This window comes from Phalacrocorax carbo, chromosome 16 (assembly GCF_963921805.1).
Source record: "Phalacrocorax carbo chromosome 16, bPhaCar2.1, whole genome shotgun sequence".
NCBI classification, from domain to species: Eukaryota; Metazoa; Chordata; class Aves; order Suliformes; family Phalacrocoracidae; genus Phalacrocorax; species Phalacrocorax carbo.
In genome coordinates this window covers 6,023,784-6,600,499 of record NC_087528.1, presented here as the reverse complement: position 1 = coordinate 6,600,499, position 576,716 = coordinate 6,023,784, and the positions used below count along the sequence as shown (strand labels likewise).

The window sequence follows — 576,716 nt, the reverse complement described above, 5'->3', positions numbered from 1 at the left end:
TTATCGGTTGTTATCATAGCGCTATCATTAACACGGAGCTATTATCTTTAATGCTGCTGTTTGGGAAATTAACCCTTTACTAACTGCCCTCATTTACCTCGAGACTTACTTCCACCTCTTGCTACTACTGCACATTTCCTTGCAAGTGCGACCCAGCACTAAGAGTATCAAGGACATTTTTGGTGGCTGGAGCCATGTTTTCTGAACCTACCCTGCAAGATAGGCAAGGAATTCAAGTTTCTTCTGCAATTTTTGTGAAAATACCACATCTCAATGGGACACTTAACTGAGCTCATCTTGGATGTGTCTGATGTATCCCCTTCCTTGTGCTTCCATGCCAGGCTGGCACAGTCACCAGCAAGAACTGGTGGTACCACCAGACTCCAAAAATGGGGCAACTGCATCCTTCTGTGCGGACTGTTGCCTGCCCTGGGTGTGTGGGGGATGTCTTCCATTACTCCCAGTTATCACCTTAGGTCTAGATTTCTATTTTTCTTGCCCCTTCCTTACGTCCTTGCAGCTGTACAGACTGCCTTCATGCCCCACCAGGGCCAACAGACTTCCCTCTGTCAAGGACAGTAGCTGCTGGGGTGGAAAAGCTGCATTAGGAAGGAATAACGTGTATTTTTAAGCTGTCTCTTTATATGGTTTAGGAGCTGAAAGCAAGGAATAGAGCCAAGATCTCTGTGGAGCTCCAGCAAATATGCCATGGACCTTCAATGGTGCAAGACCACATTTAGGGAACTGCTGGAATGGGCCATAACAGCTGTAAAGCAGATACAGTTTTCATATTCTCCCTGGAGAGATGTTTCCTCCTTTTTTATAACAATCCTTTTAATACTTTTAAAAATGAAAACTTAATTTTCTTGGTATGAAACTACCTTTTTAAACAAAAAAAATTAAAAGAACTTACCACGAGAAAACAACTGGCACTTGGACACCCATGTGATAGGCAGCTTATAAATACCTATGATAAATAAGAAAAATTGACATGAAAGTACTCTTAAGAGTTTGTCTTTCATTTTCAAAGACAAGAAAACGATTCTCAGTTAAAGATTAAATAATATTATTAACCCATCACCTTGTGCCTACACAAAAGGTAGTTAAGATACAGTGGAGTTGTCCAAAGAGTACAGGAGTGTATTTACCATTCTGTAGGTGCCAAAACACTGAGACACAGTGCAGGAATTTTTGATGGTGGAATTTCCACCTAAATTTAATTTCCTTTCTTTGGTTCAAATAAAATCTTTCATTTAATTTTAATGTAGTGCTTTTTAGTAAATCCAAACGTACCAGACTTCAGGGCATTTAAACCTATATCCAGAACTGAATTTTGCAGTGTGCATCCACTGCTAGTATTTGTGTGAGTATGCCACAGTGCATGCTCTCGGGGCTAGAAGGACAGGATGGAAGAGCCCACCTTCATATTACGGATGAGCTGGAAATCCCAACAGGACACGGGATCTGAATGTAGGAGGTTCTTAATCTTGTCAGGAGTCAGCAGGTTCCTTCTGTACTCACTACAAGATGATTTGCATGAGGATTGTCGTGAACTCCAATCCTCAGGATCTTATTCTTTTGCAGAACTGCAGTGAATTCCTCCTTCCCCCAAAAAGGAGCCAACAGTGTGAACTGGTTTTATTTTCTCTGTTGGACACATCAGCATAATTTATGCATACCTGCTCTGCATTTTCCAGTTATTTCTCTATATCTTTCTGGGATCTGGGAGTCTCTATTTGTGAATCCTGTATGCTCACTTGCTCTTGTAATTTGGGAGGCTCCTGCATATTTGAAAATGATGGCTTCATTTGTTTTTCCAAGTTCTTACTGAATCACTTGTTGGTGTACAAGTGACATTCCAAGAATCAGATTAATGAAAGCGCCTTTCTTCTTTGTACAAGTTGTATTACGTCAGAAATTTCTCCACACGCACACCAGTTCCAGTTATCTGATTGATATACTTAGACATCACGCATGAAATATGCCTTTATTCATGTATTTGTGTCTATCAACTGAAAAGGACCCTTTATTCTGGAGGAAGAGTCCTGCAGCTCGGAGCTGAACTGTACAGCTCCATCAACAGTTGAGCTGGCCGCTCGCCAAAAACCAGTCTTATCTCTTCAAGCAAAATCGGTGGAAGGAACCACAAGAGTGGATTTTGAAAAAAAAAAAAAAAAAAAAAAGGCACAAAAAACCACAAACGCATGATGTCACTTCAGACCCACAGCCGGCAGATGCTGGCGGGCGTGCCCTGCCCACCGGCCCTGCTCTCGGCAGTGGGGCTCATCCTGATGCCCGCTGGGAAGGAAAGGGCAGAGTTGATCTGACCCTAAAAATCATTACCTGAGGACTTTGCTCTTAGGGCTACATGCTCCATGTGCTGCACGGCGTGGAGTGGAGAGCCGGGAAAGCAGCCAGCGGCATGGGTGGAAAAAGGCTTCTGCGGGGCCGGCCCACCTTGGACATGATGCATAACCACCTCCCAGACCAGCTGGGGTTTGTGTCCGTTGTTCCTGGTAGTGCCTGGTGTGGAGATGAAGATGAGGATGAATACTTGCAGTGGATATTTATCGCACGAGAGCCTCAGCCAGACGAGGGCACCATTGGGCTTGGGCGCTCGCTCTCCCTAAGCCTTCTGGCCCACAAGGCGAGACTTAACAGGCAGAGGAGAATCTGGTGGAGGAAAGGTAGAGTGCAGCGCTCTGGTTTTATATCTGAGCCTGAGAGGGGAATCATGGCCATCACCTGCAGATCTGTTGTGTGAGGTTACATGAGCAGGACTGTGGGAAGAGTCGGGGTCCAGCTCATTAACTGCCTGCAAATGAGTTATCTAACGGCAGCTTGGGAGAGGCTTGAAGGTTACCGTTGCTGAGGCAGGCGGAGAGGACAGCACAGGGCTCAGGATGCCATTTTATGGTCAGGTTTATGGCCCAATGTTCTTGGACTGCAGGTGTCCTCCCTGCTGAGACCAGCTGGAATTGGGAGCACCAGACCTTCGCCCTGGACGATACTGGTCTGAGGGCACTATGTGACCTCTGGGTGTTGTTTTTCCCTTCATTCTTTTTATCCCAAGCACGCATATCTGGGAGAGTTTGGATAAGAAGTTGAGGTGGGCTTTCTTCCTATGCACCAGGAAGCAGGTGGAGCTGCCTGTAGTAAAGCAAGGTAAAACAAGTTTTAGTTCTGCAAAAGCCAGTGATGTTCAAATCATTACATGTCCCACCAAAGTTTAGAAGAGTTTGTGTTTCACTGGCCCTGGCATCCATCATTTCAAACCCCATCCTAGGAGTTTGACTTCCTCTTTGAAAAATGCCCAAGACGCGGGGCTGCTCAGAGACCCCACTTGCTAAAGGATTTCCATAATCCACGAGCCATTAACAACCTCACACAAAGTGGCTCCTTAGCAGCCAGACCTAGCAGAGAAGCCAAAGCCAATAGGGGCTTAATTTCTCTCCTGTCCCTCCTCAAACTGGGCCACAGCTGTTACTGGAAAAGCTGTAGGATAGAATATTTCAGTTGCGAGCTTCTTATTTACTTCATTGCTTTTAAGACTCTTGCTCATTTAAGCATGTGCTGCTCTGGAAAGAAGCAGCAGCATTTACAAAAAAAAAAAGCTTTTTGAGAAATATTTGTGCATCCTATGCAAAAGCAAAGCCTATCAATGGCCAAGAGGAGAGGCAAAGCCCCAAAGTGATCTTTAACTAGGCAGTCCAAAATATGGGGGGGGGGGAGCAAAGTAATAGCAGGTCTGTGCAAATACCTAAGTATGGTTGTGTAATATATATTACAGGGTGTGCAGAGGATACACAGACTTATGGCCATTGTGAGGAGCACAGAACAGTTTTCATGCTTGTGCAACAGCAGAAGACTTTTTTTTTTTTCCTTCTTTTTGCAGCTGAGAGAGGAATGAGGTAAAATGACAGAGACAGAATGGAAAAAATAAGCAGACTTGGATCTGGACTAAATATACTAGCAGGATAGAATGTTAATTTTACCCAGATTTGGTTTTGCTTGGGAAGAAAACAACACTTTGTCTCTCAGAGCTGTCTGCATGCTGTATAAATGTGGCACTTCCCAATGCCACTGCAGAACTGACAGCCATGGTGTCCTGGTTTCAGCCAGGTCGGCTTCGTCTGCTCTAATTACCCCTCCGTTGGAGGTATTTCATATCAGCACATGGCCTTTCTAGAGACACATGCTGCAGCAGAGCTAGGGGTGAAGCTGCTAGTCTTAACTCCAAGTTTCCTTGCTCTGGTCGGCTTGCATCAAAACTTAATTAAAATGGGAGTATTTGGGAATTTAATTAAGAATATTGAATCAATTAATAAGATGCTTAAACGATTACACAAAGTTAGCTGTGAACAGTTTGGTACTCTGACCTCTGCTTTAGCCTATTCCTGATTTGATGAAGATTCCCAGCCATCAAAAAATCTCAGATAAATAGTGTTTGTCTGTGACATAAACTATTTTTCACCACCTACTTCTTACCAAGTGCACTCTCTCCTCCTTTAGAAATTGAACTTTTCAGATATAATTTAGTGAAAACCAAGGAAATTCTAACCACCACCCCCCCCCCCCCCCCCAAAAAAAAAAAACCCAAACAAGTGAAGAAAAAGTTATGGTAGGAATATAAATGGCAATACAATTTTTTTTGTTGTTGATATCGATTTTATTTCATTGAAATAAGATTATGCTTGTGTCAGTGCAATGGTGAGTCCAAAGAAAGCCCTGTCTCTGGTGCAGGTGCATTGTGGAGAGGGTAAAGCACGTGAGAAGGTGCTTGGCTGTGGAAAAAGCAGCTGCGAACGACGGTGGTGCCCGGCTGATAGGACTGTCGCTGCACTTTTGGGGTACGATTTTGTACAGCTTCTCGCTGGGGAAGCTTGTGGTGACCTGGTGGCTGCTCCGCACTGTGCAGGTGTCCGGGGGTGTCCAGGGGCAGCACGCAAGGTGTTCTGCCTCACGTCTGAGTCCTGCCCCGGGCAGAGCGGAGGTGAGCCTGAGGGTAAGCACGAGGGACCGAAACCAAAGGACTCCAGGGCTGCCTGGGAATCTGGAAGGGAAGATTGTATCTTACATTATAGAGCACCTCTAGTTTGCAGCAGCAAGGGGATAGGGAGGAGAAAAATGACCTTGTCTGTAAAATCCTGCCGTCCTTTGCCTCTGTGGCATCCTCTGGCCCAGCAGAGCAAGGAGCATTTGCAGTGAAGGGAGGGTAGTTTCTGCTTTGATTGCACACAGAAAGGCCTCACCACGTGTGATGCAAGGGGGATGTCCAAAGGGGGCCTGACCTCCTCTAATAGCAGTAACATTAAAATATTCTGCTGCGGGATCACAGCAACATCTGAAACTTTCTTTCAGTCATTTTCTTCCCCCTCCTTTTTTCTCATCTCTTTGGGTCCTTTTGCCCATATGTTGCTAATTTTCTGTCTTTTCAAAGCACTCTGTTTCATTTAAAGTCAGAATACATTCTATTCATCACCATGAATACTAGGGAGAAAAGAGATCTCAAAGGTCAGTGTTCCCCTTAATATATAAAATAAATGAGCAAAGCTCTGTGTTTTTTTCCTTTAGCTTATTACTTTTCTTAATCTACTTTTTAGGTCTACTGTGTGAGATCACAGGAGGGACTTAAGCAATCGCTCCTAAAAAGGCTTCTTACATATTCTGCAAGAAAGAAGTCCCTCAAAAATGTGTGCCTTTGTAGTTTGATCTGCTGAGCCAGACTTCAACCAAGCTAATTTCTGGTCAGCAAGCTGGCGTGCTACTACAGTGACATGCACAAGTACCCGAAGGACTTCCCTTTGCAGGAGCTCACTTTCACTTGCTGTCCATCATGTTTATCCAGGCAAAAATTTCCCTTTTCTTTGCTAAGGTATCGCACATACACGTTGAAATCTCTGCAACAGAAGATAATGAGAGAAAGCACCGGCAGTAAGATTTTTAAAGTAATAATTCCGTCAATCATAGTCTTACCAAGATGCAAGTTAAACTGTTAAAATCACTTGAAACCGAGAAAAACATGCAGGTGAACTGCTTGCTTAAATTCTGTTGTTGTAGAGGTGTGGTCTGTAGAAGGTGATCACAGGATTAAATTTGTGGAAGGACTAGCAGATCGCCGTGCAGCCTGTAAAGAGTTAATTATATCAGTAGCCCACTGTTTTCTTCCTTCTCTACAATTCGCAGTGACAAAAGCTGATCTCTCCCCAGCTGTGACAGCAAGGGCAGGGCTTGGGCCAGCCCACATCAGCCCTCGCAGGCTGGAGTGACCCAGGAGACACAGCCAAACCCAAAGTCGACTTGACAGCCAAATGAACCTTTCTTTACAAAACCTCAGACCACATGAAAGTGCCTGGATTTGTGTTCTGTTATGAACTTGGAATTTGGGCCAACTTAGTTAAAATGTTCATCAAGACTCATCAAGGCTCAGATCTTTGTAGTGAATCTGGGCCTGAGAACTGAACCACCCCTAGTTTGGACTTCAGATTAGCTGTAAGGCAAGTGTTGTCTGCAGTGGGACAAAGAGCTGAGTAGATGGTGGCTGGATTTCTTCCTTTCCCGGGCTGTGTTGCCGCTTCATGCAGTAGGTGGAGTTGCTTGAGAACCTGAATCACCCCAAACATAAGCCATGGTGACTGCAGTGGTTGGGTTCACCTGAAATTTTGCTGCTGCTCATTTGCTCAGATGCTCGGCTACAGCAGGTCCAGCCCTGGGTTTTGACAGATGCCACACATCAGACCTTCAGGCACCTTCCCACCATAGGCCTATTTGGGCAGAGACCTGCTGTGTGTTGGGAACACTTGCATGGTGACTCAACTAGCAACTAATCTCAGGAAAGTTCCCTTCCAGAGGTCCTTCCAACCCCTACCATTCTGTGATTCTGTGATACAGTGCTATAAGATGCCTACTTTCATCTGGCAGTACTTCAGGGCTGGCACTTCATCAGTAGATGAACAAAGCCAAGTAATACAGTACAAGTAAAACTGTTACAATCTGGGGTGTTTCCAGAACAAGATCCTGACCAGAAAAGAGAAAAAAAATTAAAAAAAAGAAGAAAAAAGAAATAAAGATGGAAGGAGCAGGCAGGGCGGGGCTTTAACAGCTGTTAACGTTGAGCTGTAAATTTGGTATAAATAACATTTCTGGCTGTTTTGAACAAGTACAGAAGTTGTGTATCTGTAAGTGAAAGTTTCTTGCTTTGCAGAATGGCTCCATCAATCTAAATTAAGAGTGTTCAGTGGGAACCAGGAGCGATGCTACTGAAGAGATCACAGCCCAAAAACCAGTTAGCAGGCAGGCAGCTGTTCTGGGATGCCTTTTCACCACGGGGCTATTAGATCTCTCTCGAGGTTGATACAAGTCCTGCAGACAGTAATGGGTTCTTTTTGAACAACAGGCCTGCAACATTTCTGCATCTGCAATTGAAAACACTGTGGCAATGAAAGGAACCAGGGTCTTTTAGGTCTTGTTTCTGGCTCTACCACTAATTTAATGCATGACCTTGGGCAAGTCAAAAAGCATCTCTGACCTCGGTTTACCTAGTGAGAAAATGGGAGTGGTAACACTTATCAGGCTCTGCGGTATCCAAGATTTCACTAATATGTGTTTCCTCAGTCTGCTGAGACAAGTGAATCATCATCCTACCCATCTGTAGGCAGCCTCCTTCCTGCTCTGAAAAGCAACCTCTCCTTACAGACCGACGGTAACACATGCTCATAACTCAGTGTTGGAGAGAGTTATAACCTGCTCCTGACCTCTAGCAACTGAGCATTTCCAGGCAAGTATGTGCTGGGCTAATCCGTCATGATATCATTCTGCTGATCACCTGATGCTTTCCATGAGATACGCTCCTTGCTTTCAACCAAGAAACAACACCGCTCTTAGGAAAGCATAGACACTTTAAAGCCTGACATTTCCATCTCGTGCCACGTTCAGCTTGCACACAATTAATTTAACACTCAGCTGGTAGTAAAATTAGGTGCTTCCTGAGCATTATGTTTTTAAAATTGCTTTCTTAATGCTTTCTGCTCTATCAGGGCTGTCCTGCTGAGGAAAGGGGTAATATCTTCTCCCAAATTCAACTTTTCTCTCAGCCTTGCCGTACAACAGAGAACAATATCCCTGTTGTAAATGTGACTTTGTAGCAAGGATGCCCAACAGGCTCTCTAGAATTCCTGCAAATCTCCTGCGTCTGGAGGTGGTTTCAGATCCGTGGCTTCTGGGTTCATTAGACCTTGCATGCTGCTCACTTAATGGGGACAGTACCCATTGTGCATCCCAGAGTGGCGAGGGTGACCCCTCAGCCCCTTTGCCCGGCGTGATTTTGATGACCAGCTTAGCACATTGTTGCTGCTCTCTGAAATGGAGACTGGATTCTGGCTCTGCGAGCCATGAAACCAAACCGAATGGCAGGCAGCAAAACCTATAGCAAGTCACAACAGTTTCCTTAACCTGCAAGGGAGGGGAGGGAGGGAGGGAAGGAGGGAGGGAAAGAAGGATCCTACACAAGACATCCCGTGTCTGATTATACTCCATGCATCCACGGCTATTGAAACTCTCTGATTCCCCTGTTTGAGATTTAGCTGCAACATCCCATTTGTTACAAGCAGATATGTAAAGTCTCCTTGGTATTCAGGTTCATTTAAAGATTTACATTTTGTATTTCCTTGCTCTTTTTCTGACGATGTACATAAAACAGAATTGTAAATGTTTAGGAAAATCAAAGCTATTCTTAGATGCTTGCATTTCCACTAAGTTCATATTCTCTAATTCACACCATGAAAGGAAAAGGAAATCTGGGAGAGGAGCTTGTAGTTTGCTTTTTGAGGTTTTCTTTACTGCATTTCCATTGAAACTTGGGGCTCAGAGTTATGTTTCCCAAGTCAATTTGAAAGTCTTCTCAGTAACCGTTCCCTCCAAACAACATGTCTGCAGCCGCCTCTCCTACGTTTTCATGGAGCTGTAGGGGAGAGTTTTAAAACTAATTGCAACACAACCAGCTCCAGCAGATGTCCAGAAGCTCAGCTAGACTCCTTTACCCTGGTAAAATTGGTGATATATGAGTAGATTCTGCCTGTTTTTTACATGAATGCTGTGATTTTCAGGGTAGAGTGCAATGCCCAGCACAGTGCTGAGGTATAGCCATGGCTGTAATAAACTTGATTCTTAGTAACATGAGCCAAAATGCCAGTCCACCTCTTCCTCAGGTACTTGGCCAGCCCCATTGATGCTAACAGATTCACAGTCCATCCCTGCGTACGTCAGAGGTTGTAAACTACTACCAGGGGGAGCGGGAAGAAGCGGTTTCAGATTAGGATCTCTGGAAGAAAATCACTCCCCAGGTAAATCCAAGCTAGATGAAATCTGCCCTTCTCTTTTCTTCTTTCTGCACAGTCAACACCTTGAGAAAGTTCAGCCTCACAATACCAACCGGGAAGGGAAATGCTGAACAAAACTCCCGACTGGCAGAACGAGAATTTTCAAAGGAACAAGAATTGCATTCCCTGAAGCCAGCCCCAACCCTGGTCTTGGGCCTCTGCTTCTGAAGCTAAAATGAAAAAGAAAAAAAAAAAAAGAAAAAAGGCTGTTACTTCACCCTTTGCCCAGGTTTGCAGCTCTGTGGGAAAGATAGGTTTATCCAAACAAAAGTCTTGCAATGGCTCAATGAACAGAGCTCTGGAGTGGAATTCGGGAAAAACCAAGCCCTCTTTCCTGCTGTGCCACCGGTCTGCTGGAAAAACTGAACACTTTCTTCTCGACATGTGCAGTAACGGGAACTTCCAGTACAGAGAAAATATCTCATATCTAAGATATTCCTCTGAATTAGAAAAAAAAATTCAGAGATGTGGAATTTTCCACAAATGGAAAATTTCGTTTTTGGAAAACGCAAAGGAGAACGTTCCTCCACACCCACGTTCAGCTGCTGGCGTGGCGGCCTCGTGTCCTGCCCAGCTCCAAGGACCAGTGAGGTCCCACAGTGCTGGCTGGGGACAGGCGGTGAGGCTGGAGCCCTGAGGAACCTGCTCTGAAGCTACTGATGAAAAACATTAGATAAAATTTTGACGTTCCAGATTGTTTCTGGTGAAGATTTTTTTGATTCTTTTCTTAAACCACAAATGTGCTACCAACAGGCATGGAGAGCACATGTGCTAAGGACAAGCACGTGCCTGCCGTGGGGGACTTACCAGCTATATTCAGTGAAGGACATGCCAAGCTCGTGACTACCCCATAGACAAAAATGTGTTGAATGTCCCCTGCAGTCCAGCTGGCTAAGCCTGGCCAAAGGGCAGACGTTCAGCACATCTTGGTGAAGTTAGAGGAATTTGGCGTGGTGTTTTACCTTTGCAAGTCAGCGTTGGAGGAATGCTTTGCACATATGAACTATCTCATGCTCACCAAACCACTTATTAGTTTCAGGCACTGGCCCCTGTATTATTATGGCCTTGATAACTTTATTAAATTCAGCCCCAGCTTATTCATCTCACAGAATGGCCCTAACTATTTGTAGATATTTTAAAGTAGCCATCCTTGCATCGTGATCGCTTCCAGACCTCGCTGAGAGACATGCATGTGTTTGAAATGCCTGCTTTCCTTCTCCATTTCACCATAAAGTAGCCAATTTAATTTTGCACAATACCATTTGATAACAACCATGTGTGTGTGTCTTCAACGTTTATATACTTCAGAGAAGGTACTGCTTGGTCAGTGTGAGATAATTTCACAAAGAAAAACGGAACCAGATGTTATTCCTTTTTACTTGGCTTCTCCATCCACCTATCTTGTTTCTAACGTCAATCTTCACTCAGGTTTTCCATTACCGTGGGAAGGGGATATCTTTACACTTTATGTTTTCATTACCAATGTGCCTGACAAAGTGTGCGGAGTAGCTGAGGTAGATGATTATCAGCTTAGCACCTCTGAGATCATTATTGAATGGTAACAACGCTCAGGAGACAAACAAAGGGCGAGGGTGTATGCTGGGTGTGAGTTTGGAGGAACTCCAAGGGGTAAGGTCACATTTTGGACCAAATCTCATGTAGTGTCCTGATGCCTGGGATACAGCCTTGAGCACGTCGGGGAGGAGCGAAGGGCATCCTCAGCTGCAGTAAATGGGCAGCAAAATCTACAGGTGAGCAGATGTCCTCCCCCAGGCACTTTAACAGGCAGTTTTAGAGACGGAGTTATTTGGTGAGGTCTTATTGCTGTTTATGGGCCTCCTGCCTGGCTGGCAGGGAAGAGGTAAAAGTGGCAGTGCTTGGGTGAGTTACTTGTATGTCAGGAAAGAGAAGAGAAATTCCCCTGAAGCTGTAGGATGGGGAGGACAGAAGGATTTGCTGACGGAAGGAAGGAGGAGTTTTGCCATGTAGAAGCGCAGCTGGCCAGGGGACACCCTGCACGGGGTCTGGAGTGAAACCAGCAGCCTGGGAGAGTAGATGCAGAAGTGCTGGAGACCCAGGAAGGCCCACAGTCTCCAAGGCCACAGATGGAAAGGGGGTTCTGACATTTTGGAGTCAACATGCAATGGCTGGCAGGCCAAGAAGGGTCCATCAGTGACAGCAACACAAGAACACGAGCTGCATCCCCTTTCTCACCCCAAAAAGCACGGTGTGCTGTGGGCAGCAAGGTCTCCTCCATGCCTGGCCATCAGGGCTGAGCAGTCTCCATTCAGAGCTGCCAGCTGTGGTCCATCACGTAGCCGATCTCAATTTGGACTATGAATTTCAGACAGGTCACTGCTGTGCTGGATGGATCCTGTGGATACATCACTCCGCAGCAGTCTGGGTTACAGTGGTTTTGCTGCTGATGGTCCGGGCAGAAAATCTGTGCTTCCTCGCTGGCAACTTTGCTGTAATGCACGGGGCTCACAGCTTGGCCTTCAAGGAGAGGAGGGAGCATGTTATCTGCCTGGATATCGGAGTCCAGGCATCACTGTCCTACAAATAACACCCTTGTGGCAATGGCACATGAGCCCCAAAGCCACCGCAGGGAACAAGACCTAACACGGATGCACCGAGAGCAGAGCCCTGTGAGCCTGAGTTGCCCAGCAGTGTTATTGCAAGGCTGTAAAGTTATGTACAGTCTCATTTACAGGTGCTTTTACCTTGACACCGGCTGTTATTATGCTCCATTATGAGAACAACACTTTGTGATCCTCCCATGACTCACCAGTCTTGTGACATCCTGGCAGGCGAGAGCACTTGGCCACCTCTCGCTTCCTGGCAGGGCCGAGAGGCGCTTGGAAGGAGCCGTTATTGCAGGGAGTGTCCGGCCTCACTCACAGCTGCCTTTTGGGCCGGCTGAGCCAGGCAGAGATAGATTCCAGAGCAGCGCCTGGTTCCTCTGACTTGGACCCATGGAGGCCTGTGGATGGTTCACAGGACAATGGCAGGAGTCTGTCAAGGACCTCCAAGAGAGACCAAGTCCTTTGGCTTTGAGGACATCCTCTGCTTTCTGCTCATTGCCTTTCTTCACCCCTTTTTATTTTGGTTAGAATATGAGCTCAGTATGAGCCTTGCTTGTATTACTTTTAGTTGAATCACCCCAAATTTGCAGAAAACCTTATATAGGCGTGAGCTGATCTTATGAGTCATGCTCATTGCTATGAATACTATATGGCATATGGTAAAGCACTAGAATGGGACTTATTCTCCAAGCAGCTGGCTGGAGTCTTGCAAATCCATTTACTGGGTGGCATGTAGGCCAATGAGCAAAGGTCCTGCAGAAAGAAGTCTTGATAATCACCATTTCTTAGGGACTAATCCTAAATGGTTTTGCTCCCTGGCACTGCTTGCAGTAATAACAGCAGGTGCCCGTGCAGAAATCCTTTTCCCAGCACCTTCCTCATGTCTGCTTTCCAAGAGGGAAGTTGAAAGACTTTCTGATAAGGATACAGAAAAAAAACACTATTAATTTTTTAGAAGTCTTTTTCTCTTGAATTGTCAACTGTTTGTGATTTTTTTGCAGCCATTAAAAAAGTAATTTTGTCACTCTTGGCACTTTCAATCCAGTAAATTGTAGGAGAAGGCAATTCCACTGGAGGCCTAGCTGGAAGGAAGGAGAGATATTTGCTTAATGCATGCTTAACTGGCAATCATCTTGGCAATGTCTTAGCCTCACTGCAGTCAAGGTGGCTTTCATCACTGGAGGTATAATTTGTCTTTGCCTTTCCAATTGCTCCTTCTTCTCTTCCTCTCATCTCCCACTGCAGTCTACCTGAACTAATAAAAATCCAGCTCCTGCCCCAAGCTAGCAGGATGCACAGAGATGAATAATAGTGCCCTGTGCAGGTGAGCGTGGTTGCGACTGTAAATGGTCGATGCTGGTACCTACTGGAAAGGAAACAGTGGGAAAGGTACTGGTGACAGCAGGGCTGTACCTCTGCTTTGCAAGGCTGGCTGTGACCTTTATTCCCTTCAGGGAATAAGGCTAATAAAGGCTGCTCCTTGGAGCAGCCACCCACAGCCAATTGTTCCATTGATTTCCGTGGATATCAGATGAGATCTTTGGTTCCTGAGGGCAGGATTATCAACCTGGGATATCTAAGGTGAGGGCTCAGCTCCACGTTAAGATGTACAGATAAAGGACTGGATTTTTAGAAGGGTGAGTTCAGGTATTCAGAGTCACTGCAAATTCTGTTTACTAATTTAGGTAGCAAAATCCTCATCCTCAGGTGCATTACACACAGCCTCAGGTATGTAACTCAGGTCACCCAGTTTGAAAAATATAAAATTCAGCTCTCTGCATCTGTCTACAGAAAGCACTTTATGTAAAGCAAAGTGTAAATCTTTATCACACTCCACCGAAGTCACCGACTGCACGGAGCCAGCAACGCCACCGTGCCTGACCCACGTCTCCTCTGTCAGAGTCCAGATCTTCCTGTGCTTCCACGCGTCCAGCTAGTGAGAGCGATGGGAGAGTGTTTGTGCAAATGAAACTCAGTAAATATTACGCCGATTTTCATACAGTTACAGGAATTTTATAGTTTAACTGAGACCATGTCATCCAAAGCACTTTGAAAAGCCCTGAAAAAGTGCCTTTGAAAGGAGACTAGTTAAGATCTCCAAGGCCTCGTTGCTCTTCCTCATCCCACTATCATCCCAACACCCTGGGCCTTATTTTCTAGGTCATCCAGGCATGGCTTTCTCTTCAGTGCAAATGCTCAGGTCAGTTGTTAGTGACAACAGGAGACAGATCTTTTGGTGATGTAAATCAATGTCACTTCAAAGCTTCCATGGAGCAATACTTATTTACACCTTCAGATATCAGATCCTTACGTTCTGCTTTTATGTGTGTCAAAGTTCTGTTTTCTGAAAGGTAACATTTTGTTGCAAATTTCTATAATTAAGCTACCTTGTTTCTATGGCAATAGACACTACACACATCAATAAAATAAATTTTCCAGCACAGTTTAATTCTGGCAAAGCCATGCTAAAAACCCTTCCATCATTCCTCATTATGAAGGCAGCAAAACGTGCTTAACAGACTATCTTATCAAAATTAGTGAAAACATTAAACTTCCCAAAAAGACCCATCTTTTGAAAAGTTGTTCTAAGCAAGTTTCTAAAATCTCAGAAGTATTAAATCCTCATTAATATAAGCTCAATGTATTTATGGTGTCAAAAATGTGTTTTATAAAAGCCAAAAGCAGAGTTGCACAAGTTGCCTCATTATCAATAATCTAGCATCGTCCCTTTTATGTGTCATTTCTTTACACAATATACTATCATTTATGACTTTTAGCAAATACATCATGGCAAAGGATTACTCTCATCAGAGGCAGTCTTTGAAAAGGATATGCTAATTTCTAGAGAGCAAGAAAACATCAAAACAGTGCCAGCAAATAGCCAAGGGACTTTCATGTCTTAATATCCTTCAGAAGTGCTTTATCTCCTAGTGCAACGTGTATCATAGTATAAACAGGAAATGAAACAGCCACGGCATCAAAGAACCACCAGTGCATGGCTGTAATTTTAGATCAGGTTTAATAAAGGTTATCTGCAGCAGGCTAATCAAACAAAAGGGTGTATGTTTTAAAGCGCCATTTGATAATTTTCATTTAAGGCTCCCGATCAAAGAGATCCTAACAATGTCTTACTGACTCCAGATAGATCCCTTTGCCTCACTTTTCAAAGTAGCTTCGTTTATTGCTGGTAAAACTGGTTTTGATGTTCTAATTTTTTAGGTGGAGGAGAGATCAGAAACTGCTCTGGTTTCCTGTGCACCTTAATTTGAAAAGCAATAGGAAGAGAGCTGAGAAGGAAATGAGCAAATGCAGCAAAGGTCAGGAAGATCTCGGGGTCACTTCTGCAAGCTTTTGGAGGACCATGATGCCTAGGCAGGGGTTCCCATCCCAAATATGATGCAAGGAGTGGAGACACACCTGGCCAAGATCGGGCCAGGACATTGACTAGTTAACGTAAGGCAAAATACCCTGGCAGTGAGAGGCAGAGGGGAAAAAATAGCTTGAGCTTGGCTTGCTGCCGACGCAAGGCAGAAGAAGCCAGACGGGCTGTTTTCATGGCACCTCTCAGCAGTGGCCACCAGGACTCCTGCCGGTGCGCGACTGAGAGAGAAAATTGCTATTCAACTGTCCTACCCTAGGACAAAACCGGCAGATCATTTTCCCCGTGTTTTCTGACGGATTCCTTGGTTGCCCTTTCAGGCCAGATCTGATCCAAGTTCCTGAAAAATGTGACTGATGATTTCTGGAAGTGGAATAATCCAAACAGGAGAGACTGAGAGAAGCTATCGTCGCAGCAAGGGAGAGCGCTTGTTTGGGATGCCAGTGTAGTGTTCCATGTTCCTGTTTTATTAATTATTCTGTGTGGGGAGTAAAGAGGGAGCTGAGAAATTTCTCCGAAATAGAGCTTTATCAAAATGGTTATGTTTCTGACAAGACTGATATAGCCAAGGCACTAAACATAGTTCAAATATTTTGTCAAACCTTTCTGCACTACTCAAGCCCAGGGATGTTTCAAACCGATTTTCACACAAAGAGGGTACCTCCCATTAAATAGGAACTCTTGCCTTGAAAGTTCAGACATAAATACCTCTTGCTGGGGGCAGACCATGGGGGTGGTACAGTGGGACAGCTTGTGGAAGCAGCACGAAAAGCCCCCAGCTGTCCCAGCGCCAGGTCCAGCCAGGCCTGACTGTTTTGAGGAGAGATCTCAGCTCTTTGAGACCAGCCTTCCCCAGTCTGTGTCTGGAGGAATGGGCTGGCGGGGCAGCGGCAGCCGCGCAAGCAGGGGCTGGGCAGGCTCAGTGTCTTCTTCACATCGACGGCGGTTTTGTGACTTGTATGTTTGTAAAGCTTGTTGTTATTGTTCATGTCCAGAAATCCAAAGCACTGCAGGGGGTAGTTCTAAAGAAAAATCCACATTAAAAAAAAATAATTCACCCTTGGGTGCACTTAATGCAGTTGGTAAGAAATGTGCTGACTCCCAAATGTTCTCCTTCCTACACACTTCACGAAATGCTAGTTTTATACATATACATGTGTATATATGTCCTGCTGATGCTCTCTTAAATATTTCAAAGTATTCTCATGAACCAATATACTTTTATCGTGGCATTTGTAAGAGTGCAAGACCTTGGTTGTACCCGTACAGCCTCGGTTTGCTTCTTTTTCTTTTCAAGTAAATTTTAAATTACCAAAGAAGTGCTGATAGTCACAAAAATCTAGCTTTTGGCCATGAAAACTCAACCATAAGTAATCTCCCCACAACCAGTCCCATGAAATATTCATGCTTCAGGAGCACTGTTCCATGCGGGGCAGTTGCTTCTGACAGTAAATGCTTCAGGAGAAGCAAAATGGCGAATCCTCTGTTTTGAGAAATGAGAATGCTGCCAAACTGCTTGGTGGAATAATCTGCTGAAAAACAAAAACCAGGACTAGCTTCTCATTAAAACACCCCACAGCAAGCATTAATCTCCCATCATGAGCACCAGTGAGAGTAGCGCCAAGCAGCATCCCTTCGGCCAGCCTCCGTATCGATCTTCGACGTATCTGCAGCTGCCATGGATGCCTCCCTGCGCTGGATTACCGGCTCCGGTGCAGACACCAATCAATAGCAAATGAAGGCTAGTAATGACCAAATGCCAGAGACTTTTTAGCAGCTTTTTTGAACTAATATTGGTACTTCCTAATCCCGTTATCAAAGGATACCATGAAAAACACCATGACACTGGGTACGAGTTGCCAACCTTTTGCAGATTCATATACTTGAAACCAGAAGAAACCATTCAATAACCTTTTTTCTGCTGACCTTTATTTCATGGGCCATTAGATTTCATCCGCATCAAGTCCAGTAACTGGTGCCTGACTGAGGTACAACTTGTGCTTGGTGAAAGCATATCTTCAAAGAAGGGAACCAGTCTTGATTGAAGACGTCGGAGCTGGACACTTCACCATCCCTTGGCAGTTTAACTCAGTGGTTATGACAGTTTATTTCTGGGCACTCTTCTGCCCAAGGAAGTTAACTCAGGGCGAGGGAATGTGTGCAAGTAAAGACAACAATCTTTCTACTTAACCGTCTGCAGACAAACACGGACACAACAGTCATTCAGAAATACTGTACAATGACTGCTATGTCTACAGGCTTTATTTTGAATTTGTCTGCCTTGGGCTTCATCTAGTAGTCCTTCTCAGTGTGTTCCCCTCCTAACCAAAGAGCTGTATACTTTACACTGACATGCTTTCCTCACGCCTCATCCCCATCTTCTCCTTAGTAACAGTCCCCAGGGCTGGGCATGGTGATTTCTCATGTCACCTCCAAATGTTTCTTGTCCATTCTGCATTGGCCAAACCAGAGAGTGGGCGAAGTCCTGGCCAGCTGTTTTCAGAGTAACTGAGACATTTCTTTAGATTCATACCTCGCTCGCCTACCGACCTGAAGCACTGAGCTTGGAGGGGTTCTCCATCGGACATGCGTGTATCTGGCCCATGGCCCTCTGCAGAGTTATCTGCAGGTGTCACAGTGTGCAAGGCTGGGACTTGTTAAATGTTATTTAACATTTAATTAATATTTAACTTGTTAAATGTTATTTAACAAGTGGTGCTGAGCTGTGTCTGCTTGCGTGCCGGGAGCTCAGGCCGTGCACATCCAACGCAGGGTCCGGGCCATAGCAAATGGCTTTGCTCAGGATTTGTCCATGACCTCTAGACTTTGGGAAAATGTGGACACTAGCTGGCAGGTGGCAACTAAAATATACATGGTGCACAACATGCATGAGCTCAGCAAATAGTGTGCCTAAGTCCTAAAATTATCCAAGACAGTCTCCATAATCTTTATGGGAGAAAATTAAGTCTTCAAAGCAAGAAGGAATTTAAACTATCCCTGGTTCAAAGAAAATTGCCACATGCCGACAAACATTAAGAATGATAATATTTTGCTAAAGCCCCAGTAAATCGTTGTGTGGTTTCTCTGCATTTCCTTTCCCATTGCTGTTCATTGCTCATACATCCACATTCACACTGGGAGGTGAAGGAGGAAAAACTCCCTATTGAAAAGAGAAGAAAAAAATTGTTTTAATTTGATACAATGCCCTGGGATACAGTTTTGACTAGGTAACACTGCTTCCCATGCAGGTTGCTTCTTCCAAGCACGTCTTGAGCATTTGATGAACATCCCAACCCAAACAGAAGCTGTCAAACGTCTTATCAGCCTGCCATATTAACAGCTGTAATTAAAAGCATTAAGCAAATGCACTAAGACCCTTTCTGGGAGGGTGCTAGAACCTGCGATTGCCTCCATGTTAAAGTAATTGCTTCAATTAGAGTTCTAGGTCATTAAATGTCTCTATGTACTGAAGGAACATGAAGGAAAATGAGAAGGACCTAAGAAATTAATTTCTGTGACATGTTTTTGAAGTATGACAGCATATCGTCAATGATCCCTTAGCAGCAAATGAGATGGAGGGGAATGCAGAGGTGATGGGAAAGGAACTCATGGTGCCGGCAGGGGCAAATACAGCTCTTTTGCACAGGTCGGGGAGCAAAATTAAACCTTCTTCCCTCCCACTCCAGAACTTTTTTACCCCAGGCAGCCTCAGGATGAAGCAAGTTTCTGGATGGCTTCACGAAGCAGGACAACAAGTAGAGGCCTATCCATCTCAAGACACCAGCATCCCATAACTCCAGCCTCTTGTTATCCATCACTTGCGACTTTGGGACGTAGGCACTTCTGGAGGAAGATTTTTACATTTTTTTATTAATTGACAAGTGAAAAAGTCTAAAGCAGAACATATGATGCAAACTCCCCCTCCACACCCCCCTCCACGCATCTTTTCCAGGAGGCTGGACCTAACTCCACATTCGCAGCTTGATCACATATATGTGAAAGGGATCCAGACCTGGAAACTACAGGTTGGAGCAGCAGCCGTATGTGAGTAGTATCTGCCTCCATGTCCCAAGAAATGGTCTGAATCCAACAGCGAGGAAGGACCTGCCTCACCCCAACTACTTACCAGATTAAACCTTCTTGCTTGTGGCCTCACAGCTCTTCCAAAGTGCTGGGTAAATCCAAGTCTGGATTTTAATTCAGAACCAAATTCCAATTTAGTTCCATCTAAACAGCTACAGAGACTGTTGTATACATGCAACAACTGACAACAGCTAATGGTTATCATAAGGTTAACATTCAGTTGTAAAAGTAACGGTAATTGAGTAATAAGGATAGAAGAGCTCAGACCGATCCAGCAATGCCTCACTTACATAGCTGCATACACAGACAGTAAATCAGGAAAGTCAGTTCCCATTACGCACTTTTGCCCTGAAGGAGCTTAGCTACTTTGGCAGCGCAGATGACATTAAACAGATGAAGCACAAAAATGGCTCAAATATGATTATAATACATATGTGTAGCTGTCTCAGCCCCCTTTCAACTTGCACCATATGAAAATAACCTCATCAAAACAGAAAGACCTTTAGGGACGAGGTTAATTGCAAAAAAACTCTGAATAAAATAATCACATGGCTCCAAATACTGTTATTATTTTGAGCCAGCGTCTTGCTCCGAACTTTACAGAACAAAACGTTTGCTCTACACTTGCAAACCTAGCCCTAAAATAGACAAATCATTACTATCTGCTGGAACAAACCTATAGCTGTTTTTTAATATGCATCAGGTTGCTTATTTTCTGTGCACCAAAACTTCTGTCACTGGTGAGTCTAAAGTCAAACCCTAGATCATCCATCGACTGCTCAGCATCAAGGAAAGGGGGGCACATCTGGACCGTACATTAGATCCCCCACACAATTCTAGAGCGTGCTGAAAGAAATCCCTGATCTGACCATCTCCTTTAAACTTAGCAAAGAATTGAAGGTCGAGATGAGCTTTATTGCTCCATTACAGCCCCGTCCCAAAAGCTTGGCATTAGATTGTACAGGGCTGTGTTGAATCTTCATCACAAAGCTTAAAATCCACATGAAGACTGCTGTGAATTTTTTCGTGTGTGTATGAAAAGAACAGAGACCTTCAGAGAAGATTTGTGGCCCTTGTGACCACCTCACATGCAATTTACCATTCCCCTGGGGCGAACGTGAAGCTGGGTGAGACTCAGAAGTTCTGACAGAGTTTTGCTTTCAAAGTTGGGCTTAAGTGACTCAAAGGGGTGCTGAGCTGCCTGGATCGAAGCCAAAGAAAATGTTGATGCAAATCCTGCAAAGTAAACCTACCCCCTCCCGGAGTCACGTGCTGTTTAATTGTTTTCTATTTTATTTCATGCAACATCCCCAATCTATCAGTGTGACAAGCAACATGGCTCATGTAGCAGCATGGAAGTATTTCTGATTTTCTTTCCACAAGGCTGGAAAAATCTACCATCTTCTGGCTCTCCCCTGCCAAATGCCTCATGCTTCAATTTCTAAGAGGCTTTATAACAAAGTTTAGAAACTGAATCAGCTTCAAGACCAGATGTTCCCAAATAGCAGGGCAGCTCATGTTCGCTACTCCATATATGACTCTGAAACTAGTCCCTGAAGTTTCACTTGGACATCTTCTTAACTTCCCATCCCTCAGTCCAAGACAGTTTTAGCTCATTACAACACCTCTCCATCCAGGCTATCCCCCTAAATCCACTCTTCCCACACTTCTTTAGAAAGGCATGGGAGCAATAGGGCTTGTCAGTGAGGGTTGTCCCTGCTTTTTTTTTTTTTAAATACCAAAATCTGGTTTCCCATCACTAGCTAATTGATTCCTTAGCACTAAAATGTCAAGCTGTGATGGTTGTCCGTAGGATCTAAAGCTACAGACTTTCCAGTGCTAACAAGAAAGACAATGATCTAATACCAGGCAATGCAGAGGCCAACATAACATAACTGAAGAGCTGCCTGAAAGCCACCGCTGCAGCGTTTCCCCTTGTACTAAAGAACATCATCTGGAAGCAGCTCAGTTTCTGGCTGTGACAGCATTCATGGCATTCCAGGATGAAATTCCTCTCCCCTGACAAGGGTCGAGCGTTGCGTTTGCTGGCTGCTGCCTTCCAGCACTTTTAGCCAGGAACGGTCTATAGGAGTCAGCTGGCATTAGGTTTCCTGGTCACACTTTTAGGATGTGGTCAAAGGGAAGTGGGGAATATAGGAAGGCCATTTAAAATGGGAGAAAAATGCTCTGGGAAGGGATAAAATTGACTTCAGTCTTCATGAAAGCTGCTTGTCAGAAAATAGAAGAGCCACCCAGCAGCATAGCACAAGGACAACTGTTCTTCCCACCCCACTCCAGCACAGACGTGACAGAGCAAAACCACTTTTCCTATAAACCTCTTAATACTGATCAACCCCTTCTGACTAGGGGCAGCCAGGTTTTTATGCTAACATTCTGGGAGGAGGAGGGGGCAGAAATGCTTCTCTCAGCTCCATGTGGGTTCATTAATTAAGGTAAATGCTCCCAGCTGGGTAGGTAAGGAGTGCTGCTGGGCCTGCCTTGGGACTCCTGGCAGGGAAACTCCTCTGGTACCTGAAACAGCCGGTCTTGCAGCTCTGCAGGGATTTTTGAGAGGTAAGATTCTAAATTTGTTTTTTCCTTGGATGAACTTTGGTGCTCCAAGGTGGAGAGTGAGTTCTGCTCCTGATGTAATCCTCATCTTTTTGGTGTTGGAGGTACAAGGAGCTGTTGCTTTTCTGGATGTTGCAGAAGCTGGAGCTTATGGCTGCTGCTTTTTGTTTCCAGTGGGAGTTGATGCAAATAAATCCTGCTGTTTTGATCCATGTGGGTGACAGCAGCCCTGGAGGTTTGAAATATTGCTAAGAACAAACTTCATTAAACTTGCTCCATGTCATGTGGCTTTCATGCAAGAATAAAAACCGCTGCCAGTGTCCACAGTTTGATCTGTATGCTTACAAAACCCTGAAGGCCCTATGGCGAGCCCATGTTGGACGTGGAGCTTGCTTGGGTTTTGGGGATGTATTGCCAGTCTCCTTTCTTGACCGAGGATTGCATGCATAAGCATGCATAGTTTTTACTACCCATCAAAAGTAAAGTGTCAGCCCTTTTGAAGTCTTATTGTAGCAGATTAATTCAAAATTTTTAGGATTTATTTACAATGGGCTCGATAGGGCGCAGGAGGAGCAGCCTGCAAACCACCTCGAGAGCTATGTCTTCTCCTAGTTTGTTCAGAGGCCCTGGATGCGTAACAGTCAGCGAAACGGACTGTGTTATCTGGGTGTGAGAGATCAAGATATGTTTCAAGAGCTGTAAAGAAGCTAGCAGGGAGATGGAGTCCAGGGCCTTGGACGGAAGAGATTAAAATGTGTAGGTTTGGTAGATCAAGGACCTGTTTTGTTTCAACTGAATTTGCTCCTAAATTTGTCTATCAATGGTATATGAACCGTGAAACACACCTGTGGCCTGTATGAGTCAGCTGAGAAGGGAAGAATTGCATTTTGCCAACTGTGGCCCTCTTTTAGAGTACTTGCTTCTTTTGGCTGCTGAGGAGAGCTCTGGGTTATGACAACAGAGAGGGGGCATTTCGGAGCCATTAATGACATCTGCAGCCTCGCAGGAATGTGTCAGATAGTTAATTATTGTGTTGAACCGTAATTCTATCATGCCAGAACGTAAGTAGTTTGTTTGGGTACTCTTTCCTCCCCCCTTTGCTGAAGATAAAGGAGTTAAGTTTAATCATTAAATCTCTATCTTGATCCATGTAGGTCACGCACTGAACCAAAGTCAGATAGCATAGCATTTAGCAACCTTATCTCCTTTACAATAAAGAGCAAGCAGGAAGCTGACTCTGTTGTCTGTTCTATTTTTTAATGTACGTTTATTTAAAGAAAAGCCGTCTCGAAAATGGTAGTGGGGGGGAAATCTTCCAAACAGCAGCTTCTGTAAACAGGATGAAATCAGATAAAGAAATTACTGTAAAAATATTGCCTCATCTCTAAAGCTCAGAACTTTTTTTTCTGTTGCTCTTTTTTATCTTTGAGAAAGATAATGAAAGAGGAAGCTTGAAACCACATTTCCATTGATGTTTGAATACACAACTGCTGGATTTAAGAACTGGAGGAGATCAAAGAGAATGGTTTTCATTCCGATAAAATTATAGCAGTTCTGGTATAGGGTGATGGGCTCATTTATGAACTCTACGACGCAAATAGTTGTTATGACACCTTTTTTTTTTTCCTTTCCTTTGCTAAGAACTAAAAGAATAATGCCTGGAATTCCTAAGGATTAATTAGGAGCGTGGCTAATAATGTTACAATAGATACATACTAAGAGTGTACGTCTCTCTTTAGAATATTCTCTGGGAGCACAAAACATCTGTACAATCCGAAGGGAATAGGAATGCCTGTTCAGTGCTACTGTATATTCCAGTTCACATGACGTGAAAACTTAACAGCATTAGGTTACAGAAGTATGTGTCCTGACACCACACCGTGGTGATTTAATTTTTTATTAACACATACTCTGACATTCATTAGCAAGTATAAGCTGCAAGTTAAAGCCATTCACGTGTGCCAAGAAAACACAATTATTTATCACATGCTATATTATGTTTTTAAATTGTGCAATAAAAGTTATCAGGAAGGTCTATATAAAATGCAGAAGTGATACATCTGTGACTGAACGGGAGATCTAAGGCTGCGGTCCTGTAGTATATCCATGAAGACTTCCTGTGCCTGTGGAAAGATCTCTTGACCCGGGAAGGCTGGGCTTTAGTTGTTGTAGTTGTTGGGTCTTTTTTTTTTTTTTTTTTTTTTTTTGAGAGCTGAGGATTATATCAGGGCTTGTGTCAGCTGCAGCGTGGTAACCTTGCATTTGCATGCCCTGAGGATGTGAATGTGCTTTAACGCAGTTCATGCAGAAATGAATTTGTCCGTGCCAGTCATACAGGCTAGCTTGGTATGGAATCCAGTTTGGTGGGTATTTATCCACTTTTTCTTACACTTCAAAATTTGAAGTTTCACAAAAATCATATTCCACATTGGTCACAGTGTAGTAGAAGAAATAAGAACTTTCAGAACTCTTTTTTTTGTGTATTGTTTGTTTAAATTTTGGGTTTGGGAGTGGTTTTTCTTTTTGTTTTTGTAATTTTGATATCTGAAACAACTTGTACTATCTCCAGTGCAGACAGAGAATGAGGGCAGAGTGCTGGGGGTGCCTTTCACTACAGGTCACCTGTTTGCGTGGAAATCAGATCTGTAAGGGTTGGTGTTTGAAAAGCTGAAGGGGAGGGAAACCTCTTACCCTGAGAGCCTGAGTGATAAGAACAGTTGTGCTCTGTTAATGATGGTAACACACAGGGAGATGGTACTTTGCACTTGAGGCACAGGCCAGCTCCAAAGCCGATGGCCGAGTGCATGACTAGCATAGCTCTCACTTCAATTTTGGTTTTAAACCACATTCTCTTTGAAAGAGAAGATCACCTCTCTCCTGTCAGACCCAGCCAAGAGGGTGATTTGCCCATCTTGGACACAACGCCTTAGGGGTCGCAATGGTGTAAGGAGTGGGGGATTTGCAGCAGGACAGTTTGTGCTTTAGCAATGTCGAGGTGGTGTTTGCTCCTGGTGCAACTTGCTCGAGCTACCTCTGTAGGCTAGGCACAGCCGCTTGCTACATGATTCCTTGTAAAAGGCTTTTTTTCCCTGTATTTTTGTGAAGCAGACAGGTTTGTTCTCTGTTGTTGACCAGCTGTTGGACTTGGTGGCCATAGCCTGATCTAGTCTGTCGGCTGAGCCCTATCTCCCCTCCTTTCTCTGTCTTTTGATTAAAACCTTGAGCAGAATGTGGTTCTTGTGGTCTCACTTCTGTCTTATCAGTTGTGATTTATTCCTCAAAGCAGCACAAAAATGGGTAAGCTCTTACCCTGAATTATTTTATTTCGCCGCTTCTGCTAGTGAAGTGCCCTATGTGACGGCACACTGAGCTGCCCAATAGAAAGGATAATGTTGCTTCAACATAAAAATAGCTTGTGTTCAGGGTGGGCATAGCTTGCCAAATTAAAACGGTGATTATCAAAGTCATGCCTAATAAAGTAATCTGTGACTTGCTGAACTCAAGTTAATGACCATGAAATCCATGGTTAATAACAGGACAGCCTTTAGCGTGATGGGTGACGTGCTGAAGGTAGCCAATGGAAGGCAATAAATAGTGTCATATGTTAATGTTTGACAGGTTAAACTGTCACTTGAAAATTCTATCCCCATGGTGACTGTTTGAAGTTTGTATTTTACTTAAAAATGCCTTTTAAGAGCTTCTTGCTAGCTTTAACTTTCCAGTGAGACTCATCTTGTATTTGGAGCTAAGTGCTGAGATTGCTCAATGGTGCTTGAACCTGTACGTGTATCTTATGTCTGGTTTTGGAGCTGGCTGAAAATTAGCAAAGCATCACCAGGTCTCCATCCTGCTCATAGGAACTGAAAGGAAGAGTGGAACTGGGGGCAGAGAAATAAATTGAGGAAAAAGCACACTGAATGAGCAGGCAGCATGAAAATAGATAGGATAGGGAGAGGTTAGGATGTGCTCAGAGAGCACAGCTCATCCCAGGCACTTGTGCATTGGCTGTCTTTGCCGTGAAATGCTCCAGGAATCAGTAGGGAAAGTACACAAATTCACTTTGCAAATGTAGGCTGAAATGTAGAAGGTGTTTGTAGCCTTCAGGGAAGTAAGGTCCTGAAACGCCTTCCCAAATAGAGCTACTCAGGAGAAATACAGCCTACTTTAAAACCAGAGCTTGTGAAAAGGATTGATGGATGTGGGTGCCAATGGTGAGATGGGATCTAGACCTGTTCTCCCGCTGAGTAACACTGCTGTTAATGGTAGTAACAGAGTAGTAAATGCACTTGCAGGACTTGGACTTTGAATGTTTCTGCCTCAAAAAAAAAAGATGGGTCTGTTAGAGAACACAATGCTGCAAAACAGCTTTAAATTCCACTTGAAAAGATTATTTGTTTATGACTTCTCAAAACGTGTCAGTCTAGCACAGGAATGCAAGCCACTTCATAAATATTGTAGCAATGCTTGGCAATAAACCTGCAGTACCCAACAATAACTCGTGCACCTCAGATATTTCTAATTACCCGTGACTGCCAATCACCAGGGATGTGCTGGCCTGGCACAGATGCAGGGATTTCCTGAACTCTTCTATGTGGCTGGCCCAGATCTTGCTTAAACCACATGAGATGGACTGAGAAATTAAGAAACAAAACACCAATATCCAAGGGACATGGGAAAACTCTCGTAGATGTTTCTAAAAAGCCAGCGAGGGAGGCCACTGGCTCTAAGGGTTTTGCTGTCACTCCAGGACAAGGGGAAGTGTTGAACGGTAGATGCCATTTCCCAGAATGGGAAATCTAGCTTTTCTGAACCCAGGAAACATTGACCTCCTTTTTACAAAGCAATCCTTTTGGTATGGCAATTGATTCCTGAGTGGTCCTGCTGCTCCTCCTGCAACAGCTTGTGCTGTTTGGCTGTGCTGCATAGCATCCTTACTGGTTCATGGTGGGCACTTGGTTTGGAAAGGGAGGAAAGCACGAGCGGAGCCTGGATGCCTGGCTGCTCCTATTCCTGTGCTCATTTTGGTCAGCCTGTGAAGTGTTCTGGTTTTTACCTCTAATCCTAGTTCTAGGCAACACTGAATCAGTGAGGAACGGGCATTTCTAGGTGCCGATGATGCTCGTGCTGGCTCTGGCCCTGTGGGCACACAGCACTACACTTGCTGGGGAGCGCCGAGCAAGTCCCTCCAAACCGTAGCTGAGCTCAACAGTGTCGAAGCTGCGTGAGTTCGCAAGCGGATGGCTCAGGGCTTGCAACTAGCTGGAATGTGCTCAGCGGTGTCCTGGGCTTGCACAGGGCAGACAGCTAAGCTTTGGCTGAAGGTGGGACGCACCACTGCTGGCTTAAGGATGCCAAAAAGATGCGCTCACACCCACGGGCCTTAGCAGCCACGGCAAAGCCTCTCTCTGCAATGTGGGACTTCGAGAGAGGAGTGCAGCACTACGTGCAGCACATGCAGAATTCCCATCTAACTGCAAATACGGTGTTTTGCATTGACAGCAACGTTTTTCATCCCAACTGCTGTGTGTCCCAACCTCTCTTGCTGTGGATCCGGCTGTTCAGGAGTGGGGTTACTGCAGATGCTGATAGCTGCTGGATGGCAATGGCCACAGACAGCTCTTGTCACCTGGGGTAGTTCTAGCTTCCTTTTCCACTGGCATCTTGTAAAACTGTTTTGAACCAAAAATATTGTTTTCTTCTGCCCAAAGAATATAAAGTAGTCTTTCTGGAAACACTGAGGGAAAATACAGCACTTGTTAAGGGTATTTCGGTCATTCAGGAATTACTGACTTAGATAAATACATAACAGTGAATAAAACAATATCTATTTGTTCCAGCTCAAAATGATCTATAGCTTTTCCTTTTCACTGGGAATAAAGTTTAATCTATTCATATGCTTCAAAAAAAAAAAGAAGACCTCACTGGGGCCATTAAGCAGTCATTAATTATTTTTGTCGTAGGTGGCTGGAATGTCGTTGTAATGAAATATGCATTTCCTTGTACTTGCAAAGAGTCATGGGCTTGTGTTTATCACGTAGGCAGCACAGGTTTGCTTAGAGCGGCAGGTATGTTGTTGTCTTTCAGAAAATGTACCTTTTTTTTTTTCTTTTGGGTTGTGTTCATACATATTAACATAGTTAACTTCCCCTGGGAAGAGTTACCTGGTGCATTAGAAGGTGGAGGAGGGCAGCAGTATGAGACAGATCAGAGTGCCACGGAGCAAGGCACAGCAGGCTTCTCCAGAAACCCATTGCGAGGGAAGGAGCAAACCCATAAAAACCCAACAGCGAATGTGTGTACAGCCCCGCGTTGCACACCAGCTCGTTCTGCGTCAGGCTGTCCCCCGCCGTGATGCTCGGTGCAAACTGAGTCACTAGTGACCGCACAGCTGCTCTCCCCCGGGGCCCGGAGGTGGTGCGGTGGCTCGCCGTGGGTGCTCGGGTGCACGGGGGGTATGGGTGCAGCACAGCCCCCAGGCAAGGCTTGTACCATGCGGCACAGCCCTGCCCGCCGGCAGCAGCAGGTTGGGTCACCTCTTCCTCCCCCGGAAGCTCACGGGATTCAGCCTCCTGCATGGTCCCCGGTCCCTCTCCAGGACTTGTGCCATCTCGCAGCTTCCCTCACCACCTCGGGGCAGGAACTATGTTAAACCCAGCTGAGCACCTTGCTGCTTTCCCCGGCTCTTGCTCCTACTCGATCGTAAGCGCTTCTCCTCTTGCTGTCAAAAAAGCGCTGCATTTCATTCATTTCCAAGGTACTTGAGGGGCCTTTGGAGGAAGGGGAGACCCGGTGCCTCCTGCACAAGCTGTTTGTGCCCTCCAGTACCAGCTCGGGAGCTCTGCCTAAGCCAAGCACCATCCTCCTTGCATGCAGGCACTGCCACCGCTGCTCGGTCCCGCGTCCCAGGGGTGAGAGTGGGTGCCTGGCTCCCCTCAGTGCTCTCCCTCCTCAGGCTCCAAAGAAGCCCCTCGGGGGAAACAGATGCACAGACTGTGCTGTTGCTGGAGGAGGAGGAGAGCAGCCAAGTCCCTGTGATCTCCTGTTATTATATCTTCATCTTGAAGCGCTTATAGCACTCTCTTAGAAGCACATTTTCCATATAGATTGTCCACCTGAGGATACGGGATCCCTTTGTAGGCATTAGTTAGTTTAATTAAGTTTCACCGTACTTCTTTGAGGTAGGGAAATGATGTTCCCTGGGTTTTTACACCTATGTAAACTGAGGCACAGAGAGGTTACGCATCTGCGGGAAAGTCCAGAGGCAGTTTGCAGGAGATCTGGTCTGGGGGGTAGTTATTTCCTCAGGAAAGAAGAAAGAGAAGTCCTAAAAATCATGAGCAAAAAATCCAAAGCCAGAAAAGCCTCAGAAAAGGGAAGATAAGTTTTTGGAAAGCTACACACTGAAGCAATTTTAAATAAAGCATTTGGAAACAAAGCGTGGCAGTTAGCTTAAAATTAAAATCTTCTGGTGGGGAATAGGTTCTGCTTCAAACACTGCAGTCTTAAACGTGGGTCAGCCCTAGGTTTAAGAAGGACCAGGAGGATTTTCAGTGCAAAATTAGAATTGCCAGAGGGGTGAACAGCATAAACAAGAAGAGAGGGCGGGAAAGGATGCTGGGGGAAAGGACAGCGGGGAGCAGGTCTGAGCTGGGGCTGTAGAGGCATACGGCTTGTGAGGATCCTTTGGCCTGCCTTAGAAAATGAGTTTTGTTTAGCTAAGCCCCAACTCAAACACACTTGAAAATTCAGAGTTTTACCAGCCTGGTATCGAGCTGTGAACAAGTCGCTATTGTTCGAGCGAAGAATTACTCCCCTGTCACCCGCATTTTGGGGATGTCGGGGAGTAAGTCCGCCTCCTCCGGGCAAGGCAGGCACAGTGTAGAAGCTGCATACATTAAAAAACACCAACATTTGTACATACAATAAGCAGTGTCAACCCTTTGGCTTGTTCTGCCCGCTCCTCTTCTCCCCGGGGACTAATCCTGCACCGCTGAGTGACCCCCCAGACGGAGGGGAGCAGCCGCTTGCTGGCGGCTAACATGTCTCAGCGCTCAGCGGGGGCACGGGCGCGATCCGGGATGGGAACTGGTCGTGCTGTGGATGCGCAAGCAGCTCTTCCCTGCTGAGGAGCTGGGAAATCACGCCTGCACCCGAGGTCCGTGCTCGCTCCCCACAGTGCCGAGGTCTCACCCAGCACCCACCGGCGGAGCAAGGCTGGGTTTTGGCAGCGCGAAAAAAGCCTCTTCCTGCATGAGACACGAAAAGGGAAAATAGAGAGATGAAAGCATGGTGAGCTCAGACAGTGTGAAATAGCCCTGGGTGATAGGGAAGGATGGTGGGAGACGTCGGCAGCCAAGCCCGGCTTGCTCTGCCCTTCACCGTTGCTCCCCGCCGAGCAGGACCCTGCATGTCGAGGCACAGTGAGCGCTCACCAACGTGCCAGCGGGCTGCTGACTGATTCTCAGCCATGTGTCTTCTTGGGCATCACTACAAAAAACCCCAAACAGGCAGGAATGGGCCTGTTTCCAAGGGGAAGTGCAGTAGGCTCAGCTGGCAGTTGGGCTTCTGGAGACACTTGAGGGTTATCTCATACGTGTATCGCCCCCCGCAGCTTCCACTTGGGTCACCACTAAGACCTGAGGGAGGAAAGCGGTGGGTACCCGCCTCATGGTGGTATGGATCAGCAGTATTGCTTCAATATATGGGATGAATCCTGGCTGGTTCTCCAGTTGCTGATGCTTTCCAGACTGCATTTATGATTCAAAGGATTTAAAGGTGCAAATCCACCATAGCAGAATGTCCTTATCTAGAGCAAATCTGTTGCCATGATGGTGGGGATGTGCTTCCACCGTGGCAGTCGTTTAAGGTGATATCTAAAGGTGGTATCAGTAGTGCTGTCATTAGATGCTCATCTGATAGCAACAGTTAGACACTGTCACTGTATCTAGCTGCCTGTGCCTGGTTCTTAAGTATCTAGGCTCATCCCATCTTTCTCTCCATGATATCCCTCTCCACAACTGCTTTTGCAGCCTCCTCCTTGCAGCAACAAGGAGCACAAGGGCTGGAAGTGGAGCACTTCTGCTGCTCCACAGCCCCCTCTCACCCTCCAGCAATGTGCTGGAAGAGCAAAGAGCTGATTGTGGGGTCTGTGGGGTGCAAGTGGGACACAAAAGAGGCAAGAGAGAGGAATGGGTCCTTCCCAACCTGGCCTACTCTAAGTCACCCAGGAGCAGGCTCCATCCACCAGCACAATTGGACCAGCTGGGGACTGGCAAAGTGGCATCTCCAGCCCCATATGTGGTGCCACAAGCCCCCTGATCCTTATCTGAAGGCTGTGATACTCGGTGTCGCTGTGGAATCAGGAGCATTAGAGCTGCAAATTATGTTGGTCACCACTTTGCAGAGCAGGGGGTTTATCTGTGGGCAATTCATGTCCCACAGAAGCTGGGGAAAAGAAAGCAATAATTGAAGCTCATGCCCATTTAAAATATCTTACATCAGAACTGAAGAACTGAAGCTGTTTTTTCCATTGCAGAAATTATTTGGCCTTGAACCATACAGACCTCACTTGCTATTCTGCAATTGAAAAGAGTCTTTTGTGAGGATTTTTAAAAATAATTACTACAAAGCACTTCAAGAGGAATTCTGATTGTCGTCTATTTTTCATTTCATGCTTTCATGACATTTTTGTTCAAGGATGAATCTTTTATGAAATGTCTATTTTAGGTTACACCCTCCAGAACCTTATTATTTGCCTTTAAAAAAATCCATCATGGGCAGGAGCGTATTCTTTAAGCTCTCCCATTAGTATAACTAAATTCATCAGAGTAATATTACTATTCATGCAAAATAGGTGTCGTCTTTCTTTAAACCTCTTGGCAAGTGGTTAAACTGATTTTAACAAGTATGCAGTGCCAACTTCTTAAAGCCTTGAAAACTCTGAAGATTCCCAGGCTGCAAAGGACTATTTACATGGTTAAAATTATACACATACTCCCTCTACTTAAAACTGTCCCCTCATCACATAAGACCCTTGCAAATCCATTCTGACTTCAAAAGAAGGAAAAGTTCCTCTTCCAAGAATTTTTTTCCCCAGTTAGCACAGCCTAGGCTTTCCAGGTTGTGAGAGCCACCAAATTTAGCTCAAGGGCCAAATTTAACTTGTAGTTTCATGGGTGCTTCTCTCATTGAGAGAGAAAATTAATGCAAGGTCTTGTATTTTTAAAGCCTATTGAAAATGTAATTCTAGGGATAAAAGACCTAAACGATTTTAGAGATCCCATTGTCCGCTCTTGTAATACCTACCCACTGTGAAAACATCAAGTGATGCCACAAAATCCTGTGGGATGCTTTCTTCTAAGCTGATTATCAGGTTTACAGATTACACCTTGACTCCTTGGCTGTCCCTACCCCTCCAAATCCTGACTCCTTTCCTGCAGTCGCTGCAACAAATGGCTCTTAATGACCCCGATGCTCACAAAAGGAAAACTTCAAAGTTGCATCCACGATGAATTCACAGGAACTAATTGTTTTAATTCATAGAATTGTCCAGGGTGGGACATCTGCAAGCTTATTCAGCCAAGGGGCAGGAGGCCATGACGTGGCTAGTGCAGGCAGGTGTAGCTACACAGGCAGAACCTACCCAAAGTATCTGCAATTGCTCCGCAGAGTAATAAATTTGAAATGCCGTTAAAAGATTAAAAGAATTGTTCTCATCTGAGATCCGCAAGTTCTTGGACTGCATTCGGAGAGCTGCTTTGGCCTGAACTCTGTATCTTTATTACCCTCCCTCCTGGCCTGAAAACCTCTTGATAATTTCATTGGAATTCTGCTTTTCCCAGGAAGTTATCAAGCTAATGTCAGGGAATCCTGTATTTGTTCAGGATCCTTGTCTCATCTCCAGTCTCAAGCACTAGGAAGTTACTGTGCTGATTCTAGCACAAAAAGAAAAAAAAAAGGAAAAGATTTGATAAAGTGCTCTGGCCCAGGAATCACACAAGCTATTGCATCTACTACGTGTGTTCCTGCTGTATGCCTGTATTTTATTTTCTAACTGTTCTGAGCTGGACTAATCTGCAAAATGGAGTGATGCTTTTGGGAATATGCTGCAAATCACATGCTAGGCACATTTGTGCAAGTCCTCTCGTTTTTACCAACGTAAGTCAGAAAACTGAGATGTCAACAATTGCCTTGAAGTTGAAAGTTGTTAATATCTCATGTTTTGATCTGCGTCATTGTTGAAAAAAACAATATATATATATACACACACACATAATGTGGTGGGGGAGTGGGATAAATGGTCAACCACAAAGCACAGATCCAGATTTGAATCTAAATACCTTTAAAGTTCAGGAGTGTTTGTATCCTGGGAGCTGGTTCAAAGCCATCTCTAGATCACATATACCTGTCTGGTGTACTTGTTGTTATACCTGTCTGACTTGAAGAGCGACCAGAGGAGTATCTCCCTTGCAAGCCTCTCATTAGACAAAATACGAATTACAGAAAGTAACTCAATACCTATCTAGGCTTGTTGCCATACTGCTTTCCCACTTTCTTCAAAGGAGATTTATCCTGTATTTTGTGTGGATTCAAACCAACACACAAAGGAAAATATGAATGTTTGTAAGCCCAACAATCAGACGGGAATCTGCACCATGGGAGACGGAGAGATGCTGACTGCAACGTAGTCTGGTCAGAAAGGCTCCATCTTTATTTGCTACTAATACTTCCAAGGTAAAATATTGTTTAAACCAAAAAAAAAAAAAAAACAGAAAAAGTAAGAATTTTTTGAAGCCTTAGGCACGTGCACTTATCTGGTTGTGAAAGGTGTGCTGGCTGGCCGAATTGCTTTTATTGTACTTTATGGGTGAAACAGGATGGTGATGGAGCGTGGGGCTGGAGGTGACACTGCTGCCATTTATGGTCCCATCATTTGCTCTGGTTTGCGTAGCGCATACCGCAGTGCGCTGCCCGGCCCGGCACTCTTTTCAGGTGCTCTTGTAATAAACACAAATACTAGTGATAGGAATAACTTTACATGTTCCTCTGCAAACGGGTGATATATATTCTTCAGAGTTTAATGATTCTTTTTTGTGTGTGGTTGAACAGTATTTGGGCGAGCAGCTTCACAAGCAGAATTACAACAGCAAAATCCGAGCTGGCAGGCCCCTAACATTATTTTGTAAAGCACCTCAGGATACCTGGGGTCTGAAAGGAAACTCTCTTTCATAACATATCAATCTCTGCGCTTTTTATAAAGTGCACTGCGTTTATTTGCAAGGCTTCTGAGACGTGTTTCATGGTATAAATAGGGCCATTAGGAGAATCCCCAGGAGCTGCCGGCAGTAGCAGCTGAGGCTGTGCTGGATTCGCATCCCCAGGACACGCCAGCCGCAAGCAGGAGTGAATAGCCGAGCTCCTTCGCGAGACTCCCAACCCTTAGTGACCAGCTCATGACAGCACTAATTAAGAAGCAGTAAACTCTCGCTTTCAAAGTGAAAATGCTGTCAGCAGGCAAAGGGAGAAATCCCTTTCCGCTGGCAGGAGGCTGGTTAGTGGGATACCACTGGACAAAACTAAGGAAAACACAAAGCGCTCAGCCTGGCTCCCTACATACAATGAGAGGTGGGTCTTTGAAATGTGAAAGTTACATAGCTGCCACCTTCCGCAAAGGGGAGAGAAGAAAAGTGAAGAACAGAACCAATTGCACTTCCTTGATTTTTTTTTTTTTTTTTTTTATTAAGGCTGTTTAAGGACCTTTTGATCTCACCGAGGTATTTATTATCATGAACTATTTGTTATGAATGGCGGCATCGTTGAGAACCAAAGAGAATTAGCTTTGTACTGAAGGGAACTAGCTTTAGAGCAGAAAGCGTTGGGGTTCTATAACATGAAGGGCCTTGGATGTGGGCTCTTGCCAGAGGGGTGAAGGCAATGGGACCACAAACCAGGCAGGATCGCACCTCCTGATGGTCTGTTAGGGGGAATGGGGGTCTCCAATTATGCGCCTCTGCCTGAGCCTCTTGCAAAGGTTTAATGAGCAAATTAGGCTTTGGTGCCAAACCCAGCATGGACTCTTATAAAAACAGTCTCCCTGAGCCACCGGCTGTGAACTGGTTTTCCCCAGTTCCCTGATTTCAGATGGAGACACTGCGTTCTTTCAGCACATCTCCAACCCTCAGCAAAAGGAGCGTTGGCTGGGTTCATCTTCAGGGGCCGAACACAGAGCAGAGGTCTCCCTGGGGACTGCTGGTGTGGAGCGTGCTTTGTCCCCTCTCTGCACAAGCCCTTCCTACCCCATGGTAGGAAATGCAATGGTTTTTGTGGGGAAGAGGCATGAAAGGCCCCAAGGGTGATGAGTGTAGGAGACTGGGATTGGAGCAATCGCAGCTGGGGCACAGGCACCCGCGGCTCTGTGCTGGCGACGTCTGCAGGGTGGAGGGGGGACAAAGTCATCCCCGACCAGACTCATTGCCAGGGAGCAGCAGGAGAGGAGAGCGGGGGCGCTGGCTGGGCTGGGTGGCCAGGGGAGAGAAAAAAAGCAGAGGTTCTCGGGCTGCCTCCCCTTACCCGAGGGAAGCCTCTGCCCCACAAGTGATGCCCTGTGCCAAACCCCGAAGATGCTGTTTAATGGAATACAAGTAACCCATAAATAACATTAAACACCATATGGATCTCAGAAGGGTTTGAGCTGCGCTAGTAATTCCTTCCAGAGTACACTTGTACTTTGAACAGACTGATTACTAAATGCCAGTTAAACCTGTGTGAATCTGGAGCGACCCATGTGTCAGCCTAACACCTCCCCTCGTTCACACCAAAGGCGTGCAGGGCTTGTCACTCCTTTTATTTGGCCCCCAAATGCTGCAGTCACTCCTTGATTTAGGCAGACGGGCCCCTTGGCTCTCCGTATGCAGCACAGGTGTGAGTGCATGCTTTGCTTTGGTGCATTGAGTTTACAGCACGTTTTCATGGGAATGCTGGTTATTTCTCAGTGCCCTGCTCGCAGCTGTGAGCTGTAATGCAATTGCGGTTTGCACTTGCCGGCTCCGTGGCAGCACCGTTGTATGAGATGCGCAGGACTCGCTGGTGGATGGGATGGAATGGGGCTGACGCTGCACATGCTTGCACTGCCCTGACCTGCCCCAAGTAGGGTTTAGAAGGGTTTTCAAAAGGGGAGCCCAAATTCTTGCCAGGCCTCTCTGGAGCATCAAATATTGCTGAGCAAAATCCATCCCGTAATGTAGCCCCGTCTGCAGGATCACCCTCCAACAGTTGTCACATGTGTGACCTCCGTGGGATGAAACAAGTACCAAACCTCCTCAAACAGGGTATAATTGAGGTTTATGGGGGCTTGATTCTAGGGTCACTTGTTCCTTAGTCCGAGTTATATCAGTAGGACCTTTTTCCTACGAGTAGAGGCTGCAGCATCAATCCTCAGTCCTGTGAACTGCGTGCAGATAATCGGAGAGGAAGGTTGTGTTAACGAACCTTGTAACATGCAACCAGTGAAATTTCACCTGGAATATCCATCCTCTGAGCACCTAAAGAGCGGAACAATGTCAACAAATTGGACGGGATTCAGAGAAGAGCAATAAAAACGATTAAAGGGCTGGACTGATTTATGAGGAAGGATTAAAAGAGTTACATATGTTTAGCTTGGCAAAATGATGACTAAGGGTGGGATATGGTATCTGTCTGCAAGTATGAGAGGGGTGTAAATACTCAGGGAGGATGGGAATTATTTAGCCTGGTTCAAGTGGGAGTAATAAGATTAAATAAAGGAAATAATCTTTGTGACTGGGCTGAAGGAAAAAAATTCTTCATGGTTAGAGCCCATTTCCATAAGGAATAATCTCCCAAAGGAAATAGCTGAAGCCTCAGGACTTGAATCGTTAGAGGGGAGTCCAGGGAGCAGAGCATGGGGAAAATGACACAGGAGTTTGGAAAATGCCAATTCCTGTGATTCCAGCCATGCCATGAGAGCAGTTAGGATGTTTATATCCAGCCATTAACCGATGCTTTGATGTGGGGAGAGAAATAGAGGGGGAAGAGGGAAAAAAAAAAACCCCAATAATTGTACAAATCGTCTATGTACTTAAAACTGCAAATTCAAAAGGGAAGAAATTCAAACCATTAGTGCAAGTTTCCCAAAGAGTGCCATTGCCAAGCTGTCAAGGAGGGTTGTGAAACCCCATCCCGTGGTGTGATGGGGACAGAGCTGACCTTGCGCATCTGACGGCACTCATGAACGCAGCCCCAAGTCCCTGCATGACAAACCAGCTGAGGATTCGGTAGGAATCAAAATAAAGCAATTAGCAGACTTCTAGTTACCCTAATGGCTGCTTATTTGTACAGTGCTTTTTTCTAACAATAATTATAAGAAAAGTTTTTCCCCTGTAATTGTGAAAAGGGGAAAAAAATGGTAATAATATGAAGAGAGCAACTCCATGTTACAAACAAGAACCATATGTTGACTTATCATGGGAAATATGTAAATACAGGCTCGAGCTGATCCGGAGCACATGTTGTTAGTCATGAAGCAGCTATTTAAAATTCCATGGCTGGATCATTAACTTCACAGTATCCTTTATGGAAGATAACAGAGGGCAAATAATCAGAGTGGCACTGAAAATAGAATTTTCCTTTAGAAATCTAATTTAACTGAGTTTCATAGGAAGCCCTTTGGGATCTGTCAGCTGAATCTGAGCAGGGTCTCCTCTGTGCCGGTTAACCGGGATGGCTTTCTCCTGCAAGAGTAATGTGTCCTGGCTCAGAAATTCCCTTTGGATGCTCAGATTGCACCAGAAATGGTCCATTCTCATCCCACCTGTTCTGGGGGAGCAAAATACCTGCAGAAAGTGCTACCTGATTGCTCACCTCTAGTTCCCACTTGAAATGTGGTTTCCCTGGAAGGATGTGGTGGTTGGTCAGAAGCTGGGAGGAAGGCTTGTACTGAGGTTTCCCTGAAGCTGTGGCTCTGCAAACCTTGTGTTCAAGACTTTGCTTTGCTGCATATTTTCTTAGTCATCCACTTCTGCCTATCATCTCTTTCTTTTCTCAGTCGATCCAGACAAGATGACTTCTCTCTGGGGCCAGCCACGATCAAAAGAGGTCTAGATTGAAAGAGATTCCATAATTAGGAAAAAAAACTCATAAAATGCAAAAAGAGATCCTGGACCCCAGAGAAGGCTCTGCCTTAAGCAAACATTTTAGAGCAGTGGAAGGATGGATTTAGATTAATGCAGTAACCTGGATGGGCATTGCCTCATCCCTCTTTGGCTGTGCAAGGAGAGAGCAGTGTCTGGAAACCTGCCCAGAGCCTGTTCCTGTGGCCCCTGTTTTGGCATTTTTGTGCAGCAGCATCTGCAGAGAGCCCTCAGTGGGAGGCAGGGTGAAAGGCTGAGCAGGCTGCAGCTCGCGCAGGGGTGGAGGGTTAAAAGCATTGCTAAGCCTAGTAAATTGGGACCAAACATGTCAGCATCCTTGGTTTCCATCCCAGAAAGCTGGCGTGAGGCAGAGTTTTGCAAAAGTCCTGATTTGCACATGCTTGTGTATTGCTCAATGCTTTCAATAAATAAATAAATAATAAATCTTTCTGTGTCATCCTGGACAAAATCCAGAGCCAAGCTTGGTCACCCAAGAGCTCAGCAGTGCCTATGGAGCAGCGAGGAAGCTTGCAGCATTCCCCAAACCGGCTGCCCAGTGGGATTCGGGTACCAGCTGCTCTCCATGAGGCTGTGTCCATGGGATGAGCGCATTTTGGGGGAGACTGGCAGGGCTGAATCCAGGTGCAGGTCAGGCCCCACCACAGCATCCGTCTCCATGTACCTCTGGGGCTGCTCAGAAATGCAGGCAAGGTCAGTGCAACACAGAGACCCCCTGGAAATTGGAAAGGCCTCTACAGACTTTATTGTGAGGCAGAACCACCTGCTTAAGATGATTTCCATATCTGATGTCAATATTTTTGCAGTATTTTGGAGGGACATGGGGAAAGGGAGCAACTTCCATCACTTGGTGTCCCCTTCTGTGGCAGTGGCTCCTAACCTCTCTGCTGTGCAAAAGTAGCAGCTTTGGTGTTTCATTGCAACCACCTCCAAGAAACATATGCTTGGGTTTATCTTCACTTACTAAAAGTTGAGAAAAGCTGCCGTGAAAAGGTGTTCGTCACTTCTCTCATCCCCATGCATGAGTGGCCTTCTCACCCTCTGACCCAGAGATCACGGAAGAAATACGATGAGATGTGGCAGTAGGGAAGGGTCTTGGGGGAAAGCTGGGCTTATTGTCAGCAGTTTCTCCTGCCCTTTCTCTTGCGTGGTGTTCAGTTTCAAACTCTGATGTCCTGATGGCTGGCATCATGTGGGATGAGCTGCATTTGGCTTTTCATACTTGTCTTGCCAATTAAGAAATGCAGATAAAAGACTTTCTCCTCCTCAAATTTAAAATGAAGCACCACATCTTCCACGTTAAAAACAAGCCTAGATGCAGTCTGGTTATCAGTCAAGCAATTTAATCTCCCTCTATTTAGCTGCGTAAGGCCAAATCCTGGGCATATGTGACTTGGCCAAGCTGGCTTCGGATCTGCTCCTTGCATCTTCAGGGGGTGCCCCGATATGGCCCCAGTGCCGTCCCCGCATCCCTCCCAACCCTTCATCCCACCTGCAGTCCTGAAGGCACCACCCAAACCTGCCATGCTCCGTGCCCCCTGCACGCTGCCCGTACGAGCCCCCTGCGCAGTAAGTGCCACCGATGCTATCTCAGGGAAATGCCGTGGATTAGAGGCAGACAAGCAGCACGAGGATGGGGGAAGAAAGGAGTCTGGGAGAATCAAAATCATCAAAAAGTTGTTGGAAAGAGTGAGAGCTAAAGGAGAAGCTTACAGGAAGCCATTAATATTAATTCAGCGAGATAACAGGAGTTCAATGACTATACGGAAGAGGGGAAAAATCAGAACCATAAGTAGAGGAGCCACTGAGGAAGATGGGAGCTGCTCTGAAACGTTCCAAATGGAACAAACCCTCAAGTGGTGTAAATCAGGAGAGCTGCCTCTGGGGACTGGAAACAGTAGGTGACAGAGGCTGATGTGATGGGAGTTAAAGGCGAAATAAGGTTGCAAACTGGCAGTGTGGACCAAAGGCCATTATGGGGTGTCTCACTGCCCTTGGGGATGTTATGGGGTGTCTCAGTGCCCTTATCTCAGCATGGGTTGTGCCTGTGCCACTGCTCAGAGGTCAGGTTTCCAGCTCCCTTCACACTGTATGAGGCAGAGCAACTGCTGGTCCTGGGGTTTAGTGTAAGGTTGTGACCCTGCTGACACCTGCCTGTGTCTCAGCATTTAGGATTAATTATGTGTAGAATTGGGACCTGCTCTGATGAGCTGCACCAGAGAAGCTCCGAGCCCCAGGGATGAAACTAATGCAAGATAGAGTCTAGTAGTGATGATTACCTAATCTCCAATACCCACGCAAAATATGCCATAGCATCTACTGAGAGTGTTCAAACACAGACTGGGCTAACCTTTTACCTCCCAGCAGCATATCCCCTTCAAGCACTCTCAATTCGGGGTTTTTCTTTACTTCGCTGCTGGATCAGCTACCTTAAATGCAAAGCACAGGTACGTTATCCAAACTGTGCTTTGGTTTCTTGGAGCAGTGCTCAGCTCTAAGACTCAAAGCCACCAGGAGAGCACAGCAAAGGAGCTGCTGCCACTCAGCTTTAATATCTGATTTCCTTCTTGAAATCTGGGCTGTTCCTATTGTGTATTTTTCTTCTCTCTTATTGGCCTTGTTTGCTGTTCAGCCCTGTAACTTATCACAGGAGAAACATCCCCCCCTTTTTTTTTTATTATTAGGGTTTTATAGTGTTTTAAACCACAGAGTGAAACCTGTTCACGTAAAACTCCAGGTGGAGTTTGGAGGAAAGATGTGTGGATCTGCAGGACAGGATTTGCCAGGGAGGGGATGAGGGCTGGGCAGTGATGCTGGCAGGAGCATGTCCCCACCATGTGCCAGGCTCTGCCCCACCCACCCCATGGCCACATCCAGCCTGGGCCGTATTGCAGCCAGCATCCTGACTTCATTCTCCTCTGTGCACACGTTCAGTTTAAACACGAACCACAGATCTGGCATCTTCTGACTTCCCAGCACTTGAATTGACAGTCTAAGCCTGGCTTTTTTATGCCTCTTATTAAATAACTTGACAGTAGCTCAGTTAAAACAATATATCTTACATGAATGCAGCAATTCCCTAATCATCCAGTGCCAGAAAGGTTTCAATTGCATTTTTCATGTGATTTTGCCGCAAAAGGGACAAAAAGTTCCCAAATCTCAATCTTGGGGGCCATTTATAATTGCACACTAGCAAAAGCCATTGGTCCAAGCAGGCTCTTTACTGGGGGCAGGATGGTGTCTCTGTGCTTCTCTCCAGCACAAGGCAGTGCCACCTGGGTGTGAAGGTGGGGACAGCAGCGGGGACAGCGGCGTGCAGCTGGGGTGGCCCTGGGGCTGAGGTGGTCCAGGGCAGTGTGGGGCTGCGGACCTGGCAGCCCATCTTGTGCAGGGCCGTGGGGCACATAGCGCTGTGAGCCCCAGCCGCCTTCTTGAGGAGCTGTAGACAAGCAGGTGGGAAGCTGTAACTAAACCGCTGGCTTTGCGATCTCCTGATAACGATGAGTTTGTTTAAACTTCCATGATTTTTTCAGAGGAAGCGATGTTTGCACTTTTGTTGGGTTTTTTTCCCTCTTGTGTTTTGACAGTTTTGTTTCACTGGGGCACTTTTATGAGGAACATTTTATTATTTTACTATGTTATTCATCTGCATTTTAATTGCACACAATAAAACTTGAAAGCTTCCAGCAGAGAAAATCCTATAGTACTTCCCATCCTGTCCCACTGGGGATGAATTGCTGGGGTCACGTCTTTTGTCAACAAACAGGGCTGAACCCTTTGTAAGAAACACACTGGTTTTCCTGAAGTATAACAGTAACGACTTTTAATGAGTGTTGTCAAACGGTTAAATTGAACGTGCCTTCATTTTGGGGCAACAGGGTGTGTTTTGAACCGAGTAGGTATTGTTTGGAGGCAGGACAAGAAAGACCTGAGAGCACCAAGCCTTCTTGGGTGAATGTGTCATCTCAAAATCCCTGAGAAATGCTGGTACCCAAAATATCAGGAGGAGGATCTGTGCCCCTGCAACAGCTCTGTCTTGCATCCTGCCCCCTACACCACTGGCACTGCTTGCCTTTGGGTTAACTCTGCAGAGTATTATCTAAAACCCCTTCCCGAGCACAGTTGGGTTTGTTTTGTTCTCTAATCTCTAAAACCAAAAATTCCCGGCTAAATGCCTCTGGGGGAATCCCTGAAAAACTCCCCTGCGAAGCTCTGTGGGGTTTGGAGAGCATTCCCCGTCCAACATGGGAGCGCGGCCAAGGGCTGAGCTCACCCTGATGCTGGGTCCTCACCTGCCCAGACCCACACAGCGGGATTCAACCCCACGGTGCCACCAGAGCCAGCTAATTCTGCATGCATGCACGAAAACAATGAAAAATTAATCTCTGTGTCATGGTTAGACCTTCAGGGCTCTGTGCTTGGGCTCTGTGCATGAGACGTGGAGCTTGCGCTTGGTTCCTTGCAAGCATGAGCGCAAGCCAACATCTTGCACTTGAAAGATTATGGCCTGTAAATCACCTTACCCTCCGTTTTTCTGTGGCTCTCCATTGTCTGACAGTCTCTTTCTCCTTGTAATTATTAAAGAAAAAAAAAAAAAGGCAAGTTAAAGTTTTCATGCACAAAGTGAAGCAGCTCAAATTGCATCCAGAAAAAAAAAAGTAGTCTTCTATTAAAACATCATCCATCCATTCCTTCCCCCTGCCCCCAGCTGATATTTAAGGGGATCAGAAGCAGAACTGCAAGGCAGCATTTAAATCAGCCCGGCTGCTAGCTTCATATATTAGTGCACCTGTGTTTCTCATCAAACGTGCTACCAAAAGGACTAGTTAAAAGTGCTTTGATCTGACTTTAAATATCCCCAAACATCAGGAACTGGAGGTATTTTAATCTGATTTTACTGGAACTGCGCCGATTTAAGGAAAACAGAACCCAAAATTAAGTTCATATTTTCCATCAATCCCTGGAGTTTGAAAATAGGAGATTTTTACTGTTAGTGGGGATGGCAGGAGAATAACCTCAGCTCTGCTGCTATCACTGCACTTGGCCGTCGGTCACAGCAAGGCGGGAGCATCTTTGGAGCAGCACTCTGCCATCAGCTGCCTAGAACAAGAAATTTGGTGCTCTGTTCTTCCTTCTTTTTTAGACTCTCTTACTTCTGTTTCTCCCCCCTGAAAAAAATCTGACTTTATGTCCATGACTATAAAGCACATGAGACATTTTCACACATAGTCCTTCTTAGCAAGCATCTTCTCATTCAAGAGGACAGAGTTTCTTGTCCTCAGGTTTGAACATGACTCCTCTGGTGCAAAATCCTGAGTGTAATTTAAATGCCCAGGTTCTGATCTCACTTCAAACTGCCTTACTCCATTGCGCACAGCCATTTCTCGTGAGGGAACACCAGAAATCCTTTCTCCATGCTCCCCCATCCTGCTCCAGCTTGCAGCCCGCCAAGCACGGAGAGTTCTCCAGAGCACCAATGGTCTCTCGTTAGCTCCCAGCCACGTTTGCAGAGGAGTCTGGCAGGACTGAGCCCAGACGCTCAAACAAACCCCTGTTTGTTTCCTGCACATTCTATTTTCTCTTCCCTCTCCTGTGTTTGTGCAAGGCAAAGCTGGGCTTTGACACGACACTATTATTAGCTCCTTCTCTCCTGCGTCAGAACCTCAGCTGGTGTCACCTGGCAGCACCCCGGTGGCTTGAAGCTGAGGATTCAGCTAGGAGAACAGCTTTAATAAGGAGTTTATTCTCAGGCTACCTGCTCAGCAGATGTTTCTGTTTGTTTTGTTTTATGTTTACTTTAATTCTGCTCCTAATGTGCCTTTTATAACGTCTTCTGGCAATACTTCTAGACCTGCACTGGATGGATGACGGCCTCTGTTGTTAAAGGCAAAACTGGGGCAGCTCTGAGCTGTGTAACCTTCAGATCTCTCCAGTTAGACTTAAGAACTTGCTAAAACACTCAGCAGTAAGCTTTTTTTTTCCCAGGAGAGCGCAGGATTTTGCCAGTGTTCCTGTGTGTCTCTTTGCTCCTCTCCCTGCCCTTGCAGGAATCATCGCGTCTCACCGCAAACCATACGGCAGGTCCAGCTGATGCCCCCTTCAAAGCCCACCTCTTACCCAGCCGTGGCCGACAGGACCAAGATGCAACATGCTACAGCTTCCCTTTCACTTCATTGCTGGATAAAAACCCTTGACTTTAAAAAGTAGGATTTTTCAAGTAAATGAGGCTGGCTGAAGGCACAGGAAAGAGAGATGTACAAGAATGAGCCCACTCTTGGTGTGGCGGTGGGCTCACCAAAAATAAAATGCATGACCAGACAAGACAGGCTGAAAGATTATCTCCCACCCTGAGGGGAAAAAAAAAAAAAAGATTTTTCTTTTCCCAGTGGCTGATTTTGGCTCTCAATCAACGTCCCGTTTGGCTGGACGTTGATTGAGAGCTCGGGCTCAGATAAAGGCTGGAGGGTTGGCGATAATATCAAAAAGGCAGTCGGAGTTTGGGGCCAGCCAAGTTGTCGTTTCCTAATACTGCTGCTGCTGTCATCCAGCCTTCTGGGGCACTGAAGAGTCTGGAGTGAACTGTTAAAAAGTATTTTAAAAAATAATAAAGTCAAACCCTTATTCCAGAGCAGTTCTTTCCTCCTCAGACCCAGCTCAGCCTTCTCTTGGATATTGTGCTAAACTTCAGCATTTGATCAAAAAAAAAAAAGGAAAAGATAAAACATATAGGTAGAAATCAATGGAGCCTTTAAACACTGCACTGTGAAAAAGGCTGCACTTTACTGTTGTCTTTCTGAACCCTGTGAAATGCTGGGAAACTGTTTTTAATAAACAAGAGTTCAAACAGTGGGGCTCCGTAGCCAACAGTCACGCCTTAAACTCTAAACTTTACATGAAAACTCTCAGATCCCTTTGAACTCTTTTTTTCCTCCCTGGCAGAGGATTCCAGTGTTTATGCATTTTTTTGAGATTGCTGGCGGGATCATGAGGAGGGTTTTAATATTTTTTTTTAAACAATCTCCTGCCTTCAGAAACCATTAATGCCCACTAAGAAACATCAAGGCATTGCTTTGAAGTGCCTTCTGGCTACAGCCCTCTTACACTCTTTGGTTACTGTGCAATCAAATAATTAAATGGAGTCTAAAAAAATTCTTTTACCTGGTAATTAAACACCCCATGTTGGACAGTTGCAAGGGTTTTTAAAGGCATTGCAAATCTACAAAGACTTGAAACACAAAAGCACTACATGCTACTAGAATAAGTGAGTAGACACTTTCTCCCTGCTTTGGCAACCTGTCTCACAGGCAAGGTAAGAGCTTGCCCTCCTCTTCCCAGCTTAACCAAGGTCAGGGCAGTGAATCCCGAAGGAAAAAGGACAGAGTAGAGAGTCATAAATTAGCAAAGCTAAACTCTCAAACTCTTTTTTTTTTTTTTTTTCATTTGTTTGTTTGCTTTGGAATAAACAGTAAGGAAGAAAAAGTTGGAAATAGTATTTTGGCTACTTCATCAAATGTTGAATTATGGGCCGGCAGCCATCCCAAAGGCCATGAAGCCCAATTTGGACACGAGCTGTCTCTGAAGGCTTTGGGCATTTGGCTCGGTGCAGCGCAGCGGCTCTCGGTAGCGCCGGGACGCGAATGCCACCCGCGCCAGGTGGCATGGGGACGCCAGTGCTGGGCTGTGTTTGGCAGGGCTCGCTCAAGCTCATCCTTTTCTGGAAGGCTGTGGAAGAACAAGGGCATTTTGGTGACAGCTTCAAAAGAGCGGGGCGGGTATTGTAACGGGGTGTGTTGTGATCCGGTGTCCAATAATAATTCCCTGGCTGGGAGGAGAGGGAAAGGGCCACCTCCTCCGCTCCTGCGGAAATTCATCTCCCTTCAAGGCACCCTTTTGATGGAAGCTTTCTGAAACCTGGTTGTTTCACTTCCCAGAAGTTAGCTGAGAAAGTTTTCTCTGGTTCCAACCTAAATTGGCCCTTCCTTCCTGGAGCTCTGCTTTGATCTGGGCATTTGAATCTCAATGCAAAACTCTGGTGCTTTGCCTGGTTTTTGCATGGCAACAACACGGGGCAGGGTTTAACCCCTCCCCGGCCATTCTGGCCGGAGCAGCCTCCCACCTACATGCTCCGTCAGTGCCCCCTGTTACTCCCGAATCATCTGTGGATACCAGCTGGTTTTACAGCATCTGTCCCAGGAGCAGTGTCCGGACCCCAAACCCTGCCCTTCGCCTCTGTCCCGCTGGGGCTGGTGGCAGGTGGGCTGCTTGGTCTCTGAAGGCAAAGACCCCTCACCTGCCGTGTAATCCTTGAACATTTGTACCTGTAGAGGAGAGACACCTTGGTTAGCAACTTGCTGTGAAATGTTTGGAAAGGATGTTTTATTTGTAGGGCTACTAGAAACCTTTAGAGATGTAAGGATTTTAGGAAACAAGAGCTTTGGAAAAGGCACAAACTTTTTGCTCCAAGCTCTGCCAGGCTGCTGCAGCCACCTGCAAATACTTCGAAGGGGTGGAGAGTTTTTGCTGGGCTGCTTGTTGTTCATAGTGAAGGGCTGGATGAGACCTTGAGGGGTCAGCTGGGCTCCCTCGCAGGGGTGACGCTGAGGCATCCGGGAAGCAGCTCTGCAAGGAGGGGGGAAAGGGAAGAGCTGGCGTAGGAGCGTCCTGGCCGTGCATCCCGTTTATCCTTTGACTTTTGAAGGATTTTGGGGGAATGAGAGCTCACTTTGCGCCAGCACAGCAGAAGACAAGAAGAAGGGGAAGGCAAGGAGAGCTGCCACACCGGTGGGAGCGGGAGCAGGGAGCCGGGAGTGCTGCGACTGCAGATGAGGAGGCAGCGCTGGCGATGTGCATTAGGAATGACGAGGCGGTTGTTTCAAAGCAGGATGAACTGTAGGGTTCAGAGATGTTCCAGACTCCTGCAGGGCCCAAGACAAATGTTGAAAGCCAGAATTCCCAGAGGGTCTTTCTGTTTTCTTTTTAAAAAATAATAATAAAAAAAAAATCTACCTGTCAAATCTTATCAAGTGAAGTGCTGAATTAAGAAAGGCAAGACTTAATGGGCTTTCTTCCCTAAAAATAGATCTTCTCATGAAAGAGATGAAGGGCATTGCCCAGGGAGGTCAGCCAAAATTGTCTGAAATTATGCTATCACCTAGATCTGATGTCCAAAATTAGCCTCCTCTCTTGCTATGTGGGTTCAGTGCTCCCTGAAGATTAAACGCATCGCAACACTCATTTAATATAAAAGAGAGGCTAAAATATATGGCATGCCATGGTTTAAATGTTAGAAAAATTCAGCTTGGGACTCTTCATTATGATTAGTAATATGCTAATGAAGGCAAGGGGGAAGGTGGTGTGTGTGCAGGGCTGTGTGAGAAGGCTGGGCAAGGCTGCAGGCAGGAATCAGGGATGTTGCTGGGAAGAATGGAAAGGACCTGAACTGGGCTGCTTTCACCATCCACAACCAGTCTGGCCTTTTTTCAGAAGGGGAAGGAAGATGATTTGCCTTAAATAATTCTCCATCCTCCTCTGTGTGGGTGTTTTTTGGGCTCTGTGATTAAAAGAGAGCATTTGAAAGCAATGGGATAGGAACCTCATTTAAAGACAGAGTGTTTCTTTCTTTTTTCTTTTTTAATTAATCTGAGGTTGCTACTGGAGCGGAGTAGTTGGATGAGGGTGTTTGAGGAACATGAGGTTAATGGAAGGTGAAAGAGGAAGGGAATAAAATTGCCAATACAAGCCAAGCAGAGTGTGAACCAGCAGATGCTCCAGCCCAGCGGCGCACAACTGACTCATGGGTTTAGAGGGAAGAAACTCCCCAGGTGGAGGGGAGGAAGCGGCCTCAGGGAGGCTTGGGAAAGGCTGGGGGGAACTGGCAGCGCTGCTGGTCCCGGCACCTGGGAGAAGAAGGGAGTTTTCATGGGACTTCACCAAGGCAAAGCACCCTCCCCAGCACTGGCGCCGTTAAAAATAACATAGTCTATAGCCTATATCTTTATGTTCATGAAGGGAGAGGGGATTTTGTCACTGTTTTGGGGTCTTTGTTTTACTGTCTGAGAAACGGGTTTGCAGAAGAGCGCTAGAAGGCTATGGACAGAGTTGGTGTGCCCTGGGATGCTATAAACAGTGTGTTGTGAAGGATGGGAACCTCCCATCCCTTCTGATGGCACAGAGGGACTGCGGGATGGTGGCAGGTCACTTAGTCTGTGCGTTGGCTTCTTGGAGAAATGATCCCCAAATTATTGCTGCCTGGCCCGTGTATCCACTGCCAGTCCTCAGTGCTGGAAGAGGCAGACAGCATCCCTCCTCTACCCCTTGTTTCCAGGGGAGCTGCTGGGAATTTTGGAGGTGTGAGTCAGTTTTACCAGCTGAGACCACCATTGGATATAGGCTCACGTATGAGGGACGTGTGTCCACCCTGTCGCAGGGCTGGGGCACCTCCTCCCAAGGCACAAACCTCTTCCACCTGCCCCACGAGGATGTGCCGACACGTGTGAGTCAGTGCCCTCAGTCACCAGCAGTGACACCATAACTGCCTCCTGTTCTCGCACCAAACACCAGGAATTGAAAACTCAGAGATGGAAATCATGACTTGAGGGGGGTGGTAGTATTATTTTATTTTATTCTAAGCTCACGGCTTTGGGGGCAGCCTCGTGCATTTTTTGGATGCTGACTTGGGCATTTTGCACCCTTTGAGCCAGGCAATGCCAAACATTCAGGGTAGAGAGAAGAGCAGAATATGTCTCCTCATACCTGCTGTGACCTACCCGCCAGCACGGGGCCAGCGGGGAGGCCTGCAGGCAAGGGCTGGGATGCTTCTCTCAGTCTGGTTTTTGCTGAGGGAAGCAAGATGCACCTTTCCAGGGTCCTTATCCCCACTCATCTCAGAGATAACTGACCCCATGGCTGCCCCCTCCCCAGCACAGCATAGCGCCGCTGCCCACCCCTTCAAGCCTTTATCTGGCACCGAGCAAGACGATTGCTCATCACCACATGCCCCCAACAAATCCCAGCTGTGAAACACTTGAGAAAGTGGGGGGTTTTTCCCCCCCAAAAAAGCCTCTAGGCAATGCATGCCCATGATTCCCAGCCTGCTGCTCCCTCCGGGCTCTGTGGCCCAAACACTCCTGAGGACCGTTAAAGGTCCGTCACCGCATTTTAATTGTGCAGTAACCAGGGCCGGTGTTTTCGGTGGACCGTGACCCAGCCTGCAGAGCAGTCACACGGCTTTGAAGCTCGCCCGGCCGCCGCTTGCCCCGTCCACGCCGCCAATTATCCATGGCATGACAGTCTAACACGAGCAGGTTTACCTACCTCCATGGGTGTTGTGGGGCTTAATGAATGTTTCCAGCATGCTTTGAAGATTAAAAAATGCTCTGTTTAGTATTAGCGTGCTTTAAGCATGTGGAGTGGTTAGGGCTCGCTCACGCTGTCCTTCCTGCAGCACTTGAGCCCTGCTTGGGTTTGCTTTTGCTATTGATGTCCCCCCTCTGGAAGGACCCAAACCAGGACATTTTGGCAGGTACCGTAACTCTGCAAGCGGCCCTGTGGGTGCTTCTCTTTCAGCATGAGTTTACATAGCTTTTGTTAAACCTTATGAACTAAAGCTAAACTAAAAGAAAAACTCTTGGGTCAAAATAAGGGTCTTGCTCCCTCCCCATCTTCTATATCATTTAAAAAAAAAAAATTGGTTGGATTTTACACTTTTTAAGCTGTAACAGTAGAACTTTCCCACGCTGCCTCTCCATTTAGCACTGACAAGCCAGACCTGTAATCACAATCTTTATCCCAAGACAAGCTGAAAAACAAAATGTTTCTGAAATGCTGAAGGTAGGTGAACATTTTCAGAGTGTCACATATTAAGGTGGTATCTAATGAGCTCCATGTCCCACTTATAATTGAAACAGAAGAGAGTATTCACTTTTCATTCATTTTTAAAAGACTATTCAAATACCCTTTCATCTCCGCTAAACAGCCTGCCATGTATTTGAAGCCATTTTATATTTTGTTTCTACAGACATCCAAAAAAACAGAGGTGAGTATTTTGGAACATTGATAGAAAGATGCAAAGGCTTGTGAGGCACTGAATGGCTTCAAGCTGCCTCAAACACATTCATCTTCCCAAGAAGAATTAGGCACAGTGTGATTCATTTTAATAGCAGAAGAAAAATAATACTACGATGAAGTGCTAAGTTCCCAACCTTTGATGGTAGACTAAAAAAAGAGAGGGGGAAAAAAAAAAACTACCTTTCTTCCCTTATGTTGTTGAAGTCTCCCTACACCCATCCGTTATGTCCAGCTTATCAATTAAGATGAACCCCATGAACTTCAGATGGTTTTTTTAAAACAAGGCACCATCCATTTAAATGTGTAAAACTGCCTGCAGCTCCCTTGAACTGCAGGATTCAGTCCTGAGCTCTGTGTACTCGGTGTGAAGTTGAGCCCTTTGATAGAAGTTTTACTGATGTTTTAAATGAAGTCTTCTCATACACAGAAAATAACCCAGATAATTTAAAACCTCATAGAAAAAATAGGGTGGAGAGAGGGGAAAAAAAATAGTCGGTGCCATTGGTCTCGTGAAAGAAAAGAGGCTGGCTTTGGTTACCAACAGGACAGACCAAAAGCAATGCCACAATTGCTTTCCCAGGGTTACTTGCTTGAGCCGGGGAAGGTCTGGGCGACAGCTGGGAGACAAATCCATCCGTGGTATGGGCAGCTTCCCTCAGGAACAAATTAAGCTCGTTCAGCTATAGAATAGGTTTTGTACCATAAATACTGGCGAGAGGGAAGGCGCACGGGTAAGAGCTCCCCGGCGTTTCTCCTGCTCAGCACCTTCCCTCGAATCGCTCCCCAGTTCATCTTGGCTAAAGCCACCACAGTAGCCTGGACTTTACAAAGCTGGGTCTTGCTTTGGCAGGTGATGCAGGTGAGCAGTCCCAGCTCCACTGCCCCTGGGTGAGGGTGTGACCACCCTCCAGTGCCTAACGATGAAGCCCTGATGTGCCGCGGCCCTGCAGGAGAGCTCCAGCACTGGGCCCACCACACCCCTCCGAGCATCGCGCCCGGGCTGCATTAGCCCACTTGCAGAGCAAGAGGACGTCCCCGCTCCTCTGGCAGCCTGGTCTCGCCCCATCAGGTAGGCTTGCCCGTGCAGTAAGAGTACGCGAAATTTGGAGTTGAGTTACCTGAACAAGCTGTAAATGATTTAATCATTGCACTGAAGTGCAGCCCCAGCTACCACCATACATGAGAAGAAACCTTTTAAGGCATTAAGGGTGGAAAAAAAGGTCAGACAATATTAATTTGAAAAATATAAAATTTTAATAAAGGCTACATCTCTTAATTACAATAATTATTGTACCAAGTAATTTTTTTTAAATGAAACTCTTTATAATGCATAATTTACAGTATAAGTAGAACAAAATGCCATGGCAAAAGTCATGAGTACAGGACTTGTAATAAAAGGCATAAAATATATTTATACATAAACCCCTTAAACAAACAAGGGAAAGCTTGAACCCTGAATATAGGGCGACGCATGGTCTCGTAACACCATGCAGGCACAGGTACTGTACTGATTAAATTTTAAAAACACTAGAGATAGTGTATTAATATTTTCACCATACATTTTCTACAATATATACAGACTTACAGAAAGTAGCAATGGCAAACAGAATGCACAGATTAACTTAATCAACACAAAACCCAACTGTAGAAATGCAAGGTCTTTCTCGGGAAAGGGTCGCTCTGTCCCAGCGCACACGCACACACACGACGCTCTGCCAAGGGCTGCAGAGAGCCTTTGCCCACACCTCCCACGGGCTAACACGGGGCTGTGACGGTAAGGCCAAAAAAAAAACCCCAAACAGACAAAAAACAAAAAACCAAACCACCCAACAACCAAAAAAACCCACCCAAACCCCATCACATGACGAGTCACGTGCTCCACACCGATCTGAAAATTCGCCCCTCGTAGTTACATGTCGTTGGAGTACAAGTGGTGCTAACATTGAAGTAGAATGGCTAAAAAACAAAAAAATCAGCTATCTATGTGGAATACATTTAATCTGGCTTTTGCAACGTGGCCTGTTGCTGTGCTAAGCATGGCAATGGGAACTGGATGGCTTCTTCTACAGCTCTCCCAGGCTCAGGGTTTTGCTCTACCTTACCCGAGAGAGGCACTGGGCACCACACGGCACCCTCACCCCTGACAGGAGCACAGCAAAATCCTCACACCACAGAAATCCATGGACGAAATAACAAGTTGCTGTTGCTATATTGCATCTAACATATTTAACGCTTAAGACCTTTATTTCAAATTAGAGCAGCATAGATTAAAATGCACCGGTCTCTAGATGAATGGGCAGGACAGTATAATTATTTTGGCTTTTATTATTATTATTATTTCTTTAGAAAAGTTTTATCTTGACTTGGAGAAATACTGGGCACAGCGTCACTTCTTCCCTCCTCCCCCTCAAAAAAAAAAAGTAATCATGAATGCGCTCATAGCCAAACTCCTAGATTTTAGATAGTGGGAACAATATAAAAAAATAAAATAATCCTTCTTCCCATCACCCCACCTCCCAGCCCCTCTCTTCTCCATTGTTAAAGCAGCATATCCAAAAAACTGGACTTAAGGGAAAACAGACTGTTCAATAAATATCAATAAGGATTACTGTTAAGGTAAGCTATACACAGTTTCTCTTAGTCCATAGATTTCAGATCCCCAGGAAATCATATATTATGTATGGAAGTCTCTCAAACACGGTCTGCATCTCCAATAGCCAACAGTGGTCATGTTTTTAATAAATAGTTCAGGGTTTTTATCATCTCAGTACCCAACTCATGAATAATAAATGCCATTTTTTTTCCTCTAAGGCTAATTCAGCAAAGTCTTCATAGACTTAACTTTTTTTCTTCATTGGTTCAAAACTTTCCTTCAGGTTTTTTTTTTCTCCTTGTCATCACTACTGTGTGTGTCCAAAGACTTTTCTAGCTTAACTTTTCTTAAGAAACACAGATGCCATCAATCGATCCTTTCTACTTTCCCAAGAATCCTTCCTTCGTACATCGGCAGGATGGTTTCGTCTTCCCAAATCTCTTCAAACACCGCACCGCAGTCAAACTCATCGCTTGCTTTTTTGAAGTAGTATCTGTGGTAAGGAGAATTAAAACACAGTTAAAAATCAAAAGGTAAAGCAAAGGATGCTTTGGCAGTTCTTTTAACCACAACATTTCCAATTTCTCTCCCTCCTAGGGTGCTCCTCCAGAGCCCAGCGTGGCCAGGAAAACCTCAGGGCTGCGCTGCTCAGGTCCAGTGACCTGAAAGCATCCCCAGGGCTGCAGGGATGGCGCTGGAACGGAGGGAGCAGGGCTGGTGCATGCTCCTCAGCAGTGACAACAGCTTCTACAGTGAGTAAATGACACGTGTTGGCAGTGGATATCCTTAGCCGTAAAGAAAATTAGAAAGCACAGTGATTTCTGGTCAAATATCTTATTTAAAAAGTAAATAAATAGAATTTCAAAGCAAAGCAGTCTTAAGGTTCCACTCTCTCCCCACCTTCTTTCTTTCATGTCTTTTCTTGTTTCAAAGCTGAAGCCCAACATTAAAATTAGCAACTGTTATTAAAAGGAGAGGCTTTTTAGGCATACAGATGGATTAAAAGAAAACCATGACAGCTTCCTGCAACGCAAAAGCTGAAACTCTGCGGTACTCCTACTGAAAAAAACCCCAAACCCGGGAGCCTCACATACGGAACAACCAAATGCCTAATTCACATATCCATTTTAAGTGACAGAAACTCCTGTATTTGTTTCCTGATGCTTCCTAGCGTCAGAGGCGCAGAGCAGCCCTGGCGCAGCCGGCGGGACGTGACACGGGGAGGTCAAGTAGCAGTGTCCTGCATTCCTGCTCTTTTGCTCCGGGTCGTTAGATCATGAAGCCAACGCTCCCAGAGACAAAAAGCACCCCCACCCCTCCTGTGTCAAACAGTAAGGACCCCTCTATTATCCTGAATTAGACCGTTCAGCTTCTTGATTAAAGGTTCCTTTTATCCCGTTTGGAGCTTTCTTCCTTCTAAGGCTGCTTAATTGCATATGCACAAATGAAGGGCTTCCATTCAGAGGGGTAGCATTTAGGGAGCCTGTCGGTCTGCCGCCGCACACCTCCTCGGACATGCCTGCTCCCTTGGAAAAGTGCTTTGCCATCTGATCGCCAGGGATGGAAAAACCTTCATCAGATGGATTACAAAGAAAAAAAAATATATAAAAAAAAATTAACCCCTCCCACACCCCTCCCCTGTAGTTTCCAGACAACTGGGGTTGGCAGATGTTTGTTAGGGGAAAGGGTTTTGCAATTATTATTTTTTTTAGGATGGGAAAGGAGACTAAATTAAGCTCACTTTTGCTATTAAAACTGAAAGAGCCACGGCAGGGTCTTAGAAGTTGATTTTTTTTTTTTTTAGTGACTCTTCTATTACACATTTTTAAAATACTCAGTAACAACGGCCCACAAATCTATTTATTTTAGGGTACATTAAAATTATTTTGGTTGGTGAATAAAAGCTGGCTTTTTAGTGAAAGAGATGAAACCAGCTCCATTTAGTCAAGGTATGGTTAGGATTTATTTTTGTAAAGTCATTCCAAGCTGACACATGTTGCGTCTTTAATGGCTCAGCAAGGAAAAACATCTTATTTAAGTCCTTCAGAGCCCGCACTCATTGAAGTCAATGGCCTAACTCCCACCAACTTTCATGCTGCAGGTCAAGGCCACAATTCCCCGGGCCAGCAGCCTTGAAACAAAACCAAAAAATCCCAAGGAAAGTTTGAATGAATTACAAAGAACTTTCTCTTCCCTTTCCCCTTCTCCGCTCCTCTCCAGATATCAGCCGCTCTTCCCAATAACTTCCTCCACAAGCCCAAGCACTGGCTGTGTTTACAAAATTTTTATTTGAGAAAACACGTTATGACCTTTTCCATAATTACAACCGTATTTCAGAGCAAAAAGGTTGGGGGGGAAAAAAAGAAAAAGAGGAGGCAAAGCAGAAAAACCTCTTTCCCTAGAACATCTTCAAACGAGTCACTCTGCTCTTATTTGCTCAGAAATGGGCTTTCCATTGAAACATATTTTCTGTGGCAAGCTTTCCTTTTTTTTTTTTTTTTTTTTTTTTTAATTTTTGGGACATCTGGCACCAATCGAGGCGAGCAGGCCTGGCGTTACAGCTCTGTTTTGAACCGCTGCCATCTTCAGATTACCCGACACACCCTTTTTTTTTTGGTGCGTGTATGTTTGTTTTTTGTTAACGCCATCAGTATTAAATCACTGCTTAATTCCTTCTTTTTCTTGGGGGGGTGGGAGGGGGAGGAAAGCAAAGCGGCGATTTCCCGACGGCTGCCCCACGGCGGGGCCAGCCGCACGGCTCTGGCATCGCGGGAGCCCGAGGTACCCGCCTCGCAAACTGATCCAATCAATAAAGAATTTGGAGAGCGGAGCATTTCTGCATGTCTTTGTGCATTAAATGAAAGGCAACGGCTTCAAAGACATGCTTATTAAATGTGCCTTAAAAAGAAATCAATGCCAGATGTGACCAAAGCAGCCTAGTTAGTGCCTCCCCGTAACACACACGCTACTCTGGGCACTGTGGACCTCTTCCCTGAAGGTCACCCGCAGTTCCACTCAAAGTCCAGCCAAAAGTCAAAGCTTAGATCAAAATGATTCCCTGGAGGTACACACATTTGTGTAATTAGTTTCACCTTGTGTCTGTGCAAGATAAAATACTGGGCATGTACCCAAGTTCCTTTTATAAATTTCTGTATTGTCTTTACCCAGGTGTAAAGGGGTGAGATCTAAGCAAAATGTTGTTTCATCCTTGTCAGTCACTTAAAAACATTTTCTAAAGTAATTACAGTTTGACAAGGCACAAATAATTGCACCTGGAGGGGTTTTTGGGCCACAGAGGTTTTAGTAGCCTATTCCTGCACTCAGGCATCACACAAAAAAAGGTCATAGAAAACAAACAAAGAAAAAACAGTGGGTTTTTTTGGGACACACACACACACAAAAAAAAAAAACCAGGACTACACAGCCATTGGAGCAGTGGCAGAGCAGTGGGGAGGCCAGGGGAACTGGTCTGCCACCAGGGCACGAGGCTGCAACAGCCAGAGGCGGAGGGTAGCGGGCCTGGAGAGGCTTTAGGGGCTGGAAAATGGCCCAACAGCACAAGAAACCCAGGGACCTCTCCTGGGGGGTTGCCCAGGTTGGGTGTACTTGCAGGTTGCTGCCATCTGATGGCAGCCGGGCGGGCTGTGAAGATGGTTTTGAGGATGGCTTGGCAGTATTTCAGCCCCAACCCCACTGCGCATCAGCCGTCAACAGACCCCAGCGCAGCATCCCCCAGCCTGAGCGTGCCCTTAGGTGACCTACTGCTGAGCTGCATAGGTGGGCTTTCCAAAGCTAGAGACAGGCCAGTGCTGGAGCACCAGCTGGAAAAGTCCTCATACCAAACCCAAATGACCATTTGGAGGTTACAGCAGAGGCTGGCAGTTACAGGACAAGCCTTCTGGCTCTTTGAAGCACCACCAAATTCAGTGCAAATTCAAAACTTAAAGCTGGACCTTCCCTTTCCTGCTCACCCTGCAAGAGACTTGGCCAACAGATCATCCCACCAGCGCCCAGATCCACTGGGCAAGAGGCAAAAATAGCCAATGCAAAGCTATTGCCACGGCAGCTAGAAGAGCAGGGGAAGCAGCAAACTGGTTAAACTGGGAGCTGAGCCCTGGAAACCAGCGAGGCAGGGTTTGTTGGTGTTCCTGAGGAGGAACTTGGTATCACTGGGCGAGCTCTCCCTGCAGGGCAGAGGATTTTCTTCCCTAACGAAAAGTGCACTGGATGCACCTCAGCTACACATCCACGCAGCTACAACATCCCAGTCTTTCACTGACCACATTTACGGCCACACCATTGCAAAAAAAAACAATTAAAAATGAAAAAAAAAATTAACTGAGTAGGCAAAGCAGGAGGCCAGCACCAAGATGAATGCTGACCCTAGTTTGGAATGCAAACCCTACCGCTCCATGCCTTTGCCACAAGGCCAACCCAGCTCTTCCTGGTATTCAAGCTTTTTGGACAAGGGTGGGAGCACGAAGCCGGCCAGCCGGCATCCTTATGCAACTGGGGGAGGAGGCTGGGGAGGGAGATGGAGAGGAGGTGGCCCCACAGCCAAGCTGCAGCTCAGGGTCTCTTTCTCCACCTCCAAGTTGCTCTTGGATTGAGTGGGAAAATAATAAGATCTACAGCCTCTGAAAAGCAACATAAATGTGTCATTGTGAGTAGACCTGAAAAATATCTGCCGATTTTTTTGCCTTACTAGAATATACTAAAGAACAGACAAATCACACATTCTTACCTGTAATTACCCTTTTTGCTCAGCTGTTCTTTAAAGTGCCCAAGTGTCAGGCTCTGGGCCTTTAACATCCTCCTGTAGGGAATTTCTTCTCCGCAAAAAAAATAGGTGACAACCAACTCACTCGACTGAGAGGTGTGAACAACTGGCAGTTTCTTTGGCTCTTTGTGACTGAAAAACAGAAAACACACACAAACCCCTCTATTTTTCCATTTGAGAACAAGCCATTTCACCGCACTCAATCCAGCAGTGTTTCTGCCACACGTAACACCGGTCAGAAATAACCTGGGTGTGACCCGAAAAGTCAGATATTCCTGTACCCGCCGTGAATTTGTCATGCTGCATTTGCGCAGCCCTTCGCTGGGCGCCCACACCAGCTCCTGTTTGCTGTGACGGTGGGAATCGCGCCGCCGCAAGGCACCCAGCCACGGGCGGCAGAGACCTCGTACCATTTCATGGATGGAGGTTGGGTGCTTGCTGGAAGCGTGAGAGCAGGACCGCAGGCCAGGTGAGCGTGCGTAGGGCTCACCATGGGCTAACCTCTACAGCGAGCCCCAGTATTGTACACCTCTGACTCTAAAAGGCTCTTTTCATCTGCCTTCATGCAAAGCACCTGCCAAGTTTTCTTCTCATGCACAAAACCACCTGCAACCACCAACAGCTAACAAAGCAAAACCACCACCAGATTCTTCACCTGAAGTACACAGGTAACCTTATTTTTCCCAGTGAGGATAAAATGAACTGGATCTTGCCATTTGCACTCAGAAACCCTTCTTAAAGAATAATTAAAACAATATTACCCAGCAAAATGGCAATGCTCTAGTGAATACCACGCAGACAAATCTACAACTGCTTGTGAGTCAATGTACACTTGGCATGTCAAAAGGTCACAAAGTGTTAGTCCGCAGTAATTTAGTCTTCCTAATTTGTTCTAAGTCTTTGTAGAGTGGCTTCAGAAAAAAAGCTGCTAGCAAAGACAGCTGGTGGACTTAAGGTCAACCAATTAAAAATGAAAGGCTCTAGTCAGGTGGCTCAGTCTGGACTTCAAACATTACTCATTGCTTAAGATGAAGAGGGTAAGAAAGAAAACTTTAATTATTTAGGCCATTTTAGACCTCTCTGTAGCAGATTTCTTGTTAAAAGAACCATCCTGTAATTAGACTAATCCAATCTTTGTCCACTTTACAGGAATGCAAGTTAAAAAGAGCCGGAGACAAGATTTGAAAATGTTTTGTTCTTTAAGAAGAATGTTTGAAAGACAAAATTTCAGACGTAAGAATTTCCTCTCTTTTCAAAATGCCATCCATTTAATGAAAATATAATTATTATATATCTATAATTCCCAATCCTTTTACGCGCGTGCAATACTCACTCTTCTGTCGTTAGACTTGCATTGCAGAAAGGGGTGTTACCCCCCTGAACGGCAGCGGAGTGGTTTCGATCCCTCTGCTGATTTGAGGTTGAACATCTGAAGTGGAGAGGGGGAGGGCAAGTGGGGAAGAAGGAGAAAAGAAAAAAAAGAGAAAAAAACCCACTTTTAAAAAAAAATTGTTGAAATACAATCTTCTTAATTGAAGTCTCCTGTGGGTTGTTAAGTTCGCTCTTTGTATCAACCCTCACATGTTGTAAACAATCAAAGGAAAAATTAAAAATGCTGTGGGCTAATTTATCCTCCCATACTCAAATGAACGATAACCAGTCCAATTCTCCACTTGGTATGTAGCTGGAGTCCGTCCCAGAGGAAAAATGGGCAAATTACAGCCATCAAAAGAGTGGAAGTAATAGTCTAGGACTCAAACTATTTGCGCCGGGGTAGGGTGGGGTTGGAATAAGGAGGCTCATCCTTGGGGCTCGGCCAAGCCGTGCCGTCACGTGTCCCCACGGTCCCGGCCCCATGGCTGACCCTCTACCTACATGGGGCGGACACCGTCCGCGTTCACCCACAGCCTTGCCCGCCACCAGCCCAAGCTTTGGCTGAAGATGAGCACAACCAGCACCAAGCAAACCTCTCCTACCCGTGCTGCTCCCAAACCCCCACCGCGGGACCAGGACCATCCCTCCCACGGCCGTTACCGTTGCTTCTGCGGCTTGGAGACCTCGGCGAGGCGGCGGCACGCTTCCTCCAGCTGCGCCAGGGTGTTGGGTGGGGTGAGCGGCGGCATGGCAGGGTCCTGGACGAAGGGGTGGGCGGGCTGCACCCCGCGCGGGTGGCTGCCGGTCCCCCACGGGTGGTGGCGGCCGGGGGCCCCCTTGGCGAAGTCGGAGCTGTAGGCCTTCTTTGTGCTTTGTGTGCTTGGGGAGGGGAAGAAGTCGGGTTAGAAAAGCTGGAAAATATGACTTTAATAGCAGCTCCTATTCTGCTCGCTCCCTCTCAAAAGTCTGTCATAACATGAAAGGAGGTTTATTGCCAAAAACATGACATTTTTGTGGTTTTTCTGGTTCTGCGGAACAGCTTTTATATTAAACCGGAGGAGCAAAGAGTCTCATTTGTTTTTAGCGATTGTAAAAATAGACAGCCCATGTAATATATAAATATTTACCGGGAGTGATATTGCTGTAGACAGCTGCATATTTACCTATGGGGTTTGTGCTTATTTTGTCTCTCGCTCTCCAGCATCCACTGCCAGACGTTCTGCGCCCGGTCCGCCTCGCCCCCTGGTAGCTGCACCCCGCCGGGGCCGGGCAGCCCCCCGTCACCAGCCGGCAGGGCGACGCTCTCCGCTCCTCTGCCCGGCCTCTTCGGCAGCGTCCCCGTCCTGCTGATGGCGAGAAGGGGACACGAGCCGCCTGTTAGCCCCCTGCGCTGCTGCGGGGCTGTCCCCGTCAGCCCCATCACAGAGGGATGATGGGGTGATGGTTTGGGGTGGGGGCGATGGAGAGAGATGCTCATGACTTACCCGAAGGGCTCCAGCGGAGGGAGAGGAGGGTCCGTGCTTTTCGGGTGGCCCTTGCACTTGGGGTAGCAGTAGTAGTCGCTGCCCGCCGGGCAGCAGCACTGCACCCGCTGAGCCGCCTCCGCTTCGATCTGCTCCTTCGTCTTGGGCACGGTGTGGTGGTGGATGTAGTGGTGGTGGACGTGCTTGGTGGTCTGCTTGGTGATGAATCCCTTACCCACCAAGGCGCACGCTGCCGGCGAGGCCATGCCAGGCTGCAGCTTGCCTGTCAGCAGGCGGTCAGGGGAGCGGGCGCGGGGGCTGTGCCGGCCCATGCCGGGCGACTGGCAGCCGGGGGTCTTCAGCACGCGAGAGAGATGCTCGTCCAGGATGGCCTGGGGGTCCTCCTCGTAGCTGCCGGTGGGCAGGAGTGAGAGCGGGTGCTGCGGATGCTGGGGGTTCACCATCTCCCGACTGCTCTGCAGGCTGGTGGGGAGCTCCGAGCCCTCCTTCTCCTCGTCCTGCCGGCCAAACGATAGCAAGGAATGAATGCAAGAGGACAGGGAGCCAATGAAGCATGTGCTGGGATGTCACCCACGCAGCCTCGCGAACTGCAGTGTGATCGAAACACCTTCCTCCCCCAGGCAGGATACGGCCCTCTCCCACCCCCCCAAGCCGTGCGTCACGCAGCAAGCTCTGCCCGGCCCCAGGAGGGTTAATCCTCCTACCTCCTTGATTTGCTGCAGCCTCTCCTCCAGACTGTCCATGGTTTCCTGCTCCTGCTTCAGCTTCTCCAGTCGGGAAATGAGCTCCGCGGCGAAGGCAGCTGGCTCCACCGGGGTCATCTCCTTGGGAAGACGGTGGGTCCTCTACAAGGAGCGGGGACAGAAGGCACAAGGCATGTTTAGCGGGCGGCGCGGGCGCTTAGCCGGAGCGGCATCGCCAGCCCCGCTACGCTTGTTGTGTCTCCATGTTTGGATGAAAAGACGACCGCAACTAGGCATGGTCTGCTCTGGATTTTTATGAGCTAGTGCTGTGGCCTCATGGAGTGACATCCTCCCCACCAGCGTTTGCCTTCGGCAGGAGCAGTTGGTCGCACTCTGAGGAACCCCGCTTGTTCTCTCTGTAGTACAACCAGCCCATCAGTAGCTACTCTGAAGTAGAAAATCTTCAAAGACTGTTGTCAAACATCAAAAAAAAAACAAAAAACAAAAAACCTCTGAGGTGGGAGGGAGAGACTTTAACTCAAGGAATAAAGTGAGTATAAACAGAAAGGAGTTGGAAATTAAAAAAAATAAGATGGGGGAGAAAAAGGGAAAGGAGAAAAAAAAAAGAAAAAGAAAAAAAAAAGAAGTCAAACGGTTGCAGATCAGAGAAGTGCTGGTAATTTATTTCCTGGCTACACACTGGGCACCTTTGAGGTAGTGTTGTCTCAACAGTGTCCTAGATCTCTTCCCCCCCCCCTCCATCTCTTTGTACAGAAAATGAAGAAAGCTGCTGCAGGCTAGCGGTGCTACACTGCTGAGCTTGGCTGCCTCAAGCAGATCTATCAAGGGAAAAAGGGAACATCTCCAAATCAAGTGCAGAATATAAAAAGGCAAAACGCGAATTTCTGCCAAAAGAAGCAAACATGGCAGGAAAAGGGGAGGAAAAAAAAAAGAGGAAAAAGAAACCACCCACCCGACTCTGCCCTCTCTCCTGCCACCCCCACGCACCCCACTCCTCAGCCCCACTCTTCCTCTTTCTCCCTCTTCCCCCCCCCCAAAAGCAGAAAGCTGAACTGCCAACTCTTTCACATACTACCCACCAGATGAGGTGGGGCCTCTCTCCGGCAACCACTTAGCTCCAGAAATGATGTGAGGGTAGAAAAAGGCCACTCTGCTGGAAATTGTCACTCTTACACAAGCTGGCTCTATTCAGTCCCTGATCAAAGCACTGCCTTACAGAGAAAGTCGATTTGCACGCCCTGGGACAAAATAATCTAATTTACAAGCTCAGGCTATAGAACTTTCTTTAGGGAGGAAGGGGGGAAAAAAAATACCAAAAAGAAAAACCACATAAACCACCACCCCCCCTCCAAGAAATATCATCTATTATTTCTTGCTGCTTAAGACAGCAGAAAGAGGAACTTCAGCATATTAATCTCAAGACAAGATAGGTTTTTACTTGTCTGTGTAAACAGTTTATTCACTGTAGGAATCAGGAGTCTGCAAGTCAACTGAATTAGCAACTCAGCAAGTTAATTTTCAAGAGCACGGCGACACCGTGAATCGGATCCCCTCAAAGCAAGGCACTTATGTGCTGCAAATGTCTCTTTTGGGAGATCCTGCTTCCTGCCAGCTTACAGATGGTGTGCTTTCGAAGGCCACCGGTGATGCGCGTGAGGCCATGCCCCAGTCTGCTCAGCACTGGTGGAGGTGTCGCGGTGGTGGCCAGAGCCAAGGCTCTCACTAGACCCAACTGGGGCATCTCTGCTTGGCTTTAGACCCAGAGGACAAATTCAGTGCCACTGAGAAGCCTTAGTTAGCATCTGGTTTTCAGGGAAGGACCAAAATGTGACTGTACACATGCAGGTTTTCACAAGGATGCTGAGAACACATGGCTCCTGCCATCTCTTCTCTGGCATCACGTAGGGATGGAAACACTCTCCTCCCCTGCCCGCTTCCCTCCACGTGTGCCTGTTCCCAGACCCAGCTCTTCCCACGGCCAACCCAGACCCTGCAGCTCCCACCTGAACTTACCGGAAAATGAGGTAGAGAAACTTGACCGTTGGCCTTGACACTCCGATGCATTTCCCGCTGGAGCTGCTTCTTGCTCCCGATCCTGTACGGGGGGATCCCATCTCTGTACGCGGAAGAGAGGTCACCATCAGTCGGGGCTCTCCCCATGCTCTAACCTTCTCTAATTTCTCCTTCACCTCTGAAACCTCCCAGGCACGCCACAGGCCCGTGTTCCCAGAGGTGCTGAGCCCTCTGGACGTCACCTGAAGCTTCAAACATCTGGCGGCTTGGGAGGTGTCGGTGTCACCATCTACATGGATGTGCAGTAATTAAGCCAAAGCTGAAAAGCAAGCTGAAGGCAACTCTGCACGGGAAGACGCCCAAAGATCCCACCACCTTCACTTCTGAGGCATCTTACAGAAAGGCTGTTCCAATGCTAGGTTTCTGCTTCTGCCTTTTGTTGTTGTTGTTGCTTTTTCACCACCAAATTGTGCTCTCTAAGACCACAACTTTCCTCAAACTCTGAAACACCCTATGGAGCGTTGGCACAGTGATGGATGATGTGAAGCCGGATGGCCACGAAAAGGCTTCTCCCTGTCTCCTGCCCTACTGAAGACCTGGGATGTTTCTCCTGCCCTGAGGCTGGCAGGCCCAGGCAGGCCACCGCGAGGCATGAGCAAAGCCAGAGAGCAAATACCCTCTGGGCACAACATTGCTCCCCTCGGCCACGCCAGCTCACGGCCAGGGAGCCATGCGAAGAGATCGGGTGAGGAGCACTGGTGGGAATAGCCCCCCGCACAGCCCGCTTGAGGCAACTTGGGGTGTTTTCATCCAGCCACACAAAAAATTACCTCAGTTAGGATTAAAGGGCCTTCTACAGACATTGGGGACAGCCGGAAGAGCATGCCTGGAGATCCTGAATGTCTAATTCCACCCCTTCCCTCAGACTGGCTGAATAACCTTGATCTCCAGTCCCATCCCTTTCATCCACCTGCCCCCACACCTGACTCATCTCCTGAGCAGAGAAAATAGCTCCTGCCCAAGGAGGAGCGGCGGCGGCCGAGCAGGCAGCGGCAGCCCCGTGCTGCTGCCAGAGGAGCCAACATGGTACGGCATCCCTGCGTGCCACCTCCCGCGGCAGAGGTGGGCACACATCGACGTGGTTTGGGCACGCAGCTGGAGACAAGGAGCAAGGGAATGCCTTCCCGGAGACACCAGGTCCCTTCTCTTGAGGAGGGCATTAGATGCCATCGCTCCACGCTCAAGGTTCGAAGCACGCTATTGCAGGCCTTTGTGAAGATCTTGGCCAAAGCACTTGGTTGCCATTAAATTGTTTTAATGAGCAAGATTAAGCTGCAAAGCCCCAAGTGAAAGATCAGAACAATTTCATCTTAAAAAACTTGGAAAAATCTTTATAACAAAAGAGAGCACACTGGAACCGCAGAGAAAGTCCCTGATGCCACAAGATGCACATCAGCCTCCTCTAGAAACGGTCCATGAACACACATTACATTACAGGTGAAAAGAGCTAATTGTCCTAATGTCCCCACTGCACACCATGGGGCTCAGGAGCGCTCTCTGGGGAAGCAGCCCAGCACACACCGGCCATCACAGCCAGCCATGGCCACCAACTGCAGCCGCTGCTGGCCACCAAGCGTTTCTGCTCCACAAACCCATGGGGCAACAGGGCTTGGGGCATGTAATATGCCTGTAGCTTTGGGGCATGAAGGGGGACAAACAAATCTAAGGTGAAAACCAAATCACCCATACCTTCAGAGAAGCATTTGTTAACTGAGGCTTACTGAGATATGGGTCTCTTAGGGAAGGCCTTCAATATAGGGAATAACCAGTAAAATAGGTATTTTAAAGGTAAGCAAAAATGCCAGCATGAGCACGTTACAGGCATGCATACATACAGGACTAATCCCGTTAACATATTCAATGAGAGAGGAGGTGTCATCTATAAATGGCAACCCAAGAGGCCAGACGGGGAAGAGCAGGGAAGCAGCTGAAGGTCTCTGCCTTCAACAAAAGGCATCCGAGGGCACGACCAAGGGACAATGAGGAGCCCTGCAGCCCTCCTGCACTCCCCACCTCCCTCCAGGTCTGCAAGCGCGAGGTGCCATCCCCAACCCCTCTGCTCCGGCCACCGAGCTGGAGGCACATCTCCTCGTGGGGTGTCCCCATGCTCCCAGCTCCAGGGGACCTTCTCTGCCCAAAGAGACAGTCCTGGAACAGGCTATGGAGCAGAAGCAGGGACTCACGCTGTTCCCAGGCAGGGTGGCTCAGAACTGAGGAGGAAAAGCAACACTGACCCGACAACATGGCTTCTCACTTTATTTAAGATTTGCCCTCGTTCAGGTCAGTATGAAGGCTGCTCCTTCCCTCTAAAACTCCATTTGCACCGGACAGCCCCACACCAAACGTCCTGCTCCCTGCCTCTACAGCCATGCCTTGCCAGAAGAGTTTTACAACTTGTAACAACGTGCGGAATTTTAAAAAGATTAAAACAAAACAAAACAAAACAAAACAAGAAAAAAAAAAACACAAAAAACCCCCACCAAAACCAAAAAGATAATTCACTGGGATGGGAAGGCTGAGGAACAGCTCGGGAAAGTAAGCCTGGGGAATGAGGAGGGACTTTTACAGCGACTTTGATGAGGGCTGTCTAAACTAGGCCTTACATATAAAATGGGGAAAGAGGACGCCAGGGTTGAAGGGGTGACCAGCGGGTGATCCCTGACTGCAGGAGGGACAGACGGATGGAGCTGGAGCTCGGCTCAGTACAGCAAGAGATACAGGGGGCGGGGGATACTGAAGCAGACCCCCCAGACCAGGAGAAAGTGCCTTTGAAATGAAAAGGCTGAGCTTGGCCAGAGGTTCTGGGGCAGGACAAGGGTTAAGCCCAGCTCTCCAGGTGCCACCTCTCCCCTTGCTCCAGCAGCAAACATTTGCACTCACTTTCTTGGCTACTAAAAGCTGCGAGCTGAAGAGCTACAGAGTTTAGGCACTAAATAGTAGAGTTTAATTATAAACATTTCGGCTAACCAGGCTGGGGCTAAGCCAATCTGTTTCTGGGGGAAACACTAGTTTGAAGTCTTCTACCCAGTCAGCTGCCATTTAAGCTGAGCCAATTATCTTAGCCTTTTGACTCAGATGTGCCTGACCTAACCTGAATGTAGTTTTACTGCTGCTTTGAAATATCAGACACATGCGCATATGCATTCACTCCCATCTTCATTTGGCAACGGCTCTGAAACAAGCCTCTGATCTTGCCAACATCAAAAGCCTGGTTTGTAAGATAAGGTAATATTTGAAGTTTGCTCAGCAGCATTCCCCTGTGTCCAAAGTAAATCCATAAATAAGATATAAGCAAATAAAAAAAAAAATCCCCTTTCCTCTCCCCCCCAATCAAGAAATGGAAATATAAATTTGCATGATCCTTTGTGGCTATTACAAAATATATATGGACAGACTGATCCCTGGCATCCACAATAAAAAATAAGGCAGATTGTGCATTATTCGGAGACCTTTCCTAATTCCAGTACAGTTCAGATTTAGATTTATTTTTTTAAAAAAGTCACTTTACTGCTATGTCTGACAGACTTTTCCAGAACAAGTTTTTCCTCTTCAGTTGATACCAATATAAGCCAAAAGAACTAATTTGCATTCGCACTGATGAAATAGAATAAACCCAGGTCCTCTGTCAAAGGCGGCTAAAACCTTGCAGACAGAAGAGCACCTGGGCTCAGCCTGTGAAAGCACAGCGGGTTTGTGCCCCGAACACCCTTACAGCATCTTCGGCAACCAGCAGAGCCAGGTGCCAGGAGAGGCTGCGAATCCCACACGTCTTACTGCAATCTTGGCAGCAACCCATTGCCTCTGCAAAGGAAGTTTTACATCAGCCTTAACTTTAAGCCCAGCCTCCAAAACTGCCAATTTACCTCTCCCACGTCCAAAAACACCCAACATCCCGGCGTGCCTGCCTGCTCTGGGCCCGACGGGAGCATGGCTCTGGGGATGCCCGGGGGACCGGTTCTGCAGCAGGAAATATTCCTCCAACCTCCGCTGTCCCGCTCCCGCCCCGGCCCTCCCCGCCGCCCCCCAACCTGGAGCTGCGGGCAGTTTAATCAGCCAAGCTTCCCCAAACTCTCACAGCCTGCGCAGGCTATTGTTACGGCAGGAAAAAACAGGCAGGCTCCTTTCACGCGCTGCTTTATGGGGAGCTCCTATTCACTTGTTCAAGCAAATTTCAAAGCGGGCTGCTGCCCTCTCATCCCCGTTAAGCTCCCCTGGACTAACAATGGGCTGAAAGCGATTCAGTTAAGCCTTTCATCCACCATGCACTTTATTTCTCACTCAGTGCTCTCATCTGTATAAGGCCTACAATTGGCATTGCTGTGAAGAGAGGGTATAATCCTAGCCCTGTGAATCCCAAGTGACCCTACACTGGTCCAGAAATGACTAACCCAATGAATGCTCTGTTGACACATGATCACATACAACCAGAGCCAGTAAGAAGAAATAAAGAAGTCACCCTATGATTCAGCTCTTTTATTTAATGCCAATATTGTTCAATAAGGGAATCTGGTGGGACAACAAACTATTTTTTTCCATAATATCAGTTCAAAATACACATGTGCATTAAAAAAAAAAAGCTTCTGTTTACACATCGAGGATTTTTGGTAAATCCTGTTTTCTGTTGTGCATCACCTCACAGCATTGTTGACTTTAAAAACCCAGCCTGCAAACCCCTCCGAGGAGTACGCAGTAATCACTGGACACATCTGACAGAGAGACCAGACAAGTTTCACCTATGAGATGAAGACCAAGAATGCAGCACTCTGTTTACAAGTGGGCAGGTGTACTTAAGCGAAGATCATGAAGCGCAACTGGCAACATCTGCCTTCTCCCCAGTTGAAGAAAACGGTCCTTAGGAGCACTGAGCCTGTCCTACTGTCTCCTCTACCCCCAAACACAAAAGCACCACTTCTCTCCTGCTGGGGAAAGCAAACTTGAGGAAGAACGGTCAAACAACTTGCTCCCAGTTGCACACTTCTCAGCAGAGTCAGGAGGAAAAGACAGATCCTGCAATTCCTGGGCTCAGCCACAGCATTATCTCTCATCCCTATGCTCCTGAAACACCCAGACCTGATCCATGCAGCTCCATTCAAATGGCTCTTTGAAGACTGCCCCAGCCACACTAGACGAGCAGCTATTTGCCCCTTCAGGTCACTTGCCCTATTAATGTACGTTCTGACATTAATGATGAACCTTAATTACAGAAAGTACTTCCTACAGGAAGTAATCTCCTCCTCTTTGATGACTGATAACTAGTTAAGGAAGCCTGGCCTTAAGACAAAGGCTCAGTGAGATATGCTGCTTGGGTTAGTCAGGCAGCACCATTAGCATAGGGGAAAACATGTTTGCTCAGCTGCAGTTGCAAAATGGCAATAGAGGGATTCATTATTTCACACCATCCAATGCCTCCGGCGACTGCATGAAGAGCGAGGCTACCATGCCCTGCTACCTCTCGGTTTGGGGCCACACCTCAGTTTTGGCAGTCCCTAGTCAACGGCGAGCAAAAGCAGGGTGATGACCCTGGACCATTCCCGTAAGCCCCCATGGTGCATCGGCGCAGCTGATTCACAGATGACACATGCCAAAAGGACCCAGCCAACACAAGATACTCACACGCTGCTGTCCGTCATTGACATGGAGTCGTCCGTCAGGGCATCACTAGAGATTTCACTATCGTTCGCGCTGGTTGCTGGGGCAAAAACATAGCCAGAATTCACATGGTATGGGTTAATGGGATCGTTCCTCTTGAAGGACCTAGGGACAAGAAAAACATGAATCTAGTAACCAGTCAGTCTTGGGCTAGAGAAAAACACCATTTCCATGGTAGCACGCTCCACCTCTTTAGAAGCAACTAACCATCCATTGCTCAGACCAGCAGCAACACACTCTGTCTAAACTCACTCAAAGTCCAACCTTAAAGATGTTACTTTTAGCACTGGAAGTGCGCTTTAGAAAATCACAGGAAGCACCTCTACGTACCGATACCTTCAAAAACTTAGACATTAAAGGTTGATGCTGCACTGCTGAGGTCAGCAGTTTTGCTGTTGGCATCAGCACGCAAAAAGATCAAAAAGTTCATAGCTCAAGTCCCACTGAAAGCCATTGAGGCACCAGCTGATGCTTAAGTCTACTCTGAAGACAGGATTTAGGGCCCCTTTGGGAATTAAAGTTACAGTATTTGCGTCACCTGAAACAAGAGAACTTCCTAAAATGACTGGAGCGGGACCACCATGTGTCAGAGGGAGGCACGGACGGGGCTGAAATCTGCTGTCTCATGGTTGGCCTCCCAAAGATGGGTGCCATCTTCCTGGCACTACAAAAACGTCAAATAAAAAGTTTTTAGGAGAACCTACCACTTGTTCAACTTGTGGTTTTGTGCACAGAACTGGGTGGGGAAGAGGAGGGTAGGGGATGTGTGGACAGGAGCTGCAGGTTGCATTAATGAGCATGTGGGTTACCGATACCAACACCTCTGGCTTTGCTTGGAGAAGCAATCCCAAAGCCCAGCCTGGATGGCTGAGCAGAGCACCCAGGAGCAGTCACGTGAAAAATTCGTGGGCTGTGACAGAGCGTGGGGGGGTCACCGTGGCAGGGTAACCGTGCAGGGCGGGGGGACCTGGGCGTCCCTCTCTCCACTACCTCCCACTACTCCAACTTCCCAGCCAGGATCAATATACATATCTTCAGCAGGCGATAAGGGGATTATGCAGGGAGGTTTGAAAGCTCCATGTTAAGGTGCACATTTTGTTCCTCTTCCAGGGAAAGATGGGGTTGTTAAGCTTCTGCCTTTGTATATCAAAGCAAAAGGCCTTGTCATCTGATAAGGACTGCTGATTTTAATAATTAGGGCCACTTACTCAGGACTTGGGGGCCTAAGGAATGTGGCAGCAGGCTCGGCAGGTTTTTTTTTTTAATGGGCTTTCCACCTCCCTGCCCCCACAGGGGTTGGAGGGGACCAGCTGGGTTTAAGTGAGCAGCAATGTCCTCCCACCACCCCCTCTCCATCCCTCAAACAACCAGGCACCCCACAGCCCCGCCGCCCCGCATTCCTGCTCCGCCAGCACCAAAAACAGGAGCCTCCACAAAGGCTTAAGTTTAAAAAGAAAAAAAAAAAAAAGGGGGGGGGTGGTGGAAGGAGGGGGAAGCATGGTGGGGAAGATAGGCCTCTCTGGTATGAGAGGCGCGGGGCTGGCTGCAGGCAGGTATTCAGCCCAGCCGGGGCTGCATTCCTTTCCGAAGGAGGCCAAGGCATTTCTGATAGGGAGATCAAGATGTTAAAAAACATATAGCTGGGAAGAAGAAGAAAAAAAAATAAGATAGCAAGGAATGCCACAGGAAAGAAGTTAAATCTTCAAAGATAAATTAATTCCACATGTGGGTGAAAGCAAAGTTATCCTACTACTACTACAAAGAAAGTTCCTCTAAAAAGCATGTAGTCTTCCACTGATTCAGGGGGATGTACAGCCCAAGCGACCCTTCCTAGGCCCTTGGTGGGCTTTTGGGTTGCCCACATAAGGGTCGACTATTATAACTATTTGAAGCCATCTCAGGTCTTGAGATCAGGAGGATCCAAGGATCACGAGGCTCAGGACCACCACCTTGCTGGGAGGTGTCTGTGTCATCCCTGGCTGCATCCCGGGGGCCTGACTTGCCCTAGTCCAGCAGACAGGATTGCTGGAGAGGCTGGGGTGGGGGCGGAGGCAGCGGGTACGTATGAATAAGGCACAGGGAGAGGAGGTGTGTCCACACACAGTGTTTGGAAAGATATAATTAGAGAAAGTGGCCAGAACTAACTCATCTTCCCATCAGTACTGGACCGCAGCACCAATTCACCTACCAACACCTCATGGACAAAAAAATTCCCCAAAGTTTACATATTTTTAAAGTTCGCCCCACTGAAATCCCCACATCCTTTAAGAAAACCAATGGGGGCTGTTTTGCTACATTTAAATTTTTTTGTTTTAATTTGACCACCTTACTACAGTAATTGCACCCAGATGCATCATGTTGCCTGCGAGGGTTTTAAATTCCAGTGGAAAGCGGTGGTCTCCTGCTGCAGATGCTGCACACACTAACACACACCCCAGCTCCAAACTCAATATGCAAAGTGTTTTCAGCTGTCAGGTAGCAGTTGCTCTGGAGCTTCAAGGAGAATGTCTGATGTTTCTCAGCCTATTCTTATCTTGATGCGATGACACACAGCATGTAACTCTCTATATGCTATGTTAGGCAATGGGCACATCAGAGGTATTATAACACCACGAGAATTTCAGGGGCTCTTGGTTGTATCCCCGTTATGAAGGTGCAGTTTCAGAGTGTGGGGTTTTTAGTGGCAAACACTGCTTCTTAGAAATAAAAGCGCTCCAGCAGTTCAAACCACAGATTTATACAGAGAGAGAAGAAAATCTACAAGGAGCATTCTGATGCAAAACTGACTCTCATTAAGTATTTTCTTGGGACAAACATCACTGGGCAATCATGGGTTTAAAAACAAAAAAGGAAAAAACCACGCATGCACAAACCTGAAAAAAAAGTATATTTTAACAAAACTATGTTAATCACAGCTTCCATGCTCTAATTGTAGAACACTGCTTCAAGCATAGCTTTACAATGGCATCATTTACTTTGATAATTGAAGCCAAACTTGGTTCCAATAACTTCACACACACGGAGCTCCACCGGCGGGTCCTTTCAAAGGCCAGGAAGCGCTGGGAGCCGGCAGAAGGCCATCTGCAAGCCCCAGCCTTCTCAAAGCAAGGCCAGTCCCACTGATGTTAGAGCTTAATGGGAGGCAGATGAGTCCACCTTGGACTGAACAAAACCACGCTACACGGCGGCACTGCAAAGGAAGAAGCACTCTCTGTGTACACAAACTCATGCATGATAAATTTAGAAGCGCGTATAAATAATAGCTGGAATTCCTGGAGCATGGGGCCAGGTCCAGCACAGCATGGGGAGGCCAGTTTTAACCACACCACAACCTAGAGGGGAGGGGAGTCGCTTTGAAGGACAAGAGGGAGGTTCTACATTTAAAATATTCCCTGTATTAAGGCTCCAAATATACAACCAGCAGTTTGCATGCGTGCGCCTGCTTTGCAGTCAGGTGCAAACACCGTGTTTTCACTTGACTTCTCCTGTTCCTGTCCATCACTGATCCTGGGGCCAAAGTCTTTCAACTTGTATGGTTTCTGTGGTATCCCGTTTGCCATGTTTTTGGCCTCGACTCCATGCCCTGGGATTTCCAGGTGATCTCCCATCCAAATACCAGGCTGGCCCGAGATTGCTCTGCTCCCGCCATCAGGTGTGCTGAGCCCAGCTCCCAGATTTTGGTGGTATAATCACATTGAAACCCACCCAAGCAAATGGCAAGAGCCTGCACAGCACTTCCAAACCATAACGCACTGAGCAGAGATTCTTTAATTCCATCACACACACAAGGAGGGAGGTGTGGTTTGGCCACTCACCAGGAAAGACTTTCTGCAAGCTTCAGCTCCAATACTAAATGCAATCCTAAACGCTGAGTGATGAGAGATAACCCATCCATATGCTCATCAGCTTCTAGCACATGCACGCACAAGTGGCTTCACAAACGGATAGCTCAGGGAGGAACTGAGAAGCACCTCAGCTTGCCTTCCCTCTCTTTGCATTGAGATGTCTTGGCCCCGTGGAGAGCAAAAGCTCCTGGAAATTCAGCACAAGGTGATCAAAGCAAAATGCACTACCTAATGTCCTAGGAGGGTAGATCTGACACGCAAGGAGCCAGTTGCATTAATCAGGGGGAGAAAAAAAAAAAGGAAGGAAAAAAACCCAGCACTAATCAGGCAAGCAGCCACCGTTCTGCGAGAGCTCTCCTGGACAAGGCACATGTGGGTTTTTAGCAGGGCCTGCAGCTCTGGTAGAACATTACAGCCAAGCCCTTCCAGCACTGAATACCAACAAAGGCTGAGAGATAAAAGCATCAAACATCCCCCCTCCTGGAAAGCAAGCGAAGGGCAGCAGTTCAAACCAAGTTCTAGAGAACAGCAGATGCTCAGACAGTAACATTCAGGCAGGAGATGAGGATCCCAAAACCCAAGTCCTCCACAGACCAGCTGCCAGCGACTGCCCCCCCATGCAGCCCCCCAGCAGGAGAGGTCCAGAGGCCACAGCAGGATGAAGCACATCCCTCCTGTCTGTACCCACACCCAGCAGCCCTCAGCACCCCTCTGCTGGCAGGGAGGGCCTCCACAAGAGGGAGAGCACCAAAGAGGCCCCTGGCTCCCCAGCACCCTCAGGCAAGAGGACCCTCCCAGCTCCCGACGGCTCAGCACCGGGAAGCCCGGCACAGCTGGAAGCTCTCCACAGGGCAGGAGAGGAGGACACGCTCCAGCAAAGCCTCCCCAGGAGAAGCCTGATGCCCTTTGATGTCCATGAATCACAGACGCACTCTCAAAATTCCTGTAAACGAGATGTCAAACACTCACCGTACCAAACCCCAACCTCCTGGGCCAGCAGAGGAGAACGCACATCTGCCAGCAAAGCCCTCTCCTCTCAGCCCTGATTCAACAATCCACATTTATGGCAAGGGTGGGGAGAGGAAAGAATACATTTTCAGAGGATTATACAACTCATCATTTGCTCATCAGAGTCTCTTTCCCATCCCCCCCGTCACTTCGAGATGGCTCTTACTTTCTTCACCCTCACACAGCTGTGCCATCAACATTTCCAACAAAAGAGAAGGACTCGGCAACGCACCCCAAGACAAGGGCACGAGACGACCCTGCCACCACGCAACACTCCCTGCATCCTCCTGAGCTGCCATTAGACACACCACGTTTTAATGAGTTTAACTTTGAGCACACGGCCAACAGGAGAGCACCAAAGATCTACTATTGCTCTGTACCTGGAGTGTCTCTATTACCTTAAGTACTCAATTTTAAGTATCCTCCTTCCTGTACACATTGGCTCAACGCCACCCTAAACGGCTTTGACACAGCACCAACACCCAACAGGGTGGGAGAGGCTGTAGATCACACATACACATGGTCAAAATAAAAGCAGATTTTGTGCAAGTTGCAGGGTTTGATGTAATAAGTGTATACATTTCCTCCTCCACGACCGCACAATTGCTTCCCACATAACCAACATAGTTAAACACTGGTTGATGGTGGACTTGGGGAACTAGTAGGTTACATTATTCATGCGTCTATATGATCCACTCTACTACTGCTCTTAATAGGTTTGAAAGTTGAACCAGTAATTAACGTATGTCCGGAGGACATAGTTGCTATGAAGTTTTTGATCTATAAGAGAACTGAAAGAGCCAATAGGGCTTTAGAGCACAGTATCTTGTTTTCCTCTGTACAGAGGGGGAAAAAAAAAACCCAAAGCCAGCCAACACCCCCCAAATTCCAGCGTTTGGAGGTGCGGGGGGAAGCAGCCGTGCTCCCAGCCCCACGGGAAGCCCAGCCTCCCCTCGACTCCCTGCTGCCTCCCCAGCACGCCACCCAGCAGCCCTCCGAAAGGCGCTCTCAAAGTCCTTAAAGTAAAACAAAGCACAGTTTCCAGGGGTTCCCTTACCTGTATCCGTTCTCAATCGTTTCCGTAGCTCTGACATTCGCTGTAACCCTCAACGTCTTGCTGGATAGTCCAACGACCGAAGGCAAGATTTTGTTTTTAAAGTCTGCACAGCTCCATTCCTCTTCTTCATTCAAGGTTGGGAGATAGCCACAGACAACTTTTAAGCTCCCCAGTCCATTGCTGTTCATGTAAGCAGGATTCTCTCCTCCACTCCTTACATATTCGAGGTATATATCAGAAGTTAAAAACATCTGGTAAGCATTTTCCTCCATCACAGTCTGAATCTCAGTCTGTGCCTGATCAAACATGATAGAATCTATCTGCTGCTTCTTGATGCTATCCCTTATGTAGGTCTTGGTAGCAGGCTTGAGCTGCTTGGAGACGATGCTGTTGTTCTCGATGTACCTTTTGTATATAGCTTTGGCTACTCTTAAAGTTTTGGTATCCTTAAGGTCCATCTGCCTGAAGCCATTGCAGGCAAACCAGAAGTCTAAGGTATCCACACATTTTTCCCTTTCCAGGAAGGTCCGAAAAAGATAGGCACCATCTTGATCTCCCAACAAGGAATGCAAGGATTTGGTCCATCTGGCCAGAGGGGAGTCTGGAGATGCGCTGCCTTCAGGCTCCCCGAGCCCGTTCTCATTCCTCCGTGGGGCAGGAGGCACCGGCATGGCCTTGAAGCTTTGGCTTTTGGGGAGAAACGAGCTGGCGAGTTGCGGGCATGGTGCTTCTCCTTCCTCCCCCGGGACAGGGGGCCGGGGGGCGTCTTCCCTGAAGCTGCTGCTGGGGTCTGGGAGGTGGGTGAGGACCACAGCGCTGCTCATGGCTCCTGGAGATGGGGAGAGGGGCTCCCAGTTCCTCCAGGAGCTGCCTGTGCCTCTGCCTTCCTCTGCCTGGAGTCAGCAGGGGATCCTCTGAGCCTCCTCTCTGCAAAGGGAAAAAAAAAAGCGGGGGGGGAGAAAAAAGGAGTATTGATCTAATCAAAACCAGATCCTTCCAACATCAAAGACAGAAAGTAAACAGGCTTTTCAACTCTTCACATTCAAAAAGAAAAAAAAAAAAAAGGAAAGAAAGAAAGGGGGAGCGAGAGAAAGGCAGGGCAGAGGGAGCGCGGCTCTATCGCCAGCCCGATCGCGACTATCAGACCCGCTCCGCTGAACTCCCGGCGCACTTTTAGCGGGGCCGGAGCGGGGGGGCCGGACGGGGGGGCACACAGCCTGGCCCCCCCCGGCAGCCCTCGGCAGCACAGGGCGTCCCTGCCCCGGCATCTGGTTTCCATTTGCCTCCCCCCCACCGCTCCCTCCCCTCGCCCTCCTCCTGCGCGCACGTTGCGCGCCCCAGCAGCCCCGCGCAGGCGGGGGCGACGGGTCCCCCGGTGCGTCCCCCCCACGGGGGGCACCCCCGCGGGAGCGGGGCTTTTTGGGGCGCTCCACTGCGGAAAGCAGATGCTGGAGCAAGGACACCCCCCACCCCCCAAAAAAAAAATATATATTCGCGGGGGGTGTTTAGGCGCGGCGGCCGTACCTGGGCGCAGCGGGGCGTCCCGGGCCCCCCGCCGCCCCCCCGGGGCCGGGAGCCATCACACCCGGCCCCGGGAAGAGGGAAATATATAGAAAGGAGCAGCGGGGGGGGGTCGGGGAGCGGGGCCGGCAGCCCCCCGGCGGCGGCGGCCCTAGCCGCCCGGGCTCCCCGCCGCTGGACCGGCGTGCGGAATCAGCATCATAATAATAAAAACCTGTTCCAGAAATGGCGACGGGCTGGGAGGAGAGAGGTCGGAGCCGGAGCTGTGGGGGGGGGGGGTGGGTGGGTGGAAGGAAAGGGGGGGGGGGGGGAGAAAGTCCGGACCGACTTGGATCCTCCGAGCCCGGTGCAACAGCCGACCCCGGCCGCGCCGCGCCGCCCGCGGAGGCACCGCGCCCGCGCAGCGCGGCACCGCGAGGCGCGCGCACCGGCGAGGAGGAAATGAATTAAAAAATGTTGTTTAAAAAATTAAAAAAAAAAAAAAAAAAGAAAAAGTATTGAAAAAGCAACCGGCCGCCGGGAGCGCGGCCCGCTGCCCCCGAAGTTGCCACTCACCGCGGAGCCGGAGCTCGCTGCGCGCCCGCGGCTCCGCCGCTCTCCGCCGCCGGCAGCGCGCAGGCTGGCCCCGCTCCCCCCGCGCCCCTCGCTGTCCTTCCTCCTCTTCCTCCTCCTCCTCCTCCTCTCCTCCCCGGCGGTGCAACCGCATCGGAGAGCATCGGGAAGGGGGGGGGGGTGAGGGGGGGGGGGGCTGCGAGGGAAGGAGCCCACTGCGATCCGCGCCTCCCTCTTCTCCCTCCCCTGGTTATTTATTTTATTTATTTTAAATACAAAAGCGCTGGCCCCTCCCCCGCCTCCTCCCCCTCCCGCCCCCGCCCCTCCCCGCCCCCCCGGGCTCTCCCCGCCAGCGCTGCGCGCATCAAAGCGGAGGCCGGCGGAGCGGTCCTGCAAGGGCGGTAGCGCGGCTCCGCGCCGCCCGCCGCGCTGCGGACGGGGGGGAGGAAAAAAGAAAAAAAGGAGGAAAAAAAAAGGCTTCCAAAATATAAAATAATTTAAAAATAAAGAAGAAGAAACGGGGGGAGCAAGCCTTTGCCCCGCCCGGGGCTCCCGCCCCCGGGCATCCCCGGGGTGAGGCGTGCGCGGGGGGAGCTTCTGCCCCGCGGGCGGGGGCCACCATCCGTGAGAAAAATAAAATAATTACATTTTGGGTGAGGTATTTATTTTTTTGCCCCCTCCTCTCGGCATCCCGGGGCCGTACGGAGTTGCCAGGACCTTATCAAAGGGAAGCGATCGGCAGCCGCCGCTCCGCCGCCCCCCGCGCCGCCGCCGCCTTAAAGGCGCAGGCGCCCCCTTTCGCCCCGCTCCGCGCCCTTCCGCGCCGCCTTCCGCGGGCGGCGGCGGCACCGCGCTGCCTCTTCCCCCGGCCAGCCGCAGTACTGCAGGGCGGGAGGTTACTCCCGGGCATAAAAACTTTGCAAAAAGTTTTCATCTCAGGGAGAAAATGGGGTGGGTCCCCATATATTTTTTGTAATAAATAATCTGAAGGCATGTTTTCGCTCTGCATACTAATTAAGCAATATCTGATTGCAATATAACTGGCACATCAGCAAAACTCCGTCTGCAGTTGTGTTCACATCTCCCCCCCCCCCCCCCCCCCGCATCTGTTAAATATTAAACAGACACGGAATGGAGTTTTTTTAACTTCATACAAAAGGTTTTAATTAGGGGTTGGCCCCCAAACCTGTCCTCCAGATCCAAGGCGCCTCCTGCCCTCCTCCCCGTCCTGCTCCGAGGAGCTGGCCTAGCCGGTGGGAGCCCACCTTGGCCGCTGCCAGCAGAGCCGTGGCCGGGCTCTGCCCCCCCCACCATGTCATCCCCACCCAGCCCTGCAGCTCCATTTCCCTCTCCCTGGAGTGCAGCAAACACCCTCCCCAAGCTCAGTGTGCAGGCACAGAGCTCAAAACTGGGTGGCAGAGCAGGATGGAGAGTAACGCCACAGCAGGACAAGCTTCTGAAGTCAAGCTCTGCTTTATTTTTGTCATTATTAATTCCCAGATTGCAAGTCCTTCTAGAGGCCCCAGATGGATTCTCTCTACCATATCCCTGAGCAAAGACTTCGGGATCAAGCCCCACTCTTGAAAGCACTTCTACACCTAAGCATGAGAACCCATGTGCCAGTCCCCCCACTCCTCATGCCCCTTGGCGGGGACAGCTGCAGGCATCACCACCTAAGGAGACCTGTGTCTCCCTGAACACAGGCTTGCAGCTGGGCTCAGCACCCCATGATCCCCCTTTTCCTAGGAAAAAGCCTTGGAAAATGAGCCCACTCCCCTCTGTAACTGGGGCTGCCGGACGAGTGAGTACAGGGCCAGGAAGGTGGTGGCGGGGCAGGGCAGTGCAGGCAGCACGTGTGGCAACGCCTCTGGCAAAAAAAATGGCACCTTCCATCTTTGGTGTGCCTGAACGCTGCTTATGGCATCTCCTGGGAAATGCAACAGCACAGTGCAGTGCAGCCCATCATCGGACCAGCCCTTCTCCCCATGCCCACACCCCACGGGAGCGCATGCACCGCCCTGTCCCCCCTGCCCGCCTCTGGCACAGAGGTGCCCAAGCAAAAACACCCACAGCTCCAAGAAATGGACCAAGCTGCAAGACAGACCCTGCTCCTACCACCGAGGTTCGTCCCCATCAGCCTCACCCAGCTCCCTCCCGCCCTGCCAACCCCACGTGCCTCCACAGCGAGGGGGGACCCCACAGTGAAACGTTCCCAAGGGAATGACGAGGCGCATGGGACCCCAGCAGCAGGCTCACTCGGGAAACCCCAGCTCTGGTCCCAGGGGCTTAATCTGATCCTAAATGGGAGGACAGAAACCAGAGTCATGGCCATAAACCCGTGCATCTCCCTTCCCGCCCTCTTGGTGCACCGTTGGAAAAGCAACTGGTTTGCAACATCGCTAAACGCGGTGCTTGGCTTCGCGCCGTGCTGAAGAGTTCCCCATTTCTTCCTCTCCTCTAGGCCCTGCTCAAACCACTGTCTCCACCAAGATGACAGACAAAACACTGAAGAGGCCGTGTGTCATGGTGGCCCTGGACGTGGCAGCCTTTGAAGCTGCAATTTCATCAGCTCCAGGATGGCTGAATCCGTCCGAGAGCCACGCGCAGCAGCAAGGAGCTAACTTACTAGGTGCCTGGACGGGACAACCTGGGCTAATAATTTGAAATAACATGTGGGTGAATTTGTTGTTGCTGCCCAATTACACATTTTTCAGGCCTGGGAATGGCTACCATTGGGCACGGAAAGCAAACTTTCTGCCAAACCCATGAGCCGAGCACTAAAAGCCTTTTCTAGGCACAATAAGCGGTTACAAATTATTAGAATGTCTTATATTTTTGCTGATGGTGATGCCAAGTATCAACATGCCGCTGTGCCAGATGCTACTGAGCCATACAAAGTGATCCTTTCCTGGGAGAAGGAACAGCCTGTGTCTCCTGGGCCCCTTGCAATGGAGACAGTGAGAACACCTCCAGCCCAGGACCTCCAGCCGCCTGAGGTCTGATTGATCACCTCCTGCTATTTACATCTTGGAATTGCTTTGAAAGAATGTTGGCATGAAAAGCCCTCTCAGTCCCATTTACTACTATAGCACAGAAAATTCAGCCACTATAATGGAGGCTGAAAACCTTGGACTTTTCCACTTTGGAAGAAAACCTCATTAAGTATCATTCATTATGTTTCATAAAAATGTCGTTTAACCAACTAGTTTTCTCCATGTCCCGTTGTGCAATAATACTGCCTTGCACCGGTGCCCTGGGAGTGCACCAAGCGGTCGAGTAACTCAGCCAGGGACTTAATTTACTGCAATATTTGGGATCGCACGTGTGTAAGAGCAGCCCTCCCAAAGACCAGTCTAGCCCACCATCCTCTTTATGACAGTCACCAAGAAGGGATGCTTTGGGAACAAAATGAGGGGAGGGCAAGCCCCTGGGGACGTGGCTTCGTGCGGAAGCGCCCGGGGAGCCGTTTGCCCTCCCCAAAGCTGCGGTGGCCCCGTTCATTTTCTGCATGTCCACTCAGGGAGTCTATTTTCCCCTCCTGCCAATGAGGAAGAGTCACATAGTGCCTGAGATTTGAAAGTAATCTGATGAACTAGGCAGGCGGTGGCAGGTACAGGAAGGTCTTCCAGAGTTTTCTTCATCTTTATCAGTTTCTGGAAGTCCTTGTTCATAGATCTACAGGGAATCTCTGTGTTCAGGTAGCAGCTGCAGTCATCAAGAAAGCAGAGTATCTTTGAATTGTCTTCTGATTTTCCAGTCTAAACTTGAATTCCCAGGCTGAACAGAAGGAAAATTAACTACTTATACTTTATTTTTTAGCCTTTCTGCATTTTAGATAAAAAATCAGTAAATGTGTGAGAAAACGACTGCAAAAATCTGTATAAAGTAGCATGACCCAGCCGTGTTAATGCCCTCATGGTGCCGCTGCAAAGGCCAGACGCGTCCTCTCCTCGCTGGCTGCTGCTGTGCATCACGTTCACAGGCAGTGCAAAAAAGCTTGAAGTCAGATTGTGCCATCACAAAGGAATTATTTTAGATGAAGGTAGGTTCACAGTGAAGCTACATAATAAAGAGAAATGGATTTTTTTGGGGTGGGTGGAGAGTCTTTTTAGAGTAGGTAGCAAAAAAGAAAAAAGCAGTGGGAGCCATCAAGGACTCGAGGTCCGGGCTAGGAGCACCGCTCTCAGTGCAGCGCTGAGATGTGCCAGTCCACACTCACTGGGCTCATAACGCAACACCCCGTCTTGTCCTAACTGCACCCAGCTAACGTGGCTCCACCACTGCCTTCTCTGCCCGCAAGGCAGATGTTCCGCTGGTGTCTTGCTCCAAAAGAGACGTCTCCAGGTTGTTGGCTTCCTGCGGAAAGCTAGGTCAAATGCCAGGAATGTTAAGGCTCTGAGGACTACACCAGGGCTGTTCTGTTCTCCCCTATATGCAGCTGTGTGGAGGTGACAGCAGTACGAGGAGCAGAATCAAATCTAACAGCCACAGCAAATAATAATAAGAAGAATAATGCCTAAATTTTAGATTGCGTTTCTCATGAACTGCGAGTCCTGTAGTGGAGGACAAAGTCAGTGTCCTTCACTGTGCGAGGAGGCACCGAGGGCCGGGGAATCACCTTCCTTATGGACAACACCAAAGCAGTGGCGACGCCAAGAGATGCCACCCAAACCCCGGCCAGCCCCCGCCGCTCAGGCCAGAGCACGCTGCTGCTGCCTGATGCTGGCTTTACTAATGCAACTCAAAAGGGCTTCCTCTGCTAAAACTGTGGTAAGATCACAAAGATGGATGATATGGAGGAAGGGTGAAACAAGCATGCTGCGCTCCCTCCTCTCCATGCACACCTCTCACCGGCCCCTCACATGGGGCCAAATCCCCCCCAGGACCCCTCAAACCTCTCCCCTCCCTGTTCCGTCCCTTTGCCTCCCCTTCCTTCCCTGGCCAAGCAAGAGGAGGGCAAGCAGCACTATTTACTCTTCCCACCTTGGCGAAATGCGTGGCCATGGTGGGCTGAGGTCTCGGGGTAGGAATCACTTTCCTGGCAGGAAGATTCCCGTGCGGTAAGCGCAGCCCAAGGAGGACCCGCGCGACAGCACGATCTAAACCCAAAAGCGGTGTTAGTCAGAGACGGTGACTGACGTCATCTGCTCTGTCATACGCTCAGCAAGCGGCGGTGCTCTCACTGGTGGTCATGTTGATAACAAGATCAAAGGCTTGCAAGTATTTCAACAGAAGTGCTGGGAACAGTCTTGATCAAAATAAGAGGAAGGCCCTGTATACAGAAGACATGAGAGGTTTGCAACCTACATGTGAACCTTTGAAGTTATTCTTCCTTCTTTTTTTTTTATAAACTAGTTTAACATCATTAGTTTAAGAGGTATAAAACCGATCGGCTGTATAATCTCTCTACATACTGCAAGCACAGAGTATTATCCACATGCAGACACGCTTTTGCAAGTAGGAAAAAAAAGCACTGCCAGAGTTACTCAAAAATAAGACAAGAAAACACACAATTAGTTTTATGGGATTTGAAGTTCATTTCATAAACCGACATACTTTTGTTCCCGAGTATTGCCAGATAAGTCCGATACATTCTTTCTTCCTATAATCCTTTTAACATTTCCATTCCCCCCTACAGACTTTTTTCCTTGATGTTTTGTTCAGCGCACTCCCTGCTATCTGCACACGCTTGGCCAGATTTTTTAAACTTAAAAGGGGCACCATATCAGCATTAACTGTTCTATGAGAGCTGATAAAACACACATAAGCACTTTGCTATCTATTAACATTTCTGAACTGCTGCCTTCACCTGCATGGAATAGTGATTGAAAAGAGGGTGGGGGCAAAAGAGGCAACTGAGGATATTTATGACCAACTTCCCATGACTTATTTTTTCCACAGCCCCTTCTTCACTATGCATGAACGAGACGTGGCTTTCTCTGCAAGCTGCTTGTGTAAGTAACCGGTAGGAGACCAGGTCTGCAAGACCTCTGATGGGCAACCGCTTGCCTGGATGCATGCCTCTGGGATGGGAGTAGGGGGTGCAAACACCACGGCTAGGGTCTGCCGCCGCGCCATGTACTCTCTAGTCCTCGCAGCTGAGCTCTTCACAGGCAACACGGCGGCCAAGTTTCACCCTTGACAGTAACGCTTAAGTCCTACTGAAATCTTTGCTGTCAAATGTGGACTTTTTGATAGAAAATTGAGCACTGCTGTGGCTGCTGGGGACATATCTGTGATGCCATGGCAGAGGCACTGAGTGTGGTTCTCTTGCCAGGACCAGGTGATAACTCCTTAGGGAGTCCCGTTCAGGGCCACATTCCTCCTTGCTCCATCTCTGCTCACTGCTTCTGCTAGGCATAATATTGATTCTGGGTTTGCTTCATATACAGTATACATGTGCCAAGGAGAATCTGAATCTAAAGCGGTTTGGTGCCCCGTTTTCACTGGGGTTCTCCATGCACTAATCCCCTGAGCGCTTATGAAGTGATTTTCAGGCACTCCACCACACGAGCAGCCAAGCTTTACACAACATCTGCTTGTAGGTGTCCTGAGAGGGCTGAAGCCCCCCTGCTCCTTGCAGTTTGTGGCAGTTTGCTAAAAGCATCAGCAGATAACGTGCCTCTGGCAGCGTGGGTCTTTATCTGCCAAATGGGTTCAGATTTAAGGCCTTCACATCCGAGAAGGTTCACATCCACCTACACGTGCACCCATCCTGCCTGCTCTGTGCTCCCGCTTTGCCCTTGCCCAGCGAGCGCTTGGCAGCGAGAGCCCGGCGCGTGAGGTTCAGCGGGGTGACGTAGGGGAAACATGGGGATGTGATGGGAGCATCAGTGCTAGCAAGGCCTGAAGTAGATTCCATCCCATTTTTTCATGGAAACAAGAACATTTTTTCCATGCATGCTCAGGGAAGTCCTCCTTCTGTGTGCACAGAGCAAGCAGGGTGTGCTGGCTCTCGTTCTGCAAAGGCTGGACGCTCCTGGAAGAGAACATGGCCAGTTTGGTAACGAGTCAGGTCTGATGGTATCTTGGCACGACTGCGGAGGAAGTGAAATATATGATGTGTTACCAGCCTGAACTGATGTGATTTGATTCTGCAATATAATCCTTTTTGTTTTCTGGCTGGCTTCTAGAGCTGTGTAAAAACGGTTACTTAAAAACTCAACTAAGTATGAAGTGTACTCACTGCAAATCTCAGCAAGGAAAGGAAATCCAAATGTTTTGAGTTTAACTATTAAACATAGTTTCCAGCTAGTGTGCTCAGAATTTGAAATTAAACAAATGAAAGAAACATGTTTCAATGGTTTTATGTAGGCAATAATGTCATTAACAGGAAATAAAGAAATTGGGCTTTGCAGCTGTAGCATGAAATTTAACCCTTCCTATGCAGCAGGGTGCTTGCTCGGCTGGCACAGTGTGTTTTGACCCCTGCCTGCTACCGGGCATCCCACACATACAGCAGGACCCTGAATATCCTGATTCACACAGGCCTTAAAGGATGACGATAATGGAAAAAGCAGGAGGAGAGACAACGGTTATGAGTGAATAGGCTTTCCTGACTAGTGGAAAACTTTTTGATCACAAAGTCAAATAAAAGTCTTCACTTCCAGGGGGAAAAAACTCCCAAACCCTTTATGCACAGTTATTTTTAGGTGTGCTGTCAAAGTTGAGTACCCTAAAATTACACCTGTTTTGGTTTGTTTCTGCCTGTCGATTCAATTCTCAGCATCAAGGAGGATGGTGTAGGGTATGAGACTCCAGCCCTCGCGGTGCTGTCAGGTGCCTCCACCCCACCTCTCACAGGCTGGACCAGTACCGTGGCCACAAAAGAAATATTTTCTTTTTTAAGGATGCTTGTATTTCCAGGTTTGAAATACAGACTGGAGAAAGGAGACTTTGCATGGAGAACATCTCATCCCCGCGTCACCCACTGGGTCCTCAGATGCAGACCTGGCCCTCAAAGTCACCGGAGTTTCCTGTACATGAAGAGCTGCACAACCAAGTCCCATACCTGAGCCCCTTCGATGCTGGAAACAGCACCGAGAAGAACATGCCCGGTATCTATCGGACAGGGGACAAAGGAACCAGAAGGCAGATGGTTTTTTTTGTTAAAAGAGGAAACAGTGGATAGCTAATTCTGAAAAAAACCAAAAGAACCTACACCTGACATGGGACTTCCCATCACATAGGGAAAATCACACAGTCCCCCAAAAGACAACAAATGCCCTTTGGTTGGATTTCTCCTTCACAAAGCCACCGCTGGCAGGTTCATGGAGTCAGGCTGAGCACTAAGCTCTACCTCATTGCCTTGAACTGAAGGAGAAGCCCTAAAGGTGCCCTCTCATGTACACCTTTGCTCAAACCAGCAACCAAGCGGCCATCAGGATTTGTGCTGAAGCACCTGGCCCTCCACATCAGCAGCATTTACACAGTTCTTGACATAATTTTCCAGAACTTGAACCAGAACAAATTATTTGTGCTTTTGGGGCTCAACATACACCCAGCCGCCAGCCCTTGCCCTCTAGAGAGGTAGCAACATCCAGAAACATATTTTACCATGGGGCCATCCTGCTCTCAAGCAAATACCTGGATGGTGCTTGGGAGTGTTTTGCCCAGGCATCGTGGCACTGGGTCTGTCGACCCCTTTCTGCCCAAGGAGCACAAAGTGCAAATTTTCGGTACCATTTCATCTAGTATCAGGTAACACTGCTCCCCCTTCTCCCAGTTTATTGAATTTTTTTTTTCAGCAGATCATCTCTTCCTCTGCCAAAGCCCTATTGATTGTATGAAAAGGTGTTTTCTTCCACTGTGGGAACCTCCACCGTAATCCTTTCAAGAAAATTTAAACAATTAATATTGGCATCTTTGTTTCCCCTTTTCATTAAATGTAAGGGAAGCTCAGTAAGTGTGAGGTCAATCTCTCTCCAGGCTAGACAAAAAAACACGGCTGTTTGAACATATGTTTCATTAAGAGTCATTAATGATTTTTTTCTCCTCAGTAGCAATCATCATGCTGTGGGAGAGACCATCAAAATATTATTTTAATCTTTTCCCCTTTTGCTAGTTATGTTTTCTAATAATTTTGTAGAAGCCTGGAAATCACTTACCCCTCTCCGTAAGGAGAAGGAGGATCCTTTCTCCCCACAAGAAACTGGAGGGACTGGGAACCTGTTTGTATCACTGAAAATTGGGAGCAACTGATCCCCTCACCCCCACTTCTGCTGTCCCCAGCTACAGTCACTGAAACCAGGTTCTGGGCTTCTCCCTCTCTTCCCAATGCGGCTGAAATTAAGACACCTTTTATTTTTTTCTTTGAAAACAAATCTAACGTGAGTCTCCTGTTACCTCGAGAGCACATTCCTTTCACATCACCACTGAGAACTCCCCCCATCCTTTTTCATATCATTTGCACGTGTCAGGGTGACCATTCCCCTTGGTCCTCCTGGTCCTCCAAGAGCCCTTCCAGCTCACGGGGTTGTACAAGACGTAACCGATCCCCATGAGGGTCCTCTGGGGACCGAGGCAGTTCCTAGCTTGCTATTATTGCACGGGAAAAGGCCAGCACGTTCCCTCCCACACGTCCCATGTCCCCCTCTAAGGTCTTCTAATAAAACGCGCAGATCAGCTCATTAGGGACGGCGCAGCAGGAGCCCTGATGTGGGATGGTGCCCATGGCAGGAAGCACCGAGGGGAGCAGGGGGTTGCTGTCACCGCCTAAGTCTCAGCTCCTTCTTCATGAGATGAGTTTGTTTTGTAATGGGAACATTTCCACCTGGGGGAAGCTCTAAAAACTCCTAGAAAGCAGTAAAAGCTGAAATCCTCCCGTGGTGAATGCAGGGTCAGGTTGTGAGGGCTACAGGACAACCACGCTGCTGCAATATTTCAAATCTATAAAAAGTGCTGGTTCTGAAGATTTTGTTGAGGATTTTGATATCTTTATGGGTCTATTTACCTCTGCGCACGTAACTCCCATTAATGTAAATGAGAGCTTCCACACAAGCCCCTTGAAAGCCTAAAGGCTTTCACTCCTATCATCTTGATTGTGCATAAGGGTTTTACTTGGAAACAGCTTTGCAGCAGTGGAGCTGACTATGATCCCCATTCGCATGGCTGGTTGGTTAAATTAAAAGAGAGCACTGCCATGCTACATCTCTCCCACTGAAGGGAGTTGGGGGTGATGGTCAGCGCTCAGGAAAATGGGGCACCTCCTGCCCCGCGCTCCTGCCAGGCGGGGAGGACGTACTGGTGGGATGCCCGTCCCGGGACGGCGTGGCATGGCGGGCAGCTCCAGTGGGCAGAGGCAGCAACAAACTGGGAGCAGAGGCAGCGATTTCTGAGCATGTTTTGTACAGATCCAGATCTGCAAGTCAGGGCTTGCCTTGGGCATTTGTAACATATGTTTTAGCGCTGGGTCCCATTTATCCATCCCGTCTGTGCAATTGATAATAGACTCATTAAAAGCACAACAGAAATGCTGAAATAACTGGTTATTATTCTACCCGTAACTTTAGACAATAACATACATTCCATAGATTTAACCAATATGCCATTGTCCTTTCATTACGCAGGCACGTACCTAACACAAGAACAGAGAGAACAGCTTATATTAAATTGATTTCAGTCATAAAGAATGTAATATCAGTGCAGGCTAAAAAAAAAAAAACAAGTTATTTAATACATTTAAAAGTATGCAGTTTCCACAAGCTTATACATGTTCACATCTGCTATTGAAGTGAGCACAGATAATGAGACTCTGATGTGATACACCTGACACCAGACAACACTGGAAATGTTGATCTGCCATGCGTGGCTGCAAGTAAAACGACTAAAACCTGTGGGCCAGATACCTGGGGTTAATCAGCATCAAGCCCTTAACTTCAACAGTTTTAATAAAGCCACCGCGCTTCAGAGCTGCTGTCGGTTTGGCTCTGCATTTCCATGCTGGAGCAGTCGGAGAGTTTTGAGCAAGGGTGGGCTGTGGTGGGAGGACCGCTGCAACAGCCCCATTCAGCAGCTGAGACGCTGTTAAATATCCTCGACTCAAACCCAGCCCTTTGTGCTGCAGTGCACTAAAAAATAATCTCCCTGATACTCCTCTCTGCTATTGCACTGGTGCAAATCAGGAGGAAAAGATTACACCGGTACAAAACCTGCTGTACGCCACTATAAACCAGGAAGAAAAAAAAAAAAACCTGAGCAGTTTTTCATCTCTTGATGACTTTACAGAGGCTGAAGCAGCTGGGAGGTTCTCCCTGACTACTTGAAGTTGCATGGAGCCTTGACACCAGCCTGAAGTGGCAGCAGCCCTTCTGCAGCGGGGAGCCGGGAGGTATTTTTTGGCAGCAGGGACAGCCCGTTTCCTTGGGCCACCCCCTTCATTGTGAATGCTTCGTGCATTAGCTCAGGGAACTTACCGAGTTAAAAATAACCCTCCCCCGCACAAAAAATAGACAAAGAAAAAGGCTATTTATACCCTGGATCAATTCCTCGGGCTGATTCACCGTGCGGCCCCAGGAATGGTTGCAATGGGGCAAGGCTCAAGGGGCTGCACGCCTGCGCCTGCCCCAGCAAACCCCGCTCGGGGTGACCACGGACACATCCCGCTGACACGGGGCGACAGCACCCATTTAGCTGTAAAGCAGCTTGACATCTACAGATGACTTTTTTCCCTACAACTGTCGGGGTTGGGAGGACTCTCACGTGCTTTTATAGTTTTGATTTTAGTTCATGTGTTTTCAGTTTATAAATGTATTTTTTTTGCATTTACCTCGCGTGGCTCCCCTCCCAGCTGAGTCAGGGCTGTTCCTTTATGTGCTGCCTCCACATTCTTGGGCTTAAATGCCTCATACACCCACAGCAAAAGGGCCAGCTTGAAATGCCCAAAGAGAAACAGATGATTAGCCAAATAGTTTGATAAAACTCAGGGAGAATAATCCATCCACCTCAGCAGACAAGATTAAATATGGATAAAGATAGTTGGAATAATATAGATACTTTTTTTTTTTTCATGTTGTTTTCTGTTTTGACTTCTTTGGGATCATTCAAAGGGAGGTTCAGGCTTTGATCTTCTCTATTGGCAATATTTTTTTCATCTAGGTTTTTATAGTTTGAGAAGAGATGTTACATGCTTGCAACAGAGACTATCAATATGATGTGGGTCTGAACAAAAAACCTGGTGTCAGGTTCTCCATTTGGAGTGTTACCTCAAGCTTTGAAGTTTGTAATGATTCAAAAGCATCTAGAGCTGCTACAAATGTTAATAAAATTAAAGCCATCTGAAAGTGAGGCTTGCATGTGCCTTTGAAAGTAGGTCTGTGATCAGTTATTACCCTCAATTACCTTGTTGTCCACTCTTTTAGCTCGAGGTTAAACTCTTAACACTTTGCTTTGAAGTGGTTATCCTTTTATCTATGACCGGACTGAGGAATTTAAGGGCAATAATCAATGAGAGCTTCATAAGAATAAAGGGGAGACAAGGCAAGGAAAATAGGTGTGAATGTTCCCTTAACGGCTGGCTGGGGGTTTGGAAGGTCTGGGAGGGACACTGAGCTCTGACAGGATCCTTAAAAAAAAAAAAAAGAAAGAAAAGGAAAAAAAGAAGAAAAGAAAGGGGAGAAAAAGGGGGGAAGGTACGAAAGAAAAAAGGAGCCCCAGCAATTTCCAAATCGCTGCTAAAAATAAAGCAAAAGCACTAATTCAGGGTGGGGCTGGGAGTGGGGAGAGCACGGAGAGGTGAAGCCCTCATCAAAGGCGCAGGACGAGTAATGAGGCACGGAGATACGATTAAAGTATTGGCTTAATCACAGCTTTGATGTCCGCCATGGCACCTCACCCTGCCGAGCCGCAGCAGCGACGGGGATGGGATGGGATGGGTCCCCCGCACCGGGGTCCCGCTGCCCTCCCCGGCCCCCAGCGATGGCCCCCGCCCCAACGCAAGTGGTCCCTGGGCCAAGCGTTGGCACCAGGAGATGCAGGATATGGGTGATCCCTTCCCAGCCCATGTGGGATGCCCCAGCAGGGGCGTCTCTGCCCTTGCCCCGCAGCAGCAGCATCTCTGCCGCCTGCGCCCCGCCGGCCCCCCGAAGGTCCTCGGCCACCCCCCGCCCCGCTCCCAAAACCCACCACAAAGCCTCTGCAGGACACCAGAGCCCCTTCTTGGAGGAAGGCAGGGACAGGGAAGGGGGCTCAGAGAATTAACCTGGCTGCTGTGCCGGTCCTGCCTGCTCGCTGTCAGCGAGGGTGCCGGTGGCATCCCGTCACACCCCGTGAGACGCTCCAGCGTGCGACCCAGCGCCTTCCCCACGGAAAGGCGGCCAACCTCCGCTTTCACTCCGTCAGGGGAAAATTGCTGTAATACTCCCAGCCAATTTTTTTTTTTTCCCCCAATTTTTTTTTTTAATCCGAGGTGCCTAAAGCAAGGTGTTGAAATGCATGTTGAGCACGCTGAGTTTGGCAGGGGATCAAGTCCAAATGGCCTGGTTTTCTGAAGTCCTGAGCACAACCTACAACTCCGTCGAGCGAGAGCTGCGTGTGCTCAGCATCTCCGAAAAATCGCACCGCTTTGCTTTGATCCGGTGCCAACATTTGGATCTGCGTGTCTAATTTAAGGTGCTTGGGTTGGAAAATGTTGACAATTATTGTTACTCTAAAATTAAATCAGTGCTTAATTATCAAAATTGATGGTAACTTAGAGTGGCATTTTCAAAAGAGCCTAAGGGAGTCAGAAGGAGATTTTCAAAGGCAGTTTAATGTCTCAGGGCCACGTCTACCTCCTTGTACCTGCAGTTTCTTACTGACGCCTCCTGCTTCGGCACCTTTTTAAGGCCGGCTGAGAGGTGCTGAGGTCTCTTTACCGAGAAGGTACAAGGTGGACCTGAAACCATGAGCGCAGACCAAAGTCTTCAGGCCTCCACATGCACTTGGCTAATTCACAGTGAAAAATCAATTGGCTTTGGGTGCCTAATTCTCCTATAATCCTTTAGATAATCCCAGCTTTAGGCTTTCAGAAACTGATAAAAAAAAATACAAGAAATTTGTGCAAATAGAATAGCAAACAAACATATATTTCATATAACTTTCAGATACTCTGAACTTAATATGGAATAGGTTGAGGACAATAGCAATAAAACATTGCTCAAGAGAGAGTAAAGGCACCGAGACCATGAAGCCTGAGGCTGAGAACACTGTTTCGTAATTAAGGTAGCCTCCAGACAACGATTGTCATACGTAGGCATTGCTCAAGGACCCAACCATTATTGCTTTCATTATAATTTTTCAGGAGAGGATCTTTTTCTGGCTTGTCTCCACCTTCATTCAAAGCTCCCACTGGCCCCAGTCACTAACGAGAACGCGCTGATTGAGAAACGCTAATGACAGCCTCCACGGGATGCAAAGGAGCGCGTCCGCGGGAGCCTTGCCCTGCGAGGGGTGGCCGTGGAGCGGGCTCGTGGCACTGCGGGTCCAGACCTGGCGGTCTGGTGACAGAGGTGACACCGGCTGGGGACATCAAATGTCCCGTCTGGGACGAGGAAGCCTCCGAGAGCAGCGCAGCAAGACGTGGATCGCTGAGCCTTGCGGAGCGAGGGAGGGCACGGCTGGCTGCCAGCGCAGCCCAAGAGTACGCTGTGCTGCCGCAGCCTGGACCGGCTGGTAGTTCGGCTTGTTAAACGGGGTCCTGCTGTTCTTTGTGCATCAAACCAGTTAAAAAAGAACTGGCAGGAAGGGTTTTCTAAAGAAAACTGAGTTGACTTTTAAAAATAATTCTTATAAATCCTATACTGCAGCCAAATAGCTTTTTTTAAATTGCAATGCAACGTGGGAGCTGTAGCTTCTAGGCCTCATGCTCTACGCTTTTCCATAGACTTAGACTGCATCTCCTGTGAAAGGCTGGGCTTCGTGCTCGGACAAGGGGCGTGCGGGAGCACACGTGTGGCTGGCAAACGGCACTGTCAGGCATCCGACACGACCTCTGCTACAGATCGCTGCTGCATTTCAGAACTTACACATTCTGGTTTTTGGCTGAAATTGGCCCTGGAGTTTCAGCTTTGCCATGGAGGGGGAAAAAAGCAACAGTTAGAAACTCCTCTCTGTAGAAAATTCAATTTCCCATCAATATCCAAATTTGAATTAAAAAATCCAGTTGGTCATAATTACGCCATCTGGTCCTGAGTGAATCTTATTGGAATCGCAGGATTAACTCCCTTCACCTGACGTTATGTTGAGCATGACCATGCCTGTCTACACTTAACTGCTGACCTATCTTAATCATCCTAGTAATTAATATGCTGAAGCAAAGTCATGTTCCAACATGGTCCAATTTTCTCGCGCAGACAAGTGCCAAGAAGGATTAGAAACAAATGGGAACACCCCGAGATGGCTTCCTCGTACACCGAGCCACTGTGGGTCATTGCTCCTCTACCTCCAGAGCCCTTCATGCACGAGCCCAGGAGGACCAGGAGGACTCCCATCCCAGCTAATTCCTGGCTAAGCAGAAATCCCAAATTGCGGCAGCAAGGCCAGGGCTGAGCCACTGGCTCCTGCTCCAGCTGCTCTGATGTTTGGCCAATTATCAGCACCTGGATACTCAGGCAACAGGGAGGTAATATAAGAAGGTAATGAAGGAAGAAAGAAACACTTTCAAGTTCTCGTTGCTTCTGTAATAACGCTTCTGCTAGACAGCCTGCCCGGAGACAGTCGGGGCGCAGCCCAGCTCTTGGGGAGCCTCCTTGGCCGCTGGAAATCCCAGCTGGCTGTGTCGTGGGGAGCGTGTGCTCATCCCATGGAGGGCTGAGCCCCATCCCGGAGGATGGGGCTGGCTGCAGTGACATACCCTCTTGCACTATCGTTATTACTCAATTTTTTTCCCAGCTCATTATATTGAAGAACTGAGTCAAATACCGCAGAGAAGATCGCTTTGCTCTAAAACATCCCGCTCCCTCTGCAAAGCAGTGGAGGTGGCCGAGCACACACTGCTGTCCCGCTCTGCTCCCTGCACCGAGCCCCCGATAAATGCATGAGGCTTTTTTCTTCCTGGGGGCCGGGACTGACCTGGGCAAAGGCTGCACCGGTGCCTTTGCCGAGCCCCTGAGAGCTGCTGCTGCGCTCGCAGGTGGACAAGTCCTATCTCGGGTCCTCCCTCAGACCCAGGCAAACCTTTCAGGGAGGGGACCAGCTTCCTTAATCCTTGAGAGAGGGAAAAAAACAGTGCCACCAAAAGACCACATATTCAGAGGAGCAGTGCCTGGAGCTGCAGGACCTCTCACCATCCCAGCCCCATCTCACCTCCGTGAAGGGGGGGGGGGGTCAGTGTAGCAGCAGTTTCCCACAGACAGACAGGAGTCACGGGCTAAGGAAGATCAATCAGGTTCTTTCAAAGCTTTAATTAATTCCCCCCCGCCCCAAGGAAAATGGTCCTCTCCTGGGTCTCTTCTTGGTGGTTCCCCCCCCTCACTCCTCCTCCACCATCTTCCACTACATAAGATCTCTTTTTCTCCCTCCATCAGGTTTAAGAGAGACAGCAGGTACAAGAGAGAGTAACTCCCTCCCCGTGTTTTACCCATTCCTCTAATGGATTGCCCCAAAAGCCCCCCAGGACGCTATGCCGTGTGCGTACTGGGGCAGACTGGTCCTACTGCAACTTCTTACTCTGATACGTGACCCACTGCCACCACTTAAACTGAATCTCCCATCTCAGGTGTCCCTGGCCTTTAGAAGAGCAGGGGGCGATCCCATGTTCCTGCAAAACATCCTCCTCTCCCGGAGGGGAGCCAGGGCTCCGTGAAACCTCACTGGGTCCCCCCTGAAATGGCAGGGGAGGAGAAGAGGCGCAGCCACCGTTAGCGAGGCCACAACCAGGTTTTGTGACTCCAAAGAGTTGACAAATCCCCGGATAAAAGGGAAAATATGTTCATAATAAATAACACTGAAGTAACACATTGCGAAATATTTACTCCCTCTGAAAGGCGGCTGTTTGCTTTCAGTGGAGCTGCTATCTGATCCTCTGCCAAACGGTGCTGAATGGCTGTAAAAGATACTTTTCTGTGGTTGGCGAGAGAAAACCAGGTGCCCAAAAGTGCAACGACTGCGTGTGCACGGACATGCGCCATGAGGGGAGATGTGCACAGGGTCTCAGGGGTCTCCAGCTCCTGCCAGCCTCGCTAATGCTTCTGCAGAGCAGAGACAGCACAGAGTTGAAACTTTAATTTCAATACAACTAATCATATGTCAGCGTAGAGACTGGGGGAAGGAGAATGGGGGGTGGAGGGGTGGAAGAAAGAGGTGTTGATAAAATACTTGTTAGAAAGAAAATTGGATTAGTGGTGCCATTCTGGCCATGAAGTTCTTTGAGCTAGAGAAAAGAAAATAATAATCTTGTTCTTTTTTCCCCCCTCTCTCTGCAGCCCACAGAAGGCCTCTCAGCCAAAACATCAGTCCCTCTAATCTTATTTTCTTTTTTCTAGCATGTATTTTATTAACCCCTTTTCTCATTTAACTACTATGAATAGCTCAGTGGGTAACATCCTTCTTAGAAAGTGAAAACCTCCTTGGAGATGCGGTGCAAGAAGAGAAATGCAGACAAACTTCCAGCTCCCGCACTCAGAAGAAAAGCCCCCTCTGTAATCCTGTCTGGTGAATCCCGACGTTGTACCCCAAGGTAGCTGCGAGTTCCAGGTCCCCTCTTTGGAGAGGGACAACCGAGGAATTTATCTGCCTACACGCTAGGAGATTGTTCCCATCTCCATGAGCTCCACAGACACGGAGCAGGGACTAGAAAATAAACGTCCTTACTTCTTGCTGGGAAAGTATATAGTTGTATATAGCACTGTAAGATGAAGTCAGGCACTCTGAATTACCTTTCTTTTACAGCTGCCCTCGCCAGCCATCAGTCACATCCAATGAAATCCCCCGGCGCGGGCTGGGGTGCTCGCGGCAGTGAGCCCAGCACCTCTGCGCCGGGGCGGGGGGGCTCTGGGCCAGGCACCGCGCTGCTGGCGGCACAGGGGCTTTCTGTGGCTTTATCCCCACCAGCCCAAAGCAATACCCGATTTGTCCTCTTACACCCATGGCAGGATTTTATGCCCCAAGTAAGACAAGGTCGACCCAGGAGCTCAGGAAGCTCAGGGACCAGCCTTCCCTCTGCACAACAGTGATAGAGATGTGGACAAAAGAAAAAAAAAAAACACCACAATTAAAACATCTAATCCAATGGAGATAGTCCTGCCCTGCACTGCTCTAAGTGAGAACAGAGATTTGGCCTTGCCATAAAGAAAATACCAGCCCCAGCGAGCTTGGTTGCTGCCTCCTTCCCTGCAAGCAGCAAACCTTCCTGGGAGAGGAATGGGAGCAGGATCCAGCCCCGTGCGATATTTGTGTGTTATTTTCCTTGACAGCTGTGGTGCATAGTGGTAAGTGCATGTTTAATTCATTCAAAATTTATGGTGTAATGAGAACAATGAATGTGTCTGAGGGAATAATTGCTTCACGGCGGGGATGCTGGAGAGTTCAAGTTGGTTGGCACCTGGACTTTGAATCAGGGCTGGCAGGGATTGGCTCCGCCGGCCCCACAATAGCACCGATAACAAAGCTGCTGGGGACGGGGAGGGGTTCAAAGTCACCCTGCACCCCGGCGCCACCCGGGAGAGCTGCAGGAGCCTTTCGCCGGGACGGCAACAGCCGGATCCGAGCCCCATTCGACCCGTCTGGCCCCATTTACTGGGCACCCGGCGAGGGCTGCAAAAGTGGTAGCTGGCTTTTTTCAACCTGCATTTACAAGCAAATTTTGCTGTGCTGCAAATCCATGCCCCTTGGAAACCAGTGCTTTCCCTGCCCCGTCTCCCTCTAAGACCCCTTCACCGCTTGGTTCTGGCCACGTCTACCAAAAACCTCCTTTTGTTGGCAGAGTGGAGAGGGGGTTGACCCTTTCCAGTGTCCTCAGCAGCCACATGGAGTTTCGGAGGCCTCAGAGGTCAAGAGCATCCATATGGAGGGCCCAGGAGCTCCGTGCGTCTCCCAGCTGTCCCCCCGGCAGCTGTGCTTGCAGCCCCCAAACAAAGCTCGTTAGGATGCTCGGGGGCTGCTCTGCGCTGTCCTGGAGGAGCCCTGAAATCAAACCACTTCAAGAAGGCTGCAGCCAGAAGAAGGCATCACGCTTGGCTCCCATACATGAACGGCTAATTATTCATCAGGCTGCGAGCAAATAGATGGCGTTACGTATCGCAGGCTCTCTCCTGCAGGGGCTGAGTAGGGCCAGATTTAGAGTTGACAATAAAGAGATGCCGACAAAGCACTGCTCAAGCCTTGGCCCATGCGGTGCGAGATCTGCGGCAGCCCTCTCAACAGCTCCTGTCTCTTGGCACCTAGCAGAAACGCAGATCTAATTTCTCAAACAGACGTGTCAAAGCACGAGCAACAAATCTTCCATGCCACAAATCCAGCCCGAGGAGATCATCTATCAAAATGGGGCTCTTGGACCCAGCATCACATGTCTGAGGGAAAGAGGCTTGTAAAGTGCTATGAGACTTTCAGATGGAAGGTGCCTTATAACCACAGAGGCTGTTGTTAATTATTACACCGTTATACTGGGGAGCTGCGCTATAGACCGTCAGCGCTCGAGCGTTTCCATACATGGGCCACATGGGATGGAGCTGGGATCTTGTTCTCCTTCTCCATATGGGAAAGCCGTGGGCTGGGGACGTGCTTGCCTTGGACATCTTTCAGAAACGCTGAGCCAAGAGCCCAGTTACACGTTAACCCCCGCACAGGGCTCTCCGAAACGTTTTGAAGGTGTATGTAACGCTCGGTAGCAAACGGAGTCTGCCTGTAGCTGGGGCAACATCTGGGTACGAGCAGATGTGGGCCAAGCTGATGAGCAAGGGCTTTCCTTTAGGGGCTGGAAGACACTTCAAAAAAGTGTTTAAATTGTTTAGGTGCGTAAATTCAAAGCTGTCACTTGAGTTAGGAACCGAATTCAGATTAAAAGGATCAAGATTTTAGGCCCCTATGTTCCCTTGAAAATATTCCACCTGTCTACAGAAATAACCACAGTTAGGAATGGAAGACAGAGTTTAGGTACAGACAGAAATACGAAATTGCAGTCCTGACAGAGAACCGTGTTTTCTCCCATCTAGTCTGAGGTTAAACACAATGTTCTGTCAAGCCACATACGGAGGAAAACATGGTTTGGCAGCAGCATCTTGCGTAACCACGGTTAAACATGGCATACCTCCGCGGGGCCGCCGCTGCAGCAGCGCACGATTTGCATCGTGTAGAGCAGCTGCCAGTTTTACTTTCATCTGCGTCTTAGGAACATCGAGGAAGCAGCGTTGCTGTAAATACATCAGCCGTTACGTCCTCCCTGTAATGCTCTGTCTCGTCACCGCTTTCCCTCTGGAGCTACAGCTGCTCACCGTAAACCCCGATACCTCTGCCTGCGGAGGGAAAATAACAGGCGCCTACTGCTTAAGGACAGACCCTGCCAGGACGCAGTCTTCGTCTCTCCATGGGCAAGAAAACACTGAACCAAATGTGGCTGCAGATGAAAAATGTGAATTTGGCTGGGGTCAGACACCTTCTCCCCCTGCTCCATCCCCTCCCGAAGCTCAGCTGTGGCCTGAGCCCCCTGAAAGTCCCATCCCCAAAGGAGGATGCAGACCCACCCCCGAGCCCAATCTCCTCTCCAGTCTCCCAACATGATAAACGCAGCCCAGATGACAGGTCAGGATACAAATAAAACCATCCATAATTGCACATCGTTAATTACTGAGGGTGTTTGGGTTTCTTGGAGAACATTAGGTTGTGAAGAGTCTCAGTTGAAGAGCCCTTGGGGCATTCAAATCAAGGCAAGCATCAAAACCCATAGCTGTTTTGAAAACACAGCTTCAAATGCATGCTGTGGAGGGGAAAGGCTTGAACCCGCCTGCCCAGTAAATAACACGCCCTGGAAGGGCTCCCTGCTACAAAGCCGGCTGCGCGCAAGGGCAAAGGCTGCGACCTCGGGGGTACAAACATCTGCAGGAGCCTCCAGGGAGTCCCAGGGCTCAGTGGAGGGTGATTTCAGCAAAGCTTTAACCACAGCCTTCACCCAAGCGCTGGAAGTAGCCGTCATGCCCCGGGCAAGTGAGGGAGGTGTTTCCTCTACTGTATTTTCTCTCCTGTTCTCCCAAGCCCGATCTTTTGTGCCCCTGCAATGTAGTTCTGAGGCTGCGCTCGCAAGAGACGCGTTTTACAGCATTGTTCTTCACCAGCTTGGAAACAATTAGAAGAGAAGTCAACTTAGGAAGAAACTTTTGTCAGAAAATTGTGACTGATAATTGCAACCCCTGAAAATACTTTTAGCTCAACCAAACTGATATATAATATACATTTACGTTTTTATAATGATGGAACAGTATTGCAGGCAAGTAAAGTGTGGAAAGAGGGAGTGAAAGCAGCAAAAAGTAACTTTTTTTTTTAAAATCATGAATTAAAATGCAAAGGTAATTAATATATACCGAATTCAGGGGAGAAATTACAAATTAGGAAAAAGGACATGGTAAAATTTCTAACTAGCAGAACTGAAGACAGTTCAAAGGACAGTTATTTTAAAGAAAAATGTTACAATGAAAGATGATTTGCCTGTTCTGTGACCACTATTAGATCAAAATGAAAGACTAATGGTGAAAAGTCAGAAGTGTTCAGTATTTGGAGAAAAGCCAGATAAGCTATTAGAATGGAGACGAAACCTTTCTATTGCAAAAGATAACATGAGAATATATTATACGTCTTACAGTAAAACAGGACTATCAGCAAAGCTGCCTAAGGCTTTTTCAAAAGCTGGTCTCTCAGCTTGGCCGGCCGCTGCCATGCGCTGTGAAACGCCCTGCTCGAGGGGAAGGTCTGGGGGACCCCAGAAGCCAGCTGTGTTGTGTCAATATTTAAAGACATGTGGAATATTCCATATTATTATTGACCTAAGCCCTGAGTTTAATTCCAAATGGGATAAAAGGCTGATGCTCAATAAATAAAGATTTAAAAGAATGCATTATAATTAATGCCAGTCTATTTAATAATGTCCAATTGAATTAACTTGGTATTATTTTTCGTGGGATTTTAGAGAAGAAACATGATGGTAACTAAAAGATAGGAAATTACAACCTGTTGTGAGATCGAGGGAACCTGCTCTGTCCTGCCTAAAAAGGTTTAATCAGAGAAGATCTGAGCACAGTCAGGGAGAGAGCAGAAGACGACTTTGGTAATATTTGTGTAGTAGTTCTTTTTCTAATAGGGTTGTTCTATCTCAGCCAAACCCACTGGATTTGAAGCAGAACATTAATTCAGGGAAGTTTTAGGACTGGCATCCCTAAGCCATTCCTGAGTCCCTTTTGGTCTTTAGATCTTTAAACACAATTTTCGAAGCACCCATGCAGCTATGGCACAGCGAAACCCTCATATGAGTGCGTCTACATTTACTTGGAATCAGCTGTTGTATGAAAAAAAGAGAAGTAAAGGTCTGTAGATCTACTGATGCCCAAATCCACGCCACATGGGAGGCTGCTTCTACTGGTATGAAACCCCACCAACTCACTGCGGGGTAGGACCTTCAGTTGCCCTTCGCAGACAAGATGTCTGTCTACATCTTCACCCGATGAGTCTTTCTACAGTCGCCCAACAGCAAAGCTGGAACCGCTGTCGCAGAAGGCCATGCACGCAGCTTGTGGGGCGCCGAAGGATCTTTTGGGCAGGAAGAAGGTAGAGATACGTACAATCCTGCTGTTTAGAGAAGGACTTTCTCAGCTTTGAGAAAAACACCTGGGAGCATAACCAGCTCAGGTATAACCTGCACTGAAGGCAGAGGCTAACCATCCAACCTGGCTGGAGAGCTAAAGCCCCCATGGAGATGGGCCTGGAATTAAGTGCAGGCTTAAGGTTAAGTGTTTGCACATGTGCCTTATTGAATTAGGGCCAAAGGTTCAGGTGGGAAGTGCCCCGCTGGGAGCTGGCTGGTTTGTCCTGCTTTATTTTGTCCATGATCTGCAAGTGCTCTGGCCCTGCTGTTGTTGGGGCAGGGTGTGGGGTGGCAGCTGGACCCCGCTGCCACGACTGGAGCTTGTCTGCAGGTGCCTGGTGACTTTTTTACTACACCTACTATTTATATTTCAAATTGTAGCATAGCAGCCTGTGGTTTATGGTGCCCATAGAGCTGGCGGGAGGAACCATGGCAAGGGTCTGAAAAAAGGCACTGAAACATCCCTGGGGCCACTGTCTGGGGACAGGGGTGGCAGGAGATGTCCCTCCAGTCAGCTGCTCTCTGTGTGTGCTGCTGCAGAAAAGGGGATCCATGTGTTTGCTGTCCTCTTGTTTAACAACTTCTGCCTTTACAGCAAGGAAGCTGGGCCTCGCCCAACCCCCCTAAGCTCTAAGAGAAGCCTTCAGGAGCTTGAAGTTGGCTCTAGGTGAGAAGCTGAAGGTCTCGCTGTTCCTTGCTCAGAAGCGAGCTGTGGGAAATGCAATGCATGAAGCCCCATGTGCCCCATCTCTGTGCCCATGGGAGGCTGAAATCCCCTTCCTCTATGCTAAATGCTCCAGCAACAGGAAGGTGAGCTTGGATCGGCTGTGTGACATGAGCCCCAGGAGCTAGACCAGCCGGCCAGATGTGCAGATGACAACCCAGAGGGCCTGTTGTTCACCATTTCATGGTAGGTCTTATTGCTCCGCACTTGTTCAAGTGCAGCCACAAATGGGTGTCCTTCCAGCTGTGCCCAGAGCAGCAAAACGGGTACGTGCATTTCTGTGCCTGCCTTCAGCAGCAGGACGTGTCCACCTCGTGTATGTGGCAGCCACATCTTACAAACCTGCTCGATGCTCATGTGCTAAGAGCTGAGAAGCCAAGAGAGCAACTCCAAGTCTCCAAAACCCCACCAGCTCCATCCTGCAGCTCCCAGGGTTTCCCGAGCGGAGCAGCAGTGAACCGCCCTGCTTGCTGTACCCTCCGCAGGAGATATCAGTAACATAGGTGGTCCTCCGGAGTGAACCTGCAGGGCTTAGTCTAGAGCTGGCTACAGTCTCCTGAAAGTTTTTCTGTAAACTGAAAGGGTCTGGATTAGGCTCAGCTTCATGGCTGTAAAGCAGGAGAGGTTTAAACATGAGGATAGCAAAGCAGGTGGTTGGATGATGGCTGCGATCATCCACCTAACCCTGCCTGCTCTGCAGCTTCTCTGCCACTTCAGCTATGAGACGCCTGCATTAAAAACACTCCTTTTCTCTGCAAATTGATCAATCCCTTGGGTTACTTTGAAAAAATGGTTGATTCAGTTGCTTCCTCCAGGTGTTTTCCTACAATCAGTGAGGAAAGGTTGAAATTGCAGAACAATTTTAGCGGGGTTCAGAAGACTTCTGGCAGCAAAGCCAGGCTCCCTTCCCTCTTGCAGGAGCTCTGTGGTGGTGACCCGCCTGGCACCATCGCTTTGATAAACAGCCTTTAAAGAAAGGGAGAGAATTACCTGAGGAGGAGCCAGGGTCTCTCTTTGGGAGCTGAAGCCCTGTTACTGATGGTTTTAGCACCTCTTTACCCTGAAACTGGGGTGGAGCTGTTCTTTTTATATTTTGGCAACTTCAGCTTCCCATTAACCCATTAGGAGACAAAGTCCTAATGGGTGGCAGGTTTTCTTCCCTCCTGATTTACAAAGAATTATAGGACCTCATGAGGGATATTGCTCGGTCGGAGCACATTGTCTTTACTGATCTGACTTCTAATAAAATGGAAGATCTTTCTCCAATTATTTCAAGTGCAAAGCACTTCATTTTATGTTATTTCCACTTGCATCTGAAATATGTATGGAGTGTGGATAAATTCACACAACCTCATTTTAGGACTTTTAGAGATTTTTTCCGTAACCACCTTCAACTGGAGCACCCATGCTGCTCTGTAAACAGGGAAAAACAAAACATGATCTCCTCAGCACAGGTCACTGACAATTTCAGCCGTAATATTCAGCTCTATTAGAAGCAGTAATTAACGGTAAATGGAGTTGTTGAATGTCTGCTCTGCTCTAGATGTGTGCCTGGATGAGGCCTGGATGCCCAGTGGCTAAATCATCTGCTAAGCAAGTTCTTAGTGCCGTAAATGCACCCTGGGCTCCGTAACCAAGCGTGGGAGGCTCACCCTTTCTGGTGCTCGGAGTACCCTCACGCAGGCGTTTTACTGAAATACTCAGCTACAGACTTTAGAGAGGTACTTATATTTCACGCAGTGCTAGCCTGGAATTTATGAAAACAATATGTTTCAGGTATCTGAATGCCTGGGGCGCTTTATGTTACGCCCAGCGTTACCAGATTTGTGGTAGGACAGCAAACTGCGCACCGGTTCCCCTAAGTCCAAGGCTGGCACCCTGACCAATACGTAAATCTTACACGAGCAGGCTACAAACCTGGGTTAAGCAGAGGACCGAAGAAATACAACGCGAGTTTCCTCAGTCCATTTTGCCAAAGCCCCTTCACCCAGATCCAGCTGCCGCTCTGCCCTGCTATTTGAGCTCTGGATTTCTCTCGAAGGAAGCAGATGGGGAAAAGGAATAGGGGAAACATCTTTTCCTCCCCTGCAAACTTCTGCACAGCAGTTTTGATGCAAATACATCTATTGCTGATATGAAGAGGCCGCTGAGCTCATTCAGGCAGCACGAGCCACGGGCCAGGTGGTTTTGGTGGCACTCAAGTGCCATCAGTGCTCGCTGCCAGTGCCACCGTGCATCTGCACTTCCCTGGAGGTGCGGCTCCCTGGGGAAAGGGAAACAGGCTTCGTGGGCTGGAGGTGTTCTCAGGCTGCTGGTGAGGTCAAAGGGAAATACTGAATAAAGCATTCAAGATATCCTGCATGGTCTGTGAGCACCACTTACATACGCAGCTGAGTTGGCACTTCGAGGTTTCATCCAGCTGAGCTTTAAACAAACATGAGCTTCGGCACCTCTTCGAAGAAGAGGCTGTGAGCACCCTCTGTCAGTGGGCTACACAAGGTACCCTGCCCAGCGGCAGCGTGCAGCACGGCCAGCAGCAGCTCCTGTCTCCCAGTGCCAAGTCCCCATCCATTCACTGCCCTCCAGCAGGAACCTGGGACAAGCGACATTTCATATACTACAGCCCAGGGAAGATGAGGGAGAAGGGAGGAAGAGCTGATGAAAATTGGGGTTTTCATTCAGAGTTTTTACTCTAGATTCAAACCTATACTGAAATAAGTCAGCCAATGACCTCACCCAACAGCGATGAACAAACAAGAAGACGACAAGCAAGTGTCGATAAGTCTCAGGAGACGTAACATCATTCCTGAGCACAATTAAACACAGCCTTACAAACACCCAGCCTCTGACTGTTCATGAAATCCATATGGAGTCATTCGCCTTCTTAGGTCTGTTTTTCTGCCACCCTTAGACGCAGAACGAGAGCCTGACTGTGTAAAAACTTACTGAGATTTAGGTAGGCTCTGGATTTAAAGAGAAAGAGCCATTTCTGAGGAATCCCTTTCTAAAAATGCTTGCTCTGCAAGAAGACTGGTCAGCTGTGAATCCACAGGCCATTGCAGACGAACTCCCTAGATTGACCAGCCGCATCTTCAGTGCCGTGTTAAACGTGAGTCTGTGCAACAGCTAATTGTGGAGTTCAGCAGGAGGTAAACCAGCTGGCCAACAACTGCATCCATATTGTGTGTTACGGGGTAGGTGTTACCCCTTGGTCACAGAGGCTGTCAGCTACATCTCATCAAAGATGTTCTGCCCCCTCCAGGAGTTCTCAGCACTATTGCATTGGTTCTCAGTGAAGAGATAAGGGCAGTATTATAGACTCCTTGATTTCAACTCAGGATTTCTTAGGGATTCTAGGTCCAGAATTTTAATAAATTCCTTGAAGCCTTTCTTTGGACAAAACTGGACAAAGCTAACTTCAGCGTTAGTTTGGCTGGGATAAGACAACTGCACAATTAGGGCCCACAACCTTCTTTTGAAATGATGGCCAAATCTGCCCGTTATTAAACTTTGATATCAGGCTTCAAATGGGAGAAGAACGAGATTCCTGAAGTACAAATCTGGTGAATAGATGTTATGAAGTTGGACGTATTGTGTTAGAACTTAACTGTCCAGCCGAGATAAACGTACTCTTTACTTTGCTCATTTTACAAACACACATTTCCTTGTTTTCAGTCCTAAGTACTGAGACTAAGTCTGATACTTGTGCTGGCATACATAATGCACATCTCCCATTCCACTAAGCTATATATTTATGCAGCATGCGAGACAAAACAGGCTGTTGGGACCCAGCTGTGCAGATACAATTGCTTTCGAGAGATGCTCAAAGGAGGTCACAGCTCTAAATCCTCCTTGTGTGAAGGTAAGCTGTGTGCCCAGCTTCCCAAGGCTCTTCCAAAAATACTACCTTGAATTTAGATATATCTGGGTTAAAACAAAAATGAAGTTCACCATTGCTAGCAACAGCATGAGGGGAACCATCAGGAAAGAAAATGTCTCTTCTCCCAAGGGGCCCTGGAGCAAGCACAGCACTTAAGGGCCAGCAACCAACAGCCGGGTTCATGGGAAAAAGGCTGGATCAGCAGAGATCAGGATCAGGGACTGCAAAGCAAGAGGACGACATAAGGTCTTCACCTATTCTTTTACCACGTTTGTCAGTGAAGGAGAGATCATCTTGTGGTAGAAAATGGTAAATAAATGATATTTTGTCCAGGGGCTTGAGTTAGTTATATTATTACAAATATCAGGTAACATGAAAGGGAGCTGCATAATTGCTGTGGAAAAGTGTTACGAACTGCTCCCAAACACGGCACACACAGAGACACACTCTGCCTCTCTCAGTTTTGCAGGATCAGATCCTTATTCAGTTCTTTCAATGCTTTTTCACAAAAAAAAATTTCTAATTTAGGGAGGGAAAGTTTTATTTAATTATCTTCATTTTTTTTTTTGTTTGAATTGACCAACTCCCTATCTTCCATTGGCTTTATCAAAGAAGCCACCAGTACCAGAGCACGTCTAATTTTAAGTGGGCTTTAGTTGGCAGACTTAAAATTGATCATGCATTTTAGTTTCAGTAACTTGCAATTTCTGCACTCTTTGATAGCTCACTTTAAAGAACAAGTCGTCTTTAATGACAAAGGCTTAAAAGAAATGACCTTTCTGAACAAAATATCAAAGCTTAGAAAAGATAGTTGGAAAAAAAAGTCCGAATTAAAATGACCTTGCATTCTGAAACTTTTTCATTCAATATCTGACATCTTACTTTTCCTTTGTACCCTCAGAACGAGACCAAATATAATCTAGCGGTGTGGTGCCTCCAGTACATTTTGTGATTTGGGAAGGACTTGCAGTCCAGTAAGATAATTAAAAAAAAGTAAATCAGATCCCATATACACTCTCTATCAAGACAGCTCGTCATTAGAATTAAAGCTGTGCATTTTTTCACAAAATTCAATAAAATAGTCTAAGATATTCTAGTGATGGCAAACATTTTCTTCTTGTCACAAAAAAGTCTTTTTCTGTGCAGCAAAATAATTTCCCAGTTTGAAACCACAGTCGGTAGCGATTTGGGCAAGTAACAGGAGTATCTGCTGTCACCAGTACAATTAAAGCACTGTTGCAGGAGAAAAGAGAGGGCTGGGAGAAGGAGGGAGGTTGTATCTCTTTTCTTCCAACCACACCAGAAATGAGCATATTTGTTACGTGTAACACAAGAACTGTGAGTGGCACTGAAATAAAGTGTCACCTTGATAAGGGTCACCTCCCTTGATACTGGTGAAAAATGTTATGATGCCTTTTTCTTGTGGTGTTTTATATAGAGTGAAACAATCTTCTCTCCCACAGCAAAAATCAGTAAAATTAAATAAATAAAAAGCACAAAGAAAGCTAGAACCGTAGTCAGCCTGGTTTCACCAGAGTTTGGTTTATGGGCAATAAAGGCAACTACTGGCACCTGGCAACTCCTTACCTAGCGGGTGAAAGAGAGGCAGACAGCAAGTAGTACATATGAAAGTATTTCTAATCCTGCAATTTGGACTCTAACTCTTACTTGTTACAAAAACGGTCAAAGAAATGTTAACAACAACCACAACAGAACTCCAACCAACCTTGAACTTTATTTCTTATCAGGTTTATAAGCACCTTCAAAATGGTCCTCACATTGTATTTGATGTTGGAGAGAGCTTCCCAGAGTTTTAAAACTCCCAAATTGCCCACGAGCTACTTTTCTCAAGCTGCTTTTTGATCATCAACGACATCAGCAACCCAATTCCATCAAAAAGACGACAATTGAGGCCTGAATTCAACTAGCTAGAACAGGGTCCATGTGTTTCTTTATGGATGTACCCCCCTTACTGCTTTCAAAAGCACTACAACCACACAGATATCATGCAAAAATGAAAGCAGAACAGCAGAATCAAAACCGCCTCATTTCCTTCATGCAGGAGAAAAGAGATTTCACTGTCCCAACGCCTGCCGTTTGGACACAGGGCAATACCCAACGGGTAAACGCCAGCGCGCGCCGTCTGCGGCGGTGCGAGCTCTCGGCGCTTCTCCTGGAGAGCCCAACCATCGCTGCCGTGCACCTCTCTGAGTAAATATATTTCATTTTACTGCCCACAATTAACTAAATGCATCCTAACAAATTCCTCCTACTAAATCTCACCGTTGCCCCAGGCGAGGCTTTGTGGCACCTGCCGCAGCACCTCCTGGCTTATCAGAGCCATGACAACCCCTTATCTATAATTAGAAGAATCACTTGTTTCAAGGAAGGTGGAAAACCTGCCCAGGCCCAGACCAGACTGACAACGAGCAAAGCACCCAGCAAAGTTGGAGTCAGTATTTGGCAAGGAGCTCCCTGCCGGCGCTGCCAGGAGGCGGGGGTGGATGGAGCCCGGCCTGCCAAAGCCTCTCCTCATTGATCTCCATGCCAGGCGGAGATAAGAGCACAGCTGGCGAGCTGGGACTCGGCGGGACAGCCGCGTCCAGCCGCGGGCACTCGAGCGGCCAGGGCCCTCTGAATTCTGCCCAGACTGCGGCACGTCGAGCGCAGGTGCCACGGGGGCGAGGGAGGCGAAGCGGCCATCCCCGTCAGCAGCGAAACGGAGGGTCTCGCTGCTGCCGCCGGTGCCACAGTTGGACTTAGAAGACAGGAATTTCTGGCCCCCTCTCAAGCACTCAGACCATTAACTGTGCCTTGATATGAACGCTGCCGGCAGGATGGTGCCTAGGGAAAAAAAAAAAGCTATTCCTGTATTCGGCATATCTAAATTTACAGATTACAAATGTACTAATGTACACTCTGGCCCAGGGATGGCCAAGAGATAAGGAAGCCTTCCTATGCCTGCGCGGCAGAGCCAGCTATGAGGACGAGTCCCTGTCTGGGTCCTTCAGCTTTCCACCGCTGCTCAAACCTCATCCCTGCAAACCCTCAGGAATCTGCTTAGATTTACCAGGACCATCCAAGAGAACGGTGTACACTCATGCAGAATCAAGACCATATTGGCTGCGACTCTTTTTCAATAATGTCCCATAACTGCATGATCAGTAAATGACAATGGACTTTCCTGTGACCAGCCTATGCAACTCCCAATGACGGATTTACATGCTATTATCTGGCGACGGTGGCTGCATCTGTCATCATGGTGCTTTCATTCTTGCTACAAGATTTATCCTTGAAAAACAGCATCAAATATTTTCCCAGTTACCAAAGCCATAGAAAAGTCTCATATGCCCTGTGACTACTTAGGTGAGTGAGATGCCCAAGCAGGACAATAATGTCAAAACAAAATAGTACAAAATAATAATATTTTAATATTATGTAAACACATGGACACAAAACAATGTCAAAATATGTTAAAATATCTTGGACAATAACAATAGAAAATGGGATTTTCTTCATGTATAAAAGTGAAAAGAATGGTCCTGGGAAGTAATAACAAAAATATTAGTAGAGGAAACTCTACTCGCTCGGTAAGCGAGCTCAGCACGGAGTCAAACACATAGTATATCGAAAGCATATGTCTGTAATAAGACAATGATAAAAAATAATGGAAGGAAGATACAAGTAAAAACATGCTGGCATGAACAATGGATGTGTTTTCCTGAACTTCATTACATTTTATGTGCTAACAAAACAGCCACTGATCTTTGCGTTTTAATTTACAAGAGCCAAATCTTCAAACCTATTCAAAGCAGTCCATTTGGCAATCGAAGAAATCCAACAGCTCCAGCAGCTACCTGAAAATGAAGAGATTCTCATTAGTTATATCTTATTCTTCTTACTATAAAAACATACCAGGCTGAAGCCAGGGCCGGGGCCGGTCAGCCGCGGGCCTGGGTACGGCCGTGACCGGTGCTTTCGGGTGCTCAGGAGCGTGCCACGGGGAGCTACACCACATCTGCAGCCACGGGCACGTGTGTTAAAGCAGCAAAAAGCAGGATTTCAGTGACTGAGGGTCAGGTAAATGCTAACACAAAACTTGGTGTGAATGTAGTCTTGGAAAAAGATCTGGTCAGGAAGAAAGCTTCCCGGAGCAGAAGCAGCACAAAAGCTTCTCCCAGTCTGTGAGCAACGCGGCAGCAGCCCCGCCGGGGAGACCTGCTGTGTGCCGTGCTGGCTCTGCCCTGCCCTTCCTCTCCACCAGGACGTGGCTGGGGCTGCTTCCACCCCCAGCGTTTCAGTCGTCTGTGGCCTGGCCTGACCTAATGGTACATGACTATTCATCCTTTTCTATAGCTATTTTCCTAACTGTGACGACACTAATTCAGAATAAATTCGAGACAAAATGCATCCCTTGGCAACGCTACTGCTGCTACTGGAGAGCATCTAGAGACTATGTTACAGCTTTATATTTATCTAACAAAGTTACCTATGCTGGACATAATTACCAAGAATCTATGACATTTTCAGTTTCCAATTAGCTTAAGGTAATTCTCATTAACAAATAGTTTTGGATTAATATTTCCAGACAATTTTCACACTAACATTTTTACAAATGTTTAAATATCTGACAAATTTTTACCCTATTTTACAAGCACATGTTCTTATTTGCAGAAATCCTCATGTGAGATATGCAAGTATCATCAAAGTCTATAAATATAAAAAAGATGGAGTGGCTTTCCTAGGAAGTTTCCTTTTACTCACCTCTCCATGTGAATCACTTACTCTAAAGGCACAGCAAGGCTTTTTATTGCAGCCGCACTTGCCATAATTTATATTGGAGGGTGTAAACGTCTGAAAAAAGCTCAGGCTCATGAAGATCCGGTACTTTGAAGATGTGATCTGTAATATTACGCATTGCATCATTGTTTTCTATCTTAAAAGGAGGTGGCATCACCGCAGAGCTGCAGCTGTGCACTGAGCCACTGTCTCATCATGAATGTCAAGGCAAGGCCCAGACTTGTAATGCACCTGCAAGTTCTCTAATCTTGTTCTAATAGTACTGACTAAGCACTGGGAAAATTCTCAGACGCTTGTTTACCGAAAATAAGGAACTTTTAAAACTGCAACCATATTTGAGTGTTTTAATTAAGCCATAAAACTTCAATAACTGGGACCCACAGGTGTGAAATGGTACAAATTGATCAAAGATAATCACGTACCTTCTGGCGTGGTAGGCGTCCAGCTCTTCCTGGAGGACAGAGACTCTTTTCTGCAGAATATTTACCTGTAAAATACATCCCACATGAAAATGGTGCACAAAATTCTAATCAACAAATTTGCGCTCAGTTCATAAAGAGTGTTTTTCTCGTCTATCCTGCCTACATAAAATGCAGTAACACTTTAGTTGCATACTGGAATTAATACTTGATAGAAGATAGTTAGCATGGCTTCCCTAGCCCTGCTCCAGCTACACACTATCAACTCCTTTAGGAACAGAGTCAAAACAGTAAAAACTCAGCTGGTGGTACCACATGGGTTGTGCAAGGGTTTGGGAGCTCTGGTTCTACTGTCAAGTCCCCTCCGATGCCTGTGCTCTGATCCCTGCACCTTTGCTCTTGTGATGAAGGTACTCACCTGTTCTTGAAGTGCATGAGAATTAATGTTTGTTAATACACGGTGGCCCCTTCGGGACGACTCACCAAGAGCAGACAATTGGGCAGCACACTTTATAGTTAGCAACATTTTTAGAAAACTTTGCCCAAGCCTCAAGTATTTTCTTTTTTTTTTTTTTTTTGCTTGTTTGTTTTTATCACTGCTTGGTGCTTTTTACCCAGCCTATCCTCTTCATCCTCCTCCAACAATAAATAATCCTGACAGGTGCAGAGATTCCACTGCCCTTCTTGTCTGATGTTTTCAAACAGGAATTTCAACAATTTTCAAAGACCAGGACACCTGTGCTTCAGAAAGAGCCCTGCTTACTGAGTGGTCTGCGAGGAGAGCGTACCGCTGGAAATAGAGCCGGCAGCTATGTATTTCTGGGAGAGCACCCAGGTTTTAGTGTGTGTAGTTACTTTTGCTCTTTGAAATGGTGCTGCTGCTTACAGAAGCCCTGCAGGTGGATATCAGATTCTACTTTTTTTTAAACTCATTAAAAGGTGTGGTATTCTTATATTAGCTCCAGAGTAACGCTTCCTACCAGACAGTGGTAATAGTTAACGACACTTTAAAAACAACTTTTTACTACCAACTGGAAATAGATTTACCCAGTAAATCCTTAACTCTCTATTTCCCACAACTATTTATATGAGAAAGAGCATCACTTCCATTAGGAATCCTTTGACATGTACGCAGAGTGATTACAACCACAGTGTTGAAGTTGTGTCACTACTAGCACACGGGAATATAAAAGTTTCCCCCTATGAAAATTTCCTACTTCTAATAAAGGCACACTTTGCCAGGGAAAGTGTCTCATGCATAGCAAAAAATACTACAGAGTAATCTCATGCATTGTAACGAGAAAAAAAAAAAGGGGGGGAAATCCCAAATACGTTAAATAACCAACCATCTCCATAGAGAGAGATTGCATAAGAAAGAGGAATGGAGCATTGGTAGATCTATAATTGCTTGAAAAACTGTCCTGAAAATTGGTATAAGGTGTGTGCTGGTATCAAGCCTGAACTTGTACGCCGTGCCCTCAGGGCTCTTGCTCTTCCCGTTGCTCCTGGGCAGCTCTGAGTCACCAGCATTGCCCTTTCTTTCTCTCATTTCTTCCCTTAAGCCCAGGGCAGATCCCAGTCCTTCCCAACACGCTTAAATGCGCAGTCCTGCACCGGGCCATATGCGAACGCTGACAGTGTTTTCTTTGGATTACTGTTATTCCGCACCGATGATCGCTCCTCTTTATTGCTATTTATCCTTCCTCATGTGAGTTCAGGCAATGATGACATTTTGTTTTCTTCCAGCTCTTAATACACTGAATAGGAAAGCATCAAATAACTTCTGTGGAAACCACGTACAAGAAACGCCCAATTCATTAGCGATTCCCTAAGTATGATGGCATTTTGATATTTCTGTTGGCCAGTTTTATAGTCTATTTCATATAAATAATATTGATTCTGTATTATTCTAGATGAGCTGGTGTTTTGCAATATTAAAACCAAAGCAGTTACAGAAGTCTGTTAGAGCATCTTTATGTTGGGAAATGTAGAAATAACACAATTACCATTTGGACCACTATCTCAAAAGAAATATCCCATTTGCTTTATTATATAGGCTGAAAGAAAACAAAATGATTTCTCATTCTGTTCTGCACTGTTTAAATGCATCCTTTAAATGATTCCTTCTGGAGAAACAGGTAAGGAAGAGGAGAGATAACTGTGTGCTGTATTTGAAAGGTTGACAAAGAAACCACCAATAATGAATACAGCATAATTTCTGCTTTCAATTCCCAACTGAAGCAAAATCTGGGATCAAAAGATACGATATGTTAGCTCTCAAGGTGAAGAAACTGGAGGAGAAACGCCTTGGTAAAGATGACTGAGTGCGAAGCATGCAAGTGCTGCCACACATTGTTTTTCAGACTTGTTCAGTATTTCTGGCTGAATTTTAGATGGCTATAATTTATTATCTACAAGAGAGAGTTTTTATCCAGCCCAAAAAGTTGAAGATGAACAGTAAAAACGTACCTGAGATTTTAAAGATACAATGGTGTCTTCAAGTTCCTGTCTCAAAGATGCTGGCATCAGACCTTTGAGTGTGGTTTCATATTCTTGTCTTATATGGGTCATCTGTAACAGAACAAAAAGACATTTATATTTAGATGGCTACGCTTGGAAGCCGGAGAGTAACTTTTTTGCTTCTTTTGTCCAATTTGGAGTCCAAGTAAACTCAGAATTGGGATATCAAGGGAAAGGGAAGGAGAGAGAAGATCAGCAAAGACCTGTGGAGAGCAAAAGAGGTAAAAAAGAGGAAGAAAGGAAAAGAAAACGTTAAGTATAAAAATATATGGAGAAGAGAGAAAAATCATGAAAAGGAAACAGTAAGGCACCTTTTGGGACATGGTCTGAAGAAGCAATAATAATAATAATTCCTAAACCTATCTCAATGGAGCATTTATCCAGACATACACCTTGCAAACTGATAGTCAGCTCTCTTTTTGTCTTTGCTGGGGCGTGAGCTGGGTCAGCAGAGTGATATTTGCCCCTTACTCCTTTAGACAAGGTGAACTACTGTTTCCCAAGATTTTTTTTACAAAATATCCCAACTTCTAGGTGCTTTTAAGGCCTTTTTTTAATGTAATGTGCAACTATTTTTCATTGTACTTTGTGTCTTCCTCAGCTTCATTGATGCTATGTGACTTTCAACAAATAGGTTGAAGAATCTTATATGTTATGCGATCGGATGTTGACACCAAAATGATTACTTCTAAAGGAGGACATTTTAGTCCATAACCTTATTCAGCAGATGCTGAGTAAACAGTACAGTTACTAAGCAATGTTAAATGAAGAGAGGTCAGCTGGAAGGATTGTGCTTCATGTCTCTCTGGTGGGGTTGTATTTGCTGAATTTTGACCCAGGAAAAGTACTGAGAGTCTGGTTCAGCTCTGTCCCTCGAGTCGCACAGGACTGCTCGCACACTTTATTACTTGGCAGAATCAGGGCCTCACATCTGTACTTACCTTCCAATAGGATTAACTGCTTAATTCAAATTAAGCAAGTACTTAGGTGTTTTTCTGGATTAGCAGCTGAATATGAAGATAAAAGATAAAAAGGATTCGATATCATACTAACTTACAAAATATCTTTAAACTTTCAAATTGAATCTTTTTCCAATGATTTACACACCAACACCATTTCGTGCTAATTTTGTTTTAGTTACCAAATTGCTTAAACCTACCATTGCAACCACAAATCCAAACCTCAGTCTTACATCTGAAGAAGTCATGAGTTATAACTTCCAGCTCCCAGCTTGCAAGGAGCGCACACGCTTAAACACGTGAGAACCGAACACAAAGTTCACTGCAAGACGTGCCAATTACCATCTTTCGGAAAAAGCAGGTCATGCCAAAATATGCATTATGCATAATACAATTATCAATACAAAAGGAATAAAACAATCTGATGAAACTTTAGGGAAATTCTGTCTATGAGTCATTCCAACATGCTGAAGAAATCTCCAAATCTCTATGTAAATAGGCAATTAGAGGCTTTCCTTGTGAGCTGCAACTAAGTGATGCCACTATGCAAATCGAAAGGAAAAAAAACGGTAAGACAGGAAACCTTGTTTGAACTCTGCTTGTATATGAGCCAGTGATCAGAATTTATGTGTTTGAAAGTTACTCCAATAAATTTATGCTACTACTTCTATAAAGGCTTACAAAGCTATGCATAGGTGCTTTGCCAGGATAAATATTTTCTAAGCCAACAGCTCATTTGGGTGGGGACCTTGATAGAGCAGAAACATATATTTCAGTTAATTCAACACGTTACATTTGTTCTTGCTGAAACGGGAGCAGAAACATGCAGCTAAAGCAGCAAAATGCTTTTATTTCCTAAGTTTTGAATAATAAAAATCTATTTTCCACAATTAAGAGGATCTGGATGATTGATCACCTTGCCAATATGTTGGGGTGACCCAACCCGCACAGAAACTCCATCACAGGGGCCTGACTCACGTTCAAGCTCTCCATTTACAGGTGATGGAGAGGCCAGGAGCTGCGCCTGGACTCTGGTATAACTCACTACAGCACAATCTACCCGTGCCTACAGAGCACCTAAGACACACAAGCTTCCTCAGGTGCCAGGCACACAGCAAGAGCCCCTTATTATAATTTTTCCTAGAGGAAAGTCAAGAAAGTTTCATTGTAAGTAGATGCAACAAAAAATTTATACAAGTCTGTGAGTGAAATAATAATGTTCTAATTGTGCAACAGTCTTCTTTCAACCAGGTCACTGGTTTTAACAGTTTAATCTGCAAGTGTCTTCTAAACACATGCTTTCACAACACCGTTAACGTTTGCTATTAGCTCTGCAAAGGAGCAAGGGGACCGTTCCCTTCTGACAAAGGCGTTTCTTGGAAAGTTAGGAAGCGATACGTACTGTGCTTTAAAGTAAGGAGAGGTATTACTGCGTCAGCTGAAAATGGAGAAAGACAATGAGAAACAAGCCCTGGTAGCTGAAGTATTGCTTGGGGCTGATTTCTTACTCTATTCCAGAGAGAAGACACACACTTTTTTTTTTTCAGTGAAAACTGTTCTTTGGGATACAACTGCAATTTGTTTGTTTGCTAAGACAAAATATGTTACTTTCAACTGTGCTCACTGATAATTGCATCACAATACGATGAAAATAAGATCCCAGCTGTTTCCTGTCATATTATGATAAACAACATGCTGATATTTTTGGCCGAAGTTACTATCAAGGTTTATTGACCCAAGAGATTAAAATAGTGCACAGCAAAAATCTGAATCACTTCTTATAACTGAAAAATAACATATAGGGGGCTAATGTATACTAATTTTAATGGGGGAATGTTTTTATTTTTTAACACTTATTTTTGACCAATGAAAGGTTTGTCTGTAGGGACCTTTTAAGATTTTTTTTTGTGCCTTAAAGGCTTTTTTGTTCTTTTACAGCTTCAAGCTGCCTCCCTAGGATCCAGAAATACTGTGTCTCCTCTTGCACTCTTGAGAGACGTTTAAAATTGCAATTCTTCAGCCCTCAGGAGGGCTTTAGTCTGCTGGATGAGGATAGCTCTATTTCATTTACTGTTGTGTTCGTTTTTCTTCTGTCCTGAGAAAGTTTTTTTTTTTGAAAATTCATTTTGGTGAGTTGATTTAATCCGTGAACCCCCAGGAAGGTTTTATAGCTTTTAATATTAAGCTGCCACACTGGTCTTTGTTTATTCAGGTTGGTGGCTAACATATGAGGTTTGGAGGTTTACCATCAATCATCTTTGGTGTCTGTAGAAACACCCAAAAGCTGAAGTTGCCACACGTAGCTCATGTATGCTTAATCATGGGATAAATTAGGAAAAAAAGAAGAGACAAATATTCACACAAAGTGATGCAAAAAGCAGGGAAGTTATCATTTCACAGACTGCCATGAGATCTTGTCACAGCTGGGCGCTGACTATTCTCAAACGACACAAAAGTTGGTTTTGATGTCCAGAAGAGAAATATCCAAAACGGAGCTTTCCAAACCAAGCGCTCGGGCCTGGCCCAGCACTTTTCAGTAGCATAAGTTTCAATTTTACTGCTTCAAGGAGTCAAGTGGCACAATTCAGTTTTGCAGCTACTTATTATTTCTAATGTTTGTGGAGCTGGGTTAGAGGCAGAAGGGAGAACAGGACTGATCGGGAACAAGTCCCATTGGCACCCAGCTGCACTGCTGTTGCTCTCCTTCCTTTTTGAAAGAATCAACTTAAGCACATCCAGGGGAAGTACAGATGCATTTTAGTCAAGTGCTAGGAACAACCTGCAAAGCTGAGGATATTCTGCTTCTCTTCTGTGCTTTGCTATACAGCCACAACCACGCTGTATATACAGGTTCCTGAGAGCCAACTCTCCCCTTCTTACCTCCGAGAGGTCTGTGATGCTGAGTTTATCACCGAGAACACACTGGCCCTGGTGCCTCTCTCATTAAAAAAAAAAAAATTAACGCCCACCCCCTAAACAACTGCAATCTTCTCCAGATCTCCCAACTGTAAGTTACTTGATTTGATCCAGAGAGGCATAAGGAAAATGCAACTGAAACACTGACGTGTACGTTGCCAAAGCAAATGAAGGGACCACAGAAGTGTTGTTCAAGTTCCTTTAAAAAAAAATAAAAAAAAAAAAAAATCTTGTCTTGAAGAGCATGAAGTCAACATTATGTTTACGTCAGATAAGAATCAAAAGGCAGTTCACTTAACTAAGGTGTTGCTGGTTTTTTAGTAGCTTAATTTCTGCCTGTTTATAATATGTGCACGGTAATAGTTCCACATGTGCCAGGAAATACTAGGATAGTGACCAAAAGGCATAATTAAGATAATTTTATTATTATGAAATTTTCTCCACGTTTCAGGGGGAGTAAGATGAGAAAAGTAATTTCCCACCTCTCAAATCCTTTCCGGCATTATTTAAACATGGTGTGTTACAACGCTGTTTAAAAGGGAAATCTCTTTAAAAAGGTTATGCATCTGTTCTGCAGCACACATCTCTGAAAGAAGACATGAAAAATCTGCTGTAATGAATCTGAAGACAGGTTAGGGTACCAAAAAAGTGAAAATAACTCCTTCAGCCTTAGGCAAACCATTTAATCTCAAAGTCTCATCCTTCTAAATGAGGATAATAATAATAATAATAATAATAATAATAATAATAATATTGAATAGGTCAACTTCATTCAGGTGATATGAAGATTACTGAAGTAATTTTCCAAAAGCACTTTGAAAAGGGCAAGTGAAGGACAAATTGCTATGAAGCCATTCCAATTAAAAAAAAAACCCATCAACAGAAAGACAAAAACCCCAAACAATAACCCAAAGAATGGCAAAGTAATGATTAATCACCACTTGCTTGTGTTCGCCCTAATTGCAGTGACTCCTCCTCTGCTTCTCAGCACTGCTAAACCCTACGTGAGCACAGCTCTATCCCCACAAAACTGCCAGGAGTCTATCCGGGCCCCTTCCTCCATCAGCTGGCCTGGGGAGCACTGAGCAATGTCTATAACCGAGGAACCAGATCTACCAAAATCTGACATTTCCTTAAACTTCAGATCTCTCAGTGTTCTGTCATAAGAGAATATTTAATTGGAGGTTGAAATCTTCTCTAACATTTTTTCCTAATGAAGATTCAAGTGATGTATCCATTTTTTTCAGTGAAAAACAAGGCCTGAACATTCGTCTTTTCACAACATAATCAAACACAAATATCTGCTGATTTTTAATCTACATCCTCTCATTTCAGGCAGAGGGAATTTCTATTCTTACTGTGAAACGTATGTTGAAATATGGTTCTTCCAGATTTAGAGAAATAGAATGCAATTCGATACAAATGTTCTCAAGTTCTTAAGAAAAGTAATGAATGCTATAAATCGCATGAATTTGGCTCAGCTGAAAACAGTAACCAAGAAAGATCAGCTGAGCAAGTTATTTTGTCAAGTGTACACCATGTTGCTCTCCACAGAGAAAATACTGCTGTAGCACCTCCTCTGTTCTGACAGTTTCAATAAAACATAAATTGGTGGCATAGTTGTCCTCTTTGTTTTTATGTCTTTAGCTAGTAAACCATCTGAGGGTCCAGAACATTTTTGCCTTGTTGTTTTACTAACCCGCGGGGACCTCCAGTTACGCCGAGCTGCTCGCTGCACACTGCGCTTTCTGCTCTAAGTTGGTTTTATTTTTTTTTTGCCCAACCTGCATCCAAGAAGCCTTATTACTTCAGTGCCTTGTATTTCGATATCTTTCTTTTCTTAACCAAGATCTCCCACCTGGAAGATCCTCTGTTTGTAGTTAAGCAAGGCAAGTCTCTATAATTCACCGCTGCAAAGGAGGGGAAGGCAGGAAAAACTTTTTGAAAAAAAACACCAGTGGGCTGCATATAGCAAGAACAGCATTCTTGGGATTACGCGAGTTGGAGAGGAATAAAAGCTTTCACTGTCAACACCATAGAACAACCAGGAATGTTGTGGCTAGAAAATCTGCGCTGCTCTCTCAACCTCCCCCTCTCCAGGGCTCTGCTGTTGTTCCAGCTGGGATTTGGAGGATCCCCGATTTCTTTTCCCCTCCTTCCAAATGACTTGAGGCAGAAGATGCCATCTTTGTCCCTGAGCACTACTTCCTTCAGCTCTTGTCAATGCCGGCCGGAGAGGTCATTACTGCGCCAGGAGCGGTGCCCCCCTCCGCGGGCGAAGGGGACTCGGACACGGCTCACACCCCCTGACCTGGAGGAACAAAAGCTAAACCAGCCCAACCACTACCCAGTGCTGCCGGGCCAAAGCTGAAAACACATGGTGTTCATTTCTGGCTCTGTCAATTCCTAATATGCTATCAAGATAATTAAGTTTGAAATAAAGCTCTAAGCATCTTTGACACCACCACTGGAATGTATTTATATGTTTCAGTTTTACATTCCAGCATGTGTTACCTTCTATATAATCCTTTCCATCCTGGGGTGGCTCAGCAAGTCAAGGTTTCCACGTCTGATACACGGAGGTGCTGAGTGCTCGCTAACGACAGGGAGACCTGACAAAGCTCAGCAGCCTGTAGGATTAGGCTCAGTATTTTCACACTGACTGTGTGAACAAGCAAAACTTTGTAGATAATAATCAGAAACTACTTTTACTATCACCATTGCCCCTCTCAAGACTAAAATCTAATCAGCATCTCAGCTGGAAAACAAGCAGCTGGCTTTAGAAAGCATCCCGGTTGGTAAGAGTCTGCTCAGCTTCGGGCACGGGTGAGGATGGGTAGTGCAGGAGGCAGCCACTGCTGCGCTTCCTGGACCACGTCTGATCGATGGCACTTTGTGCTGATTAAACTGCAAACAAAATGATACTTCAGAATTTAAATTATGTTAAAGATCAGCATAAAGCTGACCTTTTCCAGTCCCTTTTAGCTCCATCCAGGAACCTCATCGCCTAGAAAAAATGAATGGGACAGTTCACTAACTGAGCACGCATCGCTGAGAGCCCGCACTGGAGATGAGGTGTCTCTGCTCCTCTCTTCTGTCACCTGACCGGCTCCTCCATGCATTGACATTTCTTCTTCTTTTTTTAATTCCCTGCATTAATTACCAGCATCATTGTCCCTTGTAGTCCTACTTTAAACACTGCTGAAAGAACAAAATTCCCTTAATTGATAATATGCGAGCAAACCACAGACGCTCCAAAATGATGTAGTGCTCTCTTAAAAGGAAGATCTTTCTCATTCACTACTATTTAAGACAAAGAGCTAGAAAACTGACATTTTAAAATACCCTCTAATTCCTGTATGCCAGCATATGCTTCTATTCTTTTTTGGTAAAAATTCTCTTTTTCCTTTTAACTAATTTTTCTGTAGTTTCTGCTTTACTGTCTTGCTCCAGCTGGCCACTTCGTTCCAATAATTCCTTCTGTTCTATGAAGTAGGTATATATTTGTGTATTTTCCAGTTGTGTCTTATTACCAAAGCTAACATTTGATCATTGACTTCCACACATACATCATCATCATCTACCTCTTTTCCCTTTGACAGTTGCACAGTTGGTGAGAGCCTTCTCTCCTGCAGTTCCTGCCATATGGAGCTCCTGGGAACTTTCAACTCCATTGATTTCCAGCTCCTTTCAAATCCCACCTGCAAATCTGTTTTTCTGTGCTTGAGCCTCAGCTTCTATCTCCTTCTGCTAATCTGAAACTTTATGCTACACAGTATAAGATACTATATTCCGATTAATTCTGCATTCCTTTCATAGTAAGCTGTTAAAGAAAATGCTATACAAAATATAAAATACGCCAAATGCAAAGCTATGATTTATTCTAACCGGCTCAGTCTTAATTAAATATCGGGGGGTGCTTTTGTAGCAAAGTGATTAATGAATGTATCAAAGGAACTCCATGTATGGTAGGCACTAACTGAAGTAAAAGTGGTAGAATTTGGCTCCAAATAATGTCAGTAGTCATTGTAAGGTACCTTCATCAACACTGCCGTACACCTATAGGGGCACCTATATCCATGAGAGGTCCCTTATAGAGATATAACCAGAATCAGTCTGATTCGTCCCCAACAGCCTCTATTGGGAACTGTTAAAAGAGAACAACACCCTAAGAAACTGATGTCTTGGTCTGTGAATGCCAGAAAGCCTGACCAGCATGCTCTTGCTTACATCAGATTCTTCGCTGCCTGTATGTGGCTCTCCAACATCTTCTTTTCAGTAAAAATGTTTTAAACTTGAAATTTGTTCACCATAATTAGTTAGAAAAGAAATCTTTTGTTGTGCTGTCTGCAGTCATTGAACCAGCAGGTTTTCAGGCGCCAGCCTGTGGGGAGCTACACCCCTCTGGCTGTTTGTCTCCTACGTTTTTTACAATATATATACATATAAGAAACGCTTTATGGAAGGAAAATGGCTCAAGTACACAGTACCCTCTTGAGCCCAGCGCCTGGGGTGTTGCCAGAGCAATGGATGGACAGAAGCGACTGGGCAAGAAGAGGAAGGGCCCTCCTCAGCCTCGCAGAACTGCAGGAAAACAAGTGCTTTTCAGGTAGAGCCTGCCCGGTCCGTGCTGGTCGCATACAGAAACTGCAGGAGACATTTTAATGTGACAATATTTGGCGTCACTGTTCTTGAAAGTCACAGTGGAAACTTCTTTCAGATTCTCGCTTTATTCCCCACCGCGCCCGGGGCTGCTGAGCCCTGGTGCCAGCGCTGCCTGCCCAAGGGGTTAATCGCCCCGTCCGCAGGCAGTGACAGGGCGAGGGCTGCTCTCTGTGAATCACTTCTGTGGTTAAGATCATCGAAATCTAGACTAAGCTTCCCATTTCTGTGGGAGCAGACATGGGTCTCTGGGGGAAAATTCTGGAAGCGTTTCAGTGACGTGGGTTGAAGCAACCAGAGCAAATGGCAGAATTTCATCACTACCTCCAGCGCGTGCTGTTTGTTTCTCAGTTTCCAAAGGGCTCGTCGGCTCTGCAAAACAAAGGCTGCCGAAATTCTCTTCACCTGCAGCTGGCCACAAAGCAAACTTTTATTTTTGAATACCTAACCTAGAGCTTATTAACCTGATTTTAGGTGACTCTAACATGTCCTGAGAAAGACAACCCTTTGAGAAAGACTGGAAATTCAAGGCAGGGGCCCCAGAAGCACTACCTGGCTTTCGCAATTAGCTGGGGCACCTGAGCTAAAAGTCCTGTCCCAGGAGAGAGGCTGGGCTTGTACCAAACTTCCTGCAGTGGTTCACCCACCTCCAGATGCAGGAAACTCCACTGCTTCCCCTTGATTTTTCCAGAGCATGGAGAGCAGGGCAGGATGATGGAAATGAAGGAAAAGGTTTTCTGTGATTTTATCCAATTGCATTTAAAACTCTGCGATATATTTAAAAATGAAACCGAAAAGAAATGACCAAAAGCCCTGAACTAAAGGGCCATTAATATTAAGTCTTCCAGCCATCGTTGTATTAAGAACTATTTGGGACCCATACCTTGGACATAGGCATACATTGCTCATCTCTGTCTTACTGTTTCTTTACTCACAGCTCCACAAATCTGCAAGCAGTAGCACTGTTCCCATCAAGGAGAAGGTGTGGCAAATGTTAGAAGTTCTCTGTGCTACGCAGCAACTAAAATTTCAGAACGATGCATCATAGCATTCATCTGAGAACAAATATATTTAGTTGGCATGGAAACAGTAAGTTAGGCTGAATGTGGTAAATATCCAGCAGTCATAAAAAATTGAGCAAGTCAGAATAATAAACATTAAAAATTAAAACTCGCTGAATGCTTTTGAATCATAGCGCTCTTACAATTATCACTGTTTTCATTTGAACATGAGCGAAATCCACTTAACAAACTAAGCTGTTCCATTTTATTCCAACTATTTCTACAACATCCTTATTCAGATAACTCCTTTCTCCCTTTTTCATAATCCATTTGAGAAAAAGGAAATTAAAGGGCTGGAAATCTACATTGGTATACTCCTTCATTTCCTCAATAATATTCATGAATTGAACATAATTGATTTTCTGTCTTCAGAGAATCTCTCCCCTTTAAGACTGTATTTGTGACGTGACTGCTTGGAGGAGTGTTCCTATGGTTTGAGTATCTATAGTGATGCTACTTCAGTTGTTTGCGAACATGAGGAACTTTTTTTCCTCTATTATCCCCAATCAGAAATTTTACATCATACTCAATCCAGCCCTATAGTTAAAAACATTAAGCTTTTTTCTGAAAATTTTTTTGCATGTAATTCTCAAAAGAGAGATTCTCAGAGCTTTCTAGTATAGTGAGTTGGGGTGAGTGCCCTTACAAAAAGGAATTTGAAATGAAATGATGTATTCTAAAGAAATCTAGGTAATAAAGCAAGAAGATCACTACCATCAATTTTTATACAGGCCCCAATTCAGCAAAATTTGTTGCACATGCCTAAATCCCCAGATTCATTAAGGCACATGCTTAAGCTCTCAGTGATATGTGTCATTTTTAATTACACATTCACAGGATGTACAGTCTGCTGTATGGACAATTTAGATTTCTTAACTATGACTGACAACTGCACAAAGCCATGTGACTCAAAGAAAAGAAACGTTTTTAGTAGAATGAAAGATCTTTCTATCAGAAATCTTGTCTTACATTAGATCTAGGCACATATCAGAGACAACCAAGTGATACACCACAGGAGTACATGATACAGGAACATAAACCCACACAGGATTAGTTGACAAGAAGCTGGTTCCCACAGTTACATGTTACCGAGGTATAAGAAACTTCAGCATTGCTTTGCAAGGAAAAGGTTTGGACACACCCACATTTCCTAGGAACCTTCCCAGACTGCTTTAACTGTCTTGGGACTATATATCAAGAAACCTACATACAAGAAACAATATATATGAAGTGTGAGTTACACTTTATTTACTGCTAGTTTGCCACCTTCCATAAGTACAATTCCATATGTCTCAAGAAGTTGAACGTATGACTTTTGAAGGAAATATCCAGCATTTTGAGATGAAGTTCTGAGACTCCAATCTAGAAGCAATATTACTGAACACATGGACCACTGTCCTAGAAAACCATGCTTAGCAGAGACAGGACAACCATTATGGAAAAGACAAAATTATTCAGGTTTCTCAAAGTGGGCGAAGTTCCCAGGCACTTCTGAGGAATGCACGTTCATCTGCATTGGAAGGCATCACTCAGATAACGTTTCCATACCGCACTGCTGAAACCACACAGACGTAACGCGGTTGCGTCTACTCACACTGTGAAGAGGATTGAGAAAGTAAACAGGAGCAAACAAAAGTTTGGACAAGAACATGAAGTACTGGAATGAAAAAGCTCCAAAAAACCAGCAGCTCATCTCCAACTGCAGCACCACGCTCGCCTCTAGACAGCTCAGGGCTTGCCATCAGAGTCCTCCTCACATATTTCCCCCCCGCTTATTTATAGGATAGTTTGTCTCTGTTTCTCTGGATAATTGTAATAAAGAAAGGTTAACTCTGTGCAATCACCAGAGGGTTGTTGGAACAAAGAGTTAAGCTTCATGGATCTGTCAGTCACTTTCAGAGACTGAAGAGTTATAAGGACATTGCCCTGAAAAAAAGACAAACATGGAGCACTAAGATACCACCCAACAAGCCGTAACGAGAAACAGCTTTTTATTTTTAATTAAAAGCACAACAAAATGTTTTTTCATGTCTCATTCATTTGTTTGTTGTTGTTATAGAATCAAAACACAAGATTTTTCCTTTTAATGAAAAACAGAAGCTGTTTAACCCTCTCTCCTCTTTATTTATAGACATGTAAAAGCTCGGAAAAGTGGCCTTTGTAATAGCGCCAGCGCAAATTTTGATGTTTTATGCAGTTCCGATTCAGACAATATTTGGTAAAAGCAGAAAGCAAGTTCTAAGTTGCTGCCTCAAATATTTCAGCTCGCTGATGGGCTGATGAGTTGTTAGATGCTGTTAATACTTGATGAAGATGTTTACAGGTAGCCTGGCCAAGACATAATAACTGGAAACATGTCAGAGGTGTCATTTTTCTTCTGAAGAGATAAACATAACTAATGGATAAACCAGTCACAGGGAAGACACACTAAAAACTATCAGAATATTTGCCTGCAAAATAGACCAAAGCCACCTAAACAAAAACCTCCTCAATGACTCCAGCTTCTTCAGAAAGTCCCAATGGATGGATGGCAGAGACAAGACCGGTGATGACTTGGGTGTGAGCGTTACCATAAGCCTCCTATTACCACCTTCAGGAAAAGCTCGAAGCTGGATGGTGCAGTGCCATTTAAGTAACATTTCTGTTCCATTTATACTGGGGAACGGGACATTACCAGCTGAGCTAGTCCTGCATTAATGTAGTCGGGTCAGGATGGTCCTGTAGGTTGGTTTGGAACAGGGGCTTATGTAAGAGAAAACCTCGAAGGCAGAAAGCGGGGACCATCCGGTGAATCTGCCTGTCTAGCCTTCTACCTCTGTATTTCAGAAGTCATTTTTTGTTTCTTCTTCTGGATCCTCACCCAAAATGGGTCAGAAAAAAGGCAAAATGGCAGTGGCAAAGATTAAAGAAAAAAATTTTAAAATACGAGATTTGGAAGAGGACTCTCATAGCGTGCAGGCCAGTGCTGTTCCCTGGGAGGGACAGCCATGCACCCAACAGCTGATTTTCCTTCTTCTTTTCCAGGAGACTCTTTGAAGCCAACATGCAACGCCTGTAGGCCAACTCACTCATTACACAAATCCTTCTGATGCTGCAAGCATTGCAGCTAAGGGTGAGCCTGGCCCAACATCTAGATTTGGGAGGCAAGGGAAGAGAGCAGAACGGCTAATCACCAACTCTCCTGAGAGGGAATACACAAACGTAAACACCAAAGGTGAATGAAGGTTCCCATGTGCAAGTAGGATGACAACAACTGGGGAAAAAATATTTGAAATTAATGATTGTTACTTTTCTGCAACCACCTCAACTTACTATTCCTGCAGGTACAGATTTAGAGATGCTTTATATAGGATATATGTAATGGATACTGTTTACTCAGCACCAAATAAAGTTCTCAAGTGCTGCAAAACCAGTTTTGTACTACGTACTGTTTTGTACAGATGTGCTACACATCTGTAAATGTGTATGTGCCTCAGATATCTAACACCTGTATATTTTCCTCAACGCTCCAATTTAATCTGGTTTGAATGCAGATCACTGACTTCCTGTTTCAATACTAGTCTGTAAACTACCTACATTATTTTGCTTGAAGCACACTAAATCTCTGATTTCACCGAAAGCATCCAGAATAATTTTAGCACTATTAATCATATGGGACTGTTACAGACAACGTGCTAGGACAACGAATGCATAAGATCAGGAATAAAGATTATTTTTAGCTCAGTTATTGTCCAGTTATAATTCTCTTCATACAAGCCATTAAACAACAGGTTAGAATAGTCTCAGAAACCTCTATTAAAACAGTACAGTCAGTTTAAAATAAATGCATCGTTTAACAGCTAGAATAGTTGAAATACCAACTTGAAATAGAGAGCATGAGATAAGTATTTGCCTGTAGGGTTCAGACAATTTAATTCTCTTTTATTACCAAAAAAAAACCAAAAAAGAAAGCCAGCGGAAAATTTTGCAGGAAAATATGTGCTTTTGCTTTGAAGCAAGATATTATTTTTCAACATCGAACCTTCTTGCCCAGGGGAAGAGGACTGGGGGGGACAACAACTGGTACCTGCTCGTGGGTCTCCAGCTCCCTGCGTTGCAGCTTCTTCTCTGCAGTCCGTGCCTGAATGCGGTAACTTTCCACTTCATCTTGCAAGACCTGAAACAACACCAACAGGGGCAAAACACATGTGAGAAACACAGGATGGCAGAAAAACTTATAGGTAATATTGTTCAATGAGCTGATTAAGAAAACAGTGCAGTATCAGTACAGCTCATCAGCCACAGCTGCTTCCAGCTGCACGTGATAGCTGCCAGGACGTGACAGACCCAGTTCGGCCACCTTTATCAAGTTATTCTGCACAGGTAGGACCACTGATTGAAGAGGAGTAGTTCGATCTTAGCAGTTCTATCTCATTATAGGCTACAAGTATTCATACTAAAAGTGTAATAAATATCCTCAAAGATTGAGAGGGAAATGGGAACGTAGCACTGCATTTGCATTCGTGATTGCAAACATCTCAGATTTTTGTTATCATCTTATTTGTACACCCTGTGCTTCCTAGGAACACCTTTGCAGTGTACCAACAGCTTTTCCTTTAAGCCAGAAGAATAATCTTCTCTCTGGAAAATCACGTCTGGAATTTGCAGTGAAAATGCATTCCATATTATCGAAACGGGATGCTCGCTGAGATGAGGGGCTCCCCTCCCACCCCGTAGTAAAGTCTAGCATGTGATCTACAAATGAAGTGTAAATGGCAATAAATAAAAGGAATATTATCATCATGTCACTTTACCACAGTTATCCAGTCTTTATTTAGTTCAGAAATAATCACTTCTAAACCAAGCTCATAAAACGCATCGACAAATTTATTTTGTCATTATTGTTCTTCTTATATATTTATTTTTATTACGGCAGTGCCTCAGAGCCTTGATCTTTTTGTTATACGCTTAACAAAAGAACAGTCATGCCCCAAGGAACTGATAGTCTATGTTATTTCTAACAGATACGCACCAAACAAACAATAGAAAGTTTCAAAGATTTTTTTTTAAAGTTTCCTAGTCATTGTTGAATGTTTGAATACACACTTAACATTTACTTACACATTTACTGAAAGCTTAGTTATGCTGTCAGCTTGAATAAAGGCATTGTTAACTGCAAGTGCTGACTTGAAGCAAAGTGCACAATGTGGATGTTAGATTGACATCACGCAGAGGCGGCTGTGGCAGCAGAAAGGCAATATTTTGAGTTATCTTTTGTATGCCAGGAAACCAGGGCATTGCTACCCATCAGCTGAAAAGCCTGGCGCTGAGTCAAGACTGGACCTGGGAAGGGACTCGCACCGGGGCTACACTACAAATGACACCAAAGGTGCCTCCAGTGTTGCTTTTTGAAAAGTTGAGCTGCACAGAGACCTTCTGCAGAACACCCGGGGAAGGAGAGACCAGCGAGTCCAAGGACTCTCAGCGCGCTTTGCAGCACATGCGATATGGTTAACATTTGCTTCCTCCAAGTAGAATACCCGTACACAAACCAGGATCAGTAAAAGTACTCACAGTGCAAAGATTTAACAGAAAAAAAACCCTTGCTCTCTTCCACAGCACTGAAATACTGTACTCTCAAATCATTTACAGGATAAAATTGCTATTCAGATAAGATAAGAGGACTACTTATGATAGATCTTGCACGTTGTTTTGAAGTGATGCCAGGCATTAACTTTAAAGTCTTATAGCTATAAGACTATTACATGTTCTGATGCCAAATAATTTAACCAGACCCAAGCATGAACTTCAAATCTGCCCAGGGACTTTTATGCTATCACCGTTTCTGAGAGAATCTGAAATCCAGGCTTTGAATATATAACCGGTCTTTGGTACGCAACAAGTCTTGCAGTACCGGGAATTTGCATTAATATAATGAAATATATGTGTGAATTGTAGGGTTTTTTTTTCTTTTTGTACACCTAATTTTGTAAGGTAAAATACAAACAAGCAAACTTTGATTTAAAAACTAAGATGTTCAAGTCATGCAATGTAGAAACGTAACATGGAGCAAGGCCATTCCATGTACCAGAAAGATCACCAAAGACCCATTTGACAACAGTCCTGCCATAACTCCAAAGTGTCCAGGCATAACCAGTACGGGACGACTGTCAGGAACGTTCGCAGAGCAGGTTTTGGATAAACTACAAAGTATGACCCGTGTGATCAGCTGACAAACTCCAAATAGCCCGGCATGGTGAAAAATAAGGAGGGAGGAAACCTCGCTGCCCATCAGCTGTCCTGCCCAGACTCCCTCCTTGTGCTCAAGAGCTAGTTTCATTCTTTCACAGGACTTCGAAGATGGTCAAGAGATAGCATGAATACGTACGAATGTGTGTGTATATATGTGCACATATTTGTCTCAGAGAATGGATTTATATCACACTCCATCAAACACATCTGCAAGCACTGAACACAAAACAGGATCCCCAGTTGTTCCTGGTAAAGACAGCAACCACATGGTGGCAAAGAGGAGAACTGGCGTGCTGCTGCTTCCTTCCTTAATTTCTCCATTTTACTTTTCTTATTTACAACAAACATACATATTTTGCTGAGCATGAAATGAGAGGTTCCTTTAAATCTGAGGGTTTGCAATGCATCGTAAAGTAATTTAATTTGGGAAATTCAGATAACACAGTCTTTGTTAGGTCTACCTACTCTAGGTAGCGTTTGCTGGCGTGGAGCACGCGTATTTTGTTTCATTCTGAGTGCAGAGAAGGCCTTAAACAAGGACAATTTAGAAATAAGGTATTTTCACTCTAGCATATCAGTGTAGCAAAGTATCAAGTCTTATAATTATCCATTCGCCAATTGTCCAAACCAGAATACACTGTATGAGTTTACAGACATTTCCAATCGCATCATCACTGGCTGTCGGTACGTTTTTTATTGGGATGGCAGGAAAAAAGACTAACTCCTTTGATCAGTCGTGAATACCTCTAACTTGACCATTTTTGGACTATTGCTGCGTTGCATACCAGCTCTCCTACCGGTCACTTTGTAGAATCTAGTTTGGTGCATAAAGGACGTTCCATGAGTAATTAATGTTCATTTGGGTATTTCAGCTTTTCCATCAGCACAAGGACAAAAAAAGTAGAACCAAAAGATCAGTATTTGATCAAAGCCATGCCAACAAAAAAAGTAACATCAGAATCTCACGGTTGCTGTAGATTCCTGCATACGATTAGCTCTGAAAATAGTAATTAGAAGTAAGCAAGTTTGTTGCCCGTGATTTTAATTTTCTAGGAGGAATCATGATGGGTGTCATGAATAATGCGCCTTTTTGAAGATCACACTGAAAATTCTCTCTATTGTCAAAAAGCTTCATATGCAGTGGCCAGAGCCTGAATGCTGATAGCTGTTTCTGAAGCTACCCAGTACCCTCAAATCTTCTTTTGTATCTCACAGAGAAGCTTTTGTCACGTAGAACACTCTTAAAACCAGCAGATGACTTACCCCAGGTACAGCACAGAACACCTCTTTTGTAAAATTAAACAATGGGCCTTGTTTTGTTTTGTTTTGTTTAGAAACGCAGTTTTTATTCTACGGCTTCAAAGTGTCAGATTTTGCCCAAAGACTAACAGAGCTTATGTTTAATAACTGCTGAGATGAAGAAAAAGGGATAAAAAATTTAAAAAAATAGGCCATTTTTTAAGTGTCAGAGGGTTTTTTTTCTCTGAATGGAAAACGAAGCCTAACTTAGTTAAATTTTTCCAGGTACAGAATTAATCCCCGTCCCTCAGCTTTGCTAATTTGACTTACATCACTGTTATAAAGTCAGTATTTTTTTTTTTTTCAGTTAAACCGGCTTTCAAATGCCATGTAAACATGTTTGCTGTTGAAAGTCTACACCATACCTGACCTTGGAAGGGCTTTGTGTTGGCCTGAGAACAAAGAAATGAAATGTTTTGCTTTCCAGCCCAGATATCCTACACTTTGAAAAGCACTTAAAAATGTAAATGAGATAATAAGCTCTACTGCAACAATGTGGGTGAATTACAGCTGTATAAAAGGAACATTCATTTGATTTATTTATAAAAATGGAAAGGATCCTAAAATAAAATCATATTGTAAATGTTTTGGTCGCGTACAACACTGAGACACACGAGAAGGATGGAAGGCAGAAGTAATGGCTTTGAGACTACGCCACTGAAATGTTACGGTCAGATTTTGGGACCTCAGGCGGAGCTGGTGGGCGAGTCCGTCACTGTCGCCGTGATACATGAAACGCTTGGGTCCTGGCTGATATGAAAGGAGAAAGGGACGTCTGAGCTGCATTGCTGGGTAGGCACTTCGGTTTTTTCCTATTATTCTATTGTGGCTTGATTATCACCAGCAAAATGTTTAATGAAGTTCATTTCAAACCCATCTCTGCTGATGATAAGTTGGAGCACTTAGGAGGCAGCAGAGCAGCACATGCGGAGGTAGTGCGGAGCCTGGCCCGCGCGGCTCGCAGAGAGGTTGGGTTGATGCACGAGGCTGGAGGAATCCAGCCTCACTTCTGGGTGCCAGGCTGGGGCTGCGAGAGAGGGTTGTGTTTTTTAAAAAAAACCCAACTTGTAAAGCGCATTGTTTTGACAAGGAGCCACAGAGAGACAAAAAGGTACGATGCCAGCATTACAAAATCCCTTTTCAAGGCAGGAATAAATTTTTGGCATTAGTTACAGGGCTTAATCTAAATCAGCTAAAAGCTGGTAAGAGAAAGAGCTCTAAGAATCACAGGAGCAAGTATGAAATAGGAATATGTGAAGGATTTAGTGTTTAATATATAAAAACTGATTTGATTATGCTTTACCCACAAGATATTTAAAAAAAAAAAAGGGTTTGATTCCCTGAAAGATAATTCAGTTCATGAAGAATTACATAAACAGAAATCATTTTTAGTTACTTGGTATTGATTATCACTGTGAGGACACTGTATTTATGAAGGTTTGATGCTTTGCTTCCTCAACCAGAAGTAATTTCCTACTTTTGGTGTGTTTCTGAGAATAGACAGGGCTTGATTCCTGCTCCCATCACCTCAGTGGCAAGTCTGGGATCACAATGATTTATCTCTCTGGTACTGAGCGTTGAATAAATATGCAACACTTACAAGGAAAGGAAAATCTTCTAAAAACTGTTAAGTACCCAAGTATTTTCACTTTGGAACAAAAAGTGTCAGCAGGAAAGTCACTGCTCGTCCTGATCAGATTATGCCAGAGAACGGCAGAGCCATTTTTTGATATACACATGTAATTCTTATCGCTGTACTAGCAACTCTGCACACAGGGATGTGCATCTGTATCAAGGAAAGACCTCAATATTTATGACCAGTGCAGAGTAATGCTACAGCTAAAGGTAGTAATAGTTAGCACTTTTCTTCTTCAAACAATTTTTCAAACATTACCAAATTAATATAATTAGTTAATGAAAGATGCAGTAATAAAAGCTACTATAATTACCTACTCTAGTTTTAATTATCTCCTTACTAATGCCCACAGAAAAAGGCTTCCACTTCACATCCTCAAAACATGTGCCAACAATAATTCTGAATACAGGCCCCTCTTTAAGTGCCTTCTAAATTCAAATGACATCCATTGATGTGTTTTCTCTCCCCGCTCATGAGAAGAAAACCTAGCTATGGAACTTTAAAGCAAATCTATGTGAATGTTAACAAAAATTAAAGCAAATGTTGTTCCAGAAATATATATGGAGACGTTTTAAAATTCTGTCATTAAAATGCTCAGTTTTGAGTACCTTTATCTCTCGACGAAGCTGGAAGCATGGGCTGTCTGGGCAAAAACTTCTTTACACTAGGTGGTCTCAAAATCTAGAGTCAAATGCAACTATTCAAAGGAAGCAGGCCAAGTATCCCATCAAAATCAACCTCAGTATTTTTAAAATAATCATTATTTTTGCTAAAATATTTTATGGCGATAAGTAAATTTGGGTTTATTACTACTATAAATAAATTGGGAAAATATATCTATGAAGATAACTGATGTAATGCAATGAGTCAGCAAAACAAGTATATTTTTAAAAAGTGAAATACTGATGTTTGAGCCAAATTGATGGTGCATCCTCAATGCTTTCTGGGTTTTCATAGAGCTTTTGTCCACTGACGCTGCTCCGAACCTCGGGCACTGCTTGTTCTCTGTGCCGCGCTCCAGCACACGACTGTTTGAAAACCTCTGTACTTAAGTTCTCTCGTTTTTGGTGTAAAGCAAAGGAAATCTTATGGTTTTAACCTAATACATATGTTTGCTGTTCACATATGGCAAAATTCCTTTCTGGTGGGAACTTTTTCGCTGTTGTTGCAACACACTATATATCCAAGAAGTCTCCTTTGATGTTGAACTATTGCTCCACTACTCATTATGCTACTGATTCAATATGAAAGGCAAAATTTCTGTGGTTTTTGTTAAAACAATAGCTTTGTTTTTGCAAACAAAGTTCTCCACAACCTATACACAGGGTCCAACATTACTTCAACAGAAAAGAAAATCTCTCTATTATTTTATACTGAAAATAGTCATGTCTTTTAATAACACAAATTGTTCTTCCATCCTTTAGGTAACGTTACAATTACTATTATGACTGTACAGAAAATTTATGCTTTATTGGTCATCAGGAACAAAAACTAAAACACCTTAAGCAATATTTTACATCTCTCAAACGCCTCCCTTCCGCTGTCCTCCTAGCTTTTTACCATCAGTTCTACTTATTTGCCTGGGTGAAGTTGCTAACTGCTATTTATGGCTGGGGGAAGAGAGAAGTCCTCAAAGACCAATCTTCACGGTGTCCTACTACGCAATGACAGAACGGCAAATTTGGGAATCTTTTAGCCTAATATAGGATTTTAACCACTGAACACTATCTCATGAATAGTGGACGTGAACAACATGGACATTACAACATGCAATGAAAATGCAACTGGTAACACCTTTTAAAATGTGTCCCTAAAAGAGCTGGTTGCCCATTTTCTGCTATCGCCATGAAAAGAAGGTTTCTGCAGTCAGGAATCAGAGAAAAGGGGTAATTTTCAAAGGCACAGAATTAATCAACTCCCACTTGAAATAACTTGAACTCCCGTTTACTGGGCACATTTGGAAGTCTGACCCACTTTGCTGACATTTCAAAATGGGAGTGGAGATCTTGCAAAACCACCCGAGCTGTGGGCTTTGCCCACTCAAGCAAGTCAAGCAGGTCTTTTTTGGGCTGGTCTATATTGCTTCTGAGATTTGCCAGTAGGAGATGCCGTTGTGAAGTACAAGAATTTCTTCCCCTGAGGGAGTGTGGCAAGAACGAAAGGGGTTCAGGAAGGGAATAATTTGACTAGGAACAAAATTAAGTCCCTCTAGTAGTAGTGAAAAAATTTGAAAGCAGGTCACTTACATAAAAGAAACATATAAGCAAACGGTGTGGTAGGCTCTAATGCTCCACTATTTTCATTTTTCACAATTCACAGGCAAGAGTCTGACTGGCAGCATATTATACGCTTTGGCTCCTGAGTGGATCATCAGCATTAGTTCCTGAGCAGTCCTTTAACGCTATTTCACATCAGCCTTCATCTGGATTGGTGTCTTTTGGAGATTCCCTGAGCACTGTTAGGATTGTCAACATGCATGTTTTTTCCTGCTTTGCTCCTATAAAATATTGGTGTGTTTTTGGCATTTTCTGTAAATATCTGGTGGAGCTGACCAAAGTTTTAGGACCATATTTCCGCCAAGCCTTTAACCACGTATCTCTAAAACACCTTGACAGCACCAGCACAGCTATTTGTAGGTTTAAAATTAGGCAAGGGCCTAAGCATTCTGCTGACTCAGGGCTCCACTGCATGGCACTATAAACTCCATTCTTTTGAAACACAAAGGATGCCGTAAGTCAGAGCAAGTCCTGCTAAGATAAAAATTCAAAGAAAACAGCAGTATAAACTGTAAAGTTAGGCATTTTTTTCAGGGGGAGCCAAGGAAGGAATTGGTTTTGCTTTGGTTTTAGTGGCTCAGGTGATAGAGGAGGGGGAGGGAGACAAGGTTCAAAGAGCAGTAATAAACTTGCTTTCATCTGCTTTTCTCAATGAACCACAAAAGCCAACAAGCAGCTGCCATGTGCAAACATTGCTTTGTCTATTACCAGGACATTTTAGGGTTGTCGCGATGAAGTCATTCGGAAAGCTTGTCAGCTCGGAAGATTTACTATATTTACCTGGAGTATTTTGTTAGTATGCTTTAAAACTGGCTTTTCCTTTTCTCCAGCCCCCACGAGCTTCATGGTCAAGAGCAGGGGCAGAGGTTGCCAAAAGGAGAAAACTGCTGAACTTTTCCCCCCTTTCACTCTCAGAGGTGCAGACAGAAACACCAATGGCTCACATATACCAGATAAAATGAATCTTTTAAACCCAAAGATACCATGACATCTTAAGCATACACTTATGAAGGAAAAGTTCAAAACTCCATTTTAAACCACTTATGAGAGGATTTACCGAGATTCTGCCTAATGTTCAGCTGACGCATTGTCAAAAACATTTATCACAAACCTTTTGAAGTTTCTTAGCTCCCCCCTGGTTATTAAAACTTGAACTGCAGAGTTTGTTATCAGCTTCAGAGCACACACAAAATACATCAGGTATTTTTTAAGTCAACCTTTCAGTCTGATTTTGAGACTATTATACGAAATAAAACATTCCCAATCAGGTTAATGTCTGACAGATAATGCTGAACAGGCGTAACTGCTGTGCCTGATTGATCCACGAGACAATTTTCATTTCCTAATTTGTTTTTTATTAAACACTCTGCAATCAAAGGGAACAGCAAGGACTCTGCTGTTCTCAGAGCAGGTTTCCTGTGAAGACCTGATCTTGGCTTCAGCGTTTTCAGACAACTTCTTGAATTTTTGATGCTAGGTCGTAAGAACGTCTAAAACGTTGCATCAATGGATATGCCGTGCTAGTGAAAAACTGCTATTGTGAATATAAATTAACTAGTAAAACATCTGGTTTTGCTGCTTGCTGTATTCTTACCAACAGCTCTACAAAAACAAACATCAGGGGTTCGAGCAGAACTTCCTGCGATGATTTAGAGAACATCTGATTCATGATAAAGCATATTTATCAATCGCTTGCTGAACAAGGCAATCTTCTCACCGCTGGGGGCTTCGTTCCCAACTAAGTTTATCACCAAACTGCCACTTTAAGTGGGTGTTCAGAAACTTTACACCTGGAGACAGACCAGCGGTTCCAGTAGACCCCTGGTGCTCTACAAATGTCTCCTTAAAATGCATTCCTTGTCACAGATGCATGAAGACCTGGAAATATAAACATTTCTAACAGGCTTTACAAAACATCTCATGTTGCTATGCTCTTTTAAAAAGTAAATATGAAAGGGTCAGATAGATATTTCTAGTCAATGGGCTAATCTGATTCCCAGTAAGAACAAAAGAAAAGCTATTAATTTTGTGCAACGAACTAGCAGACTGCCCAATATTGCTGGAATTCTCCCCATTAGATAAAATAACACACATTCTCTTATACACACACACAAAAAAAGAAATCTAATAATGCCTTTATACCTTTCAAAGTAACCTTAATCAACAACACTAACTCGCAAGGCAAACCGCTGCTTTTTGAACTGAACAAGCGTGAGCTTGACTCAACAGTGCCTGCACACTCAGTACATGCAGGATGTGAGACAGTAAAGTAGTATCTTCTGAAATTATGTCTGTAAGCCAAAAAAGGGATGATTCTTGATGGGGTGGACGCACACTTGGAAACTTGGAAATTCTTTTATTCAAAGTCTTTCATGACCTCCAACCCAATTACATTTGCAACAAGACATGATAATGCATTTGCTCCCATTTAAGAGTATGTGTGAACACGGAGCATTTTTGAAGCTTGATTCCTTCTTTTTTTTTAATCATGTTGAGATGAAGCTCATTTACTTAAAAAGAAAAAATGAAAAAGAACGTCCTCTGCAGCTGGTCAAACAGATTACGAAACTCTAATCTCACTAGCCTGAGGAAAATGAAAACTGTTTTTCAAGTATCTATTTTATAGAGCATTGCCTTTATACTTTTTAAAAGACACATTAACATAACTGATCAGAACGTCCCAGAATGTTTCTGATCTAGTTAATCATATGACGTTATGACAGAGATAGTTGCTGTCATAATGCCAATGTTTCTAAACATTTCTAAAATCCTTTAAGTTCATATTTTTTTCAAAATTAGACATGGGTAGGATATATTTCAGCCTCTTCAGAAGTTTTTCTTTCCATTTTAGAGCTCTAGAATACTAGTATAGAATATTTTAAATAGACATGTACACACGTAGCAAAGAACAGTATCAGGCTCCTATTGAAATATTTCTGCTAGCTTACTGTTCAAAACATTTTACTCTAATTCCTGCATAACTTATTTCTAGTACCCACCACCCTATTTCTTTAGCTCTAAAGTAATCTTTTTTGCTAAACTGGAATCATCAATAAAAAAATTAAGCATTTGTTTAGCTTAAATTTATTGGCCGTGCTTCCCTTAAAAGCCACACTGGTTGCATAGCTGAGTACCGATGCATGTTGGATGATCTTGGTCTGCAAACTTCCAGCAGGTCTGTGCCCCTCCAAGCCAGCCCTGGTAAGATCAGGCTGAGAACTGCCCAGTAGAGACCCCTGACAGGAGCATCACTGCAACAGGAAACTGCTTGGCTGCACTTAAAACAGATGTCCTACATTTGATCTTTTGACGCTGATAATTTCACCAATACAGGTAATAAATTAGGTGTAATTTACATACAGGTAAACTAGGAAGAGGATGAGAAGGAGAAAAACGATTGCCAACGCTATTGCTGTCTCTCAGATACAGTTCTGTGGAATGTCGAGAGCTCTTATCACAGTTGTGACAAAGCAGATCTGATTTCAATGGAGTTTTGATATTTTTTTGGTCTTTTTTGACTGAATGGTGGCTGAAAGACGGTGCTAATTCAGTTAGTGCATCTTTCTGCTATGGCAGAAAAGCCTTACGTGAAAATGCAGACAGGAGAGGACCTCAGTGCCACACCGCAGAAGTTTTTGTTGAGTTACTTGTGAACCTCACCAGCATCCCCAAGATATCCCTCTGCTTTTTCTTCTAAGAAGCTCCCACAGGGTGATGTCAAGCCAGTTAAAATACTCCCAACAGGTACACCAATCCCAGAAACCATACAGTGGGTGATGTTTTGCCTCAGACCATCGTGAGTGATGACAGTATATGGAAGAAGTGTCCCTAAACCTTCAGCCTGTTCTTATACTCTTTCCTGGGCATCTGTTACCAGACACCACGTCCCAGAAAATGGAGCCAGCAGGACTCCAGTCTGACCCAGCACAGCCACTTCTGTTTTCCTTGAGCCAAAACAATCTTTGCGGTTTATTTTCTACAGGATTTTCAAGCTTTTGAATGACAAGTGTCAAATCATCCAAAATGGTCTGAACAAGAAAAATAACCCAGCCGGCATCTTCTGACTTCAGAAAGGCTTGGTGCGAATGTTTCTGCACAGGTAGAAAATGCTACGAGGGTTTGACCGGCTGAGCAGCGCTTGATCAATGCTAAGCAAATGACTGCCAAACCTGTTTGGCACATCTAAAAGCAAGGCAGGCTCTTTTCATTTTCTCTTACTTTTTTTATATGTAAGTAGTTCCAAATATTCTTATATGGATGACATTTTTAAAATGCAAAAGCATTAAAAATAACAGAAAACAGATCAAGTTCTAAAGCACCACCGGTTTCTCATTTGTGCAGCTACACACTAACGTCTCTCATTAGACCTGTGCAGCACAAAGAGCAGAGCTTTCCAGCTACTTTATGCACACTCAAAAACTTTTCCTTATCACAAATGAGACATAAACTGCAGGAAAAACAATATATAGTGCAGTGTCAAAGAACTAAGAATTCCAGTATTGTTAAAGTTGCATAAATCTTGATTTTGTTTCAGGATCTGATAAGGAAGCACAAATAAGCTTGTCCTCTGCAGAGGCAGGTTTCGCAAACAGCAAGTTAAAGAGAGAGAAGGGACATCAGCCTTCTCACATACGCCACGAAGGCTGGATCATTAGAGACAGGTGCTAGCAAATGAGTCCACAGCAATGCCAAACTTGACTTGCAAATGCACATTTCCATATGATTCAGGATGGAGCGGAGACCTGGTAGAGGACAGTAGAAAGGAAAAAGCAGCATGTAAATGCTTATGGCAAGTATAAATGTTAACAGTGATGGCAAAGACCTCACTGTATTCTTTGCCCATCAACCACTTCACATTTCCCGGTGTCCTCCTTGCTTTTTGGATTCACACAAGTGTAAGTAGAAGGTATGTGTTATTCTGGTAGGAGGAAGAAAACAACACATCAGGTATGAGTTGCTCCTTGGAGCTCAGAGCACAGCTGTGGTCAAAGGTGTTTCCAGGTACGCAGACAATTAAAATCCACTGATATGATTCAAATTGTTGTATAGTCTTCAGTAATCGCTGTTTTACCTTGCTGAATTACAAATGCAACACTGTAAAGGATATGGATGATATTAACATTAGGGAAAAAATATAAGGAATTTGAATACAGTCATAGCCAATACATGCCTTAGATTTTTCCTGCAAGCTGCCTGCGGAGTCCTGGTTTGGTCCAATTGTGCAGGTGCTCCTGCAGGTATCTAACATTTGGTAGACTGAATTTTTATTTATACAGTTTCGTTCTGCCACTCCCAAGCTTCTCAGTAAGCAAACAAACTCACTTTTCATGTTTAGTTTGTACTTTCACCCTCTCTTACATAACTAACTTGGAGAGCACAGCAGCACGGAGAGCGCAACGGATCGGACACTCGCCTGCAGGCATCATCCCTCCCTGAACACGCACATCCTCTTCCCGTGTCTCTTCCAAGTCGGATCCTGGTGGTGGAAGGGCGGATGCTGGCTGAGAAGGGAGTCACACTGGCAACAGGAATGAAAGGGCCAAGCTGGACTGGCGTTCCACATATGGGTACCCATGGCAGTCCCTGAGCAGTCATGTAAAAAATACAAGGGAAAACCATTACAGCACTTTGGGCTTTAACATCTTTTCCACAGTTCTAGCTCTAGAGAGCTAGTATGACCTTCTATTGAAATTAAAATGTTGCACTCCAGAGACAGTGAGTCTCAGGAGCCCGGATAAATTCTGGACTAGCACTGCTGCCCATTTGGCAAGAGGGCAAATGCTGTGCTTTCCTAAATCACAGTGTATCTGCACGAAGCTTTGGTGCTGACACGACCTAACTAATTATTTCCAAGGAAAAGGGACTGTTTTGTTTTCTCCTGGTCCGGTTCTAGAAGAACTTCCATTCATTCATTTTTGTTTCACAAATGATCCGAGTTGTTTTCAGGACATGATTGAGTGATGCTCTCCTTCCTCCCCACACAGCAAGAGTTACTCCTTTGCAATGGTCCCACCTGTAGGAGAACAAACCCCAGCGCAAACCTAAGCTGTGACTTTACGGCAGATCTCAAAAAGGAAGTGAATGGGGCATTGCATGTTTGTCTTCTAAGGCCAACGTGGACAGGTTTGAAACCCATGATCTCATGCCATGCTAGGCCAGGAAAATGGCATATTCAGGGCAGAGGTTTCCAGCATTAAAATACTCGTGAGGTGATCCAATGTGACTCTATTCACCTGCCAACAGTCCTGGCAGAAAAATAAACAGGTTCTGGAGATGAGCTGCTGCTGGAGGCAAAGCAGGAACCATTAAAAGAGCTGCCCTGACCTGCGAGGTACTGGCCTTTTTGCTTTGAACTTCAGCAGATGTTAATGAGTTCTTCATAATTGGCAATCTGGGGTTTTCACTGAAGTGCCAAATGCAGGAGACATATTCAACATTAGAAATACAAATTTTGGGTCTCCTGGTTGCTTGGCCAAGCCAGCGAAGGCAGTTCCAACAGGTATCTTCACCACTACTGCAGATAACTGTGTTGAATCAGGGGTTAGATTCATACATGAATGTGCATCACCGCTGAAGGATTTGCTTTCATAATTGTTAACATATTGACTCAATTGAAGTTATTGACTTCAGTGCTGTGAAAGCTTGAACTAAAAATAAGCAGAGAAGGTTTTAATAACAGAAGAAGTTAAAAAGTGGTTGTGTCAGAGGAGCAAGGCTTTTGTTGTGCTTGACTAATCTCTGCTTTACTGCTCTTCCAGTCCTCGATTATCTGGCAGTTTCAAAGGGGACGTTGCCAAGAAGCTCATTTACAGTCCTAAATTTTATGCTGTAGGCAACACTTATTTCAGTTTCCTAAGAATAAATTTAATAGACGGACCCCTGAAGAAGAAAACAGGTGAACCCTTTTTGCTCTGTACAACAGCCTCCTCACTGGAGGACCTTGGGCTTTCTGAGGAGGCCAAAGATACAAAACTATCGATGCCTGCACAGAAGAGCTTAAGAGAAAGCTTCAGCCTTGAGGTTCCCTGTGAGCTTCAGCCTCAAGTCCCCAGCCGTCTTCATGCATGTTTTCAAGGATCAACAAATAAAACACTGAGTATAACATATCCTGTTCATCAGTGAAGAGAATCAACACAGTGTAGGTGGCACATGAAGCACCAATAAACCATTCCTAGGGAAGGCATCCCAAATTCCAGTGCAAGATTGAGTAGGCATATTAAGTGCAGAATCCATGTGCAAAATGCTCAGAGAATAATGTATATTTTCAATAAAACTTAGTTTTTCACCTTCTTGTATACACGTGTACTATATGAACACACAGAGGGAGTTTCCTTGAACTGCAAGGCAACAAGGCGAATTGGGCCTAACTGAAGATGTTTACAATACAAATTTCAATGGGAAAAGGAGCAAAGTACAACATACAGGAATAGAATTTTATTCTGTTTCTGGAGTCTAGTGCTATTTTGGCTGCCAATAGTACACAAAATTTCCACTGAAGGGCAAGTCAAACCAATTTCCCTCAGGATGGAGGCATCCGAAAACTTACTGAGGTTATTATATTAGTGCCTACGCATTCTTTAAGCAGATGAACTGCTTCATTTTGAATCCATGTCAAACCACAAGAACTGGCTGATAATAACATTCAATTAAAATGATCTTGTTCTTATAGAAAAAATTTGGCTAACAGCTACATCTCACATTTTCTTGCTGAGCACAATAAGACGATTGATGCTAGAAGGAAACAGGATAGGTTTATATCAAGGATCTGAAGGGTCAGGTTTGGTGACAGTGTTTGTAGGTTTAACCTCCTACAGAAATTTGTTAGATGAAAAAGCCACTTCTGCTGAGCATGAAACTGTGAGAAGTCAGAGCTAAAACTCACAAATATATAAGTTGTGCTAATTAGACAGATGTTTTGAAAAACCCAAACTTCACACTCGATGCATATTTGTATCTTTTGATGTTGTACTTGGTGCTGCTTCACACCACTCAGGGCTGACTGAGAAAAGCAGAAGCTGCTCCCCTGCTAGGCTGTCTGGGTGAGTTTGCCATCTGATCTACTGAATACACAGATAAAAGTTGCTGCATACTTTTTTCCTTTTCAAGTACAGTACTGAAACTTGGAAAGTTCCTTTATTCTCAACTCCACTGATGCAAGAAAGTGGCAGAAATATGGCAGCTTTAGCTTCTTTCCTTTAGTAGTTCTTTATAACTAATCCTTTAATGCTAAGGAGACAATAGGTATTTTCATTTTGTATGGAAAAAAACACTCTATTTAGAGAAAATGAAGGCAATGCCTTCTAAAAACTCTAAGAGTTCTACTGACCACCTGATTTTAATACCCTGACTTCAAATATTGGTAAATAGTTACCCTGTACAGGTATCAGATTCACCAGGTTCTCTTGTTACACTTAAGAAAAGCCCAACTATTATCAAAATGGTAAGTTTAGCAAAGATATTTCTACTTCAGTGTGATCTGCCATTCAAAAGTGTTTGCCAGTCATTTTTTAAAAAACACTCTGATATTTGATCTGCTTGAGATTCAGTTACATGTAAAGGTGGAGAGCCAGCAGAAAATTCTAAATGGAATCTGAAGATTTCTAAAGTCAACACAAATTTTGGCAAGAGCATTTTAATGCATAAAGCTGAAATCCTCGGTGACTCTCTCCTGCTGATATCCCTGGAGCAGCCAGCACCATAATTAGTAAAAAACCAAAAGCAACCTATATTAGAACATACAGTTTTGCAAAAAAATATTTACACAAATACTGGAAATTGTGTAGGCATGCTGGAATCAGCCAATGCAATCTGGTGCTACTTCGGCTCGTCCTGGGATCAGCCACACCATAAGAAAGATATCTGAGGGAAATACATGTTGATAAGTAGACCAGGTCTATATCCCCAAACCTCTATTTGCCAAACCCTGCAGTTGTGTTACTGTGCCAGGATTTAAAAATCTTTACTACAGAGTAATAAATGTTTGTGGACTACGGAAGGTTTGCTTTGAAGATGTCGTTTTCTCCAGCAATCTTTTGTTGGTTGAATATATAGTTCACACATATTGTGTTTCCACCTACACGGCTGGAGAAGCCCTGCAGTCAAGGCTGTTCCAGGAGCAGGGAAGGAGGCTGCGTTCCAGGAACTCACTGGAACTGGAACAAAGAACAGCCCTTGGAAAGTCTACACAGTCCTGTGCACAGACTGTTTTACAGATGCCCTGTGTTTGGAGTACATTAGACACTTGTTTTTATCTTTATCTTTTTTTTTTCCCCTCTCCAGTGAAGTCCCAGGCTTTTAAGCACAGGCTCTTCCTCCCAGGTAATCTGCCTCCTAACTACTGGGTATCCCCCCAGCTCTGTCTTTCTAAGCACCACTTTCTCCTCCACATAAAAGTCCCTGTGCTCTTTGGAGGATAAAACATCTTTGAAACGCAACAGAACACTGTAACCATCACAGCAGCCTTAAAAAAGCTGATTTTCATTTTCTTGTATCATAAACATTGCCTGCCTTTATTAGCTGTGTAGGCTTAAGTCAGTACTACTTAAGACTTACCAATGAAAGTGTTTTCTCTGTACCTTTCTAATCACCTAGGACCCCATTCAGTGTTATTACTCCTGTCTTGTCAGTTAAAAGCAGTGAATTTTATGGTTTGTTTTGAACTCCTTTCACTATTTTTCCAGTGCAAAATTAGTGTAGACCACCTCATTAAAAGAAACCGATAGCTTAGCTATATAAGACTTTATATTTTGTTATGCATTTATGGAATCTTTAATCCATAATTCGGAGACTGGTAGATGTAAGGTGGCATCCCTTCTAGGGCTAAAACAGAAGAAAAAGGGCTTCATGCAGCAAAGTGCCTTATGGAGGGAAAGCAAAATACTGAGGACAACAATGATAATGTAAGAAAAAGTAAAAATACAAACTTGTAAACCTGCTGGATAAAACTGGACTGCAGTTCGGAGGGCTAGGAAAGCACTAGTTCTAGTCTTTTATAAAACTTGTAAGTATGATTTTGCTGTTGGCCATGTTAAGTTCTTCAATGTGTTGAGACATGAAAAGTCAAGAAAAAATGCCAGAGTGCAAAGCTTGCTGCAGGAGAAAAAAGATGACTCAATTCTTTGTCTCACAAAGCATGTCAAAGATATTATAAAGTACTTACAGATGCTCAGCCACTCGCATTGCCTGACTGGCCAAACATCTGAAACCCTGTAATTTTGAAGAGAAGGTACTATGCTTCAGACAATGAAATAATTTCTGTGGCAACAGAAAAAGAGATATGATTATGAAAAGAAGACTTTTTAAAATCAGAGTTTCAGCTGTGATTAACAACTGTTTAACCTTAACACAAAAATAAGTCTATTTTTATTACCATTTATAATGACTGTGTCAATACAGCCTTCCAAAGAAAACCATGGAATGGGATCAAGAGACAGAGCATGAGCAACAGTCGATAAGCTCGGGGCTAACCCTCATTTCTCTAACAGACTGGATTTGGGTGAAACTAGCATTCATATAAACAAAGACTGTGAAAAACAGGTGCCTCAGAGTTTGGACCCCATGTAAAAGGGAAAGCAAAACCATAAAAGCCCTGCAGATTTCATTTACCTATCCTTTTGGAAGACATGATTTCCTCTGCTGATCAAACAGAATATAGGAAATTATGAGCAAGATAATGTTATTTGCCTGGTAAATTTTAATGACTGCTCTACAATGCTAAGGTACAAATGTTTGTGCCTTGTAATTCCCCGCTAATAAAAGACACTGCAGAGTTATTAGACTAAAGTCAGCGACAGAGAGATCCATGAAAAATGACTCCCTGTATTTAACATAAAGAGGGTCCCTTAAAAACCTTTATTTCACCATGCCAAATAGTTTACCATGATAATGCCTAGCCACAAAACCAATTAGATGGATTTGAGATCCCTCTGGCGAATTTTGTGACATACACATCTCTGAAGATCTTCAATGACTGACAGAATTTGGCATGTCTGTGGCCATCAAACCATCACAATCAGTAATCCACGTTCTGACCAGATGTCTTATAAGACATGAGTCAGTGTCAGCTTCACCAGTGAAATGCTGACCTCCTTTTTACAGGCACTGTTAGCTAAAATAAAACCAAACACCTTCAGCCAAGTTTAAATAAAAAAATACAATAAAGTATAAAAAAAGCTTATAAATAATGTGGATCTTATTAGCAAAAGTTCCTAACGCAGCTATTCAACAGTAGTCTAGATTGTAACGGCTAACCCGATTGCATCAATGCATGCTGGAGCGGAGAGCAAGTCAAGACTCACTTAACAAAATAATTGTCTTAAAATAATATGTCTTCACTTTACCCTAAGTTTTAGGGTTTCGTTTTTAGTTTACACTAAGCTTACAGGTTCTTTTTCCTAATTAATGTCCTCAGTGCTATCAGTTACACATGCCCGTAGTCTTCTGAACAACCAGTCATTAGAGTCTTTCTGCTGTAAACACAAAGAAAATGCTGAACATGTAAATTGCTCCCCTTTTATTTGCCACGGCTTGGAAACTTGTCAGCAGCCTTAACAAAAAGGTAAAGAACTAAACTGGCCCAGCTTTCTCAAAAGGGTCTGACGAGACTGCAATGTACTTGTTAGATGTGGTTTTAACACTGGGTGATCTCATTTCCAGAATCACTCTAAGGTTTTGTTACTGTTTGGATCCTGACACTGTTCTTGCAGAAGGGCCAATGCACCGACTGATGCACGGATCCGGAGCTCAGGAGTCCGGAGTTCATTTCCATCTTTGCCACAAACCTTGGACAAAGTCAAGGCTCTACCCTCCAGTGTCTCATTTGTAAGACAGGACCAAAAAGGCTTCTCCTCTGTACTCCAGAGCAGGTCAGTTTAGGTTGTAAGCTCTCTGATGCCTCTCCTCCCTTAATAAGCACTAATATGGACACCTAAAACACTGAGAGTTAGCTTTGCTTGGGACTTTTAAACCAACAAATTAGAATTACTTATTTCTTACTAAACCCAGCACCGGCTATTGCAGAGTACAGTGGTGGTATTCCAAAAGGTATTCTGAGGACAATAGACTAAATACTTCTGCAGGACTACAGTCACTCAGTTAATGTTCCCATAGCTCTGACGTGCGTTTTCTTTTAATACAAAATATTATTTGCAATTACAAGTGGAATTTGCTAATAAACACAGTTGATAATGACATATAACTACACGCAAAGTTAGCTTGTTCACAAAATTTTTAAAACCGCAGTTGTTCTGATACGCTGCGTTTTAGAGACATTTTTAAGTACCATCAGTATATTTTGACAACTACTTTTCCGGAAACAAAGGTATGAGGTGCTCTTAAAGAAATGTTCTGAATGCTTTAAAACATCCTGGGGTTTAAAATAATTTGTTTTACTTTTAGCAGGAGCCAAACACAGAAGGGAGGGGGATTATGCCAATCAGACAAGGAGGACACGCGGCCAGGCACGTGGCCCTGGCGCAGCAGGACACAGGCACACCGGAGGGCTGGGCGGCACATGGCTGCTCCAGCCACCAAGCCCAAGTGACCACGCGCTCTCTTTATGGGGCAATTTGCTGGCACGACATGCCTAAATAGAGCGATACCATTGTAAACCCAGCCGTGTGGAAACAGTATTCCAGAATAAAAAGAAACAGAGTACCCCACACAAGGACTGACTCAAGCATAACTACAGCAGAGTAAGTATCCCGTTATAGTTGCACTGAGAAACTTCACTGTGTTGGTAAAACCCTCAGTCCAACCTTTGCATAGAGGAAATTATCTTTTTGCTCCAAGATATGACAGCATCTAACAAATATATGATGCCGTTGAGAATAGTCAATGCCCACATAGGTCCAGCCAATTTAAAAGCAGAAGTTTTCTCCTTTGTTCCACTATGGCTATAAAATATACTTTTGATTTTTTTCCCTCTCAACATTTTTAAACATAACAAAGACAAACAACTGTTTCAAAATTTTCACATGAAGGGGAACATCATTATATGACATTCTTTCCTAGAAATCTTTTAAGTCTTTTTTATTAACAGAATTAATCTGATCATAAGCTGGCTGACACACAAAGTGTTGAAATATGTCATCTTCAAACCATGTTTTGCTAATGAAATTTTGGTGTTAATTCAGGGGATATAACAGAATCCTAGAATCTGTAATATGAGCCAAACAACAAATGTGGTTCCTCTGGCAAAAAAGCATCATTTTCTCCCTTTTTTGTTGTGGGTTTGTCACTGCATGCTATCCATCATCCATTTCTTTCCAGAATCTAGGTTTTTTTGATGTGGAGTCCCCACTTGGCCATCAACTTCTACATTAAAATGCTCTGAACATGTTTTGGAGTTCCAATGTTCCAATCCCAGGAACTGTTTTGCGCTTTCAATCCCATAATCCAAAAGGATTTCATAAAAAAAAAACCTAAGGCAGGGATTTAATAAATAAACTCAAGGTATCTCTACAATGCAATCAGCTTTATGTTAGCGCTGAGTCCAGCCAGTAACCACTGCCAAACGCAGCAGCGTTAGGTAAATGCTCTGACCATTTGACTGTATTGAGCCCTGCGTTGTTGTGGCTAGATTGCTATCGGGGTGCAAGAAAGCTAGCTTAAATTTAGCCTTAATAAGTTTACACTACACTTCAACGACCAACGCAGCTCCTGCACAGGAATTCTCAAGAGTTCAGCATCCAAACCCTTACTGGAAGGTGCCTTCCAAATCCCGGTCTAAAGCATCACATGGGTTAACAGACATGGCAATTTAAGCAGCTTTTCACAGCTTCTGCAGGGCATTAATATAATTGTGCTCTCAACTAATCCTATGGCCTAAACCAATGGTTCCTGATCTTTGAAGTGTAAGCCTGTTACAGGAGAGACATGGCACAGAGACCAGGTAAGCTTTGCTGGATTTGCCCCATGCCAGGCCAATTGCAGTGTCCTTGTACTCTGCTCCAAAGAATTCAAGTCCTGGTAAGTTCAAAGCAAAGATATCTACGCAGCTCTGAATGGCAAGCTGTGCTTTTGGGCTCACCCTCTGTGTCAACACCGTCGTAATCCCAGCAGGCTCAAACCCAACAGCAGCGAAAAGGCAGCGACAGGAGTCAGTTGTTCAACGCCTTGTCAGACCATGGCTTCTTAGGTCTTTGCTATTAGACATTGCAACTCGATGGCATCCAAACTGGTTATGTTATAACCCACAAGAAAGGAATGTGATGAGCCAAAATTTTATCCTGATTTTATGACTCCGACGGCTCAAACTTCGACTTGCCCTTAGGCCAGACAAGTCACTGTATGATACAGAATGCCAAGTACTTTAAGCATTTGTCCCAAATGGACCCAAACTGAGGCCATCTGAAGCCAACAAGGGTTGCTCAGATTGGGTTTTTAGCTTTTCAAAAGAAGCAAAATGTTCTTAGAAGTTTCATACATTCTTTTTCACTAAGGTTTAAGAGAATATAAAAAAATTATTAGGGAGATAGATACAATTGTGGAATAACAACAACTTAGAAATCTTTAGCTAGCAAAGACAGTCAGGAATTTTAATTAATATCAAAATCATGCATTATGGCATCCACATCTGGATATCACTTTACTGACTAAATCCAAAACTTCTCTGAGAGCCAGTCGGTTTCTGTAAAAATGTATTTCTCCCTTTGAAAGGAAATAATAATTGGAAGGTCTTACAGGAAGTCAACCCAATACCATATAAAGGAAATTGCAATCTGTTCCTCAATGTTAGTTTAAATCAATGTTATATTTAGCAAATGCCTGGTTTTTTACAATAGTCTTTTCAATAGTTTATATTATATTAAGTCTTCTCCGACGCTTATGCTATATTAAGAATAGCTTTGTCTTTAGAATGTTTCTTTAATCAGCCCTCAAGGTCTTCAGCTTGCCCTAGGTTAGATGTTCTGCCCCATCTCTAGGACATTTAGGATTCCACTTTCACCAAAACCGTTTTTTTTTTCCCAGGCTAATAAAAACCAAAGTATTTCTGCATATGCTCGTCTAGAAGTATGTGTGCTTCTTAAATATACTAAGTGATCAAATACTAAAAACACCTCTTTCTGTTTCCAGAAGCATACACAGCAGTTTACCTTCCTAAGAATTTTCTGTTTGAGTATCTGGCTTTCAGTATATTTCCATTAAATGAGTGGTTTCAAAGGAAGGTTTTTTTTAAAAAAGTACAGTATTAATGATACTAAACGAAGTCCAAGAACTCCAAGCATACCAGCTCTTGCAATTTCTTCCCCAAGTTGACCAAATCTTACAAAACATACTCACGGCACCAGTGCAAAAATCTCTTTGGGACACTGCTCAGAAACCCCGTGCAGAATCCCCCTTTGGTTTTTATGTATTTCATTACATTTTGAGGTAATAATGTCAAAATTAAGTTTATAAGAGCTGAACACAGATTTACACAGAGAAGAATTTCATACAACCTATCAACATTAGTGTTCAAGACTGTTGTTACCAACAGCTGAATTATTTCCACCGAATGTAATTTAGTTTAGGTGACTCCATAAATTCAACAGTAGCACTTGCACCACGTGCCAAGAAAAAAGCTGGTAAATGGTCTAAAATACGTATTTCAAATATATAACTGAAGAAGGTATAATGCACAATCAGTGCTGAATTACAGCATATTTCTGACTACATGGAAGACTATTCCACCGTCACAGGGATTCTCTATATCTAGATGGCCACTGGAAAAGTGGAGAACTACAAATAGCACATTTTCCTGACTGGCAAAAATCCACCTGTACCACAAAATAATGTGATTTAACTCTTTGCATTTCCCAGTGATGATAAAAGCTACCTCTAGTGATTCAGTTTGGACAACAGATTATAGGCAACACCTATGTGGTTATACCTTTGATGGAAGAGACTAAAGATCGATCAGAAAGAAAATTCTGTTCCTCAACACACACACACAGACAGACATTTTCCTTGAGGGGAAAAAAAAATCATTAAAGAAAAGGAACACTGCAGATGATGAGATAGCAATGTCAACCTAATTTCCTTATGCAAATCATTCAGATGTAGAGGACACTAGCTGTACCGTAACCAAACCTCAGATAGTTCCAACATGTAAAAACTCCCATGGTTTCTTTTTAGCACAAGAAGTTAGAAAAACTGTAGGAGTTCATTTTTTCATTAGTTTCTAGATTTAACAACCAAATTCTTTGTTTGGTAGTAGTAAATGTCTTTACAAAGGGAAAAAAAAAAGGTATTTCCTTCTTCTATACAACTTTTAATGAAGTGTTTTGGTTGTCAACCCTAGCAGACTACAGAGTTTCAAATATCCTCCCTTGCCCTTTACTACTCTGAAAGGAAAACAGTCTAAAAAATAATTCTATTTGCTTCTGCAGGTGGGATTCTTCGCAGCTGCTTTGAATCAGAGTGTCAAAGCAGCAAGGAACAGTCTAAACATTCAGAATATGCAGAAACCTAATGAAAAAAAGTTACAAGTAACAAATATTTTATTCCACTCATATTTAGCTGCGACTTTGTTTTCAGTGGAATCCAAGAACCTTCCTTCACTGTAGCCTTAAACATGAGAGGTGAGATTGCCTTGTGAAAACCAAGCTAAAGCTCGTGCCATCCTGCGGGCTCTGGGGTGGTGCAACTTGGCTCTCCTATTTTTCACCTTTTTTTCCCAAGCCCTGAAAGCACTCTATAAAGGTCTTGAAAATACGCTAAAATATCTGAGTCGATATTAAAAGAAAGAGAACAGGAAAGTTTCAAGAATTTGACTGAAGTGGATGGATTAGACTCGCCAAAACCAAATGTTTTATGCAGGCATATGATCAACTAGAGGAAACGGAGCCTGAGTCATCAGCTACATCAAAGTCAAGGTCCAGTGAATGGAATTAGTGAGCGCTGTGTGAACAGGAACGGTACCTGCATTCATCTGCCCACTGCAGAACTTTTAATTGCCCGCAAACAGCCAGTAGCATCAGTGACTAAAATCCCCAGATTACCTTGATTGCTCTGTCATTATCTGTAATCAGCTGCTGCTTCTTATCTTCAAACTTTTGTACAACTTCCTGGAGCTGCTGCTCTGCGGCAAGCTGCTGCCGGCTGTTCTCCTCTGTCAGAGAGGAAATGGTTGTCTTAAGTTCAGCTATGATCTAAAAAGAAAACAGCATGCTAAATCTCTCTTCAGTAAGAGGCATGTATTTTGCATGTTTTTATGCTCAGTTCAAGCACGGCATTGGCATACTCTGCTGTGCAAGCTAAATATTTTAAATTAACATATTACACACTAGCAAGCATGAAATTCCACACAGACAAAAAAGGAATATAGTAAGGCTGAGAATGACAAAAATTGCTGAACACAAAATATTTGGAAGGGTTTTCCACTATGACATTCCAAAATATTTACTCATGAGAACAAAGCACATCTGTGATCTTCAAAATAGAGCATGTTTCCAGTCTTCCACTGCACTGAAACCGGTACTTCCAATTTACATGGTGAAGGTGATGTTCATTTTTTAGAAGGATACTTTATAGCTTGATACTGCAGAAAAAAAACCCCACCCAAATTTACATACTGGACTGAAATTTAAACTTGACAGTGAGATTTCTGAGCTGCTGAAAGGAGCATATTCTGCCTAGCAATACAGGGGGGACCTGATCCAATGTCCAGGACCCTTCAACTAGACCTTTACGTGATTCAGTCATGATTTGTTGAAATGTATTTGTTTCACCTTTTTTATCACTGTGGAAAGTCATAACTAAAGCTGATCCTTCAGGCATATTTACAGAATTTTATGCTGACATGTAAGTCATCACCCAGCAAAGCACTTAAACATATGGGAGAGTCACTGACTTTAATGTATATATTCAAGCTTAAGGTTAAGCCGCTGAAGCAGCATAACATAGGCTAATTCTAAAAACACTTCAGCACACAGGCAGTTCAGGGAGAGACTACCAGAGTGCTCAGAGCTGTGTGTTTGCAAGGCCTCCTCATTGATAGAGAAACATTTAATTATACTAAGGCCATATTTATTATTTAGGGGAAAATGGTTTTTTTTAAGAACTACTAACACTTTTAGGACTAACATAATAAGAAATACTCTACAAATGAAAGTACTGGAATCGCTGGGGAAGGGGAAAAGGACTGATTAAAACTCAACTCTAAGTTTATTTATCTGGTTTACTACCAGAAAACCCCAGAAAGTAACAAAGATTATGAGTAAAACCCTACATGGATATTTCTGCATTTCTTTTCTAAAAACAAATACGTATTAAAAAAAAGATAATACACCAATCACTAGGAAGGCTATTTGCTCTTAATGAGATCAATCGGCCAAAGTTCAGAGATTATCTAGATAGGTGTACCACTTTAGGCAGAATTAAGCAGTATCACCGGGTTTGCAAATTAGATCGTCATTTAGATGACACACAAGTTGCACGAATTTGGCTTTGCTAGGTGTTTAACGCATGCAGTGAGAAAGCAGGAGAAAGCCACGGATCCTCTAAATTACTAAGATAACAACTTGAAGCCGTGCAAACCTATACCACTGTGTGTATGTTCCATTTTGTCACTTTTGAAAAAGAAAACGAAATAACAAACCCTTTAATATAACACAAAAGTGAAATTTAAAGCTTTTACTGGGCTGGGACCCTGGACTAGCATAGGAGTTCTGAAATGCATGCACAGAAATTTCAGCATGAACTGATGGAGAAAGATCTGCTTTGTGCAGTACTTTTCAGCGAAAAAAAAAATCTGTTTACTTTGTATAAACTTCAGAGGAAATTTCTTGAAATATCTTCTCTGTGTGGGTGTTAAAAGCGAATGTTCCAAGAGGCCACAGAGAGTAAGATTAGACAGATGTTGTCAGCAACATGACCACAAAAAAAGTTGCAATTGACCTATTATTAATAGCGAGCTACAAAAAAAACCTATGTTCATGTAACTTTAGGGATTTGATTCAAACCCACAAAAGTAAAGAAATTCAGACATCAGGGTGAAACTCCGTCATTGTGCCAAATAGCCCTGACATATGATGTATGTGTTGTGTCTGCCACAGAGAGCACAGAGGAATGCCAGTTCTGGCCATTGGGCCCATCTCTCCCCAATAAAGAGAACAGTGTATGAGCTACAGCAACGTAGCTCGCTTAAACAAAACCATGTCTCAAAATTTTTCCATTTTGAGACTATTCTGCAGGCCAATAAATTTCAGTCTGACAAAATTTATTATGACATTTAGGTTAAATAGTTATTACTTCACACTACACTACCTAGATGTTCCCACTGTAACAACTAAAGCAATTTCCCTCACCTCTTGTTTAAAAATTGAGATGCTTAAATTATGTCACCTGTCTTTAATGAACGGACCAAGACCCTTCTTGTTCTGACAGTAAACTATGTCTGGCATAGAGAGGCTGACTTTTGCTTACCCTCAACAGGCATGACAACAGCATAAAAATGACAATGCCAAAAGGTGTCAGAGTTAGCAAGGAAAAGGATCTCTTCCTCAAGGTCTGGCATGCATTAAATGTTACTTTTTCAGCTTTATCAATTTTCTGCTATTCAGGTTCAAATGGCAAGATAAAAAACTAGGGTTTTTTTGTTGTTGTTTCCTTCTTTCTTTCTAAATAAGGCTCTCAACAAATGACTAAAAAGGCATTCAGGAGAGCATTCTCTCTGATTTATGACAGAACCATGGAACTGCTGAGGGTGGGAGGGACCAGCTCGAAGCAGTGTCACCCAGACCTGGTTGCTCAGGATCATGCCCAGTCAGGTTTTGAGTATCTCCAAGGATGGAGACCCCACAACGTCTCTGTATGCAAGTAAATGTGCAGAAAAATACACATTAGGTTTTGAAATATAATGTAAAAATGTATTTACTAATGATTCTCATACATGCAGTCTCAAAAATGTAGTGTGAAAAAGTGATAGTCCAATAAAGTTCACTGAAAGAAGTAAAGCCAAACTTCTGGACAAGAGAATAAGACTCAAGGGTAGCTGAAAAGCTGAAATCAGGACTTGAAAAATATTTTAAAGTGTTTGTAAAACAGTAAAGTTTGCAGATTTTTGTCATTCTCATGGATCATCTCTGCCTGGTTTGAGGCTTCTAAACCATTATTTGTAGTGTTTTTATTGATTTTAAAAGAGTATTATTAGACTTATTACTATTGCTGAAAACACACTTTGCAAGTAAAAGGCAGCATATTGCGGTGGTTGGGAGGAATAAGAAGGATGACACCTCCACATAAATCCGTGTGACAATTTTCTTATTATTAAAAGCTTAACTTCTGGTTGCATCTCAATCATTTTTTACACTTTGGTACCACCTGTCAATCAGACTGAAAGCTGAAATATTTAAAAATCATCCTGTCTTGTCACCTTTAAGCATATATGTAAATTCAACACACATTTTCATCTTCCATGTTCAAAAGACTACTCTGAGGAACAAAAACTCAAGTCAAAACCAGTTTGCTTTCAGGACACTGACGTTCTTCAGAGTGTTATTTTGGGCAAAAAATGCTGAACTGGTTAGGAGGAGTGACAAACATCAAGGTGGCACAATTGGGACTGCTGCCCTGCCACCGGCTGCGCGGGCAAACACCGCCTTGTGACACACAATGCAAGCCCCAGTTGTGCAACTGTTCCTGACTTTATGAGATGTGGTCACTGGTGGGACACCTTGCCTTCCTTTCCTTTCCATTTCCTCTCCTGAGGACCCAAGAGGAGCAAGTAAACATAGAAACATAGAATGGTTTGGGTTGGAACAGACCTTTAAAGATCATCTATTTCCAACCTCCATGCTGTGGGCAGGGACATAAGTAGATGCATAAGATGAAATGTAGAACTCAAAAAAACCCACCCATGTTTTCTAGTCAGCTTAATGGTCTGTTTTTTAAAGGTTAAAATCTGCAAGAAAGACATTTGATGTTTGATTTGGGAAACGGTTATGGCTTCTCTTGATCATCAAGACCTACACTTACAAGCAGAAGCAATTACACTTTTCATCAAGTTTCCAAATCAAATGGATTCACGTGAGGTTCCCATCTTCTCGCTACCTACCTGCGAGGATTTAGCCAGCTTCTGACTGTACTCTTTCTCAGTCTGCCTCAGCCGGCTGTTTGCCTGAAATACACACAAAAGACAACCAGATTAGCTCAGATGAAGAACGTGTACAGACACTTTGCCACCGACCCCTCCGCTTGGCACCTCATCCACATGCCTATCGCTGAGCGGCTGGGACCCGCGCCAACTCCAACGCCCTTTTGTGGCAGCCAAAAAACCGCAAGGGCTTGCCTTTGATCTTGGGCCAACTATTCATCACTTAAAAGAGGGGAGAAATTGTACCTCTGCTGCCAATTATTAGAAAAACATAAAGACTTCTGCGGATTAAAGAAAAAAAAGAGCGAGAGTGTGTGTGTGTGGCAGGGGGAGAGAGGCAACACACACATGAGTTTATCGGGGTGACTTTGTTTCTAAATGGAGGGAAAGGGAAAGGAGAAAGTCCCAGGCACAGGCTGCAAGGATACAGCGCGACATGGAGGACACGACTTCGTGTCTCAGCTTGGTGTCTGCAACTGCCTCTGTCCCATTGCACGTCCCTTCTTTTTTAAAGGTGGTGATTACACTGAAAATCAACCCAACGTGCAGCTGAACCAGCTGGGAGCTCTTGGACATGCAGCTCTTTCCTTCTCCTAGCATTTTTTTTTGCACAACTCAAAGATAAAGAATAAAACAAACCGAAAACAAGGCTGCTTTGTCATATTGGAATCCAATAAGCAAATATTTCTGTAATTCTGGGGAAAAATAGCTCTTACGGTTTTTTCCTCAAATAATTTAATTTCAGACAATTCAATAACAGCTAAAAAATAAATTAGATTAAATTTCAGGACACAATTCTGATTTGTATTTTTCTTGCCAAGTGCCACAGTATTACATCGATAGACCGCCCTCAAAACGCTGTCCTCACATGAACTGCTAAGCGCTGTTGTGTTCTTGGCTCCAAAATTTGAGGACAGGTGTCTAAGAAAAATATTTTCTTAGGGGGACAGAATATCATGAAGCTGAGTTCTGAAGCAAATTTAAGCTGATTAAGTTTTCAAAATCTATCTGACCTCGCATTCAAATCTTTGATCTGTCATCCTTAGTTTTATGGCACAGCATCCAGCTCCTTCCACCCAGCTGCCTGTGTGCCAGCGCCTGTTTTGGGGGCCACAGAAGCTGTGGGGGCCCCCTGAATCCTCTGAACCCTGCTTGGATCCAGTTGCAAGACTGAAACTCCAGTTCTGCAAACACCAGGGATTTCACTCAAGCAAATAGTCTTATTGATTTTACTGGACTATAAATTTAGGGGCTTAAAGTTGCAGACAGTGTTTGCGAATCACCGCCAAGCATGACAGGGCTCGAATCCTCCTGTACAATCCAGGCAGTTATGTATGGTGCAGCTTAATATATTACAGCCAGTTAAAAATAATCTTAACGTTTACATGATACTGCAATTTAAGATCTTAAATCCCTTCAAATTCCAAAATTATGAAACATATGGAGGTCTCTGTATTTCATCTGTTTGTTGGTACTAAGAAACCTACCCAAAAAGTTAAACAAAACCGATTATCAAATCTGAGCGTAATGTTTGAGAACACGTTCTGGTTCTTTTTTGTTATAAATAAAGATAATGGCACTACATATTGGTTTCAAATATCATATACAAGAATTCTGGAGCACCGGATAAATTAAGTTCCACTTCTTCTACATTTATCATTTAAAGTGTGCCACAAACACCGTAAGGGCATATTGTGGGGCTGCATTAATGAAGAGGGAGCAGTAACACAGAAGCAGTCGTGCCAGACAGCTCTGTGCATGCTACATTTCTCTTTGTACTCAGGCTGACCCATGTTAACACTCTTTCCACTGCACTATCATCTAGTTCAGATTACGTTTTACCACCATTGCATATCATAAAGTGACTGAAACTGCGAGTTTATCTTTAGGGAAAAAAGTAAAAAATAAGTTACAGGAATAGTATAAATTACTGTTGCTCCCAGAAAGGGAGAGACACTAGTCAGCAAGGCACTGCAAAGAAGATCACATTACAGCTGCTCTCACTCAACTTGCCTGGGGTAAAAGTCTTCATCTTTCATAGAAGCAGCTTTATAACCTCCTGAACCCATTGAATAAATCCCAATAAATAATTTTTTAAAACACCCATAACTTTCATAAACAAATTAGAGCACTGAGTGGAACCAGGATGACCTCTGATAGATGTGACAGTGGCAAGCCAGAAGATAGATATGCGAAATTCCAGTGTTTTATTCCTGAGGGCAAAGAAAGTATATCCTACCAGTTTATTTAAAGGAAATTACAACATTGTGTTTTATAATGGCTTTAACAAATTCCAATTAGCAAAATATTTATAAGTTGTCTCCCAGTCATCAACAAACCACAGATTCTTGCATTTACTTGCAATCCCAAACATCCTTATTTGAAGGGGTCTGATTTTCAGAAGCACTGAGCTACCAAAACTTCCACTGGAGATGGCAAAACCACATTTAGACTGGCTCTAGCTGTCTAGAACTGGCTGTCTAGACCCTGTGGCACTAAAAACCATGGACACCTGCTGAATTCAGCTTTTCTCTCTGCATCTGTAACACCGTACAGGTCTCACATCACCACAAACTGCACAGGGAGCACCAGCGAAGCTCTACAGAAGGCAGTTTCTACAAGTTATATCACACTGGTCAGCTGAAAATATCTAACTCATGGTGATGCACAGGAACACTTTTTTCCCTTATCTTCTTTTACTGCTGAAATATGAAAATGTTCCCTTTTTAAAACCTGCGACTAAACCAATTCAATAGTGACTTGACTTAACAGTCGTGCCTATAGGCTGTTGCTTTGCAGCCTAGGGAGGCATAAACCTACCCCCCTGGGGCACGGGTAGCACTGCCACACCAAAAAAAGCGCATCTTTTTTTGTTTTTTAAGAAATAGCTTAGTGCAAAGTGACTACACATAGCTGTGTACACTGAACATCGCGAAAGATTTATGTTACATTTATCTTGACTAAACGAGAAGGTTAAAAATGGCACCGTGTACACCAGCAGCATTTTCCTGGGCTGCTCCTTCTCTAACAGGCTCATGCACTATATGAAGCATAAGCTGCTTCTGTATTATTTTAAGGGCATTCCCTCACTTTCAGGTTACATGCTATTTCAGAAACATAATGAATAAGAATCCAACTGGAAGGTGAACATTTGGAGGGTCAGCCAGTATTCATTAAAGTCTAACTCTTTTTATAGCAATGGGCAGCACTGCAAATATAGTTAATGGTCTTCCGTGTGCGAGAGGTAGCTGTTGAAATTCACACTTGGCAAAAACTTGTCAGAAATATCAATTGTAATATCCATTTTTATAACAAAAAGGCTTAAATTGGATAAGCCATAGAGGAATCCCACTGATTCAAAAATTAACTTCTGTTTAGTTTCACACAGTTAATACATATTTTAGCTAAAATTATCTGATTATGACAATTTCACATGCAGTTATTTTATATTACAGAGTGAAGACTTTTGCATTAAAAAGATTATATCCTTGTTACAGTTAATTGGTTTTAAAAACCAACTATAATTCTATAACAAGCCTTAAAGCATCATATTGTGATTGCTGAGCAAAACTGCACCGACTTCAACAAAACATCTCACGTAAAAATTAAAAATGGTATTAGCACTACAGATGTGGTATCTGAGTTAATGGATGCTATTCTAACACAGCATGATTTTCATTTTTTCCTTTCATGAAACAGAACAGCATTACTAAGAATAAAAGAGCAAAGGCTCTACGATGGGACCACACCACAAAGCATACCGTGCCCTACCCTCATTACAGTCTTTACATGCTCTTTTTAAGGTACAAGACGTATTAGAGGAGACTTTTAGTTCTAGTTCCACTCGACGGAACACATGCACTGAACAGCCCCAGGGGCTGCTCGCTGCATGGCCGCCTCTCCAGCTGCACTACGGGGTTGGCAGGTACATGGACAACTTCATCTTGCATCAACATCCATGAAGGCGTTTAGGATGTCTTGAACGTTTATCAAAAATGCAGCTGCTAAGAATTTTTTGAACAGTATAAATATGTGCACAGGGACATGGTTTAGTGGTGGACTCGGCAGCATTAAGTTTACAGTTGGACTCAATGACCTTAAAAGTCTCTTCCAACCTAAACGATTCTATGGTTCTATATCTTCCAGCTTTGGAATGGTGACTTTTGTATGGAAAGTTAGATTTCAGTTATGCTACAAAATTAATATAAAAACTAACTCCTGCAACCCAAGTATGGCTAGATCTGCAGGAGTTAAGGATGCATAGTGAAATCCTGTTCATCTATACACGAATTACAGTTTTGCGAGTGATTCAGTAGTGTTTGATTTCAATCTCCCCAAAACATAAACAAACAACAAAACCCCCACAAATATAACCCTGATAAACTAGAGGGTTATATATACACACCCATATTCACTAACAGAAAAGCAGATTTAAGAAAACTGTACTAGCTATGAAATATCTATTTTTCAAAATGCCTGCAACTAGCTAAATGATGGCCATACATAAGCTGATGCTCCATAATTAGTTAGATAAAAGTGTAAGCAAACTAAAAAAAAAAAAAAAAAGGAAGGAAAAAAAAAATCAAAGGGTGGGGGAAGGAGAAGAAAGAAAACTTGCTCCAGGGAAGAAGCAACTGTTCTCTGATGTGCAGCAAAGAATTTAACATCAAAGAACTAATGTAAATGGGGCCCATTTACCTTAAAAAACAACACACCACTCCACATTCTGGAATATTTCTATTTAAGTTTGACAGCATTATGCTTTGTACCAAAATTCAAGATTGTGTAATTTGACAGATGTCAAAAGAAAGTGACCTTCAGAATGGCTAAACGTAGCAATTTTTGTTAGTAAGTGTGTTAAAACACTCTGTCCAGTATCTGTTTAAACTTTGGAGATTAGCAGATCACCTTTTAAGTTCATCGGACTGTGCACGAAACTTTCATTTGCACCTCAAAGCCTGAAACATATTTTCCTTATGTGCCTCTAACACTGACAGCGAGTGACTTCCTACACCAATAGTCTTGTTCTTTCTACTGCTCTCCCCACCAATCAGATAACAAATGGAAAGCTGAACCTCTGCATAACAGTGAAAATAGCATACCAGTTCAAATATGTAATTTGAGCCACCCAAAAGACCATTAAAAATAGTTCAATATCCAAAATGATGTTAACAGAATAATTAGTCAAGTACCAAATGACTTCAAGGGGTTTGAAAATGAATGATAGAAATCCCAATCTGTCATACCCACAAATCCTATTAATATTCTATTTTACATTCCACTTTTGTAGGTCTATAAATCTTTTTTTTTATTTAAACATACATCTTTAGGAGAAAAAGCCCCTCTCATTCATGTGCTAAGTACTTTTCATTGGGAAAAACACCAGAAATGAATAGAAATGAATTTGACACAACCTGCATGGAGAATTGCCTTTCTGCCGTATATTGCAATTCTGTCCTTAATGGGGGCCTACTGAAAAACTACTTGTGCAATTTGTGCCTCAGGAAAACTCTGGTTTCCAGTCTTTTCATTTAACCTAACAGTGTATTTCTAATCATTCTGAAATTATGTAGAGAAATTAAATACAGACATTTAACTTTCAAAAATTCTCCTATGAGACCCCAACTGCATGGTGTCTGATGCCAAAGCTACACTACGTACACTAGTACATAATTACTAGCTTCATCTAAATGGATTTACTGAGCATCTAAATATTTCCTAGCTTCACCAATACCGATTTCTATTCAGTGTTGCAGTGAGCCAGGCACCTTATTTAAAACCAACTGCATGATTTGGCCTAACGTACAAGCCTTGTATACAACACACAGTTTTAAAACCAGATTAAGAGCCTAGGTTTGCCACATGAAACTGTTCAATACCTTAAAGATACTTTATACAAGAGAGTGCTGATACATGTATCAGGCACGTAAAAGGACAGGCAGCGAATTATAGTTTAATCTGACGATGTACTGCAACATTTTGCCAAAACAGCTCGGAGGCGGGTGGCGCTCACACCATGGCACGATTCCTTCTTTTGCTCAACATCCAAATAAGATGAACTGAGTAAACCTGGTGAAGCTGTTGAGACTGCAGCACTCTGCACACTCGGGTGCTGAAGCCCAGCTTTCCCACAGCTACATGCCTAAACCTGGGGCAGCACAAATACATGCCTGGATTACAATTTTTAATATTTCCTGGGTTTCTTCTGTCCAACCAAATTAAGACGGTTATTTAAAGTGGGTTTAAGACATTCTATCAAAAGTGGTGGCATTTTCTTTTTCAGAGCCTTAACAAATAAAACATGCATTCAATGGGAATTATTTGAGCTTTTACAAGCTGCCTTTATTCATCAGCCATACTGGGCACCTCTGCTACACAAGCACCTCACTTGCTCACGTGCCCTCTGTCTCTCTCCCCGCTCTAGTATAAAGAGTTTACAGAATAGCTTGTATCACTCAGGCCCAGATGGTTTTGGTACCCGAACAGCTGACACCCAGTCAAGTCACGGAGCAACAGGCTGCTAAACATCTTTGAAGATGCAAGTCAAAGCTAATGTTTCCCCTACAAATAGCAGGCAACGGTACCAAGACGTGACACTGATCCATGATTTGACTCAGTTAAAGGCTACTTAATGTAAGCGTTACAATACACGATTCCTCCAGAAATTGGAGATTTCTGAGACCCATCCACTTTATCATTGTATCTCAGCTAAGTTTACACACCTTGAGTTTTGCCAAGTAGAGACTATAAGGCTCCTGAAAGGATTATAAAGGGATAAGAATGTGATTTTCATTTTTTAGATTTTCCATTGCTGTTATAAGTTGAATTTTGTGGCAATAACAAACAAGTGTTAAGAAGACAATGACTAGAAAAAAATCCTGTGTATGTATCATTCTGAGAGAAAATTTTTTTTATTGAATAGAAGGAAAACTGGAAACAAAAGGACAGACTCGGTATTACTAAGTTAATTCGATATTACTAAGTTACATCATTAGATGAGAGCCCAACAAAAGTTAAGCTCCTACAGCTGGGAAGACAAACATTCAAAATACGACAAAATCCCCTAACAAATCTATGATCTGAAGCAATCGGTGTTCCTTAGCAAGATTACGCTGGATTACTTTTTGTAGTTTTAAATACAACAAAGCTTCCCAAAAAGAACGACAACTTCACGGAGCCAGAAAGCATTACTGTACCCATGACTAACTATGCGCAAGTCCAGCAAAGTACCAATTAAAAAGAGAATGGAATATATTGCTCAATCACAAAAGCAATTAAAAACATAAATAAGACATTGCGAGACTCTTAACGTTCCCAATGTTTAATTATTTATCCGTTCTCCGTCCTGCAGCTATAGGTCAGAATTAGCTCCTCTGAACTAAATAGAGAAGAACTCTTTTGGGGATTTGTACCTTATTCATTTTCAAGCAAACACCCGAATTCATTTCAAATTCACACAAGAACTGCAACAGTTTCACCTAAATCAGATTTTCTACAAGTTAAACACCCCTCCTACACTCAGATGTGATTGTGAAACTACTTTGATCTCTGTTCCCAAATTTATTGCTCTGTGTAATCCATGACAAAATATAATGTGATTTACTGTATCTCTATATGACAGCCCAGCAGCTGACAGAACTTAATAATTCAGCATAAGAAAAAAAAAACCTCCTGGCACCAAAATATACAAATCATAATTGAGGTACTTTAGTATCACATTACAATGAAGCATATACAGACTGATCATAAGAACTTCAAAACAATTAGAATTCTTTCTCACCCATTTAATGAAGGTGGGTTTTACTCCATGACATGTTCTGCAGCTGTAAGCAAGTCGTTTTGGAACACTTTTGTTTCTTCACATTAAAGACTCTGAAGGACTAACAACATCGTTTTACCCCTTCCCTATTTCCCAAACACTCCTTCCCCTCCAAAAAGGAAAAAAAAAAAAAAAAGCCACCTGCAGCTTTTCTTTATTATAGAAATATGAAGAAAGAGCAAATCAGTGTAAACAATGTCTTCAAATTGTGCCAGAATTTCAATATGCAATAAAGATGTTTTATATTAGTTTGGTCTTGATAACTGCGCATTTTCTCTAAAATAAAGCTACAGTGAAAAAATTAAACATCCAAATACTGACCTAAGCAGGGATGTGATGGACACATTCCGTGGGGCACTCCAGAAACGTTCAAGAAAAATAAAAACGCAGAGTGCATGGCATGGGATGCAGGAGGAATTTCCACTTAGTATTTACTAATCCCAGGTAACAAACAGCTGTTACTGTTGTAACCATGAACCGGTCCCAGTGAAATCAGCAGTGATCGCTGCAGGTACCGGGATCCAGGAACAGGGCACCGGTTGTAGGAGCCGCCCTCTCACCCTGCCTAGGCACCCAGGCGAGAGGGCGTTCATTCAATAATTCTGAAAGAATCTAAGAATGAACTGGCCGAGCTGTTTAAAAAAAAAAAAAAGTAATCTCCCATTACAATCGGCTCCCATACCGGAAAATAGCCAGTGTTTTTCCTAATGTTATAATGTCCCCCGGGATGTAAAGATAAGTCAAATTGGTAAATTAGAGAAAACTGTACGTATGTGAATCAGCCTTCTCCAGGACACATAGGATTGTGGAAAAAGGAGAGAATGAAGTAATGATTCAATTAGGCTTTAAAAAATATTTAATACAGTTAAAATAATAAGCAACCGTGTATTACAAGATAAAGTTGGTGCGTTACAGTTTGTTTGGATAGTGAAGAAAGGCTCAGGAGACTACTGAAAAAATAATGAGAACAGTCATTCTGCCACTGGAAAAGCCTCCTGCACTTCATAACCAGGGAAGTTAAGACCAAAACATCAGTTGTACTAAAAACATCAGGTATGTCCTCCAGAGTCCGGCTGACGGGCCGTCGAGCCCAATGTCCCCTCCAGAGGCCCACGAGATGCTGCTTGCAGGGACTGCAGGAGCCTGGCCCCTTCGGCAGTTCCTACCCCTCGCATTCCCCCAGCACCCACAACCGCCGTGTCAAGGAAGTTACAGGTGAAATCCCTGCTTATTCCCACTAGTGACCGGTTACAAACATGCTGCTCATAAAACTGTTCAATCTTTTTTTGAACCTGCTTATAATATCTGCTTTCACAACCTCCACGGAAATGAATTCAAGCAGCTCCCTATGTTGTCTAGAGCAGTAATGTGTTTCACCAGTTTTAGATCAATCTCTTATTAGTTTCCAGCAACTAGGCCCAAGTTCTTGGGCAGTAAATAACAACTCAGCATTCACCTTATCTACCATCTTCATGATTTTGTAAGTCTCAATCTTACGAATATAGACCAAAGGCTACAATCTGAAAGTTACAGAATTGAGAAAAAGCAGAGAGTGCCCTGGTGAGGCAGAAGTGGAAGTGGTGTTGGGACACAGACTTGAAAAGGAGACAGAGAAGACAAAAAAACCCACCTGTGAATGCTCCTTAGATAGAAAACTTAGATTAATACCAGATACCTCAAACTTCTCAAACAACTAACCAACTGTCATCCATATGACAGTGACTAAAGCGCACTGAAGGACAGGCCGTATGACAGAGCCCTAATTTCAACTGTATCAGTCCTTGCCCTGTTGAAAGCTATCTTTTAAATTCCACATTGTGTCAAAAATTATCATTTCGCTCAATTACGCTTCTTCTTGTCATGTTCTCATTTCTTAACAGTATTGCATCCGTCATTTTAATTTTTAACCCTATGGTGTTACTCATGAATGCAAATAATGTGCTGCTTGATCTCCTCTCCAAACATTAACGAAGGTGTTAAAAAGTAAGCCTAATGCTCACGGGTGCGTATTTTTTCCCCACAGTGACAGTAATACCAACTGCTCTTGGTTACCTCTAGAACCAGGTTTATGAATGAAATTGATGGCCGAAATCTTACCTGCTTTCTGTTTTGGTTTTCTGAGGGGTTTTTGTGGTTTGGTTGGGGTTTTTGTTTGTTTGTTTGTTTGTTTTGTTTTTTAAAACAAAAGAGGCAGTAGAAGCAGAGTAACTCCCTGTGAATAACTAAGACTATTGCTTTGAAACACCTCCTGTAGGGAGAGAGCCATAAATTCTGTTTAGTCTCATTTGAGTGAAATATCCCTGAGATTATTCTACCATATTTTTCTTCAAGTTTGGCTCTGTTGATTGGAGACTCTTCCAAATGGCTCCCCTAAGGGATGATGCAATTCCTGTGACCATGTTCCTGGTGCACTATCATCTTTCTTTTTCTTCGGAGGAATAAGAAGGAGTGGTGCAAAAGGGGACATACTAGAGAGAAAACTAGTTTTCTCCCCTCATCTGTGAGCAAAATTTTATTGCAAGAGTTGCTATAAAGGTACTATAAAGATAGATGAAATAATCTGCACTTCTTGTGCTAACATACACTAACTTTGCTATACAAAGCTTTCCTTTTTTTGAAATACATTTCTTTTTTCTTTATTTTCTCCAACAAAGCCAAAGTACTATGCTCATTTTAAATAATATTAGTTGGTGAATCACTAACACAGTGTCAGAAATGTCCAAGAACTAAACATAAGTGAATGTACATAGACTTGACACCACAAAACCAACACTACTCAGGAACAGAGAGAATATAATAGACAATAGTTCTCAGATTATGATGAAAAAAATTAAGAGACTCAGGGAATATCCAACTCTTCTTGGTAAGAGTTAGAAGCTCTCTAGATCAGTCATAGCTAAGGTCTAAAGAAAAGAATCCATGCAGTCAATCCAAACAAACATCTAAAAATTTTAGTCTAAAAAAATGGCACATATACAACAACTGGTGGAGATCCTGAATGCATTCAGCAAGGAGAAAAACATACGTCTACATTATAATTAGATACCAATTTAATGATATCATTATACTCGGGAAGAATACATGTCCACATTTTATGGTTGACCTATTTGCCCCCATGTAAATAACCAGCGCATCGCTGCAACGAGTGTGAAAATAGTTCATCTGGATGCTCACATAAATGAAGCTATCCATACTGTGGCTATTAGTGTTCAAGCTAATGAAGTGAAAGGTGTCACTCAGATCAAAGACTCCATTACGCTACAAATTCTAAGCGGGAACCTACAGGATTGCTGCAGAGATGGTCCAGTTCCCAGAAGGTCTTAGATACAAAGATGGAACCGTTTTTGGTAGTTAATGAAACGCAGAGTTGGCAGAGAAGAACAACAGCTAGAGGGACAGTATTCAACAACGTAAGCTAATGGAAAGCATGCGATGCTTATTCTTTATGAGCAGAAGTAACTTAACTGCTTAGGGGAAACAATACTTTTAATAGAGTGTCTCTTGGAGTATCTCTTTAATCTCTGAAGATGTCATATTCTTTCTCTTCATCTTCTATTTCTTTGCCAGTGCTGAACAGCATGACATCATCTCTATGAGTACTGACACCAGTGCCAGAGCAGATATTGTGAATTAAAGATATCCCTACACATGCAGTATGAAAGTATGCCCAACGAGCATGTCCAACGGGACTGCATCCTAGGGCTGCACTTGTTACTTACTTAATCCAGCATCACAAAGCTTGATGATAAAGGAAGGACTGAAATGCTCTCCGGGGCACACTATCAGCACCTTATCTGCGAACTATGTGCAAGCAGAGGTTGCTCAAAAATGAAGTGTCCAATTATAGGACACCGTCTGCAGATTTTTGAAAAATGCCCTGTTACAAAAACATTCTATTACAACATAACTATTATATAAAACAGTTATTTTTAATTGGGGAAGTCGTCACTTATACTGAGTACAATATTGTTAACCGATTTCTATTTTTTAAAATTTTAACCTTTACTTTGAATTTCCTGGGCATTTTAGTTTTATGTGGACTTCCCACCAGACATAGGTGGAGAGATTGTAACATGTATAGACTAGAAAACATTGTAAATGTCCATTTTTATTTAAAATAACAGAAATCTCAAGAGTACAACTCACATTATTAAAACCTATGAGCACGATTTGCATGGCTCTGGCCAGGTTGCATGCCACCTTGCAGTCCCAGCTCTCCAGAGTGAACCATTTCACGACTGTACTGAAATCAGAAGAATTGCAGTCCAGAACCTGAAGTGTTAGGCTCTTTTTTTTTTTTTTTTGACTACAGCTTCATCCTGTAATCAACTATCATGTGTGTTCAAGTACAGTCAATACACAAAAATGTAAATTACTTCTCCACAAGAAAAGCAGCACTGAAATAAAATTAGTGTTCCTGGAACCTGCATAAAGATTTAACAGGATGAGTCAAAATACCTATTTAAATATAGAAGTAAATAAAAAGATAAATTTTGAAAATAATTTAGAGAGGATAAAAAAACCCCCACCTTTTTCTCCCACTCCAATTTACTCATGTGCACTGCTCAAAGAGAGCTTTTTTTATGAGATATTTTCAGTTCCAAGGTTGCTTCCTTTGAGCATTGTTAGCATGTCTACTGATCTGCTCGGGTCACGCTTTTCGAATGCTCATTTTCTTTGCCAAGAAAATACCACAGATGAACGTTACGAACAGTTGAGTTAGCCAAGCTTCACATCTGCACGCACTTAGAAATGCACTTTGTCTCTCGCTTTTAGTAATTTCTGGCAAACCTGAAAATGCTCCTAAGCTCTGTACAGTCCGTTACACCTGGCTGATGAGCGTTCATGCCGTAAGTGCTGCTGCTGCAACCTACAGCACACCTGTCTCCCTGCTGAAATTAGTCATAAGTGGAGCCTAACTACAGTACCATGTATCTCTAATATTTCTTATTTACATTTTATTTCATCATAATGAGGTATGACTTCAAATAAAATATTAAAACTACCATCACATCAGAAAATGCTATAATCGTTGCTATAATGACATGCAAGCAAATTAAATCTATACTTTAAAAGTAAATCAAAACCATTGTGATTGAATACAAGTGTTCTTCTGAAACAATATTTAAGATTCCTTAACTAAGAGACAAGAAATTGGAGATACTCTGAAGTCATTTTTATGTTGGAGACAGATAACAGATATTATGAAAGTGCTTAAGTGCTAAGAACATGATAAGTACTGTTTCAAATTCCCCATGCTGTCGTCTTGAATTTTTGTCTGATTTATGTCCAGTGTGGCTTATCTGACCTTAGGGACATTAAAATTTGTTATTCTTATCTGATAAGGTGATTCTGTGCTCTAATATAACTACCATCTTACGTCTTAAAAAGTGAGCAATAAGGTGATCACGTGTGATCGGGCTGTGGCACCTGATCTAGCAAAAAGCAAGGCTAAAGATGAATCACTGCACTGCGCCAGCAAGAACAGCCACCTTTGCATGCCAAGCTGCTCCTGTATCACCTCAGCTCTGCTTCTACGTGCCAGGCTGGTGACAAGGACCTTGCTTCTGCCTGCAGTGCAGGTAGAGCCCTCGTCACCTTCTCCAGAAGCCCTGCAGCTCAGGGGGCAGCACTCAGCACCGAGAAGCCTCAGAGGTGCCCAGCTTGTCCACAACAGGTCCAACACTACTCATAATGTGCGTATTTAGGTCAGCTATAGCTCGCTTTGTAAGAAAGTGGTGTTTAATTGAAAATAATACCTGCAACAGGGAAGGTCACTGGAAAATTATGGACTTTTTCCTTTATTATTATTTCCACGACAACAGATACCATGTTTATTTTTCCCGTAGTGCAGGTTACATAGTGCCATTTGGCAACCTGTTAAATATTTTCCTACTTATCATTCCCTAGTGACTGGGAGATGTAATAACTGTCAAAAGATACTGGCTTTTAGAATCACAGGTTCAAAAACATTACCGTACTACATTTATTGAGCAACTTTCTGGTACTGTATGCTGTAATCGCTAACAAAATTAATCAAGTAAAATATAACAATAAACAACGTACTATCTTTAAAGTTGAGATTTTTAAGCAGAGAAGATTAAAGACCTCAGCAAATTATGCGTCCCTAAATACTGAAAAGGTGTCTACAAACACCAACAAATATTTACGCGTCCAGTGCACTTGCAATGAAAACTCTTCTTCTGCCTCTGTCCCCAACTCCCCTCCTTCCTATCCCCACAGCAGCAGGACTATGGGGAGGGCAATACCATACAAATCTTCTACCTCCTTCTATTAATTTTGACTTCGATTTTTCTTTGTGCTTAAATGTTAGCCATTTCTTTTGCATTTCATCATGTTCACGTGAACAAAGGTCCTCAATTATACAAAGCAATTCACACAGAAATCACTATTACTCACAAAAAAGACCACAGAGGAATGAGATCCTTCGCTTGGGAATGGACTGACCTTCAGAAAATCTGGACAGTCAGATGTTCCAAGCCTAAACAGTGAAATTCAGCTTCCCCTTGGATCTTTAAGCAATATTTACGTAATTAGCAGAAAAAAAGTGTCCTATTGTCCTAAACGTCAAGGTAACAAGATTTGCTAGAAAAAGAAAAAGACTTTTAAAAACAAGTTTCAAGACTCATGTTGCAATTAAGATGCTTCCCTCCACACCCCTTGGGTAAAGTCTCATTCATCGAAGGTCTGTGGACTTTAATAGGATCAAGATTTGAACTAAGTTAGTTGAAACAGTAACTTTTGAGCTTTAAATGGAGTTTGCCCTCTAAGCTACTTTATTTGACTTTTGGACTTTGTGGCCAAGTTCTAACGCTCTGCATTTGGACGACAGAAACAAAGCAGAATCGTAAAGGGAGATTTGAGCGTAATGCAAGGTATTTTCACATGTCTGTGAAAGACTTTCCAACAGTGATACTTTTTCCCCCCCTCCTATCTTTTACTCAACATGTGCTCTTCTGATTAGAGGTAAAAATAGGGAAGTAGGTTAAATAAAAAAAAAAGCAACCACAAAGTCAATAGCAGTTAATATAGCTTAAAATTAGCCATTTTTTTTGAAAAGTAGAAAAAATCCAACAAATTTAAAAAATAATATTTCTGACAGAAATGACAATTCAAGACTATTAAAGATATTGCCCTATGAAGGATTATTTGTAACTTTAATTTGAGAATGTAAAGAAGTTAACTTTTCTTTAGCTATACTACACATGTAAAAAAAGATCAAAGAAAGAAAAGAATTGAGATTCAAATTCCATTTTTAAGCAAAAATGACAATGTCTTCCTGAGTTAAAATTAATCCTTTAACGATGAATTTCAAAGGTTTAAATACTTTCTGTGACCTTGGCTTTAAATAATTATGCCAAGCGGAGCTTTCCTTACATTCAGAAAAGATTCTGAATTGTTGATCACAGCCATTTTAATGGCTTCAGGCTGGCTGATTTCCAACATAATCCTACAAATGCTGTTTAAAATTACAGACCAAGAACCTGACACAGGTAAATGAAATGTCACTTTCACAAAGGCTGTTCAAACAGTATATGCAGAGTGTTAATTTGTGCCACGGTACATAATTTCGCAATAAAATGTATGATTTATTACATTAATGCATATAAAAGATACTTCAACAACTATCTGCTTACATATACACAGCATCTACCATAAATATTCAGTAGGGTTTTTTTTAGTTTAGCTTTGGAAATAAAGAACTCACATGTTTTAGCTCACATCATCCTTAATGTGGTGAAATACTGGAATCCAAGGCGCTGGTACAAGGGGACGCTCAGCAAGCGCTGACGCGCAGTCAGTGACCCCACTGAACAGAATGGGGAGGGAAGCCTTGATGTATCTGAAACATTGAGTTCTATTTTCAAGCCTTTCACAGAGGACTGGCTCACCTGATGCTCACAGGCAAAAGTAGACCAGCCATTGTTAGCAACTAGACCCAATTTCCTTGCAGTTTTAGCCTGAACTTTTTCCTCCTTAAGAACTTTCCCTCTTAAAAAGAATAAAAGCTTGGTTAGATAGAACCACCCTTTCTACTCTACCTATTCCAGCAAAGGAAAAGTGATTAGCCTAGTCCTTGGCTGGCTTTGCCTTTGAATTCATCTGGATTTTTAAAGCGCCACACGGCTGGAAGGTGCTGCCCCAGCACTGCTCTCAGGGAGAACAGCTACAGCAGCGACCCCTGCCACTGCATGCTCGAAGAGGAGAAGTCTTTCATTACAGAACCACAAAACTTTCCACACTCCCGCCGCAATTGCGGCATCCAATGTCAGATCTACAGCATACGTCTGTTTTTTCAACTCAAGTGACCCCTAAACATTTTTCCTCAGTGAAACTTTGCTTATCTGACTTTTGGGGCTATTGCTCCCTTTTTGCCGTGCCACAAGCAGCAGCCCTATGCAAACCTCTTACCTTGTCCAAGGCCTTCTCTGTTTCTGCCACATGTATCTTTTTCAGGTCTAATGTCATTTTTTCTGCCTCCACTTTCAGCTTATTGACCGCTGTCTCGTGGTCGCGAGCTGCCCTCTCCTTCTCCTCTTCCCACTGATGGCTCAGCTCCAGCAGCTGTTGCTTCCGTTGAGCGTTTACCTGAATAAGTTCTTCCCTTAGCTTGTGGATTTGGTTCTCCATATCACAGATAACCTGAAATAAAGAGCAAAGGTAAAAAAACAACCACCAAACACACAAAAGCAAAAAGAACCAAAACACCAAACGCTTGATTTTCTCAGAGAGGCTGTTAGCTGGGGCAGGAAGGAGACTCAAAGGATTGTCTATCCCTTTTTCTAGCCTCTCTTATTGCTCTTCCCCCTCTCTTCATATATGCAGATGAATACAGCTTTCCCCCACCCAAAGCATGGACGGAGCAAAATTTACCTTTCTGGAGGGGGTTCCCCCATAGGTGAAGAAATGTAGTTTGTGGCACATAATCACTACGTATAATGTCCATCCCTGATTTTTTTTCTTCCTTAAGAAATGACCTGCTGCCTTCTAATGAGATATTGGTGTATCATCAATCATTTATCAATCACTGCTATGAATTATACATTGTATTTAATCTTAATGTGCTAACGTGCACCAGGAATGTATCAAAGAACGTCCTCCTCTGGGTGAGAGAACTAGAGCGCGCCAAGGGAGGATGACACGGGCCAATGCAGAGAACCCTTAAGACTCTGCAAACACTATAGATAAGATACATGACCTTCAAAACTCAAGTCACAGACTTCAGAATCCACAACTCTCTTTTATGTGATCACAGATTATCCTTCAGTCCTCAGGAGCAAAATGTGTTGTGCAACGCAGCAGTGGCATCAGAAGCAGGGGAGTACGGTGCGGCAGAACAGCAGGGGGTCGGCTCGCTGCCTGCCTTCGACGGGGGAACTTGAAAGGGCAAGGAATGAAAGTTATATGCAGTAAATCTGTGTTACTCCTACAGTATACAGAGTACACAGTGCTGCTTTACAGCAGTAGAAAGTATACATTCATTCCTTTAGATTTACACTTGCAATTAACTCTCATTAGTCACTTTTCTAACTGCATTTCTTCTGTACCTTCTTAAATGACGTATAGCAGCATCAGATCTGCGACATAAAACCGCTGTCCTTACAGCTAATTGCAACATATGACATTGCAAGCGCATACGTTTTCATTTGTAAATACAATTCCATAAATTAGCGTTTTCACTGAAAACCTTGCACGCCATTTCCCCCTTTTCCTCCCTGCTTCACAAGTAACTGTGCAGTTCCCTGGAATTCTCTCACAGAGGATGTGAATCTATTGAGACGAGAAACTGATGTTCTACAAACACATGCAGGTGACTCAGCTCAAGCTTATTAAAGGTTTCGTAAGAAAATCTGATGAAAATTATTGTATATTGCCCTGGAATGCCAGTTACTGCTTCTAGAACTCTGAACTGATCTCTCTCTCCAACTACTATTTTTCTTCTTTAGACATTTTTAATATACTGCCTGTATTCAGCTAAACCATCTATTTGCAGTCTCCGAGAACCACATTACTACAAATCTTTGAAAAAGAAACATTCCTTTCTGACCAAAGTTGGGAAGTGAATGACTATTCGGAACATCGCTTGGTACACTAACATCCCAAGACAGATTGTTATAAATACTGTGATTTGAGAGACAAAAAGTCGAGATTTGCCTATTTTTTCAACCTATTTGAACTGTATCGTGTAGTAAAAGACACGTCATCTCCTCTCAGGCCTTCAGTTGTGCCCTTCCACTATCACAGCTGTAACATGTATTGAAGAATATTAACCATCTCAGAAATTTATCACAAGGCTGACTTTTGCTTCCATGCTTTCTTAATTACTCATTGGCATTATTCCCTACTATGTCAAAGGTAAAATTTTCTGTATGCATGTGTAGAGACGGAATGAGCACACCATTTGTATACAGAAGTATAGCACAGGCCACATACTTCAGCTAGATCAGCATTATCTCAAACATATGTTTCATATGGCGTAATCTGCACTAGATCCTTTCCTTCCTTTCCTGATCTTTTCCTCTACGCACGTTTAATTTTTCTTATGTCTGTATACAGATTAAAAACGTACATTTTAGTATATAATTATCATCTACAATATACTTCCATAATTTTTCAGAAAATAATTTCACCTTAAGATCATAACAAAACATTAGCCTAACTGGCTTTTACGTAACCAAAGAAATGCTACAGAGCTACAATTTCTGTAGAATGGCATGGTCTGAGTTCTAAGCTGACATACATAGTATTTGGGTTTTTTAATAGCCGTTCCAATGCAAATCCTGCCTGGAATAGTAACAATTATCTTTTAATTTGTGAGAGCTCTCTTTGAGAGCCCATTCCCCCTCCACTACCACTTTGCTTTTTCTTTTTTTCCCCTTCTTTTTTTTAAAACAAAGAACTTCCTTAAATTTCCCCTGCCCCATATAAGTGGAACTAAGTTATTACACTACTCAGAAGTTTCCTAAAAAGTTTGATAAAATATTTAGGATAAGGAGCCAAGGCTAACTTCTTACCATACAGGGAAAATTCATTCATAAATCATGTTACAAGCCAAAACAGAGACTGGGTGAATTCCTGACTTAACTGTTTCATCTTTCTGCTTTACTTCGTACTGTATTCAATAATTCTTATACAAAGCCATTAGAAAAATCAAACAGCACGATACAGCATTTTCTACTGCCACATGGAAAAAGTAACGGCTCCGAGCCTTCAGACTGCAAACGGGGGAGCCGAAAGATAGTGGGCTGAATGTTACAGGCAAAGTAACATTAATTAATATGCAAAGGAGCATTAATGCTGGACCTAATAGATGGCAAAACCAGATTTGGTTCTATCAGGAAAGAAGAAAGAATCTGAAGACGGGGCAATGGCAGCGAAACTAATATGATTAAAGAAGTCCTTTTGGAGCAACTTCACTGCTAGTAAGACGATGTTAAGAGACATCTAATCTCTCTAAAGTGACTGGAAAAAGCTTATATTGGGGATCACAGACACAGTTCTTGTTAATTACTTTAAAATAAGTCTAGTTCTCTCAGCCAGATTATTTTTTCCCATAAACAAAGTCACTGGCAGAAGCAGCTTACAACCGAACAACCTGCTGCATAAGAGAACTTTGCGTGACGTGGATATCTTCAAACTGCTAAATGAAACGAATCCCAAACTTTCCATCGCTAAGATTCCGCTATTCCACATGCCAGGGTTAATAAACTATTATTAGACTCAAATGTAGGCAAATCAGTACTATTAAGAAAAAAACCCTCAAGATAACATAATTCTCAGTTGTGAAAAATCCATGAAATACAGAACTTAAGACCAACAGTCCTCCCTTAAAAATTCTGTGGAAAAACAGAAGATGCAGTTACAAAATCTCACTTATCACGCCCGAGATCTCAAGGCATGATGCTTGCTTGGTTTGTTTCTAAAACGGAATCCTCTTTCTCAGTACTGCTTTCTTAAATTCTTTTTCTAGCTGCTCAAATCTCTGTTTGTGAACTATGCCTGCCAAATTGTTTGCATGGTCCAAACAATAACTTGGGTGCAAGGGCTGCTGTGAGAAATGCACGTCTTAAACACTCCATCAGAAGCAATTATTCTTGTGCTAAACATAGAGCTTAAATGTAAGAAATATAGACTTCACAGTATATAATAGGTCCCAAATTTTATTGCTACTTGCTGCTTTTTTTTTTTTTTTTTTAAATCAAAATGTTACGGACTTTATTGCGGTTGTATGGGTACGAGTAAATGAAATAGGAGATCTGTGTCTTCTCTACAAAGAATACAGAAGTTCATAGCAATTCTACAGGATGGCCATGCCATAGCAGCATGCCCCAAACAAGAAAGCATTTCATCAAATGATTATTAATCCATACAAAGAAGAACAAATCGAAAGAAACCACTAGTTTACAGAGTATCCCAAATGAAACAAAAATGCAAATATGTAAACTGTGTGACAGGGCAGAGATCTCGTATGAATTTATATGGCATACTTGTATGCATGTGGATGCACGTATGACAATCCCATAGCTGCAGAAACTGCTAGCCAAGATGGTGATTTCTATTTCTGTTTCAAAGGAATAACTTAGAATTCTAACTAAGAATATCTGTGCTGAAATAGTGTCATAAAAAGGGTGGGTCATAAGCCCACAGCAATTTGCCTGTAGGGAAAAAATAGACTTGAAAGAAAAAAAGAAGGTTGCTCACTCACTTTGGCTTATTTAAAATGCCAATAAATGTTCTGCATGTTATTTGAAAGGAAAACATGTGCTCTTAATTTTAAAAAGAAAATTGCATAAGAAAATATAAATCTGGCAAAACGTTTAAATTAAAATCTGTTGCTGATGACTGAAACTCTGTTACATGCAACAGAGATGAGAGAAATGGACCTACTGACCACAGTCTAATTAAAAAAAAATAAAATATATATATTCCCTTTATTTTTCAGTAGCTCCTACTTCAACCCCATGAAGCATTTACTTGGATTAGTTTCTAAGGAAGAGGCTGGAGCATGACCACATCTTTTATACTCACAGTGATGGAACACATGGACTTCACTGTCTCCCGCTCAATGTATTACACACCAAACCACATCCACCCCATCACCATATTTAGCTTCAAATAGTGTTGAGGGCATTTTAAAATCACAAAAACAAGGCAATGCAGAATTAAGATCAAATCCACTCTTAACTTATTCCCTGAGGCTCAGATCTAGAGTCATTTAGGTGTTGCTTCAGCAGTTTTTACAGTAAGTGACTAACATCTCCCAGCAGATGAAGCTGCAATAACCCTTTGTTGCTCTTCCTTGCTGAGTGTACTCAGGCTGATGGAAAAAAGTATCAGTTTTAAAGGCCATGGCTTTTCTCAAGTGGATCATCACAACTCTTCAAATTGAGTTTCAGAAGTTTTCCACATCGGGCTAACTTGGCTTCAGCTGCAGATGACTGCATAGCTGTCGATTTGCTGTGTTTAACTTCGCTTGCACGTAACATTTAAAATAAAACCAAAAGCCCCCAAAACTTCTGAGCAGTTCCATGGACTTGGGTCAAACATGAACTGTCAGGTTACATGACGACAGCGGTCCTTTCTAGGATAATTACCTAAAATATTAGCCTATAAGTAACAGCTCTGCTTGAACCACCGATACGTAGCTTTTGCCTCTGTGTGTGCCAATAACTTCTCAGCATTTTCTCACCTGGAAGAACATTAAAATTAGTGGATGAATCTGAACAGTGCGTTCTGTGAAACCATCAGCCAAACCCTTCTGAAAGGGAGATTTGTTTCTTTGTGTCTTGTCACGCTGGCATGATGCGACAGAGATGGATGAGGTATACATAACATTTGTTATTGGGTAGTGGATTACTTCTGAAAGGAGATCAGTCCAGTCAAGGGAAAGGAAGTCTGTAGTAAAAACAAATCTCACTTTGATGATAAAGAAGAATTAAAAGGATAATAAGGAACAAAGTAGAAACACCCAGTGATTCAGTGGTGACAATGACTCCTTTTTTACCCATGATCAGTGCAACGTCCCAGAAGAGGTGGACAAAGTGTCCCATCCCAGTCTGGCAGCAACTGGTGACACATTTAGTGTAAAATACCTTAGAACGGATTATCTGTTGAAAGTGGGAATCTGAACTACTTTAGCTTTCTTATTAATAAACAAAGCTTTAGAAAGGGCTGAGAAACAGATAAGGCAAGCTTCTCTATGATTACAAAAATAAGCAGTGTGTCTTACAAAAAACTCTAAAAAAGTAAACAAATATTATTTGTTGGCAGCTCTAAGCTTAGAAAAAATATAGCTGTAAGAACTTCAAAGATGTGTAACATTGGTTTGTCTTTAAAACAAAACTGGTTTATATTAATGAGCCTTACTATTGCAGTTTCAGCAAGTCACAACAATTGGTCTTACACTTGATCTCATTCAGGTTTTAGGGAACTACCCCCAGGATTTTTACCCCGACGAGATAACAGAGCTAGGCAACCAAGTGCAGTACCAAAGGCCAGGCACAGTCCTAACAGCTCTCTGATCTTTTTGTCCACAAAGCATCCTACTGAGGCGGACTCACGGCTCCCAGTATACCTCTGCTTTTCTCCATGCCAGATGAATTTCAGCTGGCCAGTTCAGCCAGCTGGCAGCTGTATTTGTGGCTCTTTTGTAACATGACAATGATACAAAGGGTACACAGCAGTGCTGAAAAAAGCCATCTTTTTGTTTAAGCTACAATCTAAATCAGAAGAGATATCAAATCTAAACTGACACTTTAAAAGAATTTTGAACTTGCAAGAGTCATTAAAATCTAGTAACTCAAGTTTGTAATGTCATCTTCTTAATTAGGCTTTGTCATTAACTCAATTGTCTCCATTTTTACCCAACTTTATTGAAAATATTTCTATAACACAACAATTTAATTTAAAATACTTTAACAATTTATTATCCAATTTTTCTAGTGACTGGTAAAACCAGCAATTTGTCAATATTATGAATCCTTAAAAAGATAGGTTCGATCTGCAAAGAAAACTACTTCCGCAAATGTCATGCACATTAGCACATGGGTAATGATGTGGCAGAGCACAAATTAACACAGATAAGTAATAAACAGCTATTTAGCTTTCACAGCACAATCTATTACACTGTCAAGTTTAAATGCCTTTTGGGTAAGAACACATAGGCCCATAAACATGGTAATTAAGGGAGGAGATAAATGAAATGGTGTGAAATGAAGTGAAAATGAACAACAGTTCGATGACCAACACGTTGGCCTCACCTCGTACGAGCGCTGATCAAATTTTCCAAAAAGCACGGAGCTGTGCAAGCTCTTCCGGAGGAAATCACGGAAGCGCAGGAGCTCTGCTAGCACTACCATAACTGTAAGTGGGCCTGACCAGCAGTATAGTACTTCCTGGAAACACTAAAATATCAAAGCTAGAACTTGGATACTCAGAGAGATGCATTTTATTACATGTGCATACTGAAGAGTCCTTATTCTTGAGGGAAAAAACGCTGTCCGTAATGTTGGTGCTGTTGCGCAACGTGTTAGCTGCAAGACATCTTTATATATGAGTACATAGCAGGTATATGGGTACATTGCAGGGGTGAGGTGAAGTTATTAATATGTTCATTAATCAAATGTTCACAGTTTATGAATCAGGCTGCACGGTATCAAGTTTAGGTATTCTCTTGTAAGAAAACTGTCACACAAACCAAAGCTGTGCTCACTACCCTGCACCGCATACGAAGAGTGGCCATTCTCTAGAGTCAAAAGGTGAATGTTGCGCAGAAGGCAACCACAGTACTAACAGGAGAATGTCTGCTGCTCAGCAGTGTAAAATCTGAAGCCTCGTATTACAGGGCTCCATCTCAGCACAATACCAGCTTTTCTCACCTTTGCGAATGTACCTCTGACATCTCTCTTGAAATATCCACTAGGACTTGTAAAGTGAGGTGTTGAGCTGCTAACTTACATATTTATTCTATTAATTTTAACAGCATTAAGCTGCTTTTAAATGTCAAACCTCTCCTGTAAGATTCCTGGACTCTTTCAGCACTGTGTATGCTCTGAAAAACACCTCTAACATTTATGAATCTGATAAAAGTCTGTTGGTACCAATTGCTTATTTTGTATCTACTGGGGTGTTAGCTAGGGGTGGGGACAGGTTTAACACCACTCCACCTGTACAGCGCTGCTGGTGGCTAAACATCACTCTCTTCTTCATAGTCACACCATGGTCAACTTCATTTTTTCCCTTGCACTTAACACAGTCCCCAAAAAAGTCCAGCACCCTTTAAATTTTATTTCTTGGTAATACATTTACTGTATCTTGTCTACCTCTGTTCTACAGCTTAAGCATTTTCCTGAAACACAATGAACTGGTGACTCATGAAGAACAATAAAGGTAAACTATCTTCTGCTGAGCTCCATTTTCAATAGAATTAATGAAAAAAGAGTCTATCCATGTCATTCATAAAGCAACATTTCCATAGGTAATCTAACCTCCAAACTGTTCACTAACTTTGCATATTTTTTTTCCAGCCCTCAGAAATATATGGCAAGACACAGGTATCAAGATGTCGGTAGGAAAAGTTACACTGAAAATTTGGCACCATTCTCGTTTCTACATCTATGACTACACGTGAGAAAGGGGTAGCAGATTCTCAAGGTCTGCTGTTACATGGTATTAACCAAAACACAAATGTTGATCTTTTTTTTTCAAAAAGGAATGCACTGAAATAGATCTGGACTTTTAAAGAAGCTGGTTAGCTGCCTAAATCCCAGTTAATGTAAATGGCACTTAAGCTACAAACTCCTGGGCTTGCTTTCTTTTTTTTTTTTTTTTTAAAAAAGGAGAGGGGGAGAGAAGGAAAGATCAGACATCCATTTGAACAGCTCCACAAAGAGCTTAAAATTAACGGAGCTTATTTTGATTTCTTAATTTACATAAGTACATTTGATTCTAATTTAGTTAACAGCAGCTAGAGAGCAGAACTTCATACAGGTTGGTTATTATCACTGCCTTCCTAATAAAATGATTTTTTGGCAAATGGAAGAACCTCAAGCCTACGCATGTAACTAAACAATACAGTGCACTGGTGAGCGAAAGGATTACTTACTAGGTTGAAACTGAGATAAATGTAAATAAATTTTCCATTTAACAGTTCTAAAACCTGGAAAAGACTTGGCCCTTTTGCCTGGAAAACAGATCCAGAGCAGTTTCTTGTTACCTGATTTACTGTATTTGCTTTGAAATAGATTAGTGAGTCAAAAATTAAAACACCCAGCCTTCATTCTCTTATGTTTCTATCAGATGAAAGAAGTGTTTACGTTTGTATTTTACTTTGTACAAACAAAATGATTTGAGTAAGACCACTAAGAGACCTACCTGGGAAGGACTAGTAGGTGGACTCATTGCCTTGTGTCTTTCTAAGAAATCTAACGGAGACACTCAACTGGGCAACTACCTAGTAATCCTCGTAACTGCATTAATGTAACTTAAATACAACGGAGATGAAAAAAACCCAGCCATAAATACCTACTTCCTGCAGTGATGCCCTAAAATGACTTGTGAGAACAGAACATAGATAAAATAGAGTGGTGAAAAACTAAATAAAAATCTCTACTTAATGCCAGGTTTACTGCACCGTACAAACCACAACCACCTACCCCTAAACGCTGATTGATGAAAATTACACCAACCACATGTTTAGTCTTCCCTGTTTTCCTTTGTCAAAAAATATAAAGCTTTATTTCCTGCATTTCAGGATGTGAAAGGAAAATATTCCTTTGGGATGAATGTTAAAGATATATTCCGTTCTGAAATAACATTGGAGCAAAGCTGCTCTGAAAGTGAAGAAAAGCTACTGATGTTTAAGGAAGGATAGGACTTTCCTGCAGTGGAATACAGAAATGGAGGCTAAAGATCTCTGCAGCAGACTGGGAAGTACTACCTGTCAACCTGATAGAGTATTTCTATGTCCAGCATCCCTTAAAACAAAGCTTTTAAAAAACATTTGCATTTAAATTTTCCACATATTAAATTTAAAAGCTTTAGCATTTCCTGAACAACATGCTATTCTGATTTAAATGCAGACATGATGTATTACAGATTTAAGGATTACTACAGACATTCATCTCTGAGGCAGCAAAATTAAACGTATTATAATTCCTAATTTGTCCCCAGAAGAGGTACAGGCCGTATTGCCTATGAGAAATGCCTTTGCCCTGTCAGCTAATGAAAAGACTTCACTCTAAGTAAGAAACCCAAAACAATCCCACCCCAGAAAAACCCACCCAGCAAAGCACCAGACACTTCTTTTTTGGATGCATTTCTTTACACAACTGCTCGAAACACACACACATCTTTTGAGTATTCCAGAAGCTTTACCCCACGCATCCCATCAGGGTTTTATGGTGACTAACGGAAATGGCATCGGCTGCAAAACTTGACAGGACAAACAAGACAAGATGCAGATACAAAGCCTAAGTAATAACTGTTTGTGCGTAAGATGTCTCCCACCTTCAGTTCCTGAAGTTAATATACCTGTAGAAATGCAAACTTTGGACACTAACTCCCATTCAGGCCATCTGCCATGACCTCAACAGGCAGTTGAGGGACTGGAGCCAGACTCGAGTTCACGCTACTGTCCAAGCTCTGCCCTGACTGTTAACCAAGGTGAAAAAGAGAAATTTTTCAAAACTCCAGCATAATTACAGGAAGCCAACTAAGGAACCTAACGCTGTTATTCTCCGGGCCAATGACTAAAGACAACTTAAATACACTAGCCTGTGTGTACTATTCTGCTCTACTAAAGAACCTAATTCGCCAGGAAACTCTCTCATTACTGATGTCATGCTGCTATATTGAAGATGACAGTCTTTAACCAAGCATGAAGTCCTCATTCTCGGTCTCATGAATGGCAATATGTGTGGGCAGAAATCCTGAAATCCAGCAGCTTCAGAAATGAAAACTGTGTCACTTACAGGTTTAGACTTTAAAGAAATAATCAGCTTCTAACTTTCAAAAACCCCCTCATTTCTGCAAGGCAGTAACAACGGTTGCAGTATATCTGTTAATGAATGAGTTGTGGTAAATTCTTATCTATACATTAGCTGCTTACACAAGAAAGATGTAGAATTACACACACGTGCAACAACTGACTTTCTCCTTTTCAAAATCAACTCCACATTGGACGAAGCATATTCTAGTTGACTAGTGACAATCCTTATATCAAACAGATAAATTTGTCACCTCCATCTAAGGATGAAAGTCCTACAGAACGAAGGCTTTACTGCAAGCTAGGTGTTCGGTTGGAGTCAAAGGCATCGGCTGATGGTACCCATTGTGTGTTTTGTGCACACACAGATGGCTGACACCGTTTCTAGTCTCCCTCTCTGCACCTTCATCCTCAAGTGCTGGTTGCACTAGTACCATCATCTCGATAGTGGCTCCTCTGAGTTCAGAGACCTTTTGGAAGCATCATGCTCCACAGCTACCAGTTCAGAAGGACAAGATCAATCACAGGATGATCTGTACAAAATAAATGAAAACTGTCTGCATAACATCTCTTTTCTTGGAATTGAGAGTATTTTTGGCTCAGTATCTTTCTCTGGCACCTTTACATTGATCTCTATCCTTTTCATCCTTCTCAGTTTGTCCTTGAATTCTGTTGGTGCCACTTCGTTTTCTGAATGACAAATAGGCTGCTGCATCCTGGGGCAGGAATTTCTTCAGATTTATTTATGCAACTGTTTTAAATCTACTGTACTTTGAATAAATATTAATATATAGTTTACACGTAAAATCAAAATACATACTAAACATACAAATTATATGAAATACCAGTAAAATAAAATGACCCATTAATTATATCCATTTATACAGGTCCATTTTTATTTTTACTACACCACCACCCCCCCTTAACCCCACCTCCCCAGCCCCGCAAAAAACCCAACTCAAAATTGCATTAATAGATCAGGAACAAGGCATTACTCCCAAACTGAATACTCTGGCAGGGAACAACGGTTGTGGGAAGAGCTTGAAGGAGGAACTGTTGACTGGAGGCAGAGCACCAAATGGAGCGGTCTCTTTTCTGTACAACAATGAAGCACAGTCCTTCAAGAGGACATAATTTGCAGACTTTTGAAATCTACTGCCTTTACTTTTCTGGAAAGCATCACTGTTTTGAAGGTCACAATCTTATTATGTAAAACTAGGAAATCATGACTATGTACGACATTTATACAAACACGAAGCACAAAGACCAGGGAACTATTAGAGAAATTATTTCTTGAATACCATGAGGTGGTCTTTTTGACAAATGGCATCTGATGTATTTGTTGAGAGAGAGATTTCAGTTTTCTCATGTGCATGCCTAATTACCGCAGTAATGAAGGCTACTGCTATAAAGGCTGTCTCTGCTAAACCTCCTTGAAACTCATGCACAGAAAAACAAACATTGCCTTCCATATAAATGACTACATTAAAAGCCATTACTGATTAATGCTGTGTATTTTCTCTGCCTCTGATGCAAAAGATGCCAAAGAAATGTTATCACAGGGCTTTGCTTGCGCAGCTTTAGAAATGATAGTAATCTACTAAGTATCCGACACAATACTCAGGTAGAGCAGGTAAGAATTAATTGGTACCTTCCCCCCCTCCCCGAATTTCAGATGCTGAAACTGTTTTTCCCTTTATTGAACCAGCTCGGCCTAGACTAGCTTGTCCCGCAGTGACATGTATATTGAATACAAATCAGACAGCATAGCTTTAAATCTGTGTTGCAGCTCTCATTTCCAATTCGAGAACTGTACTATAATCATAAGCTTCTGGTGGATGAAAGGAAATCAGCTCTCTGAATATTAGCTAATGCCACATTTGCAAGTCCTGAAGAGATCTGTGCTGTTTAAAAAAAAAATAGATCATTTCTCGTGAACCTATATATATGAATCGCTTTGTACTGCTCGACTGATAGAAGCGATGCCTGTGCTGGGATTAAACCCTTTTCATCATAAAACCTCATCTGGTTCGGAGTCCAAGTCCATCAAACCTTTTCCCTTTAAAGTCCCGCCTTTGATTCTACATCAATTTATTCAAACCGCAGCTGGGTGGCTGAAAACGAAAGGACAGCATCATTTAAACCAACCGTGCTCCGAACTTGAAAGAAGGGCTATAATTAAAAAAATGGGCATAAAAGAATGGAAATGGGATAATATTTTTTAATGGTAGTTCAAAGGCCGACAGATGTCAGAGCCTTTGAAGATGTCAGTACACTGAGCAAGAAGTTGCCATTAAATAGTTTGCCTGAGAGGTGAAGCAGCTTTTTAATGACTGAAAAAGCCCTTGCAGACACATCCTTGTGTTTTTAATTTGTCAGAGTTTCTGCAGTATTTTCTGATTAATGACACATGATTATAACTGCATAGCATACATATTTTTATACTATGTTAAATGAATACTTTATTTCACATTCCTTCAGTGCCAGATAAGAACAGGAAAGCTTCGCTATGGAGTCCAAAACTATTCAGATTGCTCAAATATTTATGGTAATTTGAGGGGATTGGCCAGATACAGAGCTACTATGTGTTGCTACCTTTTGTTCTTTAATGGTGCTATTACTACTGCCATCACAATGTGCATGCATTAAGTCAGCATGTGACCCAGTAATGTATTGCTCCCTTCTTGTGCACTAAACAATCAGAGCTTTCATAATGCACTGATGAACAAAGTCATCAAATCAAAATAACATTTAGAGAAATTCCTCAATTGATCCCAAACAATACACACAATGGCTGCCAATGTATTGTAAGTAGAAAATAACTTTTCTCAGAAAAAAACCCATATTGCTAGGAAACATCACATTCAGAAGAAAAACACCAATATTTATAAAAGCAGATGAAGTCCCCATCTCAGGCTGAGAAGATGCTCCTGCAATATCTATCCTTCACCTCTCTGTTAACATATGCAATTTTTTTTCTGTTTCCACCATGAGTGGAAAATGTCGTAGCCCAGAACCCAGGGACAATTTATTTTCCTCCCAGGAGTAAGCTCTCAGATGACTCCAATAGTCTTTGGTGAAAGTGTGCCTGCCAAGCTGAGCAAGAAGGGCCCAGGGAAGGCCCCCAGCCCTGGGGAGGGACCAGAAAAGCCAGCAACGCGCACCTTGCATTGTATCACACCTCAGGAGTCATTCGCGTGAGAACAGTCATTACAAGGGAATTTGATGAACGTACTCTCTTACTGCTCTTCCAACCTAGTTTCAGCTTGTTAATTGGATCATAAATGGATGGACTCAGCTAAAACTTCATGCACAGAGAGATTGGAGGTACCTTAGCAGAGCTTTGGGAGATCAGTTGCTGGTCTCCCCAGAACATTTAGATGATTTTATGGCTGTTTGGCTTGTGGCAGTCCATATCCGTCAGGAGCCTCTTTGTAATAACCACGCTGCCTACAACCACCGTCATGAACCTCCTCAAGGGGAGGAAGATAACGGATACTCACTGCTACTCTGAACACCGCATGCACCTGCAACTGGAGATGAAGGCAAGCTGTTAGCGACAAATGTTCTGCTGTGTGTTCAAAACCCTGTATAGTTATCCAACTGCAAAAGCAAGCACGGGGAATTTTGAAAAGGAAAAGTCTATGGCTGCAGAGAGAAGAAATGTAATCCTGGAATTTAATTCTTCCAGAGGTATTTACTGAAAGAAAACAGAGTCCTGCTAGGAAGAAACATTACTACATTAGGACTGCGCTATAAAGAACATGTAGAAGTGGACTACTTTCAGTACAAACAATTGTAAATCCAATTTCCAACTAACCTGCCACCTTCTTTCTCATGTTATTCGAAAGTTACCTTCAAAGATAGTTTTATTTAAACAGCAAACCAAAACCTAATCTCCCGTGCATCACTGGAACACTTGACTTTATAATGAATCTCACCAAGATTTGAAACCTCGATATATGAACATTACACACTTCGGCCACTTTTCCTAGCAAACAAACTACATGAGCGAGCAGCCAGGAAGCTGCTCAGCAGGAGGGGGTGGAAGCGGCCACAGGGAACGCCCGCTCCAGCCAGGGTGTTGACCAGAGGAGTGAGATGAAGACCTCCCTCCCGCTTCCACCCAGAAGCTTGGCAGATCCTGGTTCCGTGGGGCTCTCAGCAGAAGCGTTATGAGACAGGAGCGTGCTCTGGATGGTATAAAGCAAGAGGAGTGAGCTCCACTCATCTACTTCTCTCCAAAGGCCATTGATGTTGCCATTGTACAGAGGTGTACCTTCTGTTCATATTCAGTTACTATTTTAGCATTATGGTAAAAACGGGAAAAGAAAATGGCAAATTCTAAGCAGTTGTAATTTAGATTAAATAATACTTCAGAGAACAAAGAAAGGGCAATTTCTAAGCTGTGGGACTTTCTACTGAATTTCAAATTAGTTTTATAAGCTAAAGGAATGTTACCCACAAAATATGTATCAGACTTATGAATAAACATTACAAGATTCTTCTAAAACGGAAAATATCAGACACCCTGAAAACAATGTTTTGCTACAGAAACCCATAAGCATGCAAAGATGAGCCATTCAGCTTCTATCCATTAGAGGGCAATAATACATATACACACATACTCATACACATATACATACAAACACGCACACTCTCACATCCCCCCAACTGACTTTAGCAGGAAAACTAGTATTTTCTCTCTAATAATACCAATGGTATATTGACAGCTTGGGTCCTGTTCCATTCTCTCCTCCTCCACTCCCCAACAGCAGTATCCAACAGATCAAAAGTGACAATAACAAATTATTCTTCAAATTTGCTTTCCTACACAGAAATCAAGACGATATATAGTTTCAGAAGGCTTACAGTTAGTTGTTGTTAAATGTAGCTTAAATAGTTTGAACAACCAGCATTTACATAAGCATGTAAATCATCACAAGCGTTCCCAAACTTTGAACAAAGATGTTCTTCACATGTTCATCTCCCACCTACAAACATTTTTCCTTTTCTGTTCCATCGCATAAGAAAACTTTGACAAGAGCAGCAACTGCAGATATGGCAAGTATCCAGTGTACTTTAGGTGTCTCTTAATGCCACAGACACATCACAGAGAGGCATTTTTACTATGTCGTTAGTAGAGCCACCTGAAGGAAGCAGCTCCCATGCTGTGTCTTCTGCTTTCTTGCTCAAACCATATCAACCTACAGATAAACTTCACTGTTTATCACAGGTCCTCAACCTTCTGCTTGCTGCACCCACTTCTAACACCCTATAAGCACATTTATGTTATGAGCTCACTGGGGCAGGAATGTCTGCTGTTATGTATTTTCACTAACACAACATAGACTCAGAATCCTGAGAGGATTCCAGCAATACAAATAATTACCATCAGCCCCTAAACTACTGCTTGTCAGCACCTTATTAGCTACAGGATTTCTGGAGTTTACAACAACACACAGGCAACGGTATCGGTCACATAATGCACATAATGACCAGTAATTCCCATGAGCATCCAGACTACACTGATTCGTGGTGGGTTTGGTTTTTTTTAAAATACATTCCTTTGCAATAATCCATCTATATTTCATTAGAAACAGTAATTCAGGTAATGATTTCAACTAACAGCTAGTTGTTTCCACGGACAGTTAAATAAATACTAATTTCATATTATACTAGAAGTTTCATTGAAGATCTGAATTCAACTTCATAAGGGCCAAGATGAAGATGTAGAATAACCCACTGGTCATGTGGGCTACCCCAGGCAGCACACGTGCATCCCCTGGAAGTGGCAGGTACCTCGAACTCGGAAATCCCTAGTGACACCAAATACAGCGGGAGAACATGCAGCTATTTCCAAATACTCCAGCGTACTCTGTGTTTGCAGTGGCTGCCTTTCCAAAATCACTTTCCTTGCTATTTCTCTTTTCTAAACTCATTTTACAGATGCCAATACAGCAGAAAGCACAGACTACAAAAGAATTCAAGCTGTCAGAGACAACTTCAGAAGAATTGTATCACCCATGCAAAAGATGGAGTTCACTCTTCATGGGATTTTCAGATCTGTTTCAAGTAAAAACACTGTGTCAGGTCTTTTTGTGGGTTTTGGTTTTTGTTTGGTTTTTTTTTTTTTTTTTTTACTACATCAGTGTTGTTTTTATGAACTCCAAAGAACAACTTCAAAACCTGAAAATGGAATATTCACGATCAGGCCAATATTTTAGGGGCCAAAAATAAAGGTTTTTTATTTGCAATATTTCAGGAGGACTTTCAAACATATGAATACAAATTACTATGGAGATACGTAACTGCAGTTTGAAATATATTGTTTTCTGCATTAAACAGAAATCTACAGCATCCTTGACATCGATTTCTGTCATTTTGTCATGATAAACATTCAGGTATTAAGTCCCTTCCACATCATGCACTCAGGCATGATTCCAATTAGTGCTGAATAGAAGACAAAATGTCAGCCTAATAAGCTTCAATTTGCAGAGCCTTTGAACATTTGATGATATCATCACTTTGCCAATCATTTCTTGTACTTTGGCTTCTTTTTTCCATATCACCTTCCCTGTCAAAAGGAAGTCTTTCAAATCTACAGAAATGGAAGACATGAACCATGTCAGTCATTGGTCCGACTGAGCTAAAAGATCTAAAAATGACTCCCCAATACATCAACGGAGAACTATGATGTGCACAATATTCCCTCAAAGCTAATTTGCTGCCAACATGTAGAGTAATTGGAAGAAAAAAGTCTACTTTAAAGTCATACTGTGAAAAATATTTTTTCGCATGAAATCAACACTAAAGACCTTAAATCACTGTCAGAGTCTGTGCCAGTCTTTCAAAATGAAGAAACAGGATCTGTTAAAGATGACAATCATTTCTTCAAAGGTGACCGGACCAAAGAACAGCTCTGCTGCCTGACTTCATATGGAAAATACTGTATTTTAAAACATGTATTTTCTTTCTAATTTGTTTCTAACAACAACAACAAAAAAAGTAGGCTTCCAAGAAGAGAAAAAGACAACTTGCAAAAAAGGCGTATACAGCTCTGTAAGCTTGAACATACATGCCTAACACACGTCCAAAGTCTATAGCTGAGGACACATGAAATTTTCTTCATCTGGAATTTCTCCAAATGCAGAACCTAAAATCTCTACTCTTATTTGGGTTTGAGGGAAAGCAGAAACACCAAATGGCAGCAGAAAAGACAAGGAGATAATGAATCAGGACGGGAAATGTGGAGCAATACAAAAGACTACGTGGGCCCTCCAAGGGCTCTGGCAGGGCAGCTGGTCCTGCCCGAGGACCAAATGCAGAGCCCCAGTTCAGAAAAGGAGGCAGGCAATGGTCTCTTCTCAGCTGACTTCCCTGAGGAGATGGATCACAGCAGGGCTGACCAGAGCACAAGACCAGCGACTGACAGGCTCCACCACCCAGGTCCAACAGGATTCCTCGCATTGCGCAGAGTTGCCTCATTTCTTTGGTTTGCATGTCCCATGGAGCCCGGTCAGGAGGCCTTCACTGGAACATATTTGTTACTCACTGCTCAGAACTGGCAGGACAAAACTAAGCCTACACCTCACGTGGCGGGGCTTGCCAAGAGACGGTGCTTTGGTAGAAAAAGAGATTGAGCAGCTTGGAAGGGGTGGAGCAGAAACTGCCTCCTGGAGCTGAAACAAGGAGAGGGAGTTGGGAGCACACGCTGAGCGCAGCACTGGCGTGAGGAGCGGTGCTAAAAGAGTGCAGAGCACTTGGCTACCCCTCCAGCTGATGGGTTAGCAAATTCCTAACATCTGAGGCAGAAACAGAGACTTCGAAGAGTTGCTACAGCAGGGTTGGGCCAGTGGGCAAACAGCTGCAGAGATGTTTAACTGTAAAGCACTCGGCCTGGTGTCTGTGCCAATAACATCATCTTCAGATCCGCAGATAACCCATTGTGGGGTTTGGGTTTTGTTTCCCCTCAGAGCTCCTGTCTTATGAAATAGAGGAAAACCAGAGAAGTCTTCCGTTTTTGTTCCCAACTAAAGCAATATACGGAGGAATAAGCAGAGCAGCAGTAGGGCGCCCAGGACAGTGCAGTATGCCATAAGCATCTCAGCTGCAATTTGCTACTGGTTTTCCACTTGAAGGTTTCTCTATAACACTTTAATGTGGGAGCATGCCGAGCTTTATGGATGGTCTCATATTTCTCAGCTGACATATCTTCAGCCAAAGTATGTCAGCTACAGGAGAGGGCAAGGCTTTTCACTGGTTTTGTGATTTCTTCTTCCCCCATCATAAACCACATAAAAGAAAAATACAAATAATCAGCTCCCCAAAATTGCTATTTATTACCTCATCATGAAACCATCTACTGGACCCTGCAGTGGTATTGAGTAATGCCATTACTTAAACCATAAAGAGGTTGTATTTATTACTCAAAATTGGGAAAATTAGCATCCATATGGATCCTATTGTTTTAAGACCAGTAATACTGCCAAAACAAGTGGTGTTAACATTCCAAACTACAGATTGTCATAATTTCTCTTCTAGTGTTTCATTCTTTCATTTGGTATTTATAATACCTTTGAATTGAGGAACTGAATGGATCATAAAATCTCTCCTATCAGATAAATCATTTAACAGCTAGACTACTGTTCAAATCTTGATTTATGGTGGCAGTGAGTGGATGGAATTAACATCTGCTGACCTAAGGAAGAGAGACTGAATTGATTTTGGATAATCTTTCTCTAAAAGCAGGGACAAGAAAAAAAGCACAGTCTAAAAAAATTAACTACTTAATTTGCAATACCTAGCACCTTAGTGGGTAGTCATAGACAGGACACCCTAACCTCCATCCCTGGAAAAATTAAAGAGTAAAACTCCAGGAAATTAATTTCCAGGCACGCGAGGAATAAAAGGGTCACTGGGAACACCCAACCTGGATATACCAAGGGCAAATCCTGCTTGACCACACTGTCTTCTACAATGAAATGGCTGACTCTGTGGAAAGGTGGGAATTATCAGTCTTTTATCTTGACTTTAGCAAGGCTTTTGATACAGACTTTTATCGCATCTGTATAGTCAAACTGAAGAGACATAGACTGGATGGGTGCACTACAACATGAGCACAGAACTCACTGCACCACTGGGTTTGAAGAACAGGAGTCAACAGGCAACCAGCTATAAGTGGCATTTCTCAAAGGTCAAATGGAGCTGACACAGCCCAACATCTCCATCAGTGACCTTGATGGTAGGACACAATGAACCCTGTGTGATACTGCAGATGACATCTCTTGGGGGGAAGCAGTCAGTATGCTGTAGAGCAGGGTTGCCATTCACAGGTATCTCAAACTCTGCGAGCTGGAGCAATGGGCCACTAGGACCTTCCAGAAGCTCAAACAACTGGGTTTGTTCAGCCTGGAGAACAGAAGACTAAAAAGGAATCTAATTGCTGTCTTCAGCTAACTGAAGAGAGAAATTGTAGAGAAGACAGAGGCAGACTCTTGAAGGTGGCAGTGAAAGGACAAGAAGCTACAGATCCAAATTGTTACAACAGACATTCAAACTGGACATACAGGAAAAGAAATTGCACAATAGATTAGTAAGGCACTGGAGTAGGTTGCTCAGGGAGGTTGTGAAATCTCCATCATTGCAGATTTTCAAAACTCAGTTGGACTTGGCCCTAAGCAACATGATGTAATTTTGATGTTAGACCTGCTTTGAGCAGAAGGTTGGATGTGATGACCTCCAGAGGTCCTTCCAAACCAAATTGTTCTATGATGCTGTGAAAGACTTCAGTGTGACTCCTGATCTCCTATTAGAGCATGTCCCTTCAGCCATTCAGCGGAATGTTTGAAGTAGATATTGCTGCTGTTTTCCAAATTGCTGTTCTTGTTCTATGGATTGGGAGAAGTCAAATTCCTTCTATTCAACACTCTCTCTAGCAAATTATAACTCTAAAAAGCGATTTTCGAAAGAACTAAAAACATTAGCAAAGAATGTTGTGAGTAAGCAGCCCCTCCGTACAGCAGACGTTTACCAAACCACAAGTTGAGTAGTAATATTTGGGACAATCTAATATCACAGAAACTACATTCAAAAGAGAAGATTTCGACTCTTACACTTGGAAGTAATATCAATAAGCAACTTTGGAGTCTGCCTTTGCCATACACTGAACTTCAAAGAGAAAGCGCATGCTCCTTTTATTTCAAAATCAAGCGCTTACATCGTAAGTTGACCACTTCTGCAGAAGAGAAACACAGTATTTTTGCCTCTGCTTAGACATTATGTTACACCATCTCAAACACTACAGTTACTACCACCTGCTCTGTGTTTACTAACGTGCTTGATCATTTATTACTTCAGTATTCCTTTATATAACTTCAATTTTAAAAGTAATTTCACATTATGTATAGCATATTGTCTATTAGTGTTAAATATCCATTGTAACCACCACACACAAACCCTAGATGCAAAGCCACACCTAGTGTATGTGTTAAAAACTGGTGTAAAGATCCTTTACCCTGCAGATGAGCAAGGCTGATCTTATTTTTTCTCAGAGAAACTATTTTATATTTATCAATGTTTGTGCAGTGAATAGTAACTTTTTCCTAAACAAGGAGTATTGAGAGAAAATAAAATTAATGCCATATTGATATACACTCTGCTCCTGCGCAAGTGAAATCACATACTCCACCTTTTCAGTTGCCAATATTTAAAATTAAAATAAACAATGAATATAAAAATGTTGATTACAGTGTAAAAACAACTACCATATATATTCAATTTCATATTGTATAAATTCCTTTTTGCTGAAAAGAACTCCTCTTGGAATCAGAGTTCGTATCATGTGATGAGCTAGTTTCTATGGCAACTGCTTTCTCTTTTACATACACTGTAGACAGCACGAAATGTCAGTTCTCTCCTTAGCTAACTTAACATTTTTAATCAGCAAATGATAATTTATGCACCATCATGTATGGCTACCAAAAACCTCTTTAGTAAATATTTCAAATGTTGAACAGCCTGAAGTGTAAAAGGACAGAGGAGTAAATAACGTCACACCTCCTACACTGAATTCCTCACTGTCTAATTTCAGTCCTATTGTAAAAAGTGAGACTGAATGAAAAACGTGGAAGAGATCATAGATGATCACCCATTACAGCACAAGAACACTTTGATGGTTGCATTAAGCGAGGAAGTGGCAGATGTTTATAGCTTGTTCAACAGTCTTTTGAAAGGCATCTCAAACAGAAGCAGCAGCTTAGAAGTGGGGACCAGAGGCAGCGTGCTTGATGCAAAACAAACATGGCGAGGTGGCTTCATCTGAGCAAGGAAGGGGAAGGTGCACAGGAGGCCCAGATCCTCGCCTTGATGGGGGTGCTTGAAGGAGGGAACCCTGGGCCTGGACTGTGTGCTTCAGTTCTACAGCAAAGGCTCACTGTTTCCCTATAATCTCAAAGATTTATGTCTATGCTGCAGTGCAAATTCTTCCCACAGCTCCTCTGCATTTACTCAAGTACAGCTGAAACTAGCTGTGCTGATTACCAGTGCCCAATAGGGGAGAGTATTTGAGTGTTTCCCCAAGGGACTGGTGCATTTGGCCCTTTCACTGAACTCTCAACTTCACAACAATACTATTAAAGACCAGTTTGAATGTCTCTATAGGGCCCATCATCAGATCCTTGATTTTAGTAGATATTCCCCATCAATGGGATCCCTCCCAACCCCGAGTCAGCAGACTATGAATAACAACCAAGGAAAGCCACACAACTACTGCAACAAATATTTGGTACTTCAAATATTTTACATCAACAGTCATGTTCATTATCCTGGGTTGATTGGTGGTAAATTAGACATGCTGCAATATAGCAAAAAGCTTTTGTTTAGGAAAGGCTAAAAGGGAACGGCTGTCTGTCTACAGAAGCCTGACTGTCAGCCCAACAGCTACTCTCCAAGTAAAATACAACAAACAAATATTTAGATTGCAACTCCATCATTTAGGTTGTCTGCAGAGAAAGCCTGCCTAGCAAGCAATGCATTTCTTCTCATGCCAAAGACATCTACTGAGAAAACAAAAAGAAGTCAAAGAAAAAATGAGTCATAGAATTTGTTTACTCAAAATTGTACACAGAAGTGACTTCAGTAGCACCAGCAACATCTGAATGTTTCACAGGCTACATCTATCTGTACCCTCCAGACACGATCAAGCAAACTGCTTCCACGAATACTGGAAGAACATCTCTGTGGAAACCGGTGTTTGGAGATATTAGAACAATTACCTGAAGTAGAAGAGTTGATCAGTGATTTACCTGTATGGTAACAACAGGGTCTCTCAGGTCAAAGTTTAAGAAAGTCTATTATTGTGAAACAAATGCTCCCAAATTCTTCTGTATTAGTATAGCACTGAAAAGTTACTGCTACAGCAATATATACACAGACAGAAACTGTGCATGTGTTGGGGTATTTAGTTATCATTACACAAGTAGATAGTATTTCTATTACTTTTTTTACCTGTATTTTCTCTTGTCAATAGTTGATACAGCTCTCCATCACACAGACATATCGGCACAGTACCACTTCAGACTGACTACATACACAGGGGCAAGATAAACCTTTTATTGTTAACTCAACAGGCTCAAACGGCTCAGAATTACTTCAGACAAAACCAGGTGCAAAGCAACAGCTGCAGAAAGATTACTGTTTACAAGTGCAAAGAAGCAAATTTTCAAGGAGAAGAAGCCAGAAGAGGAACGAAAGGATGCCCTATACATTGGGCCCCAGGGAAGGAGCTGCCTATTTCTGAGAAGGTAAAGCAAACTGGAAAGGTAAAGGCCAAGGGGATTACGGGAAGTGGAAAAAGCAAGAGAGGATAAAGGAGAGATACTTCAGCCACAGGAAAATACCTTATTAACACTTCTCACCACCACCTCCAGCCTGCTCTTTTTTATAGCAGCTTCCATTCCCAACGTGTGCGCTCGCATGACTTCAGAACTGCTCGAGGTTTTCCTTTCCCAGCCAGTAATGGTTTATCGAGAGCCCTAAGACACCCCCCAAACACCAGTGATCTTCTCTTGAAGCAGTCTCACTTCTGAGAGCATGTCTATGTTAAAGTGAAATACCATAACATCAGTGACAAATACTGGCAAAACGTGCCTCAGCATTCAAGCTACTCTTGACCCAATTACAATTGGATGAAAACAGTGGACCTGCCAATTATCTCATAACAGAACCTGGAAAGAGAATCCAGTTTCCTCACGGAAACTTTTTTTCCTCTCACTTTAGTGTAAAGCACCATATTTGAAGTTACAGGGGTACATTCTTCTTCTTCTTGCTCAAAGGTCAATGGTCAAAGAACAAGCATGAAAATGATCCAACTTTGCACGGCAGTTGGAACATGAAAATCTCTGAGCTGGCTGAGGGCACGTGTCAGATGCTGGGGAGAGAATGACATTCACAGGATAAAGGGAAAATATAAGGGTACAACTGGCATCACGGCCACCACAGCCCATCAGGCATAGGTTATTAAAATCTCCTAACCTTGCTATCTTATTTTGCAGAAACAAACCAGCTGTATTATCCTCTGCAATCAGAAGTCTTCCTTCAGAAAACCACCAATTCAGTAGCCAGGCTGTTTTTATTAAAACAAAAGGAAGATCTTGATCATCCAAGGAGTTTCTATGGTTTGTGAACTAATGTATGCGCTAGAATTTTTAGGGAGGTGGGGAAAGAATAACGTATGAAACTATAGCTTAAAAATGGTCATTAAAAAAGATAATCCGGGTAATATATATATTTAAAAAATCTAAATTAAATAGAAGTAGTGAATCAAAAGTACCTTTTTCTTTAAAAAAAATCCTGTATTATTAGCTACTATTTAAAGAATAACAATATTATGGCAGGCCATAGAAAACGTACAGAATTTAAAAGACTACAAGAACACAGCATGGTATAAAAGCCTTTGTACTGCTTTGACTTTTATTGACCTACATGTCAATTTACTCCTCCCCAAGCATTAAAACCCTAGGTGAAAAAAAATCAAAGCAAGCCTCCTAGAAATGGATAAATCCAAGAGCTAAAGTGGAATGCAACTGTTATCCAGAAATTCATCAGCAATACAAAAGGTCATCCACTTAAATCAAGTTCCTTTCCTGAAAATGTATTAAACTTACATTTCAAAGAAGCAGTAACATGATTTTATATTTAATTAAAATCTGGCAATGCACTGAAAGCTTAATTTTTATACTTCAGTTCTGAGTAAAGCATTAATATATTCATATCCGAATAAAACCCAACCACGTTGTATACTGTCTTTTGTAGTAGCTGAAGACCTATATGAAAGTAGAGACCTTCGATATGCAATAAAAAAAGAAATTAATCTTTTCAGAAACATTATAAATTGTTCCACAGTACTCAATCAGCTGTCTTTAGTAATATAGTAAGAAATACGTATTTTAAACATTTGCTAGTCTTTGATATGGAAAAGGATTTAAGAATAACAGTGAATACCTTTAATAACGGTGCTTTCACATCACTCACCAAACACTGAACAGATAGGTCCTTCAAACCAAGCTACTTGTATGTGATTAGCACTAATTATTATTTAAATTTTTTGAAATACCCAGCAAATCTACTTTTCATTTAGCGAAGCAAAATGGCCTCTTCTCCTGCCTCATAGCACCTCCGCTGTAATATAAAGCAGTCCTAAAAATTACTGCTGTCAAACATGGTACAATTTTAACAGGTTTTTAAAAAGCTATGTCTACAGAAACTCATTAAATCACTGTGAAATCTTTGTTAAGAGACCACCAAATGCTTCATAAAGGACATTGGCCATTAGTCAGGCCAGATGTCCAAAACACGTATTTTAGTAAACAAAGATTAAAAAATGTTATTAAAAATATGTGCCATTATTCCACAAGAAACACCAGTATTGTCTATTGAGCTCACTGCAATGACAAAAGTGAATTCTAATATAAAGACCAGAGGAAGGAACGAAGAACGATTTATTTTCCAAAATGGAAAAAATATGCGTCCTTGGAAGCAGATAGATTTTACTAGAATTTAAATAAACAACAGCTCTTCTAGTCAAAGGCAACCGCATTTTCTTCCCTGATTTACATGTCATTCTCATGGCAGCAATGTTCTAATGACTGTACGGCGATATTCAAACTACAATGAAAAGCCCTGTAAAAAGGCCAAAGTTTTTGCTATTCAGACTGTTCAGATTTTTCCTAATAGCTGCGATAATTTCCTGTTTTTCACATAGCACCTGTAGCAACATTATATATGCCGTTGCAAACAGAAAGCACATCCAAACTTTGAGCTCCGGTCTTTGCCAGAAGTGACCCACAACAGAACTAAAAAGTGATACACTTACAAGACACCTCCCAGATTCTGTGAATTTGCTCCAGGCAGTTCCTCTACCTTGTATTCAGCGTTACACAGAGCAATACAGTAATTGTAATGAACGCTGGCGTGTAGAGAGGATAATTCTGTAAGTAATTCTCAAACTGTTTTTTTTAACCTGAGTGCCTCAGCTCTGCCTTTGTACGCAAACACGCCACCAGGAATGCAGGTGAGAGGACGATGCAACTTTGAAAAGCACTCACAAAGAGCTTTATAGTTAAGATGCATCTATCTTGGGCCAAAGAAAAAAAAGCAAAGATAAAAACCAATCCCTTCAACAATTTCAATATTTGTTCACTCTTATATTAAAGAGGAGAATAAAGGGCAAAGTTTAATTTTTCAGAAGCCATCTGAATATCCTCTTCCCAAGTGTTCTCACAAAAGTGTCTCTTGTTTTCCTTGGAAAACCATAATGGTGGAAATGGAGAAATAAGTCCTGGCTCTGCAATATATCCCTCATCCTCCCCCAACCAACCGGTTTTTTTCCCAACACACTTACTTAAGGCAGGTTTTGATAGAGTCTGAGTCATCCAAAGGTAACAAAAACAAAAATTCATTTTAAAATTAAATATTCAATTTCACTTAGCTACATTATGGCTGCCAGTAAAAGACACAGCCTACTAGCCTACAGGGAAGTGAAGTGAAAACGCCTCAATGTCAGAGTCTTACATCTCATAGGGAAGGCGGTGGTGCGCGGAAAACATGTGTCGTTAAAGATGCCTTACCAAAGTGTCCAGTTTTGGTATAAAATAATCCATGCACGATAAGTAATTCTAATGCTGATTAGTAAAGATTATTTTCTGAATACTCTTTAAACTACAAAATCATCTTAGATTTTTCAATATTGCCATCGCAGGCCTTTTAAATATAGGCTCTTAGGAAAATACAGCATGCCATTCTTACAAAATACATTGAAAAAATGCAATAAGATGTTTTTTGAACTGCAAACTCATAAAGATCATTTTCCATGCTGACAGTGCGCATTTCATCCAGAAGTTTGAAGAGTCAAATGCTACCCCAGCTGGGGGTTATTCTGCCAAATGGCTTCCAACAGTGACCACGGAGATGGAGGATGGGAGGGGTACGTGTGTGTGTAGGAAAAGAAACGTGATGGTAAGCAACCCAAACCCACATCATCTTATCAAATACCCGACATACGTAGCCAAACACACAATGCAAATCTAGAATACAAAACTGAAACAAAAAGACATGAACAAAATGAAATAAAGCCATTTGTGAGTTACCTGCAGAGATTTAAAACAAAAAAAAAGCACACGAATGGAGCAGATACAATTCATACAGATTTGTCCAGGAAGGAGAAAAGGAGGGGTGAGTGTGAGGGCTGGGGGGGAGAAGAACAGATACCTTTTTTTCTTAAACAAATCCATCATGAAAGAAAATGAGACAAGATTATAAATAGGCCGAGTTATAGCGCACCATGGGATTTTTAATCTGGCTACCTGTGGTTTTTGCAGTTAAAGCCCTATTCAGCAGTGGGAAGGGAGGGGGGAAAGCGGGGAAAAAAAAAAGAAAAAAGAAAAACAAAATCACGTTTACGTGCCAGTTTCGCAAATGCTCACACAGCGTGCATCACCAACAATGCTGGCAAACAGGAAACACTAATTATTAGCATTTTCTAATAAGCGTACGCCTTTCAAACGTTATTGATCATTACCTGTCCGTCTCGTTTCCTGCATTCTTGAGTTTTACTCTCGTGCTCTGCCATGGCAGCGCGAAGCTGTTTTTCCAGTTTCTCGATTTCCCGTTCATGGTCTCGGACCAGGCAGTCCTTCTCTGCGTTGTGCTGCTGGAATAGGTGCGTCTTCTCCTGTTCATGCTCCAGCTTCAGCTCCACTATCTGATTGGACAGTGAGGAGTACAGTTCATCAATAGAACATCCTTGTCGTCATGACAACTCGTCTACAGCTTAATTTTCCCCTTAATTTCATCAAGTTGGCAATTTTATTTTTACGTCACTATTACCTCACCTTTTAAAAAGCCACCGTTAGCGTGACAGAATTCCTCCAGACAATTCCAACAATGGGGACAACCGAGCAAATCCAGCGCATCCTTAACCAATTTGTTGGTACAAATGTCAGAGCGGACAAAAAAAAAAACCAAACCCCAAAAAAAAAACTTGCATTGTCGCATTCTGTGTTCGGTGCCCCCGTATCCGGCTGCTGCTCATCAGCAGGGCTGAGGATCCTAAATGGTTAATAGGCAGCCTGCTCTCCCCTTCGCTTAAGTATACACACACAACCCCCCCACCCCAGCAATTAAATCTTTTAAAGGTTTCTTTATGATTTCCAAAGCAAAAGTTCTTCCTTCAATATTCCTCCACGCTGTCGTATATACAGTTGTCTTTTTTTTTTAATAAAAAGAAAAAAGAAAATTATAAAAAACAAAGCTCTATTATCCCGTTGTCAGCTACGCTATCCCAACATAAACAGATGTATGTGTTCCAGAAGGGCACCTGCTGTGCTGCAAGCTTGCACCATGATTTCATAAGAAGCCCTCTATTCTCAGGATCCTTTCCCAGTCCGCACCACACTGGATGCTGTGACCTTGGCCAGTCTTAGCCTCTCCCTGCTAGACTGAATGGCAGCCCGAGACCAAGGGCCTGGTTGCCGCAGCTTTGATACTAATCCTCCCCGCCTGCGCACAATGGCACCCTACCTGGCCTGCACACTGGAGCAGCCAGGCTGCCTTTGAAGCAGGTGATGAATAGGGACGGCAGGAAGCCGCTTCCCCACTGAACTCCGGGCCACACAGCTGCTAAGAACAGTCACTTGGATTTTTCTTCAGTTTTGGTGGATTTCAGGGGGGTGAGAGAAAAAAAAATGCTCTTATCATGAATATGGTGGGTTATTTTCAGCGTGAGAAAAAAAGCGAACGGGAGGAGCCGGCTGTGTGTGCGCCGAGAGCGCCCCGGCACCTTATCTTAAAGCTGTAGCATTGAATTCTGGAATAATATTAGCTGTTTGCGTGGCTTTTGGGTTTAAAGTTTGAAGTGAAGTAAAAAAGACACATTTTCTCGAACTACAGATCAGCGTCTTCCGGGTTGAAAAGTAAAATATGTCATCCATGCTGCGGCCGGGAGCACCCTTCCGAAAACGGAGCAAGTAGAAGAGATGTGATATTCTACGGTTTAATGTATCTACATTATTTATAATACTAAAGAGCTCATTAACAGACATCTGAAGTCCCCGAAGGAGTTAACCCCCGCCAGGAGGCATATATAATCTGTACTGGGCCTGGGATCCTTACACAAAGTTCTTTAAGTCAGGTTTTTGCCCAAGGTTTGTGTACAAAACTGGTTTCTTTTCAGATGCTATCGGTGTCCCAAGTGCACCTAAATGAAAGAATTCTTCCTCCCTAAAATAATTGTAAAGGCTTGGCCTGAGTTATGGGACAAAATGTTTAGTGGTTTTTCATCAATCAGACCTGAATAAAAAGAAATCATGTCAACACGAGAGTTCTTTTTATTCAAACATTTTCTTTTCTTAATTCTTGGATTTTCAGCTGGTTGTGCCACGTAAGGTCCGGGGCAAGACAGTTTATTGTGGGGAACTTCAATTATTTAGGTTGTCACTTCTATAACTGAAGACCAGAAATGGCAGCAATGGGAACGCGTGCTGGAAGGGGCGAGGGACGGATCCTGCTTCTTCGACCAGTTACATGATACACCAGTTTACCCAACCAAAGTAACACCAGTTTACCCAACCAAATCTCTTCACCTACAGCATTTATATTATAGATGCAATGTTTTTGAATTTAGGAGCCGGAAAGAGCTAAAAGGGATCGGTCCTCCTGCATGCAGGAGGGGCGTCTCCCGTCGGCTACGTGGGAAGAGAAAGGAAGTATGGCAGCGTGCGGGGAAGCGCTTTACAAAAGGCAAATTTGTTGAAGAAAAAACCCTCACCACTTAAAGCAAAGTATGCCCCATGATGGTTTTGTTTTGCTTTATAGAGATTTCTGGCAGGGAGCAGAGGTGGAAAGACTGGAGAAGAGAGAATGGATGGGGATGAGAGCATTTTCTTCCTTCAAGTTCAAAGACCCAGAAAACCCATCTTCCCTAATGAATATTAACAAGTACCCCACGTTTGTTACCAACACAATGTGCTTTCCTGTACAAATAACATGAAGTGACTGAGTAGCTATTTGACTGCACTGGTGAACGCTCACTGAACCTCCTGTTCTCCTCAGAACTGCTGCCAAACACTACAGTTTCTCTTCCACTCCCCCCTCTCCCATTCTTGTATTGTTGTTGGTTGGTTTTTTTTTTTTAGGAAAAAAAATTAATGTATACTACAAAAGGGAAAAAAACCCAACCATGCTGTTTTCCAGCAACACCAGGACAACTTCATCACAGGAAGCTGCATGAAAACGATATTAATTCTTCATAAATCAGTATGGATTCTGTCTCCTCTTCGAGGTAGAGAGAGCCTTTATGAATGATATAACAAAACCACCTCCTTTAAAAATTGTGTCACGTTGAGATCTTTCTGCATCTACCCCGGACACTTAGTACTTCATCAGATTACACTAAAATGTCTCCTCAAATCCAGCATACAAGTGCCTAGAAGACAGGCAGTTTTAGGTGCTATACATTTCAGACAGACAAGCAACACGATTTTCACAATGGGAATTAGGGGACACACTGAAAAGAAACATTCATTAAATAATAGTGTGCACCCTATTACCATAATCAGATCGTATTCATTGTGGCTTAGATGTTTCCTCATTTTGCCCTCCCAAAGATGAAAATCTCTTACTCTCTTCCCTGCGCATCTGTTCCTGTCCCCAGCCATGGCCTGCACACTAAATCAAGAAGGACTGTCTGACCTGATGTAGCTGTTCTTGCCATGAAATGCTGTTATTACCAAGTAACACAAGTATTTTAAAATTATGATCTCCCCTTATATGAACCTTTCATTTTTTATTTCTTTCCACACCAGTATGATAGACCATACTCAAGGCAACAGCCAACAGCTGATTTACTAAGCCATCACCAGAATTACACCATTTATTTTTAAATTTCTGCTTTTAACTGAAATGTAACAATATTTCCTTACTCTTCCAGAGAAAAGAATGTTAAAAAGAAGACAAAATTCTTAATAAAAAGCTAAAAAAGATTAATCCAAGAACTGTGACAGTCCTTTTTTTTTTTATTCATCTGCATAAATACACACAAACTGCCGAACAAATCTGGCAATGTGGTCCATGCCCATCCTACGCAGGACACCGACAACCGCAGCTGCTTATGAGCGATGGCCTTTAACACAGGCAGACTTAACTGCACCCTAATGTGGAGGTGCTCTAGAACAACCTGCTAAAACGAGAGACAATCTAATAAAGACCTAAAACAAAATCATGACGTTGTTCGCACTGGTTCGGTTTGTACATCTGAAGAACAAAGACCTACAGTAAATAGCCTGCTGATTGCAGAAGATATTTTCGGAAGCCAAATACTTGTAATATCAACGTCAGCAAATACCTTTTTTAAAGTCCCTAATATAGACAAGACCTTCTACTCTCCAGTTTTTGCTTTTACATCACACACTAAGTTTAGGCTTTTCAATTTTAGAACAATTTTGACTTGTTCTCAAGAACAAGTATGCCTTTGAAATTCTTTTTATAGTCCCCAAAGGAGGGAAAGGAAATTAGTTAGCTCACTACCTCTTTGAAAAATGTAGCTGCTACAATAAATATTTGACACCAAAGTATGAAAATTCACATAAATTTATGTCCACAATTCCTGAAATATTGTGAGTAACACCTATATAAAATATAGTTTTGCATGGCAGGATGATTTTATTAGCGCTATTTTGGCACGCCTGAACTTCTGAGGGCTGGAGAAGCCACCAGTAAGTTACACACATCATGACAAAGAACCGAACTGAGCTCACTCGTACAGCGTGCGCATAACATGTCTGTTTTGCTGCAATTCTATCTTATAAGCATTTCAGAGTGTTTGTAAATCAGGTGACTTCATTATCTTTACCCTGCTCAAAACCAGCCCTCACCTCTGCCCAGCACAGCATACAGCACATGATCTATCCCCAAATAACAACTCTGGTAAAATGTAGCGTTTTCTGGCTCCTAAGCCTATAAATAAACGTGCGTGTTTCATGAGGATATGGGGATTACCCATCTCCGCAAATACACTGCTTCTAAAAGTAATCTGATATAACAGGCTGGAGGATCGAGTATTAATCATGCTGGGTTCTGGCTTAGCATAACTTTGGGCAGAAGAGAGGAATCTTCACTGCAAGGCAAGAGAGCATACCAGAACTACCTCGCAGCAGAAAAATTAAATGGATTTAAAAGTACACTTTTTTTTTTTTTGAGATTTTGCTATAATTCGGAACACAAAGTACTCCCACGATAAAAGGGCTGTAATGAGCCAAGGGCAAATGGACAGTGAAAATTACACCAGTGCAGAACCACCTATTACCACCGAAGTAGCAAGTACATACAGGGGAATGCACATGCATAGCGAATGCATTTTATTTTTTACTTCATTGCCGGCTGCAATAATTTAATTGGCGTAACCATGTTTCCTGTTATACTTCACCTTATAATCAACCACTAATAACTGTATTTCAACTGGAAACTAAGAACTGCAAGAAATTCTCTAAAAGTGACAAGCTGGTCACCCAGCTGTACTCGCCTCTACAACAATATACCTGAGTGGTCTCACTATGTATATAAAATTATATACCTGATCTTTAAGTTTTTACTTACAAAGGCCTTCCAGAATTGTAATATTTTTGAGTATAGACAGCATAAACTTCACCTCAATCCTCCTACCTTCCCAATCCTCCTGCCATGAGTAATTTGGTTTTAAATCACCAACATCCTGGAAATGAAGTTGCATCCCTGTGATTAAACCCCACTTAGTGCCGTGATGAACGCCAGGAGGTCCCGCTCCCCTCCCCAGCCCGCCTGCTCCAGTAAAGCCAATGCGGTCTGCAAACAGACGTATTTCTTTCAAACAAACATACTTTGAGTCACTGCAAATGCCTATTTGTAGCAGGCTCTGGTACACAGTCTTTGTTTAGGGATTCGGAGTTTGTCCAACGACCTTCTTTGAACACCGAGAACCGACTTCACAGGCGTTCGCAGTCGGACTTGCTATTTACTGCAGGCACCAATTTATGTTCCTGGAATCGTCTTCCCTCTCCCTCCTCCCCCCCAAAGCTGATTCTGTTGACTATACAGGGAGCTCAGGCTTTTAACTCTGAATCACACACGAGTTAGATGCCTGAAGGAGACAGTGTAAATACCCATCTGTCTGGTTAACAATTCTGTAAACAGCAACGGTACAGCAAGAAGACTTCCACCCACTCTTTACTCGGAGGTTAAATTCATATCCTTTTCCCATTTGTGAGTTTTAGCTATATCGTGAAGTGAAAAGTTGATGTTGATGATTGAAGAAACTATTCCTCAGATATTCTGCGCAAATGGCATTCATCTGTGTGTTAGGATGGTTCAAAGGAAACATTTATGCATCCTAGATTAATTTATTAAACGAAATTTATGCAGCTTGTTGCTGATGACATGAAAAATTTAGAGCCTCTGCTAATGTGCTCATTTGGCCTCCATGCAAGAACAGACTGTATTTCAATTATCTTAGACTATAGACAAAGAGGAGAGGAACAAAGCTTTTTACAGACTGTGTCCTTATAACTAAACCAGCATACTAAAAACGGATCGTGAATCTCTGACTATAACAGGACTGTTTAAAGTACAGCTAAGAAATGCCTGGAACATTGGTCTGCCTGAGGAACACCGTATTTCAAGCACGTCTTTGCAAATGTTTTCTTCACTCGAGTGGGTAACAGAGTGGTCAAAAAGAAGCTAGAAGAAACAGAAAAGGAGGAATAAGGGCAGAAGAAAAGCTAGGACGTAAGTGCAGTGGCAGGAACTCTTAACTGAGAAAAAGTACGGGGACAAAACAAGCTGAATGTCAAGCTTATTATCCCTATTAGTGTGTCCGGCTGGATGCCTCTGAAGGCTTCGGCATGGCACTGGAGTCAGAGTTTAAGGTGAACATACAAGGGTTGTGCCTTGTGATAGGACTGATGATGTTTGCAGTAGTTCTGAAGAGAAGACAATCTGCTGGAAGATCAATTGAGCTAAAAGTAATATGCCAAATAAACATGGTAAGGTTGGTTTTGGGACTGTAAACTCAACGCATGCAATGTAGAAGCAGCATCTATCCTCCCTGCTTCCTTCCTTAGAAAGGCAGATTGGCCATGGTTAAAGCAGGAGGTAATAAGGAATGCTGGCTCCTGGAGAGCCAACTCGTGCTCAATGGACTCTTCAGCTCATGCCGCCTCTCCAACTGACCCCTTTTGCAGGACTTGCCTCTCCAGTGCTCCTGATCCATGGGACTAAATGACATTTCTCAGCCTAAATAGCTCTAGGCTCCATTGCACAGGCTTTTCACAGCCACTCACAAATTCTTTTCACAGACAGTACTTATTTTCCCTGAGGAGCTTCCTTGCCAGACCCACCACCAAGTCACAGCAGTTTCTTGGTTTAATGCTTAATCCTCACTTTTTACTTCTATTCCTTACCTACGCTGTATTTTCCCCCTTCTCACAAGGTCACAGCCTTCACACCACTCTCTTATACACAAACTGTTCTGGCTCCATTTCCCAGAGAGGACATGGAAATTCTCAGGAAGACTCTTCAGAACATTTAGCTGCTGAACTCCTGAACATCTGAAGTAAGCAATGTTTATTACCTACATACACTTGAGTGGATCTTCAGGAGAAAAATAAAAAAAACCAGACCCAGGTCAAAAATACCCTACCTTCAGATAAAAAACAGACCCAGGTCAAAAATACCCTACACCTCTAGCATTTCAAGGAATTATCACTACAATTTTAAGCAAAATCAAAACAACGTCATCTCAGCCTTTATAATCCAAACACTGGTGAAATCTCTTGGCACAAAGTTGAACAGTTAAAAAATATCCCAGGAGATGCCCAACCATTAGATGTTAAACTAAATAACGCTTTAGAATATTTCCAAGCAACTGAGCATGAGATTGTGCTTGGAATCTTAACATTAGGCTAGCACTGAATAAGATGTTTGGTTTTAAATGTATACACTTACGTATAAAACCAATGGTTGTGATTATAAAATTCATATTTTACCTGAGATAACCTCACTCTTTTCTTTAAATTAACCTCATTAGAAAGATATAAAAGACATACATAAAGATCTAAGGAATATTCCTCCTCTGCTCCTAATATGTTCCTCTGCTCCAGCACATGGCTAAAACAAGAACAATTTCCCAACACTACCTTGGATACTTGTCCTTGCTGCTGGCACGTAAGATTACAGCCATGCTTTTTTCACTTTTAACCAGCTGATTCTGCACTTCTTTACCTCTTTTTCTTTAATATTAAAAGGCATATTTAAGCTCAACCACGTCTTTGTCTTGCTCTCAACTTAAAAGCGTAGGCTACTTCTCTCATCTTTACTGGGTGTTTAACAAAATCACTTTGAAATCATGTTAAAATATTTCAGAAGGTCTCCTGTTTCTTTCCTATTTGGCTAAATAGGACAAGAGGACAACTCTAATTACTCCTTCACGAGTTTTACAGAAGTCAGAACCCAACAATAAATGTAGCAAGAAAGGATTTCCTGAGATACGGAGAGATTCTTCAGCTATCACGTAATAGCTTTCCACTTTGCTGTGGAGGCATGAATAATTATTATTTTAAAATGGAATAAACACCATTAAAGAAAAGATGAACCAAAACAAAAGGCTTATTTATACATTCAGGTTGGCATCTGATCTCAGACAGTATATCCATAACTCAGCAAGTAACGTCATCGTGCTACCACAATAATTCAACTTTTTCATAGTTCGTGCTCCCTGCTAGGAAAATGAAATTTCATAGACTTTGGCTCTCCTACTAATCTTGCACCTCAATTTTTTTTCACTCAGTCATAGCACTACAGTAACTCTTTATAGCAAAAAATGGGTTTAACAGTGATCATAGTGATCTATTATTGTACTTTTTTTTAAAAAAAGGACAAGCTAATGTCATTTAAACGTTAAGATCTTCAGAAGTTCACTGAAAGTGTTCCACTCATGACAATTTATGAAAATCTGCTTGAAATGAAGGTAAGTACATGCTTGACTCTGCTGAAAAAGTCCCTGCATGAAGCCCTGCTCCACCACGAGCGCTCTGCTGGGCTACTACAGCTTGCCCCAAGGGAGGAGCTCTCAGAAAGTGCACAGCCGACTGGATATGGGAAAAAAGCAAACTCATTAACTTTTCTGTCAAATTTGCCTGCCTTAAATCCGTTACTGTAGAGTTTGGGCACATGCTCTTTCAAACATTTGGGCTTGTGGAAAATGATTCCAGCCGAAACACTTCCCAGGTATTCTGAGCTAAACTGAGGACGTAATTAGAAAGTTGGGGGGGGGTGGGGGGGGAGAGAGAAAAAGGGGGGGGGTGAAAAAACCCAAACAACCTTTTTTCCTGTGCTGACGGTGCCATAAAGCCTGACTATAGATACTGCAACCATTTCAAAGGCAGGAAAGGCTGAGGCCTTCACTGTGGTGTCCACTGGCTTTGAAGTGCCGAAAGCAGCTGCTCCCGGCAGATAGGAACCGTGGTGCTGCTGGAGTTATTTTTTTCTTCAAAATATACTTTCAAATCTAACAGCTGCAAGTAGAACAAAGTTGAGCTAAAGTATATTTAAAGAAAAAAAAGCCACCAGTTTCTAAGAGTGTTCTCAGTGGATACTTCAAAAGAAAGTGGCACTGAATCAGATGAAGCTGGAACCAGGAGTGACACATGACAGCTGAAACCAAATACTGCAAGATCCCAAATTTTGTCTTTGCTTTATTAACTTTTCAAATGCATTTGAATCCATTAACAAAATATTAACTGCCACAGTTTTGTATGGTTTTTTTTCTATTTCTTTTTCAAGGAAAATAAAAAAAAAGTATATATCTCTATATATCAGGTTATTTATTGATATAAATATCATTTAAATATCAATATATAAATATATCAGTATACCTAATCTGTAGGCAGAGCAATCTTTCAGCCCCAACACCAACAGCCCACGTTCATACCAGTAACCTCTCTGAAATCAAAATTCAAGGAGAATACTGTGAAGCACAGGCAACTTTTCATGCAGCGCAGAGAGGTAAAACCACAGCTCTCAAGCTCCTACTCTTCCGCGATGTGTCTCAGGTTGGAGAACTGGGTAACACATCAGTTCATTTGGTTCTTCATTACCAACTTGATTAAATTTATGGGCAACTGAATTGGCTGGTATGCTGCCCGTGCTACCTCTGCCACTCACCATGCCAACCTACACAAAATGTATCTGAAGGTCAATTTTCTTTCCCTTTGTGTATAAATTCCATTTGACAATTAGAATCAGCCACTTGAGGCAGAACATCTCAAAGCAATTACTACGTTTCTCAGGTAACTGAAGTATCCGGGTTTTGGTTGGTGTCTATTTCCCGACTGGAAGTCTGCTAGAGCCCTGCTGAAATGCACCACCAATTCTAATTTACTGCTCTATTTAAAGTTTAAGTCAGTCTATTTCTCCCCAAGCAACCACCAAAGAAATATGCAGTAAAACAAGGCAAGGAAAAGTCTGCTTTAAAAATGGTTTAGAAGTTCTGAAGCATAAATAGAGAGTAATACAGAGAAACAGAAGTTGGAACTACTGACAGGAAATTTTAAGAGTGGAAGAACTGAGCTCATACCACTCTGTGGCTGGACTGAAGGAGCTTTGTACTGCAGAAATGACAATACAAAAAGAATGTAGTTTCCAGTGATAACCCATTGCAATCTGCAGGAAGGGTCGCATATCTTTCATGTTCGCAAGCTTTCAAAGAACATTCCAAATGAAGTATGAAGAGAAATAATTTTTTAAAAAGGGCATAAAGAGGATTCCTCTGAAAATTCTTCTGAGGCTCTCATTGTTTAGCTGTTCAGTGCTGAAACTCTTTTCTTGGGTTTTAGTGATGTTTCATAAAGCCTAGCTGTTCTTTCTTACAGTAAAAACTAGTTATCCTAAATAAAAGTGAAGCAGGAAGCACCTCCTCTTAGTGGAAAATGCTTTCACTGATGTTTACCATATGATCAACATTGTTACAGAACACCAATGTAAAAGATTCACCAAAAAAGTTAAGTAACACATTAATTTCCTTTTTTTTTTTTTTGATCCAGTCTCCAAAAGGTCTGAATATAATAGGCACGATGATATAAGAAAACAAAAAAATAAACCACTACTAGGCATTATCATTTTCCTTTAATGTGCAAAACCAGCAGGTTATTTGGCAGAAGATTGTGTCAATGGCTTGGTAGCTCTTGCCGGGTATACAGAGTAAGAAAATTACCATTTGTAGGTAGGAACAGGATTGTCATAACCTCTGATGAAATTCAGATTCGTACTTATCTCTATAGATCATGTTCCTAAACCTGGGAACAAAATCTTTGAATAAATGCTTACTTTGGACTTTAAAGATGCACCGCAAATTATGAGAACTGTAAAGAAAAAAGTGAACCAACCATATCACTAAAATGGTGTGAATATAAGATTTCACAAAAAATAACCCCAACGCTTCCCATCATCCTCCCTTCAGTACGTCCTTTAAACGACACATCAAACTTCCTCACCTTTAATGCAAGCAATGGTTGCAATGGCTTTCATGTGAATAAATCATTTGAAGAAAGTCCACTGCCATGATTACACAGTAGTGACTGCATTTGTGCTTTCTACCCTTTATTCCAGAGATCATACTAAATCATGGCAGAGAGGTAGAATTCTTACTGTTCTTTTAGCAAGTGAGGTCATCCGCAAGACAAAACCCACGAAACAAAACCTCCCAATATCTCTGTAACCTGGACTGTTCCTGAATCCTTAAATAGAAGAATCATAAATAATATCACCCAGTAAAACAAAACGCCTCTGGAGATGCACCTATTGCTCGGGACAGCTTCTCACCCTTGGTCAGGTGACAACACAAGCAGTAACGCTGACAATTCTGAGCGAGGATAAGGAAAATACTTCGGTCAGAACCAACAACTCCCTTCGATTCAAATCTAGGCTGAGCGCCATGCCCAAAACACTATTGTTCCTCCCAAGCACAGGCGAAGGTCTCTCTCAACACCTACCAAAGTGATCCTGTTCCTTAATTAGTTGAAAATGCCCCTTCCAGATGGACCAGAGCAGGTCTTGTACCACAAGCCAACTGCAGTATTTCATCCTCTTACCAGCACAGAAAATAAACAGAAATGAAACCACATTTCCCTGATGGAAATGTAAACTTACATTCATGCAAAAGCATTGATAAGAGACAACCTCAAGCGTATGGACTAACTGTATCACTGCTAACAATTTTTTTTTCTATCCTTTAACAGGTGTTACCAAACAGACACCCTTTTAGTTTCATGACAAAGTACCACCTTACGCAAGTGTTCGATGGGCTGTTTCAGCTGCATAGCTCTTGAGTCTATGTCATGCGATAATTTCTCTGCTTCCATTTCTGTTTTTTCCCTTTACACTTCGCAACGCTACTGAACTCAACTTTCTTGTCTCCACCCAAACGTTTCCTGAATATTTCCCAACCCTGAAATTACATTAAAGAACATCACTATCAGTGGGCCAAAACAAGCATTCATATGAACACTCCCACTGTTAAAAAAATGATAAAAAAAGAATAAAACACTGTTTCTTGACAAGAAGAAAAACAGATAACACATTAAATAATTTCATCTGGCCATTATGAAAATAGGTGTTGCCACCTGTAGGCCTGGGAAACAACCTGAAAGAGTCAGAGGTACAAAGGACTGCAAAGAGGAAACAAAAATATTTTCTGTGTAGGCTCTTCCCCCTCCACCCCCATTGCATAAACTCCGCAATACCTATGAATTTTGCCTTTATACAAAGAACAGCAACGCACAGCAGGAACAGGATTAAGCCAGCCACAGGAACAGACCTACACCTGTGTGAGAAGACGACTCTCCTCCCCTCCACCCAAAGCAGCAAACCAACTTACCTGTTGCTCGTATCTTTGCTTGAGCTCTTCCAATTGCCAGGAGAATTCTTTGGATTGCTTTTCCCGGAGCGATTTTGATCTGCTTAGATCTGCTTCAACCTTTTCCATCTACGTGGTAAAAGAAAGGGAATATTTAATTTATTTTTTAAAAAAAAGGCATAGCTTGAAACGTCCTGACATTTCTACATTTGTTTGCAAACCATCAAAGACATGAATATAACTTGCTGAGAATGATAATAACACTATTTGTATGGAGTGAAAATTAATGTTCAGTGAGTACCGGATTATTAGTTACTTAAGGATATAACGATCACCTACACCGCGCCACTCCCTGATTACAAAGTATTGACTCAGTTTTCCACTTGACAGTGATGAGCACCCCATCAAAATTAAGTGAACATTTTTTCTAGACATATTTAAGACTCAAATATATTTCACCTAAAAATACTGCCTGCGGAAATTCAAGGGAAATCATGTGTGAGTCAGTGCACAAACTACACATTTGAAGTAAGTTTACATTAAATCAGTAAAATAACTTAAAAGAGAATTCTTTGGCTGCAAGTAAAGTTCTCTGAAGATAGTCATCGCCTATGAATAATGAGTCCCACAGATTCCAGCACACAGCATCAAGGAAGCAATTTCATAACGCAATTAACAAAGGCTTTTGTATCAAAAGCACAACTGCTAGCTGTACATCGGGCCTGTTTCCAGGGGAGCATATATATACACACACACACAGTACTACGCTGCAGTGCACATTCATCAATTACTTCTAGATCTAGATCCCAACACAAGCAGCAAATAAACTGTCTCCCTAAAAAAGACAGAAAAGGGGTGTAGCTGTCAGGAGGACCAGCGCTGCCACAAGTCCATCTGCTGTACCAAAAGAAGAAACGCATGAATTCCTGAACTACAAGCCAAAATCCTGTTTGGCCTGAGGGAGTGCTCTGTCTTCAACAAATGTCTCTGCCAATTGGCCCGGACATCACTTCGAAGCCAGGGAAAGAGGAGAAAAGACAGTACTCAGAGTGGGAAAAGCATTTTATTAGAAAATACTGCAGCAAGAGAGGAAGATATAGGGCTAGGAATAGTTGGCCAGATAGAAAGCGGAAAAATAAAATAGAAAGGAACAAGTTATTCTTCCAGTAGCTCTTGAACCTCACTTGTACTACCTGCTATTGAGAAAAGGCACTTAAATATTTTATGAATAATTTCTTCAGCCTCCGAACTTACTCAAATTGCATGTCCGTAGCCATATTTTATTCAGCTCAATAAAAGCCAGAAAAACAGAAGATCTTGTTACTTTATTAAAGGAATTTTATTTTTAAGAGAATGAAAACCTTCTAAAAAGTGAGATACTAAAACCATATGCAAAGATACTTTAACTCTACTGGCTTTTGTGCTTTTGTCATTAGGTCACATTAGTATACTTCCTACAAGTGCAATGAAGGCTCTTGATCATTATTTGCCAAACCCAGGAAACACTAGATCTAAGGTACCGTAACAGAGTCTATGTATTGTTTCTCTTTCTGCTAAGTTATTATTAGGAAAATTGCAGATCTTACAGTCAGAAATGTACCACTCGCCCACCAATGGGCATCAGGTGACTCTTAATAAGCATAAGCTTGACAAAATAGGAAGCAGAGGGAAAAAAAAAAAATCACAGAGCCCAACTAATGAATCAAATATCGATTACAAGAACTGAAAATGCCAGGCCCCATCCTACTTATCTCCATAATTAACTTTACCACACCCCAAAAAATGGTTTTAGAAGCCCAATATTTCTAGTGTAGTTAAAAGTGCAGTGTTGCTATAGCCACTACAGTCTTTGTTTTACAAGTAAGAAGTTCCACCTCATCACAAAAACCAAGAATTACCCAACATGTGACAATCTAACAGGTGATTTATCTAAAGAGTATGCGTGTGCAGAAGAATGAGAAAGGACAAAGCTATGAAGACGGCTTCAGTAGTGCTTCTTTGATGTATTTCCTTGAACCTTACTTCCTGTAGAACAGTACTGCTCAATCGTACAATCTCAGGTACTGTCTCTACACTTTAGCATGCAAGTAGGGACAGAATAAACCCATGGCTGATTCTTGGAGTACAGCAAAATTTATTTTCAAAATTTCCCACAGAAATATTCTAAAAGACATTTTCAGTCATTTTTAAATTACAATTACCTTTAAGTTTTCCAAATTCTTTTGCGTGTTTCTTTTTTGTTTTGGATTTTTTTTTTTTTTGCTGGGGTTTTTTAAGTGAATGAAACTATTATTAGTGTTTCGAGAATTAGACTATAGCCCTCATGGAGCGGAGGTAAGATATTACTTTAAGTCATCATGAAGAAGTTGGAGAAGAGTCTCACAGCACAGAAAATGTCAGATTGAAGTTGTAGGATTTGTTGTATTGTCCTGATAGGTCTTGTTTGCAGAACAAATCTTGCTTTTAGAAGTTTGTTCTTGCCTTTTATATTTCCAAATTCTAGTATTTGCTATCTGCATGAGTCTTAAAAATACCAACAATGCCTGCCTTACCTTCTCGCTTTAGTTGAAGATTTTCAGAAAAACACTTCACGAGAACAACAAAGAGAGAACTTGTTAAATTATAAACCAGCATCCTTAGAAACCCACAACAATATCAGATTGCAGCATCCTACTGTCAACAGCGAGCTTTGGTTATAATAGGGGAGGCTGGAAAACTGCGTATACGGTCAGGTGGAATTACAAGCTTGAAATATTTTAAGAGATTTCAACCACATGAGCAAGTTACTCCCTTCTCTGCCCTTCTTTTTGATCACCTGTCACTTGCTCCTTATTTCACTCATTGTGCCGCATTTGTAAAATCCCAATGACAACAAGTTTAACTACTGTTTGCCCCATAAGGAATTTAAGACACTAAAGTCGTTCTACTGAAATTCCTGCTACTAATTTTCAGGGACAGAAACAGGGATTTTTCTGTCCTCTGCACATGCCTGCCAGCAGCCACAATGGTTCTGTCCCTGTTTAGGCTCAAACTGATTACAAGACCTCATTAACGGAAGACAGAGTCGTTCTGAAAAGAGTAGGAAGAGACACACATTTAAGTGGAAAATTACAAACGCTATTCCATAGGGGTATATAAACTAACGCTTTATACTCTCACTCCTGAAAAATCCCTAATCAGTATCATAACCGCAGATATCTTTATAACAATGACAATTCTGGCTTTGTTAGAAAGATGAAACATCTGCTAACATCCCTTTTTGACTTGCTAGCAAAGACACTACATTCTGAAAGATTTTGATGTAGCACTCTCAAGTGAAGCATGTTTCTGGCATTATAAGATCAGAATATGCTATCCTACTGAGACAGAGTTTCAGAAAGGCTGGCATTGTGACCTTCTCACCTGCTGTTTCATTTCAGCATAGACTTTTTCTGAGTTCAGCTCCACCTGCCGCTTAAACTCCTCCAGGGCAGCATCTGCCTGCTGGGCCTGCAGCCTCTGTACCTCTGTCACCCGAGTCAGCTGCTCCTCCTTCTCCCTAGAAAGTCACAGAAAATTTTCAGAGTTCAAGTATCAAATAAAAGAACAAGTGTGCTAGTGTAAAAGAGAGGCCTTTAACCCTATCAGTTTAAAATAGTATTCAGATTTCAATTTCCTGTCCCAGCTTCTGCCAAACTTCCCTTAGCAATACTTTGAAGAAGGGAATAGAAGGCTAGAGTTATTTTCGCTTTCTCTCATTGAATTTCGCACACCTAAACATGGCGTTCGTAGCTTACGACAATGCCTCCGTCTTCAAAGTCTGCATGAGTTGAATGTTTTACTACCCGCTGTATAACCCCCCTTTTTTGATCTCACCTTTAAAAGTATATTGCCCCCCCCCAATATTTAAATGAATTCCTTCTAGCATGATCATCTTCTCCCATTAAAAACAAACAAAAAAATTATCCCAGTGCCATCTTTGCTCAGACGAGATGCAGGATTATTCACTGCTTGGCATATATCTAAATGCAAAGCAGGGTAATGCGTGACATATGGTACCTTCTTAATCTATTAGAAACCCATAATGCTGTAATAACTATTCAGCCTTTGGAGTATTAACAGATGTTAAATCTTTATGCAAAGATATTTCATATTAACAGCCTACTATTTGACATATTAATGTCAATACATATACAGAAATTGGTTTGGGTTTCTTAAGACGTCATAGTATATAAATAGTAATGCATGTATAACTATACATGTGCATGCACATATATACAAACATCTATAAAAATAGACACATCTACCATATTGACACATTCCAGACAAAAACTGTGATAACTAGTAAATATTTAAGAAATTTTGATGTGAGTCCTCACATAGAAAACAATCCGGCAGCATTATTAACTTTCTGCTACGCACCTCTATTACCGCAGGTCAGCGGAGTTGCCTGGCTGTGTTAAACCAGAGGGGAACACAATGATGCTATCGATGGCCAAAGCTGGCTCTGCCAGCGGTTGGTAACAGAAGACACATTCAAACAGACCTGTGGTTGACATTTTCATTTTACAGGCAGAGGAAGTACCTCATGATCAATTTCCCATTTTGACAGAACTTATTTCCATATAAAACCAAGAATCTGACACATAAGAGATGGAAAAGACCAGCTAATTCATCTAGTCTGTCACCTTGCCAACACTGAACTAGCTATTGCAGCACTGAGCAAGCCTTTTATAAAGGTCAGGAAGCTGCCAATCCCAAAGTTACAGTATTCATATCCTCTTCTGTGGTTTTCATACCAGACTCTGACAATGGGACAAAGAACATAATCCTACATCTTCACAAAGTGTCTGTTTGCGATGTAGGAGAGCAGGGTAATTCTATTAGCAAAGAGATCAAAGAAATGCCACAAGCCCTGGATAAGTATATTACTGTTTACTTTTACAGTTTTTTCATTATATATATTTTTTAAAAATTTATTTTGGTGCCCGACTCACAGCTGATGGAATAACTGAGACATGAGGAGACTACTAGTTTCCTAACAGAGGAAAGAAAATACCTTTCTTACCCAGCAGAAACTGGAGCAAAACAGAACAAAACCCTGTATCACATTTTTGGTTTTGTGTTCATAGCAGAGTGTGTGCAAATTTTCTTCAAATTTGCTAGAGCGCTTCCGTCACCCCTACACAGGTATCTTTTATTTCTACTGTCATAGCCATTCCACTTTCTAAACTCCTTTGAGGCGGAAGCATATCTGTACATTAATCTAAGTTACCACAGTCTCCATTCATTTACAAGACATGTAAAATAAAGAATAAAAATTACACAGCAAAAAGTCCCAACAACAAAATAATCCTTTTTTTTTTTTTTTTTCCCCATCTACATTCAACTGGCAAAAAGAGTGTTTAGGATTCAGATTTCTACTGCAGAGGATCCAAAAGATCAAAATTTCAAGTATAAAAATCCTCAGACACTCGGAACGGGCACACCAGCGACGTCTCCAGAGCTAAAAATGATACAAACTGATGAGCTAGTTCTGCGCCAGCTCTAGCTGCAACGGCATTTGGCTCAATTATCCCCTTGAAACCCACGTACTAGGGAGCTGCCGAATATAGAAGTTTTTCAGTTAATAGCTGTTTGATACTGAATTACAGTGAGCACATCATTCCCCACTCCCACGATAAAAACTACCAGCAGTTCACAAGAAAGAATATATGAGAGGATGAACTATCTTCCAAGAGCTACGTTCGGCACAACACCCTGATACAGAAGATGGGAGCCGGGAGCAGCACAATCCACCAGCAGAGCACTGTCCACATGTGTCACCTTGGAGGAAACACTGAGAGAGGAAACCTCAACTTCTCCTCCCAAAGATCCTTAATTCAGTTATGGGCACTGCGTAACAAGTCTCCCTCCCTGCAAAATACATCTAATACTTCCGACCCATGCTGGAAACAAAACCAAAACCCGAAGCCTGTTCAAACATATACACACTGATAAGTGTCAGGAGACATTGGAACAACATTTTTGGTCCAATCAGATGGAAATGCAACAAATGTAAATGTAAAAGGACAAGATGCCAGTCCTCGTGCTGCTAGTGAGCCTCCAAATTTTTTACATCTTCTTCCCAAGGAATATATTTTTACTTGGAAATATTATGATGTAAACTTTTAAGAATCTGGTTTTATGCACCTTCCTTACCTTTAAGGACTTAATCCCATTAATAGATGCAACAGCTCATTACAACCAGGAATAAAACTTCATTTAAGGATGTGTGAGCTAGCTCTACTTTTTGTGCAGTTAAGATTTGTACAGAAGCTTAGAAAACATTTACAACAATGACCATGGTTCACAAATATAGGAAAAGCTCTACTTTTTCTTCCCAAGACACTGAGCAATGTGCCTTGCATGAAGCACTAAAATATTCACTTTGAAGATTATTTTTTTCAGTTGGACTAGTTGTGGGGGCCGAATACAATACAAGTATATCACTTAAATCCCCTAAAGCTGAGCCGGCTGGAATATAAAAATAGGGTGAATTTACTCTTTGGCCCCAATTTAAAAAGCAGCAAATTCCTCTTGTTTCAGCATATAAAGGATACGGCAATAGAATTAGCAATCTTATACAGCACAAACCATCTCAGTGGAAGTTGACTATGAAGTCCAGAATTGCAATTTCAGAAAGCAGCACTCTGAAGTGCACTGATAAATGGAAAATATAAACATCTTACACTCTTCCTCTTCATGCTTAATCATAAATATTTTCCTTGCTTCATAAAATGACTTCCAAGAGGTAACAAGTAAACACAGTAAGACATTACAGCATTGCAAGTCAAGTTAATGAAACACAGGGCAATCCAGTGATTTACATGAGAGGTGAAATAAACTCAAGATGTCCCAGCAAATGCGGTATGAACCAGCATTGGCACTTGCAAGGTTCCCACCATTCCCTGTACGAAAGCTAGGGCTGACCAACAGCAAACAAGAACAGGGATGCACCTGTCTCGGTCACAGCCTCTTCAATAAATTAGAAGATTTTAGACGGCATGTAAGCATACAGATGTACAAAATGTGTACCTCCATGAGCCACATGTGGACAACTTCTGTGGACAGCAAGTTTCACATCTCATTACCAAATCTGTGCACAAGCGCCCTGTGCGTAGTTCAGAGAGTTTCTCAGTGATGAAAAATAACTAGACTGTGAATATCCTGATGTTTTCTTATAAAAACTATACCAGGCTGAATAAGCTTCTGAAACTTAGATTCTGATGGACTCCACAAGCGGGAGAGGCTTCACTCTTATCTATCACAGGTTAGTATGACTCTGGTTTTATGCCTGTGGATAAAAATTAATCTTGCTCTGTAAGGTTGAGGCACAGAAAAGCAGAGTAATGGCTGAGCCTTCAGTCCCACTGATGAAGCCAAGATCTTCAACCAGTGACCTGCTCGGAGGCCAGGTTCTCCTACTGATTACCTTGATGATCCCACATTACATATATGCACTGACCCTATGTATTTAGATCTGCTGTACACACAAGGTTTTGCCCATTCCTTCTCTTCCCCAAACATTAATACTTCTGAGGGAAAACTGCTTCACTACCCCACCAAACTGCAAACTATTGACTTGCTGGAAGGCAGCTGAAGGAGGATATTGCTGAGTTTGTTTCTAAGCAGCTTTCCTTTTTGTTTGTTGACTCAAGAAAAAAATTTACTCTTTACTAACCTATGCTGAAACAAAATCCATGATCACCATTTATATAGTCAATTTAGATTTTAAAAAGCCCTATAGAAACACATGTTCCCAAAGGAGGAGACAGCTCGCTAGACAACATAATACCCAGGATACTGAGTAGCTAAAAACATAACCACTGTCAAAACATGAATGATCTGCCCATGCAAAAACAAAATTCAGGAAATCTACCTCAGCATCGCTTGTATATAAGTTACAGACGTAAGTACTCATCCAGTGTACGGACACATATGTTTCCATATACTAAGTCTTTTATAAGTGATGCCACGATCTTGCTCCTCATCTCAGAGACCCTCTGAGGTGCTCTGAGGGCACGGAGGTGCCCTGATACTGGCAGAACTCCACATGAAAGCAGCAGTTTATTGATTGATAGCCAAATGCGAGACCCATGACACCACTTTTTAGCTGGGTGCGATAACCATTAAAAACCACTCCACCCAACAGTCCTTCTAATCTAACTTCCAGAATGCAGACTATTTCAACTACATAATAATGTATTAAGGCCTAAAGTATCATGTATTTGTAGAAAGAAGGGGTTACTGGTTTAGTTTAGTGTTACAGAAAAACACTTCAGTAGTAATAACAATTCTCTGAAATACACAAAACCCCCAATTTTACTTCTGCTCTACTATTTTTAATAAACAGTGACAGTTAAGTAACAGCTTTCTGTGTAAATTACATATTGGGCCTAAATGCACCCGTCTTAGCTGTGGTTAGAGTATCTCGCTGTAGAGGCGGTTATTACCAGCGAACAATGAGGAACAACGAGGGTTCTCCTACGACACGAACGCCCAGACATATGGAATATGTGCAGAACACTTCTTTTTGGTGTGGAGAGGAAGAAAGACAGTGTGAAGTCATTCAAGCGGAATGATAACTAAACCAAAGCCAGATCAAAGGAACGAAGAAGAAAGACTGAAATGTGAAGCTGAAATATTTATTGCCTTCAAAACATCATCCCTATCATGTCCCTGGGCACTTCAATATTTCGAAGTTGTTAGAAAGCATTCTAACTTGTTTCATCATTTCAAAGAAATAAAGCCAAAAATGTAAAGTAGAGAACAATTTTATCTTTCGTTCCCTGATTTTTAAGGGATAAGATGAGCTTGTCTTTATGAGAAAAAGCACAAATCCACTTATAAGTTGTTCACAGTTTGCATAATTTGAGATGTTAACATCAAAAAGCTGGTCTGCATTCCTTCAAGTAAGCTATAACAATGAATGACATTTACAATACAATTACTATTTTAAACTACATATTTATGTTTTAAATAAATCATGAGATAACATTAACAAACTAAACCACTACTTAAAGCTGTTAATGAATTTAGACTAAATAATATTCCGTGTGTGTATATCACACTTCTGGGAAATAAGAAGAATAAGGCATTACTTTCAAAATTAATGGCTCACAAATTAACTAGACATCGGTTAAGCACATAATAATGATCATAACTATTTCTCATTATAATAACGACAGGGTACTGTTGTGCTAGGTGCTTTGCAAACAGCATAAAACAGCAACTGCAAAATGATGAATGAGATGTGGGTTAAAAGGCTGGGTAAGTGTTGTAAATGTGGCTGGAAAGGAAAATGTTATAATTTTGCTCAACACTGCAGAAACTGTCTACAAGATTTAGATACACCACATATACGAAAGGCCACAGAGGCTCAGTTATCAAGAGAGGAGGATTAGAACAGAGATTAATAGTCATGGCTTTTACGTGCTGAGATGACAGCTAAACCTCAACAAGGAGAAGATGGAGAGGAGAATTAGAGAGACAGGTGTAGATAATGGCTTAGATAAAAGGAGACAAGACTTGTAATTAAAAGGTGGACCATAAAGTCAGCAGCACAGAGAGTAAATAGATTCATGAGATACCCAGAAGAGGTGCAAAGAAGGAAAAGATAGGGATCAGAGAACAGTGCTGTGGCACAGAAAGCTGGAGGCAAATAAACTAAACTATCTGAAGGACAAAGTACAGGAGAGATCACCGAGCAGAGGAGGAGAGCCAGGCAAGAAGAATCACTTAATACTACCAAAGAACAGCCCAAGATGTGTTATGAGTGGCACAGCCAACAGCAGTTGGCAAATCAAAGACGACAAGGATGAAATAACAGTATTAAGACTGTCTCAAATTTTGCCAGTACAGAATTCTAAATGAAACATCTAACTAATTACTTCAGCTTGAAGCATGCCAGATTTATTATTTCAAAGAGGTGCTGATAAAAATACCCTGGGACAAAAAGCCTTTAAGAAAATAAATTATTTCCCACCAAACCTATTTCTCTTCTACCCTTAGACAATCATGGCTACACTACCAAATACCAGTTCTGAATAAGCAAGTAAAGAATCCAAAAAGCAAGCATATCACTTGCCAGTACAAGGAGGTACAAGGATACAGCATTCATTCTGTCACCCAACATATTTAAGGTAACTATTTTTATGGCTAAAATAATTGTACTATTATACTTTAGGATGGACAACACAGTAACTCAAAACTGAGGAATAATGAGTATTTACTCAGCTCATCAATTTCTTCTTTCTAAGGGGCTGGTATGGTGGACATGGGTTTTCACTCCCCTCCCCACCCCCACAAATGTACTATCTGACATATCACATTTAATTCCTCGAAGAAGGTTGTGTTATTGATGAAGCTGGAGGAAAGTTCTACAAAGCACGTAAAAAGCAGAAGTAAACTTAAGATTACCAAGGGTAATTGAAGTCTAGCAATTTTAATCATCCAACAACAACAACAAAAGGAACAAAGTCACTCCTTGTACTATTTCTGTAGATAGTTTTTAACTGACCCAAAAAAGGTGACAGCCTGAAACATTTCATGCTTATTAAAAATCAGTAATTGAATTCAATCATCTGTAAGACTTTCTTTAGCCAGCCAAAGGGTCTTCTCATTTCATCAGTGTTTTGGGAACTATATAGTCTTGGAACATACTGCACTGAATCTAGAAGATACGCCTATGTAAAAGGGAAGCCTTTTGGAATAAAAAGGGAACAATTCTGACATTTGTGTTAACTACTTTTATATTCATTCAGGGAGGTCAAAATCTGTAGCCCTTAACTATATTAATTATTAGAATAGCAATTTACAGCAGTTAACTTAAGTGTTATAGCATGAGACATGGATGCTGTTCATCTCACAAAGCAATACTTTTCATTTCACCCAGCTATATATTATGTTGAAGCATCTTCATAGTTGATATCAATAAAAAGGTGTCATATGATATCTCTACAACCATCCTGAGTGACATAGCAGTCCCACAGACAAGGATTAAAAATGAGCTGTTACTTTTTTCTGTACAACTGAAGCTTCCTTTAAATACATATTTCATTATTGCCAGTAGGTCTCCAAAGAAACTGGTGAAAGAAAATGAAAGGCTGTAAATAGTTAATAGAACACTATTTTTTCTTTTAAGTGAGACTATTAAATAAAGCTACCACATTTTTTTGTCCCCTGTTCATACTTTACATTGTGCCCCCTAGAGTGAGGGTTATGTCAGCATGTTCACTAGGGCTAAAGGAATGTTTACAATATGCTGGAAACTTTGACTGGTTTTGCTCTAAAAGGTTTCAGATGCTCAAACAGAGCACCAACTGGAGAACAGCTGGCTGTTTTTCCACTGACTCTTAGAGGAATAAAAAAAAAAAAAAAACACAACACCAAAAACACACAGCCCTGTTTTAAAGAGTAAAATTATACCCAAACTCTTCAGCCACTTGACATCACCACTGGTTTTAAATCACAAAGTTTGCTTTTTTCATCGTATTGCAACTGTTGCCACAAGACAACACTAAACATTTTAACAAAAGAGAATGATGAACACAACGAGCATGACTATAAACCCTTAACAATGCTCTTTATTGCAACATTTGGAATTAAAGACAATGCCTTCTCATATTTCTTTAATTATTTCCGGCTTTAAATAGTAATAGCTTTTCCATTCCTACAAGAATTCCTCCACACACAAGTACTTCATTTTTAAGGAAAACCGGAATTAACTACAGGAACACAGCTACACTTAGGCAATTATCCTAAAAATATTAACAACAAGTAATTATTCAGAATCTGGATTCAACTTTGAGGAGCAAGAAAGGGAAAAAAAAAATCAACTTGTGGTTAAAGCTATCACTCCATTTATTTATTTATCGTCGTATTGAAGATTACCACGCGGTTGTACTTCTCTGTGTGCAATGGCGTTTATGACATCCACCACCACAGCAAGTCCATACACCACCATCCACACGGTACTATTCTGAAGAAGCTGTTTAAAAACTAAGTTCTCAAGCGGTTTGGTATCATTCAATTCTCAAAACCCACTGTAACTGACAGGTTTTTAAAGATACAACTCCTGTATACTTTGAAAGTCCAAACTTAGCTTTGTTTTTTTCAGAATATTGGGATCCAACACAACAGTAAATGTCAAATAATGCAACTGTAACCTGCAAAACAAAATGAAATCATATTAACTATGTATTATATCTCCTTCTGTCATCTATTTTCAAGCCTTTATTTTTCCTTGCCTTCATGTGTTTCCCTCTTTATTATCTCAGAAGCATTATGTATACCATCTATGTCTCTCAGATTTACATACCCTTATTTCTTCTACATTGTTCCTTTTATGATAATACAGAGAAAAGAAAAATCATATAAACACCATGGGAACTTTACATGAGATTAGCAATCTCAAAGACTAAGACACCTTTACATAAAACTTCTGGTGCTAAAATTTGGTACATTTTTACATATTCTGAACAAAGCAAAATGAGCCTTTCAGGCCAAATCTGGGCCTTCTCTTTGTATATCAAAGAAAGTAGACAATGAAAAATGAGTCATCACACCGCCATCGCTGTAGGAAAATGTAGAACGGAGACTCTGCAAGGGACCGTCTTGCCCTGGTCCCATTTTTGTCTTGTCCCCATTTCACCAACCCAGGGGATCCGTGGAGAACGCCAGGCGGAACGCCTGCTGGGGGCGGGCAAGGAGTCTCAGAAAAAGAAAAAAAAACTTACACACACACTGCGGGTAGCGTGATAACAGGATCACAGACTCAAATCATTCCACTGCACCACAGTCAAACCAGACTAAGCCTTGTGCTTGTAAAAACGAGAGGAGATGGGAACATAACGAACCTCTGTGTAGCTGCAATCCAGGCATCCCTTTTGTCAGAGATTCAGGCTGAAGTTGCACAACAATTTTAATTACACTTCTTCTTGCAGAACCTACCGACACTAGCTTCTGCTTTTCAGTAAGTGTGATATAAAAGCCATTCTCCTAAGGTTTTACAAGTATCAGAACTAAGTTTAAAACCTCAGGACAAGCCGGAAAAGAGCTCCAGCTCCATTGCTCCATATATTTTGTGACAACGTCAGGTAGGGAACAAATGATTCAGAAGGGAGTAGAGTAACCAAATGACCGGCAAACCATAGTTCTTTGCCAAAACAGCATTTTTCCAACTCGTTTTAGTAAATACAAGTGCAGAGCAGTTTTATCAGACACTTTCTGTGAAACAAAATCTTGCAGGAGCAGTAACTGTACTGCACATAAAAGCTGAACTTTAATATATATATATATATTTGTATCACTGAACTACACTTGACAAAGTCCCTAGAAATATTAGTGTCCAGCATCAGCATGTGGAGGTATAACGATTAACACAGCTATCATATTGGGAATAACAAAAAAGCAATGAAATAAGTCTTAAGTCTAGAGTGTACGGCACCATCCCCAATGAGAAATCAAGCTCTTTTCCTTGATTCTCATGCCAAGTATTCCTATGGAAAATACGTGCATGTACACAAGTACTTTTATTTTTGTATTTTACTGAACATCTACATGCATCATCTTCAAACCATGCCATTGGTTGAAAAGACTGAAACATTTTGGTCTACCATCTGAACCAAATCACAAAATACTGTGAAAACTGTACGTGCATGCTTGAGAAGCTCTTGTAGAAATACAAATCTGCTAATAGATAGGAGCAGCTTTGCTTGTTTCTGGAAAGTTGAGCCCCTCTTTCTTCCCCAAAAGAGTTTTAAACAAGTTCAGATGAAGGGTAGAGAAGCAATGGAGAAGAGAGGTGTTGCTAGTTTCTTATGTAAACAAACAATTTTATTAAGTGACTTTCAATGAACCAGCTGCTAAACATTTGCTCTGTATCATCACCACTTGCAAAGCGCTGAGATTTGGCTCCATAGGCAGGTTTAAAAAAAACAGCAAAGACTGAGAGGAAAAATGTTACGAAGCATTTAACTGTAGGTTGTGTGCATGCATTCCTTGACACTTCAGTGTTCAATTACAACATCTGCACCTGTAGAGGTAACACTTCATCTCTCCTAACAAGACTTGTAAAAAATTGTTTCCTTCAATCACACCATAGAACAGAAGAGTAAGAACTGAGAAAAGCTATATTTCAGCAGCATAATGAAATATTATTTTGGGTATGAGACACACAAACCAAAAAGCATTAAATCAGATCCCATAATAATTTCCAGTGTGGGAGAACCATCACAAGTATTATCCTGAGAAACCAGCAGCACCAAGGTGGTCTGCACTTCCATGCAGGTGACAGATGATAACAGCCTCAACTCTTACATATGTATATAGTTTTGTCCAAAACCTCCATCTCAAGATGGGCAAACTTTATATGTCTGCACAGTCATAAAACTATTATGGACTCCAGAATGGAAGTGGTGAAACCTAAACCGCATTACAACCAAGGTGGTCTAAATATATGCTGTATTCACACTTCAAAAAAGCTGGAACTATAACTATTTACTTATACAATCAAATCTTCCCTTCTTTATTGTTTCATCTTTAGCTTTTATATATTATTACTAATAATATCTTTTACAGTTTATGGTTGGACTCGATCTTAAGGGTCTTTTCCAACCTAAATGACTCTATGATTCTAATAACATATAAATGAACTTCAAACTAAATGTTGTAAAACAAACATTTCCTCCTGTACACCCGATATCCTCCTCGATACCTGTCAAGCTGGCCATTATACCTCCTACACCGACGGGGTATAGAAGTACTAATAACACACATGGCTATTCTGCTTTTCACCTCTGATCTTAAGCAACAGTGTTCTAAGTTTCTCTATTTATTAGCAAATAAACGAGGCCAGCCTTAAAGTATATGCACTTCTGCTGGCTGCAGATAACACCTGGCACAGAACCGTGGCACTTCCACGGGAAGGCTTTGGGATCATTGCTATGACTACCCTGCGAACGTTAAATTGTGAGCGCAGTGTACACTTACCGCCAAGGTCCTTATTGAACATGTACTCTCACACTGGTGTTTCACGAAATTACTACTCTAATTATTTCTGAAATTTTTGCAATGACTAGGAAGACTTTTGTCTGTCGATTACAATGCTATTTTGGAGCCAAAACAAACAGCAAAAAATGATATTTTTTTTTAAAATAATACCTTCAATATGCCTTCAAATAATTCTATAGTGAGAGGGCTAAACTTTGTCTTGTTCTCTCAGGGCTAATTTCAGAGGTCATTATTTAGTACACCTTCTGGTGGAAAGAAATACAATTTAACATTTGTGATCAACACATCAATCTGACTAAAGCATCAACAGCCCAGAATGCTTGCATCATTTTATGAAAACAATTTAGATACAACTTGAGAGCTTTTGTTTAGTAATTGGGATGTGTATTTACTAAAAACTGCTACTTACAGACACAGCAAGTCTTCACAGCCAGAAACTGTGCAGAACAGGTCCAAACTGAAGGGAGCTTAAATACTTACACATTTTTAAAAACACAATTATTTATTGTGGAAAAGAGGCCTTTAGACCTCTGTGTTAGGTCTTCAGAAAAGTGCATAAATCTCCCACCTGCAATTGGAACATTACTCAAGTGCAAATCAGATAAGTAAAGTTGCTTCAAAAATGATCACTGAAATTGAAATAAGAGTAAAAACAGTCAAAGAGGCTTTAACACACATGTCCCAGCCTCTATTTATAAATGGCATCAAGGCCGTGCCTGTTTCCAGTCCCTAAATTGCCACAAGTCTCTAAGCTTCTATATTTTAGTTCTTCAATGAAATGAGAAATATTTCCCTACAGTCTAGTAAATTATGAAATAATCAGATATTAAAATATTAGCAGAGGCAAAATAAATAATTTTAATAATTAGGTGTCCAAATTTCACACAGCAAGACACAAGATGACAGTGTTGGACAAAGTCAGCAAGACCTTTTCTTTCTTTTTCATGTAATTTCTTCAGCCACAAATGGAAACAGATTTTTCCTTGATTTTTTTCTGTTGTATTCAACTCAGTCTGTAGTGTGACAGATTATAATATAACTATACTTTTTTATTTCCTATTCCTCTACTTAAAATAAAACAGATAAGAACCACAGAGATTTAGCCTATTTGTAACCCACTCTCATGACATATTTTATGCAACCAAACTAAAGGGATTAGAGAAACAACCTTTCCCCTCAGGTAATTACACAGAAGCTTTTTAAGAATACTTTGTTATTATATAAATGCAAGTTTAAATTACATTCTAGAAAAATCCTTGGAGCACTTCCTATAGTCACTTTTGCTATTAGGTGATGTCTATGACAGGCATTGCTAAACTAAATATAAAATTTATATCTACAAGTCACCACCAATAGTTATGAGTATTAGAGCAATTCTTTTGCAAAAGATCTGGTTTTGACAGAGATTTCTACCATAAACTTCAGAAGAATTTAAAAAACCCAACGTTGCATAAACTATGTAAACGGATATTCTGTTTTAAGACTATGGCAACACTATTTATTTGAAGTGAAATATACTTTTAGAAACATGGATTTTACTATTCCACACAATGCCTCAAATCACTGTCATTATGCACCTGTGTGGATGTGTTTGAAACTGCAATAGCACTGTTCGCTGTCACACCACTGGAAAAATAATAATTAAAAAAACCCACTAAAATGCCTGCCACTTCCCTTTGTATGTGTTTGCTGACGAGCTACTCAAGATACAATCCTGTGGCCATTTCAGAATCAAAGTCCATTCAGATCAAAGCAGTTTATGAGAAATCACTGATGTACCTACTGGGTTCTGAGCTGCAATTCCACAAGGCATTGTTTCTACCGAAGATGGTGAACTATATTTTCACCCATCTCAAGGAAGATAAGGTTGTGTTCTAAAGGTTCACTGGGTCTGCATTAGCTTGTAATTACTTAATTTGATTCTGCAAATAGTCAAAGAAATACAGAAAAATAAAGTGTCTTAGAACTTGTGGATTCATATTAATAGCAAGAGACTGTTAAAAGGACTAATTTTTTCGGCAAGGGAGGAAAAAAGGCATAAGGAAGCCATCCATTTCTGACAAAAATATTACTGCCTCTTACATATTACTTACATACATATCATATATGAACACATACTTGTGGAATCTCAATACTGTCCAGAAACATCAGCACTAAATGAAGGGCTTGGTTTCCAGAAAGTCAGCCTTGCAGGATGAGCAGTTCCTCTATACTGCGCACGTGGATTCGTTCTTAACGCTCACATGCGCTGACACATCCATGACCAGAAACGTACAGATGCAAGACACAGAGGTTTTGCACCGGTGCTGAAATCTGAACGAACCGGCCAGTAGAATATATACTGGCTTTAGAGTAGGGCACTGTATTTCTGTAAATACAAACTTCTTTATCTTTAGGAGCACAAACCACCCCAACAATTCTGCCAACTTCTCTCTCCATCCAGCAAAAAACAGGGTGAAGGCTAATTTTTTCTATTCAATTACAAAATAATTACTTATTAGCATTACTAATTCCATTCCTAATCTTAAAATTAACCCCAAATCACTGGTATAACAGAACCAAAAGAACAGTAGTACAGATTCATTATTAAAGAGTAAGCTATCTCCAAAATTAAAACATTTTCCATTTTAAATTAGGAGGGTGATATCATTTAATATTAGAAATCCCTATGTTATTTTTCAACACCCTGAATCAAAAAAATAAAAAAAGCATAACAGAAACAGAGAGCCATAGGACATGGAAGCAACCTGGGAAGAGGACAACATGAGTGGAAGTAGCTTATATTAGAAGACACTTTGAAAACCAGGAATAGGTACTAATCACTGGCTGTAGGGGAAATAGTCTAGGCATACTTTTAATGTGTCATGCAGTCTCCCGGGCTCGTGGATCCCAGAGCCTCAGTTTTGGCTAAAGGGGGCACTCACACAAGCACAAGGTTGGGACTGGCCTCTGCCAACATCATCATAATATGTGGGCCCTGAAGCATCCACCAGTCGACTGGGATCTTGAAACTTTAGTCTTTCAAATCCTTACTCTAACCCAAACATTAAACCTAAGCTTAGTTACCACTAGAGAACATCTGAAATGAATTATGAGCTCCTCAGCTATCTACAGAGCTTCGCAGCACAGTGCTGGTAACTAAAAAGTAAGTTCAAAATCCACAGCACACTAACCCACTTTACAAATACTTGCCTGAAGTGGAGCACTACCATGTTTACTCTGCACTGAGAGCACCCACATGGGGAATCAATTCTGAGCAGCCAGTGGACTGTAAAGTCAGACTCATTTTGTTAACATAAATAAGTGCAGACTGACATGTTATGTGAAAGCCACGGAAGATAATTAATGCAACTACATTATCAATGAATCAGATGTTAAAATACTAAAAGATTAAATTCAGTTGATAACAATTAAATCTCCCTGAAATTATAAATAATAGTCAGTGTAAGGAATTTAAAGATTAAAAGCTAGAGTTTTTAATAATGTCTGTAGTGATTTAAGATAGTCTCTATTTATGTCAAATACCTAAGAGATTATAGAAATAAAGGAATACAGACTTCAGCCCTGTGACTTTTATTGAATAGAAGTATCTTCACAATGCCTCTATCAGCCTAGATAAGGTACATTGCAACATTTAACTGAGTAGTTTTAGCAAATAACTTCTGGTTTGTTTCAGAATAAGCTGTTTTCCTTAGAAACTATTTCCATAACTTTGAATTTAAAATGGATAAACGTATGGAAATAATATTTTACAGAGTCAAAAATGGAAGCAGCGTAACAAGAGTCGATCTTGTCATACGTGCATCTGCTGTACGTAAACCACTCCTTCGCGCAGAAAACATCAAACTTGTTGTGCCCTGATTACTTTTTGCATGTACAAGGTCAGCAAAAAAGCTGTTGCAAGTTAGTTAACGAAGTGTCTTCTGTTTGCTGCAGGCCATTTCTCTGAGCCCTCGCTACGTTTGAAAACTAAGTATTCACACAAAGAAGTGCAGTATCAAAGAGGAAAATCCACATTAAAAGTTGTAATTTATGGATCTTAAAAAGGAGAAAAAAAAAATCACAAACACCATATACTAAATCAAGTACTAATATAATTTAAATAAATACATCTTTCAAATGTATCCCTTCCTCTAAAAGAGTCCAAAGCAACTAGTCTTTAGTTTGAATTATTTGCCTACTCTGTGTCCATTCTAAACTGAAGCCCATTTTATTTATTTGACAGGGCAAGACCAGCTGCCATCATTCAGTCCTGGTTTACTCCTACCACTGGAAAGTCAACAAACTTGGGTGGCTTGGTTCTTGCTTTACTTTTTAAATTTTCATGGCTGACTAGAACTGTGAAGATGCAGCTTTACAATGGGAATATAACCCAGACAAATTATAGGAAGGTAGTTAGATGAGACAAAGCGTAAGTTTATTGAACAAATTTGCCTAAAAACTGGGGATCGTTCAACAATTACTCCATAGTCACTTACTTCAAAGACTCTTCCAGTTTGCGAATTTTCTTTTGAGCATCCCCTCTTTCTTTATCAAGATCATTCCGGATGCCATGTATCTACCATTTGAAGGAAAAAAAAACCCGTTATTTTAGCTAAAACAAAGTCTGATTTTAAAAAATGTTAATTATAAAAACTATTTATTTTGCATATTTCTTTTGCACTGATGTAGACAACCACCTATGTATTTCTAAAATTACATAAAGTTCAAGAATAAGGATTAACAGAGATGACGTATGAGAATATAGCCAATAGAGCTATTTTCATCTCAAAATGAACATTACTGTCTAGAATAAAGAAATATCAGTAATTACATAAAAGTGAACTGGATTTTCTTTAGCTAACAGGAAAGCATACAGAAATCTGCCTAAAAGGATGGCATGTATTCTCTATGGTGCAGAGTTCCTACTTACCAATTCGTGAATACCCAAAGTGAACCACTTTTTATCAATACTTACAACAATAAAAATGCCAAACATAACAATAGTAAATAACATTACTTTAGAATAATACATACTCGGACATTAGCTAGCTGAAGGTAGATACTCCTGAGAAAAGTAAAACTCTTCCTCAAAGTGGTTTACTACCAATGAACTTCTGACCCAGTGATATCAAACCAGAGTGCTTGGATCATTTATATAAAACTTTTCATTTTTCCATTTTGCATCCAGACATTAAAAACACCACTTGGAAACGCGGTGGTATGGCACTCTTGGGTAAGCGTACAACTAACAAACCCACAAAAGCACACAGACACCTCTAAAATGATAGAGCATCTTAGCTAACCATTATTATTCCATAGTAAACTGTGACCACGTGCTGCTTACAATATAGTGTGAATCCAGAAGAATAAGTCACCTGTCACGCCAATGGATGTGGCAAGAAATCAATCCCAGTGCAACCCGAAAGCCTCTGCATCCTCACGCAACAGAAAAAAGCTGCCCCCACGTCCTGGTTTCAGCTGGGATAGAGTTAATTTTCTTCGTAGTAGCCAGTACGAGGCTATGATTTGGATTTGTGCTGGAAACAGTGGTGGTAATGCAGAGGTGTTTTAGTTGTTGCTAAGCAGTGCTCACACTAGTCAAGGACTTTTTCAGCTCCCCATGCTCTGCCAGGGGCACAAGAAGCCAGGAGGGGACACAGCCAGGACAGTGACCCCAGCTGACCCCAGGGATGTCCCACACCGTGTGATGTCATGCTCAGCACATAGACCTGGGGGAAGGAGGAAGGGGGGACGTTCGGAGTGATGGCGTTTGTCTTCCCAAGTCACCGTTACGCGTGATGGAACCCTGCTGTCCTGGGCATGGCTGAGCACCCGCCTGCCCATGGGAAGCAGTGAATGAATTCCTTCTTTTGCTTTGCTTGTGTGCGCGGCTTTTCCTTTACATGTTAAACTGTCTTTATCTCAACCCAGGAGTTTCCTCACTTTTACTCTTCCAATTCTCTCCCCCATCCCACCGGGCGGGAGTGAGACAGCAGCTGTGTGGTCCCTGGTTGCTGACTGGGGCTAAACCATGACACCGCGTCATCTACCTATCTCTTCCCTGTCATCTCTTACCTAGATCAGCATTAGTATACGTGTTCACTTTGAATAATCTTGCAGGATAAAAATCTTCCATATCACTAAACATCACCACAGAACACAGCAGAGGATCGCTACTGTCTAACATCACGGGGTCCCACACCTCTCTCCATTTCCCTTTGCTCAGCCGTGCTGCTTATCCCTCTTCCTTTCCACTTCCCCAAGCAAACTGTGCATTTCCAAGTAATCCTCCTCCATGCAACAGCCATTACACCAGGCATTATCTATACACACATATTATAAAAGACATTTGCACACAACAGTGAGACAAACAGACCTCTTACATAAATATCCTAAAAATACTCAGTTATAAAAAAAACTTTGAGGCCCTTTAATTCTCCTCTAAATGTTTGTATTCTTCCCAGTGTATTTTAGTTACCATTTAAATTTGAAACACTATTTTAATTCCTCTTAGTATTTAATTGATGCAGAATGAAAATGGCAACTTTCAAGACCTCAGAAGGAACACAGCCTAGCGATCTGAGAAATTGCTTCTCTCCCTCTAAAGCAATATAGTCACAAAAAACATTGAACGAAACCCGACTCCCACTTCCTAAATTCACTAACCAGGAGTAGACATTTTTAGGAAGAATTCTTTTCTCTAGTGCTTCTGGATCAAGAGAGGAAAGCAGCTTCAGAATTTGGCAAGCTCCCAGGCATGGTCCAAACCAAGGGTTTTCATAATATTTTTTGCCAAAGGCAGATTAAGTACAAGAGTTTGCTTTGCTTTTAGGATTGCTCAAGTAACAGTGTGTCGATGTGACATACTAAGCATGTCTTTCTTTACCAGATGGGGAGCACAGGAAATCCTTTATTCACCTACAACCATTTGCAATGTTACATACTATTAAGTCACTACAATAAAGAAAAACGTGTTTCAATAAGCATATAGTCAGAAGCATAGGAGCACAGTCCAATGAAAAAAACAAATTCAGAGATTCTCTACTATAAGCAGCTCCATGTAGGTATTTACTCCATGGAAGTCTGAATGCTTAGTTGGTTTGAAAGAGCCTCCAAACCGATGGGTTGTCTGTCAGAGAGTAAAGAAGGTATTGCCAAACCTGGTAAAATTGTATATATTTAACAGCTGGCTCAAGAATGGCTCTCAGGAATAATCTGTCACTGTTCTTACGCTCAGCTGAATGTTTGGAAAACAAGCAGTAGATTATTTATAAAAAGCAGGTGTTTCCTTTGCTCGTAAAACCATTTAGCCTAACTGGTTCCTGATTCAGCAGATAAGCACATTTAATCAAACAGTGACATTGAGGGTTACTACCTATTATTTGTTTCATGTTTAAATATCCTAGCAGGCAATAGCCACCGTAGGCTCATAAAGATTATTAGATAACGGGTAGGTTCTTAAGTGAACAGATTGCACCAGAGACTTCATGATTCCTTTACTTGAAGGCAAGCTTGTTTTAGTATTTTATGGGCCAATCCATACTATTTTATGGATTTATATCCATAGGTTGTTCACATGTATTTTTTCCTCCTCCTTTCTCAAAGATTTGATTTCGAAAACACAGTTACATTAAAATTTATGAATAGGCAAACTGCTGTAAAAATATCTATTAAAAATAAAGGGTCTGCTTTCTTATTTACTGATAGAGTTACAACATCAATAACTGTGCTTAATGGTGTGGAGTGATTGCAGACATGCTCTTAGCCCATGCTATGCCTTCTCCCAAATGATCCTCAAACCTCACTCCAGAGCCACACAAGACGGACACCACTGCAGAAAGGTAATACAGGTGCATCCACCTGACTGCCCAGAATCGTAAAGATTTATAGTGTAGATGTGAGCAAGTTGATGGCATTTGGACTTGGTGCCTGGAAACACTACCAGCCATATTTAACCTGTACTTATCTGCAGAGGAAGTGAGGTATTGCACTAAATCAATGTCCACTGTACTTCAATAGCTATAAGATATCCAAATTATGCTAATTTTTTTATTTTTGACCTGCAATATTATTCCAATCCTAGGCTTTTCTTGAGGCCAACGTCATAAAAACTATGACTTGACTAAAAAGACAAATGTAGCCTAGGTTTAGACCGAAACATATCTTGGAACAAAAAGGTATTTGGCTTCAAGTCAGCAGAAGGCACTAACTCAAACAAAAAAACCTCACCACAATTCATGCTGCAAAGGTTGTTACCAAGTGACAAGTAGCTATGATCAGAATTCATTATTCGATGTTATAAATTTGCCACATTTGGAAATGACATGTTTGATTAACATATCCTTTCAATTAAACTGGCATCTAATGCACCCTCTTACTAAACTCTGCATGAGTTAAGCATACAACATCACTAAACTTGAAGTTTAATCTGAAACCTATTTATGTTTAAAGTCTAAAAGTGTAGACAATTTGCAAAGTGCTTTATAATGAAGTGTATCTAGAATCAGAGACAATAAGTCTGTACTTTATTAGCTGTACATAAATTTGTCCTTGAATTTGTCCAATTGCCTTTCCAACACATGCTTGGATTCCAGAATTTACTACTTTGCGATTTCAGAATTTATACCTTCATCTTCTGTGTACAACAAAATTGGAAATGTGCATAAGATGGTGCATGAAAACATTACCTGTTTTTCATATACACGCTCCAAGTGAAGTTTTTCTTGTTGAAGCTTGTATTCTTGATCCTGCAAAGGAAGAGACGTGTATTCTAAATAGACAAACCACATTTTTTCTTTCATTCTCTACCACATCAACCGTGAAATGAAAGACATTGGCGGAAAAATAGACACCAAAACTCAAACAGGATTGATACACGATACAGATGTGGAACTCATTATCCTGAGATAGGAGGATTAATTTAAATGTCTGTGGGAAGATGGAATATTGAACTGAATTGTTAAATAGCAAGAAAAATAAAAAAGGTTGAAACTTATTTTAAAATGTTTGCAGTTCAGGAAAGGAAAAAGGTATTTGTAGTTCATTGACATGCTTCTCTATAGTCCATCGATAATATTTTAACATGTGAATTGCAACAAACAGTCAAAAAGTTCCTGTGAAAGTTCTGCTCTTTCCCACACAGCGATCTCTTTTAGTTATACATTTTAAATCAATCTTTAAGCATAAGGTGATAATTTATATATTTCTATGAATCAAATACATACAAAGATGCATGTTATACACAAGTGCATGTTAGTACGGCTGTCTAAACATTCAAATCACTGGAGAAAGTAAAAAGGGCTGGTCATTCTTGAGCAGGAAATTCAGGGCTCACCCTCAGCTGTTGCTGTCTTTGACGTTCTGAATCTTGTAATTGTTGTTTTAACAGAGACACACTATGCTGTAGTTCTTCAATTGCATCAGATGCCTGTAGAAATTTAACAGAAAGGAATTTTTGTGTTGCATTCCTCATTAGCTCTACAAATACATCTTTTGCATTTTTAAATTTATTTCTCAAAGGTGCCTGGAAATTGGAAAAATTATCAAATTGGGGGAAAAAAAAAAACCTGTGTGAGTTTACAACTCTGGATAAGTCACTTCTGTCTGGTGAACTTAGAAATGTAAGCAAAACCACAAAAAATAACTAATAAGAAAAAAACACCTTGGGACTAAAAATTGAAAGAAAAAAATACTTTGTAAATTAAATGGACAAAAGTATCATCAAAGCTCCCAGAATTCCAGTAAATAAATAAAAAAGACCTCATTTGTCCAATAGCTCTAAGGATTAGCAGATGGTATTTAAAACATGAGCCTTTTCTACAATTATTTAACTTGAAAGTTGCATTAAACATATACTGTGTATCTACCTATTCGTATTGGTAGATATCAACCTGAAAGATGCTTTTACAGAAGGAAACAAGAATTATTACTTTTTGGCTGGAATGTATGCTTGCAGAATTTAAAAATAATTTATTAACACATAAATATTTAACATAATGTTCCATACTAAGAGGCCTGCAAGACAGTTTATTTCTGGCAAAAAACATTTTCCCTCACTGAGAGGCCTTATGAAAACATTAAGTCCTGAAGTGTGCTGAGGTTCTCTGGTATCCAGAATTTTTACAGAAGTACAAACAAAATCAGCATATTAATTGTACCTTATCTGAGTCAGCTATGGAAATACTACCCCTACGTACACATACACACATGCACACCCTGGAATTATCATCAACTTCAGAACTTGAGGTGATTTTTCAGTCAAATTTGGGAATGAAAAATTAAATCACAGGGTTTTTTTTAAACTTATGCATACAAAGAACTCGGGGAACTCAACAGTTCCTTGGTTTTGTTCAAAAGCATTACATTCATATTGAGGAGACCACTTAAAAAAATAAAAATTTTAATGCCTATTATACATGGAAGCATACCTTAGCTGCAGAGAGTGCATGTTCCTGCTTTATAAAATTTATATCGACATCATATTTACTTTGTAGTTGCTGAATGTTCTCCTCAAATTCCTGTATAATATGGTCCTTGTCTTTCTGAAGTGAGCCGTGCCTACAAGTAGTAAGCAAACAGAATACAGAAATTGCTTTCATATTTTGGCATCTTACCCGCTTGGTATCAATCCTACAGAGTATTCCAGTCCACCTGCCCCATGTGCTCATTGTAACAGAGTGAAATGCTTATAAATAATGGAGAGATAACATACTACTTATCATGGTCATTTGGGTCAGTTCCAAGATGAGTTTTACATCAATTAATACATTTTCATTACAATTTTCTAATGCCAACTACCATTCACTGAGTTCTTGAAGTAAAATTAATAACGTCTGCATATGGACATTCCATATTCTTCAATGTTAAAAACAGCAACCACTATTTAATTACCTTGCTTTCATTTCCTGAAGTTCAGAGAATACCGCCTGGTAACGTTGTTCTGCAACAGTCTTTTCTTGAGATAATTTTTGACGCTGTAAATTACTATTTTCAGCTTCAACAGTCAACTGCTGGACGCGAGCCTCCAGTTTTTTGACTGTCTGGTTCTAAAAGAAGAGATCATTGTTGAGAAAACACCAGAATAAATTATGGAATACCCCTGTTGTTATTCAGTAGCCTAAAGCAACAAGGTTCTTTGGTGGTTCAGAGACAAGAGTTATAATAGCAAAGCTGTCATCAATCACAACAGTAAATTCTGTGTAGTATATAAAAAATAAAATTAGTCTTCAAAATACGGATGCCTAATACACCGCCCCTTCCCCTCACCAAAGTAATGTGTCTTCTCCCCTAAGCAAAACAGTCTGTGCAACTGGTTTCTAAAGTACAAAACTTCTGAAATGGGAGAGAAGACAGATATTTCTATGAAAAACTGTAATGGAGGATAATATATGCAGAGCATTTTAGACCTTCCATTAACCAACAAGTGCATTATCACTAGCAATATGTACAACCTCATGTGGGAAACAGTACTTTGGAGGAAAAAAAACCTATGTATACATATGAAAAAATATTTTACTGACCATTGTGGTGAGCAGCAGCTATAAAAGGTCAGCCAGAAAACATATTAAACTATACGGCATCCAGTGAAATCTGTAGCTTTCCTATGCTGAATTATTCTTCCCATTACTTTTATGGCCATCGTATGTTGACATAAAAAAAAAAAAATACATATTTATCTCAAATTTCTAAACTAAAGTAAGGAGCAACACACTTAGGTTGCTAAAGAATTATAAACAACTGCCTATTATATGCACACTTTGGCAAAACTACATTCAAGGATATAAACAGTCACATACAGTAATATCTGCTATGGATTTGGAGGATATAAAAGGAACAATGGTAATACAAACGCTACATTAACAGTTGGAATGCAATCTAGTTGTGTCAAATCAATTAACAAATATTAGCCAAGTAATTCACCAATAATCTTGTAAGGTAAGTATATCATCTCTATTTTATTCCTGGAAAATGGAGCCATGCAGTGAAGGAAAGTGTGCACAGGGATATAGCAGATTCATGCCAGGACTGAGAGAGCATTCCTCAAGTCTCTGCTGGTATACCTTTCCCTAATCCCCTTCTCCATATCATTTGATTAATCACAGTGATTCCTTTTCAATAAATCACAAATACCTATCAGAAGTTATATATTTTTCCAACAACTTCAACTCCTAATATAAACTATTTTTAAAATGAGCAGAATAAGAAAGGACAGGTAGCATGAGACTACTCTACTGCTTCCCATTCCTCCCTAAATTTACATTAATATGCATGGAAATGAGAGAAGAATTCCTCAGGAGGCTGGAGTCAAAAAAATAAGGCACAGCTGTCCTTGCAGGATGTATGTATCATAGTTATTTCTATATTAACAAAGGTCCGAAGATGAGGGAAGTGGAAGAGTATTTTCACCCTCTGTTAAAGTAAAATAAAAACTCAAACATCTGCCATCTCAAGCCAGTGCCCGAGTTGTCACAGAATTGTTAAATGAGCCTGGAGTAATGCAAGAACCTCACATAGCTGGAACGGTCACCTGAACTTTCTCAAGTGGCTTAAGGTATTTCATGAACATAGTACAGCAAACTTTTCCATCAGTACAAAGCCAGCTGCACTGTATGGGCTGGGGGGGGGTGGGGTGTTTGGTTGGTTTGTTGTTTATTTGTTTTTAAAGAGCAACAACAACAACACACACACAAAAAAAGATTCCTACTCACCATACCAACAAACATCATAACTCCTCCCAGGCCCCCCCACCCCTCAAGGAAGTTACTACTTGTTCAATGGACAAAGCCCCACTTATCAGCTCTAAGGTATTAGCTAAATTGTTCAGCCAGTTTCACTTGCTAACAGGAATGGCATTCTTGACAACGTGAAACTCTAAAATACCAACCAACAAAAAACAAAACAAAGAAAAAAAAAAGCCAAACCCACAAACCACAAAAATCAGGAGAGAGAAAAAAAGAGACAGAGAAGAAAAGAAAACTAATTTCCAGTGACAGTCTAGTCTTTTATCTTAAGCCCTGCCTTGAACCCTACCTTGTTTAATTATTAAATCAGAAGCTGCTCAGCAAGATCTGTCTAGTTTTGATGGTTCTTAAACTCAATCTTGCTGACAGTCTGTGTCCATTTTTCTCTGTATTTACTGTTACCTATGACATGATCTGAATGCTAATTTTTAAATTCAACATTCATTAATAAAGGAATAAATTTTTTTGACATTGTTTTTTCACCCATTCAATTTTCTTCATACCTCATCCTGATAAAAAGTACAGGATGTTTTCTTGAGAATACCTGTTAATATTTTGCTTTTTACATCATTTATATAGCTGGCACAAAATCCAGATTACACCTGTTTACATGTTTCTAATTATTCTAGTGAAGAAATGCAGTAAATTAGAATAATAAAATAATTATTTTTAAATCCCTTTTTATTTGACTGTAATCTAACAGGAGCATTTGATCATTCAAAGAGGAGACGGGTAAGTAAGAAGTCACCTCTATCTATGAAAATAGATGTACTATATAAATCCTTTCTTATAGCCTACAAACCCACGGAGACAAAAGTTCTGCTAGCTTGAATCAAAAACAGTGAGAAATGCTAGAAACAGTCCTTCAGTACAAATGTATCTTGTCAATGCTTATAAATATCTGAAGGGCGGGTGTCAAGAGGACGGGGCCAGACTCTTCAGTGGTGTCCAATGACAGGCCAAAGGGCAACAGGCACAAGTTGGAGCACGGGAATTTCCACCTGAGTATGAGGGAAAATTTCTTTCCTATGAGGGTGCCAGGGCAGCGGCACAGGCTGCCCAGAGAGACTGTGGGGTCCCTTCCCTGGGGACATTCACCCCCCGCCTGGACGCGGCCCTGTGCCCCTGCTCTGGGGGTGCCTGCTCCAGCAGGGGTGGGACAGGGTGAGCTCCAGAGGGCCCTTCTAACCCCCGCCAGTCTGGGATTCTGTGATATATCTGATAATATTCACTGAAAGGCTGTACTTCTATGAATTTTATCTGGCAGAAAAATCCTTGGTTGGACTGGCTGCCGGGACACTGTTCTCTTCCAAGACAGAGCAACTGCAGTACACTATCAAAAATATTTCTCAGCCCAACAGTATTCATGTACACTTTTGCACAAATGCATGAAATCTGAATACTGCAAAAGACACTTGCTGTCAGGACACATTTATATATATTAAAAAAAGCAACTTACAGTTGACTTTATCTGTTCCAAATAATCTTCCTCCATTTTGCTAAGACGAGCATTGGTGTCCTCAAGCAGTTCCTGCATATCTTCTGTGTGCTTCTTCCGGATATTAAACTTCTCCTTCTCCATCTCAGCCACAGCATTGTGAAGCTGCATCACAAATATTACCAAATAATAAATGGCATATAGAAGTAGCATTTATAAGTGTTGTATTATTATAGCATATAAATAGAATAACGGAGAAGCATAGGCCACATTTCTGTCCTCTATAACAGAACTAGATCATTGTCTCATGAAATAGGTATACTACGACTCTATAAAGTGGTAATTTAGAAGCCATTTAAAAATGTGTAGAGGGCATAACTTACCCGTACCGAATACTAACACACATACATATTTTTGCCAGTCTCTGCTATTCTATTTGTTTACATATTTAAACTGAACCCCAATGACTGTTGCACAAAATTAATGAATTTCTATTACAGAAACACTAATACTCTCTCCAGATGCTTACGCTGCCAGTTTATCTGCCTCTCGATTTCTAAGAGGCTGGAGAGCCTTGATGATCTACTTGTCTAATAAAAGGATTATTTGTGTCATTACTAACCCTTAATTTATTTTCCAAACACCAGTGGCCTCCCTTTCTAGTTAAGCAGCCTCAAACCTAAATTTTCTGTCTATACAGTAGTAAAGGATAATGCCACGTCAAATTAGCACACACAACGTGTATGGTGCACTGGTTGTATAACCGCTATTATGTATTTCTCAGGTTTCTGGCAAATCCCTGTCATGGCTGAAGGAGTATGATGCAACACACCAAATAAAAGCATCATTCTAAACACAATGTTAAAATCAGTTGACTTTGCACAAGTACAGATATTTGTCTCTAACATACAGACTAGCAAAGTCATGGAGGTGTCTGTGAATCTGGACCGTTATTTAACAGACTTCAACAGTGTGCAGTAACTTAACACAGAATTTTTCATCCAAAAGAGTGCCAATAAATTATTATTGTAAGTATCATGTATATATGGTGGTGTTCAGAAGATTTGCTGAATATGAGATCCTTTGAAAAATAATCAGGGTACATAAATAAATAAGTGAAGGAATGCATATTTAATCTCCAGGTGCATAAGATATAAATAAAACCAAAAATTCTGGGAATGCCTCTACCTCCTGTACAACAGACTACAGTAATGTTTGCATTATTGTTAGCAATATCTATCCAAACAATCTGCATCTATCCAAAGGAAAAAATACACAAAAGGAAGCAGTGTATAGTTATAAAAATATTGTACTGTTAACTTTTACTATACTTCCATCATACTTCCCACTATCCACATTTTTCCGTAAAGACAAATGCTCTGATTTCACTTTTAGAATTTCATGATGTTAAAATTAATGTAAGTATTTTAATTTGCCTTCCTGTTTGCATGCTGGCATCACCAATGACAGTTACAGCTGTAGAAACAGCACCTGCTAGGTGACTGTAAAAAGTGGGATGACCTCAGGCTGAAAATAATGCTACTCAAACAAAACAAAAAAAAAAAGAGACACCTCATGCTGAAACCTCAAGGTCTTAGGCACAAAGGACAAGATTTATCTCTTAGAAGACAAGAATTAAAACCGACATCACTTCCAGATGCAGGGCTGCAAAAAAATTAAATAGCACACTTCATCTATGAAGGGCGGTGGTTTTGCCCTTTTTGTGACCCTCCCTCTCCTGAGCGGGGTAAGCAAGACAAATACTGACAATAATCTGGGCAAAGGTGAAGCTGTCTTGCAACAAACAGGCTTGTCTTTCTGCTTTGCTGCTGTCTTGAATCTAATAATAAATAAAAATACATTGAAGAATTCATGACCCAATGCAAAAGTAATAGTTCAAAGGAAACACCGTGGCAGCAGGTAGCAGCAGGTTTACCGAGATTAAAATTCCATGTCAGGTCAACGAGAAATAAACACTTCCCTAATACATCCAGAGACTTGCCAAGAGGGCCAGATGAACCCCAGGAACAGAGTCACCAGCTGGGTGGGGGTGGCTGGACTGGTGGGTGTGGGTGTGCAAGCATCAGCAAAAAGAGTCTTGCAGGATTATTCCAGAAATAAGAAAGATCAGCATAAGAAAATATAACTAAAAGTAACATATTCCTTATATTTTTTTTAAGTGACAAAATGTATTATCCCACACGCACAACTGTAGAAGTCTTTCAAAGAAAGAGAGTATTATTCATTACCCTTTTCTCCCACTCATTGTTCAAAGAATCACTGCTTTGCTCACACATCTTCTTTAACTCCACAATCTGCTTCTCTTTTGCTTCTCTGACAACTTGTGACTCACGAACAAGGGTCTGAACTGTCAAAAATGGGAAAACAAACAACCATTTAAGAGATACCTTTGGGATTTTTCAGTGCTGGCAGCCGATGCAATCAGGTTACATCAGTTTTCCAGTTGACCTGGCTTTCTGAGGTTTTTTGGCTCTCAAAAATACTTAATGCATTTGCGTCTCTAAAATTTACCACTTAGATTCTGTGTCACTAAAATATTACAAGGTGTCCTCTCTCCTCTACTTTATTTACAAAATATTTCACAGTGAGTTTTTCTTACTGAAGCAGTAAATATACATCAACAAAATTCTGTAACAGAATGAAAACAGGCATTTTTAATGTGCATCCTTAGGAGAAAAGATCCTTACGAAGGTTGAATGCCCAAGATATACATGGACATTAAGTCCCCCAGCTTAAATTGCAAGTGATTGCATCAAGAATTCATAGTCTGATAAATTTTGTGGAAAACAAAGCAGGTACATATTCACTTTTGAAGTGTGACTGACGATTTTCACTACCTGGCAAGAGCGTAGGTGACTCAAACACAGCCCTTTACAGCTGAGCACAACCACCAGCCTGCCAACAGAAGCACCAGATCCCGTGCTGGACAATTTACTTTTCCAAGGAGCAGGAAACAATATACATGGAACCCTCTCCTTTTCTGTACGTAGGTTACCAAACTTGTGTATTATTTTACATGGTGGTTTAGTCCAGAGTGTAAATGGACTCAAAAAAATTCTAAAAGAAACTAACATTGAAAAATTGCTGACTAGCCACCCTCAGGGCAAGTTTCGTGCTTATGACATATTCAGGACAACTACTCATGTTTGAAACCTCTTGCCACAATAGTCCTAAGTAAATACTATGCTGTGGTTTGATTAAAATGTACTGAATGTAAAAATAAATTAACCTTGAGCCAGAGATTCCAAAAAGTTTGAAATAAGCGGTCAAAATACTTTGGTATCATCGAAGAAATTATTTTTGGTGACTCATAAAACCTGTAAGTATTAAATATAACAAGATCATACTGGCTCTTGAAAAATTTGGTTTGGAAACTGGACAGCAAAGACAACCGGACAAGCCTTTCATAAGGGAAGAGTAGGTCAAGACCTTCAAACGGAGAGGAAAGAGACATCTGCACCTAGAAGGAACACGTAAGCCCATAGCCCCAAGAAGGATGCAATACAGTACTGCCACACAAAAAACAACCACCACGAATATAAAAATCACCTTTTTTCTCCAGTTTTCTAATAGTCTCCTCAGCTTCATTTTGTTTGTTTTTGTAGAGGGACTTTAATACCTCTATTTCATCATTCTTTCTATCCAAAATCTGTAGGGAAAATTAACAATACTTCAACAAAAGTCTAGAAAACCAAAAGTACAACCAGTTCACAAAATAATATACGCTGAACTCCGTCAAAGGAGCTGCCTTCAAGATGGGCTTAGGTTGTGGAGGACGAAGTGATTAAATCTAAGTAAAATTTACAGCTAAAACTGCCAAGTCATAAAGAAAGGACTGATTTAGGTAAATGTAGGCAGTAGAGTAGATTAAAAAGGAGTTTCATGTTTTAGGGGGTCTTTCTGTTTTCTTTTAAACTTGGACGAATCCAATGTTGTTTTTGTTGAGTTTGGAAGTTTCACAGTGCTACTACTGCAACTAGAAAGGATTTGTTTCTCTTTGCATAATTATGGTGCCTAATAGTATTTAAGAACATCTAAAATTCTCAACACCATTAAGAAATACTGACATAATCGGTGAACTTCCTTACACTCGTGCACTTCACCAACTGCAACTCTTTGCATGTATTCCAAGAAACAGTGGGTTGGAATTGAGCAAATACCTGAGGCGTAACTACATTTACATTTCTGCACACGCTGATTTTTGAAAAAAAATGCTCAAATATTTGCACACTTTGAGATACTAGTTTAATTTAAACTTTGTATTTAAGATAAACATTAAAGTCACAGAAATTTTATAACAGTGCCCCAAATCTCTCATCAAACAGAAGCTTTCATCTTAAAACAATATTACTCCATCTGCATTAAATGTTTTGTGTCTTTAAAGATTCATACGACACTATTTAACCTTTTCTAAAATACCCAACATTATTAAACAACTTCAAAAGATGGAATTCTAACATCAGTTAGAAAAGGATGACAACTTCAGGGATGAGAAAGCATTTAAACTATTTCTTATTCTCACAAAGCTGTTTCCTTTAGACTCTCAGCTTTGCTAGCTAGTGATGTTTGCAGGCTTTGAGAACAGATGAGCCAAATATGCACCTGACCAAATATTAACATCCTTTCAGTAGGCTTTGATGTGTCATAGTGTTGTGTCAACTAACTTCCTGCAAGTCTGTGACTCGGTCTTAAGAAACAAAACAGAGGTACTCAGTAACACCAAGCTTACAGTAGGAGAAGTCATCACGATCCTGACACTGAGCATTTAACCCCCATATGTTCCTGGGCTCAGAGTGTATCAGAAGGCACTTAGGACCTCGCAGAATTTGACCCCACATGTTTCAGACATGGCATTAGAAGTAATCTTCTCAAAAGTGGTGTTATGCAAGACAATAAAGACAAATCCAACTTAACCCAAAGGAAGAATAACTGGTGTCATTTTAGTGCTGAGAAGAATTAAAAGCCACATATAGCTTTAACAACACAATAACGTAAGTGACAAACTGTTTATTGACCAGCCTGTGCTTTAAGATACAGTGTCAAAACGGAGATGTGGGAACAAGCACTACTGCTTTATACGTAGGAACATATGTGATACACTTGCAGATTTTAATACTGCTATTTTTTGCATTTTGCCCATAAAAAATTTAATTATTTTTGTTCATATTGTTCTATAATACAAGTGCTTTCTCTCTAAAGGAAAAATCACTGGTTTATGATTTCATCAGCATAAGAATCCATAGAAGCTGTTAGGCTGGTACAATAAATTGTCTTGTTCAAACAAACAAATCACCCTGTATTTCCATCTGTTTTCTCCAAGCATTGTTCCCTTCCTAAGTTTATATTATCATAGAATATTCAGCATTCCTATCAGCTTACACAAACTGTTACCTACTATCTTACTTTAGAGGAACATTAACTGCAATTGTGAGGAAGTTAAAGTACAACTGTAAATTATAATAATAATGTTGGGGTTTTTTTAATATATGGTATTTGGAAAAAAATACAAACACTTCTTACCTTTTGAACATCAGTATCGTGCTTCTGCTGTAATTTAAGTTTCTCTTCATGAAATTTACCTTCTGCTATTTTCATTTTCATGTCCAGCTTTAAAAGCAAAATAGAACATATGTAGAACTTAATTAAGGAATAAATTACACTAATGACCTTTGCATGACTTTTAAATGATTCATTTATGTCTTTGAGAAGGCAATGGGAAGTCACTAACAAAAAATTGCTATGAAAAACCTATATTCAGTTTCTCAGTATTTTCATATTTCATGATAAAACTGTGACAAAAGATCTCAACCTGAAATATTTATTTAGAAAATGAATTTGTAAAATGTTTTAGTTGGCAATAAAAACCACTACTACTGCCCAGATAAAGCTATCATCCTTTATTTAAATAAACACTTAAGAATGAAACTTTTCATATTCCTGTCAATATATCAAGTACAGTAAACTTGCTTTTATTCTTTAGGCAGGTGTTACATTTATACAGAGAACATCCGTTAGCCCAGATGCATGTTTATTTTTGTTTGTTTTCTATTATTCATAGATTTCAGATTATAAACACATTTCCTTCTAAAGGTTACTTAAAATGGGATTAAGGATATTACTGCTGAATTTGATGACTGAAATACATTTCCTGTCTTGCTTGTGCTTGTCCAAAGTAGCGTACTTGAACCCCCGCCCCAACACAATAACACACTGGCATTTCTTATAGTCTAAGTTTTCATCTTTGAAGTATTTTTAAATCTCTTGCATATTTTTACTACGCCATTAACGGCTGCCTTCAGGATTCTGCAAATATGATAGGTATTTTGTGATTCTCAGAGTTTTCGAAAAAACAAAAGTGACACCTCGAGTTCAGATTCAGGTTATTCCACTTCTACATTGAATCATTTCTACTGTTCAGAAAGGAAAGCGGACAGAAAACCTTCCCAGAGCGACAGACCCCAACAACCCCCCTCACTTTAGGAAGGGCAGATCAAAATCATTGGAGTGTGAGTACCAACATCTCACCAGAAGACATCTTTAAGGAGCCTTTTGCCAACAGAAAACTTTTATGTTTGTCTTTTGGATGTTCCAAGAGCCCATGGTGCTGAGGTCCGCCCACCTTGGAGCTGGACACCGGACTCCCATCACCATCCAGCTATTTTCAGTTTTCAAATTTTTGTTCGCTCAACTAAGAACCTGACTTCCAATACTCTCAACTGACAAACTCTAAAGGACCGACAAGCATTATTCATTCTGCCTTTACTTTTATTCCTTTGACTTATCAAAAGTAGTCATTCAAGCATGAATCTCTATCTAACATATGCAAACAATAAACACACTGCAAATTATTTTCTTTTATACGAATACTTTGTGTTATGTATTTCTTGTTATTGTGACTTGAAAAATATTACCACATTATTTGGACTTGAAAACATGAGCTACAAAAATGCAAGTCAACTTGAAAATGCAAAATGCTGTGCAGTAAATACAGAAGGCTCCTCAAGAACTGAAAACAGAGGAAGCAGGAGCAGCTTCAAAATTCGTTCCATTTCCGGACTCCACATTCACTGATAGCCAAGGCAGACACCTGGTTATTACCCCGCATGTAAAGACGCTGCCTATCTCTCAAGGCTACATAAGTACCATAGACTCATGCAAATTACCACGGGAAAAATGTTAAATTGACAATTAATCCAAAGAAAATTGTATTCTCAGCTGTCAGCCATCTCTTTTACCATCCAAAACATGCATCACGATAAAAACGCATGTTCTATTCATGAAATATACGCATATGTATATACAAAAAAAAATATATGCATATATCCCTCCAAAGTGACATTATAGAAGAAAATCTTAGTAGCAGGTAATAAATAAGTGTTGATTTAATAAAAAAGAGCACAGTAATCCACTTCCAGATAGACAGTTTGTGAACATGCCATAAATATGAAAGTCTTGTAAAAACACAAATACTAGAAACTAAACATGAAAGAGACTCCGATCTACTTGAATTACATTAAAAGCTTATGAATTACTGATGTATAGCTATTGCACTCACATAGCTATTAAATCCGCACAAACACATTACATTTAAAACTCATTAATAAAGTGAGAATGTCTTGGCTGATTAATCCTTGGCGGTTTGCATCAGCTGAGATCTGGTCTACGTTACATTATTCTGTAGGTTGAAAGTACATCAAAATAAAATCAAAGTCTAAAATTAATCTCGTATTAAACACGGACATATATTTTCAAGTGATGGTGATTGTTCTCAGCCACATGGATGTTTTCCCACAGGTTGACAGCAGAAATCCCTATACTTGAAGTTGGCTCCCACTCCCTGTCATTAATCTTCCACTTAACAGCATTCTTGCACTTACACTAGTTCTCATCAATTTTAGTTCATTAATTCATTGCACTACTTCCGGTAGACCAGGCGTCCCTTAAAATTTCACAGATTTGGGGACTACTTTCCAAAAAGGATTGGCAGCTTCGTCTCCAGAGAGGGAGTTACAACCAAACAACAAATTCGAAAAATGTGCCTGTCCAAGATACAGAAGTCAGCTCTTAATGAAGGCAAGCACTGTAATAACAAAATGGATCACTTTTTCTTTGAATCATTAAAAAATAAAATTTAAAAAATCTCTCACTTGAATAATCCCAAAGACCAATTCCTCATCAGGTGATACCTTCAAAAGCACTCAAGGTCCTCAATTTGTATAAACTTACTGACATTCTGACGTTTCAGCACCCCAGACATTTTCCTGCCCCATCTGCTTCATCCACAACTTACATAATTTTGTCCTTTCAGGATCTACTATACAAATAAACGTGAGGAGCCCCACATTAAAGTGTTTGAAATTAATAGCTGATGTGCACGTGGAGTTTTCAGCCCGTCTTAAGAGGAAAGCTGTATATGTAATAAGTAACTGGTAAAAAATAAAACTAAATAAATCTCCCATGATATTTAAATTTTATAATGGTCCATAGTTCCAAGACACACATGTATCTTCATCACAACCTCTAGAAGTGTTAATTTAAGCATTGGCTGTAAAAATAAAGATATATTGGTTTAAAAATCCTACACTTAGAATTTCTTCTGTGGAAAACCCCTGGAACAGCCAGAAAACATAAGGACAACAAAGCAGTGGCCTATAGCAAAGCTTAGAGCACTGGTTTCATTTATAAATCTGCTTTTTTGAGCCACCCTTTGGGTAAGGCAGACTTCCATCTCGCTGCATACATAGATAAAAAAAAAAGTTGAGTCATGGGAACACATTTTTAAAAGTGATCTCATTAAGGCTGGGGTTGAAGCAAATGGGCTCATCGCTTCACAACTGGGAGTGAAACTTGTCCCCTTCCATTTCAAAGTTTAAATATGTTATTAAATACTGATTTCAGTAAAGGAGTATCTTTCAAATTAAAACCATACGAAACTGAGGCAACCGCCTATCTGTCGTTAGCAAATGTCAAACCTCATTTGCTAAGTTAGGCTCAATTTCCTGTGGAATAGCGCTTTGTGACTTCATGTGCTGCTCCTCTATAAGGCGCCCTTTGCACTTCAGCTTTACTTTATTTAGTAAACATATATTGAGAAACAAAATAACCCACAAGTTGTCAATTTATGGCATGTTACCATTCAGACCAGTAAAAAAAGAAAAAAAAAAAAGGTGCAGATATTTAGCTGTAGCTGAGCAGTTTGCAGCTATGTACGAAACGCAGCCACTGCTGTTGCCTGCACATCATTCCTTTGGATTTCTGTCACTGTTTATTCTCCTTACAAAGAGTATGAGGCAATTAAACCCTAAGGCCATGTAAACATTACTGATGTCAAACATCTGTGCTGTCCCTGTTATTTAAAGCCACGGAGGGCGGTATCAACAGACTGCTTTTATGTGCCTGGTCACACTTTCTTCCTAATTTGAAAAAGCAAAACACCACCAAAACCAGCAAACAGTTACCTGAGAATTGGGTTTCATCGTGTCGCTGTCCTATATTTGCACAGCACAGGTTAGGCGCTATGAAAATTTAAACAATAATTGTCAAACTAAAACCGACAGTCTAATCTGCAACTATCCTGTCTTTGCCAAAATTAAGGTGATATCCCAGTTCTTCCTCATGACAGAAGACAAACTTTCATCTTGTCACCATTTACAAAAACTTGTAGGAATATTTAAACACACGATTTAAAGTAAATCGATACGTAGACTAACAATATTAATCTGAGGCTGTAGCTCAGAGACAGCTTTGAACTGTTCACTTGTCCTCATTACAGGGATCAGCCTTAGGCCAGAAAGGGCATCTTGCGGTTTTAACATCCATCAGAGATTTTTTCGTTGCTTTGGATATTTGACAAAACAGTACTTGTTTGCTTGCCAGATTTTTTTCCAAGCCTATGAATATATGGGGGAGGGAGAGAGGAAATGAGGAAGGGGGAGAAGGATGTAAACAATAAATGAGAACTTCAAAGTAAGAACTAACAATGTAGAACAATGACTTGTATATCTTATACGACAAAACTTATTTGTCTTGGTGTTAGGCAGCTGCTAAAAGCAAGCAGTGCACAATACAACGCTTTGATATTTTCACAGAAGAAAAAGGTTTCTTAAAAAAAAAAAACAACTAGAACTTTCTACTGAATTGTGTTTACTCAATTTTCACAACCAGGGTTAAAAAAATAAATATCGATAATTTATACAGTGTTTTAAACTATGTAGGCAGGCCAAGGCAGGAGACACTGTACTTGCGAAACATTTGAGATTTATTATACATAAAGACATGCTGACTTCAGAGAAAAGTAATTCGGAGGAATGTATCTCACCTCATAATTAACAAGCTATCTTATTCCATTGTGTTATTTCTGTATTTTACCCTCAAAAATCATTAAGATTAGCTTTGAGGTGTATCACTACTTTTAACATTTATAGCAACTTAAGAATAACCAGCTAAAGAAAATTTTTCTAAAAGAAAATCAGAAAAAAAGGAAACAAATTTGTATTTTATAGCAATTTATCTGAACAGAAATTTCTGCAGTAAATATGAAATTATATTGGACGTTATATTATATTAATATATACGTTATATTATATTGGACGTTATATTATATTAATCGTCCATTTTCAAAACTGAACTGCTGAAAACCTTGTGCTGAGTTTCCAGTATGTGGAAAAAATACTGTTCATTTCCAACTTCATTGCATTCAGATGCCTGTAACCAGCACACTTGTCACATGATATATAACTTAATATTGCATTTTATATTTAATAAACAGCTTCTACCCACTTGCTCAAATAATTTTGAACATCAATATCTACTCTTGAAGTGTTTTTAACTGAAGTGAGAAACGCATTATAGTATGAAAAGATGGTGAGATGGGTAAAAAGGTGTAAGATGCACACAGAAATACACCTCATCTTTCACACACTGATGAATGTGGTGATCCTCTCCCCTTCTCATGGCACCCAAGAGTTGGAAAATCTTCACAATTAAAACAGGCAGAGTACAGTAGAAGCCTGACTGATGTTCTGGGTCTGTACCAAAGTGAAATGTGCATATCATGGCCAAAGTATCGAATATGACAACAGGTCTTAGAGGGGCACAACGGATTTGATTTCCTTGGAACCATGGATGGTATTTGAGGAGCAGGAGTATTTGAGCAGTACAGGAGAGTTTGGTGATCTTTACTCAAAGTCTAAAAGACGGGCAAGAGGAAAAGTTATTGTCTGGAAGAGTTAAATAAGACCCTCAAGCCTATCATGTTCACTTAAACAACTTGGAATAAAACTTTCTGCGGGATAACAGGTGAAACAGTCTCAAGTCTCAAACAGCCCACAGAACAGACCCTGTGTGGACAACCTTGTGTGTAACGGTTCACCATAAAATTCCAGAAAGGCTAAAGCCAGGAGAACAGTTACACTGTGCCAACATAAAGCACTGTTAAACCACAGACAAGCTTGCAGCCCTACCAAAACTCCTTACAAACAAGCAAGACATAAGGATGAATATTTTGTTGAGGAAAAAAAAAAAAAACGCGTTGCTGAGAAGTTTGCTTTTCTTCACAGGTCAAGATCTCAAGGGGAGTTCCAGGAACAGAAGCAGTACCTGCTGCATCTCCCGGAGGTTCAGGTTGGTTCCCTTGGTAAATGGGATTCTATACAATACAGGAGGACGATTTTTAGTCTTTGACATAATGAATTTTTATGCTACGCAAAGGAGATCCTTTTAAGTATCAAGGGTTATTGTTTCTCACTGTCTCAGATGCAGACATTTCCCAAAAATGCCCTGGGAGGGGCAGGGGGGCCGGGATGGTGGTGTGTAGTTTTGCCATCTAGCTGGTTTTACTTCATGGAAATTTCCACGGTTCTATCAGACTTTAAGAACAAATCCTATATGTTAAAGGAAGTAATAAATAATATTTTTCCTAGTGGAACATTACACACAAGAAAAGCAGGTTTTCCATCTGGGATTCACATCAATGCTGGGCTTTTTTTCCTGTTGTTTGTGCTCATCCTCTGAGCGTAACACAAAAATTTAAAAATAAAAAATTATGACTACATTTTGAAACAGTAGATCATTAACCACTCCTCATTCTGCATTGAATCTCATCAATATTTTTATCTGATGCAATGTCTAAGGTGAAATAAACGCTTGTAAAGTCTTTGTTGCAAAGAGCTTGCAGTCTGGCCAAGCCAGAGACAGACTGAAAGAAAAGCAATATCAAACAAGTGAAACGTGCAAGCCAGAAATTAGGATGTAAAAAGACCCTCTATAAAAGTGGCGCTTTGCCCAGATTCAGAGGTCCCTCCACAAAAGTCTATGTTTATGATCTAGACTATATTATTTGACCTAACAAACATTTATACTTCTCTCCACGTATCTAACCTTCTTTGTATCTTTACTCTTTAAAAACACTGCAACTGCTACTTCCAGTTCTAATATTTTTACAGACTGCTCCGTGAAGAGAAACTGGATATTCACAGAAGTAAAAAATTAATGACGACATCACCCCATTTTTATAGCCAGCAAAAATGAAAGGCTTTGTCTTAAATCAAATCATACCAGCTTTCCCCCATCATGAAAAGTCTGACTTTTTAAATGACACTGAACATTAATACACATTTGCTGTATACACAAAATAATTGAATGGACAATTGCTCTTATTCATATGTAAATGTCATTAGTCTCTTTCAAGAGAGAACAATGTATTTTTTCATAGATTTTCAAGTTGGGGTTGGTGGGAATAGGGAGAAAAGCATGCAGCTTTGTATCCCAACAACTGTAATAACTTGAAATGGTATTTTTACTCTGAAGGACATTTTACATAGCTAAAAAGCATAACATGCATATTAGCACTACAGCACGTCACATTACTTAACAGCTTTATTTGCAGTGGCAAGAGTCCTACTTCCATATGTAACAAAGATGTCTGCCACTCGAAGTAGAGACATTGGCATCACCAAGTACCAAAAAAAGTTCAAAATATCTTTAGAAATTGTGAAAACCTACACATGGTAATAACTTATTAGATGCAATTTCATAAAAGACAGCTCAAAAATGCAACAAATTGATTCTTCAATTGCCAGCACTGAAAACTGAACCTAGTTGAACTTTGCGAACATGCAGAAACCATACTGATTTCAAAGGAAGTTAGTAAAATCTGAGTGTAACAAAATAGTAGCTATTACTTGAAAACTTCATATAATTCTGCAGAGTGCCAAGTCCAGTGAAGTAAATGAGCCTGTATACGCTGAGCCAACATCACTTACTTTTTCTCCCCAGTGTTATTCCTTTTTTTTAAATGTTGTATTTCAGCAGCTACTGAACTTTTTACACTCATTTCAGGATCTCTTAAAACAGTCATTAAAACTGTACTCCTACCTTTATTTCACAAGTGCAACATGTGGCAATAACAGTGTATAGTGCCTACTTCTTCTAGACAATGTCTTTTCTCCCCTAAAAACCAGGATCTATACATGTGTTTAAATAAATAAATAGATAGATAGATAAAATCAAACTTAGGTGGTTTTGTTGGTTTTTTGTTTTGGTTGGGTTGGGATTTTTGATTTGGTTTTGGTTGGTTGTGGGTGGGTTTTTTTGGGGTTTGGGTTTGGTTTTGTTTTTTTTTTTTTTTAAGCGACACACACTTTGAGGTAGAGATTAATCATGCAGCAGAAGATTAATTCCCAGCTGCTTGGCAACCATCTGGACATTCTGCTGGTTAAAACACTAGTTTGAATTGCTAACCTACCTCTTTGATCTTTCTCAGTGTCTCCAGCACATATGTGCAATAATTAAAGACATAGTTCACAAAGTATTGAAAAAAAAAAGTAACTACATATATGTATATATCTCCCTGACCAGACCAATTAGTACCAGGAATTATAAATCACAAGTCAATTTATGAAAACATGTCTCATCCTGACATACACCGTACGTCTCACACCAGTCTAGCAATAAAATAAGGTTTGGGTTTTATTACATTGCATTCTGAAGAGTTATCAAAGCAAGACAGGATGCGATTTCCTCGCACAGAAGACAATGGACAACTTGCATATGTTCTTAGGAACAGGACATTAATCAGACAGGAATCATGTTAACAGAAGTCAAGATTGCTGCGTTTTTAAACGTGAACTAACAGATTACTATTCAGAATGATAACTTGGGGGTGCGAATCAGTTTACAACTGAATTCTCAATATAAATCACACCACATGCAAAATAGACATCAAGTGTGTGGATAAAGGAGAAAATTCAAATGAACTCGAGAATATCCAAAGTCATAATTCACACTGCCTGGAATAAATTTAAGGGGAATAAAACCATTTTCAGAACCAGGTTGCCACAAGAAAAAAAGTTATGGATAAGTGAAAAATCAAGATGAAAGCAATAATTATGCCTTATCTGCCTTTTTGCATTTTCTTGCCCCTTCTTATGGGCCTCACTTGTGTGAGAAGATTCAGCATGCATTCCTACATTTCAACAAGAATATTCACCAGAATTAAACACCTAAACAATTTTTACCCCTTGGAAAACAGCAAGACGTTTATCAGCAGAAGCATGACTTGGGCAGTTCTGGATGAACAGGTTGACAAAAGAAGAGTAAAGGAAGAGAAGTGGATGTAAAGAACAGAGGGGTCAGAAGGAAGAAAGATTCCAACACAAGAAGCTCCAGTTACTGTAAGATTCAAGTTTTGGGCCCATCTACAGACATCTTTGCATCCCAAATGCTTTCAGAAAGTCCATCAAAAACACTCTCCTCCTATTATTAGTAAATACCTCTGAGCTTAATAAGCATAAACAGGATCACCAGTCCCATGACATGCCTAAGTAGGCTCCTTGAGATGTATTCAGCTCTCCCAATTCCATACACATACATATCTATATCCATCTACCAAGCAGATTCAAACTCTAGAGACATGCATACACACCAGCACACAAACACTTATTTCATTATAATATACAAGAGAACAATACTGATATATTTTGTTGCCATTCTTAGAAGATATGAACAAAATATCTGTTTTCAGTGAGGAAGAGTATCAAATCTATGAGGTGGCTGAAAGGACAATAATGTTAGTTTTACAGTGGCAAAAGCTTAGTTTAATTACAAGAGTCCTCCTTTTAGGACACTGTCTCCATATCAGATTTATTTATGCCTTTTTAATTTGGCATGCATTAAATGTTCAATTCATATTTAAACACTTTGACATAGAGCAGAGCAGTTCTCTTCCTCAAAACTTCCCCAAAGAGAAAGAAATCAAACAGGAAAGGATAGGGCTCACTGATCACCATCTCCTAACTGCAGGGGGACATATTTTTATCTTCAAGCGGGGTTTTAGTTTTTTGGTTTGGTTGGTTTGGTGGTGGTGGTGGTGTTTGGGTTGCCTTCCCCCCTGCCCCAAAACCCTACCCTCTTTTCTATGGTACCACCAGCAAGTGTTATTCGCTCTCCCTTCCCAAGTTCTAGAACTTACTTTCCTTCCTACATTCTCTTTTGTCTACATCCTGTGTGTGTTCCCTTTTGGGGAAAAATCTATATCACAGCCCTTATGCAATTCTCTCCATTTCAAGTTATAATCTCTTGCCAGATAAGTGAGAAGCACAGTAAATCTGCTGCTTTCAACACCTTGAATTCAGAACACTTCTAGCCAGGCAAAGACTTAACTGTAACATCACCACTGCAGCACACTGATTTTACCTTAATGTAAATATATTACTAGAGCCCAACACTTTTAGTGCAGTAAAACTATATACATGGCTTGATGGCCTTTATAAACAAAATTTGCGTCACACAACAAATGGAGTGCTCATTCATAAAGAAAAAAAGGAGAAAAACAAATCTAGATTACAAAGATAAAGGTTCTAAATAGCTTTTTTTTTAAAGGCTGCATCTTAAAGATACAACTCTTGAATACATTAAAAAAAAAAAAACCAAACCAAAAACCCAAAACCTTTTTTCCTTTTCATCTTACTTCCGGTCCCCAATCCATGAAAATGCATTTTCAGGGCAAAAAGATGTGTCTCCCATTCTCTACACTCTATGTTATCTTTCACTACCCAGCTCATCTCTCCTTTGCCCTGGGCACGTACTTTCTCTTCCTCAGTCCTCATTCCACCTGATAACGTGGTGGAAATGATCCTACAGGTACTCTGTATCCTCTTGAAAACTGACCCCTTGCCTTCCCCAGAACTGCTCCTCCCTCCAGTTGCACTGCACTAACTCATAACTCCAGCTGACCGTAGGAAAGACAAGCATTTCTGCCAGACCGCTTTAATATACAAGAAGCTGGAAAAGCACCTGTGCTCCAGTGTCCAAAGGCTCTATTGGACTTCCAAAATCAAAACAGAAAAGTGACAGAAGCACAGTGATGAAGTCAACAATAACACTGGAAACACTCAATGCTCTCAGTTAACCCAGACAGATGAACCTTCATAATACAGTTACTGCCCAAATCAGTGAGCTTGCCAGTTTGCCTAAAAAACCCAGAATTATTTAAAATTTGGTATATATCTCAGTACAAATTTACTCGTGATGTTGATTATAATTTCCTCTTTTTACTCCTTTAAATTGAAGGTTATTTCCAATATTCTTGCCCCAGATTTGTTTAGGTTTCATTTGCTGAGCCTAAAGAAATAAATACCTTTGCCTACAGAAATAAAACAAAAGGAAATTGGGAAAAATACTAAGAAAAATTAAGGCTGACAAAATGAAAAATTAAGAAACAGAGCTTCTTTAAAGTCATTTGAGAAAGGTTAACAAAACATCACATTTTAAAATTTTTTTTTTAATTCCAGAAGAATTTCAACCCCATATCTTCGCAGAGGTATTGGTTCTGTTTTTCAGAAAAATCACAAATAAGAACTTTTTCTTTCCGCCCTCCTCTGCTCCATGGAGTATTGGGTGGCACTCAGGGTGACCGAAGGTGAAGTTCAAAGGGAGGCTTTTTCCTATTTATCAAGATAAGCCAGTCATACCATCTGTTCTGTTTTGCTCTACTGCTGAAAACAGACATATTCCTGTTTTGTTGCATCTTCCTTGTTGGAACCCATGATTTCTCGGTAATGACCGTTTCCCAAATGGTTTAATCCATGTCAGAAGTATTTGGGGAAAAATATGACTAAAAACCACTGCCTGATGACACTCACATTTTCATAAATCTGTGATGTGGTTATCATTGAAAATGGCCATGTGTTTAGCATTAAGAGTCAAAACAGGTGCAGGAATGGTTTATGAACAAAGGTCTAAAGGTTAAAAGCAAAATATCACAGCTATCCTATTTTATGTTTCCCCATTCTGCTGTAAAGAGGTTGGAAACAGTTAAATGTTTACCAAAACTCTTTTGTACAACACTATTTTTCTGTTAATACATTTACATTCTAGAAATGAAAAGGCTTTATTCTTAATTGAGCTTCACAAACAAAATGAGATGAAAACACATTGAAGTTTTGTACTTAATAGCACACAAATGGTGATTGTGAAACACTGTCTATATCCTATCCCGTTTAAACCAGCCCGCAGTTGAGCACCATTAGCAAAAAGTACTGGATTTTCACTCTGTGGTTTAGAAGATTTTTCCACTGAACTAGTGAAGTATTCGCTGAGTATTTTATGTAGCTACTTGGCATGCATTCCTGTTTATTTAATTTGAAAATATTATTTAAATGACAACATTGTGCTTTCAATTTATTTATTTTTCAGCCTATTTTCACATCTTATGAAACCTTGGCCTTGCCTCATCCTGAGGCAATGGTGGTTTGAATATTGTCAGTACAAAAGAACAGTCACTATTAGACCAGAACAGAGAAAGTGAAAGGCACACGTATTGCGCAACTGCCGTATCAGGCTGCTTGCTTAAGCATCAAATTAGACTGCCAGCTATCAACGTAATGCAGACTTTCATACCCATTACTTTATTAACAGTAGAAGTATCTGCAAACCAAATTTGCCCTCCCCCGTACCTCAGTTAGAGATGTCTTATGAAGTGTCCTTGAAAGTAACTTTAGGACAGTTGGAATCCATAAGTGTCCTTACAAGACTCCATGTAAAGGGAAGGACGATTGCATGGTTTGCAGATGATGCCCCTTCCTTTCCAACTCGTACATATCTGGACTCCTATGTAGGCCTAAGTACCCGTGGATAGCTAAGGAGCCGTGTACATATGCCTCAATTTTCCAAGAGCATGTGGCTGAAAACAAAAATTTGAAGGGCAAGAGAGGAGAGTGGGGGATTTTCGGGTTTGGTATTGGGGTTTTTTTGTTTTGTGGTTTTTGGTGGTTTGGGTTTGTTGGATTTGTTTGTTTGTTTGTTTGGGGTTTTTTGTTTTGTTTTAGGTTTTTTATCATTTTTCCTAATATATGTTGAATTTCCTTTCCCAAAGTCTGGTCTACCAGACCATTGATTCACTGAGGTTCCAAAACGAACATGTAACGCTTATTTCAGATTCTTCTGAAACCACATATCTACGTGCTAAACTTCGTAAACATGGTACATTTGAGTTTTATCTCACGACTGATGCTTTAAATAAACTGAGTAGTTTGTGACAAAGATATCATAGCCACATAACTTCCTTAAACTATGAAAAAGGTAAAAACGACCACAAAATGTTACTTTTGTACATGTTCAAAACAAAATAACACGGTATAAGAGAACTAGATAGGCAAGCCTTGACAGTGATCTTGCCCATTAGCAATGTTCAAAAGAAATAATACAAAAACCTGTATGAATACAAGAGGATGGGAGCAAGATGAGGCACATATAGAAATAACGCAGTCTAGGCCAGAGATGCAGTCTAGGCCAAGGTCTTCTATAGGTATATAGAAAGGAAACAAAAATCCTCACTAAATCAAGGATTCTATTGCTTCTGTTAAAAGGTAGTTGGAAAATTCCTAGAATTCACACTCTTCTATACTAAAAATTCCTTCAAAGGAACAGTAAATGTACTCAGATTCTGTCTTTTTTTGTTGTCTAAGTAATTGTGAAATACATTAAGTATTTAATGAAAAGCCCTGTCACTTCAGCAAAAATTCTCTTACATGAGATTTTCTGCTATAACAAACTGCTTTGTGAATACCCAATTTCCAAACAAAATACGCTAACTTGCTATTTTGAGTGCAATTTTCTTTTTCCAAAAAGACTGAGAAGAGTCTTACCTCTTTTTCATGCATTCGAAATAGTGCCTGTTCATCACAAAACGTGCTACTTCTTCCTAGGCCAATTTTGGGTGTCATCTATTGAATGAGAAAAAGTTCAGAACAACTTACTAAGTTCAAAGCAGTAACTCCACGTAAAATCAATCCTAACCAGAAATCAAAAACATCAAGCACGTTTGTTCGCCCTTATAAATTATCAAGGGAATATAAATACCTACCAACGACAGTGGCATTGGTTTTTCCCGCAAATATCTTGGATTTTCTAACTGAAAAACAACAAGTTAGAGAAAAAGTAATCATGTCAGCAATGTCTTGTTATTTCTTAAAAACAGTAAGAAATATCCCCAAATATTAAAAAAAGTTTGCAATGACAAGTTTGGGTTGGGACGCTGAGATGTAATCTCTATCAGTGAGGGTATGCTTAACCCAGGAACTGTACCACTCAAAAGAACGACGACAGAACACATTTAAGCATGCCTTCAGACATACACACCAGTTCAAGAACTGTTTTCCACCAGGAAATTTTGTTCTCTATAAAAACATTGTTAATCTGCAAATCAAAGCAGTACTGTGTCTACATACACGGCTGTAACTTATAAGTAACTCACAGAATTATGCACAGGAAAATTAATTTTTCTCTTTTACAACATTTAAATGATCCTTAAGAAAAGCACTCAGCAGAACGCAAAGGTCCAGTAGGACACTGCCACCTTTTACAAGCTATAGAAATAGAAAGCCTTCATAAGAGATCGCTGTGTTAGACATGAACTACTGAGCAAGTTTTAAAGTATTAATGTTTCCTAATGCAAATGGATCAAAAATTGCACATTTTTTTCCCCCAAGCCCCGATGGTTGTGTGAATTCCACCAATGCATGTTTTAAAAGAATTTGGCAGCTAAATACGTAGCTTCTACAAAAGTTTTCCAAATTTATTGGATAAACTTTCATTTAAATCAGCGTAAAGCAAGAAAAAACTTAGAGATTACAAAGATTTTAATCTAGTGTTTTCAAAAAACTGCAGATGAGTACATTGAAACTATATCCACATATGTAAGTCATAAAGACAGAACATAAGGAAATAATTCATTAACAGGATTGTATAATTAAAACAACTGTTTCAATCACTATTTTTAAGAACTGAATATATAACACTGTTCACAACCCACTTCCTCTATCAGACAACTATATCTTTTTAATTTTCTCAGACAATGAGGCTCAAACATCACATCCCAGCGAACACGTAACACCCAAGAAAAGCTTTCAAGGGCACAATCTTGTAAAATGTGGCAGTGAGATTTGGAATACGAATGTGATTGCAATACACATCCTATAACATTTAGACTTTTTTTCCCCCCCCCGAAAAGATTAAAATGATCTATGAGGCATGGCAAATATATCAAATACTTGCACTTTCTCCAGTATTATTAAATAAATTTGTGTGTTGAATTTATCAGTGAAGAGGCTTAATCCCTCTGAAATTTCAATTCGATACACTGCTATTCATTTCCTGTCCTAAAAGGTTATGTAGGATTTCTATATGCTGTTGAAGAGTCGCCATATTTCACCCAGAAGTAGTTGTAGATGTTAGCATGTTTATCACATACATTCAGTTTCAATGAGTAGTTATTATCTAATACTTTAATAACATAGCTGAAAGTATATAAAAACAGTAATTTAACAACTAACCTATTTCTCTTTAATGTCAATGAATTTACTACAACAGATACATTAAACTTTCTTTCATATTAAGCATCCTGGGTTGGTTTTATTTTGGGATTTTTTGGGTGTCTTTTGGTTTTTTTTTAAATACACCACAATGCTTGGCATGCAAAAAACATGAGTAGACATTAGTGAATAAAGGAATCTTTTATGCACCTACTGCAAAAACTATTATTAATTTTGGACACAGGGGAGGAGGTTGGTGTGGAGAGGAATACAGGGGTGAGAGCACCACGGGGCATTAACTACAGAAGATAGCCACCAGGAGGAATCAAGAGGGACAGAAACAAAAAGTACAGAAATTCTAAACCAGGAAAATTTACAAGGATTTTCTTTGTCCTGCACATTCGTACCTGCAATGGTAACTTCTATCTAAAATTTCCTGATTTTACTAGTATTGTACTCTTCCTTCCAGCTCATCTCGCCTACTTCCCCATCCACCCCACACGCCTAACCATCACCCGTGCAGACTCCCAGGGCTGAAGGCGGCTTGCCAAAAGTTCAAGGCAGACCCTGCTCTGGCTCCCCAGAAAACTGAGCATCAGGTAACACAAAGCCTTCGCCAAATACCCGGCAGAATTTTGAGAAGGCTAAGGCTGCAGAACCTTGATTTTTTTCAAAAGTGCTCTCTCTCATGCAAAATGAATATTATCACACTTTACTTTTGCTTTTTTTAAAGCTAAAAGTTAATGTAAATATTTACAATTAATTCAAACACTTTATCTGACCATGAAATTAAGCTGTTTACAGCCTTCATTTCAAAACCAATCTAAAAAACAAAGGTATAACCTACTTGTTTATGAGAAAGGAAACGTGTCTCTAATACTTTGTATGGCCCAAGTCTTGCATTTTTTGATTTTGTAACAGCAGCCATATGTGCTTTGAAGTTAAATGTTCCCACTTTGTTACTTGTTGTGGATTATATCCACTTAAACTGATCTGTAAACATTTAATGTCTCAACATTCATTCTTTTCATGCTGGTCTTCTGCAAAACTTCTTGTTCTCAAAATTACACCACATTAAAGAGGGAATATCACAATAAAGAATGCCCAAAAAAGAAAAAAGCTTGTATTTATGAGAAACATGCAAATTTAAAAATAATAAGCAAAAGGTCAAAGACAAACCAAAATACATATGTATGAAACTGAAGGACTTCCACGAGAACAGTAAATCACATGCTTTTTTAAGATTATGAACCAAATAAATGTCATAATGAAAGACATCTTTATTTGAACTAGAATTGAACTCTAATTTGTAAATACCACCTCTTAACAAAAATGGCCTTTTGAATTTCTTGTAGAAAAGATTTTGGATTCTCCTGTTCTACTAGGCAGCCAAACAGACAACAAACCATCTTTCAGTTTGTAAGGGCTGGCGTGGTCACCTTCTAGTACCTAAGTCCTCATAAACCAGGGTTCGGAAGGCTTTGGATGATCAGATCCCCATTACCTAACAGAAATAGTCTACTTTATGAAAATATATTTATTCTCCTAAGTTGAAAAACATATAGCAGAAATCTTCATAAAGACACAGATTCCAAAACTGACCTTGAGGTAAATTAGTAATAATTTTTAACTTTAGTATTTTCAATTTCTGTATAAAGCGGTCAAGACTAAACATTTTTGAAGTGTACAATTTTAAAGCTACCAATGCAAGGCACAAGCAAAGCATTGAGAGAAGTAAAGTGAGCTGAAACGGTTTCCCCCAAAAGCAAGGACAGTGCAGAAAAAGCACAATTTTGAGCATGAAGTACTTCCACAAGACTCTGCCTCAGGACATCAACTATATTTCACCCCTCAGGCTGAAAACAGCATACAGGCTCTATTCTGTCATAGTCCAGAAGCTTATACCGAAGCTTCTGCTCTTCCACCACAGCCAATATGTCGAGCACACCGTTAATGCTGTGCTTTTGTTCTGCCCCCTCCAAAGTCACATTTCGTTCTAAAGAAAGTTGTTTATCAACATATACTGATCTTCAGTAATGCACAACTGTAGCTTATTACAGTTCAGTAACAGAGTCAGAAGGTATGTTGTATATATTAAGATTCAGGAAAAAAAAAAACACATTTGGATGAGCAGGCTTGTTGCACATTCCCCCTTAAGCTTCTTCAAAGACACAATGTGATTGTTTTCAAAACAAGGATGGAAAAACACACACATGAAAGAGTTAAGAACACTTAAGATTTTGAAGTGGTAAACAACTAAACTGAACCTTGCCCTAAGTTCTTACTTTAATCTAAGAACCCAGCCGGCCAGCATGTTCCCTACAGAAATAACTGCTGAGTAGCTTCAGGAAATTTGAGTAAGGACATTCTTATCTAACATCATAATTTGTAGGGAAGTTCACTTTAATGCTGCTTCTGCAGTCTTAGTGGAAGGACATTAAAGCACATGAAGATTGTTTGTCAGCATGGAAGTTGAATTTATTTTTTGAAGTCACAACACCACTTGGAGTTCACTGTGGGAAAGTTTTTACAGTGTTGCTGCCCTCCAACACCACAACATATACAGTAGGTATGTTTATAGTAAGCAGACAAAGAAACCAAACAAAAGATAATCAAATGGTTTGTACAGAAATGGTGGAGCTTAACTAGGCTGGAAAGCCTAGCTGGAAAGACACAGTCAAGTACACAAAACAGGCATTAACATACACTGCTGCTGTAGCCACCCAAGAATTCTCTATGCTTGCATCTACTTTATATATAATTTCTCCAAGAAAGGAGAACGTAATGCAAGCCACTGACCGCAGAATTTCTTTGGTCTAAGTCCTCTTAAACCTTTATTAGGCAATAACATTTCCCATGATAAATTCTTCTGGGAAAGACCTGAGTGCCCAGGTTCTTTGTACTGAAGATCCCACATCACTTCTGGTAGAAGCTAAAGAGTTAATTCTTGTTCTGGCTGAATTCCAATGATGAAGAATTGTGTTCTCCCTGATTAAAAAACCCTTTGGTACTTCCCCAGGGTACAATCTCTTTGCATGCTTTCTACCTAAAATGAAGTGCTGAATTTCCTGGGATGTTTAAAAAGAGTTGCTTTGTCACACCTAAAATTGGCTACAATTCAATGACAAATGAAACTGTATCAGAAGCATAATGGAAGAAAAAAATACAGGCACGTCAGGTAAGAATATGCAGTGGTTTCATCCATTGTTATTCCTTTACATAACTTAAAGTTTATATCCAAAAATCGTGTCTATCTACAATCTAAAAAGCTTAGCATCTAGAGGAAAAGAAGAAAAGAGGAAAAAAATTTTAATTTGGTTATCCAGCAAGTTTCTTTTCCTGACACTACATCTGTTTCACAGTATTTAATTATTTTTTGAGACAAAACTAAAGGGAAGGTGATGATAGTTCCATTTATGAAGGGTACTAAGTTTGCAACAGCATGTAGAAGTTTATTGACAGCTGTTAATAAAATAAGATAGCTGAGGGATTTTTATTATATCCTAAAATAGCTAAAGAAGGACAAAGAAAGGTCAAAGTAACAACATGACCAAAGATTACTTGCATTTGCCTAAACACCTGGCTCTGAAACTTCTCCCTTCAAACAGCAATACAAAAGGATTTCTTCTTTTCTACATTGCAAATGCAACTTCAAGGCAGGAACACTTAATAAAGGATGGTCCCCACATCAGTTTAGATAAGAGTCAACAAGGGCTAAGGAAACCACATTTTTATAATGTATTTAAAATTGGCTTCTATTAGTTTTCCATGTATGAAAGGGAAATTTATCACAATCAAAACCTGACGTTTTTTAAAAACATTTACCCATGCATGACTAGAACCTAAAGAACTCTAAAAATAAAATGTTTGACAGAGATAACCAGGAGTGCCGCAAGGCAAATGGAAAAAACCTTTTATTACCCATGAGAAGCAACAATATTAGCAAAGTAATGCAACAGTCTTACTTCTCATATAGAAAATGTTATTACTACTAATAACAAATATATCTGAAGCCTCCATATTACAGTCTATTAAGCTTTGATCTCTCTGCTTAGTAGAGAAATAAAATTATTGCCCAAAACTTTTCACAGTTTTTTTAATAATAATAAAAAAATCTCAGCCACTGATGTAAGTGTATCACAAAAAGTGAAAACACATTCAGTATGTGACCTTGAAAATACACAACCTTTGAAGAAGAGAAAATTTAGAATATATCAAAGAAATAGAAGCCCAAAAGATAAGGGTAAAAATAAATTATCAGTATATAACTGGTCACTATAATGCAGACAAGCGTACAGTGGAACAGCAAAGGCTCAGCAGCAACTCTCAGCTGGAAGATGCTAAGGTTTCCTTCACCTTTATGAAAAGCACCTATCTAGATATTTGCAGATTTTTGAATAAAAGCATTTCTCCTTATATACTTGCTTGAAATAAGAATAGTTTCATAAAATTTCAAGGATTCTTACTGAGAAAAATCCTTGTATAAGGACTTATCCAAAATTCCAAGGATCAGCTCTATCCCCATGATTGCAAGAAAAAAATGTAGATTCACCATTTGCTCCTTGACACAAGTAAAACTCAAAAAAAAAACCAGGGAAATTTGGAAAAGCTTTTTAAAAACAACTCTTCTTTCTGTTAAGCAGTTCAAAGTGAAAGCCATTCTATATTTCCTTTCCTAACTTTCCCCCACTACTGGAGTATTCTTTTGGGTCAGGGGTCTTCTGTATCTGAGGTGGGATCGCTTGTAAATTAAGTTTCTCAAACAGTCCGCAAATGTGGCTGGCAATTAAGAGATAGCTAGATCCTCCTGTGGCAAGGTAAATGCTTACAAATAATAGCAATCACATCTTACACTCTAACCTTAGAGATGCTGAAGTGCTGCCACCATTTAGTAAGCTTTTTTTTTTTTTTTCATTTTTACTAATTACATATTCTCCTTAACTATGAAACTCTACTTAAAACTTCCTGACCCTTTAAGAACCCACTGGGGGCCACGATCCATAGCAGGGAAACACTGTTCAACAGCAACCACTTACAGACCTCTCTTTTACAACCTCAAATCCTCTTTGTCAGGTTACTCCCAACAAGTCTTATCAGGCAAAGTCTCTCACTAGCGACTCGTTTAATTACCATCCCTGGAGAGGAGACTTGAAAAACTGATTTATGTGTCTCGGTAGCCAATTTGTTATCCAAGAGAGCTCCCATATCAGTGGAAGATCATCATAGCTTAATAATCATCCATTATCAACACAACATGATTGCAAACTGGAATTTCAATTAGAAAAAGAAATAAAAAACAAATAAAATTAAAGAGATAAGCAAGCAGGCAGATCAACACTGATATAAAAATGCTGGATAAAGAGATTCTTTGTCAGCATCAATTGGAACAATTTGTAAAATGGCCATGAGCAAGTTTCCCCCTTAAAGCAGCTCTAAAAGCTCAAGGTATTACAACTATCTCTTCATATAATCCAGGTATTTATACAGCCCAAATATCCAAAATCTGCAAGTGACTGCTTGCACATTTGTTTCAGACACCTGCACAGCGCTTTCGCAAATTGGAGTTGGCTGCTACTGAAAAGCTTTCTGCAGATCCACGCTCCCCACTTTACAAAAGTACAGTTCCTGAAAAATATATTTGTCTAAGTCTGGAAGTGCTAGAAATTCATCTTGGATTACTCTTGTAAAAAACAAGGAGCTCCAAGGGGTAATACTATGCACCCAGACTAATATTTTCACTAATCTCCACCTTCAGTTTGGGGAAAGCTCTCAAGTAGCTCCTGGTTTGTCCCAAGGTCAAGACTTCCTTCTCTCTCAGAAGTAAAAGAAGCAAGAAATTTGCGGTTAGAACACTAACAGGCACCAAAACAGCAAGAGAAACACCAGGAAGGACACAAAAGAGTTCACATTCTCTCTTATCATTTATGTTTTTACTGAAGAGCCATCAGTGCAAAACATTGAGAGTAATAGGCAAGATTTTTAAATGCTGTCATATCCCGCTGGACTGACAATAGTGTAGGAAGAATAAAGATTATTTGGTAACTGATTAAAACGACAACATGAAAATATGTGACTTTCTCTATAAAAAAACCAAAGCTGAAATATTTGATTAGAAACTAGCTCTCATCCCTCCCAACTTCAGCTGCCCTCTCACCCAAACACAACTGACTCTCAACCTCTGAGAATATGCAGAAAATAAAAAAAAAACCCTCTCTATTAAAATAATAGTGATTTTAATAAAATTAAATTGTTATGAGGATATTAATCCTAACCAAATAGGTTAAAAAACCAACACAACAGAAAAAATGCAGCAGAATATATCTACAGAGAGAAGGAACTTCACCATGACCTTAGAATTGTCACGGACTAATATGACAGAAAATGCAACCAAAGGAATAAGTTCTTATTAGATCATTAGCCTTAAATTAAAGTAACATTTAAATTCATCTAATATGTCTAGGTCCAAAAGATGTGATTAATTGCTCAGGAACAACACATGGACCAAGGCCCACATGTTAAATTTGTACATGCAAACATCAAAGAAGATTAACACAGATGTTCATCAATCTTAGTTAGCAATTTTTTCGTCTCTCCTTATAAAAATATATTTGCTTCCTCACTGTATTTACTACTTGTGCTACACCAGCCAAAAAAATAGAGGATGTGTTCAATTCCTAAGAAAAGATGATAGCTTGAAAATAGATTGGATTTTACAGAAGTGTTTACAAAAGTGGTTTAGAGTCTTAAAAAAGTTTTTAATACAGATTAACGTCCTCCTAGCTGTAAACATGGAAAGCTTTGGGGAGGTATCATCTACATTGTTGCTGAGATCCAATAAATACTAGTTCTGAAGTTGTCAAGCTGTCCAAGAAAGAACTCCTTATTCCATCCCCACAATGGATTCTCTTTCAGATACATTAATTTTGATATATCAAAGCAGGACACTTCTCAGCACCATAGCAAGAGCACCATATTCACAAACACATTCTAAAGCCAAGGTAACACAAGAATGTAGGCCAAAGTACTGCAGACGCTTCCACAAAAGTAGATTCTTTGCTTGGCAAAGGAAATTGGTAAAGCCAGGCTACTCTTTCCAACAGTAAGAGCCACAGAGCTGGTCTAAAGATTCTAATTATTAATAGGCAAGGGAAGAGATTAACACACTGAAAAGGCTCTTGAACACTTCCAAAACGAGGCAAACTCTGACAAAAAAAAAAAATGCTGAGTTGTACTGATGGCTTACAAACTCTGTAATCCTTTTAAAAAATAACACAGAAGGCAAACTCTTCTTTCATTTATACACACATAAATTCAAAATAATGTTATCAAGTTACCAAGAAACAGTCTGAATTTCTACGAGAGTAAGACACTGGGATTTACCAGCAGGTATTATTATTTTGCTTGATTTATCAGTAACTATGTTAAATACAGTAAGATTATTATTGCTTAAAAATGAGACATTTTTAGTGTTTTCTTCTCAAGATGACATGTATTCATAATTAACCTTTCCAAGCCTTACCAATTCATTTCTAAAAGACTGATTCCGACAAAGTTTTGTTGACTAAATTCGGAGATCCAGGCTACATTACTAAGGAGTTTTCATTTCAAGTCAGTAAGTAAGTAATGTACTCTGTTTATTTTACCCCAAGATTCCAACTATTGAGACGTGCTTCGAGGTCACTGTCATCCAAAGAAATGGGTTTTTTATGACGATGGTCCTGGAACATAAAAAAGTCAAACAAAATATCAGAAGAGCTGGCAGATAAAGCATCTTAAAAAAAACAGAAAAAAGCTTCTCATCAACTTGGCCATGCCTACACTGCACTTCCTAATAGTGTCAGAAAACCTGTGACAGCTTTAATCTAAACAGCTCAGCTACCAGTAGCGTACTGTGCTAAGAAAGGAATTTGGAGGATAAATTAGCTTGCCTTCTCCCTTTAATGTTGTTCTCTATTTTACTTATTTCCAAAGCAACGGCCTCCTTTACAAAGGGTGAGTTTACTAAACAAAAATCAAAACACTCCATTCTTTAGGCAACATACTTATTCTAGAAATGACCCATCTCCACAGTACCTCTCATGGGGCTAATCTAGAATTCAGAGATCACCTAATCAGCCTCCAAATTAAAAAAAAAAGAATTAAAGGAAACCCCAGCAAGGCAGGGGTAACTATAGCGGGCAGAGCTGCAAAAGCAGAGGATAGAGTAGCTGCTGCCCAGCTCAAGGTCTTTGCAGAAAGAAATTCCCACATTCAGTAAGGACTGTAGTTGTTGTCTGGGCTGTGTCTTTCAGAAGACAGTTTTTGCTGCAGGACAACAGTAACTACTAATTGCATTCAATGTATCAAATAGGGGAGTTGGTACAGAAAATTTTCCTTAACTGAGATATACCACTATTTAGAAAAACAGAACATTGAAGCGTGAATTACTTTGTCTCATTAAGTTTTGTCAGCAAGAGGTGTGTGTATTGGCATGCAAGCACCTCTTTTTCAATTCTGCTCATTCATTATGCACAGTGGGCAAAGAGAGCTTTGACTTCAGTTAATCAACACTTGGTTGAAGCAGTTCTTAATGCTTCTTAAAAGACTCCCTGTTCCTCTACCTGGGCTTGAATGATGTCAGAACATCTGTCCATCACTGACAACAGAACAAGATACTATTTGTTCCAGCCAGCCAAATGTTCATCAAACTGTTTGGCAAAGCAAGAGAGGATTATTTCACTTAAAGGCCCTTTTAAAGCTGAAATCACAGTAGAATCCAGTATATGGAGCTGAAGAACAATGAAGTGCAGTGATTTGTCTAACATTGCCCTGGAAGCCTGTGGCAAAACCAGGAACAACAACAAAAAAAAAAACCAAACAAAACAACAAACACCTTTAAAGAGCCAAATCCAGATTTCAACTGAACAGATTTCTTTACAATAACTGTTCCATAAGTCAAGTAAAACAAACAGGAAACCAATAAGGAGAAATTTAGAAAATCCAGCATCTGTTTTTATTCTTTATTTTTAATTATGGCATTTCTTTTTAAAATTACATTTGTATATATACAATCAGCACACATTCTAAGTACATTCATACCAACCAGAGCCTGAGCAGAGACATTCAATTTTTGCCCACAGACCACTTGTAGCCTGCCATGATAAAGCATCCCCTTGCTACTCCTCTACTCCAAACACATAGCAGAACAAAGATAGACCTCAGAAGCAAGCTTCCAGCTTATCCCACTTGCACTGCATGTCCTCATAAGTTCCTGATTGTGCCCAGTAAAGAAGGGTAAGAACAGTCTACATGAATTGCTCAGGTGTCAACAGCCCACTTCCGGCTGCAATCTTCCTGAACTGTTCTTCTGATACAGTCAAAAGACAAGTGTGGGCAGACCTACAACGTCCATACAGCAAATTCAGTGTTTCACAGAGGAACAAGAGCTATAGTAGACACACTGGCTACGGTGAAGGAAACAGAGGAGACAGCCCTCTCCAGCCATAAAGGCTGGACTACAAGGCTACAGAACACATTCACAAGGGAAAACAGCATACTTGTTGATGATGTGTATCTGTCAGGAGTCATTTTCAGTTTAAATGCTTGCAATTATACATACAATATAATTAAATATTTTGGACTAAAAGGGTTTTACATTAAGTCTGTTCAGCGTCCTTCCATCAGCCATAATGCTAGTTGTGGAATGTTTGATAAAACAAACTGTCCAAAATTCACTCTCTCAGAGGTCAACCATCATTAAACAGAGCCAAAGGCATCTATGCAGCTTGCTTTAATCTACTATTGCAAAATACAAGATTATGTCAATCCAGTCAGTTTGCCAAGCCTAGGGAAAACAATGCAGTAGACATTAAACACACTACAGTAAACAGAGGTCAACCACTAGGAAGAACGGAGAGCATCCTACAAGAAATTCTGGTCCCCTGCACTTGCAGGGAGCAGATTCTGATGAGCTTTAGTCTTTCCTATCACTCCTTCCCAAATGTCTGCACTTGTACACAGGGATCATGACTCATGCAATTAGAAATAACAGCTTTACAGGCATATATAAAAACAGTTCATTGAAACTAGAGCAAGTTTTGTGACAAAAAGGAGAAGTATCTTACAGACAGTGGTGTGGCTAAGTTATCTTCATCTGTCCGGTGAGGAGGACTCATTGAATGCGATCTCAATGATGGTTTCTCATTGTACTTGAATCTTTCCCTGTTATTAACAAAAAGAGTAAGCAGAAAGGGAAGAATTCATTTTCAACAACTTGTGGCACACAAAGGATGCTAATCTTAAAATAAAATCTTTTAAAATACACAAGAGAAAATAATTGTCAAAATGTAAAGATCAAAAATAGTAGAGTAAAAAAAGAAAAATTTCTTATTGAAGGCATGTTAAAGGCAAACAAAAGCCTTAAGCATACCATTAAAAAAAAAACAACAGCCCAAAACCCCCACACCAACAAAAACACCAGAAATATCGTGTACATCACACTATATTAAAAAGCGTTCTTCGCATTTCTCAGTTACTACACAACCCAACATCTCCCAACAGATTTTAGACTAAGATAACTGAGAAGGCTGATCTAACAGAACATTTTTGAAACAACATTGCTAAACGCAAAACAGCACAGGATAAAGTCCAGCAGCACAGAGAAGAAAAAAGAATGAAGGTGGTGGTTGGCTGCACCATAGGGGAGAAGACTTTGGGAGGACCAAAACAGTATGAGGTTAGATCAAGGTATAGCTTCATATAATACAAAAACCGGAAGAGAAGGGCAAGAACTATGCATACAGCTCAACAAAAAAGCAATGACTTGAAAGGCCAGGGTGGAGACTAACACGTCAAAGAAACAAGACACAAAGACTGTATTAGTTGCATTTCACTTCAGCTCTATTTTATAGCCTAAAGTGGTATATATGGGGGGATGGTAAAGACCTGCAGGACAGGATACATGTACAGCATGAGCAACTACTCTGTCCAGCAGAGAAAAAAATGGACAGGGATTTTTTTTTTTGTCATAAATTAAGCATTTGAACAAAAGGAAATTAAGAATAGCAGATAGGTGAAGATAACCTTCACTGATGCACCTGATCAACTGACCTTTCTCAACTACAGAACAGTGAAAGAAAAGAGCAGCCTCGAACAAAATAAAATAAAAATTATAAGGTTTATTAAATAGGCTGATATAGCAAAAGATCCAAACCAGCAGCAACTTCAGCATACACTCCGATGTCAAATCCACACATGTTAAAGTAATTAAAAACTCCTGTTAGGCCACTCACCTTCCTATGACTAGCTATATTGTATTAAAATCAAGTCAGACCATTAAAATACCTTTCATTCTTTCCATCCAGCAGCAAATTAGACAGTAAGTTATGCCAAAAAGACACTGAGACAAATTAAGTGTTTATGAACAGAAAGACAACTGTTGGATATACAATGTAAACTAGTCACTTCTAGGAAGACAAACACAGACAAACTTCTCGTGAAGCACAGCGCCCCAGCTTTCATCAGAACAGCAGGGAACAGTGAAATGTAACAACTGGGAGCATACCTTCCCTGCCAGCACCAATAAATACAAACAACATGCAGGGATGCAAAATAACAATTACAACGCAGTAAATAGTTTAGATAAGCAAAGTCTTCGAGGTATAAAAAAGATCAAAAGAAATATAATAATAGAATGACTGTCTCTAGCATTCCAACATTTGACACAAAATTATCTTTCACTGAAAGAAGACAAATCTTTGCCTGTCAGTAAATCTGCACTTTCATCTGACTTCTCTTCTGAATAATACTCAGGTTACCTAACGATCCAATAAAGTTTCAATTGTTTAAAATGAGAGAAAACAAAAGTCATGCCCCTATCATTAAGGGGTTAAAGAACATCAATAAATATTCAAACCAACCCAAGTTACCCGTAATATCTTTAAATTGACAAAATGAGGAAATAAAAGTCTAGATATACTCTTCATTCTATACCTGCTATTTTGAAGAGGAACTACAAAGGAAGTTACTTTACTGGCTTCTATGAACACAATTTGCAAAAACCATTAAGGGTGGACCGCAATTTTGCTCCTATCAAGCATATACGACTCGTTCACTCCTTTTTCCAGCCTTCTGCTAATATGAATCAAGCTCCAGAAATCAAGATTATTTCTTTTTCCTCCCACGGCAGGTGAGTGGGGAATGGTCAGAGTCTCAACATTGGCCCTGTGAGCCCCTGCTTCAGCCAAAACAGTGAGCTAGCATGGGAGAAGGAAGTCATTTTCTGCTAACAAAGGAGATTAGTAAATTTCCTACTAGGAACAAAGTAAGAGAAACTCGCTGGTTCTTCCTGGTACAGCACAGCAACGTACTAAACTTTAACAATGTTTTTCAGGCATAATCTATAAACATACAGCAGAATTCTCCTATGGGGTCAGAAAGACCAGGTTTCTGTTCAAACCAAACTACTCGTTCATAAAACCAACTCTCTCGTGTTTCAAAATAAAGATGCACCTTTCTAGCACCAGCTGCCTTGGTCTTATGCATTTACACCTGAGTTTGCAAGTAAGGTTTGTCTATCCACTTTTTGTTCAGCCAGATAAACAACTTTTTACAGAAAAGCCAAAATCTTCATACATAGAAGTATGTGCACTGCAAGGTAAAAATAACTGTGAAAAGAACTTCTCCGTTTGTTTGCGACTTTTAAAGGAGGGAATATTGAGATAAACAAACATCAAAAAATTACTCAAACATTTCTCACTGACATCATCTATTTTGCCCTGAGAAAATACTGCAGTTTATCTGAGAGAACTGAGTCACGGCTGGAAAGCAAACTGTTCATCCAGCTACGTACATTAAGTGCCCATGGGTACAGTTCTCCTAATACACATGCTGAGTAGAGGGACAAGTATAATGTAACAAGATCGCCATCTGCTGGCGCTCTCTCCGAACTGCAGATTCCAGAAATACTTAACACTTCACATCTTTACTTGCACCGATAGCTCATTCAAAACTGTAAATAAAAAGAAAGCCAGAATCTATACGTTGAGTGTAGCAAACATCTTAATAGAGACACATGTAAATAAATTATTAAATACGCTATTTCTACAAAACATAACGGCTGAACATTTACCCGCAGTATTTCTTCCTGCATAATTCACACATTTAACGTTTCTCATTGCTATGAAGATTAATGTAATCTACAGAGCTATCAAAATTTCAAAGAACCAATACATAAATTCAGATTTCCTTAGACACAGCTCCATTCTTGGTACGAGTACCCACTAGCAGAGTCATGCCTCTACTGCTAAGTTTCACTTTGAGATTTCTTCAAACCAGGAACTTATTCCATCACATTTTCTTGCTTCTCCTGGCCTGAAATAACATGGAATACAGGTCTCCAGAGAACAGACCAGAGCCCTGGGAGCCATCTGTTGATCACCAATATAGGTATTGCTACAATCCCACAGGACAAAAAAGTAAATGAAATAAAGCTTCACTCCCCTGCCTGCATCTTAGGGAACTTTGCCAGAGCAAGCTGAACCTCAAGTTCAGATACTGAATAGGAGAAGGGGTCAGAGTTCCGATATTGTACTCTAATCAAGGTAGCAAAGAGAGAAAAAATATGGCAAAGAACACAAGGGAGGGAGTAGGCAGAACTGTGCCTCAGCCTTCCTCGAACAGGGACAAGAGCCACCGGGATGCAAAGGGAAGAGTATGCCGCCTCATCCCACTCACCATCCCAGCTGACAGTACAAGTAATTCAGAAGAATTATGTGTATCGTTATGCTGCAAATATGGCCTTGTGGAAATACCAATACGCTAGGTCAGGCCTAACAGGGGTGAGCTGTGCTGATACTGCTTTATTGCTTCTAATACCCAGAGTGAAACTTCATCATGATGGTGCTACTCCAAGCGACCAAGACAACTTGATCAGATCTATGCGGGGTATCTTGACATGGCACAACGTTATCTAACTGATTTAGCTGATGTCTCAAAAAAAAAAAAAGTTTCTAAAGCATAATACATTCCTTGTTTTCATAAGGTCAAACCTAATTTTTTTTAATTAAGGGTATCTGGACAGCTCTACCCAACAGTTCTTTGCATCACCAAACCTAAAGCACTAATATAGTAACACATCTGGCAATTTCTCCATTTTCCACATTTGTTTCGTAAACCACAAGTCTGCTATCAAAATGACAGGTTCGTATCAGAGCATTTGAGTGTAAGCAACCAGAAGACCCCTTAGTATTAACACTGTAGGGCTCTGAAAGAGGAGATGCGTCAGTCCTAAGATCAACTTACTGTTAGAATTACACATAGTTAATGGGTACAGAAGAGGAAAAGTTTCAAGATACTCAATATCAACGTGATGTAACTTCCAAGAGCGCCTATCTGTCGTCTAGCCAAGTCAGAGCTGAAAAATTAAAAAATGCAAGAGTTGGCCCTGTGCCTAAAAAAATGAACAGATAATGATAACAACTTACAAAAAATATAAGTGAACACATTCAAAAAAACAGCATAAGACTTCTGAAACAAAACCCGAGAGGATACTTATAATGCAATGAAACCAAACCAGAAGTTTCATATAGAAGTAGGGAAGCTCTGTACGAGAGGAAGTAAGTGTTTGCTCGAGTTTTGAATAATATGCACACCCTACCTCGAAGAGTGCATTTTTTCACCAAGGATTTCAGAGAGTTTAAACATTAACTAATCTTCAAAATGAGCAAACAAGAGGCAATTCCATCCATGACTGAAATGTAGTCGCTTAAAAAAGGAACAGAAGTCTTCATAATCAGTGCAAAGTTGCACTGCGTAAAAAAAACTAGATAAGATTCCAAAAAAATAGGACAGAGAAGAAGCCTATGATTTTCAAGTGTCCAACTGATCAGGTTGTGCCACACCTTCAATACTGCAGGGACATTTTTCTAAGCCAACAGGAAAACAAGCCTTAATAACCTGACATGTTTCATCCCCTTACCTGCTCTGTAAACAGCTCTATACCCAACTGATTGGAACTAAGGACACAGCTTAAGCTTACTGGCTCCTGCAAACCTACAGAAAGAGGCTGTCCAATGGATTGCCATGACAAGATGCTGCTACTGATACTCCGGATTCTGCTGTACAGCTGCAAATAAGCAATACCGAAATTGTTGTGTTATCCTAATGACAAACATGCAGGATCTAGGCATAGGGGGTGCTAGTCGCCAACACAGCACATGTATTTGTAGTAGACAGCATGATATAAATCAAAACATTGTAAATCAGACTTGGAAGAGAGATTCTGAGTACAAGGATGGAGTCATTGCAAACAATCATCCCCATGCAGGAGTGCAAACAATTTGGTAGGGTATCCCACAGGCAGCAGCTCTCATTTTTAGCCTCATAAGTTTTAACAAGTACAGCTGGTCCAGTCTGACCTTCTGTAACCCAAGATTCATGAAGCTTAAGGGAAATATAAAGAAACCTTGCTATTTCATAAAGAAGCCATGACAAGACATAAGACAAACAGGTAAGTGTTTAATAAAAACTAACATGCTCACAAAAAGATGGCTCAAGTCCCTCTTTCTTTGTACTCATCTAACTTTTCTTCGTCACAGAACAGCAAAACTTGCTTAACTGCAGGGATAAAAAACTAAATTCTAAAAAAACCTGTGAGCAACAATGATAGAACACCCTTTAAATCTACCATCTATACTCTTGCTTATATTTCTATTCTCTATAGAAAAAGCCATTAAAACTATTTGACATAAAAGAACCTTTCAGCATTATTACCTTAGACTACAACTTTAATATGTTCATATGTTAATATGTTTATATTTTTCTATGTTTACTCTCCCCACATTTTTGTCACTTCCTTATTGTATGTTCCTCTTATTCTGAACTGTATAGAAGTAGTGAAGATTAATCCACCTTGGCTTCGTTAGTTAACACCACTTTCCATTTCCCATACATCAGCATGCAGAAAACAGGACTGTGCAAGAACTCCAAGAGGAAAGCAACTGTTTTGATCTATTTTAAGAAAAATCTGGCCTGAGAGTCTTCTGCATCTATACAGTCTTTTACCACATCACTTCTTCCTTACTGCCTGTCCACATTTGTCTGTGCTTCCCTCTCCCAGTTAAGTAATTTTGTATGAATTCTGTCTCTTGCCTTGTGACCACTGTGCTTTGCCACCATAATATCTGAGGTCTGAAAAACATAACCAGAGTACCAGCTTAGACAGATATTTAGAATGTCAGAACAGCTTCTATTATCTACTTTTGAAGTCTACAGAGTACGTTACCAAGTCTACAGAGAGTATTAACATGGAGATAATGGTGCAACAAGGCAACCCGTGATTATTTCTATGTTAGCAAACAGGCTCTTTATGCAAGTCATGAGTACCCCACAGTAACCACCAGTCCAAATCACTACAAAACCCCCTCCTCAGTTGCTGCTAAATTTCTCAAACTATCAGCTTGGCCTATTGATTTTTCCATGCTGAGTGTCTGTAACTTAAAGGGAAAGTAGAACAAGTGGAAGGAAGGCAAAGAGGACAGAGCTATGGGACATGGAAGAAGCCTTAACAGAAGCCAGAGAAGACGACAAAATGGAGGAATATAATAACAGAAACGTACAAAAGTTATCATTAATATAAAATTTATTATCCCAGCTTCTGGATATAAAGTACGACCACTATATTTGAGTCCATGAGGAAGAGTAATAAACTCACACTTAAATATTCAAACATACAGAGCTTATCAAATCAAACATCTATTAAACATGAATCAAATGCTGAATAAAGCAAATAGGAAATCTTACCCATATGTAAGTGGCGTTGCTAAAGATGATTCCCCTTTAGAAGACACCTTCCACGATTCCTCATGCTTGGAGTCACTGTTTCCTAGTTCTCCCATTACCCAGTCAGGTAAGCAGTCTGGGCTACTACTCCGAACTCTTGTTGAATTTGGTTCATCAAAATAAATTGACTGTAATTGAAATAAATGCAAAATCAACTCTAGCATATATTTACACAAATATATTCTTTACACTGTTAATGTCATTTCTTGCAGGAATATCTGCAGTTTAAAAATTCTTTTTCCAATGAAGTAAACAAGGTGTGCAAACACCAGCTTCCCGACCCATGGAAATTAGTACAACAGGCTACGGTGTAAATGTTTTCCGTACTTTACTTCTTTCAGTATGGGTAATTTTAGCATAAATTAGGACTGTTATCTCGCTGAAGTTGATGCCAATGATTGACACAGTATATCCAGGTCTTCAGAAAACAAACTGCAAGCTTAACAATATATATGTGAAATATGAAATAAATCTTTTCTTTCATAGAGTTTAAATAGTGTAGCAAAAGCCAGAATGGCAGACTACTAAAATCACCTCATTTAAGCACATTTTTCCTTTTAGAAGAACCATCTGCCGATTAAGACAAAATATAGTCTCAAGGGTCTTTTATTATTACATCCTTTCAAAGGATTAGACAAAAATTACATTTCTGTTCCTTCAGAACACCTATTTTTATAAGCCTTCTTGGAACCTGAATTCTGAAGAAGCAGCAGGTCTCAAAAGGTTTTGCACATTGAAAGATTTCTCCAACACCAATTACAAGATACAGAGCATGAATGCCTGTATTTACCACATGCAATTCCACTTTTGGAATCCATCAATTCATTCAGAATTGTTTTTCAAATTTATGCCAAATTGAACACTTAAAAGTATTTTCAGAATATGTTTAAGCAAGTTTGTCTTTTAAAGAAGTTACACCCACCATGTATGAAGGTAAAGTTTTCAGAATTCCTGGTTCTGGTTTATGTGTAAAAGGACCTTCCAGTACACCCCGCTTTAGCATGTGGAGCAAAAGTTTTGCATATAGGTTCCGATTCTTCCTTCCCGCTACTCCTGTGCCTGCTCCTGAGGGTTCGCATAATTTTTTAATCCACAGTGCACATCTTTGTCGTTCTAAAAATAGATATCATAATCACTACACATTTTTAGAGCAAATCAAACACATAGGAAAAACAGAAGCCACTACTGGTCACCAATTTTGTAGATGTTTCCCTTCTGTCCAAAAGTGTAAAGCAAAACAAACAAACAAACCCAAATGACTGAACCAAAGGAAAATACAGGTTAAATCCCTAGATTAAAAATCAGCCTTTAACAACAGTTCAAATTTACATAATCCAGAAATATTTTCTATAAATTCATGTTTACCAGAAGACATGAATTCTAGAAATATCATGTTTGGAATCAATCCTTAATAAGTAACTAATACATAAATCACCAGGAATTCTGAACTCACTGCAAGACCTGCCTTAGGTACAATGTACAGCTTGCATGAGTGTTAATATTTTAAATACACACAAAATCTAATTCATTTAAAAAAATCTCTATTTATACAAACTCTGCTACCAGATGATGAAATTACTCGTTTGATTAAACATTTACAAAGCAAGGTCTTAATCTGAAGGGTTCGTGCCTTTAATAATAATAACCAGTTTGTTCTATTTGTTAGATTTACAAAACACAATTAACAGACATTTATATTATTACACATTCGTAAGCTAAATTTAAAAAATCTTATCTCTAAAAAATATTTGCTATTTTGTACGTGCAATCTCAAAAACAATGCCGTTTAGATGCTTTTCATTTCTATGGAATTAATTTTTTTAAAATAGAGACATTAAGGTAACAATGCAAAAGCACATTTACATGGCCAAGATAAGACAGGGAAGCTCAAACAACAGCAATAGGTACTGACAAAATCCAACTTTAGAACTTGTACAAAAACCCCCTCAAAACAGTGCCTTCTAACATCAGACAAGAAGCATCTGGTTAAAGAAAGTGATACAAGGACACATAGTAATTCCCGGTAACCTACAATTTTGTTATTAGCATTCCCCTATATGCACATTTTACCATATTTACCTGACCTATGCTGTAGCTTCAGAACATGAGGCTTCATATCCACAACACAGTGATCAAATTCTGCGTCTAGTTTTTCCCATATTTCCTCTTCACCATCCATTTTGAAAGAACACAAAGTAACCTGCAAAATCATTCACATTGAAGTAGAAAGATTAAATACCACTATACATTAGACTCTGTGCACAGAATCCCAGACTGGCGGGGGTTAGAAGGGCCCTCTGGAGCTCACCCTGTCCCACCCCTGCTGGAGCAGGCACCCCCAGAGCAGGGGCACAGGGCCGCGTCCAGGCGGGGGGTGAATGTCTCCAGGGAAGGGACCCCACAGCCTCTCTGGGCAGGCTGTGCCCCTGCTCTGGCACCCGCACAGGGAAGGGGTTTGTCCTCATGTTCAGGTGGAGCTTCCCGTGTTCCAGCTTGTGCCCGTGGCCCCTTGGCCTGGCGTTGGGCACCGCTGAGAAGAGTCCAGCCCATCCTCCTGACACCCACCCTTCAGATATTTATAAGCACTGATGAGATCCCCCTCAGCCTTCTCCTCTCCAGGCTGAACAAACCCGGGTCTCTCAGCCTCTCCTCATAAGGGAGATGCTCCAACCCCCTGAGCATCTTAGGCTATGCAAACACATGCTTTGGAATTATACAGAAAATAAAACTAAATATTTTATTATGTTCAAATAAACACACATATAAGAGCAGTTCTTTGCAAACAACAGATATTCAATGTAATCTACAGGAATGTGCTTGTTTATATTTGAAAGTAAATACATATTCAGTTACAGTTTGTATAAAACACCTAATGAATGTCCTAGCTGCGTTTGTAAATTTTTCTTCCTTCGAATTAGTATTTTTTCTTAAGAGAAGAAGGAAAAAAGGAAGAAAACCGGCTAACAGACCTATGAGCTAAAAGTAGCGGAACCAACAAACGTCAGAATTGTTCCTTAGGGAAGGAGTACTGAAAAGACAGCCAAACAAGAGCTCTTTATCCCAGGTCATCCGTCATTACTTTCCAGCCGGCCGATGCATGTTTGCACATTTCAGCCTGCAGCTGGCACATGCCTTTGCCAGCCCAAGCTGAAGGCAGCAACCAGCCTGCTGAAGCCGCCGGGCCTCTCCCTGCGGACCAGCCCCGTTACAGCCCCGGCCCCACTCCCAGCCGAGCCCGCTGCACCTCTTTGCTTGCCCTCCTCCAGGTGCTTTATCAACCGGCTTCCCGGGAGCCCCGCGTCTGCCCGGGGCTGATTTGCAGCGATTTACCGCCGCGATTTAGCACGGCGCACCGCCCCGGTCCCGCTCCCCTGATGAAGTTCGCCACAACCCGCCCCCAGCCCCCGCACCCCGGCGGGACACCCCCGGCGCCCCGGCCCCTCTCCCGCCGGGAAGGAGGCAGGGAGGCCGCCCCCGGGACACGCCGCCCCCTTCACCTGGCTCTCCGCAGCTCCCGGGACGGGGAGGGGGGGCCGGGCCGGCGGGTCCCGGCCCCCCTCAGCGGGGAGAGGCCGCCCCGCGCAGCGCCGAGCCGAGCCGGCCAGGCCGAGCGGCCAACGGTTCAAACAGGCCCCACCCCCGCTCCCGGCGGCCCCGCCGGCCCCCGCCTTGCCCTTTCCCTTTCCGCTTCCGTTTCCGCGGGCCGCCGCCGGTTGCCAGGCGACGCGGCCGGCGGCGGCCCGGCCCGGCCCCGGGGCGGGAAACCTGAGGCGGCCGGTGGCAGCGGCGCCGCCTGTGAGGAGAGCCCTGAGGGGCTGCGGTTGTGTCCGGGGGGTTGTTCGCGCCCGGGAGCCGGCACGGGAAAAAACCCCTTTGGGCTGGGGAGAGTAAAAGTGTGCGGTGAAGGCGGTCCTGTCACACCGCAGAAACACGGTCGCTGCCGCGATGGTTAATCGCCGTCCGGAGTCGTTACCGTCACCTCGCACTGAGGGAGCGCCAAGGGAGAAGTGGGAGACGGCGGGAGATCGTGGGGTCGGCTGGTGCCCTGGTGAGGCGGGGGTGGGCCCGGTGCTTCAGCTCCGCCGGAGGGCCCGGGCCGGGAGAGGGGAGCAGGAGCAGCGGGAGGCAGCTCCGCGTTCCTCGGGGTGCGCCTCGTTGTTTTAGTTGCTGCTGGCTGGGTATCGGCTGTGCCTCTGTCCTCGTTATCATGAATGTTTGGGGAAATAAATGCTTCCACACAGCTCAGTGAAAAATATTTGCCGCTCTGCAACTAAAGGTCAGTAAATCGGAAGTAGCTTTTCAGCCTGAGCAATGTTTTTGTAGCTCCGTATGGGCGTTAGAAACGTGAGCGGGTGAAATGAGACTGAAATTGTAGGTGCGGGCTGAATAATTGCAGAGCCAATTTTAGCCACACTTTCTGAGTATTTCTAAGTAAAAATTGTTCAAGTATATCCTTGTAGATAGTAGAGTGATTTTGAGTTCACTTTAAAACATTTAATATGCTCAGTATTGCTCACATTTCCTGGGTTGTTTATGTCCTACCCCAAGGACAGAAAATAGGAGGGGGTGTTGGTAATAGAAGAATTTAAAAGTACGCGCCTGACATGCACTGCCTGACACAAGAGATACAGGTTACACTTGGTTTTTTGTAGCCATGTCAAGAAAACCATCAATTAATCCAGAAGGATCAGAGAAATCTCCCAGTCCTTTCAGCTCTTCAGCCTCTTCCTGAGTCAATTAAATAATTCTGTATGCATAATCCCAAATAAAATGTGTGACCTCTTTGATTCAGTTAATTAGTTCTCTTTCCCCAAAATCTGTCACTGACCTTACTGTGTGTATAGCACCTAAAGTGCTTTTATCTCAAGTGAGTAAACTCTTCAACTCTTCTAAGCTTGATTCACATACACATATGCATCAAACAAGAATTTCTTAAATGTTCAGTAGAAAATTGGCTGTTTTCTTTGATTTCTCAGCTGATCTTCAGCAGAAATGATTCTGTGTTAGGGCTTGTTTAGTGGTAGATATGACAGCTACCTGGTTGCATGCTCGGATTGCACATAGCTCCTTAAATCAATATTTGCATAGAGTGGTGCAAAAAATGAGTGATGGAGTATTTAATCCATGGTAGAATCTCATTATTAGATTATGAAGATTATTTATTATCTTTAAATTCAAAATGTAAAATAATTTTCATTTAATATATTTTTGAAGATATGACTACTTTGTTTTCAAATAGTGGAAGATTCTTGCAACACAGTAAGGCTGCTGGGCAGCTTACTTGCTCAAAGAACTGTACTTGCCACTTTTCACCTCTGAATCACCACTTCAGAAACCCAGATTTGTCATGGGAATTTTCTAATTATTATGAAATCAATTTGTCCAACCCAGTCCAAATCACAAGAGACAGACAACAGTTTTGTCAGTCAGTAGAATATGGGAGGCTGAACGCACTTGACAACGTGACTCTTTCCAGGCAGGTTTTCAAGGGCAGCACGCGAGCGTGTTGGCCAGGTGATACGGTGAGGTTTGCATTTCTTCTAGCTTTGCAAACCTGCTTTCTGACAGTTGAAAAGGAATGGAATTTCTAAGCCAACTCTTTTGTATGTTGTTCTTCATCGATTCGTATCTGCACATTGCCTTCAGATTTTAATATGTCTCTGTCATTTTGAAAAACTGGATTTGCTGGTATATGGTGAAAAAGAATACGAGGCAGAGCAGAACCAATGGATTGGAACCGGTACTCCAGGACAGTTTTCCTGAGAGAACAGATCCAGTTTCTGGGTCTGCTTACCGTCGCAGAGCAGGGTGGCCGGAGAGGTTGAAGCCTACCTGCATTGATTTGACAATCACACAACTTCTGTCCAAAAAGAAAGAAAAACTACAGATTCAAGAAATGACCGAGGTCTCGCCTCCAGCCAAAGCTTCAGCCTGGACACAATGAGTGCTGATGTGCACTGACCCTCCGGAGGAAATCACTAAAGATACACACCTGTAGAACACGTAGATACCCCAGCCAGAATACAGAACAAATTCCTAGTTTGAATTGTAAAAATATCTTAATTTAAGTAAAAGACATTCAGTCCTTTTTTTTTTTGTCTCACTTTACCATGTTCTTTTATCAATGTGACTGTCTCAGCAGGTTGCCTCGAGGAACAAGAGCACAGCTTAAGGCATTCTTTCAAACATCTTTTAAAAAAAGGCAGGTTTCACACACTCATACCAGCCTTTGGAACACCTCTAGTTGCAATACATTATTTTTCAGACCTTCGAAGCAAGCCTTTCATGTCTGAAAAGTTGTGATTCACAAACACCTCAATACTTCAAAGACTTACCAGGTCACAGATATTTTTTCTCCCTTTTCTTGCTTCAGGAGACTAGATAATAAATTCGGCATATGAACATTGGCTCCTAAGGGTGATTCTTTAAAATATTCAAATACTGCATATCCAGCTAGGAAGCAGGGCCAGCTGACGTGATCAGTTGTTATCCTGCTGCATGGGAAAGTAGAACTGGGAAAATCTGCTTAGAAAAACCTGAATGTTCCTGGGGCAATTGTTTTCGTGCAAAATACAAATAATTTCAGGGGAAAGAGGCATTTCTGTGGCAGCGAATGCTAACTTTACTTACGCCAACTTCACAGTGTTTTGCTGTGAAAGACAAGTTAATATTAAACTGTTTTGTATCTCAGCTACTGTCCCGAACATCCCAGTCCCAGAGCTGTGTCCACACAACATTTAGGCTAGATTCCCAAACAGATAGGATCCTGTCAGCTGATCTATGTACGTGTTAAAGTAGTTATGAATATCTTGGCCTGTCAGCCAAATGTCGTTCAAGGATCCCACTGAAACATGTTAGGAGCCAAAACACAGTGCACATTGTACCAGCGAAATACCCTCTTCAGTCGCTGGTGTGAATTTGTCCGTCTCTACATTAGAGAATTAGATTGCTGATGAGTACAAAGTATTAAATACTTAAAAGCTGCCTCAATCTCTCCGTAAAAATAGGAAGTATAAGAACAAATTCTATCAGTCATACTATTAAAATATTCATGTGCAGCCTTCAAAAAAAAAAAAGATAATTAGAGCATGTTCAGAGATTTTTAATGGTAGCTGTAGCATCTTATGAGGAGTTTGATCTTAATGTTAAATGGCCCTTTCAGAAAGTTCTATGGTAGCTTGCTTACTGGGTAGCTTACTTCTGCTTTTAATCACAGAGAAAGCTTTTATACTTCAGAGGGAACCACATATGACTCATGACAATTTATTATAAGTGTACAACAAATATTTCTCTATCACTTTTCTAGGATATTGAAATTATAATTATTTATTCTGAATGGAAATACAGGCATAAGCACAGGAGTTGCCAGACTGGATCATACCAGTGAAATACCTGTATCATGAATCAAACTGAAAGTACAGTTTACTTCAAAGCTACTTAATGACCAGAAATCATTACTATTGCTCAATGGTGTACGAGTGTCTTTTATTTTTTTTAAAGGAATCAGTTACGTTACACAATATTGAAACAGTGGTAAAAATTAACAGTTGTGTAAAACAACAGTTTCAGGTGAAGTTAGAATCTCAAAAACATAAATAGTCTTACTAACTTCAGCAAATTCTTTTAAAGGTGTAGAAGAACCCATTATCTGTTGCTATTGACATTTAAACCATGGTTGGATACTTGGCGTCTAAACTCATTTGGAAGTCTCAGTCTTTCTACTTACGTAAATTCTGGAAAATCCTAGGCTGATGACCCTCTGTCTATCTATAATTAAAGGTCCACTCCATATCAGAGGGGAGCGGTAATGGAATCAGAACCCAGCTAATTACTGATGATGAAGGCCTTTCTGTATAAATTAGTTAAGAGCTAAAGGGCTTGATTGACGATTAGGTAATATGAAATAAGAACACGCTATTGGCTGAAAATTACTTTATTGTAAAGGGACTGCTATTGAGAAAGTCATTTACAGTTGCGTAAGTGTTGGGAATATGGAAAGAGAAGCAGTATTGTGGGGATTTTGAAGAAGGCAGAGAAAAGAGAATGAAAGTTAATGGCTGAAATAATGTGTCACAGCTTGTGAAAGAGGCTGCTAGGGATGGTGGTTGGGAAAACAGCTGAGACCATGTTTGCAGAGAATCTGGAGCTCGCCTGCAAATTTACACTCACAGAACCGAAGTTTTCCTCCCATATGTAATGTTTTGTCTCAGTAAGACCAGGATTTAGTACTGTATCACTTCTCTGATTCATGCCTGATCTTCACATGGTTTCATGTCGGATGGGTCCTTCTTCACAAGGCTTGAAAAAAAGCCACGTTCTGTTGAAAACAAGTAAAGAACTTGGATTAAATTCTTGAATTCATTATGTCTCACGGACCTTGCTAGGTGAGCAATCAGTCTTTGCATCATAGTAGAACCCCTAGAAGAAATACACTGTTTTAATTTCTATTCTGATGAAAGCTAAGCTACATCCATCAGAACCCAAGCCAAATGTGAGGAAAGGTGTTCTCATCATGCGTAGGCTGTGTTTTTTCCTTCACTTACAAATGAAAAGAAAGAAATATTCTATGGAAGGGATATTGATAAAACAAATGCAAAGCATTTCCCCTTGCTAACAAACTTCAGTGTTTAGTCTGTCTGTTCTGAAAACCTGTGTGCCTGTGGACAAGTTCCTCCAGCATCAACTCCTCACTACAGCTGTCAGCTGCTTTTCAAGGCTTTTGGTCCAAAGTCAGAACCAGCACATTACCTATCAGCATAACGTGGGAGCGATTCACCGCATGGGGGTGAATACGTCGGGTTCTCAAGGCTGCAGAAGTGTTCAGGCTCTTTTCCCCTGTAGAAGGATTGATCCAAGGATCAAGGATCCAAGGATTCATGAAATCCTGGAATACTTCACATATGACCTTTTGTTTGGGCTAGGCCACCTCTAAATAACACCTTTTAAGAACAGAACAGGGATTAAAGCAGAGCTCTGACATATCCAAAAGAAAAGTCTCGCTGTGCATTCTCTCCTCCTCTCAGGCCATTTCTTTCTAAATACCCAATAAGTTTAGTGCAAGGCAGATGAACTAGCCAGTCAAATAGGGCTCAGAGGTGAATTATGATGTTGCCCCCACACTAAAGTACTTGTTATTCCACCAACAGAAGCTGTTTCATGATTAGCCTAGCATGTACCTTTGAAACAGGCGGGGAGAGTGAGGTTGCCATCCACACATGGAACAGCTACAGTATAGGCACAGGATTTTTCTTTGTTCTTGCAGAAGAAGGATACGGTTTCACCGTGCTGAATGCCTTCCTTAAGGTCTTTCTGAACACTTTTCTTCTCGCCGTTGTACAGCACTACAGCTTTCTTAGCTGGTATTTTGCACGGTCCTGGAAAACCATCCAGTTATGAGCAACACGTAAGGATAAGTAGGACTTTATTTTGAAAAGTGGGTGATTAGATCCCACCAGAAATCTGTACAGTTGACATGTGGGAATGAAAAACAATGTGTCCCACACATACATAATACTTCTGCTGGTATTACAATGCTGAAGAAATTCAGACCCCTAAGTACAGTATCAAAAGTTTCCCGTGAAAGCGAGCCTCAGTAAAATTTCTAATTATATTAAATATGAAGAGGAGAGGAAATACTTAGATGAATAAAGGTTTGTGGCTGATTATTGAAGTCAATTCAAATACATCATGTCATACAACGTTCAGTGCTGGGAGTGATCTTAGATTATCAGGGCCTTGAAATCACTGTTTCGGTATTCTTTTGAGGACAGCTCTTGCACAAAGGTATAATAGCTCATGAACAGTGGTCTTTTAGGAAAATTCAGTTTCTAAAAGAAAGCGTATGGTTTCTAAAAGGTAGCATACCTTTACAGGATGGCTTTGTGGACCAGTTTCCAGTCTTCTCACATCGGGAATGCTTAGGTCCGTCCAGCACGTAGCTGGACTGGCAGCCAAAGCTGACGCTCTCGTTATAGTGATATGTTCTACGAACAGCAAACTCTATGAATCCATTTTCTATTCCTGTTGGAGTGGGGCATGTGACAACTGCAGTACAAAAACAAAACCAAGGCTTTTTCAATGTGTGGTTCAAAAGACTTCAAAATATATGTCAAAAAATACATTAAACTTTCATGGTGGTTCATTTCAGCCTCTTGCACAGGAAGACACAGCTAGAGGAAAGATAGTTTTAAAAAAAACACAATAAATAACTATTACTTGTTTTAATCCATATCTATTGCAATCTGTGTTTATATCCAAAAACTACTTAAATGTGGCAAAATTTCTCTGAAACCAGTGAAGTGCTTAAGACTATGCATGAGGGTTTCTATTTCTTACATTAATCCTAGCACTTGGTAGAATAAAATGTCCACTGTGCTCTGGAGGCCAGGCTCTGATTCCCCACTGTGAACTACGTTTAGCAGGTTTTGTTTATATAACCTTCACACCTGCAGCAAATATTTTGTCAATCCCACGTCGCATGCGATGTTGTTAGCCATCAGCTTGCATTCACGAGTCTAACTTTCAGAATAATTATACTGCATGTTTGCAATAGCAATTGTTAAAAAAAAATATTATTAAGGTTGTTCGTGTAGTTTCACATATACAATTCTAAGGAATATTTTTAGGTGTTGATAAAAGTAAGTTACTTACCCTTGCACTCTGGAATGCTGCTCCAGTTCCCGTTGGCCGTGCAGGTAGCCGTCTCGTTCCCAATAAGTGCGAGAGGAGGCACACATTCAAAAGTAATTGTGTCCAGGAAATTAGAAATGTTTCCAGGTTTTAACCGACGGTAAGAAAGGACTCCAAATTCGGGAAGTGAGGGAGGTGCACAAGTCACCGCTAGAAAAGCGGAGCATTCAGAGAAATGAAAGCTTAAAGATCTAATTATTATTAGAATCACAGGAGCAGCATGCTTATAACCAAATTAACCCACGCTGTCCCTTACAGAAGCGTGGCTAACAAAACAAATAGTTCAGAATAAAAGTCTCAGGAACTGCAGAGTATGTACTTCATGATTTCTGCTGTATTTTTCAGACAATATTATGCAGTATATTGCTTTTTCAGTAAAGTGCTTATGCAGGCCAGGTTATAGGAAAAACACGTATAACAGTTGCAAAGGCATGACAATATCCTCTTTTTATACACAGGGAGAATGAATTTGAGTGCATAAGCATCTTAACCTTCAGCTGTAAATAGCATCCCTGATCCTGGCCTTTTGTACAGACCTTTAAACTCTATTTCTCTAAAACTAGAATCCATACATCTAAAACAAAATATAGAGGGTTCTTGATTTTCCTAACTGTATTCAGCAGAGCACTACAGAAGGCCTCTAAATAAAAGTCTATGTAATTCTGAGCAACATGAAGGACCCATTCTGTAATAAGAACAAGGATAGAGTAGGTTTTTGGTCATTAAACACATACGTTGACACTGTGGAAGAGTTCCACTCCACTTCCCATCTGCCATGCATTGGCTGGTTCTTGTCCCCACAAGGTTGTAACTGAAAACAAAAAGAGCTGGCTATGAGAAAGCTTAATGAACACGGAGAAGAATCAAGTTGTTCTTTGCAAGAAAGATTACCATTTCTCATAAACAGACTCAAGAGTCCAGTTCTGAAATCCTTCTCTAGTTCTAGCACTTACTGACCTCAAAGGAAATTTTGATTCAAATACAAAAAGTTTTCGGTATTTGAGTACTGCAGGTATCCAGACAAAAGGCTTAATGCAACAAGATATTTTGCCGTTTCGACTGTATATTCTATCTTATGTATTAATTTCTACAAGTGATTAATGCTGTGGATATGTGTAAGTAGTGAGCATTGATCTGTGATTGCTCCTGGGAGGAGTTCCAAGCTAATTGGTGCAATTAGGATCAAACTATTGCAAAGAACTCAGCACTCTTTAGAACTAAAGTCACTGAGGTGCATTATTTTATTTTAATGCCAGATAGCCCAATTTACTTTCCATATGCACTCTAAATGCTTTTCTCCCGTCCTCTGTACTTATATTATTAGCACTTACTCTGAGTTTTAAAGAACTGTTCATCGTGTATCTATCATTTCAATATCACACAGCTGAAAACTAGTAAATTATAATTAGCAAAATTAAATCAAGTCCCATTGCTACATTTGGTGTCATAGTCAAATTTATTTATTCTTATCTTGCTCTGATTTTGCAGAAGAAGGTGTCTGAGGCTGTTGACACTCTTCAGTGAGATCGAGGCTACGTCTCACCTATGACCTTGCCAGGTAAGTACTGTTTATTCATTAATTACCCAAGTAAAATGAACTGTACATTACTATAAAATATTTCCTTGCATTTACCGTAACTCTTTTTCTTTAAATGCATTCTCATTTCTAAAGCTGGCAAGTAGCCTTGAGTGAAAGTGTTTGCTCCAGGGACCAAATTAGGATTAACCTCATGTTTGCATTTACTGAGCTCAGAAAGGCATAGAAACAAATTTTTCAGTCTCCAGAGCCTAACAGCATGCCAACTTAGATGGAGATTATCTTCTCTCTGCTGTAGGATTTCATCTCATGATGTAATAAGAGGATTTAAAAAGCCGGGGAAAGCAGTCTGGAATAAATCTTTACATAAAATCTCCACTATTCTGATGGTTTTCATATCTGTAAGACATTGCTTTGGAGTAGCAAAGCTCTGGGACATTATAGCCAAGACTGAACAGGAGGATCACGATATGCAATTGTTTTTTAGTTTCTGAAGTGGAGGTGGGCTTTTATGTACACTTTTCTAAGGTCCCTGGCTTGCAATACTGCAGCAGGTGATGCTAGAAAGTAATATTGTGGTTTAGGTTATTTATTTAAGAGCATGAGGAAGGGAATGCTTACCCTGGTTCACATGAAAAACTTATAGAACTCTGATAGTGGAGGTCTATAAAATCAATTTTTCCATGTTGCAAGGGTCCAGGACTGGGACATCTCTTTGCTGCTAATTAAACATAAAAAAATGATAGTATTATTTCAGGAGACATGAAGCTAGGATAAGGGAAACGAGCTGATCTTAAAGGGGTCCTGGTGTCATTCGTTCATAAATCTAGCTATTCTCCATTTCTATCAAAATGTAGTCGTTTCAAAGTTTTTATAATTAAATAATTTTTAACACTTGATTGTCTGAGGAAAATAACTTCTATGCAATAAAATGATAAAAATTAAGAAAGAGGGATAAAATAAATGCAGGTGTTATCAAGCAGTTTGTGTCATTAGAGCATAAGCACTGCTGGGCTGGGTCAGATTAAGGTTTGTCTTGTCCAGGTCCAATCTCCATCACCACCTGGGAGCAGAGGCTTAGGGAAAAGCATGGGACATGTATGGGAAGATCCTTCCCCTGTTACTTGCCCCTCTTCTTCCCCACACCCAGCTGTCTTCCGACAAGTAAGGAAAGAACAGTCAGAAAACAGAAGTGTATCAGTTTAAATATATCAGATTAATCACGGGGACTACAAAATATCCTTTCAGGTCAACGCATGGCTTGTCAGCGAGATGGCGTAAAATCTAGGGGTAGGATTTACTTTGTTTACTTACGTAGGCATAACAGCGTATTGAGAGGCCACTTGCCAGTCGGGAGGCAGGTGTACTTCCTTTGGCCGTTATTGGGGACGAACCCAGGCCTACAGGTATACTCTATTTCCTCACCCACGTCATACACACTTTTGTTTACATCAACTGTGGCAAACAGCACTTCTGGTGGCCTGGGACAAACTGGAGGAAAGGAGACACTTTACAAGAAATTGGGCAAAAAGTTGGAGTTTGGTTTATTGCTCAGCTGTTTCTGTATTATCATCAACTATAGTGTGTTCCTGCACTGAGCTAAACGGTCCTTTCGTAATCTATAGGTACGTAACTTCCTGAGGCAGCTGGTGGCTGCTATAACTATTAGCCAGAAAAAAAGGTGTTCTTCCTCTTCTCCTCGGCAGCTCTATCAGCGGCCCCAGTTCGATTTTGTGTCACTTTTTTTTACTAAAATTTGCTTTAGCTTCAGAATGGATTTATGAAGGTATTCTGCAAAGCGAGTCAATTATGGTAAATTATTTTGGACAAATGAGGGTGAGAAGGACTTAGAGGCAAATGAACGCATTTGATTTTTAATCCATATTAGTTTGGTGGGGTCAGCCTGAAATGAGCTTTTCTTTTTTTAAAATAATATTTTTCTGTGGCTTCCCCAGATTTTCTGTTCTGTGGGGCAAACGCTCTGTTACATGAGACATTTCTGATTCCAAAACAGCTTTAACGTGTTGACAGTGTGAACAACTTGTCACCCGGAGAGTGAGAACAGGAGGGGAGCAGCCAGGGAGGAATGGGGGGTGCAGACTGTGCTCCTGCAAAGGACATGGCGAGAGGCTCCTGCTGGAATTGTGGGGTGAGGACAGAGGAACACAGAGCTCGTCCTGTAGAAGGGCATAGCAAACGGAGGGAGGCAGTACGTGGAAGAGTGCCCAGAGCCCTTGGTGTGGGGGAAAGAGGGGCAAAAGCAAGGCAGGGGCTGTGCCAGGCAGCCCCTGCAGCAGAGGGGAAAGCGAGATAAGCAGGGAGCTGGGCAGAGGGAAGGAGCGAGGTTAACTCCTGGCACACGCAATGCCCCCAGCATGCAGGCAGCCTGGTTTCCACAACTTCTGTCAATATTTCTTCTGTTTTCCTCCATGTTATACTTTTGTATACAGCAATTGACCTCACCATAGGAAGAGACAGAGGAAGGAACGGAAGGGAAAAAGAGAGGAAATAGATTTCAGAGAAAACTCCCCTTCAGAACAGTTGACCAGAATTGTCTGAAGGTTTTTAAATCCTCTTGCTTTCTACAGCTTTCCTCGTTCACACTTCAGGATAGCATTGGCCGTTAGAAAGTGGAAGACGCTTACCTTTCGCTGCAAGAGCACAGTGGCTCAGAGCAACTACGCACGCAACCAGTGCCAGGGAGTACATTGCCGCCAGTCCACAAGCCCAAATGACCCTCGGTCCAGTGTTTCTTCTCTTAAAAATAAAGGCAACCACAAAAGGATGGTTACATATTAACTCTTTGTATTTATTCCTATCCTAGTAAACAGAAGATAAAAGGTTCCTTGTGCTGCATGTAATAAAGGATGAAACAATCATCACATGTTGTGTTCGTACATAATGCAGGAATTCAAAGAGCGATCTCTGCTGAAAACGTCTCCTCTCCAGTTGTTTCTGCAGAGCATCTCCTGTTGGGACCGATGGTTTTGAAAAAACAGTATTATCTTCTCAGCATCTTTAGAGGGTGAGGATGTTTGGAATATGATATCAGATCAAATAATAGAACTGTCACGAAGAAGCTTTCGTTTATCACTTGAGCGTGTACTTTTCTATGTACCAGAGTCCTCAGAGTTATAACAAAATCTTTTTAAGGCAAAATGATTAGTGTTGGAGTAACACTGATATTGTCATATGCCTCCAGTGATGATACCGGCTTTCTGCTACTTTATACTGGTTGATGATCTGTCCTGAAATTCAGGCTTTAGAGGCCTGTTTGATCAGATTCATGTCATCAATAAGTGTCTTTCAATTAACAGATAACTAAAAGCAGCAGAGGCAGGGCCCACAATGCCTGCACTGTGGGAAAAGTTAAATAAACTTCTACACTGTGCTTATCTGTGACAAGGGGGTCAAACTTAAATGATATTTTTGGGCGGTATGAAAACTTGTTTTGGTGCTATGATTTGGGGTCATCAGGTCAAAACTCCACAGATATCAGCTGAGGTTCTAATCACTGCAGTTCTCCTAATTTAGCTGATTTGAACTGCAGGAGCATCTGAAATGCAACCGAAATAACATTTGTGTAATCATTGTTCCACACTTTGGTGTTTCTAATCTAAGTATCCTCCTTCCCTGCTGACTCACAGCCTGTGAGGGGGAGTGGGGGACATTTGAAGCTCTAACGAGAAGCTAGGTTATGTCAAACTCTTACTGTTGTGAACTTAAATAGTTTGTTTATTTTTGTTTTATAAAGTTTCTCTGTTTGCATTTAAAACACAAATTTTTGCCACAACATTAAACAATTAGGAACATGCTATTCTTCTCAGAAAGAAAATGGTATGAATGTCCTACTCAAAATATTTACCAAATACACAGCGCCAAAGGGCAAAGTACCAGTGCTAAATCAACAGAAAAAAATTTACTTCATTTTCTGTATTTACATCTGATTATTTTTCCATTTGTCACAGTCTGATTCTCTTCTCTTTCTCTGCAAAATTTCACAAGTATCTTTTCCCTTCCCAACACACGGCAATGCTGTAATGAACTTTCTTGCCTCTGGTTTAAATCCTTCCTTAGATCTGCCTGCTATTTTGATTACATTCTTTTCTGTGTTTAAAATAGCACAGGGGTAGATGGGCACGATTTTATCCATTTCAATGTTGACCATATGAGCATTTCTCACTGTGCTCGGCAGATGGCAGAATGTACCGCACAGATATAAACAGGAACTGAAAAGTTTTCTATACTACTTTAAGAAGAGGGGAAAAAAATTGGCTTAAATTATATGCACGTTAATTTTTCCATAGGTTTTGTGTGTGATAACTTTACTGCTTTTAAAATTGAAAGTAAAACTGAATAATTGCGTGTGAAACTGAAAGAGGAATGAATATTTCAGTACGCTTTTCGCAGAACTGCGTAATAACTGCCAATATTGTGATTCTTTTTGAAAACCTATTTCTGTGCAACAAGAAGCATTAGAATGTATGTTACAAATAACTGTGTCTTCCCCAGTAACTGGAGAAGATGTGGCTATTATTGTATGGATTCACTTGCCAGAGCACGAGCAAACCAACCTAGTTCGTTCTGTATTTGGTGATAGTGTGTAATTATATATATCATCTGACTTTTCCATCAGATCCAGCCCACTCCTTTCGCACATGTGCTATTTATTATTGTAGTTCCTATGAACCCAATCGTGAAGCAGAACTTTGTTTCATTAGTGACCGTATAAATACACAGCAGACTGATGGTCTCTACCACAGATAGTATTATTTTCTAAGGAAAGAAATGGTAGCTGCAAGTGGAGAAAGTAGTGCAAAAGCACCCTGAGATGAGATCGGCTAGCACGATATGTGGAATATCAGCATCACAGCAATCTAATTGCTACTCAGTTTTGTGCTAGCGTTACCTAAAAGGAGAATATGCAGGAGGGATGTAAATGAACCAGCTTCACAGAAGTGGTGTTGCCCAGATAAAAATATAAAGGGCAGCCTAGCAGAGATCAAGGGTGCGTCGTTGAAAAGATGGCAATTAAATGGTAGAGACCGGCTTCACTGGCTGATCAGAGTGGTTCCAGGAAGGAATAAGGGAGAGTAAGAGGATAAAGCCAGCAAAGGCCTTAAAAGTGAAGGTAAAAATGTCGTATGGAAAGGAAGGAGGAAAAAAATACTAAAGGGATGCTAAAAGAAAAATGATGATGAAAAACAGTCTCTGCAGCAGCATTATTCACTGATACCAGGGGTCAGCTGGAGCTGTCATGACAATAGGAAAAGACATTGTGATAATCGGGACCCAAGACAATAAAAGGTAGACAAAGACTTTCAGACGGGAATTGGTGTCTCCTAGCAATATTAGGCAGAAAGTTTGCAAGAACTAGACAGACTGAAGGTCAGTGCAAGCTAACAGTTCCCCCAGCTAATGAGCCAGACCTTATGTCCTTCCTCTAATCTGTCCGTCTGCTTCTCTAGTTGATGCTGTAATTTTCCTGATACCGTCGGGTATGTCACACCTCTGATCCTGCCACAGTCTTCCTGGCAGTCTGTCCTTCCAGACAGTGAGTGTTGGGTCTGCATTACTCACCATTCTCAAGATTTTATGACGGTTCTTCGACCAGAAGATGCACGACACAAACAGTTCAAAATGCAGATGTTGCTCAAGTCAACAGGCATGTACTGAATAGGGACACTGAGGTAGAATATTAAAGAGAAGCCTGAATGCAGCCCTCCCTTATGTGCCAGCACCCGCCTGCTGAGGCACTCTCTCTGGCATGAAAGCTGGCCGTGGGACTGTACTCGGACCAACAATCTCATCCTTTTCCTGCAAGGCTAAGATACTCAGATTCCAGCTTCCTTCATGCTCTTCCTTATGTTTCACTGGGTTTCCACGTGTACCCATTCCTCTCTCTGGAGTATGATGAGGTGATGGTTAGATGGCTAATGGATGTATCCATGTTCCTCTGCAGGAGCAGGCGTTAAGTCATGGATCCAATCATGGACCTTCGATATCACCAAGATAGTTCTATTGATATTTGTTCAAAGTTCATTTATGCACTGCACAAGCATTTTTATCGCCTCTAGTCAATACATCCAATATTGAAGTGAGTGCTCCATCGCACTGAAGAGAGAAGAAATTAAAAGCAAGGTGGTAAACTGAGTCATTTTTAGCTTTCAAGAAAAATAATTGCATTCAGTTCTGGAAAAGTATAAACTATTCCTAATTCCTAAATATTGGTTGCACTTCATATTTAATATGTAACTGGACAGGCAATTTAGGTGTACATGTTCATTTTCAGCAAAATATTTAGCCAGCCAGAAGCCAAGATCCATTTGCAGTTAATTATTTTCGAGTGAATATTTATATTTCATGTGTTTGGAGATGTTGGAAGTAAGCACACAGTGACTGCTATTGACCTGAAAGAATGTCTCGGTGACATGAAAACTAACCAGTGTCTATATCATTCTTAAAAAGATTATTTTCACTTAGTAGCATATTTCAGGGGTAAACTGCAGTTATAGTTACCATTGATGTTCCACAATGGTTTTTCTGAAGTTAGTGAAATAATTATCACTTTAGTCCCAGACCTTAAATCGTTTTAAGCACCCACCAGTTTGCTGGAAGTGTAGTATTAAAATACCCAATCCTGTATTAATCTGAGAAGTCAGAATTTTTCCAGGTGATAGCAGACCTATATTCTCTCACAGAGGCATGAAGGTGGTCTAGTTTTCACATATATTAAACTCAGAGCGTACAAAACCAGGGAGCTTTTTAAAGCTACTTCTTCCTCTTCTCATTTCCTGCACAGAAAATCCGGAGAATCTCTCTCACAGTTTTGTGACCCAAATATTGTGAAACAGTCTGTTCCTCTGATAAATTCGTCAAAACTCTGTCTAAAAAATCCTGTGTTAAATGTCTTCATCAGGAATGTTAAATTATGAAGCCTTGGGGGCAAATTATTCTCTATGAGGCTTTGAATCTGCAGTGAACAGACCTGCAAGGGACAATTTTTGAGATGTCAACATAAAAGCACGGCATGGAGCCACAGACACTCTCATCCTTTTTTTGTCCTGTCCCACCTTTTTGCCTTTTCCCTCAGCGCAGGTGTAGAGACACACAACTGCATTCAAGGAAGAAACCAGGCAGCCATCGTAAGAGAGAGGTCAGAAAAGACAGGGTGCTCTCCAAGCTCAAGCCAAACTGTTTCTCTTCTCCCATCAAGCTTGAAACAAAGTTTTCAAAATTCCCTTCATCATTATTGTTCCACTTTGTGTTAAGCCGGATGCCACAGATTTCTGTGAGAGCAGTGTCTGGCCTTGTTTATGTACATACATCCTCAGGTTGTCATCTTGTTTACAAGCTGGAGAGAGTTCAGAGCTGGTCAGGATCTGATGCAAGTTCTCCAAGGAAAGCGCGCTGCTGCAGGAATGCACTTTACACTTCCAGTACATCAAAAATGTCATTAGCATTTTACCACTCTGTGATCCAGCAGAGCAATCCTTGCTAGTTTTCATCCTAGGATGACTTCATCTCTCCTGATAAAGGATTTCTCTGGGTGAACAAGAACACACTTAAATTGCCTGTGCCTCCCTTGGCGCCTTGCCATAATACAATCAGAAATCCCAGCTACCACCAGCTTTATTTACTGCCTTTCTTTGGTTTTCCCAAATGACAAATAAGGGGATCAATAACCACACAGCCATTTGGTATATTCATTCATATTAAAAACTTCATCGAAAAGTGCGTGTGTCTAAAAGCGGCCTAGAATTGATGCTTTTTGGCTGTGTCGGAGGCGTCCATTGGTATCACCTAATAAATTGACAGCTTCAATCTAGACAGATCCTGTGATCTCTATTAACCCATGGATATCATCTGTCAAATTCTTTCTGGGCAGAAGTCCAGAGTGTTCCAGATGAATAAATCTACCTTCTTTGTGATTCAGGTCCTGCACAGCGTAATCAAAAAGTGGATACTGATCTCCCTTATGGTCTAAGCCAAACCCTTCACAAGCCAGGCGGACCCTTGTCATTGGCTTCATTTGGGGCTTTTTAATGGGATTTTATCAATGTTTTTATATGTGACATGAATCAATTTATATATAACCAACAAAATTACAAGTTAGGATTTTTTCCCAATCTTTATTAATCAACATAAATAGTTGACTATAATTTTTCCTCATATATTTTTAACCTGGTATTCTTAGCAAATTTACACCAAAAGGGGAAATTCTCAACTTCACTGTTGACTGCCAAGTCTGAAAAAGCTAAAAATGTAGTCTCAGGACTGGAAATTTAACAAAATGTTGGATCCATGGGAAGGCCATTGACCTTTACAAGCTGATTTTTAAGAGTGTTCTTGAATATTTAAACACAAGTGGGTGATTTTAGGGCTAATGCAATAGGGAAGATGAGTTTGTCTTGCGCTAGACATTTTGCTAGGAAATCATGCTCCTGTTGAAGCTTCCTCCTACACCTCTGCTGATGTGGCCTATGTCTGGTGCTCATGACATCGCATTATTCTGCGTCTGGATCCTGCTAACAGACTCATCTTGTACCACAAAGTATGATACTTTTATAGCGTGGACCATTAGAGAGTAGGGAGATATCAATAAACTAATTTCACTTTGCGGCAGCCTCTGGTCTCCAGCAATAAATCCAGGGCAAAGCCTTTCTAAGAGGAAGCAGATTTTGAAGGGGCCAGTATCAATAACTGGAATCAGATTTTCAGAAGGGCTCAAATTCTATTTAGACAACTAAACGAAGGCCATGCTTTTAAAAGTGCTCACTTTATTAAAGTAAATATTTGGTGTATTGGGTTCTTTGGAAAACATAGCTATCTCTTTTGGTTTCCAGAAGGCCACTCAGCTGCTTTGACAATCTCCACGTAGCATATCTCTAAAATTTTTTATTCTAATGTTGTAATCTGCATCATCATCTAGCCAGTGTTTTCCTGGAGTTTTACATTTATTTTGTAATTTTATGTAAAAATAACAAAACCCAAATATCAAAGGTTGATTCCCTTTATTCATTGCACATGGAGATTTTTCAGTGCACGTGGAGACACAAAGATGCTGACAGCGTTTGGCAGCAGAGTTAAATAAAATTGCCATCGTTCTAACATTGCCAGAACTGATACCAGTGACATTCTCATAAATTTAAGTTTTGAAAAGAGAATATGTCCAGATGTTTTGAAGAGAGCAGGTCACGAGCATTCTACGGAGCGCGTATTATTTATGACACAAGTTGAAATTGTGCAGAAAGCACATGTATGTATGCTTGCTACACTTTTTGTGTCATCTTTTTTTATTTCTAGGGAAAAAAGTTACCTCATTTTTCTCCCTCATGTCACTTAAGCATGTGGTCATTAATGAGAAGGTCATTTTATTTCCCATGGACATCAGAGTATAGTCAAGTTGAACAGGAGTCCACTGTACAGTTTGGCTTAACCACTGTTCCAAACCTTTTTCAAGGCAGCTGCCTAGCTCCTCTATCACAGACGTGACATAACGCACCTGGAACAAAATCCACTGGCACTTGCATATCGGATGCCCTGGGTTTTTTTCTTTAGCGGCGTTTTGTGGGTGAGATGCCTGACTTTTCAAATTGTGGTTTCTGGAAGAAAACTATTTTAAAATGTAATTAATATTGGAAGAGCATCTGTAACATTTTATGTTCTTACAAATAGCAATTTTTGGCTATTAAGGTCACCATACCTTGTGAAACTGAATGGTAGAATGAGACTTACTTGGTGCAACCTAAGGAGCTGTTCCCTTGTTATGATATGTATTAGTCTGCTAATCTTTTCAGTCTCTAATCCACAATACTGGATTAAAAGACCAGAAATAGTCTCTACCGTCATTAAAGGACAGTTTCTGGGGTTTTTTTTTTTTTGGAAAATGAAAATTCCAGGGGGAGTGGAAGGAATGTTAAATGCCAACAAACAGAATGCTTTCTCATGTGACATCTTTGCAGCAGAGAGGTTTTCCACACTTCATTTTTCAGTTAACTGTCACTTTGGGTTTTTGAAACGTTTTTTTGAAATTAAGGTCAGCTTGTTTGGTGCATCAGTGTGTTCTCTTTTCGGTTCTTCTAAATTAAACAAATATTTTAAAGCTGTATTTGTCCAGCCAAACTCCTGTCATTTCAATTATTAGCGTTTCCATAAGTGTAAACGCTTGTGTAGAGCACAGACAGACATGCTATAATGGGAAATCGTACCGTTGAAAATTACACTCTGCTTTCTCTGCATCAACATGTCATAAAGGAATGGTGGCACAGAAGTGAATACCCTGTATATTCCAGCTGATATTAATTTGGTTTCCTCTCACATTTATTCTCTAGAATAAACCAAATGCAACATGAAAGTCACTATTCCTTGTATATGTGATAAATGATATTCAGCTGTCAAAAATAATGATTTGAAGTATGATATATACACATTATCTATTTACACCCCATCTTCACATGGCAAAATTCTCCTCAGCTTCCTCTTGCAAAACTATCATCCCTTTCAATAGAAGATTTGTGGGAATATGGTAAATAAAATATACCTCACCTTTCTGTCCGCACTGAAATAGTGGGAAATGCCCCTTTGACTTCAGTGTCAGCGAGATGACATCCCATGGCCCATAACTCACATAAAGAAACTGTAAGGATTGTCCTGGTATATCAGGAGCTAGCGGATGCTTGACATAATGATATGCCAAACCTGATGTTTTCCAGCAATGAAGCAGCATAAAGTAATTTACTCTTTGTACCATTTAGTGTTAGAAAAGCACACTGGAGATTCCAGCAGACTCTCAGGAAAAGGCATCAGGACAGGGCAGGGCCTCTGCTTTCCCAGCCCGTTTTTGATATACACATTTTACTCTTCAAGGGATCACATGTAGACACACCTGTGGAGTTCCTTTTACCTGCAAGCTTAAACCTAATGTGTACAGCTTGCACTTTTAATGCAAAAAGACCGGAAAAAACAGGTTTTTGAGGGTAACTTTTTGTAAGCTGGCATTGATACGGTCAATATTTTTTCTTTAGTTAAAGAAGAAAACGAAGGCCGTAGGAGGGACGGTGCTGGTGCAGGCAGGGCCCATCTAACTGAGAGTTTTGCCTCCGACAGTGAGGTGCACGCCTAAGAACTGTGAACAAGGCAAGCAGATGTGATGCTTCCTCCTAAGAACCTCTCACTTTCTGAGCATTTTCTGTTTAGGGAATTTGCTGAGCCAGCTGCGGTCTGTGCTCGGGTAACATCCGACGCTTGTCTCTCCCAGGCATTCTCACTCCCCTGAGCCCATGTAAGTGTCCCGCACCGCCGCTGGCTTCTTACGGTCGGTTCTTCTGGGCAAGGAACTCCAGGGGTCAGCTGTCCATTGCAAAACCCACCTACTTTGTTTCTTTCAAACCTGTGTGCCATGTTTCTCTGAATAAATAATAGAGGCTCTCTTGTTTGGTTGGTACAAGAGAGGTTTGTTCTTTTCTCCACATCGTTTGAGTGCTTTGTTTGTATTTCAAAGTCTGAGTCTTTCTGCCTTTTTTGTGTGTACAGTTGAAGACTGAAGATTTGCCTACACAAGAGAATTGTTCTGATGTACTCAAAAGAATGTGAATTACTTTTTGGAATATTCAAAATTTTCCACAGTGATTGCTGGTGGGAAGGACAAAATCCGCGAAACAACAATCATAGCAAATACTCCAGCTGAGGCAGAAATTTTTATTTATACAATCTCGAAAGAGACAAAACCCATGAAACATCCCAAAGGACCCCATCCCATTTCAGTGTATAGCAGCAGCAAGCTCTGATTCAGCTCTGTGACTAGGAGATGTTTCAGCAGGCCTCTAATACGCCTGAGGTACAGGAAAAGAAAACAATAGGCTGTCACTCAGTATTCTGATGAGAAACCGACATAAAAAATGTATTTTACACTCAACGTTCTGTATATTGTCAGCCATTTATTTTCAATTCTATGGAGAGCTGCTGCGAGGGTAATTCGCAGGCAGCTACTCGCTACCTACGTGAGGAATGGTTTTTGCACGACTTTCAAGGAAACGCAAGTTGAAATAATGGTATCATTTACATGTCGCAAAGGGAAGTAGGATTTTGCTGATTAGCACGTATCAATGAACTGTAATTTCATCCCTGGTAAATGATTAATTGTTATGATATGCCATTTTTTTCCCTAGAATTTTTCAGAAATATTTTTTCTGTGACATTTCATCTCTCGCAGGACATTGTTTCTGTACTTAGTCTTCTTTTTTACTGTGTTTTAATACATACATTCAAAATTTCACATTACTACTAGCACGTGTAAACAAGCTGTCTGTCCCATGGATAATTTAATAATAAAGTCTGTCTAGTGACCCAGTCTCTCCCATCCTGCGCTCTGAGTAACTTGGAGGTGAAAAGGGCAGAGAAAAGAATTCGTGTAAGTACAGAAAGCCGCAGATAGAGTTGTGCAGGCCGTAAACACGGAGAGGCAGAAAGACACAGAAAGATGCAGAAACCAGTGTGGGTATGAGAGAGAGAAAATATTTCTATCTCCTTCTCCTGCTGGGGTAACGGACATACAAACACTCACACAAATGTATTTATTTGTTACCACAGCCTACATTTTTCTAATTTTTGGAAACATTTAGGGTACATTGCTGCCAAAGTGTCTGGATAAGAACAATAAATGATTTTGTTGTGAAGGTGCAGTAGGACCTGGAAAAACCACAGGAGTAGCGGATGTTTTCTCATAATGAGGAGCTACTGGTCAAAACGTGACAAACTCATGAGAGGGAGCTTCAAAACTGAACTCTGTAGGTGAGTTCAAAGAAAGGATGTGTTGCGTGGAAAAAGGAGTTAGGGAAACCTGGCTTCTGCAATCTGACTCTTTAATCTGGGTATTAGTGGAAACTGTTAACTGCTTTTGACTTAATCATGGCAAGTAATTATTCTGCAGGAGGTGCTGGTAGAAGTGTCTCATAAGCTGACTGCATGGAAATTCCTGTGGAAGATGAGACTGGGTGAAGCAAATAGTTTTTAGATAGCAGGTTTCAGTGATCAGGTCATCCTTCCTAAAAGGGATTTGGAAAATAGCTGCTTGTTCTGATAACTGTCTAAAAAAGGAAGTGGTTGTAATTTGCTTTGAAATGTGAAGAGAAATTAGGTCGTGATTGTCCTTATAGGTCTCAAGCAGGAAGTGATTCCTGCTTGTTGAATATTTCTTATGAACAGGAAATAATAAAACGGAGAGCCACGATTGACAGAGGTTGATGAAGGTGTTCTCCTCGGTTCTGCCTTTGAGCTGATCCAATGCAGCGCATGTAAATAGGGGCAGAACAATCCAGGCACTTTTCCTTTAGGAAGGAGAATCTTTTAAATTGCTTTTTGATCTAAAAACGATACAGGCAGTTGCATGCTGATCCAGCAGATGAGTAAAAAGAGAAGGCATTTCACAGGCAGCAGAGTGACTCTAAGAAACCTCTTTCAAAATGAACACAGATGCTCGCACTTATAGACCTAGGGTGGGGTTAATGCAAATATAGAAAGGACTTGAGAAGTTGTGCTTGCTGCAGCAATAATCAATTTCTTCAGAGAAAAACTCATAAACCCTCCTATGGGAACTTCTATCAGGGATGAACTCTCTAGGATATTATGCAAATATTCATACGGGAGTAAATTTGTTATCAGAAGACCCTGTAAATGGCTCTTTGGAGTCAGGAATTCTGGAGCTGCTTGCCAGGAGGTTGGAAAAGCTGGTACTCCGATCTAACAACCGTGTATATGCCTGAACACAAACAACAATAATGCTGACTCCTTGTCCAGATGGCCTGAATCAGAAACAAATTGCAAACACTACCCTAAGCAGAAGAGCAAGTCATGGGCTGCTGGAGGGGACGTGCACGCACAGGAAGAGAAGGCAGACGTCTTTCCTCCAGTAATTTGCAGGGGAAGGATGAGTTCCCGTATCACCCGCAGGACCTGAGTGCAGAGTGTCCAGTCCTCCCAGCAAGAGGATGCTGATGTTAGGTTAGCGTGTACCAAAAGCACCCGGTGAACGGAATGCAGTACACCTTCCTACCGTCGCTGTGAGGGTGCCCTGGTCATAGCGACAAATCTTGATGTTTGACGGTGAATATATACACATACACATATATAAAAAAGCATTGTCCAAGAGCCATGGGTCCAAAATACAGCAGTAAGGGGAGTTATGTATTCTATCCAGTAAAGGGAAGGTTGTGTTATAATGGTTTACCTGGCTACCTGAGGGTGCTCTGCACACACAGCAGATGTCTTCTCTTGCCTAATGTGTACAGCCACAACATAAAAACAATTACTTGGTTTGAGATGAAATGATTGCTTTACAGAGACAGAGCCAAGTGATCCCAACATGACCTCGCAGTGCATGACTGGTGTGGTTTGGCCCTTCCCTGGGGCAGGTGCTGGCACTAAGAGCCTGGGGCAGTCACCAATGTTCCGGTGAATGACTCTTGACCAGAGTCACTCTCTGGAAAGGAACTGGAATCCGGAACGATTCCACAGGTTTGTGAGATTTTAAGGAACAACCAAACATAGAGATTGCCCCAAATCTGACGCAATGAGAGTCGCATCTGATTCAGCCCGATTCTCCAGTTTCGGTAGCTGTGTTTGTAATACAGCACTGAAGGAATAGAAATAAATACGCTCCATATTTCTTGATGGAACACTTAATGAGAGTACAAAATGTTTCTCAGTGCTCCTCATGCTTTGGCATAAGTTAATTAAGGCAAGAAAAATCTATTCCCTCTGAAGAGGAATAAGGGATTTGAAACATTTGTAGAATAGGTAGAAACCAAATGAAAAATCTTTATATTTTATTGAATTTCAGATCAAATTTGAAAGTAGTTGCTTGCAAAATAAAAGTCCGTGAAGCAAGGGCATACAGAAACAGTTTATAGGGCATCTGCCTCAGTTCTAGAAGTTTAGAAAAAAAGCGGGGTTATCTCCGTCATCAGTTATTTGCTGAACCACCATGGACACACCCGGTCAGCCAGGCGGCACCCAGAAAGCTAGGTTTTAAAATGACAAATAAGATCATGTGTAACAAGTTATTTCTGTTCTGTCGTAAATGTCCGTGTGCACTTTTCCCATCAGCAAATAAGACTTAATTTAATTAGCCGGCTTTCCTTCTTGTGAAATAAGACATGCTGCACGTGCTTACACAGACAGGCTTAGGAGTATGTAGGTATCTTGGGGTAGAGGAACTTTCATCCATTTCCCATGTGAAAATTTATAGCCAAGAGAACAACATTTATTTTAAAATTATGATTAGGACTTGGGGTTTTTTTGTTTAGCACATATCTTGCGTTTTATGCACATGCAGTCACGCTTTATGTGGTGTTTTTCTGAATGTATGGAGGTACTGTATAAACTGCACTATGGGAGACTGGAGGTATGCCACAGGCAGATGATGTTTCTACGTCCAGGGAACATTTTGTGTGGAATGTGAATAAATGAAGATGAACAGTTCTATTATTTTACAGAATACTTTATGACGTTGTCAGTGTGCTGCATAAAGGAATAGTGAAAGTCTTTTGTGTACATGTTGGCTGCGTTAATTAGTGAAAAAGACTTGCTGTATGTTTCCTACACTTTTTGTGGAGGATATTTGCATTGACTGGTAAATTAAAGATATACGACACACCGCAGCGGTGCAAGACAACGAGGTCACTCTTCTCTTGCATTTGTTGTATGCCCAGTGGGCATTGTGTGATGTACGGTTGTTCAGTGTGGCCTCAAACAGCATTTGCAAGTATGCTGTTGAGTTTCTGGGTTGCAGGAAGGGGAAAGGTTTGTGAAGGAGAGCGTCTGGGCTACACCTTTGTTTGTTGTGGTGGTGGAATAACATATCTCACGGTAGGTACAGGAAGCGCGCCTCTGTGAAAGTCGCAGAGAGCAGCTGGGTTAGCTGCGCTCTTTGCCATGGTGGTGGTTGTGCTTGCGGCACAGTGCAGCAGCTGTATTGAGTACAGGGAAAAGGGGGGTGTGCTGGGGGTCACCCAGGCCTGTTGCTGCCAGGTCCCTGCCCAGGCCCCGGGGATGCTGAGGGCAGCAGCACCACTTGGTGCCAGGCCCAAGTTGGAGGGAAGGTGGCAGTTTCCATGGCCGACACTGAGCGAACCCCGTGTCCGTGTGAGAGCTGCCCTCGGTGTGTGCGTCGGTGTGTGAAGGGAGGCAGCTGCTGAGTGTGTGTGAGGCAGAGAGAGAAGGGAGCCGGCTGCCCTCTGCATCTGTGTGTGAAGGGAGCTGAGGGGGTGTGTGTGAGGAGAGCCGATCTGTGTGGCGTGGGTGTGAGTGTGTGCATGAGGGAAGCCTGTGTGGGTGAGGGGGTGCGAGAGAGGGAGGAACCAGTGTGCATGAGGGAAACCGGTGTGTGCTTTTGGGGGCAGCTGGGGCGTGGGTGTGAGAGGAGCCAGTGTGTGTGTGTGTGAGGGGAGCCGATGTGTGTGAGGGGAGCTGGTGTGTGTACGTGTGTGAGGGAAGCCGATGTGTGTGAGAGGAGCCAGCGTGTGTGTGTGTGAGGGGAGCCGGTGTGTGTTACGTGTGTGAGGGAAGCCAATGTGTGTGAGAGGAGCCAGCGTGTGTGTGTGTGAGGGGAGCCAATGTGTGTGAGGGGAGCCGGTGTGTGTGTGTGTGTGAGGAGCCAGTGTATGTTATGGGTATGTGTGAGAGGAGCCGATGCGTGTGAGGGGTGCCAGTGTGTGTTATGTGTGTGTGTGAGGAACTGGTATGTCTTACGCATGTGCATTAGAGGAGCTGGCGCGTTCTGTGCCTATGTGACAGGAGCTGGTGTGTGTTGTGTGTGTGTGTTACGTGTGTGTGTGTGAGGAGCCAGTGTGTGTTATGTGTGTTTGTGGGAGGAGCCGGTGTGTGTTAATGCACGTGTGTGTGAGAAGTCAGTGTGTGTAACATGCGTGTGTTACACCTGTGTGTGCTGGGAGCTGGTGTGTGTTACGTGTGTGTGTGAGAGGAGCCGGTGTGTGTGACAGCAACTGGTGTGTGTTACGTGTCTGTGTGTGTTTGAGGGAAGCTGATGTATGTGAGGAGCTGGTGTGTGTTGCGTGTGTGTGTGTGTGAGGAGCCGTGCATGTGTGAGGTAAGCCAGTATGTGTGAGATGAACTGGTGTGTGTTACGTGTGGGTGTGAGAGGAGCCAGTGTGTGTTGTGTGTGTGTGTGTGTTATGTGTGTGTGTGTGTGAGGGGAGCCGGTGTGTGTTAAGGGGGTGTGTGAGGAGCCAGCGTGTAGTGTGTGTGTGTGTGTGTGAGGGAAGCCGGTGTGTGTTATAGGTGTGTGTGAGAGGAATCGGTGTATATTACGGGTGTGTGTGAGGAGCCAGTGTGTGGTGTGTGTGTGAGGAGCCGGTGTGTGGGTGAGGGGAACCGGTGTGTGTTACGGGTGTGTGTGCGAGGGGAGCCGGTGCGTGCCCGTGCGAGGCGGGGGCCGTGACAGGAGGCGGCAGGTGCTGACGCCCCCCCCGCGGTGCGCGATCCCCCTCCCGGCGGGGCGGCCCCGCGCCGGCCCCGCCCCGCCCCGCCCGCAGTCGGGGGCTCGCTCACCCCGCGGGCGGAGCAGCCGGCGCGGGCCCGGGCCCGGGATCCTCCTCCCGCTCCCGACGCGCCGCTCCGACGTCAGGCGCGGGAGCGGGAGGCAGCGCCCAGCGCCGCCGTTCCCAGAGACTCGGCGGCCGCCGGACGGGGCGGACGTCGGGGCGGCGACTCCCGGCGCGGCGCGGCTCCCGGCAGGGAGGTGGAGAGGAGGGCGCTATGGCCGACGTGTTCCCCGGCTCGGAGCCCGGCGCGGCTCCGGACGCGGCGCGGCGCTTCGCTCGCAAGGGGGCCCTGAGGCAGAAGAACGTGCACGAGGTGAAGGAGCACAAATTCATCGCGCGCTTCTTCAAGCAGCCCACCTTCTGCAGCCACTGCACCGACTTCATCTGGTGAGGGACCCCGGGAGCGCCTTTCCCCCCCTCGCACCACCCGCGGCCCCTCGCCTCCGCCCGGGCCCGCTCAGCTGTAGGGGATTCCCCCGTCTGGGAGCAGCCCCCGCCGCCGGGCCCGGCCCTCCCTCCCCTCGCACCCGCCTGTTCCTCGGTGCCGCCGTTTCGGGGTGCGGCAGCCCCCGGCCTCTCCCCCCAGGGTCGGGCAGGTGAGCCCCGATGGGGCAGAGCCGTGGCGCCTGGTGCCCCCGGCTCTGTCGCATCTTCCTCCTCCTCCCGGGGGCGGCTGTTTGCGGCCGCCGGTGCTGCGGGGCGCCCTGCCCGAGCTCGGGGCGAGGGGAGCCCCCGGACCCCCGGAGGGCAGCGCTGGCCGGTGCCGTGGAGGTCAGCTGGGGCTGAAGGCCCCCGCGGGGGACATCGTTTCCCAAACCACCCAGATCTGTATTTCCTCACCTCTTGCGTGTCACACCCCCCCCCTCCGGATTCGGCGTGGCTTGGCTGACACCCACCACCCCCCCCCAAAGCCCCCTTCTCCGTGCCCGCCTGCCCGGAGCGCAGCGTAGCTCAGCCAGCGCTACAGCTGCCGCGGCGCAAGCGGAGGGGGTTCTGTTTCAGGCTGTGGGTGTTGCTGTGTGGCACAACTTCGGCAGCCCTGCCTTTAACTTTGTGATCAGTGCCTGCTTTATTTCCTCCTGCCGCAGATGGAGGGCAGGGAAATTGGGAACTCAGTGTCACTGCTGCTACATTACGTGTTTAGGAAAGGGAGGGTTTTTTTTAAGGGAAGGGTTCCTGCTAGAGGGAAGGGAGGAAAACTTCCTACCAACACCCTCATTACTGGGCTGTTAGGGGAAAAATATACCTTTCAGTTCCTGCCATGCCCTCTTCTGGACAGGATTGCGCTGGGCTGCAGGCCGAGCCGCTCGGGTGTCTGGTGCCCTGCACCCTTCGCTCTCGTCAGCCTAGCCTGCGAGTGGGCGTGCGGAGTCTGCTGGCTCATGCCCTGTGCCCTCAGCGAGGTGAGGCAAGTGGGGCGGGTGTCACCCTTGCGTTTAGGTGAATGTTCCGTACGTTCAGCGAGTGTGCGACATAAACAACTTGGGCTTCCTTTCCTTTACCTGAGACGTGGCTCAGCTCCAGCCTTGCTCTGCTGCTGCTGAAGTTTTCACTGTAGGTTTTGCTGCTGAAAATGAGAGCTGTGATTTATTTTAGCCGAAGTTGTAAAAGATCTAGAGTGGTCTGCGCCCAGCTGGTTCTGTGTCTATGGCAGGTGTCTTGCTCTTTTCGTACGTGTTTATGTGTCTGGGCACAGACCTTTGCCTTCCTTCTTGAGATTTCCTCCGTTTGCATGCTGAAGAAAAGACTGTGATTGCGCCAAAAATGATTGACATATTTGCAGAGTAGGGAAGGGAAGGAAAGGAAGGAAAACTGAGATGGGTAGACTGCAGAAGAAATAAGAACAGGCAAATCAACTCTGAGTGTTGTGTTGTTGTTTTTTTTTTTTTTAAATTAATCTTACCTATTTGACAAAAACCCTGCAGTTTGGTATTTTAAAAGTGAGACACCTTCAGAAACTGGTTCAAAGTTAATCTAAACCAGAATGAATTGGGAGGTGTGAAAAAATGCTGCCGGGTTATTGTCAGGCTGTGTTTGTGCAGATAACTAGCACAACTGAAAACCAAAGCAGAATACTGTTATGAGAAGAGGCACCTGATGACAGGATGGATGTGAAAAGTGAAAAGGTGTCCTGGAGTTGACAGGCAGCAAGAGCAGCTGTGCTCTTTTGTCTTGCTAGTGAATCTGAGGAAGCTCTTAACATTCATCAACTGAGCATGTGACAACCTGAAAACTTTTCATTTCCTCATGTGAAGATGGGCAACTCTTGAATGAGCATCATATCCTGTAAAAAATGCTTCATCTATGTCCAACTTGACATGTGGCAATTAACATATGCTTTAAGGTATAAAGAATAGTAAATACTGCCTCTCAATGAACTACGCAAATAGATTTATTTTCTTAGATTGCCTTTGGCCAGGTAATATTTACTGAAATAGTTTAGTGCCTCCTTATCTTCTTAAGCAACTTTCACTTATCTGCTTTGTTTCTCAGGTGTTGATATTTTTTTTCCAGACCTTTTACTTAAAATACATTGTAAGTGATGGGGGGTGGAGCGGACTGCAGCTGGTTAGTGTGTGGATTCCATTCAAACATGAAGATTGGCTATGCTTTTAGATAATACAGGAATGTTCTTTACAAATAAGTCTGTTTAAAAGGATGAAAAATTATCTAAAGTCTGTTCCATGTTCTTTGTCCTGCTGTCAGCTTTCCTGCAATTGCATTTGCACACTTCCAATACATGCTTTTTACTTTTGTGAAGGCAAGAGATACCAGCAGAATGGCGGTATACTATAGTCACATATGCAGTCAAGTAAATAAAAGATTTTATATTACTTCTGTTTTTCTCAGTTTAGGCCTACTTAATAACAAGTAGAGACTGGTGTGTAGAGTTTTACAGAAATGCTTGAAGCTGTGTAATTTCAGTTTCCACCTGAAGTAACAGTGAACTAAAGGTTTTGTCCTGTCTCCAAAAAAAAAAAACCAACCCAAAAAGTGGAAAGTTGTTGGTATAATTTCTTTAAAAACATTTCCACAATCTTCATAATTAAACTTGATGTTAATTGCATGCAGCCTACTGGCTGGCTTCCACAGCTCATGGCTTTGGTTCATTTGTCTTTTAGCTTAAGCAGCTCCAGCTCTCCAAATGAAAAACATTCTGCAAAGAGGGAAAATGCAGAGAAATACTTGTGGGGAGGGTACTCAAAACACTTATTTTTGTGGAAGAGTGTTTAATGTTTAAAGATAAACAAATAAACAAACCCAACAACAGAGCAGTTTGCCAGAGCTGTAATGTATGTTGGGACTCTGGGTGCCATGTGCAACACTTGTGTGTCACTGCACTCACTGGTAAAGTGTTACACGCAGATTTGTATTCTGTTATGGAAGTGAAGCAAGGGAGCTGGGAGAACAATCAGGATGAAACCAATGGGCCTGTCTTTTCATTTATATTGGAACAAGCAAAGCCTTTATCCTGCCCCCTTTCCATACGACAAACTGGTATCTAGCTGAGGCGCATACCTCAATTTGGATGAAAAATGAAGTCTGATTTGTTTTATACGCCTTTCCTAGAACTTGGGATATTTTACATTGCTGTTAAGTATACATGTGACATTAAAGGAGTTGAAATATTATGCAATAATCACAGGTGATGATAATTGTAGATCCAAAATAGCTTGTAAAATAATAATAATAAAAAAATTGTTGCCAGAAGCTGGAATTACATAGCAGGTGACAGCTATTGTTCTCTGCTTTGAAATGGGTGGGCCATTCTGTGTTGTATATTTTAAAATCTGTTGCTGTCTTAGCAAAACCTGAAGTAATTTAATATGAAGCTATTTTTATGTTGTTATAGATCATTGAGAAGAAATTATAACGAAACATGCTAAGACAGATTTTTTTCCTTTTTCTTTTTTATACAGGGGATTTGGGAAACAAGGATTTCAGTGCCAAGGTAAGCCACAAATGCTTTGCTGGCTAGCATGCATTGTTGCCTCTTACTTTGAAGGCAGCCAAACCTTGCCTGCAGCAAGAAGGAAACAAGCCTGGAAAAACTAAGCAAGCATCTCAGCCTATGTAAATTCTAAAGGAGGACAATTATTCCATTAAATAACTATTGGTATCCATATCCTATACATGGAACAATCAAGTAATTGTTCATACTGTAATAAAACAAAAAGAATTTTTTTTTAAATCTCATCATGGTAAATGTCATATAATCTACATGAAATGCAGCTTCTAACTTCTCATGAAAATAATCTGTGCAATTTAGCTTTTGCAGAGACCATTTTTCACATCAGCAGCTCTTGTCTGTGTGGGCGTTTTGAAAAAATGGATTCACTTCTAGTCATATGGCTTCTTTTCATAACACAAACTCCCTGTTTTTAATTTTCATATACTGTATTTTTAGCAGGACCTTTGGTTTGAACTACATTTTAGGACAGGGAGCATTCTTCTGTCTTATGTAATACTCAATTACAAAAAAATCCACCCCTACAAAATTACCGATTTAATAAATTCTACTAACCTTGAGAAATTGAAAGCTGCTGTAGTAGGAGATAACTAGATACATGAAAGCCAGAGCATGATATGTCATATTCTCACATATCCAGTATTTTTCCTAAATTCTTATCATTATTTAACAATTAATCATAAAATAACCACACCCAACTATTGCTAATTTTTATGTCATATGTTTACCTAATTAGGATGAGCCTTTTTGTTGTCCCTTTCCTCTTCCCCCACCTTCTTCCCTACCATTTCACCTGCAGATGTACACTGCGTACTCATTAGCTAGCCTTTCGGTTGTTTCTTTCATTATATTTTTAAATGCTTGTTTGCTAATGCTTTAGAGCATATTTGACTATCCTGAATGTTGCTTTTACTTAGCAGTTGGTGAAATTATGGATTCTGTGGTATTTTTGTGGAAGTTGATGTTAGTTGATACTTCTTGAAACTAAACCTCTGAGAAACAATGTAAAAGAATGATGCCTTTTAATGATGTTGCAATAAATGTATTTCTTTCTGCAAGTAGAAACTTGCAGAGACACACATAGAGGGAAAGCATTGCATGCCTTCTCAGGGTATGCATGCAACTATGGCTCTACTATGAATCTTGTATACAAATTCCTCTATGCCCCAAGATGTTAATATTAAATTCTGTAGATATCTTCCAGTTTTTTTGCCGCTCATGGCATCCAGAGCAGTGCTGTAGATCAATCTGTAGTCCCTAGTTGGTAGTGGAATGGCATTTCCTGAATCCCATACAGGATCGCTCAGGGATTTCCTAGTTAAGGAATTTTTTAGATGTTCCTCAGAGATTTCCACTGGTATACAGAAAGTAATTGGGGCTGCATTTAAATTATAGTAACCTATCTTAAGCTTTGCAGTTTGTACAGTGTTGACTTTCTCCCATCTTCCAGTTGGGCAGCTAGTGGCCCAAACTGGCCATGATCCACTGATCTGAGACACAGATCCCATTTGGTGTAGCAGTTCATTTCCAGTATTTTGTATTCTGTGGCCAGAATTCCTTCTACCACTGTAACTCTAGCTAGGAATGGTTTTGTCTGGTGAGAACCAATCTTTATAAAGCCAGCTAAAAATTTGAGTTGTCTCATCTTCCCTCCAAATGCCATGCACGAACACAACCAAGAGTAAAAGCAGTAGAGCAGCTTGATTTATTTTTAAATGCTTCAGAAGTGACACTTTTCAGGAATCTAAATATGTTCAAACCTGACTTTTGTATGTATCAGAGCAAGATCCTGCAGTTTTTCTTTGGAGACTGTTGTATTCAGTGTTCTTGTCTGTATTCTTATACAGTCAAAATATCTAAGAAATAGTCAAATTTTAGGTAGTCTGTAGCAAGTTATTTGGTACAGTAGTAAGTTTAAATAGTGGAATTTTTTTACTCTCATTCATTAAATTTTATTGCAATCAAAATCAAAGAGTTCGTACTTTTGGGGTAATAGTCTTAAAATAAAACTTCCGTGATGAAGTTAAGCAGCTGAGTCAAAATTTTTCAGTTCAAGTTTCTGAAGCTTCCACCTAAAAAGTCACCAGCTAAAGCTGGATAGAAGAATTAGTTAGAACATGAAGAGTTAAAAAAAGGAAGTGTGAAACTAGAAGGTAGGTTGCAAAAAAATCCCATAGTTTCTTTAATTAAGCAACTGCCTTTACAGAAAAGAACTGCAAATGAAGAATAAAATGGAAATTTCAGTATGACACGAAGGAAAGACTATTACAGTGACAGCTCCTAGTGTAACAATAGTTCTTGGTCCGTCAGAGTTTCCATTATAAGAAACTTTTGTAGCACTGTTTTCAAGAGTGTTGTAAAATCTCCTGCTAGACAGAAACTTGATGTCAGGCAGGTTTCAGAGTTGGATGGTTTTATTATTTCCAAAGTTGTTTTAAATGCCTCTGGCCTTTATTACTAAGGGGAAGAGGATAGGTCCATAATAGTAATGCATCGAACTCAAATGATGCTTCTACTCTAAGAAACTGCAGTTTTTCTATGAATATTTGCACTAGTAATTCTCTAATTAAACAGAAGTCCTAACTTAGTGTTTATGCAGCATTAAACATTGCAGCTAACACAGTATGTTTTTTTACATTTTTAAAACTTCCTTTAAAACGTCACACAAAATGCAGTTCTAGTTTTATTTTGAAGAGGTGCCCTCAAAAAGGAGGAGTTCTATTTTATGTTTAAATCTAAATCTTATTTAAATTAAAACTTAATGCTATACTGTAATGATTTTTTTTTGACCATTAATACCTGTTTTCATTGGACTTGCTTTGAGCCGTGGAACATGTTTTCGACTGTGTGTGGTAATCATTGGTTTTTCATTGCAATGCCTCTGTTTCTGCTGTAGTGTTCAGCTTCAGCATTATGTAAAGACATTTAAATGAGTTCTTTGGAATTGAAGAGAAATATTATTATTTATTTCATTAAAGAGCTTTGCAAAATTATTTTTTCTCCTTATTTTTATGGGATCCCTATGATTTTGCAAAAGACAATAAATTCAGTTTTGGTATAGCTTTTAATGCGGCAGAGGTTCAGGGTGCAATTTGCACTATTGCCACGCAAATGCTTAGCAAGAGACAGTCCATGTCCTCAGTAGTTTGTCTTACTGCATGTATTCTGCTGTGGCTAGCTACTGTATTCAGGATGTCTGCTTAGGTTTACATCTATGAGTTGTGATATGCTATTTCATGGAGCAGAATTCTGTTGCATTATCGGAAATAAATTTTCCAGAGAGAGGGGTTGGGGTCAAGAAGTAGCAGTGGAAAAAGCCTGGGCCAGTCTTTGGGAATGTCTGAACTTGAAAGAGTTCAACTTGATTAACTTTCTCCTAAGGAATATATTTTCACTGCCTCCTGTTATTAGGAAGCATTTTGCTGTTTGTGTTTTATGGTTGACTTATACAAATATGAACTATTCTAGAATATTGTGCTTTTGAAACATGAGTTCTTATTCTGCTGTTTTGTTTTTGCTGTTTTCTGTTGATTGTCTTTGTGGTAGTAAAAACATGATGGTAGGATTATTTCAAGGAGTTATGGCTTTGTTTTGTTTTCTTACATTGTCAAGCAAGACAGCAAGCTGTCTGTAATGCTGAAAGCTTTTCTCTGACATGCACCTGGAAATGCTGCAAGAGGCATGTGAAAAAATGGAATAATTTAAACATTTTTCAATCTGCCACAGTCTGAAAGTTCCTCTTTTAAGAAAGCAGACTTTAAATTGAGCAAGCTTTAAAGTTAAATTTTGGCTTCATTCTTTTGATGCTCTTATACTTTCAGTATAACCTACATTTGTTTCTTTCTGTTTGATTTGTAGAAGTTTTTCTGGTGAACACAGCACAAGTAGTGATTCAGTAAGATGTGAACTCTGTATGTTGAAGAATGTGTATTTATGTATGTTTAGAGTTGTTTTAAGTTCAGCACTGAAGGCGCAGCAAGTTCCTCGAACTTAAAATATTTTTAGTTACAGCAATATAAATGTGATCAACTCATGTTCCTGATTAAGGGCCTGTTAATTCTCTCCCGAATGGTCAAAAATTATAGTTATTAACTGCAAGTTTTCCCTCTTTTATGTGATTTATGCAGGGTCTACTGAAGAACAATATTCTGCTATAGTTCAGCTTTGAAATACATTTGGCTTAAGGATAATAACTAGCTAAGGAAGAGTTTCATGGCCGTTTTCTAATTTATACATAAATAAAAACTAGAAAAATGAATTAAAGCAGATGATTATGTTTAGCTAATCTGTGCAACTGTTGCTCTTTCCACTTTTTCTTCCTATCTTCCGTCAATTTATTTTCAGGCTATTTTTTTCTCAGTGTTGAATTTTACCTTAAGTCGATGTGGTAAGCTTTTTGGAATAGCTTGTGTCATCCCAGGTACAATTCCTAATGCAGCTGGTTCAGGGTTAGTCAGACACCTATAGTAACTCCTTCACTAAAAATGGAATGGTTGGATTCTGTTCTTTTTACTGTTCTTGCAAATATCATAACATTGGCACATCAAACCAGCACTTCATTTCCTCTGCATTGTTTATCTTTTGTCCGCTAGTTCTTGACCTCTCTTCTACAATGAAAACCCACTGAAGCCTCCTTCTTTTAAATCATGCATTTTCATTAAAAAGGTTGTCTTAAAGGTCTTTGTAGAGAGGCGGTCGAGAAAGTAATTTTTAATGCTGTATCTGTGATCTGAAGATATGAACCGGTGAAACCTCTGAACACCTGTGACCTGGCTGATGTGCAGTTTTTATTACTCCTCAGTTCTGTTACCACATGTGTACAGAGGAAGCAGCACAATTAATTCTTTCTTTTGTGTGGATCAAGGCTTAATTCTTGGTTTTCCATCCTGATAGCTGTGCTTCCCCTACCAACAGTTTCTTGTTCATTTCACTACTTCATTTTCCTTTGTAACTAGAAAAAAAACCCACCAACCTCAAACTAATAAAGGAAATTTATTACATTGCTGTGTTGCTTCTCATAAAATATTTTCTGTCTTCCTTACTTGGAAATGTTATTGCCAAAGGGTGGATAAGATACAAAGTAAGTTCCCCTCTCTACGCCAGAACTGCTTCTCTTGTATCATTAACATTTTTGTGGTAAGATTGGATATTACAGGCCACAGTTTGAACAATGTGTGTTTTTCTTTGCAGTCATTATATTACTTATTAATCATGTGCTGCTGTTTACATTAACCGACATTTCTGTAAGCTGGACACCGAGAAGTGAATTCTATGGAATTCACTAAGTCTGTGACTGATGCTTTCTATGTAACAACAGTGAGCATGAAATCTTCTGAAATGGAAACTTAGTATGGATATTCTTAAAACAGCTGACTTGTTAATGATTTTCATGCATGTAACTTGGAGGTAGCTGTTCAAAAATGGAAACCCCCGAGCAAAAACTAAACGCATACACATCCTGCCAAAAACAAAACCCAAACCAAAAAAAACCCCAAAATACAAACTCCAAACAAAACCCAAACCCACCTGGGAGCAGAAATTGTCTGTGCAGACAGTTTCTGTGATTCCTCTAGCCAGCTTTGTCCTTTCCATTGGCCTTTTGCCCTCAGCCTAATCTGTGGACTGTGTATCTCTGGACTCCTCCTCAGAGGACAGCGATTTTAATGATCTGCAGATAATCTGACATACAGATTATAAGCATGCAGATAAAAGGCTTGTTGTGCATTTGCCTTATCGCCCTCTATTTATTTATTTATGTATTCTTCACCTCCTTCGGCTGTCCCTTTCCTTCCCTTTGCAACATATGTCCCATATCATGAGGAAATACAATCCTGTTAATTGCCTGATGCCAGTGTAAGTTTAGATTCTGTTCCTGTCGCTGCAGCTGAACTATGAGAGTTCTTTGAAAAATTACCCATGTTCAAAGCTTTTACTGAGAACAGCGTTGCCGTGCCAGTGCAACTCCTGAGTCTTAATGAGTGCAAATACATTAGTGTTGGGTCAGATCAGGAAAGCCCTTTGGAAATGTATGTCCCAGTCGTCCCTGCTTTCACAGTGCTTTGGTTTGCATTGCTGGGTGATCTTGTAGCACGCAAAGTGGATTTCCTTCAGGTGATACTGAACAGAGAGTTACATTACCGCAGCACATTTAATGTCCTCCAGGTGCTAAGGGGTGTTGGTTCATGGATCACACTGCAGCTAATGCAACATAAAACCCCTGAAATGTGGATTGTATGGGTGTCTAGTTCTTAGCCCTGTTTTGTGCTACAAATCCGTTCCTAGTGGGGAATTACTTGATAATGTGGACATATTGCTTATGCTTTCAGCGCTTGTTTTCTGGGTGGGGATGGAGATGTGTTGTCTCTGAGCACCATTACTCTATGGAAAGGACAACAGGACATCTTTGTCAGAAGAGGGAAGACAAGTGTATTCATTTTGGTGCAGATTCTCTGTTACTACAATGATGTACATAACAAAAAAAAAATCTATATATCAAATAGAAGCCCAATTCACTCAACAGAATATGTCAGAGAAATAGAAATGAAACAGAAATATGCCGTTGTACTTCTGTTCTTCTAGAAAATTTCCTTTTGTGCTCATCAAAACTGGAACATAATTAAATCTTATCTTGCAGCAAAAGTTTTTTTTTCCTTGTCTTACATTTCAAGGGCAAACCCATTGTCACCCTTCCCACTCTTCTAACATGTTAAGTTTTGTTTACTTGAATTGGTTAGATATCCCAGCATGGTGTTCCAGTTAAAAGAAACTGACTGTTCCAGTGCCCTGGATGTAATTCTGTGAAACTCTTCAGCTTCTAATTAAAGATGTGGGAGTGATAGCTCATTCCGAGTTGACAGATAAACCAGTTTGAGTCCTGCGCAAGATAAAGTTTGGCATATTCTTTATTTTCTCCTCTGCTTTGGTGTAATATTGCACATCAGCTGCTGATACACAGCCACATATGGTGTTAATTTTATACAAGATTTTTGCGGATGTAACTGACTTATGCTGTGAGCGGAATTTAATGAAATGTTGGAAAGTTGCAGAAAGGTTAAGATTTCCCTGTTGGGATGCATTCATAACTATTTCTTTTATGTTTGGTTTTGTGGGTTGTTTCTCTTTAGGATGAAAGGTAAAAATAATAAGGTACAACAAAATATTTAATACTTCAGGCTCAGTTCCTCAGCTTTTACTTCTGCAGTAGAAAGCATGAAAGTCTAAAGTGAAGGACTCTCTTGTGTGTAATTAATAATAGGAACTACCCTTTAAGTGTTTTTAAATTCTTCTGGATGCTGAACATCATAATTCTAACTGATCTCAGCAATGCTTGTTGAGGATTTGTAGAGGCTGGGAGTGCTTAGGAGTTGCTTATCAGCTGTTAATTTTTCAGTTGCAGCTATTTATGAACACTGCCTTCCACAAATATGATTCATAACAGTTACCTTGTAAGTCAGGCAACAGAGCACGTGTGTAGGCATCTTTCTGTGGATTTCATTGTCATTTACTCTGATCTCTTAATTATTGTTTGATTTACATGAAGTTTCTTGGTTCCTTTCTGCAATTATATAGCTCAGAGTGTAAGGTACCGCAGCCACATCGGCCCTTTTTCCCGAATATCTTCTAATGGATTCATGTAGATTTTGAAATCACTTTACTGTCTTTATTAATTAAAATCTTTTCATCAAATGAGCTTTATTAGAAGTCTGGAATATGTCCCTATAAATGTAGAAGCTCACTGGAATTACTATTTTTGCCTGTGCCCTATCGTTCACAAAACGTCTGTTTGTTTAATAATTTATTTAGACTGATACAGAAACAACTTTTTGAACTAAAAATGCAAGCTTGTCCAGAAACACCAAAAATATGGTCATTGTTACTCTCTTAATTTGCTACTTTTCTAGTTTTTAAAATGAAGCTGCAAATTTCTAATTAATATTTGTCTTTATATGATGGCCAGTCAAGATTTATAAAAACTTTGCTCTTCATTTACAATCACATCTATAAGTTTCGACACCATCAGAAGTGTCTGTGAATGGACAATGATCAACACAAATTGCTTGTATGGCCCATTCAAGTCTTTATTTCCCATGTGTAATAATTATCAAGTTGTTTTCTTTTTTCTTTTTGCTAAGAAAATAGCCCATATTCAGAAAAGAAAATTGTAATTTTTAATTAGTTGCAGCCATTGCCCTTTTTCTTCTTTGGCTTCAATCAAAAGAATTGTATAAAGCTATTAATATTGTATACATTGCAAACATTTGCATATAGATAAATGAAGCTTATAATTGCTTTGGGGATCTGCAATTTTAATTCTGGAGCAAAACTTTATGAAGATTATGTTTCTGAAAACTAGATATTTTTTCTGCTCCAAAAGATCCTTAAAAAGAGTGTAATGAACATTGCTACCAATTTAATTAACCATTTTCAAATTTTAAATCTACAAGAATCAGATGTTGAGAAACTGGTTTTGAAATCCAAGCAGACAGAACCCCACTAATAATGTACATCAGTGTGTCTACTTAGTGTATGTTAAAAAAGGATGAGTGACTCAAAAGTGGATCAGATACTATCCTTACATTACTGTGAAATATGGGAAAAGTACAAGGTACAAACTGAAGAGGGACATTCTCATTTTGAAGAGTGTTGAACTTCATTCCCAGTATAACTCACTTTCCAAAGCACAGATTATTTCACTCTTCATTTAACTTTAAAATTAATAGCATTTTTAACTTCTCTGGAATGTGTGCTAAATATGTTATTCTAGTTTCTCAGTAAACAAAACATTATTCATGTACAGGAATGAGTTGGGAGAATAGCTTCTCTTCTTCTTTCAGCTTCTAGTCTGTGTTGGGTTTTTATTTTGTTTTTTTACTCACCAGGACATCAACCAGAATCCACTCCAAGGTATTCTTGTCCTCAGGATATTGGCCATTAATATCCAAAAAGGTGAATCTTTCTGTTCTGGCAAAGAGTGCAGAAAGAGGCCTTATCTTATGGAAAGCTATTGTGTATGTTAGTATGTTGGTGGCTTGATTTTTAAGTGTCTTTGTTTCCTAGGACGTTATTGTTAGTAACCATAACCTGCATTCTTATCGCTTTTCCCTGCAGATAGGCTCAAAGTAACTTTTGTAAAGTGCAAAACGATCCTCCTCAATTGCTGTTGCTTGCTAGAGTACATCTCTGCAGTGTCGCTGTCCTGCTTCTGTACCCCACTGCCTGCATTTCTATGGCATTGCCTGATTCTCTGGGAAAAGAAGTGTTAACTAGTGCCTGTTCTCTGGTACCTGTTACCTGAACTAGTTTTTTCATTTTTTGCACACAGGCTTTGATCCACAGCGAATTTTTGTGTGTCTGAAGATGGTGACATGCTGCCTGTTGATGACAGGTTCTGGGCATCGCAATTTTCTCCTATTCCAGAATTTCAGAAAATAAATGCATTTCAACCTAACAATTCCCTGAATTTGTTTGACTCAGAGGAATTGTTAAAAAATAATCATGTTACAATAAATATAGAAATAGACTAATGCAACAGAATTCACTATAAGGAGAGATAGATATATTTTCCAAGTTTTTCCATCGTGGCAGGTTAGTTGGTTGAATTTCTGACATGCCCTAAAATTAGTCAGATTTTGGATTGCTTTTACCTTGTTTGCCAACTTTTACTTCAAATGAATTAAATTTGAGAGCATTCCAAGTATGTCAGTTTTATATCTTCCTTCTTGTCATCAGTTTTTACAAATTTACATCTGTTGGATATATTTTTATAAAATGGAACTTCTCTGTTAATACAAGCGGATGTGCACACAGTAGAGCGCAGTAGGTACACTCCCGTGCATGGATTTTTCAGTTCTTCTGTATGTGTCTAGGCCCGTTGAGACCAACCTTGCAAGATCACCGAAAGAAGGGAGAAAAAAATAATTTTGTTTATATTCCTTTTCAAATATTTGGATGCCCAGATATTGCTCAGAATTCCTTTTGATCTTACTGTGTGAGCCTTTGAAATGCAGTAAAGGCTCAGTAAATCTAGCTGCACATCGTAGTTCAACTATTCCTTGTGGTGTCTCCATTGCATTGTTTGTCCGTGACAAATGAACACAACCGTTGCCAACTGCCTGAAGACCCTGGGGAATAAAAGTGCATTTTGTTTAATATGAAAACTGACTAAAATTCCATTCTTATCCCAGCATATCAGTGGGCAAAAAGGTGGCGTTTTTCATGGTAGTTTTATTTCTTTGTGTTGCTATTTGCTTGTCTAAATCTGACCTATATGTTGGTACAAATAGTATGTGTTCTTTAGTGTTAGTTTCTGAATTGCCTATGCAGTAATATCCCTGATTTACCTCTAAAAAGGAGCATAGCTACTGAAGAGGGTTTTAAAGTGCAAGTGGTGGATATGTTTTATACATTTTTCTTAGAAGTGGTATTATTTCCTAAGAGATCATACAGTCATTATGCCGACTGCACAGCATGCTAGTGCATCAGATGATTTTACGCTCTGGTGTTCTGTGTGCTATTGCCAGTTGTTTCACTAAGTAGTACTTTTAAGTGTTTTGTTCTGCCTTAGATATCCGTGTGTCCTGATAAATCTTGTAGGCTGTAAAACTGATGCCTGCCCTTGTTTGACATATGCGTAGAACTCAGCAAAGCTTCTAAGATTTCTGTGAAACTGAAGTCTCTTGTCAGCTTCCTGGTGCTGTATAATGATGAACAGCTTAGTTGTCATGTTTGTATAAAGTTCTGTTCATTTAATTAAGCTTGAGCTTGGGTTTCTTTGAACACTTTACAAACCCAGAATTACGTTGTGTATATTATACATGGTACAGGGGCAGGCGTCACTTTCATTTTCAAATATAAGTACATTATATTACAAATATTTAAGGCTTGTATTTTATTAACAACTTGTATATGCTACATCATCATTTTGTGGCAGCAAACGTTTTACGTGGTTTCTGTGGGTTTGGATACTTGACAACAAATATCCTGAAGACCAAGTCCATTAGCTTCAGGTTACTCCTGAAAGTCCATCAAACATGATATCCCTGGAAGCCTAGGATGGCTTTAGTATCTGGGACAGATATAAAGGAGCAGATAGGCTTGCCTTTGACTTTTGCTTGATGTGCCTTGTCCTAGTCGAGGTTCCTTTTTTTATAAATGGAATAGAAAATGTAATGAGAACACTGTAAAATATTTGATAATGGACCCATCTCTATATCTGGAAGAGGGAGGACAAACCTTTGCCACCCTTGCATCCTTTTCCTGGGTCTGTTGAAGGTCTTTGATTTCAGATTCTTTTGTTTCCTGCCTGTGCCTTAAACTTCCCTCTGGGTCTGTGTTATACTTCTTGTGCGCATTTATAATTGTATGCTGCAACTACGGCTCCAGATTTTAAACAACCCAGACACCATAATGGGAATATAAAGTCCCAAGGCTTTTTACTGCTACTGTCATCCTAAGTGCTTTTGAATCCTGATAACAAAACAATAAAATGTGGGTGGTTAGGTTAACGTGACTGAGACTTCATGTTAGAAGATATTGAGTGAACAAATTTGTTGATGCAAGGCCATGAGTTTATGGACACATAATAATTTTGGAGTATTGATTATTTAAGTAAATGTGTTGCTGAAGATTGATGAAGGGAATAAGACTTCATCATATATCATAAATGTATTTGGAGGTCTAATTGGGTTTATGCGGGTTTCTATAACAAGCTTTCTGCAAAAAGCATTGATAAATATGCTCTGTAAGGTTTAATGAAGCCCTAAACACTATACATGGAGCTTATTTTGTAATTTAAATCATTAGAAAGAGTACTAACTGTAGAACTCAGTGTAGAATTAAATTTTTAATAAATCTTGCTCTTTCTTGGCTTTTATTAAACTTATGCAAATATTGACCTTTGAATTTTACCATTGCCTATGTTTTATCGAGCCTTCCTTTGAAGAGACAGGGGGATGGGTGTGGTATCATCTTTAAGCTTTTGTTGTAATAATTAAAAGGGCAGTGTCAGACATAAGGATCATTTGACATTTAACACGGCAAAATGAAAAGCAAATCGGTGACAAAGTCAGTAGGGTTAACTTTAGAACCATCGAATGTGAAGTATAGAGAATGGAGAGTAGGCTGGCCGGCAGGCAGCGTAACTGGTGTTTTTCCAGAACTACCAAAACACGGTTCACACCAGTTCTGCAGCAAGGGGTACTCATTATAGGAGTGTAGGATTGTATTCATGTTGAGCTAATAAATGTTCTTCATATTTTAAAGCCTGGATCTTGCAATCTGCTTTGCATGAATGGATCAGTATTGCGATTGACGAACATCTATCTGTTACGTCATTCTATATGGAACAACTCTTGGGATCTGGGCTTAATCTGTAGTTAGTAGTATAGGCTTTAATACTTATTTTTATTTGCAGTGCAGAGATCCTCTGAATAACTGAAGCCTCATATTATGCAGAATATTCTGCATTAATATTTAGTAAAGTGAGATGCCCTTGATACAGAAGGTTTAGTAAACTAGAGGGGCACTGGGTGTGCTGACATGTGCACATGTTATCCTGTCACGTTCCATATGAATTCTTCTTGAAGTGAAAATTATTTGCTTGGGCTCGGTACTGAAACGTCAATTTAATAGCTTGATAATATCTCTTAAAATTTTACATTAAAATATTCTGTCATATAAATAGTTGAATTAATTTAAATTATGCTCATCATGGCTGTACGCAGGGACAGAGCTGTAAACGCCACCTGAAGCAGTCATTGGATATAATATATACCTCATCAGGACAGAGTGGCCAACTTACAGACCATGCAAAAAATTTCTCATTATATGCACATATCTCATAACAGTAATTAAGAAGCAGTAGTGAGAAGATGCAGGCCTTACTTCCTAGGTAACTCAGAGAATGGCCTCATCCCCTGGGCATTTATTATGCATAAATACACTGTGAAATAACTTGGATGATTTTACCATTCTACCAGTGGTGATCCTGTTAGGAAAAGCCTACAGCACTCGGTATTTCTCAGCAAATAGAGTTCTGCCAGGCTTAATGATACAGAGATGATTCTTTGTTTTCATTTCCCCCCTTCATATTTTAGAATATAGTTATCAATGGAGCCAAATATGATATACTTAAAACTTGTTCTCAGCAGGTAAGTCCTCATCACTTACATATGTGACTTCCCTGTTGTGCTGTTGTATGAGGAAAGCTCAGGCAATGGCTCTGGCTATGTGTGTTGTGGTACTTGCTCCTTGAACCAATTTCTTTCTGTAGTTACTCTTGAGTTTTAGGGTGACTCTGTCCTTCCATTCAGGTTATTTTGCTGTACACAGTTAATTAAATTAAGAGGATGACAGAAATCAAAGAGGTAATGGGAAAGAGAAGGGTCTTGCCTGAGAAAATGATCAAGAGGTATTTTCTGTTGTGCTATCGATTAAAAAAATGTGGGTTTTTTCGGTGGTGAACCCCCCCCCCTCCCGTTACAGCCTATTTTGAAAAAAATAGAACCCTTAATTCTAGCTCTTGTTGCATGTGCAAATTGTTTTCAAGCCTCAACCCAGGGATAAATAGAGTAATTTATTCTTCTGTGGTATCTCTTTCTGCAGTTCGAAATTCATTCTGACCTGATGGTGAGATGCAGGGTAACAGATGCAATCTTTGGATCAACCAGCTACAGCTTTTGTGTTAACCAGTCATCAGGAAATATCACTAAATTACTGGAGTACAAAACACATCTGTTGGAAATATGTTTAAGTCTTTTGTGAAATAGGATGGGGAAAACGTTACTAGAATGGGGAGTGGCTTTAGAAACAGCTGTGCTAAACAGCGGAGTGTGGACCATGTGAATGAGCTCTCTTCAGAAATCTGAGCAGACGTAGCTGGGGTTGGGTTCGTGTGGCTTCTCTCCAACTGCTTTGTTTCTCTGACTGTTGCATAAGTGAGTTCTGTGGTTTGTTCGGGTTTTCTGTCAGTTTGAAATCCGCCTGTGTGGAACTTGGTGGGCAGTGGCCTAAATGCGTATGTGGCTTTCCCAGAGTTAAAGCTTAAAGGTTTAGTTGCTTATAATTCCAGATTTAGTCTCGACTTCACTAGGTACGTTTTCGTCTTATTTTTGAAGGAACGCTGTCCGAATTTTTCTATTCAGAAGGAAAGGATTAAGACTATGAATCAATCCTTTAGCATTTGCTTGGCCCTAAACTTTGATATTTTATTAATTTGTTTTAATGGCATAATCCATGTTGCCATGAGGATGCTTTTCAAGGCCACATGTCTGCTCTTAGAAATTGATGTCCTACTGTGTTTTATAACAGCATGTCCTGACTCTGAAGTTGCCTATCATGTAGCCCTGATGCAAGTGCTCCCAGCCTTTTCCCCTCCTCATCATCTCACGTGCTCTCTGCACAAGTGCTGCAAGCTTCACTTACTTGTCCTTAAAAGCATAGTGGCAATTACAGCACCAGAACTTTGGAAAGCATTGATGTGGCACTTGAAGTGGAAGCCCTGAAGGAGGATAATGAGTTCTGTATTAGTTGTTAATACTGGATAAAACATCAGTTTCTTTCAGCACTCCTGGTAATGGATCCTGCAAAAATTTCAGACTGAAAATAGAAGAAAATCTTTTTGCTAATGCATATTTTGGACTTTGGCTTTAGAAGAGATAGAACACTTGTGGTTATTTAACATGTGTAGTTTCTGCAGAACAGTTCTAATACTAGTGCTGGCTTTAAGATGTGAATTGCTTTCAAGTTCAGTTGGGATGTGGAAACCTCTCTCTGTATGTCTTATTTATTAAGTTATCTCATGAGACCAGTTTACACAAAGATTCTGTTGAGCAATGTGAAATGTCAGTTTTCTTGGCTTCAAAACAACTGGGTGTCCAAAATAGTTTTTGTGTTGATGGGAAACTCTAAGCTTTCTCTAGAAGAAAGTACTAAACCAATGTGTTTTTAAAAATTGTGCCTGTGTCTCCACATTGGCTTTAGGAAAAGGGCCATCTGTCAGTTTGTGAAGGTAGTGTTTTGTTTTAGGGCTAAGAAGTCTCCATGCTGTCTCCTGGGAAAATACCAAGATCTCTGATACCACAGCTTTTTACTTACAGATTACTGATGTTTAAAAGGTAGAAATTTATCAGAGATCCAGCTGTTCTAGTTTTGCTTATTACCTGTGTATGCATACCTTAAAGCTTAGGCTTGCTTTTCACACACTGAGATCATAACATGCTTATGGTACTCTGAACTAAAAATGTCTCTATTATGTTTAAATTTTGTCCTTAGACAGTAGCACTCTGCATTTCTGTCATCGATTTAAGGCTCCCCAAGACAGTAAAAATGTAATTGCATTTAGTGTCATTTGTGTGTTAGACTAATACTGTCTCTATCTGTAAAACAGCGATATTTTGCAGTGCTGAAGTTATACGGATCGTGTCAGAATCAAGGACATGAGATAAATATGGAAGACAGGACCTTTATTTTTTGTTTTCATCATTGTTGTACAGTGTCTTGTGCAGAGATGTATTTATGTTTTACAAGAATCCTTGTCCTAAGGAGTTTAAATGTTAAAGGGATGAGTCAGTGTAAAAACAGAACAGTGCAGTTCAGAGCAGTGGTACAGTAGCCTGTACAGTGTTGCTTCATCAGAGCTTCACCCATGTTTGCCCTTGCTCTTTATTCTGCAGAGTCAGGTGTGGGGTTTTTTGGCTGGTGGGAAGCTTTGTTTTTTCAAGCAGAATATTATAGAGGTCATTGTCTAGAAGCAGAGTCATTTAATTTGGGCTTTCAATGAGGAATTATTTTCATAACTTGTTATACCTGAAGAATGAGTGTGTTATCTTACTTTCCATTTAGTTTTCTGTTAGGGAAGTGTATTCTCTTCTAAACCTCTTTTGCCTTCTGTAGGACACTACATGACTCAAGGGTTGTTTAAATGAGAACAAATGTATAATGGACACCTTTCTTGCTGTCTGCTTGCTCCGAGTAATCTGTTCCTTAGATCATCCATTTAGGGGACATTGAGTTCTGTGATGAGTTTCTGTAAACTGCAACAACTCTGTCCATGCCAGACCCAAGCTTGTCGCTGCTCCAGTATTGTCATTTTATCACTTGCTTCACAAGTGGGAATTTAAATTCTGATTTCATAGTTAAAAGATTTTAGGTATTTAGGTTGGAAAGTCAGTGCACTGCTCCTCTGTTTTAGTCCATTACAAGGTTTAACTTGGGAAATCCATGCAGGTCTGAGATTTGTTGCAAATTATTATGGATACCGGTAGCATTCGCTACCTTGGCTTTGTTAAATCACTGTTTGTGTCTGAAAGGTTATGTGTAAGGGCTGAAGAGGCAAACATATGCTAAGGTTAGAGTGTGGTTTGTACGGTGCTTCTGAAATTTCAAATCTTCCTTCTAGACCATGGCACTGGTCATGATTAACACAGTAAAATTTTGTCCGGTCATACTAACAGAATCTTGTTATCAATATCGCTGGATTCTCTTTATAGAGAAGAAATGTTTTAAATGTTTGTACACATGGTGTTCCATCTTTAAAGGTAATAAGATTAAAATCTGTGACCAAGGTGTCTTTAGGAAAAAAAGGGGGGTGGTGGGATATGTCACAACCTTTGTGGAATAGATAATGATGCGATAAATCGATGTCTTAGCGATTTTGATTCGGGTGGAAACTTGGTACAGCTGCATCTTAAAAAGCATGGAAAAACTATTTCTAGTAGCTAATTTCTGCAGATAGCAACAAATTCAGCGTGCTATTACTTTGCAATGCTTCCTTATCTGAAGCCGATGGAATGAAACAGAGATGTCTTAAAAATACAGCCTATAACATAGCTATAAACCCCCTCAGTTCTAGTAGTACTTGCTCTTATTGACATTGCTTCTTTCATCCTGGAACGCTTTTTTTCATCTTCAGCTCCTTCTTTGACCTCAATTTGAGTCAGATTCTTTCTAGTTTAGCAGCTCTAAAGCTGGAGGGAGAGTACGTAACTTATCCTGGAGGTGGCAAATGCTTCCATACCAACCTGCTTCCTTGCAGGACTGTGCTGGAGCCTGGAGCAGTGGGGCAGAAGAGTTTAGCCTGAAATGCCCCAGCTTGCCCTACCCTGCCTCTAGAGCCCCCATAGTTCTGACTTCTGGGGTGAAACTTGTGCAGGCTTCTCTTCCACCCTGGAAGGGATTTGTGCCTGGCAAGTGTTTACCTGCCCTGGATTTATGCCATCATGATAGTTATTCATGTGAAAATGTAGGAGAAGGAAATGAAACACAGGAGGCAGAGAAGAGAGAACAGGAGGAACCTTGGCAGAGGGCAAGTGCTGGGAGCAGGGGAGCTGGGAACCTGCCTGGGCATCCTCTCTCAGGATAGCAGGCAGTGGTTCCTGGGGCGTACGGGCAGCTGGGTTTACACTTTGCTACAGGTCGTCTGTGTTTTTAGAACACTTTTCATGTCAGCCTTTGAGAAGGGATGTATTCCAAGAAACTGAAACTTCTACAGGATGTTGGTTTGCATGTGTTTGAAAAATTTCAGTTTTACATTTCACCACTTTTTCGCTATTCAGATTTTATTTGAAATTAAGTATTTCCTTCAAGTTCTTGTTGAGACTTTAGGAAGACCATTATTTGTTTAGTTACTCATATTTTATTATTAACAATAAGTGAAATGTAGTTTGTGCTATTTAATTTCATAAAAGGCTTTTATGATAGTACTTGCATAAAAAATGTAATTAGTAAATGGCAAGATCTTTGGCTTCTATTTTGCTTTCCCACTAGCAGTCATTTTTACAGAAACAAAAAATATTTTAGAACTGTATTTTGAAATAATGTTTTATTCTTTAAATGTTATGTGTAGTCATTTAATATTATAATTAGAAATCAATTTGTAATGAAATTCCATGTGATCTCTATCTTTTTCCTTACTTTTACTGTCAGATTCATTTTCTTCTATTACTCGCAACAAATAGTACTCTGAACTACAACAGTCAGCTGGTCTGGGCTAAAAATAACCTAGGAACCCCTACCCTGTATGTTGTGACATTACAGCCTTTTATTTACGGATATCTTATAAAGAAGAGTAACTTTTGTGATATGCAGTGTAGGAAAATTCTGGCACTCTTCGTAGGGCATTTAATGTATTGCAACATGGTTTAAGTTTAATGTGACAGAACAGCACTGTGTGTTCTGTTGTTTTTCCGAGTAAGGGATTCTGCAGGCAGCCTAGTGCTGTATATTGAGTGCAGTTTAGTTGCCATATGTTCTAGATATATCTGAAATACTTTATAGTAATAGAAGATTAATATGATATGAAAGAACCCCCAATTTTACGGATCCCTTCAAGCCCTCCTGATGAAATGCTATTATTTCTTGTTTTGCAGTGGAGAGCCGAGGCTGGGAGAGGCACCCGTGTGTAAGCGCTGCATTTCCTGTGGGGATTGCAGCTTGTCTAGATGCAGCTTGACCTTATCAGGTAGTACAGGTATCAGTATCAGTGTAGCTTTGGCAGCCAGCATTCAGCACAAGCTGTAGAACCTGCCTGAGGAGCTGTCTGGCAGCCAGTCTGCACTGGGCCTTGCTCTGTGGGTCATTCTGCCAGGGGTACCCACATGTGCCTGGGGTCTGTCAAGCCTGGATCAGAAAGCATCTGTTCTTAGCACTGCTTATGGCGGTTTGAGCACAGCCACCCCCAGCCCTCAGTTGCTTTTTATTCCTTTAAGAATGGATAAAAATCTGAAAAATGAGCATTATACTTACAATCTATTTTGTTTCTCGTATTTAAATAAAATCCTTAAAAGATCTGGGAGCTGACACTTTAGAGACATGCCATTTTTAGCTTGTAAGGAGAATTTCTCACTTTTCCCCGTAGAGCACCTCTGCCAAGGGAAACATACTTCAAGTGGTAAGACTGACTATCTTGCCTAAGAGGATCTGGAGCAAACCACTCCAACTCTGCCAGACATTAATTATTGCTCTTTAGAGATAATTAACTGAGGACTATTGATACTGCCAGCCTCATCCTGGTACCAGATAATCTCTCCTTGGGATTGGAATACTTGTTTCTGTGCAGATAGTTCTGAATGAGCATTAACTGTGTCTGTCATCTTGTACTTCCTCCTCACTAAAAATTTCAGTGGATTATTTTACAGGGTTACATACTTCATTTATGAAATTATAAAGGGAATTATAAAGATGATTTAAAACACCTTGTTTTGCTCCTGTTGACATTCTCAGAGGTGTTGGCTGTTGGAAATAATTATTTGACTGGACTATAGATTCTCTGAAACAGAGTTTGAATACTGCCGCTTGATTCCCCTCCCCAACCCCCCTTGAATGTCTTCCTTTCTATTTTGTCAGTTATCCTGTAAGGTAGGGGCTACTTTGACTGTTATGACAATTAAAGATTTCTTATCCTGAGTTTAACAGTGACGGTAATAAAAGCTAAAGTTTGCTTTGTGTTGACCATATGTAGAATGTTTTTGGGGAAAAAGATTTACCTAACAGAAAACAATCTCAAAAGAATCATTGTAAGAAACTGAAAGAAATGCAGTGCTTACACACTGGTGTGAATGAAGTAAATTGGGTTTCATTTCTGGGTTGTTATCAGTCTGTTTGTGGAAAAGTTCCCAAGGATTTATTTTTCTGTTGTCTTAGTTACTTTCATAAGCTTAGGTGTGAGGTAGTTAAATTCATAACTAAGTGCTGTAGGAGCTCACTTTGTCCTCAAAACGTTTCAGAAATTTGATACAAAACACTCATTTATACAAGATAATCTATGTTTGTGTAGAATATGCCACAGCTGATTTTTTTATTCTGTCCTCAAATGTAAGGAATAAACTCACCAGTTGTCTTTGAAATTAAATTGGTTAAACTAAGTGCTGTCATCTCTCATCTTTTCTTAATCTTTCAGAGCTTCTTACATTCAAGTTATTGTGTAATTATAGCATTTAAGACTGAAATAATATTCATTTGAAATCATGATGTAATCAAGCTTCAGTCACATCAGAAGGCAGTTCCACAGTTTTTCCCAAATATTGTACTTTTGAATATTCTGAAATGAATCAACTTATTTCTAGATTCTTTGTTTTAATTTTAGATAACATCAAAGCCTTAAAATATTTAGAAGTGGAGATTTCCATTGTATTTGATTTTGGTGATGAGCCACTGGTTTTGACCCTGTGAAATATTAATCCATTATTTATATTTATATATTTTTTGAATATAGATACATTTAGATTTATATATAAATCTATTTTTAATTGCAACTGTAATTTCTCCTCCTCTTTGCTCTTGCTGGTTGGCCTAAAAGTGATACATGTCACAATTTAAACATAGCAAAATTTTGAAATGAGTGATGCTGAAAATAGCGTGCTCCTACTTGGCTGCCATGCACCAGGGAGGGGAGGTGTACCTCCAGATGTCAGCCACTTATAAAATGTTTGAGGTACTTTGTTTTCAATCTTATAATTTCCCACAAAATTAATTAGTCTTTCAACTCCTATATAAAAGAAAATTTTATTATTGCTAAAAATAGCTGTGGTGCTCATCCCCTTGACTGCATTTTGTTGAGTATTAGGTATCTCTCCTGGCTGTTCTGTTTGACGCTTATTTTTAGGGCCTCTATTAATATCTTTAAATATATGATGTAAGAAGACTTAAGGCAGTGTTAAATTAGAAAACGTAATTATTGTCTTTTTTAGTTTTTGCTGTTAAATGTGAGTAGAAATCCATAGCAGGGTTTAGTGCAGGAAATTTTAAACAGGAGAAGCTGAAGTAAGTGAGAGTGGTTTTGGTATTTAAGACAGCATGAATTTAAATGAGGGGAAGGTGTCAGTGCTTGTGACCGCTTCCGTTATGTATATGTTTTGCAGTATTTGGTAATTTATGTAGGAATCTACATGGCCAAAGTAATAGTTACTTCAGCCAACAAATGTTGGTTAACTAAACACCACAAATGGGGAGGTTTCCAACCAAATACTCTGTGGAGTGCTGTCTGCATATGCAGTGTAAAGGTTCTTGTAACTATGGTTATTGGGAGCTGTGTGTCTCCTTGACGGTGTTGCAAAACCTTAAGTCTCTTAGATGATGTGCTCTAGATTTTCCACCAGATTCTGCCATCCTAAAAAAAAATATTTAATGGAGCATGTATTAGCCTCTAATTATTTTAAATGAAAGATCTGAAAGTTTTGTTCTTTCTTTTCAGGAACAATTTCAGAACGATAAATTACCTTTCTGGCAGTACTGCCGCTTGCTTTTATCCCATCCTGCTTGTTTGCTGCTTTTGTTATTGTTGTGCTCTGTAACGGTTCAAATTGGTTGGCAAATGCTACAGATATTTTTTCATTGAGTACTTGAAGACCACTGTTGTACATTTGAAATACAGTCTGTTATTTCAGCACCGATGTGCTTTTATTTCTGTCATGCACCTTTTTTCTTTTTAGCTTACAATGCTGCTAGTGTCATTTTTATCTCAGAGGTACTTATTTCTGACAGTAATCATATGTTAATCTGAGGACAAATAAGTATATATTTGTCATTAATAAGTTTAGGATGAAAAATGCAGGTCTTCTGACTATTGCAAGCCAGTTGTCCTGGAATAGCTTTCTGAAGAGATTAGCAGACCAAGGAATCAAGTGATTTTAATATGACCTTCCGAAAAGAATTGTGTCATGATTGCCAGTAGGAGCAAGAAGCTGGATTCAATTACCCTCAGAGGTTCTTTTCAGTCCTCTGTTCCTAATTAAGTAGGATTTTGCTATATTCAGCTAGTAAGTTTTTATTGAGCTAGTGAGTGCTCATAATGAGGTAGAAAAAATTAATTGAAACTAGAATCCTAGTATTATAATATATAGAAGCGGCTATATTAGTAAAAATATAAAAATATGGTAAGAAGACTCAAGCATGAGTAAAAAGGCTCTAAGGTTTTTACCAGATCTCATATGTTTTTCCTTCTTACAGGCTGTCACTGTGTCAAAATCTGTTTTGGAGGGTTTTCTATAAGATGCATTTCAGTAATCTTCTTGTAATCCTACAATAAACTGCTTAGTTTGATGGAGAATGTTAGATGCTGCTGGTAAAATAGTTGGCCCCTGTGAAATCAGTTATATTTTATAACATGCTTTCTAAGGATACGCTCTTAACAGCTGGGTAGCTATCCTTGCATTAACCTAAGCAACCTCTTTTTGAGAAAGGAGGTATGTTCTGGATTAAATTCTTAAAATCAGGCCATTAGGAACTATACCAGACAATCTGCAATGATTTCAGAATGTTTACTCTTTTGTGTATGTTCTGTTTGGTGATAAACCTCTCATGTCACTTTATCTTTTCTTTCATTGTTGTCTTGCCGTGTGGACCTTTTCTGGAACAATCACACTGGTTATTAAGAGAATTTAACAGTTTGTAGGCAGGTAAAAGCTGCATATATTTGCCTCCTTACTGATTTCTTCCAGGTCTTCTAAGCAAAATAAGTATCTTAATTTGTAGAAAGACACTTTTGGGCATAAGTATGTCCCATGAACTTCTAAAAATTATGTACAGAGGTGTTAAGTCCATGTTTGAAGTTATTTTATATTAGAATACAGCATGCTCTTTAATTTGGCTTTGTTTCTTGCTGAATTCTTTCAGTCCTTTCATTTTCTTACCCCAAATAAACCTCAAATGTGTACGTCCCCGAAGTATAAAGAAGGGAGTGCTCTCATTCCTAAACAACAGCTGCGGGGCAAGGGAGGAGAGTGGCTGTCTAAAGACTCTTATTTGTGCAAAAAACACAGCTAGGATTGAAACAGTTTGCTAGAGCTGCTTTTCCCCCAATCTTATCTCCTCTGTAACTTGTTTTAAAGAATATTTTTTTAAATCTGTGTTTAGAGATATGCAGACACTCCCATCCATCAGGTACATTAGAGATGCAATAATAAAACTCTCTGCTGTTTTAAAAATGCTCAGGTCACATGGTATTTGAAAAAGAATTGCCTTGTATCTTCTCCTGCACTGGAAGCAAGGTCTCAGGAAGTGGTGACTGAACTACATTGATATAGACAGTGTTCCTAGACTAAGTTTATAAACTGTACACCTTGTGCAGTTAGCTCCAGGCAAGCTATTCTGTCTTACTTATGTGCACTAAAGGTGTCTGAAAGTAACGCAAAATTTGGCAGTGATTGATAGTAGAAGTACAACATCACTTGTGTTGTGATGCAGATGCTCGGGTTCTCCATTGTACAAGTGGGTTTGAATGCTTAAGTGTACTTAAGGTATTTTAGAGAAACTCAACCTATGTGAGAATTTAACCCTAATTACAGTGTTAAGCCATTGCTTTCAGTACCGAAGGTAGTGTGATTCCTAACTTGACCTCATTTTAGATTTATAATCCCAGTGAGTGCAGTCCTAGAGAATTTCAAACTTTATGTAACCCTGATGTTTCGGTCTGTTCGTGGGGCTCTTGGGAATATGCCTGGCGCACTTTATAAGCAGCTTGCCTCCCTATAATGGATAGCTGAGATAAATCTTGTTCCTAGAGCGAGGCTGGTATTGGTGATGACACCAGTGTATGAACAGCTCAGCTAAAAATCCATTTTAATTTCAGGCTCCATTAGTGATACAGAGAGAAATCATTATTTGTTAAACAGAAAATAAGAACTGATACATTTTGAACCATTTGCATTTCAAATCTCAGTTGGTGTAATAGAATACAAACAGGTTGATTGATCTTTTTTCATTATTTCTTTAGCTGTTTGAAAAATGACTGGGAAAAATTACTGGACTTACTTTAAAATAAGAAAATGTGCTGTAGATAAACACTGCCGAATGAGACAGGGGAGGTCAGGAGTGTAGATTTGTTTCATTGTTCAAGCTATGTATGTAGCTGTGTAATCATGGTTACATCTGGAGCTTAAAATAATTCCTAATCATGAAGTAGTCAGAAAAGTTTAAGTGATCAAAAACAGTTCATAGAAGTTTTTAGTGTTCTGCAATCATTTATTCCTTGGCTAACTGAAGTGGAATATTCTCTAATTGTTTAAGACTGCATTGCCTATTTAAAATCAGCATTATGTGCAACCTCGGTGTAGATTTCTCATCTGATGTTTGACTTTTCTCAGATAATATTAACATACTGTTGGACTCAGCAGTTTCTCATTGTGTGTTTGGTGTGGTTTTTTTTTATTTTTTATTACTGCCATACTTGTTTCATTTGAAAAGTATAGCATTGGCTTTTCACGCCATTGATGAAGTGAAAGCATTTTATTTTTAAGTAATTGTTTTTCATTGTTTGGAACAGATCTTAAATAACAGAATCCAAAATATTTGAATCCAAACACTTTTGGCCTAGGAAAAGTACTTAAAATTGGAGCAGTCTTAATGAGACAAGTACATTTTAGTAAAGCAAGCTACTATCAGGGTGCACGGGGTGATGTAACTGATACCTAGTTTTCCAATATATATCACCTTTTTCCCTTGAGAGACATTTTTCAGGGCACACCATCCCATCTGTCTTTAAATTTGCTCACTTCTTGTTGCCTTGCAGAATATCTGTGTTTTGTCTTATTCAAATTGCACAGTTCTTCATGAGTTGCTGGATTCCCGATACTGAACTCAAATCTGTGAGGTACTGAACGTTGTGCCTGTGATCTAGCAAATTGATTTGGTATGTGCCTAACAGCAGGCTTACGAAAAATCACATTCTTACACGGAATTCCTTGTATGCTGAGAGTTAGGAACATATGGAAGTAATTGCATGCAGTCTTTGAGCTTTAGGAGATGCACTGCAGTGACTCTGAAGAGTAAAACATACCAAGGTTTAAACTACTGCTACCAATAAAGTTGTGGTGGCGTAGGGTGGAGCATGGCAAGTCGGCCTCTCAGGTAGGTTTTACAGCTTAAACTGAGTTACCATCTTCTGCAGAAACAAATATGCTACCACCTGTGCATGCTAGTTTTAGCAATACCGGATTCATCTTTAGTGAGCTGCAGTCATTTAAATAAGTCCTAAAGTGTATTTTGCTCAGGTTCCTTTGTAGCATAGGTATCACAGTCAATTGCAGTAGCATTTACACTCTTCATATGTATTAATTTTCGCTGATATAGTTTTTATAGCAGAATTAAGACCTTTCTTTGAAGACATATGCATGGGAACCTGGAAACAGGAGGATGTTCTCGCATGTACTTTTTTAAATGCATGCAGTTTTTGCATTTGTTTTAAAAGAAAATAATTGCTGTCTTTGTATGTGGTTCTGTTGTCAAGAACATGGTGTATCCTCTTACAGGTATGTCAGGCAGTCTTACTGTCTTATGAATGTTTTTGTAGTCCGTTATGCTTGACTTACAACGGTATATATTTGCATCTTGTAACATCCCTTAAATGTAAATGTTGTGGTGGAGGTAATGGGAAGCACGGACAAAAACAAACAAGGCAATTATGTTGCTCGCAGCCTTTGAAAACTACATCAGGCCATGCCATGCTTGGCTGGAGAGTCGGTAATATGACACTCGCTGTGGGTAAGTTGTAAGGTGTGTAAATGTATGTGCAACAGAGTGTTGCCATACAGTTGATGTTGCAGTATCATTGCCATGCCCTACTTTAGGTAAGTTTTTGTCAGTGTTCACCGAAGAAATCACTTTTGTGAGTTGATTGAAACAGAGCGATTGTGCCATGGGGATATTTTCCCTTTATGTTTTGGCAGTTCTTGTAAGTGCTGAGTGTGTGACTGTTTATAGCAGCTTATGGGTTTATAGCGGCTTAAGCCTGTGGCTGGTGGGTGACATGCTACACTACTATTCACTGACAATAGAAATGTAAAAGTTAAAAGCGAGGCCAATAATAAGGACAAAATACAGCATTCTCGTGGTAGTTGGTACGTGCTGCTGCACAAAAGCCAGGCAGGCTCCCTGCTAGTGGTCTCAGACCACTCAGAGGTCTATCAACTCCTTGCGTAGTGCAGATACCCATGAAGATAATGTACCACAGTGTTCCTATGATACTGTACTGAAATCCACTGCAGCAGTATGAACTCTTCACTGTACCCAATCACTATTTTTTTCTGACATTTTTAGAGATTTTATGACACTGACATTGACAGTGCTAATACATGCTGGTAATATGTTTAATAGTAAGTATATAAAAAAGGGAGATGATGAATGATGTAAGAATACAACTGAACTGTTATTGTGCTGTTACCATCTTCTCAAATTAATAGATAAGCAAGTAGTACAGGCAACACTGTCAGCAGAAGCTGAAGATTAAGCCTTGGTCTGACTCTTCATATTCTTCGTGAATATCAGTCAACTGTAAAGTTACAGTGGGCGGTAATGAAAGTAGAACATGACATTTCTTTCCTTTCCCCAACTAATAATCTGACCTTTTGAATCACTCTGCTTTAAAGCTGCAGAGTATTTTGAGAGTAAACTGTTTCCCCCCACCCCTGCCTTTTACTTTTCCATGAAACTGATATGGAATAGAAATGCAGAATAAATGGAGATGGAAGGGACCTCTGGAAGTCATTTGGTCTGGCCTCCTGCTCAAAGCAGGGCCAACCTCGAACTTAGGTTCGCTTTGAAGTTTTATGGGTTTGTCCAAGGTCATGTCTGCTTGGAGCTGGAATACCTCCAAGGACAGAGATTTCCCAGCCTCTCTGGGCAATAGAGCATTGCTTTTCCAGTGTTTGACCACCTTCATCATGAAAATATTTTTCCTGTTACCTGGTTGTAATTTCCCTTGTTGTAACTTGTGCAAGCCTTAGGCTGTCTTACTTGCTTGGCTGCCAGGCACTGGCCCAACCTAATCCTACTACTTTTCATTCAATAAAACTAGGCTGGTGGTGTGGCTTAGTGGTGGTGCCATGGGCTGGGCTGTAGAGGTCAGTTCTGGAAATGATGCAGTGCTTCTGTTTCATAACATGGAAAAAGTTCACGTATTTCAATACCGTAAGTTGCCTGTGTCCATGGGTGGGATGCAAAAATACAGGGCCTAGTCTTGAGGAAATCCTTTGCATGGGGAGGTATCCAGAGTGCATGATTGGGATCTTTATTGCCTCTACAGACCCGGATATATAATGAAGCAAATAACCAATATTATTTCCTGGATGATATGCCTGGGGGGGAAGGAGGGGAAACCCAAACCAAACAGTGGCGAAACATATGTTAGTCCTAATCATGTTTCTTTATCTACAGAAACAAATTTATAAGTTCATTTGAATTAATGTCCTTTCTGTTTTCTTTACCTGGTGTTTTCATAATTTTTTTTCTTTTAGAAGTATTGTTTTTGTTTTATAACTCTTTCTTTGTTGTGCTAAATCATGGCACTTTTTCTGTAGCTCGCTGACTTTCTAGTTGCAGAAATTGCAGAAATTGGTCTGCTTGATTAAACAGAGCTGTAGTTTGTTTGCTTGTAAACTCTTCTGGCTTCTAGCTGTGTCTTGTCTGTCCTGTGAGCTGTGACTTTCCTCGTAGTTTACATAGGGATAAGACATGAAATTCTGGGGTTCATGTCCAATGTGTTTCCCCCACCCCCGCCACCCTGGCTCGTGTTGAATTATTAGTCTCAACGAAAATTTGGAGTTGGTGGGGGTTTTTTGATGTTGGCCTAGTGACTGAATTTTATTGCGTTGTTGAGAACAACGTGGTATCCTTTGGTCACTTGTTTCTAATAGAAATTAAGCAGTGGGGTCTAACTAGAAATGTATTTTTCATATGAAAAAAGTATTTTCTTGGAGATTGTAACCAAACCGTTAAAAATCGTCAGAGCTTTTATAAAGCTGTCAAACTCCTGGTTTATCTTGAGAATTTCATTATCTGAAAATTTTAGGTGAAATATTTCCTAAATCTGTGGTCTTTCTGTATTATATCCCTGAACAAGTGTGGTGGCAGTGTTTCTTTTTACATTAGCTGTCATTGTTTTCTATGAAGTTGAACAAAAAAAAAATACTGTAAGAGGTATGCTGAGCTGGGTAGGCTGGAGATTTAGTTTGCTTTTTCATTAAAAATACTGTCCAAGCTCTGCAAGCTGCTTTTGCAGCCACACCCGTATTTCTTGAAACTGCTTTTATATGCAGCATTCCTCATAGTGTGTTGTGAAAAAACTCCCTCTTAGTTGTTTACTCATACACTAAATTTCAGAGTGCAAAAGTCCTTGAATTCAGCATCATTTCTTGCTTACCATGCCTGAGTTATAGAAGACAAAGGAGCTAGCTACTCGTATGTTAGATGACTCACAGCTCCACATTTGGGTTCAAAATACTTAGTAGAGACACTGTCTTTGGATCCATTAAAAATATAGGTTTCCGATTAAAACTTTCTTCAGTCATCTTTTTTGCTCCAAGAAATGGCAGGATTTGCAGCTGTGGTTTCAGCACAAGATCAAGCTTTTTGTGTTTGTTTCTTGGAAATGTACCAAGATTTCGATAAATTCACTTGTTTCCCCCCCCTCTCCTATCTTTTTCTAAATAGCTTCATTGCTACCACTCATCTCTGACTTTCATATTGCACAACATCAGTTGGGATTTTGGTGTCTGATCTAATCAATACAGACTGCCTTTGCAAAATTATGTCTTTAATGAAATTAGATGCACATTCCCTCCATCTCTTGAACACAAGCTTGAAGCAATACATTGAAGCTGAAACTAGCAGAAATTATAAGTAATGAAACTGTTGTTCACATTTTCCAGGTAGGGGCTACTTAAGACAATTTGTTTTCTTTGGTCTTGATGGTTAAAAATCTATGATTAAAAGTGTTTCTGTGTTTTACTAAAAATACCACAGAATCTTTCCTTAAGAGAAAGAAATTATTCTCTCCTGTCTTCCCCAGCTCTTTAAACTTTACTTGGCAAGGAATGCATGTATATTGCTCACATTACCCTGAAGTACTGAGCTGATTGAAAATTAAGACAGCATGAAATGGCCACCTTTGTTGTCGTACATGGTATGAGATGCTTATACATCGGTATCTGCAGCTACAGTACTACTGTTCTTTTCTGTGCAGAGAAATGGTCTTTCTTGTTCAATGCCTTTTTTCTTTTTTTTAATGTAGATGAGCACCAATTGTTTGTCTCCCTGCATTGGGCAGGAATAATTCCATTTTGTGTCCAGTAGGAATTTACTTATTACAGTTCAGGAAGCTTTGGCTTATTAACCCACTTACATATTAAATATTGATAATGATGTAATTAGCCATCTTTATTAATTTATTACTATTAATATTTAATTGAATTTCATAATTAAACTGGCAATCATGTATTAGCTATTCTATGATCAATCTGCCAACACTTAAACTTGCTGCTGGTTGATCTCTCTTTCAGTGCATTCAAACTAACTTTTGTAGGATTAATTGGTAGTGAAGAAATGGTTATCCTGTTGCTTGGCCAATAGCTTTGCACATGTATGCATGTCTCATCTCCTCCTGGTTCCACCCTTTTCATTTTATACATATAAGCAACTCTAGATACAAAGTATTAAAAAAAAAGAAAAAAAGAAAAAGACAAAAACCACCAACAAAAAACCATGGTGCTATGGCATCTATTGTTTTCTGCAATGATAACCTTTCAGTCCACTATCAGATGAACAGCTCAGAGAGCCTACTGCTTTTGTTTTCATTTCTGAAAAGATAAATTAGAGAAAAACAATATTCTTAAGAAGCAGAGTAGATACTGTAGTGATCTGTGTGGAAGTATGACTACTGCAAGTGTAGTTGAAGTTAGTATTGGAATCAGGCATAATAGAGGATAATATTTTGGCATTAAACAAATCAGTAGATTTTTGGCAAAGTTGTGTGCATGTTTGTCAGCATGTTTTTACTGGTTATTGATTGTGACCAAACTAGATTATATAAATCACAAAAAGGTTATTTATTCTGGCGTACTTCTTAGTATTAAAAATAAGAATATTCTGGACCTATATCCTCTTAGTTCTTATATTGAGCTAAAAGCCTTGGCAGAGCTATTTCTAGAAAATTCGCATTACTGATTTTCAGATATGGCCATGCTTGCTGTTCACTTACAGCTCTCTTTAATGACAAACACTACTTAGAAATGGCTTAATTGGATTGTCTGCTTAATAGCATTAGGATTGTTGTGCTGGTTTAGCTGAGCTCTAATGGTCCTTTGCTGGTTAAGAGATCAGTAAAGCAGCAAAATAGAAAGAGAAACTTCAAATTTTAGATGAGTCTTTGTTCCTCAGAATACTGCTACTGTAAAAAACAAAAAAGGGGGGGCTGTTGAAGAAAGTGCTTAAGATATTACCTATATTGCTTGATTAAATTTAGTCAGAATGCTTTATTCCTTTTTAACTGGTTCGACAACTGTGCATGTTTCAGTTTCTGGTCAGCCCTGTGGTTTGGTGTAAAGAGTAGTGCCAGCACAGAAAAGTGGTGGTTTTTTTTTTCTTTTTTTGATCCATTTGCAGTCTTGGTCCTACAGTTATAATCACAGAAGAGTTTGGGTTAGAAGGGACCTTTCAAAGGTCATCTAGTCCAAACCCCCTGCAGTGAGCAGGAACATTGTTAACTAGATCAGGTTGCTCAGAGCCCCATCCAGTCTCAGCTTGAACACTTCCAGGGATCAGGCATCTACCACCTGTCTGGGCAACTTGGTCCAGTGCTTCACCACCCTCATTGTAAAAACTTTCTTCCTTATATCTAGTCTGAATCTACCCTCTTTTAGTTTAAAACCATCACCCCATGTCATATTGCAACAGGCTATGCTGAAATATTTGTCCCCATCTTTCTTATAATCCTCTTCCCCCCCCCCCCCCCCCCGCTAAGTACTGCAAAGCCACAATAAGGTCTCCCTGGAGCCTTCTCTTCTCCAGGCCGAATGACCCTGACCCTCTCAGCCTTCCCCCACAGGAGTGGTGTTCTGTCCCTCTGACTATTTTTGTGGTCCTGCTCTAGGCCCACACCAGCAGGTCCATGTGTTTCCTGTGCTGAGGGCTCCAGAGGTGGATGCAGTGCTGCAGGTGGGGTCTCATAAAAAGGGATCTCTCAGACAGTTAGAAACCCCTGGGAAGTGAGCAAATCAACTTCGTGTTGCTTTTTGACACTTTTAACAAGTAATTTCTGGAAATAAAAATTTTGTGTAATTTGATGTTGCCAGTGCTCTAAGCCCTTATGTCTTGAGAGAAGAATCAAAAGACAAAAAGAAATAGCGAAGTGTCATAGTGGAGTGAAGCAGCAAATGAAAGCAGTAGGCCATGGCACATGGACATCTTTTTTACTGAGCAAAAGACTATAGTCTGGGTTTGTGTGGATGGTTGTTTTGTTTAATATTTCCTCCTGGCTTTCAAGAAATTGTTGCAAGTTATTTGAGATGTCTGGTTTCCCATTAGCTCTGTGTACAGAGAAGACTTCATTGGTCGTGCACTTCAATATGATTAGAGAAGACTACATGGGATGATAAAATACTCTTTTGTTAGAAGTATATCATACATATTTAACAATTTCGAGAAGCAGATGGCTAATTAGGTAGTTTGGTAATGCTAAGCTGATCGTATATTCTAGCTCTAAATAAAAATGTAACAAAACTTCATTTGAATATTTTAAACAGACTTACATAATGTTTTCTAGTTAGTATTAAGTAAAGCTTAATGTTGGGATTGTCCATATTAACGTGGAAAGCCAAAATCAGTATTTGACTTCCTGTTGAATCTGCTTTATCTGGTGTTGACTGTGATTCTGTTTCCTGAGGCAGCACAAACTGAACGGGGTATTGTGGTTATTTCAGGCTGTACAATTTTTCAAAACCGCATCCAAAATGAAATTAGGTAAATACTAAACATACACAGAAAACTTAGTTATTTTTAATAACATTTCTATCTGATGAAATTCTAAGGCATATTACATCATTAGAATGACTTAATTTTGTATGGTGTCTTTCCAGCTGTATGTCAAATTGCTTTCACAGTTGAATACAGGAAAAGAAAATGCTACATGAAAACTATGAATAAAAACACTTAGTTAGAAAACTAATTGGGGAGGGGAAAAAGATTACAAAAGCATTTGAGATTCTGTTTTGAAAGTAAAGTGAGTATGAGACAGTTCCCTATGGGAGTTTAGGAAAGAGTTATTTCCCAACAATGAGGGTGTTGTGGGAAAGATGAAGATAGTGTCATATAAGAGATGTGTATAGAAGGGAAGAAAGAAAATCCAGTCTGATCTATCAGGAAAAAGAGTTTTAAAAGTAATGAAGGGCAGCTTTTGTGATTGGATCTGGGAATGGAGAAGACATTCATCTGCTCATAAACTTGCTCTTCTGAAGAATTTTGTTTCCAGAAACCAATCATATTCTATTGTACCATATATGACTGTTTGGATTTAAATACTGTTGTATTTGTCAAACAAGTGAAACTGAGAATACTTCCTACACAGTATCATGTACCACATATCTAGCTCTTCATGGAGGCCAGAATTTGGAAATATTTTTCTCATCTATGTAGTGCGCAGAAATCAGCAGAATTTTTTCCTCCCTCTCCCCTCCCTCCTTTTCCCGATCGTGCCTTTTCTTTTTAGTCTTGGACGTGACAAGCTAAATGAAAGGGTTGATTTGCATTGTTTCCAGTCTGTGCAAAGGCAAAAATATAGAATACTTGGTGTTATCTCTGTGCTTTTTAGCTTGCTGCAGAGTTTTTAAAGGCTTTTTACAAGATTAATTAAAATTTAAACTTCTAAAATGACCTCGGAGCAAAGCCAAGTTACTGCATACTTGAAATCTAGTTACTTGTCTGCTTCTCTACAGAAGATTTTCTTTTTCTACATTCCAGTCTCAAAAGAACTGAACACTGTTGGCAGACAAATTAGTGCTGTATTACCATTTTGTTTTTATTTAAAGTATTCTATCTAGGCAGGGTCAGGAGCGTTATTTGCAATAACCTTTCAGCCTTGCTTCTTGGTGCCAGATGACTAAACATGGCTGTTGCCATAATGTACAGTGTGGCATGGCTCTTCTGAATGATAGAAGAGGAGGAGGAGAAGATATTTGCCTATCTCTTTTAATTGACTTCCTCTATCCTTCTCCAACAAGCTGTCAAATTTGAATGTTTGCCCCAGTTTTCTTTGTCATATGCAGAGATGGTGGGTTGGTTGTTCAAAGCTGGCAGGAATGAGCAGATATTCTGCCAGTAGGGAGAATTCAGATGCAATGTCTTAGAATATTGGGGGAAGCAGTGGGATTCGTGCAGTGAATTGCATTTATAGGGCTGTCACCACCAAAGGACCTGAACAGTGAAGAACGTGTTTTCTCATATGGAACTTTTCATGGTATTCTCTGTAAATTTTGAGCCATTGGTTCTGTAGCTCTTTCTCCTTCAGTTTTAGTTGTCTAATTTATTGACTTTGATTTTAGCTACCATCTAGGAATGATAGAAACAAATTTCCTTACCATTTGAAGAGACTCTTGTATCCTAATTTTATATGAATTCAAAGCTTGTATTTCTGCACAAAAGAACAGATTGGTGTTAGAGGAATAATGTGAGTCCATACAAAACACACAAGATTGGCTCAGTACTCATTCCTATTTGCTCCTGCTACCTTGGAAACAAAGGATGGCATGACAACAAAAGCAACTCAGGAAGAAAGGTTAAACCCCACAAACATTCCAAATGTATTCTTGTGGGTAAACTTTCTTATTATTTCAGAATGGAGTTTCAAGTTTTAGCATATGTAAGAATTGTCTGTTTGTTTGAACCTCATCTTTAGTTGAAATCAAGACTGATAACTGAAAGCTATTAAAACGTCATTTTAATGTAACAACACTTTATAAATCTTAAATTTTTAAGAACAAAAGAGAAAAATGTCTTAGGTCTATCTGCAGCTAAAAATAATTGTTAATCTGAGCCATACAAGTTTTTTTGAGATATTTTTGATCAAAAGTTTCCCGCACACATGCCAAGAGTATTTCTTGTATGTGTGGAAATAAGGCAGGGACCATAAAAAGTTGGCTTTGAGTGTGCAGCAATGCGAAGTTGCTACAATTTTATTTTACCCCTGCGGTTCTCTGGAGCTCAGCATGGCAGAGCAGTGAGTGTATGGCATGGCTCGTGCATCATCTCGTGAAAGGTTCCGGAAATTGTCTTGATTCTTCTGGTCCTTTTATGTCCTGACGGCTTTTCTGTCTAAAGTGGGGACCAGCAATCCTGCCCATGAGCAACACCATTAAATTTCTCAGTGTGATTTTTTTTTTAACTAATTTTATTTTTTTATTTATACAGCTCCCTATTTTGTTTTTCAGCTATCTATTCTGCAATTGTCTGTTTCTTGATTTCCCTAATAACCCAGTTTAGCCAGGATGAGGATATTAAAGGCAAATGTCAAAACATGTCAAAAATAGGGTGCTTGAGCTCATGTTCAAGATGAGTTACCTGTAGAAGGGTAACAAAAGTTTTTCAGAACAATGTAATTTTAAACGTTTCTTTTCATAAGAAGCTAACTGAGGTAGGTGTAAGTTCTCAAATTCATTAATAGTATGTTTTACTGTTTAGTTAGGTCGTTCAAAGACTATGCCAAGAAAGAAAGAAAGAAAGTATTTATTTTTCGAATAAACACTTCTGGTGTAGTTTGAAGGTCTCTATTCATGCTGAGGCAGCAGTGAGGTGAACAAATAGTGTTTGCTTCCCTTTTCAGTTCATCTTCAAGAAGGGCTTTTATTATTTGGTTAGACTCTTTGAGTTCAGTCACCTAGCAACTTCTAAGGGCCTTTGATTCAAACATTAATCTCTAAATGCAAGACCACTAAGAAAACAAGGCTCCTCAGAAAAGCTAAACTGAAAAACTAGGAGTCTTGAAGTTAGCTGCTACAACTCAGTAGCAAGCCCTCAGAATGATACTTTCATTCTTAAACACACATTTCCAATAAGGACAACATTTTGAAGATTTTTAAAGCCGTTTGCAAGTTATGGTGCTATTAAATGTGGTTTGGGAAACATGCAGATGTGAAATACTATGTCTTTCCATATGTTGACATTTTTCCTGAATTAAGATAATCTGATACCAAAATAGGTGTTTAAACTTCTTAAGTCCAAGCTAGAAAAAGTTTCCAGCAACAATTTAAATATTTGTACTGTCCTCTACATTTTCTGAAACACTTGCTTTAGTTTGATTCCAATTTTAAGAACTACATCTTCATACTCAAACAATGTTTTCCGCAACTGTCAGAAATTTGCCTTTTTCTTGCCACACAGAGGGAAGTACTATCATTCAGCAGTTAACAAAAGGTATTACAAGTTAGTATTAGCAGACCTCAGCCTATATTTAGAAAAATATATGAAGAGGAAAGGACGCACAATATCGAAAGTTAAAGGGGAAAAAAAAAAAGTAAGAACTATTATGGTACGTAGGATCTCTTGGAACTGTTACATGCTGCATTCCACCGGTGTTAGTTCATTTTAAAAATTAGGCATGAGCAGTACTTGGACATTATTGTCAATAATTTAAAAAAACGCAGTAAGTGTATCTATCCTGTCCGATTGTCCGTATTTCAGAACACTTGAATGTTACATCTCTAAAGTATTATAATATGCATAACAGAAAAGGGCATTTGTTGTTGTCTTAGTATAAATTAGAAACTTCAAATTGCTAAAGAAAGTTAGACAAAATTTTATTTGACTCATCCAGTTTGCATCAAGGCATTTCTCATATAAGGGGCTTCCAGTGCAAGAAGCTTTTATTTGTCTTTCATGGTTGTACCTGTCACAGCAACTTGGCATATTGTACTGAATTAATAATGAAAATGGCATACTGCTGAAATCTGTCTGCTCAGCTCAGCAGAAACGTCCATTGCATCAAGTCCATTGCTTCAAATGCTTCTCTGTTATTTTAAAATTAAACCCACATGCATAGTCTTCTGCACTGGAATAAATGTTAAACTGTATGGGTTTTTTTCCCTACTGTCAATTGTACAAAGCATTGCGCTTTGGAGAGATGACAGTCATTTCATCCCCTTACCTAACAAAACTCACTTCCGTTTTAAACACCTTATTAACTGCCGCTGTAAAGTGATGACTTTGTGGCCAAAAGTAAGAAAATGCTTAAAATGTCCCTCAGTAAAACTTATAATGACTGATCCCTCTGAATCACTGCTGTGTTCTATGTGTTAGTGAAAGGGGAGAAATCTCAAGTCATTTCAGCCGGTTCTCCCCACCGCTGCACAACGTCACACCATAAAAATCCTTCAGTTATTTCGATCTCTTTGTAGCTCCTTCTTTTCTTATTGAACTATTGAAACATTAAAACATTTCGTATCTGTGATGCAACCTCTTTAGAATGATGTTTAGAAGAAGGTTATTACTGGAAAAAGTAAGATACCATGCTTATGATAATATATGTTCATTTTTCAATCTATAGCGGAAATGGGGGACTAGTTAAAAAGGGGACAAAATTCGTCATTCATATAACCATATTTTAAAAATTTTTATTTTGCATGCTTTTTTTCCACAATGCTTACTGTTAGAATTGTTCTGTTAAAATGCTTTAAAAGTATTTTAGGGTATAATTTTGTTAGACCAAGAACCCCTTGAAGACTTTACTGTGTAGTACCTGGACTCTGGCTGTAACATTTGCTGCTTACAAACTTCCTGCCACCTCATTTAACTGAAGTGGATGGAAATTCTGCATCCAGGTAGATCCGTAGCAGAATACAGCTGTCAGCAGAAGTCATTATTGGATTTTATTGTATGACAAGATTTGTACCGGCCCATTAAAATGATACGCATCAGCTCCTTCAGAAACCACAAGGAAGTTGTCTTGTGTTTCAGTTACAGATTTTTAGTTTGTTTATATTTCTCCCTCTATCATTCTTAAGACCAAATTATTACAGCAGAAAATTATGTTCAGAGTTCATCCTAACAGCTCCAGGATTCGGTTTAGGAAGCCAGATGCTGCTCAGCGGATAAGCAAGTTACCCAGACAATATAGATATAATCTTAGCTATAGAACTTCCTCTGGTATAATACTTTTGTAGCGACACTGATATGAAAGGAGAGTGATCAGCCACGCCAAGAAAGGATTTGCTGCTGTAGTACTGAGTACATTTTTGAGAACATGGAACGGGAAAAAATACAAACATGAAGAGCCAAAGGATTGTAGTCGTCATATTTTTCCAGGAAATTATTTAAACTAGTGTGAAAGAGTATTATTCATTGTGGGCCTCGGGTGAAAGAAAATATGCAACTATATATTCTGCACTAAAATTCTTTTTTAGGCTGTCAAAGGCCATGAATGAAACATTCATATTTTCAATGAACATCTTGTCCCTGAAGACAGTCGTGTTTTGAGCAGAATAAAAATAGTAGTTGAAAGAATGGAAAAGAGTATTAAGTGTATTAAAGGAACAAAACGCCTGCTTTGTAAAATGAAATTTGTTTCAAACTCTTATTATAATATAGCTTTGGGATATTGTTTTGTTACATTTTCACTGTGCATGTATGTGCTAGAATGGGCCCATAAATTCCCAAAATGCCATCACTGGATCAAAGGTCTGAAGAATATTTTGGCAGCGAAGTCACTCTGCTCCCACAAAGAAAGCACAGAGGGAGAATAATTACCGCTGTGAATTTCTGCCCCTTAAACTGAGGTGAGGTGTCTCTCCCTCCTGGATGACACAGGGTGGTACTTCTTGTCTTGCCCAGGCATTGCAGTGGTGAAGTCCTCATGCTTTATTTTAGTTTGGAAATCTGGGAGACTTTTTAAAAGCAGTTTTCAATTATTGCTTCTATTGCACATTACACAGAGAAGGGATTGGAATAAAAGAGGTTAACGTTACAAACTGATGATCTCTTTTGTATAAAAACCTATTATTCAAACTGGAAATTCCATAGAGATAAAAGTATCCTGTAAGGGACCCATGATATTCAGTGTACACTATACGTCTTTATTACATTCTTGATACAGATGATACATTAACAGCTTAAATGATTAAACCAAAATTTCATTAGCAGGAAGTAATCAGTGAAATGCATCCTTGCTTAAATCTACTAATACTTTTTGGCTTTTAGTGCTCACTGACGCAGCCGTGTAAATTTGATGCAGCATGTAGTCCAAAAGCTGCTTAGGCTCTTTTAATCTTAAAATCATGAAATGATGTACCTACCCAATGTGTTGCTTCATCTGAGGGACAGGTGCCTTGCTACAAATGAAGACCTATCATGTGAACACAGATTTTCACCTTGAGATTCAGATTCTTTACCAGTTAATCTAAAAATTGCATCGCTAATCTGCATAGTGGCTGGCTACATCTAGGCATTTCATGAGCCATACAAAGAGAAAATATATTAATTCTCCACTTGAAAAGTTATAATAACAGAAGTTTTACTGAATTTTATTTTCACCTTGTCAATTCTATGCGGAGCATAGCTTGTAAACCTGTAAATGTACAGGCAATTTGTAGAGTATGTTAATTTGAAAATTATTACAATTTCCATAACATGAAAATGTTAAATGCTCATAAAAACATACCTATAAATTGAACTTCTTGTCTTATTTGCTCTAACCTAGTATATTGTAAAAGGTAGTAAGATTCAGAGGTAGTAGTCACTACCTTGTCTAGTAGCCAAGAGGCAGAAAATCTGAAGTCCTGAAAATAAACATTTAAATGGACAGAGGTTTCCTGTGGATCATATTAAGCCTGTGATAAATACTTCATGTAACTCAGTCCCAGAGAACATGGAGTATAACTGCTTTTCATTAAATTCAGTAATTTCAGTTAGAAGACTTAATGACAAAGGTTGCAGCCAAGAAAAGTTAGAGTATATTTTCCCCATCAGATAGAAAAGAGGCAATTAAGACATCTTCTAGGTCAATGAATGAGTCTAGACACACTAATAGCCACTGGAGAATTTGTATCTATTCTTCCAGCTTGCATAATACGTCCAGAAATTGGTCCAAAAAGGGAAGGAATGAACTGAAAATGATGAAAGTCAGTGTGCTCTATTTATAGGGGACTTGGTTTGACTGTCCTTATGCACATGCCACTTGGTCCTAAATGAGGTTTCTGCTGCGTTTTCTGTATATGGAGTGAGCCATAAAAGTTGACATGATCAAATGCCGAAGCACTCGCTGTGTAGGAGGGCAGCACTTAGGCACCAGAATAAAGAAAAAAGGGTTTTTAACCTGAAATCCCTAGGAAAGAAATCTTCAGTAAGTGTCCCACTAATGGAAACCAGAAGGCACGAGGCGATGCATTAGTTCCCGTTTGGTCACACTAACACAGGGAATTCTTATTATTTGATGCAGTGTGCTCAGACAGACGAGCCAGATGCACCAGCATCAGCCAAGCAGCAGTAGCTGGCTCTAAGCACAATGCACACACAGATTATTTTATTAATTTAAACCTTATTTTACTTTAGCCAGCATATAGCATGAGATGAATCCATTCACGTTTAAATGCCAACATTGTAAATTTTAAACTGAGGGGTATCTTGAATCCCTTTATAGCCGTGGAGAGAGATGGACTCTCCGCAGATGTGATTAATCTCATCCTAAAACATTTTTTTAAAAGGGTAGTATCCATCTTTTCTAATGTGGGACCTTTCCACACGATGCAGGCAATTTACATCAGGATGTGATAAAGCACTTCTTTTAAAAGAAGTGCCTGTTTGTGTCCATTGATTATAAAGCAAAGAGCTCACACAGATATGATCTCTGTAAATGTCTAAACATGTAGATGAGATAAATCCCACTGGTGTTCATTTATAGATCTGTAATAATCAGGAAACCCAAGACAATCCACCCCCTCCCTCTGTAACTTGATGAGTCATAATGCTTCAGTCAGGAGGAAGGATAGCATTTTTATTTACAAAGAAAGTAAACTGTAAACCAGGAGAGAAACCAGCTCCTGTCACTCAGCAGAAGTGAAAGTCTGGATTTGTTTTAACAATAATGTTAAAACATTAACTTAACAGGTAGGAGAGTTCTGCTGACTTCGTATTTGGAGGAAGCCAGGAGGGCATTAGCACGAATGTAAGCACCATGCAACGGAAGCTGTCATGTGAACATAAACGCTTTGTCCTCTTAAAGCAAAACAGACTTTATTGTGAATTCCTCACTGACAGTATGATAAATGTGTACAGTTTTACTGGAAGTAGAATTTAAGTGGACAAAGTATGCCTGAGAGGGAAGTCATTCACTGAAAAGGCTGAAAGCCATTTGAGTATGCTGAGGTTTTAATAATTCGTGTATCAAATCAAATAACTCCCCTGAAGCTGGAATAATTTTCCACATTAAAAAGATGGCATGGGGTTTAATTTTTTTCCTTCTTTTACCATAGGCTGTTTTTAAAACCATGTAACAAAGCCTCACATGTAAGATCCTGAAATGAAGAGGCCAACATAAAGCATGGGAGGCCAATTTGTATTGTACAGAAGCTCCTGAAAACAAGCTAAAATGCGCATCCCTGTAAATCAGAACAGCGTGTGCCAGCTGTTATCAATGCACCACAACTACGATGGAAGTTGATCAGGTTTTGGTTGCATCTTACTCCAAAACATTGCACTTTGTGACAGACTATTTTTGGATTAATTAAGTTAAACTCTTGTTATTTTTTAAATTTCTGTTTGGCTTACATTGAATGACAAAGTATAAACGCTATGAAGTGTAAAGAGCCATTATTTTGATCGACATAGGCTTGGCCCTTTTCATGAAAAGCACTGTTTGCTTTTAGTAACCATTCTAGTGAATTCACAGGGCCTTATTTGTCACTAATCAATAGATCCCAGCCTCCGGTTTTGCCTCTCTAGAAGGTCTGGTGATTCACTGTGTCTTTTGAAGGGAGCAAAAAACAGCAAGCAACGTCTTATTTCAGAAGACTGTTAGTCTAATCAATATTCTTCAATATTCTTTATGTTCAGTGTGTTTTGTATTTATCAAATCTCTTAATAGCATCACCAAATGGATTCAGTGATGCAGGTTTGTTTAACAGTATAGCTGAAAGATAATCCACCTTCTTCGGATTTTGAGCACAGTAACTTTTGGTGCAGCATTTTAGCATAGAAGGCAGCTCTTCAGTCCACGCAGTGATGGTTTTTCAGTTAGCAGCTGAGTTCTCATCTGCATTGCAATAAACAGCCGAGTATGTGCCACGTTCTCTGGAGAGGCTTTCCTTACTGCACTAAATATTATGAATGTGCATTGGGATGAAGGTTTGTTTTCTGCAACCTGTATAAGAACTTCAAGTTGTTACAAACATCTTGGCAGTAAAATAGCTTATTTTTTTGTCTTACTCATGACAGCAAAAGTGGAATTACGGAAGAACTAAAGGAGAGCTGAATAACAGATTCAGGCAGAATTTCTTAGTAATGTAATACATTCTTATTAGATTAAAGTATTAAAAAAACCCGGAAGCAAACCAACCAACCCTTGGAGATTTGCATATTCCTTTAATGGGTTATTTTGAGCTTCCATTGAAGCAGTTACACTTTTAGCAGATTGACTTAAATGCCAATTGGGTAACAGAGCAAGAAGAAAAGCCATAATCTTTCTTTAGAGCAGAGAGTCATTTAAAGCTGAAATGTGACTAATTACGGCAGTTGAACTTGTGAAACCCCTTGCATTTGTTAATAGACTTACTGTGTTAATGTCTCTGTGAATGGATGTCAGATCCAAACTAAAAAAGAACCAAACAAACCTTTATGTACTTTTAAGACATAAATATGATCATTTGTTTTCCCTCACAAATAAATCAAAATGCATGAAAGATCAGTTTACATTATGTGGCTGTAGTTTAAAAGAAAAGTTTACAATTTTTTTGTGGCTTTTCTACAAAAGCTTAAAGCAATTGAAATAATATCTTAAAAAAAGAAAAATCTGTTTTACAGGGATATGAAAGTTCTGTGAGAAGAATGGAATTCCATTATGCAGCAGGGAAATTATCTATGAATTCCTGGTTATAGTAATACCTGGTATTGGTATTATTGGTAGCAGTAGTGTGAGCGGTTGCTTAACAGAAGTATGTCCGAGAAGAAAATGTAAAAAACCCTCCTAATTCTGCAGTGGTACTGTAAGGCAGTACAGAGAAGGAAACAAATATAAAGGCATTGAAATAAAGAAACCAGGGCTGTATCCTCAGCAGTTTCAATGCACATTGTCAGCACTGCACATTTTTTAAATAATAGAACACATTTTTTTCCTGTTCCTTTTTTTGTTATTCAGCTTCAATTTGTTCCAAATTCTGAGTCACTTTCATAAATCTGTTTATAACGAGTTTTATCCAGTCAGTAAGTTTCAGAACAAATATATCCACTGGGTTTTCACTTGTAGAAGTTCTCACCAATCATATCTAACGTAACTCAGGCTGCCTCTGTGGTTTTTTCCTAAAATTTAACAATTAATATTTCAGAGCATGATCTTTAGCTTTAGAGGTTTATCATGTTAAAATAAAGGAGTAGCAGATGGCTGGGGAGATGGGACAAAACTTGAAACCCAAATTTTCATGTCTGATGTCTGTTGTGAATGAAGATGCGGAGCCTTTGTTGGTGAAGACTGTGGTGCTGTTCCACAGCCCAGGTAAACTGCTCCAAGTTGGAAGTGGTCTGGTCCTGCCCTGGAGCTGCGGGTCATGCAGTTGCCCAGTTAATTGGCTGCACACCAGCCCTTTCTCGGGCAGTAACTTGGGGTTTTTGCTACATCAGCATATAAGCACCAGTAATGTGCCAAGGAGGGAATCCTCGAATAAGCACCCTTGTGCCCCCTCAGCTAAGAGAGCCAGCAAAAAGTAGGCAGGAATAAGCAGCTGGGGAGTGCAGCAGGTACCAGAAACCCTTCTTTAAGCACAGGTTTATGCCTGTGTGAAGTAGATCTGAAATTGCAGACTAATGTTCCTTTCTTTAGTAGAGAGTTTGACGGGTTGAGGTTGTTTAGCTTCTTTTCTGCCCCTTGAGCACAGACAACCTGTGCCATAGGAGAGTTCTTGCTGCACTGAATGGTAGACTAGATGTTGTAGGTTTGCTCTCCGATTTGGAGGCATGTTTTTACCCAGTCTAGTGAAGAAACTAATTTTCCAAAGAAGCTTTCTGCAGAAAGACTGTAGCAGGAGTGTTTTGTGACCTCTGTACGTTCTCTCCCTCTCTCCTGGTCATTTGCCTAAGAACCAATTTAGTCCCATTTTAACATTCTGCACTGAATTTATGATTTACATATTTGTAAATTAATCATGATAGCTTTAAAGCAAAGTTCCTGCCACACTGAAAATCCATGTTGCACCCAGGTATTAATGGAAGTTTGATTTCTTATATAGTAGTTTGTTGATGTATGATACTATTCTGTATGTGGGATGCACTTTTTCAAACTTTAGAGCCTGAAATTAATTCTACATTTATTATACCACTTCAACGTAATTCATGTGGAATTCATCTGTTTGCATGCCAGTTGGAATCTACTGGAATTAGTTATTTTCCATCCACTTCTGTAGCAGTTCCACATTGCTTACAGAGAGAACATACAGTTTTATATAAATCACTTGCTTTCATACAGTTTTACTGCATTATTTTACTCAATTTGTGAAGGATTTAAGCACCCTGCAGTGTGCAGCATTAAAAGGCATAAAATGATTGAAAACAAAAACTATTTTTGGCTGAAATAATGGAATGTTCACAATCAGAAATATTAAACAGCATTTAAGAAGTGTGGGTGAGATGTAATGAATGAGCTGCATTATATAAAATTGCATTATTCAGACTATTGATTATAAGGACTTAAATCCAAATCTTGCAAGGGAAAAAAGTGGCTTTTTAAAATCTTACTCTGAACTAGCTACGGAATAATCTTTGGTACTAAACTGAGGCCTAAGGAGAAACATTGCCAAGTACAGCGTTGATCCAGTAGAACTTAGACACTCAATGGCCAACGTTGAATGTCTGAACTATGTGACTTGGGAAGTGAGAGAAGCAAAACATGGATTGTAGCACTGGGGACACTGAGGTGACTTGCCCCAGGCTTTCTGGATCCTGTATTCTGCTCAATAAACCTTGAGGTTTTGTCATCCATCCTCAGTATTTGCTGTTTCTCATCATCACTGTATGGGTTTCATAGCATAACAAAGAAATCGTGGCCTGTTGAAGTGCTTTAATTATGTTATCTATGGCTTTTCACTATATGGGCTCATGGAAGCTACTCAACAGTACCACCTGCCTCTGTTCCTTTGCCACGATTGTATGTCTTTTCTTGCATTCCTGGTGTGCACTGGCATACGTAGATGCATGCGGTTTCGTTCTTGTGCTAGTTGGGCTGGGAAATGTGGGACCTGATTGCAATCAACTGTTGTGCAGTGCTGCCTGGTAGGACACGGATCTGTGTTGCACGCATTATGTATCTAGTGACTAACTGCTCCCAGATGCCATTTTGGGGCTGGATGCCAGCCTGAGTGTCTGTTTTTGGTTGGTTGGGGTTTTTTTTCTTTTCCCCACCCAACTCACTTCAGTGCTAGAAAAGTGCTACAGTTAAGGAGAGAGTCTAATGACATTTACGTTTCTGATGTATAGTTTCTTCTTCCTGGGGAAAATAAAATAGGTCTATTTTAACTTATCCAGATACCTAGTGGGGTGATTTGTACTATGCCTCTAGGAATAACTTTTAGAATTAATAGATCCACTAGTAGTTTTATTGGTTTGGGGATAATACAGCATCCCAGGTATCCATAAGTGCATTGTGGAGACTTTGGAAAAGACTAATTTCTAATGATATTAAATGGATATTATAAAAAGGTTTAATTTCTTTGTTGTACTGATATAAGAAGGGGGACAGTTAAGTTAGCGAGAGAAAATACTATTTACATCAGAAAAACTTAAAAGTTCAAAAGAAAGCGGTTTCAGCAGTTTCTTTTCAAGAAATATTCATAAAGGTTTTATTATTGTTTTTTAACACATATGTCTTATTTTACCTATTAGTAATCTGTGCTTTTAAAAACTGTCAACTGAAAGCCCCGATTTTGGTTGCTATTTTCCTTACCAATTTGTAGATTTGATGTGCAATTACAGAATGCGTTTATTTTTTTCAGTTGCCTTTATTGTCTCTTCTGATGTGCTGATATGTCATACACTAAGACCTTGAATAAAAATAGTCTGAAAAGACAGTAATGACAGAAATTAATTTGCTTCACTTTTTGACTGTGGACCCTTTATGCGTGTTCCGTGGTGAGTAGGAATGGGTTGCAATCTCTTCTTTGGGGGTTTTTTTTGGGTTTGAGTCATGGCTTACTGAATTCCAGTCCCTTATTGCTGCTTGAAAATTCTTGGCCTGTTGTAAGCAATATTCTCGGGTGAATGTCAGCTAACAAATCACTGACATTCAGCCCTCGTTTTTTGCTTAGGCTAATATATTTCTGTTAGTAAATATATGGGATAGGAAATAGTGTTTACCTTTCCATATCATGACAATACAATTCATTCTATCTGACATAAGCTAAGAAATTCTGTTTATATTGCCGCTTCAGTGAGCCAGGAAAAAATGTTGTGACCATACAGTAGTACATGCTTGTATATTATTTTCATAGTCAAGGTTCTGTATGACTTAACAAGAATAGCCATTATTCTTTCTAAGAATTAAATAGTAGGCTAAATTTTGGGGAGCATTCTGAGATAAAGATCAACTTCTACGACAGTTGTTAATACTTGAAAAATATTTTGAAATCTGTGTCAGCTATCTAGACAAACTGAAGAAATCTTCTCAGTTCTTTGACTTAATGGATCAAGTTTTAACATTCATATAGGTTGTTATTGCATTGCTTTATCTAGTATAAATCTAGCATAAATCTAAGCTACTGTGGTGGTCTTGTAGTTCTATTTTTGTGCCACGTGAACTTTCATGTTCTGTGTATTGAGCTAGCTGAGGGAACTGGTCCAGCTACAACCTAACCTTGCCAAAAAAAATTGACTGCATAAATGTTAAGGCATAGAAGCAAGCAGACAGGTCCACTGGTTTGGACAGCAATGTGCCATATGTCAAATTAAAGTGGTCACTTAACCATGACTTAAGAAATCATCACTATGTCAGTTCTGCGTGCTGATGTAGTGTTTCCTGAGAGCGCAAACGCTTAAGCTGGCAAAGCACTGGGAACCAAGATGTGTAAAGTAAGAAGGACTTTACATGAAAGCCTAGTGCTGAATTAAGAGACTGACGGGTACAATTAGTTCAATTTTCCTGAATTCATTCTCAAAATGTACCTTCAACTTTAAAAGTTACAGTGACTGTATGGTGACGGATTCCGCTGCCTGTTGGCATTGCGGTTTTCTTGCTGCTAATCTCCCATCTCAACTACTTTGTTTCAAAAATTTTTTTTCTTTCGATGTTTTACTGCAAATATAAGTAGTTCATTCATAATTAAATGTTATGTTTCCATGGTTTCATATTTTGTTATGTATGTACTACCTACCTCTGAACCCACAGGTATTTCCTATAAATACCACTTTTGCTATTTGGAATGAATTACGCTAACTTATATCATTCACTCAACCGTGTAATTTGGTAACTACCAAACCTAAGAAATTAATCTGCTTGTTATGAGTAAATAAAGTACCCTTCAGCCATACCAAAGAAAAAAATCTTCCACCTATTGGCTGAGGGTGAATTTTATTAATTCTGTAACTGGTTTCTCCGTGTGTTTGGCGTCTTATGCGTTGTCTTACATTGGCAATAAATTTCTAACTGTAATTGGTTTAACGCAGAGTTTTATTTTTCTCTGTATGTTGTTTTTCTTCCTGAGAACTTGCAGCTACTTTGGGATGACACTACATTTTTAGTGACTGATGAGAGTAGGAGAGTGACGCTAAAGTTTCCAGCAGATGACCCTTTAATAAGACGTATGTAATTGCACGAGACTTGCAACAGCTATTGGGCATCTGTTGCGTAACAAAAATAATTACGAGAAACAGCAACAGGAGAAATCTTAAATCAACAAAACCTCTTCAATTTCTTGATACAATACTACTACTGAAACAGAATGGGTGGGTAAGATTAAAGACCCCATTCTGAACCCTTTGAGAAAAGTGTCTGAAGTGATCGGTTGGTTTTATTCATATCCCTCATGTCCAAAAGGAGCTGAACTTTCTCTTTTTCCTCTGTATCCTTTGAAATTTTCACTCATATCTTTTGAACCTTTTTATTTTAAAATGCTTTTTGCTATACAAGCCACACTTTTGATAGGTTGAGAGAGGCAGAGAATAATTATTGCCATTAAAAAACCCTGCCCCTGTGTTTTCTTGGAATGGAACTTCTGGAGCCTCAGGGCAGGAATGGCAAGCAGCTGCTGGCTCTTCGATCGGGAAGTTGTAGTCCTCCAAAAACCTGGAGAGAGGAGGAGGTGAGAGGCCCTTGTTACCATGGACCAAAGCGAGTTGCTGTTGTGTGACACTTTCTTCCGACATACATCCCATCCCCTCCTTTTACCCTTTGCATCTTCTAGAGCGTCACTGCGGAAGTATATATGAAGTGATCTGGTAATCATCTGTCAACCAGAAGTGTTTCAACTCTAATAACTGTAGCTGTAGAGTTCTGTAGCAAGCAATTTCTTGGCACAGTACGTAACTCAGCACTGAAGGCCATGCTGCTGTAGCTACCTGCTGTTGCCCGTCCCGGGCCGATGAGGTCGGTGCCAGCTGGAGGTGTTCACATGTCTTTAATATCTTCACTTTTGTTAGTTGATTGGATCGTTCTTTGCATGTAAGCTATAAATTAACAGGACTGTAATGTTTATGTATTAATACCTTTTTTGTGTGTGTGCTACCAAATTAGAGCTAATGTAGAATAAATTACCAGATCTGAATCTTAATAATAATTAGTCCAGCACAAAGTAGGAATGCCTATATATCTCCTAACTGAGGATACTACGTATTGCACTGCAAATACAGTAATACAGGGAATACTGACAATTTCATTATATCCTAATTATTTGGTTTGGCATCATCAAGAGACTAAATAATGCCCTTCCAAGGGTTTTTTTTTTTGCCTTTGGGGCACAAAATTAATATCTTTCATTTTAATGCAGTCATTTTAGCATAGAATATACCATAGAACAGGCTGCAGAATTGATTAATCGTGCAAACAAAATGAGCTAATTGTTGTAGTTTAAAGCGCATTTAGATAGCAAGTTTAACTTTTACAGAGATAATAATTGCCATTAAGCAATACAAGGGGAGTTTTTGTGACAAGATTTAAGAAGTTTTATAATTATCTTTTGATTTAGACCTTCCCCATGCTGAAACTAGAAAGAGCAAATGAAATTGGACTTAAGAGAAGGAAGTGTCTGGGGTCTGGGCTGGTGTTTCTGTGGATCAGTATCACAAATTTTATTAATTCTTAAATTTATATTATTCTATACCAGGCATAAACATTAAATGGCACATAAATTCTGTTACAACATTTGCTTTGTGGGATTAGATCTTTTGTCCTTTAAAATGCGGTACTCTCCTTTTTTAAAAAAAATCAAGTAAATATGCAAGATATGAGCGTTTTACTTCAATACATCTGAAGCGCCCCATTGCACTGTTCTGGAATCATGATTATGTGAAAGTTAACGTCAAAGGATTCTATCATCTTTTTAGTGACTTTCGCATATCTAAGTAAATGTAGAATTGTGTGATTATCCTTGTTGTATTAGCAATTGTGAAGTAATTCTCTCATCAGGATTGTGTCCAAACAGGTATCACAGGAAGTTTATTTCTTGTAGATTAGTACTCGGGATGTGGCTTTGCTCGTATGTCAATGTTCAATGTCGTCCTGGCTTCGCTTCTCCCCATTCCGAAGGAAAACAAATACCATCTTTTGGCAATAATGGAATTAGTGTGTGGGTTGTGTTCACTGGCAAGGAAGGTTAATTAATCTTTTTACTATGTTATAGGTTTCTCAAATACAACTGAAAGGCTAGACTTAAATTCAAAATACACTAAAATAGTTAACGTTCAGCTTTTGGCATTCAGATCTGGCATTTCACTTGTTATATTTGTGTCCATACAAATCATACTCAAAGAAAGCAGTGTTTTGGTTTACAGCCACCAGTAGCTTGCTACCATTAAATTATGAAGTAAAGTGCTGAGAAAAACAAGCTACATTAGTACTAAAATATTCTAAAATATTTCAAAAAACCTCACAGTAAAACGTTACAGCTGTACTAGCACGTTCTCTGTATTTCATCGGTTTTCCGTGCTTTGAGCTGTGAATGGATTCAGACGTTACTGTGAAGCGTGGCGCAGGCTGTGTTAAATTGACCATGTGGGTGATTTAATGTGAGATGAAAGATTAAGAAATCGCATAAGTCTTTCAGTCATTTGTCTTCAGTGCATTAGGCATCTCATGACTGAACAATAAAGTTTTCGTCTTGGTTGGCAGCGAGGAGCAGCTTTGGCCACAGCAGCTTCCTGGGCCAGGGCTCCGTTGAGCTGGTCCTGGGCTCAGTGGACGGAGGCAGAAATGGAACGTGGCGTGTGGTGACGACTGGGCTTGTAAGAGCAAAGCCATTGTCATTGCTTTTAGCGAAGGTTTTACTCACTGAGGATCTCCTTTTTCACGCTAGATGATGTGACTGGGCCTCAATGAGACTGTGCCTTGTAGTATTAGTAGAGGCAGTTACCATGATTTTCCAGAAGCTCTTTGCTTTCTGTTGGCCTCCAGGTTTCCAGCTGTATTACAAAACAAAATGAAACCCAACAGCTGCATTCTGGAGATTGGTTTCATCTTGTATCCTGTCGTTTCACGCAGTCTTAAAATATGTACAGCCTGTGCTGCTTCCTACTGCTCAATTTCTTGGCTCTTTATTTTTGCATTAGGTAATACATCAAACTGAAGGCAGCTGCTTTCTTTAAGACACCCCATTTCTGCAGTTAGGGTCATTGCTGAATTAGTTGGAAAATCTGAAGAACTAATGTTCAGTGTTCACAAGAAACATTTGTGAGCTTTCATATTGCGTTAGTTCTTTAATTGAAAGGGCCGTGCTATTCCTTGCTGATGCGCTTGTACACAGCTACAAAGCAGATCATAGCGGACACCCAGCGTGTCTTTCTTGCTGGCTTTCACCATGTTAAGATCAGCAGATTTTAAAACCAAAGCTAATTCGTACTATAGAAGTGATACAAAAAGTCTGTGACTGTGGGTCATCTTTTTTGCCATTACAAGTTCTTGAAATAGCTATTCCAGCACCGGTTTTGATAGATGACTTCTGGGTTATTCATTTATAAAATGGGACACCTCAAAGGAGAGAGATTAATAGCTTTGTGAAATTTTAGCAAGGACTTTACATAGAAGTGGTGATCTCTGTCTTTCAGAAAGTACATAATTAACAAGTAGGTTGAAACAGTGTTGAATGCCTTATTACATTAAAGACTTGAATATTTTGAAACTCTTCTTCAATTTTGCAAACATTGTGCTACAGGTTTTTTTTGGAAAAAACAATATCCTGTGTTGCCTTTTCCCTGTAACAGAAGGCAGAAATGACAAATCTGGTATAATATGTGTCTCAATATACTATTCAGACAAATCTGAATACATTATGTGAGGTATTTTGCTAAATCCAAACTGGTTTCAACATGTGTTACATATATAGCTGCAGGTATATATTTATAATTGTATGCCATTGTACTACCAGGTCTGCTAAAGTTGTTTGGGTAAATGAAAATGTATGTGCATTCTCTGCCAGGCGTACAGGCTGTATTTGCACACTGTTGTAGATCTTGCAAAGCCAGCTTACCGGCGACATCCATCTGTTTTATACTTAGTGTAAAGGAGATAATGACCTGAGTAGTTAAGACTGTCCAGACGATCTGTATAATCCTTTCACATAAATAAGCTATTGTTGCAGTTAACCATTACTTTCTCTTAAAGTTTTAAAGATATGTAGTAGAGATCTTTTTTCTGCCTACTTATTTACCTTAACTGAGCTTGACAAAATTGAAAATCTGTGCCGCAAGGTCAGATGCATGAATCTGAGGATATGCAAACCAATTATTGACTGGTAGACTTGGAGCTTAGAAGTAGGCATCAGCCCTAATTTTTCAATATTGATTTTGTGTAGTCTGTATACTTTGACTTCAAGGTAGGTTTTTGATGCTGCTTAGGGAAGGTAGTTTGAGGTTTGCAGAAACTGCAATGAAAATTAAGGCAGTCCATGAAGCAGGCAATGTGTAGCGCTGCGCAGATCAGTGCCATGAAGGTGCTGTGTGACCTACTGGTGTTACAAAAGAATTTAAAGAAGCTTAGTAACAGGTTAAGGTGATGGGGAGAGGTGGCTGGTTTTCTTATTAACTATGTTATCCTGGAACAGACTGTATCTTGCTGGGCTGTAGGCTGTTTTAGGGAGAAAGGTGTTGTAAATGCCAAGTGGAAAGATTGCAGATAGCAGTTCTAAGCATTAGCCTGGATATTTGCTTGAGATAGCATTCTCCTCTGGATGGGGTGAAACACTGGCAGAAAAACTAGCTGATGTGTTATAAATTATATATGTTGAAAAGTTAGGGTAATGTAATTTTTAAAAATTCCCTGTGATTCAGTATTCTAATAACATTCAAAGGTAGCACCTCATCTGACTTTGGTTTATAATCTACAGCCTTGTTTAATATAAAAGGGATTTTCATTTTTTTTACAAGTTATAATCATAATATATTCAGAAAAGGAGGAAGACAAGTATTCCTAAATCCTATTTCTTAATTGTTGCTCTTCTTGCTCTTGAAGTATTCCCTGTTCCCGAGTTTAATCTTTTCCTAGTAAATTTATTTAAACAGTACTGCTTATTTAAATAACAAATGTAGTTGGTAATTAAATGATTTGTCTATTTTGAAGGAGTACCCTATTTCTGTTTAATGTAATTGCTATATTTAATCTTAGAATGAACTAATGCATGTCATGTGACAAATTCATTCATTACTTGGTGTCGTGCAGAAAACACAAGTCAGCCAGTAATATGGGCCCCTTGGGGAAATTCTGTGGCCTCACTGAAAAAGCAAAGCATGTGAAACAGCAACATAATTATGCAGTGCTCCAAGCTACTGTAGAGGCCCTTAAAGTTCTCTAGTATACTCGGAGAGTTGTTTCGTGCATATTATACTTCTGTTGTAACTCCTTAGTCCAATTCAGAAACGATTCTTGTTCAAAACCCAAAAGCAGAAACCCAACAAATATTGAGCGTACACAAAGTCATTTCCCTATTGCTGACAACCAGACCTCTTCTACCACTTCCTATGGAAGAATCAATACTCGAAACCTAGAAACAATTTATGCACGCAAGAATATGTATACCTGTTGTTGTTGGGCAACTAATTACATCATAACAGCAGAGCCACAGGTTTAAAGTTTGTTTATATGGGAAGACCATACAGAACTTTTATGGTGGTTAAGATATTATAAAATTATCATTTGATTTGGGAGAACAGTCTTGACCATTACAAAAATGAGTCAGAGATGACTTGAAAAAATCCTCACTAGTGTTTTCTCCGCCCTCTAGGTTTGCAGCTTAATTTGTTTTACCAAATAAACAAATGTGGTTAGTAGAGATATTATGTCTGTTGGAAAGGCTCATTTAATCTGTTGTTTTTCTTCCAAAAGTGGCAGTATAAAAGTGATTTTTTTTTTTTAATATCGGTTGGACTTTTCTAATAAATGCAAATTGTAAAGTATATGACTTTTGTCATTATATTTTTACCCCTAGTTCTTTGGCATGCTTGTGGCTGTAGAGCTCTTCAGACATATGGCTAAAGGGTGTGGGGGTGACTGGGGCCAAACAATGCTTTTCTCCTTTATAGGTAGAATCATAGAATCATTTAGGTTGGGAAAGACCTTTAAGATCATCAAGTCCAAACATTAACCTAACACTGCCAAGCCCACCACTAAACCATGACCCCAAGCACCGCATCTACATATCTTTTAAATACCCCCAGGGATGGTGACTCAACCATTTCCCTGGGCAGCTGTTCCAGTGCTTGACAACCCCTTCGGTGAAGAAATTTTTCCCAATATCCAATCTAAATTTCCCCTGGTGCAACTTGAGGAGATTTCCTCTTATCCTATCGCTTGGTCTTGGGAGGAGAGACCAACCCCCGCCTCACTACAACCTCCTTTCAGGCAGTTGCAGAGAGCGATAAGGTCTCCCCTCAGCCCCCTCTTCTCCAGGCTAAACCCCGCCAGTTCCTTCAGCTACCCTTATAAGAATTGTGCTCTAACTTTGTTGCCTTTCTCTGGACACCCTCCATCATACAATAAGATCACAAAATAGAGAAGATTGTTTCTGTTATTTATTATTTTGATACTTCATTTCTGTCTCACCAGTCTGTGTCATATATGAAAGCTAATAGTAACAGTATTTTTGAGCAGATAACTTGCACCCGACAATATATGATAACCTTCACACATCACATAATTTAGAAAACAGTTTGAAATTTATGGCAGTGCCTTGTAACTCTAGGTGACTGATGACAATATATATATAATTAATAACTACATGTTTTTCTCAGTACTGTGCACTGACAGAGAAGTGTTGGATAGAACGAATTGCCCTCCGTTATGTATCATAGATCCCACAAATCATGTAGTGCATTTTCTGCTGCTTCTGAGAATGCATTGAGTGCTCCTTACCACATTCTTCCTTGTTTTCGTGATACACATTTAGCATTTTCTGCTCTCTGTAGCATTGCTGGGAGGATGGAGGGCGAGGGATCAGCCTGGTAGATGCAGCATGCCAGTGGAGAACTAGCAGTTAGTCTGTTTTTGCAACACAAGGCCTGTTTTGTTCTCTCCCTTCCTCCCTGTGCCCTCCCTCGCCGCCGCCGCCCTGGGCTGCTGAGAGAGTATTTATCTCCAGCAAGTCTAGAGCTGGAAGCTCACAGCCGTATTATGTACACCACAGATCAAAATCACACTGTCAAAACATGAAAATACCTCAATAATTTTCTTTTTAATTTTAACTGTCAGCCTCGAGATACCACTTGCTCTCGAGCTACTATGCATAATGTGTGCCAGCTCACTTCTACTTACACTCTTGTTAAAATGTAAAGCAACAAATTTCCTGGCAGTCTCTGCAAAGTAGTGTAATATAACGTTCATTACAAGAAGGTGGTGAACATAATGTGACTTCTTAACAGCTGCAATAAGTGATGTGAAGCTATTAACATCTTTTCAAAACAAGTAACAAGTGAGAGGTTATTTTTCATCTCTATTCCTAAAAGAATGGCATGCTATTTTAAGCAGATAACATTTTGTTTGCACTGTCTGAACTAAGTAAATTTTTACATGAATTCTCTAGCTCTGTGTTGCTGTGTGAAATTAAGAAAACTTTAAAAACTAATGGCTGGATTTCAAAATGAAAATGTGGATGTTAAATCTTATGTATGGAAATGATGGCTGGTAACCCTTATCCTTTTCCCTTTAGTTTTGTGATTCCATGAGGGTTGCCTATTCCATTATTTATTTTTCTGTCAAACTCTTTGGTTCTCATTTGAGTATTCTCAAAAGGTGAGGCAGGTCTGATGCTTTTGAATTGCTTACTAAGGAACCAAATTCTTTGGAGATAGGTAACCCATTAAAAATACAAATGGGAAATAAAGGAAAAAGAATTGAGACTGTTGGTGTTGAGGTGTGCCCAACAGTTGGTCTACTATTAGACTGAACAGAAAGGCTTTTAAAAAGTCCACCAGTCAACATTAATAATTGAAGCCTTAATAAGTGACTTCTTTTGAAGTGTAGCATGAAGTCCAAAAGGACAAATACTGTCTGGTTTACTTATTTTGGCAGCTGAATTGGAGTTTCCATTGTAGTGTGATTAGCATTGCTTTCATGGAAGTTAGTAGCTCAAGTTCATGACCGTAGAACAAGGCTGTTGCAAAGGGTGGCACTGTTTTTCCTACATACCTCTCTTGACATTTATGAAACACCATATGAAAAACAAGGTCGACATTGTCCGTAGTTGAATGAATTCTTTAACGCGCTATGAGAGGCTGTCAACTCAGAGATAGGCTGAGACTACAGTATTTCTTAAATATTGCCCAAAATAGATGCCCAAATATACAGAGTTGTTGTAACATACGCTCTTGCTGAATAAAGGCAGAGTTGGAGCAGCTGGTCTAAGATCCTGATTTGAAAGGCAGGCATCGGTGAAGCAGCTTAGTTCTACAGCCTTTCCAGAGATATTTCTCACATCTTTTGCATAGATTATTATGTTGAATTTTACAACGGTATGATCACTGCATGCAAAAGTAATTAGTTAACTTTTTTGTTTTCTGAAGGATGTAACGAGATTTTTTTTTTTTATGTGATTTACTCCTGCAAACATAAATCAGGCTATTGTCTTCGAGAGTGGAAGGTTTGGAACCAAAAATACAATTTGGAAGTGAAACATTTTTCAGCTGCAAGTAATAATAATAGTAATTGCCACTTAGTGATCTTTCGGTTGGTAGAAACAAACCATCGAAATTATAATTGTAGGATTCATTGGGATTTAGATTGATTAACAAACTAGGCAACCAAGTGGGCAGCATACTTTGAGCCAGAACTCTGGCTCATGTGAAGTCGTCGGAGCTTATCTGGAATCGGTGGAGCAAAGCCCATTTTATTCCCTTTGCCCAAAGAATAGACATATGCCATGTCAGAAATAGAACCATTGGAGACAATTGCTGCATGGGATGATGAAAAATAGTTGGAGAAAGATACAAGGGTGATCAGACTTCTTTAAAGCCAGACAGCTGACTTAAGGGTGTGAACGAGGCCAGCCTGGTGTGACGGTGGAATCATCGTTGCATGCTGCAATGACACGAAGGTGCACTTGGTAACATCTTTCTCAGCTGTCTTCATTAGGTGAAGGAAATTCATACACTTTTTAAATGGGAAAGAGAACTGTTAAAGATGCCTTATGAAAGGAGCTGTTTAGAAAAACTGAGATAATTTAATTTGGTTTCCACTGAAGTTGAGGAAATTCAGTGCTGGCAGTTGGCACTCAAATCTATTTTATTCTTTAGAAGTGTCCTTTGAAATAGTGTATTTTTATGGATTGGAAATGAAAATTTAAAGTGTTGAGGGAATGTATTATCTGAAAAGAAATTGTGAATTACTTTTGAATCATTTAATTATAATTTCCTGACTCATTGCTTGATGGTATGGTGTTTATTTCAAGATTTTCACAATCTCAAATCTGGATTGTTCTGTTTTGTTGAAATGTGGATCAATTTTGAGATATCTGAACTAAGTTTAACATTAAGAACGAGCCTCTAGTGAGGGTGAAAAGCTAAAATACCTACTTCTCAAAGTAAGCACACTCAAGCAAATTGTTCTTTTAGATGGTCTGGGGGGACATGTATGGCCTGTGCTGTGTGACAGCCTATAGCCTCGGTCACATGACATGGTTAAGTGAAAATAAGCTTTCTTATCTCAGAAAGAAAAAGTTCTTTCAGATCATTCATAAATTTTAAATGGAGTCATACTGTAATCAGGAGCTAATTTTCTCTTCCCATTATCTCCTGCCATTCTGTGGTATGAGAACACTTTGTTCTCTACAACAGTCTTCCCTCAGAGCTTTGGTTTCTCACAGAAGAAACTAACTAGTAAAGACACTGGCTCTTCGTAGACACCTTCGCTAAGGCGTGCAGGTGAACAAATCCCATACCCAAGGATGGGGTTCATTCCAACTTAACGTTCCTCATTTATTCCTCCTGTTCTTGCCTGACACTGACAGTTCCTCTTACAGATATGGGTTTAGATGCAGGAAATGTGGCTTCATAGAATTGTTCATCCCACACTATATTTTAACACTATGGGCTGTCTTAAACATTAAAACTTTATCATTATGTAGAGTCTTTTGATTTTTAAATGTGCATGCTTATCTCCTCTGATTTTATTGTTTACTTGATGACTGCCTTTCTTCTGTGTCTTTATTTAACATTAGGCTCTGCTTTCATTTGTTGACTTACAGGTGAAATAATTGCCAATAAGTTTTATTTCCTGTGTAATTACATTTGTTACAAATGGAAAAAAAAAAACAACCTATGCCATTCTAACTGTTGGTTTCCCTTTTCTTACTAGTTTGCTGCTTTGTGGTTCATAAGAGATGCCATGAGTTCGTTACCTTCTCGTGTCCTGGGGCCGACAAGGGACCTGACACTGATGTAAGTACATTGACATCTAATGTGTTGCTTTTATGCACATTTTACGTTTTTACACCTAACTGTGAGAATGCATTGCAAACAATATCAGTGGGCTCTTTATGACAGGTAGCTGTAGTCCCAGTAGTTTTTAACAATTCTGAAGTGAATATTCATGGATTTTAAATTATTTTTCTTACCATGGATCTTTTCTTTTGGTAAGAAAAGTAATCATGAATGTGTGACCAAAATCAATATCCCTCAGGATGTGACAACCCTGAGGTGTTTACCCAAGCACATAGCCAGCTTTTTATTTTTGTTTGCATTCTGTGGGATGTGTTTGATATTAAGAATTCCTAGGAAAGGCTGAGGCTTTTTCTGAGCTTTCTTTGTATCCATCTTATCTCAAGGTATAACTTCAGAGTTGACTGTGGTCCTTGTCCTCTCTACACACAAGGATCTATAGCTCCAATTAAATGACCATTTAATCTTCAGCCAGCTGGCTTACCTGAGATAGGTTTTCGAAACAGTTATATTCATGTTTGAGCTGGTGTACCAGTCAGGATACCGCCAGATTATCTTGCTTTGTCAATACTTCTCTATCACACAGCATTTTTGGTCAACAACTAGTTTTTACTTTCAACACATCTGCCTACATGGTGAGACACATGTACCAGAATTTCATTGTCACCCTGCTGAAATAATAAACTAATCTTGTTTGTTCACATAAAAATAACATTTCTTTGGGTTTTATAAATTCCACTTTACAGTGAAGTAATTTAACATCTGCTTATGGGAACAATACATTCCAAGTGTTCTTTGTCTAAATGTCTCTGTTTTGTTTCTTATAACATATTCATGCTCTAGATTGTAGTCTATTATCTTCTCTGATGAAATGCACAAGAAGACTTTTCTTGCTAGGTTTTAATGAGCTTCTCGTGAATTGTTCTAATTCGCTAGCTATGAGATCAATGAAGAATATATGGGCAGAAGCCACAAGGGGGTTTGGAAAATTTGAGATGTTAAAAAGTTTTCTTATTTTTAAATTTAAATACAGGGAAATGTCGAAGAACTGAGAAGAATTTTAAAAACAGTGTATTTGTTAAATATTTCACATAATCTAAATTTAGGTACATAAGAAAAATGCTTAAGTTAGGAGTGTAGTTAACCTATTAGGTTTCTTCTGTTTAGCTGATAGAGACAGTCGCTTCCAGAGAGCAAACCAGCTCTTAGGTGACCTCGGTCGTTCCTGTGGCTGGTCTTTCTCCACTGGTCGCAGAGCGAGTTGAGCAGGGGTGAGGTCTGACAGCCTTGTGGCAGCACACTGAAGTTGGTGGCAGAAACACTGCTGTCCTGAATATGCGTCTCGTCTCTTCCTGACTTTCCCCCTGCTCCCTCCCCGTTTCTGGAGAGGTGACCCTCTCGTGAGCCTGCTCCTGAACAGTACCTTCCCCCAGAGGTCACCTAGCTTCAGTTACCACTACTTTGGCAACTGCTTACAACAGAAGAAGCTTCACAGTACTCAAAATATCAGTGCTAAAATCAACTGAATGAAATTAAAAATATAACTGTAACTGAAGCCTTTCTTTCCACCTTTCCATCTTTCTCCATATTCAGTTCTGGTAACTCATGAAACACACTGTTATTTTATTTGTGTCTGTATCTCCAGCTGTCTTTTTCTTCCTACTCACTTTTTTGCGCTTAGCTCCTCATCTGAAATTTTCTGCATCAGCTGCTCCTGCTGCAGTCCTGCTTACTTGGCGCCATTTAAGGGCCACGGCGCCCCAAACGAGCATTGCTCCCAACAGTGAGATTCAGAGTATCTAAGCTAAGGGCCCTGCTTGTATGGATGCAGTCACCACACCGATAGATTCAAGAAGTCAGGTTTCAAGCACGGAGCAGTTACATTGATTACCTGTGCAAAGAACATGGATATTGCCAAAGGGTCATTAAGCATGTTGAACGGGACCAGGGCGTAGGAGATGCCAGTGCAGCCACGATGCGTTCCTTGGGAGTTTTGACAGCTCTTCAGGGCGGTGCATAAAGCATCTCTTTCCACTTAGCGTAGAGCACAGCTTTCTCAAAGAAAGTCACTTAACTGAGCTGAGGTCAATTTTCATGACAGAAGTCAAAGGAAGAGACTTCTGACAATAATGCAGCAGTTAGAGCACTTTCTTGGAAGCCATTGCAAAGGCTTACAGGTGGTCACAGAGCCTCTCTGTAACGCAGGAAGGAAGGAAGCCAGTCCTCGGTCTGGCTTTGCTCATAGCGTTACGTAGTGCATTGTATCAAAGGAGACTCTACTATTAAAACAATCATGAAGGCAGAGCAAGAAACCAAAATTATTCTTCATAGCCTTCCTTTTCTTTCTTCAAAGATAAAGTCCATCTTTCTTTTTTCAAAGTTCTTGAATTCATTAAGCTTTGAAGTGTGGAGATAGGCTCTGTCTATAAAGTGTAATAGTTAAAATGGTCTCTTGGAATTTGAAAGTTGTGGATTTGAAGTGCCTTGGGCTGCAGAAAGGCTAAAATCCAGATCTCCCCTGTCTGGGTGAGCGTTCTTGTCACTAAACTAACACACAGTAGGTAGGTGGCAACACCTATCCCTGTTTCTAAAAGAAGGTAGCCATAGCTGCTACCTCTTGTTGCTGTCTTCTGTTGCTGTATACTTTATGGTATAGTCGACCCATTTGCATCCCACTGGATGGCATTCGGGGGATTCTCTGAATTCTGTCATTCTCTGTACACCTTCTATATTGTGTACGTGGGCAGTGCTGGTGCGCTGCCTGCTGCGGGACCTGCTTTCCTAGAAGCTCTCACCTGAAGTTGTCAGGCAACAATTTGTGTGTCAGGTGAGTGACTGGTATTACCAAACTGAGTAAAGGTCACCATTAGCGGGTATGAGCCAGGGTAGGCGCTGGTGCCAGATTCATCTTGATGTGTGTGTCCGTAGATGGTTTAGCAGCTCTCAGGCTGGGGCAAACGCAGCTTCACTGATGTCAAGGGCAAAATCAAAATGCCTGGGAGCATCAAAGGGGCCTGAATTTCAGCAACAGTCTGAACAATTAAACAATGTCTGTTTAATTACTTGTTCCCTAAATACAGTTCATACCTACAAACAATATGTTGCTGATTTGCTTTGTTCGGTCCTAAAACACTAGTAGAATAAAACAATTAAATCTAGTTTTACCTTAGTGCTCAGTTGTGATATAAGATGTTAAGAGAAGTTATTGTTGATTGACAGTTTTAGTGGTGACACGAGGAGATCTTCTATGCCTATAATGAATGGTTTGACTCTTGAAAGTGTTCCTGAATATTTTTTTAAAAAACATGCATTCTTCAGGGTTTTTCTTCTAAAGTTCATAAATGAGAGCACACATTTGTGTGTGAGACTATTTAATTTTTTCAAGAACAGATTCTATAACCATGAAGAAATTCTGTGGCAGGTTGTTAATAGCCTTTAATATTGGTGACTGCATTTCGTGATTTGGTTTTTGGTTTTTTTTTTGGCCTTGGTGATTAAATAAATCAGCCTAATGTCTTATTTCAGTATTTGGGTTACCAAATGATCATTTTCAGTATTTACACAGAAGTGATATCTCAAAAACACTTTGAAGATTAAAATCGAACAGAAAACAAATATGTTTTATTAAAATTGTGCTACATTGGTGGGTCCTATTACACAAAGAGGATTGTAGAATGTTATACTTTAATTTACTGAAATGTTTGACTCTAACGTCTACCCTTTTACAATTCAGTAACTTATTCCTATCCGAGTTAGTACAAGCTTTGTTCGAAAATGTGGTGTGTTATAAAGCTTATAATAATATTTAGTGGATTTTTAAATGTTAGAAAATCCTTTTCTAAATTATTTCATGCAGGTGCACAGTTAATTTGCATACTCAAATTCTCTGGTGTCTTTGCGTGATGTAGGCTTTCCATTAAACGTAAGAGTAATATTGTCATTAATAAAAGGAAATTTTCTGGAGCAATAATTATAAATTATAATAATTATATATTATAATGTTATTTATTACATATTATAATATTTTAAATTACCATGCACTGTCCTTTTAACATAAATGAGGCAATCCTTACAAATACATCGTTAGAATAATTTTCAGTTAAAATTGTTCTACTTAATAAGGAGAATCCAAAGGGTAACGGCCAGACAGGTGACAGCCCCGCAATGGGTGACAGTCAAGGTCAGAATGCAAAGCGTTTCAGTATACAAAACCTTTCCACTCAGAAACAAAACTGCCTTTAACAGCCAGGGGAAGCATTTCTTGCAGGTAAGTGTTCAGCGATGTCCCTGCTGAGGCCCGAGGTATCTAGGACATGATGGCAAGAACTTATTTATAGATTTGTCTTGAGGCAAGATAGTATGGCGTTCCTGCTACACGCCTCCGGGGATGTGGAGAGTTTCCGAGTGGGGGGTTCAGTAGTCGCTTAGGAAGACTCCAAAGGGGAGAAAGCAGGAATTTTTAGAAACTTAATTCTGACATTCATGAAAGCTAAATGTCTACCTGTGGCTAAAGGGTGAGGGTGAAGTAGAGCTTTAAAATAATGCTCTTTTGAAAGAGAGAATCAAACTACGTTAAAAATACATTTTGTACAGAGGTTTCTATTGTGTAGTTATTTTCAAGCTCTTTGTAACGTTTTCGGGCTGCAGCAATCCCCTGCAGAAAGGGGGAGCTCCACTGACAATTTTAGTAGTTTCTCTAAATATATTTCAGAGTTGCAACCAAAGTGATTTTTTAATTTCTAGGTATTTAAATACAGTCAGAGCAACAAAAGAGATTTCAGACTACACTGTCCACAGATCTTTTCTTATTTCCTAGCCTTTCTTAGACGCCATGTAGCTAAGTATTTAATGAATTTTGACTACTCAGCTGTATAGAAGTCCTGTGGTCTTTATCATGCTAAAAATAGTGGTGTACAAATATTGTCTCCTCATGTAACATTTTTACTTGCTACAGTATTCTATTTCTCTAAAAGAGGGAATAAATTATTTTTATTACTTAAAAATTAAATGCCTTAAAGGTGAGTGTAAAAGAGACAAAAGCTTAAAGTCACCCTCTTTTTGCTTTACTCAGAGTAGCTGAAATGTGACCTTGAAAGGTCTGTGTTTGTGCCAAAAGGAAGATAATACTTGCGAATAAAGTGGTTGTCCTTGAGTAGTACTGAAACGATGGTGCCTGGGGAACAATATCCTGTTTCAGATGAAATAAGAATTCACACAATCAAAAAATTTTACGTTTCCTTAATACTTGGCAGGGTGTGAGCTCTGGTGTCTTAGCAAAATACCAACTCAGGAAGTTATTTTGCTGCTATCTAATGACTCTCTGTAGCTTGAATAGAAATTATTTATCTTCTCTTCACGGCCAACTCTTTTATGGTGATGCTATTGAGTACAATTTAACAGCTCCTGCTGCTATTATACTCTAGTGTTACATGAAACGTCATCCCCAATTCAGACACTTGTTTTTGGAAAATTGCTTGGTGCTCATAAAAACTATTTTAAGTCATTGATGAAATGCTTTAAAACTTGAGTAAATTACAGTAAAAATGTAAGAGCAACCTCAAACATTGACTGCTGCTGTAACTAGCTTTGTTAAGATGTGTTTAATAATAAGGAATAGCGAGTCAAGTTTCTTTCAAAAAGGTTACTTCAAGATTGAGACTTAAATCTTTGTTCCCTTTGTTAAGGGAACGTAGTGACCAGGAGGTGTTTTCAAACTGCATGTGATGTATTAAAACGTTCCCAATCCCATGCCCCATAGAATTAAAAAAAAAACAAACCAACCCGCCAGTAATTTAAAATAATGTTTGACCGTATTAATTTTTTTCAGTACAAGTTTATAAAACTTAAAATAGAGTGCACAACAACTCAGACATCACCATTTCTCGATCAGCAGTATTTTCCTTTCAGATTATAATAACGTAGGATCCAAAGACGGTTTATGAGCATAATAAATAAATAGAAATTAGAAAGTGAAAAAAATCTAAATGAGAGCAAGTGACTGTGCAGTCAGGGGAGATTAAATCTGACACTGCGCCTCAGAAATGCAGCAAGTTCTTAATATTGAAGCATCTAGAAGAGAATGAATTTATAAGATACAGATGTGGGCTTACATGGAATGAAACAGCAAAGCCATCTCATCCCATTTGGCAGGGTAACTGACCTCGCGGATGTTGAAGGTGACATATATGGAAAAGATTGTAAAGTCGATAAGCCTCTTGATATTGAAATTATTTTGGAGCTTTATTATCTTAAGCACATTTGAAAAATCAGTCTAAAATTGAACAACTGTGAGGTTCTGTGGGATGCTGCAGGAGCCGAATATTTCCATCAGTGGCTTGGACATTGGACTAATGTGTAGCTACACCATTTGCAGTTGACAGTAGGAGGGGCTTACAAGAACTAGAGGACAATATTTAAGTTCAGAATTTTTTTCATGTATTAAGATACAGTTTAATAAAACAAATGGGAAAAAAAATCACACTCATGAGGAGAAAAAAGATCAATGTGAACGGATTGTGAAGGCAGCTGTGCAGAAGATGATGACTCAGGTCTTTTAGTGGGTCATAACCTCAGTACTGGCCAACAGAGCACCTCTAACACAAAGGCGATGAATCTCCTGCAGGGATATGTTAGAAATGATTATTCCTCCTCTTTTTTTTTTTTTTTTGTGAGATGTTTTATGTAGAATTTTGCAGCTTTTCTGGAGAGGAATTTAGACAAGAACTAAAATGTTAAAGGCCTTCAAATCATGACCTTTGAATATTTTTAATGTCTCTTAAATTGTAGGCAGGTATCATACAGGCAGCTTGTGGCAAGGGCGAATTAGCTACATAGGTGTGAAGTTTTCTGGGTGTAACAATGGGTAACTGCTGCAGTGGGTTGCGAAAAGAAGAAATTCAGATTTTTTGGGGGGGGGGGTTATTTCTCTAAAGAGCACTGTAGGTATTATCTGTGCCACCACTGGAACTAGGGGTGAGGCGAGATGAGTCCTGTAAGGCTCCGTCATGCTTTTCATTTTATGGTTTCTGTGGTTTTAGAGTTGGGAGGAGGAAGATTGAACCACAAAAATCCGTATGCAGGGGGACCAGTGGAAAATTAAAATTTATAAATGAGTCCAGGAGTCCAGTGTGACAGCAGTGAGCTTGGGTTTGGCCTTAGGCTTGGAGCAATGCTTTCATTTTGATAGTTGTGGTCCTGATACAAATGATATGAAGGATCTTCCTTGAGTCACACCTCTGTATTAAGTAGGAGTAAATGAATATATCCTGAAGGGATATCCTGAAGGGTTTGTTCATCCTGACCACATTTCTTTTTCTGTTCAGTTCCAGGTAATGCTGAATTATTATTATGGTTACTGTTGTTGTTGTTGTTGTTGTTATTATTATTATTATTATTATTATTATCATTATTATTATTATTATTATTCCCCACTGGCCTTTAATTATGGTTCCAGACTGTTTACATGTAGGAGGCTGGTCTCAGAGTGGAAGACGACAGTTGCTTTACTGGTCTCAGGAGTTAAAAAAAAAAAAAAACCTCATGAAAAGAAAAGGCAGTACCGGGAGCATAATATTAAGACTTACTGTAGAACTAGTTAAAAAGGGATTTTACTCAGAAAGCCTAGCAGCCTTTTTCCAAGGATAATGAAATGCAGCAGCAGGACATGTCTGATTTGCTTTTAACCATTTGGTTGTTTTTACAACGAAAGGCAACTATTATCCGTGTTCGGCATCATGAGTGACCTGAGCAACAAGCAAGCATCATGGATTAAATATTATAGCCACCGAGGGTTTTTTATTGCTAATCTAAATTTTGGGTAATAGGCAATTTGTCCTAGAAATATTTGCTTTTTAATTAAAACTAAAATCTTCTCACTTCATCACAAAAGCTACACAAAGGCAGGAAGATCTGGCAAGATACAGTTTACCACTTGCCAGATTAGCAAAAATGCTCCCTTAAAGAGAAGCCTGTATGAATTTTTTAAAATTATTTTTAAACAGCTCTGATGCAATAAATTTATTAGTCTTTCATTGTATGGCCTAAACAAAAAAATATAAAGCCCCCACTATTTACAAATTGAGATACCGACTCGACGTATTTGTATATTTTCTAATATTTTCTAATTAGGAAAATTATCACGATGACTTTATTTACAATAGGCATTATTGGATGGGGACAGTAGGTAATAGTCTTGTTACAAAACAATTACAATGCAGACGTACTTTTGCCAAAATATGCTATTTCTTACTCTATTCCTACTTCCCTTTCCCAAAACACTAGTCCTAGGTTCCCGAAATAAACAAGATCATAGTCTGTGCAATAAGTACTCTAAAAAAAATTTAAAACAAAAGAAAAAAGTGTTTTATTTCCTGTGATTACCCTGACTTCTGGATCTCTGCTGCAGTGTCCAAAGTAGTTTATGGAGGAATAAAGGTTTCATGCTTATGTCTTTGAGCTCAAAGCCCTAAAAATTAACTGCGGGGAAAAAACTTCCCTATATAACTTTTCTTGTTTTTTAATTGTTTTTAAATGGGACTGTGCACAGCTGTAATGGCTCAGTATGAAATGTGGGTATTTAAGTATATTGACAATGAAATTTCAATTTGAACAGAATCAGTCCTGAGGTAAAACTCCTCTAAATGGAAGAGGGAGAAATTAGAGAGAGAAAACTACCCAAAAAAGGCTCTGATATATGGTGCATGAATTCTGCTCCTATTCAGCTGGCATCTGAGGGAGGTTCACATATAAGGTAGGGAGGATGTGCCTCAGTTTCCACCATCCCACTCTTTCACTGGATAGTCAAACGCTCTTAAACTGGGACAGCGTCTTATGTCCCTTGACATTCCTCTGCCCTTACCAGATACTTCAGGATCCAAATGCTATTTCCCCGCCCATCTCAATAAATAAAATCCAGCCATATGTCACCCTCTCCACCTTCTGTTCATCACCAGTTGGCAGGCACTGCCTGTGTTCAGAAATGTGCTCCTCACCTGCCCGTGGGGGGTTTGCCACTGCTCAGTGCCCAGACCCAGCTTATTTACTGATCAGCCAGTTCGGTGCTCCTTCAGAGCCAGATTTTAGTTGCTGTTCGCTGGCTGTACGGAGGTGTTCATGGCACTGCTCACCTAAATGCCTTCATTTAAGTATTTGAAAGCAGTTTCACAGGTTACTTGAAAGCAGTTCATGTACTGGAACATGTTTGCATTTATCAGCTACTGAGAATACATTTGTACCTTATAGTCCTAAATTAAAGTGCAGGCTCCTTTTATTGCAACTAAAATGGCTTTTTAAGCTAGAGTGAATGATTCTCAAGAAAAATACAATTAAATTACAAAGGAACAAGTTCATGAACTTTTATAACTACTTGTAATCCTCACCCCTTCCCTCTGCCCTACAACACAATCCCGGAATCGACTCTCAGTTTGTCCAGCTGCAGAAGAGGCATAGAAAAATTTTTACTGTGCTATTGAGAAGAGCTGTATGAATCCTCTGCTTATACACACCCTGCTTATAGGGTATATATGGTGGGAGACTGCCTACGCAAAGCGCGTGAGACTAAAGCCACATTTGCTTAGGTCTTCCACTGCAGCCTGTGGTGAGTTGACCCCGGCTGGACCAGGTGCCCACCAAAGCTGCTCTATTGCTCCCCTCCTCAGCTGGGCAGGGGAGAGAAAATAAAATGAAAGGCTTGTGGGTCGAGATAAGGACAGGGAGATCACCCAGCAGTTACCATCATGGGCAAAATAGACTCGACTTGGGGAAATTAGGTTATTACTAATCAAAATCGGAGTAGGATAACGAGAAGATAAAAGCTAAATCTTAAAACACCTTTCCCCCACCCCTCCCTTCCTGGGCTCAACTTCACTCCTGATTTCTCTCCCTCCTCCCCGTCAGCAGGTTGTGCTCAGTCCATCGCATGTTGTCTCTGCCGCTCCTTCCTTCATGAACTTCTCCAACACGGGTCCTTCCCACAGGCTACAGCTCTTCACAAACTGCTCCAGCGAGGGTCCCCTCCGCAGGCTGCAGTCCTTCAGGGACAGGCGGCTCCAGCGTGGGTCCCCTCCGCAGGCTGCAGTCCTTCAGGGACAGGCTGCTCCAGCGTGGGTCCCCCGCAGGGCCACAAGTCCTGCCAGCAAGCCTGCTCCAGCGTGGGCTCCTCTCCCCATGGGGCCTCAGGTCCTGCCAAGAGCCTGCTCCAGTGTGGGCTTCCCACAGGGTCACAGCCTCCTTTGGGCACCCACCTGCTCTGGTGTGGGGTCCTCCACAGGCTGCAGGTGGGTATCTGCTCCACCGTTACCGTCCATGGGCTGCAGGGGCACAGCCTGCCTCACCATGGTTTTCACCACAGGCTGCAGGGGAGTCTGCTCGGGTGCCTGGAGCACCTCCTGCTCCTCCTCATTCACTGACCTTGGTGTCTGCAGGGCTGTTCCTCTCACGTGTTCCCTCTTTGGCTGCAGGTTGTTGTGCAGGGCTGTTTTCCCCCTTCTTAACTGTGTGTTCCCAGAGGCGCAACCACCGTCGCTGATGGGCTCGGCCTCGGCCAGCGGCAGGTCTGTCTTGGAGCCGGCTGACATGGGCTCTACTGGACATAAGAGAAGCTTCTAGCAGACTCTCGCAGCAGCCACCCCTGTAGCCCCCCGCTGCCAAAACCTTGCCACGCAGAGCCAATACGCAGCCCTTTAGTCTTGCAGTTTACGGAGTTTACGCCTGAGACACTGGACATGTAGTTTAACCAGTTCTTTGTTAGAGTCTCTTTGAAAGCTTTTTATTTATAAAGAATATCTTTTTATTTTCCCAATCCAAAACAATTCAAATGCTGAATAACTGCATCATAAAATATTAGAGTTTATATTTTTATTTTCTAGGTTTTTGCTGTGTAATATACAATATAACACAGATGGTCATTGCAAGAGTTAGTAGTTAAACAAAGACAATAGTACTGAGATAGGAAATTTATATAAAGGATGAAACTAAAAATATCAGTGATCATCATAATTTAGCACTGGAGAACAATTATTAGGCAGTGATATTATAAAAGGAGAACTCTCAGCAAAGTTGTTCCCAACAGTAAAAAGAAACCTTTTTGATAGGGGTGCAGTTTTAGGGGCAGTAACTACAAACGATTACGCGATCTGCTGGGTGCTGACTTCACAATCAGAATTTTTTCTGATTCCCCAAAATAAAGTTGACATTGTTCAAACAGCCCAATTTAAGTTGAATTTAATTATTTCTTTGTCATCTTATAATTACCCTTTGCAAAAGTTTATTGTTTCTATCTTCAAACTGTATGTAAATACGATGGCATGACTTTGGGGCTTAGCGGGGAAGAATGCTTAAGGCTTACTAATAACCTATTTTCTTACATGAGATGTCATGTGTAAAATGTACCATAGACATTTCTATCGGGTTCCACCCCCACAATCATGTGTTTTAAAAAAAGTCTGACAATGGCATACTGAACTTATTAGCTAGAAGGAGCATACACAGGCACAGACCACGGAGAAAACCATGCAGAATGCCAAACGTTTTTAGCACTGTCTGTTTTTTGAGGTGGCAGTTCTTACACCAAATTTAGATGAAATCTTAATTTGGAATAAAATGAGTGGGCTAATTTTGAAAAGCACTGTAGATCCCATATGCTACAAATAATTCTAGCATGTGTCACCAGAGAGCATACCTATCTTTGTAAATTATTGGTAGCTATTTCCTGGGGGTGCTGGGAGAAATCTGCTAATGACTGCTGAGTTAAACCGGTATAGCCTCTGTTTCTTAATATAAATCACACAACTCTGGTAAACCGCCTATGGGGTTGGGGAAAAAAGAACACCTTGTACTTTGTAGGAGAGAGCAGGTTGCTTTGATCAAGGTGGTTTGACCCTGGAATAGAGAGATGAGAGAGGAAGAGCCAGGAGGGGAGGAGAGGCAGAGATACATCCTGACTGGCAAGAGAGCAGCTGCCATCCTTTTCCATTTGAGCTCCACTTATCTTACTGGTCCTGGCAAAGCACTTGGATAGCTTTGCATGAACAAGAACAGTTTAGGTTCATTCTTGGGCATGTTTTTGTTATTTTGTTTGTTTCCTCTTAATTTTTGCTGTCCATTATTGGGGTGATACTCTTAAGATATCCAAATAGTTCACAGATTTTTCTTCAGCCTTTGGGAAAGATTGGATTTGTCTTGAAATAGCCAGTGATATCAGGGAACGTGTATTAGATGATATCATGGTCACAAAATATTTCTCATTTTTATAATTGGTCAGATTTTTACAATGGCCTAATGAAAGTTGATGCAGACAGATTTTAAGCCCACTGCATATTACCCGCACTGAAAAACAAAATGCGGGTGCTTCTGTTGAAGTAACATGATGCCAGCCATGATTCCTTTCATAACTTGATTTCAGCTATTCCCTTGTAAATAAGTAAATACTAGCATGACCCATGCAATTAATGAAACTTAATCCTTAAAGTACCAGTGATCATAGACTGAGCTTGTAAACTAAAAGCAAAAGCATTAATAAATTCTGGTAATGAGAACTTAATAGATATAGGGGTCAGAGACTGATTTATTCTTTCTTCTTTTTGTCCCCATGAGAAGGGTACCTGCTGAACTACAGTGTGAAAGAGATTTCTCTGTGCTGGGAAAACGGTTGTAATCTGTAACAAAGCTACCGTCAGGTCTGTTTCTATGGCAACAGGAGCATCAGACCAGCAAAGAATGGACCAGAAAGGAGATAAAAGCCTCTATAAAAATAGTTATAAAAAGCATATGCATAGCGTTGGCTACTTTTTTCTTTCTTTTCCCTCTTTTTCTTTTTTTAAAAAAGAAAAAGAAGTCCAAAACTTGGAGGTTTTTTGCAATCTGGTTATTTTGGTAGCTATGTAGGTTAGACCCTATTGGCACTGGAGAACTAGTAGAATAATAGCAAATTATTAACTTCATGGACATTAATTAAGAAGAGTTTATATAAACCTAAAATCTCAAATCTAAATTTACTAGAAGCAATATAATTTTAAAACTGATTTTTGTGTAACTCCTCTTAAAAAAGCTTTTTCTGAACCTTAGGGTCTTAATTTTTTTTCTAAAAGTTATAATGAGATGGGAAATTATATACCTTTGGTCTGGAAATAGCTTTTCTCCTATCCAACTAATTGCTTTATTATCATTAAATTTTGTTTTTGGTGTCTAATTGCAAGTATGTGAATTGTAAATCACAGATGGGCAGTCTGTGTGGTCAATATTCTTCTCTTTGTCCTTCTGTTACCAGAGATTGGATAAGACCATATGAAAAAGAATAAAAAAGCATTTTCCTCTGTCTTTCAAATGTTTGACTATGGTCATTCCGGTAGGAAAGGTGCCATCCCCAACATGAATGAAGAAAGTGTGGAATTAGTGTAATACACATCCGAACTTGATGTTAATACTCTGATACTTCTTGAAAATGAAATCTCCTGATCTCTGTTTTTAGCCAAGCCTACTTTTATAATGGTTCTTTCTTTGTTTCACAGTTTCAAAGAAAAAAAAATATAGTTAAAAATGGGATGCATATTTACCTGCTTTACTTCTATTGTTGAAATTAATGGACTTTACTTAGAAAAGAAGAAACCTATTGAAAAATGTAGCTCTAGTTTTTGTGCTTCAGATATTCCTCTTGCATGGTTCTACAGGTGCTTTGCCATGTGTTGCTGTTTAGAAGGCTGACTTCAGGAGCTTTGAAAGCAAGCAGAAGAAGAGTCCAAGTAAATTAGTGTGCATAAATAACAGAGCAAACCACTGCTGCCATATTATTGAAAGAATTCACTGTGTCATTTCTTCATCGAAGTGTGGCACCACCTTTTTATAGGTCTTGTTTCTGGTAATGTCTTTGTCAAGTGTAAAAAAAAAAAAGCATGATCACATCCTTTCCAGTGGGCATTACTAATACTGTGACTTGGAAAATAGCTAGCAGGTGCAGTTGCATAGTCTGATCTCTTGACATGAAGAGCAAATCATGATTCTGTGATTGAACAGGGACTACAGTGAGCATAAGCGAAGGGCTAGTTTTAGAGTGTTTGTAAAAGTAGAGATTTCTAAAAATTCTGATATACCTTGTCCAAAAGTAGGCTAATAAGCAACCTGACTGCAGCAATGAAGTTTGAGGGAGTTAGGAACAGTCAGGCTTAAGAATATGTGTAAAACCTACACTATATAGGCCATACATCTATACATGTAGTGTTTACGAACAGGATTCCTAGTTTCATTGTCACAGATTTTTTTTTTCCTAGAATAGTTTTCTAGAACCACTTGAAATCTGGGATTATCCCAAGTTATTGTTTTCTTCCTGAGAAAATACTTGGCATTTAATTAAAGATAATTCAAGCTCTACAATCATAACACGCAACAGGAAGAAGACCTGGCTATCACTTCTATAAATAGCTTTATGAAATCCTTCCTTAGTCAAAATCCACTTTTCTTTTTCAAGGTCTATATTAGTACCTACAGATTGACCTACTTACGATTAAATGAGTCATGTTGTATTGTTAAACCTGAAGCCTAAACTCCCATTCCTCAGTGCACATTAACGGCTTTCATTTTTCACCATATTAAAAAGCTTTTTACTTAATTAAAGCAAATAAGAATTTTACTATCCAGAGCCTTAAATTTATGTGGTTGTTCTCAAAGTTTATTAATTTTTATCATGTTGACCTTCTTCTACCAAGTGAAATCCGTTCTCAATCTTGAGATTTAGTGAAGTCAATACTCTGGTTTAATATTGGCAACTAGAATAAGAGAGTTGAGCATACCATGCTGCGTATTGCTGGCTTCCTCCCTGATCTGCCCGTAGCTCCCAAATGGCTCTGGCCTCTGAAGGGTGCATGAGGAAGGAAAATGCTTTGGAGAAGCAGAAGCAAAAAAGATAGAAAGGTCAGTGAAAAAAATAGTGGAAATGAAAGCAGTCCTGTAACTTCTAGGAGAAATGTGTAATCCCTCAGAGTTTCGTTTAACATCTGTCACTTGTATCTTCATGTGCCAAGAGCATGATTGAACCATTCATGAAAATAAAAAGAACTCTGCAATCAACCGACTTTGTTCAATATTCCTGCACAAGGGGGATTTGCAATAAATAATATGAAAGACCTCAGTCAAACGCGAGCGGTTTTATATTTAACATGCTTAATTTAGAAACATGCCACACAGAGGTAAAATTAAGAGAAATAGAAATACACATCCATTTTTTTTTATTATTATTCGCTGGAAGCGCATTATAGAATGAGAGGGGTAGAAAGTGTTCTATTCTACCATTCCAGACTAATCTTTTGCTCTTATGTGAGAAGGTACAGCTGTTTACTGATCTTACAAGCTCAAATCAAATCAAAGTGTTTCTTAGCGCTTTGTATTTGGCAACAATAAAGCCCTCGGGTCAAATGAGGAGACTGCTTCTGCAGCAGAACATATACCTGAACTACTGTAGGCGCCCTGTCGAGGAGATACGTTGTATATCTACATTAAGTCACTTTAGTGACATACTAGACCAGAAATGGCTACTATCGTAAAAGTTTATTTTCAAGTAGTTCTAAAGCGAATGAGGAAATGAGGAATGAGGGAATGAGGAAAAAAGTGCCATTTTAATTTTTTTTTTCACATTAGCTGTCATTGCACTGCATTTTATTTTTTTAATCTATCTGCTCCTGCCACAGTAGTTCATTCATTCAGGTTCATTACTGCTTGTTTGCCAATACTGTTGGGATACGCTCCAAGAATTTGGGTTATTAGTCATGGCAATAAAAGACCAGTGCATCTTAATCAATACAGGCTTCCAAAAATCAAACATTTCCTGAAGTTGTGGTTCAAAATGATCACATTTAAAAATCAAGTTCCTCCTTAATAAGTAGATGGTTTTTTTTGTCTGCTGAGAATGTCACGCATGAAGATAAATTTAACATGAGATTTTTTTATTTTCTTAAATTATGGCCTTCTGGCAAAATCTGCCCTGCCCTAAAGAGGGTATGAAATTCCTCGTCCGTGCACACACGTCTGGCTTATACACAGATATTGTTCCTTTTACAAGCTCATTAGTGTTTGTGTTCACCAGCGGAGTTAACAGGAGCTGCAAGCTGGCACTTGGTGCTTTTGAAAATTAGGCAAATAAATCATAAACACCTAATCTGGGAGTGTGCAAGTGTGTTGTGTGCCATTTAAAATAATAAGATATATGCTGTTTGCCCTGCCTTTTTCTTACACGGCTGCGTGCCTATTTGTGCATAAGCGTTGTCACCATGTATCATAAAGTATTTCTGGTGCCTATGTGTTTAAAAAGCATTGCAGTTAACACTAATATCTGGATGGAAGAAAAACCTCAGTACTGCAAATAATATGGCTCAGCATACCAGTTTTAAGAAATCACTTATTTTTCAGGGGAAAAGTCTCTATATAAATGAGAGCTTCTCTGAATTGAGCGGGCTAACGGCGGAGTTTCGTAAAATGTACTGAATGCAAAATACTGCGGTGGAAATCTTGACAGTGAAGACAAATTCAGGAGAAGTTCTCAGAAACAGTGGGTTTCTAGGCATTTCTAACATTAGTACAAAATTTGCATCTAAGCCAGTGGGAGTCTTTTCAGTGCTTAATGAACTGTGCTTGATTTACAAACTCGGTATTTAAACTGTTTCTTCAACACAAAAGTGAAGAGTATGTAAGATTGCAACTATAATAAAAGCTAAAAAGATGCAAAATATATTACGTTGCATCTGTTCAGTTCAGAGCGCCTAGCAAAATGTTGGCTGCGTAGAAATGGTCAGTGCATCTTCTCCAAACTCCCAGGCAGAAATACCTTTGCCTTTGGTGGTGATGGAATGAACACTCTGCTGCTGTGGTAATGATGTTGAACGATGCCTATAAAATCAGATAAAAAATTAATAGTGCATTTAGTAGGAAATGGAATATGAAATGGTACCATAGGTATATGGCGTACTCCTGCTGTCCTTCTGTTTTATGAGGCTCAAATAGCCGCAGTAAGGAGAAATTTCTTCTGCAGGTGGTTGTTGTGTGACCACCGTGATCTCTGTTGGTGACTACCTGCACAGGGGCACGGCGATGAGCTGTGCGTTTGCTGCGAAGCTTGTTGAAGTAAATGTACCCATAACCATCAAATATTTTGCCTAAAATATGGTGTTGCACAGTCACCCCCGTCTTTTTTTATAAGTTTTGCAGCTTTTTTAGACATTTATTCATTGTGATTAAAAAGAGGTGGAGGTGTAAGTAATGCCAGTGGCAGGAAACTGTTGGTTCCAAAAACTTGTGAGAATAATAATGTAAAAAAAGGATACTTAGGATAATTGTTTTAACTGGATTTCTTCAATATCCCTGACCTTGTGCAAAATAATCCAAGTATAGCTAGTTTTTAAAAGTCTGTTAATGCTATTCTAACCTAAAAGATAACAACTTAAAGTGAAGTCTGTCAATAAAGGGAGAAAACTAACAGGTAGTAATAAAAAAAAAAAAAAACCCACCAAAGAAAAAAAATTGAATTAAGTCCTTGCTAAAGATATTCCATAATTAGATCTCTTTCATGGATGGGTAGAGTAATCTATTTAATGGTGACTATAGTTTGTGGTAGAGTACTATGCCATATGGTATTACGTCTCTAAAGTGAAAGAATCAGTATTACTTCTGTAATAAATACATTTTTCCCAAAATGCGCTCTCTTCTGAATGTATTAGACACATATCTCCTTGTGAAGTTTTTCCTTATTCTTTCTCATGAGACTGGTCTTTTGATCCTTAGATGGAAGGGGATATTGTACCACCAGTCTCGGTTAAGCAGCAAGTTTTTTGGCCTTATGTATTTTCAAATATACGGTGCTATTTAATGGGTTATCCTTGACTGGCATGCCTTATGCTGAGATGTTCTTCATCTAGAGCCTAATTAAACTAAATCATATACCGTCTGTGTCTAGTTCAATTAAAATGAATTGGACAGATTGACCTCCTTAATACTATTCAAAGCATGTTATTAGTCTGTACAGTCCCTTCAAGATAAATTGTCGTCTCTTGAGACAAACTTACTCTCTGTTTGAAAAAAGTTGGGAAAAAATGCCAATCTGCATAACTAAGATGAACTAAAAATGTGTATCTTTCCCGTTATAACAGGGACTTAAAAACAAAGTAAAGAGTAAACCCCTGTGAAGTTACATCAGGTGCAAGTAGAAATACAACACGTTACAACACATGTGCAGCTCCTCCTGCTGATAACTTAGAGCTGGGATCCCAGCGCTCGGTGAGCGTGGGAGGAAGGGCGCTATCCACCTGCGTGGCAGGGCGCGAGGGAAGCAGAGGAGAGAGATGCTCCCCTGCTCCCCTCTCCCCGGCACGGCCCGCGGGAGCCCCGGGGCTGCCAGTAGCTGAGCTGGCAAGTCCGGAGGCCCTGGCTGGAGCGTGCGGTCACCTCCCAACGGTGTGGATCCCCCTGGGCATGTGGACTGAAATTTCTCATCTAGCGGCGTGGCAGTGTTTCAGGTGTACTTGGGGCCGTGTTTCATTCTTACATTTCTGTGTGCTGCCCCAAGGTCATGTTCTGGTTTTGGCTTGTACCTGCCTGTCTTCACAGCTCCTTTTCTCCTTTGCCTCCAGATTCATTACATCCTCAATTTATCAGCCTCCTCACGTCTTGTACAAAGGCACTTTCAGTCTGGGATTCTGCACATTCATTTCTCTGAAAAATCTAATAAAAGTTTCTGATGAGGTCTGTTGTTCAGGATTTGTCATCTTTGACTACTAAGCAGTCTTTGACACACTTTAATATGCATTCTTCCTCAGCTTTTATTCTGTTAGGTCTTTGCTTTGGGGTTCTTTTTCCTAACTAGTGTTCATTTGCTCATTCCGAGGCTGTGCTTCCCCTTCCCCCCTTTCCATGGGGCTCCCACAGTTTCTGCCCTGACCCTATTCCTGTCCTTGGGTGTCACTGTTGGAGCTGCCATTTTGGCATGGTTTGCAGTGGTGATGGCATCATCGTCTTCTCTGCTGCTGCTGTTCTTCTGATTCTCAGAAGTTTATCTTCAGAGCTCTTTGGGGAGGTGAAGGATCTCTTGTACTGGGTGCGAAAGGACCAGTTATCTACAGCTAATAACTGGAACAGTTGGAGAGAATCCAGCAAAGAGCTACGAAACTGATCATCAGGAGCATCTCTCTTATGAGGAGAGGCTGAGAGACCTGGGTTTGTTCAGCCTGGAGAAGAGAAGACTGAGATGGGATCTCATCAGTGCTTATAAATATCTGAAGGGCAGGTGTCAAGAGGACGGGGCCAGGCTCTTTTCAGTGGTGCCCAATGACAGGCCAAGGGGCCACGGGCACTAATTGGAACACAAGAAGTTCCACTTAAATATGAGAAAAGACTTCTTCCCTGTGCAGGTGCCAGAGCAGCGGCACAGGCTGCCCAGAGAGGCTGTGGGGTCCCTTCCCTGGGGACATTCACCCCCTGCCTGGACGCGGCCCTGTGCCCCTGCTCTGGGGGTGCCTGCTCCAGCAGGGGTGGGACGGGGTGAGCTCCAGAGGGCCCCTCCAGCCCCTGCCGTTCTGTGATTCTGTGATAAGCAAGGGTGCTCTTAGTACAGATATAATACTTTAGTTAGCTAATAGATGAACAGATACTATGTTTAATGTATCATGACTTGACAACTATTCCATATTTAAAATGGGGAGACATGAAAAATCTTTAGGTATGTTTGCACTTCTTATGTAATTTTTCTAATGATATAGCGTTGAATTATTCTATTACATCTGTGCTTTACATAGCTGCTTAAGTTTTAGACCTATTTAAGACATTTTTGGACAACTCTTCTTGAATAGACAGCGTATGGACTGCTGATAGGTTTTTAAGTTATGACCTGCCTCCACTGACATTGACAGTCAGATTCTTTTCTATAATAAACTATGATTTTTGATTCTGCTATTATTATTAAAGGGATTTCACTTGACTGGATATTGATAGTGGTATTTCCCTTAAGTTTATGTCAGCATTTATTTGCTACCTTTAATTTATTAATTATGTTTTTAACACAATAGTTTGGCCTTCTATTACTCTCTTGAGCCCTAACTCTGCTCCCATATTGGATGTTTGATCAGGAACTGATCTTTAATACAAAGCCACTATTTTTCCCTTCCCTCTGCGTGCAGATGGTGTTTCATTTCTTGCTGGAAGTAGCGTCTGCAGAAGACGCTGCCAAAGTGTCTTCATTAACTAGCTGGCAGAAGTTTTGAGCAATTGACCACTTTTCCTTCAGACGATAAAATAATTTTGTCTGGTGAATCTTTCCTATTTTTTGTGGCCTTCAGAGTTCCTTTGCAGCAGTCCGTGATAGAAAGGGGGCTGGTGAGCACAGCAGCATGCTACAGGTCTCATCAACGAGAATGAATTTTTTGAGATTCTGCTGATTATATTGTTCATGTAGGAAAGTGAGTTAAAAAGTGGAAAAAACAGTGAAATGTAGAGCCAGTTTTTAGTCTCCAGGTTAATTTGCTGTAAGCAACTGTCCAGCAGACTTAAAACACCATCTTAAGCAAATCTTAAGCAGTTCTTTAACAGCACCATTGAAGCTAAAGCACCTTGTGACTTGTGCTCCTTTGCTGTGTTGGGTTTTCCTTTGGGGTATTTCACTGCCCTGACCTTGCATAAACCTGCTGCATCCACAATATCCTGTCTGATTACATCCTGAGATGCTGTGACCGTACAAATGAATTCCACAATTTTCTTTGAAATATATTTAATGATATTTTAAAATAAATGTAATTATTCTGCAGAAAAGAAAAATGTTTTTTTTGTTTGTGAGACAGAACAACAGAGAAGGCAAACAGTAATTTTTGCTGGCTGTTGGGTGACTCAGTGAAGGCTGATGGAGTATCTGTTAAGCACTTTGAATTGAAGTTTGAGATTTAGCTACAAAATTCATCATCCTGCAATAAAGAGGAAAATTTAATTCCATTGTCAATATGTAAGAAGAAAATTTACTAAAGCTAGATGTTACTGTGAGTAAATTGAGTTTGAATTCATTAAGAACCTAGAAACAATCATCAAGTCAGTAATGAAATGGTAGCAAATGCAAAAGCAGGCTTTTAATATTAGCACAGGTTTTGTTGAGCTTGCTGCATGCTCCTAATCGCTACCTGCTTATTTTCCAGTTTTTAGTCTGATTTTGTAAGGAAACCACCTATGGTTTGTCAGGACACTTAGTCCATCCTGCAGCTCAGTCTTTGTGACTTAAACCATGTTACACCAATGAATTCATCTGATGGCTTCTTCCTCCTGACCCTTTCCCCACCAGTTAGAAATTCCATTTTCTGATTTTGTGCTGAGGGGCTCCTGATGCTCTTGAGCCCTGTGCCTGCTCTGAATTGCCGCAGCACAGCAAGGAGTAGGTGTCAGCATGACACTTAGCATTCTTACAGTGCCTCTCACAAGCCTTCAAGGCACTCCACAATCATCAGATCTCTCCATGTCCCTGCAAGATAAGGACATCTTAACGCAGGTATTTTACAAACTGGTAATTAGACACAGAGAAGATGAGTCCTGCCTGGACCATAGAGCGAACGGGGCAGAATTCCCGTTCTTGTGACCTCAAATTCATTCTAGACTCCCCTGTGTCGCAGAGTGTGCATGTCTGTAGCTCTCTTTGTCTTCACAAAGCACTGTGAAAATAAATGGTATTTGCATCTCATCCTCAGGAAATGTTTATGAGGATGAGGTTTTTCCTTTTAGAGGAGAGGGAATTGGAGACTGGGAGAATAAGTATTCTAATCAAGAAGAAACCAAATCCCTTCCTTTGTAAGGGCTCCATTTGGGTTATTATAGCACGATATTTCAGGCATTTATTTTAAGCCCATGTGAGAATATTGTATCTTTGGAAGATATTGAATATTTAAAACAAGTGTTCTAAGATGTTCTGAGTTCTCAAGGGGCAGATTAATAACTTCAAGCTAAAATATTTCAAAATAGGAAAGTTATATTCCAATGAGTTTTTTGCCTACTTAAAATAACCCAGCTGTGAAACTGGAAGTATGTGGTACTAAGTGTTCTTTGTTCAGAGTTTAAAAATACTTCAAAACCCCAGAGATCTGGAAGCAGATGTCTGTGCTTTAGGATTTATAAGGCCCCAACAATAGGAATATCTCATTGTCAGTGCACTGATTTTATATTCATGTGGTCACCCATTTATTCACAGAAGTTTCTTTTTCCACTGGTTAAAGCATAGTTTTTAGAGATAGGGGGTTTGTTGGTAGTTTTTTAGCTTGTTCTATGTTCTTGGGATAATCGCTGCTCCAACCTGATCCAGCATTCTCAGATACATGGTAAGCGTCTCAACCGTTGTACCATAAGGTTATTTCCAAAGATTAGAAGACCAGTGGAAATCATTTTGAGAACCATCTTCGCGCAGCCCAGCCGGCACTGCCTGTGCCTGCCCGCCCCGGGCTCAGGCAGCTGTGCTTGGGACTGGCAGCGTCTGGGGAGCGGGATGGCAGTGGGAAAGGGAGGTTCTCCCACTCAGCGTAGGAGATGCTGCCTACCTGGGGTTACACAAGATCCATGAAACATTCACTTGCAGGCTGGGCGTGCGTTAGACTCTGCTGTTGGCCCGGTGTGCACTAAAAACGATAATTGCCTAATACAGTGTTGGTCTTTGCACACGGGTGCCCGATCCAAGCCCAGTCCATTCACTGGATGTATTGCATATACAGTATAGCGTGGTATAAAGAGCTTAGGAAACGCTCTTCCCCTGCCGCTCTTCAGAGTGTTCCATTAACGTGTCATCTCCAGTTTCCTTGTTTTAATTTTACTGTCTCTTATTTCTGTTCTTTATTCCTTTGTCGTATTTTCTCTCTAGCAATTCTAATGCATTCAGTGACTCTGTACAGTTATGCCCTTCTTTGAACTGAAGAGTTACATTTTTAAATAGATACTCCCATTTTAACCCACCGTTACGAAAATAAATTACCATTTTATTGGATTGACTACTTGTTCTAAACTCTTCCTTTCATGATGCTGTGGGCATGATAAATGAACCAGTAATATTTGAACACAAATACATATTTAATCAAGGAGCATTTTAGAAAGCTTTAGGGTAAAGATTTAACATGAAATGTTTCTTTTTCATTAACACTGGAATAATTAATACTCTCCTGTAGTATTTTTCATCCATGGCTTTTGTCATTGTTCATTTTTTAACCTGCGGTTTATGTAAAGACAGTTGTAATTGTGTATGTTATTCTCTGGAAAGGAGGTTTTTAAACATGTAATCTTAGTTAAGAAACATTCAGTATTCATATTTCAGGCATTATTTCAGTCTGTGTATTCAACATTTCTTTATTTAATGGAGAAAGCTTTGATTTTGAAAGTACCTACCTGATTCATATTGCCTGTGATTAGACAGACGTGAGAATGATATCCTGTTGTTTTTGATGTAGTCACTTAGTAGAGTCTTGAGGCAGGCTGAAAAGAAACTATTATTTAATTGTGTTAAATTAATGGTATGTAATTTTTTTCAGGAAAAGACTTGAGTGAATCTTAACAAAAAGCAAATAGTTAGGCATAAAGTAGTCTTCCCTGGTCTTCTGGTTCAGATTTCTCTACTAGCCGTACAAAGCTGTGCTGCACGTTGGATGACGAGGCTGGTGGAGACCCCAGAACAAAGCTGGTCGTCTCCTTCCTTGAGGCTTTTCTGCTGGTGCAAGGGTGGGGGCATTGATGGACGGGTGCAGCGTGGCATAGATGCGGGGTGCAACTTTATCCTGAGCGCAGCTCAGATGTTTTTTAATCCAAAGGGGACCTGAGGGCATGTCATTTTTACCTATTGTTTATTTTGGGGAAAGAAGCTTTTTCTGGGGAATCAGCACTACGTGTCCTGAAGGCTGTAGGTAGAGCACAAATATACGTCTCACTAAACACACAGTATATTGACTTTATTTCATGTATTTGTCTCTATGCTTTTGAGGGCTAATAATTTTACAGAAAGTGGATTGCTTGCTCTCTGTACTCTAAAATCAAAGCTTTGCATACGTTACTGGCTCAGTAGGTAACCTGCTTTCTCAGCTCTTCCCAATTTAAGCCATCAAATATGTTATATAGGGTTTAAAAAACATTGTTTGAAAAAAAAAAGTCCCACAATGTTACGTATTTTAGGAGATACTACAACATATCTGTACTGCTAGTGAGTGTTGGGTCTGAAACCTACTATTCATTGGCAGACTAAAAATAAAGTATAAATGTTCAGGTCAATACGAAGGTTGAACTGTATCTAGAGCAGAAGTCATACATAAGTGGTATATATATTGACAGGTAGCTGATAGTAAAAGGAAAAATGATAGGCTAAAGGGTTGGGTAAAGTCACTCATACAATTTTAAATCTATACTTTATTAGCCTCTGTCACCATCCATAGATCATGAGCGCAGATGAATGTGATACATCTGAAACGCCAGCCAGAAGATGGAGTGCAGTAATGTAACCATGTCATATATAATACGAAAAAACAAGCGCACAGCTGCTGGACTTTAAGTTAATACCTCTCGCTCATGCACACTGCTGGAATTTTTCTTTTGGAGCATTTGAGAATTGCTCTTGCAGTGATTTATTGGGTAAGACTTCAGCTGTTTCCTCTTTGTTATATAAAATGCAGTATAATACAAAAAGTTGTAATGAGAGAGGAGAAAATCTTCTGACTAATGATATCTGCATTTAGTCTAGTCTGTGAAATGAGTGGCTCTGTGGTCTTAGTTGCACAGACAGATGTCCTATTTGATCAAACCTCTTGTGATTCTTTCTCTTGTCTTTCTCATAGTTGTAGGTATTTACTAGTTTGCTGATAGACGGGACTGCCAGTTGCATAAGGTAAAACCCCTGGACAATAGTTTGGTGCCTTCCAAATGAAATTTTTCATTACTGATTAAAAAAGGTGGGACAGCTTTATTTTGCATGGGTTTTAATTTATTTTGGGGGGTTTAGGACAGCAGTTACTTGAAAAAATCTTTTAAAAAACCACCCTGGCTCTGCTGGTATATATTCTGCTTAGAGAATCTGACGTGGCTTGTCAAAGAAGAGGTTTGCTGTGACCTTTGAAACTGCCCAGATGACTCTGTGAGAAAGGCTTCCACTGGGTCTGGCAGTAGCTAATGAGTTAACTGAATTGTGCTGAGCTGAGTCGTGCCGTTTTCTGTAGGACAATATAATTTGGGGTATCAGCTGGTTGACAGGCTCAAAATTTACTCTGTTTCAAAAGAACTTTTTTGATAAAATTATTATTACTCTGATAATAAAACATCAGTTAGTGCTTTAATATAGCTTTACAAATAGATCATATAATACAGGGAAGAGAACGTGCCTGCCTCTCTATATGGAAAATGGTCTAGTTGTTTTGGGTGCTTCTACATTATAAATAAAAATGCCGTATAAATGCAGCGTAGAGCGTGTTTATACTTTGTGTGCTTAAACTTTTATTAAGCTGTGATAAAAGCTTTTCTTTTAATGTTGTATTGGTGTTGCAGAGTAGCCTCATTTGTTGTGCCTGACATGAAATATGTAAAAAATAAAAAATAATAAAACAAGACCTTGCTCTGTCATGCTTAAAGTAGCTGTGGGAGTTGAACGGAATGAGACTTGATAAATTAATGATGCTAAGTGCTGAAGGAAAATGGAAAAGTGATGAATGTAAGTAGAGAGGTGCCAATCTTTAATACTGTGATTGATGAGCCAGGCACATAGGTAATGGCAGAAACTGTGGGCAAGGGTATAAAGCAGTGAATGAATTTAAAGCAGTTGGGTGAATTTGGGACTAATGGTAACAGTGGTTAATAGACACACATTTCTTTTAATCACTTTAAAAAATATGTTTACTTTAGGGAAGATAATATGATTTTGTAAATACTTAACACATTATTATTCTTTTGTCTTGTAACCGTGTGTTATATTTTACTGCAAGTCTAATTTGACTTTTTCTAACTGACTTTTATTATGAAACTGTATTTTTGTTTGAACTTGAACTAATATTATTTCTTGTTTTCAGTTAGGTTTTTTTTCCTAAAAAATATATTTCTGTGCCAGATTCAGTCAGTCAGTCATGATCAGCTCTGGGTTTTTTGTGGTTTGGATTCTTTTGGCCTTGCTAATAGTAACCTAGGGGCAGGTTGTTTAATGTTAAGTTGAAGCCTGTTGCAATGCTGCGTGTCAACTGGGGGGAGTCTTAAGGCATGGCAATAAAGTAAATGGCATAGGTGCAGAAAGTCTCCTAGCTGGGGAAGCGGATTTGGTTTTGCTTTGATTGCATCTCGGAATAAGCCCCCATCAAAGCGGGTCAGACTCTCTTGCCTTGCCCCCCGTGCACGCATAGTAGGCAGAGTTGATGGCTGCTCTCAGTGACAGCAGAAATTATGAAATACGCAGTCGTGGTTGTTGCTGGTATTTCTAGGATCAGATAAATTAGAAGTACTTTTGCATTTTGTGGACCTCATCTCCCTTGCAACTTGTCTTTCTTATCATTTTCTTGTAATGAAAGGATGTGACAAATTGTCAGATATCTTTTTGAATCAGAAGATCTCCAAAGAGCAGCCCTTCAGTTCTCACCAACTGATTTGCAGAAAATGGTTGAACAGTTCATTCTCAGCTGCTTCAGCACTGCAGTGCAGCTAGGCTCCAGTACCATTCATGGGGTAGAGTAAGTTTGTATCATGTATTGATCTGTGTCTGATGCTTGAACTGAGGTTTGCCCTTCTATAGGTTACATCCCACACAATTTGTTTCTCTGGAATTAATCTGAAGGGTGGTAGGTGCAAAGACAGCCGCATATTGGCTTGAAAGATATGTCACATTACAAAAGCACCTGCAAAGGCTGAGTCTGCTCTAGCAAACAAGTGCTTTGTCATTATCCACTGTGGCTGACTGTTACTAGGCATTAAGGCTGGCCATAAATCTCATAAAAGGGCAATGTAAAGTGCTCTCAATAAAATCTAAGTGGAATTAGCGTTCAGGCATGATCTTGACTGAACATGAATGTCTAGAATATGGTAAAGAGGTTAAGATGTTGATTATATCTGGAAAAAGTTATTTTATTTTTGTACTCGGGATTGTTTTTTATATGCGCAACTCCTTCGTGAATTTGGTGGACACGCCGTAAATCTCATTAGGGTTGTAGCCACGTGAGGCTTAGTCCTCCATCTTCTTGCATTCTGTCCCCTCCGCTTCATGAAGTTTTCAGGTTCACTGCATGCTTCTTTCACCAAGTGACACTTAATATTAGTCTTGGATCAGAGGGACTACAGGACATTTTGCGCCATAGTTGTAGCTGTGTTGTATGAAACATACAATCCATGTAGAGTGCATTGAATAATATGCAGAAGAATACTATGTCTGCTTGATGCAGTGCACCTTTATTTTTTTGAACAGATAAAGCATTTAGTGTAAATCTGAAATTCATCAATTATTTTCTCTTTGCCAAAGAGCAAATGCCCAGTGAAGAGCAATGTCTGAGACATATTTTTTCCTGAGCATGACATTCTCAGTGTAAACAGTAACAGAAGCATTTATGTTATTATTAAGCAACTTCATGCTAATTGCGTTATATTGCCATCTAATAACTTAGATTATGCACATTGTAAAAGTGTTATCTGAAACCATTTGTTTTCTTTTAAATGTGAAAGTTCATCTGACGGACATCTGTTATTGTCTCCTTGGTTTTGTTTAATTTAATGGTGAGATTTTCTGTGCTGAAGTGAGGTTTCTTAAGAACTCTTGGAGACACCATGTAATTTCTGGCTGCCAATTTATAAATATTTGCTTTGCATTTAAGTTTTCCCATGTTTTGCATTTGGGGTAGTCTATTATGGAAGGATTTTTCTCCCCAGTTTTTATATTTTGTTTTATCTTGAACTAAAAAAAACACCTTTAATTGCCTCCAGCTTCTCCTTGATAGGTTATGAATGTCTAAATTGTTGCCAAGGTGGCCACTGTAGAAAGATGTACACGTAACTGACGACATTCATTTTCATGTGTTTCCACAGGCCCATCACTTGACCAGTGCTAGATAAAGTGGTTTTCAAAGATATTTTTTTTCTCATGTCAATCTTCTACATGTTATATCAGATTTTTCTTTCAGCAGGATTAATATTGTGCAATTCCATTTGTACCTGGGATTAATTTTAATAATTGTTTTTGATGCAGCCTTAAAAAGGTTTAGCTAGCAGTGCTGGGAAAAGCCTGTTAATCTATATACTGGGATTATAGAGGAAGACCGGTTTCTTTTCTTCTTCTTTTTAAACATTACATTACTTGCAGATGAGGAAAAAAGCACTTATTCTGCTGTCATACATGACAAGCAATTTTCATGGATGCCTGCTTTGTAATCCCTGACTAAACATTGCACTGTAAGGCCTTTTATGAATAGAACTTAAGAGCTTTACATACTTTTTATTTCCTCCGTAGTTGTATCAGTCTGTAGAGCACCTAGCTAAAGACCGTACCTAAGTGGTACATGATACAATGGGCAGACAAGTGTCCAGCCTGACTTGCCTCATGTTGGCAGATCACTTACAGTTGATCATTGCAGGGACTCCCAGTACATGTTTTTGGACCGAATTTTGTAAAACCAGGATAGACCCAAAGCGGCACAATGTTTTCTCCTTTGTTAAGAGAAAGAAAAAAAGCTATTTATTTATTTTTCACTCTTCACTTTTTTGTCTGTTGTTCTTGGATATACGTTTTCTGTATAAAATGGAACTAGTAGCACTCAGGAGGATGAACTTTAAAAATGATGGGTGGCATGCATAGGAGCATTTAGGACACCATTAGCTTGCACTGGCTGAGAGATTTCATGCCAAGGAGAAGGAGGAAAGAGAAATGTAATCAGAAGAGTCTTTACTTGACCCATAAACTAAAGAACTGGTAAAGCTGTGACGATCAGTGTCATAGGCTTGTTTGAAAGTTCAGCCTTCGTATGTTAGTTTGTGTTACCAGTTACACAGAGGACATAATATTTGCAGAGGTTCACAATGTCTGGAGCAGGAATATACTGCAGAGCTTTCTACAGCTATGAAATCTGCATAGTCAGAGGCTTCACTAAGGAATATTCTTACCCGCAAGTGATTTCTGAGAAATAAAAAGTAGGGGTCTAAACTTGTCCTCCCTTCGTTGGAAGTACCCTGCCAGCAAAATGCTTCTGTGCAGGCTTTCTTCCAAACAAAAAGCCTTCAGTGTAATCTGGGAAGCTCCTTTGCCATCAACAGCCTCTCGAAAAACACTCTTGTTACAGAAGGAGAAGGAAAAATGCTTATTACCGAAACTTGTGTCCATGGAATGGTCTCAGGATGGGCATACTCACAATATTTAGCTGGAAGATGATGTTCCAATGTTACTAAGTGGTTTGGTGAGGCCTTTCTGTATTTCCATGTTTTTTTTCTTTGAACAGTGCAGAGCTAATTGCCAGATATTAATTATTTATAGATTATATTATTATTAATTGCTAAATGCTGTAAGGGCTTTTCCTGGTGGTGCAAAGCAGTTGAGACTCAGTCAGCCTTAGGAGGAGAGCAGAGATGGCAGCTATGAGGAAATGCTCCTTTCAGGGCTTCAAGCGCTGGAGCTCACCCTTCTTCTAATGTGATTACAACAGTCCTTATTGTGTTCAGATTTTTGATTAGCAAACCTCAAAAGGGTCAAATTCTGCCCAAGGGACAGAAGATTTGTGTCGGTTCTTATTTTTAATCTGTGTGCTCTCTGCTGCGGTCACAATGAAGCACTTTTTTCCCCAGATAGTATCATCAAGTTTTGGTTTTAAATCACAAATAGTGCTTCCAAATGTCAGAGAATCAAGAGGCTGTGCTAAAAGCCTGTCATTCTTTCAGGGGTTTATTGTGCGCTGTTAACTTCTTCTTGAGTTTCAGTACTGTTTTCTGAATTTTTAATCAGCTAATAAATAGCAACTGCTACCCTGCTGTGGAAAAATGTTATGGATCAGACAGCTTGGCTGTGATCTCAGCCATTGTAAGGTCAGGATTTGGGGACAAAAGCTGTTGTCGGAGCATCCTGCACATTCAGTCTTATCTGCCTATTTATAGTTTTTTTACTTTACTTGGAGGAGTAGGATTAGTGACTTTTCAAAAGAGAAGATACTGACTTTGCTAAAGAAAAGATACCAAATGTTCTATAAATACTAACGAGTCTGATGTCTCTATATTCCTTGGTCTGCAAAACTTAATGTGCTTGATTTACTTTTCTGAAGAAGGGTTATTTAGACATATGGAAAAACATCTGTTCAAGGCATAAATAAATAGTGTTTCAGTGGTTATACAATGTAAAAGACCATTCAAGGACTCTGCCTTAGTATCTGCCATGACATGGTTTTCGCTATGGTTCCTTGAGAGCAGCGTTTTTCACATTGAGGTGTAGATTTTGAGATAAACATATTTGAATCAAACCCTTCGATCGTTAATGGAATTTGTATGTACAACCATTCCATGGGATTTTTGTCCCTAGAGAGCAAAATCCTGCCCATGTTGTGAAATGTCAGCCAAGTTTATAGGTACTTACTCCATACTTCTGAAAAGACAGAGCTGAGATGAAGAACAAAAATGAGACAGTATTTTTCAATTATGCATATTTTATGCTCCTTTTTGCCTTTTTGTGATTAACCAATGTATGAAATACCAGGAAAAATTCATTATTGGTGAGTAACTTTGAAGACAATTTGCTCGCATGTTTCAAATTTGTGTCTTTCTTTAATAAAATTTCTCAGATGAGGAGCAGTAGGGCACCCACAAGTTCTTGTACAAGGAAGCTGCTGAGTCATGAAATTCTTACTCATTTTGAACCAAAAACTTGTCAGACTTCTCAAAAAACACTGTTTCTGATTTTGTGCACAATCAGCACAGTTTTGCCATTATGCCAAAATAAAGAGATGCATAATTTTGTTATGGTCAGGAATGTTTAAAATGTATTTATTGACATGTATGTGATTTTTTTTTTTTTAAATGTAGGTTTTAGAAAAAGGAATGCCTCTTTACAAATCACAGAAATGCAAGTATACTGTTGGCCTTGCCTTTGAATGAGCTGTTGGGCTGTGATGTAGGGGACTGGGTAAACTGATGACAAATATAAAGTTCTTGCACTGTGGCGTTTGTCATGGCTGCAAGGCTTCCTTGCAACCCTGATTTTACTCCTATATGTGCCTTTCCACAGCTGTTGAGCTTCATCCTGCCATCTTTTCTGGAATGATATTCCATAGATCAAGTCCTGGATTGCAGTATTATGTGTCTTTATTGGTTTTGGTATTTGTGTTTGGGGGTCTGTGTTCAGAGGGATATGCAGAAGTTAGCATTTAAATTAAATACCTTGTAAGGTCAGCAGAGAATACAGAAAGCACGAGAGAGGAATCTTTTACTGTAAAGCTGCCTGAAGTTAATGGTGTGAATACCCTCCCTGGTGATCAAAACAGCCCTCTTAAAAGTATTTAGTATTAAAAGTAAGGACAAAGTATTTAGAGGAGAAACCTTCTAAAATCACACATTTCTGTCATCTCTAAAAAAATCTTAGGTGATTGTAATTGCTCCCTGTGCAGCCTGATTCTCCTGAACAGTTCCTCTCAGATCCCTTTCTTCAGGGAGACTGAGTCCTCTCTTCTTTCAGGAAGATCAATGGGAAGTTTTTAAAACCTCTGCTGTTGAAACATCAATGCAAGATTCCAGTGAAGTTGGTCAAAAAAAAAAAAAAAAAAAAGGTGCTGGTGGTGGGGAGAGGTGTATGTGTCAGACCTTAACCTCGGGTGTGTAATACTCTGGGACAGACAAACTTCCCTTTGCATTTCCCTCTCCCTGTTCAGGAGACACCCTCCTGCAGTACTCGGTTTCCACAAACAAATCTGTACAGAAGTTAGTGGGGTTGGCTTTAGATTTTGAACCACATGTTGATGTACATGGATATTGTATCTTCCTCTTCGGTAGCAATACCTCCAGACAAGTAAATGCCTTGACTTGGAAGAATACTGCCGTGTGCAGGTGCTCTGGGGGGTGGGAAGGAGGCAAGGTGCTGCGTAAGTAACTGCGTATGGGTTTAGTGAGAACATGTAAGGTGCGTGTGTATAAATTGGTGGATTCTTCCAGTAGCATTCACCGAATTAGAGAGCAAAAAGGGGCTCTGCAACATGAGGAGGAGTGGGACATGTACACCAGTTATTATACAGGGCCTCACGTACTGACGTGGCTGAGAGGCAAGAACAGTAGCGTAGCAAGCTGCATTCATTAGCTGCGTTCGTAGCTCCGCTGCTACTTTACTCTGAGATACTTTGGCAAATCAACTCATCTTTTTGTGTTCAAATCTATCACTTAAGAGTTGTAAAGACCTTCTTTCAAACCCCATTAGACAGACCTAACTGAGGGCAGGTTTGGCATCACAAGTAAAATCTTGAGTTTGCTTCATTTTTGCTGCTGTCGGCAGTCAAGAAGTTTAAGGTCACAAAGAGACTTTCTGAAGACTTACCATGCTGAATATTATCTTACTGGCTTATGGCTGTGATGGCTGCGGAAAGAGTGTTTGGAGTCACTCCCATTTTTCCCTGCCTTGATTCTGATTACTTGTTGGATAGATGTGTATCACTTTCCTGTATGAAGAGCATTCCAGCTACAAGAGATGTTGAATTGCTTGACCTGATACCTCTGCACTCGGGGTCACTGCTTTTACAGAGAAACCGGGGCATTTCAAGTGAGGCGTTTTCAGCCTTTATCTCATTTCATCTTCTGTTCAAGTGAATGAACGAAGGACAGTATGAGCTCCAGCTGAGGAGAACGGAGAAAAAAAATTTAAGTTGCATCATCTCTGGCATGAGCAATTTTAAAATGAGATTTTAAAAAACCTGATGAGAACTTATTGTACGCAAATATATTAATGTAAAATAATTGTCGTGCAACCTGATGCCGCACAGTGCAGTGACAGTGACAACATTTCCTCTTGGTGTTGAGCCCTTGATCATGTTGATGATGCCATACACCTAGCCGCATGTCAGCTCCATTGGAAAGCGTAGAAACTACACTGTAACTTGTAATATTAAAGAATTCAGTTTATTGTACCTGTCAAAAAGTAGTAGCACCCTTTTACACAGTGGGAATTTGTTTAAATTACTTCTTCCGGCTGATCAATGTTAAACTATACATTGTCAAATGTATTCAAGGTGTAAAGGATACTCTGTTGAAAAGCGTATCTGCTTAGCAAATAAATTAATACATTACCAAATAATAAAACTAGGAAAGTGTTTTTTTAAGCAAGGCATATACAGCTGTGCCTCTGACTTTCCAGTATTCCTTTTGAATCCAGATCCCTGGTTTCAGTCTTTATTGAAATGATTTATACATTGTAACATAATGTATCTGAAACAAAATCTTGCCCCATTTCTTCAGTTTCGGACAGGATCTTTTGTTTATGCACTTTCTGCAATTATACTGTAGTTACTTCATTAAAAAGGAATGAAGAAAAAATAGCTGGTGAACACCAAGTCCCTTCGAAATTTAACTGTCTTTGTAGTAATTAGGAAATTACAAATCCCTGTGAGTACAGTCATGCAGATCTTCTTTCCCCATTTGCCAACTCAATCAGTACTATTCTATACAAGAAGAACATGAAGAAAAGGCAGCAATCAAAATCAGTTGATTCAATGACCACCTGTTTCTTTTAATTAAAAATAATAATTTAGTGTGAATTCCAGGAGGGGACTGAAAAAATCTGGCTTTCGATCATTTTTGAACTGTGGTCGAGTTGTCTTCTGTACAAGTATAGAGAAGAAAATAGTTGATTGATAATTGTCGCTATTAATTAAATACAATTTTTTTCTGTTTGTGTACCTTCTTAATTCTCGTTAGATTAATAAAGAATAGAAGTGGTCTTAGTAACAGTGATAGGAAAAGAGATTTTTGTTGTTATTTTTGGCTGGGATGTCATTTATTTTCACAAAGGGCTTTTCCTCTACAGAACTTGACAGTTGGTCTTCGTTTCTGAACATAGTTCCAACCCTTGAACCCGCAGCTGAATTGGCTGTAGTTTGGACCTGCCATACTGCAGCTGCGTTCAAATGTGCTGCGCGTGTCTGCAAGCAGCACAGCAGTGTTTGCACAGCACTCTGCTGTGTGTATGCATACGCTCAGGGCTCTCCTACCTCTCTCATCTCTGAAATCCATCATGAAAAGAGCCCGCTGCGTATTTTCTCCATTGCATCCTTGTTGTACAGCCTCAAAGACTAATTTACATAGGTTTTATTACCTGTATTTTTGCTTAGTGTTTGTTTTCTTATCCCACCACTACCCTTGTTATTGTAGAGTTGAATGCACCTCTGTTTATGCCCTTGACACCTACTAGTATGTTATGGTGTGCGAGTGGTTTCCCACCCGGCAGGTGTAAGAAAGCATGGTTATGTCAGTCCTCCTTCTCCACTGCAGGAAGCTGCTCTCACTAGCTATAGCTTAACCTATGGAAGATTTGTTTGGGGTGCTTGGCAGATCGATGTGGAGCTCCGCAGAGTCTTGCGGGTGGGTAGGAGTAACCCCATGAAGCACTGCAAAACCCAACTGATCTGTAGCTGGCCCAGCTTTGAGCCGGGCGTTGGGCTGGGTGGTCTCCAGACGCCCCTGCCAGCCCCAGCCCTTCTGTGATTCCGTGGTACTTTTGACTCTTCAGGCAATAGAAGTCTTATCTTTTACTGTCCTTTACTGAAAGCAACAAAACTTTTCTATACTGCAGTTCTGAGAGAGGAACTATCAAACAGGCTTTAAGCATTTGTATGTTTTGTAATAAAAGGTTATATGATGGTTTATAGCTGACTTCATAATGCTACTAAATAATTCCCTAGAGTCTCAAATTCTCTTTGTGTTGCCTTTCCCATGTACGCAGCCTCATTTGGTCAGGAAAGAACAAAGCTGGCAACCAGTTAAGCAATGACTTTTTGCTGTTTCTTGCCTCTGGGCTTTGATCACAGAAGCTGTATTTTAAGCCCTGGAAGTTATTTCCAGTAGAAGCACCTGGCTCCTTGGCTCTCGCAGCTCCTCGAGGATGAAGCTGCCTTGTAAACTTAAAATGCCGTGCAAATCACCGGGATTTTGGTTATCTCAATAGGAAAATAAATAGAGAACAGAAGACGATAGCTCAAACAGACATGGTATCTGAATGGGGTCTTAGATATTGGAGTCACTGTTTGGAAGGTGTTTAGAAATGCTGGAGTCCGAAGACTTTCAGAAATGAAATGGAAGCTTGCCTGAGGGCAGCATGGGATGAATGTGGGATTTGGCTCCATATGAAATAAAACACGCTAGGGTCTTCTTAAATATGTTTTATTAACTGAGTATTTGCTTGGGGAAGTTAAAACTATTTTAAAATATATGCGGTACAAATTGCAATGGTTTCATTGGTCTGTTAGAGCAGAATTCCTTATGATCCATGCTTCAAAGACATTTGGAGGGGGACAAAGAAAGAATTAGAATTCAGCGTTTCTGTCACAGCAGGGAATGTTTAAAGGTTGTGTATTAATGTGGGGAATGCCAGTCTTCCAGGGCATTTCCGTGGGTAAAGAGGAATGGTGCTCTCTTTTCTCTTATAACGATTTGTATATGATTTTGCATCTATTTAATGCATTGTCTCTCCTTCTGTTTTCGATAGAAATTCAGTTAATACCACAATTTATGCTACTGAGGTTCAGGAATTACTGTCTTTTCTGTTGTCTAAGTGAAGTAATTTGAGATGTTTTAAGCTTACTTTTTCCTTTACACCTTTTAAACTGGAAAATAAATATATTTGTAAGTGTTTGGTTGGAGATGAAGAACAATCCTGTGGTTCTGCCATGGAGGTATAAAATGGAAAACTGCGTACATTTGCATTTATTTACATAAAATTGTTCTTTGCTGTTGAAGGCCCTGATAAAACCGTAGGACCTTATGGGTCATCTGCTGCAGAACTCCTTTAAGTTCTTTTTGTAATGGAAAATATAATCTTCCATTTCTCCCAGTACAGTTTTACACTTGCATTTTTGCATTTGCTGCTTCTTAATGATCACAAAAATAGCAGTTCAGATATGGAAGAAAACTTTTCACCAACCATAGGCAGTTTAAAGAAAAATTAATCTTATATCCTGCCTAACACCTTGTTAATGGTGTTGTCGAATACCAATTCGTTGATATGAATGACCGAAACCCGTCAGTTTTCCCCCCATCTTGATCACTAGTACAGGCTCCGGCACTGACAGATCTGCTTGCAGGCGTGATTTAAATTCCTTCCAAAAATCACACTGCTTGTAGATGTGCCACCAGGAAGATGCTGAATTAAAGATGATACAGGTACAGGTTCAGAGGCTTTGGTCTTAGATACGTGGTCCCGGTGACACAGTTGACTATCAAGTCACATACTGTGAAAGGACTTTAACAAGTAATAGCGTGATGCTGCTTTGTGTATAAAATCTCCACTGAAGCAGCCTCACATGAGATGGTTTTGTATATTTTATACTTAAAAGCAAAGTGATGATTTAATGCCTGCAAAATTATAGTTGGTTCAATGTTGCTATCAAGGGGGAAAAAATCCTAATCAAAAGGGAGCTTTTAGAAAGAGTTCAGAAATACAGTGCTCGTAAGCTGTTTTGTAACGTGTTAAAGCACAGTTTGACGTGTGCGGCTGGTTAACCATGCGCTTTCAATTATTGCACACCCCAGTCTTTGAGCCAGGAAAATTACGGAGTGGTTTCTCGCGGGGGGGCTTTCCGTTGCTGTTCGATAAAGGCAATGGATTCATCTGTGCCGAGCAGAGAGCAAAGGCAGGGCTGGTGGCAGTGCTGCTGCAGGGGGGCAAAATGCAGTTCAATGGCAGCGCATAGATGGAAAGACGAGGTTTTGCTGAGATGCCTCCGCGTCGTCCTGCTTCCCTCCGCTGGAGCGCGGCAGGACGCCCGCCCGGCCCGCGGGGCCTCGGGGCGAGTGCGAGCCCCTTCGGGCAGAGCCAGAGGGCTCCTGCGTGCCCGGGCAGGGCGCTCCCGCAAACTCGTGCGCTTATTTTTTAACGGTTTCTGCTCCGTTTTCGCCGTTCTTTCAGCAGGTCCACATAGGGCAAGTCTGCGTGCAGCGCGGGCCTCCTGGTCAGCGCCAGCCCGTGGCTGCCTGGCTCTCTATGCACGTCCCGGCTTTGAGAGCGAGGAATAGTATTTTGGTTTTTTCAGCGCTGTATGGGGTGTAGATGCCCTGTCGTTACTCATCTTTATAGGGATGCTGCACCCATATATGTCATTACAGGCTCTGAAACTCCAGTCTATTGTACTGCAGTCAGGTTGCAGAGCACTGGCTAGATTTCTGCCAATTTAAAGGTTTTACAAAGACAAATATTTAAATGTCTGTGATATCGATTGCCCAGAGTTTTCTCTCCCATTTAATTATATTATATTGCATTCAGTTGTACTTATAAAAATGGGGGATTGTCTTAATGATAGCAGCGAATTCACTTTTTAGTATGAAAATAACATGAATTTTAATAAAGCGTATCATTTGTCACTGCTTAACAAGCGCTTTCCCATTGCTTTCCCATTGCCACTTTCCCCCTCCATAATTTTTGATGGATTTTGGAAACAGAAGTGGGTTTTCCCTTTAGAGTTTCACAATTAATCTATGCCAAGTTTAGTGCAAAGTTCAATTCTCTTGCAAATAGCAGCCATTATTTGGCAGTTTATCTGTCATATCCTGGCTTGTCTCCCTGTGTTTACTATGAAATATGACTGCCAGCCATGCTTTGGGAATTATTGAAAGTTTACATTGGTTAAAAGGGGATATTTGACGAGAATTTACAGGAGCTTACCTCTAACTTAGTAGTTTACCTCTAGCTGAAAAATACTCGACGGTATTTCCCCAATAATGCATGTAAGTCACTTAATGCGTATTTAACATTGGGAAGTATTAAACTGTATTAATATCTAATAAGTGTTAATTGCTGTAGAAGTAATTAGTACTGGCCTTGTGTAAATTATTACTAATTTAGTTACTTATAATTAAAGACTAAACTATAGATTCAAGGGTAGTTCTAAGTGCATGAGATCCCCAGGTTAGTATAGGGAATAAGATAAAAGGTTTTATCATCTGTGATGGGTGTGGAGAGATCTCTTGGCTTTCTCTGTATGTTGTCAGACTTGCTTTCAAAATACTGTTGTTCTGTATACTTCAGTTTGCCAAAAATAAAAAAATGCATACAATTGAAACAGAAAAAAGGTTTAAATACTGATGAAGAGTGCACTTTCGTATTCATTAGCTTTTAAATGTTTGTTGAGGTTCTTCTATTTACTCCTCTTAAAGGGATTTTATAAGCAAGATTTCCTACATGCAGTTTCCATTTCATCAGTAGTTTTGGTACTGTTTTCCTTTGTCCTCTTTTTTTGTGCTGTGCCTTGAAAAAGTGACTTTGTGTGTGCGTATAGAATAATAACTAATAATAGTGAGAACATACTTGCTGCTCTTTAAAAAACATTCTTATTGAATTGTTCATTTTAAACATATAGTAGGCATTACTCACAATGTTAGAAAACTAGTATTTATTACAGAAAATAAATGATGATCCAAATTATATACATGGACTCAGGCAGGGCCAACTTGAAAGTGTGATCCAGCTTGAGTTATTTATTCATGTGGCTGGTTTTATTTCATTGTCTTATAAGAATGCCTGTGCTGCCGTTCTGTAGTTACATGTAGTCAGGCGCAGGAGTACATGAGCCTTTGCTCACGTAGTGCTGCTTTGCGGTGAGTGTCGTGTAGTTGTCCTTACATGTCACAACATTTGAAGCCACGTGCCCACCCCTGCTTTACTTAATTGCCATGTATATTCCATTGATTGGAATGGAATTGTTTAGTAGTGTTTGTTACATAATTTCAGTATAATATACAGGTTCGATGTATTTAGTAGACATTCACTATAATAATTTCCCGTAGTTCTTTCCCCTCTGTATCATTACTTTATACTCATAAATACCACTTATGTCAGATGTTAAACACAGCTTTAAAAATCTGTTTGTTCAGTGTCATTCTTAGAAGCTGTGGGGTTTGTCCTTCTTAGAAACAGATGTGCTTACCAAAGTAATGTTTAAGTGTACATATTTATGAGGCAATGAGTCCCCTTATGTCTTCTAAAGAAAACAATTTAAGGAAGAATTAGCTTTGAAAAAGTGTTTTAAAATGTTTGGAAGGCATATAGTCAGAGCTGATCGGCACAAAGATAACCCTTTAGTAAAGCAGTGTTCCCATGACCCTGCAGCACAAGACCCATTGGCTATATCTTTAATAAATAACGAAACAGATGTTCTCTGGAGCACTGAATGTCATTCCATTTAGGCTAACTGTGTTTACAGGATAAATATGGTTGTTAGCAGTTTGCATTTCATATCTCAGGCTGGATAACAAACGGAACTATAGAAATAGTCTCCATTTGAATTCTTAATGTAAAGTCTTTACTCGTTATCCTGGATACTATCTCATTTCTATCTGTATTTGAAGTAATATATTAAAGGTGTGTCAATCTTACTTTTTACAACTTGAGAATCTCTTTCTGTTTTATTCTTCAGGATCCCAGAAGCAAGCACAAATTTAAGATCCACACATATGGGAGCCCAACCTTTTGTGACCACTGTGGGTCACTGCTCTATGGGCTTCTGCACCAAGGGATGAAATGTGACAGTAAGTGAAGTTTTTCCATGTTACCAAAAGGGTATTTTAGAAAGTAAGTGGAAAGGCTGGGTAAAGGCTTCTTATTTCTTTTCTGTGGAAAATACCATTTCAAATGTCAGCTATTTATAGTACTGTTATATTTCAAGTGGATATTTCAGTACTATAATAATATACTAATGAAAATCACCTCTGTTGCTGAGAACATGGTGTATTGAGTTTTATGTGCCTGACGAGCATTGGCCGTGGCAGGTTTGAGGAAGGCTGTTTTTGGACCGGTCAGGTGAATGCGCTGCTGAAAACTGAAATTTCAGTTTGGTTGGTAGCCAAGGCCCAATATTTTTCTTGCATTTCATTTGTCTTTGAAGTCTCCTGCTAGAAAATCTAACAATTAATTTAAACCTGACTCCCTTCGTGGCTAATGCTGGCATGAATGCTCTGTTTCGTTAGTCATATTCTCAGCAAGTCTTTATTCCCTTTTCACATTTTTTCCTTGTGCATCATTAATGGTATCTTTAGGTTTCTGAAGTAGATTATTCTCTGTTTCATTCACTGTCTACAAAATGTATTGCAAAATGGAAACTAGCCATGTCATTCAGCTGAAAACATGCAGCTGTAATCTGAAAGTCTTGCCAACATTAAGCATTGTAATCTTAACTTTCACTTTGCTCAGTGTTTGCAGTGTAATCATATTATTAGCTTCTTATAGCTGTCTGAACCATTTTTATATCCACAGCTTGTGATATGAATGTTCATAAGCAATGCGTAATAAATGTCCCAAGCCTCTGTGGCATGGATCACACAGAGAAGAGAGGAAGGATTTATCTGAAAGCTGAAGTCACTGGTGACAAACTGGAAGTAACAGGTACACAACTAATTTTGGAATTTTGCAGGAATTATAAATGTATAATATACACTGGGGGCTTATGTACCTTGGTCAAATCTTTGTGTATTAAAGCCAGTAAAGGAGTACTTCCCTTCAAAAGTGTGAGGATTTAATTCAACATGTCCTTGAATCAAGAAACTATGAACCGGTGTTCATAAAAACAGGTAGAAAAAATGAAAGCTGTAATAATAGATTTAAAAACTCCAGAATATTAATTTGAATATCACTGTAATGTCAGTTTTTCATGTAGTAAGCAGACCAGTAGGGTAGCTAGCTGTTCAGGAAGTTGGCCATCATCTTAAGAACACAAGAAATACTCTAAACTTTCATCAGCTGAGGAGCTGTTTCCTGCACTTCAGAGTATTTAATAAACAAAGGCAACTTGGATTCAATCCCAAATATTACTCCCAGTGAGTTATAAAATAAAAAAAATAATCCCATTCTGTAAGGTAAAGATTATCAAGATGGGGAGGAGGGAGAGAGAGGAAGGAAAGAGAGGGTAGCACTTCCTTTCCTTGGAAGTGTTTCTCCCAGGATTTACGTGTAAGCCCACAGGCGCACACCCACACACCCCCACCGACCCATTCCAAGTCCAAAGTTGCAGAAAAAATTCTGGAAAATCTATTTTGCAAGCTGAAGGACTCTTTTGTCCCCTAAACAGACATGTAATAGCTGGTTTAACTCCAACAGAACTTCCTTGTCCCATACCAGAAAGTGGAATTTATCATTCAGGGTCTGCATAAGAATTTATATTGACAGCACATGTTATGTTTGTTCTGTACTTGCCTTCTGTTTTAGCTGAGGCCAGCTGATACTTAGCATATCTTACATTTGAAGTGTAAAGTTGGTAGTGAACTTGGGTTTTGATTTTTCCTTTCTGTTGGATGCAAGTATACAAAAAGGTGCTTTGCCAATCAGATGACAGCGTATTTACTTGAAGGGAGAGCACAGGGCAGGAATTGGGATGGACAGAATTGAAGTACAGGAAGGAATAACAGAAAATTTTGCTCATGAGTTTTTTATAGGTAGAGGCAAGTCTATAAAACAACTCTAAATTCTAAAAGAAAGTACTTTTTTTATGGCTCAGAATTTTAAGGACATTTTAAAAACATGCTGTAGTAACTAAAACCAAATAGATGTAACGTAACTTAGGAGATGAAGTAGAAGACAGTCATAAAACACAAGTTATCAAAAGCTCTTACCTCAGGCGAGTGGATGGGTTAGTGTGCCAAGGTGACCAACACTGCTTCTCCAGTGAAGAAAACTTACAGGCCACACATCTTAATCCATCACATCAGATGTACCCTGATAAATCTTTAAAATCGATACTGCAAGAAGCTGAATTCACAACGTCCACATGATGAAACAAGAACAGGCTGTTATCGTTGGCTGTTTGCTGTTGCGAAATGGAATTAAATTTGAGAGCAAAGTTACAGCAGGGCAAAGGAGGAGGTTTCCGAGACCATCACAACTTCTGGCTTTGTTTCTTGATGTAGTTGTTGGTAACCTGTGGATGTTATGTGCTGTGTATTGCTTCAGTGTTGCTTAGTTGAAAGGCCAAAAGGATGTCCCTTCTAGCTCTGCACTTCCTTGGGGGATGAATCTCAATGGAGACCCTTGTAGTCGACATAAAGGAAATCAGATCTTTACACTGAATTTTCACGGTTTACAGAAACCAGCAAAGTTCCCTCTCGTCACTGTATTCATTCATGGCTTTTTTCTCTCTAAATCCAAATACCTCCATATTCTCCTGTCAAACCTTGTAAAATGCATTGAAAAGGAGAGCTATAATAAAATTTATTTAGAAAGGATCACAGTGGATCCCAAGTGATGCTTAATTGTAGCTTAACTTTTCAAATAGCTTCCATTCGACGTAGGAGGGGTGAATTTGTCCAAGGTACTGTCATTAACAGAAAGGTGGTTTCACTAAGTAGTGAGATACTTCAAAGATGGTGATGCAGGTTCTAAAAGTAATTGTACCATGAGAGGGAACTAATTTGAATATCACCCGAGTGACAAAAATTAATATTTGCATTATTCTGGGCTGCTTTACAGCAGGGTTCTTAAATGCAGCTGAAACTTTCTGAGATAATGCACATATTTTGACAAATAACATGCACATATTTTCTGATGATTCAGCAGGTTGATAAACCTTTTAGGGACAAAAACGTTTGTCACAAGTCTTTGTGATACCAGCGCACTATAAAGCAGTTACACAAATAGGTATTCCTTTAGTTCACAATTTTATTTGAAAAGGTCTTGTCTGAAGTATGAATATGGTAAAATTGTTACAGATATTTTGCAGGTTTCCTTCATAAGCTCTTTTTGGTGTGAATGTACTTGGCAACTGCTGTTACTGTTATGCTTATGAATAAAACATTTCCATCCCACAATTAAGTAGGTTTCTGGACAACAAGAAAAATTTTTACTATAACCTTGTTATGTATATAACAGTTGCGGTGCTGTTAAGTTGGTTTGGTTGAGGCTTGTCAGCATTTCCAGGCTTTCAGAAAATTTCTTTAAATAAAAATGACGGTAGCCCTGAAAGTAAGCTGCTTTTTTTTTAATAAAAAATCCTATACAAAGTCCAGTTGGGTGAAGTTTCAGGTACCTTTTGTGCATCTTTAACTGAAAAGGAAATTAGCAATTGTCAGTTAGTTCATGGACACACTGCTGTGCAAAGATTTCAAACTCCTTTTCTCCCACTACAGAACTGCTTCTAAAATATTTATTGACCAAACCTTTATTAGAATACACAGTTCCCAGAGCTGCCGAGCATGATACCACTGCCTTTAGATTCAGGAAAGGAGGTGAATTAAATGTCCAGGAGGTTTAGGAACAGCAGGAAAAATAATCAGTGATTGGTTGTTTGGTTTGAGGCTTTGCCTGAATCTTTTTCAAAGGAATTACTCTGTAGGTATTGAACTCCTTCAGCTGAATTCTGTAATACCTCTGCTCTGCATCGTGTTTTGGTTGTTAATTAGTTCCTAGTGATTCTTTCATAGCCAGCCTTGACTGCATGCAAAATATCTGTGCTGCTAAATGGAGACATGCCGCTCTGGTTGGTATCTTGCAAATACCTCTGATGGGCAACTCAACCATCCTGGTCCCAGCCAGGGAAGCCCATCGAGGCTGCAGCACACTTAATGTTGATTGGAAGATACGGTCGTTTGGGGGGACACTGTTGAGTGTGTTGTAATTTGTCTTTAATTCTGTGTAATTGCTTTGAGGGTTTTGTGGTGGCTTTTGCTTCCAAAAAAGGTCACGGTACATGCTTGCTTACTAAGTGTTTTCCCAATAAAATACTGTAAATAGTACTTAGGGTTTTTTCCCAGTGAATACTAGGAAGGAGGCAAGGCAGAGTGCTGCCAGATGGAGTGGGCCAGTGGTTCAGGCAGATTATCTAAAATATCTAAGTACTTTGGCAGGTTTTGAATTAAACTAATGGTGGGAATGATTCAGTCCTATATGTAAACACATTTAATTCGGGTTTACTAGGTCAGATCTTCAATCTGGGTTGCTTAAAGGTAGACATACAGTCTGTTCTGTGTGAATATTAGAGACTCTGCAACACTTTTTCACAAATAAGTAGGAATTTTGTATAGGTATACTTCACCAAAACCTTGCCATCTTCCCAGTGCCACAGTCAGTGCTCATTTGTGCTGCAGTTCTTAAATATCAGTGGTTGGTTTTATAGCTACTAGCTTGAGAGCTGCATTGCACAGTAATAATTTATTGCACTTGTGGTAAATCAATTTGTTGGGTTTCTTTTTATAGGAACTGTTAGAATTGTTTTTTTCTGAAATCACTGAATTCCTGACCCATTCACAGGTTGGACTGACTTGAAGGTTCTGCTTTTAATCATAGTAAAGTAGTTTTTGCTATTTTTAATCTATGCTTTTTGCACTTAATTTTCTTCCTCCTGATGTGTGTTAAAAGTTTTGTCACTATTACATTTAGCTGCTGACCCATCTTATAATTTGGGGCTCTTCAGACTGAGTTTGTAGGGGGCTGAATCACAGGTTTGATTTTTTTATTTTATTTGTGAATTATTTTTACAGTGAGTAAACAATAACCTTTGTGAGAAAAAAACAAACCATCTGGTGCACTGACATACAAAAAGCTGCCGCATTATTGGGATCCTAAACCGTGACCTATCAGTTGCTGGGAGTTGGATTTGACAGCAGCTGACAATAACAAACTGCCCTCCTGACACGGGCACCAATTTAGAGGCAGGGTGTTACTGACTCGCTGTCAGCTAATGCACTCTACGGTTACATAAACGTTATTAAAATATATATATACACAGCCCAGAGTTTTCAGGGGTTTTAAATGTATTTTCATAAGCTGAAAGAATACAGAAAATCTGGTATTGTTCTTCAGTGACGCTTCTGTTTTTTAAAAGAGGAGGAAACCTGGCAGTGATCTCTGCAGAGCTTGGGAGCACACAGCAGGCTCTCCAACAGTAATCTCCCGAGGAGTTCTGTACTCCCCACCGTACGGTTTTCAAATTATTTATGACTGTATGAAGGCTGAGCCACCCTATGGCACTGCATATTAATGTCTTGTCACACTGCTTGCTGTGGACAGCTGGGTTAAGAGCCTCTGCCTAAACAAGCTTGAGGGGCACACCAGAGAATTTTGGCACGTTTCTAGATTCTCATAAAAATTGTTTCCTTAAAAGACCCCACCACACACAAACTCTAATAATTTTATTTATGATTGTCTGGGTCAGCATTAGTGTCTGTCTTTGTTAGCAGTAATTCACGATACTCTGCAACTGACTTTAAAAGGGAACACGTATGAATGTTCTGGCTATTTGACCAGCTTTTAATACCAAATACCTATAAAGGGATCGCAAATAATTACTTGCATGTGGGAGGCATTTTTAATGTCTCAGAGAATGTGAATCGCATGTTTTGTCTCACTAATATCTTCTCTCTTTCCTGGCACTCCCAGGATCTGCAGGGTTGCTGCGTTTTTTACAGAAAGAGCTGTGTCTTTAAGAAACGCCAGCCCCGGTAGCAACTGAATGCTCCCCATTTCATTCATTAAATTAACTTTACCATGAAGAAATAGGCAATGCACAGTATTTAAAAGAAACATTAGTTTTTCATAAATGGCCATCTGCATGCATACAAAAATTAACTAAAATGCTATAGATTTAGGTAAGAGAAATAAACAGATAAGAATTAGACTTATAGACTTATTGTTAAGACTTACGTTTTATTAAGTAGCTGTCCTACCCAGTAGTAGATATTTTTTATGATGATAATTTTTATAATGGTAATCTTACTTTAAAAATAAAATACAGTTGCTCCTATGAGACTTGCAGTTGAAATTTAAAGGGGAGAACATATTGCAGGCACAAGTACTTACTAAGTAGCATTACAGATGGCGGTACTTTTTTTTGTTGGTAGGAGAGAACATCTTAATAAATACGGAGTAATAAAGTGTCATGCAACATATAGGTTTGTTTTCCATCTTGTTCGAGGAAGGAAATTAATCACTCATCTATTTCTTTTGTGTAAATCACCTGTGAAATGCAGGCGTTCCAGTAGCCTACATTCATTACGTTGCCATCTTTCAGGATTCAGGAAACTGGGTGTAATAAGTAGTCACCGGTCTCAGGAGGGATATTAGAAGAAAGTTTAGCTGGGCAGGGGAGTAGTTATGGAATAGAGAAAAGTCTGTCATTGAAAAGCCCTTTTAGTGACCAAAAACTGTATAGAAATTGGAAATTGTCTGAAAGCAGGATTTGTTTTGAAGCCAGTTGTACATGTGAGTCACGCCCAGCTCCAGAAAGCAAGCATTCAGTGATAGCTTTGGTAAAATCTTATAAATCTTTAATGAAAGCTGAGCAGTTTTGGAGGCAGCTTTAGATTTTGCATACAGAGAGTACAAGTACACAAATTGGAAGAAAGACTATTTTCAGTATCAGGTGTGATTAAGGGGAGAGTGGTAATGTACCTGGGAGAAAGTGCCTTGGCTGGGGATAGATGATCTCTGTCACTTGCCTAAGTCATCTGTAAGCTGGGCAGATCACTGGAATCCGTACCAGAACCTTCTTCAGGAAGCAATGAGAATTATGGAATAATTTACTAATGCTTTATTGTGGGAAGACAGAAACTTTACAACGCATTGGAGCTGACAAAGGTCTCCCTTTTCCTTCATTTTGCGAGATAGCTCGTCAGACGAGACCATCGGAGACTTGAAGCCTCTTCTAAAAGCAGCTATTTGCATGCAGTTGAGTGATTTCTGCTCATCTAAGTTGCCTGTAGGGAGTGAAAGATTGGCAAGAAACAGTGGCTGTGATTAGTAATCTGTTTTGTTATCAACGTTTGGAAATTCAGGAGAAAGGTAGCTGTGACTCACTTGAAAATGACCTGAGTAAACTCATGCTGCTAATAAATGTTTCTGTGGCTATAACAAAGCCGAATTATTTACTCATGCCCATGACTAAATTTATTTGCTGGTATCACAGGAAGTTACAAATCCATAACTGCATATGCTTGCAACTTTTGACCTATACAGTCTCATGGAAAAAAGTTCCAGTTTTGTCATCCGCTCTCTGAATTCCTCAAAATTCGGCCTGAATTTCTTCTTTTGACGTAAAATGTCAGTTGTTCTCTGCCAGCCCACTCTGTCTTATTTAGATATTTATTTAAAGTATGAATACCTAAGAACTAGCTCTGTATTTGCTTATGCCTTTATACTATTCCTGGAAAAGTGGGCGTCCCCGTTTTAGGCATGGCTCCTGGGTGGATACTGCTGGATTATAAGTAGTACGTAATAGAACAGCCATAGGACAGCCATCAAGTAGTCTGTATTTTCTGCTGTCTAAACATTTATGATCTCCTTTTCATTAACCGTGAGGAGGAATACGGTACACTTTTTCCCTATGGCAAGCTGACAGCTGTTTCTGTTTTTTAGAATGAAAACCTGGACAAGGTTAGAAATTTCAATATATAATTCTCGTTGCTCTCTTTTCTTCTGTGTGTTCTCTCAGTCCCCATTAAAAGTCTGATCTGGACAAATGTTAGGAAATTTAACCAGCTACTTTGCTCAGCGCAGAGGTCATTATCATGCTTGATAGTTATGGCAGAAAACTGGCAAGTAATATTCTAGGTTTCTGTCCAAGTTACGCGCCGAGTGATGTTGAACTGTATCTCACTTCAACCATCTATACCTTAGAGTAACATCTCTATCACAGTGCTGAGTTTAATTAGCTAATAATTATACAGCAATACGAGATTGCTTGCTATCATTGCAGCTATAACAGAATTCAGTCACAGTAAGTCAATTTATTTTCTTGGAGTTATTTTTAATTTATCCTTTTTCTGTTTCAGCCATGCACAAGAGATAGTGTCTTTGGTGGGGAGGGGAAATCTTTTCTTCCTGTCAGCCCTCTTAGAGAACCTTGACCGGTTTCCTAAAAAATAGGGTGCCCTGAAAGAGATGGACCACTTAGATGGTAATTCTTTATAAGCACTATTTAGCACAAGTGTCATCATGCTGTTTCCTCAAGAGAAGAAGTGCTATGTCAGTTAAAAAAAATTATCTAAGGGTACTAATTATGCAAATAAAAGTACAAATGGGCCAGATATCTTAAAACAAGGAGTGAGATAATGATTTCTTTGGCAGCCTGTATTTAGTGTATGTTGCATCTTTCCTTCCCAGTTCATCTTTAAGCTTCTCTTTTTCTTGTATTTAGAGGGCTTTTTTCTTTTTCTGTGTTTGCTGCAAAAGAAAGCAGTAGTCTTACACACGCTGCCAGGTCCTCCCGCTGTCCGTGTTGTTTTCTAGGCTTGGCAGCGTGCATCAGGGCTAATCAGTGACGGCTTTCCCCAGGGAGCTCCCCACAGCTGAGCCTCGGAGGATGGCTCGGCATCTACCCAGCCAATTTCTCAAAATCCTGCTTGGTTTCACACTGCGCACCTCCAGGTAGAAGTTAAGCATAAAGGATCAGTCTAAAGATGCCATGTTAAAATTAAGGAATTTTGTTCAAGGAATTTTAATGAAAAACTTCCTACTGTATGTTTCTGGGAAGCTGTAGAACATGTAGAGAGTTCTGCTCCTCACACCGAACTACAGTATAGAAATAAAAATCAGAACGTGGATCTTGAAGGAATAGCTCTTGTGCTAAACGTAGCAGTGCAGCCACAACTGCTGTACCCAAGAAGACAAAAAAAAAAGAAAAAAAAAACCAAAATAAAACTAAATATACGATGAGAGCGCAATTTTCATTGAAGGCTGTCGCTTTATCTTCATGCACTTTATGGTTCTTAGTCCCTTTGGGATTGTAAATATTTAATTAAAATAAGTTATTTAATCGCTGTTATTCCTCAGAAGTATTTGAAGATCACTTTCAGAGTACTAAATTTTAATATTGGATGGGGGGGTTATGGATTGAAAACAGGAATGGCTTTCCAGTGGACCACTGGGTGCAGAGACCCTCAAAGGGCAAACTCAGGAGTAAATGCGGATGAAGACGCCGCCTCTGAACTGAAGGCTGTCATTTCCCCAACTGCAAAGCCCTGTCAGCTTTGTACAGGGATTGCGGAAAACTAGAAATGACATGCTCTGTCATTTCAGGCGCTTGTTTCTGTCCTGTTCTTTTGAAACACAGTATATTTCTTCTGGTACAATTATTTGAGTAATATAGTTAGTGAATAGAATTATATTTTATTTTAAAATTTTACATCATAAACATTTTCTGTCTCTCATTTAAAAAAAAAAAAAACACATTTAAGAAAACTAATTTAATCAGTATCAACTGTTGGTACAAGTTAATGTGGTTCCTTCCCAGCCATGATATCATTTCAATATTTAATTTACATCAAGGTATCTGTTCTGCATGAGAATTATCTTGACAAATAAACTAGCGTGTTCCAAATAAGTAGCTTGCATTCCTGTACTCTGCCTTCTTCCTACAGCTATTTGCCAGTTATATGTGGCATTTCCCTCTTCCAGCTTGTTTTACCACACCAAATACTCTCTTATTAAATAAACAGAGCAGGTCAAACTGTTTGAAATTTCGTGTTTTCCGTGGCAGTGGCTGGTTTTTGCCCTAAGAATTTTCCCTCTACAGCTTGAATCAAATGCCACAGCAGCGAAGTAGTAGATTTGCATTAAAGCACTACTTTAGCAGTTATATCATTTGGAAGAACACAATCATTATGAGCCCTAAACCACGCTCTCCATCATGTAAATGGAAGATGTCAGCCCAGAGCTAGTTACATCAACTTGTGAATATACTGGGTGTATAGGAAACGGAACAGAACTGTTGTATGATTCTGTAAATCACCTTCAGTCCTGTGTTATGATGAGGCCGTTGTCAACACCACAAGCTTTCATTTCACTGACCTTAGGTAAAGCACAGTAATACCTGTCCTGTGCTTTACATTCGTTGTCCATCTTTTTCTGTCTTACGGAAGCAGTAGCGCACAGTCGTCAATCCACCACAGCCCTGCCTTTATTTCTAAAGGGAGAATAAGGAACATTTTGAAAAGATGTACTTTAGCTGGTTTACAAGTCATTTGACTGTTGCCCGAAAACTGTTCTCTTCTTATTCTATAAATAATGAGGTAAGCAACACATTATAAAATATCTGTGTTGCTTGGATGCCTTTCAACCTCCTTGCTGGGAAGTAACAGGTTGAAATCCTGTGAAGATCTATGATTTTTGTTCATAATATGAAAATGCCATTTAAATCTGGAGGAAAAGGAGGAGAGTGCCTTGAGCAAACAGTAACTATCGGCTGCTGAAGATCTTGACAAGTTTGGGGTTTTTTGCATTAGCTCTGATTGAGTTCTTAAGTGACTCTAAAGTTCAAGTTTTTGTGGGAAATGTTTTCCATCAAGTAATATTAGGTGACTTAGGGGTTGATCTTTCCTAAATTTCCTTTGAGGTTCCTTTTCTTCAGTTAGGTAGATAAATTTAAAAAGCCCTTCTGATGCTGACAGTGTGAAAGCAGTAACGGAGGGCACTGGCAATCTGGGATAATCTCTCTAGTGACTTACTCTTAAATGCTGGCCTTCCTTCGTACCCTAGGAACTACGTCACTCTCAAAGCTTCTTGAGATTTTCCTTCCAGGAACAATTCTAATTTTAAACCATGAATCTCACAAAGGAAAACTGTTTTCTGTCCAAAATAAGCCCAGAGGATTACTGCTCCCAGTAGGTTTTGAGATGCCTAGTTATGAGCTCTGAAATCCCAAATCCCCATCTCCCACTTGATCACTGCAGTTCATCACAGCATGACCGCTTTGGGTGGGATGGGATTTCACAGCATGAGGAAAATTAACCTCTTCTGAGGTTCAGTAGAAGCCGATGGCTGAATGCCATTAACACAGAATAAAACCCTACGTGGTATATAAATGTTACCTGGGCTTTATGCTGGCCCTGTACAAGAAGGAGGAGGTACTGTGTTTGCTCATCCATTGGAATATTCCTCTTCCCCACAGTGACTTCTGAACTCCTTAACTAACCCCACGGTTGCTGCAGTGACTGAAACCCGAAAGCTGCCAAGCCCCCAGTAGATGCCTTTGTAACCCACCGTTGCCTGCCTCGTTCCACACAGGGATGTGGCCTTGCGGGGAGTGGCACCCTGTGCAGATTGCTGACTATTCTTGTCTTTCGCTCTTTGGGAATCGGTAGCAACATAAGATGCATTAACTCACTTTGTGCCTTCTTTTGACATTGTAAAAATAGAAGCTACATTAACATTTTTGTGAAGCTGAAGTTAAACTTGTCTTCTCTGCACTTTTACTTTGGTTGCTTTCATGACATGATGCTTACAGCGATTCCATCTGACAACTAAAGAACCATGAATCCGAGGGAAGTTGAGTGTTAGATACCTTCCAATGAGCGATTGTATCAAATAACTGATCTTCTGAAATCTGTTGTGATCTGGCTCTTGTCCTTATAGTGTTTGGCTGATAGTCCTGTAGTTGTATAACCTAAGACTGATCAGGAAATAAAAGCACAAAGAATTGCTACCCACTTAAAAATTTATAGTGGTGGATTTGGTCATTTAATCATTCCACTGCAGGAGAAGAGCTGCCTGGGAGCTGCGTGTCATCTGTGAATTGCTCTTCTTTCCTGTCGTTTCTCTCTACCGTTCTTATACATATCTCTAAGTGCCGCCTTTCTTCACAAGAATTAGTTTCTTCCATGACAAGTCTGACAAGTGGGTTTCATGTCTGATTTCTTTTTATTTGTCAACATGTTTCAATAGCTCTGGTTTGACATGCTATTGCTTTCTTAATGGTGATTTGTAATCCTATACAAATTAGTTGTGGTTTATATTGACAGTGCGAGAAGCAAAAAACCTAATTCCCATGGATCCAAATGGACTTTCAGATCCTTATGTTAAACTCAAGCTCATCCCAGATCCTAAGAATGAAAGTAAACAAAAAACAAAAACCATCCGTTCTACTCTGAATCCAGACTGGAATGAGTCCTTCACATTGTAAGTTTAACACCTTTTAATGTAGTATCTTTGTATGTATTGAATCATCTATTTCAGTGCTGCATTGAAAACTCCTCTATTTCTCTCTGTTTTAGTAAATTAAAACCTACAGACAAAGATCGACGGTTATCCGTAGAGGTCTGGGACTGGGATCGAACAACCAGAAATGATTTCATGGGATCTCTTTCATTTGGGGTGTCAGAGCTTATGAAAATGCCAGCCAGTGGATGGTAAGAGTTTCTGAAAAGAGAGAAGGAGAGAATATATCACAAAAAATTTAAAACCAGTATTTTTCTCGAATAAAATGTACCTTTTTTGGAGCTTTTCACTGTATCTCGGACTATAAATTAACTGAAAATGAAACCATACCTAGGAAGCATAGGCTATATATAACAAAGGAGAGAGAATGCTTTTCTTTTGTGGTGTTCATGAAACTTCTGCTGGAGCGAAGATCTGCTGCAAACTCAATTCTGTGTACATAGTCTTGTGATACGAATTTTATTTTTATCTCAAATATGATATATTCATTACTAAGTGTATCATGTTATATATAGCTCTGCAAACTCCAAGTACATGGGAACTGATTTTATAAAACGCCATCTTATTACCTGCCAAGCTAGGGGGAGAACTAATCACATCTGCTCAAAAGTCCATTACATCAAAGGCAATTGTTTAGGGCTATAGAAGCACTGGAGACAAAGGTTCTTCAGGGTCGGTGTCTCCCATCATATCACAGGGTGGGTGGGAAGAATTTCTGTGTCCATTGAACTGTCTGGGCAGACAGACTGGGATTAAAGACCTAACTTCAGGTTAAATATATTCTGTTTCTGAGTTTGCTTTAGGTCTTTGAAGGCAGTTCTTTACGTATCTGTGACATTGATTCAAACCACACACAAACAACTAATCAGATTTTAAATCTAATAGGAACAAATCTGTGAAGTCACCATTTTTTTCTCAAATGTTCCCCAGGTACAAGCTGCTGAATCAAGAAGAAGGTGAATATTATAATGTTCCAATTCCAGATGCTGATGAAGATGGAAATGCAGAGCTCCGGCAGAAGTTTGAGGTGAGGGTTAAACACGCTTGGGTGCAACTATATATATGGTGTTCATTTTTCACATTATTACCAAAAAGAAAAAAAAAAAGCCTGTTAAAAGGTATATATTAGAGCACTACTATTTCTGCTGCCTGTGACAGCAGTATGTGCCTTTGCATTTCTCGAAGGTTGGACCAAATGGTTCCATTCAGTAGTGGTATCATTTTTCTGACAGTTCAGCTTCTCTTCTATGACACTCATAAGTCGGTATTTTAAAATATTTTATGTTGAGTGTATGTAATAATTTCAATGTCTTTTAATACTTGCTGCAAAATCTGCCAGCCATTATCATGAGTATCTACATTATTTGACAAATGAAATTCTCAGAAACAACAATATTTTAATACTTTGGATGCTTCACACCAAATGCTTTTTTTTTTTTAAGAAAATATTTACAATGCTAATTAAGATTATTTGGAGCCTTAAAACCTTTGTTAGAGGGTTGTCATCTGAAATTCTGATATCTTTAACATGGGTATGGAGATTTCTAAGGGTGGGAGTCATTGGTGGTTATGTACTGAAAAGAAACACTGAAGAAAAGCGATACTTCTCACAGTCGTCTTGCCTTCTGTGGTGCACATGGGAGTGGTTGGTAGTCACAAGCATGGTCGCACCATGCTTAACGAACAGACTCAGCCAGCAAGTCTGCCTCTTCTGACAGCTACAGCTGATATTACAGCAAAATACCTTCTGGTTGTTCAACCCGGGCACAGGAAAGGTGTGGTTTGGGGAGGGAGGTGTTTTGCTGGTGGCTGTACTGGATTCAGCTCACCTGACTTGGCTACTCTTTCCAGCTGCATACACAATACTGAATTTGAAATATTCCAATCTACAGTATTGTTTTCTTTTTTCTAGTTGAACATTTACAACTTTAGTCTAGCTGTTTATCCAAAAAGTATTAATGTACCTGTTGTGCATAAACAGACACTTACGCCTGTTCCTTTCAACCTGAAATGGCAATTTTTTATGTTCACCATCAGGCAGAACTCTACATTGTTATTATAAAAGATGGGTTAACCCAAGAAAGTGAGGAAAAACGGCACATATTCAGCTTTCAAGAAAGAAAAAGAAAAGGTGCATCAATTTCTTCTGAACACATTTGGATCAGCTACTGTACTTTTGTCTGCAGCATGAACTATGATTTTTGTTACACATTTGAGAAGTGTTTGAATCTCCATTCCATTTTCCTTTCTTTACGGTTGTGATCTGACCAGTGTGATTTTATTTTGCTGCACTAGGTCATTTTCTATTCAAGATCGTATTTACTTTTTATCCTCCCTAAAAAGAAAAGCTTCAAAAGTAGTTCCTTTCACCCCTTACATGTCTCTGTGCAGTATACAGAGTCTGGAACTGGGTGGATATGTATATGTTGATGGTACAGGTATAGAAATCTACCTGTTTTTTCTCAGGACAGACAGCACAAAAACAAGTCACTAAAATTGTCTCTTTTAAGATGTCAGATACTATATGCAGTATGTTTGCATATTGAATTTACAATCTCTTAGATTGTTTTCTTCAGCCTATTGTAAATACATAGGTTATGGAATGAACAGTCTGGCTTTATCTATGTCCGGCAATGACATGGAGTAGAAATCCTGAGAGGTTGTGTCATATAAAGCTACTGGACTGGGACCCAGAAACAGCACCTTCATATAGGGTCAGTTCTGCCTAGGAAATAATTATTCTCTCTCAAAGTCTAATTAGTTCAGCTTCAGCACTGTGTATTTGAGGCTTTTCCTGTTCTGGAAGTAGCCTGGTTGATGCTATTTTGATGGTCTGAATTAATCAAGGAAACGGAATAGGTTTTCAGTGAACACAGTGTCTCCAGGAATATCGTTCACAAAGTTGCACAGTGAACAGTTTTAAAACCTAGGGATGATATATGGGAATATTGGTAGCCAAAGAAAAGATGTAATTGTAACTAGACCAGGGATAGTATAATGCATTATTACATGGTAAAAGGGTTTAGGGTCAACCTCTTACTCTTCCTCAAAGTTTACGACTGTGAGAAGGAACAGAGGGAAGCAGCACCTTCCAAGTAATGTTCTTACTTGGTTTCAAGGGATATTACAGTGAAGGCTTATAAAAATTAACAGCACAGATGTCTGAATAGTGGTATTTAACTTATTAGCTATTCTGGTACGGTACGTAAGTGGTGCTGACTCTGATAATCTTTTCTGTTTGTTTTTTTTTTTTAATCATTTATATCTTGGCTTACATAGTCATTTTATTTTAGGTACCCTATGCTAAGGAACAAGTAGATAGCACTGAGAAATATGCAGCTATTTGTGATGTAATGACATCATCTAAACGAATATTCCCACTGTTCTGAAATCAGCTTTGCAACCTTACAGGAAGAAGATTGCAGGTCTTGACTGCCATTTTACTAGGGGTGTGTATTTGTCAGAAAGATAAAGAATATAGATAGACCCAGAGGTCATACTGGGCCACCTTCTCATTTATCAGTTTATAGAAATGAGTAACTTCAGAGTGCTTGCTAATCAAGTCCACATTTGTGGTGCTTGGTCTACTTTTCGATATATGACAGTGTGATTGATATCTTAAGCTACATTGATTTAATTTTGAGCACAAAATTACAACAATTTCTACAAAAATATTGCACTACTAGTATCAAATACTTAAAACGAATAACGGTGGTATTGGGAGTAAAGAGCTGTATGCAAACCTAAGCTATACAAGTACAGAGACACTTTAGTATGAGAATTTCATTGCTTAATATTAAGAAAGAATATTTTTGAGTTATAAAAGATGAGAACCATCCAAAACCAGCTTCTGGTCTTAAAAAAAAAAAAAAAAAATTCGTCTAAGACTTTCTTAAAACTGACTTTGCTGTTTTGAGTAAAGTTTAGAAATGCACTCGGTAGAATCTCCAAGAGCACTTAGGAGCTACCTCCCATTTAAATCAATGAGAATTTTTAAAGTATCTTCCTGTGTCAACAGGTTCAACACACATCTTTAAGATTTGGCCTCAAGCTCTCATTGATTTCAAACTGTTTACACAATCCTATCACATCCTTCTAACTCCACTTTAACAACCCAGACTTCGTATTTAAACACGGTTATTAGTTGCACAAATCTCATTGGTATGCCGCTTTACTTACTGGACCTTCTGGCACAGCTTCATTAAGTCATTTATTCAATGTAAATCTATTGTAAAATAGCTCTATGAGATTATAAATAAGTAAATAAATAATAGAGTCAAACATTCTCTTCACTTACATTCGTAATTGAACAGTAAAAACTATTTGTCATGAGAAAAAGTTCTTCATGGCCCATTCTGCCGCATCTAAACCAGTTGAAAATGAACACCTGACTTGTGCCCAGTATCCAACAAATGGGTCCAAATTTGGAAAAGAAAGAGAAGACTTGAGGAGGGCGGTGGTTTCATTACTGGAATCATGCAGTGACCTCGCTAAGTGTTTTTAGATCTTATTGCAAGGAGTTTTCTTTTTATATGCCATCTACGTATTATCTATACGGAGTTGTCCGGTATATAGAAATTGAGGTATCTTATACATAGGTGCAGTACAGTATTTTCCGTACAACAAAATATAATGAATCTACATATTTTCTGGATTTCACCTGTCGCCAAAACTTACGAAACAATTCTCTGCTCATTTAGCAGTATGATCAAATCTGTCTTCAGTGTTTTGTAGATGATACATCATTATTAATATTTAGAGATAAAAATATACTCCTGTAGGAAGTGGAGGCAGGATAAAATCTGTCACTGTTTTTCATTTGGTTTTAGTCTTTGGTTGCGAATTTTCTCTCCAGAATAGCATTATTTGTGGCCGCCTCAAAACAAAACTCCATCCTCAACAAGCATACTCAGAATAATTGTAGCTGCTCCATAATTTCCATGCTGAGGTTGCCATGGGAACTCCCAACAGTCCCAGGCAGCTCCACGGACCCAAACTAGCGAGTCTTTTAACTGTAATATCTACTATTTGCTATATACTTATTTTCTTGTTACAGTATTTTGCTAGCCAAAGAAAATAGCAGAATATCAAAATAGCGCATCCTTACTGTATTTTTCATCCCTGGTTATGATTTGAGCAGTTCTGATTTTTTTCTTTGGGGAAAGGAAATGTGCACGTTCTAAAACTTCTATTGTAGGAAGTTATTTCAGTTTTTTTAAGCCCAGTTTCCAGTAATTTGCTGCTTAGTAAAGCACTTATTGATATTTAAATATAATTTTAGAATAATAATAGAATAATACTGGTTTAAAAGGAGGCTGGTTAATTATTCTGTCTGTCCCCTTCTTTCCACATCACCATCACAGAAAATGTTATTAAAAATAAAGCAGCTTTTACGGTCCACATCAATGATTTTTTTAATTAAAAAGAACAAAGTAGCTATAATCCTTACATGTGGATGCATTTACCAAGTACAAGGCATATTAAGTGATGGGAGCAATCTGAGGCACTAGTCAGCTTTGGTAATTGAAGAGGTCCAAGCAAGTCGTTAGAGGGAATTGGTTACTGCTCATATGATCTTCATTTTAAGGCATCTGTGGGGACGATGTGTAACGGTCCTCCTGGCACATACTCTTAAGATGACAGACATTTTCTTTTGTTCTAATCGTTTCCTTTAGTGTAGCTCTCTGAGGGGGGAGTTCAGCAGAACAAAATTGTTCCCTCAGTTTCTGAGAGAGAGCTCAGGCTACTGTCCCCACCGTGGGGATCCATGCAGGACCGTTCCCGTGGACCTCGGGAGGTGCTCCCTTGGGGACGCACATCCACATCTTCCGCTGTGGCCTCTCGCTTCCAGCTGTGTTTATGTTCGAGATCTCAGCTGAGGCATCAGGTGTGAGTGGCTTTTCACAGCTGTCAGTTTTGTACCGTTCCATATAATTAGGCGAATAACAAAGTCCCTCTACAATAAGGTGACGTTATTCTGATAAGTACTTCTGCACAATTATTGCTAGTCGGTGTTAGTAAAAGCAGGTACCATTTTCTATTAGTCAGCATTGCGGGCCAGATCCACAAACCTGTGTCCAGTGGGAAGGCCAGGCAGTGTACCCAGGGAAAGTGGCCATACTGGTGGTAGGTATGCTACATTTCCAGTCTCCCCCTGCTGGGATTGATCCAGCTACTAGGTAAACCATCCAGCAGCAGCTCTCATTCATTATTGTCCGGTTGCCTGATGGGCTCTTTTTGCTGCCAAGAAGTGACGTGGCCCGGCTTTGCAGTGTTTCCCAAGGACTGTAGCTGGGGGGGCTGGGCACCCCGTGCTGTTGCTTTGGCTCTTCTCAGGTTGCCGTTACACGAGTTACGTTATCAGCTGCTCTGTGCCAGTGGAATCGCTGGTGAAGGCTATGCAGAAGCTAGACCTGTCGTTTCCTTTTGCAGACTAAACAGATCGAAACATAAGGAGAGAGGGAACAGGCTTCAGAACAGGGTAGATATTGCATCTGAAAATCGGAAGTGTACAGTGGGTGGTGATATTTTGGTGACACCTCAGTGCTTCTAAACATAACCATTATTATACTCCTAAATAAAATGTCTTTTAAAATGCCTTACCATTTTAAATAGAAGAACAGGGACAATGTGGTGCTTGGCCGTCAGGCTTGGTTATAAATACCTAGAACCTCTCCAGTGACGCAGGAGCTGTAGATATTTCTGCTTCTAATGTGCTCCTAAACTCCTCCAGTATGCAGGGCAGTGTTTCGTTTGACCAAACTTGTGTGTTAATCCTTGGGCAGATGTGAATTTACGGGCAAGTAACCTATCTCAGCCTGTGTGTGGATCTGTTGCATACAGAGCTAATATTTATTTACACGATCTCTGCAGCAGTACAGCTGGTGTTAAACAGCATTTGAAAATGTCCGTAGATTTCAAGGCACGATTAAAGTTTTCTGGTGAGTTTCGATGTCGTTATAGTCTAATGCTGAAGAAACCTCTTTCATTTATTTATTAGTCCCTTTTTGACATCAGTAAATAATTCCAGTGTGTTTCACTGCAGGTACTGCATTTCTTAGATCTTTAACACTCACTTCAGTTTTATTTTTTTTAAGCAGTTTCTGGCTGCTTTATTAGAAAGGAGAGGACAATACTTTCTGCATTAATCTGTCATTTTTTTGATATTCACAACAGTTGTAGGTCAAAAGGTCATTTTCTTTCTTCCCTTTAATCAATGGCCAGGACATCCTAGAGCAATTTTAATTCTGAGCTGGAGGCTGGGTAAATATGCTGCAGTTGCATAGCCAGGGCCTTAGCAGAAGACTCCAGGGACTGGTTTAGTAGCTTCTTAAGAACCCAATGAGTTTTCTAATTAAATATGATATTTTCATTCCAAAAAAAAAAAAAAAACTGTGGAGGAGCCTGTAATTTTAATTTGTGAGTTAAGTTCTTCTGGTCTCTTTTTAAAGTTCTGTAAGGGCTGTGAAGGCAACATTTCTTTTAAGTCTTTGAAGGATGGTGAAGTTTTTGCCCCAGAGCTGTTACACTGCAGTTACTTTACTCTTTTTTTCATAGATTTTATAAATAAAAGATACAATCTCTGTCATAGCTGTATCTAACCAGTATGCATTCCCATTTTGAAGCAATAACTGTAACTTCAGGCGGTTCAGCAAAGGTGACATGGAAAAGAGAAATAACCTTGCAACTTCAAATTGTAAATGAAAAGATTAAATTTACTTTCCAGGAAACAAACACTAAGCTATACCGAAATCATGACCAGCCAAAATACCACTGGCACATCAATCCATGCTCGGTATGTATATAGAGATATAAAAAGAAGAGCTGCTTTTTTTGGCCGTGGCACTCATTCCTATTTTTAAATTGTGCATATTTAATCATTAGAGAATAGTTTGCAGCATTATAGAGATGCTGTTAGATGACTCCATCTGTTCTGTGCTATAGTTCAGTATGGGGAATTCCCATATGCAGTTATGTGGAGGTTTCCCATCCTCTCACCATATCTGAAACTAGAGAACTTGAAATTTCTTAACCAGATGACACACATCTCTGGTCTCAGTTCATATCAGCTTGTGATTTCTGTAAGGCTTTTCTTAGTCTATGTGTTATGATTTAAGGTGAAGAACGTATGTAGAAAATCATACTGACAGCAGGGATTTCTTTATCCCTTATATAAAGGTTGAATGTGTCTCAAAACAAAGGAAAAAAAAACCAAAACCACACTTCTGTGCTGTCACCTCTCTGCAGTGCTCAGTAGTCGTTAAGAGCCCAGACAACACTCATCTATACATACATTTAGCTTTATACATTGCAATGGTTGAACAACATGAGGAACGTTTCACGCATGAAGCGTGTGTGTGTTATGTACAAGACCGAGGTTAACGTCTAAGAGCAGTGGCGTGAAGACCTGTCCTTCATTGTGCTGTGCTGTACCGCGCTCCTTACTGTCAGGGCGATAACACCACAGTTTATTTTTTGTGATTTTTCCCTGCATAACAGATGTGTCCGTTTCTGTATTCTCACTGCTGTGTCTTTATTTGTTTACTTCTGCTACTAATTGTTGCTGCTTTGCTTTGCAAGCCCTTTACTAACCAAGCAGTGTTTCTCCCTCTCCTGTCTCTTCCAGGACTGTCATGTAAATATCCACTTCTTCAAGGTAGTTTTCTCCTTGGTGTTCTCCTACACCTTTCTCTTCACACAACTGTCTTTACCAATGTTTGAAGTTTATTAAAATAGTTTCATTCTCACTGTGTTTTAAGGATGCACTTGTTTTTTCCCCAGTTTAAGATTTTCTAATGGTTAAAAAAAATTCAGGTATGATTCTCCCATGATTTGTCACAAAGTACTCCCCAGATTAGAAGTTTACTTACAAAAAAGGGGTCATCAAGCCTCAGCAGATGCAGCGTGCCTTTCCTTTTGAAGGAATTAGTTAAATGAATGCCACCTTCTCCTGGAAAATGGTGCATCTTTAATTTGAAAGACACTCATGGAACTTTAAGTAACTTCCACAGATCAAACAACGCTCATGTTCACTGTGTATTTAAATAGATAAATGTATATGATACAGCATGCATGTTTTATGATATAATATACTACATATCTTGCTATACGTTAGTTGGAGTATACTATATCATAAGAGGTATTACCCATATGCACAGACGCTCTGATACCTGAAATACCAATTCACCTGTTTACTTCCCATTTTACTTCTTTCATTCATCACCCCATCACTGAATTATTGCCATAAAAGATACGTATCGGCACTGAGAACATACATGTGTGGACTTCTTATTTGCATGTTATGCTAACAGGTTAACCTTCTTTATTAGGGCAAAGGTTATTGACACAAATCACACTTTCTGTTTCATGTACTGCCTAAGTTACAATTTAAAGTAAAATTTGAAGCTCCTGTGCTGTAAACTCTTTTAACAATCTATCAAAGGCTATTGAAGCCATTATCATCTTCAGATAGTATTTTTACAATTTAAATTGACCTACAGCACATTACATGTTATAGCTCAAAGCTTGAAAGACTTAATTTAAAACTAAAATTTTATTTTTGAAGAGTTCTTTATATTATTAATGCATGATTTTACCAAATGTTTCAATACTGAACCGGAAAAACAAAGAATAAGACCATTTGTCATTGCCAGATATTTCCTAATGCAGTAATCATTTGTCATGCAGTCAGTAACTTATTTTTCCTTGACCTTGATTTTTTATCTGGTATCTTTACCTCAGAAAAGCCTGTACAGAAGAGGACTGCCCTTCCTCAATCCTTTGCACCTCTTATTTGAAAATAAAATCATATGGTGGTGTCATTGATGAAACTTGTTTAATGCAGGGAAGTTGCAAGTTTCTCTGTTTAAATGTATTTTAAACCAGAGGAAAAGCAGCCTGAAAAAATGCATCTGGGATAAATACGAAGTTACGTCTGACATCATGTTGTCACTTTATTGTAAAATCCAGACCTTGAAGTGCACTGATATAAACTGACAAAAGTCCTTGGTCAATTCCTGTTTTCACCATAGGAGTGCACCTAAAAAAAGAGCTGAACAGTTCCCTACAGCTGCTGCTTCATAGGCAAAATTCACGCTTAGTCCTTGTGAATTGTAAACATGAATTCCAGCAAAGACAGTTGGCGGTCTGTTCTGATGTGAAGAGGAGACTCAAGAATTCAATTTTTTCATGGAAAAAATGCTTCCTTCTTTATTGTCTGTCTTTTCTCTCTAAATTGTTACAAATCCCAGTTCTGCTTGCTGCTGACACTGACTTAGCATCACTAGCCTAAGCTCAGGAGCGTCACTGCATGCTGCATTCTGCAAGCTAATCACCACTGACGTTAGCATGTCTTTGGAAATAAATTTGTAAGTAATCAGTTTACGTGGGACTGCTGGGGAGGTTGTTCCCAAGTTCACAAGATTGGAACTGAAAGGAAACAGCAGGAGCAGATGAAGAAGGAAGGCTGTGTTCCTGATGATAATGTAACACTTCTGAGCTGGAAACCAGTAAAATGCAGCAAAATGATTTTATAATATCATAGCAAATTTGAGAATGCTGTGAACAAGGTCAAACAGCAGAAATACTTGTTTATGAAATTATCAGATACTGAGAAGGATCACTCATTTATGCTGCTTTTGTTCTGCCAGCAAGGCGTATATTTAAATAGATTATTTTCACAACAGCATGCAGAAACACCTTCGTCTTTGTGTGTGTGTGTATTTGTGTGTTAAATAATTCCATAGCGTGTTAAGACTTGGATACAGAATCCCAAGGTTTTAAAATCAGTTCTAGTCTGCAGCTTTTCACAGCTGTTGCATTTGATCACAGGGATTTGTGCTAAGATCAAGTAGAACTGAAGTCTTTAACGATTATTTTAGAATAGAATTTTATTATTTTTGTCCATATTGTAATGAGTTTTATGCTTCAAAGCATATTCTACACTCTAGGTTTTTTTATTATTGAAAATTAGCAGTAATTTGCATAATTAAAAAATGAAGGAGCATATATAAAAGCAATTCTTTTTTTGGCACTTAGGGATTTGCTGCTCTAGCATCATATTTGCTGTTTGGGTTTTTTATTACAGCTATCACAAGATATTTCTGCAAGAATTCTTGAATATTATTCCTAGGCAGCTGCTTTAATTACATTTCATCTAGTTAGATACTGCTCTGTTGCAGGGGATAGTGTGTTTGGCAATAAAGGCAGAAAACAAAGTAGACTCAGGTGGCCACAGGATTATTAAACAGATTAAACATGTTGACAGTGCCAAATGGGTAACTGGAAGCTCTTCCCTCTCCAGATTTCACTGCTCACAGCCAGACATCCATTGTCCAGGGCAATATCCCCTGAAACTCCTGTTCTCAGGATAGACATACCCCTTTTCAAACTGCTGTCCTCCATAGCCATTTGACTTCAATGTCTACGTTTTCTATGCTTAACCTTGTGCCTGGCTAATTTGGGGATTTTTTAGAAACCACCTATTCAAGTACTTTAGTCATTTTTACTTCTATGCAGCAACACAAAAAAGTTAAACAAAAATCTTAATAGGGAATGTGATTATAAACCCCCCAGAATAAGCAGCTCTGTTGAGATGCTGTATGGTGTATTAAACTGTTGTATTGTCCTTCAGGATTCTCTTACTGCCTTTATCCTAAGTAAACATCCATTCAGTGTCATGTTCGGCTTGAGAAAATAATTTCTGCTCGGAGTTAGAAACCACAAGGGGTCAGTACAGAACACAGAACAGGTCCCAAAGCAAGTCCTGAAAGAAATGAAATAATGCAAATTGTTTGTATGAATATATTTAAAAAGATACAAACCCATTAAATTAAGCTGCTATTTTGATAAAATTCAGTATAGCGTTTTTCATACAGCCCTTTATTCAAGATTTTTTTAACTGGCACTGATAATTTCTCCCCTCATCAAAATATTTAATAATTTGCAGCTCTAAAAGCCAGTACTGCCTCTGCTCACCTTTGTATTGCTCAGTTCATCTCTATCTTCAGGTGCCCCATGGCTTCAGTAATTACCTGCCTCCATCATGCTCAACTTTATATGCTAGGTGAGAGAAAAGGTCCCCCATGGAAATCTCCGAGTCACCAAGTAAAACTGTTTCACGGATGTTGTGAACCTACAAGGCGTTAGAAGAGGCATGGGTTCCAAACACACAGCTCTTGCTAGCATTAGACAGAATAACTCAGTTTTACTGGTCATCCAGAACTCTTTGTGGGGCACGCTGCTTTCTCCTCTTTTATGTGTAACTCAAATTATTTCATGTACACCCTGATATCATCATTCCTATGTGAAGAGCAAAGCAGTACAGCACGTAGGTGGGCTTCAGGAGAGGATTTCCTGTGTTCTTGGACACGCTTTCTGCAAAGAGGCATTTTCAATCCTTTTCACATATGGCACAATTTTTTTTCCAGGCAAATCCTTTAAATACATCTACTATTACTAACCAAAAGGGTAAATATGACACACGTTTAAGGGGAGGAGGAGAGGAAATGAGGGGAAAAGTAAAGTAAAGACATAAAATAGTCCATATTTTATTTAACTCACAGGTAGAGTTTTATCATGCTCCCTATTTATATTTTTATGAAACATCCTGTTTGCTTTCATGCCTTTTTAGTAGCAATGGGAATTATAAGAAATTTTTTCTATTTTTTCAACAACTTTTAGCTAATGAAGTAAAAATGCATTTTACTTCATTTTTATGTATTGTATTTTTTACTAATTGTATCATAGTTCGCCATAGTGACATCGCCATCATGAAAATAAATATGAGTGCAGCTTTCTGCTTATTTGCCTGTTTTCAGTGTTCTCCTCGCTGTAAAGTTTTGCTAGAATGCAATTTTACCGAGGAATACGTGGCTGAAAATTGATCTGTGTAAACCTCGTGAATCCTTGGCAGTGTCTGTGGTACTGTGTGTCTGGCACAGGTGTGTCTTGCTGAATTGCCGTGTCTCGTGTAGGCATCTTCCGTGTGCTGCAGTCAAATCCAGCGTGCTCCTTTCTATATGCACAGATATGTGCGTAGTCGTTCATTGGTGCGATACATTTCTGTAATTTAGTTCATTACTTAGTTGTGCTTGAAAGGAGAGTTAAGAATCGATGAGAATGCACAGTAAGATGGGAAGAAGCCATGTGTTGCCTTCTTCTTCATAAGAATTTGTTAAGCCAAGAAAATAAGCACAAGGGCCAGAAACTGTCTTTTGTTCTGTTTCACAGGAATTTAATGCAAAAGCATCTCCCCAGATTGCTCAGCACATGTTTTGTAAGGAAACAGGTAGAATGGCCAAGGAAGTTCCTTCCCTCTCTTGAGTTGCAACAGCAAGGACATGAGCTTAGGCTGGACCAATCTGTGACGCTCGTGCCGTCCCTTCTCTGGGTAGAGCTGCTGGGCTGCTAAATCATCTGGAGCTTAGGCTCTAACTTTCTCCTTCCTCTGTTGTTTCCATGACTACAAAACTCTCTGCTAATGAATTATAAGCTTGCATTAGGTTATGGTATTAAGCTTAAAACTCACTCTGGTGAAGTATTAGGTCCTGCTGGGGCTTAGAAATGGACTCTTCTCATTGCAAATTCTCAGCATCCTGGTAATTAAGTTGTATAAACTAGGAAATTGATAGTCCTTCATAACATCTACAATTACATGGAATTGGAAATGCAATAATGTAAGAAACAAGCTGCCACAATGATGGAGAATCAGTGAATGGGAGTTTTTTTCCTCCAGATTTTGACTTGAAATTTATTGGATTTATTTACTTTATTAGAAGCTTGCTAATGGCTCAACCTGTGGATCAAAATCCCCACTGAGCTTTCATGACTGGAATCCTGAGTAGGGCTTTTTGTCCTTCCTTGAGACTCTGATAAATTATCTCAGTTTCTCTTTTTTTATGTCCTTAGTAGGAGTTTTGCCAGTTCTGTCAGGGACATCTACAATTTGTCTGAGATCTGAGCTGCTCTGATGCTTGTTGTGTAGAGTCCAGGTAGCGATAAACTTACCTGAGCATTAATTTCACACTTGCAGCCAAAGCCTCCTGGGCTGTAACAGTGCAACCTGAGCGTTACTGTTCAGACTGTTCCTTTCCTCGCTTCTCACCATCTATTTTGCCATTTCTTTAAGTGATATGCAGAGGCAAAGTGTTACCTGCAGCTTGGCTGTGGGTTTAGATTAATTTAAGGATTAGGAACAGAAACATAAGGAACAAGGCAGGCTAGCGTGAGATGGCTTGTTCCATCGCCTGGTGACATTTGAGGAGCACATTGGGGTCTAGCAAAGAACTGGTGAGAACTTGTTGCAGTGTGAGAAGCAGGGATTTTTTGTTAGAGTTTTGCAGAGGAGTTGAATCCTGGCAGGAGGACATTCCTGCTCCACGGATCTCAAGAAAGTCTTGGGACACAAGATAAAGCCTGCAGCAAGCCTGCTCAGTCACTCCTTAGACTGCTGACCTTCGTGCTATGGAAACTGTGATTTTTTGCAATGCTGGCTGAGGCTAGTGCTGCTCTGTTGTCACATCATTCGTTTGCTGTTCACGGCTGAACGCGACTGCGTGGGCAAAGCAGTCGGTGCTAGGTGGAATCTGCTACAGAGGAGGGGAGAGGATGCTGGTGTGCAATGCGAAGCAGAGCTGTGAGTCTCAAGGAGGCTCCGCTGCTGGGAACAACGGTCTTGATTTCATTTCCCGGTAGGTGTCAGTGGAGCCAATGAGTAAGAGATGAAATGTGGTGATAAGCGTGCTGTTTCCAAACAGAAGCTGCATGTGCTGTATGTGTATATACCTCCGCACATGTGATGGGAATTCAGCGGATCTGTTAAACAGTTTTTCATTTATCGCTTTCTCCTCTTGAAAATTTGTTGCCAATAGATCTCCCCACTGGGCATCTGTGAACTTGCTAAGAGCGAGTTGCCTTGACAACCAAGAAATACATCCTCTAGTGAACTGCGTGTTGCAAGGCCTTTTGTTGGCTTGAATATTTTTTCATGGGAAATGATGTGGGTTTCGCCCTTCTGAAGCTGTGCTTGGAGGGGTGTGGCAGCACGTCTGGGCAGTTTGGGAGCCCGGCGTTCATTTCCCATATGGGAACACACGCAGTCTTACTGAGCTGAATGTCGCAAACAGCGGCAGAAGAGAATTAATGAAGGTGAGTGATACAGGAGGTTAAAGCGCCAACGTGACATGTAGCTCATTGCCCTAAAGAGATTGAGGGTGGGAATGTGAGTTTTGTAGATTTTCTTTTAATTCTTCACAAATTTTATTTATTGGCAAATGGGAAAAATTATCAATTCAGTATTTTTGCTCTGTGATTTTTAAGTTTCTGAACTGTAGTTAATAACTAGAAGACAGAAATGCTAACGTTCAGATTTATTGTTTTGTCCTATTAGATTGTCTTCATAGTAAAGAGTCAGAAAGTTTTGAAAAGGCTCAATAAGAATATTTGCTGTGATTGAAAATTGAGTGCAATGATGGGTTACGATTCCCTGAATCACTTCTTTTTCTTCTTTGCATCACATCTCTCATTAGGTTTTGAAGATGACTTTTTTTTTCGTATCTAGTTAAAAGTACAATTGTCACACTTAGATTAAAACTAAATTGAAAACATTTTTACTGCAAAACCTGAGCTCTCTTTCCCAAAAAGCACCTACCAAGTTCCAGGGGACCCTCCAGTGTAAGACACTGCAACTTCCGTAACACTCCATGAGGAAGTACATTTGGCTGAATAGATAAAGTATGTCTCACCTGTGGTTTCAGGGTAAAAGAACTGGCCGAGATAAGGTGCGTCCAACCCAGAGGAAGTAAGATGATGTGCATGTCTTGTTTTCTTTCAAGATTAACTCTTCTGCTCCCAGTGCAGACTAATTTATCTTTAACATACTGTTTTCCTGGTTTCTTTGCTGCAAGCTGGCTTCATTGTAACAATATTGTGTTTTTAGCAAAGGTATTAAGCCAAGCAGTCTGAATGTAAATTGAAAATTAATCCAGTGCCTGGAATGCCGCCTTCAACTTCAGCAAGTTTTAACATCCGTAAAAAATAAAGGTGGCTTCAAGTAGGATCCTGCTATTTTCAACTTTAGTCATGGTCAGAAGAGGCAAAATATCATTGCTCTGTTTCAATAAACTTTTATGGATCATTTGAATTAACATCCCTTCTGTAGTTGCAAAGCTGGTTTTGCTGCGGGAATCTGGAAGGGTGTGTTGGTTGCATGACTTTTTCTCTCTGCAATATCCAAGGTGTATCAGATATAAAACTCACGGTAGAGCTCAGTGAGAACATGTTAAAACGTTTCCTGTTCTTGACCTTATGAGAATACACTGGCTGTGGATACACAGAAATTAGAATACCTGTTTTTGTGCTTTGCCTCTACAACTGGTAAAAGAAGATTTATAAGTATTATCAGTCATTGAACCCTGCATTAGAATAATCTGAATAAAAGTACTTCTTCATTGTAGAAGAGTTTGTGGACAATTTTAAGCAACCTAAGGCATTCCTGCTATGGTTAAAAAAAACCAACAACCTAATGTTTAAAATCAATAAAATGGTTTGAACTGTGATATTTGTAATGCTGTAAGGATGAGTGATCCTAAAATAGTACGGAACATTTTAAGTAAATCTTTTAGAACTGCTTTCTATGAAATATATTTTCCTCTACGTCAGAGCCAGTAGGCTGTGGTTCTGGTTAGCTCTTCCTCCTTTCAGATCTACCTCTCTGTCTGGTCCAGGTATTTTCCATATTACTCCTTTTTTCTAGCCATATCCAGCTGTAAGAAAACCACCTCCTCTTCAAGAAACTGAGTTTGTTTAGATAAGCGCCTGAGAAAATATATTTCTTGGGCTATTTATAAGGCCAGAGCTTCAAGAGAAAAATGGTGGTTCTGCGCAAGACACTGTTTAACAGTGTCGGCTTTAGGGAACAAGGCATCTCTCTGTGGTATCACATCTGGGTGCCTGGATCTGCGCGTGTGTCTCACGTCCAGTGCCCAGCTCTTCAGTTGTGTGTGTGCAAAGCTCTACATCACAAATTGTTCTCCTTACACACGGTTTATCTAGCCAAGAGAGCCCTGGGTCTCTTTATTCCTCTGTGCTTAATCCTGTTGTTGAAACAGCATTCCCAGGAGCTCTGGAAATCACTTCTATCCAAAACCTGTCCTAATTTTAGTGCTTAAGTTGGCCTTAACAGAGCATAAGCCTCAAGCAGATTTGCTTCCTTTCTAATAAACAGTAAAGCTATTAATCATGGGGGATCCTGGATGCAGAGGTGACAGTGAAAGAAACGGTGTGCGCTTTTACATTTCATTTATGCAAATTAAAAAGCATCAGTAATGTTTTCTCTAGTATATTTATTTTTATTGTGCTCCTCTCCTTGACTGTATTTTAACAGTAGTTTCAGTTTGTAGTTCCCTACCTGAAGTATCTGAAATATATAAATCGTTCTTTTCCTGAAAAAACAGTCCCACATGTTGGGGTATTCAAAAAGCTGAGGAAAAGTGTTTTTCTAGCAAAGTGACTGTTCAGCAAGTTATTTCCCATGTGGGTCGTAACAAGAAATTAACATTGCTCTGTGTGAAGAAAGTTTGCAAGTCATCGCACTGTATATAACGTCATTAAGCAACTCCAGTGGGTGCAGCCAACGAAATATTCAACCAGAGGGTGAGCTGAAGGCCCACTCAGATGCCAGAAGCCCCCTGGAAATGGCCACAGCATATGGGTAAATGAGGTTGTCTCCACATGCACACTGAGCCCAGCACGTTTCACATGTATTTGCTCCAAATCTTTACTAAATTTTGTAAGCAAATATTTGTTTCCCTGTGTCTTCACCCATTGCTTGCAATAAGGCATGACGTTCACTCATTTTCTAGATTTTCTGTAGTTTAATATAAAGCAATTATGATATTTGAAGACATTTTCCTAATCCTTTAGTCACAACGAGAAGTCCTTAGTTGAGTTTCTGCAATACTTTTGTCTTGCCCCATATTCTGGGTTAAGTTCTGTAATAAAAGGGCAAGGTTAAAGGCTTTCCATCAACATGAGTTATTGGTGATGAGTTGTGACATTTCTGTTGAGTGTAGAAACTTCCATGAAGCTTATAAGAGATATTTTGGTTTAGGTTTATACTTCAGGATTAATTGAATAACATGGAATATAGACACAGCAGCTAGTTCTTGAAGACGGGTAATAAGTACTAGCTCTTTCAGGGTTTATTTCGTAAAGATGTCTTGCTGTCCCATCAAAAACTTGGTGGCACAGGTACCATCTGTAATGGCTTGACCATGTTTAGCTGATTTTATTTCCGTGCCCAGTAGCTCTGGAAAATTTTTTAAATAGTACTAAGAAGACGACAAAATGATATGCCTGAGGCAAAGTCATAATTGAAACATGTTGGAGTAGTATTTTGGGAAGCTCTTAATGGATCATCTGTGAAATGTTTTGGTTTGGATTAGCATTGTTTCCTTTTTTCAAAACTCCCAGTACATGTTTGCCAGCTTTGAAATTCCCACTATATTTCCACTAGGACCGTAAGCCAAAAAACAGCAAAAGGAATTCACATGCTAAATGTGAAAAGATTTTTTTGCCATGCTCATGAGCAAACGGTCGGTGGCTGAGCTGATGGGAAATACGGACCTTTGGTACAGTTTTGATAATTTAATAAGGACATTAGCCCATTCCACTTGGGTCCGTGTACTTGCATTGAGCCTGCCTGGTCATTCTCCAGCATTTTGCAGATGCCTTTTTCCTATGTTTTCTTACACATGGTTTGCAACAGGGTTCTCTCTTCACACATAACAGCGTCCAGGCTAATGCACTGAGATAGCTCAGCACTAGTGGTGGGGTAACCGGGATTGTCACCTTCCCGTCACCATGGATCACTCACAGCTGACATACGGTCTGATAAGCTGCTGCCTGCATTAGCCACCTACCTGGAGCAGATGGCACAGAAGCCCACCTGAGCGAACAGGAGGTGCCTGATGTTCTCCTTGAAAATCTACCATATGAAAAAAGAAATTACCAAATTGAGAGCCACGTGTAATTTTAAAAAGATTAAAAAATAGAAGTAGAGGAGCATGTCTCCAGCTCATTGACTGTAAGCATTTTCTTGCAGGGGTGCAGAGGGGCCTTGGTTTCGTTCCCTTATATTATTTTAAGATGCCCCCTTCAGGTCCTGACAATTTCATATCGCATGTAGTTGATTGGGGCGAGCGGGTGCTTTCAGCTGTGGGAGCCAGCAGAGGGCTCAGGAGCCTGCTGATGAATCTGCCGCTCTTTCTTTCGGGAAAAGTACTGTTCACTCCCCGAAGCCTGGGACTGCAGCGCTGAGAAAACACTCCCTGCCTGAACGGCGGGTTTGTACCCAAAGAAACAAATTGCTTTGGAACAAAATTTCATCTGTTGTTTCAAATGATACATTTTTCAGACAGGCTGCCAACAACCTGTTGGTTTAAAATATAAGAAAACTAGTGTTTTCCGTTTGGGGCCTGATTTGGATCTCCCTTACTTGATGAAAAGGCGGATATTGAAATTGCTTCTTGTATCACAAGAGCTTTTATCTGAGATCCCATATGCGAGAGCATCACAAAGACATGGTCAGCAAAGCTGCTCCTTTAAACCATGTCTTCCTCTTGTACAAACAAAGGATATTAGGAGTTTTCTTTTTTTTCCTTGTTCTGCTTAGGGCTCAGTCTTGTCTTGTGGCCTTGAAAGGAGCTTTGTCCCAATGAAGAGCTCCGTTACAGACACTGGATTTGTCCCAGCAGCCAGATCTGCCGAGGGCCATCCCTCACAGAATCGGGGATTTAGGCTGATGCCCAGGGTTAGCTGTTCCTGATGTTTGCAGAGCACATGATCCTGATTAGCATCTCCAAGCGCTGCTTTCATGCAAGCAAGTAATAATAGTGGTGTATTGCAATAAAAACCAAAGAGATCAAAACTGCCAAAATTCATATCCCTGTGGCAGGGTATAAGCCTTTCTACATATATGAAGTTGCAGGAAGAGTCATCCAATCTTAATATGCTTTTCAGGTGATGTGTGCTTATTTTATCAGAGGATTACTTGACATTCACTGCCTGCAGTAGCAGAGGGCTGGAGTCTATGAATTGTCTCTTTCAATCGTAAACTTGCCTGGGGAGAGGAAAGTTTATATCTTCCAGTTTCCAGTGAGGCTGCCAAAGGTATCTGCCAGGCCAGGCTTGGCTTTTAAGGTGGTTTATTGTGTGACTTTGAATAAACTTTAATTTCTATAATTTTCTTTATTTGTAGAACAGTGATAACATGCAAATACTGTCCTTTCGTGGTGCAGTGAGAGAAGTAGTTATCCTTGCATGACAAGCATATGTCAATGGCACAAAGTAAATTAACCATATTAGAGATTCTTTACCACACCAACACACTAGAGAGCTGGGAGAAAGCACTTATATCCCAAAGCATTATTAAATCTTCTTGACTTTGCTTCTGCTGGTATATGGGATTATTTTGAGAAAAAGAGGGATATTATGTTATAGCCTGCGTTATCTTTTGGTGAGTCTTACTTTTTCTCTTCTATTAACTTGGAGATTTGAAATGCAACTTACTTGAGCAATTATATGGTGTCTCATATGAAATACTGAGGCCGTTGCAACCTTCTGCAAACCAGAATGTCTTACGAAGGCAGAGCCTTTGTATGTAATATTTCCCTTCCTTCCTTTTCCAGATCAACACTTGATTGAAAATCAAAGTTGATTGTATGCTAGTTTGAAAGTGACCATGTTCATCTGCATTAATTCTCATGTGTTTTGGTTTCTTTTAATGTAGGTTATTTTTCTTAATGCATGTCAAAGATTTCCTAACTCTTGCTGTGCAGTGCCTTTAAGAATTACATTTTAAAAGAGAATGTATTGAAGAGACTGTTTATATCCTAATATACCCTATGTAGATTATAGCATGATCTTTTAAAAGCATTTTTTGTATTTCAGAACAAAAACAACAGATGAGCCTGCTTTTGGCATGAAAATAAGTGATTTTTTTTTCTTTGGCTTTGGTTTTTGCTTTGGTTTTGCTCTTCTAACCAGATAAGTGTACTTGCTTTTATCTGGTTGTACATGAACACATTTTTTCCACTTTAATTCACTCAATAATGTCAAAAGTATTGTCGGAATGAGTCTTTGAAGTTGTGTCTGTGCAAATTTTGTTATGCAGCCTTTCTCCTGGGAATGCCGCCTCAAATGTGGTCATCTCCAATTCTAACCTTCACCCAGTGACCCATTCTGCCAAGAAAATGGGCTACTCTTCTTACTTTCCTCTTTTTGTGTGTGTATGTGTGCGTATGTTCTTCAGAAAGCCAAACTTGGGCCAGCTGGTAACAAAGTCATTACTCCAACAGAAGACAAGAACTCAAGTGTGCCATCCAACAATCTGGACAGGGTGAAGCTGACAGATTTCAACTTTCTCATGGTTCTTGGAAAGGGGAGCTTCGGGAAGGTAGGAATTCTTCATAACTATTCCGCTCTCATTATTTTTTCTTTTTTTTCTTGAGGAAGAATGAATGAATAATTCTCTAAGAAGCCAAATCCTGAGTCAAAAGGATGTGCGTTTCTGAGAGAGGATTTCTTAACATGGAGTAGGGTGATTCCCTAAGGGCTGGCAGGCTTCAGTCATGACTGGGCAGTTTTCTTGAAAAATAAAAATTAAAAAAACTCAGACTGTTGGGCAGGATGTAAGAAGCAGTTGCTGACTTTTAGGTCCTCACTTCTTGGCAGTTTCAAGGAAATTAAGTCTGCTTTTCTGGCTTTACTACCTAGGTCACTCTGCCAGTTCTGGAAGTCACCAACACTGGTAAGGCTGAATATTGGGCAAAACCCAGGAATAGTATATATATTTGAAATCTGTTAGCTGAAAGAAAGAACTGCTATTTTTCTGTCTGTTTGAACAACCACTTACATGATAAAGTGCCCTTTACTGAAGAAGTCCCCTGGGACTTAAATCAGCCCTTTGGCAATGTGCCTGCGATTAACCAGAGGATTTTGGCACAGGCTTTGCCTGAAATGACTGGTACAGCTCAATGCAATGGGTGAGTAATGATGGTATTTTTGGAGTTTTGATCAAGTTAGTCTATACCGATAAAAGGAAAAGCTGGATTGCCATCTACACAAATCTTCGGGCGTATGAGTCACCTTCCCTCCTTGGCAGGTAGGAAGATTTTCACCCTGTTGTTTCTCTTTGTGCAGGTGATGCTAGCAGACAGGAAGGGGACGGAGGAGCTCTATGCAATCAAAATACTGAAAAAAGATGTGGTGATTCAGGATGATGATGTTGAATGTACAATGGTTGAAAAACGAGTCCTGGCATTGCAAGATAAACCACCATTCCTGACACAGCTTCACTCTTGTTTCCAAACAGTTGTACGTGAGCTCTGTCTTTCTTGCCACCCTGACGTTTTCCATACTATATGATCATGGATTTTATCAGTTCAATGACATTTATTATCATCCAACCTATATATCACAGCTTCTGCACATAGAAAATGGTGAAGAAAGAGATACCGCATGTAATTACCACTTGTATTTTAAGTATAAAACCTAGGTTTAAAAATTTTTCTTCATACAGTAATTCAGGCAGACCACTGTGAAAATTCATAAATTTAATAATGTGTGCTTTGCTCTGTCAGAGCCTTAAGCCCAGATGCCCGAATGTTCGTAAGTACTCGTAAGGATCTGAGGGCAGTTCTTGAAAAGTCTTAATGGCTGTTGTTGTACCGTGACGTGATTAGATATGAATCAATGTTGATGGATTTAATTTAGTTTTCTGGCACCCCTGGCGCAGAGGAAAGCACTGGGGTTGTTTCCTTCCTTCCTTATAAATATGCAGAGCGGACATTTCTGCACTATATTGCAAAACATCTTCCAGAGACAGACCGCAGGTGAATTTGGCAATCCCGCAGCACCATACCAGTCTGTTGGGTGACATGGAAAGTTGCGTGGTAGACAAGGGGCAACCAGTGTGCTTTTGGTTTGCCGAGTGGGCATGGATACGCTCTGACACTAGTGAACTGGCTCCAAATGTTCCAGGCTGGGTAGAGGTCTTCACTGACGAGAAATCAAGTCTCTGCCTGTCTCACCTTGTAGCCATCTTTAGACAATGGCCTTGAACCAGTGCCCCAGGGGTGGGGCAATGAAAGGACATATGTTGTTGTTCGTTCACTCAACTATTCAATATCTTTTATTACTTACATTGTTGATGGTGTTTAATCAAAACCAAAAAAAACCCAAAGACATAACAGGCAGCTAGTTGGAAGTAATACCATTGTAATATTCCACAAACAAACCACGCCATCCTGCCACCATTTCACAGCATAATTGTCTGTATTGTTAGAGGCATTTTCAAACTCTTTAATATCTACAAATCTCTGAGCAGAAAATGGCCGGAATGCAACAAATTTGTGGACATAAACACAATAAAATGTGAATCTGGGAACTATTGCACTTGGTAATTCTTGCTTTCTAAAATATTCTTCTGTCTCTACTTATTGTAGAAAGATTGTTGTAATAAGAGGGGTCCTAGTGAGAAATAGACTTATATCTCCCTTTAATTCTTTATCTTTATATAACTTCATTAGTAACCAAAAAGCTTAATGTTATCAGTAAATGAAAAACCACTTTTTTTATTCTTATCTTTCTTCAGAGCAACTACATTTTAAATCTAAAATCTTAAAAGTACAAATGTCTAGTGTTTTCTGACTAAGGGGAATGAGCAAAAAAGTTGGAGTTTTTAGTATTTACAGTATAATTTTATTGTTTTATTATGTACAAGAGCAATGGAGCTATATAAAGGCCTAGATAAATCTTTAACACCTTTGCCTAATTTACTTAATGTCTTCCTAAGAGTTGAGTGGTTTGCACTTGCTGCTATGAAATATTCTGAAGGATTAAGATTAGCTACAAAAATGAGAAATTGTATATGAAGGAGCAGAAAAGGCATAAACTGTGACCATAGGAAAAACTATTTTTTGTTAGTGCTTTCAGCTTCTGTTGCCATAGGTATTACAATAAGGCAATTCATACAAAAAGCTACATTTTATAAATCCAATCTGGCCAATTAAACGTTTTGCCTATGGCTTGTCTGTTGGACCCAGGTTAGGAAATCACAGCTTTTCAATGCGTGTTAATGTGCTGAAAATTTTGTTACTGGGCAATTAGAGACTTTCTTTTTCAATGCACGCTCCTGAAGGAAAGAGAGGAAGTAGAGATTGAACTGGAGCATCTTAGCAATGAGTCAATCTCTCATCAGAATGTTGGATCAGAACTTTTCTACAGATACTTCAGGATAATGATTCTGTCCAAAATAACTGAAGTAAAATCAGTCTTCATTGACTGGGAGGAAGACCATTAATGCATCGTACATGCTGTCTGAATCATGTTATGACTGCAGAAAGTAAACCTGCCATAGTGTTGTCCACCAGAATTCTCAGTGTGAGGTGGCCAAAATCACCCATCTTAAATCAAAGATGTTTGTTGAGTATCAACACTGTTCTTAGTGAAGTCACTTGGAAGAGCTCAGTTCTAGTCCTCTGAAAACAGGGGGACGGACCTACTGTTTCAAGCCTTACTGTCTGAAGGTCAGTAGGTAGGAAAAATATTACTTAAGTGAACTCAAATATGTTATGGTCATGTCTGATTTGAGATACCTGGACATGGCCTTTAAAAGTCCTCACTGTGCAAAAAAATCTCCCTCCAAAATACCGTATTGCCGTGGTCTTCTGGCTGACATATGTTCCTGCAAGAAACAACTTAGTGTCACTTGTAAAGGTTCCAGATGATTTTGTAAAGCCTACAACGACTGTTAGTCTTGAGTCTTCATAATAATCAAAATAATATATTTTTAATATCTTCTACCTTCCAAAGGAAATCTTATTCGGAGGGATTAGAAATGGCCTCAAAGCAAGGATTTTCAACCATCTTTGGTTTTTTTACATTTACTTTTAGAGAGGCAGATTTTTTAGACAGAACTGCATGTGAATTATTCTGGGAACCATTGTAAAGAAATAATACATAAAAGCGCGTCACTAAAACTGGCAAATCCAGACAGATCTCATCCGTCACTTACTCTTGCAGGTTTTAGGAAACATCTCACTTCCATTTCCTGATATATCAATTTTGCCAGAATGTACAAGCAGCCCCAATAATCTTAAAAGCTTTATAATAACATATTAGTGACTTTTTTTGCTGATCAATGCATATCTAATATTTTCTCTAATGTGTTTATGTGAACCTTTAATACTTTATCCTAGGACCGACTGTATTTTGTTATGGAGTATGTGAATGGTGGTGATCTCATGTATCATATTCAGCAAGTAGGAAAATTTAAGGAGCCGCAAGCAGTGTGAGTGTTCACGTTCATGTATTTAAATCATGTCGTCATCTTAATTCTTAATCATCTTAATTTTATACTGTAAGAGGATTAGGTTTCTTTTTCATGCTATCTAGTAGCATCTTCCCAGCTTCAGTATGAAGACTAGGCTGGACTCCTTCAGCCCAAAAGCTGAAATTTATTTTGAAAATGTTGTTTGCACACATAGACCAAAGGTAGCTACGCCTTTTCATTCAAAACATACAGCACGAACAAAGGCATGCAATGCCTACTTTAGAAGTGACAAGAATTTAAACAAGGCAACAGGAAATTAAAGATGTTACTTGGTATTCTGGTATTGTTTTTAAAAGCAAATATAAAAAAAGAAGTAGAACATTTCAGTCTGAATTCATGTCATAGGGAAAGGCAATACAACTAGACTCAGCATTGCAATATAATTATAGTTTATACAAGATAAATTCAATGTATAACTTGTAAGAATTTCTGTGATCCTACTTCAGTACCATTCAGTACCGTATCAGTACCATTTTAGTCACGCTTATAACATCTCATCATTTATTAGTGTTTCATAAATCATTTACCAATGAAACTTTAAAATCAAGTGTGACCAACTAAGAATTCAGCTAAAATAATTTCTCATTTCAATTTAAATAATCAGGGCGTGTTTAAATGAGAGGCCTTCTAAATATAGGTATTTGAGATACAAAGCAAAATTTCAACAACTCGCTAAATACAGTCTAGGTGGTGTCAGATCACCGCTGGCTGCCAGCTAGTGCACCTTGGCAACACCCGTTGCAAGCTACGGTGCTTTATGACAGCTTATGCCTGTGGAGCGTGTTTCAGCACACACGTTCACAAACGCCTCTGATCAAGTGTTTCAGAACTAAGCTTTCCTTTCCTTTATGCTAGCCTAAAAATTAATCCAATCTTTAAATAATCTTCTTGCATAAAATTTGTACAGCTCCACCGCAACTGGCTTCAAACATCCATCAATGTTATATATCCTTTAACCACATTCAGCAATTATATTTTATGTGGTAATCATTTTAATTAGCTTTCTGTAATTAATCCATTAACAGCCTGTGTAAAGGAAAGCTATTTCTGCAAGTTATTTCATGCCATAGGAATTGCAATGTAAATTGGGCTGCATCCTGAATTCAGCACTGATATGTGATCAGAGATAATGACCTTTGCAGGCAGATTCAGATCAGTGCAGTAAAATGCAGTGCTCCAGATGCACCATTTTTTTGTGGTCTAGGGAGGCATTTTCAATTTTTATTTTTAATTCTGCATTATTTTATCATCAAATACTCAAGATGTGTCTGTTAAAGTCAAATTGAAGTAAGGTTTCTTTTATGTCATCTGCCTGAAACATATATTTTTATATTTATATATATATACACACACTACATGATATACACTTTATATGCTATTATACTATAATTCTTTGCCACGATGAATTTCCAAAATATTTTGTCAGAAGGAAATCATGAGGCAATAAGAAATCTGTTGGGTTTTTTTCATACAGGTTCTATGCAGCTGAGATCTCAGTTGGGTTATTCTTTCTCCATAACAGAGGGATTATTTATAGGTGAGTATAATCTGACATAAGTAATTTCTGAGCTATTTTTAAAACCCTGAAAAGATCAGTTTCTTTAATGTTTCAATGCATTTTAAAAAATATTTTATAAAAACCATCATTGTAATGTTCTTTTTGGTGTGTTGGTGCTGGGGTGCTGTAAGCCAAAGCCACTGCTCTAATGAGCTGTTCTGATGTCCGTGCTCTGCCCAGCTGAAAATGCTTGAAAATGTAAAACGTGATCTTGTGCATTCTTGTGTGATGTTTAATAGTTTTACACGTTCTGAAGTCTCAGTGTGAATGTGCTCATGGTCATATACATCCATCTCTTGATTATTTGTCCAGTTTCAGGGCTTACGGTCATCCTTGTGTCTGCAGCGAGGTGCCTGGCTCCATCTGGAGTGCTGACTGTCCCCTCTGCCCCCTAGATAGCTACACATATTCCTCACCTAGACTCAGAAGTAGATAAGTTGGTCTTAGGTGATCCTAAACATTAATAATATTAAATTACTGTGATTCTTCATAGAGATCTGAAATTAGATAATGTGATGTTGGATTCAGAAGGACACATCAAAATTGCTGATTTTGGAATGTGCAAAGAGCATATGTTAGATGGAGTAACAACCAGGACCTTCTGTGGCACTCCAGACTACATTGCACCAGAGGTAAATATTTACCATTTCAAGAAACTTTTAGTCTCTCAAATGGAAATTGTCCCTACGCACATTTTGCAGCACCAAGTTTTGATAGCTGTAACTCTGGATACTCTGTGGATGGTATCATTTATACTTCTGCAGGTATATTGAATAACTTTGTGAATTAATACAATACTATCAATAAGACTTTACTATTTTTCAAAATATCTAGTTGATTGAAAACCTAGCCTTTTATGAGATCAGTGCAGATTTTGTTCACACTGCAAAAGACTAAAAAAGCAGGATCACCACCTTGTGATCTCAGATTTGTAGCCTGGAACGTTATTAGCCTAACTTTGTGCTTCAATTCATGAAGTCATAGAGACTTCATGGGTGTTGCTGAGGTTGTTGATAAGGTCAGCAAACATTTTATTGGGAGCAAATATAGCTTCTTTAATGTCTTTCACCATAGGTTTACACAACTGCCAAAATACAAATATCTAAATGATTGTTTGGTATTTTCAGGAAATCACAAACCACTCATCGGTTTTTGGGAAGGGACTCACGAGGTCTTGAAGCTTTTCTCTGACCTCCCTGCAACACTACTGTAGTCTTTCCCAGGCCATGTCTTACAAATGGTACACAGGTGTCGTGAGTTACTGCTCCTGATCTCAGGAAAGCTCCAGTTGTTGAAAGCTTCATCAAAGCTGTAAGATCAGGGTTTGAATGGAGTTGACATAATAAATCCATAATTTGCCTTGAGTTTTCTGTGACTTGGTGATACCAGTGCTGCATTCAAGTCACTGAAAACCACAAACACGAACCTAACTGCAGTGGGTCTGAACCGAAAATGTCATCGTGAGAAACATAGTTCTGCTTTAAAGCACTGTGATAAATATGAGCTTAGAGTTAAGGGGTTTAGTCTGGATATGATTTGTATTTCAATAGTTTGGGTATAAAACATTAAAAACAAGCACATGTGGTGATTTGGAATTGATTCAAATATCTGGATATTAAAATCTGGTATTTGTGCATACTGAGCTTTCAAGAGTCTTGATTTGTTTGGCTGCAAATTCAACACAAGAGGCTGTATGCTGATCCAAGACACTCAGTGTTTCGCTGAGTGCTGGGCAAGAGGCAGCTCTGGCTGGAACATTTCTGGCTGTAATTGAATGTTTTTGGAATATGAGAGATTTATACATGGACAAGTAAATTACTGTCTAAGGTAAATTTTGTCATCTCTGTGAAATTGGAATGAAAAATAGTTTGTTTTTTTTTCCAGTTGCTAATTCGTGCTTTTCAGAGTGAAATATTGTGTATTATAAAACCTTGTTTTCTCACAAATTGCTGTTGCTTGCAGCAGGGTATCAGAACAACCAGAGCTGTACTTCATTTTTTCCTGTCAAAACATAAATGAAGCCAATATTACAAATTAAGAAGTGTCCTTTCTGTGGCAATAGTCTTGTGCCAGATAATACCAAAGAACGTGTTGTCAGTGCCAAAATACCCAATATGGGTCAGTGTTGGAATGATTTATTTTACTTTATTTGGAAATTCCATATAAAGAAATAAACCTTTTACCAAAGCATTCAGTAACTGGGAGGAAATCAGTCTTCTGTTACCTTACGAGCAGATATTTTTTTCTTCAGTTGGCTGATTTTCTTTCATTTCTGAAGACATTATTGTGACTGACAAATTGCTAACTAGGTCTGTGGTAAACCTCAAAGTAAGGTTCATATTTTCCTTGGCAGGAGCATTTCAGCATGTTTCCATGGGCTAAAATTTATAAATTTATAATACATTATAATGAGGATGCATCTGCACAGTAGCATTCCCTGCTGGGTGGAGATAGATGAGCTACATCTACATAAACCATTGAAGGTATCTAGAGTAGAGTAGTCCTGCGAGTGTGTTGCACTCAAACATCGAGAATTAGCTCTTTTCATTAGTATTTGGGAAATAAAGTTGTGACTCTAGTGCGGTCTGAAGGAGCCCCCGCTGCCTCTACATGAACTACCCGCAGACAGAGTTCAGAGATAACATGTCTGGAAGGACCATACAGGGACATCTTAGCTGGCTTCACACAATGGTATGAGATTCAACAAGGCCAAGTGCTGGGTCCTGCACTTGGGTCACAACAACCCCGTGCAACGCTACAGGCTTGGGAAGGAGTGGCTGGAGAGCTGCCTGGAGGAGAAGGACCTGGGGGTGCTGGTTGACAGCTGCTGAACATGAGCCAGCTGCTCTGCAGGGAGATCTGGATAGGATGGAAGAGTGGGCCAGCAAGAACCTTATGAAGTTCAACAAGGAGAAGTGTAAGGTCTTGCACCTGGGAAAACATAATCCGGGAGCGCAGCAAAGGCTGGGATCCACCTGGCTGGAGAGCAGCTCTGTGGGAAGGGACCTGGGGGTCCTGGGGGACAGAAAGGTCAACATGAGCGAACAGTGGCTGCTGCGGCCAAGAAGGCCAACAGGATGCTGGGTTGCACCAAAAAGGGCATCGCCAGCAGAGAGAAGTCATCATCTATCTCTACTCAGCACTTGTCAGGCCACACCTGGAGCTCTGTGTGCAGTTCTGGTCCCTGCTGTACAAAAAGGATGTGGCCAGGCTGGAAGGGGTCCAGAGAAGGGCCACCAAGATGATCAAAGGACTGGGAAGCTGCCATACGAGGATAGGCTGGGAGAGCTGGGTTTGTTCAGCCTTGAGAAAAGGAGGCTCAGAGGGGATCTCATCACTGTGTACCAGTACTTAAGGGGTACCAGTACTTAAGGGGTACTTACAAAGAAGATGGAGGCTCCCTTTTTACATGGAGTCACATGGAGAGGACAAGGGGGAACGGACACAAGTTCCTCTTGGGGAGGTTCCGACTGGACACGAGAGGGAAATTTTTCACAGTGAGGACAGTCGCCACTGGAATAATCTCCCCAGGGAAGGGGTTGACTCAGCCACGTTGGACACCTTCAAGAGTCGTCTGGACAGGGTGCTGGGCCATCTTGCCTAGACTCTGCTCTTCCCAGAAAGGTTGGACTAGATGATCCCTGAGGTTCCTTCCAACCTGTGATTCTGTGATTCTGTGAAAAAAGTGTGCCCAGGTGGCCAAGGAGGCCAATGGCATCCTGGCTTGTATCAGGAATAGTGTGGCCAGCAGGAGCAGGGAGGTGATTGTGCCCCTGTACTTGGCACTGGTGAGGCTGCACCTCGTGTACTGTGTTCAGTTTTGGGCCCCTCACTACAAGAAGGAGGCTGAGGTGCTGGAGCGTGTCCAGAGAAGGGCAACGAAGTTGCTGAAGGGTCTAGAGAACAAGTCTTATGAGGAGCAGCTGAGGGAGCTGGGGAGGTTTAGCCTGGAGAAGAGGAGGCTGAGGGGAGACTTTCTCGCTCTCTGCAGCTGCCTGAGAGGGGCTGGAGTGAGGGGGGGTCAGTCTCTTCTCCCTAGTAACAAGCAATAGGACGAGAGGAAATGGCCTCAAGCTGCACCGGGGGAAGTTTAGGTTGGATATTAGGAAAAACTTCTTCACCAAAAGGGTTATCAAACATTGGAACTGGCTGCCGAGGGAAGTGGTTGAGTCTCCATCCCTGGAGGTATTTAAAAGAAGGGTAGATGAGGTGCTTGAGGATATGGTTTAGTGGTGGACTTGGCAGTGATAGGTTAGTGGTTGGACTTGATGATCTTAAGGGTCTTTTCCAGCCTTAATGATTCTATGATTCTATTATATGATCTCCAGACAGAAAAGCAGGGGACTATGGTGCTGCATTCAGCAAAATGGACTTGCACACTTTGGTGTACTGTAAAATAGTGCTTTCCTTTTTTAATGATTGGAAAAGTTAGCATTTGTTATTGGGTATATAACGCACTAGAATTAATATTATTTTTTTATCCTATGCAATTTCAAAAATGTGCAGAGATTAAACTGGTAGAATCCCAGATTTGACCACTTCTGTCAGGCAGAAAGTGCTTATCTAGTAAAGAATATTTATTGATGTGCTGTACTTAAATATTTATGGTCAGAGTGGTAAAATAGCTGTGAAATGAATTAATATTTTGTATTTCCTTGACCAGTCAAGAGAGGCAGAAGGAGATAGATGTCAAGAGGATTATCAGGAAAGGATTGTGCCTGTGGTGCAGTACTGAACCCCACCATCAGCATCCCTGCGGCAGCTAGAGCACTGACTTGGAATTTCAGAGGAATTTAAATTAGAAACTCTGTTTCCCTTCTTCTCCATCTAATAGCCTCAAAACCTTAAGTTCTAACCTTGCATTTGCCAGGATTGTGGGAGGCTAACAGGTATTGCAGAGGTTTGGAGAGTCTGCATTTGACTGTTTCTTGTGCTAGTAATATTTATTTCTTTTAATAACTGAGTTTTAACTTTTCCAGTAGACGTAAGATATGTTCACAGAAGACTTTCTCTCTTGCCTCTGGGATATAATCCTTTCATCCCAACTGGCTACCAGCTGCAAGCTGCAATGATCTAAACATTCCTACAAATTGCTGGTATTAATCTCTGTGTCCTGCTCGTAACTGTGCCTTCCTCAGAGGCAAAAAAGGGGGGGGGGGGGGAAGCAATCAACATCCCTCTGCCAATTTGGCTTGATGAGAGAAATTCCTCCTGAACTCTCAAATCCACAGCATCTGAAAAGACAGAGCTTTTAAAATACAGTAATAGGTAGGGAAAATGGAACATTTGAAATGAAAAGGAGACGAAAAAGGCAATCATTTAAATTGGTGATGGAGGAGGAGGGGAAGGGAAGAGTCCCATCAACTTTCCACTCCTCCCTGACCAGTAGAAAGCGGACATCATAGCTGGGGGAGGGAACAGATCTTCATTCCTAGGCACATGAACTCCTTCACTGCTCTGTGGGTCTGCTCTGCACACTGCAGTGGGACAGAAGGTCATAGAATCATAGGATCATAGAATCATTAAGGTTGGAAAAGACCTCTAAGATCATCAAGTCCAACCCCAATCCCACACCCCCAGGCCTCCTAAACTATGCCTGAAGTGCCAGGACTACACCTTTTTTGAACCCCCCCAGGGATGGTGACTCCCCCACCTCTCTGGGCAGCCTGTGCCAGTGCCTGACTGAATGACAGAATCACAGAATCACAGGTTGGAAGGAACCTCAGGGATCATCTAGTCCAACCTTTCTGGGAAGAGCACAGTCTAGACAAGATGGCCCAGCACCCTGTCCAGACGACTCTTGAAGGTGTCCAACGTGGCCGAGTCAACCCCTTCCCTGGGGAGATTATTCCAGTGGCGACTATCCTCACTGTGAAAAATTTCCCTCTCGTGTCCAGTCGGAACCTCCCCAAGAGGAACTTGTGTCCGTTCCCCCTTGTCCTCTCCATGTGACTCCATGTAAAAAGGGAGCCTCCATCTTCTTTGTAAGTACCCCTTAAGTACTGGTACCCCTTAAGTACTGGTACACAGTGATGAGATCCCCTCTGAGCCTCCTTTTCTCAAGGCTGAACAAACCCAGCTCTCCCAGCCTATCCTCGTATGGCAGCTTCCCAGTCCTTTGATCATCTTGGTGGCCCTTCTCTGGACCCCTTCCAGCCTGGCCACATCCTCTGTCAGTAAAGACATTTTTCCTAATACCCAGTCTAAACCTGGCCTGACACAGCTTGAGGCCATTTCCTCTCATCCTATCACTAGTTACTACACCTACTTATTCTAAAAGATACCAAAATTTGTACATGCATATAGGATTATATTGGCAGCTGCTGCAAGGCAGCCAATGATGGCTTTGAGTGCGGCAGCTGGGAGGTAATACATGATGATTTCTGGATAAGGAGGAGGGAACTACTGAAAATATGACATATAGAACTTGCTGACTTGGTAGCAATGCATGTATGCCTGTATATTGAAAACTCATCTGCTTCCTCCCCCATGTAATTCCTTCCTTGAAGTAAGCGTTCTTTCCTCTCGTTTACATTTTCCAATTAATGCTTTGAATAGCTCCCAATATCATGAGTATAACCGCCGGTTTCCGTGCATGACACGCAGATTGGTGAGTGAACGTGGCAGATTGCTTTTCTGTGTTTCACTTGTATCATACCCTTACCAAGATTAAGCTGGTGATTCAAACTGGGTGTATTTAATTAGGATGAAAGGAAAAAACTTCCAGGGTAGAGCAGCAGACATTGACAATACCACCTTTTCTTACGTTGCAACAAGTTCAACACAAAAAGTGTTTTCATTGCATTTGCAGTGGGACTTTTTTGCAGTGGGACCTTTCCAGTCCCAGTGGAACTTAAGGTCCATATTTATTTCTCAAATCCCACTCTTCCATCATGCATCCCGTCCGGGCAAGAGAGGTGTGTGCCAGCTCGGAGGGGGCACTGGTCTGTTTGTCAAATGCTTCTGCTGATCTTGGCATGTGGCATCAAATAAATGTTTTAGCCAATGAGATAGGACAAAAATTTAATGACTCTGACCGTATGTTAGGTTAAATGTGGGAGCTGTTTTCATGTTAATTCTACCTCTCTTGATGATTCTGCTTGATGTTCCCTCACAAAGGCAGATTTAATTGGGACAGATTACATTTGCTGATGAGAATGCTATTTAGAGAACAGCCCAATCTTGACTCACCTCTTGCTGGATAAACAAGCAGCGTCACTGAGTCCGTGCTTTGTTACATCTCTCATATTGTGGTATTGCATTGCCATATTGAAAAGATTTCCTCTCCTCAATAATCCCATCAAACTCTTTCACAATAGGAAGAGAAGCCGGTGGCCTCCTGGACAGACCTGACTGCCAGGATGAGAACCATGACGGTGTAGCAGTATTTTCTTTCTCAGTGCTATGGATCCATCTTTTTCTCATTTGCTAATTGAAATAAACTGTTCCTACCAAAACCACTTACATGAAGCGCACTTACTGTACAAAGTGTTCTGCCCCGATAAATTAATGACCTTCTGAAAAACATCCTCTTTTTTTCTGATACGTTTTTCCATAAGGCAAGGAGAGATTGTTGGAGAAGGGTTGAGGTTCGAATGTTTTATCGTTTTCTGTGTGTAAAGGCCAGTATTTTTTCTGGATAAAATTTTGAAAGTGTTTGGTCTTTCAGAAGCAACAATGATTCCAGTGGACCTCTGGGAACGTACTGGTGATAGAAATTAAAGGGAGAATAAACAAGTATGTCAACCCCTATAATATGAAATGAATGTCCATATGACTGCTAAAAGACAACTAATAAAGATTGCCTTTAGGTAGAACCTTCCAGTTGAGAATCTTATTATTACCTCTGGTTGTGTAATATATTTCAAAGTGCAATTCATTTTGAAATCCTTTGCTTAGAAACATTGCAGTAATTTTTAATTCATGTGCTGCTGTTATACCAGTGAAAAACGTATTCACATAGAGACTATAATTTTATTTGGTAGCCAGGCAGTCCTGCTTTATTGAACTGGTGACTCACTCTTTTCCTGAGAAACTACAAAACTTGCCAGTTCAACTTCTCTTTCAGACAACTAAAAAATATCTAGGCTATGTAACATGTTCTTCTCTTAGAAAGTTGTTTCACGAAGAATAAAAATGCATGCAAACAGGACAATAAATGCAAGCCCATATGGAGTAATGACTGCCTCAGTTCTCTGCTCGTTCTAGTGGAGCGATAGCATTGGGGCTGGAGGGGCTGATACTGCCTTCCCCGACGTGGATGGACAGTGGCTGGGATGTCCTGCGTCCCTTCATGATTCATAATATCCCTTCACAGTTATTTAGAAGGAGATCTGAGAGAACGTCTGCACCTCAAAACTCCTCTATAGCATGCCCAAATGCATCTCTTAAATAAATTATCGCTGATCTCTGAAGAGGCCTCGATTAAAGAAAATGACGCACGAGGGGACCTGCGTGCTGTTGGCACTTGCAGCCTTTCGTTGTGTCAGAACTCAATTTGTGCTTCAATGTGAGTCAGATGTGAACCCAGAGGATGCAAAATACTTGACATTTCCATTAGGCTGAACAGCAGAAAGCCCTTTCTCTTTGGTGTAGCTGGTATCTAGCTTCATACTAAGGGTATCTTAATCGTGCAAGTTGGGAAAATGTATGTGAGCTTTTCAGGGTTTTGCTCTTTTCTTAAGTTTTTATTCCTTTTACAGCAGAACAAAAATATAAATATTGAAAAGAAAAGAAGGCTTAATTATTGATAATCTGTAAATTGAGTCTCATGATTTCAAGCTTTGACAAAAATGGATGGATAACATTTTTGCCTTGTATCTTACATTGTGCTGCTGTACTTCCTTCTTTGCCTTCAGATGCACATCCCAAGGTCTCTTAAGACCACATTTCCCAAGATATCAGAGAACCAAAAGACACAGGCAGGTTTAGACTAACATTTGCAAAACAGTCCAACTCCCACTGAAACCAGTGGTTTAGCTGGAGTGAGGATTTCAGGATTGTCTTTCTGGGCTTTTTCAAGGAAATATGTTCATCTCTGCATGTCACTATTTATATAATACGTCACAAGACTGGGTGTTAGTTAACATAGGTGTTTTTTCTTTTGTTTCTTTGCTATTATACAGATTATTGCTTACCAGCCCTATGGGAAATCTGTGGATTGGTGGGCGTATGGAGTGCTGCTCTATGAGATGTTAGCTGGCCAGGTAAGAGTTACCCTCCCGTGCTGACTGTGACCTCCTGCCTCTCCAACGCTGCTCTGTTTCAAGGCTCCCTAAAGGTTTAGGTCCCTAGGGGACAATACGGGGGCCTTTTATACTGATATTATCTCCTTGTAGTCTTGACTGACTCCACTGAGAATGTATTTAGGCTTTAAGCTCTTTATATTGCACCCACATAATCAAGCACTGCCTTTGAATTCAGCTTCTTTGTACTGTAATAATGTTATAAATAGCCATCTTCAGAAATGAATGGGGGACACTTGAGAAGGAAAATGCATGTCAAATGGAAGAAATATCATTTAGTAGTTTGAAACTACAGGGAGACATAATAAGAGCGTGTGTATGCTCTACATTGGAGTTAAGTCACAAGAATACAGTTTTTGTATTGTATGTCCTAGGGGTAAACTATGGGTCTCACCACTTGAAATATGCTCAGTTACAGACCCGTTATTCTGTACAGTTAATGAGATGTTGCATTTTGAGTCACTGAAGTAGAAAAGCAACACTGTACCCCTGTAAATGGCAGATAACTACTGACTTTAAGGAATTTTGTTAGTCTCGAGTTGGGAAAGATTTCTGCAATTGGCTTTCAATAAGTGCTAGCTAGAGGTATGTATTTCCTAAGCTTAAAACATACCTTTTTAACAAATGCCTTTCATAGTTTCCCTACTAAATTCCAGCCAACATTTTAAAAGTTTTTAAGCTGTTGCACTTGCAGTTGATAACATTTACAGTCTGCATTGCAAATATTAGACTCACCCACAGGCACTTTCCTCATCACCTATATTTAAAAATAAAATGCAGCCCTTTCTTGTGATACACTCTCCCCTTCACAGAGGCAGAGTCTACAGCCATGTCTTATAAAACAAATTGGAATTTAACTGGAATTAAGTGAGGAATGGATATACCTTAACACAAGGTGATTAAAAGTTAGAGCCTCCAAATTTCACCCTTTGAAGTATTTTGGCTGTCTGGTGCACAGTAGCTTTAAAGGCTGATTAAAGATGATCACAAAGATAATCCTGCACACATTTCATTAACCTGGCTGCCGTGCTGGGGGCAGAAATGAACTTTTCTCCTCAATTTCTACCCGAGACTGGCAAACACTAAATTTCTGGGTCAGAACATCCCAAGCTGCAGATGGCTGGAAGTTTGGATTGTATTCCTGGACAAGGACCACTGCTGTATGCTGATCTCTTTGGGCATCTGTGATTGACTGGAGGAAGGTTGATGGGCTGGAGGCACCTTTGAACTGGCCCAGTGTGGCCATAGTATTGTCATGTCATTTCCTAAAAAGTGAAGAATTAGAAAAAAAAAACAAACCCCAATAAGTACCTTACCTGTGATTTATTTCCACAGCCTCCATTTGATGGAGAAGATGAAGACGAACTTTTCCAGTCCATAATGGAGCATAACGTTTCCTATCCAAAATCACTGTCCAAAGAAGCTGTCTCCATCTGCAAGGGGGTGAGATAGAGGCTTCTTTATCATTAAGTTCCTTTTTGGCAGCCCTTGTGAATAACTAATTTTGTCTGGCTTTGATATGGCACCATAGTATTTTTAAGTGCAATTTCTGTCAGGCTGTGCTAAGCTACATTGTCATGAAGTGCTCATCGCTTGGTGTCACTGGTAAGTATTCAGCTCTTCCCGCTGTGCCTGCTTGTTTCATGGTAAGAACAAATGTCAGAATCGGTGGCTGCCAAATCCAAAGCAGAATTTATAAACAGGATGATGGTGTGAAACGTCTCCACCCACTTTGCCTCTCAACCCTTGGCAGCACAACCCCAGTTTGCAAAGGTGGGGAGATCTCTCAGCTTAGATGGGTACCAGATACTGCAGCAAGCACGCTGCGGTCCTCAGCCCAGCGTGTCTAATGACAGCGGCAGAGCAAAAGAGTTAATAAGAATAACTTTTAAATGTAGGGAGAGATGAGCTTATGTGAAAATCTTTAGCGTAAATGCAAGGAAACTGTGGGGAAATCCTGACCTAGTTGTAACCTGTGTGGCCTAAAATTTGTCTTGGATTCTAAGTGAATTTAATTTTTTTTTGGAGGAAAAGATTTGACTTCAGGGGATTAGCTCAGGAAAAAAGAATTCATTTGACTTTCCTTTGACTCCATGTGATTCCCTAGAGTACTGTCAATCTGCGGCTTTTCCAAACCACCATCTATAAAGCGTTACTTTGATGTCGTACTCACACTGATAAAATATCACTGCACTTAGTGTCAGTTATTTTGGTATTTACTTTCCTCCTTTCCTTTGCAACCATTTATGAAGGATTGTACATGAGCTGGATATTCATCCCCTAAGGTACAATTGTCAAGGAAAAGAAAATCTGTTTAGAACAAGGTAAAAGGAAAGACCACTCTAATTTTGGATTCTATCCCTGTGTAGACATGCTGGCCAGTAGAAACAAAACATGATATATTTTTGTAAAGCACATGCAGATTGATGCCTTGTCATGAAAATCATATATTCAGACAACACAGTTTGAACTTGACCTAATTACCGTGTTTTCAGCTCTCCTGCTTGCTGCTGTTCTGCTGGGTGCTTATGCAAAGGGAGGTCAGAAAGCTAAAATTGCATCGCGCCACTAGGTTTAAGGTCAAGTCTCTGTGATAATAACATGTTCATTGTCTGTATTAAACTAACAAATTAATTCCAGATTTCAGTGAGCATTATACCTGAGCTAAGAAGTCAATATGAGAAGGCTTGTGAACCTTGTAGTCAGCCATAGCTCGGTAATCCTGGGACTGTGCACCATCGGGCAAGATGAATGTGCCTGCTGTGCTCTTGAAATTGAATTGTCTGCTTGACACCTATTCCACTGGTTCAGAGTTTGTTGGGTTTGGTTAATGCAGTAACTTCAGAACAGAATTAAAACTGCTGGAATCATTACTCACATTTTCTCAGATCACCTACTGTTAAAGCCAGGGGTTTAGAAAAGGTAACAAAAATGGCAAAGTGGCTGTTAAGCTTGAAGGATATGATTCCTAGCCCAGAGCACAGCTGACTTCCCAAAGCCTGCTTAGAGTCGCTTTTATTTTAGGTTCAAAATTGGAATCTGATCAACTTAACATTTGGAGGGAGACTAAAGCGGTACAGCTGAGGTTTTAAAAAGATGTGTTGGGGTATCACTCCCAGCCATATATTAATCATATATAATTTGTGAAAGAGCTTTTAAGAAGTCCCCACAATACTGGAACTGAGAGTTGAAGGCTACGTTGCTCAATTCCTAATGTACATATCAATTGAAAAGATTTTGAGGAGCTTGCTAATTAGGGAGCATATTACTGTTTCCAAGCATGCAATGCTGGTGGGTTTGGGTTGGGTTTTTTTCTTCCAAAGCCTGCTTAATCTGTGCAGCTGGGTATAGTATTGACCAAGATGTCATTAAGGATGCAAGGGAGGAAACGCAGATTAGATATTGTCAGCTGGATGCCAAGAAATTGTAGGCTCTGTAATGAGATGCCTTGAACAAGCCCAGAAAAATGAAAAGAGGGGGGTGTACTTCATACAGCTTTAATATATTGGAATTTATTAAGCTTAATTGATTGTTGAGGTAGGGCAGAAGCTGTTCTGGAGATTTATAAGACTGAACTGAAAGACCAAAGGCAAAATTCAGGAATGAGTTGTGAACTAATAGGATGGCAGCGTGCCCCAGGCGCTGCCTGCCCACCCACACCTCCAGCGGCAACCTCAGCCGAATGGGAAAAAGGTCTCAAGTGCAACCTGTGATTTTGCTACTGGTGTGCTGTCTCCAGTGATCCAACAAGAAAAAACTAATCCTCAAAAAACTAATTTTAGCTTTTCAAAACAATTTTATCAGCAACTTACATCTTCAGGAGAGGAACAAGAGCATCACAGTCTGCGGAAAGTCTGTCTCACTTTCATTCCAGTGTTAAATTTAGTCATTTGGTGTTTTCTTCCTAACAGCTAATGACTAAACATCCTGCAAAACGCCTTGGCTGTGGCCTTGAAGGTGAAAGAGACATCAGGGAGCATGCTTTCTTCAGGAGAATTGACTGGGAAAAACTGGAAAACAGAGAGATTCAGCCACCTTTCAAACCTAAAGTGGTGAGTCAGATGCCAAGTACTTCCCTCGCTAAATGTGTCTGCAGCCATGCTTTCCCGTGGGGTGAGATTAGTGCTGGCTTGATGGTGCTGCAGATCTGGGACACTTCTAAAGTAAGGCAATTTGATTATGGCAGACCAGTCTGTAAATCTGCTAACGTTTTGGTATCCTGTAGCATAACCCAGTGTGCTTTGTTCCTTGTGAAAAAAATCTCTGTGTGATTTGAGTCCTGACTGGACGGTCATGCACTGCGTGGGAGGTTGAAAACAGGGAAAATTAGCACATTCACATCAGCCACTTGAGACCTGTAATAAATGCGGTTCACGACTGTCTCCTCTGAACATCTAAAGTCAGTGACTAAAGATACCTGAATTACTGGGGTGAATTTCCTCCACGGTGGGCTACACCCCACAGGGGGTTTGTCTTCCCCATCCTGGAGTGACAGAACCCACATCTGCTGAATTTGCAGGAATAATCCCTGATTTATTTTTAACGTTTATTAGTGGTTTACACACATGTGTCTGTAGGAGTATTTGGGAAATCCAAACAAGTGAAAGATGTCCTTACTGTGAGTACTGTTTGCGTAATATAATTTGAAGAGCTGTATTTCTTGACACAGAATTTCCTTCAGCGTGTGCTGTGCTTTATTGACAAAGAAAAGTATATGCACGCAAGAATACAAGCTTTCAGGAACAGCTGTAAACTGTTGTGTCGTAACATTGAACCTTTCTTCTCTAAAACGTTTTGTGGTTCATTTGAGATGTGTGACTGGCTGTAGCACTGCAGGTATAGGATCACTGGTTTGCACAAGGATCTATTTACCGATAGAGACAACGCTAGTGTGGTATCACGAACTAATGAACAGAGGGAGGCCACTACCCAGTGGCACGATCTATTCCTCTCTTTTTGCATACGAATGACTTTTTCACATCACCAGGAGGTGCTGCTGAGATGCTGAGAAGAGTGTTTTGTGCTCAGGGAAATACCCTTTTCATATGGTGTGGATTTTCATGCAGGGAAGGGTGTAGGTAAGGAAAGAACATGCGTGGTGCCGCCAACCCTGCCCGGCCGGTCCCCTGAGCTGCCTGCCTGGAGGGGAGCTGCACCTCTTTAAAGCATGTTTTATGGAAGATTGTTATTAGATACTTCTTGAGTCAGATGTAAAGCTGATGGTAAAGCAAATTTACCTTCACATCTCTAAGTTTTATTAGCTCAGGAACTGAGTGCTTCGACTCTCCTTGAAGTTAAAAGTAACTCCAGCATGAAGGTGCTAAAAGCTTGAAGTATGGTCTGGTTCCATCACAGCATGTTTCATGGCAGATCCTGGCTCCTGTTAGAGCAGCTGTGCTCTGTCTCCGTGGTTATCATGACCTGCTTTGTTTGTACAGGCTGCCGTTAAAATACACCAAGGCATGTTCACCTGGAGCCTAACTTTCCCAGATGAAAATAATTTAAAATCCAAGTCAGATATTTACGTACCCTGTGTATAACTCATTTATTGCGATTGCTGATTCAATCTGTATGGGTTCTAGAAAGCAAAAAGCACACAACTCTCAATCTGTTTGAAGATATGGGGTATTTACAGGCTTTATTTGGGGTGTGGTTTTTTTGGAAAGCCTTTCTAGGTGCATCTTCTCTAGAAACCATGTTGCTGCAGGAATAACTCAGCTACTTTTGCACACCGGCACGGCTTTCACTTGAACACGGAGCCGCAGATTATGGGTCAGCAGTTGGTCGGTTTAAATAATGTGTTCCCTTCCAGATTGACATTTCACAGGCTATAGGCATGGACTGCTTATTGGGCAAGACGGACATTTTACTCATATTTGTAAGTTCAGGAGTTCCAAGAGTCTCTTTTTCAGTTCTGCTTTAATACTGCATTAACACTCATGATAGCAATGCTACTCTTTAATGTAAAGACAAATATGTAATTGAAGATGCAAATTTATTGATAAATTATTATATTCACACTCAAAAAATACCCAAATTTCACTTGAGTTATTTCTCAGCCTCTACTAGTATAAGCAGTAGTGAGAGGCTTAATGGAGTCAGGCACTTTGGTTTCAATATACAGCTTTTTTAAATACCTTCCACTTCCAGGGATAAAAAAAGAAGAAAAGAAAAAAGAGCATAATTTTGTAGAAGAATGGTGCATATCTGTTGAACATCTTTTTAGCAAGAAGTCTTCCCTGTATAAAAAGCCCTTTTGTTGCTGCTCCGAGTTGACTGTACTGCCTCTAAATAAATTTGACTGTTAATTTGGGGATACATCAACTTTCATTCCAGTGATGGAGAGTTTTGCCCTTGTCAAAGTGCCTCTCTGTCCATTCTTTTCCTCCAGAGATTCTGTACCAAAATGCATTGGCATCAGTGGGCACCAGGGTATTCGGTGAGTGCAGAACCCTGGGTGAGAAAAGCAGACTACCATTAGCCTTTAACCCATTGAAGTGTCCCTCTGCTTGTGTTCTTCCGAGACTGAATGAGTGTCCTTCTGTGCGCTCTGCGGTCCAGTACCTGAGCATGCATTTTTCATCTGAAATACAAACCAACTTGTGCCCGAGGCAGCAAAAGTTCTTTGCAGCTCAGATCAGATGGCACGTCCCAGTCCAGGACACGTCAGATGCTGTGCAAGAAGATTGGAAACTGTGACTGAGCTGTTTTCAAGATAGCCAAACAGCTCACCCACGAGTTCCCTTAGTGGGCCCCTCTCCAGGTGGTTTCTCCTATAAATGTGAAGTTTATTCATGTGGTGTTAGTTCAGAAAAATCAATATTTAATATTGCTCTATTGTGCAAGCCATATTCTACCCTTTCCAAGTTACCCTCTAAGTCTGAAGATAATAGTGTAATGTTACCCTCCAAATCCACATGTAGATATATTATAGGGATGGGTAGAGAGGAGAGGGTCAGGGACAATGGGAGGAAACGTTCAATGCCTGTTGTCGTACAGCCACGCTTTGTTTGAAGATCTGTTAGAGTAGATAGTTTTGAGATAAGCAGATCATAAGCAGATCTACCAGTTTCCTTTAGATCTCTCCACAATGCCTAGTTTTCCTTAGATATGCATTTTTTTCTTGCACCCAGGCTAATTTTGTTCTGGTCCCACCTTCATCCTTTTTAACTTGCCTCTAACCATACTTCCCTGCCTTTCAAGTGTTTTCTGCGTTACTGAAAACTATCCTTTTCACAAGCTTGATTTATTTTGTTTTCTGTTCTGAATGGGTTGTGTTCAGCATGTAGCTATATATAACCCCCCTTCTCAGCTGGGCTTCACAAGACAACGTGTCTCGTAGACAAAAAAAAGGAGGAAACCTGTGATAACACATTCTATAACGGGGACCTGTTCCCAGGATGCACTCCCTGCCCCAGCTCCCTCCTGCAGTCCCCAGGACCGAAGCTCTGCTGTCGTTTATGAATGTACAAGAGTTTATAAGCTGTACAATGAAGAATCAAAGCATATAAATTAATTACGTTAAGCTTTCTGCAGATCATGAAGGAAACATTAACATGAAAATTTAATTTTGCATCGTAAAGGTTTTAAGAAGAATGAAATGACTTGACAGATAAAGTATCTTTTGCCATTACATGTCCATAAAAATATTGTCTTTTTCCTTTTTTATCCCCATAATTCTGAATGCCTCTCTGCCTTGTCACCTCATGCTGATGGATAGGAACTTTTCTGAATCCATTTTTCATCAGAATTCATCTATTGAAACTTCTCTGTTTGCCTGGGCTTTTTGTTAAAATACCTGAAAAGAAACTTTTCTCTTAACTACTCATAAGGAATGAGGGAAAGTCTTGCAAGTATCCTGAAAAATCTGCAAAAAGCTGGAACTGCCAATGTACTGCTGATTTTTTCAGCCTTTTTTCTGTTTGTTTCTTTTTTTCCTTGCAGTGTGGCAAAGGTGCGGAAAACTTCGATAAATTCTTCACACGAGGACAACCGGTGTTAACACCTCCGGATCAGCTGGTCATTGCTAACTTAGACCAAACAGATTTTGAAGGCTTCTCTTACGTCAACCCCCAGTTCGTACACCCCCTTTTACAAAATGTAGCGTGAAACAGCAGAACAGAAACAAATCCCGCAGTGGGGAACGGTCCTTAACCCTACAATTTTTAGGCTTTTGCCTTGTTGATTCCATTTGGGCCTGGAAATTGTAGGGTTAGAAAGTGTAAGGTGGAGGAAAGGCCACTTATTCAGGATTTTTGGCTTTGCCACAGTGATGTTGTCTTAATGAGAGATAAATTGGTATATGGTGCCCACTTATTCCTCTAGAAGTCACCTCTGACTCTTCTAAACTTCCCCATTTTTTGGTACGTTATATATCTTTGAAACTTGCCACTGTCCTTTTGCTCCCTTTTCCACTCTCATGTGTTAGAAATAATCTAACACATGGTCTGGGGAAAAAAAAAAAAACAACCTCAAATATTTAGCCCTTCGGTGCGGATGCTGGGAGATAGGAGCACTCGCCCCGAGGGACCGCTCTCCCGGTGACCTTGGGGAGATCAGCGGCACCAGAGACTGACACGGCAGCGGCACCGGGGAGGAGAGGCATTGCAAAGAAATGTGGAAAGTAGTTGTTTCGGAAATACGACAGAAACAAGTCGGGAGTGGGTGGGAGGGGGCATAAAATCAAATTAGACCCTGACGCTTTGTGAACCCATCCAGTAAGCAACACCAAGTTTAAACACACTTCAGCAGTGGCCAGATCTCTAGGATCTTTGCTAAGTAGCATGTGATAAACTCAAGGGTAATGTTTTGTCTTTAATAATAATAATAATAGTAATAATTTTAATAATATTTTTGTGAATTTTAATCTCCATGAGATTATTCTGTGATCCAGGGTGCCATTGTTTGTTCAGTTAATTTAATTTACACCACTCCTCAAGTTTACTGTTAACCGGTTCTAATACCAATATTTTACTATGAAATTTGTTAACCTGGAATGTAAAACAAACTGTAATCCCTTAAATCTTATTTACATGTTTATTTATAGTCTGCAGTAGAGGGCAGTCAATTGAAGAAAGCATTCTGTATACTAAATTAACACAAAATGCAGCCCCAAGTGACTTCCTGATTTCTCCAGAATAACTCATGAAAATCAAGTGAGATTTCGTCTTAAAATAATCAGTTTTAATTCAGAAAACTTGGGGCTGTAGGATAATCAAGCCTGAAAGAAGAAGCACCTAAAACTCGTTTTATTGATAGAATGGAATTTAATACATTTTACATACGCTTCATGCAATGAATTTTGCATATTTAGTAATAACTCTTAATAATAAGGGTTAATAATAAGCAGATATATATTATTGACATAATCGTATCAGGCATAAAGAGTATTATAAAAATTTTATAAAACAAATTGTGCTTTATTGTGGAAGTTCTTGTTCTGAATGACATCATTTAGATTTAGCTAAATGTTTTATGGCTATTGTTTTGGTTTCTACTTTAGGGTTTGGATATTGTTAATAGCTTAGGGTATAATCTCTTTTTTTAAAAGTAGATCTACTTTTAAACAATAATTGCTACCTGCAGGTTTTATACGAGGTTCAATTAGGCTTTCATTTCACGTCTGCTTATTACTTACAGAGAAGGAAATAGACTTTATTTGCAATGATGAACACCGTAATTAATGCAATCTTCTCCTCTCATATCACTTAGATAAAAAATTTTGATATTTCCTCTTATGACTTACCAGAGATAATAATTCAAATATCAGTAAATATTTTTGGTGCGTATTTTGGTTTTGTAGCAGCATGTAAAGTAGTAGTCAGTGCATTTTCTGTTTTTTTTTTCCCTTCTGCCTTGTTGATGTTAGCAGCCGTAGGCACTTTTTGTCTGTCGGATGTGCATGACGATGCCAGAAGCATGATGTCTCTCTTGCTGCATGCAGACTGATTACAATTTTTCCAGCATGTAAACATATTCAAAAAGCAAGATATTTGCCATAAAAGACTTAAATTTATACTAGAATATGTAACGGGAGGGGTGGGGTGGGAGGGGAATCTACTTTCTAATCTTCTTTTATGACAATAAAACACGGAACCTGTGCCAAAGATTCTGTCAGAAAGATCCAGTCCTGCAAATTGGTAGCCAAATGGATGGGTTTAGCTTACAGGGGTCACCTGTGGGGGCGTGGGACGATTTCTGAGTGAAACGCATTTGGATCCGAACGGCAACTGTGCTGTGCTTCTGCACCGCGGTGCCCTCAGGAGCCATACTCTGGTGCCTGGGATGCGCGATTTGCGACGCTCCGGAGGTTTGACTTTTGCCCGGTCCTTTTGCAGCCCCAGCCCTAAGCAAGGAGCATCTCCCCGGGTAAGAGTGAGCAGGCTGTAATGAGCGAACCGAGCCGTTCTGAGGCGTGGGAAAACACGCCGCTAGCGAGGGGCGTTGGCCAACCAACACGAGCTCACATTGTTGCCTAAATGAACAGAGCTCAAAATTTTTAAAACATTTTAGGAGTAAAATTTTTAAACCATTCCGTGTCAAATATGTTATCAGCCAAGTCTGGGAGTTCGTTTTCTTGTTTGCATATTATGTGCTTCAGAAATTACGGTATTCACCATAAAGCATGTGGTCTAGTGCCGCATTCATGACTGTTTATGTTTTCCTGAATATTATCGGCTTGCCATAGTTCAGGAAAACCCGGGTATCATGCTGTAGAAGGCAATAGATTCAACAGATTACTGAGGCTCAGAATTTGAATAATAAGGGCTCTCAAGTAAGGAAATCTGCTGAGAGGCAGCATTACGTGCGTTTTAAGAATGTGAAGTAAAAAAGAGACTTTTGAATTAAAGCAATTAAAGCAAACCAGAAACAGGCAGGAGATCCCACGGGTAGACGTTCCCAAATGGTTCTGGTTTTCCTGACGGAATACGAATTGAGCAGGGAAGTCCCGTTGTGGGCTGTTGTTGCTGGCACAGCTGTGATGGTCGGTACCTTTCACACCAGAACACGGCATTAAAGAGCTGGTCCAACATCTGGACAGCGCTGCTCATTTTCTGGCTGCTTCTCATAACCACTTTATTAGTCACTTGCTTTTGCTCCCCAGTTTTTCTGATGTAGAGGCAGAAATTCCTCTTTAACATTGTTACCTCAAGTTCCTGGGTTTGCCACATCTCATGTCGTCTTCTGTAGGTGTCTGTAACGCTTACAAAAAGGTACTGTGAACTCATGGATCCTGCAGGAACAAGACAGGGTTGTATAAAGCAGGGACTGAATATTTGTGTTACTCCTCGCTGCTCTGCCTAACGCACTCGCACGTGAACGCTCACGCTTGGACCAGCCCTTTAATGAGAACTCCAGGTGACTTGCTTATCATCCAGAACCTTATCGCGGCAAGTAAAACCTTAAGTATCCAGCAAGCATTTTCATAGCTTTTTAAATACAGATGTTATTTATATTTTTCACAAGATTTGGTTTTCTAGAGAGCATGTAACAGAGGGAGAGGCATTAGAACTGCTTTTCTTTCACTTCTGTTCAACAGCAACTGTAATCTGAACACCCACAATCTCACAAAGGTTTCTCAAAGTTGAAAATTATAATGCGCTAAAGCCGGGGTGGAAGTTTTGGGAGCCGTCATACCACGTGCGCTCAAGTCCTGAGGGGCTCCGGAGCAGCCCCGTTCCTGCCAGGGGAGGCACAGCTCTGGCGCGTAAAGCTTCCAGGTTGTTTTCAGGGATTAAACAGGACTTAACTGGCTCCTAGGCAAATTTCTCCATTATTCAGGCATGTGGGTGTTCTTATGCACCTTCAAGTCACCTCAGCAGGGTGTGGGGTTTCCAGGACAGCCATTTCGCCCACCGGCCAGTCTTGGGGCCCTTAGCAAGGATTGCACATACGTGAGAAGGAGAGCACATTCCCATAATAAAACACTCCCCTTGATCCAATTTAGAGGAGAAATGCAATTTAGCTTTCTGATCATTCTTTCCAGAAATACAATTGAATTTCCTTTTACCAACTGGAGAAAGTTCTTCTGGAAATTGGCTGTTAGTTTAAAAGAAACTCATCATACCTAAATGCTGTTGGCCTTTGAAATCCATCCTGTCTTTTGAGGGGAATTCAATTGAATAATGCTGGGTTCTTGTAAAATTAATAAGGTCAAATGAAAGAGGAACTTGTCTTCTAGCCGTAAAGACGACGTGTCCAGGGGCCGGCATTGAGTGGTACCACTTGCAATACCTGTTTTCTCATTCGGCGCAGCCAGATGCAATCCCCTATGGATGCCGTAGGAGACGCATGCAGGTAGCAGAGGGGAAGATCCTCCTTATTAAGCAAAACACATAATTGGAAATAATAATAATCCAATAATAAAGCTTTGATATGAGTAGAAAGCGTATTTACAGTATTGAGTTTACAGCGGGCTTTCTGACCTGCCATGAAACTTCTGGAAACTTTTAATGTGATTTGCAGTGCTTTTAGTCATTGCCGTAAATTATTGCACATAGGTTTTGTCGCTTTGCAAACCCGAGTGTCGGCTCTAGGCGACGCGTTACCTCCGTGTGCTGTTCGGGAGGTAGGCACCGAGCTGCGGCGTAGTTAAGTAGACAAGCTAATGCGCTTTTTTCCTCAGCTCCACACTCTTAGATGGGATCTGAAATAGTTCTACTGAAGAATTAAACAAGAATTGACTCCATAAACATGTATGATTTCATACCAACCAGTAACTGTGCCAGTAACGATTGGTAGTTAAATAGCCTTATAATGAATAATCATCATGCACTACAGCCCTCCTGTTCCTAGGAAAACCGAGAGAGAGGGAGGGCAAGTTATTAACCTCTTTGCCTCAGTTACCTCATCTGTAAAATGGGGATAATAATACTTACTTACCTCACAGGGAGGTGTGAGGACTTCTTAGTTAATGTTTCTAATACACTTTTAACCTGAAGAGAGTTGTGTAAGTATTATTATAATTTTTAATATTAAATCAGCTTATTCAATTCACATGGTATTGCTGGATATACCATGCTATTTCTACTTTTTTATAGAACTTTAATAATCCTGCTGAAACCGTTTAAAGAAAAATTAAATCAGATCTGATATGTTTCTTACAGAATCTGGAGTCCAGCTTTTGTTAACTGGAGTCAGGGCGCGGTGGGGAGTGACGCTTGCTGATTGTGTAGGTCAGCTGCACTTACCTCTTTTCCAATTACTGAGATTTCTATGTGCAATTTAAAAATTCCATGTAAATGGAAGTCTTAGAAGAACTGATTCTTGTAGGGTGGGATTCCCTATGGGTAAATAAAGTCAGCACAGCTGTTTTCTAGTGATGTTTATATTGACTCCTATTGAAGGAGAAGCGATATTCTTTATGCAGCTGCTCCATCCGCGACAGGTTTATTCCGTTGATATTTTGATGTATCCCTGTGTCGTATATCTTCATGCTTTTCTTCTCCTTCTGCGTGACACTATAATTCAAATTTAAAAGAAAACTGCCCTAGAAGCTATGATTTTTCTTCCACTGATGTCGGTTGACCAAAAAAATAACCAAAATTGGCAGTCTATTAATAATTTTTAACAGTGACGTGCAGGAAGAGTAGCAAGAGCACGGACAACTGGCCCCAGCCTTCTTCCATTGAAGCTCATTTCTCGTAAGCGATACATTGGGAAGTCTACAGCTGACGTTACATTACTTTTATAGTCATAAGTTGGTGACAGGAACATTTTAATAGAAAGCAAAATTATATTTCTGATCTTTGTAAACCTTTTTGTAAGAACTATTTGAATTGATTTTTTTTCCTTCTCTTCGAACCCTGAGAGGCAATACTGCCGATGGCGCCGTCCTTCCAGAGATTCGTGTGCTCCTCTCTTGGCCTTCCACGGCATCCAGTGGAACCGCTGCGTGCTTAGGGCTCGCTGCGTGCTTCGTGCGTTGTTGGAGCCACGACGGGGGCACCCAGCACCTGGCAGCGCTAAGCCTGCGAGCCCCAGTTCAGCAAAAACATTCAGTAGGTGCCTGCGCCCGGTGCCGTTCAGCAGAGCAGGGCCGTTTGGGCTTACCTTAGAGCAGCACAGCTTCACATCCCGTAGAGGTCGGTCGAGCTTGCAGTCGGATGCCTTGCTGACTCGGGGCAGAAAAAAATGTTCTTGCAGAGATAATACGAACCCGATCGGTGGCTTGTTCCCCACAGGCCTTTCATTTATTCTCTCGTGCTATTAAAATGAATGTAAGAAAAACAACTTCAAGAAAACGAAGCTCGTTGCCTCTTTTAGAATTGTGCGTTTCCCAACACGTGTGTGACTGCACGACAATACAGAGCACACCCGAAACTTTTAAAATGATTGCATGTTATTTTAATGTTATCTTTTCTTAAACGAGGAGTAATCCCTCCTTGAACTCATTCATATTTTTAATATTATTTTAAGACCCAGATTTTGTATTTATGAAGAGGAGAGCATTATTTATTTTCTTATCATTTATCTGCAAGATGCTACCAGAAAATTCAGAGAGGCCATTCATTTTTAAAAAAAAATACAAATCATTGGAAGTGTAGTGGGCAAGACTGATGTATAAATTACAGCATCTTTCTTTTCTTAATTCTCAATATCTTCAATCTTTGTTTGCATGAAATGCTTTTGTTAAATATTAATTGTAGTTTCAAAGCAAGTGTGTATGAATAAAAATACTGATCATCACTTTTGTGAGAGTTTGGTCTGCCTTTATGAAAATTCATTTCCAAATTGACTCCACAAGGCCCGGCAGCTGCAGAGACTACGGCGTGATCAGCCGCAGAGCTCACCCAGACCCAGACCTTGATTCTCTGTTCATATGCAGAATTGTAACCTGGGCTCTTTTTTTTCTTTTAATTCCTGTTAATAAAGCAAGAGAAAAAGAGGCTTAAGTGGGGAAAAGATCTGTCTGTAAGAGGGTTTCTGCATGCTGAGAGGTGAGCAGGTGGCCCTTTGAGCCAGCAGGTGTCTGCTAACCTTGCTCACTGGGCCCAGCATCTCTGAGCTGCTTCAGATGTGGGCGCCACAGGGAAAAACAGCCCCAGGAGTGAAGCGAGGTCTCAGCTTGAAGGGTCTGATTGAAAGCTTGATGTGTGACTTGCTGGTGGGGGACTGTGCCCTCCTTCTTAGCAGTTAGACCCCAAGAAAACTCAAACTTCCTCACTTCTGGGGGGGGGGGCTGGGTGGTTCATTCCTCCCTCTGCCACTTTTTCCTGGGAAAAGGGTTTGTTTCATGGTGATTAATGATGCTCAGGGGCCACCTGTGCTGTAGAATACTTGTTTTAGCACTCCTGGAGGAGAGGGCACGACCTCCCAGTCCCACCAGCTGCACTCACCCCGAGTCCAGGCATTTGCCCCATTTAGTCTGACGTTTTGTTTTCAAAATTTGAAAGCAATGTACAAATATTGTGACAACTTGACAGGCGACTTCTTTTTCTGCTTGCTCTCAGATGTATTGAATCTCATGCTAATGCAGTAATTGGGTTAGTTTAATTTCCAGAGAAGTCTGGCTGAGTTTGCCCAAAGGAATGGTTGAAATTCATTTTTTGATAGTGACGGTGTTTCCAGGCTACTACGTGCTACTCAGCCTGCATCTAATGTGCTCAGCTTCTCCTGAAGCCCATGAATACAGCTCTTCTTAGGCCTTGAGAGCTTTCTGCAGAGCAGAGGAGGGAGTTAGTGGAGACATCATTGCCCTGAGCTGGTGTACATGCAGAGCTGGTGCGGCCGGGCCAAGAGGAAAGGTTGGACTCAATGATCTTAGGGGTCTTTTCCAGCCTAAACGATTCCAGCAGTCTATGAAAGTGGTCCTCAGAGCTCAGCACGGGCAGACCTGCATCTCCCATTACCTTGGCTGTTTAGGCAGGGGCTAGGTGGGATTTCATTCCCAGCCGTGGCCTTCAGGGTGGACTCAGGAGTTGGCCCTGCTGCGAGGGGAGCACTGAGCTCCCCAGGAAGGAAGAGCTGGGACTTGGGATGTTTGGACCTGTCAAGCCTCCGAATACCCCAAATGATCACTATCGACCACTATGCACAGCACAGCCTTTAAACCGCCTGGAAATATTGTTCCAAAGGTAAACAAACTCTTTGCAGTCTCAGTCCCAGGCTATTAAGGCTCATCTCTGCTCCCCTTCCCAGTGAAGTGCCCAGGTGACAGGCACACAGGTATCACCCCCTCTAGCTATGGCTTAACCAAACTGCCGGCGATACCGCAGCCGTTCACAGGGTCGTTGGGTTTTTGCATGAGACAGAGACCCTCCAGCCTTGTCCCTGGGGAAAAGCAAGCCTGGCAGAGGCGTGCGTGGGCAGAAAATTACTCCAGCTTCATGAGAGTATCAGTAACAGGCATCTGAGGAGCTGATGCTTTTGGGGCAAACTGGCTGCAGGTGGTCCTGTTCCTTTGCTGCCCCGGCTGGGGGTGGGGGTGGACTCCTGAGTGGAAGGGAGGGTATTTGTACAAACTGTGTGTTTTTGTTTGACTTCTTCTAAGCAGGCAAGATTAGGCTGGTGGTCCTTGGGAAAATTAACAGTTAAAGGCTTCTGCAGGACAGGCTGAATCTCTCAGTGCTGGCCCCATCCCGTGCACGAGAGCGTCTCCGTCGGGAACGCTTCCAGCACCCAGCATTCAATAAATCACAGCAATTACTCGTGGCCACCACCCGCAGCTGAAGGCACATCCTCCCTCTCACAGCCCCAACTTCTCTTTAGAGATTTGGGTATTTGCCTTAGAAATCTCAGAATATTTTTACAGACCTGGTTCGTGAGTTGCAAATATAACCATCTCCTCTGAGAGCTGCTAGGGTAGATAAAATGGTGACTGCATTAATTACCACACAGTAATTATAATCCCACCTGCTTCAGCAAAGGCAACCCTCTCTGCTTGGCCAAAACCCCCCCAGGTAAGCCCTGGGGAGCCACGGTAAAACAAAGACAAATCAGTCCGGGGCCCAAATCAGGAAAGCTCTTGACACATATGGCTGGGTTGTCCTCAAAGGGATGTTTTCCCCGACCGCATCAGTCACTTGTTACCTTCCCAAAGAGCTGCTAAACCCCCAAAAATGGGAATCTGACCAGAGAACTGTCGATAGCAAGCCTGGACCCACCGAGTTACCTGCAAGTTACCTTCTTTTTTGCTTTGTTTTCTGCTTTTCCCAAAGGAGGAGCGTGAAATGAGCCCGTTCTCATGGGAAATGAGTCAATGCTGTCTCGTTCTCAAGGGACTTGCCGCAGTCGCTGCCAGGGTGATGGTGTCAGACACCAGCTGCCGCTTCCAGTGTTCATTACTGGTCCCTGAGTCAGCGCCCGACATCCCACCTCAGGAGATGTTGTTGCACAGTCTGATGAAGAGGGGAAGAATTCCAAAACCAATTTAAAGTGCAATACCTGAGTGAGAAAAAAAAAACATCCCTGCAGTGGAAGTTTGCTTAGAAGTGTTTTAAATCTTATTCTCACCCAACAAGGCTGGCAAAATCACCCATCTCTCTCTGCCACAGCAGAGCCTGTGATTCACATGCTGGGAACGAATTTCCCTTTCCCCGGAGGGCTCAGACCCCTCGCCATCAGCTGGGAGCAACAGAAATTCAGCTGCCCCACAAAGGCAATGGCAGCATGGCCGTTTGCTGGGCTGGTGGAGGAGCTTTTAATGTCATGTCAAGGATTTGACTCGTGTGGCTGGATGCTGCAGTAGATGCGATAGGTGGCCTGACCCTGCCTTTCAGGAGCACGGGATGCATGTGCTGTAATTACTGATGAGTATTTGTATTTGGGTTACTGCAAATTTCCTGTTAAAACTATCTTTGGAAGGAGCTGGGTTTTGGAAGGCTGTGTACACATACCGATGTTTCCTGCATTAGTTTAATGAAAACTAATTCACCGTTGCTGCCCCACAGTGAGGCAGAGCCAGAGCTGCTCAGGGGGTTTGCAATGCTCCTCGTTTCTACACGACCGATGGCTTTGTCATTGTTCACGTTAGCTTTTTCCTACCCCTGCCGTCCTGTTCGTATGAGCTCTGGGTGTACGCGTGTGTTACAAAGCTGCCCCCAGAGCCGGTGAGTGGGGATGCTCAGGACACTCAGAGGGTCATAGGAGCATTTCACCTGCCGGATTTGCCCAGCAAAGTCAGGTTTTCAGGGATCGGCCTTTTAGTAAAGCTGTGCTTACTCCCTACTTGCCACTCGCGTGCAGCTCCAGGAAGCACGAGCACCCGGGCAGCCTGGACACCAACCAGTCGTTTCTCAGGTTACAGACCAATGTTTGGTCCACACCTGTGTTGTTTTCTTTTCAGCCTTGGAGACTTGATCCACCCCCACTTACGGCACTCCTCTATTCAGAGCGCTTAATAAAACTCAGTGCCCGTAACAGGGAGGCTTCCGAACCCATATGCACCACTCCGCAACAATCCATATAAAGCTTCATTAAAGCATCAACATTTTCAGTGACACCTCCAGAAACACTCTTGTTTTAACAGGATTCATTTGCCTCTCCTACAGGTGTAACCATGCTTGAGACACTGATCAGGTGTGATTTCAGGAAATATCCATCAGAAATCGTTATAAAAACACCAGCAATGAGTGCAAGGGCAGAAGGCGGGAAAGAGTGCAGGCCAGCAATGAGAGCATCCCTAAACTCCTTGGACCAGTTCCTGGTCTTTTTGGGATAAGTCATTCAGCATTCTTCCTGAGTGACCCTAACATCATTAAAAGATTGGTAATGAATTTCAGTCTATATAAATCACTGTGAAAACTATTACCCTCAATACAAGCATTATGCGGCTTTAATAATTAATGTCATCTAAACTGCTTTCCAAAACATGACCTTTTAAATCTGATTGCTGTGGCCAGAGCCATCCCTCATCCTGCAAGCAGCCTGTTTTCGAGCCAGCCCGGATGGCTCCGATGGGGCCATGCTGGGCATCTTGGATGGGTCCCAGCCCTGGAGACCAGACATGAAAGGGGGCGTATTGCCAGTATCTCTGCTCCTTTTGCAGAGGGTCAACAGAAAATGCCAATATTGAGAGCAAACTCACTGCCAGCACCTCTTCTATCTTCTTTTCATTGAAGGCCACTGCCCACTCGCACGGTGGGACCTGGGCACTTCATGCCCTTTCAAACCTCCTTCCCGCCGGCGTGGGGGACGCATGAGCCGTGCAGGCTGGGGCAGCGGCGCCTGATGGCCCGGGCCACCGTCGGGCTAAAGGATGCAGCTGGCCAAGCTGCCGGAGCAAAACTCTGAAACTGGCACATCCTTGGCTTTGATTAGCTCAGTTTAGACCCACATAATTACGGTGGGTGTTTTATTTTAAATAAAGTATATAACTTCCATTCACACGTGCACCTTTGTTATTCTGTGAGTCAGAGCCTCTCAGGGAGGCTGGCTGCGAAAGGCTCTACACTTTTTTTTAAGATTTCACACAGCATGTGGGCGCAGAGATAAAAATAATGTTGCACCTCTCCTTGCTCTTCCTCCCAGGCAGCAGCTCCAGGCAAAGGGATGCGCAGGAGAAACAGCAAACGGAGCTTCAGCTCCAACAGCCCACAGGAGTGAATTCCTCTAATTTAGTCGTGGCGCAAGGGGGATGCGAACACCCTCCCTGGAGAGGGGAGAGCGGCTGGTGTTCATTGGTGCCATGAGTTTTCCCTCTTTTCCTACTTACAGTGTTTGAAATCTAAAAAAATAATAATGTTGCTGCTGGGACAAGGAGCAGACGTTGTACAAGCGTGTGCTGACTTGCCACGTAACGGGACCCCGTTGGAGCAGCCCATCCCAAGGCCGCGTCCCACTTGCACAGGAGCCGTGAGTGCCGCAGCTGTGGATCCCAAACCCAGGCTGCTGACACCAGCCTTGCTATCCAGTGCCAAATCTGTCCCGCAAACACCCTCTCACGGAAAGAGAAAATCTCAAAAGCCTCTCTAGCAACCAACCTTTGGAAGCTGCACGGGGGCAGCAGCGGGTTCCCCCGGGGTTGTGCCATGGTGGCTGCACGTCTCTGCCGTGCTCCGGCATCTCCCTAAGCCTCCCCCTGGCTATGCTGCCCACGGAACGACAGAAAATAGCAGGTGCCAAGGCAGCTGGCATGGAGCATCTCTCACCTCCCACACAAGTCACAGCAGCTTCAGCATCGCGTCGCCAGTTAGTTGCACCTACCTGCTCTCTCTCCTCTTTCCTTGAGCAAACGCTGCAATTTTTGGCTGGTGCAGACTTTCCCTTCCTGTGCCCAAAACACTTCCTAAGCCTGGTGTACAATTAAAGCTGGTCGATAGCTGCTGTCCGGCGCTGGACCAGAGCCGCGCGCGGGCTCGAGCGGTGGCTGCCCGTGGGGCGGCTTCTCCCAGCCTGTTTGCTGGGCAGTTTTGCTCTCTGAATAAATCAGCGTAGGGCAAATTAGAGGGAGTGGGAAGGGAGGCAAACCTGAGGCTATCAGTTTGTGGCGCAGGTTGACAGGGCCAGGCCTTTTATTGGATAATGTCCTGGGTGCCTTCAAGGTGACTTCTGCTGGAAGGGAAAAGACCGGGGAAAAGGTTCCCTGCAGATGTTACCTGCAGGAATTAAACACTTGTAACTAAACGGAGATGGGACCTCAGCACCCTGCTGCTTCGCTGACAGCCCAGGGAGAGGTGCTGTAAAGAATTGCTTATGGTCTGAGCTGTTAATGAAGCTTAAATCCCTCCTCACTAATAAGATTTGACCCTGGGTGCATCCTAAAAGCTGGGAGCTCAGGCTTCCATGGATCTTCATGCTTCTAGACTGGTTTTGAACATGGTATGAAAGGCTGCTCCAGCAGCACGAGGGTTAGCAGAGCTGCTGCAGCTGGCTCAAGCTCCAGCCCTGCAAAGACTGAGACAGCTGAAGAAGATCCTGTAATGTGCAAAATCCCACCTGGCTTCACTGGCCCCACATGTGGCTGTGGTGGAGGATCCTCCCGCTGAGGGAGGAGACCTCAGCAGGAGATAGTGAAAAGTGGGGAGGTCAAAGTAATGCTGTTCTACAGGTGCTGGGGTGGCACTGCATTGTGTTACATCAAATGAAAAAAGCCTGGAAAACAGCTGCTGCAGGGTTCAGCAAAGTTTTGCTGTGAGTTGTGGATGGTGCTAAGAAGCTGCAGAGTGCTATTTGTCCTGCCTACGATGGCCATGCTGAGCTCCTGGCTAGGAGGAGGGAGTTCCACTTCATCTTCACCATCCTTTGCTATCATCAGGGAGAGAGGTGTTATGAGCAAGGAATTACGGAGAGCTCCTAACGAGGTAGGAGGGCTTGGCTGCGCTTCTGGAGCTGCACAGGGTTTTTGGGAAGCATCGCTGGTGCCGTCTTGCAGCCTGGCCCTGGCACGCGGGTGGGAAATGCTCCTGGTGTGAGTGCTGGCCTTGCGCGTGTGCTTTGCCACAGCAGAAGTTGCTGTATGAGACAAGCAGTAATGGAAAACCCATCTGAGTGTTTTAGCCTAAGTACATTTGCATCGAAGCTGGGTGAGGGGGAAAGAGACTGAAGCCCAAAATGTGTATTTCTAATTGATTATATGCTTGGCTGCTGGGGGCCTCTTACACTGTAATGGTTAATTATGTCGCTGGCTGTATGCGCTGCAGCCTTTATTCATGTTGTATTCAAATAATCCCGCACAGTGCCCAGGCAGCTAATATGATAGATTGCCTGTCTGGAGAAAAATGAGAGTCTGCTTTGCTTTGGGGTTCGTTTGTTTTGTTTTTAACAATACAGAGAAATGAAAAATAATGAACAGCCAATTACTGTATTAAAATAATGTACCCTGACAAAAGATGATGAACATCCACGTCTGACCTGCCTCTTGTAGCTTTTTGACTTTATTTGTAGTTCCCTGCTGATTAGTTCCATCCCAGGGAAGCCTCCTCCCCCTGGGGCTGCTGGGGGTCCCAGAGGGCATTGCCTCTTCAGCTGCCTTTTTCCAGCACAGAATCCATTCTGCCAACTGAGTCCCTGCTCTCTCTTTACTGTCCATCCCTGGATGGATTTGCTGCCTACAGTTCTTCCTCAAATACAAACAAGAGGTGCTTGAGAGGTACTAAATATCTTTGGGGGTTGTTTTGAGAACTCCAGCTGCAAGGAAGGGTGCACTGGAAGATGCTTCTTTGCAACGCCAGCCAGCTCTTCCTTAGGGGGCTGAGAGATGAGCCCAGGAAAACATGCTGAATTCACTATAATGTAAGTATTACTGTAATTTTGTGTAAAGGAACATATGCGGGGGTGCAATCCCACAAAGACAAATAACCACTATGCTCTGGCTCCCAGCTGGGGCCCTACTGGGAGGCAGGTTTCCACCAGCCTGGATCTCACTGGGGTTTTGCTGTATTAGGCTCCACCATGTTCTGGTTGGAGAAATCAAAACTTGTACGTCTGCATCAGCTTCTGTTATTTCTATAATCAAAACAGAGCTCAACAAGCCAGAGCACAGGGCTCCATTGACTTCAAACAAGCCTCTAACCAACGCCTTTTCCGCATGTCATATCTCACTTTATTTTCATTTATTCTATTTAAGATATTCCTATTTTGCTAACTGAGGATGTCTCCAGCAGAGATACAGCGTGTTTTAGCCAGAGCACTGGGAATTGTTGAAGAATTGTTGCAGTAAGCAAAATGCATGGGTAAAGCTGTGCAGAAACTGTACTTACTAAAGACCCAGTACTTAGTAAAAGCTGAATTTATTAGACTTGTAATTAATGAATAGTTTAGTGTGTTTTCTGCTGCGAGACCTCAGCAATGCTTTACCTGGGAGCCACCCTGCTGTCTTGCACTGCTCCCTGATGGAGGAGCAACCCTCCCACGTGCAAAGCCCTTGCACAGAATAAGCTCTCGCTGCAGAAACTGCCATACAAACCCAAGCTTCAGGCGCTGCGATGGTGGCCGTGAGCTGCCCTCGGCCCTGCAGCCTGGGCTGGCAGCTCACGTAGCAGGAGTCACCTCCATGGTGTGTGACCCTTTTCTCGTCCTTCCCTTTGTATCCAAGGAAGTGTCCCATTGCTGGACAACCTGATGGAACTGTGTCCTTATTCTTGGCTCTGCCACCCATTTTCTATGTGTTTTGGCTGAATCACTCAATCTGGCGGTAGCTTCCAGAGCCCACAGCAGCTGGCCCTGTGTCCCTCTCTCCTTTAGCCCTGGCTTTCTCCCTGCCCTGGTCCTAGCCCTGCCAAGCTGGCTTCCTCCAGTGCACTGGCTTGCTGCCCTCCAATCCTCCCCGTTGTCTGCTGTGTCCTTAGATGTGGATTTGTTTGACACCAGTGGCTGGAGCCAGTTTTCCCTTCCCCAGCTGCTAAATGAGTCGTGTCCCAGGGAGCGCAGCCCACCCAGCACCGCCGGCCCCAGAGGGGCTGTCTCTCCAGGTGGGGGGTGCAGGGGGCTGGGGGGTGCATGGAGGGGAGGATGCACGGAGGGGCAGGGGCAATGCTGGCTCCTACCCCCGCCCTGATGGTGAACTGGAGCCACCAGCTGGAGCTGAGGGACTGGGGACGGAGGGAAAGAAGGGGAGCAGAGGAAAAGGAAGGGAGGGGAATAGAGCTAAAGTGGGGGAACAAAGGGAAAGAGTGAAAGGGAATGAGGAAAGGAGGGAGAGAGGGACGTGGGGGGGGGGAGGGAGGAAGGAGGGGTGGATGGAGAAAGGGAGGGAAGGGGAGGGAAGGATGGAGAAAGGGAAGGAGGGATGAAGGGAGGGAAGGAGGGAGGGAAAGGGGCTACGGAGGGAGGGGGAGGTGGGCTGTCCCCGCCGGCGCAATGTGATGCCCTCTCCTCCCGGGCTCTCCCGGCCCTCCCCGGCGCGGCGCGGAGCATCCCCGAGGCCGACGGCCGCGTCCCGCCGCCGGAGCAGCGCCGGTGGGTGCCGGGGTGGGAGGGGGGCTCCGGGCGGGGACACTTCCCGGGCGGGGGGCGGGGGGGGGACTGAATCCAGTCCTAGAAGTGGCTGGGGGGGGGGGGGGGGGGGAGGGGTTTCGGTCCCGATTTGGATGCAAAACCCTGAAAGTTTAAGCCCGGGGGGGCGGTCTGGGGGCGCCGCCCGGGCGCGGAGCGGCGGGGCTTAGAGCAGGTATGTCTGTATTTTCCGTATCCCCACTGGAGTCAGAGCCGGCCGTGCCCCGGCAGCTCCCCGCGGGGTGGGGTGGGGGCCGGGGCGCGGTGCCCCATCCTTAGGGGTCCCCCGGCCCCCCGAAGCGCAGCCAAGCGCCGCAGGGACGGCGGGGGCCGGGGGGGCCGGGGGGCCGGGGGGCCGGGGGGGCCGGGGGGCCGGGGGCCGGGGGGCCGGGGGGGCCGGGGGGCCGGGGGGCCGGGGGGCCGGGGGGGCCGGGGGGCCGGGGGCCGGGGGGCCGGGCCGCCCCGCAGCGCCCGGGGGGCTGAGCCCGGCTCGGCGGCCCGGGGCGGCTCTCCGGCAGACCCCTGGCGGGCACCGAGGCCGTCCCTGGGGCACCGCGGGCGTCCCCGCCGTCACCGGTGACTTCTGAACGTTGAGCTGAGGACAAGAAGTGTGTTTTTCGCAGGGAATGTAAATGTGCTGGACGTCAGGGGCTGCCCGTGTTTTTCAGTGTAGTGAAGCCCTTGGAGAGGGGAGTGTGAATTCAAGAGAGGCTAGATGAGGAAAAACCTGGTCTGGTTGTTAAGTGAAGTACAGTAGGGAGGAAAAAAATGCTGGATCATGTGTTACCATATGAACAGGCGAAAGGGGCCGTGGAGCCTGTCTTCGCTTCTCCACGCGCTACTTATTCATACCCTGTGAAAGGTGGTGAGACGTGAAATGTGGTATTTCAGCCACCGCAGCAGCGAGCAGGGCGGGTTTCCGACACGCCGTTCAGCTCTTGATTAATTGCTTGGCATTTTGTAAAACTTCATCAACCCCTGACGTGTAATGCTTTTCACAGGTTTTGGGTTGGGTCTTCCAGGCGCAGAGCAGCAGGAGGCTCCTCGGCGGCGCCCGGAGAGTGGGTCTGACCTGCAGCACCGCTGTCCCCACCGTGCCCCTCGCACTCCCTGAACCTCTGCGGGGGAGAGGGCGATGAAGAGGAGGCCTCGCTGGAGCTGGTAGGTGGCCTCCACAGTGCAGGTGAACCTTTGGGAAGGGCAGCAAGGGCATTGCATTCACTGAAAATAGCACTACTTTAGCAAGAACGTCGAAAAGGAGTATTTCTGCTGAGTTTTGTGCAGTAGAAGCGGGTGCTGCTGGCGTGACCGGGCAGGCAGCTTTGCTGGAGGAGCGTTCCCACACTTCCATCACTGCTGCCCTTCGGTTTCACGGGTGCCATGTGTTTGGGTTCCCTTTAGAGGTTCATCTGCTGCTGGATTTTAGGGGCACGGTTTGTCTGTCACGTCACGACCCACGTAAAAAGCCAAAGTGCAGGAGAGTGGCTCTCAGCAGCCCGTCCCGCTGCCATCACGCCTTCCCTTGGGTGCCGTGCGGGTGCTCCACGTGGTGTCCAGGGGACAGAAATGCTTCTGTATGTTTATTTCTCCAATCCCTTGCTGTATTATTGTAGCTGTTGAATATATTCATTGAGCTGAATGAATCCCCACCTGGCAGCATCTGTACCGCAGCATTTCTAGCTCAGCTTCATTTATGGAGAGGGAAGGGAATATAAAATATGAAAGGGAAATGATGCACAAGCCCACAAGAGGCTTCAACGGTATCGGCAAGCTGTGAGCTGCGCAAGTGTACGGCTGGAGCGAGCGCCAGGAGCTTTTCATAAGTCGGCTGGGAAGATTTAAAGCCCTTGGTTTTAAGGTGGCATTTTTAAAACAACTGGATGATGGAGTTTAGGACCAAAGTTATTTGGGAGTCTTAATGTCACTGAAATTAAAGGGGATTTGGGTTCTAGATGTGCTCTAGAATCAAAGCCACATCAATTTTATCGCTGTATAGCCACAAACTTCTGATGTTTATAGTAAAACATTTACTGGGAAAATGGAATTTGTCAAAGGACCGCATCATCAGGCTCAGAAAATGGGCTGTTACAGATGAGTGCAGTTTGTGTCTGGTCCCTTTGGAAGACAGGACTTGCAGCTTTTCCTTTATTGTGAGGGAGGTATCGTTGCTCATCAGTGAAAAACCTCGTCAGAGCAGTGCTCAGGGCTGCGCTGAGGGGGGTTATTTGAGCAGCACAGCAGATGGCATCTACTGACCCAAGACAACTTGCGGATAATTCACTTTCCCAGTCTGTGCCCGTCCAGCGCTGCTGGGTGACGTCCCCGTCTGCAGGGAGCAGAGGCTCAGGTCTGCCAGGGCAGGACCTTGCTCACCCTCGAAGCCCTACAAGTGGGCAGCCCCATGGCCCTGGCTTCTCCCCAGGAGGGACTAAACACCTGGTTACAATAGGTGTCCCTTTCCTCTGTGGCAGCTCTGGCTGGGAATATCTCTGCTCACTCGGAGAGGCACGGGTTCTGTTTGGTAGAGGTGGCCTGAGCATGGGGTTGCAGCAAGGTCCCGGATGGGCATCTGTGTCCCCCCGCTTTCTCCAGCCAGCAGGACAGCAGACAGCAGAGCTGTGAGCATGGTGGGTAGAAACCTCCCCTTTTGCAGCAGTCAGAAAGTTGGGTGTAGAGACTCTGTATTGGTTTGGTTATTAAAAATTCAGCAACAGAATCTGATACCATAATGCCAAGCCTTGACGAGACATTCCAACCATCACTAAGTCACACGCAGGTAGGAAGAGTTTTCCAGTCCTCCCTTTCCCAGGGCAAAGTCACTCCCTGGGTGCCATGTCCCAGGCAAAAGCTGAGCGCTCTGTTTGTCTGTAAGGATTAGCATTTCAGGGACTGAGATACAATACATCACAGGAGAAACATTTTCTAACTATTTGGGAAATACTTAACTGAGGTGGTGCTCAAGTTGGACAGCACAGACCGCGCTGGAGCCAGGTGAGAGGCAGCGATGTGGGGGCCCACGGCAGGTGCTGGCACAGGGAGGGACAGGAAATCCTGGAGCATCGTTCATCAGTTCTCACGGAGTTACAGACCGTGCACATCCTGCTTGTCACAGCTAAAAGGCGACTCGGAGCCTGTTTTCTGAGAGACCTTCCCAGGACCATGGCAGGGCCTGGGTGAAGCCGTGGTAGGACTGGCAGCTGCTCTGCCTTCAGCTCCTGCCTTTTACCTGAGTCAGGGTGGATGCCATTGCTTTTTACAGGTACAGAGAGCTTTGTCTTTGGCATTGCCAAAATACCTGACCCAAGCTGGGGCTCTGCTTTCCTTTCTTGCCATCCCCAGCTTCTCTCGTGTCAGATTTCCCCTGGTTCCCGCTGCTGTGGTGGCTGAGCAGTGGTGGCTCCTGAGGGGATGCTCAGAGCTGCACTGGCTTTATATTCAATAGAAAATGGTCCTCTCTTGGATGTTGTTTGGAGTCCCTGGAAGGTGCAGATGGCCAGAAGCAACCCAGCAAACCCAGCCTAGACAACTGGGTGATTTGGAAGGTTATGTTAAATCCTTTCAATGCTGGAGCTGCTGCTTGGGAAGCAGCATGTCTCTTCTGAAGCACAGTAAAGGTGAGCTACAGGTGGGAAAGAAATTGGGACAAAACTGCCCTGTTCTATGCAACAACTGAGGGAGGGTGGGGATAGCTGAAGAGGAAAGCAATGTCAGCATCATGTGTGTCAACTGTTTTACAGTTCTTACTGTAAAATATCTTGCAGACCACATGGAGAAGAAACATCAGGTCATTATATAGGTGGTAGGAGAGGGCCTGCTGGGTGGTTGCCGCAGGGACCAGCTACACACAGTCAGATCAAGTTTCACTTGGTAATGGGCGCTGGCCTGGGGGAAGGATGGAGGAGTGAGCCCAAGTCTATTCCCTGTCCCCGCAGACTCTCCCAGGACATGGCTGTGCTCCCCTGCACTGACCAGGGCAAGCAGCCCGTGTCCTGAGGCCATGCCGGGCTTGGTACCAAGCTGTGCTCCTCTAACTGGGTCGTGCTGCCTGTGCCTGGTCTCAGGCTGCTCCATGCCCTGCACGGTTTTTCCTATCCTGTCTGCTGGGACATTTCCAGTTAAATCCTGGAAATGGCAATGAATCTTGCTAAAATCAGGGGAGGAGAAAGTTTAATATCTCCAGTGATGTGTAAATGCTTATTATGTACTTTAAGATCACATAACGTGACTATTAAATCCAACAAGCTACACAAAGAAAAGACATTTCCTATGTGAAGATAGGACCAAACTTCTGCAGCTGCTCATCGTCAGACCTGGAAAGCTGGTGCACGAAGACACCACCACTGGCATCTGAGGAGCTGTGACCCAAACCACATAAGCAAAGCCACGTGGAGCAGCTGTTGTGTCTGGTAACTGGGTTTAATGGCAGCCACGAGTGGCACTTGGGTTAGTAAGATGTTTGCCTGAGGTGTGGATGATACAGTCCTCCTCAGCTTTCTTTATGCCATGGTTTCATACTCGGAGGCTTTGTGGTAAAGCTGGTTTCTAAGCGGGGAAGGGGAAAAGCAGCCTCCTGGCTAACAAGGCGCCTGCTTCGTGCTAGCAGTCATGTTTAATCACGCCGAGGGACAGAGGTCTCAGCAGCCACGGCCAGCACATGCCGCCTGCCCAATGCACCGCTTGTCCGCAGCCTTCGGCGTTCAGAAACGCCAGTGGCGCTCCAGGGATTTCTTGCTTTCTCTCATTTATCACACTGAAAATGTTCATAAAAACACTCCAGCTGCCAGCACTGGCGAGAAGAGCTGCAGCAGCGGGGGAAGACCTGTGACGGGCTGCCCTGCCTCCATGGCACGGGTAACCAGGGCTTGCCTCTCCCTGCCACCAACACGGGGGAGGTGGAAGAGTTTTAATTAGCTCTTAATGCTATTTTTTACCTCCTGGCGCTGCTTAATTTAGCTCAAGCTGACATGCACTGATCATTAAGGGGAAAAGAAGGAAGCGGGGGAGTTGGCCCCTCTCTGCTGAGCAGCCTGGTGGGAGCAGCCTCATCTCCTGAAACCTGGGCTTTAACTGGGGCTTGTTCCTAGACCTTCTGTAGCAGTAAAAGTTTATAGCCCAGAGAAATTTCATGCGCTGCCATTCATAATTCACGGCTCCTGCAGGGCTGAGGGAAAGGCTTACGCTGCATTTGTGGGTTCTGTTCATACCCACTTCAGTTTAAAACAACATAAATATCTTATGGAAAAGGTGCCTGAGATCTTCAATCATGCTGTGAGCTGCCTTGCTGCTGGAATGACACAGAGACCTTGAAAAGCCATCATTGTGCAAGGAAGAGGCTTATTCTCCTCTTTTTAATATACAAGGCCGTTGCAGGACTTTGTGCCATTTTAAATGACCATGGAAGTGAATGAGAACTAACTGTTAAAGATTTAATATTCCCCTAGACCAGACCAGCCTTGGTCCTGGTGTGAAGGGGATGCTGGCAGCTGAGCCAGCTGCTCTCCTCCAGCCACTGCATACGCAGTGAGATTACGTTGCCTTCTCTTATCCCTGCTGCTGAGTTTGCTCAGGCTCCCTCTGCGCCAGCCAAGATGAGCAGGAGGAAGCACTACACCAAAGCCAGAAGAGGGTCACTGGATCGTCAGGTTACTGGAGTTTATGTATTTAGGATCTGAAGTACAACCTGCAGTGTACAGCACGCAGGGGTTAGTGGGCAAGCACTGCTCCGCGCGGCCCATAGCAACGAGGTTTCTGCAGGTCTTATAGCAAAGTCCCCAGCCGGTTTGTTTTGCAGCACTAGATATTCCCCCTTTTATTCTGCCTTTGTAGCTCTTTGTAACAGAGTATTGAAACCAGCCGTTTGACTCATGTCCCTGACTGCGAGCACTCTGACACGCTGCAAGTAGGTGAATATTGTATGTCAGCTTTGATATGCAGAGGGTGAGAGGGCGTTGGGAAGGGATCTGCAAAGGAAAGGGATCTGCTATTTTTAGTGGTGTAAAATTTGAAAATATACATACATATATATAGTTTAGACCTGGAGGCCTGGACTTGGGTGCATGGGCTTTAGCTGCTATTTCCCTCATGAGAAATGTACTTTGTGTAACAATTCTCTACAAAACCACAGGGTAGGAGCTGCCGGTGCGTGGAAGCACAGACCTGCCTGCTGTCTGCCTGTCCCTGTGTCCCAGCCTTGCGCACCCCTCATGTGAGTTGGTTGGAGGCGGAGAGCTGAGGCTGCACCGTCTCGTGCGGTCCAGGACCTCTCCCCTGCCCACTGCCAAAGCCACCCAGCTCCCAGCTCCTCCCAGAGCCACGCAGCAGCTGCAGCAGCCATCGAGGACCCTCCTCGCTGTGACACTCGCCTCACAGTCAGCCTGCCAGCACCTGGGCTTCCCGCCTTCACAGGAACACTGCAGGTTCTGCTCGCCAAAACATTGCTTCAGCCAGGGTTAGAAGAGGTAAGAGCCTTAAACGTCAAGAAGAAAGGAGACACGTGGGCGGGATGTGCTCTGTATGAGGTCTGGGGGGGATATTTGTGGATCCAGAAAGACCACGTGACGGAGCACTAGCTGTATGCACAGGGGCTGTGCCAGCAGCGCGTGAGCCGGGACCGGCGAGGCTGTTTGGTCGATGATGTTCTTTGTTGAAAGTTGCTGGTATCATCCAAAGCCATTAGTGTGAATGAGCTGGAGCGGAGCCATCGCCCCAGTGAGCAGGGCGGCGCGGACACAGCAGAGGTGGCTGGTTCAGGAAAGTGGCTTGTAGAAGGCTGTGGTAGGGAAATAAATCTCCATTGAGCTGCTGCGACCTCAGGAATATCATTTGATCTCCTTGCATATGGTGCTGGAGCTGAAGGCGGGCTCGGTTAATCAGTAACAACCATCCTTGCAAACTTGGCCCAGGCAAACATGTCAGGTTTTGAGCAGTCCACGGCAAAAAGACCAGAGCATGGTAAAGAAGGCAAGGGAAGAGCAGCCGTGGGTCAGCCGTGGGGATTCACTAAGCAGGCTGTGGGTTCAGTAGAAAAATATGGTATTTTCCATACAGCATTTCCTTCATGCTTGCACTGCCATGAAAGTCTTTTTGTTCAAGCTTGAAAAAATAACTTGGATAAGAAATGAATCATGGGAAATGCCAGGGAAAAGGGGGATTTCTTGGAAAAATTATGGAAGTCAAGTTTAAGAGAAAAATCCCAACTAATCCTGCTCATAAAATCAGTCAGTAGTGAGCATTACAGTGTGTGGAGGTCACACAGCGTTTCTTCCGATTATTTTTCAGGTGTTCCTTGTGTCTGTGACAAGCAAAACTAACAGGATTATGATTGCTGTGGCTCAATCTAGGCTCAAATAACTCATAACCAGCCATCTTTTGGGTTTGGTTTTTTTTTTTTTTAAATAAAAGCCTCTCTGGTTCAAGAGCCTGTTAGCCCAGTGCGCTTGATTGATTCAACGCTGCTGTTTCTGTCTGGCTGTAATGGCAGCGCTGCTTGCGGGGCTGGCTGTGCAACGCCGCTGTTAGCAGCCAAGGGGAAGCTTTCAAGTCCAGTATTGATCCTTTTGAAGTTTATGGCTGTTGGTAGTTGCAGTTACTACTGCTTGTTCAAACTGCCGTGAGATGGACTGTTTCATTTCTTAATATCAGGCTAAACCTCCTCCACATCAAAAAGATTTATTTCTGTGCTTAATTTTTCCAATATATAATTTCTCTCTCAGAAATTGAGCTGACACATCTGTATGACACTAACGCAGCTCTGTAAAGCTGCATTATATATTTCCGTCCTTCCCATGCAGCACGTGAGGTGGCGGGTGCCGGCAGCCCAGGACAGGGCTCCTGGCAAACCACGTCCCCTTCGGCCATTTCCCTCTCAGCGATGAGCCCAGCAGGTACTGCTTTTCTCTGCAGCCACCCCTGCTCTCCAGCTACTACATGGAAGCAGAGAAGTCTTGTGTTTCTCTCCTGCCTGAAGTACACCTTTTCCAAGCTTCAGGAGGGACTGTTGCTTCCCAGGTGGTAATTCCAAAACTAAAACTATCTTTCCCAGTCACCCAATTTTCCAAGTAAGGCTTGTGGAGCTGCTTCTCCTGGGTCCTAGATGGAGCAGTGGGCAGTGCCCACACCATCTTCTCCTCTTCCCCTCCTCTGCTGAGCTGCATACACCCAGCTGTGGCTAAATTCATCTCACTGTGTGCTCCTCACACTGGAAAAACCTTCGCTGCAAAGTGATAGAGCATCAGTTTGGGTCAGCTGGATGCAGGCTGCGTCTTGCATGCACTGTTTTAGGACTGAAGCATTTGTTCCCCTTGGGTGCTCCATAAGCAAAGTGGGAACCGCTGTACTCTCTGAAACCACCTTTCTATTCCGTTGTGGTAATTAATGACAAAATTAGGCTTTTCTGGCTTTGCCACGAGGCAGCCAGGGCGGCATGGCGCTGTCTGAAGGAGGGTGACAGCGCGGCAGCGGCCTTGGCCAGCCCCCCGGCACGGTCCTGCCTGCCCGACCACTGCCGGCTTTGAGAAGTTTAGTTCTGAAAGAGCCACTCTCCTTGACCTATTTAATTTTGCCCATGTTCGTGGCCTGCATTGTGTCCTGACGAAGAGATTGTGCTGCTTGAAGGCCCTTTATTTTTAGCCAGCCCAATTTTCTTGTCGCAGCTTAGTGAGAGCTGGTCCTTTCAGTTCAGCTCCACCACAGCTCACGCTCTCCTGCGTTTGCCAGCTCTTACCCAGGTCCTTGATGTTCTTAGTGCATCGATCGCTCGCTCAGTGGGTTTCCTACTCCCCTTCCACCAGGCTTCGTTCCTCCTCCTTTATGTTCTGCTTAGCCTCTCCCACTGCTCCAGGACCACGGCTTAATTTCTGATTTCCCTTGGCTGCCCTTGGCTTGCAGCAGGGACCAGGCTTTCACAACCACAGAGGCAGGTCGCCAGGCTTGCCCTGGATCCCAGCACCCCTCCACAAACTAAACCTTCCCTCCCGTCTGCTCCGATAACCTTGGCTGTGCTTTCCCTCCTCACAAATGTCGGGAAATTGGAAATGATGCCCTAGCCACGCAAAAATCAATAGCTGCCTGCTTGGCCTGGCTTAGCCCTGCTCTTTCTACCTTTACGCAGGGTAGGAGGGAGCATTGTTTTCTGCTGAACTCAGAGCAGTGATTTATTGATACGCCCCATCCTGTCCAGGCAGCTGACCAGCAATATATTTATTTTAACCCGGCCCATCCACGTACCCCAGAGCAGGGGCTTGTGCTCAGTGTTAGTTCACGGAGGGGTGGGCTCAGAAATCTGGACCAGGATAATACTTTCTGTGACTGTGGAGCGATAGGTAAGGACTTCAACTCATGCCTAGAAGTGGGTGAACTGTGTTAGGAACAAGGCCAATATTAATTTCATTTTCCAAAGGGGTCAGTCCCGGCAAGGGCCATGTGCAGTTTCCATCAGAAGCTATGGCTCCAAGACAAAAAGAAATTCATTATGAGGACTGCAGATTACATTGCAGGCTGCCTTTATTATTCCCTGGACTACTACCAGAAGGCACAGTGTGATCAAAAGAGCAGGAAGAGCTCTAAGGTCCTATTTCTTGGAAATCTTTGGGGCTATATTCATTTAATTTAAAATACATCTCCTGTTGGAAACTGAATAGCATCACCTTTTCAGCTGTAGGAAGCATAACACAATAGGTAAAGGTTACTGGGGCCTAAATCCTTGCTGAAAATCAAGGCTGCTCCTGTTTGTGTCCTTGAAAAATCTTTCTCTTGGGAGCCCTGCTAATTCTCCAGGTGCTGGACATGGAGGAAGGTTTGCTCCGAGCAGCTGCACTGCACCATCGCTGCCTCCTGTCCCCACCACATCGGGCTCGACTTTTATGTGCCAGCAAGACTGTAATAGGGATCGCTCTCTAATGCAACCGTGATTACATGGAAATTGAAGTGTGAGAGAGAAAAGAAATGAGGCAATTGAGAGGCATGATTCTGACGCCCGCCCCCTCTTCCTGCCGCTAGCGTCGCCCCAGTAACCAGTATAAATGATGCCAAATGGGTATATTTTCCAGTGCCTGGTGCTGATGAACAACAAATCACAGGAAATGTTTAGCTGTTTCCCTCTGAATGACTTTATCTGGTCTTTCACATACTCCCTACTTTGATTTTTGGCTCCTTATTAACAAAAAAATGTACAGGGAGTCTGTTTGTTGATACATGAGCCAAGAATAGATTCCAGCTCCTTTTACATTTTGGCACCAAAATGCCAAGAGGGATGAGATGCCCTGTAGTAAACACTGTTCATTTTGAGGCGGCAACTAGGAAGTATGGCTCTGAGGGAGAAGAACGGATGATCCAGAGGATCTTTGTTTGGCCTGACCATATTGCTGGATCACATGAGATCTATAAAGAGCTGGGAAATGGCATATTGCCATCCAGTGAAGGGGTGAAGCGGGGTCCTAACACCTGCAGCTTTGTGCTGGTCTCTGCCCCTGAGAGTAGGGTTGCTGTCAGGCTGTCACGGCGCAGGGCAGCCTTTGCAGGGCATGCTTCTCTACCCCATAACTACTAGTTCTTCTTCAGCTGTTGCCTCCTAATTCCTTAGAAAAAAAAAAATTAATAATAACCTGGGCATCTCTTCTGCACATCTCACTCCTCATGCTCCGAGCAGGGAGGTGTCCCTCCTGGGAACACATCCTGTTTTTCTTGAGCTGAGGGAAATATTAAATAAGAACATTAAAAATGAGGCTTGTTAGCAAAGCCAAAGGTGGAAAGCTTGCAGTAGCATGAGCTGGAGCATTTGCTTGGGCTGTCTGTAAGTGACAGCACTCCCTTTCCCGTAGGTCGCTGCCTTCTGGGAAATGGCTCGGTGTGAACGTAGGAAGAGCCAAATCCTTAATTTCATATGGGAGAGAATTGTCAGAACTGTTGCAGCGCTTGAGGGTGCAAGTACATCTGCTTCCTACCAAGATGTACTTGTCTGCTTTGGACTGAGGGTAGGATGCGATAATAAGTGTCTCTCCCTTTCTCTCTTTCGCTCAAGAATTTGCAACTCTTCCAGCAGCATTCCCCACTTTTCTTTTTTATTGCCTCCCAGAGCAACGAGCTAGAGGTGCAGAGAGGCCTTGAGTGTTGCATCTGGTCAGTAAATACAGTTATTTGGACTCCACAGTAACTACAAGTTTCCTTCCCGTCAGCCTTGTGTGAAACTTGCTGCAAGGTCAGCACAGGACCGGGCTGCTGGGGAGCTTGGTGGTGTGCATTTGTGCTACAGACGTGCCAGGGGTGGGCACTGCAGGAGCGCAGAGCTGCCCGAGAGAGCTCGGCTCGCAGGCAGTTCAGCGGCAAGAAATAACTATCACTGTCGTCGTATTAATCATGAGGGAACTTTGGCAGAACATTATCTTTGGAGGCTTTCGAGTGTAGAAGTGCAAGCTGTGAGGACTTTTAGCATTTCAGAGAGTTGCTGCAAGGAAGTAAGTATTAATATACTTACCTCAGAGGTACAAGAAATAAATCCCTCCTCCAGTCTGCTCACCCGCCTGGGCAGGTCAGAACAGCAAGCCGTCATCTCCCCGCCCAGGCAGGAGCCACATCTCCCCATTTAATCACTAAATCCCACCGCCAACAAGACCTCTCTTCCAAAGACCCCGCTCACCAATGCGAGCCATGATAGCAAACACCGGCCGAGTGCATGTATGGTGGAGCTATTCCTGCGTAGGTTCAAAAGCTGACGCCCAGGGAGGCGCACGACATACGTGCCCCAGCTCTACTGTTTATCCATCATTATTTTGGGAATTGGTGTTTCAAATGAACAGTGTGTTTAGGAGGACTCTGCCCTCCTTCCCAGGCAGTGGGACGCAGTGGGGGAATGCCGTGCTCTGCCCCCAGCCCTCTCCCAGATGTTGTCCCTTGAAACTTCACGTGGTGTGAACAAGGCTCGTGCAATTTTAAAGGGAGCCTAAGGAAGATGCGTCCTGCTGCTACTACGTTAAATATGGTAGCTTTTGTTGTCGAGCTGGATTTATATTTTTTTCCCCTTATTGTCTGCAGTGCTGAACAACAGCAAAACGTGCCTTGGAAAATAGACGTGACACGGCACTTACTGTGATTCATAGCGCCTTTATAAAAGCAGTCAATATTGCTATCTGCCTAATTTGCACTCCCCGGAAGACTGTCTCTTTTGTGTGTATCTTTTCCTTCTTGCCCTTATTCCTCTAATCTTTCATTTATGTGGCTTTTTCCCCCCCTATTAATTGCACTTTTTCTTTGCTGCACCAAGAGCTCTGGTGACATTTTATCAGTCTGCAGGGCACCATGAGAATTGCTAAATTCCACAAATTAGTGAGAATAAAATTTAAAAAAAAAATTTCCATCCATAAGTGACATGGAAGATGATGGAAGTGTTTTTTGCCTCCTCCTGTAATGTTTTCCCAGGGCCTGACTGCAGCTCTCTGGCCCCATTTCGCTGCCTCCCCTGAAGCACAGCCCCGTTTGGGCCAGTTCAGTCTCTGCGTTCAGCCGACACCGGTGCTTGCAGCTCTGATCCAGCAAGCACAATAAAAAGTAAAAAAAGGCAGGTTATTGTGTCACACCACTCTGCTTTGACGCATTTGATGATGTCATTCAGCATGCATAAATGTAGCATGGTTTTTGCAAAAACAGGATCTTGACCCCCTAGTGGGTAAATCTTACCCTGGAAGAGGAAGAATGGCAATACTGGGGGGAGCGGGGTGGTGACCAGAGCTGCTCGGGAGGGCGGTTCGGTCTGGCAGCTGAAAGTACTTTTGTCGATCTGTTAATGCAGTGAACATGAGCCTCAAGAGGCTCCTGTGCCGAGGAGATATGGCTGGTGCTGCTGCCCAGAGATAAGGCTCAGAGGACGGCAGCTGCTGCAGTTCAGCTACGTCCTTGGGGAGATGAGCGCCGGCTTTGGCTGGAGCAGCAGGAACTCACCTGCAGCAAATAAAACAGGAGCCGATGAGCTGCTCCCAGCCATCCCACGCTGCTCCTGCCCTGGCACCAGCACCCGGCGTTCAGCACGTCCGCGAGCCCTGGGCTGGCGTGGGGCAGCAGTCGGGTGGGATTTGGTTCAAACCCTCCATCTGTCAGGGCACGCCGTGATTGTTTTAATGGCTTATTTCAGCATGACCTAAATATGCAATTAAGGGCAGAGAGCAAAGCTTGGACACATCCATTCCCCCAAAAAGCAGTAGACAGCTCCGTGCTGATGGCTATGTCCCCTCTCCCCGCAGCTGTCCCCACCGCCGCCTCGGCCCCCCATGCTTTTGGGAATGAGTGCCTGTGGCAGGAAGGCGCTGACCCTGCTCAGCAGCGTGTTCGCCGTCTGCGGCCTCGGCCTCCTGGGCATCTCCGTCAGCACCGACTACTGGCTCTACCTGGAGGAGGGCATCGTCCAGCCCCAAAACCAGACGGCGGAAATCAAACTGTCGCTGCACTCGGGGCTTTGGAGGGTCTGTTTTCTGGCAGGTATGGGCTCCCTCCCAAAAATGTCCCTGTAAGGTGATGTTTGCTGTGTGTCAGCTTCATACCATGGGAAAGAGCTGGGGAAAACAGGGTTTTTAGAGGCTGTACCCATCTTTGCTTCCAAAGTTAGGCACAGCCTGAGTAATGACATCACCCCATGCCCAGCTCTAATAGTCAGATGGATAAAAGTGCCTTTGCACGCAGGCTTTGGGTGACTTCGGTGCTGCTGTGCCAGACCCCGCTGTCCCCCCACCCTGCTCCATCCGAGCGCCTTGGGCTGCAGCTCAAAACTTTCCATTTTGTCCCTGTAACATTTAGATTCAGGTCAGCTGGACCGTTCCCTCCGTACACGCCAAGTTTGATGAAGTGACTTGGCTGCAGGGACGGAGTTGAATAAAACCCAAGGGAATGGGAATCTCAAAGTGACCGACCTGAAATGTCACAAAGTTTCAGCTGCTACTTTGAAAAAGCTGGGGGAGCGAGGTTCTGACACCGCCCCTGGGGTGACCTTAAATCCTCTGGCTTCAGGGTCCATGTTTTTGTGTACAAGGGAGTCCTTTTGTGCAAGAGAGATGGTAGTTGAGAAATGTCTTTCTTCAGCCCCAAACACTGACACCCCAGATGGAAGCAGCACTAAAAAAGCAAGACTGTTTTTATGCATGCACTGAAATTAATTTTAAAACCACTCTCTCCTCCACCAAAAATAAACAGACATACTGCAGGTGTGACTTGGTCTGTGTCTGCCGCAGGTGAAGAGCGTGGCCGGTGCTTCACTATCGAATACGTCATGCCCATGAACATCCAGCTGACATCTGAATCCACAGTCAACGTCCTGAGTAAGTTGTTCGATGGGGTCTCGCTCTTTGCATCCTGCAAAGCACCAAAGGGTCACTAGGGGTCCCCCCAAGAAATCCCCTTTGTGTCCTTGCTGGAGAAGCACCTAGTTCCTTGACAGTGCCACCATGCAAGGATGTAACTACTTTTTTAACTATGTGAATTACCCAATATGCTCATAAGCTTTTGGGGACATCCCTTCCTAATGGCAGAGGCTCTAAGCTGTACAGTTTCCTGTCACTGGCTATTCAGCGCTGATGTTTATGGAAGTGTTTGGCTTTATAGTTGCCTCCCTGTAATTTGCAGCTGTATTTATTCTGTAGCAGTCAATTTTACACATTGCATAGTGTGATAAATTGAGGATGGAGTGTCACAGCTCTCACAATGAATTCTTCAGTCATTTCTGATTTAATAAATAGATTTGTCCAGGAAACAGTTGTGCAGTGAAGCTAGAGAAAAACACAGGTTCCAATAGGTTTTTTTCCCCATGTAACACTTCATGTAGAAACCCTCAGAAATTCAAACACTAGCAGACGTTTCCGCAGCCAGCCAGAGTTCCCTCTTTACTCAGCTCGTTAGCACAGAGGGAAACCCCTGCCAGGGCCTGGGGAGCTGTGCAGGGGCAGCCACATTAACCAGGAGCGAGGAAGGACACGACGTGGTCAGAGAGCACCAGGGCTGTAGCCGTCCCACCCACCCGAGCCCATTTCTTGTGCTATGTGGGCAGGATTGACCTCTGCTCCTCTCCCACCAGAGATGATCCGCTCTGCCACCCCCTTCCCTCTGGTCAGCCTCTTCTTCATGTTCATCGGCTTCATCCTGAGCAACATCAGCCACATTCGGCCTCATAGGACCATCCTTGCCTTCGTCTCGGGGATATTCTTCATCCTGTCAGGTGAGCTTTGCTAGCCAGGTTTTCTCCTCAAAATCCTTGAGCAGGGAGCATGTTTGCTTTCGCAGCTGCTGGTGCTCTCCTAACCCACTCGTGGTGACTCCTCGTTGGCGTGACCACCCGCGGGGGCTCCCGGCTCGGCCCCGCAGCCTGCTCGGGCTTTGCAGGATGGAAAATCATGTGGTGCAAAGCTCGTCTGTGGCAGTGGTGAGGAGATGTGGGGAAAAGCACCCACCGCCCGTGCAGGAGCGGGTGCTGGGGGAGACGATGCCTCTCATGGTACGTCCGTTGCAGGAGAGACCTGAAACTTCAAACTTCTCAGCCAAGATGTTTTTACATGAGACAAGTGAATGTTTTATTCATGGTGTTGTGCTAGTGTTAAACAAATAGCTGTGACAGCCGAGCTTTGAAGCCAGCTCCTACCCGGTGCACACGGACTTACTTGAGCAGGTGATGGTTTGAGTGAAATGAGAGGAGTGCCCTGGGTTAGCTCAGGAGGAAAGCAGCCTCTTTCCCCAGTTATTTCAAGCACACTTCCACAGTTTTACACTTCTACCCACAAGTCAGGTCTTAAAGGGAGGTGCTTCTTCAGCAGCTTCATCCCTGAAGCGTTTCCCGCTGTCCCTCTCCTCGGTTTCTCCCCAGGTCTGTCCCTGGTGGTGGGGCTGGTCCTCTACATATCCAGCATTAACGACGAGATGCTGAACAGGACCAAGGACTCAGAAACATTCTTCAATTACAAATACGGATGGTCGTTTGCCTTCTCTGCCATCTCGTTCCTTCTCACGGAGGTACTCGGGAGCTGTCACTGTAATGAGTGTATCCCGTTCCGGGGGGGCAGGGAGGCACTGAGGCTGTGGGCAGAAAGAGGGCTCAGATGGGGTTTAAGGGTAGGCTATAAGAACAGATATATAGTATGGTGGGAAACATATACAGTGAGGACAGGCACCAAGCCTGGAGCACTGATGGGGCATTTGATCACGATTTGATGCCGAACATGGATGCAGAGGAGGAGACGTGGTTGTGCATGTTATTTACTGCAGGAACCCAGGGCACAGGGCAGTGAAGTGACTGTCTGGGAGCCCTTGTGCATCGTCAGCAGAGCAAAGAAAGCAATTTATTCTTTGGTTCTGTTTTGTTGGTGGTGGAGAAGGCAGCTGTTAGCAGGGTGGGCGTCAGGCTGTGTCTCTCCCCTGCAGAGCGCCGGGGTGATGTCTGTTTACCTGTTCATGAAGCGATACACGGCCGAGGACATCTACCGACCTCACCCCGGCTTCTACCGTCCCCGTCTGAGCAACTGCTCCGACTACTCGGGCCAGTTCTTGCACCCGGACGCGTGGGCGCGGGGACGCAGCCCCTCGGATATCTCCAGCGAGGCGTCCCTGCAGATGAACAGTAACTACCCGGCTCTGCTCAAGTGCCCCGACTACGACCAGATGTCCTCGTCCCCGTGCTGAGCCCGGCCACCCCTGCACCCGCTCCCACCCAAGAGCCGACGGTCGCCACCTCCTGACGCTGTCTTTTTTCTTTTTTTTAGGCCACTCTTTCAGGGCAAATCTCTATTTATGGGAGCATAAATATAACCAGAGAGATTGGTTATATAACCAAAACATAACCCAAGCAATTGGGATATTTTCCTTTCTTTGGTGTTTTTGGTTCCTCTCTTATTCTTCCCTGCATAACTAAAAATCTCTCCAAAGCGCTCTTGTTTCAGCTCATCCTACTGAGCAAACAGCAGTTCTGCCTGGGGGATAAATTCAGGGCTGGACCTGAGAGCAGAAAAAAGAAAATAGAGTAGAACTAAGGAGAAGAAAAAAGTGGGGGTTTTTTGGTTTAGGTAGACTACAAAACTTTCTGCATTTGCGTGTATCATTTAATTACAGATTTATCAGCCTAAGCCAGCAGGCGTAAAAGATTTGTGTAAATTTCCAAGAAGTAGCCACTACTAGAAAAATACAAATTTTGTCCTGATTGATATCTCTTGCTGTTGGATATCACTTCTAACTAGGCTGCAATGGGAAATAGCCATCTTTCTCAACTATACCTCAGCAGGCTTAGACATAAGCAGGTGGTTGTTTCTCTACAGCCACTTGCAAACTGTTGCTTAAATATCCCATGCTACACTGGAGGCACTACAGCCCTGGGGTGTCTGGGCTGTTGGGGTGGCTCAGCACCCAAATTTACTCCTCCATCCCTGGAGACCCATGGAGGTCTGAAGAGTCTGGGAGAATTTCAGTGCAGCATTGAGTGGAAAAACTGCTGAAAATTTTCCCACAGGAAACATTAGGCACAGGATTTAGGGGAAATTATTGCCAGAAGTGCAAGTTATTTCAGTAAAAAGCGAGTTCGCAAACCAAACGCAAACTTTACAGTGGTGCAGCTAAAGTTAATGGCACTAGTCCACCATAGCAAAGTAGTTGGCTTATATTTCATTTTTGGCAAGAAAATGGTATCTTAGCTGCTTTGTGTGTGTGTATGGACCTTCTTTTGAGGTTTCATTTTAAAATTTCATATGATGCTTTAGCATTTTGGTCTTAGAAGACTTGACAGCTGCCAGGGTGAGAGCATCACTGATTGAAAATGAAGGGCAGGGAAGGAGAAGGCCGCGTTCCCTTGTGTGCTCCTGTGCAAGCTGCGAGCTTGTCCCCTCTCAGGAGAAAGAGCTTTGTTCAAATTTTATTTCTGTTCTTGTTATTTTAAATCTTTCTGCAAAATTCCTTTCTGCAAAACAAAACCCTCCAGGGGTTTTTGGTATATTTGAGCTTGTTTTGTCTTACTGTAATTAAAACAAATAGAATACACGCACTTTTAACCTCATTTGTAGCATACCATGTAATGAATTTTGTTGTTATTTATTATTTATAAACTGCTCCGAAGTAGGGTCCAAGTCCTGGCGCAGCATCGACTCTGACGCCTGTCCCGTGGGACCTCACTGCAGGCAAACCTTGACCGGGGTTATTTCCTCTCCAGTTCCTTCAGATAAGCAAGTAACGTGTATCTAGTGTATATCTAATGTCACTGACACCTAATTTGTTAAGTTTTAAAACCAGGGCATTTTTTTGTAGTCACAGTTTTATTTACCCTTAGTTTTTATATTACCCCCAAGCATCTGTTTTCTCACTTTAAAATCCAGTTTGTAAGTGCTACATGACAGGTTTGCTGCTGGGAAGGTTCAAGCAATAAAGCACAACCCAGCCCGACCATGCAGCGACAAAGTTTGCTGGTCCTCATCTGTTCGCCCCACCCAGACAAACCATCGGTTTTCCACTAGGATCTCCGTTCAGTGTGAATTAGGCTCCAAGAAAGTGCTGGAGTTCACAAGTGACGATCTTGCATTTCCCAGAGCCCGCTCTAGTTTGCTGGCCTTGATGTTAGTGTTTTCTGGTGGCTCAAAGATAGTTGCCTTTGCATCTTCCCCGTGATGGATCCTTTATGTTCTCAGCCCTTCTTGGAAGGGAGACCTTCGGGATCACCAAAATTGCTGATGCCCAGAGGCGCAAGGGCTGTCCCACACAGCTACATTCCTCCACACTGGGGAGTCATTTAGTGCAGTTAATCCTGTGCAGCACCATGAGACCTCCCTGTCCCCAAATGGAATTTTCCTTTGTACTGATTAAATACAGAATTATTCATTTTATAAATTAAAATGTCTGCCTACATAAGCAGAAGACGTGAAAAAAAAACTTCATGCCTTCCTCAAGGCCCCAGAAGATTTAGCAGAGTCTAGGGGCAAATTAGAAAAGTAATTATTTTAATTCATTGGAGAAATTGTCATCATGTGGCTGCATTTGTGAGCCCAGGAGTTCACACATTTACGCAGTGAGAACAAGCCCTTCGTAAGTGCAGGACTGACAAAATAAATCTGTCAAAATAAGTGCTGTTGGTTCAGTAAATGCTGGCGTTGGGCAGGCGAATGTGGCGCTTGGTAAGGCAGGGACAAGTGGGTGTGCTGCCGGATGGCATTGCTGCCCGTCTGACAGTGCCCGGCATGACGGCAGCTCTCGGTGTGGAAGGCTATGGGCCTCTAAATGCAAGCATCACACCTTCAATGACTGTGGAGAAACTTCTCCAGCGCCCCTGAAGCACGGAGACACGGGTGTGGCGTGGGCAAGGTGCCGGGGTGAGCTGCAGAGCCCAGCCAGCCTGCGAGGTCGTTCTCCCCGAGCATCCCCCCGCGGCTGATGTTCACAGCAATAAGTGCTCAATAAGTGCTTGACAATTGGACTTGATGATCCTAGAGGTAATTTCCAACCTTAATGATTCTGTTTCAATAAATAATTGTAGTACCCCCTTTGGACACCTACTCATTTAAACCCCTCTCCTAGTCCTCTGGCATGGTTTCACCCCACCTTAATCTCTGTTATGCCACATCCTTCGCTCCCTGAATAACGCTACTCGGCTGCCTCCTTCGGTCCTTCTCCCACCCATTTCGGTGACAGCCTTGCACTGTGTCCTTTCTGTGTCTGTCACATAGATTGCAGTAAATGAAAACTGGATTTTGAGGATAAATTAGATTTTAGTTTAAACTAAACTAAAACCAAAACAATTCAATGACAGGTTTAACCCCTACAAGACTGAAGTCCTTAAACTCACCACCTCCGTGAAGGGACCAGTCAAGCTGCTCACGGGCCCATAGGAAGGTAATTGCTCATCTGATGCTTCTCAGAAAACTGTTTGCACTTAGAAGCAAAAAAATATCAATATCCTCGTTTGCATTAATTACTAATTGGTGTCAGACCCTTCGTGCATGCAGCCGTGTCTGTTTGAACTATAGCGTTAGGGCAAATTACTGAGATTAAGGGTTAAATAAAAACCCGGTGCTGCCTGATCCACACACAGTTTGCTGCTCAGGACTGCAGCAGGCTGAAGCTTTTTCTTTCCCTGCCATCAGCCTCCCACATGGCACACACATCCATCCCGCAGCTGGAGTGCCATATGGAGTTCATGGCACTGGGAGGAATGGATGGTAACTGAAGAAACTGTACGTGGAAGGCCCACACAACTCAGGGAAGGCTGATCGGGAAGATAGGCACTCTGAGACCTTCTTGGGGAACTCCTGGGAGACACCCTCCCCCTGTGTGTTTGGGCTTTTTTAAATTAAATGCCCCTTCTGTAAGCCCAGGGAGGCTTTTTTTGGCCCATATCTCCCAGGACGTGAAAGCTCCTCTCTGCCAACATCTCCCCTTTTTGCACCTTATTTGCTTTCCTTATTGCACCCTTCCATCACATCATTCCTGTGTCCCCAGGTGTGATGGGTCTCAGTGGAAATGGGCTCCATTTGCCCATTAGTCAGGAGTGTCCTGAAATCCCTTATTGAATCATGAGGTATGGATGCAAGAAGTTCATTAGAGACCAATCATGAGCGTTAATTAAGTAGCCAGGTGTAATGAGGCTGTGCTGGGTCATGTTCTCCCTCAGTTGTTGCTGGAGAAGCTCATGGCTCCAGAGCTTACTCTTGCACAGTGGAAAAAAAAAAAAAATATATATATATAAATCTACATATAAGTATAGCTGAAATGTGCTCCAGTGCTGCTCGCCTTGCACCTCTGTTGCTAGTGGACATGAGGAGCCACCAGGAAGGTCAAGGTATGGCAAGACCCCCCACCAGGCTGTAACCCCCTCCTGGCAGGGATGCAGAGCAAGAGCACTGCTGAGCTGTTTTGGCTGCTGGAGAAGTTGCTGCTGTGGTGAGGTGAGGGCAGGCGTTTTGGGGCAGCCTGATCCTGCTCCTGCCCAAGAGGATGGCATGGAGCTGCTGCTCAGGTGGGTGGGGGAAAAGGAAATCCCTACAGCTGGGGAAGCCCCAGATGACCCTTCCTGTTGCCTCCTCTGGACACAGGACTGAAGACCAGTGCCCTTTCATCGGCTTTGAGCAGACAAAACCCAAAGGTATGTTATTTAGGGTGGGTTTCAGCCACATGTCACTGTGGCAGGGTAAAGACCTGATTGAGGCACAGTGAAGGCAGTTTGGGGGTTTCTAGTATAGAGGGCTCTTGCTCACAGGTCCTCGTGTTGCATTATTAATACTATTTGTCAGGGTTGTGTATTCAATTTCCCAAATGTCAGTTAGTCCCATGGGCTATTCAAGGTGTGCTAAGAAATTAAATAGTCTATTCCTCCCTGCTGATAGCTTGTTAGCTGTGCAGAGCTGGCATGTCCATGGTGGGGATGTGCAAACAGGCAAAGTATTCACCCAGGTAAATACTCCTCCACTAATGAGAAGTAGATGTGAGATACTTATTTTCTTCTTCTCCTTCCTTCCTTATGAGATTATTTATTTACTTCCTTTTTTTTTCCCCCACCACAGAAGACTGACATTCAAACCTAACTAGAAAAAAACCACCATTTTCCCTGCTCACTTTTCTCATCCAGTTTTAGGGCCTCTTAATGGGGTCTTCTTCACCTTGCTGCAGCATCCCTCACTGCACAGGTCGGGTTGCTCTGCCATCTCTCCTTCCCAAGAACCACATCAGCTCTTTAACTTTCATTTCTGCAAACTGGCAGCGCCACAGCTGCCCTGTACACATTAAAGCTGTGACTCCTGGGGCAGGGAGGAGGGTGGCCCCAGCACCCTGGCTGCTCAGTGGGTGCCACCCCACATACCCTGCCACGGCCAGGGCGCTCAGCTGACCTTTTCTCCATGCACCCGTGGGGTTTCTATCTATTACTATTGTGTAGATATCAAATTGCAACCCGTTCCTATGGCTACAGTAGATTATAGAAAGGGAAGAGCTGCCTTTTTGCTTTATCTTCATGTATGGTTTTATATACCTTGGATTTTGGATTACGATGGCCTCTGTGGGCGGTGGTTATAATGGGTAGCCGATGGCTGCAGCGATTACACTGTGTATATTTAATTGCAAACCGGCCCCCTGGACGTAACCCTTGAAAGGAAGGGAGAGGTAGTTCTGGGTGGCGTGGGAGTGCCCATCATCTGGCCCTCCCCACAGCTGCAAAATATGTCATTAGCAAAATATGTGCCCAGGTCACGTTAGTGCCCATCACTGGAATTGTGATGCCGAGTACTCTGATAAGCTGTGCCCACCACGTCCCTACGGGTGACACAAGGCAGGGCCTTCAGCCAGTCAGTCACGCTGGCTTGTGTCACAAACGATTCCAGTGAAAATGGGAATGGGTGAAGAGGAGATGACGCTGTCAGCCTTGCTGTCCTGTAGCCTGGTGCCCATCACTGCAGCAGCGGCAGTCGGCGTGTAGCATCGCTATGCCAGCATCCTTCATGTTTTCACACCACTTCATCTTTGAGTCTCTGGTCAATTCAGCCTTCAGCAGGGAAAAGACTTTTTTTATATTATTACAATTTGCAACACAGGAAAGCAGTATTTCAATCAAAAGAGTAGCCCCACTCGACTGCGTTGCCAGACTCCTATCCCAAGGGCTGTATTTGAGGAATACGTTGGCTCTAACTGGATGCTTTCAAGCCCTGAGCAGTTCATACCGCAGTGTTCTGCAGGCTCTGTCCAGCATTTTTAATCAAACCATCTCAGAAATCCTCAGGCCTCACCCCTTGCCCCATTTCCAGTGAAAGGAGAAGGATTCACACACAAATTGGGATTAATACACCTTGAAAATATCCAGCGCCAGTATTCAAGGTTATTCGCCAATAAACTATCATTTTTGTCATCAGCTCCCGATAAATCTTCTGGCTGTGATGAGATGCAGCTGCTTTCAATCTTTAATGGTCGAGCAGTGTGAATTCATTTTTCTAAGAGGAAAAACCCCATGTGAGTGCAGTGCAGAGGTGTTTGATAACTTGGGCCCGTTCAGGTCTGCAGCTGCTTAAACTGGGGCTGATGCAGCTCAGGCTGCTCAAAGGGCTGCATGAGCCAGTGTCTTTGGGTACTGTTCAAATCACTCATTCTGGAACAAACTCCGTGTTACCTGAATTAGTCCCACCTACCATCAAGAACCTGTAAATCTGCGTGTAGGCAAATCCCCAGACCTGAGCTTCAGCTCTCCGTTGCTAATCAACAACATGTGTAGGCACCCGTTGAAATCCCTTGGACTCCAACAGGAACCATATCGGAGCCAAAACTGAGCCCAAGCGAAGCTCTGCTGAACAAGAGCTGTCTTTGTGGGCATGTTGAAAAGCACCTGGTAGTGGGCTTCTGTGATAGGGGAGCTGGAAGGTACAAAAGAGGAGATAGGGAAGAGGCATGACGTAAATTTCATATTTTCCCATAGTGATAACATCTTTAATGAGGTGTGTGTTCACGCAGATATAACCCTGAGGTTCTTGCATCTGCCTGGCATCTTGACACACGCCAGCTTCCCGCTGCAACTTCAGGGGGCAAGTCTGCCAAGAAAGCTGAAAGGTGTTATTTAATTAATAACAGCTACTTTGAATAAGTACCAAAATGTCACTCAGCTTCTCTGGAGGTGAGCTTGGTGACTTCACCTCCATGGGGAAATGGGAGGTTTCTTAACCCAGGGGACACTATCTGTGTCACACACATGAGCAAGAAGCAGCAGTATCTTAAGCCTCAGTGTGCTGTCATGTCAGCGCAGGTCAGATCCTGCTCATTTCTTTATATTTAATAAGTAAATCTATGGTATTCAGATTTAGCATAACTGAGTGCTGTGTGGGCCTTAATGCTAGTTTAATCTGTCTCCAGCTCAGCTCATCAAAGGCTGCTGTAAGTGAAGGATAAATGAGGCATCCCATGGCACTTGCTGAGGCTGCATAGTGCCCAGCCAACATCTTACATTCAAATAATAGGGCTTTTAAAGCTGCCTTGCTTCAATACTAGACAAGTTCAAATATCTGAATGAAATCTGAATTACCCTTGAAAAGCAAATTGTGTTTTATTTTAGCAGGAATTACAGGGTCTGTTTCTTGAGAGAGCATCCCCTCTTCTTGCTGTGGTTAACAAACGTCAGAATGACCCATGTTTGTCCAGGACAATAGGATTTTATATTATTTAGTATTATTATTCATAATTTAGATAAACAGAGGTCTCTCTAGCAGTGCAGAACACGTACATATAAAATCCCCATCAAATTATTTATTTCCATATAAATTATGTACTGTCAAAACTGCTCTACTGATCTGAAGGTTAAAGGCTTCATCATGGAAATGTAGCAGCTCCCCGTCATTTCAATCAGAATGTGATTATTTACAGAAAAAAGCAGCCCGGTGGTTGTGGATTTCCTATTGATCTGCTTCAGCAGCTCTGTCTGGCTTAGAACAGCTGAAATAAATGAAATAAAAATACAAACTTACGGTTGTTTTATCTTCCCATAAAAAGTAGGTCATATTCCCAACTGAGCTGTATTTTATTCATGTAAATACACTTCTACAATTAAAGATGCCACAAAAACTACGTTCACATCAACAGAGCTGAGCCTGGTGAAACTGGGTTAGGGCTGATGCCCGGGCTTCCTCGGGGCAAAGCCTTCTTCTGGACAGGCAGGTACCCCCGCTCCTCTGCCATGGGCATGGGGCCCCAAACCACCAGGTTGGGAGCAGGAAAGCAGGGCAAAGCAGGAGAGGAGCGAAAGAGCTTAAAGCTCTCCAGATTGAGCTCCATATAGGAATAATTATGGCTGCTATTTTAAGAAGTTGTTTAATAATGTTAAACCGATGACAGCCTGAGATTGTAACACTGCCACCTCCACGCTCCTGGGGGCTTTTTCTTTTCTTCCCCCCCCATCAGCTCTGACATATTTGCATTTTTCCATCCCTGTGTTACCAATTATCATTCTATTCTCCAAAGGCTCTTGAGCAAGCTGGGAATTGCTTTGCACAAGGGAAGAAGACAAGGCATTGAAGTACAGCAGCAAAGCCATTAGCCCCTCTCCCGGTGTGTACCTCGAATGTCCGTGAGCGTGTTCAGCAGCAACATCCACATTTTCATCTGGTCCAGTAAAATACTTTGGGGCAAATCAGAGCTGCTTCTGGGGCTGAGAGGTCACCCCACAGGTACCACCCCGTGCAGTGACCCACAGCGTGCGTGGGGCTACAGCCCACAGGAAACCACACCTCTGCGGTAAACCATGGTTTGGCTGTCTCAGTTTCCCTATTTATAAAACAGAAACTCTATTCTTGATTGGCATGTTGGTACTTTGGGAACTTTGGATGAAAATTGTTGCCCTTAATATGCATACAGATAACTAATAATTTTTTTTTTTCTGGAGGTTTAATGTTTCGCTTGCACGGCATGGTGATTAGCACTGAGCTCTTCTCAGTAGGATGCTCCCTCCCCAGTGTGGGGCTGTGTGTTACCACTGCAACAGAAATTGGAGCTGCTTATAGAAACTGCTGTAAGAGGGATATCAGGGCTGTCTTAGGGACCTGCACTGCCAAAAACTGAGGAGCCTGAAACAGAGACAGAAGGCAAAAAGAAAGCTAGAAAGAATGGGCGTTTCTACCCCATTTTCTTATTTTCTGGCGCTTCATTTGTAATAAGAGAAAAAAATATGGGGTTAGGTCCAGCTGGCCTTTGAGAAGGAAAGTAGGAAGATGATGCCCTGAAGGTCTCAAAGAGGGGTGTGCGAGGAGGGTTTCACAGCACCAAACCCAGCCTGAGCTGCACCAAGGCTGGGCTCTGGCCAGTGCTGCCTCTGCAGATGTCTGTGGGTCATTAATGGAAGGGGAAGGAACTCTTCATTTCCTCTCTTTGACTGAGTCTGTCCTTGTTCCAGGTGATGTCATTCAGCTGGGTATTTTGTTTGTTCGTTATTTCTCATTGTTGTGTTGGGGTAGAATTGTCCTTCCCATGCACGTCCTTTTCCAGCCAGAGAGGGATGGCTGTCTTTCCTGTCCATGCTGGTGCTGCACAAGAAAAAAGCGGTTAGGAACATTAAAATGCAAATTAAAGTACTGTGAAAATAGATCTGTCAACCTGACCTATTTACTTGAGGGTCTTTGGGGTTGGTTTGGTTGGGTTTTGTAAGATGTCAGGAAAGATGCTTGAAAAATAGGTTTCATTTAGCTCAGAGTAACAATTAAAACTTGGAATGGTCAGGGCCTGTTTAGGCAAATCAATTAAAAGATTGGCACATAAATGATGTGTATCTTTGTCTTGCACTGTCCTAGTCATGCTGGGAGACCTTCAGACTGAGACACTCAAAGGTGAGGTCATTAATCCAACATGTGTTTCCATCAGCCAACCCTGTAAGCATCCTTTATGACCCTCTGGCTGGTCTCTAACCTGCAATATTGTGGGCTTCTCCCTGAGGTTTTCTCCATCACCACCTCTTCCAGCCTATTTCATTTAAAGCAATTTCATTCTGCACCTCCAAATTAATCCCCAGGAGTTTGAAGGAGCAGGCATGTCTCTCCACCCGCCAGTAGTGATCGAAGGCGTCTGCACATCCCACCTCAGGGGCAATGACTTTCCATCAGTGGGGTAACCCATGGGATGGGTGTGAGGGGTGTAGAGGGGATTAGGAAACCCTTAGGAAGTATGGTGCCTATTTCATACTCCCTCAGTGATGGAGTTAATATTTTTCATGATTTACAATGAAATTGAGACAAAGCACCAGCTACTTAAAACATCAGAGAGAAGCTACGGAGACCATGGGTCACAGCACAGAAGACACCAGACACAAAAGGACCCTTCAGTCTAGCAGACAAAGACACTGCTGGGCTGGAGGAGGCTGAATGGGACAAAATTCAACCAAAACTTGCAACTGTTAAAGAGAAGCTCCTGGTCTCAGCCTTGGCCCTGCAGCAGTGCTGGCATTAAGGCTCTCAGGCAGCTCACCATGTCCTGGGCACAGAGTGAGGCTTGGCAGCAGGCATGCGAAGACTGGCGGCTTCTGCGGCATCCCAGCTGCAGCACTCATTGCATCAAATATTCATGATCCAAATGGATGCAGAGAGCTCCCCCAGCCCACAGTCCGCCTCTCCTCCTTGCCAGCAGGTTGCACTCCTGACAGCCAGCAGCAGATCTGTACCAGCTGCGAGTGCTTATTGGGAGGGGCTTGAGGGACCTTCACTAACAAGGCTGAGGGAAGACCCAGGGATTGAAATATTTAAAAGCAGCCAGGACGGTTCCTTAGTAACTACCCCAAGGACACTAGCACTGCACTGGCAGCTCTGTATTTGCTCACATCCGTGGTGCAGCTCCAAATGGCTATGGGCAGCGCTTGCTGAACGATTTGTAGTGCAGGTATCAGACAGGGCTGTGTGAGAGCACCTGGCATCATTACCCTACCACCGGGGCCTCCCTCCCCTAAGACCCCAAAGCATTTCTAGCTCCAGACAGGTGCTGTGCAGGGAGCTACAGCAAAAGCTGGGATAAAACCCATTTCTCCTGTTTCAGGGCACAGGGCCTCCTGTTTGCCCCGACCAATGTATTTCATTGCCACTAGCTGGGTTCCATGGACAAAACAGGCTCTCAGCACGATCCCTGTGCTCCCTGCCCCGGTTATGCTGCTTCTCAGTGCTGAAAATTCACGATATTTGTTTTTCCCTTGCAAACTGCACCAGGGTACCCGGACGCCAAGTGCCCAGCTGAGACATGCCATCACCACTGGGACGAGGGGAAAGGCACACCACCAGGCAGCAGCCTGACGGGGCCCTTCTGCCTGGAACGGGTGTGAATAACACTTTTGCCAGCTCCAGCACTTGCATTTGGCCCAGGCAGGGATTGATAATTAAATAACAGCCACAGGAGAACCCCACCCATTCTACCTTCACGGAAGACCCAACAGGTTGTAAAGTTCATCATTAGTCCCAAAGACAGAAAAGCTGAAAACCAGAGGGTTTAAAATGTGGTTTTACAAACACTTTCATCTTCCTTTTTTTTTCTTTTTCTTTTTTTTTTTTTTTTTTTTTAGTTAAAAGCATGGCAGAATGAGCGCCCGGAGCAGCTTCCACCCTGAACTGCCCACCACCGGGGTGTTGAAAGGCTGTGTTACAGAGACCGAGTAACCGTCCCCCGCCCTTAGGAGCCGCGGCTGCCGGGGGCCGGGGCTGCCGCCGGGGTCGCAGCACCCTCTCCTGCTCCGGCGGCGGAACAGCAGCCCGGGGAGGGGGGGGAGAGCCCAGAAACCGCCTGTGCCGTCCCGGCGCGGCTCCGCGGCGGAGCTGAGCCCCGCAGTTAATTCCTGGGAACACAGGCTATTGCAAAAGCGGCTGAAACTCCTTCTGGAGGGGCAACGGTGGTGCTGTCCTCTAGAAATTCTGCTCCTCCTGCAGTATTTTGGTCAAATACTAAAAGCAGAGTTCGAAGTCCTCACTCAGATGTAACTCCCATAAACCATCGGGATTTTGCCAGAGGGAAAACAAAAAATATATATATATATATAAAAAAACACCACCCAAAGGCTGGGGTAGGCTTAGCTAAAGAATATATCTATATAATGCTGTTTAAGAACAGAAAGGAATGAACCCATTTAACATCAGAGAAACCAGCTTCCCGTAGTGGCACATGAGTGCGTGGCTGGAGCAATTAACACAGGCAAAGAAGTGTGAAGTCACTCGGCTGGTGACAAGAACTGTTGCTCTGGGACCAAGCAGTGACCGAAGAGGAAGTAACACCATCACCATCCTCGGGGTGCATCCGCTGTCACAGGCACGGCGCAACCTCTCGCGGATGCTCTCGCTCTGATCTAAACCAGCCACGTTGCTGAATCAGCAGAAAACCTAGGGCTACTGGAGGGGTGTGAAAAATTTTGTTAGGGAGACTAATACTTTCCTGAGCAGTGAAATGACAACCAGAGCCTGGTTTCTGATGGACCTGTGACTTGTGGGTGGATTCTCTGATGTCTGGTGGAGATGAACTCACACAGCCGTCCTTCCCCCAGGACAGGCATTAGCATCCTCATCTTCTCTCTTCCAGCTATTTGCTATTTGTAGTGCACTGATGTAGTTCCAGCTTGTATCCTACATCAAACTGAAACAGCTCAAAGGGTCAAAAGGTGTGGAAAGAGACTGACAGGTCATGCAAAGTTATGGATACACAGACACGCACAGAGCCAGCGTTGCAGACTGACCCCCCACACAACATTTTCTTAGGAAGGAAGGGTTTAAAAGAAAAAAAAAGCTAAAGTTTTATGAATTCTTAGCAGACAGAGAAAGTGCTGTGAATGGGAATACAATATGAAAGGGCTGTAGGGCAGAATGAAGGACTTCTAAAGTGCCACTTAAGTAGTACCATGATGGGGAAATGCAGCACCTTTGAGCAGACAAAGCCAAACAAGAGTGTGGGTTTGGAAAAAGGAACCAGAAAGCACAGAAACAAAGGAGCCACTGAAACCAGCATGGAGGAGCAGGAGGTAATGGAGAGAGTGTCCAGTCCTGTGCTGTGTGGGGAAGAAGAGAGGAATCAGGAACTTTCTGGAAAAGAAAGGAAAAAACATAGTAGCAAATATCCAGGTAAAAGCATTCCTGCAAGCCTGAGAACCCACTGCATGGGTGGTCACACCACCTCCAGCACATCTTCCCAGCCCTGCTGCCCCACACGCCATGGAGGGCATCTTGGAGCTGAATAATTTATTTTGTTCTATATTTGCCACACGTCGGTGGCTCTGAGTACGGGGTCTGGCAGGAAACCCTGGATGACATGCTGACTGCAGGTGTCAGGCTCCAGCTGCCAGATGCTGTCACATGTGATTACTGAAGACTTCAGTGTACCTGGACTTTCTGCTCTGCAGAAGTGCTGCTTTTATGACACTGGAGGAAAAGGTACCACACTCCTGCCTTTGCTTGGACATTGAGGATACTCAGTGCTTACATTGTTGGATATGGGAGTAAATGCCCCAAAGGAGAAAGAGCCTGCCACAGGGAATATCCTGCCCTTCTCTGGGTCCATAGCTCCAGGACAGGAGCTTTATCATATAATAATGGAGCAGTTTTTATTCTGGCAGAAGAGATGTGTCAATAAACACCTCTTTGGTGCAATTTCTGGCAGCTGAACTTTGATTTGCATGGCCTCTGCAGCTACCTCGGGGATACAGCTACACATAACACATGGATTTTTGCTGATAAGAATTGAATGCCTCGGTGTGGACAGAATTGACCCTTTAGCAAATACTGCCTTAATAAAAGCTGCCTTGCATCAGCCAGGCTGCAACACTGGGCAGCTAAAGGTGGGCTGCTCCTGCTTAAATGTGGACAGCCTGGGACAGCGGGATCAAAGGAAACAACCTGACCAAGCTACCTGGCAAAGGCTGGAGTAGAAGAGCTGGGACAGACAATGTCGATCACGTACAAGGGCTGAGTGAGTGCGTCCTCCCGCATCCCGCAGCAGCTCACTGAGGACCAGAGCGTAGCAGTAGGAAATATGTCCAAAAATTGCTTATAAACTAAGGATGTGCCAAGATCAAGAATCCCCCTGAGTCTTCCTGTTATTATTTTAAAAAGAAAACAAATGAAAATGTTGTTTATTATTAAAAGAGCCTCTCTCAGGAAGCTGAAGACCTCTTCAATATCTGCTTGCATTATTAAAGGGAATGAATCATTAAATGCACCTTGAGATGCAGTCATAGGTATCAGGATAAATCAACCCCTAGAAAAGAGAAGCATCAGCTGAAGGTCTTACTTGCAGCTCCTGTTCAGAGCAATTTCGAGGCATGCAGGCCCCTGCTCCAGGAGGGCACCTGGTTCCTTTTAGATTAATAACCCCCATGCAGCACTTAGCAGCACACAGAGCTCAGGCTATGGGGAAAGCTGCTGTTTTCTGTACAGAAACCATAGTCCCTAAATGTAGCACGCTCTCTTTGTAGTGGTGCTAAAGGAAAAAACCAAACATCATCTCTCAGCAATAAGATACATTAGCATGACAGATGGCTTGCAGAAAAAGAAAAACTATCTCGGGTTTTGAGATTTGTGCTGACGGCGCTGCAAAAAGGAACTATTCCAATTAGCATCTGTACAGACTAATTGAGGAGCATTGAGAGTATCAACCCAATTTGCCGCCATTGTCAAGCAGTCATTGTTCTTGATTATTTTTCTCAATTATCCCTTCAGTCACAAGTCTGGGGACAGAGGAGATGCCACTCTGGTTTTTGCCTTCCTGTGCCTGTATCTGCTCTCCCTGCTCCCTTCGCAGGAGGGCACAGGGAGCCAAGCACCTTTCCCGGCTGCGGCTCGCATCCCATCGACAAAGGTAACACAGCTTTCCTGGGTACCCGAGGTTATTCCTGCCTGGTTAAGCAAGTCCATCACAAAGCAAACATTGTGATTCATCAATATGGCTAAAGGCAACCAAGTATTTAGCCATACGGCCATGTGCAGCTGTCATTTTGCATTGCCATAATGCAAAGCCAGCTTTCTCTGGAAGGAAATTCCTATCAGCATCGACTGTACCTGGAGGAAATGCCCCTCGGCACAGGGGCTGGAAGCCATGGCCCTGGCCCTGATCATTTATCTGTCTCCTTCTGTTTGTAAATTAGCCCTGAAATGCAAGTGCTTTTTCTGCTTACTCTGTTCATGTGCTGTGGCCGCGCTCCAGGCTCTGGCGCAGAGCACGCGGGAGCCAGAAAGCAGCACCTAACTGCAAAAATTCCTCTCACTGATCCCTACCTACCAGACCTGCCCCAAGAAAAATGGGAAAATGATCTTCCATAGGAGTTATATCCTTTCAGGAACAGAAGGTGGCAGACGAGTTTGCTCTGAATGCCTGGCACAAGCAGCTGTGATATTACTCAAAAGTTTAAAAGCATTTAATTTCTCGGTGCAGAGCGTGGCAGCGGCACACCCACCCCAAGCCCAGGGCAGCAGCCCTGCAGCGAGCGATGAGCTCTCGCGTTTATGGGTGCTCGGCATGGGGTCTGTATGGCAATGCTGGAAAGCCAGCACCTTTCCCAGGTATGTGCTTGCTTTGGAAAGAGGCCTGTGTCTGTTAAACTCTGGAATTTCTAGTGTAAAAGAAAATACTTGCTATTTGTTAGCTTTTAGTGTTTAAGGCACAGGCCCAGTAAAGAACTGGGCAAATCAGGAAATAGTAGAACCTTTCAATTAATGTAATTTTCCTCAGTCATTGGGCTTTTTTTGTAAGGCGCTCATGCAAGCAGCACCTAATACGCATCTGAGAACAGAGCGATGGAACTAATCCTGACACAGGCCATGCAAGAGGCAGCACTCCACTGCAGGCAGAGGGAAACTGCCTTTTTCTTTGCAATTCTCTGTGCAGGACAGTAATTTTTCCCAGTACAGAAAAGAAGATGCCACCACTTCCCTACAGACTGCATGCGGAGAGCTTTGCCCCTCGGGCCGCTGCAGGCGGTGCTCAGGGCTGCACCAGCCAGGTGCTGCCCGCAGCAGCGGGTCTCAATAGCGAGAAAGGGCAAAGCAAAGGCAGCGCGCGCGGGGGCCTCAGCCTGCTGTGTCCTCCCAGCCCCACTCAAAGCTCTGAGCTCGTCCACGCCGAGGGCTGGCAGCCTCGCCTCGTGTGGTCCCCTGGGCTGCTGCCTGCCAGCCATGGGCAGCCAGGTTTGCTTTCAGGCTCCAGTGGGTTTTGGCCCCTTTAATTTGTGCTGAAGAGGTGGGAAGCGGTGGGGCTATAAAAGGTCTGCAGTGCTCAGCGAGGCACCTGTGAAGGGTTTCCTGCTTTGGCCAGCTTGAGCTGCAGCAGTCCTGCCTTGCTGGGGAGAAGAGGGCAATAGCTGAGGTAAGAGTCCTCCTCCCTGCTCTAGCATTGCTGCTTTTCAGCTGAAGTTTATCTCATCTTATTCTGAAACTTGATTTTCTCAGGAGTCTTTGTAGGCATCAGCAGAGGTCTCTTGCTATGCTCGGTACAGAGTTTGAGCCTCTGCAGGTTAGCTTCTTGCCTAGGAAAAAAAAAAAAAGGTTAAACTGGGGCTGGCAAACCCCATGTCTCCTGGTCTCAGCTGCTGTGAGGTCCAGGCTTCTTCGGGCAGCTGGGGACCTCTCTGTGCTGGACGGTGCCATGGGCTCACTGGGAGGGAAGAGGGCTTGTTGATGTGAAGGGCTTCAGGTGAAGTGAAGCTGCTTTCTGTTAGCTTTAAATGCAATATTTTTATGTTCCTGTCTTCACAAAAAAACCCCTCTCCTGGTATGTGTATATATAGACCATGTGTGCATGAAAATGAGAGATGCTGCCCCCTAAGCGGGAGCGGGATGGGAGAGATGGGCTGGAGAAAATAATTATGGTCCTGGTGAGGAATACTTTGATTAAAAATATTAATGATTTCCTCCAACTGTCAACCAGAGACTACTGTAATCAGGTGGTAAACCCCTGAGTGGATAAACCGCACTGCTAATTCCTCTATCCATCTTCTACTGCAGCAAAGCTTGTGCTACAGTTGCGGTTTTCAGTTTTCACCTAATCATCAGGCTGCAGCTTGATGTTGCTTATCACCCATAAATGGTAACTGTAACAAGAAAAGATAGTTTAAAAATTGACGTCCCAAGAAACTAATTCTCTAGCTTCAGAAAGGCTCTTCAGACTTTACATATGGAAGGTGCTGTTTCTTCACCTCCACTGTGTGACAGGGCTGAACATTGGTCATTCACTGAAAAATCGTATCTGGGGGCAAATCCAGTTTCCAGGAAGGCTTGGCTCCTGCTGCCGTCTCCCAGAACAGGGAATTTCCTGCTTCCAGGTGAGGATGGGAAACTCTGTCTGCGCTTTCTCTCCATACCAGGATACTTTTTTTTTTTCTTTTATTTATCTATGGGTTTGTTCAAATTCAGATGAAAGCTTTGAGCCTAGCATAGAGCTGGATCCTTTGAGATCCCTGGTGGAGGTTTTTGACCAAAATCCTTATTTCTCCAACACTTGATCTTTATAACACGCTTTGACATTACAAACAAACAAAGCTAAGTAACAAGTCTTCCCTAACCAAGTTAAACTAATTATTGGTGGTTCAAAGCTGTTCCTACCCTGTACCTTTGGAAAACTGGTAGGCCATGTTCCATCTAGAGACAAACAGGACAGCAGTAGGGGTGTATCTTCTACTTGGTTCCCTGCTAATATTCAATTTATAAGGAACACCTTCAGCTGGGACTTGGTTTTCACTGAGGTGTGTGGATACTGGCAAAATGAGCTGTTTTGCATTAATGTTCTCATAAAGATTCAAAAATATTATGCAACAAAATATTGCCAGTTCATGCCACTGCTTTAATAGACTTTCTAATGTATATTAAAAAAAACCAACCAACTCAGCCTGGATTGCAGACTTTTCTTCTTGAGCTGTCTAGGCTTGCTATCAGGAGCAGCTTCAAAGCCGTTTTTCTTTTCATGTGCTTGTCTGGTGTGTCTAACTGAGCATGATTACTTTTTCCTAAATGAATAGATAATCTTACCTTATAAATAAGTAGAACACCAGGATTTTGTCTTTGACACTATTGGGCTGAATCTCAGGATGGCTAGGTGTAGCGTGTGTTCATTATTTAATGAAATTTGTTTTGTGGGGTTTCTTCCTTCTACCTGAATTTGTTTCCAACTAATATATTTTTGTGATGGTGCATTCATACACACTTGAAGTATTAATGAGGCAAGTAATGGCCCATTTCAATTGAAGTTTGCCATAATATGCAAGTAATCCTTCACAGGTCTCTGTTTTAATAATGATGACGATGGAAGTGTTTAATTTTCTCCCTAGCCAACTATTCCGGTTGGGTTTCGGTGTGTGACAGTCATTAGCTACACTGAACTCATTACAACAACCGCCGGGGGAAAAGGTCTCTCGCTGGTGTGTGAGTCCTTGATGCAAAACTGCTTTGCAGGCCACACACTCAGTTTTGGTCAAATCTCGTTAAACAGGTTGGCTGCTAGAGAAACCAGACCGACTGTTAAGGTGGTGAAATGCTGTTGTGGCCATAATGACTTCTGGTCCAAAGGTTTTTCCACCCCAGCTTGGGTAGATCTCTGAGCTTCTCCTGGGGCCAGAAGCGACCCAGGGGTTGGATGGAAGAAGAGACTTTGACTTAAAGTGCCAAAGTAGTGCCGGGAGGATGTGCCGACCTCCCCATCTCACCATGCATTGCCTAGTCCAGCTGCTGCCAGCTTGATGGTATTAGCAGAAGGCCCCTGACATAAAGTTGCTTTTGGAGAACTTGCCTGAAGGGTCAAGATAGAAAAAAAACAGAGCACAAAAGCTGCCTGTGGAGTTCAGCATCACCAGTGGGGATGGCTCCTCACTGCAGTGGCCAGCTCAGAAACGAAGGCAAGTGCCTGAAAGGAGGATGAAAGCACTATGGAGAGCTCAGTCTCCTGGTTTTACAAGCAGTCGTGGCAGGACCTTTGCTAATGTCACGGCTTTCCTGGAGTCTCAAATATCTCAAAGCTGCCTTCCAGGAAATGCAGCTGCCTCTGTGACCCCGGAGGAGAAAATGGGTTTTGAAGATGTTAAGAGGCTCAGCAGCTTCAGAGTGAATCTGTGAGAGCTTTGCATCACCTACAAACCCATTTTCCTTAGATTGCTGACTTCTTTCAGGACTGTCAGGCTGTTTTGTGCTTAAGCTTTATGCAGACCTTGCAATGAGAGATCCCTTGTGAACTTGGAGCAAAAGCTGTTTGTGCTGGGCTGGGATGGCAGTGCATACACGAGCCCTTTTCTGCAGCCATGCCCTTGGGTTTGGTCTGGCAAGGGCTACAGTAAGCAGTGTCCCAGCCAATGCTGGGTTATTCATTCACACAATTGAATGAGAAGTAAGTCAGATTGACTGTAGGCGGCAAATAAAATGCCAACAGCCTGAGCTGTTTGGGCTGCTTGAATTATATATCAGTCCAGAGCTGTTCTGTGTTGTGAAGGCAGCAACCCCCCTGGGATCAAGGTGTGTGGCTGGGGGAGCGCTGCTCTTCTCTATGTAACACCCAGTCCCTTCCTCTGCTCCCTGTGCAGGGATGGAAAGCAAAAGGAAAGAAAAGCAAGATGTGGATATCCCTGTTCCATCAGGGAAATTGGCTCTGAAAGCAAACAGCTACCCCCCCCGAGGCAGGAATATGTCCAAATCCTGGAAGAGTAAATCACTCTGCAGCAAGTGGTTACCTGTGAGCCCTGCTGGGGGGAGCCAGGCACCTCTTCTAACTCCCATGAGCCTCAAGAAGGAACCTGGAGAGGCATGTTTATGGGAGAGGGCCCGGAGCTGTGGGATCTGTTGAGGGACTTGGAAACCTCATACTCTTACACCAGAGATCAGCTACCATCCTTTCTTCTTCCCAGAGCCACCAGTCTCAGGGTCAAGTACGCTGCCATATTTCTTGCTTCTGTTCTCATTTTTTTATATTCCATTTATCACTGCTGGCTCACTATTATGGAAATTATGGTCCTTTAGTGCTGGGGATGCAGGGTACATGGTACCATGGGGATGAGCTGGCGAGTCACTAGGGTGTTTGTCAGCTGGTAATCTGGCTCCAAAATTGCTGTCACTTCTTAAGCTGCCATATAAGAGACGGTCTGAATGTACTCATGGCGGAGATGCAAACTCTCCACCTCCTTTCTCAGAATACCCTACATATGGACCTGGTTAAGGGATGTTTCTGTATTTTCTTATACAAAGCCAGCTTTGTCTTTGTGCTGGTGGGCATGGGTCTTATTCTGGTCTCACTTACACTGCTGTCAACTGGAAGTAACCCTCTGAAGCCAGAATATAAAATGAAGCTCCTTGCCACATTTATATATTCTGCTCCTTACAGCATAATTTGTCCTAGTTTTTAAGTACTGAATGCCTTTGTAGGAATTGCATTACAGAGCATAAGTTTTGTCAAATGCATTCTGTGAGTTTTGCTGGAGGTTGCTAAGCATAGCTTATTTTTTTCTGAATCCTTTGTACTGATAAGGATACTTGCCCATGCCACAAAAAAAAAAAAAAAAAAAGAATTAAAAATACAGCATGTAAGAAAATGCAGCTTTGTCAGATTCCTGGAAAAAGACGACAGGTTGTTCTGTAGGGTAAGGGCTTTCTGTACAGGAAAACTATCTCCAGTGGCTCTTTGGGATGCAAATATGGACAATCTGAGGGTAATTTGGAGGATCTCAGACTTCTTGCCCAATGGTACAGCAGTCAGTGCTGATAATTGATTTCAACCCATCTGTGAGATGAACACCTGCTGTGCAATATGGCTCTGCTAGGATTATTTCTTCCTGCATAGCTGAAGTAAAAACTCCATCGCTGACCGCAAGATTGGGGACATATCTACTAAAATCTGAACTACATCCTTCTGCAATGTTAGTAGTTCTGTTGCAGTATGTTTTTAAATACATTGCCTTGACACTTATGCATTTTTGTGGATTTTAATGGGCTTCTTTCTTTCTAAGTAAATTTAATTCCATTACTAAATAATGCATTTGGCCTCCAACCTGACTTGTGCTAATTACTCACGTGCTGAATGGGTTTTAAATCTTGTTTGGAAACTCTATATAGAGTTTATTGTCTTATTAAAAGCACCTAATGTGAGCTTTTCTTTTTTTTTTTTAAGACTGCAATTGGTCTCTAGTGAAACCAAACAGATAACGCAACAATTTTTCACTAAACTAATTATCAGAGTGGAAGATGCTAATGTGTTTTGCCAACTGTGTCTCATGTCTCCTTGGTTAACGTGCAGCATGGTCACGGCTGTTCAGCAAGACTTTACATCTCTGGTAGCAGAAAACAGAGGCTGAATGAAGCTCACCCCTTGCTCACTCTCTCTTGCAGCCATGTTAATATGTTCAAGCTGTACTGTCTCTGCCTGCATTTATAGTGTTAATCAAATGTTTTTCTTCCATAGAGGACTTGCAGGGACTTAATTTACCCAGATTCCTATGGGTATTGCATTTCTGGGTTTCCTGCTTGCAAAGGTCCCAAGTACCCAACCTTCAAAAATTACGCTGCCTCAGCTGCGTTGGAAATGGAGGTACTCAAAGTCAGCGACCTCTTCTGAAAACACTCATGGAGTGTTTCTTCACACACTGAAATAGGTCTCTGTGCACAAATACGTGTGATCCTGACCACATATGTGTGCTGGAGCTGACATATTACCAAGAATGTCTTCCCACTTTCAATTAACCACAGTGTGCAATAAGGGTGGGCTTTAAAAAGTGACAAAACAAATCGAGTCTGCAGAAATCCTGCCCCTAGATGTGCAAATCCTGCAAAAAGCCCATGTGCTAATAAAAATGTCCTTTCCTTGGAAAAGAAAAAAATTAAGAGTGAAAGAAGAAAAGTGAGGTTTCACCTTGAGCAAATGCAGCGTGTGCTTCGCTAACTCTCCTCAGAGCAGGCTGCATTTGAGAACAGAATTGCAGCTTTGGTAAGGACCGGGATTTGCCTGTCTGATTGCTGTTATTCCCCAAAACAAATAAACAAAACACAATTATCTTTGAATGTTACCCAGGCTAATGTGTAGAACTGGCACTGGGGAGTAAAGACAGTAGAGGACACCGGGCTGAAGTCATTAATTGGTAATGGAGTTTGTATATTTGTCAACAAGACACTCAGCTTGGAGAGCCGAACAAAAAGAAAGCAAGCTGCGGAAAAACAAATGCATACGAAGCCTTGTCACTGATATTTATTTAACAGCCTGTCACAAGCAGAAAATATGGATCAAAGGTAGGAAAGGCAAGGAAGGAGCAGCTTCAGTCCACGGCATCCATTCTGCATTGCATCAGGGTTCGCTTCTGGATCAGGGTACGTTCTGCCACATCGCGTTACATCAAGTGAGTTGTGAAATGATGGAGCCTAATGCAGAGTGAGTGTTGGGAATGGGAAGTAAAACAACAACCCATTGTTTTCTTCTTCATTACTCACCATGGGTTTCGGGGTTATCCAGGAACAGAGATGCTGTTTTATGTGTGGTGGGGAGTTATTTTGCTTGGAAAGAGAGCACTGCAAACTGCTTATGGGATTTGATGTTGTCCTATCCTGCCTCCAGAGCAAATCACACTGGTAGGTGATTGGAGTTTTCCTTTTATAATCATTGAAAAATCTTTACAGAAGAACCCTTCACTCTAATCTCTTGCTTTTAATAATTTTCTTCTTTCTACCTTCTTTTTCTTAGTCTCAGATCATTTTACTGGGCTGCACCTTCCCCTTACTCAGCTACAGATTTTGGTCCTGCCCCTCAGTGTGAACGCGCAAGGTAAGGCTCATTGATTTTTGGTGATGGAGGTTGTGGCGTATCGCCTCTCCTCCAGGCATGCTGCTGGAGAGGCGCACGTTTCCCCTTTGGCCACCGGAGCAGAGGTGACTGCTGGCCCCAAAGGACCTGCAGAGGTAACTGCCCTCAGATGTGTTTTTCTGCCAAGCAATCTAAAAATAAAGCTTAACTGAATAAGGAGAAGAGATGGAAAAAGATGGAGGGCGTAAGAACTGAGGGTACGGAGGGGCACAAAACGCCAGTTGAAAAATAAGCATTGTTCAGTTACCAAAGAACAAAATGAAAGCAAAATTAACTTGAAATTCAACAAATAATTTTCACATCTTTGCATCAGAAAATAGTTTGGAGGGGAATTGAATTAAGTTATTGGAGTTATTTTCAAAAACTTTAATGGCAAATGCTCCTCTTCCTTTCTAGCCAACCCCAGTGCTAAGAAGATGAGCGATCAGTTAGAGAAATTGCAGCAAATAACAGAAACAACCGATTTATATTTCTTATTGTACTCTGTGAAACAACAACACTCTGTGTACTGAGCAGCTCCTGAGTATTGTTCCTTAAATTTAGCTCATCTGCATCCACTGAAGATGACTGTGCAGGTCTGTGTCTGGCAGCAAAGAGCTGGCTCAGTGACTTTCCACTTCATTCACAGTGGTGGTGGAAGCACCTGCCACCTTAGCCACTGAAGCTGTGGTTATTAATCACATCCTCCAGCTGCAGAATCTGCACCTCATGTGCAGGAGACGTCACCTCCAGGATTAATTGGTATTGATAACCTTGCTTAGCAACCACACACCAACTGGTACTCGTCGCTGGGGATGTGCAGCCTCCCCATCCTTGACTGAAAAGACCGACCCTGTGGCAAGGTAACACTGGGGGACAAGAGGCAAATGAGGATGGGCTTGTGCCACGGCTACTGCCACGCAGTGGAGGCAGTGTGGGCTGCCTGGGTGCACAGCAGTGGGGCCATGTTTTACACGTGAACCCTGTTTACCCTCTGTCTAAGCCTAGACTGGCAGCTCTAGTATCCAGCTGTTGGCTAACCAGAGCCAACACCTTTTGGTTTTGCAAATGTTTCTCATATTTCATTAAATGATGGCGTTGGATAGGAGTTGCAGCAGTAGTATAATCCATGTGCTGAGAGTGCCCCTGGAGACTCAGGCTGGGGATAATCGCATCCTTTTTACACTGCTAATAATTAACTATTAAAACAATTTACTAATGGATGTAGTGGCTTCTTTAAATGATGAGTTGATATGATTTAGCACAGCTATGAGATATGGGTGTGATGCAAATATTACTGAGTGCAAAGCCAGCCTGCATTATAGCCTGTTGAGGTCAGAATCTATTAGCCATAATTCCTTTTAGCCTAAATTCTCTTCCTCTATGGAATAAATTTTTCCTACAGGAATTATTCTAAAGCCTTGAAAAAATGGAGCTACATGTGCTCTGTCATACGGCAATATATGGTCTCATTCACTAAGTGGAGGAGAGGAGTGTTTATATAAACTCCAGCCAAAAATATAGTTGTATTACCAAACATAGTAAGTTTATCAGACATTTTAGTTAAAACCTGACCTTTCTGTGTATGAATAGATTAAATTATGTGTACTGGCATGAATTGAATGGGTCTAATCTAAATCAAAATGGCTGTTGAATGGGTGTAACATCTATAAATTGAATATGGAAACTAGTTTTACCTGATTCTTTATTTTAATGGGTTTCCAGTATTTACACAACATAACTGTCACAGAAAGTTTAATTAGATATCTGAGATCTCCCGGATCTTGTCAAATTAATTTCTGAACTCTTGACACTTCTGTGACAGCACTGTCCTAATTCTTCTTGTAGCATTTTCTTAAGAAGACTCTAATAACTAAGTCATGTCTGACAAAATAAAGATAAGCTGCTATTTCTCTCAAAGAGATGACAGTTCCATTTTTCAAAACAGAAGGAAAGGTTGCTCACCGTTTTACTTCCTGCAGTAGCAAAATTTTCAGGCGTGGGACTGGCAAAACAAAGAGTTACTTGCTGTAGGTAAAGGGCTATTTTTTTTTTTCTTTGCATCCAACCATTGCGCTTGGATGGAAAGGTCAGGTGTGTCAGAGGTGGTTAAGGCTTTGAAGAAGACAGATGTGTGTGTGCAGAAAGAACATAAAGGGGATTGGAATAGCTTGAAAGAATAAGCAGAACTGGAAAGATCTGGGCTTTGAATTTCATTCGCTATTGGAGTCATTGTTAGCACTCTCTCCCACTGAGGAAAAAATGTCTTGGGGGGGGGATATGGAAGCAGAAAGAATGAAATATTAAATATATTTTTCTGGCTATCTCAACTGCTGGAATTACAACAGTGCAAATTACTCCAAGCCTCTAGCAACTGAGTAGAATCCACTTCACCTTTCTTTCCTTTCTTTCCTTGTATGAAGCAGGGTGCTGTTTCTTCTCCAGCCCTGGGTTGGGATTGTGGGAACAAGTGCTGGCTGTGCTACAGCAGGGGCGGGGGCGGGGGCGGGGGGGGGGGGGGGGGGGGGGGGGGGGGGGAATGGTACCCTGCAGGCTACAAGCCCAGAGAAAGTAGGAGAGTGTGCCTGTGCAGCCTGGACCCGGCTCTTCTCTTATTCTCAGCAAGGCAGATTTCTATACAATAAGTAAGCTGGTTTTGTTTAGGGTTTTGGCAAACAAAATCTCCTGTCTTTAGCCTCCTGCCCATCTGAAAACAGAGGGAGCTCCTGTGGTCCCCACAACCTGTCCCCATGTATTGAGGCCCTGGGCTGCTCTTCCAGAATGGCAGAAGTCTGTGTGTCCCCAGCCCTCTGCGTGCGTGGTATTTCCAGTGGCCTTTAAAGCATTGTCTTGGGAGGATGGTGTTGGACTGCTCTGTCTAGCCCACTAGCAAAACCCACGAGATCTGTATGGTATTTGCTACATTTAAGACGCTCTAATAAGGTGGGCTTTGCCCAGTGCACTCCAGTGTCTCTCAGTGCTGTGGCTGCTGTCCGAGGAATCCACGCACCCCTCTCCCACCTTCATGCGGCTGCAAATGGGCAAAGCACTGTAAATAAAACAGTATGGTTTGTCTAAACAAGAAGAAAATCCCTGACCTGTAATTAGTTTATTGCAAATGGGGATGGCTTCTGGTACTTTCTTTTGCAAGGCTGCAGTCTGGGGTGTCTGTGGGTGTCTCAGAGCAGCCAATACTCATTAAATAATCCTTTCTGCCCATGCTGCCCCATTTGGTTTGTCTGCCTCGATGATGTTCCATGAGGGACTGATTTTGGAGATTAAAAAGCTTCTGCATCTTCTCATTACCCCTGCAATGTCCCCTCTGAGAGGGGATTTGAATTTCTGGTTTCTCACATGTAATCTTCGGTGTGCCATATTCACCACTTCTATTTATTTTCCATTTTAATGCTTGTAAGGCTGGAATGGTGCTTTTTATAGAGGCATTACACTTATTGGGTAAAAAGTCAACACCTGCCAGCTTTTTCAGTAGAAATGCTGTGGGGGTTTTTTCCTTGCTACCTAGAAACCGTTGTATTAATAGAGATCTTATTGGAATGCTTTCCTGTGAAAAATGTAAAAAGGTAAAAACATTTTTACTAGAATCATTCACCTAAATAATGTAAAAAAAGGGACCTGAGGAAGGATGGGGTGGGGAAGGATCAGACGTTCATATTTTGGATGTCCGAAGAACAAGTACACATTTCAAGAAAACCAGGAACTTTCTGCCAAGAAAAAAAAAAATCAGTTGAAAGTGTGGGTTTTCAAAAAAAAAAAAATATCTGCCATGACTGTTTGCTTTAATGAGCCTAATCATGAAGTTTGACAGTAGATGTTGACCTTGTAAAGGGTCTCTGCTATGAGAAAATAAGTTATTTACAATCAGAATAGCTGCTGTTATTTTTCACACTACTAAGTAAATTGTAGTAGAATTACTCACACAATACCGTTGTTGTGCGGAGCTCAGTGGAAAGCTAATTTCTTTCAGGTTTTTTTTGAAACCTCATTCTTTAATGGTTTCCTCATAGAGAGATTAAAAAAATCCATTTGGATCAATGTACGTGTGATGAACCTAAAACAATCCTAGAGATTTATCTATTGAATTTCCTAGGCATATATTTACTGGATACATCACAAAATAGCACATTACTTATTTGTTAATTGAATTGAATAATTATTCAATTGAATCTCATGAGAGGAAAATTTTTTCTCCATTAGCAGAGCTAAAGGCACATGGAAAACCTGTGGGTGTCTTCCAGGCCTCCTTTGTGTAGATCACTCAGAAAATAGTGTCTTTTTAATAGTAGTGGCAGTAACCATCTAATAACCTGAATTAGGAAGGCTCTAGCAATTGGCAAGCACTCTCTTTTTCTCCATGTTAAATATTTTGTCAAGGCTTTTCACAACTCTGGCTGCTGCAATTTCTCGTCTTTCTCCAAAAGCCGTTTTTCTTTTGAGCCGATGAGACTTCAGCTCTCTTGGGCAAAACCTCCTGTTTCCTGAATGCTCTTTAACAGCCCTCAGGAGCAGCGTTGTGCCAGCACAGCACTGACCTGGTGCCGTGAGCTTTGGTGGGTGCCGTTGCCCTTGCACGTACCCGGGAAGGGGAAACTAAAGCAGGAGCTCAGGGGCTGGAAGCATGTGGTTTTGCTGGCTCCACCACGGTGACGGGTCTCTGCTGTCCTCTGGCTTCTCAGATAATCCCTAGCTACTCCTGCATTTCCCAGACTGGTGACAAGTCATCAGATGCCCCTGGGATAAGGGAAGCATTTAGCTGGGCCCCTCCCAGCCTTGGCACACCCCATCCACCACGGCAGGGAGACTGGTGGCACTGGTGCTGCCCACCTCAGCACGAGGACCACTGAAGGACTGCCAGACTATCCAGAATCTTGCTAATCTCTTCAATGTTCTTCTAATCATCCTTCCAAGAAGAGTTTCTTGGTGGGTGGACAGGGAAGGTCCTGTTGGTTTGTGATCTTATTATTTCAAGGTGTTTCTGAGTTATTTTTTGACAATTTCAAGTACAAGGGGTTTGAGGATTTTTCCTTTGCATTACTTTGGATTTAGTTCATACTTGCAGTAGATTGGCTGCTCTAGCAAAAGCCCTCTTACAAAATTTTCTGCATTTACAGTTTACTGTTAAATGTCTATTGTAGAGCTATTTTTGTGCCTCCCCCCCCCCCCCCCCCCCCCCCAACAAAAAAAAAAGTCCATGCCACCATGGGAGAAGCATTTAAACATAACCTGCAGGTGTTACCAGCTAGATGTACATAATCACTGTGTTGAGTGCAGAAAGTTCAGCTTAAACTTTGTTTGTACCAAGTTCAAACAATTTTTTACACGGCATTAATAGGATGTAAAGCATTACTGGTCCGACCAGCCTTTCCTCCAGCGCTCTGAGTTACATTGGAGTTACCACTGTGTCTCTTTGGAAGAAGAAGTGGGGAAGAAGAAATCCTTGGGACATTATGGTGACTGAAAATCCTGTCTCTGTCACAAAGAGTTTATGGTTAACCATGGAATAGGTGTTTGCTGAATAAGTGAGTGTGCTGTGACCTGGCCTTGAGCAGACAGGCAGCACTTGAGGTGTGAAGAAAGATAAAAATCAATAAATACACCATTTGCCATTTACTCAGCCCAAACAAAATACTTCATCAAGACACTGGTGTAGCTTTCAACAGTCGCAGCACAAATTACGGTTCCAGTGCAATGTGGATGGCAAAGTTTTATGGCATTCTGCTGGCCATATTTACAGCCCATTTAAAACACTATGTCAGGGTGTTTTGTTATTATTGTTACTGCTTTTCTTCCTCTCCTCACTGCTGCTATCACGTAATAGCCTGCGGAAAGGGGCTTCTGCCACTCCACATACACAGTTGCTAATGGGGAGAGGTGCAGGTGCTCTTCCAGCACCTAATCCACATCAGTCAGCTCATGAACTGGGAGCGGGTTTAAAGTTCCACTCTTATTGTTGAGACAACAGCAAATCTTCCCCTTGGGGTTCCCTGTTTCTCACCTGCTTGTTGGCGTGAAAAACTGGTCTGAAAAACTAATTGCATTGAATGAGGAGAAGAGCAATGAAATGAGAAATCCTTGACAGAGGCAGGCTAAAGCCTCACAGTTAAGATAATCTCAGTCTAGCGGAGTTAGGAGTTTCACAGCAAAGCTTTGATTATCTGGTTCAATAGTCACCTCTCAGCCATGATTCTGTAGAAAAACAGCTCTTTGGACCCATAAGTGTTACGAACATGTGATCAAGAGCATGGTTTTGGTAACTTGTGCTCAGCACCAGAGACTGAAGTTCCAGCTATCGCAGCAGGGTGACCTAAAAGGATTTCCTGGTCTCTTGTGTAGAAATAAAAGAACCAGAGCACAGGGAAGATCAGGTAAGACTTGTTTTGGATGCTTATTCTATCCCTGACCTCTCAGAAGTAATGGCTAGCTTTAATTTTTTCTTTCCAATTTCCTTTCTTAGTAGACTGTTTATAAAACTTTTCCAAGCGAGCTGCCAGAGTGTGCTCCTGAAAGACCATCTCTCTGGTGAATAATCAGCTGAAATTCGAATGAGAAAATCCTTTCACTGGGGAACAGCCTTCCTACTCAAATGCTGCAATATCAGCTCAAAATTATTCAGACAGATCTGAGGAATTTACTTTAGGCAGCTTAGGAGATAAATTCAGTGCAGCAAGTTATCATGATTGATTTAAGTATTTAAGACTTACCCTAAAAACCTGTTTCACTCAATCCACCTCCTAACACATTCCCATTGAAGCCCTTCTTTTCAGGTTAAAATGCAATCTGAGTGCAGCAACCAATTTCCCTTTCGCTGGCCAGGGGTAATTCTCTTCCATCCTCTGGGTGCGCGGGTGATGCAGTGTTTCAGAGGCAATAACCTTCCCGGCAGATTGCCTCATTTTACACTTCATGTGACTTCAGTGAGCCTTGCCGTGCCGCTCTGCTACAGCACCTTCTCCCTTAGGTCTGAGAAGGAGCATTTTTCTGAAACAGGAATCTTTTTATTAAAAAAAAAAAGGACACTAACTAGACTAACGTTTCTTTGTTTGTGCGGTGATTAGGAATTGGTGCTCAGGGGTCCTGGCAGTGATCAGCAGGATGCGCACACGCATGTGTGGGCTTGGAGAGAGCCCTTAGAAGTGCAATCCATCACGGTGACATCCAACTCCCTATTTCATCTTCTAGTCTGTCTGAAGTTCGTATAGGATTGTGAGGAGTAGCTCTGTGTGTGTGTTTGTTTGTATAGCGTAAATAGCCTGTCGCTGGGCTGTTTGCGGGTGCATAATTATTCCTTGGAACTGACTGTTAATGGGTGGAATGAATAAAACAGGCATCTTTTTAATCCCCCCTCTCATTGCACTGTATTCCCAGGGAGGATTTGTATTTCCCTCTGGATGCTGCCCTGACAACAAACGCAGCTCATTCCTGTAGTGCCTTGTCTGGATGCACCCTCAGTCGGCACTTCCATTTCTCCACCATCAAAAAGATAACGAGTTTTTTCACCGCACTTCAAGCAGGTCTCTTGTGCTAGAAACTTCCCATAGTGTCTCATCAGGATACTGCCTCTCAAAATCCTTTGAAATGTGATGCAAAATCAAGGCTCTAGACCTATTAACCGCTTGTTCCTTCTCCCGCTCCCTTTTTAACACTTTAAACTCCCAAGTAACTGATGCTCACAGTTTTAACTCATACTCCAGATAATCTTTAATGTGGCATTTAACGCTGCAGTGAATTTCCCAGTTATTAGGACATGGACAAGAGGTAGAACTTGAGAGATGAAATCACATGACAGGTAATGGGCACAGTGAACTTTAGATCTGTGAGATGTGTGCAATATTAGTTCATTCTGTAGCTGGATGTGAACGCTATTGATATTTAATATCTTACCAGGAGGGATGAGTATTTGAAGGACAAGCATTCATAATTTGCTTTGACATTTGACATGATCAAGCAAGTAAAGGAATAATATTCCGTTTCTCCTTTGTCAAAAAGATAATGAGTTTCATAACTATTGGTATTATGGGAAAAATACAGCCTACGTACTTTAAATGTGTGAGAGCTGCTATATATTCCTCCATAAATTGTGTATACCATGTTCTTTTGATGGCCCTATTCAAACACAGCATGCCTATCCTTTTTAATTTTCTGGTTTGCTGTGCAAGTCTCTAGCAAGAGAGACTTTTTTTTGAAATGAAAAAATGTTTTCTTCAAATTATTTATAGAAAGAGCAGTGCTATCATCGAGTCTGTCTCATCATATCATTCCTGGGTATCAATTTCTATGCTCAGATGACAAACTATAGCAGCTACTTTTCCAATAGCAGCATCTGGCTTCCTGGCAAACTCGAAATGCAGTTATCTGGAAAGCCTCAGAGTTGCTTCTGAGCACATTTTATTTATTAGAAAGCAGTTGTGTTGCTCTGCTTCCCATGACTAAGCCAAAGAATATTTAATATATTAAAAGGAATAATAGAACCAAGGCCAAGCTGTTGTCCCTCAAGTGGCAAGAGAACGACAATATTTTTCCCCTAAGATGACCGTTTCTTCAGCTCTGAAGGACAATCTAAAACTATTCATGCTGACTTCGGATGATCTTTTATAGGACTAAAAAACAAATTCAGCCTTATAACTCCTCAAACAAAATTCAAGTTCACCTTTTTCTAGACTCAACTCTGAAATGTGATGGTGACTTGTCTGCCAACCTTCCCTTGCTGAGGCCAGCGGACCCTCCACACAGAGGGGGGTCCTCAGAGGTGAAAGACCTATGTCCTTGCAATATATGATGAATGATAACAGAAGGAATAGGTGGGTGGGTGGGTCAGGTACTGTACCTGCCCTCAGAAGAAGTGAATTCAGCCTTTGTTTTGCCACAGAGTTTATAAGCTTGGCAAATCATTTAGATCCAGCTCTGCAAAGGTCTTCTAATGTAGTTCAGTAGCTGCAAGATCTGATCCAAGGTATATGAAAATATAGTTCCACAGCAAACTTTAATATTAATCCTTCTTAAATATACCTGTGACATAACTGATACCTTCTGCTACATCCCTTATTCTTGCAAGGTTCTTTGCTCAGGCTGGAGATCTTTGCGCCTGTGGAGCTCTGCTGCTAATCGGGTGAGTTGAATCAAATCCCACCACTGCCCAGTGTATAAAAGATTATCTGACACTGAACAACACGTATGAAAGATTTCTCCAGTTCTTCACACATACCATAATCTGAAGGAAATTATTAAGGTGTTTTTTTTTCCTAATATCAGCATCAAATTAGATAGGAAAGATCTGAAGACCCATAGGAGGTAACAATAGCCAATTTTATAGATGTCCTAATAGCTTTAACACATTCCTAGATGCTAAAATTCATTCTTACAAGCATAGACCTACAAGCTGAGAAAGGACAAGGGAAGATGAAATATCTGTTCCAGGCTTTGATGATGGTTAGACTAGATCTACATCAAAAGCTCTATTTAACTGAAGTGATTATTTTCATTCTGAGAAAGAACTCTCTTGAGTCTTTCTTGAGAAATTTCCAAAAGTTTCTTTTAGTGAAATTCTAGGGTTTTCTTCTAGATGATAGATTAAAAAAAAAAAGCCCAATCTATTCAAGTCAATGTGTTTGACACTCTGCAGCAGAAGCAGTAACACTAGATGGTAACATCTTGCAGTTTTCTTCTGACACCGGTGGTGTCTCTGGGGCAGGATTTTATTAGTGACAGCTCTCACTGAATTCAGTTAAAGCCAAAGTTTCATCACCAAAGTAACTGTTACTCAGTTCAGAAATAAAATGATCAGGCACAGGATTTTATTAAAGCTTTGAACATCAACATCAAGGAATCAAAACAATTCTGTTTCAAGTTTCTGTTTCTCCAGCGCAGAAATTATTTCTGGATTTGGACACTTGCCCTTGCACAGGATTGTCGAGGGGGGCAGAGCTGAACTACAGGGAGAGGCTGTGGGGCTTTATCTTCTCCTTGTCGTGAGGTTCTCTCTCTGGCCTGAGCTTGGAACAATTGGGTCCTAATTCCGACTGAGGACGGAGGATGCTACTGCAGTGCAAAACACCCTGCCAGGGCTGCTTCACTGGCAGTGCTGTAAGGCTGTATCACAACCAAAGCCTGCAAATCAAAGGTTACATGATGGGCAACCTTTACTACGTATAGTGGGTCAGATAACTTTCACATTTTAGAAAAGACTACACGCTTTTTTTGCTATTGAGGAGCATAAGCACTTTTGCCTTCCTTCTGCCACAAATGGAGATTATTCAATGGCTGGATTTAATGAATTCAAAATCCTTAGAAAATCACTAGAGCCAGACATCAATGTAAAATACTCCACCAGCTTTCAGTAGTAGAATATAATATTAGCTCTCCCACAATCTACTTCATGCATTTCAAAAGAATAGAGAACATTTTTAAACTAAAGAAGATAGCTTGGGCAGAAAATGATTGTCTGCCTTGGATGCGTCTCTGTAACCCTTTAGGAGCCTGAGTTATTTTGCACAGGGCAGTAGAAACGGACAGATGTATTCTTTGCAAAAACGCAGGGGGAGGAAGAGGAATGAGAGGTTTTATTAATAAATGCTGTTAATGTGCTGTTACCTTGCACAATCAATAGGGCTGCGTGGGAGGGTTGCCGCAGGGCTGTGGCTCCCAGGGCGTGGAAAACCCTGCAGTTGTGCATCCGCTCTCCGCTGGCAGAGGCTGCCGAGAACCCACCAGGCCAACCACCATCCATCCTGTCTCTTGTTGCACGTCTGGATCGGGAGCACTTGAGGGGGGTGTTTCTGTGCCGAGTGGGAACCCTGCCCTGGATACAGCCCACCCAGCCTTCCCCCCGCTCCTTGCTAGGGAGAGCCAGCCATAAGCAGCTCTCTCGGGCAATACAGTAATACAAATAAATAATATTAATTAAGGCTCAATAGGTTTAAAAAGCTATGGAAATAGCTTCTCTCCTGCTGTTTCAGTATCTCATTTTCCCACTCTGTCCAAACCCCCAAAGCCCAGAGGTACAAACATATATTTTAAATGAGAAGTTTGTTGAACCTCATTAAACTTAAATGCTCGATCCAGTTTTTCTGAACGAGGCTTCACTCTGCTTTTGAGTTTACCTGACTTCATTCTTCCATCCCTAATGGAGACATTCATTTAGAAGGTGATTTTGCAAAGGCACTGATAGACCTACAAACTACAGCTGAAAAGAAAAGCATAATTTACATGCTTAAACCAAGCATCTAACTTTGGAGCTCTTCTGTACTTATAGGCTTCAGTCCAAGCAATTTGCCCAGGTCTCTGTGAAATAAAGAGCAGCTTTTAACTTGTATTTGCTTTTTGCTTTCCCAGTTTTTACAAAAAGGAGGAGCAGCTGAAAAGCATCTCTGCGTTGGTATGCTGAGCAGTGGAGTCACACAAGCACCTGCAGCCATCCACGCACCGCTCGGGAAGAGCGCTGTATTTCTCGAGGTTTGTAGCTCTTGTCCTCCCACTCCCTAATTCATATACATAAAACTGGTGTGCTGCCACGTTCCCTCCACACAAATGCATTAGCTGATCAGGAAGGCTTCCCATTCATCTGGCTTGTCACTCGGATGAGGTGGAGGCAGGACCGACTTGTCAACTCACAGTGATGGGAGTCAGGGGTGGAAGGCAGGATAGCACGATAAAAAATGGTGTAGATATTTCTTCCCTCGGTCTTCCGCAGGAAAATATTTTGGGTGCTGGATTCTCTCCATCCCCTTCCAAACAGGAGAAAACCAGCAACCCAACTACTTGCCTACAACCTCCTGGCATAGCTAATTGCGGAGTGAGGCTACAGGAGGAAATCGTGGCTAAACCCCCACGTTCGCTCTGCCGTAGCTCCCCGGCAATGTGGGCCCTCTCCTTGGGACTGCAACCACTTTTTCCCCACTGTGCTTGGCACCATTTCTAGGGGGATTTCCAGGGCAGCCCGTGCAGGAGGAGGAAGGTGCGTGGGACAGCGGTGAGGGTGCAGAGCTCCGCACCCCTCGGGTGGGCAGCACCTTCCTGAGCTCCGGGCAAATCCTGGCCGGGCGCTGGCGTGTGCGGGGCTGGAGCCGGACCCGCGCACCCTCACGCCTTCGCGCCCCGCGAAGTTGTCACTCGGGACGCGGCGTCGCGCTCCCGTCGCCGGCAGAACCCGCCGAGAGCAAAGGGACAAAGCGATGCTCCGGCCGCGCCGGGGGCTGGGGGGGCGCTCCCGCGGCGCGTCGCGGGTCGGCCGGGTCTGTGTGTCCGTCCGACCGCCGGGGGTCCGCGGCCCCTCCCTCCCTGCCTCCCGCGGCGGGGCGGGGCGGCGGGGGCGCGGCTGGCGGCGGAGCCCGGCCCCGCGGCGGCAGGCGGTTCCCGTTCCCCCCCCCCCCCCCCCCCCGCCCCGGCCCCCGCCGCCGCCGCGCCCCCGCCTCCGCCCCCCGCCCGCCCCGTGACTCGGCTGCCTCCCGCGGGCGGCGGCGGCTGCCGGGCGGTGTCGTGCGGCCCCCCGCGCCCGTGCGGGGACTATGAAGCACCATGGTGTGGTGTGACCGTGGCGTCCAGATGCTGCTGACCACGGTGGGCGCCTTCGCCGCCTTCAGCCTCATGGCCATCGCCATCGGCACCGACTACTGGCTCTACTCCAGCGCCCACATCTGCAACGGCACCAACATCACGGCGGACGAGGCGCAGGGGCCGCCGCGGCGGGCGCGGGGCGATCTCACGCACTCGGGGCTCTGGAGGATCTGCTGCCTCGAAGGTACCTGGGGGCCGGGCCGGGCCGGGCGGGGGGCAGCAACTTCCCGGGGGGAGCGGCTGGGAGCCCGGAGCCGCCGCGCCGCGCCGAGCCCAGCCGGAGCCGGAGCCGGAGCCGGAGCCGGAGCCGGAGCCGCTGCCTCGGACACGGCCGAGGAGGAGGATGGCGTTACCGTGGCAACCGGCATCTTCGAGATTGCCATGGGAACCGGGCGGCGGGATACGGAGCTCTGCCCGGGGGAGCTCTGCCCAGGGGGGCGACCCTGCTCCGCGCCCCCCTCCTCGGGGCTGAGGGACCCCCGGGCTTCAGGGCTTTGGGGGGCTCCGGGCAGGTTCGGGGCTTTTCTGGGCGCATCTGAGTCCTCCGGGCTTCAGGGCTGGGGACCCCACGGGGCTTTGGCCTCAGGGGCTTTGGGGCTCCCCCACAGCTCTCAGGCAGGACAGCAGAAACCCAAGTTCCTCCCCATCTACCGTCAGGCAGAGACGCCGGGAACGTGGTTGAAGGTGGTGTTGCTACTGTTCAAGTGCTTCAGTGTGGACTCGGGGTTACTTAATACAGCCCGAGGGTCAGGCTGAATGATGTTAACAAACCAAAAGATACATGTTTTAGTGGCTGGGATGGGTAGCAGGACACTCCGTTCCCTGCAGAGGCCAAACATGTGTCTCCCGCTCTGAAAATGGAGTTGTAGAAAAGGCGCGGCAGGTAACTGCCGGGACAAAGAAACACATGGGTGTTTGGAGGATTTGGCATAGCGATCGCAAAGCCCAGATGGGAAACAACATCTGTCAGCCGAGTGCGCGGAGCTCTGGCCGTGGGAAATCAGCACCTCCCCAGGAAAGGGCCGCGTGCCGCGGGCAGGCGCTGGCAGCGGGGGCCAAGGCCGCCGTGCCTCTGAACCCCCTCACCTGCTGGGTCCGTTCCCACCCTGCGAACAGCTAACAGAGCCTCAGTGGTGACTGGGAGATAAAAGGGAGAGCGCAGAGGGAAGCTGTTGACTTTTGCTGAGCTGCTCCGTGGCTTGTGGAGGTGGGGGACGCTGGAGTCTTTCTTCCCACAGTAATGCACTTGGCATATCGGCTTCAGTGCACCCAATTCCATCAGCACAACTTAGCACACATGAACTTTACAAACCTGGTTTCCTGATTTATTCTGACAGACAGCTCAGCCCAGATGAGCCCAGTTATAGTTCAGAGTCTAGCAGCTGTATTCGGAGGGGTTTTTTTCTCCCCAGAAGAGGCTGTGGCATGGTAGAAGCACCTGATCCTCATATCGTTCTCATCTTCTCCTTTTGCTAACAATTCAAGGCTACAATGTAACATCATTTTTCTCTTAAAATATCAGATTTGCTGCCTAGTAATAGTATATATACATAGAATAGCCGTAGGACAAGAAAATATTTTTTGACAGTAAAAGAGAAAGACTTACTGAAAGATGAAGGTTTACAGGTAACAATAATGCTTGGCTTTATAATTCCTAAAGGAAATCTAGCTCTCAGTATGGGTGTTTATGACACCTGGAAGATAGGGGCTTGCATCTGAGAGCTCCTGACTCTGCCTGAGAGATGCTGAGCATCTTCCACTTGAATGGAATCTTGTGATCTTCGCTGAGCTTGTTCTAATGTCTTCAGCCTCTGTTTTCCCTGGAAAATAAGTTTGTTTGCATCTTGCGGGACTTGCTGAGCGTGCTCTGCTACACTGGGCCTGTCGTCTCCGGGAGAAATCCCTGAGTTCCCCAAAGTCGGGATTTCTGCATGGTCTTCCAGGAACCTCATTCATAGAACTGAAGTGCAGCTTTGGCTGAAACTGGTGGATTTTTTGCCTTGATTTAAACTAGGCTTAAGTAAGAACTTTGTTTAGAAAAAAGAAAGAAGTCAGTGAAGTCACGAGAACCGGGCAGCGTTGCAAACGGCGCCCAGTAATGCTGGCTGAGCTCTGGTCTCATTGCGCCACTGGGGCAGTGCCTGTGCCTTCCTGAGCACGTTTTATTTGCAAGGGTATTTGCTGAAAAATTGCACCCAGCAGTTGTGCACGAGCGAACCTTGAATCCTCATCACTTCAGGGGACAAAAAAAGCATTTCATGTGACTCTATCCAACAGCATCTATCCAACGGCAACTGAGCTTTTCTGCTCAAAATTCCAGAGCTCATAATCAAATTACAAAGTTACAAAATTTAAAGTTGTCAAATATGTGCTAAGAATGGACAGTTTGAGAAAACTGTCATCTGTTCGCAGATATGAGGAACAGAGACTACATTCTCTCCTACATTTTCAGTATGTTCTGTCTTTGTAAGAGAAAATCTACAGATACATTAAATTATTCATATTTTAAACCATATCATGGGACTTCGATTTCAACATGAAAAGGTTCCTTTTTTTCATAAAGTAATAAAACCATTTCTAGGAGCTGATTTAAAACAACACCCCCTTGATTGTTTCAGAGCATCAGTCGTTTGGAGTGAATGGGTCTTTTAGTAAAATCAACATAATAGTTGCAACTCTGAGGAGATACACAGCAAGAAAATAATTTCAGTGATAGATTTTTATGTGTGATTAAGTGGTCTGGCTTCAAACCTATTTTTAAAACTCTTTTTTGTGTTTTGGAGTAATAATTATAAAAACCTAAATTTATTTTAATGGTCTTAAGCACCATTTCACCCTTAGCTTAAAAGGACAAATCTAAGATGCAAATGTGCAAAAGCTGAAAATACCTTGAACAGCCCTTCAGAATGCTTTTGACATGAATAAAGCATTTTGCAGAGTACATTTCAGATCAATTGAAATCTTCCATTAAAATGTTTCTCAACTATATCAGTATGCTGGATTTTGAGCAGTCACCTGTTCAGAATCCCGAATTCCAAGATTTAAAAAAAAATGCTGAAAAGGAATGGAAAAACCAAATTATTAGGTGTTCCTCAGTGTTGTCCTATTTTTCTTATTTGGGACAACATTTTACAACAAATGAACATCATAATCATAGCTGGAGTGATGCAGTTTAGGGATCCAGCATATTATCTTCGTTTGGAGCTGCAGTTGTCTTGGGGATGAAATCATGTTTCTGTACTAGTAGTTGATACTACTATGGAGCTTAGTCACTCAAGAAGTAGCATTAATGATACATCAGTCAAACTCTTGCCTGTATAATCCCGATTTTGTTCTTTTAGCGTGTTTGTCAAAGGCGGAGGTAGGAGGCTCATTGAGTGGATTTTAAACAATAGCAGTATTTCTGCATGGATTTTTAAAACTTATATCCAAGGTAATTGCCTTGGGTAGGAAACTGTTTAAAGCAATTCTTGGTATGAATGTGTGTATAGCAGAAGTGGATGCGATTCGACTGAGCCTATGCAATAAAATGGCCCAGGGGGTCCCTTGCAAAGCTGGTTTTTTGTTTCCCAGGGCCACTGCATCTGCAATAACTGCAGTTTTGACAGCTAAAGCTAAGCGATCACTGGAGTAAGAAGTTTCTGATGAAGACCCCATGCAGCCACCCGGGCACACCTGAAATCTGCACCCCAACCCACCAAGTAATAGTAAGGGCAAGTCAGCCCCATTTCAAGGGACTGCTGTTATGTCCTGTGTCCACACTCGAGCTACAGTGGTTGTCACAAGCTGTGGGTCCCTGTCAAGATGGTGAAGACCAGAGGCTTGCAAACACAGCAAATGCTGTGCCTTAGGAATAATCCTTTCGGGGTCATGCTAACCTGAGAAAGAGAGATTAAACCACCATAATTTTCCAGCAGCCCCTATTCCTATGGTAAATGTGCAGCACAACTATGTAAGCCTTGCACAGTCTTAGTCACAAGGAGGATCTGCTATTAAAATATTTGCCTAGAAGAGAAAAAAAGAAGCTTTTAAAAACACCACTTTATCCACTAAAACTGGTTATCTTGGTGAACGATCATGCTGAAGTTAATAGGACGGCTCCCAGTAGAGAGCTCCACAGGCCCTGTGACATCAGGATATGAAATCAAGTCATGTACTTGTAATTTAAATTTATTCAAAGAGTATTTTATTAAACACTTCAGCATATGAATGTCTTTGAACCCATTGTGTCTATTGCTTTCAGTATTCCCTGTTTGCCATTTACTTTTCAAGTGGTGCAATTGGTCATTTAATTCAGATGGAACCATGTGTCTTTCCTGACTGGGTGGCTGGAACATTTATAACTGGGAGGAAGGATCGAGTAAATCATTTATGACTTGAAAACTTGCACAAATGCACATTTGCACAATTATTTGCAAGTCTTCCGGCTTGGATGAATGCACACAAACATGGGAACTGCAGCACGCGCATGCGCTGCTTCCATGGATACTCTTGAAAACAAAATAAAAATGCTTAGACAAATGTTTGAGGCAAGCAAATAAAGGAAGGCTGCCACCCATCAATACTGCAAATTCATGGCTCATCCGAAAAGAGTGAATATTCTTTAGTATTCTCAAAGCAAAGCTATGAAGTCCCAACACAGCCGCTATTTGGAATAAGCTAAACACAATGCTGACTTCATATTCAAATGCTATTGCCAAAGTTTTGTTTGTCACAGAGCAAACATTACATCACTTTAATACCAGACGTGACCTGCCTTGGAGGCTATATCCACAGGCACCACATGAGGTGGTTGGTCTTCTCAGTTTTTACAGGCCTGTGAGCCCTATATTCACACTAGGAAAGAAGGTAGCTGCAAATAGAGAATACAAATTGGGTGTCTCTGCTGTGGAAAACTCTGGGTGCTATTTCTTGGGCAATACATATGTATTTTGTAGATGCATTATAGGTCCTGAAGAGTGAACTTTCATCCATGAATCTTTCAAAACAAATGTAAACACGTTAGAGAAGGACTTCTCTGAGATTCAGCCCATGTTTTCCTTCTTTCTTTCCATACATCCTGCTCATGCCATCTCCGTTTCCTTGGTAAAACGCGTGCTGTCAAGTAAGTGTCTGTGCTGCACTCATTGTTTGTAAAAGCAATTCTCAGAGCTCCACGTCATCTTTGCAACTGTGTTTGAAGCAGTGCGGTTTTGTCAGCGATTGACGGAGTGATTTTTGACAGCCTTTTGAGGTTAATTTTTTTCAAGAGCATTCCATTTACTAGAGAGAGTTTCTGAATTTGGAGCAATCGTTAGGGATGCAGAGGTCAATCTCTTCGAAATATTGTCCATAGTATAACATATTTAAAATACTGAGAAGTTTTGTGCTGGAGAAGCTGTCAGCAGAAGACTGGTTAAGGCATTATCTAGTCTCAAATTAAAAAAGCACGGATCTCCTAAACCTCTTTGAACACTTATAGCAGAGGTTCTCAAACAACATTATGGATGTAACAAAACATCCATTCTTCCTGAGACACTATGAAATCAGGATCTGAAGCTAATTGGCTGAATATGTGTCACTTCAATAAGTTAATTTGCTTTCTTGAACTCTATCTACTATATAGCCAGTAGGGAGCTATCAGGTTACACAAGGGGTTTGGTTTTTTCTCCATGGCTCTCAGCATGTCAGATATCCCAATGCAAAACCTGGAACCCAAAGACTTTCTGGGCATTAGAGACTCCCTGAAGGCTGTAAACCAATGAAAGCACATTTGTAATCCAGCTGTGAATCTTCTTCATCTGTACAAGATGTAATGTGGATAATACTAATCTTACCTATGTTTCAGAAATGTAAGAAAGAGTCAAGGATGCATTTGGTTATACGAGTAGGAAACCTGTGGTTGTGTTGTGCTATAGTTACTTTTTTATTCTGTGTATATTTATACTGTATATTGTAGGTGGTTGACAGATGGCATTTGTGGTAGTATCTGTCACAGCCATTGCAAGTAATTTTTGGGGTTCTCAGGGACCTTTGCAATGTAATCTTTGGGCTTCTTCCAGCTGCTATTGCCTTTAACTGACCCTCTGCCATGGGCTTTTATTACTGGTTTTAGATACTGGCAGGAGCTCGGAGCCGTTGCGCCTCGTCAGGGCTTGCTCTGCCTTCTGGTAGCTCTACTAACCCTCGTCAGCGTAAACCGGTAAAAGAGGCAAATATGACAAAGTATTTTTTTGTTCCTGTAAAATTTCAACACAGTAATTATTTCACTGGTGGCTCCTGTCCCATTCGCTGGGTCTGCATTGCTTCTGCCCAGATCGTGCTGTCCAACCTGTAGTTTTGGTCAGAGTCTTGCCAGGTGCAAAACACATGAACCTCCATAAAAAGCCAGGGGAAAAGGCTTGGTGTCTAATATCTCTGTTCTGTAGCCCTGTGTATCTTTACAGAAACAGAGAAAAAAGGAGAAAACAATATTAAGAGGAGTGGCTAATGCTTTCATCTCATTTTTAATTGTTTTGAGGCAGTAGGAGTACTTAGGTACTGAGGGTAATTTGAAGTCTGTTATTAATACCTCTCAGCATCCAGACATTTAGTTGGTGCCTGTGTGGTTTGTGTGTCAAAGAGCTGAGCAGTAATTTCTGCATCCCCAAACTGGAAATGGAGATGGGGGAGGAGGAGGAGGACGGGCGTGTTGGTCTGGGCTTCGCTAGGTTTCCTGCCTGACTTGGGGCCAGTTGCTTTATCTTTCTGCCCCCGACTAGGAGGCATAACTGTGCTTCCTTCCCAGCCACTTTTCTCTTGTACTAAAAAGAAGATGTGAAGAAACTGGGACGCAGCAATAGGGCTGCCCAGCTCAGAGAAGGTGCATGAACACTACTTTGTTCGGAGTAGTGGTTGACTTGAACCACTTGGTTCAAAGTCTTGGTTTGAAGCATTTCTCTTGAAGCTTATGTTTTATACATACAACTTTTTGTGTTTAAGCATGTCTTCCTTGAGGGGCAGGATTCAGTCTGATTCTCCACCTATGTAAATTTAAATTGCTTTCTAGGAAAGCAGTGGAATTATGCCAATATGAAGCCAATATAAGAGAAGGGATCATAGATCTGTCCCTGCAATTGGACCTTTTCCTGCTGGTTCCTCTTTTCTGAGCCAAGACTCATCTCAGGAAATAAATCATACCATCGAACTGAAAAAAATGGTCCTGCTTCCAAACATTACTTTGTGCTTATCTTCATTTTAGATTTCTGTTTACTGGTATTTATTATGTCGCAGACTTATGGTTTAGCATCCAAATTCTTACCAACAGATGGCAAGGCAGGATGCACAGGAGCAGTAAAATAAACAGGATAAATGCACAACTGCCCATATGTCTGAGAGCTGACACACATTTATGACTTCAGAACAAAAGGATGTTTTCAGTAGACAGCTCCAGTGCTGTGCAGGGCTTCTCATTATTTTCTGCCTTGCCCTAAAGTCTGTCATTTCTTCCACATATTCTGATCAGTTAAATTACAATATATTTTGTCCTCTCTCTTCTACTCCCAGATAGTTGTTTCCTTCAGTTATTTGTCTCCACTCCCAAAGAACCATCAGTTCATTTTACCTTCAAAATTTTAGAGTGAAAGGTGGCTCTCTCCTGGGCTTTGGCTCATATTTTTTCTTTCAGCGTGGCTGTTTTGGTCATTTTGAGGGACACACAGAGGTGCTGGGGACCGCAGCAATGGTTGAGATAGTGCCTTTCTCTATATTGGGATTTATTGTAATATTAAAGATATGTGGCCTCTCTAATCTCCCATAATAGCAAGCCCTGGGGCAAGCTGCCTGCAGGATGGATGGCCCAGCCTAAGCAGACTTTAGCTAGAATTTCCTTCAAATCTGGGGGCATTTTTGCCAGTTGTTGCATGCTGTGAGTCAAATGCAGTGAAAGCATTGAAGCAGCTCTTGCTTTAGCCTGGCAGATAGTCCAACCCCTCCTTCTCCTCCTTCTTGTGGCATCCCATCGTCTGAACACCTTTGTTCTTATTCTCTTTTTGCCTTTCCTTGCTGAAATGTTATAACTTTCCTTCTGCTAAAAAGGTGTCTTCTGAATTAGCTTTTCAATGGCAGTGCAAGAGTCTTTCTTTAGAAAACTGGTAGATACTGCCCCAGGGAGAAATTGAGGATTTTTAATTTCTCTTCTTAACTCTTGAGCATCTCTATGCCCTCCTGCCAAGGAAAAACATATAATCATATACTTGTCAAAAGGTTTGGGGTCTCTTTTCTCTACCCGCTTTACTTTGATTCCCATATGTTTATCCAGGCTCCTGCTTACTTTACCAATAGCACTGTAAGTTCTTTTTCAGTAGAATTGAGTCATTTTTTGTCAAATGTTGTATGTGAAGGAATGCTAGATTATAAACATGCAGTCAGGATACAGAGAGACAGATGAAGGGAAAGTGCGTTACGGAATTACAGTATTTCCTGTGCAGATTGCCAGACCCTGATATGAATTAACCTCTTTTATTGTTCTTTTTCAAGCATTCCGCCTTTTAATTGCTGTTTTGGAATCGTGCCACTTAGTTATGCCCTTTGAATGCTTCTCACTTAGCCAGTCCCATTAGCCTGATAATGCCAAAAATTTCAAAGATGTTCAGAAGCAACAAGCATCCCCTGTTCAAGTGGAGAGGTACCCAGTTCAGTGAGGAATTACCACCCTCATTTAGCTGCCAGGTTTTTTCTCAGATTTAGTTAATAACCATTTTTAAGTCACTGCCAATTCTCTACTGGAGGGTTCAGATCAGTTTTCTCCCATTTATACATTTTAAATAATGCAATTTTGTGTAGAATATGGATGACTGAATATTTTCTCCTGTCCAAATATATAGCACTCAATAATGTGAGGATTGTTATTGTGTCTTACTTGCATCCCAGAGGCACAGTTTATCTATTGTTGCTGCTAGGCATTAAAAAGGAACCATGACATGTCGCAATTATGCCTTAAAATAGGATCTTGCCAGAAGTACATTGCCTAAATATTATCAAATTTAAAATACAACTTACTGCATATATCTATCTTAGAGCTGTGCATACCTATCTCACGGGTCACGGAATATTGGTGATGGCTATTAGCAAGACACTGGATAATTTTGTTGTAAGAATTTCTATGCTGTTGGGGTTTTTTTACAGCTCAGCCCCCAGCATTCAGCTGCCCCCAAGCGAAGGAAATAGCAAACTCTTAACGCTGGAAGACCTTGTGACCACTTAAACTGAGTTTTCAAAGGTAGCCAGATGTTAGTAATTTTCCTTTGTATATGACTCACTAGTAGCAATAGTGGGCTTTAATCATCTCAGTCCAGTGGATCTTCTAGATTCAGGTGACCCATAGCAATGCTCCTGTACATACTTGCATACATTTTAATGCAAAATTGGCTAGAGTTGGTTTCTTTGTGTGTTGGTCTGTTTTTAGCAAACTGATGAAACAGCAAGTTGTATTATGTCGCATCACATTTTTGTCCACATGGATCATGAACAGGGTCGAAGCCCTCAGATTCACTGAACAGAGCTGTTACTCAGGCTAGTGGAGTAAATAGCCTCAAATAGATTGTTATTCTCCAGATATGCCTCTGCTGATGGTGGGTTATTTGTTGGCAATTGTGAACTGCCAAAGCTTCAGGAACTTGGTTTCCAGTGCAGGTTGCGGAGGGAGGCGCCCAGACTCTTCATCTATTTCCTCCCAAATTTCACCTCCCCTGGTCCCACCCTGGCACCTGACAGCGGATTATTCTGTACAATTAGAGCTTGGCAACATTATTAATGATTCCAATTGGGTTTTATTAGGGGAATTGTTGGAAGACATCAGTATCAAGCAGAGGTACCCTAGACATGATAAAAGATAAAATATCAATTAATAAATCAGGGAGCTAAGTTACAGTTTGGAAATGGCTTCTTAAAACTAGAGTTTCCAACCCTAACCAGTTGGGTGCTTATCCTCAACCTCCTGCCAGCAGGCAGCAGAGCATCAGTTATTTGCCATTACAGCAATTTTGGGTTCACCAGCGTGCTCTTTGCAGACAGACGAACCTCTTCCAGACAGACCAGTAGGATGCAGACAGCCCCAATCCAAAAGCCCCTCTACATTTATGCATGTGCTGAAGCCAAGCCAATAAACCTGGCAAGAGGCTGAGTTTCTTGGCTCAGGCTTCATGCTGCTTGGATCTGCCCCCACTGCTTTTGGATCAGAGCTGGTCCGCGTCCCCCCAGCCCTGCCTGCTGCAAAAACACATTTTTGTCTGTCAACAGAAGATCCTCCGAGATGATGAGCAATCTTTTCAAAGAGTGTGGCTTATGAAGTCTAACCATATTTCCAGTAAAGGTTTATGTCTTTGAAGCCTATGTTGCTTTGGGAGTCAACAGGATGTTGGTTTTTCAAAGTTACTTAGGTGTTTCCAAAAATATTTATCTAAGACTAATGCCGCGATCTGCTAACCATGAGGTTAAACAACCTGTGGCTCTCCTCAGTAGACTGAAGGTTTGCTTCAGAGGTTGGTAAGCATTTCTCCTTTGCTCTGCGCATTTTGCTGGACTCTTGTCCTTGCCTTTAGTGCTGGCAAATGCAGGTGGTTTTGAAGATGCTTTGGGATCCTTAAAGATGTAAGACCTGAAATAAAGCATGTAGTATTTAGGAATTATGTTAGGCCTGTATTCACAGTATCACTTCTAATTATAGCCATTTGAGCAATTCACTTGCAATGGCCCACTACAGTAGTGCTTATTAAAATAGAATCCTCTTTATAGTTTGGTAGCAGATTAAGAGGGGGGAAAAAAGGCTATCCCATTCCATCCGATGTCTTTGAAAGAGATTTACCCTCATAACTTGCTTTCAAGGGATATTCCCCTTGTTTTCACTTGTAATCCTGGTCTGATTTTTAATGACTGACTTTGTGTCTCTCGGTAGCCAATTCCTTTTCCTCATTTTATTTTAATTTCTGTATATAGATGGCAGCATTCTAGCTGGAGACAGTCTTTGGACACTGCAGCAAAACCCCTCAGAGAAGGAAAAACAGGCCAGAAATTTTCCACCTGAATTCTAAGTCTTACGCAGGGCTTTGGCCACACAAAAAGCCAACATGCTCAACTTTGCAGGATCAGAGGAGTGCTCAGATGCAGAAGCTGGATGAAGGGCAAGTGGTTCAGGATCAGGGCCAGGCCTGGGCAGCCAGGACCTCGCCGTCAGCATCTCCCGGCGACAGCGCAGAATGCAGCTACTCCCACAGGTTATCCCTTTTTCTGGCATGCCTGCTCTGCCCCGGGAGGGCTGGGCAAGTGGTTGCAGCTGGCTAGAATATGGGTACACAGTTCCTAATGCTGATTTTATAGCATTAATGTGCACCTGTTTTGGTGGCCAACTGGCACCGTGTTCAGCCTAAAATGTGTGTGTAAGCCCTGTATTGAAAGAGGCATAAGAATTAGCGTGTATCAAACATGTCATTAGACACGTGCTTGGTAGACATAATGTAGGATAATGAATATGATCACAAGAATAAATTAATAACTGAAAATATTTTTTATACGTATGCACACTTAAAACAGGATAAAGAACTAAGTGACACTTGTGTCACCAGTTTATAATTAAAATGCAGTGCTTGAATGAAAATGTAAGCTTCAATTAGCCAGCACGACCCTGCTTCCGGCTTTACTTCCCACTGAAAAGCAACGATAACAAGCTCACATTTATTATCAGAGTTTTTCCTGGAGCTGTGCACTGAAACATGCTCACATCTGAGCCCTTTCACTGAAGACATTTTTTCGCTTCAGCAGTTTGGCATGCCATACAAAGGCTCTCTGATTTTTAGTGTTCACCTCCTCTTACATAAAAATGTTTTCTGTGCATATTATTTGGTTTTAGTTAAAGTCCAGGTGCACGGGTTACTGAAGAACCAAAAGGATGGCTCATCACATAGCACAATGGGTAATTATTGCTGAGCTTCACTGTATTGCACAGACAAACCCTTTCTTGGAGCTCAGCATTGTAGCTGTGAGAGAGAGAAAATACCTACGATCTAGCCCTAAGTCCTACAAGGGAAGAACAGATCCTCTGGTATCTGCTCTGCCCATTTGGTTTTTAACTATCTCAGGGGACAGATCTTTACAATTTTGTTTAGAGATGCTATTTCGCATTTTAATTTCACCAGTGGGAAGTTAATACATATACAAATTATGAGGTCTCATGTGTTCCCATTTTCATCCCAAGAGCCTTCTAGTTAGGCTTTTTGTAAAATGGTTAAATAATTCTCTGGGTTTGGCCACCATTTCAGCCAAGATTTATCTTGATCTATGCATGATCCAGACAAAGTCCGGCACTGAATTGCCTAAGAATTGAGCTTCTGATTTCTGCAAGACCCGGCAGGGTCCTCAGCTAGACAACTCTGCTCCCTGTGTAGGCAGGAAGAATACCCAGGTGCCTTGAAAGAGCAGGTCTGGAAATGCTCATGCTGGGTGGGGACCTGCCTGTGTCAACTTGCAGGAAGGTTAATGCCGTGCTGCATCTTGGCTCCTGCCCATCTATGCAATTTGGGTACCCAGCTCAGCGCTCCACACAAGGGGCAATGCCATCCGCTTGAGATACAGGTCCTTGAGGGGCCTTCTGAGAGCTGCTGACAGCCGTGGTGCCTTCCTGGACACTAATCTTGTAATGCCAAAAAAATAGAAACCTTTCAGTTTAGGACATATTCATCCTGAAGATGTCTGTCATGTCTTGAGGACATGCAGTGGGTACGTGGTTGGACGTTTTTGCACCCTTCAAACCGGTCCATGTGCAGACAAGGCTACAGGAATCAGAGTCCAAAGTAAGACGGCTAGGGAATTCCTTTCTCAGCCAGTGCTTTGGACAGCTGGTGAAAGGGATACAAACCCTGACCAGCCCCAAAATGTCAAGATAGAGCAATCAAGCCTCAGAAAGTGTACTTAGGGAATTTGTACTCTCTGACGGAGGTGGGACCGAATGTCCACATGCATATCTTTTGCAATGCCCCCTCCAATATTTTAAGCAATTTCTACAGGCAGAATTCTTGTAATGTAGGAGTGGATGTCAAGCCAGGATATCTCAACTCAGAATAGATATGTGCTTTTAGCTTTGGGTCAGGCAGTGATGTGTGGTGTGGTGAGAGCCCTCAGGGACTCTTCAAGTTGTAAAAACTACAAACCTTCTGGTTTTTCACTGGTGCTATTCACATGGGACAGAGTGACCTCTCCAGAAGGCCTTTCCAACAGCAGCAGCAATCTCTCTCAACAGCATTTAATAACTACCCATGGAGAAAATTACACTCTATTTAAAAGGCCAGAAAAATCATCTCCAGCTTAACTCTGCTGACTTTGGTAGAATTACACCAAAAACGAGTTTTGTCTGATATCCTTTCCCATACTAATGTTCAGTAGCTGGGCTGAAAAAGCCTTTCAAAGGCAGATTAAACAAGCCCAAATGATGAAATATTCTTTTAATTTTCCTTCGCACACGTTATTTTAGGTGTAGCTTGGAATGCGGCCCTTACGAAAGGCATCCCTTTAAATATTTATACAGCATCAATATGTAGCCACCTTCATACGTTTTTAATGATAAGTTCCTTTCTAAATTAACCATTAGGTAACCCTGTTCTATAGTGTTCCATATTTTGCACTGCCTTTACGCTACCCTTGGATTTTTATTTATTTATTTCGCTGCGGAACAATGAAGATGTCAAGGCAAGGCCCAGGGGCACCGTGGAAATCGAATTCTTGGAGCACCACCGCTGTTGCCATGGTGGACACGCGCTCAATAGCACACTGTGCTGCTCTGCAAGCCAAGGGGATTAAAACCCCAGCTCCTCTGCTGGGCCATGTCAGTTCACCGCTGTTACAATGGCAGCTCTTCATTTCCGTAATTGTAGTTCCCAGGACTGGGGGGGGGGAATATCGAAGCAAACCCAAGCGAAGAGATGAAGGCACTGCAAAGGGGCAGGAAGCGATAACTCCACTCTGAGGTTCTCCCTGGGAAATGCAGTTGTTGGCAAAAGCCATGGGTTTTTATAAAGGTGGGATTTTTGAGTCTTGTTTATGCCTCATCATCATAGCAAAATTATTTCTGCAGAAGCTGCTCATGGCTGGTTTCCATCCTGGTTTCCCTCTCTGCTAAGAGGACCATAGGAGATGGCAGCATCCAGAAATCATGGCTGCATAACCAAAAACTTAGCAAAGCCTCAGCAGGGTGACAGAGGGTACACGCATCCCAGGTTTGGTAGGGAGATTATTCCCCTGACACAAAAAAAGAAAGATGCATCAGAGCTTGTTCTAAGCCCTGTTATACTGAAAGCAAGAGCAAAATATTCCTGCACCCTGCTTTGTAAAGACAAGTTGCACTCTTTAGAGCTGAAATCCAACCTCTCCTCCTCTTGCCTGCTGAAGGGGCCTTATCCTGTACTTGTTTTGTAAGTAAGAGCTTCAGTTAAGTCAGTAAAGATTTTGTCTGAGGATAATGGGCTCAACGAAATACTGAAATGCAATTTCCCTGAGTTGCAGTGTATTGAAGAAAGAGATTGAGTCACAAGCAATCCCCTTCTAGCGACGGAGCACGGTCCTGCTGTACACATTGCTGAATCAGTCCAAGAAAGGCTGTCACCATCTCTTATGCAGGCAGATAAGCTACTTCATAAAAAGCACATGGGTATTTTCATATCTTCCCTCCTATGAACCAAATCTGGTATGATTGGGCTCCAGCAGTGACTTGGTCTGCTGGGGTTTTAAATATACTGGTTAAGGGACATTGTTTGCTCCAAACAAAAGCCGTCTGGGCTTCACATATCCAATATGTGTCTCAGTAAAAGAAGCCAGGCAGCAGCTGAAATACAATGAACTGCTCTGTTCCACCAAGGGGAAGGAAAGGTATGGCCAAGCTTAAACCGTGCCATAACTTGAGGCTCCTCTTTGAGTTGCAGAGGCAATTTTTTCTCAGTGTTTGTTGCAAATATGTTTAAATTTGCTTTGTTTTGGAGGCAAGTAGTCAATGCATCTGAAGTGCATACTTGACATATGCTTCTTTTCTCATGCTGTCCTCCATTCGTTTCATGTAGCAGATGCTCAGTTTACCACTTTAAATGTATTCTTATTTACTAGAAATTATTTTAGAAAATAGCTGTTTGGGACTAAACATTTCCAACCCTTCTTCTGGGTGCTGGGAGCTCCTTTTTGCAGCTGTCCTGTGTGGCTGGGTGCAGATGTTGACAGGTTAATTTGCATTTGAAGAGCTGGATGCAGTGAGCTAAGCAAGGGGTTTTCTTCCCTGCCTCTGAAGGCAGTCACTTAAACACTCCTTGCCAAATTTAGCCCTGATGCTACTCTTCTTAATTAACTAGAGCAACGTCCAAGCTGAGTTTGGCCCATTGTTAGCTGCCCGTTTATTCCAGGGTTAAATTAAGCCCCCTGACCATGTCAAAGAAAGGATCTTATTCTGAAAATTGATTGTACAACAGTGAAACACAAGGACAGTCCTAATTCACAGCAAGGTGGTATGTACAAGCTAGTTTATGTGATTTCCACTATGTTGTCCTGTTGCCAGAAACTGCGGGTCCAAACCTTCCAGCTGAGGTCTCGGGTTTACTTGGCTGCTGCATAGTACTGGGGTCAGAAACGTTTCAGTGAGAAAGAAACCCTGCTATTAAGAAAAAAAGTGCAACTTGCACTGGTTGGTCCCCCCTTCCTGGAGGGGACTCCTTCGTTGCTGTTGCTGCTGTTGGGGGTGGTCTTTCATGTACGTGATCCATCCACATTGACTCAAAGCACAATTTAGCAGAGACCAAACACTTTCATATTGTAGCAAGGAGAAAAGCTAGCGTTCAAAGAGCTGTAGCCCTGTCACAATCAAGGCCTGTACACTTTGCTTCCTCTTCATTTTCCTTCCTTTTCTTCAGATGTTACAAAGCTGCCAAGGAAAGCTACATCCAGCAGGTATTAGAGCACTGAACTGAACCTGCAGAAACATGGGAAGGCGTAATTAAGGTTGTCTTTTGTTTTTCCGCCTTCATTTCACCACGCTTCTGCGCCTCCCTGCCACGTCCCTGCCATGATCAGCTGTGGGCAGATGCTGTCTCACTTCTCCCCCATAATCTGGATTTCAGCAATTTCCCAGTTTCCTCGTGCTGCTCTAACACAAGGTACAGCTGCGGCTGAGTTTGCTGCACATCCCTCTGGTCAAGGCTGCCGTGGGGACAAAGTTACCCATTTGAACTTTGGCAGTTTTGATGTCTGCACGTGAGCATTATAATGAACACTACTAACACATTGGGCTCAGCCTGCGTTTTGGAGGGTTCATGGCAAAACTCTTGCTCGTCACAGTCAAGCACCACCTAATTCATCACCCCAACTGCGCATGGGTGCGGCCTGAGAGACCGCTGGCACACTGTGCTTTCTTAAAGAAAAGTGTTTCCTCCAGTCCATCATTTGCATCATGCATGAAACTCTTCTTGTAGACATCTTTTTCTATGTAAGAACTTCAGGGGAGGGGATAGGAATGGAGAATGTTGCTGCTAGCAGGCATGATTCAGGTACCCGTGGCGACATGAGATCACTCTGCATTGTCACCAACACGAGAAGATTACCTTATACAAGAGTAACTAAGAAAAGTATTTTTGACCTTCAAGATTTTCTTATCTGTAAACATTATAGCTAGACAGCAATGCAGCCCAACCTGTCAACAACAAGAAATAAAAGAATAATAAAACTAATTTAAAACCCCACAGTGGCAGTGGAATAAATTCGTACATTTATCATTTCAGAGGTTCCCATCGCTCCTGCCTCTTTTTCTGCAAGGTTTAAATTATTAGATTTTTTTTTTTTTTACATTGTGTTTACTCTCCTAAGAATAGAATACAATTTACAGAAACTCATATGGATGAAGAAGCATTTTCCTTTTGCGCTGTTGCTCACACAGTTAACACACACAAACCTGCACCTTCCAGCTTTCCAAAACCTCAGTTCATACCATGAGATAACTTACTTAAATATTCAGAAATTTATTTTTAAATCCTTACAAGAAGAAGGTTTATTACCTGAACTTTCTCTTAAATATCATGCATCTCATTGTTTGGTGCAAGACTTTATCTGGTCCAGTTAAAGGGGCAGATTCTTCCCAACACTTCTGTGTGTGGCTGGTCCTGTCATGTCTAGCGTTGTAGATATTTGCATGAGAAGAGAGCCTTAAAACGAAGAAGTGCAGGATGAGGACCTAAGCTTACCATAACAGCTGGAAAGAACCTACTAAATGAAATTCAATATGTGCTACTGTAGATCTCCCAGGTTTTAAGCTTCCAAGGCGGAGGGTGATTTTTAAGCAGAATTTTAACTTGCACATACATGAATTATTTCTAGTGACTTGCTCAAAAATAGCAATTTGAGCCTGACTCGCAACGTACTTACACAGGGCTGGAGTGTGGCCAGGCAGCCTGCCCGTGCCTGGGAAAATGAAACTTTCTGCACACACCTGAACTAAATACCCGACTTGGGTCTGGCACTGAGGGCTGTGGACATGCTCTTGGGGTCCCTTGTCCCTCTCCTGACACAGGTCAGCAGGGAATGGTCAGAGTTTGGGGTCCAGACATCTCACTAAGGTCTATGCCAGCAAGGGAGGGCTGTAGTTTGTTGCCGATAGAGGCTAACGGTAAAGTGCTGTCCCCCGAGAGCAGGAGAGCACCATGCTGCGTGACTCAGAGGCACAGCTGAGTCACAGCCTCCCGTAGCTTCTCCTGTGATAGGAACGGGTTACACACCGTATCCAAGACTGAGCTTGAAGTCACGATCCAAATCATTGTGTTCAGGATCCTCGTTTGCTTCACAGGGAGAAGGTAGTTCCCCTTCTTGGAGAAGAAAAAGGAGTCTGTGGTGCAGGAAGACCAGACCCTTGATTCCCACTCATGAGAGTGCTGATAGGGGAAAAAAAAAATCCAACAAGCACCGCCTTTAAAGCGCTAGGGGATGACAATATCTCTGCTAGGGCCCCTCAGAAGTCAATGAAGGTACACTTGGCATATTGAGTATTTGCTGATTAGCAGGATGCATCAGCTAAAATGACCTGAGGCATGTGGAACTGCCGTGGAAAAGCATTGACGTCTCATGAGGGTATGGCTCTCCTACTCGAGAGAGTGTGTAGGAGCAGATCCCTGGAGGGGTTTAGGTGTTGCCATGTGTAAAAACATAGAAATTGGCTTACAAATCCCAGGACCCCGGACGATAAATGACACCAAAGAGTAGAGCCCAGGAGATAGACCCTAATGGTAAGCAGCATGGCATCAGGCCTCAGCTTTGCAGACCCACAGGGCTGGTGTTTTGGGCTGTGCTCATCCTGAGGGATGGACATCACATTTAGGAGTCCTCTGGATGGAATCACAGCAGAGCAGGGCTGCATCGGTGCATCCCCACTCAGATGCTGGCACTTCCCTCGCAGCACCGTCAGAGTTAAATGACACCAGCAGATCCTCACTCTCCAGTAGGTATTTGCTGGCAGACAACCCGGTGAATCCAGTCTCTAGAGCGTGAGTAATCTATAGTCACTAGGAAAACTTTCTCAAGAGCTTATGTGGGGAAAAAAGCCCTGATGCATCAGTAGCACTGTGTGCAGAAGAGCTGCTGGAGCCCGTTGATATTTCAGCATGACCAAGTATTTTTAGACCCATCCTATGGTGCAGGATTTTTTACTTCCATTTCACAGCCCTTGAAGCCTGGCAAACTTTCATTAACATTTGATGCCTTGAAGTCATGCGAGGTCTGGGGGAAAAGAGAGGGGAAGGAGGAAAAAGAAATATACCTTTTTGGAGCATGTAGTTTGCAAAGTTGCTGTGAAGCTTAGAAAAAGCCTCCAATCCCTCGTCTTTGTACCAGGTGCTTTTAAAGTACCCAAACCATTCAGAGAGCATAGCGAGAATCCCAAACCATGGCTGTGTGGGAGAATCTTGCTTAATTAGAAGTTAACTTAAGTTAACATGTTAAATACCTGGAGTCTCTCTGGCCCTTGAGGAGATTGAAGCACTTTTTAAACAGAGAGCTCCCCACCTTAGAAGGATTATGCATCTCTCCTTTGTCCACTATTAGGCAACCTTGCTAATACTGGGCTCTTTGACCCATAAACCCCCAAATTATTTACAAGCCATCATGCTGCCATCCTAGAGAGAAGAACCTGGGACATGGAGCAGTTAAAGGATTTGCTCCCAATTCCCACTGCATGTAGTGCCATTTCTGCTCAGCATAAAGTAAGGCTTTTCTGCCCACATTTATGCACGGGGAAAGCAGTGCCTCCCTGCTACAAGGCAGACTTTCAACTGGAAAATAAATTAACAGAAACTCTATTTCATGCCCCCCCCCAACACACACACAGACACACGCAGACACGCACACACACACACACACACACACACACACACACACACACACACACACACAGAGTGTCTCTTTGCACACAACTGAGATTTTTCATAGGCTGAGGGAGTAGGAAGAAGAGACATATTTTTGTCTCCTTGGCAAAAATATATTGGCAGCATATCACTGAGTTGTAAAGATTGAGTAAGTACCAGAGTGTGGCCCCGTTAAGAGAAGCGGATTTTGGAAAGCTGCCCTTCGGCTGCCTGTGCCCATCTGCCAGGACCATTGCAGGGATGCTGTCCTGGGAGGGGGGTTCAGCATGTGGGACCCCAGACAGCCTATACAGGCTCCTGTGGAGGAAGAGGAGTTTGTAATACCTGGAAATGAGGAGCTGTCAGCTCTGCATTGTGCCAGATGAAATGTATGAAAAGGAGAGGAGCTGTAAACCTCCCCTTGTGCATGGCACTGTTCCCAGGCGGTCGGAGCCACTGCCTGCCTCCCGAGCTGCGTACTTCTCGGGAGGTCTCGCCAAGGTGGTGACAAACTGGTCTTCTCCTGCTTTCAAAACTGGAGAGGAAATATGGTCCCTGAGCTCCTGTTATACAAGGGCAGGGAGAGAGATGAAAGACTGAAGACAGAGGGCTGTGAGGGAGTCAAAGGCACGACAGCCTGTGCTGCCGGGCACGGGGTCACCTGCCTTTTGTCCAGCAAAAGGCAATTTTTTTGTTTTTTCTACTTCCAGCTGTAAACCTTGCCAGTCACTTCCATGCCATCCTAGGACAGCAAAAAGCAATAAGCATTTCTGGTTACAATGGAAGATGTGCCCGATGCTGCTAAGAGCTGGGACTCTCAGATACATTATTTAAATCCAAGCCTGAGATCCCAGACTGGTTTGCCCAAAGCTAACACCACCATTATACTTCCCTGATGCAGGTAGAGTCATTTCTTAGTAAAATGCAATTCTGAAATGCTGAGAAAGAGAAGAAAGTAAACTCAGAAATCTCGACAATGAAATATTTATGCATCTGTGCTTTAGTGCATTGTAATTTTGCATGATATGCTTTGCTTTTCAAGACTGACTAGATTAAGGCACTTCTGATTCATTAAACACATTTTTCCTAAATGCTTCTTCTACAGATATTGTTGGGCCATTGTGCTTAGTTGTATTTATTAGCTGGTGTAACAAGGAAGTTACATCTTCCCTAAACCTGAGAGGAACCCGCTTAAATGTCTTGCTTTGAATCTCAGCAGAGAAGAAAACAGTTCTAATGAATAATTAAAGCTTAAAGAGGTCATGCTGCTTTCGCAGTATAATTTTTATTTGTTGCTGCTTAGTTTGCATTAGCAAATAGAAAGTTTCAGGTGCAGGAGCCAAATGAAGACTCTTCTGCATGTGTTCATTTAAACAGCTCTACTTGGTAGCCATCTCCATTTTTATGTATTAGGTCATTTGTTAACTGTAATAATTTAAATCAGTCCTGGGAATTATAAGTTTCAGACTCTTAATTTCCATCAGGCAGTGGCTTCGTGCATCCCCTCGCCTTCTGTCAGCAGTACAAGCACCGACTCCTCAGCCGGGCAGGGCTGTGGATGCAGGCAGAGCTGCGCAGGGAAGACCCAGGTCGCCATCTGGTCCCCGTCTCTGCAGGCACCACCAATCTGCCAAGCTCCTGCTCTCCTCCCAGGCCCTCTCCTTGCCTCCGGCCACCCACTGCCCACCCTTCCCGTCGCCTCCTCCTCCTCCTCAGCTCGCTCTCCCTCCCATTTTCTTCCAAGCTTCCTTTCCTCCTCCCCTGCGAACCACCTCTTGTTCCTCCCCGCTCTGCTCTGAAGCGCTCCTTTTCCTCCTCCTTTTTTACGTTGCTCTCTGCCGTCCTCCCCAAGGCCCTTATTCCCCCAGAGCTGCTCGTGATTTTCCTCCCCCTCTCAGTGTGCCCCAGTGAGACCAGCCTGCCCCATCTGCTGCACGAGGCTGGCCACAGCCAGGGATGCACCATCCTGGCTGCCAAGGCACCTTCCACCCCCAAATGACGAGAAACCCAAGCCTGCCAGCACCCACCCTCTGTGAGGGGATGGCACCTTATGGGTTGCGTATACTGCTGGGAGTCAGGAATAAGCAAATCAGTAATAACTCTAATTCAAGCTAAAAAGTCCTTCATATTTCTTTTATATTTTCTTCCAGGATATATTACAGTTGCAAAGTATTTTGTTACTTTTTTTTTTTTTCATACTGGAACCCAGTCTCTCTAACCAGCAGCTCTGTTATTTTTTCCCAAGGTTAGACATTAGCCCTGGGTATTCAACTACACAACAGAGTCTCTTGGATGCACCACACTTACCTCTCCTAGTGGAGAGTCTTTTCCACTAATACATCACGCGGATGACTTTTGAAACCTTTGTCTTGCATTTCCCAAAATCCAGCCATCAGCAGGGTTTGGCAGTTACACCCCCTTCTCCTAACCTTTAGATTCCCCGTTGTCATCTGCCTTGTTTCAGTCCTACATCATTGATTGTGCATGATCAATCTCTAGAGGTTTAGCTTCTATGTATAACTCAACAAGCTGGCATAGAAATGAGGAAGACATGCTCCAAAATGAATGCAGATCCAGCTCAAGGTCACTGCATTATGAAGGCAGACATATTGCAAGCATTTCCTTCAATTAAGTTGATTTATGGAGTGAAATTTCCCTATTGCTTCTTCAATATCTAACTATTTTTCTAAATGCCATCATCTTATGATGAATCACCATGGATCGAAGAGACATGGAAACATTACAAGATCCCAGGACTGTACAAATATCCTGCATATTCCAAATCAGTTAACTAGTGAGGTCCTATATCACTACTTTCCAATGTAACCCTCGCTTTTTTTTCTGTGGAAAAACTTTGTGGTGCATGAATGAGACGAAAGCAAGTTTGTAAAGACTTCAGTTCTAGATGTCAGGTTAGAGGTGGTCCCTGCTATCAGAGCAGACAATTCATTTTATGCAGAGAGGTAATTACGTGATGCCTTGTAAACTTTTGCTACACCAAGAAATCTCACAAGGAGTAACAATAATATGAACCATTTTTCCACCTACTAGATCTGGAGGGTTTTTCCACTACAGAAGCATTCTGTGTGTGCTACCCCAAACATTTCCAAGGATTACCCAGGTCCTTGTTCTGGAGAGTTGTTTCTTAAATTTTAGACTGCTGCAAACCTTGCTTGTTGTGAAATGAAGATATTTCGGGAACCTGAAAAAAAGGCAATTAAAGAGGGTCTAAAAGTAGAAATTAAGAAGGCTACATGTGTATGAGAGCTGAGGTGGTAGAAGATGCAGGGGATAAAGCATCACACATTGTACTGGGTATGTTTCATGTAGTTCAAGAACAGTATTTATTCCCCAGATGTGACCGTGACTATGTCTCAGATTATAAACTCAGTAGAGACTTTGAAGAGACGTGAATGTCCATTTCCTTAAATTTCCTCCCCCGGGTAGCGATGAGCCATGATACAGGCTTTATAGACGTGCTGTGATCATAAGAGTTGAAACCATCAAGCCCTGGTTGACCACCATGTTAATGAGGGAGAACTGATGACTTACTGAAGTAAGGGAAACCAGATGGATAAAAACCAAACTATCCCTTAAGGGAAAGTTGATTCCAATTGTGCCAACACAGGAAAAAAGCACAGTTTGACAATGTGAAAATAAACACGATTTGTCATTTTGTAGCATATGAACGCTTCATCAGACAAAATGACTATCTGTTCTCGAAATTGCATCCGGTACAATTTGGCATTTCTGCTCTCTTATAATGATTGATGGACTGGCAGCTATCTGCCTGAATGAGCAGTCTTTGTACTGGTGAATGCATGTCAGGATCAAGAATATTGGGGGACAAAAAAGTGGATTTTCATCCAAATCAAGCTATAGCTGAATCCTGGCTAGCATACAGGCCACCACAGCTTACCTCCCACTGCTCTCTGAGCTGTGGGAGCTATGATGGCCACTGCATAGTTACGGTTGTGAATAACCAGTTAGTGTCTGACACATTGTGCCAAAAGCACTGCTGGTTACTAAAGTACCTCTTTAAATTAAGGCATTTTGGACCAGAATGTAAGTAAAAGGCTGGAAACTCGTTGGAGGATGACTTTCAGTTTGAAGCTGTGATGGGTGAAGAGGCTCACCTACAAAGCCAACACCAACTCCTCAAGCATTAGAACAATTTTATGTATGGTAGCAGAGCCAACTGCAAAACTCGAATGGAGGTTTCTATCCAAGCTTCAAATTAATTTTAAAAGGGAGAGAATTATTATATCAGCCGCCCAGAAACAGCTTTGGCAAGGCGGCAGCCGAGCAAAGTATAGAAATGAGCGGTGAGATAAACTTCTGGGCTGCCGGGATAAAGGACTGCGGCATGAGATGCAGGACGAGACGAGGTGTGAAGGTAGAACACAGAAAGTGTGGGCTGTGGTGGTAGATAGAAAAGCAGACACAGAAAAGTGAGTTACCAACCCCATGGCAACTAGAAATGTTGACAGTCTCTTGGGACTGAGCCAGGCATGGGAAAGCTTGCCATGGCAGGGCTAACTTAGCTCTGACTTGAAAATGTTCCTCAAGCAACATCACCAGCATTGCCCCCAAAAAATCATGTCATACCCAGGTTGAGGAATTGCCCCTGTTTTCCTGTGCAGATGATTTACAAAATGCAAACTGTACATCAGGGCTGGAAGTATGTCAGTGTTTCTTCCTAGAAAACACAGACTCATTCCCTCAATAAGCTCCATTAAAAGGAGCAACAAAGAAAAGACTAAAATAAGCCACAGAATCCCCCTGAAATTTCCCCCACTTTGCTATCCAGGCAGCAGCACAGGCGGACATGGTTAATAAGGAGCAAATTGCAAATGGTAGTAGGAAAACTGTCAGCAAGGCATGGAGGGGCTACTGGGGATGCCTGGGCAGTGGTGGTTGAATAACACAGCACGCTATTTTATCTGCTGTTTGGCTGAGGAAGCTGGGAAAGGGACAGGAGCATTGCTGAATAACCTCAGTCATGACTTATGTGGCCAAAATGCTGGTTTGTGAGAGGAACATTGGAAGAAAATTGACATTAAGTAGCTCAAAACAACGTGTAACATACAATCAACTCTCATCTACTTTGCTGCTGTCCTCCAATTCCCTGATACTATTGGTATTCACTGTGGTAGCACAAGGACACTTAGTACTTTTGGCAGCAGTTTTGTAATGACTGAAGAGAACACTGTGATGTGTTTTATTAGCTCCCAGATGTGCAGGTGAGGTGAATCTTTGGGAAACGAGTTTCACTGCCATGGATTTTCTAACATCACTCAAGGTCTCAAAATCTTATAATGGAACAAAAGGCTGTCATAGAATTTTAAAGTTGTCTTTGGCAAAGCACCTTTTCTGCATCTGTTCATTTCTTACACAGAAATACAAATGCACAACACCTTTGATGATATTTGCCCAGCTGAAAACAGAAGGTTGGCTGCCGAGGCCGTATATACCCATGTGAATTAAAACTGACTAAGCCTTGGTTGGCATTTCCCTGGATGCCTTCTGGTGTAGGTGATCCAGAATCTGGAGATGCTTTACCAGGCTGTACAAAATAGCGTTTAGGTGTTATGTCCTGCATTGCAGCATGCCAAAATAATATCGCTCAAAGAGTGATATTGTTCAAGCAAGAACTAGAAGTTACCACCAAACAGCGGACTTCTTCATCACCTGAGATATGTCTTCTCCTACATGGCAGCGGTGAGCATCCACTGGGATCTGGAGGAGACCAGCTAAGGCACCACATCTGGGCCACAGGAAACTCAAGAGTGTTAGAAAAGGGTGGTGACATGAAGGTCAAACTGCCCAAGCAGGAACCTCACCAGCTGCTATCTATGGCGGTGAAATTGGCACTCGGGTCAGCGGAGATGGCTATTCTGCAGTACGGAGCATGAGTGCCGCTACAGTTTGAGACCACTGTAGAAAAAAAGCAATGCAAGTGCTAAAGCAACACAGCCTTCGTTCTGCGGGGATAGGGTGCAAGGAGAAACTGTGAGCTGCCTCTGCTTCCAACAGAGAGGGCTTTGCAGAGGAGCACCAAGGAGAAGCTGCAGACAGCAAAAGGCAATCAGAGCAGACACTGCCGCGGTGCAGGCAAGTTGGGGAAAGCAGGTTATAACATCCTAGAGTAAATACTTGAGAGTGGTGGTATAAGACAGGGTCTTCTCTCATTGAAATTCTATGGCAAATACAGGAGGGAGCATTAACCACTATACGAAGGTAGGAGAAGAAGTGGAGTGAGGTTAATAGTGGGACTGAGAAAGTCAAATGACAAGATAAACTGACACCTGTTCCTAGAGAAAACATGCTTTTGCCAGACTCAAGGGGAATGGCGAGCGCTAAGAATAAAGGCCGAGGTGAGAGCGGAGCGCAATCCCCTGCCAACACCAGCTCATTTGCAAGCGCGTGGGCAGAAGCAGCTGCGAGCGGCTTGGTGCGCGTCTCCTCCAGCGCCGCTGCCGCCGGGGCGGTCTGAGCCCTCGCGAGGTGCTAAACACACCGGGAAGAAGGTGTTTTGCGTTTAAAAACGTTAAAGCGGAGCAAGATGGAGCAGGCAGCAAAAGTGACTGGTAGTTATTCACGTGGCACTGAGGGGACGGATGAAAAGCTCTGAGCAGCAGAGGGTCTGTAGGCAGTGGAGGGGGAGGACTGGAAGATGGGGAAATTCATGTCACAGCAGAAGAAAATAAGAGACTCGAGGAGGAGTTTTGCTTTGCCCACCAGACAATTGAAAATAGATCAAAAGAAGAACCCAAAGGGTTTGTTAGAGCTGACAGCTCCTAAGGAAGAAAGTGGGGCAAATTTCATACATTTGAACATTTTAAAATAATTTTCTTTTTGCCCAGGAAGTAGAGGGGGAGAAAGCAAAGGGAGAAGACCAGATTCTGATGTTGCTGTTACTGGGTGAGACAGATTTGAGTCCACTGCACTGAAATCAGACTCTGGCCCTTAAGTAGGCAGTTCAGCTCCCCACAATGAGAAACAAGTGAATTCTGAGTTATGGGATGAAAGACAGAGAAAGAAGGAAAGGACTTTTATGACGAAAAATAGATTATTATTTCACTATCTCAACACCTGTAGAGAAACATCGTTAAGATTTAAGACCATTTCCTTTTAAAGACTCAGCTGAGCTGAATTTGCTTTGGCCTGATCATGACATGCATGGACAGCTAGTGGTGGTCATCAGGTTTATGGTCCCATGCTAGCCCACAGTCATGGGAGTGGACCTCTAATCTTGTTAGGTACTAAGCGTTTTCTGAAAACAAGACCTACTCTGGCAATAGCATGACAATAACCCCAGGTACTAGCAGTGCTCTTCATCAAATTAACCTTTAGGAGGAAACAAAAATACAAACTGTCATATGGACAAATATTTCCCAGACTGGCAGGACTCAGGGGGTGTCAAACAGCATCTGGCTCAAAAACAACTGATGATTTGAAGTTTCAAGCTTTGCAAGGCTGTCACAACAGCCAAACTTTTCTCAAAGGCAGACACCCAATAAATGTGTATTTAACCTCCTGAGGCTTCTTTCTCTGCTGCCTCCATCCTCCACGGTGATGAAGGCAGTGGTACAGCAGCAATGTGGGGTAGCAAATTCACATGGGGTATGTTTTGCACACAACCTGCATCAATACTTCATGATTTCTTTTATAATGACAGCATTAAACATCCTCTGGCAGGGGCTCACAGGATCTGTGCTCATTCAAGTAACTTAAGGACAGGCCTGTGAAATTCTCAGCAAACAGCAGGAGACAAATAATCGAACTCAGGACAATTTAACATAGAAGGTGCCAAGTTACAAAAAAAATATCTAATGCTGTTCCTTGTGGCCTGCATGGAGAGCTCAGGAGCATAATAGCCCCTGTTTGACCATCAGCACCATAAAGCAGGTTTTGAAAGTAAAAGGAGGTGCACCATCCATTCCTCGCTTCGCGCGTTATTTTATGATGAGAGGAATGAAGAGAAAAGAAAGTTAACTCGTCAGCTGCATTTGCCATTGTGTGTCAATCCAGTGAGACAGGGGAGTTGTGCTGGTAGAAAATCAAAGAAATGAATACACAGATAGACTCCGTGCTATAAATTTTGTGGAGAGGAACTTTTTTTGGCATGTCTGATCTCCTTTGCTCACTATTGCTCAAATCATGCTGCAAAGGGCTTCAGAACCTGTCAGCAAAGAAATATTCCTAAGGAAAAAAAAATGTGTAACTGTTTCTCTTCTGCCCTGGCAGAGTTCAGCACTGACACACTCTCACTCACTTTATTAGAAGTTCTCCACTGTGGTCCAAAGGAAGTGTAAAGCCTGCCATTAAGGAAACCCAATCCCACATGGCATGCTCAGATGGACACTGTGTTCAGGCAACTGCTGATACAACAGCCCTGCTCTGCATGTCACACTTTTCTTGTTGTCTGTGATATTATCTGTCAATCAGACATCTCTGTGCTGATATATTCAGAAAACTTGTCATTTAAACATTCAGATATTCAAGCGTTGCAGTAAGTCAGCTAACGGTTGGCCCTGGAACCAACACACAACATTTAATCACAAAATAGACACAACAAGCAGAACCACCGGGCCAAATTTCCCCTGGTTCCTTACTGATTGCCTTATTTTTAATATACAGTCAGCTCCTTGCAACATGTATTCCCTATATCTGGAAGCACTTGCTGTCAAATAATCTCAAAACTCATTTCCTTCCATGCCTTCAAACCACCCCAGAAGACCCGTGTTTGCCAGAAGGAACTCAGCTGGTTTGTGGGATTTTAGGCTGGACAAATATGGAGTCTGTTTACCTGCCTGCAGGTAATTGATGTAGCCATGCAACCATTTCTGCAGCTGACATTCATAGCACTCATTCCATCAATATAACCCCCCTCAGGAGAAAACCCTGCTTAACTCTATTAATAGTGTGCATGAGTGCACACTAAGTATCTGTAGCTGCTCAAGAGCTACAAGAATGTGGCGTGTTGGCAGGGGAGAGTTTGATCCAAGGAGGTTGCAAATGTCTGGTGTCCCATAAGAAAACAAGAAAGGCTTCTCAGCCAAGTCTGAAAACCAATGTTTTACTGCATAGTCTCACCAAGGGCGGGTGAGAGGGCTAGAAGATTAAATAGTTAATTGAGCAATAGCTCTGCAGAAGCTGTTCATGGAGAAGGAGGCAGCAGCTCGACCCATCTATCCTCATGTGTCTCCCACTGCTATCAGATATCGCCTACCGTAAGCTCATGCTCAGAGCAAGGAGACGAAAACTGCTATTGACAGAAGTACCCTGCAGACAAGGTCCTCTACCGCAAAGCTGCTAGCGTCTCGCATGGTGGAAACCTATTGTAAATGACAACAGAACACTAACGTTACGGAAAGATCTTGTATATAGTTTTCAGGACTAGGGGAGAGGAGGAAACAAAAGTACAGTCTGCCTTGATGAATATTGTCAGACATTTAAGTGCACTATCTTAGTGCTGATTTGTGCAAACGCTGCCAGGGCGTCGTGAATGTTGTCGTCATTAAATACTAACGACAGGAAATGGCTGTTTCAAAGACACGGCTGATGGTATGGCCAACAACAGTGTGATCATGTAAAGCATGGCCACAAACAAAGTTAATAAGCATTTGCATCCTACAGCATTAACCATGGCTCTCAGTCATCAAAAAATAAGACCCCAGTGAACAATTCTGCAATGGTACAGGCAGGATGATTAAAGGATTATTTGAGAAAGAGCAAGGAGAAGGTAGTATGTAATCAGAATTTGGGCTCACTACTTTGATTACTGTTGAAAACCCTGTGTTCTTTGAGATCTTAAACCCCAAAACAAAGCCTAATCTTCACTTAGGCACTACAATCCCCTCCCTTATCACATTATCTGAGTACATCACACTCTAATTATAGTTATCTGAACAACACTTAGTGAGATCAGGAAGTACTAATCTTGTCGGAGAAGCCCTTGAACACAGAGAAAAACTGAGTCAAACAATTTTTAGTTTTTAAATGCCAGCTAAGTACGCTGCAACCAGTGGAAAAAAAATGTTCTTACACCATCAGCAACACTTCAGAAAATTTGTCTCTTCATTATCATTAACCCAGATCCTGAAGTCTGGGCTCAAAATTCAGAACAAAGTTGTTATTATTATGAAGAAAAAATGCATTATAATATTGGTATTTCTAAAAGCATAATTTAAAACATATCAGTAATCATTCAAAGAAAGAAGTAATACTTACAGCATCTCAGTGGGATATTATATCTTAGTCTCAAGAGGTATCCAGAAGTGCTTCTCAATATTTTAGTATCTGATAGGCAGTGATTGCAGTTTATTTATCTCTCTCTAGTGGGTACAGAAGTAGAAGTTAAATATTCCATCTTCCTCTCCAGAGTATATAAGGACTGCACCCACATACTCAAGCAAAGAAAAAGCATCTCTCTTCCACGTCACGTCCTGGTGTGGAAAACAGCCCATGTGTGCCTTACTGAGCGTGGACCAGTGGCCATGTTTGTCTACACATTTCACCAAGGCATCCTCTGTGAAGTCTTTGAGAAGAGCTTCGAGGAACTGAGGCCTTGTGCAGATGCTGTAGAACAGTTGTTACTGAATTTGACGGAGGTGTTTCCTTTTCTGCCACCTCTTCTGTTTCATGGGTTTTATTCTTTTACATTGCTTCACGTGCTAGGGCATGGAGCCAGGTATTTCACCAAATCTCAGTTTTGTTGTGTTTAAGTACAAGTCGGACTCTGCTGTTGTGCTTTTAAAGCTTCCGTAGCTTCCACCCAATTGACCAATCTCAATATCCCTAAGAATTGGAAATAGAAAAGAATGCTAAAGCTCATCTAGAATGTTCTGTTTGGGGCTAATTATTCTGTTTTTTCACCTCTGCTAGACCTGATAATACTCTTTCATGTGAGAGGCTCCAGATATAAGCACAAGCAAATGAAGGTCTCCAAACGTAAATGAGGAAAAGCCCGGACACTGCTAGTACCAACCCATCCTGTCCTGCTGATGCATATCAGTCCTGTGGTGGAAGGGGTGGCTTCTTGGCCTCCACGTAAGAGAAAGTTCTGCTAAGAGGCCCATTTCATTTGGAAGTTTAATAACGTGAGGTCATTTTACAGAGGCCAAAACTCTCCACCAATCCATCAGTGCTGCACACACAAGAGGCTTGGGGAACATTTGAGTCTTGCAGACGCCTTGTCTCTTAATTGAGTTTCTGGAAGTGGGACATTTACTTGGGCTGTCGCCCATGTCCACGCCCTGTGAACATGCAAGTTCACTCAGCAGCCTTCAGTGGACAGAGCTCTCTCCTTCGTGCATCTGCCTGTTGGTGTGGAAGTTGTGGGAGCTCAGTTACCTGTGATATTTCTACTTGTCTATCAGCTCTGGATAAGTTCAACCAACTCCCTTAAAAGCTATTGGAGAAGTTCATAGAGACTGACCCACCTATACACACGAGCACAGAGTCATTGAAAAGCTGATTTCCATAGGAAATTAGAGTGAGAAGGTTATTTAGAATTTTTCCTTAATGAATAGGAGAGAGAAAAAAATCATACTCTGAATGTATTCCCTCTAAATTGGCACAGCATAATGAAGAGACTCAAAGAAATGACCATCCAGTCTCAGAGGCCCTGTTATGCTGGGAGAGATTTAGTTTCCTTGCATGAACTGCCATAAAAATAAGCACTGGGATCTTTAAAATCTGAATTTTGGATTGCCTTGCTGGAGAGCCATCAGGCGCAACAAACCAGCTGATGGCAAACAGAGGGATGCATGGGCAAACATGCTTAGCAGGAGCAGTCCCAGCTGAAGTGATCTCGTCCGCCTGGCAGACAGGACAGGTGTGTCACTTACAGATGTGACGTGAGCCACTTACTTCTTGTTCACAGCTTTTGAAGTGCTGTGCAGAGAAAGCCCGAGCCGTTACCGCAATTAGAGTAGATACAGCATTTACTGGAAGAATTAAATGCACTGTAGTAGCAAACCTGCAGTTGACACTCACAGGGTGCAATCGAAATCCTCCAGATTAGTAATTCTTTTGAGATCTTTGTAATCATTGGTAATAGGTAGTGAAATAAATCCACATTTATATCCTACAGACTGCAGCTGTGCTTCTGCTAAAGTAGTATTAAATGAGGGTTTTTAAATCCTTCTGCCGGCTCGAGCTGTAAGCACGGAAACTCCTGTGCAGAGGATAACTCATCCTGGCTGATGTATGTTCCTGAGCACAAAAGCGCTGGTTAATGAATAATGAAAGCACCAAGGCAGAATCACACCTCAGGGCTTCGCTCCTGCAGTAAGCTCTCTGGGGAGAGGTCCCTGCGCAGCTCGCTGTGCAACGGCGGTCTCAGCTACCTGACTGCAGCTAAGGCAGGATGTGGCTATGGGTAACCGTGGTAGAAGATAATACAAAATACTAGCATAAAGCTTTACCCAGATGGACAAAGTGCGGAACCTCATCTTGTTCAGCCGAGCAAGGGGCTCATCCAGCCAGCTCTGGCATTGTTCCTTCAGGTATCAGGAGTGCACACTCATGCCCTGACTTACTGTACGGGCGCCCAGTTAACTAAACAAATATGCCATTTAAAAGCTGAACCAACCTTGAGAGGGACATATGGGTTTAAATGGCAGCAGGAAGAGCTTTATGGACTTTTTTCCAAGCCTAGAGAGTAATTGAAGAGGCCTCCAACCGTTCAACATTTACCAGCTCTGATAAGCAAAACCAGCACTTCACTGGGGACAAACCAGGAAGGGTGATGGGCACTTGGTTGGCAATCAGCTTTGCTGTGGAGCCTCAGCCATGGAGCAGGGACCCAAAGTGACAGTCACTATAGGAACAAAATGAAGCTTTGCAAACTAGGTATGCTTGTAAGATAAGCACAGCGCTGATAAAGTAAAGCACAGAGAGATTAAAAAACTCAAGAGAACGATATTAATGGCAGACTGAAGAAAAGAGCCTAGGAATCCTGGCTCTCCCTTCCTTCAGCTAGGCTTCAACCCAATCTGCCCAAAACTGATGACCTTACAGATGGTTTCTTGATGGCATAAAAAAAAAAAAACAAACAGTAACCAACCCTACAGGAGAATAATTTATTTAATACAGCCTGGGAGGAAAAGGAAATAAAGCAGAGCTGGCAGAAGTGCGTTTACTTGGTTCTGTTACTTATGTGTTGTGTTTGCTTTGTTTTCATTTAGGAATCTACAAAGGACATTGCTTCCGAATCAACCACTTCCCTGAAGACAATGACTACGACCATGACAGCTCAGAATACCTTCTCCGTAAGTGAAAGCTAATACCTAATACCCAGCATTTACAGACATGGCCAGAGAGACTTTACGGGACTTCTCTTCTGTGGAGTGTCTGTAGAGTGCAATCCAAGTCTTATTCATTGCAAGTCTGGCCCAAACTGGGTGGCACAGAGCAGTGGTGACGTATGTCCAGTTCATGCTACTGCTGACACAGCCATGATCCTTGGGGACCACGATTTCAAGGGTTTCCTTCAGCCAGGGGAATGGTCACGACTGTGGTGCCCATTCTTTAAACATTATGTGGAAATTGTTCAAATGAAAACTACAGCTATTATTCCCAGAGCAGAGGGTATTTTGCAGAGGGCGTATTTATCTGATTAGTGTATCAAAACAGGTTTGAGGAGTGGGTTCCAGCCCAATAGGAAGGTTTTCCTAACGTTTAAACCCAACCCTTATGCCAGCCTCATCCTTTGCAGCTGCTGAGCCACCGCCCCCTGCAGTGAAATTACTGCATTGTAGGAAGGAAGCTGAAACTTCTGCAGCTAACAGCAAAATCTCGCCATGAGCGTGGGCTGAGGCTTCCCTGCATGGACAGCCGGCCATTGCTGCTCTGGGCTGGTGTGTAGTCCGCCACAGAAGTTAATTTCATCCAGCAACCTGGCACTTGAAATAAGGGCAATTGTTTCATCTCCTCCACACGACCGTTTACTCAGGTGATAGGAAATCTTGGAACCCAAGTGTGAAACTTCACAAATCCTGCGAAGTTTGAGTTAGATTTCCCCATCCCCAGAGGATGCCTTGCCTAGTTGTTCCTTCTGAACAAAAGAGCTGGCAAGCCAAGCTGAAAGCATTGCCCTTTACTAGAGAAAGGAACTGCAGCTCACAAGGTGTTGGGAAAGCTTCAGGGAGCAGTGAGGGACGCTGCTGCTGATACACCCAGCAAGGCAAAACACTCCTCAATTACACTGCTATTAATTACCTGAAACACCACTTGGAGAACCACTCTGCCCTTCTGCTCACTTCTGGGAAACAACTTCTGGTTGCTAAGACAAGAAGAAAGAATAAAACCCAGATTTTTTTTTCGTCTTTACTCTTGTCAATTTAGATCAGTGATAGCGCTTGGGTGACATGATTTCAGTGCTCAGGCAAAGGCAGACCGGCAGAGTGTGAGCACAGCTGCATTTATCTTTTATACAAAGCCTTGGAACCAGTGTTAAATTGATGCCAAGTCAGCTTTAGGAAAGAAACATCATTAGTGAAAGGACTGTAAAGGAAAGAGGAATTAAGTAGCGTCTTGATAAAAGTGTATTATGCCTTCTTCATTTGGCAAAAAGGGAGAACTGGGAAAAACAGTCTTACAGCTCCGCAGTAAGACATGAGATTGGCAAATTGATTGTAAGCGTATTTGCGATGGGTGTTCCTAAAAGCTGTTTTCCAAAGTGACTAAGTAAAAACAAGTTGGTTCAACCCTTTGTCTTCTGCAAAAGCAGACTTCAGCTGCTCCCCCCATGGAGGAGAGCTCATCCTCGCATAGTCTGCACAGATAACAGGACTCCTCTGCTTTAACTTTCATAAGAAAAACTGCAGTTCCGCTTAAAATGCATATGGCTGATTTAGAGATTACTGAAAGGTTATGTATCTAAATCCAGAAGAGATGAGCTCATACGTATATGTAATAGGAACCAAATCATTGTCTAACTAGACACAGACAAGGGGATATTCGCATCCTGTTTCAACGGAGACATGAGACCTTCCATCTCATTTTTGCCCTCTGTGCAACACCTTCGCAATCTGCTGTCTCCATATCATTCACTGTGCTTTTTAGCCGTTTCTTGGCACAAGTCTCTTGGAGGGCCATGTTGAGGGTAACCCTTATTTTTCCTGTCTTGCTTAGACAAAGGCACCGATGCTGCATGCATCTTGTGCTCCTGAAAAAGCGGCATGAGGGGTCTCAGCTTGCTTCACAGTTACCAATTTAATATAGGCTTCAGATAAATGTAAACACTGTGGTGCTGGCAGAACAGAGCCCTGGTTCAAAACCCTATTGAAATCAGTGAAAAAAATGGCTGTTTTTAGAGGATTCTGGTCCAGGGTGTGGGCAGGAGCAGAAGTTTGGATTTTGCCCTTCGGCATTTGGGCTGCTCCCTGCAAATCCAAGCAAATGACAGCCACAGTGACAACTAACACAAGCAAAGGATCCCAAACAAGGCCTCTCCTATTGAACCTTCCCTGTGACAGCACACATCAATTGGTGTGTCTAAAAAATTCCCCTTCCCATGTCTGTGCAGAGCCCCAGCAAGTGCCAGAGGTACCGCTGCCGCGCACAGAGAGCCCGTGCGGTCCCCAGGGCTGCCGCCTGCACTGCCCAACCGCACACGTGTGCTCCGGCTTGGCTTCCCTCCTCTCCTGCGTTTCTGCAGGCACACCGAAACCAAGCTGCTCCGATCCGGCGTTGCACAAAGCACATGCGCCTCTCCCTTTGCCGAAGAGGGGATTTCAGCCGTACTCGGCCTCGCTGCACGTGTGAGGATGTCAGGGCTCTGCTGCAGTGCAAAAGTTCAGCCTTGAGGAGCAGGACCGGGGACCCCGTTTCAGGGACCTGTCTACACTTTCACATGCTTCTTCCCCGCATGCTATAGCATCTCCTTATTAAAGCCGTTTGCTTGGCTCCTGCCTTTTGGAGGAGAATAAAAGCACGAGCAGAGCGCCGGGGCTCGCAGCCCCGTGGGGAGGAGCAGCACGGCATGCTGCGGCGCTTCACCGAAGGAGGTGTCACAACGCATAGTGGTGCAGAACCACCGATGCAAACAGACAGGACGGTAAACAAGAAAAAAAAAGCAGGGGAGAAAGCAAAAACCAGATTGCCTTAATGTTTTTTGATGTGCTGTCATTTTATTACCAGTATCAGGAGACATATGTAAATTCTACATGGTACCTATGAGCTTCCTTTTAAATTGCAGAGCTAAAAGTACACATTGCAGGAAAAAAATATACTGTGGAGTTTTACAGGAAGAGAACACTGTGTTTTTCTTCTCTTCACATTAGTTACCTACTACAGAAAAATTATCTCTGGAGGCTATTGCTACAGGTAGAACAACCCACCCCCTGTATTTGGCATGTCTGGCAAGTGCCTTCTGATGATATCACCAAAGCATTTTAAGAAAGCTCTTTGATTTCATTTAAATCATGATAAACATGAACACAAAATATAGAAAACAACAACCATAAAGGATGGACCACAGTAGCTTTTAAGCCTAGGCTGCCTTTTGTCAGGACAGTGACAGATAGACAGTGATTTGGGGTGCCTTCCTGTCCAGCAGCGCAGAGCCTGACATTGAATATTTTTCTAATAATTGAGTCTAAAAACTGACCCAAAAGTCAAAACCCTGTTACCTCATACCAGACACATGGGGATACACCCAAGACAACAGAACAGGCTCTTAGCACTCAACAGGCTTCGATTAGAGACCTTACACCCTCATTACTTGGATTTGCCAATTATTGCAAGACGCTCTTAGAATAGTAATGCATCCAACTGAATTGGGTTTAGATCTGGTTAGAAAATGCCCTGTCTGTAAAGGACACGTGCAGTGATGCTGCCAGTTTTGGTAGGAGACGAACTTTTCTTGCTGTTGCAGATCGATACAGGCATAAGCTTCCCAGGCAGGGACTGTCTTTTTTTGTCTTATGTTTGCACCATCCTAATGAGGGCTGGGCCCCTCACTGGGACCCCTGGGGGCTTTGCAGCGCACACAAAAGCAATACTGTTATTAAATGCCCAGCCCTGTCCCTCTTGCAGTCAGTGGGAGTTTTGCCACCAGTTACCAGGGGAATCATTAGGAAGCAATTCACAAAATTGGGAACGCCACAGCCATCAAAAGTGAAATGAGAAAGCATCAGCGGTAACATCTGGCCGTTTCTGTTCGGGAGACGGGCGCCGCTCGCTGCGCGTGTCAGCCAGGAAGATGGCACCCAGGAGAGACCGCATCGCTAATGGCACTGCATCAGCAGATTGGTCCAAGTCAATTTTCTCCGAGGCAGTTTCCTCCTCCCCATGTGCTCAGCCCTGGGGGTCCCCATGTCCTCCTGGTGTGCTGTGGGGTTTCCACCCCTCCGTGACAGCAGCCTCTGACCCCCACCCTCCCTGGGCATCCCCGCACCCCGGCACCCACCCACTGTGCCGGGACGCCCCTCTGCACCTTTGCCTTTCCATGGCCCTCAGCTTTATTCAGCTCCTTATCTCTCCTTCCTCAAAAAAATCCTCTCTGTATAACAGCACATCTTGTCTCCTCGCTCTGCCTTTCAGCAACACCAGACTTTACCCCGTTGGTTTTTACAATACAGACTTCCTCTTCTTGTGCCTGTTTATTTGTTCTCAGCCTTCTTGTTCCCTCCCTGCTGCTTTCCTTTCGATTGCTGCTTAGTCTTGTAGTGACCAGACTTTGAAAGCTGGCTTAAAGTGGTGGTTTAATTTTTTTTTTTCAGGGATTTTATAGCCCATGCTGGTGAATGGATTGAAGCATACAGAATTTTAAATTACTCTACTCAGCTGTCAGGAAACTAAACACAAACATCTGAGACACACTTGTTAAAATTTCTTACTTAGAAATCTGAAAAGTTTCACTGTCCTTAATATTCAACAAAAAAAATGTGTTATTAGCTGTGCTCATTGGCAACACGTATGCTGCAGACTTCAAGAGCTGTAATTTCCTCACCTTGCACATGTACCAAGGACCGATCTGCTGCCCAAGCCATCCCCAAACGTAGGGTTCATAGACAGCTCATGAATTTTTCACTGCCACTCCCTGCGTGATGTCAGGTCCTACTGTCACTTACCTCACGCTTTGACAGAAACATTCTGTACATGGTGTCATCAGGTAATAGCAGTAGCGCTGGCCTTTCTAGGAGAAAGCTTAAAAGATTTAAGCTACTCAGCTGAGAGTGTCTGTGCCACACTGGCCACCTACCCATGGCCTTGCCTCCCAAAAACGTGCCCAGAAATGCAGAACCAGAGATAATTCCAGCAAAAGCCATGGGGGTTGAGACACTGTAATCTCCACACTTGCATCCGAGGAGGCATCTGAAATTATTACTGTCTGTCTTGGTTTTCTACCTACCCCCCCTCCAGGCATTGTCCGTGCCTCCAGCGTGTTCCCCATCCTAAGCACAATATTGCTGTTGCTGGGAGGACTCTGTGTCGGAGCAGGAAGGATTTACAACAGCAAAAACAACATTATTCTCAGTGCTGGGATTCTCTTTGTTGCAGCAGGTATGTTATCTTTAAATTGAGTCCTTAAGATGTGCTGTCTTTTTAAAGTGAAAATAGATGTAGAAAAGGTGGTTCGAAGTTCTCTCCCTCTATCCCTTCCTTGGATCGAGGACACTAAAAACATCACACTGGTCAAATTTCTTAAGACAAAAATAAATTTCTGAAGCTCTACAAGAAACATATTCTAAAAAAGCTTCTAGTTTTCATGAAAAAGGAAGCTAAGGTCAGTAAGAAGTGAGTTTTACACTATTTAAAATGTACTAAACATTAGATGAATCTGGCATCTCTTACATCCAGGGTCTTTTTCTTTTCTTTTATATGATGTCAGAAAAAAATTCACCTACGATAGGTGAGCCTGTATTTCACACTAGAAACATCTGAGAGAGCCAGCCACATTGTTAATAGCTTTCTCTAAAGCTCAGATTAAGCAGGCTGCATTTAGATGAACATTCAGCAAGGTGGAAGAGAACTTATCTTGATCAAGGTCAACAGCCATAGCCCTCAGCTCAAATGGTATTTTTGTTATTATTCTGAATGTTAGAATCCCACTAACAACATTAGTGAGCCCCCATATGTCACTTCTTTCTCACCATGGCAATGACAAGGTGGGAACAAATCCTGCTCAATATTTTGGGATCCATGCAAGCATATGTGACCCAGATGTGGATCTATTCTTTGTTTTTCAAGAATAAATGAAATCTTGAGATGAATGAAATAATAAATAAATGTAATAAAATTTCCTTCATTCAGGACCATTCAGGTCCAGAAAGTATCATGGCTTGAATTTTATCTTCCCAGCCACATAACCACTGATTTATGTTTTTCTCTCTCTAGGACTAAGTAATATCATAGGGATCATTGTCTACATATCAAGCAATGCAGGTGACCCAAGTGACAAGCGAGATGAGGACAAAAAGAACCATTACAACTATGGTTGGTCTTTTTATTTTGGAGCCTTGTCTTTTATTGTGGCTGAAACCATAGGTGTTCTGGCTGTGAACATTTATATTGAGAAGAACAAAGAGCTGAGGTTTAAGACCAAGAGGGAATTCCTTAAGACTTCTTCCAGTTCTCCTTATGCCAGGATGCCAAGTTATAGGTACAGGAGGCGGAGGTCCAGATCCAGTTCTCGATCTACAGAGCCTTCTCCATCTAGAGACATTTCTCCGGTTGGCATGAAGATAGCAAGCACCATTCCCATGAATGAAATTTCCATGTACACTCTTTCCAGAGAGCCTTTGAAGGTTACAACGGCTGCCAGCTACAACGCAGACCAAGAAGCCAGTTTTCTCCAGGTTCACAACTTCCTTCAGAAGGAATTTAAGGAAGGACTCCATGTCAACATGGTCAACAGGAGAACGACACCTGTTTGAAGTACCTTCCTTCCTCCTGCTTTTTGAAGAAATATTGAAACAGAATGGATCTGTGATGAAAGAGAAGGAGCGATGTTAAAATACCCTCTCACCTCCCTAACTGTGGCATGTGTTGAGGTAGCAAGTGGAGATCCTCTGGACAAACATAAAGATATTACACGCTCGTAGCTTTTTTTGAAGCTATTTGGAGTTTGTTTCTTTCAGTTCTTGGTGTCACGAGATGAAGGCATTTCATGTTCCTGCACTTTTGTAGCGTATACAAAGTTGTGGAGAAACTGCAAAGGACTTGTCACCGGTGTGTTTTAAAGGATTATGACTTTTTTTTTTTCCTAATATTGAGATCCCTTACTACAAACTTGCAAATGTGATTTATAACCAAGCCCAAGGATGAATACGAACTACTCATCAAGTGAGCCGCTTTCCTTTGACACAGCATAAGCTTTGCCTCTTTCAAAAAAAAAAAAGGAAAGAAAAAAAAAAAAGAAAAAATATTTTTGAAGGCAACACTTTCTAAAACTGACCTGTGCTACTGAAACCGTAGAGCACCCACGAACTGAGCACTACAGGCTCCCCGATGGGGTGGTAAGGGGGTCTCCCATTTCTGGGTGTCAGGCGTCCCTCGGCGCAATGCAGGTAAGGGGAGAAGAGGGTGGGCGCACCTTGAAACACCTAGAAAAGGAAGGATTAAAGTAGGTGGGACTTGAGCATATTTGCAAATATAATTTCTTGCCTAACATTTAGAAAACTTGAATTCTTATTTCGACTAGCCCTAGTGCCTGATCCGGCAAGGTGCTGAGTGCTGTCTGTCAGGAGCCCCTATAGACTACTTATAGCAAGAGCAAGAAGCAGAGCTGAGCCAGGGTGGCCCGCGCAGGCGACGCCGCCGGTTCCCTGCGACTGCGTTCCTGTTTTCCTTACTGCTTCACAAGTGCAACACTAACGCTACTGGAAACTAAGATATCTAAGCAATGTGCGCAAGAAAATGAAAAGCTAATACGTTTGGACTAGCAAAACTTCCTGCAGCAACGGGAACTGAGTGTTAGCAGAATGGATGACAACTTTGTATTTTTTAAAATAGAACAAAAATAATCACCGTTTATGAGATATTTATTAAACTCTTTTTATTATGAATAAGTGCCGCATGGTGCAAGGTATAGTTGCTTTTAGATGGAAATGATGGTTCAACCTAATTTAATTTATTTTGTAATGATGAATCTACTTACGTGCAGAGAGCCCACAGAAAACTCTATGCATCGCCTAAGAGGGGAACTAATTTATACCCTTTGCTTCTGTATGTTTCTAAAAAAGTCTGAATTTTTTTTTTCTTTTAAATCTTTGCTTTCATTTTTTTACACTTAGGCTTGGAATCTCAAAGCTCGAGGGCCTGACTCAAAAGTAATTTAATTTTATAGTACTCATGTTGATTTTAGTGACCACTCGACCAAGCCATATGAGAATGAGGTGCCCAAGTCCCCTTGGACAAATTAGGTGCAGTGAGAGAGGAGCATCTAATTCCTGTAGGTTCCTTTTAATATAGCCGTCATCTTTGCCCAGAAAATCTTTGCTACCAGAAGACTAGAGAAGTGGTGACAAGAAGAAGTCATGATTTGCTTGGCTCACTGATGGTGGGAGATCTCAGCCAAACCGTTAAAACCTCTTTAGTCTTAATTTATCCTGCGGTGGCCGCAGCGTCAGTGACTCGGTGGTGTTTTGGATACAAGGCTTTCAGCTAGTTGAACCAAGTCCTCCAGGGAGATCCCAGAGGAGCTGCCTTAACATCCCAAAAACCAAGTTGAACCCCCTCTCCCCACCAGTAAACCCTGCTTGAGCCTCTCTCCTTGAAGTACCAAGACACAATTCTCAATTTTAAGCAACAGTCTTCCCCTAGTCGCTGTTAAGCTCTGCCTAGCCCTCAGCCTGGCAGAGCAACATTGTTATTTTGGCGGAGGTGGGTTGGAGCCTTCATCCCTGCTTATTAAGAGTTTCCATTCAGGTTAAAACTCTGCTGGGATCCTTTTTCAAACCTCTGAACTGAGAGCTAAAGAGAATGGAGCGATGGGAATGATTTAAAAGTAGAAAATGTTGTGCTACTTTCTGTATCAACACGCTATGGAGAAAGATGTTACACAAGCTTTTTAAAAAAAATTCAGAGGCAGACAAGAAAACTTTTTTACCTACTTTTCGGCTAGGACAACATAGAAGAGTTCTAAAATTATTAAAGTTCTTGATGAAAGGTTTTTTTTACAAGAATCTTTATGCTTTCAAACAATAAATTATTTCCTACTTTTTGAGACTTCGTAATATTAAAATACTTTGATTAGCTATGATAGAAGTAGAAGTTTGCAATGAAAAAAACCTTCTGTCTCATTAGTGTGTCATACTAAGTGCTAATTAATTTACATCTAATTATAGTTGATGTATTTTTCAAGTGCAATTTCCCAGAACTATTTGTTTCCCACTGTGTTAATAAACTAATAGTTAGAAATAAGTCCTCATCCGTGTTTACTGTAATTAAGAATAAAACCATTCCCTTTAAAACCAGGAGTTAGATATAGGCTGTTTTTCTAAACTCATGTACATTGAACTGGAATTTGACAGTGTGAGATTTGCTTTGCGCGTTGGTTTTGTTCTTTTAATTGTCATTCTCCAGTGAATGTGTTTAAAACCAACCATCTGATTCCAGCCAAAGTCTAAGGCTTTTCTAGAGCCCAGCTCACACCTGCAGAGGCACGTGCAGTATTTTTACACCACATTGGCAAAAAAAGTCTTGCCGAGTCTTTCAGGTTGTTCCTCTTTGCCAGAGCCTCCTCCCCCAGAGCAGGGCTGGGTTCAGCAGCTCTCCGAGCGATGCCCTGCTTTGCCCTGAGCCAGAGCATCCGCTCCTTCTCCAGCGGGCACCTTTGGGAAATGGAGCTGGAGTGGGGAAGTATTCACGGGATGCTCATGGGAAACGGGGTCTGGGACAGAACAAAGGCAGAGGGAGATAACAGGGACCGGGGCTTTCAACCTGTGGGAGAATGGGGGCTGCAGTTTAAAACTCACGGTCTGTGTCAAATTGCAGCGCAGTAATTTGTCCAACCAAAGCAAAAAAAAAAAAAAGTTTTCATGTTATAATTCGAGTAAAAAAATCCTCCAAAAGTGAGTCTTTTCCTGTGGAAAACTTTGATTCTGACAAAACTGAAAAATCTGCAGCATTCCTGCCCATGACCACTGGTTTTTTTTTTCCATGGCTGATCTAACTGAACAGAATCAGATTGTGCTTGGACTTTGAAACTACTCAGTGACAGTTAAAACAAACAAAAATCATCTGTTCTTCCACATCTCTCTGGTTTCCCTGCACAGCATCGAACACAAGTTAGCCCCCATTTCTCAACAAGGCCTGCAGATATCATCATCATATAATTAACATAATCGCTCTTTTGGTGTTATCCTATAACATACTGTAACAGCAGACCTAAAAAAAAGATGCTATTGGATCAGATTCAATTTTCTGAGAAACAAAGTTTCAGGTATATCGTCAGCTCTCTCTTCCTAGTTTCTCATACACAATAGGGATAAAAGGAGAAATCATTTCATATGCCCATAAATCTAACAATAAACTATTTTTATATTTCCTTTTCTTTCTGTACGGATCACATATCCACAAGGGCTAATATATCATGTCCCTTGAGGTTGCAGTTCTGTCCGCAGTTCTAAAGTGTTATTTCCACTGTGCTTCAGTTCTACTGGTATAATCACAACCATGTATAATGTACTTAATCCTTACTTTTTAAATAAACCATTTTAAATGTATTCATTCCTGTGTGGAGAAAGGTATGTAGGTTTTTAACTTCCAGAGTCTGACCTGAGATTTCTGTGTTTATTTTTTCATATTTCTACCTATTTTGATTGCAGCTGGGGATGTTACTGGATCAGAGTAAAAAATATCCTTGTGGTCTCACAGACCAAGAATTCTCCAACATAAGCTGTCTTCACTACATTTCCAGGAACTTGGGTAGGAGACTAAGAAAAGCCTTCTAGTTTCCAACTTAATCTTGGCCCATATGAGAGACACTCTGGTTTGGGTGCCCGGGTTGAGACCAGGGGCACTGCAATCACCATCAAGAAAAATAAGCCAGTGTCTTCTGAAGTCCTAGCCCCAAGCCTGTGCTTTGCCTCCACCTTTTGAGGTTTCATGTGAATTCGCTTCCGAGCATTCTCCCCTCCCAGCTCTTGTCCATTTTGCCTCAAGAAAGCTTGACCTTGTGTGCTGAAGCTCCACGAAAGCCTTGCTCTGATCACCACCATAAAATCCCAGCAGTACAAGCGCGCCAACCACGGGTCGGCAGTTCAGCAGCCTCTCGCTGCTCCCAGACATCCTGAACCATCCCTGTATCAGAGACAATATTTCTTCTTCAAATACCTCTTTTAACTTTACCTTCCCAGTTCTTAAGCCTCCAGATTGTCTTTAAAGATGAAGACTGCCTGCGTATCTCTATCTGCCTGCCTCTCCCCATATGATGAATTGGCACGTCTGGAGGGAGGCAGGGGATTCATCTTTTCAAATGCCTCTGATGCCCGGTAGTGAAGCCATTTAAAGCTCGAGCCCAAAGCTGGTTCCCTTGAACTAAAATAAATAGAGGCTCTTCCCACATTGCTGAGCAAGTCTGTGGGTAAATAGTGAGCCCAAGATCTGCGGCTGCCCTGCTGTGAACAGGGATGTATCAAAAAGTGACGTTGTTTGAGAGGGAAGAAAAGACAGTCCTTAAGGCTTCAGAAAGTGGAAAAAGAGTCCAGTGAGGAGAATGTGGCATTTCCTTGGAATGAGAAAACTAACAAACATGGGAGGTGCCGAAAATAAAAGGGAATGAGGAGTGCTCTGCACCTGTCTGCAAAGCGGCTCATCTTACAGCCACCGCCACCTCGCTCCACCAGAGCTACAGGGATCGCTTACCGAAACAGCACACCCGGCACGGCGGGCGGTATTTCGGGAGAACGAAGCTGCGGGTCAGACGTGCGGGCAGCGGCAGGGATGGTCAGCCCTGTGGGGCTGGTGCCACAACACGGCTGGGCCGTGTCCGGCGGTGCAGGATCGTATCTCCTTCTTCATACCAATGGGAGTCTATTGGGAAAAAAAAAAAAACAAAAAAAACCAAAAAACCCCAAACCTCCAAACCCAAAACAAAACAAAAAAACCCCCACCAACAACCAAAACACATACATGCATTTTTTGCTCTTGCCTTCAGTGACGGCAGGATTTCAGCCCCAGAATTAGGGAGCTTTTGGAGGGTGCCACTGGCAGTACTCCTGGGTATCAGCTATGCAGAGCCAACCACGATCAGGGTGGTCTCACGGCGCCGGGGCAGGCTCAGGAGCTCAAATACTGCTGAGGAGCCCCCATTTGAACAAAGCCGTTCGCTGAAAATGTGGTTGAGCTGAGAGCAGACCAGGCGCAATCTCCTCCACTCTGGGTTATTCTCACCTGGGAAAGGTCTTCTGCAGAACGTCATTTTGCAAGAAGGGAACCACAGAATTTGGTTAAACTGACAGTGGTAAATATGGAGGCTGGTCCGGAAGAAATATAGAAAAATGCAAATGCTGGGGAGCAGAGCCAAGCCAACGCCT

At 42.0% G+C, this 576,716-nt stretch overlaps 6 protein-coding genes and 2 long non-coding RNA genes across 25 annotated transcripts; 5 read left to right on the top strand and 3 right to left on the bottom strand.

Moving 5' to 3' along the window:
- Positions 1–51,455: 51,455 nt before the first annotated feature.
- On the bottom strand, positions 51,456–77,051 carry AXIN2 (axin 2). Of its 3 annotated transcripts, none has more exons than XM_064467524.1 (11): positions 76,868–77,051; positions 74,792–75,718; positions 68,846–68,986; positions 63,173–63,275; positions 61,160–61,300; positions 60,456–60,952; positions 60,135–60,317; positions 59,632–59,850; positions 58,931–59,026; positions 57,562–57,729; positions 51,456–53,310 (listed from the first exon to the last, which is right to left on the bottom strand). In XM_064467524.1, the coding sequence occupies exons 2-11, from the start codon at positions 75,613–75,615 to the stop codon at positions 53,184–53,186; spliced, it is 2,499 nt and encodes an 832-aa protein (XP_064323594.1). In that variant the 5' UTR covers positions 75,616–75,718; positions 76,868–77,051; the 3' UTR covers positions 51,456–53,183. The 3 variants fall into 3 exon arrangements, with proteins under 3 accessions (XP_064323594.1, XP_064323597.1, XP_064323595.1); XM_064467527.1 differs by having other exon boundaries at positions 60,135–60,314; XM_064467525.1 differs by lacking the exon at positions 76,868–77,051 and adding an exon at positions 76,316–76,501.
- Positions 77,052–107,641: 30,590 nt separating this feature from the next.
- On the bottom strand, positions 107,642–280,842 carry CEP112 (centrosomal protein 112). 8 transcript variants are annotated; one of them, XM_064467132.1, is made up of 28 exons: positions 280,687–280,842; positions 279,269–279,389; positions 278,112–278,302; positions 277,151–277,317; positions 276,500–276,538; positions 270,475–270,571; positions 268,015–268,089; positions 258,925–258,972; positions 258,707–258,784; positions 245,082–245,168; positions 243,111–243,210; positions 241,790–241,908; positions 239,562–239,705; positions 236,253–236,407; positions 235,790–235,919; positions 234,697–234,789; positions 234,050–234,109; positions 229,859–229,938; positions 213,750–213,885; positions 210,369–210,476; positions 197,988–198,170; positions 170,338–170,568; positions 154,047–154,109; positions 149,992–150,141; positions 125,634–125,723; positions 111,919–112,020; positions 109,453–109,517; positions 107,642–108,087 (listed from the first exon to the last, which is right to left on the bottom strand). In XM_064467132.1, the coding sequence occupies exons 2-28, from the start codon at positions 279,366–279,368 to the stop codon at positions 108,084–108,086; spliced, it is 2,895 nt and encodes a 964-aa protein (XP_064323202.1). In that variant the 5' UTR covers positions 279,369–279,389; positions 280,687–280,842; the 3' UTR covers positions 107,642–108,083. The 8 variants fall into 8 exon arrangements, with proteins under 8 accessions (XP_064323202.1, XP_064323203.1, XP_064323206.1 ...); XM_064467133.1 differs by lacking the exon at positions 276,500–276,538 and having other exon boundaries at positions 280,687–280,841; XM_064467136.1 differs by lacking the exon at positions 280,687–280,842 and having other exon boundaries at positions 279,274–279,392.
- Positions 280,843–280,882: 40 nt separating this feature from the next.
- Positions 280,883–283,279, top strand: LOC135315958 (uncharacterized). Of its 2 annotated transcripts, none has more exons than XR_010375449.1 (2): positions 280,883–281,465; positions 282,429–283,279. It is a non-coding gene; the product is annotated as an uncharacterized LOC135315958 (long non-coding RNA). The 2 variants fall into 2 exon arrangements; XR_010375448.1 differs by having other exon boundaries at positions 281,842–283,279.
- Positions 283,280–285,106: 1,827 nt separating this feature from the next.
- Positions 285,107–292,170, bottom strand: APOH (apolipoprotein H). 3 transcript variants are annotated; one of them, XM_064467141.1, is made up of 8 exons: positions 292,061–292,170; positions 290,730–290,906; positions 290,037–290,136; positions 288,613–288,689; positions 287,840–288,028; positions 287,054–287,233; positions 286,366–286,563; positions 285,107–285,506 (listed from the first exon to the last, which is right to left on the bottom strand). In XM_064467141.1, the coding sequence occupies exons 1-8, from the start codon at positions 292,122–292,124 to the stop codon at positions 285,436–285,438; spliced, it is 1,056 nt and encodes a 351-aa protein (XP_064323211.1). In that variant the 5' UTR covers positions 292,125–292,170; the 3' UTR covers positions 285,107–285,435. The 3 variants fall into 3 exon arrangements, with proteins under 3 accessions (XP_064323211.1, XP_009509035.1, XP_064323212.1); XM_009510740.2 differs by having other exon boundaries at positions 290,037–290,133; XM_064467142.1 differs by lacking the exon at positions 290,730–290,906 and having other exon boundaries at positions 292,061–292,142.
- LOC135315959 (uncharacterized) lies at positions 290,903–292,147 on the top strand. Of its 2 annotated transcripts, none has more exons than XR_010375451.1 (2): positions 290,903–291,040; positions 292,004–292,147. It is a non-coding gene; the product is annotated as an uncharacterized LOC135315959 (long non-coding RNA). The 2 variants fall into 2 exon arrangements; XR_010375450.1 differs by having other exon boundaries at positions 290,903–291,227.
- A 14,796-nt stretch (positions 292,171–306,966) lies between the features above and the next one.
- On the top strand, positions 306,967–470,899 carry PRKCA (protein kinase C alpha). Of its 3 annotated transcripts, XM_064467309.1 has the most exons (19): positions 306,967–307,363; positions 310,897–310,928; positions 367,876–367,958; positions 407,519–407,630; positions 408,355–408,483; positions 419,820–419,976; positions 420,072–420,206; positions 420,946–421,042; positions 441,326–441,469; positions 442,216–442,389; positions 445,275–445,366; positions 446,883–446,945; positions 447,460–447,598; positions 456,092–456,172; positions 457,547–457,654; positions 460,123–460,263; positions 464,156–464,286; positions 469,318–469,386; positions 470,024–470,109. In XM_064467309.1, the coding sequence occupies exons 1-18, from the start codon at positions 307,191–307,193 to the stop codon at positions 469,376–469,378; spliced, it is 2,052 nt and encodes a 683-aa protein (XP_064323379.1). In that variant the 5' UTR covers positions 306,967–307,190; the 3' UTR covers positions 469,379–469,386; positions 470,024–470,109. The 3 variants fall into 3 exon arrangements, with proteins under 3 accessions (XP_064323379.1, XP_064323377.1, XP_064323378.1); XM_064467307.1 differs by lacking the exon at positions 469,318–469,386 and having other exon boundaries at positions 470,024–470,899; XM_064467308.1 differs by having other exon boundaries at positions 469,318–470,165.
- Positions 470,900–481,091: 10,192 nt separating this feature from the next.
- Positions 481,092–498,073, top strand: CACNG5 (calcium voltage-gated channel auxiliary subunit gamma 5). 3 transcript variants are annotated; one of them, XM_064467064.1, is made up of 8 exons: positions 481,092–481,246; positions 485,912–485,984; positions 486,210–486,543; positions 493,315–493,549; positions 494,296–494,382; positions 495,135–495,275; positions 495,918–496,063; positions 496,472–498,073. In XM_064467064.1, the coding sequence occupies exons 4-8, from the start codon at positions 493,342–493,344 to the stop codon at positions 496,727–496,729; spliced, it is 840 nt and encodes a 279-aa protein (XP_064323134.1). In that variant the 5' UTR covers positions 481,092–481,246; positions 485,912–485,984; positions 486,210–486,543; positions 493,315–493,341; the 3' UTR covers positions 496,730–498,073. The 3 variants fall into 3 exon arrangements, with proteins under 3 accessions (XP_064323134.1, XP_064323136.1, XP_064323135.1); XM_064467066.1 differs by lacking the exon at positions 485,912–485,984; XM_064467065.1 differs by having other exon boundaries at positions 481,092–485,984.
- A 33,614-nt stretch (positions 498,074–531,687) lies between these two features.
- Positions 531,688–574,973, top strand: CACNG4 (calcium voltage-gated channel auxiliary subunit gamma 4). Its single transcript, XM_064467067.1, has 4 exons — positions 531,688–532,037; positions 564,417–564,500; positions 569,599–569,739; positions 570,574–574,973. The coding sequence occupies exons 1-4, from the start codon at positions 531,815–531,817 to the stop codon at positions 571,110–571,112; spliced, it is 987 nt and encodes a 328-aa protein (XP_064323137.1). The 5' UTR covers positions 531,688–531,814; the 3' UTR covers positions 571,113–574,973.
- Positions 574,974–576,716: the final 1,743 nt, after the last annotated feature.

Coding starts and splice junctions, on each gene's coding strand:
- PRKCA (XM_064467307.1), top strand. CDS start 307,191: ATGGCCGACGTGTTCCCCGGCTCGGAGCCCGGCGCGGCTCCGGACGCG. Junction 310,929..367,875: donor ACAAGGATTTCAGTGCCAAG/GTAAGCCACAAA, acceptor TTTTCTTACTAG/TTTGCTGCTTTGTGGTTCAT. Junction 457,655..460,122: donor CTGTCTCCATCTGCAAGGGG/GTGAGATAGAGG, acceptor TCTTCCTAACAG/CTAATGACTAAACATCCTGC.
- AXIN2 (XM_064467524.1), bottom strand. CDS start 75,615: ATGAGCAGCGCTGTGGTCCTCACCCACCTCCCAGACCCCAGCAGCAGC. Junction 60,953..61,159: donor GGCTGCAGCAAATCAAGGAG/GTAGGAGGATTA, acceptor TTTGGCCGGCAG/GACGAGGAGAAGGAGGGCTC. Junction 59,027..59,631: donor TCCAAGCCGCAGAAGCAACG/GTAACGGCCGTG, acceptor TCTCCACTTCAG/ATGTTCAACCTCAAATCAGC.
- CACNG5 (XM_064467066.1), top strand. CDS start 493,342: ATGCTTTTGGGAATGAGTGCCTGTGGCAGGAAGGCGCTGACCCTGCTC. Junction 494,383..495,134: donor ATCCACAGTCAACGTCCTGA/GTAAGTTGTTCG, acceptor CTCTCCCACCAG/AGATGATCCGCTCTGCCACC. Junction 496,064..496,471: donor TCTCGTTCCTTCTCACGGAG/GTACTCGGGAGC, acceptor TCTCCCCTGCAG/AGCGCCGGGGTGATGTCTGT.
- CEP112 (XM_064467132.1), bottom strand. CDS start 279,368: ATGGATGGTGAAGAGGAAATATGGGAAAAACTAGACGCAGAATTTGAT. Junction 268,090..270,474: donor ACTTAGCCACACCACTGTCT/GTAAGATACTTC, acceptor TTTATGTTCCAG/GACCATCGTCATAAAAAACC. Junction 198,171..210,368: donor AGCAAAGATACGAGCAACAG/GTAAGTTGGTTT, acceptor CTGTCCAATCAG/ATAGTGGAGCTGAAGCTGGA.
- APOH (XM_064467141.1), bottom strand. CDS start 292,124: ATGTACTCCCTGGCACTGGTTGCGTGCGTAGTTGCTCTGAGCCACTGT. Junction 290,907..292,060: donor CTGTGCTCTTGCAGCGAAAG/GTAAGCGTCTTC, acceptor CCTTTCCTCCAG/TTTGTCCCAGGCCACCAGAA. Junction 286,564..287,053: donor CACAAAGCCATCCTGTAAAG/GTATGCTACCTT, acceptor ATGGTTTTCCAG/GACCGTGCAAAATACCAGCT.
- CACNG4 (XM_064467067.1), top strand. CDS start 531,815: ATGGTGTGGTGTGACCGTGGCGTCCAGATGCTGCTGACCACGGTGGGC. Junction 532,038..564,416: donor GAGGATCTGCTGCCTCGAAG/GTACCTGGGGGC, acceptor GTTTTCATTTAG/GAATCTACAAAGGACATTGC. Junction 569,740..570,573: donor GATTCTCTTTGTTGCAGCAG/GTATGTTATCTT, acceptor TTCTCTCTCTAG/GACTAAGTAATATCATAGGG.